At 35.7% G+C, this 576,716-nt stretch overlaps 1 long non-coding RNA gene, 1 other non-coding gene and 2 pseudogenes across 2 annotated transcripts; 1 reads left to right on the top strand and 3 right to left on the bottom strand.

Moving 5' to 3' along the window:
• Positions 1 to 20,688: 20,688 nt before the first annotated feature.
• On the bottom strand, positions 20,689 to 22,707 carry LOC100397077 (serine-rich coiled-coil domain-containing protein 2 pseudogene; annotated as a pseudogene).
• A 38,857-nt stretch (positions 22,708 to 61,564) lies between these two features.
• LOC144578870 (uncharacterized) lies at positions 61,565 to 62,490 on the bottom strand. Its single transcript, XR_013525327.1, has 3 exons — positions 62,392 to 62,490; positions 62,052 to 62,141; positions 61,565 to 61,679 (listed from the first exon to the last, which is right to left on the bottom strand). It is a non-coding gene; the product is annotated as an uncharacterized LOC144578870 (long non-coding RNA).
• A 223,604-nt stretch (positions 62,491 to 286,094) lies between these two features.
• On the bottom strand, positions 286,095 to 286,197 carry LOC118148079 (U6 spliceosomal RNA). Its single transcript, XR_004734872.1, has one exon. It is a non-coding gene; the product is annotated as a U6 spliceosomal RNA (small nuclear RNA).
• A 198,338-nt stretch (positions 286,198 to 484,535) lies between these two features.
• LOC100396343 (ADP-ribosylation factor-like protein 2-binding protein pseudogene) lies at positions 484,536 to 485,143 on the top strand (annotated as a pseudogene).
• The last annotated feature ends 91,573 nt before the right edge of the window (positions 485,144 to 576,716 follow it).

The following is a 576,716-nucleotide window of genomic DNA, read 5'->3' as shown; positions in this document are numbered from 1 at the left end:
TCACCTATAGAGTCCCGCCAAAGGTGCCAAGGAGAATCTCTCTGTCACTATCACTTCCAAACACCATTGGATCAGCTGGTTCATGTGGCCCAAGTGGCAGACCTGCTTGTGCAGCAGCCTAAGCCAGCTTTAGAGCCTTCTCTTGCTATAGGACCCACTCAAAAAACTAGCAGCCTTTTGGGTCATTTGGTAAATGGGCTGAAGGAACACATTCAAATAAGGCATATGGTACTTCAGAACACCAGATAGGCCACAGGTGTTCTGCCTTTTTCTTGGTTGTAAAGAGGATATGACAACTTATTATTTACTCTAGAAGGAATATCTTGATATCTCTGATACTAGTGGATCGTTAGAAATTTCACTGTGATGAAAGGTGCCTGAATTTAGTCACTCTCTTATATTCAAATGTCTTACCAGTCAGCATAATATCATAAATATAATGGACTGGTGTGATATCTGGTGGGATGGAAAGGCAATCAAGATCCCTATGAACTAAATTATAATACAGAGCTAGAAAATTTATATACCCTTGTGGAAGGACAGTGAAGGCATTGCTGGCCTTGCTAACTGAAAATACACTGCTTCTGGTGGACCTTATGGACAGGGATAAAGAAAAAGGCATTTTTTCAGATCAATAGCCACATGCCAGGTACCAGTCAATGTGTTAAAATGCTCAAGTAATGAAAACACACTAGATATAGTGGCTGCAATTGAAATCACTGTTTGGTTAAGATTGTGACAATACAGAATTCTCCAAGAGGTTGTCATCTGCATAAGGCAAAGAGGAGAGCTGAATGTGTAGGTGGTGGGAATCACTGTCACTACATTAAGTCCTTGGTAGTGGCGCTAATCTCTGCAATTCCTCCAATGCAGTATCGTTTTTGATTTACTAGTTTCCTAGTAGAGGCAGTTCTAATGGCTTCCACCTGGCTTTTCTCATGATAGTGGTTCTCACTCCACAAGTCAGGATACCCATGTGGTATTCTGTCAGCTGCTAAATATGTCTGTTGCAATTATGCATCTGTGACCATGGAGATAACTATAGATCGGGTACGGGGACCCACTGTGAAATGGCCTGAGTTAACACTCTGCTGATCACCTGACCACCTTAGAAGATCCTACTCTAACTAGAAAGTCACAGTAACATTTTGGGTCTCCTGGATTCAGTTTTCAGAGCCAGCATCCAGCAGGTCCCAAAAGATGTGATTATTTTCTTTTCCTTATGCCAAGTTACTATAGTAGAAGGCTACATGCCTGTTTGGGAAAAGTTAGAAGGGAAATTAACAGTGTCAGTCTTCAGTAACATATATCAAGGTTGTTTCTCAGGGAGATCTGTCCTCCCTTTCCCTAGACATGTTCTGGGTCTGTAAACTGGTTCAAGTGTGGGAATTGATTGAGGGGCATTAACTCTCTATTTTATGGGTTGAGTTTTACTTTTGTTCACTTGACCTGACTTTTCTGCTCATCTAGGTAAGTATGAATTTAGCAGACTTACCTGTTTTACTTCTAGGAATACCACAGTTAATAAACCAACAGCATATATCCACATGAGTCAGGCTATTCTGGTTGCTGCTTTCACTCTGACATCCATTACTGTAACTATACTCACCTTGCCTCTGGCAGTTGAGTAGTGCTACTTGGCCCTTGCCACCCCCAGGACACAAACATTTCCATTGCATTGAGATTTCCAATTGGATAGCTGCAGTTCCCAACATAAAGTCTGGCATACAGAAAAGAGGGTGATTACAGACCTCTTGGCAGATGCTGGCTGGGGCTCTCCTGACAGATTGCTTTCTAAAAGGACTGGTGAAAGGCATGCCTTCTGGACCTTCTCGGTGTGGTTGGGTAGGTCTTAAATGACAAATCCACTCTAACATTTCAATAACCTTTGAATCAAGCCTTCCTCTGCATGAAACCAGAAGAGGTTCAGCTCTTCCAGTTCACTCATGGTAGAGCACCTTTGATCCGTGTGTCAGCAGACTAATTGTACTGCTAGAGCCCTTTCTAACTCCCTGAGCTGCAACAGTAAAAAATAATTCCTATTTAGTGGGCCAATATATCAGTAATTTGGCCGGTTCAATCTTTATGTTCCTTCCACCATTATCCTATACCCTTAATATGCCCTTCTACACATATTCACCTGATTTCTGCTTGTATAAATGATGAAGAATTTTTGGTGGGGGAGTGGAATACACTTCCTCACAGGTAACACTTTGTATCTCACCAATAAGGTCCTTCTGGGACTCTGGTCTAGTTATAGTTCTGAAAACAAAGGGACTGGTTAGGGGAGAATCAACATTGCTTTATGTGGTCACTGGCCCAGTGGAGGTCATTACTGCTTTCTCAAGCAATGCAGAGTTAATTCTCACAAGAAGAAGGGGAAACACATCAGTCTTGTTGGGGAGGCTGCTGTCACTGATGTTGGGAGGCCACTTTTGCTAGGGGTGCAATAAATTTGATTCTTCTGGCAACAGTGAAAGGTCAGATCAAAATATAAACAAAATAGGGAATCACCTTAGGTATTGTAATTTATTTGTATCTTTGCAAGAAATAGCCTGTAGGCAGAGAACTGGAAGGGGTAGCATCCTGGAAAATGTTGGTATGCTACAACAAACACGGAATATTTTATATGTGTGTGTTTCTATTTAATATCCTTTATTTCTATAAACAATTCTAGGTTTATTATGCCTACATCTCTAGTGTTTTGCTGAAAATACGTTTCAGGTTTCCGAGAAATATCTTTTTGTCAATTTCTCTTTGATGTTCACATTTTTAGCATTATATGTCATGCTAAAATGATATTTAATGAGTGTAATATTTCAAAAGTGACTAATATGCTTTATTAATGTTAAAGTAAACTTATATAAATGTTCTATTTTATTCCAATGTTGTTTATAAGTAGCTTAGCCCTTATGATATATTTTAGGTTTGCCACTGTTAGCATCTACCTGATAAACATTTGTCAAATATTTTACTGTTAACCTGTCACTATCATTTTGTCTTTAATTGTAAATAGTTTCAATAAAGGTCTAAAGTACAGTGACTGAGTGCAGGCTTTGTCATTATTAGACCTTGTTTCAGACATGGTCTCGGTACTTCTAACTCTATGGTTTTATATTTTCCTAAATTACGCGAGGCCTAAGTTTTTTTTGCTTGCAAAATGAGTACAATTTCACCTACAAAATTGAATTTTAAGAGAAAAGATACATTGTATAAGAAAAGATATGATTCAAAATAATAAATAGCTCTTATTATTATATTTTTGTTTCTGAGACTGACTCTTGGTCTTAAATTATGTTTCTGGTTTTAAATTTTTTACATTTACCATATAATTCTCTTAATTCTGTGTCTTTTAATATGTGTTATGTCTATATTGCTTATTTGGACTTTCTTTACATTTATTTTAAAGTTATATAGTTTATGTTTTTATTAGTGAAGAGTCATAAATATGTATAAGATATACTTGAACCCATAATGTTATACTTGTATGTATGCACTCCAGCCTCATCTCCTTCAGTCTCATCTGACATCACAACTTCCTTTTGCTGACAGAACAAGGAGGACTGATGACATGCCAGTTCTGAGCTTAGGCCTCCAAAGACCTTTGTATTTTGACTTTTTTCCTTTAAGTTCTGCCACAACCATACAAATAAGGTCAGAATGGCCTTATTTTTCTTACCTATTACTATCAAGTTCTTATATAATGTGTCCTATCTTTCTAACTAGTAAATTTCAGCAAACTGCTTGCTCAGTTATTAATAGAACTTTTGATAATTACTTGCAACATTTCTTAAGGATATTAACTATACTATTTAGATATCTCTAACTTAGTCATTTCATGGTACATTGTCTTTTGATTTCAGTGTTTATCAGATCACTCTTTCTTCAAATTGACTTCTAATAATTTTGTTGACCAAAGTCTATTTAGGAGTATTTTGTTTTATAGTAAGACTATTATGAGAGTAAGTGTTCTGGCACTATGGGAGTGGCAAATTGGGCATGAAATTTTAGGGTGTACCCCCTGTGACAGATTCTATTTGTTTTTAATATTTGGAAGAGTTTTGGAAGAAAACAGTGTTTCCTTCTAGATTATTTTAATTTTTTTTTTTAGAAAGAAAAAAAGAATGAAAGAGAGAGGAAGATAAAGAGGGAGAGAGAACGGAGTGTTGCTTTATTGCCCAGGCTAGAATCCAGTCTAAAAATGGGTATTGAAAACCTCTTTTATGCCAATAATTGTGCTTAACAATGGAGACAGGAAGGAATAAGGGAGGAAAATAACAAACAAGCAGCCAACCAATATTTCATTTAAACCTGTGAAATGTTATGCAATTGCTGAGGAGTGATTTACTTCCAATTATGTAGTCACTTTTAGAGTAGGTGTGATGTGGTACTGATAAGAATGTATGTTTTGTGTATTTGGGGTGGAGAGTTCTATAAATGTTTATTAAGTTTACTTGTTCCAGGTCTGAGTTCAAGTCCTGGATATCCTTGTTAATTTTCTGTCTCGTTGATTTGTCTAATATTGACAATGTAATGTTAAGTCTTCCACTATTATTGTGTGGGAGTCTAAGTCTTTTCATAAGTCATTAAGAACTTGCCTTATGTATCTGGGTGCTCCTGTATTGGGTGTGTATATATTTAGGATCGTTAGCTCTTCTTGTTGCATTGATCCTTTTAGCATTAAGTAATGTTCTTCTTTGCCTCTTTTGATCTTTGTTGCTTTAAATAGTCTGTTTTATCAGAGGTGAGAATTGCAACTCCTGCTTTTTATTTATTTATTTATTTATTTATTTTTGCTCTCCATTTGGTTGGTAAATCTTCCTCCATCTCTTTGTTTTGAGACTTTGTGTATCCTTGCATGTGAGATGGGTCTGGATGCAGCATACCGATGGGTTTTGGCTTTCTATCCAATTTGCCTGTCTGTGTCTTTTGATTGGGGAATTTAGTCAATTTAAATTTAGGATTAATAATAATATATGTGAGTTTAATACTGCCATTTGATGCTAGCTGGCTGTTTTGCCCATTAGTTGATGTAAATTCTTCATTGTGTTGATACTCTTTACTTTTTGGTATATTTTTGGAAAGGCTGATACTGGTTGTTCCTTTCTATGTGTAGTGTTTCTTTCAGAAGCTCTTGTAAAGCAGGCCTGGTGGTGATGAAATCTCTAAGTATTTGCTTGTTCACAAAAGATTTTATTTTTCCTTTGCTTGTGAAGCTTAGTTTGGCTGGATATTAAGTTCTGGGTTGAAAGTTTTTTCCTTTAAGGATGTTGAATATTGGCCCCCACTCACTTCTGGCCTGTAGGGCTTCTGCTGAGAGATCTGCTGTGAGTCAGATAGGCTTCCTTTTGGGGGCAACCTGACCTTTCTCTCTGGCTGCCATAGCATTTTCTCCTTCATTTCAACTCTGGTGAATCTGATGAGATTATTTTAATTTTTAACATAGGGTCTCTCTCTGTTACCCAGGCTGGAGTGCAGTGATGCAATCACAGCTCACTGCAACCTCTGCTTTCTGGGCACAAGCAATTCTCCTCCCTCAGCCTTCAAAGTAGCTGGAAACAAAGGCAGGCACCATTTGCTCAGATTTTTTTTTTCTTTTTTGGTGGAGATGAAGTTCAAGTGATCTGCCCACCTCAGCCTCCCAAAGAGCCGAGATTACATGCATGAGCCATCATGCCTGGCCTGAGAAATTTATTTTATTTTATTTTTTTATTAGAAAAACATTTTTGTTTCACATTTAATATATATATATTAAATATTTTTGTTTCACATTTAATATATATATATATTAATTAATATATATATTAAATGTGAAACATATAACATTATATATATGTTCTGCACATGTAACCCAGAACCTAAATATATATATTTTATTGCACTTTAGGTTCTGGGGTACATGTGCAGAACATGCAGGACTGTTCCATAGGCAATGTGGTTTTCTGCCTGCATCCTCTCACCTATATCTGGCATTTCTCCCATGTTATCCTTTCCCAATCTCCCTACCCCTTGCTGTCCCTCCCCTATTCTCCCCAACAGATGCCAGTGTGTGATGTTCCCCTCCCTGTGTCCATGTGTTCTCATTGTTCAACACCTTATTTTTTATACAATCTTTGTAATGAAGATATTATTTTTATTAAATGTTTTCTATAGCCAGTATTTTCTTTTAATTAAATAGTTTTCTAAATTGTATTAAATTTTATTAGCTAATTTAATTTAATATTGCTTTTGTTCTATCTCATCTGATACTTTTCCTAGGAATTCTTACAGATAAAGAGTTAATGTTATTGTCTCCATGTTTAACTTTTGTATCATTTACTTCTGGCTCTAACACTTTGGTTCTGCATCAAGTTTTTAAATTTTTCTTCTACCTCACCAGTTTTATTATGTGTAATATTAGGATATGGTCCTTACATTCTTTATTTTATTCCATAGTATTTAGACATCATATATTCAATGTTTTTCAACTTCCTCATGTCAAAGTATCTCTTTTCAGTGAGTGTTTAATTCTGGAAACACAGATACAATAGACACTAGAGTCTTCTAAAAAAAATAAAATTAGAAATGCTCTCCTATTCTTGAGCCTCTTTTGGGAGTATACTACACACAGAAAATACACAACTCCTAAATTCAGAGCCCGGTGTATTAACACACAATGAACATACCTATAAAGAAATAGATTATTGTTAGATGATTTTTTTTTGTCTACTTCCAGGTCTTTCCACAAAGATTGATCTCTAGAATTCCATTGATTGGTTTTGCTTGTTTTTGTTGATTTTTAAAGGAGTCATGTGGTATGTAATATCATGTGTCTGGCTTATTTATCTCTTGCTTGATTCACCAGTGCTTGCAAGATTAATCCACATTGATGTATAGGGCTGCAGCTTGTCCATTTTAATTGCTATATGATATTGTATTTTATGAATATAACACAGTTTACTCTTTTGTTGTTAGACATTTGAATTGTCTGTAGTTTTTGACTATTTCAATAAATGCAAGTATAAATATGTACATATCTCTATTAGGTATACACCTAGGAATGGAACTGTTAAGCGATGGGTCACACAGGGTTAATTGATAATGCTAAATGATTTTTCAACACAGCTATGGAAGTTCACATGACTATTAGGAATATTGGTTACCTAAAGGTGTATAACAATCTAATCAAAAGTTAATGCCCTAAAACAGTAACCATTTTATTATTCTTCATAGAGTGTGTTAAAAATCCAAGTATTTAAGGATGGTGTTGGTGAGAAACTTTGTACTGTTTGGCAATATATATTTTTTTTATTAGAGGCTTCTTTGTCCATTAAGCAGGATTTGGTCAACATAGTCAGGAATGATAGACTGATATTCTGAATTCAAAGGCCTAGTAAACTTAATTAAAGGACAGAATTCATTATATGAAGAAATTTTCTAGGAAATCAAAAAGAAAGCTATTTTATAAAGGAATTTATAGTTTAAAATGAATATCTGAAAGTCTTGCAGTTCTAAAAGAACATTTTAAAATAGATATTATACATTTTATGGTATATTAAGAAAAATTATATTAATAAAAATGTATATAAGGTTCATAAAGGTTTCTCTGTCAGTGACTCAAAAAAATTCCTTACATACACTGAAAATAAAAAAATAAATAAGATAATCTCAAGAAACCCTATATTCTAAGAAAGATAGTTCTAATTTGGCCCATTCTTGCATCTAAAAGTTGTTTTTATGCACAAAATGCCAGATAGAAGCATAAAGTTATTAGGTAAATATTCAAAAGTAGAGACTTGGTAAAATATAGAGATTTTTATATTGGAAAAAGTAGGTTGAATTTAATTTTGTGGACAATAGAGAGTTCTTTTAAATAAGGTACAGATATGATTTAGTTTTTGAAAAGTTATTCTAGCGTCTGTGGTAAGCGCAAATAGAGGCAAAAAGAATACTTGAAAGTCATGCAATTTCTATGTGAGATTATTAAAGCCTCAATAGGGGCAATACTTACAAAGAAGATGTGAACAATATTAAAGAGATAGAATCAACTGCACTTATATAATAATTGGATGGCACGTTGTGAAAAATAAAGCAGTCCTTCGAATTTCGAGGTTGGTGTCTGGATCAGTGATAAATTCACTGAGATTAAAATAAATAGGAAAATCCAATGATAGCATTATTTCCCATGCAGTAGCATGTCTATAAATTAAGTAAACAAAATAATGATCATTAAAAAACTTTGTTTAAAAGGAATATTGATGAACCTGGAAAATCAGCATAATTTTTGTGATATAAAACATACATGCACACTTCTCACACACTCCATGCTATCATTAATATAAAAGTTAAAAGTATATTTCATACGTGTGAATACAGTAAATGTAGTAATTTCTGCTAGAATAATTTAATAGACAGTATAGGAGTCAGAGGACAGTGAGGATGGGAAAGCTACACTCATTGAAATAGAATGGGAGTCTTATGTGTCATGAAAAAATAAATTATACTTATGTCACCAGAAAATGATAAGTAGATTCACATGATGCATCATTAAATGCTAGACCGCCAGCTAAATTTGAAGAGAATATTATATGTGAGTGTATAAAATATATAGACATATAACATAAAATATATAAAACCTGTATTAGGGTTTTTCAGAAAAACAGAATGAAAAGGATATTCATGTAAAGAGATTAATATCAGAAATTGGCTCATGTGATTAGGGAGGCTGAAATATTCCAATATCTGCGGTCAGCAAGCTGCAGACCCAGGAGACCCACTGGTACAGTTCCAGTGTTAGTCTGCAGGCCTGAGGAGCAGCATGGCATAACTTCCTGTCTAAAAACTGGCCAGCAAAAGAACCAAGAAGAGTCAATAATTCAGTTTGGATCCAAAGGTAGGAAAGAACTGATGCTCCAGCTCAAGCCATCAGGCAAGAGACATCCCCTCTTAACTCCCAGAGGGTCAGCATTTTTGTTCTGTTTAGGCCTTCAGCTGAGTGGGTAAGAGCCCTGCACATTAGGGAAGGTAATCTGCTTTACTCAGTTTATCAATTCACATGTTAATCCTATCCAAAAACATCCTCTTAGACACCTCTAGAATGATGTTTCACCAAATATCTGGGCATCCCATGGCCCAATCTAGTCAAGTTGACACATAAAACCAACCATCACACTTAGCATTTATTAGTGTGAGATGAATATTGAGTGTGCAGTATCAGACATTTATATTTACCAGACTATACATTTATAGTCTGGTAAATATAAATGTCTGATACTGAACAGAAATATTTATCATTTCAAATTTTTAGAAAGCACTTTTTTTTTTGCTCAAGAAAATGAAAACAAGAGAATCTAAATCTAGGTTCAGAATAACACTAAGTTAGACAAGTATTACATTTTTGTGCATGTGCATACTACAGGACCTGGTAAGGTGAATTTGGCTTTGCACCTGCTGTTTTTGGAAATGGTTGCATACACAAGGTATTTTTCTTGCCAATTTGCATGTGTTTTGCTGTTGTATGCCAGTAATCTTGCGCCAAGATGCTGTGTTAAGCTATCTTCTATTTTTGCCAGAAAACATAGAAACATAGCAGGGCATCCTTAATGGCTGGAAAGGAATTGAATTAATCACATACATGTGACAGCTGGAGGTTCATATCCTCAGAAGTGAAGTTGCAGTTACCAAAAACAAATTAAAAAAAACTTTTATCCAATGACCTGCCTTGACTGAGTTTCTAAGTTGAAAATCATTTGTAAATAAGTTTTGATAGATCAGGGAATCCAGAGTTATCACTTTTACAGAACACTTAAAATATTTATTTTTTTCTAAAAAACAGACTAAGTCATGAGCAAAGTGACTTCTCATCAAATACTCAGTAAGGGTTTTCCATCAGATACAACTTGTGTAGTGGTCTTACTCCATATATTAGGAAAGATCATAAAGCCATGAGGAAGGAGGGCATTTCTTCCCAAAGCTTGAAGAGTAGCTAGTCTGTCAATCAGTAAAATGTTTTTTACTTGCCAAATTTATATTAGAAAACATAATGCTATACACACATACAAAACTGTACCTCTATGTATTATGCTTGATTTTCCAGATACACATAGGCATATTTATGGAAACTGTCAATTGGAATGATAAAGTGTCTGTAGAAGGGGAGAAAGATCATCTTTGCATAAAATATTAGAAGATGTCAGTAATTTGAGAACTAATGATTCAGAAGCTTAAGAACAAATGAAGAAAATGCAGGAATGTTCTTCTTAATTCAGTTGATGCTTATCATATGGCATGTGTTCAATATGACTTTGTTGTCCCAAAATATGTATGGTGGTCTCAGAAACTGTCCTTACCCGGAAAGGTAGCTAAGAAACAGAAAAAAATAAAACATAAAGCCTATATTTTGAGAGTATTAGAATAGTAGAGAAGACTTATAAAAGGCAAAAACTATAAATGAATGCACTCTATTCACAGATCCCACTATCTCACACATTTAGAAATATTTATTGGCACCAAAATAATAACATGGATGCTTTCAGATGCAGGGAATTTAAAAAATACATGGTAATTCTATTTTCATAATTTGACTCAGTGACACAGAATACTAATAGCAGACCTCATCCAGAATTCCTAGATTATAGATTTCAAATTTAAATAGAAAACTTTTATGAAAATAATTTATTTTAATATTTATAAGAGTATATCAGAATATACATAAAAATGAATTGTATTTTATATGAAAAGTAAATGATATATAAAAATTTATTGTACATTCCTCCTACATTTACATTGCCTATAATGTAATGCTACAAAAATAACATTTTTATGAGAGTATATGTTGCTGAATATTATCTGGGAAAATTAACAGTAAGATAAGGCTAAGTCATTTTTATGTCTGCTTTTGTAAATAAGAGCTCCTCTAGGAAATAGTTTGGTATAGACTGTTTCGGTTGTTTGTATACATTTTAAACTCTGTGAGATGAACCCATCACAAGTTTTTAAAATAATGAGTTTAACCACCAACCCAAACAAAAATAATTATCTTTCCATTGCTACAGAAAGTTGTTTTGTGTATCTCTCCAGGCAAACTCTAGACCTCTGTGCTTCAAGAAGGCAACACTTTCTAATTTTTTGAATTGTACTTTAAGTTCTGGGGTACATGTGCAGATCTTGCAGAACTTTTGCATAGGTACATACATGGTGTACACAAGCCATGGTGGTTTGCTGTCTCCATCCCCACCACCATCACCTACATCAGTCATTTCTCCCAGTGTTATCCCTCCCCAACCTCCCCCACCCCCAACCCTACATTAGTTGTTCTTTGCTGAAACATCAAGTAAACAGAATTGTAGGTAATATACCCCTTTGTGTTTCATGATGGAAGTCATGGGCTCTAGTTTTTATGTTTGTGTAAATAATTCATCTACAATTCATTTTACTATATGGAACAAAATAACAGTTAGACTTCACATTTTCCCATATTGACTTTCAGATATTCCAGCACTATCTGTAATAACAACAACAAAGACTTTATATTTCTCATTGAATTAACCTGACACTTGGTGAGTCACCAAAAACGTACTGCTCTGCTTGTAATGGTTTTACCTCTATAAACGGAGTGTGAGTCTCCAATTTTGTTTTCTTTTAAAAACGGTTTGTCTAATCCAGATACCTTATATTTTACATTAATTTAAAAATAATATAGTAAGTTTCTTTTTAAGAAGTATAATAAAGTTTTGTTTGGGAAAGTATTAGTCTAAAAATTAACTTGGGGGGAATAAAGATCTTTACAAAATTGAATACTTCAATCCATAAAGATAGTATCTTTCTCCATTTTTTTTAGATCTTTTCCAACTTTTCTCTGCAATATTTTGTAGTTTCCAGCATAGAATTGCTATGTATATCTTATTATATTTATTCTTCATGTGAACTGAAACTTTTAAAATGACATTTTCTTTCATTTTTATAGTGCTAACTTCTCACATATAGATATAACAATGAGTTTTGCTTGTTAATTTTTCATTTTGGTATCTTGCTAAATTCACTTAATTCTAGTAGAAATTTTATGTATTTCATGTAATTTTCTACATGCATAATCACAATGTTCATGAATGATAGCACTTTTACCTCTTCCTTTCACACATTAATTATTTAATACTGAGTTTTTTCCTCATTGCTTTGCTAATTTTTTTGTAATATGTAGATGTGACAAGAGAAATATTCTGTCTTATTTTTGAGCTTGGGTGGAAAGAATTCAGTTTTTTTAAACTACTAAGTACAGTGTAGTTAGACTATTTTTGTAGATGTATTTTGTTGGATTGAGGACATTTCAATTTCTTTCTGTTTTTTAAAGGTTTTTTTTAATCACCTTTTAAGTTTTTTTCCTGCATCTGTCAACATATCTTTAATTATATCTTGTTTAGATGTGTGTTATTTATGCATTTCTGAATTCTATTTGCTTATATTGTGTTCAAAATTTTTACAGACATGTTAATGAAAGCTATTAGCCTGTAATTTCCTGTTCTTCAGGTTTTGGTATCAGGGTTTTCACTAGCTTCGTGAATTAGGAAGTGTTTTTATCATTCTTTGTTTTTGAAAGAATTCCAAAATAAGAAAAATGAAAAATTACAATGAGGAAATAAGCAGACTTGAACTTGGATTCCACAGAAAAAGTAAAATGATCAATAATTGAAGATATTTTAGATTTATTAGTGAGAAAACATATTTTGTACTATCAAAATTGGTAAAAATTTAAATGTGTAAAATCATCTGTTGAAAAGAATGTATAGTAATAGGAACTTTATATATTAATGATGTGTACAGATATTGGTACAACACTTTTTGCTTTAATAGTGGCATTATTTAGTAAATTTGAGAATGAATCTAATTTATTAATGCAATTTGATAGCCCAAGAAAATATGGCAGTATCTAAGCCTACTCTTTTTCTTCTGGTGCCTTCCTGGCAAGCACTATTGAGTTATACCAGGTAGTATTTGCCACTATAATGAACTATAAATGAATACTAGGATACAGGCTAAAAAAAACCATGCCCAATAACTCTTCCTTCCTTGAGAAAAATGATGGGTCTCTGTCATTTGCAGAGAACTGAGCTATGTTGTGTATCTTCATTAAACTTTTCTCTGTGGATGTGCTATAACTAGCTTTATTATAATTTTGGGACTTAGGTAATGGGGCCCTCGTGATTTTATCTTAAAAGTGGCCTTTTCTTGTTTTGTTTCACATGAAAATGATCTGCAGCGCAAGTCACCATCCAGCAATCCCTAGAAATTTTAGACAGTCCCCAATCCCTTTTATAGAAATATCAATAACAAATCTCACAGCAAATCTTTGTGAGTTGAAACAGTGCAGATTGCAGATAAGGTACAGAGTTCATTTTTGGATCAGTGGGGTGGCAAAAAAAAGTAAGAGTTAATTTTTCTCCAGAAAAGATGTTGATTTACTGTAATGCTACATGAAAACTAACTACCACTAGTCCATAAGCAATTGATCCTCATTAACTGCAAAGTATCGACCAAACCTTGATCACACCAGGGAATGAATTGATGCTTTCTCAACCGTAAACACTGATGTGGTGAATCTTTCCATAAGCGATTGATTGATCCTTAGTAACTGTGAAGTATCGACCAAACCTTGATCATACCAGGGAATGAATTGATATTTTCCCAACTGTAAACATGGATGTGGTGAATCTTTCCATAAGTGATTGATCCTCATTAACTGCAGAGTATTGGCCAAACCTTGACCATGCCAGGGAATGTGGATGCTTTCCCAAACTTAAACATCGATGTGGTGAATCTTGCCACTAGATAGCTGTTTTATTCAGTCACAACATCAGGGCTTAGACTCAAGCTTCCTAATTACACCAGGGTTGCTACTTTTCTAAATATCCTGAACTACATGGATACAGATAGAGGGAAGGTCCTATCAAGTTACACTGCTGTTGTTTCTTTATTGATCACAGGAAAAGCAGAGGAAAGTAGATATTTACATTAACAACATAGCATAAAGCGTCTCTGCCCAAAAGTCAATTCTTTTCTGGAGTCTGATATCTGGCCTTGTTAGCTCTATGTGAACTAATGTAGATTAAATTGACAGTAAGGAGCCTGTACACTGGCTCTTGACCCAGTCTTCAATGATTGTTCCCAACACAGACTGTGCCCATTCTTTAGGTTCTACTTGACTATTTGCATAAGTTTTTAAAATGTTCATACTGTTTAAGGTTATATAGTAGTTAAAATGGATGAATCAGAGCTATATACATAAACATACATGGATCATACAACATATAACTATGGGAAAAAATCCAACCCACAAATTACTGCCTGCAGTGTTATATGACCACGGTTTGCATGTGTATCCCTTCCCAATGTCATGTTGAAATATCATTACCTTTGTAACAATATTAAGACATAGAACCTTTAAGAGGTGATTAGGCCATGAGGGCTCTGTGCTCAAAAATGGATTGATGTCACTATCTCTGGGGTGTGTTTCTTAGGCAAAAGCAATTTGGGGTTTCGTTCTCTCTCCCCTTCCTTACCTTTCTGTCTTCCATGATGTGAGGACACAGCACCAAGGCACCATCTTAAAAGCAGAGAGCAGCCCTCCTCAGACACTGAATCTGCTGGTGCACTGATCTTAGACTTCCAAACTGCCTCAAGAAATGTGAGAAATAAATTTATATTACTTAGAAATTATGTAAATTTTGAAAATTATGAATTTCTCAGACATTCTTTTATAGCAGAAAATGGACTAAGACGTATACCTTTATAGGAATTTCACAAGAAATGTGGTATTTGATCTCATCTAAAGAAACAGCAATAATTTTTAAAAATTAATTATTTAAATGTGGTATATTATTCATGCTGTCACAGTAACACCTGAGAATTAAAATAAAATGTAAAGCTGTAGATAAAGATCTCAGGTAAAAACAAACATTTCTACATAAAATAACAAATACATTAAGCAAAGTTATTCATTAGAGAAATGATTGGCCACGATCACTTAAGCTTGAAGAAAAAGTAATCATTTAAGTTCAAATGTTGTATAAATTCATTTTCGTCTAAATGAATATAAGCATTTATAAAGAAACTTGAGTTAAAGAGGAATCTTAATCGATGTATTTCATTGTGAGTCCAAATAGGGGTTAGAGCTTGGAGAAAATTGTAGAAAGATAAGCATATATCCTGCTTTCCTATAACTTCTCAATAAAGCCAAATTATTTCTTGCAGGGTTCGTAGATAATTGAAACACATTTTTGTTGTAGGTTACAGTGCTTTTAAGATTAGGGTCCAAAGATCCTCAGACAAAATTCACTGTAATCCAATGACACACTTTGTATTTACAACATATATTTGATGTTACGTTTAAGTGGTTGTATTGTAATGTAATTTCACAACCCATCTTTACAGATAAGGTTTATAGGCTTTAAATAATTTAGAGGACAGTTTTGTGAAGAGAGCAAAAAAATCTCTCTTACAAAGTGTGGTTTCATGTTGTCAAACCGAAAATTTTAGCAAGAGAGGATTTTTTTTAATTGACCCTGTATTAAAAAAGACCAAATGTATTTTTGTCCAGAAGTTTAAATAGTTTGCTGTTAGAAAATCTATACTTTAACATATAGGTCAATGGTGACTCAGCACAACCTCTCTGTAGAGGTACAAATAACAACAGTAACAAACTTTAAAACACCCAAATTTCCCAGAATACAATAATTAATTAGAGTGATTCATATGGTGAAATGCTATGTAGCTGCTCATTTACATTATATGTCTGAAAAATAAGGGGAAATATATAAAATATAATGCCAAGGAGAAAAAGCGTTAAGGGATTAAAGGAAGAAAAGAGTATAAAACATAAAACCAGGATATACAGCATAATATGAAATGTATAAAAACATTTTATGTTTATATGAAGCATTTAGTATTTAAAGGATTTTTAAAGTTGCCATTTCTGGATAAAGATATACACATATATGCATATGAAATATATATCCTTATCAATATATAAGATATATATAAATCAAATATATAATATAAAATATCTATAAATCAAATATCTATACTAATATAAATAAATCACATATATTTATATGTACAGAAGATAAAGATACATATAAATCAAATATATGTCTTTATCCAGAAATGGCAACTTTAAAAATCCTTAAGATATTAAATGTTTTAAATATCAAAGATTTAAGTATCAAATATATATTTTTATCCAGATATGGCAACTTTAAAATTTCTTAGGATTTTTAAAGAAACTTAAATCCTTAAGAATATGTAAATTATATACTCTTCTACATTGTGTTAGTTTGCATATTTTGTTAATGTTTTAAAATATGAAAATTTACTGTTCTTTTTACTAGACTGTTATATAACACGTATATATAAATTTGAAAGATGTGTATTTCTATAAAAATAGAAGAAAGGACACAGTATAGTCAATTGAAAATAAAACATGAAGGAAACACCTTCAAGTGCTCAGAGTATGACATGGTATTCCTGCTGTACTGATCTGACTGCAGCTTTCCTTTTAGTCAATGTCTCTACAGGGATGCACCTAGCGATGAACAATTTTGCTCTAGGTAGAGCATTCAGCTTTCCTGCTTTCTAGATGCAGTGCATACTCTAATCAAACCTTTGGTACAAGATCACTGTGAATAGTAGCAAAGCACACATTTCTACTCAGCATTTTTCTATTCATGGAAAAAAATACATATTTGCACCTCAGGAAGGTATTATTTTTTTGAAATGCTGTAACCCTTGTCTTGGCGCTGGTATTGAGAAGTTCCTGTTTTGGATGTTATAAACTACCACATCGATTGAAGCTGATGTCTTTCAAATAACATATTTCATAAATGATTACAGGAACAATCCATTTGATTCATTTTGGGACAGTTGGTGATTTTGTTTTTTTAAAATAATTAGGAGATGATAAACTAGATAAACACCCAATTATTCTTTATTCAGCTACGTAACATCTTTAAACCCATGATTAAAATGAACAGTGAAAGACAATTGTCCCATTTTTTCTTTCTTTATCCATAAAACCTCTTTAAATTATGAAAAAGATATCTCAAAACTCTCATTTCTTTCCCCAAAATGAATCAAGAGAACTCATTTTCTTATATGAGTAAACAAAGAGGAGAAATAAGAGAGATCACTTAGGCAGTAACCTAGTGAATCTGTGGTTTCAGGCCTGAGGAGTGATAAAATGTCCCATGTGCACAGGTGATAAGAAAGCCTTTCTTATTCACCTTACCTAAACAACATTGCACTTTGGACAACATCAATCAAAGAGGCAAAAGCCATTTGGCAAGTTTTAGGTACCATATGTCCTGAAAATATTAGGATTTGTATATGATACATATGTGTTTAAACAGGTACTGAGTATTTACTGTGTGGCAGATACTATATTAAGTGCTTTGAATAAGACATTCAATTTACATATGTGTTTAAACAGGTACTGAGTATTTATTGTGTGGCAGATACTATATTAAGTGCTTTGAATAAGACATTCCATTTAATTTTCCAAATGACCTTAGTATATTGAATTGTCATCTCCATTTTATAGAAGAGAAAAGTAAGATCTGGATAATCTAGTACAGTACAGAAAATGCACAAAGAACTTATAGCAGAGCTAGGAATCAACTGTAGGTTCATATGAGTCCAAAATCCTTATTCTTAACCAATCACGTACATTATTAAAGCAACAAACAACAACAACAAAGAAATCTTTATGCCAATATCCTTAATAAATATACATGCAAAAATCCTCAGCAAAATACTAGTAACCCAAATCCAGCAGCACATCACAAAGGTACCACCACTATCAAGTAGGCTTTATTCCTCAGATGCAAAGTTAGTTCAACATACACAAATCAATAAATGTGATTCATTGCACAAACAGAACTAAAGAAAAAAAATACTAAAAATATTACTAAAGAAAAATAGATATTACTCATGGTCTTAAGATCAAATTTTATAATTCAATTTATTGGTAAAATATCTGTGCCCAATAAATATTTTGAGTAGTATTTATTTTAAATGTATTTGATAAATTATATGATAGTCTCAGTCTCAAAACCACATGTGTTAAAAGATCTTCAACTTCCTTATTTTACAAAACTGCTTTTACTGTCCTAGACCTTTCCAACTTGTATATGTTTTTAGAATAATAAGTTTTTACAAAATTGCTATAGAGATTTGATTGACACCTTGTGTAATTATAAAAATCCTTTTGGAGAAAACAAATATTAAACATCAAATGATAAAATGATAAAATTTATGAACACAGTATGCCTCTTCACTTAGGTTTTTTAAAATTTTGCTCATGAATTCTTGCTATTTTTTGTTGTAATTTTGTACTTTTTATTAAATATTTTTCCTAAATATTGTGTTTTTAATAAAACTGTACAATGTGTTTTTTATTTTTAATTGTATTTGCTAATATATAATTGGATTATTTGAACAGTACATTTTCACAGATAAAGGTTAATGATCGATTGCAAATGCTGACTTTGTGACACTATAGTGTATTTGTACAGGAATAGTCGGTAAACTAATTCAATGATGATCTAATTGAATTATTGATACTGAGATCCAAGATAATCTAAAAACAATTGTATTAGTCCATTCTCACATTGCTATAAAGAATTACCTGAGACTGGGTAATTTACAAAGACAAAACAGTTTAATTGACTCATGGTTCTGCATGGGCTAGAGAGGCCTCAGGAAATTTATAATTATGATGGAAGGGGAAGCAGGCATGTCTTATATGGTGGCAGGCAAAAGAGAGTGTGTGTAGCAGGAACTGTCAAACACTTCGAAAACCATCAGATCTTGTGAGAACTCACTATCATGAAAATAGCATGGGGGAAGCACCCCCATGATTCAATTACCTCCCACAAGGTCCCACCCTTGACAAGTGGAAATTATGGGGATTACGATTTCACAAGAGATTTGGCTGGGGAAAAGAGCCAAGCCTAATCAACAATATTCTAAAAAATTAGAAATATTTTCAATCATGTTTATCCCTATTTATTAGAACATAAATTGTATGTTGGGCACAGTGATCATGCTTGTAATCCCAGCACTTTGGGAAGCAGAGGCGGGCAGATCACAAGGTCAGGAGCTCAAGACCAGCCTGGGCAACATGGTAAAACCCCATCTTCTCTAAAAACACAAAAAAATTAGCTGGGCATGGTGGTGTGAGCCTGTAATTCCAGCTACTTGGGAGGCTGAGGCAGGAGAATCACTTGAACCCAGGAGGCAGAGGTCACAGTGAGCTGAGATGTTCCATGGCACTCCATCCTGGGTGACAGAGCAAGACTCCGTCTCAGGAAAAAAAAATACATGAACTCTATGCTGCTACTATTCTAAATATATTTAATTTGAAAATGGTTGGATTTTTGAATTGAGAACCACAGACACAGAGGACCAGCTGTGTCTCTGTGTGTGTGTGTGTGTGTGTGTGTATAACACACATATATGTCAAAATTATTAAATTGTACATTTTAATATACCAGTTTTACCTCAACAAAATATTTTCAAAAATTAAAACCTAGTGCAAACAAAAACCATGAACTGTATAAAAATATTTCCATTTACTTTCATATTACCTATTTTTTGGCTACCTGTTAAAATTTGTCAACAAAATTCACAGATTAAAACATTTTGATTTAGTGAAAGAATTATTTCTGAATTATCATTTAAATTAAAGATAGCATTTTCCACATTATGTGGCAACATCAAAAAGCTTTATGACTCTTGCCTGAGCATTTTTACTGAAATTACATAAACTCAAATTCAAGGGATGAGAAACATTAAAGGTTAACATCTCTTTAAATAATGTAAATATTAAGATATTTGTTTACTTTTTAGAAGCCTAATCTCTAATTCATTTTAAAGTATTTGTATAGACCTTTTGAATATATAAAGCCTTGGCCAGAGCTCTACTTACATACTATGAACTTCCATCAATCACTGTGTCTTTAGTTAAAATAATAGCCATATTCACAGGTGAGACGAGTGAAAAGCAGTGAGGTTCTGATAACCACAATAAACAGAGACCCTAACAGGATTAAACCAGCCAAGTACACTTCTTGCCTACTAAGTAGAATATTATGATTTTTCCAAAGTACAGGGGAAAAATAACATGATTAGAACCTTGGCAGGCCTCTGAAATGGGAAAGCAAACATTTGTGTTTACCTGAGATAAGTATGCTTAAATGACATGTACTTGGAACCAGGATACGGAAGAGTCAAACTAGTAGAAGCTTTCACATTTTAATTTTAAAATTTGTGGGTTTTTAATGGAACCTGCAAAACATTAGCAAACTGTATGTAAAACTATTACGGAACAGATGGTTTTTTAACAAACAGATTGGCAGGTGACAGCTATGTACTTAGTATATCTTTGGTGTAGGCAGAATAGAATAATGATTAGAGTCCAAAGAATCTCCAAAATGTAAATTTGCCATTTGGATTCTGCATGATTTATTTTGTCTTGGTGGCTTTGAGATGCTTGTTTGGATTAGAAGCTTTGAGGCTCTAGTTGGAGGTTGTTTTTGTTTGAAAGAATCTGAAGGGTGGCAGAGCTTAGATGCTTTCAGATTCCAATTATGGGAAGCCCTGACGCATGTCTTGGATTGCACCTCCGCATATGGAGACCTCCATATGCGGTGGCTACATTCATTCTCTCTCGGTGTGCTCTGTGGGTCTGGGACAGCTGCTAGAAGTTTGTAGCACTTGAGGAATTTTTCTCCAGATGTTTGGGTATATTTATCAGTATGCGTGCATTTTTTCTCTTCAGATTTTTGGTTGTGAATATATGGAATTGCAACCTGAAGTTCTAATACTTAGATCTTTTCATCTTTTGTCTTTATTTTCTCTTTAAGTTGTTTTCTTTCATTTAATAAATCTTAATTCCTGTATACTTCACCATCTTTTGGTTCTGGGCTTGATGAGAATGATAGTTGAATATCATACCAGATCCAGTTCCTTCATGAAGATACAGATGTTTCAGTTTGAGTAACTGAGTTTTTACAAAGATCTAATCCTGAACCATGTGTTGGAGGGTCATCTCATCCTGCATCACTGCATTTTCTGGTACATCAACATTTTCTGAACCTGGAAAAGCGGTGTCTCTCCATAGCTTTCAAAATGACCCAAAGAAGACTCTCTATAGGGAGACCCTATGGTCAAATCACTTTTTCCATGGTAACCATAGTGGTTAGGATGACTGAGGTGGTAGTGTTCCCATGTACTCAATTTCTAGAGTGGCCTTTTACAAAATCCTTCCTGAGGCTGTTGAACACTTCTGTCTTGTCAAAGTAGTTGATATTTTCATGCTCCACCTTTTCAAGATGTCCATCATAAGGCCATCATCCTAAAAGTCATATGATTCAAGATTATTTAAAATATGCTGTTTATTTCATAGGACTCATAACTCCCAATTGGATGGACATTTCCAGTGGATTACAAGCTCTCTTCATTCCACATTTATGTTCCATCACAACTCTCAGATGGAGAGTTCAAATGAAGAACCAGCTCTGTAGCCTGTGTCTAGTAAAAGTATTCATAGAAGTATGTTTTGGAAGTTTGCTTGTTTTAGAGACATTTATATCTATTTCTCAGTTTCAATTTATCAGTTTAAACAAATTTTTATTTTTCTTGGGAGAATCAGATCTATCTTGTGATAGTGACTTTTTATGTTTTCCTTCTTTGAGAGAAATTTCCTCTAAAGTTATTCTAGTTCTGTTGAAGTCTTTAACACCTATTAAATATTCTCTGAAGTCTTCACTTAAATCATTCTTATTAGAATATGACAAAAAAGACAAGGGAATACTATCTACATCATTGCTCAAGTAACTATTTTAGCATCATGATTCATGGTCTGGTCATTTTCTGTTTTGTAACTTTCATTTTCAGTTAAATCTTGGTTCTTAGTAGTAGCTTTATCCTTAGCCAAAACTCTAGCATCATTTCTACACATATGTCAGCAGATGAATTCTTATTTCCATTGATTGTGATCTATCAAAATCCCAGAAACTTGAGGCCAGCTAGATTTCAGTAGAGAGAGAGGAAACATCCAATAACCTAAAGTGGAAATTGCACCTAGGTCATGTGTAAAGCCAACTTCTTTCCACCAGCAGCATATGACCTAATGAATCCTTATCCCAAATGTTTATTTCCATTACATACTTCTTACTGCTGGTAGTTTCTTGTTAGCATACTTGAGTGCAGAGTACTCTAATGGATAACCGTTAGTACTTAGAAGACTTGTAAGCTCTATAGCTCTATTGAAGGAGTGTGATCTGGTTATAGATGAAGGTGCAACAAATGACTCTGAATGGAATGTGAACAATTGTGTGACCTTACCATTTTTTTCACTAGCAATATGCATAATATTGTCTGAGGATTGAGCTAAGCTTTCTCTAGAACTACTAGTAGCAAGAATTTGCTGTAGGTCTTTGCATGCTGTTGAAACTCAATGGGTTTCCATAAAACCTATTCAATGGTGATTTTGGAGCACTGTCTGAAGAATAGGACGTCCTTCCTAATAATGTGCCTTTTTACCCAAAATAAATGGTTTATAAAAGTCCTTTGATTTAACTTCTCTGCAGATGACACATAATGAATGGCTTTGCTAACTTTGATGTGAATAAAGAAAAACTTTTCAAACCTACCTTTATCTTGTTTTTCAAACATTACTTGAATAGGAACATGTTTTTCAGGATCAATTAATTAATCAATCATGAATTTTGAGTCTGGTTAGGCTCTTCAGTACCTCGTGCACTAAGTTGGTATTTATTTGCTTTTCTCCAATTAAATGAATGGAATGATGGACAATCAGCCATTGTTTTTTATGTAACTTTGATGTTACTGTTCTTACAAATTCCTAATATGTTAACAGGTGTCCCATTTGACATTGGCTGCACTGTACTTCTTAGAGATTTTGTTCAATACGTTAGTAACTTGGAATCCAAAAATGTCTTGATCAGTGGTATTCATTCAATGAGCTATAAGGTGCATTTGTTCTTAGAATTTTACCTAATCTATAGGAGTGAAACACCAACCTTGCAATCAAAGATCACAAATAATCTGTGCAACAGTAATTTTCACACCTCTAAGATGTAGTCTAGAAACAGCCACCCTAATTGGACGGGTAGCCTACCAAGATGAATTTGCATTTATTGAAATGGAAAATGAAGGTTAGTTATGAAGGACTACCTCAAAGGAGTCACTCCTCCTTTCACTTTGTCAAGAAAGGTGCATTTAAGTACACACATAGACACACACATGCATGTACCAAACACATACAGAGATATACACACGTATATCTGTATGTAGATACATAAAAGAGAAGGAGATTTACATCTGCAGCAACTTTGTGATCCACCAGGTTTATCTCAGAATGTATTCTAGAGTGTGTCTTTATTTTAGCCAGTGTGAGGTCATGCTGCTTCCTTGGCTGCAGCCCAGCTGTGGGTTGCCTAGCAACCTGCCATTGTTGCCTATCATGCTCAGGAGAACAATTGTTCTGAAATTACCATGATGTGATCCAAAAGAAATGCCAGGAGAACACAAATCACATTCTGTGTTTTTGGTCCGATGCATGTCTTAAGCCTTTTATCAGATTGATTTCTTTTACAAAGCAAGATTAAGATTGAGGAATCTTAAGTGTGACTGAATTCAAATTTAGGCACTTTATAGCCCTATAAACTAGTATATTAGTTTTCTAGGACTGCTGTAACAAGGTACCACAAGAGGAGAACCTTCAAATTTATTGTCTCACAGTTCTGGAGGCCGAAATGTCAAAAGCAAAGTGTTGGCAAGGTTTATTCCTCCTGGACAAGGAGGGGGGATCTTTTCCATGATACTCTCCTAGATTTTGGAAGTTTTTGGCAATTTTTGACGTTCCATGGCTGATAGACATATCATGCCAACTTCTGTCTCTATCACCACAATAAGGCAGTGTTCTCCTGTGTCTGTCTGCCTCCAAATGTTCCTCTTCTTGTAAGGACAAAATACATTAGATTAGGGCTTACCCCAATCCCTTATTATCTAATTACCTCATTTTAACCTTATTTCATTAGCAAAGAACCTATTTCCAAAAAAGATCACCTTTCTGGGAAAGGTACCAAGGATGAGGTACCAAGGGTGAGGTATTAGACATAGGTTTTTGGAGACAGTATTCAACCCATAACACCTTGCTATTTACTTAGCCTCATTATACCTCAGGTTTCATGTGAACAGAATTGGGATAATGATAAAACCTACTCCATAGAGTTGTAAGGAGCAAATGAGTATACTAGTGTAATCGTCTAGATTTATTCTCACACATATTAACCTATAATGAACATCAATTTATTTTTCTTCCACTTTCAACTCCAACCCTTTGGTCTAGTTTTTCTCCCCTTTTGGATTCCTTAGGAACATAATCCTCAGATATCCTGTTCCAGTGTTTTATTACATAAACAATCAATGTATTCTTTAAAACCAACTCAAATTTGTTTGAAGCTTAGATAACTTCTTTGTAGAGGTAGAATTGCTTTCAATGAGTATGAGATACATTACTGTTACCATGATGTATCATATTCAACTTGATAAATACTGTCTGGCTAATTGCTTCAATTTGTATAAATAGAATATGATGTATTCGATTTTAAAATAATTCAAAGAAGGTTCTGTATGTATGATCATATTGACTGAAAGGATATGTGTATCATCTGAACCAAGAAGCGTCTCTTCCATTGTGATTTGATTCTGATCAAACTATTTAGTAAACACATTTCTACTTTTCATTTTGCAGTTCTTGGGAATTTAATAATTTGTTGCAAGTATATTGCTAATAGTTTTAGCTTTGCAATGTGTTCGACTTAGAGCATATTATGTAAGAATCAATTGCTTGCTTTATAAGTTAATTTTGAAATAATTTTAAATCTTTTAAAAAGTTATAAAAAGTACTTAAAGTATAATTTAAAAAATGAAATTAAAACCAGCACAAAATTTTAGTAAATGAAATTGGAAAAGCAGTGTTAAACCCATTTTAATTAGTAAAATTAATTAAATTAGACTTTTTGCTCAAAAAACTGTTATAATAAGAATAGAGTGCTCACATGTAGCTTTCACCCAGCTTTCTCTGGCATGAACCTCTTCATGACAACTGCAATTGTTACAACTAAGAAATTAATGTTGGCACAATACTATTAAGTAATTATACAATTTGTTTGGATAACACCAGCTTTTCTTTTACAATACTATCTGTCCTAGGATCCAATTCAGATTTCCTCAAATGGTTTGCTCATGTCACTTCATTGTCCTCCCAATGACAGTTCCTCAGTCTTTCCTTGTTTTTCATGGCTTTGCTATTTCTTAATAATACTAGTTTTTTTTTGTTAAATATCTTTAAATTTGGGTTTATCTGATGTTTTCCCATTAAGTTGAAATCACACACTTTTGACAAAAATACTTTGGAATTGATGTACCCAGCATAGTGTATCATGTCAGGAATTATGATTTTCATGTTTTATTAATGATGACATAAATATTATTTAGGATGGTGTCTACCAGCATTCTCTACCGTAAAGGTACCATGTTTCCCTTTAGAATTAATAAAGATTTTGTGGGAGATACTTTGAGACTTTGTAAATATTCTGTCTGTTCATCAATGAATTTTGCCTGCAGTGATTATTGTTGTGATTTTCTAAGGAAGATTTTCTTTTCCTGCATTACTTCTGTGTTTATTATTTGTACATACTTTTTAAGGAAGAGCTATCCCTTGTCCTTCATTGATTCAGTTATTAATTTATATTCATGTGGGCATATTTCAAAGTCTGAGTCAGTATGTGTAAACACACAGGTCATAAGGATACTGATTTCAGTCTATGTTGTTACTGGAAACAAATATGTGAAGTAGAAATGTGAATCTTTTAAGAAGCATCTTTAATGAGCTAAATGTGATAAAATAAGCCTCAAATAATTAACTGTATTAGTTACACACAATAAAGTTACATTTAAAAGAATACCTTTATTGTAATGTATTTTTTTTAATTCAAGAAGTTTAATGCTGAGCTCTTTGGAAAATTAGTAATAGGGACTCATCTGAAGGAATAAAAAAGATATCTTATTAAATCTAGCTGAATATGGAGGGGAGAGTGATGTATCAAGCTTTTACACTCCTCCATAGAATCTACTTCACCCAGTAAGTAGATTACAAATAGTGGGGTCAAAAGAAATATTGGAGAATATATGGCCCACTAGAAACTGTTTACTGTGCAGCCCTTGCTCTGAATATGTTGTAATTGCAACTCTAAATTGTATGATAAAGTTTCTCATCATTATTATATGTTATGTATTGAAATGTCAGAAATCAAATCCATCTAGAGGCCCCCAGTTAATTATTGATTTATCTCTTTCTACTAGTACTAATTTGATCTTTGAAATGGAGAGTATCACAATAATTGAAAGAATTACAACATTCAGGGCTTTCATCTGTGTATCTAAAATAATGAAATATTAAGAAAACATGATTAAATTATTTGATATCTTCCCAGTTAGAATGAAAGTCAAATTATATAATAATAAAATAAAGGTAATACTTTATATTTGCCAAAGCAATCTCAGATTTTCTAATGAATGGTGCCATGAAGGTTACATGATGCTCTTGCACTAATATACTATTACGATACTTAGAAAATTTTTTATGGTTATTCTAAAATTATTTTCAGAGTAAAAATTGCAAAAAGTAAAAAACTGGTTTCTATTGTCTGAACAATCATGACAAATTCTAGGAATTGCAACTCTAAATTGTATGATAAGTTTCTCATCATTATTATATGTTACTATATCAAAACAATTTTGAGATGTTCCACAATCTTCTAGTCCAACACTTTTTGTTTTTAATGTATTTTAAATTTTTTAGGATATTTTTGGATTTACAGAAAAATGCAGAGATACTACAGAGAGTTCCCATATACCCCTACCCAGTTTCCCCTATCTTTAACATATTACATTGCTATGGTTCATTGTCACAACTAAAAAACCAATATTAATATAATGTATTATTAATTAAATCACAGTTTATTCAGATTTGACAACTTTTTATCCAGTATCTTTTTTCTATTCCATGATCTCATCCAGGCTCCCACATTATATGTAGTTATTATGTCTCTTTAGTATTCTTCGTTTCATGAGTTTCTTAGTCTTTACTTGCTTTTGATGACCTTGACAGTTTTGAGGGGTATAGTTTAGACCAGTTTGGAGACTGGTCCTCAGTTTGAATGTCTTATTTTTGTAATGGTTAAACTAGGGTTGTAAGTTCTTCGGAGGATGATATGGAGTTAAAGTGTCATTCTTATAATGTTGTGTCGAGGGTAAATGTTATCAATGTGACTATCAACATGAAGATATTAACCTTGATAATCTGGTTGAGATAGTGTTTGTTTGCTTGTACTTTGATTGGGATTTTATTAATTATATGCATAGATATGGAAGTAACTGACATCTTCATAATCTTGGGTCTTCTAATCCACAAAAATATCAGGACCTTTCATTTATTTGGCCCTTTAATTTTTCCCAGTTCTGTTTTGGAGTTTTCATTGTAGAGATATTGAACATTAGATTTATTCATAGAAATTTGATTTTTATGCTATTTTAAATAATATGTAAGAATTTCCTAATTTGTTTGTAGGAAGTGCATAGAATAAAACCATTTTTGTATATTCACTTTGTATTCAATGACCTTGCTAAATTGACTTGTTACTAAAAATATATTATTACCTGATAGACTATTGAGATACTGAGATTGAGAATATTTTTATTCATATTTTTGCTTATTGAATACAAGAATACAACATAAGCTTTAATCTCTTAACAAACATTTAAGTATATGGTACAGTACTGTTAAATATAGGGACTATTTTCTACATTAGGTTTCTGGATTTATTCATTTTGCATAATTGAAATTTTACACTTGTTGATTAACACCTACCTGTTTTCCCTTCTACTCAGCTTCTGGCACCTGCTATTCTACTCTGCTTCTATGGGTTTGACTGTGTTAGATTCCACATATAGGTAGAATCATGTCCTTATCTTGACTTTCTTTAGTTAATATACTGTCATTCAGATTAATCCAGATTGTCACAAATGATAGTATTTTGGTGTTTGTAAAAATGGAACAATATGCCATTTATATAAATAGTACATTTTTTTTTCCCATTCATCCATCAGTGAACATTTAGGTTGCTCCCATGTTTTGGCTATTGTATGTATCTTCAAGATGAAATTAAATCATACATATATATATATTTAAAAGTAGAATCTCTGGATCATATGGTAGCTCTATTTTTAATTTTTTGAAGGCTCTCCATACTGTTTCCATAGCGGTGGGTCCAAATTACACTTCCACAAACAGCGTACAAGGATTTCCTATATATTCTCAGCAACTTTTTTTTTTTTTTTTTTTTTTTACAATAGTAACCTTAACACAGCTGTGGGTTGATATCTCACTGTGGTTTTGATTTCCACTTTCCTGATGATTAGTGATGTGGAAAACCTTTTGACATACCCATTGGTCATTCTTATGCTTTTCTTAGAGAAGCATCTCTTTAAATCCTTTACTTAGTTTTTAATTGTGTTATTTTTTGCTAGTAAGTTATAGGATCCCTTTTGTATTTTAGATATTAACTCCTGTTTTGGCTTACAAACATTTTCTCTTCTTTCATAGGTTGTCTCTTCACTCTGTTGATTGTTTTGTTGTGCAAAAGGAATTTGGTTTCATGTAATTACACATGCATTTTTGCTATAGTTGCCTGTGCTTTTGTTAACATGTTCAAAAAGCTGTTGCAAAAGCCAATGTAGAGTAGCATTTTCCCCATGTGTTCTTCTAGGAATTTTAAAGTTTTGTGTCTTACATTTAAGTTTTTAACCCATATTCGAGTTGATATTTTGTGTATGGTCTAAGTGTCCAATTTCACCCTTTTGCCTGTAGGCATTCCGTTTTCTCACCATTGTTTAATGATGTGAGTATTCTTTCCCCATTGTGTACTCTTGGTTTCCTAGTGGAAGGTAAGTTGACTATAATATGCAAGAGTTAATTTCTGGGCTCTCTGTTCTGTTTCATTGCTCTATATGTCTGTCAATTTAAATACAAATATGTACTTTTCATAAATACTTTGTAATTACCAGTGCAAATATCTGTTCACATTTTTTCCTGTGGGGGTAATTTTATAAAAAATGCTCTGTACACACACACACACACACACACACACACACACACACCCTGTGTTTCTTCTTTAGTCAGTGTTATTATTTTGATGTTTCTAAGTACTGTAGTGGTATTCTCTCTTTTACTCCAAATATTGTCAATTTTTACTTTTTCTCTTTTCTCTTGATGAGTCTTGATATCAACTTATCAAGTTTAATATCTTTTTTCCAATAATTAAATCCTGACATTTCAAATTTTTGGTGCCTTCTACTATGCCATTGATTTCTTATGTCTTATTTCTTTGCATGTTTTGGTCATCTTATCTAGCTACTTGCAACTGAAACATAAATCACTGTTATTAAACATATCTCTTTTCTTATACAAGCTTTTAAATCTAATTTTCTCTCATAGTTCTGCTTTAGCTGAATTTTACCATTTTTAATGTGTTAAATTTTGTCATTTAATTTAAAATATTTTCCTATTTCCCTTTACAGTTTTTTTTGTCTTATTGGTTATATATTACAGATTTTTTTTTAACTGTCTTAATGCTATCAACACCTAACTTATCTCCATTTTAGTCATACATCAGGCTACATGATTTCAAAATTTGGAAATAAATTGAAACATTTTACGATTTGGTCAATATTGGTTAATATTACTTATCACATGAAAATGATATGTGTTTTAAAGTTGGTTTGACTTCTATAAATACTCAGGCAAAGTTGATTTGCAAAACTGTTGACATCTTTTATATCCTTCTTCATTCTTACTACACTACCTTTAAATACAGGAAATGAATATGATTTTTACCCTTTTTTCATAGACTGTATGTAATTGTTGTAACTGGCAGGTTTATTTTTGTCTGAAACTTGTCTGCATGTCTGAGAACTAAAAGTTTGTGTAAGGAGTTTAGCTCAGAAATTTGTTTTTTCTCTAATTTTGTGTAACTGTGATCCAAAGTCTTATCTGTTCAGGGATTCATAACACAAGATTACACAAAAATGTTTTGAAGTCTGAATTTACAGAGATCTTTTCTCCTTTGCAAAGAATTGATTCTGGCTGCAGTTTCATGTTTATAGAGATTGGTATCAATAGAGGAACTAAATCAAGTATGACTGTTTAAGAACAAGTGTTGTTGGAGGTCTGAGGCTACATTGATATGACTGCTCAAACACATTTTCCTGTCCTGGAAACATTTGTATTGTAGCCACATATGTGGCTAAAACAAAAATTAGTTTTGTGTAGTTTGGGTTTAGTGTGTTTATTTCTGTTTCCTCTCATACCCCAAAGTCTTTTTCTCTTAAGATCTAAAATAGAGGGCCGGGCGCGGTGGCTCAAGCCTGTAATCCCAGCACTTTGGGAGGCCGAGGCGGGTGGATCACGAGGTCATCAGATCGAGACCATCCTGGTCAACATGGTGAAACCCCGTCTCTACTAAAAATTACAAAAAATTAGCTGGGCACGGTGGTGCGTGCCTGTAATCCCAGCTACTCAGGAGGCTGAGGCAGGAGAATTGCCTGAACCCAGGGGGCGGAGGTTGCGGTGAGCCGAGATTGCGCCATTGCACTCCAGCCTGGGTAACAAGAGCGAAACTCCGTCTCAAAAAAAAAAAATAAATAAATAAATTAAAAAAAAAAAAAAAAAAGATCTAAAATAGAAAGGCAATGTAGTTTTGAAGTGTGTTGCCATACATATGCACATTGTATATGTCTGGTCTTGTTTATACAATCCTCACAACAACCTTACTGGGTGGATAAACAATCCTTCAGTTGCAATTGAGAAACAAAAGCTCACAAATGTTAAGTAACTTGCCTCAATTCCCCTAGCTAACTCTAGAAATCATTTATTTGGCCATCACCAGAGTTTTCTGGATGTTAAATAGTGAAAAGAAAATTTGAAAAATAAGTTGCTCTTAATGATGTCTTGGCTAATTGAATAAAAAGCCACAAATATTTTTGCACTTAAGGGAAATTGAAAATGCCTAAAAGAAAGAGAAAAGCTTCTAATTCTTTCTGAATAATTTAGGTTGACATTATTCTAGACACAGTTCGAGTCACAGCTTCAAAATCTTTAATTAGTATGTGGGAGTGCACACACGTGCAGATTTGTGTATGTGGTTGGTTGAGTTTGGACTGATATTTCAAAGGAATGTATTCTTTGAACCTTAAACAACAGCAAATATTTTGGAAGACTATTTCAGTTTTTTATTTGGCTAATGCTCTGTGATAATAATAAGGATCATATGCCAGCGTCAACTAAAATTAACTACAACTTTTCAGACCAGAAATCAGAAAAGAAGCAAAACATGGGAAATCCCTTTCTTTATAAAAGAAAGATCATGCTTTGTTGCATTTCCCCATCAACACCTTGGCAAGAGAGCTGGCTAGCTTACATTTTATTAGTACCATTAATAACTGCAGCATGTCAAACAGGCTCTCAGCTGTAGGCTAATCTCTTGGGTGACTGGATACCTATATATTTAGAAAGCTGCGAATGCTACTTTAAGTATTTAGAAGTTGGTTGGCTCATATGAATCTTGCACAAAGCTTCAGCATATTTAGGAGGAGATTTGTTCCTAAGTGTATCTTAATGTCAAATTTGTTCATCAATGCTTGAATCACTCTAATCAAGAATTTGTTCAGTAAAAATTTCAATCCTAAAATAGTAGATTATTTTCTATGGTTAGGTGCCATTAAGAATCAGGAATAAAATGTTATTCTCAAGCAGCTAAGCACTAATTTTAACCTCATCTGATATTATCTGCTGTCATATATTAATAGAAAATATTAAAATTCCATATTCTAATTCCATGTATCTATAGAGTTGATCAAGTTGTATATTTTTGAATATGCCAAATATTTTATCTTCCATGTTCCAAAGACAAATGTGACTAATATTTCATGTATATATGTATAGTCATAATCTTAGTAATCTTTTTGAATGCTGCAGTAATTCTCGGGAAATTAAAGGTATGAATAAAAAAAAGCAACTGCTAACTTAAGTAGCTATTGAAAGGTTACAATTGATCCATTAGCAATTATTTAGTAAATAAATAAAATTAAAACTCAGTGGTTTTTTTTTTGAAATTACAAATTTAACTGTCACCTCAAGTTATATTGATTTTTTTAAATATGTGTGATAGTTTTACACCATGATAAGGTCATGCAGCTTTGCTTATTCCAGTTGTGAGACTAAGAGGTACACCAGATATTGTGGAAATATATGGACCCATCACCACTGTGTCTTTTTCTGAATTTCTAATCCACAGTGGTTTTGAGCATGATAACATGGTTTTGTTTTATAATATTAAGACTTAGAGCCTTTAAAAATGGATTCAGCAACACGTAACTGGAATTTCATGCCTTTTCATTTTGCCATTCTCTATTTCTACTTCTAGTGATTTATTTCTGGACATAAAGAAAATGTGGTACTGATACACGATGGAGTACTACTTAGCCATAAAAAAGAATGAGATCCTGTCATTAGCAACAACATGACTTTGGTTTTAAATAAATGTCTATAGTCTGCTATTACTAGAGTCTAGAGGTCCGCATACATTTAGACTTAGTCTTTAGAGTTATACTGCCCATAATGCTGTGTGGAGGTGAATTTTCTGCAACCAAATGTGGATCAAGGCAAGTCTCTTCTTAAATTCTTTCAAGGACTCTTCATTGGTTAAGAGATCTATTATGAAACATGGTGGTTAGAGTTAATAAAACCATGTATTCTTGAAAAATGCTGTGAGAGTGGATGTAAGGAGTTCTCATGATAACAATGATAACTATGTGAGGTCATACATATGTTGATTGGCTAGATTTGGTCATTACACAATGTATAACTACTTCAAAATATCTTTTAGATGGTAAATACAATTTTGTCAATTTAAAAAATTAAAAATGAGTTAATATTAGAAATTATAAAAATGAAATGTTAAATACAGAGACCACCCTCTATAGAGAATTGCTGGCACTGGGATTATTAGATAATGTACAATTATATGCAGATTTTCTGGAGAGTTTCTTTCCTGGAAGGGATGAAAGGTGAAATTCCAGCTTCCTTCAAAAATATACCCAAGAGCAAAGCCTTGCTTAATATAGAAAGTAGCCTGAGGAGCCTGGCTTCCTTGGTTCAAGCCTGAGTATGTTGGCTCCAGATGGAATTTCCCTAGAAGGCAAAAAAATCAGACAGACTGACCGATCACTGAATCTGACAGCTTTACTATGATGTCTCTCATGAATTTTAGTATATGCATTCCTGCCAATATTACTCTGGCCCTCAGAATCTATTTGATGATGTGTGAAACTGCATTTTCCCCTTACCTTCACCTAGACAGGAGGGATAGACTCAGGAATTCCATCTAAAAACTGCTTTTCAGACTGGATATCTTTCTTGTACTGACTTTCTGTGTCTGCTGGAAAACTCTGCCTAAGTCCCCCTTTATTTGTGGAAATCAACTGAATTGTTATATGTGCCCAGGAGCTTCAGGATTCCTACAGTCCATCCTATCAGCTTTATCCTCATCTGGCCCCTGGGTTAGTCCAGTAGCTGGTACTAATTTAACTATTTTTTCCTGTGTGTGTGTGTGTGTGTGTGTGTGTGTGTGTTTGTGTTTTGTTGAATTTTAGGTTTTGGGGTACATGTAAAGAACATGCAGATTTCTTGCATAGGTACATACATGGCAATGTGGTTTGCTGCCTCCATCCCCATCACCTTTATCTGGCATTTCTCCCCATGTTATCCCTCCCCAACTCCCTACCCCCCACTGTCCCTCCCCTAGTCCCCTCCACAGACCTCAGTGTGTGATGCTCCCCTCCCTGTATCCATGTGTTCTCATTGTTCAACATCCACCTATGAGTGAGAACATGCGGTGTTTGATTTTCTGTTCTTGTGTCAGGTTGCTGAGAATGATGGTTTCCAGGTTCATCCATGTCCCTACAAAGGACACAAACTCATCAGTTTTTATGGCTGCATAGTATTCCATGGTGTATATGTGCCACATTTTCCCTGTCCAGTCTATCATTGATGGGCATTTGGGTTGGTTTCAAGTCTTTGTTATTGTAAACAGTGCTGCAATGAACATATGTGTGCATGTGTCCTTATAATAAAATGATTCATAATCCTTTGGATATATACACATTAATGGGATTGCTGGGTCAAATGGAATTTCTATTCTAGGTCCTTGAGGAATCACCACACTGTCTTCCACAATGGTTGAACTAATTTATACTTCCACCAATAGTGTAAAAGTGTTCCTATTTCCCCACATCCTCTCCAGCATCTATTGTCTCCAAATTTTTTAATGATCGCCATTCAAACTGGCATAGGATGGTATCTCAATGTGGTTTTAATTTGCATTTCTCTAATGACCAGTGATGATGAGCATTTTTTCATATGTTTGTTGGCTTCATATATGTCTTCTTTTGAAAAGTGTCAGTTCATATCCTTTGCCCACTTTTGGATGGGTTTGTTTTTTTCTTGTAAATGTGTTTTAGTTCTTTGTAGATTTTGGATATAAGTCCTTTGTCAGATGGGTAGATTGCAAAAAATTTTTCCCATCCTGTTGGTTGCCGGTTCACTCTAACAATTAATTCTTTTGCTGTACAGAAGCTCTGTACAGACAAATTAGATCCCATTTGTCTAGTTTGGCTTTTGTTTCCAATGCTTTTGGTGTTTTAGTCGTGAAGTCCCTGCCTATACCTATAACCTGAATGGTTTTGCCTAGATTTTCTTCTACTGTTTTTATGGTGTTAGGTCTTATGTTTAAGTCCTTAATCCATCTGGAGTTAATTTTAGTGTAAGGTGTCAGGAAGGGGTCCAGTTTCTGCTTTCTGCACATGGCTAGCCAGATTTCCCAACACCATTTATTAAATAGGGAATCCTTTCCCCATTGCTTGTTTTTGTGAGGTTTGTCAAATATCAGATGGTTGTAGATGTGTGGCATTGCCTCTTCGGCTTCTGGTCTGTTCCATTGGTCTATATCTCTGTTTTGGTACCAGTACCATGTTGTATTGATTACTATAGCCTTGCAGTATAGTTTGAAGTTAGACAGTGTGATGCCTCTGGCTTTGTTCTTTTTGCTTAGAATTGACTTGGCTATGCAGGCTCTCTTTTGGTCCTGTATGATGTGCTATTGCAATTGGTTTGCCCATATTTTATTGAAGATTTTTGCATCTATGTTCATCATGGATATTGGCCTGAAGTTTTCTTCTCCCACAGGCTGAAAACATTAAAATTATTTTCTTATCTTTTCAATGGGAGCTACTTGAGCTCTTCCTATTGGCATTCAGCACTAAGACACTGTCAGAACCACACTGAATTTGTATTTGTGATGAACTTCAGAGATTCCAGAATCCAAGCTGTCTGGGGACAGTGCTGATGGACAGACAGACCTGGGGCTGCAACTGAGGTTCTCTGTTCAGGTGAGTATTTTGTTTCATCAGGAAACTGCTCTTTAAAGCATGGCAGTCCTATATCTTGGACAGTCAGCATGCTAGTGGTATGAGTAAATCCCTGCTTACTGAAGCCATAAACCATACAGATCCCCATCTGCTTTACTGGGATTTCTCAAGTCATTAGTTCATACATGTCTTCCCATTGCTATTAGAGAGTGAAAATCAAGAGGTTCTTTGGAGTTGATTCTTTGTTCCCTAATCTCTTTGGCTCTGAAATTAATAAATGTATGTCTAACCTTTTTCTTTCCTAGAGAAGAAACTGATATGTCCTTGGAGATGTCTGTCCTAGAACTTGGTAAACTCACATCCTTTGAGGATAAGTGAGGATATCTCTTAGTTCTTTGAGTTTTATGTGTATGCAGAATTCCCAGGAATTTTTGCTAAGTTGTTTTCTTACACCAGGAACCTCCCTTGTTCATAACTTGCTTTTCTGTATAATAGTTTTGCTTTTACATGCAATAATTTGGGCCAGATTTTATCCACATCATCACTATTGACATTTTGCATCAGAGAACTTTTTCCCTCCTTCCCTCTCTCTAGTCATCCCTGGTAAACATAGAATAAATGCCACAGCACTCCCTGTCACCCTACTGTGACAACCAACAGAATCTCAAGACATTCTCAGATGTTCTCCAGGGGGCAAAATTGTACTGTTTCAGAACCACTGACTCAGATACAGACATCTGATACCTACTAATTTGCTTTCAAAGTTTCTATTTTCAAAGACACACACAGAATATTTAATAAAGATCATAAATTAGATAAAAATACTGTAAGAGTGACAGTGAGAAATGCACAGTACACTCCTTGGCAAACAGTGGGAAGGTCATCTCTTTTCCATTGTCTTCTTCTCAAGTTCTTTTTGTGCTGCTCTCTGCCTCACAGAGATGTCATCTGTTCCCTGCTTCTCCTATGTAAAATTTTATGGTGCTGGTCCCTTTCTTCTCTTTCTCTCTCTCCAATTTCCCATCTTCCCTCCAACAGTTTAAACTCTTCTTGCTTTATATCATCTAGAGCAATTAGGCTTTCCGTACTTCTTCAGACTAACACATAACTCATCTGGAGGAATGGAGGTGTCCTACTTTTAACCTAGTTTTCTACTTGTTAGGAAAAGCATTTTGAGTTATGTATCATAAAACAACAAACCTTTGTTTTTAATCATACCACAGGTTATTCTCTTTATTAAGATTTTCTGATTTTTACATCTATTTTCTAGCTTTTCACTGAAATTGCTATTGATTGACCTTTCCATATTTTTAAAAGGAAATAATACATTCACTTTTATTGATTATATGTTTGTATGTGCATTTGTATGTGTATTTGTATATAGTTTCTCATATTAGAAAGACATGTAACAGTTATAATTCTAACAGTATTTTTTATTAAGCATATAAAATGCTGAAGTTAAGCATTGAGTCATTTCCTTACCGTATTTTCACACATTGTACTACTGATTCAAATGAATTAGCCTTGGCTCATGACACACATCCTTCTCCCACCCAGATGGTGATGCTTTACCAGAACAGACAGCTCTTTCATTTGCCTGGTTTTCTGTTTTGTTTTGTTTACTGTGTCAACAGCTTCTCTGTTGTCTCCATTCTTCACAGAACATACACTTTCAGCCACATCCTTCATTCTGTTCTTTCTTGACTTCAGTAGAATTCTTCGTTTTAAAAAAATTCTTCACAGAGTCTAGCATCCCTCATGCTTTGATATGACATTTCAGAACACCAGTGGTTAAAAGATAATATTTAAAGTATAAGGACAACAAACACACTTACTTTATAAATCAGGGATACTCACGTCAATAGTTGCTAAGTCATAATAATGTAAATACAGAAAGTAAATTCAATCTAAAGTAAAATCCAATTATTTTTTACTGATTGTTGGATAAAAATGGAACTGGCTATGACAGCCAAGTTTGTATTACCCACCATAGGAGATCGAGTTAAATGTCTAAAATTAATAAATCACTAAATAGTAATACAAGTAGTATTCTAAACATAAAGGTCAATAATAAATGGAACAGCAAACAGGTACCTAAAATTCAAGCTCAAACATACAGCTCATTTTTACACTTAATAAACAGGTGAGGAAATACCCTCCCATAAGATTTGAGAGAAACCGTGAAAAAAAGCTTAAGATGTACACAGAGAGCAGATAGTGAACTATTAAGAAGCAGTGGCCGGGCGCGGTGGCTCAAGCCTGTAATCCCAGCACTTTGGGAGGCCGAGGCGGGTGGATCACGAGGTCAAGAGATCGAGACCATCCTGGTCAACATGGTGAAACCCCGTCTCTACTAAAAAATACAAAAAATTAGCTGGGCATGGTGGCGCGTGCCTGTAATCCCAGCTACTCAGGAGGCTGAGGCAGGAGAATTGCCTGAACCCAGGAGGCGGAGGTTGGGGTGAGCCGAGATCGCGCCATTGCACTCCTGCCTGGGTAACAAGAGTGAAACTCCATCTCAAAAAAAAAAAAAAAAGAAGAAGAAGCAGTATGCAAGATCAATATATTTAAATAATGGACAACATTTGAAGTGTATGAAAAAATAATATATCAAAATGACATAATATTTTTAAAAAATAATGCAATCACTAAAATATAAAATTCAGTGATGCTTTCTATGATAGATAAGCTACAGTTATGAGAAAGTAGTACATTTTGAGAGGAGTATGAAATAGTAAGGTTTCAATTATAAAATTAAATTTTTAAAAAAGAATACAGCTCAGAGAGACAGAATAAGAAACTATGAGAGAAGTTGGGATAAATTGATTACCAAAGGTTACCAAATTGGTTACCAAAGCAACAACACTGTTTAATTAAATATGTAACCAGAGAATAGAATAGGGATGGAAGAAACAATCTGAGACTGTTTTCAGAATTGCTTAGAAACTATCCCCTGTTCTACGGAGCACAATGAATTGTTAAAAAATCTTTTATATTTTTAAAGACAGATCTTGCTTTGTTGCCCAGGCTGCAGTGCAGTGGCACAATCTTGGCTCACTAAAACCTCTGTCGCCCAGGTATAAATGATTCTCCTGCTTCAGCCTCCCAGGTAGCTGGGATTACAGGCATGTGCCACCATGCCCAGCTAATTTTTGGGTTTTTAGTTGAGACAGGGTTTCACCATGCTGGCTAGGCTAGTCTGGAACTCCTGATCCACCCACCTTGGTCTTCCAAAATGCTGGGATTACACGTGTAAGCCACTGTGCCAAGCCTTAAAATTTTATTTCCAGTGATATCATCATGAACCAAAGTATAAAAAAGGAAAAGAGAAAAATTTAAAGCAACTGCAACATTGAAAACTAAAACACCTTTTGCCTTCTTCAAAAAGCTAACCGTACATAATTATTCAATTACAGTTGTGTAATAACAACAAGAGAAAACCTATCCTTCAAGAGTGAAAGATGTATTCTGGGAGTCAGCAGTGATGGTAGGTTTTAAAATTTTCCACTTAACTCTTAATGAGTTTCCAACAGTCTGGGGCTGCATAAAAGTCCAACTCTTATAAGTGATATCATACAACCAGGCCCTTCTGAGCTCTACAGCCTCCTCTGATATCCTGCAGCCCAGGGTCACAGGACACAGCACTCCAGACCACACTGACTACTTTTGTTGAGTTTCTACCTCACTTGTGATGAGTAGTCTACTTCCTGTTAGCATCTGACGTCTCAAAAAGAGTAGTATTAATCTATTGGGAACTGTGTGGGAGCAGGAAGCTACCTCGAGAAGAAATGTTATCATAATTCTAGAGCTTATTTCTCCCAGGAAAAATGTTTGATTAACTTTGAAGGAGAAAAATGGGAGGCAACTGTAATCATAAATCCAATCAGTTCTTACCAATCTGGTTTCTCCCCCCTCACCCAAAAGACTTATGCATATAATTATTATGTTGTTCAATATTGTAAAACTACTGGTTAATCTGGCCTACTGGAATACTTAACTACTAACAAGAGCCTCTAGGTGTCTTTATCTACAAGAGTAAAATATTTTATCTATATTTTGAATGCCTGCAAAGAAATCTCTTTTAGGAGCAATTGTAAGGGTCTAGTTGGAAGGATCAGATATTTGAAGGGAATAAGAAGGCTTTGACTTCTTGATTGTATTTGTAGCTTTCTGGACCCAGCACGATGTTCAACACCATGATATTGGAACAATCACTGTTTTTACTGAGCAGTGACTGGAGAAGTGTGTGTTGCCTTTTGTTTGCTCTTTCATTTTTTTTCTACTAATAGTTATATGGAGGTTTTATTTTCTTTACTTGTTTATTAAATACAAGACAAAGTTGAGAAGTACATTCCCAGAATAAACTGTATTAACCCTCCTGTCTCTCTTATTCCCTAATTAAATTTTGGTTTGGTTAGAAGACTGGAAGATCTTAAGACCACTGTCATTATCATGAGTTGGGTTTCTAAATGTCATGGTGAAAAAAATATTAACATCTCAAAGATACCTATTTCTAAAATTGACATTATGGCTTAACATGCTCACCTAGTTGAATCTTTTCTATCATCATTTAATCACTAATGATTCTGAAAGTATTTTATATCTACATAATCTTAGACCTTCTCTTAATGATTGTATTACAAACTCAAGACTCTATCGTGGAGAAACGCTGACTGAATATTGATGTGTGTAGCAAAGTATTTACTTTTTTTAAATAACCACCTCTGTGATAGTTCTCTATGTTTCTAGCAGTCTGTGTAGTTGTGTTTCTTCAGAGGAAGATTTTTTACATTGATAGTGGAGGTGGGCAGGGAAGTGCTGGGTAGAGAAGGGCAGGGTCCTTGGCAAGGGCTCCACCCTCAGGCCTGGGTAAACAGACCTAAGTGAAGACAGGCACTCTTGCTTTCACACCCAAATGTTGCATTTTTGAAAACCAGTCTGGCCTGCCATGACCCCCATCCTGTGCCTATACAAACCTGAGACCCTAGTGGACACACACACAATGGCTGGGTGTCAAGAGGAACACACAGGCAGCAGAGCACACCAACAGACACCTGAAGGGGATTGATGATGGAATAATGTGGAGCCAAGGGCAGTGAAAGGAGAGCCAGGCTACCGAGAGGCCCAGCTTTAGGGGAAGACTACTTTCTCACTCCATCCCCCTTCTGGCATCCCATCCATCTGCTGAGATCCTCTTCCACCACTCAGTAAAACCCTGCACTCATTCTTCAAGCTCACGTGTAATCTGAGTTTTCTCGGTATACTAGAGCATGAACTTGGAGATAAAGAAAGCCTTCTGTCCTTGCAAAAAGACAGAGGGTCCAATTGAGTTGATTAGCACAAGCTGCCTGCAGACAACTAAGCTGAAAGAGGACACTGTGACACACACCCACTGGGCCTTCGAGAGCTGTAACATGCAGCCCTAGATGCTGCCATGAGATTAGAGCTGATGCTCCCACCTGACTTGCCCACCTGTCTGCTCCTCTTAAAGGTTTGAGCTGTGGGGCACCAAAAGAGATAGCCAAAGCCCAATCATACACCCTGTAATATGGGGATAGGAAACTTTTTTGTTTCAACATTTCTTTTTTAAAATTTTTGTTTTTAGGGTGATAAGATTTCTTTTTTTCTTTTCTCCTAAAATCAATGCAGGTGAGGCGGGGGGTAAGGAGTGTTGTTTTTAACTAGCCTATTAGGTATACTTGTGTGGGTGGGAGGGTTGTAAGTATATTTTATAAATCTTGCAAGCCCAGTCATCAAAAATGCTTTAATTTTTAATTGTAGAACAATGTCCCAGTGGACTTTTATTTTATTTTTCTATTTAAGAGAAGCACAGAATTGAGAGTATTAACATGGGCATGTGGCCTCATGTTAAAATAGCCAAGTTAAGTCTCTTAATTTGTATTTGTCTAAGACAGATGAGATATGAGGGAATATGCACTATCAGATTAACTCTTCCTGGACACAGAAACCATGCTACAATCCAGTCTGCCCTGTTGACTGCCATCTTCCTTTTTCTTGTGTGTTAGTTTCCCTGATACTTGTTTCCTTAGTGCTGACTGCCTTTGATACTTGTAAATAGGCATTTCTGTGGTGGTGTGAATCCCATCAATTCAGTGAATGGGTGGAATGAAGCTTTTCACATAAACCTTTAAGCATAAGTTGGTTTTTGTTTTTCGCTTCTGGCTTTCACTTGAATCTGAAATGTTACTATCGTAGGCCGCTTGTGACATATGACAGGCAAGGAGCAGGTGAACAATGAATGGAAAAGTGTTTTTTTAAAAAAAAAAAAAAAAAAACTCCTGTGTTAGCTAACAGACTTCTGAAGGTGTCACTGTGGTTCACAGAGAAGGCTGAGTGAGGAAGGTAGTGAGCAGATGCTGTTTCAGCTACTACAGTCTTGAAACAAAGTTGGTGTCTCTTTGGACTTTAAAATTGTTCCTGTGCTGCTTATTTTATTTCCGCTTAATCAAGTAAACAAGTGACTTTTTTTTCATAGAGAAGAAAAAAGAAAGATTTCCTACTTAAAGAAAGGAAATTAGGTTAAATCAAGCAATCAGAAAAGGACTATGAATTTCCAAAATACAACTATAGGAAAAAGTACTAGTACTCACAAGCCATGCACATACCCATGTGCGAAGAAGCAAAGGACGACCACCAACCCCTGAGGGACCTAAGAACAACAGGAGCACAGAAATCAATAGGTGTTCACTTAAAACTGAGAGGCACTGATCTCATCACAGTGAAAGATGGGGAAAAAGTATCAATTAAAGTAAGGAAGATAATACTACAAGAGATATATAGATGTTATGGACATAAGAATAATAGATATTATCTCAGTGGAAAATGTAACAAAGTGTTAAAAAGAGGCAATCTAGGAAAATTCTTATGAAAGACAAGAAAAGTCGGCCGGGCGCGGTGGCTCACTCCTGCAATCCCACCACTTTGGGAGGCCGAGGCCGGTGGATCACGAGGTCAAGAGATCGAGACCATCCTGGTCAACATGGTGAAACCCTGTCTTTACTAAAAATACAAAAAATTAGCTGGGCATGGTGGCGCATGCCTGTAATCCCAGCTACTCGGGAGGCTGAGGCAGGAGAATTGCCTGAACCCAGGAGGCAGAGGTTGCGGTGAGCCAAAATTGCGCCATTGCACTCCAGCCTGGGTAAGGAACGAAACTCCATCTCAAGAAAAAAAGAAAGACAAGAAAAGTCGAACTTACAGATCAAATGATGTAAATAGGAATATTGCCCAGGAATAATTGCTGTCGAGTCAGTTTTGAAGTGGCTTCATTATTGAACATAAATCATAACAAAATTTACAGGCATCCAGAAGAATGAGAAACTTGGATAACAAAGGTACTACTAGAAATACATTCATGAACAATTAATTCTGGAAACTAATAAAGCCAGGTTTAAAAATATGGGAGCAACATATATCTGAATATTAATCAAATTTTTCCCCAAGCGTGAAGATTGTGAGATAGCATTTGGAAACATTACAACTCGTGTGTTTCCATTTTGAGAAAAGTGGGGTGTAAAACTCAGCTAACAAATTGTGTTATCAAAGTAAATACGTCAGAAGTAGAACAGCTGTAGAAAAAAAACACAAAAGATGTTTTTTTTTTTTTTTTGTGGTAGAAAAACACAAAAGGAAGTTTCAACATTGTGGAGATGTTCATTTTTGCAAAATATATCTGTAAATTTAATGTATTCTCAGACTACCAACAGACATCAGTGTGTTCATGTGTGCCTTGAGACACATGAAATAGAAAATGCTATTTTTTCTCTTTCTTTTTTTTAGTAGTTGTGTTATAACAGCAAATACTTGTACCAACACAAATATTCATCAATTGATAAATGACTAAATAAGTTTGGTATATCCACATGGAACATTATTCAGATATAAAAAGGAATGAATACTAATACATGCTACAATATGAATAAACATTGAAAACATTATGTTAAGTGAATGAAGGCAGACATAGAAGGCCCTATACTGCATGATTCCATTTTATAAGAAATGTTCCAAGTAGGCAAATCTGTGAAGAATATGTCTACTATTGGTTACCAGGGACTAGGGGTGAAAAATGTCTGCTATAGATACAGAGATTTTTTGGAAAGGTGTTGAACATGTTTGGGAATTAGATTGGTCATGGTTTCACAAGTTTCTTAATTTACTATAAACCAGTGAATTTTCCACCTAAAATGGTGATTTCTATGGTATAATAGTTATATCTCAATTTTAAAGTTGTGTAAGACTTGAAAAGTCCTAGATTGCTTTAGTATAGCAGATAAATGGGAAGAAAGAGGATAGAAGGAGAACAAAATTGGCTGGCCATTCTTGATTTTACAGTTAATTTTGTGTTTTTTAAAAAATGTTGCAATATGAAACAAATGTTTTAATAATTCCTGCCTAGTGAACCTATCAAAAAGCAGGCAATGGAAAATATTCTGAAGTTTTTAAACTATTTTGATATTTGTGATATTTGCAAATTTTTATAAATTTTATATTATGTCTTACATATAAAGCAAGACTTAGAAGATCCTTGAATACTCTTTTTTTTCTTATTATTTTTTTGAGACAGAGTTTTGCTCTCTTGCCCAGGCTGGAGTGCACAGGTGCAATTTCAGCTTATTTCAACCTCTGCTTCCCAGGTTCAAGCGCTTCTCCTGCCTCAGCCTCCCAAGCAGGTGTGACTACAGGTACATCTGGTTTTTGTATTTTTTAGTAGACACAGGGTTTTAGCATGTCATCCACGCTGGTCTCCAACTTCTGGTCTCAAATGATTCACTCCCCTCGACCTCCCAAAGTGCAGGGATTAAAAATGCAAATCACTGTGCCTGGCCTTGAATGATATCTTCATATGATATCTGTCAATACCTAATTGTTGGTTTAATAGGAAATACTTGAATATTCTGATGAGAATGATGCAAATAATTTTTCATTTCTTCATCCGTTTCATATTCCCTTATTGATAATGTTAATTGTTATTTTTGAATTAAAGAAAGTGATATTTGTTCTATAAAGCAAATGTGGAAACATGAAAATATACAGAGGGAAAAATATAAATATGTCATCAAAATAGCAGATATCCATCTTACCCCCTACTACAGAAAGAAAAGCATATACATGTATGTTATCAGTTTAGAAGTTCTTACTGTTTATTAACTGGAATTTTTTAACACATCTGTTTCATGAATCAGTAAGTACTCTCTTCTAATCTGGTTGTAAAGTCTGTATGGAGTTTAGTCCAATGGATTATACATAAATTATGTAAACTAATGATAACAAAATCATGTCCTTTGCACAACGTGAATCAGGGAGGCCATTATTCTAAGTGAACTAACAGAAGCAAAAAATCAAATACCACATATTCTCACTGTTAAACATTTGGTACACATGGACATAAAGATGGGAAAAATAGACACCAGAGAATAAAAGAGAAAGAAGTAAAAGAAAGAGATAAGGGCCAAAAAACAGTCTAGTGTTGTCCTCTCTTCCTGGGTGATGGGTTCAATCATACTCAAAACCCCAGCATCATGCAATATGCCGTTGTAACAAACCTGTACATGTACTCCTAATGAAAAAATGAAATTTGAATGTTTTAAAAAATGAAATAGTATTTGCTAGGGCTGCCATAACAAAACCATAGCCTGGTAACTTAACAATTTATTTTCTCATAGTTCTGGATGCTCGAGGTCTGACTGAGGGCAGGGTTTTTGCAGGTTTGTTGTGTCCTGGTGTCTGTTTGGCAAAGGATATAATTTTGTTATTTTCTATGGCTGCATAGTATTCCATAGTGTGTGTGTGTGTGTGTGTGTGTGTGTGTGATATATATATATATATATATATATATATATATATATATATATCATTTCATATTTTCCTTATTCCACTGTTAATGGGCACCTGGGTTGGTGCTATGTCTTTGCTATTGTGAATAGTGCTGTGATGAACATATGCATGTGTCTTTTGGGTAGAATGCTTTCTTTTCCTTGGGGTATGTATACAGTAATGGGTTCCTGGGTCCAATGGTAGTTCTCTTTTAAGTTCTTTGAGAAATCTCCAAACTGCTCTTAACTGTGGCTGATTTACATTCCCACCAATAGTAGATAAGTGTTCCTTTTCTTGTTAGCCCTGCCAACATCTGTTATTTTTGACTTTTTTAAAAAAGCCATTCTGACTGGTATGAGATGATATCCATTGTGGTTTTGAGTTGTGTTTCTTTGATTATTGGTGTTAATGAGAGTTTTTTATATGTTTTTTGGCCGCTTGTATGTCTTGTTTTGAGAAGTGTCTGTTCATATCCTTTGCCCCTTTTTAATGGGATTTTTCATTTTTTGCTTGTTGATTTAAGATCTGGATATTAGGCCTTTGTCAGATACATAGTTTGTGAATTTTTCTCTGATACTGTACGCTTTCTATTTACTCACTTTATAGTTTCTCTTACTGTGCAGAAGCTCTTGAGTTAGGTCCCACTTGTCATTTTCTTGTTTTAGTTGAAACTGCTTTTGTGGACTTGGCCATAAATTATTTGCTAAAGCCAATGTTAAAAAGGATATTTTCTAGGTTTTCTGCTAGGATTTGTATAGTTTGAGGTCTGATGTAAGTCTTTAATTCATTTGAGTCAATATTTGTGTATGATGATAGGCAGGAGTTCAGTTTGATTCTTCTGCATATGGATAGCTAGTTATCCCAACACTATTGTATAGAAAGTTCTTTCCTTATTGTGTATTTTTTTTTACTTTGTTGAAGATCATGTGGTTGTAGATGTGCAAGTTTATTTCTAGGTTCTGTAGGCTGCTCCATTGGTCTATATGTTTGTTCTTGTATCAGTACTGTGCTGGTTTGGTTACTATAGCCTTGTAGTATAATTTGAAGTTAGTAAAGTGATGCTTCTGACTTTACAGTTGCTTACACAGTTTGGGCTACTTTTTGGTCCTATATAAAATTTAGAATGGTTTTTCTCTAACTCTGTGAAAAATACATATTAGTTTGATGGGGATTACACTGAATATGTACATTAATTTGGTTAATGTGGTCATTTTAATAATGATTCCAACAGTCCATGAGCATGGAATGGTTTTCTCTTTGTTTGTGTCAGCTCTAATATCTTCCAGAAGAGTTTTGTAGTTCTCCTTCTTTTTTTTTTTTTTTTTGTTGTTGTTGTTGCTATTGTAAATGGAATTGTGTTTTTGATTTGGCTCTCAGCTTGAGAACCATTGGTGTATAGAAATGCTGCTGATATTTCTACATTGATTTTTGTATTCTGAAACTTTCCTGAACCAATTTATCAGTTAAAGGAGCCTTTTGGTTACCTTCAGGGTTTTCTAAGTGTAGAATCATCTTCAGCAAAGAGAAGTAGTTTCTTATTTTCTTGTTTGTTTTTCTCCTGGTTGGATGCCTTTTCTTTCGTTCTCTTGCCTGATGGCTCTAAGACTTCAAGTACTATACTCTGTAGGAGTGGTGATGGTATTTTTGTTTTGTTCCACTTCTCAAGAGGAATACTTTCAGCTTTTGCTCATTCAGTATGATTTTGGTTGTGGGTTTGTCATAGATGACTCGTTATTTTGAGGCATAGTCCTTTATTGCCTAGTTTGTTGAGGGCTTTTATTGTGAAGGGATTTTATTGTAAGCTATTTCTGTATCTGTTGAGATGATCATATGGTTTTTGTCTTTAATTCTACTTATGTAGTGAATCACATAAATTATTGATTTATATATGTTGAACCTACCTTGGATCCTAAAAATAATGTCTACTTGATTGTGGTGAATTAACTTTTCGATGTGTTCCTGGATTTGAATGGTTAGTGTTTTGTTGAGGATTTTCAAAAATCCATACAAAAGATCAATGAAGGATAATTGGTTCTTTGTAAGGATAAACAAAATTGATAAACTCCTAGCAAGATTAACAAAGAAAAGATCCTAATAAGTACAATAAAAATGACAAAGATGACATTACAACTAATCTCAAAGAATTACAAATGATCCTCAGAGATAACTATAAATGTCTCTCTGCACACAAAATGACAAACTAGGGAAAAATGAATAAATTCCTGGAAATATAAAACATCCCAAGATTGAACGAGTAAGATTTTAAAATCCTGAACAGATTAATAATGAATTCTGAAATTACATCAGTAATAAAATTCTACCAGGCAAAAAAATCTCTAAAACAGATGGATCCACAGCCCAGTTGTAACAGATATACAACATAGAGCTGGAATCAATCCTACTGAAACTATTCTCAATATTGAAGAGAAGGGACACCTCCCTTACTCACTCTATGAAGCCAACATCCTGATACCAAAACCTGACAGAGACAGAACAAAAATGTATCTCTGATGAATGTATATGCAAAAGTCCTATATTTTAATTTGTAATTAATATAAATACATATATACAAATAATTTTTGTTAGTTAATTGCTTATTTATGGATGCTTATTTTTCTTATATATTTTCTTAGATATTTATATATTATAAAGTCAATGCTGTCTGGTACATATGTTATATTATAAAAATTAGAGGTTGTTTAAAAGTGTAGACATTTGTATTATTAAAGAAGATCATTGAAAGGTTTTTCTTCATGGTTTAGCATATGATTCATGATACACATACATCTTTTAAAATTGTTCCTTTTTAAATTTTTTCAAGATTTTCTTTTCGTCTTAATAAATTATTCCAGCTCACACTTTTTTGGCATTTATACTGAAATAAACATATAAGAACTTTTTCAATTAAAGGATAAAAAATTATTTCAAAAGAATTTTGGAAATATTTCATAATTTTTCCACTAATTAAAAAGTATAAATGTATAATTTACTACATTTTTACCTATAATCAGAACTGTTTCTCTCCTTTTATTGTGTTCTAAAATTTTATATTTTTAAATTAAATTATAGTATATTATCTTCTTGTTATAATATCTTCAAATTTCTCTTGGTTATTCTATATCGTTTTTCCCTTTCAAAACAACAAAATGGTTTTAAGTTCTAAAATCTATTGCTTTGAATTTTTAATGAAAAAGCATCTATTGAGTTAATCACATCATTTTTATCTTTCATTCATTTATGTGATATAACACATTTCTTGATTTACATATGTTGAGCCATCCATGCATCCCAGGGATAAATACCACTTGATCATGATGTATGACATTTTTAATGTCTGTGGAGTTTGGTTTTCAAGTATTTTGTTGAAGATTTTTGCATCTATATTCAGCAGCGATACTGGCCTGTATTTCTCTAGTGGCCTTGTCTGGCTTTGCATAATGCTGACTTCATGAAATAAATTTGGAAGTGTTCCATGTTCTTTCCTTCTCAATTATTTGGAAGATTATAAGAAGGACTACCATTAATTCTTCCTTAAATGTTAGGCAGAATTCATCAGTGAAGATATTAGGTCCAGGGTTTTTTGGGGCTTTATCCTCCTTCCTTCTTTCCCTCCCTCCTTTTTTTTTTTTCTTTTTTCTTTTTATGGCTCACTGACTCAATCTCCTTAATTGTTACACTACTCAGATTTTCTATTCATGATTCAATATTGGTAGGTTGTAAGTTTCCAAAATCTTATCCATTTCTTCTAAGTGGTCTGATTTCTTGGCATATAAATTTTTATCATAGTCACTTATGATCCTTTGTATTTCTGTGATATCAGTTTAATGTCTCCTCTTTCATTTACAGTTCTCTTTGAGTTTTCTTTTTCTTGTCTAGTTAAAAAATTGTCAGTATTCTTGTGTCAGTTTGCTGAGAATGATGTTCTCCAGATTCATCCATGTCCCTACAAAGGACATGAACTCATCATTTTTGATTGCTGCATAATATTCCATGGTGTATATGTGCCACATTTTCCCAGTCCAGTCTATCATCGATGGACATTTGGGTTGGTTCCAGGTCTATGCTATTGTAAACAGTGCTGCAATGAACATTCGTGTGCATGTGTCCTTATAGTAGAATGATTTAGAACAGAAAATGAAACACCACATATTCTCACTCACAGGCGGGTGATGAACAATGAGCACACATGGACACAGGGAAGGGAGCACTACACACTGGGGTCTATTGGGGGGAATAGGGGAGGGATGGGGGGAGCTGGGGAGGGATAGCCTGGAGAGAAATGCCAAATGTGGGTGAAGGGGAGGAAGGCAACAAAACATACTGCCATGTGTGTACCTAAGCAACTATCTTGCATGTTCTCCACATGTACCCCAAAACCTAAAATGCAATAAAAAATAAAAAAAATTTAAAAAATTGTCAGTATTATGTTTCCAAAAACAATTCTTAGTCTATTTATCTTTTCCATTGTTTCTGTAGTCTCTATTTCATTTACCTGTGATCTGATCTTTTTTATTTTCTTTCTTCTGCTGACTTTTTGCTTAGTTTATTTTTCTGTTTCTAGTTTCTTGAGTTGTAAAGTTTAGTCATTTGAGGTTTTTTTTTTCATAATGTGGGCATTGGTTTTCACTATACACTGTCTTCTTAGTCCTGTTTTTTCTTTTTTGTGTATCACATAAGTTTTAGCACGTTGTGTTTTCATTTTTGTTTGCCTCAAGGTATTTTTTGAGTTTCTTCTTGATTTCTTTGATGCATTTCTTGTTCAGAAGTATACTGTTTAATTTACACAAATTTGTGAATTTTTCAGTTTTCTTCCTGTTACTGATTTCTAGTTAATTTATGTTGTGGTAACAAAAACTGATACAATTTCAATCTTCTTAAATTTATTAAGACTTGTTTTGTTATCTAATATATAGTCAATCCCGGAGAACATTCTGTGTGCCCTTGAAAGAACATATATGGGGTTGCTGATGGATGGAATGTTTTGTATGTGTCTGTTAGGTTCTTGTGGTGTATAGTGTTGTTCAAGTTAACTGTTTCTTTACTGATTTTTTTTTGGATTGGATAAAATCTCCCTTATTGAAAATGGTTTATTGCAGACCCCTACTATTATTATTGTGCTGTCTATTTCTTCCTTTAGTTCCATTAATATTTGCTTCACACATTCAGGTGCCTGCCCAGAGATTCTGGACAGACTGTCTGAAAACATCTGTAGACAGACTTGATACTGAAGTTTTTGAGCAGTCTGGACTGGTACCTACTCAGGTACCACAAGGATGGATGTATACCCTGGATCCGCTGAAGCCTGGGAACATGGAACCAGCCTGGGGCCCAGGGCTGTCTGGCAATGGGATGGGCTTGGAACCTGGGTCTATGAGAGCTAGAAGAAAGCCAGAGTCACTGGTACTGGTTTAGTGCAAGTGTCAGCCTAGTTAGTGCTAGTGCAGAGCTGGAAGCTGGGTCTGCAAGTTCTAGCCTGGAGTCTGGGACTATAGATGCCAGCATGGTGGAGAAGTAGGCCAAAAGTCTGTGTTGACTGGAGCCTGTCTCTAACCTGAGGCCTCAGGACAGCTTGGCAGTTAAGTAGACCTGGAATCTGGGGCATCAGGGCTAAGCCTTGTCACTATTTATTCTTACCATTTGAAATAAGATAAAGATTTTTAACTATACATCAGTATTATTTCTAGGTAAGTATTTTATAATTCTCATTTTCCTAATACATATTCAATATTAAATGTTTTTTTTATTCATGATACGAGTAATGAAGAAAACAGGAATTTATCAATCCCCAAATAAATTGACTGTCTATCATAATGGATTCAATATTTTGGCCATAAATTTGCCATTTTATTCAATAGTTAATTCTAAAAAATATTAGAAATGTACACTTTTCCCTGGCAATACACTTTTATCACTTACATTTCTATGGGTTTGTCAGTAAAGCTTTACAATTTTACCACTATTGAAAGAACCTCTCAATTTGTTTAATAATCATACATGTTGACTGTGGTCTTACTGATCTTTGCATGATAGATCACTGTATTAAATCACACATCTCTACTTGATCATTACTACCACGTAGATTAATTTTAAACTCTGCATTTATACCTTATAATTTCTTTAAAAAACAATGAGCAAAATAGTTTGCTATTTCATATTTGTCTATTTCGAATAATTATTCCTTCATCAATGAGCCAGAGGTTTACAAATAAGCAGAAAATAAACATATTTCATACATATTCTATTATCATGTAGACTCAAAGGATACCTTCTGCCTCATTTTCCTCTAAAAATTCCTCATGGATATGTAGGAGCATTGTGTAGAGAACTAGCTAGCTTTAGCCTCTGGACATTTAATAGGATGGTTATATTCTTTGCCAGCATAAGTGTCAGCATCACTCAGCTCCAAGGTTGAAGACTTCCCAGATCACAGGCATCTGCCAGGTAGTATCATTGATTCCCTAAGGATGTCTGGAAGAAGTTTCAGGAGCAGACTGCAAGGAAATACTCCAATTCTCTGACTGCTCAGAGCTCTACATTGGCATTGTTTTCTTTATTCACAGATGGAGCAACTGAGATTTGGCAAAAAGAATCATTGTATTTTTCAAAAGAAAGTTTCTCTAGCTGTTAGACTATGACTCCATAAATAAATTAAGCTAATTCTAGTCCCTAAAAAAATTCAGCTACCAAGCTGAAGTAAAATAGCACTTTACTGGAAGGTTGCTAATTCTTAAAAAAAATGACTGTCTATATTGTAATCTTGATTTTTCTCTTTACAATTATTTCTCCTTTGAATTTTCATGATCTTTCATGGGTACCAGCATTATTAACTATTAAGCAGCTGCAATCATTAATTCAGAAAAAGCAGTAATAAAATATTAATGGCGATTGTGGGATTTTTCATCATCTTGTTTTGAAATTTAATCTGAATATTAGGGGAGATGATTCTGCAGTCTGACATTGTTATTCTTGGTTTTTATATATGTATGTATTAACATGATGAGGGCATATTCATATAATCCTCTGTAATATGGACTATTACAATTAAGAATAGATTCTCAAATTTATCCGATACTTTTTGACACCAATTGTAATTTTTCTCTCTTAAAGTGTTTATATAACTCATAATACAATTTATAATTTCAAATTATATTTATATTTTAAAATATACCTATCATATATATATAAATATATATATAAATTATGTATAGGTATATATATATATATACCTGCATATATATAAATATACCTATTTATAAATATAACTATATATTGGTATATATATAAATATACCAATATATAGGCATATAAATATATATGATAGGTAGTTCTAAGACAGTTTAATATCTTCACATATGTAGCTTCAGAAATGTGCTTTTATAACATTTTAATTTTTGAGCTATTTTTTAAAAGTTTTGTTTCAGATCATTTTAATAACATGAAATATGTTCTAAAATATTTATGTTTTCTATGCCCTTAAATGTTATAAATGATACTGTAATTATCTGCTTATGAAGTTTTGAACATATTTGCTTGCAATCCCATCTGCCACTGAATCCTTTTTCATATTACTTGTGTAGATCTTGGAAAACTTTCTTAATTTCTTCCCAATACAATTTTATTTTTGTTCATGATTTTATATCCACCATGTCTTCTAGACAAACTATTGATAAAAATGATTATTTAGTCTCATTCTAATTTTTCATTATATTTATTTTGCAAATTTTCCCCTAAGTCTTTTACATTGATCTCTACCTCGGATATTTTTCTCAATTATAATTGAAGCCATGTGTATTTGTACTTCATCCTTAATTATTTTTATGCTTCAATAACTTAGCTAAGAACTAATTGTTTTATCACTTTTGTTTCCTCTGCCACACCTCTCTTGAAAAATGTTCTAGAATTTATTTAACAATGATCATGTTTGTATTTTAAAATTTTATTTCCAATTTTGGCAACTCTTTTGATTAAGATATTTCCTCTTTCCTGTTTCAAGAGTTTTTGTTTGTGTTGTAGAGAATTGGTGTTATTTCCTCCTTAAATGTTTGGTAGAATTCACCAGTGAAACCATCTGGGCTTGATGCTTTCTTTAGAAATTTGATAACTAACTACTGATTCAATTCTTAACAGATATAGGCCTATTCAGATAATTTATCTTTTCTTTTGTAACCTTTGGTAGATTTTTTTTCCCCAAAGAATTGTCCTATTTTATCTAGAATATCAAGTTTGTGAACAAAGAGTTCTTCATATTTACTGTCTTTTTAATGTCCATGGGATCAGTAGAAATAAAATCTTTTTGTATGTCTGTCTGGTGTGAATAATTTTTGTCTTCACTATTCTTTTCTACATTAGCATGGCTAGAGCTTTGTCACTTTTGCCGATTTTTTTTAATGGACTACTTTTGATTTTATCAACTTTGTCTATTAATTTCCTGCTTTAATTTTATTGATTTTTGCTCTAATTTTTGATTATTTACTTTACTCTGCTGTTTTTAAGAACTAAACTTTTTTAACCTAAACGTAAATTTAGGTTAAACTTAAGTTTAAGTTTAGGTGCTTTCCTTCTGCTAGTTTCTTATTGTAGAAGCATAGATTAATGATTTTTAGATCCTTCCACTTTTCTAATATATATATTTGATGCTATAAATTTCCTTCTAAGAACTACTTTTGCTGCATCCTACAAATTTTGATGGCATATTTCATTTTCATTAGTTCAGAATATTTAATTTCCCTTTATATGTATTCTTTGACCCATATGTTTTCTAGTATTATGCTGTTTAATCTATAAATTCTTTGAGAGTTCTCAGCTATTTTTCTGTTATTCATTTCTATTTTAATTCCATTGAGGCCAAAGAACATCCTTTATAAAATTTGTTTGTTTTTTTTTAATTTTGTTAAATTGTATTTTATGATACAGAATAAAATCTATTTTTTCTGAATGTCCCATGTAAACTTGAAAAGAATGTGCATTTTGGTGATGGATTAATTTTCTTCAAATGTCCAGGAGAACCAGTGGCTTGATGGTGTCATTCAATTCAGCTATATGCAAACTGACTTATTCCATTCCAGATCTGTGAATCATGGATAGTAGGTGTTAAAGTCTTCAGCTATTGTTATGGGCTTTTCATTTTTTTTTCCAGTTCTATCAGTTTTTGTATCATGTACTTTAACCTTCTGATTTTTAGGTAGATAACATTAAGAATTTTTATATCCTCTTGGAAAATTGACATCTTTACTATCATGTAATGTTTGTCTTTATCCCTGATAATTTCCCATGTTCTCAAGTGTGTTTTGTATGAAATTAATATAGCTACTCCAGCTTTCTTTTGATTAGTGTTAATATATGTTTCCCAACCATTCTCCTTAATCTATGTCTTAATATTAAAACTATTTCTCGGCCAGGTGCCGTGGCTTTTGCGTGTAATTGCAGTACTTTGGGAGACTGAGGCTGGCAGATCCCTTGAGGTCAGGAGTTTGAGACCAGCCTGGCCAACATGGTGAAACGCTGTCTCTACTAAAAATACAAAAATTAGCTGGGCATGGTGGTGCACGCCTGTAATCACAGCTGCTTGGGAGGCTGAGGTAGTAGAATCACTTGAACCTGGGATTCCTCCACCAAAAGGTGGAGGTTGAAGTGAGCCAAGATAGTGCACTGTACTCCAACCTGGGCAACAGAGTGAGACTCCATTTAAAAAAAAAAAAAAAAAAAAAAAGAAAGCAAACAACTATATTTCTTGTAGACTCTAACAAACTGTTTTTAGACACCAAATGAAGTGCTCATTGAAACATTTAAAGTACTTATTGATTTCATTAATTTATCTCATGTTTTTTAACTGCTTTCTGTTCATTGCACTCTTTTGTGTGTCTTTTTCATCTTTGTCATTTTGTCTGCCTTCTCTTGTTTTAACTGTGTGTTTTACCCATAAAGTCTGCTATTATACTGGTTTTCTTAATGTGATGGTATGTGTCAGAGAAGGGGAAACATTATATACTCCTTTGAAATTAAATATTAGCTTTGGGCCTGTAATTTGAGCTTTGACTTTGACTGACTGATGAAGTTGAATCCATCTTTGTAGCTAATTTTGTCTCTCTTAATTTTATCCTCTTATTTCCTAATCATTCAAAAAAATCTGATAGTTTTAATCAAATGATATAATATACATCTGCCCTAGATGTATAGGAGGAGAAGGAAAAAAACAAGGAAGAAATAAATTTTCATGCCTTCAAATATGAAATATTAGAAATGAGCAACCATAAGTTTTGAAAATATTTTCTTCTTCCTTGACCTAAATTAGGAAAAGACAAAATCAGTTTAAAAATTTAATAATCTTTTCTATTAGCTTCATTTAGATTTTGGATTGAAGGATGCAAAGTGTTCTTTCTGGGTGTATCTGGGTGTTTTTTGGTATTGCTGGAAGAGATTAAGATTTGAATCAGTGGACTGGGAGAGAAAGACCCGCCCTCAGACATGCTCATCCACATTCCTTGGGAAGACCCACCCACAATGTGGGTGGGCACCATACAATCCACTGCCAGTGTGGCTAGAAAAAGCAAGCACAGGAAGGTGAAAAAAGCTAATTTGTTGAGTCTTTTAGCCTTCATCTTTCTCCTGTGCTGGATACTTCCTGCCCTTGAACATGAGACTGCAAGGTCTTTGGCCTTTGGACTCTTGGACTTATACCAGTGGTTTGCCAGGGGCTCTCAGGCCATTGGTCACAGACCGAAGGCTGCACTGTTGGCTTCCCTACTTTGCAGGTTTGGGGACTTGCACTGAGCCACTACTGGCTTCCTTGCTCCTCAGCTAGCAGATGGCCTATACTGGGTCTTCACCTTATGATCGTGTGAGTCAGTTCTCCTTACTAAATTCCCATTCATACATACATATATACTATTAGTTCTGTTCTGGTAGAGAACCGTGACTAATACTGATTTCATTTCATTTACACCTTGTTCATGATTATTTTCTCTTGACTCTATAAATAACTCAGGATAATGAATTATTCTCTTGACAGAAAAGATACTGTTTATAAAGTAATGCTTCATGATCATTCAAAAATATGTTCAAAATTTCTTTATGAAGTTTTAATTTTTTTTATCATTTAAGGTCTTTGACTTATGACTACATTACTCCTTCTTAAAGAAGAAATACGATCTACTACTTGGCAAATTTTAAAGAGTTGTAAAGAGTCGTATAGGTATAGTCTCAGGATATTTGAAGTATATGGAAAGTTAGAAACAATTACCTTTACTCAGACTAAAAAGCATTCCTTTCCCACATTGGGATGAAACTCTCTCTCTTAGGCATTAAATAAGCATCTCATCTACTTCCAAGATGAGATCAGTAGTTGACAAGAACAAAAAATGAAAAGTGATAAAAAGTCATGAGAAAAATCTACAGTACCACTAACAATGTAGAAAGACAGGTTTAACTGTTAGAGCAATATTTCTCTCTCTTCATGCACAAGAAGGGGCCAAAGAATGCTTGCTTTGATGAAAAGAAAGAAAGCATTTTAAACATGGTAAATGAAATTGGCAGGGACGCTCTCTTTTTATCCAGCAGAATTTAGGGCTTTGGTGACTTAGCAGCTTTTGGACATGCTTTCGAAGTGTTGCTGATCCTTGCCTATCAAGGCAGACTGGAGAGGACATAGTATTTCAAGGCAGAAGCAGGTTCAAAAATAGAGTGTACTCCTGATGCATCTCTTGAGTATGTATAGATGATAGTTAACTAGAACTCCTGGAAAGTGGACGGGGGGAGAAACAATTTTATTTCAATGACTAACTTGATTTTTCTGGATTATCATTCATTACCAATTAGTCTACTTTTAAATTTGTTGTTGTTATTGTTTTGGAGATGGAGTCTCCCTCTGTCACTTAGGCTGGAGTGCAATAGCACAAACTAAACTTAGTGCAACCTCTATATATGTCCTGAGTTCAAGCAATTCTCCTGCCTCAGCTTCCCAAGTAGCTGGGACTATAGGAGCACATCATCACATCCAGCTAATTTTTGGATTTGTTCTCAAACTCCTAACCTCAAGTGTTCAGCCTGCCACAGCCTCCCAAAGTGCTGGGATTATAGGCATGAGCCACCATACCTGGACTATTTTTAAATGTGATATTTTCTTATAAGAAACATTTAAAGTGAAAACTTAAGTACAATCCCTAGAATAAAACATTAACCATAATGCACAGAACTTATTCTTAGTAATGTTTTTTTTGTTGTTGTTTTGTTTTAAATGTTCTAGGAGCCCATATGCTGTAATCTCATGTTTTAACAGAAAGTGTTGTCTTCAGGAATGCTGCCCAGTTGACAGCCTGGTTATATTTGAAAATCACATTAATTTTTTCTGTAATTCTAAACTCAAGAGAATTAAAATCTTATGAAAGTAAATTTTCTAAATGCTTTAAGAAAACAAAACTAGACATATATTTCAGAAATGCAATCATTAAAAATGGAAGAAATATTTAGTTTAAAAAAACAAACTTATTCATGTTATATATAAAATTTATCTTCTACACTAATACTGATCTTTGCATACAATTATACAATAAAAATATTTGAAAATATATAAGGAATTATAGGTCTCTATGAAAATCTCCCAGTTAAAAAAATCATGTCCTTTTTTTATATGACTCTTATTTCCATTTTGTTTTGAATATATATGCAATCACATTTTTCTAATACATTCACATGTATTATTTAGGATCCTCAGAGATCCAGAGGCGTACTCAAAAACAGTTTCAGGAAAGTTTGATAAAGTCTGTCCACAAAGATGAAATCAACCAAAAACCACATTGTATAGTATTGTACCCAAAAGGTAGTGATGGCAGGATTTCATTAAGACACTAAGTCTTCAAGAGATGAGACTAAGGATATTATATTGATTTGGCAAGTCAAGACACATTATTATATTGTAAATAACAAAAATGGCTCTAAGGAGAGGGTCATTTGACAGCTGAAATCTGTCTCTGAAGGGATATTGCCAGACTGAAGCAGAACTATACGGAGGGGCAGAGTGGAGACTAAGATAATCAGTGACTTGAATTAGCTCCTCTTCCTCCCTCCTATCTCATGCCAAGACTTCTTTTGGTCCAAAACATCATGAAATCAATGGACAAGTAAACCCCCATGCAGTAGGTAAATTTCAGCCTATAGAGGCAAACAGGAGACAGTCAGCATATATAGATATCTTTGTGTCATTTTATGTATTTCTATCTGGAATCTTCCAACTTTTTTAACCAAAAAGACCAAATATTCTGTACCTATGAAAAAAGAGAAGAAGAAAGTGTTAGTTTTTACTCATGAATTACGGGTCAAGCACTGTGTTAAGCACTTTACAAATAAAATCAGTAACATTATTTACATTTCACACATGGAAATAAGGCAGAGAAAAGTACGTATCTTGCTTGGGGCCATAAAGCTAGTTAGGATATAAACTCAATTCCAATCTTTACTTAATTCTGAAGGACCTGCGTTTAAACCTGCATGATAAACCTCTAGTCCCTGCAGCATCCCTGCCCCTTCCTTTTGTTTCAGCCAAATTTGATCACTTTCTAGACCACTCCTGACAGTTCCAATCTTTGTGTGTGTGCACATTTTTTATGATATATTGTACATATACAATATACATTGTATTTTTTGCATGGAATGCTGTACTTCTTTATATCCAAATATTTTTAAATTCTACCATTTAGTTTAAATTTATCAACCAAAATTTCCCAAGTCAAATACAATCTCTCTTCCTGGCCCAACAATATCTTTACTTTTGTATATATTTCATGGCACAAATTTTGTTCACGTTATAAAAGTAAATGTTTATACTTTCTTATTCCCAGTGCAAAGTGTGCTTCTGGAGCATAAGCCCCAGACATGACCTTATGAGCAGGAATGATTCTGATGTGTGGTGTATCTGCTTTTGTAGAATTGCAAGGGGTAGGTAAAAATAGCTTGCTCTTCATGATAAATAACTATATTTCAGGCAATAGTAAAGAATGAATGCTTGTCTCAACTTTATAAATGAATACATTGAGACTCAGTGTTTAACCTTCCCAAGTTCATGTTGTTGGCATGTGACATGTTGTTAGCATTACATGCAGCTAACTGGTTTAGATATCATGCTTAACCACCATGTTATATACCATATCTTAGAACAGCATACAAAGTGAAAAAACAGAGAGTAACAGCATTGGAGAAAAGCCAAGCTACCTAATATCTATAGGAAGTTGCACTGTCTGATGTGGCAGCTTCAGAAGCACTTTCCTATCATAAAATCTCAAGGATCCATTCATGAGTGTGTGCTATGAAAGGTCTTTTAATGTCAAGGATATGCTTGATCCACTGCAACCAACTTTTTCTGTGATCACTGGCAACAAAAGGCAACAAGCGAGTAAGCCCTAAAGTAACCTACTTTGCATAGACAGTATTTCAACTTGGACAGAAGGAACTGAAGGTAAGGAAACATTATGTTCTACCTTAAAAAAAATAAATATTTTCTTTTTCTAGCAGTTTGTTTCAGGGCATTCATTAAAATGTCCCTCAGTAAACAGTAACACTTATTTTCTGTTTCTTGGTTTGGTTTGTATTCCGTTCTAAGATGTGGTATAGTGTGGTGGTTAAGTATGGTATCTAAACCAGTTTGCTGGGTTGTAAGCTGCCCTGTCATGTACTATAGTATTAATTAAAATGCTCTATTGAGGTAGAAGGGGCAAAGTTCTTTGATGGTTACAAAATTAATTAATTATGACGCATCACAGGGGCTCACTCCTTCTATTTATACCTTTGGTCAACAATATTTATCAGTTGCTATATGCCCTGCACTGGCCTGGATGATGACAAGTTAAACATTTTAGGAACTGAATCTTCTGTGGGTGGAGTATTAGGTGTATGTGTGTCATAAAAGGAGATGAATTTGAACAGATAGGAAAGGGAAAGGTGATCATGAATTTTGAAAATCCCACCAGAGTGATGAGACCTATTCTGGACAAGTGTCGGGGGATCTTTTTATTATATTTTAAGTTATAAGCTAATGTGAACAGATTTGCATTTTAGAAATGTCACTCTGACTGGGCTGAATCAAAGGGGTCAATAGTTCCAAATAGGATATTTTGAAAATATATGAAATGATGCAAATATGAGATAACAATAATGTATGAGTGGTGCTGGCCAAAAGAGATGTGTGTGTGATTGAAATGTTGGTGTGAGCTGGGTGAAATAACATAAAATGAAACTGTACTGCTTAGAAAAATGACCATTCAGGTGGTATTTATTCAATTACTCTGCTAAATAGAATATTGTATTTTGCTGACTACTTAATGGCACAAAGACACTGGGTTATTTATTCTTTCATCTATAGGCTGAAGAAATATGAAGTCTAATATTCTATTTGACATAATTTTGTGTACTCTGTTGATATATAATCTCTGAACCTAAGGGTCATCCAGGCCCCAGTGAAAACAGTTTAATCCCTCTGTGTTCTGTGCTCCCAAAACATCTTGTGAATATACTCTTACTATAGTTATCATACTGTACAATTGTTTACTTTTATATTTTACTCTGCAGAAGACTGACTCTTTTAGGATTTTGTTTTCTAAGCTTTGACTAAGATTCAGTGGGGGCATAGCCTTATCTTAATCTGGATTTAAAAATCACAAAACCCTGGTTGGAATATTTATTCGCTGATTAACCTTCCCTTGTCTCAGTTCACTTCTTAATGAAGATAACACTGCCTCCCACTCTATTATGGATGAAGTAAACTAATATATGTAAAGAACTAAGCAAACTGTCTAATTAGCTAATTAAGTCATGTAATTAATAGGATAGAAAAAATACTATTAGCCTTTTAACATAAAATATGAACATATAGCAGATCTATTAAGAACATGTTAATGGGTGAATAATATTAGCTAAAATATTAGTACTTTCTATATACCAGAAACAAATCTAGGTATTTTACATGCATTGACTTATTCAATCCTTATAGAAAAGCCTTGATGTCACTATTATTTTTTTCCATGTCTGTGTGTGTGTGTCACTACAATTCAAGGTGACTAAACTTACTACTAATTTTATACCAGTTTTACAATGAGAAAAGTGAGACCAAGAGAGTTTGTAATTTGCCAAAGGTTTATATTACCTGTTATTTAGCAGAGCAAGGTTTAGAATAATTCTATTTATTGCTTCTGCAGATGGATGCATGAAATGAATGAATCTTTTCCTTTCTTTCCATAGCTCTTAAAAATAAAAATCTTTCAAAAAATGAAACAAGAACATTATTGATATAATTCATGAACAAATGCAGTCAAGAAAGGGTCTATTTTCTTCAGTAAAGTGTTCATTTACCAAGCACTCTGCCTGATACATGGTAAGAGTAAGGCTAATGAGCTATTGAATCAATGAGTGCCTGTTTATAACTGACACATACAATGAATTCCGTTTTAATAGTTTCAAATGATTATTATAAATAATAACAGTAACAACAAAAGCAAACGAAACCTATCAAAAGGATGGGACTAAGTGTCATGAACTGAGAATAGCAGGAAGGATAGGAAGGTGGTGAAAATGCAGTAAGAGCAAGGTGGAAATGAAAACATCTCCCCTGCCCTTTGCTTCTTACTTACCTTATTTCCAGATCTGCCACTTGGATCCAAGTGCAGTAAAATGTTCATGTTCTTGAATTTTCAGGGCAAACACTCAGCATCACTAGCCTCCTTTGGAGGAAAAAAATAGTGAAAATGTTAAGATTTTACACAGCTGTGACTTTTTAGCAATAGTAAGCAGATGAATTACTGCTTAACACAAAAATCTCAATTTTTTCTTACACATACTTGTATTTTCCAATAGTGGGATCCAATTTGAGAAATTTTAAATTATTTTTGAGTCAGGAAGGTAAGTGTTGAATTTTAGCTATTCTTCTTTCCTTTGTATGAATTTAATTAAGATTATTAACAGAATAGATACCTGAGCACACATTAGGACTGTGAGCATTCAGTGGCATCGTCAGGTTTATGTTTCTAACTTGTTAGAAATCGGTATTCTAGACAGTAACATTCTAAACTTCTGTAAGGGACATAAATGGAAAATGTTTAGTTTACGCCATTTAAACATAAAAGAGATCACAACAAGCACTGATTATACTGCTGTTTCCAGAATCCAGACAGGCATTTTTATTCTGATGTTTTCATTCAGAAAGGTTAAAACAGTATTAATACTTTTTACTTAAGAGTGAAGAACCAATATTTATCTTGGATCTGGGCAAACAGCTCAATTTTTATCGTTAATAAATATTCATTGTCCAATTTCCTCCAAGCAAAATTGAAAGAAGAATTTGTTTTCATTTATTTTTGACAGTTTTCCTGCTTTTGAACATAGTGATAAAAGATGTGTTTCACTTATCCTTTGCTCCTGTCATTCACTACAGCAGACATACAAATACTAGGGTTCTAATTCATAATCAATCTCACCTGAATAGTTATTTACTCTAAAAGATACTCTGTGGTCAGAACTGTAAACACGACTGATTTCAGACTTGAAATAAAACTGACTAAACAACTCCAAGTGGTCAAGCATTTTCAGATTCGTAAATAGGAGAACTTGGCCTAATTTCAAAGCTGCTTTTATCTTGGCTTATTATAAAAAAGATAAATAAGTTAGTATCGGATATATAAAATACATAGATGAATAGACATGGCTACTCACTCTTTTTTCTCATGGAGGTAGGCCACACATTTGATGATTGTTTTAGCCCTTGCAATGTTAGCATCTATACCTATTAAAGAGACTTAGATGTACAATCATGTCGTCTGCAAATAGAGACAATTTGGCTTTCTCCTTTCCTATTTGAATACCCTTTATTTCCTTCTCTTGCCTGATTGCTCTGGCTAGAACTTCCAGTACTATATTGAATAGAAGTGGTGAGAGAGGGCATCCTTGTCTAGTGCCAGATTTCAAAGGAAATGCTTCCAGTTTGTGCCCATTCAGTATGATATTGGCCGTTGGTTTGTCGTAAACAGCTTTTATTATTTTGAGATACGTTCCATCAATACCGAGTTTACTGAGTGCTTTTTTTTAAATTTTTTATTGCATTTTAGGTTTTGGGGTACGTGTGCAGAACATGCAAGACAGTTGCATAGGTACACACATGGCAGTGTGTTTTGCTTCCTTTCTCCCCTTCACACACATTTGGCATTTCTCCCCAGGCTATTCCCCCCTGCTCCCCCCCTCTGCTGGCCCTCCCCTTTTCCCCCCAATAGACCCCAGTGTTTAGTACTCCCCTCCCTGTGTCCATGTGTTCTCATTTTTCATCACCCGCCTATGAGTGAGAATATGCGGTATTTCATTTTCTGTTCTTGTGTCAGTTTGCTGAGAATGATGTTCTCCAGATTCATCCATGTCCCTACAAATGACACAAACTCATCATTTCTGATTGCTGCATAATATTCCATGGTGTATATGTGCCACATTTTCCCAATCCAGTCTATCATCAAGGGGCATTTGGGTTGATTCCAGGTCTTCCTGGAATCAACACACTGTCTTCCACAATGGTTGAACTAATTTACACTCCCACCAACAGTGTAAAAGGGTTCCTTTTTCTCCACATCCTCTCCAGCATCTGTTGTCTCCAGATTTTTAATGATCGCCGTTCTAACTGCCATGAGATGGTATCTCAATGTGGTTTTGATTTGCATCTCTCTGATGACCAGTGATGATGAGCATTTTTTCATATGATTATTGGCCTCATATATGTCTTCTTTTGTAAAGTGTCTGTTCATATCCTTTCCCCAATTTTGAATGGGCTTGTTTGTTTTTTCCTGTACATCTGTTTGAGTTCTTTGTAAATTCTGGATATCAGCCCTTTGTCAGATGGGTAAATTGCAAAAATTTTTTCCCATTCTGTTGGTTGCCGATTCACTCTAGTGACTATTTCTTTTGCCGTGCAGAAGCTGTAGAATTTGATTAGGTCCTATTTGTCTATTTTGGCTTTTGTTGCCAATGCTTTTGGTGTTTTGTTCATGAAGTCCTTGCCTACTCTTATGTCCTGGATGGTTTTGCCTAGATTTCCTTCTAGGGTTTATATGGTGCCAGGTCTTATGTTTAAGTCTTTAATCCATCTGGAGTTAATTTTAGTGTAAGATGTCAGGAAGGGGTCCAGTTTCTGCTTTCTGCACATGGCTAGCCAGTTTTCCCAACACCATTTGTTAAACAGGGAATCCTTTCCCCATTGCTTGTTTTTGTCAGGTTTATCAAAGATTGTATGCTTGTAGATATGTTGTGTTGCCTCCGATGCCTCTGTTTTGTTCCATTGGTCTATATCTCTGTTTTGGTACCAGTACCATGCTGTTTTGATTACTGTAGCCTTGTAGTATAGTTTGAAATCCGGTAGTGTGATGCCCCGCGCTGTGTTCTTTTTGCTTAGAATTGACGTGACTATGCGGGCTCTCTTTTGGTTCCATATGAAGTTCATGGTGGTTTTTTCCAGTTCTGTGAATAAAGTCAATGGTAGCTTGATGGGGATAGCGTTGATTCTGTAAATTACTTTGGGCAGTATAGCCATTTTCACGATATTAATTCTTCCTAACCATGAACATGGAATGTTTCTCCATCTGTTTGTGTCCTCTCTTATTTCGTTGAGCAGTGGTTTGTAGTTTTCCTTGAAGAGGTCCCTTACGTTCCTTGTGAGTTGTATTCCTAGGTATTTTATACTTTTTGTAGCAATTGTGAATAGCAGTTCATTCTTGATTTGGCTCTCTTTAAGTCTGTTATTGGTGTAGACGAATGCTTGTGATTTTTGCACATTGATTTTATATCCTGAGACTTTGCTGAAGTTGCTTATCAGTTTCAGGAGTTTTTGGGCTGAGGCGATGGGGTATTCTAGGTACACTATCATGTCGTCTGCAAATAGAGACAATTTGGCTTCCTCCTTTCCTATTTGAATACCCTTTATCTTTTTCTTGCCTGATTGCTCTGGCTAGAACTTCCAGTACTATATTGAATAGGAGTGGTGAAAGAGGGCATCCTTGTCTAGTGCCGGATTTCAAAGGGAATGCTTCCAGTTTTTGCCCATTCAGTATGATATTGGCTGTTGGTTTGTCATAAATAGCTTTTATTACTTTGAGATACGTTCCATTGATACCGAGTTTATTGAGGGCTTTTAGCATAAAGGGCTGTTGAATTTTGTTGAATGCCTTCTCTGCATCAATTGAGATAATCATGTGGTTTTTGTTTTGGTTCTGTTTGTGTGGTGAATTACGTTTATAGACTTGCGTATGTTGAACCAGCCTTGCATCCCCGAGATAAATCCTACTTGATCATGATGGATAAGTTTTTGATTTGCTGTTGCAATTGGCTTGCCAATATTTTATTGAAGATTTTTGCATCTATGTTTATCATGGATATTGGCCTGAAGTTTTCTTTTCTTGTTGGGTCTCTGCCTGGTTTTGGTATCAGGATGATATTGGTCTCATAAAATGATTTGGGAAGGATTCCCTCTTTTTGGATTATTTGGAATAGTTTCAGAAGGAATGGTATGAGCTCCTCTTTGTGTGTCTGGTAGAATTCGGCTGTGAACCCATCTGGACCTGGGCTTTTTTTTGTGTTGTAGGCTCTTAATTGCTGCCTCGACTTCTAACCTTGTTATTGGTCTATTCATAGTTTCAGCTTCCTCCTGGTTTAGGCTTGGGAGGACACAGGAGTCCAGGAATTTATCCATTTCTTCCAGGTTTACTAGTTTATGTGCATAGAGTTGTTTGTAATATTCTCTGATGATGGTTTGAATTTCTGTGGAATCTGTGGTGATTTCCCCTTTATCATTTTTTATTGCATCTATTTGGTTGTTCTCTCTTTTCTTTTTAATCAATCTGGCTAGTGGTCTGACTATTTTGTTGATCTTTTCAAAAAACCAGCTCTTGGATTTATTGATTTTTTTGAAGGGTTTGTCGTGTCTCTATCTCCTTCAGTTCAGCTCTGATCTTAGTTATTTCTTGTCTTCTGCTAGGTTTTGTGTTTTTTTTTTTTTTATCTTGCTCCTCTAGCTCTTTCAATTTTGACGATAGGGTGTCAATTTTGGATCTCTCCATTCTCTTCATATGAGCACTTATTGGTATATATTTTCCTCTAGAGACTGCTTTAAATGTGTCCCAGACATTCTGGCATGTTGTGTCTTTGCTCTCATTGGTTTCGAAGAACTTCTTTATTTCTGCCTTCATTTCATTGTTTATCCAGTCAACATTCAAGAGCCAGTTGTGCAGTTTCCATGAAGCTGTGCGGTTTTGGGTTGGTTTCTGAATTCTGACTTCTAACTTGATTGCACTATGGTCTGAGAGACTGTTTGTAATGATTTCCGTTGTTTTGCATTTGCTGAGGAGTGCTTTACTTCCAATTATGTGGTCAATTTTAGAGTAGGTGTGATGTGGTGCTGAGAAAAAATGTATATTCTGTGGATTTGGGGTGGAGAGTTCTGTAAATGTCTATCAGGTTTGCTTTCTCCAGGTCTGAGTTCAAGCCCTGGATATTCTTGCTGATTTTCTGTCTGGTTGATCTGTCTAATATTGATGGTGGAGTGTTAATGTCTCCCACTATTATTGTGTGGGAGTCTAAGTCTCTTTGTAAATCATTAAGAACTTGCCTTATGTAACTGGGTGCTCCTGTATTGGGTCCATATATGTTTAGCATCATTCGCTCTTCTTGTTGTATCGATCCTTTTACCATTATGTAATGGCCTTCTTTGTCTCTTTTGATCTTTGTTGCTTTAAAGTCTATTTTATCAGAAATGAGAATTGCAACTCCTGCTTTTTTTTGCTCTCCATTTGCTTGGTAAATCTTCCTTCATCTTTTTATTTTGAGCCTTTGTGTATCCTTGCATGTGAGATGGGTTTCCTGGATACAGCACACTGATGGGTTTTGGATTTTTATCCAGTTGGCCAGTCTGTGTCTTTTGATTGGTGCATTTAGTCCATTTACATTTAGGGTTAATATTGTTACGTGTGAATTTGATACTGCCATTTTGATGCTAGCTGGCTGTTTTGCCCGTTAGTTGTTTTAGATTCTTCATTATGTTGATGCTCTTAAGCATTTAGTGTGATTTTGGAATGGCTGGTACTGGTTGTTCCTTTCTATGTGTAGTGCCTCTTTCAGGAGCTCTTTTAAAGCAGGCCTGGTGGTGACAAAATCTCTGAGTACTTGCTTGTTCACAAAGGATTTAATTTTTCCTTCACTTCTGAAGCTCAGTTTGGCTGGATATGAAATTCTGGGTTGAAAGTTCTTTTCTTTAAGGATGTTGAATATTGGCCCCCACTCTCTTCTTGCTTGTAGTGTTTCTGCCGAGAGATCTGCTGTGAGTCTGATGGGCTTCCCTTTGTGGGTGACCCGACCTTTCTCTCTGGCTGCCCTTTGTACTTTCTACTTTATTTCAACCTTGCTGAATCTGACGATTATGTGCCTTGGGGTTGCTCTTCTTGCGGAATATCTTCGTGGTGTTCTCTGTATTTCCTGCATTTGAGTGTTGGCCTGTCTTGCTAGGTGGGGCAAATTTTTCTGGATAATGTCCTGAAGAGTATTTTCCAGCTTGGATTCATTCTCTTCATCACATTCTGGTATACCTATCAAACGTAGGTTAGGTCTCTTCACATAGTCCCACATTTCTTGGAGACTTTGTTCATTCCTTTTTGCGCTTTTTTCTCTGATCTCAGTTTCTCATTTTATTTCATTGAGTTGATCTTCGACTTCTGATATTCTTTCTTCTGCTTGGTCAATTCAGCTGTTGAAACTTGTGCATGCTTCGTGAAGTTCTTGTATTGTGTTTTTCAGCTCCTTTAATTCATTCATATTTCTCTCTAAGTTATCCATTCTTGTTATCATTTCCTTGAGTCTTTTTCCAAACCTTTTTTCAAGGTTCTTAGTTTCTTTGCATTGATTTAAAACATGTTCTTTTAGCTCACAAAAGTTTCTCATTATCCACCTTCTGAAGTCTAATTCCGTCAATTCATCACAGTCATTCTCCATCCAGCTTTGTTTCCTTGCTGGTGAGGAGTTTTAGTCCTTTCTAGGAGGCGAGGTGTTCTGGTTTCAGGTGTTTTTTCCTCTTTGCGCTGGTTTCTTCCCATCTTTGTGGATTTATCCACCTGTCGTCTGTGTAGTTGCTGACTTTTTGATTGGGTCTCTGAGTGGACGCCCAGATTGTTGATGATGAAGTATTTCTGTTACTTGATTTTCCTTCTACCAGTCTAGCCCTTCTACTGTACGACTGCTGAGGTCCACTCCAGGCCCTGCTTGTCTGGGGTGCACCTATAGCAGCTGCAGAACAGTGAGGGATGCTACCAGTTTCTTTTTCTGCTATCTTTGTTCCAGAATGATGCCTGCCAAATATCAGTCTTTTGGATATAGAGGATTCAAGGTGTTGCTTGAGGAGACAGTCTGTACTTTATAGGAGCTCAAGTGCTGAGCTGTGAGCTCTGTTGTTCATTCAGGGCTGTTAGGCTGCTAGGTTTAATTCTGCTGCAGCAGAACTCATAAAAAAAATCTTTTTTTCTCAGATGCTCTGTCTCAGGGCAGGCGGTTGGGGCTTTCTTGCTGAGTGTCTGTTGGGCTGTTCTGCCCAGCTAGGAGGCAGTCTAGTTACTATTTGCCTGCCGAGGCTCCACCCTGCTGGGGTGAGGTTTGCCCTGTTGCTGCAGGCTCTGCCCTGGTGCTGCGATCTTTGCCCTGCTGCCACGGGCTATGCCCTGCAGTGGAGTCTCTCTGTTGTAGCGGGTTGCCTTGGCAACAGCAGGCTGCATCAGCAATGGGCGTTTACCTCAGTAGGGCCAGATTGCCTCGGTAATGGCAGACACCCCTCCCTTACGGATTTGCACCATCCTGAGTTCAGCTGTGCCCACAGGAAACCTCCACCCGGAGCGTTTGGAATCACCGCTTTCTTTGTCCTACTGCGCTATCCCACACGCTGTGTCCCTGCAATCCCCTGGGCTGGCCCACTGCCCAAGTCCCTTTCAGTCTCAAGTTCAGCCCTCTCAAGTCTCAGGTTTTCAGTTCAACAGGGCACCTGGACCAGTGCGCTTTGTGTGGAGCACTGTGTAGCGCCGCTGCACTACAGCGCCGGCCACCAGCTACACTGGCTGCCGCCTGCACAAGCCACAACCTCTGCCTGGTGTCACGCACCTCTTTTATACCTGGGAATTTCCCCGTTCTGTGGGCAACAAAGATCCATCTGGAAATGCAGCCCTGACTCACCCTCTCCGTGCTTCAATCCTGGGTTGTTCTCACCGTGCCATCTTGAGTCCCCCTCTATTGAGTGTTTTTAGCATAAAGGGCTGTTGAACTTTTCCAAAGGCCTTCTCTGCATCAATTGAGATAATCATGTGGTTGTTGTCTTTGTTTCTGTTATGTGGTGAATTATGTTTATAGACTTGCATATGTTGAACCAGCCTTGCATCCCCAGGATGAATCCTACTTGATCATGGTTGATAAGCTTTTGATGTGCTGTTGCAATCAGCTTGCCAGTGTTTTATTGAAGATATTTGTATCTATGTTCATCACGGATTTTGCCTGAAGTTTTCTTTTCTTGTTGAGTCTCTGCCGGGTTTTGGTATCAGGATGATGTTGGTCTTATAAAATGATTTGGGAAGGATTCCCTCTTTTTGGATTATTTGGAATAGTTTCAGAAGGAATGGTACCAGCTCCTCTTTGTGTGTCTGGTAGAATTTGGAATGTCAACCCATCTGGACCTGGGCTTTTTTTTGTGTCATAGGCTCTTAATTGCTGCCTCAACTTCAGATCTTGTTCTTGGTCTATTCAGGGTTTTTGCTTCTTCCTGGTTTAGGCTTGGGAGGACACAGGTGTCCAGGAATTTATCCATTTCTTTACTAGTTTATGTGCATAGAGTTGTTTCTAATAATCTCTGATGATTCTTGGAATTTCTGTGGAATCTGTGCTGATGATATCCCCTGTAGACTTGCTGCCTTTTACAACCTTAGGCTATGAGAGATCCTGTGTCAGTCGTCAAGTCTAATCAATGCTCTAAAGTCTGTATCTTGTAGCATCAAAGAAATATGTATGTATTCTATTTCATTCTGAACCATTACACCTAGAGAAAACTTTTACCAGTGATCTACACCTTACTCGTTTAATATACTGTCTACTAATATTCACCAACTTTAGGTAAGACATTCTGCAATCAGGACACTCTGAATTTTTCTTAAAAAAAAATTAAAAGGAAGGTGTTATTTCACAATGAGATGTGTAGGAAAGTACAAGGGATGTGAATCAGACGGCAGCTCGGCTGCTTGCTTATTGCGTATTTTGGGCAAGCTGATGAGACTGTCAGAGCATTGGGTTTTTCTAAAACAGGAATAACTATAAAGCCCACTTCCATATTCTTCAGCACAGTATTTTCAAGGTTTATCTGCATAATAGCATGTACCTATACTACATTTCATTTTATGAGTGACTAATGTCCCATTGTATGTAACACATTTTATTTACCCACTGTGTCAGTTTGGAGACTTAATATGGTTTTAATGGTTTCTCCCTCCAAATTGCATGTTGAAATGTAATTCCCAGCTGGGCACAGTGGCTCATGCTTGATGCCTCATGTCTCTAATCCAAGCACTTTGAGAGGCCGGTAGGGGGGGAATCACTTGAGGTAAGGAGTTCAAGACCAGCCTGACCAACATGGTAAGACACTGTCTCTACTGAAAATAAAAAAAGTAGCCAGGCATGGTAGCAGGCACCTCTAATCCCAGCTACTTGGGAGGCTGAGGCAGGATAACTGTTGAACCCAGGATGTGTAGGCTGCAGTGAGCCAACATCATGCCACTGTACTCCAGCCCAGGCAACAGAGTGAGACTGTCTCAAAAAAAAAAAAAAAAGAAATGTAATCCTTAATGTTGGGGGTGAGGTCTGGTGGGAAATGTTTGAGTCATGGAGGTGGTACCCTCCTCATAGTACTGAGTGAGTTCTTGCTCTGAGTTCACCAGAGAGCTGATTGTTTAAAGGAGCCTGGCTACTCTGCATATCTCTCTTGCTCCTTCTCTATATAATGTTATTATTCACTTGGGGTGGTTGGCAAAATATACAGAAAATATTTAGGGAAATTTTTAGGTTTCCAAAACCTTTTGGAAGGCCCAAAGGTTTTATTGAGGCAGGTTGAAGGCAGACACCTCATTAACATTAGCATAGGAAAAAGAGACTGATCAAAGGCCTTAACCCACACCCATTTGTCTTCACTTTGTTTACTCATGTTAATTTTGTGCTGGCTGACCCTCTCCCTGAAAGATCAAGGGGGAATTACGTGTTAATAGCATTTACTCTGGGCCTCTAATATAAACCTTTTACCAGTTGTAAAACCATTCTCTTATCTATGTTAATTATCCAAAAGTGTGTTAACTTAAAACCTATCTTGTAAAATCTTAAGGGAATAAATGTGTAATGGACAAAGGGTCTTGGTCAGTTGGTTGCATTTCACTCTCTAAAAGCAGCCAAGGCCATGCCCCCATCCCTATCCCACTTAAAACACTGCAGTGGTGTAATAGTGCATTCATTCATTCATCCTTAAGTCAGGGTCTACAGGTCAGATTTACGCAGGTGGTAACCAACTTCTCAATGTAATATGCCTTGTACCACTTTGCCTTCTGCCATGAGTCAAAGCTCCCTGAGGCCTCACTAGAAGCCTAGCAGATAACAGTGTTATGCTTGTACTGCTTGCAGAAATGTGAGTCAGTCAAAAGTCTTTTATTTATAAATTACCCAGCCTCAAGTGTTTTCTTATAGAGATAAAACAAAGGACTAATATAGTGACAATTGGTTATTTTTACTATAAACTATCATGAATAATTCTAATATGAACATTGATATACAAGTTTTTGTGTGGATATGTGGTTTTTTGTCATTGATAATCTCCTTGGGGTTGGGGAGTTAAAATTTATTCATTTTACTTTTTATTAATATTATTTTAAATTGATGGTTTATAGCTGTATACATTTATGGGGAACAATGTGATGTTCTGATATTCACATATACAATGTGGATATAGGTTTTTATTTTTCTTGGGTATTCATATAGAAGTTGCATTGCTCCAGGTTTAGGCTCTTGAGGAAGTCCAGACCATTTTTCAAAATATCTTCACTATTTCACACCCATGCCAACAGTATATGTAGGGAGTGTTCAGTTTCTCCACATCTTTACAAACCCTCGAAATCATCTTTCTCTTTTATTGTAGTCATGATCGTGGGTATACAGTGATGTGTCATTCTTATTTTTACTTGCTTTTCACCACTAGATAATGACGTTGAGCATATTTTAATGTTCTTATTGATCACTTGTAATTCTTCCTAGGAAAAGAATCTATTAAGATCCTTTGCCCATGCTTTAGTTGTAAAATTTGTCTTTTTATTATTGAGTTGTAAAAGTTCTTCATGTATTCTAGATACAAGTTCTTATCAGGCAGATAATTTATAAAATTTAACTCAAGCTGTGAAATGGTTTTATATATCTTGATGGTATCCTTTAAAACACAAAGGTTTTTTTTTTTTTTTAATTACTTTCAATATACCTCTTTTTCTTTTGTCATTCAAAATTTGTTGTCACAGCTGGGAAAGCTTTGCTTAACTGAGAATCACAAAGATTTACTCCTTTATTTATTTATTTATTTTTTTTTGAGAGTAGTAAATTTTTATCTCTTTTGTTCTATTATTAAATTGAAAGATAAAATTGAATTACTTCACTGTATACTACATATTGTTTTGAGGCACATATACTTTGTGGAGTGACAAAATCTTGCTAATTCATACATGCATTATGTCACACAGCTCTATTTCTTTGTGGTGAGAACACTTTACATCCACTTTCCTAGCATTTTTTTTAACTGGCTTTGCAGAATGTCAAGGCCATTATTATTATTTTATATGTATTTTACTGCGTTTTAGATTTGGGGGTACATGTGAAGAACATGCAAGATTCTTGCATAGGTACATACATGGTAATGTGATTTGCTGCCTTCCTCCCCATCACCTATATTTGGCATTTCTCCCCATGTTATCCCTCCCCAACTCCCCACCCCCTCACTGTCCCTCCCCTAGTTCCCCCTCAACAGACCGGAGAGTGTGATGCTCCCCTCCCTGTATCCATGTGTTCTCATTGTTCAACACCTGCCTAAGAGTGAGAACATGCGGTGTTTGATTTTCTGTTCTTGTGTCAGTTTGCTGAGAATGATGGTTTCCAGGTTCATCCACATCCCTACAAAGGACACAAACTCATCATTTTTTATGGCTCTATAGTATTCCATGGTGTATGTGTGCCACATTTTCCCTCTCCAGTCTATCATCAATGGGCATTTGGGTTGATTCCAAGTCTTTGCTATTGTAAACAGCACTGCAATAAACATTCATGTGCATGTGTCCTATTAATAGAAATCCTTTGGATATATACATAGTAATGTGATTGCTGGGTCAAATGGAATTTCTATTTCTAGATCCTTGAGGAATGGTCACACTGTATTCCACAATGTTTGAACTAATTTACACTCCCACCAACAGTGTAAAAGCGTTCCTATTTCTCCACATCCTTTCCAGCATCTTTTGTCTCCTGATTTTTTAATGATCACCATTCGAAGTGGAGTGAGGTGGTATCTCAAAGTAGTTTTGATTTGCATTTCACTAATGACCAGTGATGATGAGCATTTTTTCATCTTCATTGGCCTCATATATCTTCTTTTGTAAAGTGTCTGTTCATATCGTTTGCCCACTTTTGAATGGGCTTGTTTGTTTCTTTTCTTGAAATCTGTTTTGGTTCTTTGTAGATTCTAGATGTTAGCCCTTTGTCAGATGGGTAGATTGCAAAAATTTTTTTCCCATTCTGTTGGTTCCCAATTTGCTCTAACAATTGTTTCTTTTGCTGTGCAGAAGCTCCGGAGTGTAATTAGGTCCCATTTGTCTATTTTGGCTTTTGTTGCCAATGCTTTTGGTGTTTTAGTCATGAAGTCCTTGCCTACACCTATGTCCTGAATGGTTTTGCTTAGGTTTTCTTCTAGGGTTTTTATGGTGTTAAGTCTTATGTTTAAGTCTTTAATCCATCTGGAATTAATTTTAGTGTAAGGTGTCAGGAAGGGGTCCAGTTTCTGCTTTCTGCACATGATTAGACAGTTTTCCCAACACCATTTATTAAACAGGGACTCCTTTCCCCATTGCTTGTTTCCGTCTGGTTTGTCAAAGATCAGATGGTTGTAGATGTGTGGTGTTGCCTCCAAGGCTTCTTTTCTGTTCCTAGAATTTCTTAAGAATACTAGATATTGGTAACTATAGTTTACATGTGTCATTTTAAGTTCATTTTTGTGTGTAGTGTAGAGAAGGAGTCCAAATTTATTTTGTATATAGATATGAGTTGTTCCACCACTATTTGTTTAAAAGATTATTTTGTTATTTGAATGAACTAATTTCTTTAAGTTCTGGGGTACACGTGAAGAACATGCAGGTTTGTTAAATAAGTATACATGTGCCATGGTGGTTTGTTGCTTTTATCCCCCCGTCATCCATATTAGGTATTTTCCCTCCCCAGCTCTTCTATCCCTTGCTATCCCTCACCTAACCCCCCACCCTCTGACAGACCATGATGTCAGATGTTCTCACCCTGTGTTCATGTGTTCTCATTGTTCAATACTCACTTATGAGTGAGAACATGTGGTGTTTGGTTTTCTGTTCTTGTATCAGTTTGCTGAGAATGATGGTTTCCAACTTCATTCATGTCCCTGGCAAAGGACATAAACTCATCATTTTTTACAGCTGCATAGTACTACATGGTGTATATGTGCTATATTTTCTTTATCTAGTGTATCATTGATGGGCATTTGGGTTGGTTTTAAGTCTTTTCTATTGTGAACAGTGCCACAATAAGCATATGTGTGCATGTGTCTTTACAATAGAATAATTTATAATCCTTTGGGTATATACCCAGTAATGGGATTGTTGGGTCAAATCGAATTTCTATTTCTAGATCCTTGAGGAATCACCACACTGCCTTCCACAATGGTTGAAGTAATTTAAATTCCCACCAACAGTGTAAAAGCATTCCTATTTCTCCACATCCTTCCCAGCATCTTTTGTCTCCTGATTTTTTAATGATCACCATTCGAAGTGGAGTGAGGTGGTATCTCAATGTGGTTTTGATTTGCATTTCTCTAATGACCAGTGATAATGAGCTTTTTTTCATGTTTCTTGGACATATAAATGTCTTCTAAGTGTCTGTTCATATCCTTTGCCCACTTTTTGATGAGGTTGTTTTTATCTTTTAAATTTTTTAAAGTTCTCTATAGATTCTGGATATTAGTCCTTCATCAGATGGGTAAATTGCAAACACTGTTTCCCACTCTGTTGGTTGCCGGTTCACCCTATCAAAATATTGATAGTTTATCTTGCTGTCCAGAAGGTATTTAGTTTAACTAGATCCCATTTGTCTATTTTAGCTTTTGTTGCCATTGCTTTTGGTGTTTAAGTTATTAAGTCCTTGCCCATTCCTGTGTCCTGAATGTTATTGCCTATGTTTTCTTCTAGAGTTTTTATGGTGTTGGGCTTCATATTTAAATCTTTAATCAATCTAGAGTTACTTTTTGTATAAAGTGTAAGGAAGGAATCCAGTTTCAGCTTTCTGTATATGGCTAGCCAGTTTTACCAACGCCATTGATTAAATAGGGAATCCTTTCCCCATTGCTTGTTTTTGTAAGGTTTGTCAAATATCAGATGGTTGTAGATGTGTGATATTCTTTCTGAGGCCTCTGTTCTGTTCCATCGGTCTATATCTCTGTTTTGGTACCAGTACCATGCTGTTTTGAGTACAGTAGCCTTGTAATATAGTTTGAAGTCAGTTAGGGTGATGCCTCCAGCTTTGTTTTTTTGCATAGGATTGTCTTAGCTATGCAATATCCATGATAAACATTGATGCAAGAATTTTCAATAAAATACTGGTAAACCAAATCTAACAGCACATCAAAAAGCTTATCCATCATGTTCAAGTTGCCTTCATCACTGGGATGCAAAGCTGGTTCAACATCTGCAAATCTATAAATGTAATCCATAACATAAATGAAACCAAAGACAAAAAACACATGATTATCTCAATAGATGCAGAGAAGGCCTTTGACAAAATACAGTAGCCCTTTATGCTAAAAGGTCTAAAAAAACGAGGTATCAATGGATTTTATCTCAAAATCATAAGAGCTATTTATGTCAAACCCACAGCCAATATCATATTGAATGGACAAAAAGTGAAAGCATTCCCTTTGAAAACGGACACAAGACAAGTATGCCCTCTCTCACCACTCCTTTTCAACATAGTATTGTAAGTTCTGACTAGGATCACCAGTCAAGAGAAAGGAATAAAGCACATTCTAATAGGAAAAGAGGATGTCAAATTGTCCCTGTTTTCAGATGATATGATTGTCTATTTAGAAAACCTCATTGTCTCAGCCCAAAATTTCCTGAAGATGATAAGCAACTTCAGCAAATCTTAGGATACAAAATCAATGCGCAGAAATCGCAAGCATTCCTATACATCAATAATAGACAGGGAGACAAATCTTGAGTGAACTTCCATTCACAACTGCTACAAAGAAAATAAATACCTAGGAATACAACTAACAATGGATGTGAAGGATCTTTTCAAGTAGAAGTACAAACCACTGCTCAAGGAAATAAGAGAGTACGCAAACAGATGGAGAAACATTCCATGCTCATGGTTAGGAAGAATCACTATTGAGAAAATGGCCATACTGTCCAAAGTAATTTGTAGATTCAATGCTGTCTCCGTCAAGCTACCAATGACGTTCTTCACAGAATTGGGAAAAAAACAGCTTAAACTTCATACGGAACGAAAAAAAGATTCTCTCCTTTATCTTGATTTTAGATAATCTAATGACTATGTGCCCAGGCTATGATCTATTTTCAAAGAATTTCCCAGGTGTTATTTGAACTTTATGTATGTGTATGTCTAGATCTCTAGCAAGGCCAGGGAAGTTTTTCTTGATTATTCCCTCAGATATGGTTTTCAATCTTTTATATTTCTTTTCTTTTTTGGGAACTACAATTTTTATTAGGTTTGGATATTTAACACAGTCCCAAACTTTTTAGAAGCTTTGTTCATTAAAAAACAATATTTTCTTTGTCTTTGATATATTGGGTTAATTCAAAAGTCTTGTCTTTGAGCTCTGAAGTTCTTCTGCTTGTTTGATTCTATTGCTGAGACTTTCCAGTGAGTTTTGTGTTTCTCTAAGTGTGCCTTGATATCCGGAAGTTGTGATTGATTCTTACTTAGGCTATTTCACTGAAATATTTTCCTTTCATATTCTGTATCATATTTTTGATTTCTTTATCCTTCTCTGGTGCCTACCTGATTAGCTTAATAATGGACCATCTGAATTCTTTTTCTGGCAATTCAGAAATTGCATCTGGGCTTGTCTCCTCTGCTGGTTAGCTGGTATGATCTTTTCGCATTATTAAAAACATTGTTTAGTCATATTACCAGAATTGTTTTTCTGGTTCCTTCTCACTGAGTTAGACCATGACAGAGGAAAGATCTGGGATTCAAGAGATGCTTTTCATCTTTTGTCTCACAGTGTGCTCCCTTGACATGTGGTGTTCCCCTCCTTCCCCTATGATTCGGGCTTTCTGAGAGCCAAACTGTAGTGATTGGTTTTTCTCTTCTGGGTGTAGCCATCCAGCAGAGCTACCAGGCTTCAGGGTGGTACTGGGGAGTGTCTCCGAAGAGTGCTGTGATGTGATCCATCTACAGGTCTTGCAGGCATGGATACTAGCCCCTAATTCAGTTGAGGTAGCAAGGGAGTCAAGTGGATACTGTGAGGGTTCTTGGCTGTATTTTTATTTAATGTGCTGGTTTTGTGTCGGTTGGCCTCTAGCTAGGAGGTGGCACTTTCAAAAATGCATCAGCTATGGTCTTATATGGAAGATGCACACTTGCCCTATGGACACTTGGTTAAGTTTTCAAGTTTCTCAGGCAGTGGGAAGGGCAATAGAGCTCCCAAGAGATTATCACCTTTGTCTTGGCTTCCAGGACTAATGAAGACCACCTTGTGGGAGCAGGGATAGGTATGTCTGAGCTCAGCTTCTCCTTGGGCGGGGCTTGCTGTGGCTGCTGTGAAAATGGTGTTGTGGTTTCCAGTCCAATGGAGTTTTATTCCCAGGGGAGTTAAGCTTGCCTCTGCTGAGTCATAGAAGTTGCCAGCAAAGTGGGGAAAAAGGTGGCAGTCATGGGCCTTACCCCACTCTGACACTGCCAGCAGTTCTAAAGTCTGGTCTCAACCTTACCTTTCACCATCATAACAGCACCAAGTGTATTTCCAGGCAGCGGTGACCAAGACTGAGAACTTGCTGCAGACCACAAGCCTCCTCGTTGAGAAAGCAAGCAGACTCACAGTTTTTTGGTGCCTCAGGAAGCCAGCTGGAGTGATCCAGTTCCTTCAAAGAGGCTGTGGATTCTCTCAGCTTTCCTAGTATGTTCCTGTGGCAAAGTTTCCTAGTATGTTCTTGAGGCAAAATTTCATGATCTGCATCTCCACACACTGCTATATCTGTTCAAGCAGGAGCTGCAAGGTAGTCCTGGCTCCTATCTGCCATCTTAAAAATGTTGATAGTTTCTTTCACTGTGTAAAAGCTCTTTAGTTCAGTTTGATTCTATTTGTCATGTTCTGCTTTTGTTTCAACTGCTTTTGACATCTTTTTCATGAAATCTTTGCCAGTACCTATGTCCTGAATAATATTGTATAGGTTTTCTTCTAGGGTTTTTATAATTTTGTGTTTTACATTTATGTCTGTAATCCATCTTAAGTTGATTTTTTTATGTGGTGTAAGGAAGGGTTCCAGTTGCCATTTTCTGCATATGGCTTGCCAGTTATCTCAGCACCATTTATTAAATAAACAAACATTTACCAAGTGCTTGATTTTGTGAGGGTTTTCAAAGATCAGATAGTCATAGGTTTGCAGTCTTATTTCTCAGTTCTCTATGCTGTTCCATTTGTCTTTGCCTGTTCTTGATAACTGTAGCCCTGTAGCATACTTTGAAGTTGGGTAGCATGATGCCTCCTGTTTTATTCTTTTTGCTTAGAATTGCCTTGGTTATTTGAGCTCTTTTTCAGTTTTATATAAATTTTAAAATAGTTTTTTCTACTTCTGTGAAAAATGTCAATGGTTGTTTAATGGGAACAGCATTGAATCTATAAATTGCTTTGGACAGTATGGCCATTTTAATAATATTGATTCTTCCTAGCCCTGTGCATGGAAAATTTTACCATTGTTTGTAAAGCTGGTTGCCTCGCTGGGAGGCTAGACACACCCACCTCTGCACTCAGCACCTGACTCTGCACCCGGCACCAGGCTCTGCCGCATGGCTCCCCTGGAAGGCTCCAGCTAATGCAATCCAGCTCTCACACCAGAAAACCCGCCCAACAACCTGCCAACCAGTGGTGGCTCACCCCATTCCAATCCCGATCCCCTGGAGCCAATCAGAGCACCCAGCTGTTGCTTGTTCGTCATAGCCTTAAAAAACCCCCACTCCAGGAAATCAGCGCGACTTCTCTGGCCCCCATTCCCCAGACCATAGAACCTCGCCCGGGAGCCACTGCCCCTCCAATTGTCTGCAGCCATCACTTGGTAAGACTCCTATTACCCATAACCCCATCCTCTGTTTGCTCGGAACCTTGGGGTGCCCTGTCCATAATTGCGGCTGTATCAGGGACTCCTTTCCATCTCAAGCTGTGCATCTCGCAGAGATGTCCTGGTGCCCCTACTCACCCATCCCAGAAGACAGGAATATTGTGGAGAAGTTCCTATACTCCTGTCCTTCCCCATAATCTCTGGTACTCAGGTGTTGAGGTCTGGGATGTCCTGTCCTGACTAATCCGTGACAGAGAGTGGACTATGGGTAATCAGGAGTCCCACCTAGACCCCAAGTCACCATTGGGATGTCTAGTCCAAAATTTACCCAAGCTGGGCCTCTCCATAAAAAAGAAAAGGCTGCTTTTCCTCTCCACTGTGGCCTGGTCCCCCTATCCTCTGGACAACCAGTCCAAGTGGCCACTGGAGGGAACTTTCAATCTTGGCATTCTAACCAATTTAGACAATTTCTGTCAAAAAAATGGTATGTAGTCAGAGGTCCCCTACATTCAGGCCTCTGGTATCTTCCCTCCCACCCCATCATCTGTTCCTCTTGCACCACTACTCAGGTGCTCCTGGCCAAAGAAACTCCCTCACTGACCTCGGCCCCTCCACCATCCATCTCCTTTTCCAACCCTGACCCACCTGAAGAACTCTCCTTTCCACCTGCCTGACCTGCAAACCCTCCGCCATATGCAAAACCTCAACTCCCTCCAGCTCCTTCTCTTCCTAGTCCCAACCTAGCCTCTCCTGTCAGTGCTCACACCCGCTCTCACTGTGCTCCTAATGATGAAACCTCCTTCCTTTGCCCCTGTCACAAGGTCACCAGAGCAGGAGTTGTTTGCATACAGGTTCCCTTCTCCCTCTCTGATCTATCAGCCATTGAGAAACACCTAGGGTCATTTTCCACCAATCCTACTGCTTACACCAAAGAATTCTGCTACCTCACCCAGGCTTATGACCTCACCTGGCATGATACCTATGTGATTCTGTGCTCCACCCTCACCCAGATGAGCATGACTGCATCCTTACAGCAGCCTGGGCGCATGCTGATCCGGTACATCTCACAGACAATCAAATGCCAGTAGGTGTGGCAGCGGTCCCCGAGGCCAACCCTAATTGGAACTATCAAACCTGTCAAGATGGCTACCAAGAGCAAATGCTACAGTGCCTCCTAATGGGCATGCAAAGAGCAGCCCAAAAGGTAGTTAATTATGATAAGTTTAAGGGAAATAACTCAGGGTCCTACTGAAAACCCCGCCACCTTCCTCGACTGATTAACTAATGCTATGATCCTTCATACCAGGCTGGACCCGGGCTCTTTACGGGAGGCTACAGTCCTAGCCACCCATTTCATCTCTCAGTCAGTGGCTCACATTAGAAAGAAACTTAAAAAATCTGAGGAGGGCCCCCAAACTCCCATACAGGACCTGGTAAACATGGCATTTAATGTTTTTAATGGCCCAGAGGAAAAGACTGAGGCCACCTGCCAGGCCCATCTACAGCAAAAGGTAAGCCTCCTACAGCAAAACCCAAGCTCTTCTGGCAGCCCTAAGGCTGGCATCCCACTAGGCGCATGGTGAAGGGGGTCCATCAAAACCTGCCAAGAACTCTGGAGGCGTTCCACCTGGGCCCTGCTTCAAGTGCAGTCAGGAGGGACACTGGGCACGTCACTGTCCAAGTCCCCGACCACCTACCAAGCCCTGCCTGGACTACAAGCAGCATGGACATTGGCACAGTGATTGCCCATCCAGGACTACAGGCCCACCCCCCACACCTCTATGTGTCAATCCCATCACTTGAAGCAATCCCATCACTTGAACTTCTCAGCCTTCTGGATGACTGATGCATCCCGGACTTGAAGACCCCCATCACCCTTGCTGAGCCCAGGGTAGCATTGCAGGTAGCGGGTAAGTCCATTTCCTTCTTAGTGGACAAGGGGGCTACCTATTCTGTATTGCCTTCCTACTCAGGACCTAGCATACCTTCCCAGGTTTCAGTCATGGGAATTGACAGAAAGCCTTCCTGTCCTAATCAAACCCATCCTTTAGCCTGTGTCCTCGAGGGACACCACTTTTCCCACTCTCTTTTAATTATAACCTCATGCCCAGTCCCCCTTTTAGGACGAGACATTGTCCAGACTGTGGGAGTCACTCTCCAACGCACTGGCCCCCCACACTTAAGCCCATCATCAGCCCACTTCCTACTGCCACTCCTAACTGACACCACGCCCTGTCTTAACTCCTCGCCCCAACCCCCTATCCCTCCTGACGTAGTTAATCCCCTGGTATGAGATACCTCCAAGCCTGTAGTGGCCAAACATCATCCCCCGGTTAAGATACTTCTCAAAAATCCTACCCACTCTCCTTTACATCCTCAGTTCCCCATCTTGAAGGCCCACTGTCAAGGTCTGAAGCCTATTATCACCTGCCTGCTAGCCCAGGAACTACTTATTCCACCAGTTCCCCTTGTAACACTCCTATCTTGCTGCTCTGAAAGCTGTCTGGCAGCTACCTCCTGGTTCAGGGCCTGTGCCTTATTAACGAGGTGGTGGTACCCCTCCACCCTGCATTCCCCAACCCATACACCCTATTATCAAACATTCCCTCCACTACCTCTCATTTTACAGTTCTTGACCTCAAGGATGCCTTCTTTACTATTCTCCTTCACCCTGAGTCCTACTTTCTCTTTGCCTTCACCTGGACCGATCCTGACACCAACCTGTCACAACAGTGTACCTGGACGGTCCTGCCTCAGGGGTTCCGAGACAGCCCTCACATTTTTGGACAAGCCTTGGCTGCTGACCTTGGCTCCTGCCCCCTTCAACCCAGTCTCCTTCTCCAGTACATAGATGACCTGTTACTTTGTAGCCCCTCCCCCTCCCTATCCCAACAGCATACTGCCACTCTCCTTAACTTTCTCTGATCTCGGGGATACCAAGTATCTCCCTCCAAAGCACAGTAATCAGTCATCTCAGTGGTCTACTTGGGCATCTGCCTCACCCCCAAAACTAAAAGCCTAACAACAGATCACCAGAAGGCCCTTCTTTCACTGCAGCCCCCAGAGACTGCCATCCAGATTCTCTTCTTTTTAGGATTTATAGAATATTTCTGCCACCGGATACCTAACTTTGCCTCTCTAGTTAAACTTCTGTATGTGGCAGCTAAGGACACCCCCATGGGACCTCTGTCCCATCCTGAGGCTTTCAGATGGGCTTTTAAAACCCTCCAAACTTCTCTGTCCACCGCACCTCCACTTCATCTGCCAGACCTCAATTACCCCTTTTATCTGTTCACTGATGAAAAACAGGGCATTGCTATTGGGGTTCTAACCCAACCCCTGGGTCCTGTGTTCTGCCCTGTAGCCTACTTATCAAAGCAACTTGACCCCATGGTCAGGGGGTGGCAGCCTTGCCTGTGGGCCCTGGGAGCAGCAAGAGAACTTAACAAGGAATCCCTACAACTTACCGTGGGCCAGCCCACCTCAGTGTTCTCTCCTCACCAGCTTACCGACCTCCTCTCCCACAAATCCCTTGCTCACCTAGGGCCCTTTCATCTACAGGAGTTCCACCTGCTCTTCATTGAGAATCCCTCAGTCAGCCTTCACCCTATTTCCCCATTCAACCCAGCTACCCTGCTTCCTCTTCCATCTTTTCCCCCTTCCCCAGCCCACTCCTGGCCTGAACTAATGGATGCACTTGCCAAACTTTGGGAGGGCCTATCCGACCTTCCCCTGCCTAACCCAGACCTTACTTTCTATGTGGATGGAAGTTCAGTAATAACAGCCGATGACGAAAGGCAGCCTATGCTGTAGTCACAGATTGAGCCACCCTCGAGGCACATTGCCTCCCTGATGGAACCGCATCACAAAAGGCAGAGCTCATTGCCCTAACCCGAGCTCTCATACTAGCACAAGGAAAGTGAGCAAATATCTATACTGACTCAAAATATGATTTTCTTATTACCCATTGCCACTCTGCCCTCTGGAGAGAGCGGGGATTCCTTACCACAAAAGGGTCCCCCATAATCAATGCTACACAGATCTCCAGCCTTTTACAGGCCTTATCATTGCCCAGGGAGATTGCAGTCATACACTGCCAAGGACACCGAGCCCAGCATGATGCCATCTCCCACGGCAATGCATGGGCAGACACGGCAGCAAGATCTTTAATGCCAAGTTGACCCCTACCCCTGTTTTCTTCCTTACCGTGGCCACACAGCCTGTATACTCACCATCAGAAAAATAGGCCCTTATACTAAAGGGGGGAAACAGAATCTAATCAGGGCTGGATCTTCCTAAATAACAGAATTACCCTTCCTCAGGAACAAGCCCCTAAAATCATTGCTGAAATCCACCAATCCTTACATAGAGGGCCTAAGGCATTACACCGCTTTATACAGCCCCTCTTTTCCTCACCAGGTCTGCAACAAACAATTGAGCAGGTACGCAGGCATGCATTACTTGCTTTAAGGTCTCGCCTCAGGGAGGCTTAAGGCCACAGTTTCCTACCCACCAAATGTGGGGCAACCTACCGGCCCAAGACTGGCAAATTGACTTCACTCATATGCCCACTCACAAAAAGCTCCGCTACCTCCTAACTTTTGTAGACACCTTTTCAGGTTGGATTGAGTTTTCAGGTTGGATTGAGGCCTCCTCCACCTCCCAGGAGACAGCAGATACAGTGGCTTCCCTTCTTACTCAAGAAATCATCCCTTGCTTCAACCTACCTGCCACCATCCAGTCGGACAAAGGTCCAGCATTTACGGCCCAAGTAGTCCAGCTAGTTGCCAAGTCCCTCAACATCTAGAAACTATACGTCCCTTACCATCCTCAGTCATCGGGTAAAGTTGAACAGGCCCATGGCATCCTCAAAGACCATTTGGCCAAACTTGCTATTGAGGTAAAAACTCTCTTGGCCCACACTCCTACCTCTTTCCCTGGCCCAGGTCCGGGCCACCCCATGGGGGCCAATGGGCCTTTTCCCCTTCAAATTCCTGTATGGCTGGCCTTTCCTGGTTTCTTACAACCTCCCTGTAAACCCCCCTCCACTGGCTTCCTACCTTCCCTTCCTTTCCCTCCTCCACCACCTGTTAAGGGAACACACGGACCACTCCCTACCTGTTGTTCCAGGATCAGAGGACCCCCACCCAGTGGCGCCTCTCCAACCAGGTGACAGCATTCTCCTCCGATAACTCAAATTAGGATCCTTGCAACCCAGGTGGTCGGGACCCCACATCGTTGTCCTAACCACCCCCACAGCAGCCAAACTCCTGGGTCACACTCCATGGTACCATGTGTCCTGCCTCAAACTGGCCCCCCAAAACAATCAGTTGAAATCCAAACCCCTGGGCCCTACTCATCTCTGCCTTACCTGTGGCCCCGACCCATCACCCCCAACCCTTCAGAGCCTCCTCTTGACAGTCCTGATATTTCCTCTTGAGGCCAACTCATATGTTTGGCACTTCTACATCCAGGAATCCTGGACTAAGGGCCCCACCACCAGGACCCATTATTTTGCACAGGCAACTGCCAAACAGGCAGATGTCAGTCTACTGTCTCCATCCTCATCCCACACAGTAAAAGCATCATACTCAGTCGCGATCATGGCTTTCGCTTTTGGCACAGGCTGTGTTTTCTATATGACCAAACCCAGGACTACTGTCATTGGTAGAACACCACCTACGGGGGGTGCCCATATAGCTCTTGTGTTATTCACAAGCCACAGCCTCCAAGCCATCCCAACTGCATACTCACTCACTTCAGCAATGGTTCCTTAGCCCTCAACATCCGTGACCCATGGCACAGCCATTGGGATGCAGGAGTGTCTGGTAAAGTCTATGAAGATTATACCTGGAGGCACCCTCAGGGAACATGGCTAACATTCCAGTCCTATACCTGCATCATCTCTGAAACAATAGAACAGCTCAGTTCTGTAAGCCACACAATCCTGCAAAATGAAGCCATCCTAACTAACCAATTCAAACCCTCAGATAACACCTCTCAACCTTTCTCTTGGTTGACTCTATTACAGCAGGGAGCCAACATGTTAAATTTAACTAAAGCCATGAATATCACCAACTGCTTTTTATGTGCCTCTCTCAGCAACCCCCCTTAGCTGCAGTTCCCCTCAGGTCCGGGTTCAATCTGTCACAATCACCTATGGGACCCGGAACCATCTTAACAGGTATCCCCTTGTTCCAAGTACACCCTCAAAATTTCTCTCTCTGCTATGAGACAGCCAGCAGCTCCAGTCCTAGCTGTAACACCACAGTAAAGGTAAAATCCTCCCTCTATGCGCCATCAGGAGGGTATTTCTGGTGTAATGGAACCTTAAAGTTATTAATGTCTCCTTCCCTTTCCCTTGTATGCCTGTCACCTTGGTCCTGAAGTTAGAGGTATACGGACAGGCCAAACATCTATCCCTCCTTCCAACCTCCCCCAATCACTGAGACAGATCAGCAGTCTTCCTCCCAATGGTCGTTGGTCTATCTCTAGCGTCCTTTCTGGTGGCAGCCCGGCTGGGTAGTGGCACCCTAGGCTACAGTGTCACCTCAGCCACTCAACTCAAGGACAAGCTTCGCATAGCTATCGAAGCATTGGCCACCTCCCTGGCCTCCCTCCAGTGACAAATCACGTCACTGGCCCAGGTAACTCGCCAGAACAGACGGGCCCTTGACCTGCTGACAGCAGAAAAGGGAGGTACCTGTTTCTTCAGGAGCAGTGCTGCTGTTACATCAATGAAACCGGCCTTGTAGAAGAAAATGCCAACACTCTATCACCTCGAAGAGGACCTCCGCAAGAAGCAGAATGCATCACCTCTTAACTGGTGGCCATCCCTCATGCTTACCTGCTTAACCCCTATTATCACTCCCATCATTGTAGTTTGTCTTCTGTTAATGCTAGCCCCTTTTTTCCTCAGGTTTTTACAGCATGGCACTGATTCAAAAAAAAAAAAAAAACCCACACAATCAATGAAACAAAGTAGATAACCCAGAAATAAGACAGCACACCTACAACTATCTAATTATTTGATCTTTGATAGACCTGACAAAAACAAGCAGCAGAAGAAGGATTTCCTATTCATTAATAGTGCTGGAATAGCTGGCTAGCCATATGATGAAGACTAAAACTGTAGGTCTTTTAGGCGACTGACTGCGCCACGGATGGCATGGCAACCTCTGTGACCTGCATGTACACTCCAGGTAAGTTCCTGAAACTAGAAAATCTGAAGTAACTGGAAAACCACAAAAAGGAGAAGAATTACCAACCCCTATGGTGCCTAAGTAACTTTGAGACATTCTTCTATTGTTCCTTATTCCCTCCGCAACTGGACTTTGTAACTGACCTTGCTCAACCTCCTGACTCTACAACCTCCTCCGAGCTTGCAAAAACCAACCTGAATTGTAATTTTCCACTGCCTATCCCAAACATATAAAAACAACTCCAATCTCACTGCACTGTACTGACTCTCTTTTTAGACTCAGCCCACCCACACACAGGTGAATAAAAAGCCATGTTGCTCACACAAAGCCTGTTTTGGGGGGGGTGGGTGGAGGCTTGTACACCTTTCACAAAAACAGGATCCATTTCTTATACATACACAAAAATTAACGCAAGATGAATTAAAGACAAATATAAAAGCCAAAACTGTAAAATCATGGAAGACAACATAGACAATACCATTCTGGACATAGGCATGGACAGATATTTAACAATGAAGATGCCAGAAGCAACTGCAACAATACAAAAAATTGACAAGTGAGATCTAATTAAAGTTTACACAGCAAAAGAAACTATCAACAGAGTAAAGGGACAATCTACAGAATAGGAGAAAATTTTTGCAAACTAGGAATTTTACAAAGGTCTTATATCCCCTTTTCTCCACATCCTTGTCAACACTTATGATTTGTATTTTTGGTAGTAGCCATTTTAACAGGAATGAGATGATTTTATTGAGGTTTTAATTTAAATTTTCCCAAGTGATTAGTGATGTTGAGAGTTAGAACTGCAGAAAATATTTGCAGATTAGATATATGATAAGGGGTTAATATCCAAAAATGTTTAAGGACATCACACAATAGCAAATTACCATGTTATGAAATGGGCAAGTATCCTGAAGATGTCTCATTGTTAGAGACAGGGTCTCACTCTGTCACACAGACTGGAGTGCAATAGGGCAACGATAGCTGAGTGCAGTCTCAAGTTCCTGGACTCCAACCATCCTGCAGCTTCAGCTTCCCAAGTAGCTAGGATTAGAGTGCCTGCTACCATGTCCAGATACATTTTTTACTTTTTGTAGAACCAGGTCTCTCATTATTTTTGCCCAGGCTGGTCTCAGACTCTTGGGCTCAAGTAATCTTCCCATCTCGTCCTCCCAAGGACTACAGGTGTGAGCCACTGTGCAAAGCCCATGTATTTTGTTTTTCAAAGTTACTGTTTGATACAGCCTTGATAACTTTATTCTCAGTACCAACAGCATATATATTAACATTAAAATTTTCACATTCTGGTTCTTATATTTAATTTGAAAAAGACACTTCTCAAAAGAGACATTTATGCTGCCAACAAACATGAATAAAAGCTTATCATCACTGGTCATTAGAGAAATGCAAATCAAAACCACATTGAGATACCATCTCATGCCAGTTAGAATGGGGATCATTAACAAATCAGAACACAACAGATGCTGAAGAGGATATGGAGAAATAGGAATTCTTTTACATTGTTGGTGGGAGTGTAAATTAGTTCAACCATTGTGGAAGACAGTGTGACAATTCCTCAAGGACCTAGAAATATCACTTGACCCAGAAATCCCATTATTGTGTATATACCCAAAGGATTAGAAATCATTCTATTATAAAGACACATGCACATGTATGTTTATTGCAGGACTGTTCACAATAACAAAGACTTGGAACCAACCCAGATGCCCATCACTGAGAGACTGGATAAAGAAAATACAGCACATATGCACCATAAAATACTATGCAGCCATAAAAAAGAATGAGTTCATGTCCTTTGCGGGGACATGGATGAATCTGGAAACCAGCATTCTCAGCAAACTGACACAAGAACAGAAAACCAAACGCCACATATTCTTACTCATAAGTGAATGTTGAACAATGAGAACACATGAACACAGAGAGGGGAACACTGGGGCCTGTTAGGGAGTGGGGTGTAGGGGAGAGAGAGCATTAGGAGAAAGACCTAATGTAGATGACGGGGTGATGGATGCAGCAAACCACCATGGCACATGTATACCTGTGTAACAAACCTGCATGATCTGCACATGTACCCCAGAATGTATAGTAAAAAAAGAATATCCAAATATCTTTTTAAAATTATAAATGGTATATTTTTTTAAATTTTTTATTGCATTTTAGGTTTGGGGGTTAATGCATTTATTTTAATTGATCAGTAAATATTGTGTATAATTATGTAACAAAGTTTCCATTATATGAATACACTGAGGAATGGCTAAATCAAACATTTCCTTGCACACCTATTTTTTGTATGTGAATAAAAATTGGTAAGACAATAGATTTTAAGTAGAGAATATATTGTTATCAACTGTAATCACCATGATGTACAAATATTCATACCTATTGACCAAGTTATGTATCCCCTAATAATTTAACATAAGAAAACAAACATTTCTTTATGGTAAATTATTAGGGGAAGCACAACTGATTTAATAGGCATAAATACATGCTTTATAATATTTCCATATGGTTTCTCAAAAAATTTCTTAGAACTACAATGCCACCAGTAGTTTAATTATTTGTTTATTCCAAAATTTCACATTTGCTGCTAAATTTCTAAATATTAAACATTAGCTTTTAATTTTATTAAAAATTTTACTAAAAAATTTTTGAAATTGTTTGAATCATTAGATTTGATTGCTATTTCTTATTTTCATATTTTTGTACAATGTACATGTATTACAATACAAAAATAAAATTCTGTAAACACTTCTGTTTTCTAATAACATTTTATCACTTTCTCTGTTTACTATTTAAACAGTAAATAATTACTGTTGGTTTTATTTGACTTCATGTGTCCATTAAATACACAAAAAAATTAGTATTTTTTAAAACCATGGGAAAGAGTAAAGAGAATACCTTGAAAAAATGCTTCTAACAATATAAATTTCAGTTAATTTCCAGAGAATAATTCTTTTCTTCGCATATCTGGGGCAGACACTACCTTCAATTTTATTTTTGTAGAAAATGCCATTTGTCAGCAGATGTGCTTGTTTACGGCAAAGCTTATAATGCAAAGCAGCTTATCTTCGTGTAGAAATAAGCCTGTTTAGTTTACCACACCTTACAGAACAATGGACCTTTCTACTGTTCATCCCTAGAGGTACAAGCTGGAATGGATAATATTTTAAATTCAGTAAAGATGAGAAAACATCACAGTAAGCATTTTTTTACGCAACATACATGGCTCACAATTAAAGTTTTAAATGTATAATTCAAAATCTATAACCTTTTTTATATGTAATTTAGGTCTGTTTTCCATGGTAGTGAAAACAGACATAATTACCCATATTTTCAGTGTATCTAAATTTTTCAGTATTACTACAAGAAATACTTCAGATGGAATCTGGCCTCAGAATCTCTACTTTTGTGACTTCTGAAAATTTGCTTTATATGCACTTTATATGTAAAAGAGATCAGTAAAATAACAATCACTGTTCTATACTGCACTTAGCTTGCACAGTCTACTCAACCATGAGATCTCTGAAGGCAAGAACCATAGCTTAATTATCTATTCCCACCAATTAGCAGAGTACTTTTCACAGCATGTGTCCCATGAATGATTATTGAATCGTTGAAAGAATTACGACCAGAGGGTAAATTCAACTGTGCAATGTCTTTCACTGGAATTTATCTTTTGGGAGATCAGAAGCCTTGCTTTTCTTAAAGTTGTATATGAGGCTGTACTTTTTCATGAGGTATTCAGTCTTCAGACTCCATTATGTCACCTGTTGCTAAAGCTTTTTATCAAATATTAAAAAGCCAATACATTTTCTGTATGCTAGAAGTTTTCTTAATGAGCTTATAATTGTGTTAATTTAAAAATCAAAATAGCTCCTATATGAGAGAGAAGTGTGCTATACTACCCAACCATGAACAAGGCCAAAGAAAAAAGCATTTTTTTCCCCCAGCTAACAAAAGACAACACAAGATTTTTGAAGGGTGGTTTTTGTTATTACTTCCTTATATCTCCCTCAAGTCCCAAATGCTGGCACTCATAATTGGTTCTAGGAATTTGTGGCTCTATCCCTGAACATGCATAAAGAAGACTCAATATCAAAAGTGAAAAATGTACATCTAAGAAATGCAAATTTAAACAATAATAAGATACTCATATCTATTAGAATGGACAGAATTTGGAAGACTGATAATGTCTAATGCTGGCAGGGATAAGGAGCCACAAAAATTCTCCTCCCTTGCTGGTAAGAATACAAAATGGAACAGCCACTTTGAAAGTTAGTTTAGCAGTTTCTTACAAAACTAAACACACAGCAGTTATGCCCTCAATATTTTCCCAGAGTCATTGAAAACTCATGTCCACATAAAAATTTGCACAGGGATGCTTGTAGCAACTTTAAGCATAATTGCTAAAACTTGGAAATAGCCAAGGATTCCTTCAGTAGGCAAATGGGTAAATAAGAGTATATCCACACAATAGAATGTTATTCATTGTTAAAAAGAAGTGTGCTACTAAGCCATGAAAAGACAAGTAGAAAACTTAAATGTGTATTACTAAGTGATAGATGTCAGTCTGAGAATGTTAGATACTGTACAATTCTAACTATATGACATTCTGGGAAAGTCAAAACTGGAAATAGTACAAAGATCAGTGGCTGCTAAGACATAGGTAAGGGAGGAATGAAAAGGCAAAGCATTGGGGATTTTTAGGGCTGTGAAAGTACTCTATTGGAATCTATTAATAAAATGGTGGATATATGTCATAGACTTGTGCAAGTCTGTGAAATGTGCAGCACAAACAGTGAACCCCAATGTAAACTAAGGACTTTAAGTAATAATGATATGTCAGTGTAGGTTTCTCAACAGCAACATATCTACCATTTTGGAGAAGGATGTTGGTAACACGAGAGGCCATGTGTATATGGGAACAGGGAATATATGGGAGATCTCTGTAACTTCTCAATTTTTCTGTGAACTTAAAAGTGGTGTTAAAAAGTCTCACTTTTAAAACATTACAACAGAGATATTCGAGGAATATCTATAATTACATTTTATGAGAGATAAAAACTTATGAATGTATCAAAGAAAATATCAGCAATGTACCAAATTTACTAAGTCATAAAAAAAAGAGCTCAGAAAACATGACAGGACCCTACTCTAGTGTGATTGAGCATCACCTATCTGCTCCATGTCTATAAGATGTAGGCTGAGGAGGGATGCTTACCAACTAGGTACATAGTGCCTGACACCAATGAAGATTTCTTGGTATAGCTTTACTAATATACATAGTTTTTTCTAAACATTGGCTAATAAATATTTAAAGTATAAATCCTTAATCCACCTGGAGTTAATTTTTCTATAAGGGGTAAGGAATGGATCCAGTCTCATTTTTCTACATATATCTAACACCATAAAAATCCTAGAAGAAAACCTAGACAATAATGTTCAGAACATAGGCATGGGCAAGAACTCCATGAATAAAATACCAAAAGCAATTGCAACAAAAGCCAAAATAGACAAATGGGATCTAATTAAACTTAAGAGCTTCTGCACAGCAAAAGAAACTATCATTAGAGTGAACTGACAACCAACAGAATGGGAAAAACTTTTTGCAATCTACTCATCTCACAATGGGCTAATATCCAGAATCTACAACGAACTTAAACAAATTTACAAGAAAAAACAACTCCACCAAAAAGTAGGCAAAGCATATGAACAGACACTTCTCAAAAGAAGGTATTTATGCAGCCAACAAACATAAAGAAAAGCTCGTCATCACTGGTCATTAGAGAAATGCAAATGAAAACCACATTGAGATATTATCTCATGCCAGTTAGAATGGTGATCACCAAAAGAAACAGGAAATCTGTTTAAGTAGATGCTGGAGAGGATGTGGAGAAATAAGAACACTTTTACACTGCTGGTAGGAGTGTAAATTTGTTCAAACATTGTGAAAGATAGCATGGCATTCCTCAAGGATCTAGAACTAGAAATACCATTTGACTAGAAAATCCCATTACTGGTTATATACCCAAAGGATTAGAAATCATTCTATTATAAAGACACAGGCATATGTGTTTACTGTGGCACTGTTCACAATAGCAAAGACTTGGAACCAACCCAAATGCCCATCAAAGATAGACTAGATAAAGAAAATGTGGCACATATGTACCATGAAATGCTATGCAGCTGTAAAAAAGGATGAGTTTATGTCCTTTGCAGGGATATGGATGAAACTGGAAACCATCATTCTCAGCAAACTGACACAAGAACAGAAAACCAAAAACAGCATGTTCTCACTCATAAGTGGGTCTTGAACAATGAGATCACATGGACACAGGGGAGGAGAACATCATACACTGGAGGTTGTTGCTGGGTGGGGGCCTAGGGGGGCAATAGCAGAGGGAGGGGGGTGGGGAGGGATAGCATTAGTAGAATATCTAATGTAGATGATGGGGTGACGGATGCAACAATCCATCATGGCACATGTATACCTATGTAACAAACCTGCACATTCTGTACATATACCCTAGAACTCAAAGTATAATAAAAATACATAAATATTTAAAGTATAATGTGGGAAATGTTCATGTCCTGAAGAAATCTGATTAAGATGAGCTGTTCTTTTAATATCCTGTATCATCTTAATTTAAAGATGGATTATCTGTTTTTCTTTTTTTTGTATTTTTTTTAAAAACCACTTTTACTCTCCCAAACTCATTGTAATTAGTGTAATTAGAAAGAAGCTAGACTCTATTGACTTATTTTTCACTAGAAGAGTTTTCAGCCAATCATCTGTAAATAAAATTGAAATAAGTGTCTGCAATGGATAGAACACTATAAATTTAGTTTTATTTTACTTCTACTTTCTGTGGTTGTTTTATTTTTTAAGTTTTGTATGATTATAGGGATTAATGTGAGGTCTCACTTTGTTACAGAAATATCTACTTTGAAGCAAAGAAAATAGCCAATGTGTAGGCAAAAGTTACTCAAAGTTTCATAGGTCATAGGGAAATAACTGCTAATTAGAAAATAAAAGATATAACAAAATTTCAGTTTATGCCATATTATTCTAGACAGTATTATATAAGATAGTGTCTCATGTACATAAACACATGTAAAGCATTCAAGGCCATAGTTTGAGTGTATTTTTGAGTCTCTTTTTTAGATTAAATAAGCATATGTTCAAAAAACTATGTCTATCAAGAGACAGTGGTTAGGCCAAGCACAGTGACTCACACCTGTAGTCCCAGCACTTTCGGAGGCGGAGGCGGGTGGACTGAATGAGGTCAGGAGTTTGAGACCAGTCAACTCAACATGGTGAAACCCTGTCTCTACTTAAAATACAAAAATTAGCCCAGTAAGGTGGCAGGCACCTATAATCCCAGTTAGGTGACTGAAGTATAAGAATCTCTTGAACTGGAAAGGTAGAGTTTGCAGTGAGCCAAGATTGTGCCATCACATTCTAGCCTGGGCAACAGAGTGGGAATCTGTTTCAAAAAAATAAAGAAAAATAGACCAGGCACAGTGGTTCATGCCTGTAATCCTAGCACTTTGGGAGGCCAAGGCAGGCAGATCACTTGAGGCCAGGAGTTCAAGACCAGCCTGGCCAACATGGTGAAACTCCATCTTTAGTAAAAACATAAAATATTAGCGAGGTGTGGTGGTGGTTGCCTGTAATCCTTGCTACTTAGAAAGCTGAGGCAGGAGAATCACTTGAACCCGGGAGGCGGGGGTTGCAGTGAGCCTAGATTATGCCACTGGACTTCGGCCTGGGCAACAGAGGGAAACTCTGAATCAAATAAATAAATAATGATTAAAAAGACAGGGGTTAAATTCTGAATTTGAATTAAATTTTAGTTTCTTTTGAATTTTAAAATGATTAGTGCTTCATACTATTTAATTTCCTACAGCATGATCAAAATCTGAAGGCATTTTACTATCTTTCTCTTTTCCAATGTTGTTTGGGGATGGTCTTGACTCTATTACATGCAGTTTCTCTCTTTATTTAGGCTCAGTACATATACTAAAGTATACCCACAGTACAAGCTTTAATAATATTTGTTGAATAAGTGACTAAATTTCATGTCTTTAGGGATAGACTATTTAAAATTAATGCTGTTCAGAAGAGATGATTTCAAGATATGTTTCACAGGATATAACTGACTGTATGGTATGCTGTTTTCTTCTTCTTTTGATGGAGTCCCACTCTGTCTCCAGGCTCGAGTGCAATGGTGGGACCTTGGCTCACTGTAACCTTCACTGTGGGGGTTCCAGTGATTCTCCCACTTCAGCCTCCTGAGTAGCTGGGATTACAGGCATGTGCTACCATACCTGGCTAATTTTTTGTATTTTTTTTTTTAGTAGAGACAGGGTTTCATCATGTTGGCCATGCTGGGCTCAAACTCCTGACCTCAAGTGATCTGCCTGCCTTGGCCTCCCAAAGTGCTGGGATTACAGGCATGAACCATGGTACCCAGCCTGGTATGCTTTTGTCATAAGTAATAATTCTGATTTATGTAGTTTGCTAATGATTTTAAACACATCTGAGAAAAAGAAACTTTTATGAAGGTAATTTTAAGAATTAAAAAGTATAGGCTGATCAACAGAGGCAGATAAATAGCAAACTTTAATCTCAATTTTTCATCCGTTCCTCAACTACCATAAAAAACATCTTTTTAACTAAAAAACAATTCTTAGAAAGAAATAACTGAAAATGTATCAATAAATTTTAAAGTTTTAAAAGTTAGCAATAAATTTTTTAAAAACTGAACTATCTATAATTGACCCTAATTCTGTTGTCTTGTATGTAATGTAATACATTTCATTCTTATTTAAACCTACTTAAGTCATGATTTTCTGTTACTCATGGTACCAAATATGCAGATAATGACCTAACATTCTTGAAAATAATAATATTGCTTTATTAATCATTAAATCTTCCTGATTTCTGAAGCAGTTCTTATGAACAGTAGATTAAAAAACGTTTTTAACGATTATAAAAGGATGAGTGAATTCAGTGAGTAAAATAATTGGGTTACTTATAGGAAGAGCTCATTAAAAATAAACAGTGTTGAAATAAATCTCAATAAAAAGATAGTCTCATCTGAATATCAAGATGAGAGCAGTTTTCAAATACAACAAGTGGCATGAACCAGGGATATGTATAAATGTGAATAAGCTATATTGGAAAAGTTAAGAGAAAGAACTGGCTGTAAGGAGGGAAAACGTTGACAGGGAATAAAAACTAAGGGGGAATACATTGTGCCATTTTTAATCTTTAATAGTATTCTGTGAAGAAAATTATTTTCATAAAAAATTTAAAATAAGCTAATTATTAAATATTTAAAAAATTGCTTTAAAAAGGAATAGACTAAATTGATAAAAGAAATATGATTTTTAAATATAGAAATGAAATTAAGTGAAAAATGAATATAAAATAGTATATTTGCTATGATTATAACTTATAAAATAACATATGCAAGGGAATCCTTACATAATAGCAGATTATATTGTCTTACTTTCTGACAGATAAAATACACACTCTGGACAAAACATAAAAAGTAACTATTTGAAAACCTGAGAGAGCAAGAAAAACATTCAGAAACTGACGTGGTTTCAACTTCAGAAAGAAAAGAACTATGTTTGTTGACATCAAATTTCATACAGTTTTTCATTTAAAATTTTCTGTCTACATGGCATTGGTGGAGGGTGGGAGGCTGCAGTTTAATTGGTAACTCCCATTCTTATTAGTGAGATGAGTCAGGATAAATTTGAAGGGCTGAAAAAACAGTAGGAAATTAAGATGAGACATTCGGGAGAGGAGGGAGTCGTAGAAGAAGGTGTTTCAATAGCTACATACAAAATTACTGGCTATTACTTATCAGTGTTTATCCATTTACACTGCTTTAAACAGTTGTTTTATGGCGAGATCTACATTTGTTCACTTTTTTTTCTTATAACTGATAAGACATATTGCCATATTTGAGGTATTTTATAAATACAAAATGTCAGTATTGCTAAGTATATTTTGATGTGAGCAAAGATGCTGTTTTGTTTTTCTATGCTTTTGAGTATCTTAGGAACAATTTCTCTTAATTGGGGACTCATGTTCTACTCTTGAGAATACTAATTTTTAGAGAGGCATTCTTCTCTTTCATTAGGCAATATAGTGTTAGGAGAAAAGCTGCCCTAGATTGAGTTCAAATCCCAAACCCATTAGCTCATGTTATATGTAAAGCTTTTTTTTTTTTTCCCAACTGAAAAAGTCTGAATCCAAAATGAGATAATACCTAAGTTATCTGGTTGTAATGAACTTTAAATGAGATACACACATAAAAACCAAAAGACATTATCTGCTATCCACAAAGTCCTCCTTATTTCTTACCTAACACACAATACTGAACAAAAAATGTGTCAGTTAATGCTGTGTGTCACTCTGACTAGAATCATTGGATGCCCAGATATCTGGCCAAACATTATTTCTAGGTGCACCTCTGAGAAATTTTCTGGAAGAGATTAGCATTTTATTCAGTAGACAGAATAAATAATAATATTCTCCCAATGTGTATGAGCATCATCTAATTCTTTGAGAATCTGAACAGAACAGTGACATGTAGGGAGAGGGTATCTACTCCCTCTGTTTGATTATATATATATATATATAATATATATATATATTATATAGCACTTATTATTACAAATATATAAATTATATATTATAAATATTAAAAATATATATTATAAATATATTAAAGTACTATATATATATTATGTATATAATATATATATACATATTGTACTTTAGGTTCCAGGGTACATGTGCAGATCATGCAGGATTGTTGCATAGGTACACACATGGCAGTGTAGTTTGCTGCCTCCATCCCCCCATCACCTATATCTGGCAATTCTTGCCCTGTAATCCCTCTCCAACCTCCCTACCCACAACTGTCCCTCCCCTATTCCCCACCAACAGACCCCAGTGTGTGATGCTATCCTCCCTCTGTCCATGTGTTCTCATCGTTTCAACACCTGCCTTTGAGTGAGAATGTGTGGTGTTTGATTTTCTGTTCTTGCGTCAGTTTGCTGAGAATGATGGTTTTCAGATTCATCCATGTCCCTACAAAGGATACAAACTAATTGTTTTTTATAGTTGCATAGTATTCCATGGCATATATGTGCCACATTTTCCTTGTCAAATCTGTCATTGATGGGCACTTGGGTTGGTTTCAGGTCTTTGCTATTGTAGGTCTCCGCACAAAAACTCACACAAATCTGGGTGGCCATTTCAACGGGCACCTGGAATGCCTGGGAGTCAGAGTCACCCATTCAACTGAAAAAAAGAGGGCTGAAACAGGGAGCCAGGTGATCTGGCCCAGCCTGTTCCTCCCCGACAAGGACCAGCAATCTGAAATGCTCTGGAATGAGAGTTTTGCAGCAAGTGCAGCTGGACCCAGGATGGTCCAGCTCAGTGGGGGGAAGGGCATCAGCCATTACGAAGGCAGTCCACCATTACCAAGGCAATCTGCCTTTACCGAGGCAGTCCGTCATTTCGGTGGCAGACCGCTATTACCCAGGCAGTTCTAACTGTACCTCTGTAAACAAAACTGCAAGGAAGTTCACACAGCAGCTGGGCAGAGCCCATGGCAGCTCAGCACTGCCTCTGCTGGCAGACTGTGACTAGACTACGTCCTTGCTGGGAAAGGCATCCCTCTGTTTGATTTGTTGAGCTAGGACATTGTCTTTTGCCCTTGCTGCCCCTGGTGGAGTCTAACTAGGATCTGTGCCACTGACTTGCACTGTGAACTGCACCACTGACTTGCAGAAAGTAGATGATTCTGGAATTTCTTGGCCTCTATAATCAGGTGAGCCAATACCTTAAAATAAATATTGCTCCCTCTCTCTCTTCTTATCTCTCTCATTCTCTGTCTCTTTCTTTCTCCATGTATCACCTATTGGTTCTGTTTCTCTAGTAAACTCTAAAAAACAGCAAGATAGAGTAAGGTGACTCTCCACTCTATATTCACCCAAACATTTTGTAAAAATATACTACACTAAATACTAAAACTAATGCTTTCTTCAGGTTAAACATTTCTAACTCTTTAAAAGATTACCTAAATTTTCTGGAGAGTACTTTCTCTTCATAAAACAGATGTTTTCTTTTGAATAGGAGAGTTCAAAAGTGTACACTCTTAGCCTTTTCCTGATCCTTTACTTATACTGCACTTGGAAAAGTAGATTGATTTCTGCTATTGAGAGATATGAGAGTTCACTAAATATTAACCATTAGAGTTGTTAGAAGACAGCTTTCCATAGGCCTCTCACATTTCTCTGTGCATACATGTATGTATTTTCAAGCAAACTGCCTTGGGAAATAGAGACATTGTCTCTATCCTGAATAATGGCAGATTTGCTTGCCAACATAATCAAGATAATGCATTCATTTGTGACAAACAGCTAAAAGATTTGTTAGAAACTTCTTTAAAAGATATGAATTTTCTGAGATTAAAATGGTGACTAGGAAGCAGGTGTAGCCTGCAGCTCCCACCTAGAGAGAAAAAGAAGCATGTGGAGACTCACACTGTGAACTTTTGCTCCAAGAATTACCATAGAAACACACCAGAAAAGCTAAGAGAATCCACAGACACTTCGACGGAACTGAATTACAGCTGTAGACTCCCTGAGATGTGGAAAAACTTTGAGTATGCTTACTTTCTCAGTGGGGATGCTAGTGATCTGGGGCAAGCTCTCAGCCCTGCTCACTGGCTGCCAAGAAATTGACTTGGTGCTGCTGTGGGGGCATGGTGAGAGTGAGATTGGCCTTTAGAATTGGGGGCTATGTGGGAGCAGGGTGAGGCCTATAACTGCTGGCTTTCCCCTACTTCCCTGATGACCTGTATGACTCAGCAGAGGCAGTCATCATCTTCCTGGGGACATAAATCCATTGGCCTGGGACCACACCCTCATACTCCACAGAAGCTGCAGCAAGCTACCCCAAGGAGAGACTGAGCTCAGACACGCCTATCGCTACCCCCACAAGGTGGTCTTTCTCTACCACCCATGGTTGCTGAAGACAAATGACATAATCTTTTGGAGCTCTATGGTCCTGGCCACCACCTGAGAAATCTGAATACTTGCCAGGTGACCCTAGGGCAAGTTTGCATCCTTCTTATAGTACTGCAATTCTTTATATACACAGAATACACTTCACTCCCCTGCTACCTCCACTATGGCAGGTGCTGGTATCCATGGCTGACAGACCTGGAGATGGATCACAACATGGGACTCCACAGACATTCCTCAGTACCAGGGTGGAGCCCATTAGTTATGTTGGGTGGCTAGACCCAGAAGGAAAAAGAAAGAAAAAAAAATATAAAACAATCACTGCAGTTTGCCTCTTGTAAACCCCATCCCTAGGGGAAGAAGGAGAACACCACATCAAGGGAGCACCCCATGGGACAAAAGAATTTGTACAGCAGCCCCTGAATTCCAGATCTTCCTTCTGAAAAAGTCTACCCAAATGAGAAGGGACCAGAAAAACAATTCTGGTAATATGACAAAACAAGTTTAATACCTACAAAAGATCACACCAGCTTACAAGCAATGGATCTAAACAAAGGTGAAATCTCTGAATTGTCAGAAAAGGAATTCAGATGGTCGATTATTAAGCTAATCAAGGAGGCACCAGGGAAAAGTAAGTCCAACTTAAAGAAATGAAAAACCTGATACAGAATGCAAAAGGAAAAATCTTCAGTGAAATAGAGAAAACTGACACAAGAACAGAAAATGAAATACTGCATGTTCTCACTCATAGGTGGGTGCTGAACAATGAGAACACATGGACACAGGGAGGGGAGTACTGCACACTGGGGTCTGTTCGGGGGGAATAGGGGATGGACAACGGGAGGTGGGGAGTTGGGGAGTTGGGGAGAGATAGCACAGGGAGAAATGCCAGATATAGGTGAGGGTGAGGAAGGCAGCAAATCACACTGCCACATGTGTACCTATGCAACTATCTTGCATGTTCTTCACATGTACCCCAAAACCTAAAATGCAATTAAAAAAAAAGAAATAGAGCATAAATAAAAACAATCATGACTACTTGAAATCAAGGACATAAAAAATGCAAAATGCACTGGAAATTCTCAGCAATAGAATCAAACAAGCAGAAGAAAGATTTTCAGAGTTTGAAGACAAGGCTTTTGAATTAACTTACTCTCTCAAAGACAAAGAAAAAAGAATAAAAAATTATGAACAAAGCATCCAAGATGTTTAGGAATATGTTAAATGTATAAATCTAAGAATAATTGGAATTCCCAAGAAAGAAGAAAAATATAAATGTCTAGAAAGTATATTTTAGGGAATAATCAAGGAAAACTTCCCAGGCCTTGCTAGAGATCTAGATGTACAAATTCAAGAAGCTCAAAGAACACCAGAAAAATTCATTGAGAAAAGATCATATAAGCATATAGTCATCAGGTTACCTAACATCAGCACAAAGGAAAGAATCTTAAGAGCTATGAGGCAGAAGCATCAGGTAACATATAAAGCAAAAGACACTATTATTCTAAGAGAAATAATTCAGGAACAGGAAACCAAACATAGCATATTCTCACTCATTAGTGGGAGCTAAGCTGTGAGGATGCGAATGCAATATGAATGATTCAGTGGACCTGAGAACTCAGAGGAAAGGGTGGGAATGGGATGTGAGATAAAAGATAACAAGTTGGGTACCGTGTACACTTCTTGGTTGGTGGCTGCACCAGAATCTCAGAAATTGCCACTAAAGAACTTATCCATGTAACCAAATAGTACCCCTTCCCCAAAAACCTATTGAAATTTTTTTTTAAAAAAAGAAAAAAGAAAATAAATTGTCTAATCTCAGGAATGCTCTGTTGTGACTGAAATTCACTTTGTGGATAGTATCTCTCCAGAAAGTTCCATGTCATCCACATGGACAAGAAGAACTAATGTAAACATGAAGCTTATGTTGCCTGCTATATTGTGAGTAATAAAGTTCATCTCTAACCAAATGTCTTGTATTTTCTGTTAGTATCTAGGATAACCTGTTTTCTTAGAAGGAGGGTCAAGTCTCAGACTCTTTGCAATTCTTGACATTATTTTCTTCTTTTACCACCTCATTGTTGGGGTGATAGATTCAGCACATAATCTGCATTGGAAGCTCTATAAATATTGCTCTGTGAGGTGTGAATATGTTATATTAAACTAGTAAATATAGCATCCTTCATGCATGAGAATTGCTCCCACTTTTCCTTCCAAAGTACTGCAATAGTAAAAAATGGCAAGGAATATGAAGACAAAAGGGAGAAATAGATGATACAGATCTCAACAGTTTTAGAACTACAACTGGCCATAAATGCTGCTTAGGCTTACAGATTGCCTTTGAACTGGACAATATCTGATTTTACCTAAAAAACAATCTTTAATCAGAATGAAATAAGTCAAATTTGTAATTATAAATATATTGTGGCTCAAACACAAACTTGCTAACACATCAGAAATCTAAAGTGATTTTCATTTTATATACATTACTTTAGAAACTATAGTTTTTATAATTTATACCAGCTCAAAGTAAAGATATGTCACGTCAGCTGAAGAAAAGTTAACCATAATCTAAGGTGATGGAATGAGAAAAACAGAGAAGGTATAGGTATAGCAGATATTTATTAAGTGGAATAAGAAGTGGACAATGGGAACAAAAAGTGAGTTAAAATTAATGCAATGAATTTGACATTTTTGTCATAAAATTTTAAAAGACATATTTCATGTAATGTTAAAACTAGAAGGGAACTTTGGAAACATTTAATCCAGAATGTTCATTTTGCAGATAAACAAAAATTGTCCCTGGTCATACAGCTAATTACTAAGTAATGATCTTTATATTTGAACTCAGATCAAGACAAAACTCACTTCTTATTAAAACTTAAGCCTTCCATTTAACTATGTCACGGTCTTTTATTAGAATTTCTTGATTGTTCTTAAGCTGAGGGACATAATTTTATTTATGTTATTCTTTGAAGGCACACGGTGAGAGAGAAGAGGTTGAACAGATTTAAAGGGATAGAATAAAAGCGTTATAGAGAACAATTTATATGATTTACATGTCATTTGTACAATAGCAACACAAATATCTTTAGATGAGAATATGCTAATTTTAATATTTATATATTTTAGTTAAAAACTGGGAATCCACATATCACTTGGAAAACTATTCTCAATAAATCATATTTGTCACATCCTATGGTTTGTTTAAAAAAGTTAATTTATTTACAAGTATTTATTTTTTACATTTTATTCCATTTGGTGTTCCCTAAAAATATAATAACATATAATTCTTAGAAAATCAGTGTTAGACCTTTAATTCTGTTTAGTTTTCCAAACTCTGTATTTATTATGTTTCTCTATTCACGATTCAGTAATACCTGAGTCCTCTTGTTCACTAGGAAATAATGGATTAGAAGTAGTCTGCTTTCTTATCCATTATTGAACGCACATAAGTTTTCCTTTTGGGGGCACATTAGTATAAAGATCAATACAGTGTTTAAATTGGCTGCCCAGTAAGCATCATCAATTGAGATTATGAAGGTGCTACCTATATCTTATGGGACAAATACTAACCAAAATTAATCTGAGTCCAATTATAGTCCATTGAATAAAGGTTTTTCACTTATCACTAGATTAAGAGCCTGATTAGGTTCAGTCCATGATAAAATATTGAAACAAACAGGTACTTCCATCTGTATTCACTCAGCCCTAGATGCAAGCCACTTAGAATGAAAAACATTCAACATTTGGTTAGTGTATTAAAAGATACATACTGATTTTGACAGAAAAGAATTAGAGATTTTCAGGTTTAAAAGGGACCTGAGAATTTGTTTAGTGTAATCTATGTTCCAACCTACTGTGCCAAATAATATTCTTTGATGATTTCTTTTCAATTTTTAGCATGTCCCTTGCAAGCTTACATATGTAAGCTTCCTCAACAATTTAGAAAAGCTAGAAATGAATAAACTACTGCAGTCTGTGTATATTAATAAATGCAAACTAAATTTTACATTTTTATTTCTGAAAACACACAAGCATGCATACAAAAAAGCAATTAGAAATTTCCCTTAATCTCACAACATTTTGATTAAAAGCCTTTACTCAGGCCTTTTAAGCTTCATCGTACTTTTCTTCTTCTTTTTCTTTTTTTTAGAGACAACATCTTGCTCTGTCATGTAGGCTGGAGTGCAGTGGCAAAATCACTGTTTGCTGTAACCATGAACTCTTGGGCTCAAGTGATGCTCTCACCTCAGCTTCCCAGGTAGCTGGAATTATAAATGTGGACCACCACCCTCAGCTAATTTATTTTATTTTTTGTAGAGACACAGTCTTGCTATGTTGCCCAGGCTGGTCTCTAATTCCTGGACTCAAATGATCCTCCCACTTCAGCCTCTCAAAGAGCTGAGATTACAGCCATGAACTACCACAACTGGCCTCATCCTACGTATTTCTTAACAGGCATATAATGTGTCCAAACAACCTTGACAATTTCATTTTCTTACTTCTGAAATCAATTTAATGTCAAAAGTTTTTAATATCTAATATAACCATCCATAATTCTCCCAAATAAAATGCTGACAATGGATGAAACTAGAGTTAGATGGTAACCTTTGCCTAATTACTAATATATTCCTTCTATTTTAGGTTACACAGACAAAGTAGCCAAGGCAGGTTTTCACTTAGGACCAAGAAGCCTAATGACTACTGAAAACATTCAACTGTTAAGGTGTTTCCAATGTTGATAAAGTAGTCTGGTATAATGCAATGTATGATAACAAATTACTACCAAATATGTCTGACCATTTTCTTATTGCTTTTCTTAATATTTTTCTGTTACTTTTTTGTTCTATGACCCATATTTTCATGGATACATGTACCCTCCCAAGACTACACAACAAAGACGTCAAATGCCTGAATAGATGAGTAACAAGTTCTGAAATTGGGGAAGTAATTAATAGCCTACCAACCAAACACAACCCAGGACCAGGTGGATTCATAGTTGAATACTTCCAGAGGTAAAAAGAGAAGCTGGTACCATTCCTTCTGAAACTATTCCAAAAAGTAGACAAAGAGGGACTCCTTCCTAACTCATTTTATGAGGCCCACATCATCCTGATTCCAAAACCGACAGAGACACAAAAAAATTTCAGGCCAATATCTCTGATAAACATTGATGCAAAAATCCTCAATAAATTACTGGCAAACCAAATCCAGCAGCACCTCAAGTAACATATATGCCACGATCAAGTTGGCTTCATCCCTGGAATGCAAGGCTGGTTCAACATATGCAAATCAATAAATATAATTCATCACATAAACAGAACCAATGTCAAAAACCATATGATTATCTCAGTAGATGCAGAAAAGGCTTCGATAAAATTTAACCCCCCTTTCATGCTAAAAATTCTCAAGCTAGGTATTGATAGAATGTATTTCAAAATAATAAGAGCTATTTATGATAAACCTACAGCTAATATTATACTGAATGGGCAAAAGCTGAAAGCATTCCCTTTGAAAACCCGCACAAGACAAGGATCCCCTCTTTCACCACTCCTATTAAACATAGTATTGGAAGTGCTGGCCAGGGCAATCAGTAAAGAAAAAGAAATAAAAGGTATTTGGATAGGGAGAGAGGAAGTCAAATTGTCTCTGTTTGTAGATGGCATGATTGTAGTTTCAGAAAACCTCATCATCTCAACTCAAAATCTCCTTAAGCTGATAAACAACTTCAGCAAAGTCTCAGGATATAAAATCAATTTGCAGAAATCACAAGCATTTCTATACGCCCATAACAGACAAAGAGCCAAATCCTGAGTATACTTCCATTCACAATTGCTACAAAGAGAATAAAATACCTAGGAACACAACTTACAAGGGATATGAAGGACCCCTTCAAGAACTACAAACCACTGTTCAAGAAAATAAGAAAGGACAAAAACAAATAAAAAAAATTTCATGACCATGGATAGGAAGTATCAGTATCATGAAAATGGCCATACTGCCAAAGTAATTCAGTGCTATCCTATTAAGCTACCACTGATTTTCTTCACAGAATCAGAAAAAAACTACATTAAATTTTATATGAAACAAACAATAAGCCCATATATACAAGACAATCCTAAGCAAAAGAACAAAGCTGGAGGCATCACACTAACTACCTTCAAACTATGCTACAAGTGTACAGTAACCAAAACAGCATGGTACTGGTACCAAAACAGATATACAGACCAATGGAACAGAACAGAAGCCTCAGAAATAATGCCACACATCTACAACCATCTGATCGTCGACAAACTGACCAAAACAAGCAACAGGGAAAGAATTCCCTATTTAATAATTGGTGTTGAGAAAACCAGCGAACCACATGCAGAAAACTGCAACTGGACCCTTTCCTTACACCTTATATAAAAATTAAGATGGATTGAAGACTTAAATATAAGACATAAAACCATAAAAACCCTAGAAGAAACTAGGCAATATCATTGAGGACATAGGCATGGGCAAAGACTCCATGACCAAAACACCAAAAACAATGGCAACAAAAGCAAAAATAAAGAGCTTCTGCAGAGCAAAACAACAAAAACAATGATGACTTTAAAAAAAGAGTGAACAGGCAACCTACAGAATGGGAGACAAGTTTTTCAATCTATTCATCTGACAAGGGGCTAATATCTAGAATCTACAAGGAACTTAAATAAATTTATTAAAAAAAGTGTACGAAGGATATGAAGAGACAATTTTCAAAAGAAGACATTTATGCGGCCAACAAATATATGAAATAAAGCTCATCCTGACTGGTCATTAGAGAAATGCAAATCAAAACCACAATGAGATACAATCTCATCCAGTTAGAATTGCAATCATTAAAAAGTCAGGAAATGACAGATGCTGGAGAGGATGTGGAGAAATAGGAACACTTTTACACTCTTGGTGGGAGTGTAAATTAGTTCAACCACTGTGGAAGACAGTGTGGTGATTCCTCAAGGATCTAGAATCAGAAATATCATTTGACCCATCAATCCTATGACTGGTTATATACCCAGAGGATTATAAATCTTTCTACTATAATGACACATGCACACATGTTAATTGCAGCACTGTTCCAAGAAAACACTTGGAACCAACCCAAATGCCCATCAATATAAACTGGATAAAGAGAATGTGGTACATATATACCATGGAATACTATGCAGCCACAAAAAAGGATGAGTTCATGTCCTTTGCAGGGACATGGATGAAGCTGGAAACCATCATTCTCAGCAAACTAACAGCAACAGAAAAACAAATACCACATGTTCTCACTCATAAGTGGGAGTTGAACAACGAGAACATATGGATACTGGGAGGGGAACATTATACACAAGGGCCTGTGGGGGGTTGGGAGCTAGGGAAGGGATACCATTAGGAGAAATACCTAACGTAGATGAGAGTTAATGGGTGTAACAAACTACCATGCCATGTATATACTCAAATAACAAACCTGTACATTCTGCACATATATCCCCGAACTTAAAGTATAATAAAAATAATTGGAGATTTCCAATACCTAACAACATATTCCTTCCTAATCCCAGATGAGGGCCCCTTCATTTCTGGCTCCTGACCCTTACACACACATGGTAAGTGGGTATGAGGCTGCCCAGATGGAACTACAAATGAAGACTTGCTTAGATGGACCAGTCCTTGATAACAAGATGAATGTTCATCTGTGACTGAGCATTGAAGAGTCTGAGCTTGTTTGTACCCATCCTTCTTGAGAAGGCTTTTTAGGTATTCAAAAGGACTTGGGTGTTATCATCTTAGCCTGCTTTGGGGGCACCGCAAACCTGGTAATGCTGGGCTTTGTAGATTCATAGAGGTACTGCCTTGGTGGTCTTCAACAAGATTCAGAAGAAATAGCTGAATTACCAGGCACAGACTCTAGTTCTCTTCCCTGACTTTCTCCCAAATAAATGAAGTCTTTGTTCTAAGCCATTTGGATCTGTATTTGTGGTGACACAAGCACTTCCGTGGCTACGTTTATTGGGTCTGTGCTAGGTCAGACAGGAAGCCAGCAGAGCACTGCTTCTCATCCAAGGCTCACTGAGATCACTGCCTGGCTACCACCTACATTCACTCAAAGCATGGAGGTTCTACATTCAGCAGGTAGCAGTGCCAGCCAAGCTTGTGTCTTTCCCTTCATGGTGGCAAATTACCACAGGCCCCTGGTACATCCAGAGGTACAATGTGGAAAGCGGGGCCTAGAGTCAAAAACCTTAGATGTCTACCTGATACTCTATTGCACTGTGGCTGAGTGGCACTCAAACCACAGAAGGCAGTCCTTGCCATTTTTCCTTTCCCTTTCCACAAGCAGAGGAGGTTCACTCCATTGCCAGCACCACCATAGCCCCATGGAAGTACTGCCAGGCTACCAACAATGTTCCCTTCAGGCCCATGGACCCTTTATTCAGCTTGTGGTGAATGCTGCCTAGCCTGGGACTCACTTTCTGGGCAGTGTGCTCCTCTCTGGCTCAGAACATGTCCAGAACGGCCATCCGAGTGCCAAAGCCTGTAATTGAGGATTCCAAGGGCCCTCCTAGAGCTCTACCACTGTGTGGCTAAGCTGGTGCCTAAGGTGCAAGACAAAGTCCCTTTTACTTTTCCCTCTTCTTTTCTCAAGCAGAAGGAGTTTTCCCCACCATCACCATAGCTGGTAATATGCTGAGTCTCATCATAAGCCAGCAAGTCTTAGAGACTCATCTAAGGCCCACAGTATACCACCTTAGTATTGCTGTTGGTTATTCAGGGCCTAAGGGCTGTTTTGTCAGAAGTTGATGGGGTTCTATCAGGACGAGTTCCTTCTCTTCAAGGCAGTGGGTTCTATTCTAGTCCAGGATATGTCCAGAAATATTGTCCGGGAAGTAGGACCTAGAAAACGGTCCTCATGACTTTGAGTCATGCCCTATCCAATTGTGGCTGAGCTAGTATCCATGATGCAAGGCAAATTCCTCTTTATTCTTCACTCTCCTCCCCGCAAATGGAAGAACAGAGTCTCTTGGAATCTTGAGCTGTGCAGCCTGCAGTTGAGGGAGTGGGGATGAAAGCACTTTGGCCACAGCTGCTGGTCTATCAGCACGTCATGTGATCCCTAAGTCCACTGGATCTGAGCTCAGTTCAGCACTAGGATTTACCTAGGAGTTGCAATCCATGTGTCTCAGACTATCTTTCAAGTTTATTTAGTTCCCCCAAGCACTTTAGACCATGGTGGTGAGAATTGAAGCCCATGGCTGGAATTCAAGGTCTGACCACTGGAATGTGTGATTTCCCTCTGGCTAGAGCTGCTTTAAATATTCTTTCTCCATGAGTTTAGTCCAGTTTTCCTTTCTGCTGTGAGAGGGCAGCACTGGTTTCAATGCAATGTATCACAATTGCTGCACTCTCCCTCTCCCCAAAGCACTGATTCTCTCTTTGAGCCATGAGGCTTCTGCCAGGAAATAGTGGAGGAGTGGGGTCAGCAATTCAAGACTATCTCTTCTGTCCTCTTTAATGTCTTTTTGAGTGATACGAAGTCAAAACTGGTACTATAAGTGCTTACTTGATTTTTAATTCATGTAAATTTGCTTGTTTTGTATAGATAGTTGTTAAATTGGGGGCAGGGGCAATCAGTGTATCCTTCTAATCAACCATGCTGCTCTTCCCCTCTCCTCCCCTTCAACTTTTTAAGTTCTTTTTACTTGATTGGACTCTTTACCACTCTTCAAAAAAGTATATAATAACCATCTGTCCTACTTTTCTTTCAAACTTTCAACTTTATTACATAATTCAGTTTCCACTATAATCACATTTATATCTGTTACATTGTATTTTCTAATTATGGATGAGGCAATGGTTCATTCCTTTTCACCTGCTTTTACTTCTGATTGTTGTGATCTCTTCTTCATATCATATTATGAAATCATTTTTTTTTGCTAAAAAGGCAATTTTTTATAATACACCTGACAGGAACATCATCTTCCTATTCAGAACTTCTGCAATTCCTTGAGCTGAAAATGTGTCCAGGTCTCTTTCTCTTTAGAATGGTAATAATTAGAGAACAGGTATACGTGTCCATCACTGTTTCTGCTTCATCCTTTAAAATAATATATGATCATTTAACTCTGACCTCTCTATAGCATGGTTAAATTAATGTTTTCTTAAGGCATATAAAACATTTATTGTGGGAGTTCAGTTCTTCTAATTTCACATTAAAAATTAACCCCAGGTATAAAAATAATTGCCTGTGGTCTTGTTACCTAAATAAAATATATACTAACTCTCTCAATACCCAGAGCAGAGATGTCTGTCAACCAGCATATTTACTGAATAGTTCTTGCATTTAAATGAAGGTTTGATTTTCTAAACAATTTATTTCCATATCATTCTACACTAATCATGTAATTAAATGTTTTTCTTTCTGCTTTTGTTTCTGTAAAAACAGTTTAGTCTTATCGTATCGAAAAGGACAATGCCCCCAAATGAATAGCCTTCTTAGAGATCTCAAACAGCTTGTGGGATTAAAAGATGAAAGTTATTGGTTTCAAACATCTGACTTACTTTTTCAGGGTCTAGATGTTAAAGATTCAGTGACTGAATTCCTCAGACAGAAGTTCTTGTTCAGAATGACTTGCTATTTTGTTTCCCTGTGTATCCTTTGAGGCTATTTGTCTCAGGAAAGGAGATTTTTTTGGCCATTTGTAAAACTAAATCTTAGATAAGGGCCAAGATAGACACATGCTGGTATTCATAACCTAAGGCACTCACAGTGGAAGGGTGAATCAGTGTTGCTTCTGAATGCCAAAAGTTTGATGAGAAGTTGTAAGGTGAGGAGCAGTCTTCACTTCACGGTGAGCCTAATAAAATAAGCATTTGACTAGATTATCAAAGCAGTGACATTAATTTTAGAGATGTTCTCTAATAAAACCTAACACTGCACTGACATATATGACAGAAGAACTATTATTTTAACCTTCTTCAGTAATTTTATTAATTATCATTATGTAATGAAATATGCAGTCCTCATTGCTGTTACATTTTTCTTGAGGAGCTCAACTGCAAACTTCCGCAAAGCTGCTGACCTTCAGTTCAGAAAAAATCATGTGAGTTTCATGATGAATAGCATTGAAAATGTTTGTCAAATGTAAATGGAAAGCAGTATCTATTTGTAACACAAAAAACTGATGCAACTTAGTAGCTGAGTGTTCTTTCAAAAGCAAATTTTAAAAGTGTTTTGTTTAAATTATATGACAAGAGCTTCCTTGGCATATAATAGCCTTGAATCTATTAAGAGGTACATAGAGGAGTTCAATAGAATCTGTCCAGTATGCATTCCATTATTAAAGCATTTACTATAAACACTGGGGCTGTATAACTGTGTGCCTATAACATTGTCTTGCAAATGAAGTCATTTAAATATATTTTTAAAATGTTGACAATTATGTACTTAGAATAATGGAACTAACTTGTAATAATAATAAAAACTGAAGTTACTACCTATGCTTTCTGGTGTTTGATATATGTTGTCCAGAAAAGTAAATCTGCATTGTTTTCTTGAGAAAACACTAGTTTCTGATCCTATGCGATCCACTGTTGGCTCCAAATATAGTTATAGGGCTTATCCCTTTAAGAGGATTTTAAATCAGTTTGAAATAATACAGTAGACACTCAAAAGCAAATGTTAAATTACTGTTTCAAATTATATATTAGTTTTATTTAGAATGTGGCAAATATATAAATTACTTTTATTTTCTTTTACGTTTTGTTTTCTGTATTCAAACAGGAAATATATATAATGTGGAGTCCCATATCTGCATCCTTAAGGATGACCCATACTGTGGAACCACTGGAAAATAGCTTTAAAGGAGTTTTAGTAGCTAAACTTGGCATTTGGAAAGCATATTTTGTGTTTAGTAAGATGAACACAAGCCAAGATTTCAGGCAAACAAAGTCAAGAAATTTCCCTTCATTATGAAACTTTATTAGAAATCCACTGAGCAGTCTAGAGTGTATGGAATTGGAGAGCAAAGATCAAGAAAATGGTTGAACAGCAAAGATGAGGAATCTGGCTACTGATCCAAGTTTACCCTTAAGAGAAATACCACAGTGTCAAGCAAGAGTGAAATAACAAAGTTGACAATGATGGGTTTTGAAATATTTAAGGCAAAATGTAAATTTTAATTCAGAGGTATTTTTTTTGGATTGCAAGTACATTGACTGAATGTATGCTTATTATGTTATTACTGGTTTTGTTTATATTGTTGAAAATAGAGGTTATCCTAAGAAAACACAAAAAGGAAATATAAAATATTCCTTTAGTCAGTTTAAAAGCTCTAGAATAGGTTCCATTTTGGAATAATTCGGAATCAACAGAATTTCAGAAAGATTGTTAAGTACATTTTTGCTTCTAGAGACTCAGAGATTGCTGATCAGTAGAATTTCTGTTGTTACGCTTTCTCTAGACTCTCATAGCCACCTTCAACCGAATTAGCCCAGTTTTAATACACACTGAGCTTTTCAAATAAATTAAACATTGTACTATTTTAGATAATGTTATTCAGGGCATTTTTAGGGGGAGAGGGTTGTCCAGTGTTGTAGAAAATATCATCAATGGCAATGTGACTTGTGTATTGTGTACTTGTGAACTATTTGCTTGTACATTAAAGCTTCCAATTGTTAACACCAATATCACTCTGCATTTGTAATTGTTCAATTCCAAGTGAGTCTGCTTATATATGAGCATCTGATAGCTTCACTGTGTTTTCCAGAACATTAATGTTGAACATTTATGTATTAAAATACTAATTATTTTATTGTATTTTTATTTCCTTCTATTTCTCTTCTGGATGAAAGTTAAAACATTGTATTTTTTTATGAGACAGACAAGCTCTATTGTCTATGGATTTTATCACAGGATGTAAATGTTAAAGAAAAGGTCTTCTCTCTCTGATAAGGCTAAAAATCACTGGTGTAGGAGATTCAAAAAAGGTGATATTAGCCTGTTTTATTTTCTAAACTATTGTACATTCCCCTAAAGATCGAATTTAGCAAACACATTGAATTTCTGGCAAGAAGTTAAACATTATTCAGATTATAATAGGTACAGTAAATATTGAATGAATAATAAATGATGCAATTCTCAAGGTTGCAGAAGGATAAATTCTGACCTGAAATTATAGAAATAAGGATTGGTAAATATGAGGCCATTAGAAATGCATCAAAATTTTTAAGCTCCACAGAATTACAATGATGAGAAAAAAGGAAGTGTGTATTAAGGGGACAAATAATGTGAGTAGTACTGAAGAGGAAAGAGGTGAATTGGAATGCTGAAGATACATATGCTTGTATACATGTATGTGTTAGCAGAGTTTGCCCAAGTTTAGGAAAATTAAGGTGAGTTATTCTTTTTGTCAAAAATATCAGGATAAACAAGTAATTAAGAAAGAGAAAAAAATCAAAAGTATGGATTTCCTTTACATTATATTATTCATATAATGGCTATGAATATACAACTAGTGTGATGTGATTTTTTTTCATTAAGAATTCCAGAAAACAGAGCTTGCTCTCAGCTTTTAATAGTAGCAGTCAATTTTTTTTTCATCTGTTTTTTGTCAGATGGAAGGTAACAAGAAGCAATGATTTCCTTTTATATGTCAATTACGTATCAGTGAAACTGCTTGTAAAAAGAATGATTTTCTAGGATGCAACTTTTTTTGCTTGGAGAATAAAACAGTAAGATTTAAAAATATATATATGTTAGTGCTGCAGAAGTTGCTGAGACAAATCTTTGATATGGATGTTACGCTGAGAGTTCCAGATTTTTTTTTTTTAAAGAGGTCAGATTCCAGCTAAGGGCTTATTTTAGAACAGAATAGGCTATGACTAATAGCCTTTTATTTATCAAATAACTGGGACATAAGATATTAGCAGGACATACAGCACAAGCTTCAGATGGGCTACAAGATTAAAATTATTCCAGTGTATCCAGAGACATGATTGATGAGAATGGATATTTTAAAAAGTAAAATTATTTATTTCCTTATAAAATAACTGCTATTATATGACATAATGTGTGATCATTTAGTTTATTTTTGTTAATAAACTGCCATTTTGTTGTGTTATGACTGAATACAAGAGTGCGGAAAACTCAAATGTATACATGCACACACACCATTATTTAATCTGCTGATCTGAGATGAGGAAGCAAATAATGTGAGAAAATATAGAACTTCCAAGAAAACCAAAGAGCTGTAAAACCTATCATTCATTCATTAGTATCTATAGTGTAGAATGGTTTGACACACTACATCTCACTTAATTCTGTTAAGTTGGAACTCATTTATCTATTTGGCTCTATGTGCTGTTTTTTATTTTTTGTTGTGAACCAAGTTTTTATGAAAAGTTTGAATAGTATATCTAAGCAACTGAAATGATTTATGGAATGATTCAAACTACAAAATGAACACATGAACATATGTACTTATATACATATCAATATGTGATTACAACACATTACATCATAGTCACAAAAAGCTAGTTTCTTTATACACTTGTCTCTTGGTACCTGCAGAGGATTGGTTCCAGGACACCTGTGGATACCAAAATCTGTGATGTTCAAGTCCTTTACACAAAATGAAACAGAATTTGCATATAACCTATGCACATCCTTCTGTATACATCAAGTCATGTCATTAGATATATTTTCTATATCTAATACAATGTAAATTATTCTATTGTATTATTTTGTTACTATTTTTTATTTCTATACTGATTTTTTTCATTTTTTGACTTGCATATTTTTAATCCCCCATGGATTGAGTCCATGGATATGTAACTCACAGATACAGGGGGCTGAATATACATTTCTAATACAGTTTTTGGTTTTATATATTTACATTCTTACTCAAAAGTTAATTCAGTTGAGTTTTTCTCAGCTAATAATCTCCTGGTATGCTCTCCCAGTGGAAGTATAAGAGTTTCTGAATTGAACTGTCTATGTATTCTATATATCCTCTCGCTTTGACATTTTGGACTATTATTTCTTTCTCGATTTACAAAGACCCTCTCTACCATCACTACCTTTTCACCATTTCTGGGTTTTGGGAATTAGCTATTCTTCTTCTCTGCAAAGAAATAGACCATTAAATGTATATTAGTTAAGTTACTGGAGCTTAAACCTCTGCAAGATGAAGATATCCTGCAGTGCACATTCTTTTCCTCATAAATTCAATTACCTAGAAAAATAAAATGCCTAACAAAGATTCTGGCCATATGATTGATTACCTCATGTTGCATTTGATTTTTCCTCTTACTCTTTAGTTGATGTCTCAATAATTTGAATGAATTCTTTATGAGACATGGCAATTTTATTCCTAACTCTGAGCCTCTCAAAATTTTTCCCCTAGCTCCTGGACCATCCTAAACGCATAAATCTATGGTGCTATGACATTGAAGTGCTAGTCAGAGAACAGTATTCATAGTTAGGCTAATACAATAAGGAAGAAGAAATTGAACTTAAATGAATTTAAAATCCAGAGAAGAATGGAAAAAGAACAGGAGTGTGATATTTCCTAGCTTGCGTTTTCATAGATTTTCATTTTAGAGAAGAGTACTACAGGGGCACAGATATTTTTTCTGTAATACAAAGATATATAACTATTACATGCATACATATATCTATATATGCGCACGCACGTGTGCATGCACACACACACATGCACACACGCACGCACGTGCACACACACACACACACACATGAAATTAGGCCTGCAAGGCTGGCTCAGTTTCTAATTACCAGGAGAGATTTTACTTAGCCCTGAGCCAAGCTGCCAAAGCTACCTACATGAATCTCTTCATAATGACATTACTCATACATTGAAAAAATAAATACACTATGCCTCCTCCATTTCTGTTCTCCATGTTCCTCCCATCTAACACTTACAACCTCTATATCGAAACCTACTCAGAAATTGTGAAAATTCACTTTTCAGGAATAAACAAATAAATGGTAGCTGTAGATTAGTCTTTATTGCTGTGTTGGAAATCTTTCCAATTCAGAAACCAGAAGACTTTTTATGCTTTTGAGTTTAAAAATCGGACAGCACTTTAGTAACAAATGGAAAAGACAAGAGAGGGCACCCTAGCCCAACTTTCCATCTAGTTAAGAGTCCTTGGTGGTTTGGACAGGAAAATGTAAGGCTAGATTCTTGCTTTTCTTTGATACTCATGTAATGCATACTCTTCTCAAGCACTAAAGAACAAAAAAGTAGTCATTGAGAGACCCTTCTCCATAGAAGAATGAAATCCATGGTTTTTGCTTAAGAGTCAGCAGCCTGAAGACTTTCCCATGAATCATGGTACATTGTTGTCTCAACCTCACGTATCTGTAGTAACAGATCATCAAACAAGTCATAGGCACAGTTATGTGATATTAAAAAGTGTCCTTCAATTGTGGCCTCTGTACCTGGCCTTTACATTCCCTTCACACAGTTGTTGGGTAATGGTGGGGCCTTGATTAATTAATGAGGTACATTGTCCCAGAAATTTGTAATCTCTTTGTATTAAAAGAATTATTTAATCTTTCCCTGCAGTTGATGGGGTGCTCAAATGTTAAGCTTCGGTTAAACGATGCCATTAGCATATGGCACCGACACAGACGTGTTTTACAACCCTTGATGTAGCTCTTAAGCCCATGAGTGATCTATAGCAAAGCAGTAAATGAGGTTTACATGATGTCTTTGAATAGGTCACAACATAGTCAGAGAATGACAAATGAAGATGAGCCATAACCTAGTTAGCACCCAGAAATGATCTTCAGCAAGGCTAATTCGTCTGGTCACAGACAAATAACAGAATTTTCTTCTGCTCACTTCTCAAATGCTGACACTTTTATTTTAAATGTGAAAGGTTATTAGATTGATTTTAGAAGGTGAAGAGGAGATATTCAGTCAAAAAAACAATAGCATAATATATGCTGCCTGCTGAATACATTACTGCTTTGGCTGCCTTCTGCCAGTCTACATCTCATTATTCCACGTGTGCATTATATATACTAATAACACTTGACTGATTAAATCTAAAGGGATAATCCTAAACATAACTAAGCATATTGCTTTCTACAGATATTGTAGATATAGGTTTCATTTTCAAAGGCATTTTTAAATATTATTTTATTTAAAATATTTATTATATTTTTTCAAAACTGATTTTAGTCAAGTTGGAATTAAAAAATATTATCAAAATGGTAAAAATGCTTACAGATATTGGTTTATTCAGATTTGTCACTAAGTATTCTATACATATAAAAAATTATACATACATAATACTACATATGTATGCCAGATTTTATGAGAAAACTAGTATGACTAAAAACAGATAATCAACTTCAAACTTCCCCAAAGATACTCTTTTCCATAGAGAAATGAAATAAAGGGTAGATAACAAAATGAAATAGACTCTCTTTCTGTTGTTCCCTGTCTTTTGAATGTAAAGCTCTATATAGTCAGTGTTTTAACCTTACAACATATACTTTATGCTAATTGCTATATACTAGTGTGACACCTAGTTAAAATATTTATGTACTATATGTATTACTCTAAGTGAATTATTTTAGATTAGTTCAACATTATTAAACTACTTAATCTATTTCAGACTAATTAGAACAAAGAACTCTTAAAGCAGCATCTGAGATAATATAGTCAGAAATATATTTGTAATATTTAAATGTAAATCATGCTGGGTAATAAAAGGAAATGAGAAAAATTCATCAATTTTTAATAAAAAACTATAATCTGGTAATTTTAAAGATAATTATTTTGATTAGCCTCAAAGTATGTAATAAGTGTAGCATGGTATAGTAGAAAAAACATAGTGATCAAATACTTCTGAGTCAGAATTCCAGCATCAAATATTAGCATTTTGATAAATAGTTCCTTTACTGCTCTAAAACTCAGTGTCATTATTTGTAAAAACAAATAAAACTAGAATGATGATGAATATTACAAAGATATCAAATGTAAAGTATTTCACAGAGACCTGATTCAGCCATGACACCAACACTGTAGCTTTGCTCTAGCTATTATAATTATCTGTCCTCTTAGAAACATACCTTTTTCCACACAATTCCAGGCAATTAGGTTCCTAGTTTACCCAGTCACAAAAATACCACACCTATACCAAATTATTTTGGAAAAACTATAAGTAAATAATTAGGCATAGAAATAACAAATATTCATGTAAATGATTAAAAAATTGCAATAATTGAGACTGTCCCAAATAGATGTAATGGTATAGATAACTTATTTTCAAATATATTTCCACATCATTTATTTATTGGCTCACTTGCATGGAGTTCAAAAAGGTAGACATATACATTTAAAACCATCACTATTTACATGTAAGCATAGATAATCCCAGGTTTGCCTTTTCTTTGTGTCTATGTTTGCATATACATGTATACATCATGTATATGTATCTGCAAGCATCTATCTATGTAAATGAACATATATTTTGGATTACATAGAGTATGTTCTGTTATCTGCTATTAAACTTGATACATCACAAATGTGTTTTCATATAACCAGCTGAATATTAGAAAATATGTAGCATTTAAACAAGTTTTTTGAAGATAATTTGACTCCAGCTGGAAAAATACTCATATTCCTTTACCTATTAGAAAGAATATTAGCTATGGTTGATAATATCAGTTTGGGGAAACTGAATTAAAAAAATTTATTGTATGTATTACTCAAGCAAAAGATTGTCAAAGACAAGATGTCCTGAAGAATGAGGAGATGTTTTCACTAAGGCAATTGCAATGAAGAAAATGGTCATTATTAAGTGACAACTCAAAAACAGAGGGGGGACACTGAAAACTTGGATAGGCAGGTACATAAAGGAATTTTAGGAAGACGGGAGGCAATCTTATCTAAGAAGGTAAAGGGTGAAAGTGGGTTTTAACAGAGTCAAGCTGGTTCTGGAGAATAAAAAGGTGGAGAGACATCTTAACCATCACTCTTTTCCCAGAGTACAGGACTTAAGTAAAATTACGTGCTGTTAAGCCTTCTAAACATAAGCATAAAAAGGAAGAACCTGTAAATTTGTAGCAATGGCAATAGCTAATCTGGATGATTTTGGTCAAAATAGTTGTTTTTCTTTTTTTTATTGCATTTTAGGTTTTGGGGTACATGTGCAGAGCATGCAAGACATTTGCATAGGTACACACATGGCAGTTTGTTTTGCTGCCTTCCTCCCCTTCACCCGCATTTGGCATCTTAATTCAGCACTAACAGTATAAGGAATCAATATCAACTGCATTCATAGCCCAACTCACAACTATAATGCATTGACACAAATGTAGCCAGAACTTGACTAAGAGACACAGGGAAAGTCTTGTTATTATGTAAACTTCAAGTCTGTAGCATTAATCTCTCCAATAGGATAGCAAAATTTAGTGCCAATTTCTAAATTTCTATTCCCCTGTGTAATATTTCAAAGGAATTACAGAGCGGTAATTCAAGTAAATATATGAGTCTATACAGTGGTTTTGACGCAGTGTCCCCTGACTCTGCATGTCACCCTGCTTTTCTATGGATTACTGAGCAGACCGCTCCCAGTTTTGGTCCCACATTTGTGAATCTATAATTAAATTTTCCAAGCTGTTGCTACCACTGGGACCACGTGTCAAAAACACAGAATTTTGTCTCAATTTCTTTCTGTGGATCTAAATATATTGAAACATGTAACAAGGCTATGCTGAATCTAGGGGAAGTAAAACAGCATTATACTGCTGAGTAACTTCAAAGTGTCAGACTGAGGTTATTTCTTCTTTACTGACTGAAGCCACCTCCATTAAATTTCTGATTGCTTTGGTGTTGTTAAAAAGCTTGAGTATCTATTCCAATACATGAATGTTTCTATTTCTTGCTTTCTGATCAAACTTCTCAAGCAAATTTGACTGCAAAAGAATGTCATATGAAATGATTCCTTTTTAAAAACAACATTAGGTCTTCAATAGATGTTTCAAACAAACCAGGTGAGGCACATTTAAAGCAGGTACTGGGCTAATTACTCTGATATAGTCCATATAGGATCTAAATGGCTCAACTTTTTCCATTTCAAGGGCACCTTAGTCCATTTATTGCTGCTGAAAAAGAATTCCTGAGGCTGGATAATTTATAAAGAAAAAGGGTTTATTTGTTTGACAGTTCTGAAGACTTCAGAAGAAGCATGACACTGGTATCTTCATATGGAGAGAGCTTCAGGCTGCTTCCACTCATGATGGAAGGTCAAGGGGAGCTCATGTGCAGAGATCACATGGCAAGAGAGGAAGCAAGAGAGACAGAGGGAGGAGATGCCAGGCTAATTTTAACAATCAGCTCTTGCAAAAACTAATAGAGCAAGAACAAACTCACCCCAGAGAGGGTATTAATCTATTCATGAGGGATCTGCCTCCATGATCCAAATACATCCCATTATGCTTTACCTCCAACATCAGGGATCAAATTTCAACATGAGTTTTGGAGAGGTAAAATCTAAACCATAGCAAAAAGTTACACAAAACAACAGCAATTATGGTATGCTAAGGTACATGGTACAGTATCACAGCGCCTTAAATCTCAGTGCCTTAACATATAATTTAGACCTCATTGAAAACACCTGTTATCATCACCTAAGGATTCTGTTGTACATTATCCTCATTGTGTGACCCGGGCTGATGGAACTGTCATCAACAAGAAAAAAGGTAATTACCAGAGAGAAAGAATGAAAAATCTACAATTTTTGTACAGAAGAGACTCATATTAATTCTGCTCAAACTGCATTCACTAAATCAACTCACAATGCTCCACTAGTGTGAAGGGGTCTCTCAAAGCAAAGATTGCACTGAGCCAGTTAAGCAGTCCAGAGACTTTATTCAAGCCCACTGCCATGAAGAAAGCAGTCAGATTCAGCCTGAGCTCAACTCCACTGAAAAAAAGTTAAAGGGGATTTCTTTAAAAGTAGGGTAGGAGAACCTTAGGCCACCTGTGTTTGCCAACTGGCTTTACGCAATGGAAAAGTAAACTTTCTCTGATCTACTTGGCAGGAGATAGTTTTACACATTGCAGCAAGGCACCTGCCCAAGTTAGAAGTTAAGACTCCTACCTTTCCATAGAAACTGAGAAATAGAGGAACTACCTCCCTTAATGATTATATGCGAAAAGAACAAATGCCAGGTCCTTGAGAAAGCTACTCTTGGCTTGTAAAATGCAAGAAACTTTTTAAAAAAAGACATGCATCTAGATGGGAAGAGATACAAGTCGTTTTTTCACAATGAAAAGTTTTCTAAAGTATGTGTTCTAAGGAAAAAGAGGGCAGGACCCTAGAAGCAGGAAGAAGCCTATATAAAGTGTATTCAAGCTGAGAATGTCTTAGGTCAGGGAGCTGCATTCCTAATGTGGATCTGAGGTTTATTGATCTTTTAGGTGGACAACATCAGAGGCTACTGCCAACACCAAACATTTTCACTCTTAGTTGGTGACTCACCTGCAGTGTGGGCTTACATTGAGCCTCTTTAAATTTCCATTTCTGCCATTAATAGTGACGAGCTTCTTTTATTGCCATTGGCTTCAATGGCAATAAAACCACTAAAAGAAGGATAGCTTACCCATTATGGAACTCTAACCAGCCTCACCTACCTACTGGCAGAATGTGGGTAAGTCCTTTCGTTACTAGTTTCACATAGTGTAGAAGCCTTGTTGACTTTGACCTGGAGTAACCTGGCTCTGTGTTACTAATACTCAGCTCAGAGCCAGTCACTGAAGGTTTACCTCTTTCTGACAGAAACAGTTCATAGACTCCAATTTAAGAACTTGGGGGAACAAACCCACCAATGCAAAACAATACAGACAAATACCTCAGCTATGGTGACAGAGGGAACCCCTGGAATTATTTATGCCAGATTCTCTGCTGATGTCATCACCCCTTCCTGGACTGTTTTAATATCCAAATTAAGTATGTCATTTTTAATAATTTTGTGCTTTATAGGTAAAAAACAGACCATAATTGTCATTTTTAACCACATAGATCCCAGCAAGGGAGAAGGAATTATGCCTATTAAGGGTGCTAAAGGCTAATTAGGAACTTGTTAGCTCTGTTTACACTTATGCAAATCTGCAAGCAGAAGACTGGGGATTGTTAACTACATGATATAACTTGCTGAAAAGTGCTAAGGAATCAGCCAACCACAGCAGAAATAGCAGCTCACTCTGAACTGGTAAAACATCTGTCATTCAGCCTCAGAGATGTTTGGTGCTCTCAACAAAAGACCTAAGTTTCCTGTCTGGGATCTCCACTAGCAAGTCCCATACATTACTTGTTAGACACATTTAATGAAACCCATCTCTGCAAATAGAATGTGATGGGTAGGGATGTGTCATGCTGTGTAATTCTGTGAGGTCACTCATCTTCTGTAGTCCTTCCAAAATTAGAGAATGACCTAATAGAGATAGAGATATTAGTAATTCTGAAGGTACAGGCACTCTGAAATCTTCAAGACTGTGATCAGGTCTTTAACCCCATTACCTTCTTAAGGGTTATAACTCCTTTAAGGGAAATTTTTATTTCATATATTTATGAAATATATGAAACCACATTTACTTAAGGTTAAGAAACAAAACAGGGCTTGATGACCAACCATATAGTCAATAATTATTATATCTGTTTCCTGGTGGTTTTAAAAGAAAATCTGGCAAATCAGTCAAACTTTAGATGGGCAACAGAAATATTGTTACCTGTCAACAAGTATACTAATAAAAAGTATCTTACTCTTATTAAAAGTATTAAGAGTTTCTATTGCACATTGAATATGCACTAGATACAGCAGTGCCTCACTAAACAACTGGGATATGATCTGATAAATGTGTTAGGTGATTTCATTGCTTTGCAAATATCGCAAAGGTTACTTACTCAAACCTAGATGTAGCCCACTACACACCCCAGCTATAAGGTAAAGCCCAGTGCATCTAGGATCTAAATATGTATAGCATGTCACTGTACTAAATATAGTATGCAGCTGTAACACACTTACACCAACTATTTTTGCATATAAGCATTTGTATATCTAAACATAGAAAAGAGTAAAAATAGAGAATCATAATTTTATGAAACCACTGTCACATATGGGATCCATTGTTGACAGAAATGTCATTGCATGTACCTGAATGTACATACATTGAATGCATACTCAGCTGAATTGTATAACTACAAATATCTTTAACTTTATTTCTAATTAAGCAAACCATGACATGTTCACCACAAAAGTTTACTGCCATTAATCTGATGCTTTCATCTTTTTGATAATAGTCGATCTAATAGGTATGAGATGATATCCTTGTGTCATTTTAATTTGCATTTCTCTAAATTATATAGCATAAAAAATACTTAAAGGCAAGATGACACAAATTAGAAAAACATCCGGTGTTCATGAACTGGAAGGATTAATATCATTAAAGGTGTCACAATATGCAAGGCAATATATAGATCCCATGCAATGCCTATAAAAATTGCAACATCATCTTCCCAGGAATAGAAAAAAAAATTCTAAAATTTATATTATAAAACAATTCTAAAACCACAAAAAACCTGAATATCCAAAGGAAACTCGACCAAAAAGAACAAAGGTGGAGGCAATACACTACCAGATTTCAAAATACATCATGAAGCTATTGTAATCAAACATGATACTGGCATAAAAATAGACATATCTACTATATTAATTAATTTTATGTTGCTTCAGAATACCATTAACAGAAATTTATTTAAAAATGAATTTATTTCTTACAGTTCTAGAAACTTGGAATTGTAAGATTAAAGAGCTTTGTCTAATGAGACTGCTTTCTGCTCATGGGGATTGTGTACAGGGTCCTGGAGTATCTCGTGGCAAGGAGGCTGAGTATGCTAAAGTGCTATCCTCAGATCTCTTTTCCTCTTATAAGGCCACCAGATTCACTCCCATGGTAACCCATTAATCCATTAATCCATGAATGGATCAGCTCATTCATGAAGGCAGAACCCATATGTTCCAATCACCTCTTAAAGGCCTCCACTTCTCAATTTTAACACACTGAGGATTACATTTTAACATGAATTTTGGAGGAGAAAAATAAGCCACAGTTTCAACCAATGGAGTAAGATAGAGAGCCTGGAAGAAAACTACATATCTACGGTCAAATAATTTTGGATCAAGGTGCCAAGAACACAATAAAAAAAAGGAGTCCCTTCAATAAATGATGTTAGGAAATCTGGAAATTTACAAATCAAATAAAAATGGACCCTTATCTTACCTCTTATATAAGAATCAACTTGAAATAAATTGAAGACTTAAATGTGTGAACTGAAACTTTAAAACTTCTAGTAGTTTTGTCTATATGTAAGACCTGAAACTGTAAAACTACTAGAAGTAGTTTTACTTCCAGTTCTACTTCTAAAACTACTAAAAGATTTACAGTTTCAGGTCTTACATATAGGGAAAAGTCTCTATGATACTGGTGTAGGAGGACATTTCTTGAATGTGAACCACTATTCATTGGTTTCTGATATACTCTAATCTTCACTTTCCACCGAATGCTACAGATTAACTTAAATGAAGCCACAGAGTAACATCCTCACAGCACTGTTTTATTTCATGATGATGAAATACATGCTCCCATGAAGGAGTCCAAATGCTCTGTCATAAACTGTATTGCTTATTTAGGCATCATATTACTGCTCATCCTCCTTGTCAAATGTAAGACCTACTTTAACAGATAGTCAAAAGAGCAAAAGGCACTTTATTCCATAAAAACTATAGCAAAAGTAGCCCTCAGGACTGTCAAAAAATAAGCAAAAGCCCACTATTGTAACATTAAGTTTAATAATGTAAGCTCATTAAAAAACATTACTCTTGGCTAGATGCGGTGAATTACACCTGTAATCCTAGCAATTTGGGAGGCCGAGGCAGGTGGATCTCTTGCGGCCAGGAGTTTGAGACCCTTCTTTTACTCAAGATTTTCACAAATAGGGGAAACACCTTTAATAAAAAAAGGTTAAGGCAAGCCAGTCCTGAGCATTTTCTAACTTCAGACAGCAAATCCAGGGAGTTTTATAAATCAATTCACATCAGAAAATATTCCCAATGAATCATCCAAGACATTTCCACTCTTTATAACTCAGTTTTAGTCAAACTAGATTTTGAGTGATTAGCTCTGTGTAGATGAGGAGAGAGCATTTTTAGAGAAATATTGACTGTCTCCTAATATTTAAAATGTGTCTACTATATTTAACCTAACCAACCATCTCTGAGAATTTATTTTAGGAAAATAATACCAAATGTAAAAGACAGAAATGCAAAAAGGTTCATTGCTGCTTTTATTATAATAGTTAAAACTGAATATTTTAATATTAACAGTAGCACTGTAATACTGAGTACTTATACTATCAACACAATTCTATTCATTTAAGATTTATTAACTCCCTTTAATTAATATATACATCTTAACTGGTTGCATAATCTATGCTCTTAACTGTCAAATCTTTCTGTCCATCAAATATACAATTAAACTGTACATTTAAATTAACTCCAGATAAATTAAAGATTTAAACATAAGACTTAACACCGTAAAAACCCTAGAAGAAAACTTAGGCAATACCATTCAGGACGCAGACATAGGCAAGGACTTCATGCTAAAACACCAAAAGCAATGGCAACAAAAGCCAAAATAAACAAATGGGATCTAATTAAACTTCAGAGCTTCTGCACAGCAAAAGAAACTATCATTAGAGTGAACAAGCAACCAACAAAATGGTAAAAAATTTTTGCAAGCCACCCATCTGACAAAGGGCTAATATTCAGAATCTAAAAAGAACTAAAACAAATTTACAAGGAAAAAAACAAACAAACCCATTCAAAAGTGGGCAAAGTATATGAACAGACAGTTTTCAAAAGAAGACATTTATATGGCCAACAAACATGAAAAAATGCTCATCATCACTGGTCATTAGAGAAATACAAGTCAAAATCACATTGTGATATCATCTCACACCAGTTAGAACAGTGATTATTAAAAATCGGTAGACATCTCCACTTCCACTGCTTCACTTGACTAGCCTAAAAAAAAAAAAATCAGTGGACAACAGATGCTGGAGAGGATGTGGAGAAATATGAATGCTTTTACACTGTTGGTGGGAGTGTAAATTAGTTCAACCATTGTCCATTGTGGAAGACAGTATGGCGATTCCTCGAGGATCTAGAAATAGAGACACCATTTGACCCAGCAATCCCATTACTGGGTATATCCCCAAAGGATTATAAATCATTCTCTTATAGAGATATATGCACATGTATGTTCATTGTGGCATTGTTTACAATAGCAAAGACTTGGAACCAACTCAAATGCCCAACAACAATTGACTGGATAAAGTAAATGTGGCACATACACACCATGGAATACTAGGCAGACATAAAAAGGATGTGTTCATGTCCTTTGTAGGGACATGAATGAAGCTGGAAACCATCATTCTCAGCAAACTGACACAGGAACAGAGAATCAAACACCACATGTCCTCACTCATAAGTGGGTGTTGAACAATAAGAGCACATGGACATAGGGAGGAGAACATCACACACTGGGGCCTGTTGGGGGATAAGGGGCTATGGGTGGGATAGCAGGGGGTGGGGAGATTGGGGAGGGATAACAGGAGAAATACCTAATGTAGGTGATGAGGGGATAGAGGCATCAAGCCACTATGGCATGTGTATACCTATGCAACAATCCTGCAAGATCTGCACATGTACCTCAGAACTTAAAGCAAAAAAATCTCAAAGACAACGCAATATTTTTACTGGGGGATAAGATGCTATTATGGTTATTGGTTGAAACAATAACAACAAAAATGGAAATCCAGTTTGCCTTTGCATTCTCATCACAAATACAGTGATAACTCTCCCACTCACTCTTAGAATTAAGAAAGAGTACAGTCTGCCTAGCAATCTAAGGAAAAAGATGGATGATTTACCCCTCAGAATCTAATATCTCAACTTTAAAAAATAGCTTTCCTTTAAGATTTTGGCTGTGACACCCCTATGTGTCAACCTGATTGGGCCATAAAATGCCCTAATACTTGGTTAAACATTATTCTTGGTCAGTCTATGGGGCTGTTTCTGGATAAGAATAATATTAATACTAAAATCTGTAGACTGAGTAAAGCAGATTGCCCTCCCCAATGTGGGATGGCTTTATCCAACCCATTGAAGGCTTGAATGGAACAAAAGGGCTGAAAAAGGGAGCATTTGTCCTCTCTGTCTTTCAGGTTAGACATCAGATTTCTCCTATAGCCAACTCAAACCCAGACCCAAATGTGGATTGAAATTACATTATTGGCTCTCCTAGTAGACTTGGACTCAAATGTGGACTTTAAGTTACATCATTGGGTCCCTAGTTCTCAGGTTTTCAGACCTAAACTGGAACCATACCATTGACTTTCCATAGTTTCCAGATTGCCAACTGCAGGCTTTGGGTTCACTTAGCCTCCATAACTTTGAGCCAATCTCTTATAATCAATCAATCTCTCCCTCTTTCTCTCTAATAGATTAATTATCATATGCATTTCAGCCTGTGGATGACTCATGAAAACATCTATAAATATATATAATTAATTACTTGAATCCTCCTCCTTGGTTAGGCACTTGTGCAATGTACACTTCTCTGCACCATGGATCTAACATAAGTAAGAACATTCTACTTACGCGATATTCCTTTTCTTAATAGACAGGAAAGATTCAAGGCTCCTTGATGTGACCTATCTATGGGCTTCCAATATAATATCTATGAATGTTCATAGAAAAATACAGAAGATTATCCTTCTAAAATAGCTAACAAACTATTTGGAATAATCAAACAATTCAGCAGTTTTAAGATAAAATATCAGCATATCGAAATTTACCATCTAAACCAGTCATTACTAACTAAAAAATTTAACTGAAAATAATTTTAGTTAGCACCTACTGTGTAAACATTAATTTCTCAAAATTTTAATTCTAATTAACTCTAATTTCATTTATATATTTCAAAGGCCAAAGGGTTCTTTTGTGTTTCATTTCCTGGGAAAAATAAAGTATTTTGCAATCAATCAATCAATCAATGGAAGATTCTACTTCATGCAAAACAGAGTTTTCACCTGCTCCTCAATGATAGTGGTCTGCAGGATCTATAATTTTTATTAAGGGCTTAAAAGAGGCAAAATATTCATGCCGAAATTTAATGAGATCCCTGGTTTAAACTGACATACTTTTCTGTATTTTAAAGTCCTTTTGGAAATCTTTAGTGAAAGAAATAGGAAGGAGAACTCACTGAGATGAAGAAAACAGAGTACGTTAGGAAGTCAGTAGTACTCTTTGGGTGTTCTGCTTACAGAAACACAGTAGGGTTATAGGTTTTGTTTGTTTGTTTGCTTTTGAGACAGTGTCTTGCTCTATTACCCAAGCTGGAGTGCAGTGGTTCAATCTCCACTCACAGCAACCTCTGCCTCCCACGCTCAAGCAATCCTCCCACCTCAGCATCCCGAGGAGGTGGGACTATAGATACATGTCACTGTGTCAGGTTCATTATTGTATTTTTGTAGAGGTAGAGTTTCTCCATGTTGACCAACCTGGTGGTCTTCCTCTTCTTGAAATTAAATGTGATTGTGTAACTTGCTTTGGACAAGGAAATAGAGGAATTCATCCATATCATAAATTCACCGTGCATGATTCACTGTTCTCTCTCTTTTGGCCTTGTAATCTATAGGGATGTAAGTCAAGAAGGAGCCTCTATCAGCTTCAATTCCTGACTATGATTAGCAGAGGAACATGACTACAGTTGCCAGATGTAGCAAAAATCTAAGACATCCAGTTATATTTAAATGTCATAGAAACAAACTAGTATGTTTTATCGTAACTATTTCCTATGCAGTATCTGGGAAAAACTGAAGCCAGATATCTACTCATTATTTATCTGAAATTCAAACTTAACTGCAGGTCTTATCTTTTATATAACAACTATCCTTCTAGTCTTAGCTTCATCCCCCTACAGGTAGATTTTTTTAAATAAATAAATAAATGTATGTATTGAGTTCAGCCATTGAGATTTATGCTGTTGTATTTTACTCAGTCTATTTTACTAAATACATTAATCTACTAGACGTCTTTCTTCATGAGTTACTAAATTGTGTGTGTGTGTCACTGATTACTTTTCTTACAAACTTATATGAAATCTTTGCTCAACTTTTAAAAATAGAATTTAAAATTTTCAATTAAATGGGAGAAAATGGAAAGACCTATGCCCTTTACTTCTCAGAAGGTGCCTATGGGCTTCCACTTCAGTAAAAATAATGGCTTTGCAGATGGAAGAAATGATATTTCTAATCTATGGATAACAAAGGGATACTGAAAAAAATTACTGAGAGTCATTCAGGCCTTCTGGGATGGAAATCGGATTCACAAAAAATAGTTGCAACGACAACAACAGCTTCAGATAGAATAAAAAGAAGAGATCACCAAGTCTGGACCTTGCCCTATTATAGCTTAAATATATATTGAATCAACAGAAAAGACTGACTCAGTCCAAAGAAACAATGAGAGCTACCAGTATTTGATTAAGTTCAATGCTCTAATCTGTTTGTACCATATCTCTTGCCTCCAGATTTCAAACATACAAGACGAACAACGGCATCTTATCCTCACTTGTATTATTTTGTATTTCTGACACTAAAGAATTTTAAAATATGATTTCATTTAACTGCCTTGCACATATTTGGAAAGCAAAGATCCTGTTGTATATCTGATACATGGAGCAATTTGGCCTCTGATAATTTTTTTCCATTTGATAAAGACAGCATTTTTCATTTCTTCCACCCACAATAAATTATTTCCCCTTCTGCAAAAGTAAACAGCATACTCCAGTGGAGAGATTTAAGGCTTTACCAAAATATTGCAGATCTTTTTAAATATGTGAAATAAGAAGTTCTCAGAGTCAGACAGATTCTTAGTAATAACTAAATTCAATCACCTGGTCCTGAAAATGTGTACTAAGTTACAGTGTTTTTTAAAATTGTGATGGTTGGCTGGGTGCAGTGGCCATGTCTGTAATCCCAGCATTTTGAGAGGCCCAGATGGGTGGATCACTTGAGGTCAGAAGATCGAGACCAGCCTGGCCAACATGGTAAATCTCCCCCTCTCTACTAAAAACACAAAAATTAACTAGGCGTAGTGGTACACTCCTGTAATCACAGCTACTTGGGAGGCTAAGGCCTGAGAATAGCTTGAACCCAGGTGGTGGAGGCTGCAGTGAGCCAAGATCGCTCCACTGCACTCCAGCCTGGGTGACAGAGCAAGACCCTGTCAAAAAAAGAAAAAAAAAAAAATTGTGATGGTTGACAATGGTGACCTATATGTTTCTATGCCTATTAGAATTTTGGAAGTTTTGTATCAAAAACTGCTAGGTATGTATACAACTATCCATCTTACTCCAGAATCTGGTGCCATCTTAACTCTTATTATAGGTCCAAAACAAGGAAGCAAAACAAAATATATTTTTTCTTCCTAAAAGAGAATCATATAGGCCAGGCACAGTGGCTCAAGCCTGTAATCCCAGCACTTTGGGAGGCCAAGGCAGGTGGATCACGAGGTCAAGAGAACAAGACCATCCTGGCCAACATGGTGAAACCCTGTCTCTACTAAAAATACAAAAAATTAGCTGGGCATGGTGGCACGTGCCTGTAATCCCAGCTACTCAGGAGGCTGAGGCAGAGAATTGCCTGAACCCAGGAGGTGGAGATTGCAGTGAGCTGAGATCACGCCATTGCACTCCAGCCTGGGTAACAAGGGCGAAACTCCATCTCAAAAAAAAAAAAAAAAAATCATGTGTTCTATTTTCCCACCCCCACTGTTTTGCCCTCTGTGTACCCATCTCTATACATCTAAACTCAATGCAAAGAAGTGATTGTATTTTTTATATAAAAGGAAGAAAGATAATACTTGTCATTAAGTCTCATAATTTCCCAAGTAATTTATTGAAACAAAGGACAAAGATGCAATTAATTGTTGTTATATATTTACCCCAGGTAAGAGCATACCAATTTCTTTGTATTCTGAAAAAGGTAAATGTGTTTTTAGTTTGTTACCAAGGAAAGCATCAGGATATTCAAGATTTCTTTATCTGGGGTATTTTTCTTTGTTTTTCTCTCTTTTTGGTAGGAAAGCAGATTCCTAAGTGAATTTCTTCAGAAAACTTCATTTGGTATTTCTCAATTTTGACTGGGAATATTTGGTTTTTCTTCACTCTAGACAATTTGGGAGAACAAAAGTCAGCACATTTTCAACTTCTAGATCTAACTATTTTATTATATTTCCATTTATATTTATTCTATGTTTTAAAAAAACAAAACAAAAACTAATGAGAGTATTATAAAGTCCATGTCATTTTACAATCTGCTTTTGCACTTAACCAAGAATTATGAGTATGTTCCCTATATGTAAGTGGTTCCTGAAATGTGCTTCTTAATAGCTGAATTCCATTTTGTGGAGAAACTATAACATTTCACACTGCAGGATATTTACAGAGTTGTCAAGTTAATGAAATAAGCTAATTAGCTAAAGATATTCTTGTAAAAAAACCTTTGTGTATGCATAATTATATCATAAGGACCAACATAAAGAAATTCAATCGCTTTATCTATGGGTACTCGTAGTTTAAGGTTTTTGATTCATATTCCAAGTTAACTTCTAAGAGGTTTTTACCTAATTTAAAATAAAGGTATCCGTTTATGCCCAGTGCCTACAAAACTGGGGTTTTAACCTTCTATTTTATCTTTGTTGATAGATTATGTGAAAATTTATTCATTTTAATTTCAAATGTTTATTTGTGAAGATGAAAAATTGTATATTTATTTGTAACTTGTATTTGTTTTTGAATTACCTATTTTTTTTATTGGTTGGTATAAGTTTTTTTACATGTTGAGAATATTAATACTTTTTTTTCTCATATGCTATACATTATTTTTTAATTTACTGCTTATATGTTATTTCTATTTATGATGTTTTTTTACACTATCTTAATTTTTAATATAAGTAATTCATAAAAGTGGCAAGTCAAGTCATTGTATAAAATCAAATAATTAAAAATAATTTTGATTCTGATTTTGACCACCCCGTTTATCCACTTTAGATAATAACTAATGTTGTTGCATTACGCTATGTGACAGTTTAGAGCACATATTTTCTCTTCTTCCACCTTCCTCTTAATGATTATTATATTGCTATTTTTTCCTCCATTGTTGACCTTTGTTCCTTCATATAATAACCTTTCTACTTCTATTTATTTCTCCATCCCTTTTATTCTGTATCTAAGCTCCCCTCCAGGTCAAATAAGAATATTAGCAATCTAATATTTATTTAGATTGCTTTATTCCATTTATTACTGCCCTTTTATTTCCTACCTTTTGACAACTACATTCTTACTCACACAAATTTATCAATAATGTTGGTCTGCATATGTGTTAATATTGTATTTTACAATCATGATTATGTCTTCCACGCTTCCATGAAAAACAATAAGCAGTGTCTGTATTATTTTACCTATAGATGGGCATAATATAAAACCTACAATGCCCAGACAAACACTGTGCTAAGATAATATTTCCTTCACTCTGGATACTTTTGGATAGAGAGGGTTTTCAGTATCGAGGTCATGATTTTACTTTCTGAAAACTATGCTATATATGTATTTTTTTTTAATTTTGTTTAAATTTGTATCATAACTTTTCTTACAGATACTTTTGTTCCTGGCATTTCTATTGTTTTTCAAGTTAAAGAATTAGATGCTTTTGTAATAACTGATGTGTTCATTTCTGTCTTCTCAGTCATGACATATACTATGTGGAATACTTCTTTCTTAATGACTTATCTGGAATAGCCTTCCATTATTTGCTTCAATTCAAACTAATTGTTCTTTGGACCCATTACAGTGCTGCTGTTAGGAGAACTTCATTCATTGCTTTTTCAAACTATGCCCAGTTTTTCCTAGATCATGTATCTTTCTCATTAACACACACACACACACACACACACACACACACACACACATAATAGAGAGATTTTAAATGTCATTTATTTTAAATTTACTTCCATTATTGCCACATTAGTTGAAAATATATTCTCTAAAGAAGGCTATACACTTACTAGCTATATAACCATGGACAATTTTCTCTTATTTTTTTTTTTTTTGTATATAAAAGGGGGATTCTAGTTTCTAGCAGTACCATTTCATAGGGTTGTAATGAGAATTAAGTATTCTGATGCTTATGCTTAAGGGAGTATGTGGCACAGCAATATTTTTCACATAATGATTTATTGAATAGATATTAAGATAAAATTTTATGCCCTCACAGTACTAAATAGAATATCTGTAATACTTTCTCAAGTGATAATGATAAAGTTCTCCTTTTCCCCAACTCTTGTGGAAATGCTTCCATTGAATTTTTAAAAGATTTGATGCTGATGTTTCTTCAGAACAAATATATAGCATTCTATTAAAAACTCTTCAATTTATATGGAGCTTCTTTTAAATCAGACATGCTTATCAAACTGTAGCAAATATATTTTTACATTTATGAAGATAACCATTTTCCTAAAAGTATGGAATTAACATTAATGAAAAGCTGTAATTCTGAAGAACCTTTCTTTTTTATTTGGTTGTATTGTATTACGCTTTAGAATGGCATATGTATATATTTGGTTAATACTTTATGTAATTGAATTTGGTTGCTTAAAAACCTTTCTTTGCTATATTTTTATTTTAGCGATTGGTTATTTTAATAAAAATCACTGGGAGTGGAATTACATATCTATTGCTGCATAGCAATCACCTCAACCTTTTCAACATTTAATATCTTAAATAGATATTACTTGTTTCACCTGGTTTCTGAGGGTCAAGAATCCAGAACTGGCTTACCTGATTAGTTCTGCTGCAGACTCTTCCATAAGATTGCTGTAAAGTTGTCAGCCAGTGCTTATATTCTTCTAAGACACAACGTGAGCTGGAAAAAGGGCTTCCAAGCTCAATTTAATGGTTGCTGGTAGTCTTCAGTTTCTCTCTGGCTATTGGCCAGATGGTTTAATTTGTCACTACTTGAGCCTCTTTACTGGATTGCTTAAAACATGGCAGCTTACTGACAGATCCAAGAGAAAGAACAAAAGCAAATGAGAGTGTCGGAGAGTGTGGGAGAGAAGAGGAGAGCAAGGAGAGACAAACACGGAGAAAGAAAGATGAAAGAGTTCATCTTTCATGAGAGAGTGAGAGAGAGCAAGCCCAAATAGAAGGTAAAGTCTTTTTATTAACTAATCTCACAAGTGACTCATCATCATATAAACATCAATAGCTGTTTATATGTTATTGATCATATAAATAAACCCTGGTGAAATGTGGAAGGAGGCTGTAAAAGAGTTGCAATATCAACAGATGGGGATTATTAAAATACACCTTGGATGCTGACTATCATAGGATGCCTGTTATTATTCTTGATAACATTAAAAGAGAATAGATTTTAACCTTTTCCTTGCATCCATTCTTCGGTGGATCCATTGTTTCTTCCTAACCCTTTAATTTTCAACCTTTGTTTAAATTTAATTTATGCATCTTCCTTCCTAAACCTTTCTTTAAATTTAATTTGCCTATCTTTTTACTTTACACATTTTAAAATATATTCTTTCACAATTTTTAAAAATATTTATTGTTCTGGAACACAATAACCCATTTAAATCTGTATCCTTGAAAACATAGCTTAGATTTTCTAGAAAGTTTATATTTATTACTACTGAAACATTCCTACAGTTCATTATGTACATTAAGTACCTGAATCTCTTTTCTAATCTCTAATCTCTATTTTCCATCTCAGAATGTCTGTCACTTTGTCCTTTTCCTCTAAGGGACTTTTTGCAGTTTGTATTGTACATCAATGAGCCAACATTCAGCAGTGCCTATTATACAGATTTTAACTCCTTTTTTGTAGTCTTCTACTTTAGTTTTATTTTCATTTATCTCATTTTATACATTTTGTAATCAATTTAATTCAATCTACTTTATCTTTGTAAGTTTCCTCTTTTATTCTAGAAAAGTCCTATATATTTCCATATTATTTAAAAAAAATTCTCATTCTTAAAAATTCTAGATCTTGTAAGATCTTATTGTTGAGCTGTTTTTTTCTCTTATTCTGCGTCTTCAGTGTGATGTATATTCCTATTTTCATACAATTACCCTGACTTCCCAGACTTAGGCTCAATGGCCGAGATATTCTTTCTGTTATTTTAAATAAAAACATTTCTATCCAGACTCAGTGTTTGACAACTGCAGTATATGAGTTTCTTTTGGTTCAATTCACTTTTCGTCGGAATAATCATTTACTGCAACTTCAAGTCAGAGGTCAGCAAAAGGTGTTGAAAGCTACATTTAATTTCTAACGGTCACTTCTTCAGTACAGCTCTGAGGTAGAATGTCAAACATCTCACCTATTCTGTAATGTAGTATCAATTCTACGCAGTAAAACTAAAATTCCAATGACATATTGCTAACATGGCTCTTTTTCTTTTCTATTCCCAACATTTTGTTCTTTTATTGTTCCACTGTCAGTGCTCCCCATTTAGTACACACACAGACTCTCCCTCTGTCTCTCTCTCTCTCACATAATTTCTATCAATTATCATCCATAAAAATACTCTTCCAGAAGAGGTAAGAAGGTAAATATGTCACTAATATCAAAAAAAGAGAAGAATGGCTGGCTGGCTGATTGATGGGTGAGATAAATTTTCAGTCTTTGAGACATGAATATCTATAGAAACAAAAACAAATAGGCCGAGCGAGGTGGCTCAAGCCTGTAATCCCAGCACTTTGGGAGGCCAAGGCGAGTGGATCACGAGGTCAAGAGATCGAGACCATCCTGGTCAGCATGGTGAAACCCCATCTCTACTAAAAATACAAAAAATTAGCTTGGCATGGTGGCGTGTGCCTGTAATCCCAGCTACTCAGGAGGCTGAGGCAGGAGAATTGCCTGAACCCAGGAGGCGGAGGTTGTGGTGAGCCAAGATTACGCCATTGCACTCCAGCCTGGGTAACAAGAGCGAAACTCCGTCTCAAAAACAAATAAATAAATAAAATAAATGATGGATTTGTTTTTTGATCAGGGTCTATTGTATGAATTTAATCCCACATCATTTGAATTCTTGATAGTTGTGTGATTCATTTTATTCATCTCTAGCTACCATTTATTGTTAGGAAATTCTATCTGGATACCAATGATATGCATTAGCAATTAGTCTCAGTTTTGATAGTGTTGTAAGATTTTACTATTTTCCATGTCACTGTCAAATGAAAGCTGGAGATAACATTAAATATTGTTAGTTAGAATCCATTGCTGAATATGTAATATTAATTCTTCATTCCTATAATTTTTTAAATCACTCCTGTCTTCTTTAATCTTATAGATTATTGATCTCAATTTTTGATGCCAAAGCACTATAGGTCTAACAATTCCTTATTATTAGCTAGGTCATCAATATATTCTAATATTTTCTACTAGTTTTGTGATTCTCCTAAAGGAAGTTTCTTCATCTGTAATATTTGAAAACAACTACATTATTCTCAGATTTTGTAATTTTGTTATTCAAGAACATTATGTAAATAAAGACAAACAGCATATAATCTTTTTGGACTGATTTTTTTCAATCAGCATAATTATCTGGAGGGTCATCCAATTGTTGCATGTATCAGTAACTAATTATTTTTTACTGGTGAATATTGCTCCATGGTGTGGATGTACCACAGGTTTTTTAACCATTAACCTGCTGAAGGACATCTGGGTTGTTTTTACTTTTTCACTATTACAAATTTTAAAAAGTTGCTATAAATATTCACACATTGGTTTTTATTTGAACAAGAGCCTTCACTTATCTGAGATGATTTATCTGTGATGAATGCCATAAATATGGCAATTTTACGTTTCATATTTTAAGAGTAACATGTTTATCTTTCCAGAATGGTTGGAGCACTTGGCATTCCCATCAGTAACATATATGACTGATCCACTTTTCCACTTCCTAGCCATCATCTGGTATTGTCACTTAAAAATAAATAAATAAGCATTTTGGTAGGCATATAGTGATATCTCAGTATGGGTTTACTTTGCATTTACCTAATTGCTAATGCTTATGAGTATATATTTATTGACTTATTTGGTGTCTGTGTATAGTCTTTAGTGAAACGTTTAGCTCTTTTTCTCATGTTGCCATTGGATTATTTCGGATTGTTTGCTTTTATTGTTGAGTATTGAGAGTTCTTTCTATACCCTAGAAACGAGTCTATTTTTGGATGTGTGATGTTTGAATATCATCTATCACTCTGTAGCTTATCTTTTCATCTTTTTAACTGGGTCTTTCACAAAGCAAAAACAAAATTGAAAGAACTAGAGGAGCAAGATCATAAAAGCTCAAAAGCTAACAGAAGACAAGAAATAACTAAGATCAGAGCAGAACTGAAAGAGATAGAGACAAAAAAAAAAAAACTTCAAAAAATCAATATATCCAGGAGCTAGTTTTTTGAAAACATCAACAAAATAGACCAATAGCCAGATTAATAAAAAAGAAAAGAGAGAAGAATCAAATAGATGCGATAAAAAATGAAAAGAGAATATCACCAGATTCCACAGAAATACAAATCACCATCAGAGATTACTACAAACAACTATATGCATATAAACCAGTAAACCTGGAAGAAATGGATAAATTCCTGGACACTTGCACCCTCCCAAGCCTAAACCAGGAAGAAGTCAAAACATGGAATAGACCAGCAACAAGAGCTGAAGTTGAGGCAGCAATTAATAGCCTACCAAGCAAGAAAAGCCCAGGTCCAGATGGGTTCACAGCCAAATTCTACCAGACATACAAAGAGGAGCTGGTACCATTCCTTCTGAAACTATTCCAAATAATCCAGAAAGAGGGAATCCTCCCCAAATCATTTTATGAGACCAACATCATCCTGATACCAAAACCTGGCAGAGACTCAACAAGAAAAGAAAACTTCAGGCCAATATCCATGATGAACCAAAGACAAAAACCACATGATTATCTCAATTGATGCAGAGAAGGCCTTTGACAAAATTCAACTGCCCTGTATGCTAAAAACTCTCAATAAACTAGGTATCAATGTAACATATCTCAAAATAATAAAAGATATTTATGACAAACTCACAGCCAATATCATACTGAATGGGCAAAAACTGGAAGCACTCCCTTTGAAATCCTGCACTAGACATGGATACCCTCTCTCACCACTCCTATTCTATATAGTATTGGAAGTTTTCGCCACAGCAATCAGGCAAGAAAATGAAATAAAGCATATTCAAATAGGAAAGGAGGAAGTCAACTATTCTCTATTTGCAGATGACATGATTGTATATTTAGAAGACAATTGTCTTTGGCCCAATATCTCCTCAAATTGATAAGCAACTTCAGCAAAGTCTCAGGATACAAAACCAATGTGCAAAAATTACAAGCATTCCTATACACCAATAACAGACTTAAAGAGAGCCAAATCAAGAATGAACTGCCATTTCACAATTGTTAGAAATAAAACTAACAAAGTATGTAAAGGACCTCTTCAAGGAGAACTACAAACCACTACTCAATGAAATAAGAGAGGACACAAACAGATGGAGAAACATTTCATGCTCATGGTTAGGAAGAATCAATACCAAAGTAATTTATAGATTCAAGGCTATCCCCAACAAGCTACCAATGACCTTCTTCACAGAACTGGAAAAAAACACCTTAAACTGCATATGGAACCAAAAGAGAGCCCACATAGCCAAGTCAATCCTAAGCAAAAAGAACAAAGCTGGAGGCATCACAAAACCTGATTTCAAACTACACTATAAGGCTACAGTAATTAAAACAGCATGGTACTGGTACCAACAGAAATACAGACCAATGGAACAGAACAGAGGCCTTGGAGGCAATGCCACACATCTACAACCATCTGATCTTTGACAAACCTGACAAAAACAAGCAACGGGGAAAGGATTCCCTGTTTAATAAACGGTGTTGGGATAACTGGCTAGCTATGTGAAGAAAGCAAAAACTGGATGCCTTCCTGACCCCTTACACTAAAATTAACTCCAGATGGATTAAGGACTTAAACATCAGACCTAACACCATAAAAGCCCTAGAAGAAAAGGTAGGAAAAACCATCTAGGACATAGGCATAGGGAAGGACTTCATGACTAAAACATCAAAAGCATTGGCAACAAAAGCCAAAATGAATAAATGGGATCTAATTAAATTCCAGAGCTTCTGCACAGCAAAACAAAAACAAAAACAAAAAAAACAATCATTAGAGTGAACTGGCAACCAACAGAATGGGAAAACATTTTTGCAATCTACCCATCTGACAAAGGACTTATATCCAAAATCTACAAAGAACTGAAACACATTTACAAGAAAAAAACAAACCCATTCAAAAGTAGGGAAAGGATATGAACAGTCACTTTTCAAAAGAAGACATATATGAGGCCAACAAACATGAAAAAGTGCTCATAATCACTGGTCATTAGAGAAATACAAATCAAAACTACATTGAGATACCATCCCACGCCAGTTAGAATGGCGATCATTAAAAAATCTGGAGACAACAGATGCTGGCGAGGATGTGGAGAAATAGGAACACTTTTATACTATTGGTGGGAGTGTAAATTAATTCAACCATTGTGGAAGAATGTGTGGCAATTCCTCAAGGAACTAGAAATAGAAATTCCATTTGACCCAGCAATCCAATGACTGCATATATACCCAAAGGATTATAGATCTTTCTATTATAAGGACACATGTACACTTATGTTCATTGCAGCACTGTTTACAATAGCAAAGACTTGAAACCAACCCAAATGCCCATCAATAATAGACTGGACAGGGAAAATGTGACACATATACACCATGAAATACTATGCAGCCATAAAAAATGGTGAGTTCGTGTCCTTTGTAGGGACATGGATGAACATAGAAATCATCATTCTCAGCAAACTGACACAAGAACAGAAAATCAAACACTACATGTTCTCACTGATATGCAGGTGTTGAACAATAAGAACACATGGACACAGGGAAGGGAGCATCACACACTGAGGTCAGTTGCAGGGACTAGGGGAGGGACAGTGGGGGTGGGGAGTTGGGTAGAGATAACATGGACAGAAATGCCAGATATAGGTGATGGGGAAAGAGGCAGCAAACCAACTTGCCATGTATGTACCTATGAACCATAGCACATGTTCTTAACATCTACCCCAGAACCTAAAATGCAATTATATATATATAATTTTATTTATATATATATATATATATATATATATATATATATATATATATATATATATAAAATAGAATATTAAAAAAAAAAGAACCTTAGATTGCAGTCCCGAAAGAAAAAAATTTTTTTTGATGAAGTACTATTCATCAGTATTTCCTTTTATGGGTTGTTCTTTTAATGTCAGGTGTAAAAACACTTAATGTAGTCCTAACTCAAAAAGCTTTCTGCGGGGCTGGGTGCGGTGGCTCATGCCTGTAATCCCAGCACTTTGGGAGGCCGAGGCGAGTGCATCATGAGGTCAAGAGATCGAGACCATCCTGGTCAACATGGTGAAACCCCGTCTCTACTATAAATACAAAAAATTAGCTGGGCATGGTGGTGCATGCCTGTAATCCCAGCTACTCAGGAGGCTGAGGCAGGAGAATTGCCTGAACCCTGGAGGCGGAGGTTGCAGTGAGCCGAGATTACGCCATTGCACTCCAGCCTGGGTAACAAGAGCAAAACTCCGTCTCAAAAAAAAAAAAAAAAAAAAGCTTTCTGCTATTTTTTTTTAAAGTTTTACAGTTCTGATTTATGGTTAAGTTAAGGAATCATTTTGTACTAATTTTTGCATAAGGTATGATGCTTATTTCTGGGTTTTTTGTTTGGATTGTATTTAAACTTTATGTTCACTTTTTTCTCCCCGACACATCTCTGCCTCATTACTGCCAGGTAGATGTAAAAGTTTAGGTTCCCCATTTGCCCATTTGGCCTCCATTGAGATGCAAGGGTTGTGGTTTCTTCAATTAGGTGAGGGTGACAATCTGACTCCCCACATAGTCTCTGCTGACACCAGGGTGGGGTTTCTTTTGCTTTTGCTGGGAGACTGTAAAAGTTCTGAGTCTCCACCTGACACCATTCCTGGATAAAAGGGAGGGGTATCTTGCTACTGTTCAGTGGGAATAAATGTCCTGAATTCCTACTTGGTGTTCACTGAAGCCACAGGAAGGAATAAGTTCTACCTGCCAGCAGGTACTAACGTCCCAGCTCCAAACTTGGTCTCCTCTGATAGTACACTGGTGTAGGTGCTGGGGCCTTGCAAGGTTGGACATCTGGATGTTCCACTTGGCCCCTGCTGCTGTGGGTGGGAATGAAGCCATAGTTTGTGTATGTGTATATTTGACTGGAGTACAGTGGTTATTATTTAACACATTTCAGTCCTTCCAGGCCGCTCATTTCCTAGTCCTTCGGCTAGAAAGAGAAGGCTGTTTGTTCGTCTGTATTTATCTGGACCCACTGGTGTTTTTGGGTCACCAGTGTTTATCTCCACATCTGGGGAATAAGAGGCAAAAATAAAACCCGGAAAACTCACTTCTGTGAGTTCTCAAGTCGTAAGGTTTCTAGGTAATCTACTTTCCTCTTTCCACTTTTGAGTCTTTTATTTATTTTGGTTGGTGCAAAAGTAATTGCGGTTTTTATCAAAGTAGTTTAATTTTTTTATTATTTAATACTGTTAATTATTTAATACTTTTAATTTTTTTTATTGCAATGGTCTGAGCGTTTAGTTGTACTCAACAGGAGGAATAGGAGAAAATTAATTTACTCTGACATCATTTTTATATATTTAAAAATGTAAAGTCTCTTCATTGAAATCCCACCTCCAACCTTAACTCCTCTTATTTTAATCAACTGCATCTGAAGAACTATTGTTATTTTTTTAGCTATAGCAAACTCTCTTGATTATATTCAAGTATTTAACTTCCCATTATTTTTTCTAACAGTACTTGTTTTGTTCAGAGTTTTTTGTTTTTATTTTTGCTTCTAATAGAGATGGAGTCTCCCTATGTTATCCAGGCTATTCTCGATTTTCTAGACTCAAGTGATCCTCCTGCTTCGGCCTTCCAAAGTCCTGGAGTTACAATGTTCAGGTATTTTCTCTCTTCCTCAGGTGCATGTGCTTTACTGAAGCTGGTCCTACCCCAACCTGGGAGAAAAGAAGAAGTATAGATGGGGCTCACCAACCAATGTGGTAGTTCTTTCCCTTGTCAATTATTATTTTAGGTACAAGCTTGTGACTAAATCTGGCAAATGTGACGAGGGGAAATAAATGGAAGCCATTTAGGAAAGGTTTCCTCAATCATAAAGCGGACAAACAGGATATTATCGGCTGTGGGTGTGATCCTAAAACTGCTGAAGCTAACTTGCACATTGATAGAAAATGAATACACAAAGGATAGCAGAAGGAAAACAATAAAGAATGCAGGATTTTGACAACTTCATTCATGTATGAAATATGCCATGTTTTGTGACATAAATGTATTAAATTTTAAAGACACTTTGAATTAGTATTTTTTTTTTTGCTACTGAAAATGTTCTAATTGCTTCAAACATTGTGCTTCCAGCTATGTCATTATCTTTTGAATAAATAATCATACAAAAAACCATAATCATGACCTCAATGTTGTTAGAATATATTGTTTAGAGAGTAAACAAAAGATTATTTATTGAGTCAATTGTACTTTAATAATGTATATGCATAACATCAGATTATCCTCACTATATTTTATAGAAGAGAAAGATTAGGGTTCAGGGAATTACTGATTTGTTTAAAGGCACAGAGATTTGAGTGGCCTACTGAAATTCAAGTCAGGGCTCATGGTCTGAATCTGGCCATGCTGGTGTTTAAATGTACAAATCGTATTCAATGGCAAATGCCACCAGTGCACTTTGTGTTTGAGACATTTTTCTGTATATGTCCTGAAGAACTGGCATCTAGGCAATTTCTCTAGGGAGTCAAAATATGCCATTAATTTTTCCATATGTGCAGCAAAGAACCTTGGAGAACTACTAGCTGTTCCTGGGGGCGCACACTAACAGATGAACAGCTGGAAGACGGTGTGACTCGGCAAGCAGAACAGCAGGCTGGAGAGCAAGGGACCAACATTTCCAATCCCATTTCCATTCCTATGGAGAAGTGACCTTGAACAAATTCCTGTGTGGGGTTTGCCTCCGCCCCAGCAGATATCAACATAAAAATCAGGGCAAAGTTTCATGTCCATTTAATGTATCTAGTCTATAGACCTTAAGGCTGTTTCCATGGAAACCTGAATTCATTTGGAAACTTAAATGTATTGGCTCATGGCACATGCTTATGGCATCCTATTCTAACACAATGATACCTAACCTTTTCGTAACATCAGGAAAGGGCACTCTTAAAGGCTACCAAAAACTTTTGAAATTATAAAAATAAAATTTATTTTAATTAACTTTAAAATGTGAAATATGGAGTTGAGAATATGTTGGGGAAATAGCAACTCCTGATTTAGCCCTTCTAATTTCTCATTGAAATGCAAAAAAAAAAAAAATTAAAGTCAATGCATCAACCATAAAGAAAGCAAAAATATTGTATAATAATATGACTTCTTTTAAATAAAATTTCCAAGAACCAAAATGCAGAGGAGGTGTGTTAGTTTTCATGCTGCTGATAAAGACATACCCAAGACTGGGAAACTTATATGGGAAAAAGATTTATTGGCCTCCACATGGCTGGGGAGACCTCACAATCATGGCAGAAAGTGAAAGACATGTCTCACATGACAACAGACCAGAGAAAACAGTTTGTGCAGGGAAACTCCCATGTTTTTAAACCATCATATCTTATGAGATTCATTCACTATCAGGAGAACATCACAGGAAAGACCTGCCACCATGATTTCATCACCTCCCACCAGGTTCCTCCCAAGACAGGTGGGAATTATGGGAGTTACAATTCAAGATGAGACCTGGGTGGGGATACAGCCAAACCATATCAAGGTGTCAATGGAGATGAATAAGAATAATTTGTCTTCTGACTTCCATTATATACAGTTGGCACAAGGATACAGATTATTTTCCAATGAGAGAGGAAAAAGGTCTCTGTCTCCTAAACAAGATTACTTCCAAATGTTTTGTGTTTTTTGAATAGATAAAAGAAGAATATTCTGTCTTCCACAGTCCAGACTTTAAAGTCAGACTGAAATTTTGGGCTGCAGAATTTAAAGACTATCAAATTTCTCTGCTCCTTTTTCTTATCTGTAAAATGATAATGATGAATTAGTACCCACTAGAGGAGCAATACAGCACAGTGGTTAAGCCAGCAGACTTAACTGCTTTAGACTGCCTACCCTCATATCCTGCTGTTACCACATACTAGGCATGTGAATTTGGGGTATTACTTCCACTTTTTGTTCCTTAAAAGGATGTGCTATGGTGTGAATGTTCTGTTCCTCCTGACGATTTGTATCATCATCAATGTGATGGAATTAAAACATATGACTTTTAGGAAGTAATTAAAGAATTAAGGTGGAGTCCTCATAAATGAGATTAGTGCCCATTTTTTAAAAAAGAAAAAAGCCGGGAGGGGACTCAAGATGGCGCTGTGAGAACAACCCAGGATTGGAGCCCGCGTTGAATTTGCAAACGGTGAGTCAGTGCTGCATTTCCAGACTGATCTTTGTTGCCCACAGAACGGGGAAACTCCCAAGTATAAAAAGACACGGGACGCCAGGCAGTAGGTCTGCCTGGTGAAGCCGGCAGCCGGGGCGGCAGGGGCCGGCCCTACCCAGCAATCCCCACAGGGCACACTTGTCCGGGTGCCTTGTTGAACCGGCAACCTGAGACTTGAGAGGGCTGGACTTGAGACCGAACGAGACTTGCACAGTAGCCCAGCCCAGGGGATTGCAGGGACAGATAGCTTGGGATACCCAGTGGGACGAACAAAACCGCGATTTCAAACTATCCCGGGCAGACGGTCTGAGACGCTCTTTGGGGGAGGGGCGTCCACCACTACGGAGGCAACCTACCCCAACTGATATACACGCCCACTGCTGAGGCAGCCAGCCATTGCCGAGGCAACCCGCCCCAACTGAGATACACGCCCACTGCTGACGCAGCCAGCTGTTGCCGAGGCAACCCGTCCCTACTGAGATACACGCCCACTGGCAGCCTGCCATTGCTGAGGCAACACACTACAACGAAGAGACTCCGCCGCAGGGCGTGGCGGAGACCACAGCAGAGCCGGCAGGAACAGCGCGAATCACACAACAGCAGGGCGGAGCCTCGGCAGCCAAACAGTGGCTAGTCTGCCTTCGAGCTGGGCAGGACACCTGATCGGACATCCAAAAATAAAGCCCAAACCCCTCAACACAGAGCATTTGAGAAAAAAAAAAAGGGTTGTTTAATGAGCTGTGTTGCAGCAGAATCAAACATAGCAGCCTAACAGCCCTGAATGAACAACAGAGTGCACAGCTCAGCAATTAAACCCCTATAAAGTACAAACTGTCTCCTCAAGCAGCTCCCTGACCCCTCTATATCCAAAAGACTGTCATTAGGCAGGCATCATCCTGGGACAAAGAGAGCAGAAAAAGAAACTGGTAGCATCCCTCGCTGTGCCACGGCTACTAGAGGTGCATCCCAGACAAGCAGGGTCTGGAGCGGACCTCAACAGTCATACAGCGAAGGGGCTAGACTGGTAGAAGGAAAACCAAGTAACAGAAATACTTCATCATCAACATTCTGGGTGTCCACTCAGAGACCCAAACGAAAAGTCAGCAACTACGCAGACGACCAGCGGACAAATCCACAAAGAAGGGAAGAAACCAGCGCAAAAAGGAGGAAAACACCCGAAACCAGAACACATCGCCTCCTAGAAAGGACCAAAACTCCTCACCAGCAAGGGAACAAAGCTGGACGGAGAATGACTGTGACAAAATGACGGAATTAGACTTCAGAAGATGGATAATGAGAAACTTTTGTGAGCTAAAAGATCATGTATTAAATCAATGCAAAGAAACTAAGAACCTTGAAAAAAGATTTGAAAAAAGATTCGAGGAAATGATAACAAGAATGGATACCTTAGAGAGGAATATGAATGAATTAAAGGAGCTGAAAAACACAATACGAGAACTTCGCGAAGCAAATGCAAGTTTCAATAGCCGAATTGACCAAGCAGAAGAAAGAATATCTGAAGTCGAAGACCAACTCAATGAAATAAAACGAGAAACCAAGATCAGAGAAAAAAGCGCAAAAAGGAATGAACAAAGTCTCCAAGAAATGTGGGACTATGTGAAAAGACCTAACCTACGTTTGATAGGTGTACCAGAAGGAGACGAAGAGAATGAATCCCAGCTGGAAAATACTCTTCAGGACATCATCCAGGAAAATTTCCCCCACCTAGCAAGACAAGCCAACACTCAATTGCAGGAAATACAGAGAACACCACAAAGATATTCCGCAAGAAGAGCAACCCCAAGGCACATAATCGTCAGATTCAACAGGGTTGAAATAAAGGAGAGAATACTAAGGGCAGCCAGAGAGAAAGGTCGGGTCACCCACAAAGGGAAGCCCATCAGACTCACAGCAGATCTCTCGGCAGAAACACTACAAGCCAGAAGAGAGTGGGGGCCAATATTCAACATTCTTAAAGAAAAGAACTTTCAACCCAGAATTTCATATCCAGCCAAACTGAGCTTCAGAAGTGAAGGAAAAATAAAATCCTTTGCGAACAAGCAAGTACTCAGAGATTTTGTCACCACCAGGCCTGCTTTACAAGAGCTCCTGAAAGAGGCACTACACATAGAAAGGATCAATCAGTACCAGCCATTCCAAAATCACACTGAATGCTAAAGAGCTTCAACATAATGAAGAATCTACAACAACTAACAGGCAAAACAGCCACTTAGAATCAAAATGGCAGTATCAAATTCACACACAACAATATTAACCCTAAATGTAAATGGACTAAATGCACCAATCAAAAGACACAGACTGGCAAATTGGATAAAAATCCAAAACCCATCAGTGTGCTGTATCCAGGAAACCCATCTCACATGCAAGGATACACAAAGGCTCAAAATAAAGGGATGGAGGAAGATTTACCAAGCTAATGGAAAGCAAAAAAAAGCAGGAGTTGCAATTCTCATCTCTGATAAAATAGATTTTAAAGCAACAAAGATCAAAAGAGACAAAAAAGGCCATTACATAATGGTAAAAGGATCGATACAACAAGAAGAGCTAACGATCCTAAACATATATGGACCCAACACAGGAGCACCCAGATACATAAGGCAAGTTCTTAATGACTTACAGAAGGACTTAGACTCCCACACAATAATAGTGGGAGACTTTAACACTCCACTGTCAATACTAGACAGATCAACCAGACAGAAAATCAACAAGGATACCCAGGGCTTGAACTCAGACCTGGAGCAAGCAAACCTGGTGGACATTTACAGAACCCTCCACCCCAAATCCACAGAATACACATTCTTCTCAGCACCACATCACACCTACTCTAAAATTGACCACATAATTGGAAGTAAAGCACTGCTCAACAAATGCAAAACAACTGAAATCATAACAAACAGCCTCTCAGACCATAGTGCAATCAAGTTAGAACTCAGAATTCAGAAACCGACCCAGAACCGCACAGCTTCATGGAAACTGAACAACTGGCTCTTGAATGTTGACTGGGTAAACAACGAAATGAAGGCAGAAATAAAGAAGTTCTTTGAAACCAATGAGAACGAAGACACAACGTGCCAGAACCTCTGGGACGCATTTAAAGCAGTCTCTAGAGGAAAGTATATAGCAATAAGTGCCCATATGAGGAGAATGGAGAGATCCAAAATTGACACCCTATCGTCAAAATTGAAAGAGCTAGAGGAGCAAGATAAAAAAAACTCAAAACCCAGCAGAAGACAAGAAATTACTAAGATCAGAGCTGAGATGAAGGAGATTGAGACACGAAAAACCCTTCAAAAAATCAATAAATCCAAGAGCTGGTTTTTTGAAAAGATCAACAAAATAGACAGACCACTAGCCAGATTGATTAAAAAGAAAAGAGAGAACAACCAAATAGATGCAATAAAAAATGATAAAGGGGAAATCACCACAGATTCCACAGAAATTCAAACCATCATCAGAGAATATTACAAACAACTCTATGCACATAAACTAGTAAACCTGGAAGAAATGGATAAATTCCTGGACTCCTGTGTCCTCCCAAGCCTAAACCAGGAGGAAGCTGAAACTATGAATAGACCAATAACAAGGTCTGAAGTCGAGGCAGCAATTAAGAGCCTACCTCACAAAAAAAGCCCAGGTCCAGATGGGTTCACAGCCGAATTCTACCAGACACACAAGGAGGAGCTGGTACCATTCCTTCTAAAACTATTTCAAACAATCCAAAAAGAGGGAATCCTTCCCAAATCATTTTATGAGACCAACATCATCCTGATACCAAAACCCGGCAGAGACCCAACGAGAAAAGAAAACTTCAGGCCAATATCCATGATGAACATAGATGCAAAAATCTTCAATAAAATATTGGCAAGCCGATTGCAACAGCAAATCAAAAAACTTATTCATCATGATCAAGTAGGATTCATCCCAGGGATGCAAGGCTGGTTCAACATACGCAAGTCTATCAACGTAATTCACCACATAAACAGAACCAAAAACAAAAACCACATGATTATCTCAATTGACGCAGAGAAGGCATTTGACAAAATTCAACAGCCCTTTATGCTAAAAACCCTCAATAAACTCGGTATCGATGGAACGTATCTCAAAGTAATAAAAGCTATTTATGACAAACCAACAGCCAATATCATACTGAATGGGCAAAAACTGGAAGCATTCCCTTTGAAATCTGGTACTAGACAAGGATGCCCTCTCTCACCACTCCTATTCAATATAGTACTGGAAGTTCTAGCCAGAGCAATCAGGCAAGAAAAAGAAATAAAGGGTATTCAAATAGGAAAGGAGGAAGCCAAATTGTCTCTATTTGCAGACGACATGATAGTATACCTACAAGACCCCATCGCCTCAGCCCAAAAACTCCTGAAACTGATAAACAACTTCAGCAAAGTCTCAGGATATAAAATCAATGTGCAAAAATCACAAGCATTCGTCTACACCAATAACAGACTTAAAGAAAGCCAAATCAAGAGCGAACTGCCATTCGCAATTGCTACAAAAAGAATAAAATACCTTGGAATACAACTCACAAGGAACGTAAGGGACCTCTTCAAGGAGAACTACAAACCACTGCTCAACGAAATCAGAGAGGACACAAACAGATGGAGAAACATTCCATGTTTATGGTTAGGAAGAATTAATATTGTGAAAATGGCTATACTGCCCAAAGTAATTTACAGAATCAACGCTATCCCCATCAAGCTACCATTGACTTTCTTCACAGAACTGGAAAAAACCACCATGAACTTCATATGGAACCAAAAGAGAGCCCGCATAGCCAAGTCAATTCTAAGCAAAAAGAACACAGCGGGGGGCATCACACTACCGGATTTCAAACTATACTACAAGGCTACAGTAATCAAAACAGCATGGTACTGGTACCAAAACAGAGATATAGACCAATGGAACAAAACAGAGGCACTGGAGGCAACACAACATACATACAACTATACAATCTTTGATAAACCTGACAAAAACAAGCAATGGGGCAAGGATTCCATGTTTAACAAATGGTGTTGGGAAAACTGGCTAGCCATGTGCAGAAAGCAGAAACTGGACCCCTTCCTGACACCTTACACTAAAATTAACTCCAGATGGATTAAAGACTTAAACATAAGACCTGGCACCATAAAAACCCTAGAAGAAAATCTAGGCAAAACTATCCAGGACATAGGAGTAGGCAAGGACTTCATGAACAAAACACCAAGAGCATTGGCAACAAAAGCCAAAATAGACAAATGGGACCTAATGAAACTCCACAGCTTCTGCACGGCAAAAGAAACAGTCACTAGAGTGGATCGGCAACCAACAGAATGGGAAAAAATTTTCACAGTCTACCCATCTGACAAAGGGCTGATATCCAGAATTTACAAAGAACTCAAGCAGATTTACAGGAAAAAAACAAACAAGCCCATTCAAAAGTGGGCAAAGGATATGAACAGATACTTTACGAAAGAAGACATATATGAGGCCAACAATCATATGAAAAAATGCTCATCGTCACTGGTCATCAGAGAGATGCAAATCAAAACCACATTGAGATACCATCTCACGCCAGTTAGAATGGCGATCATTAAAAAATCTGGAGACAACAGATGCTGGAGAGGATGTGGAGAAAAAGGAACACTTTTACACTGTTGGTGGGAGTGTAAATTAGTTCAACCATTGTGGAAGACAGTGTGGCGATTCCTCAAGGCCTTAGAAATAGAAATTCCATTTGACCCAGCAATCCCATTACTGGGTATATATCCAAAAGACTATAAATCATTCTACCATAAGGACACATGTACACGAATGTTCATTGCAGCACTGTTTACAATAGCAAAGACCTGGAATCAACCCAAATGCCCATTGATAATAGACTGGATTGGAAAAATGTGGCACATATACACCATGGAATATTATGCAGCAATCAGAAATGATGAGTTCGTGTCATTTGTAGGGACATGGATGAATCTGGAAAACATCATCCTCAGCAAACTGACACAAGAACAGAAAATGAAACACCGCATATTCTCACTCATAGGTGGGTGATGAAAAATGAGAACACATGGACACAGAAAGGGGAGTACTAAACACTGGGGTCTATTGGGGGGAAAAGGGGAGGGCCAGTGGGAGGGGGAGGTGGGGAGGGATAGCCTGGGGGGAAATGCCAAATGTGGGTGAAGGGGAGAAGAAAAGCAAAGCACACTGCCATGTGTGTACCTACGCAACTGTCTTGCATGCTCTGCTCATGTACCCCAAAACCTATAATCCAATAAAAAATTAAAAAAAAAAAAAAAAAAAAAAAAAAGAAAAAAGCCCAGAGAACTTCATGCTTCTTTTCTTATATGAGGTCACAGCTAGAGGTTCACAGATGTGTGAACCAGGAAATGGGTCTACACCAGACATCAAATCTGCCAGTGTCTTGATCTTACACTTACTTCCAAGGCTCCAAAACTGTATACAAAAAATTTCTGTTCTTTTTCAAGCCACCGAACTTATGATATTTTTATATAGCAGCCCAAACAGACTAAGACAGAATAGTAATAGTGCCTGCATCAGAGAATTTTGGTGAGGATTAAATGAATCAATACTATATTTCTAAAACAGTAACTTACATATAGCATAAACAAATAGATTAATATAAATTATTGTTATTAGTTAATATGTCATGATGTTTTAGCTATTAAATGAGATACATGTAAAATACTTACACACATTCGATATTAGAAATGACGACTAGTGATCTGTATGTCTCTTACTAAAATTTCTCTAGTTACATTTTCGAGATTAAATTTTAATTGATGATGACATTGAGTCTGAAAGGACAGTGTGAGTGCTTTACAGGGGAGTTTATTAACTAAACAACTAACATCTGGCTACCAAAGTCTTATTCAAATAATAAAGAGTCAAGTTTCTTTGCATAGCAAGATGTTCAAGATTATGAGACCTCAAGCCCTTGCTAGGCCATCTTACATATACAATTGTTATACTGAAAAATCCACAAGACTTTCAGAATTGCTAATTTTTTTTTTTTAGACGGAGTCTCACTCTGTCACCAGGCTGGAGTGCAATGGCAAGAATTGCTCACTTCTTTATTGCCAGCTCATAGCATGCTACCTAGCATATGGCATACACAAAATAAATATTGGATAAATACAAGCATGAATGAATGCTAACAACTACAGAACTTTGATAAGAGTTATAAATATTATTCTCTTTAGAACACTGTAAGAAACATCTATAAGAATGATCTGTAAAAAAGCTTTAGTATTAAAAAACTGAAGAGCAAACATATTTACTCTTAACACAAGCAAACACTGTATCTATTTTCAGAAGCAGGCAGTGATTCATAGGCCCTTGGATAATAAGAATTTAAATAAGCAATTTAAATAAGAAAATCTGAACATTTTATTTTAGACACACTACTTACATTTGAAAAAAAAGACATCATAGAAAACAAATGAAATGCTAAAAAAAATTTTTGTGTTTTCAGTGAAGCCAAAAACAACCATCACAGACATGATAGTGTGATGGTTAATACTGAATGTCAACGTCATTGAATGAAAGATGCTCCTGGGTGTGTCTGTGAGGGTGCTGCCAAAGGAGATGAACATCTGAGTCAGTGGACCAGGAGAGGCAGGCCCACCCTCAATCAAGGTGGGCAAACTCTAATTAGCTGCCAGGGCAGCCAGAATAAAAAGAGCTTTGGCACTTGAACTGGAAGGATAACATTTGGAGAAATGCCTGATGTAGGTGACGGGGATAGAGGGAAGCAAACCACAATGGCATGTGTGCACCTATGTAACGATCCTGCAAGATCTGCACATGTACCTCAGAACTTAAAGTACAATCAAAAAAAGAAAAAAAGAAATGGTTTATATAGGATCATGCTACCTGGAGAGCATGAAATAGAGATACTCACAAGCAGGGAGCCTCTTTTTCCCTTAGAACTATTCTGGAACTATATGAGGTGTTAAATAACTCTGGAACTGTGTGAGGATTCCATAGTAACTGATAAAGAGATCTCACCTGACTTACAGAGTGCCTTTCATTTTCTGGATAGCAGTTCCAAGGTAAGTGGAAAACATCCTGTTTGTAAGGCTGCTACTCTGATAGAACAAGGTAAAACAAACAACTCTTTTTCTTTATAATCATTTATAGCTTAGAGAAGCTGGGTAAAGTATATACTTTTTGTGAGCAAAATTTACCTTTCTCTTTGTCTCAGTTCTCCAAAATTTGTAAACTATTTGTGAGTATTCTTATGTATGGCAACATGGTAAGTTCAGTAAGAATCTGCTTCCTTTTGTAACAGGACACAATTAGAAACACTGGTTAATTTACCAAGGCTTTGTCTGGAATATTGTATACAGAAATGGTATCTTTTTCTATATGACCATATTGCTTTGAGGAATTGAAGCCAACTTTATAGAGCCAAGAAAAAGTACCTTGGAAAGACTGGCTAAGTACGTTGTCTAAATGGGTGACTTACAAGGCTTCTGACCAATGGTAATTAAAGAATGTCATTCTATAGCAGGCCCAGGAACCTCACGATATTTTGTGACCTTGAAAAGAGAGGTATTTGTACAGGTAATATAAACACAGTCTAATGATACATCTTTGACTTGGCTTCCAGCCTTGAGGCTTTTAAAAAGTCAATTATAAAATTCTTTATAAAATTTCAGAAAATCTGACTTACAAGGAACCTATAAGGCTAATCACTTATTGCTATACTTCATACAAGGAATCACACCAAGTACAATGAGACCAAATTTATTTTGCAAATTATTCCTAATATGATTTGCCTTTGGTATAAATGGGAAAACTAAAGAGAGAAACAATTGGATTCTAGACCTGACCATTGTTTTTATTACATGTCTACAATTTGGGCTTAATCCTGAATTATTTCCTGGCTATAAAAATATTTTAAAATCACTGCATTTTAACTTTCTTCAAGATTGTTTAAACTGGCTACCTAAAGGAATTCATTCCTTTTCTGTGGTGGTATTCTGGGATACAAATTCTCTTTGGATTATAATCCTTATATGCATTATATTTCTACTATTCAAATTATTCACATTTGTATCTCTCATTGTTTTACTTCCTCCCATCAAACCAAAGTCATAGTATTCTGGAGATGAGAGATATTCAACAGAACCTGTGAATATCTCTCATTTGGAATCCTACTGCACCCTATCTGTTTTCCATTGCCAATGCACTGCTGCTAAAGCTGTATATCAGGCACCCTCCCTACAGGCTCAGGAACCACTGAGGAAAAGGAAGACATGTGAGATTGTAAAAGTTGAATTGAAGGTGATGGGTGGAGGCTAAAGCAACTCCATCTGGGAAGATAATCTGTCAGGTTGGCTTTTGATTAACCCCTGTTCTAGGAAGTCCTCTAAGATTTCCAGTATATCTATTGTTCTTTGTGTAGGAGCAGGTACTTGCTGTATCTTGCCCTTGGATCAAACAACCTTGATGTTTTGTACTTAAATTGTCCCACATATTCCTTATGAACCACCCCTACCCTATAGTAAAGTGGTCCTCCACATTTTTGTCACCAGAGACCACTTTCAGGGAAGACAATTTTTTCCACAGACCACAGAGGGGCATGATTTCAGGATGTTTCAAGTGCATTTTGTTTATTGTGCACTGTATTTCTGTGATTATTACATTGTAATATATAATAAAAAATGCTACAACTCATTATAATGTAGAATCGATTGGAACCCTGAGCTTGCATTCCTGTAACTAGATGGTCCCATCTGGAGGTGATGGGAGTTAGTGACACCTGAAGTGTGTTGCTTATGTCCAGTCTACTTTGTAACCCCATTTTGGTTGCCGTCACTGCAGAAAACTCTACTCCGCAAAGATAGGATGTTGAAAATTAAAGCAGACTTTTCAGTGCTTTTGTGGCAATCTCAGGATATTCCACCTTGACTTTAATCCAGAATGTATGGAGATTTAAATTTGTGTCAAACTTACTTTTAAGGCCACCATCATTTGTGATCTCAAGCAGTTGATCCTCATCTAGCACAGACTAAGTAGATTCACTTGAGTTATTCACAAATGTGTTACAACTCCATTCCTTCCCAGATCAGGGTCTTCTGTGGCTGGAAAGTGTATTAGTCAGGGTTCTTTAGAAGGATAGAACTAATGTAATATATATATATATATATTCTTTATATATTCTAACATATATATTTATTTAAATATATATATATAAAACTTGTCTAAAATTTGGGCTTAATACATATATATTCTATTAGTTATCCATATATATATATACATATACACACACATACATACATACATACATATATTTGGAAAGTTTATTAAATATTAACTCACATGATCACAAGGTCCCACAATAGGCCATCTGCAATCTGAGGAGCAAGGAAAGCCAGTCTAAGTCCCAAAACTGAAGAACTTATAGTTCTTCATTTGAGGGCAGGAAGCATCCAGCATGGGAGAAAGATGTAGACTGGAAGTCTAGGCCAGTCTAGTACTTTTACAGTTTTCTGCCTGCTGTATATTCTAGCCACACTGACAGCTGACAGCTAATTAGATGGTACCTACCCAGATTAAGAGTGGGTCTGCCTTTCCCAGCCCAGTGACTTAAATGTTAATCTCTTTTGGTAACACCCTCACAGACACACCCAGGATTAATGATTTGCATTATTCAATCCAATCAGTTTATACTCAATATTAACCATCACAGAACATAAAGCTCAGGCTTGTTTGAAACCTGAGAATGGCGATCATGCACCTGTGGGGAGAAAGGAGGCCCTGGCTCTGTCTCTTTCAAAATCTGTGCTAAGTTTACAGGTTCATCTATGTCCCTACAATGGACATGAACTGATCGTTTTTATGGCTGCTACATAGTATTCCATGGTATATATGTGCCACATTTTCCCTGTCCAGTCTATCATCGTTGGGCATTTGGGTTGGTTCAAGGTCTTTACTATTGTAAACAGTGCTGCAATGAACATATTTGGGCGTGTGTCCTTATAATAGAAAAATTTATAATCCTTTGGATATATACCCAGTAATGGGATTGCTGGGTCAAATCTGTGCTAATGTTTGAAACATGTCAAAAATCCCAATGTCCATGTGTTGGCCCGATCATTTCAATTTGGTTTTGAATGTAGGCACTTTATTTACTGACTTAAACACAGTTGCCATTCTCCCCTGAACTGACAGATCGAATTTCTTGAGCAGGTTGAATACGTCACACAAGTAAGCAAGTTTCGTGGCTCATTCTGTGTCACTGAAATATGCTACTGGTGGGGGCTATTTTTAAAAGAAATCTCTTGAGCAGGCTGCATAACTCAAAAACTCTGGCCAGTGATCTACCTTTAGAAAGCTATATCACTTCTGTGTATAAGAGAAGACATGTGTGCTCTGTGTCCCCCTCCTCACAGAGATGTGCGAACAGACGTGAGTTAAGGGCATGTACTTGAATGCAGTTGATAATTTTAATCACATCCTGCAAAACACTGTTAAGTTCAGGTGACACTTTCTGGAGCCTGAATTTCTCTGTAGATGACAGGGCATAGAATGACATACAGGAGTGACTACTCTGAATGACCCGAGTAGTGAAAGCAGAAAGCCATGCAGTCCTGGCAGCCACTCCATCTGTGCATATATGACACAAAATAACCACCTCAGTTTCCCTGATATGTAATCATTCAACGACTTGAATAGTTGTGCAGCTGTGGTGTTTGTTCGCAACAAAAGTGCACATAACTTATCCTCATGCACATCCTCCAAAAAATATTTATTTATTTTGAGAGGGAGTCTTGCTCTGTTGCCAGGCTAGAGTGTAGTGGTGTAATCTTGGCTCACTGCAACCTCCACCTCCTGGGTTCAAGTGATTCTCCTGTCTCAGCCTCCTGAGTAGCCAAGATTACAGGTGCCCACCACCATGCCCAACTAATATATGTATTTTAGTAGAGATGGGGCTTTACTATGTTGGTTAGGCTGGTCTTGAACTCCTGACCTCGGATGATCCGACTGCCTCAGCCTCCCAAAGTGCTGAGATTGCAGGCTTGAGCCACCATGCCCAGCTACATTCTCCTAAAAAACATATCTCACAAAAACAATATTGCCTTGTTGTCAACATTAGTAAACTTGTCAACTTGGATTGCTTACTGCAGTGACTCATTAATCCTTTCTAACAACTGTGCCTCAGTATCTGCTATTTGATCAATTTGTCTGGTTATGGTGCTAGCCAAAAGAGGAAGATATGCCACCTTTTGAACTGCAGTCTCTTCTAAATATTCGGGACAAATGTCCTTAGCAACAGGCAGGGTCAACTCTTCACCAATAGTAAAGGGCTTCTTAGCTTTCACAATGCAGTTAGCCACTAAGAATGATGCTCCCAGCACAGTCACATTTGATGAAGTGGTGGCCTCCAAAAACTGCTTCTATTCTTCATGTTAAATTTTACTTTCTTTTGAAAAACTCCAGAGGTTTGTCTTTCAATGCAGGGCACTTGGGTTTCCATGTGGTGAAGCAGTTTTGAAGGTTTCATGGCTTTATAGGATAGCCGATCACCACACATTAAACAATTGTATATAATTTCTTTTAAATGCAGCTTTCTTTTTGTTGACAGTCTTAGTCTTCTGCTATCTCATCATTAAGTCTTTCCCCCTTTTCAAATAAGCTCCTAAATGATGTTTGATTTTTATTCTAGAGTTAGCCTGTGGGCTCACCAAAACTGTGAGTGAGACGGTGCACCATGCAGGAAATAGGTGCAGACAGAAGTGGTAGATAAAAACATAGGCATGCTATACATTTACTAAAATTAGAGTCAGATTCTGACTTAAAGTCTGCAACAGATACAGCTGTACAACAGAAGTACGTCACCTCAGTTTCCACCTATAAAGCCTGTCACCAGATGTAGCTTAATTGTCACGTGACACTCACTGATAGGGTTTTGATATAAGTCTGCAAGCAATTGACTTCCGCTATCTGTGCAGTCAACCTCTCTGCTAATGTTAATCTGTATTTGTGGCCTCTCCTCAACACTAGCATCACCCCCTCAGCTCTTCCTCAGATCATCAGGTATTAGATTCTCATAAGGAGCACACAATCTAGAATCCTAGTATGTTCAGGTCATGACAGATTTGGTACTCCTGTGAGAATCGAATGCTGCCACAGGCCTAAAAGGAGATGGAGCTCAGGTGGTAGTGGGAGTGATGGGAAGCACCTGTAAATACAGATCAACTTCACTTGCTTGCCTACTTCTCAACTCCTGCTGTGTGGCGCAATTCCATTAATGGTCCATGGCCTGGTGGTTGCTGACCCCTGTTCTAGAGGGAGGGAGACGAGGACTCAGGACTTTTTCAGCCTGTGGTTTCAGAGCAGCTCTGATCATCATTTTCATTTTTTGTATTTGGGCTTTTCTAATTGACTGTCTCTTACTCGCTTGAGGGGTACTAACTGAAGCCACATGTCAGGGGATGCTGCATAATAGTTGTCATCACTGAGTTGTGGCTGTATTTCTTTTCTAGTTATTTTGGACATTTAGCCCCACCCAATACAGTCATAGTTCTATTTTGATTTCTAGAGTATCTTGATCTCAGAAGGAATACTTTTAAGCACAAAACAGTGAAAAAATTTAGACCAATATTAAACTGCTTTCATTGCAAATTGAGACTAACATCTAAACTTATAGTTCTCTGGCTGTTTAAACTATTAGAATTCAAAAGGTTCTTCCATTTATTTCTCATGCTAGGCACTGTATATTAATAAACAGGTAGAACCCTAATTCCCTCTGACAGAATTCGTTAATGTCAATTTCTACCTGCCTGGATATCCAGGCACTGATGGACAGATGAACACAATTAAATAGCAGTAGAGAATGGAGATTAATTTATAAAAGTGTTTAGATCAAGTATACAAATCAAGTAAATTTTATGTCTTTGCTCCTTATCTGAAAGACATTGTTTTTAGTTTTAATTCAACTTGTATATGTCTGTTCATATGCTAAATTTTCACTGGGAAAATATTGATAAACATCACAAAAATAGCTTCTTTTCAAGTCTAAAATGCTTTCTAGTTGTCTCCTCAAGAAGACTAGGGAAATTTGTTCTTTTCTACACTCTATTTCATAATTATCAGTTGAAGCTCTCACCCCAGCCATCTAGATTGACATGGGAAGGCATTGTACCAAACCTGGCTATCTCTAAGAATCCATTTTTAAGCCCAGGAAAATGATCAAAGTGCCTGCTTTTCTAAAAAAAAAAGTACTGATAATCACTATCTTTTAAAAATAATGAGACACCAGTAGAATTGATATTATTGTATATTATTACTATCCCGCAGGCTTTCTCTAAAGTAATCACTGACAGTGTAGATACACTGGTAATAACTAAGCCTCAAAAACTGATAACTATTCCCTTTTATGTTATAATCACACTAAACTAAAGATGTAAATTAAATCAAGTCAGAGCTGATTAAAGACTCAGACAAAACAATAGTTACTGCAAAGGATGACAATAGAGATCAAAATATAGCAGAGCTACTGATGAATATTTATGAAACCCATATGGGGACTTACATAGCATCAACTAATTTATGAAAGAAAATATTCCTTTATTAATTTATAATAAATGTTAATATTCAGTAGTGTAATTTCAGTAAAACAAAACATTTAATTAAATATGAAAACTTCTAAAACATCACAATCGTTTAACAGATTTTTAAGTATATACAATCATGGACATCATGAGCCAATAAAAGTGGATCCTAAACACGTAATGGAAAAATTGTCATGTATTTTGTAATCTGCAAATAAGGACTGAAAGAAACAGACCATTCAAATGTACAGGTCCCATTTATTTTATTTTTTATTTTTATTTATTTATTTATTTTTTGTATGTCACCCAGGCTGGAGTGCAATGGCACAGTCTCAGCTCACTGCAATCTCTGCCTCCCAGGTTCAAGCGATTTTCCTGCCTCAGCCTCCGAAGTATCTAGGATTACAGGTATGTGTCACCATGTCCCACTAATTTTTGTATTTTTAGTAGAGACAGGGTTTCACTATATTGGCCAGGCTGGTCTTGAACTCCTGATCTCATAATCCACTTACCTGGGCCTCCCAACTACTGGGATTACAGGTGTGAGCCACTGCACCCAGCTCATTTTTTAAGGTTATTTCAAAATCTTATATTTATTATAATTAATACAATACTTCTTGGAAGCCATTTCCATAGACCTCTCACATTTCTATGCATCCTACAGGCAAAGGCACTGACTCCCCCTTGTTCTAGATTATCTTTCTGAGAATATTTGTATAGTTATGCAGGTCCACTTTTATGTGTATTTTTTCCTATAAATATATTGGAAGAGTTTTTTGAGATTTGTGACAAATCTGAAAAAACTCACAAATGAACTGTGTAAACTAGAAATATTTAAAAAATTAAGACAAAGTTAGTTATGCCACGAATGTATAAAATACATATACCTACTAGTGTATTTCACTATTTGCTATGATAAAATACACATGGATCTATTATATAAAGTTGAAATTTATCAAAACTTGTGCCTACACTTACAGATTGTATATGGCACCATTTGCAATTGAGAGAAATGTAAACAAACATAAAGATACAGTTTTAAATCATAATTGTTTGAAATTAACTGCAGTAATACTGTACTAGTGCAGGAATTTTGTAGCCACCACCTGTTGCTATTGCAGTGAACTCAAGTGTTGCAGCCACTTAAAATGCCATGTGACACTCATCATCTGCACATGAGAAGCTTATCTTTCCAGTAAATTGTATATTGAAGTAAAAAGTGATCTCTCATAGTTCTAACTTGTATTTCATTATGTTTAGTAAAAACATCATGTAACCAATAAAAATGCCAATAGTGACGCTGGAAGTGCTCCTATGAAGGAGAAAGAAGTCACATTACAAGAAAAAGTTGAATTGCTTGATACGTACTATAGATTTAGGCCTACAGCTCTGGTTGACCACCATTACATGATAAATAAATTCAGGTTAAGGACCATTGTAAAAACATACAGAAGAAAATTAATGATGTGGTCACTACAGTTATGCCATGAGGTATGAAAATATCTTTTATTTTGTATTGAAAAATAAATTTTATGTAGGTGCAGGATTACTATAAGAAAGGCATACCCTGGCCAGGTGCAGTGGCTCATGCCTATAACCCCAGTGCTTTGAGAGGCTGAAGTGGGAAGATCTCTTAAGGCCAGGAACTTGAGACCAGTTTGTGCAACATAACTATACCTCATTTTTACAAACTTTTTTTTTAATTACCTGGGATAGTGACATGTACCCGTAGTTCAAGGTTGCAGCGAGCCACGATCGTGCCACTGTACTCTAGTATGGGAAACAGAGAGAGACTCTGTCTCAAAAGTTAAAAAAAAAGCCATACCTAAAGGCTCTAATATGAGTTGAGCAAAAGAAAAGTCATTGTATGACAACTTAAAGCAAAAGGAAGGTAAAGGATATAAAGCTGCATAACTTAAAGCCAGCAAAGGATAGTTTGATAATTTTACAAAGATGTTTGGTTTAAAGAAAAATGTCAGGATAACAGAAAAAGCAGTTTCTACCAATCAAGAGGAAGCAGACAAATGCCCAGATTTCCCATTGAGAAAATCATTGAGAAAAAGGATGTCTACCTGAAAGGATTTTTAATGCAGACAAAACTATCTTATTCTGGAAAAAAAAATTGCCACAAAGAATATTTATTAGTAAAGAAGAGAAGTGAGCGCCAAGATTTAAGGCAGGAAGGGATAGGCTAGCTCTAATCTTGTTTGCAAATGCAGCCAGGTTTACAATCAGGACTGCCCTTGTCAATGCTGATCCCCAGTATTGATGGGGTAAGATAAACACAAGCTGCCATTCTTTAGGTTTTATAACAAGGACGCCTTGGCAAAAAGAATTTTTTTTTTTCTGGATTGGTTTCATCAATGCTTTATTCCCCAACTTCAGAAATTCCTTGCGAGGAAGAGACTGTCTTTCCAAGTTGTTTTGATATTGGAACAATACCTTCAGCCACTCAGAGCACTATGAATACTACAAAAAAGGTGTTGACATGCTCTAATTGCACCTTAACATAACGTTCCTAATTCATCCTCTTTATTGGGGGTCATAAGGACCTTTAAGGCTCATTACACACAAAACTCTATGAAATGTTACAGAAAAAAACCCCAATAGGGAGAACATTATGAATGCTTGGGAAGATCATACCATTAAAGATGTCACTGTTATTACTTTAAAAAGCTGTGAAAGCCTAGAACAATAAATAATTCCTGCAGAAAGTTGTGTCCAGATGTTCTGCATGACTTCCTAAGATGAATGCAGAGTCAATCAAGAAATCATAAAAGAGATTGTCGATATGGAAAAGAAAGGTGTGAAGTGAAAGTTTAAGATACGTGTCTTAAAGAAGTTCAAGAACTATAGACACCACACCAAAGGAATTAACAGAACATAACTTGACAGAGATGAGTGCTTGCAAATCAGTGCCAGATCATGAGGAAGAAGACAAAGAAGAAGCAGTGCCAGAAAACAAACTGACATTAGACCATCTGGCAGAAGGAGAAGGGTTTAGATTATTCATGAGTGCTTTTGACTTATTTTACAAAATGGATCCTTCTATGACACCAGCATGGAAAGTAAAACAAATGGTGGAAGAAAAATTGGTACTGCATAGAAATATTTTAGACAAAACATAAAAGCAAAGTGAGACAGAAATAATGAGGTATTTCTGTAAAGTTGCACCATGTGTGCTTGCCTCTCCCGCCCTCCTTCTGGCTCCTCCACTTCTTCCTCCTCTGCCACTTCCCAATGTCAGGGCCAACCCCTTCCTCACTCCTCCTCTTCAGCCTCTTCCATGTTAAGTCGGTGAGCTTGCAGACTTTTATAATGATCTACTTCCATTTAATGAATAGTAAATGTTTTATCTTCCTTATGATTTGCTTAATAACCTTTCTCTAGGTTACTTTACTCTAAGAAAACAGTATAAAATACATATAATATATACAATATGTGTTAGTTGACTGTTTAAGCTTTAAGTAAGGCTTTCAGGCAACATTAGGCAAGTTACGTTTTGGAATATTCTAAAATAATATATGAATTTTCAGCTGTGTAGAGGGTCTGTGCCCCTAACCTCTGCCTTGTTGAAGATGAACTGTAAGGTGAACTAGTAGTAGTAATAGTAATAGTAGTAACAGTATGTTTTACTATTAGTAAATAGTAATAGTATGTTTCTCCAGAGTAAAAAGAGGCATGTTTACTATCCAGTATAATAGATTCAGGTATCCTATGGTTAGGTTTTCTCTTATATAACTCAATGCACTATGTGTACAGGCATCCATCTGGGCTCATTTGTATTACTTCTGTGAATTTTTTATCTCTGACCCAGTAGTCTCGTGTATCTTAGCGACATCCCTGAAACTGGGGTAGGCTAACTCATTGGCTTGCAAGTAGAGTAAAATTTCAGATGCTTCAGTGATTCTTAACAATAATGGCAGTAAGGATATGATGCTGTCAGATAGATGGCTTTCTGGGAAAAAAATTTAAAAGACAAGGACTCATGACAACGAGAGAGATAAGAAAGATACCTTGGCATCTGGTATATACTCACCAAAGTGGTGAGCAAAAATAAGAACTGAGAGTAAGGGTCTCTAACTCATAGCTGTTTATGCAGGCATAGAGGTTGAGCAGTGAGAGGTAGAACTGAAATAAGCAGCCAAACCAGAGACTTGGTTGCCACTCACTCTCCCCTGGGCATGTGGAGAAAGGGCTGTTAGCATGACAATGAGGCAGCAGGCAGCATGGCTACAGCCAAAGACAATGTAATTATGGCTGCTGAGCCAAGGAGCCTTTAAGCAGAAATAAATGGGGTCAGCAATAAGAACCTTGCTGTACAGTACAAAGCTTTCTACAGACGAAAAGCACTAGGGTTTTACTTTCCAGCGAATGAGTGGTTGCTGGTAATAAAGGTATATGTGTATTACTCATGCAGTGTCACTCTCCTTCCACATTGTCCTCCCCCTTTCTCAACATTTCCCTCACTCTCTGCCTGGACCTCAGCTGCTCCTGTTGAAAAAAAAAAAAAAGGAAAAAACAAAAAAACAGCTCACTTCCAGTGTTCATTTAATTTTACATAAACACACTATTTGAGACTGAAGCAAATCTGATTGATTTTCAATGTGAAAATGAAATATAAAAACTGTTCTTGGAGTTATTTCTAAACAGACCTAACATCAGAATCATCTGAATCATGAGAGTTATCTATTTTGGAAAAATCGAATTCATCAAATGAATCTTGAGCCAACAACCATCCGAGAACGATGCTGTCATGTGTATGAATGCTATGGTTTCTAGGATTTGACATTCTCAGCGATCCAGAATTACTATATTTTGTAAATGCAAATACCATTACTAAAAACAGAATTGTATAAATAGAATGATGTCTTTTGTTTTCAAAGTTGATATACTAGAGCAAAGCGAAGAAAATATGAAAGCGAGATATTCCGTGGCAAAGTTATCTTCGGGTGAATGCTGCAGCTGCAAACACTGCTGGCAAATGTTCCTGGGACAAACCAGAAAGGGGTTAAGAAAAGTGATGATGGTGGGGAGAAAATGGCGACTGGGCTGGGCAGTAGTTGCTCTGTCCCCAGAGGAGACCAATGGACATGAACATCCCCTCAAGTATGCTGGGTAACTTCAGGAGAGGGAAGGACTCAAATTGTTCTGACTCTGTTGGATATAGACACCCGAGTCACCATCCTAAACCATGGGAGGAGGAAGAACCTAATTTCAACTGTATGTTTTGAGTCAAGTTTGCAATATATAAAGGAAAGTTAAATAACCTTGTAGGTGAAGCACTTTAGGGTGATTCTTCTTCAACTGAATATATCCAAGAAATTGACATGCTTCATGTTTGTATTTCCCTATGTCACAAGTGTCAAAGGAGATTCTCCACATCAGAAAGAGCTAACCGTAGAGAAAGTGTTAATGTAACAAACTCGCCTGCCATTGTCATCAGTTGATCGGTAAAAATTCAGTGCAAGTGGCTCTACACTCAGACACTCAAAACTTTCACTGCATAGAAATATCCTGTTTCACTGTATCAACAATATCCTGTTGATTGGCAGGCCAGAAGCATGAGTCTCAGCAGCCATGACAACAGTGCTATCCAACATCTGCCAGCAAGAGCATCTAATAAAACCCAACAAAAAGCAGGGACAAGGAGCCAAAAATAATTTATTGGAACCATGTGGTCAGATTCATTACACTCAATATATCTTAAGTACAGGAAAAACTGCTCTCTTCTGCTACAACCACTAAAAGATAAAGCATCTTACCGGACTCCTGCAATATTGAAAACATCATGTCTCTCACTTGGACATTCTACTTGCTCTTTTCTGTCAACTGACATCTAAACCAGCATCCACTGGGTGGGGAACAAACCAACAGGCTACAATAAAATCTGTCCACTAAGCTATGGTATACTCTGTAACTTTGGTGCTAACAACCCCTTAAATGCTAATAGCACCTTAAAACTACCAGCCTCTGAAATTGATCACTTGGCTGATTGGGGCTTCCGGGAAAGGGAGGCAGTCTTCACCCAACGGAGCCTCTTAGGGTTTTGGACTTCTTTCCTACCAGACCCAGCTACCAGCTAAACCTATTTAAAATGTGACTGTTACCTTACTACTAGGCTTTAGTTGAAACTTTATGCCTGATACATGGAGACTTGTGAATCTCCAGCCTGACATTCTATGCAGTAGGTCAACTTAGACTAACTGACTAATACGATAGAATTATCAAATGGAAATAGTAAATGAGAATATAGTCAGCCTGCCCCTGGCAGCACCTTGTTGTTATATTAAAAAAATATATAATCAGCTGTCTCTCTAGGGCAAACTTTATTTCCTATTCTATCCACTAAACAAACGAAGATACTGGCTCAGCGAGGCTTTCAGTTCAGCAGTTCCTCTAACTGCATAGACTGTTCGATTGATATTCAGTCATGATGAAACTCAGTGGTATCTGTAAGACTGCTGCAGTTGAACCTAATGTAAGCTATTCAGTACTGACAATGGAAATGCTTGTTCTACTCGGTGGAAATAACTCAAGGTTTTCTTCATAGAACAATCCAAGAGTCACATCAGTAAACCTTTCTTTTATTTTTAATGACTCTTGGATAATTGGCAATGGCTTAGCTATTTGGTCTACCACTTGAAAAATTATTGACTGGCATAATAAAGCAATCCTTTTTGGGGCCATGAATGGCTGAAATGAATCTTGGTGCTGATTGAACTGTCTATACCACTCATGTAGGGGTCCACAGTAAGGCTGTGTCCACTGATTGGATCCAAAGGAATCAAGCTGGTCATAAGGCCACACTATTCAGATTGCCACTATTGCTGCATATCTCATTATACCAGTTGTGGAAACATATTTCACCATCATATACTGGACATACAAGAAAAAAAAACTGTTTTTCAGAGGATACCACTGTATTGCCAAACTTATGACTCTTGCCAAGAGTTGAGTCATGAATATCACTTTGAAGGACGTCACATTGCACAGGTGCAACTCCGGGCCCTTCCTGGTAGACTAAGTACATCAGACCTCTAACCCATTCTGTAGCTACTCAGAGGCCTTAGGCCTTGACCATGGTGTCAGCTAAACTTTAATCAGGTTTCTCTTACCTATCTTGATATCCCTCTCATTCTGGCCATTACTAAATCCAATTGCTTTCATAATAGACACCCTTCTTCATCTTTTTCTCAGGTTATTTACTTTAGAAACTTCTTATTATAAATTCTCTGTCCCTTTGAGATATATTTTTTAGTGTCTTTTGCCAGTTTTACAATACAGGACTGTCTTTCTCAAAGACCTAGGAACCAACCATTGGAAATATAACCATTAAGAAAATAGCTCCCTATCTCCCAGTCTCTTTGAGAAAGTATGAGCCTAAATTCCACAGGCATCTTGCTCTGAGTTGAAAAACTACCTCCTGACATGAATATAAGACAAAGGTTATTTTTCCTTTGGGTGAGACCAAATGGCAAACACAAATAGCCTAGGATCTCCCAATTCCAGCTTTCAAAAACTCCCTTGCCTTTTGTTTCATTGGAGTCGATTCAGACTGTTCTGTGTCTCGTCCCACTATTGCAATAACTTTGAATAAAGTATTCTTCACCTGTTTAATTTTGTCCACTGTAATTTTTGCTTTGATAACACTGCTGACAAATGTGTTGGATAAGAAATGGCATACTCCAATTTGATCAGCTCACTACAGCCACACCGTTGTGGTGCTTGAAACTAATCTGTGATTTTTTTTTGGCCTTCCAGACCATTTGTGTTCTGATAATAGTGAGTAAAAGCACAGAACAACAGATGAATAGTCAAGCTATACAATGGACCTTACTCTTCCTTATCATTCACAGACATCTGATATTGTTTAGCATTAGAACTGCTACCTCAAAAATTACCTGAAGAAATTAAGAACTCCAGTTCACTCGTATCCTCATAGTTTCTACATGTTGGTAAGGTAGTTTGACCACTGAATATGGCTGCACTCCAAGAAAGTATAATCCCTTTGAGTCCATTTCTTGGGTAATGGTCAAAGTAAAAAAGATAGATTTTCTGTAGACTAACAAATTCATACTTCCACTCTGACCATTCCAGGACATGATGCTTATTTTTAACCTCAAGAGCAATATTAAGTAGGTCTATTTGGAACATTCTCCAGGAAATAGCACAGTCACAAAGAAGGGCTCTGAAATTCAAACCTAAATCTGTTTCAGCCACTTGAATTCTTTGTTTGATCGACATATTCCTAGATCTTAGCTATTGCTTGGTTGAGCACACTGCTTGCTGATTTCCCCTACAGTGTTTCATGTGAGCCAAGGTAGGACCTAATGGTTTTCTGTGTCTTATAAAAATGCCTTCATCTCACTTGCACCTATGACCCTGGAGACTTGGTGAAGGTAGTGATGATTGGAGAAAAAGTAAAGTTACAACTAATAGAATAAGACCCATCAATACTTTTAGTAGTGAAAGAAGAGCAGCATTCCAGGAAGTTGGGGGAGAGGAAGCCTCAGATTCTGGAAGATACAAGGAAAAAAGGATATTAATTATGTTTATAATTTAGAAAAGCCTCAGGAGGTTTCCTCAGGAAGAAATACACCCCGGTGGGGCACTCTAAAATAGTTGCAAACTCTCTCTCCTTTTTTAAAATTGTAATTTAGGTTCTGGGGTACATGTGCAGATCATATTGTTGCATAAGTACATACATGGTAAGTTGGTTTGCTTCCTCCATTCCCCTGTCACCTATATCTAGCATTTCTCCCCATGTTATCCCTCCCTAACCTCCCTACCCTCTGCTGTCCATCCCCTATTCCCTCCAACAGACCCATGTGTGATGCTTCCCTCCCTGTGTCCATGTGATCTCATTGTCCAACACCCACCTATGAGTGAGAATATATGGTGTTTGATTTTTTGTTCTTGTGTCAGTTCACTGAGAATGATGGTTTCCAGATTCATCTACATCCCTACAAAGGACATGAACTCAACATTTTTTATGGCTGCATAGTATTCTATGGTGTATATATGCCACATTTTCCTTGTCCAGTCTATCATCGTTGGGCATTTACATTGGTTCCAGGTCTTTGCTATTGTAAACAGTGCCACTATGAACATACATGTGCATGTATCTTTATAATAGAATGATTTATAATCCTTTGGGTATATACCCAGTAATGGGATTGCTGGTCAAATGGAATTTCTATTTTTAGATCCTTGAGGAAATGGCGCACTGTCTTCCACAATGCTTGAACTAATTTACACTCCCACCAACAGCGTAAAAGTGCTCCTATTTCTCCACATCCTCTCCAGCATCTGTTGTCTCCAGGTTTTTTAATGATCGCCATTCTAACTGGTGTGAGATGGTATCTCAATGTGGTTTCGATTTGCATTTCTCTAATGACCAGTGATAACGAACATTTTTTCATATGTTTGTTGGTCTCATATATGTCTTCTTTTGTAAAGTGTCTGCTCATAGCCTTTACCCACTTTTGGATGGGTTTGTTTTTTTTTCTTATAAATCTCTTTTAGTTCTTTGTACATTCTGGATATTAGCCCTTTGTCAGATGGGTACATTGCAAAAATTTTTTCCATTCTGTTGTTTGCCAGTTCCCTCTAATGATTGTTTTGTTTGCTGTACAGAAGCTCTAGCAGTTTAATTAGATCCCTTTAGTCTATTTTGGCTTTTGTTGCCAAAGCTTTTGGTGTTTTAGTCATGAAGTACTTCCCTATGCCTATGCCCTGAATGGTTTTGCCTAGGTTTTATTCTAGGGTTTTAATTGCAAACTCTTTGGCTGTTTGCTGGGTCTGCCATTTTTCACAAGACAATACTGACTATGATATAATGGCCATTCCCCTTAACCATACCGAGAAGTCTTTTGATAACTGCCAAAGACAGCTCTAGCTTCTACATCTGCTACTACAAAAACCTGTCAACACCTTTAGCAAAAATTTAGTGGGATAAACAAATAACAACAAACAAGTGGTATATAAAAACAGGACAGATTGGATTGACTGCTCTTAGCAGTCCCTCCAAAACCAAAACTACATTCATTTATTCAGACTCTGGAAACCCAGTACGAGTGTACCAGTTGTCCAGGATGACTGTCAATCTGTGATAGCCCAACTTATTTAGGCCCCACTTGTTTCCGTAAGTGTAAATATTTTCCTTTTAGAAGCAACACGTACATCCAGAACTATACTTTTTGTGTAGAACCAAGCAACAATTTTCTTTTCTTCTAAAAATATGGTGACTTATATCTCAAGAGTGGTCATAAGAGAACTTCAAGTGTTGAAGGAAACACCAATAACAGATCATGTAGCCCTCAGATGACCAGAAAGCCTCTCCAAAATGAAACAGTGACTGGAGATTTCTGGAGATCTCAGGGCCTGGAGATTTCTGGTTTATTTCTGTGCACAGCATGGATAGCTAATAAATTACATTTTAAAAATTATTTATTTCCATAGATTTTGGGGAAACAGGTGGTATTTGGTTACATGAGTGAGTTCTTTAGTGGTTATCTGTGAGAATTTGGTGCATCCATCATCCGAGTGGTATACACTGAACACAATTTGTGTTTTTTTTTAATCCTTCAACCCCCTCCTACCCTTTTCCTTGAGTCCCAAAAGTCCACTGTTTCATTCTTATGCCTTTGCTCCCATTTCTCATAACTTAGCTCCAATTTATAAGTGAGAACATATGATGTTTGGTTTTCCATTCCTGAGTTACTTCACTTAGAATAATAGTCTCCAGTTCCATACAGGCTGCTGTGAATGACATTATTTTATTCTTTTTTATGGCTGAGTAGTATTCCATCATGTATATATACAACAATTTCTTTAACCACTCATTGATTGATGGGCATTTGGGCTGGTGCCATATTTTTGCAATTGTGAATTGTGTTGCTATAAATGTGTGCACACAAGTATCTTTCTTTGTATAATGGCTTCTTTCTCCTGAACAAATAACAAGCAGTGAGACTGAAAATGGCAATAAAAAATAACCAACCAAAAAAATGTTCAGGACCAGACGGATTCACAACTGAATTCTATCAGACATTCAAAGAAGAATTGGTACCAATCCTACTGACACTATTCCACAAAAGAGAAAGAGAAGTTGTCCCTAATTCATTCTATGAAGCCAGTATCACGCTAATACCCAAACCAGGAAAAGACATAACCTAAAAGGAAAACTACAGACCAATATCCCTGATGAACATAGATGTAAAAATTCTTAACAAAATAGTAACTGATGGAATCCAATGGGATACCAAAAAGATAATCACCATGATCAAGGGTGTTTTATTCCAGGGATGCAGGGATAGTTTAACGTATGTGAGTCAATAAATGTGATACACCACACAAAGAGAAATAAAACAAAAATCACAGGGTCATCTCAATAGATGCAGAAAAAACACTCGACAAAAGCCAGCATCAATGGATGCTGGTTTTATGATTAAAACCCTAGGCAAAATTGCATACAAGGGACATAGCTCAATGTAATAAACGCCATCTATGACTAACCCACAGCCAACATAAGACTGAATAGGGAAAAGTTAAAAGCATTCCCTCTGAGAATGGAACAAGACAAGGATATCCACTCTCACCACTTCTATTCCAGCTAGTACTGGAAGTCCTAGCTAGAGCAATCAGACAAGAGAAAGACATAAAGGGCATCTGAATTGGTAATGAGAGAGTCAAATGGTGGCTGTTTGCTGATGATATGATTGTATACCTAGAAAACCCTAAAGGCTATTTCAAAAAGCTCCTAGAACTGATAAATAAATTCAGTAAAGTTTCAGGACACAAAATTAACCTACACAAATCAATAGCTCTGCTATACACCAACAGTGACCAAGCTAAAAATCAAATAAACCACACTATGACAGATAGCAAATGTTTAAGGGTTTACCGAACTCAACCACCATCCCAGTGATTACAGAGACTTCTCTCAAAAAACTTTAAATGCAAATCAAAACCATCTCACACCAATTAGAATGGCAATCATTAAAACATCTGGAGACAACAGATGCTGGAGAGGATATGGAGAAAAAGGAACACTTTTACACTGTTGGTGGGAGTGTAAATTAGTTCAACCATTGTGGAAGACAGTGTGGCGATTCCTCAAGGCCTTAGAAATAGAAATTCCCTTTGACCCAGCAATCCCATTACTGGGTATATATCCAAAGGACTATAAATCGTTCTACTATAAGGACACATGCACACGAATGTTCATTGCAGCACTGTTTACAATAGCAAAGACCTGGAATCAACCCAAATGCCCATTGATGATAGACTGGATTGGAAAAATGTGGCACATATACACCATGGAATATTATGCAGCAATCAGAAATGATGAGTTTGTGTCATTTGTAGGGACATGGATGAATCTGGAGAACATCATTCTCAGCAAACTGACACAAGAACAGAAAATGAAACACCGCATATTCTCACTCATAGGCGGGTGTTGAAAAATGAGAACACATGGACACAGAGAGGGGAGTACTAAACACTGGGGTCTATTGGGGGGAAAAGGGGAGGGCCAGTGGGAGGGGGAGGTGGGGAGAGATAGCCTGGGAGAAACGCCAAATGTGGGTGAAGAGGAGAAAGCAAACAAAACACACTGCCATGTGTGTACCTATGCAACTGTATTGCATGCTCTGCACATGTACCCCAAAACGTAAAATGCAATAATAAAAAAAAGCTCCTTTCACAATAGCTGCAAAATAAAAATAAATAAAATAGGAAGATACCAAACCAAGGAAGTGAAAGATCTCTACAACAAAAACTACAAATAATAAATGACATTTAGTTAGGAAAGGTGGTATTAAATTTGTCCCTCACTTTAGCTCAAATATTCATTTGGCATTTTATTCAGGTTAACCTCAACTCACTGGCCAGATGTGCTCTAGAAAATAGACTTTCTCACTGGCCAGACATGTTCTGGAAAAGAGATTTCTTTTTTGTGGGTCAACTGAGGCTGTGCAATTGCTAAGGTGTCCTGCTATATATCAAGACTAATGTCTTAAGACAAAAAGAAAGGTGAGAATGGAGTCATAATGAGAAGCTATTTGGTTTTCTATACTATATCCTAACTGTTAAACGTGGTGAAGGATTTGTTCAGCTGGGTAGGTTCAGGAGTAGGAATGAGGGATCAGAAGGGTTAAGCCTGAGGTCATTGCTGCAGGTTGGCTTCATCTGGTTGCTTGGGTTATTGTTGCCAGTAGTCCTAATCGAGTGCTGTATGAGACAATGTGAATACATTTGTTCCCACCGTCTGTCACTCAATTTAATTAAAGGGGTCAAAGGAATGGTGTACTAACGGGAAAATTTGCTGGAAGTCAGGTTGGTATAATGAAAGAGGGGTAGACATTATTGCATGTCTTAAAGCAGAGACACGGGCTGGCATCTGTTCCAGACAATCTTTTCAAGGATATTTGTACAGCATATAGCCAGGAAACTACATGTTTTTCCCTGAAACAAACATCAGAGATGCTTTTTGTGAAGTATCATAAAGATAATGTCTCTTTCTGGAGCAGAGGCAGGAATGCTCATGGTACATTTTACAAGATTTGGGGTTGCTAGGCTCAGGATTTTTCTTCTGTTATGCATCTCACTGAGTGTGTTAACTTCATCTGACTCTGCACCCTGTAGAAATAGGATTTCAAAGAACTGGCTATTATTAAAGCTATGAGTGATACAATATCCTTCATCTCTAACCCAGGAATCTCAGATCTCTTGTCAGCATTCTTAACACAGTGAAAGACTAACTTATCAGCTTTCAGAGTAAAAATATACAACTTTCACAGTACTTAACTATTATATATATGTCATAACTTAGCCCATAGAAAAACTTAAAAATACAGAAAGATAATTATATAACAAATAATAAGAGAAACAAAGTTAAAGCTAAAAAATTTGATTCACTTATTTAATGCAAATATTGATTAATATTTTAAAGAAAATATTTAATATTTAATACTTTTACTTGAAATTTGGCATTGACGGATAGAGATAAAAACATATTAAGGCATACCAAGTACCCATTATTCAGCAATTTAAACTTTGAATATTTTAAAATATGAATGAATCCTCTAATTCATCCATAAGTCCTATAATAAATGGTTTCTATGACTTCCATCAACTTAGATCAATTTCGGTTTTAAGATTTTTAAACTTCTATTTGGACCTAGCTGGAAAAACTGCTATGGTTAAGGAAATAGAAGTTCATACACCAGGTATTCAAATCTCTAAAAAAAAATACCTGTTTTGAGATATATATTCAATATAAAATTGCTGTGAGCTATCAAAATTTTAATCCTTATTATTATAATGTTCTTAAGTACAAAAAGAAAGCTAGTTATAATTACCATGTGCATATAGCTCTTGTATTATTAGTTTGCTGGTGCTGCTGTAATAAAATCCTGTAGACTGGATCACATAAACAACAGATGTTTATTTCATCATATTTATGAAGGCCAGAGTCCAAGATGAAGATGTTGGCAGGTTTGGTTTCATTCTGAGTCCTCTTGGTTTGTAGATGGTCATTTTCTCTCTTTGTCTTTACTTGGCCTTTCCTCTGCATCTGTTGTCTGTGTCATAATCTCTTCTTCTTATAAGACACTGGGTATATGAGATTAGGTCCCACATTAAAGACCTCATTTTAACAGATTTATTTCTCTAAATACAGATGCATTTCTGTCCGAAGTACTGGGGACTAGGTCTTTAACATATAAATTTTGGGGTACAGATGTTCAATTGTTTAAGAGCCCATGCCAGCTCTTAAACAACTGAACAAGTGAAATACATTTTATAAATTACATGCAGACCAACTGTTAAATTCAATGAATTTCAATTTATGAAATTCAATTTAATATTATTATTATGGTATATCACAGAGTAAAGTACTTACCTGGAGGCATGAAGCCTCCTGCAACTTTGTCTTGTATTTATTCATTATTATTTTATTTATTTTTGAAACAGTGTCACTCTGTCACCCAGGACAGAGTGCAGTGGAGTGCAGTGGCATGATCTTGGCTCACTACAGCCTCTGCCCCTGGGTTCAAAGGATTCTTCTGCCTCAGCCTCCCGAATAGCTGGGACCACAAGCATGAACCACCACTCCCAGCTAATTTTTGTGTTTTTAGTAGATACAGGGTTTCACCCTGTTGGTGAGGCTGATCTCAATCTCTTGACCTCAGGTGATCTGCCCACCTTTCCTCCCAAAGTGCTAGGATTACAGGCATGAGCCACCACACCCTGCCTGTATATTCTTTTATCAAAAACAAATTTGATTGTGTATATTTAAAGCATATTACATGATGTTATGGTATACAGAGAGATAGTGCAGAGGTTACTGTATTGAAGCATATGAACATAGCCATCACTTCAAACATTTATCCATTTTTTTTTGTTTTTGTGCCAAGAGTAGCCAAAATCTACTCAAGTAGCATGAATTGCTAATATAATATTATTAGCTATGGTACACACATTGTGCATTATATCTCTAAACTTGTTCTTTCTGCATGTCTCCTACCTTGTATCCTCTGATTAAAGCCTCTATGCTTTAACATAATGTGTGTACATGTATGTGCATTTCATATAAATATATCTGAATACAAACAAGGAGAGTTATAGGGAGAATCTCTCACCTTTGTGTTCCAAATTGAGCAAAAGAAAACTGTGATTGAATGGTATCAAAGATGCACATTCCTGTCCTGAACAAAGTGACAAACTGGGTCAGCTCCATCTGACCATCCATGCAGAAGATGCTCCAAGATGATACTAAACAGATATTTTTAAGTTTCATTTTATTTTTAATTGGCAAACAATAATTGTATGTATTTGTAAGGTACAATTTGACTGTAAGATACTGATGGAACTTTTCTGCATCTCCCTTCTCCCATCCATCTCCTGAAGAGCTGAGCCAAACTGTATATTCTGTGACCCAAACTGCATATAGCATTAACTAATTCTATCTTTGACAGTGAGATAAAATGCATATGGATAATATTTGAGTACCATGTGGCACTGATATTGACAAAGAATAAAGGGGAATTGTTATCCTTTACACTCAATTTACTTTTATACTAAAATTTATTTCACAATACAATCAAATATAATCCATATAGAGTCTGGCTGAGATATATTTTAGTGTCCTAAATTTGAACAACAGCAGCAATGGCAATGGTGATAACAAAAACAATATATGTATTTTTCTACCCAGTGTTGTGTGTTTTCCCCATCTTAAGAATATACAAACAGACACAGACTTGTTTACTGATTTGTCCAATGGCAAAATGCTTATGAGAATTTAAATGAAGACATTCTAACTCTAAACCTCATGTACGTATCTTCTGCACCAGGAGTTAGCAATTTCTTAAAAGGCCAGAGTAAATAGTTTCAGCATTGCAGTTTATGAAGTCTCTGTGGCATCAACTCTGCCACTTCAGCATAAAAATAGCCATAAATATTATATAAATGAATAAGCCTAGCTGTGTTCCAATGATCACTGAAATTTGAATTTGATTTAATATGATTCTCATGGGTATAAAATACTATAAATTGTAAACATTAAAAATTATTATAAAGAAAATGTGGCACATATACACCATGGAATACTACACAGCCATAACAAACGATGAGTCCGTGTCCTTCATAGGGACATGGATGAATTTGGAAACCATCATTCTCAGCAAACTGACACAAGAACAGAAAACCAAACACCACATGTTATCACTCATAGGCGGGTGTTGAACAATTAGAACACGTGGACACAGGGAGGGGAGCATCACACACTTCGGTCAGTTGAGGGGGGTTAGGGGAGGAACAGTGGGGGGTGGGGAGGGATAAAAAGGGGAGAAATGCCAGATATAGGTGATGGGGGGATGAAGGCAGCAAACTACCTTGCCATGTATGTACCTATGCAGCAATCCTGCATGATCTGCCCATGTACCCCGAACCTAAAGTACAAAAAACAAAAAATTCTTAACTCATGGTCAAAAAAATATAAGCATGCAAGCACTGAGCCATATTAGGTACACAAGTCACACTTTGCAAACCACTGTTCTGCACTGTATTTATACTGATATTTCAAATACAGGTTATTTTTTGTTTTGTTTTGTTTTAGCTTTTCTTTTGATCTTTGATAAGTTTAGCATTCCTTTACATTTTTTATGTAATTTATTTTCTTAAACAACTATGATTTTTGTATAGATATTATAGTGTGACATCATTTGTGTATCATTTGAACTTTTTGCATCATTTAAAGTTAAATTTTTCTGTTCTTTCCTCTTAATCCATCATAGTATAAAAATAACTCACAGCAACTACAAGATAATTTTAAAAGTAAATAATAAAGTACTACAGTGATCATCTTAAGGTATTTATCATAGTATTTCAAAATATACTTTTATATTTTTTAGCATATTACAAGGAGATAACTGGTGAAGTAATAGTGGACATCTGAGTAATGAATACTTGCATCTTTACAATTTTGTGAAATTGTTCTGTATAAATATTATTTTGACTCTGTTTGGTATGTTACATAAAATTAAAATCACTTATGTAAGAACAGGAATCACTGCTTTAATCAATATTTAAATTCTCTTTTAATCGAATTTGCTTTAGCTAATATTCTTTGAGAATTACAATCAAACTGAAGAAAAATTCAGTCCTGACAAAGGAAATAGCTCAAATTTTGGCATTGGCTTTGTATTCTAGCTTAAAGCAATTTAGGAAATCAGAACTAAGTTAAAACTTAGTTAGAAACTAAGGACCTCTCACCAATGATAGCATAATAAAGAAAAAAAAATTCCAAGGTTACTAAGAAATAACTTGTTCAGAAGAATCAATTTTACACAACTTACAGCACAATTCACATATGATGTCTAAGATCACTCACATAGGAATATAAAAAATACTGCCTATGCTTCAGAGAAAAATTACTTTCAAGGTTTTCAGCATAATTAATGATAGAAATACATAAAGATGATTATATTGCTTAGAAATAGAATATTACGTATCTTGAGAAGAAAATGATCTGCTTTAGAAATGCCCATGGATGATAGACTGGACAGGGAAAGTGTGGCACATATACACCATGGATTACTATGCAACCATAAAAAAATGATGAGTTTGTGTCCTTTGTAGGGACATGGATGAACCTGGAAACCATCATTCTCAGCAAACTGACACAAGAACAGAAAATCAAACACCGCACGTTCTCACTCATAGGCAGGTGTTGAACAATGAGAACACATGGACACAGCAGGGAGCATCACACACTGGGGTCTGTGGTGATGAACTAGGGGATGGACAGTGGAGGGTAGGGAGTTGGGGAGAGATAACATGGGGAGAAATGCCAGATATAGGTGATGGGGATGGAGGCAGCACATCACATTACCATGTATGTATCTATGCAACAATCCTGCATGTTCTTTACATGTACCCCAGAACCTAAAATTCAGTAAAACATATATATATATACACACACACACACACACACACACATACATACATATATATATATAAACAAAGAAAAGCTTGTAATGTGTAAAATTTCATTTTAGCACATTTAATAACTTAAAAATGACACATGGCATTTAATAAATTACTGATATATTTTACATTAATGATTATTTTTAAAAATTTAAGTTGGCATATATCACTTTTATTAAAATTTTTATATTTTTAACTCTTACATATGAAGAAATAGAAACTAAGACTATCCAAATGATACTTGTGATCACATTAAACATAAATAGTTTTTGTCATTCCTTTCCTTCTTTTTCCTTCTTGTTTTTCTCTCTCTGTATCAACTGGGAGGAACGAATGGGCAATTTTTAGAAATATAATCAGAGTATGAGGTAGATAGAATCCTGTCACTAAAATGATTGATCATCTTTCTACAATATATACATATATCAAAACAGCACCTTGAATCCCACAGATAGATACAATTACCATTTGTAAATTGTTTTTAAAATACTAAGAATATAATAACACTTCTCCTCACAAATCACTTCCCTTCTCTTCCAATCACTTTCTCTCTCCACAAAAACCAATCAACAATTCCACTTTCATGGTTCTCAAGAAGAGAAATGGCATCTTTATATCCTCTCATTTTTAAGAGAAAATGAAAACTATTTTCCAGCATAGGTCCATGCTAACTTGCTAAGGGGACATCTATTGCTATTTAAGTTTTATATTTTAAGTAATTTAAAGGGTTAAAATAAAATCATGCCCATGGTTGGAAGCTTTTCTTAAGCAGATCATTTTCCTCTCTCCGAGAAATGTGATAATCTATTGCTAAATAACATTATTTTTTAAATATTTATATCATAAAAGCTCCTTTAAGTCACTTTCTTGGTCCATGAGAGGTTTTAGCCATTTTGTTTTCATGAGTTTGACTATAGTCTATCTCAATTTACAGTATTCCCTGTGAAAATTTCAATAAATCTCACCTGAGTTGGCATCCCCAGGTCTAACTTTAGAAGAAAGTGTATTATGATGCTTTAGGCATTGGGAATATATTTCTCATTTTATTTTGTTGATAATACAATGAACTATTTCTGTTTTCAAATATTCTATTATGTGATCAGGCTGATTCTACTTCATCTGAATTTTTTAAGGTCACTAAATGTGTTTCTGGCAGTTTGTTGATTCTATATTTTATGTGTGTAGCTGTAATTTTACTTTTATTTTGCCATGTCTTTATTGCTACCTTGTAACTGATGTTAGAAAAGCCAGGGCTTAAGGGCAGCAATTTATTATATCAATGTAAATTTCATCAAACACATTGATACTGCTGACAGGTGGCAGGTCATCAATAATAATAACTGCTTCTGACAATACCGAGTGGCTCTTTTATGACATTTTGTCCTAGCCAATTTTTACTTACCATTTTGTCATTCAAAGAATTGTTTCTCGTAGGAATAATGAATATTGATGCTCCACTTACAATGTCATTTTGTTTATCAGAATTCTTCCTCTTCACTCCTTTATAATCTGATTTGTGGGACTTTTGCTTTTATTATGCTATTCCATTTGAGTTGCTATACAATATGTTTAAAGTAGATAATTCTGTTGATCGATCACAACCAACATTTGAAAAGAGTTATTAAATGTATTAAGTACTTGTCAATTCGCCCAAACAACTGCTGTTTTCAAAACAGGAAACAAAGCTGTTGATTAACATAATGAAAAATATGACACTAATATACACACAATATGATGTGATTAAAATCAGAAATGCCTTTTTTTCAATTTATGAAAGATTGCTAGTCTTGTAAGTGTAGATAATCTCCACATTAAAAAAAAAGAAAGTAAAATCTTCATCTCCCCTTTTAGGGACAGGCAAAGGAATAATATCACTTATTCTTAGTGCAAACAAATTGAAGAAAGTTTGGATCTTCAAATAAGACATGGGTCTTTTCCCCTCCAAGTTGACGTTATTAGGAGGGGAGATATTGGGGAGGTGAAAAGGTCCTTGGGGCAGAGCCCTTGTGAATAGGATTAGTGTCTTATGAAAGAGGCCAAAGAGATTCTCCTCTCCCCTTCTGAAATGTGCTTCTTTTTGTGTGAGAAAGTGGGTTGTACCAGACATGAGATCTGTGGGCACCTTGATCTTGGACTTTCCAGCCTACAGAACAGTGAGAAATAAATTTCTGTTTGTTTATAAGCCAACCAGTCTATGCAATTTTTTTTAAATAGTAGCCCAGACAGAAGATATTGAGATAGGCCATGAAAGGTAAACCTTTAATCCACATACTAGAAAGAAACATATGAGATATCTGTTAAAAAGAAAAAAAATATGTCCAAACAATGAAACTTGAGAGAAGTTGAGAAGACGGAAGATTAAAATGACAGCTTTATAGGTTATGGGGCTTTGGTATGTCATAGAAGCATTCTTGGTCTCAATTTTCTCCATTAAAAAGTATGGAACATTTTCTTAGCATGCACAGTATGTCCATCAATTACATAGCATTTTAAATGTGCATCATGGTATTTACAATATAATAGGTATCTGATAACTATCATCTACTATTGTTGTTGGTATTGTTTTTTGTTATCATTTTTTGCATGTACCTTTGATAGAATTTGCTATGAAGGCCTGTTATCTTATAATACAAGTCTTCCATCAAAAGAAATTGCATTATTTTATAGAATAAGATGAATGCTGTGTTTTCCAAGAAGAAAAGAATGTCAACCACAGAAACAAATGTTCTGGCTTAAACTATCAGGATAGAATATAATTCAAAGCATTACTCTTCAGATATGTAATATTGGAAATCAGATAATCCGACAGTCACAGAATGCCTAGACATCTGCTATAATTGTAAAATAAATGATTATGTCTTCATCTCTGCTCTTCCAATTTTGCATCCTATTACTGCTCTGTTTATTCTTCTCAGCAAAAAAAAAAAAAAAAGTGCTTTTCCTTTCCATTGTATCCTAGGTGGTACTATGTCTTCAAAAATTCATTGGAACACTCTTGATTGTTATATAGTTGAATCTTGGCTCCCCCCATTGAGAGTCCTGTAGTTCCCTCTAATTTTCCACTTTACTAATGCAGAAATACAGAGTAGCTCGAGTGGTCACTTTGTGACCTAGTCAGCTACATGTTTTTCCTTAAAGGCTTAAACCCGAGAGGGTTACTTGAACACTTCCAGACACTGATAAAGGTATTTAAGTTATGGTCCAAAACACTGGCCCTGGAAGACACTATCCCTGGCCTTGAGGCACATATCTTAAACCCTCAAATAAACTTCATTATTCAACCCATTCAACTGGGATATTCCTAGGCAGAACAACCCTTATTTCCCTATTCCCTACAAGGATATGCTGCAGCTGTCTCTGTACTAATGTTCCCCTAAAAAATACTTTGGACTTACAATCCTGGGATTTAGTGGTTCTTTTTTCAGAATCCCAAACAGCCCCATCACAAGACATTTTGGGGCACTTCCTTGTGGAAATTTCCCTGCTCCCACTTTTGGGGTAACTCCTGCCATGAGTTTAGGAGAGATCACCCTGCTTAGAGCACTGATTCTGCGTAGGTGGGTTCCAGTATAACAGAGCATCTCTTCTCCCGTCGATATAGTGAGGAAAATCTAGTGGACTGTAAAATTCTCAGAATTTCCCAATTCCATTCTAAACCAGTACTGTTTTACCTAACATTTCCCCATTCTTCTGATTCAGGTGACTTCTATTATCATATGCATGGCCCATCCAGCAATCAAGTCGACTCAAGGTTCATATACTTCCAATAACTAATCACTCTTACTTTATTTCAACCATTTCTGCTCCAAGCAACCAGGACTCTGTCATCCTCCAGAACTATTTTTAATTATAAAAGTTATAATTAAAACAATCTTATCCTCTTTTTACATCTTCCCATTTTCCAGCTTTCTCATTCATGCTAACAAAAACTCTTCTCTGGGCTCATTAAATCTTCCTCTAAACTTTCTACCACTGAATTTTCTCTTGAACTTCCAACTTCCTTCTGTCTTCAGACTCTTCTACATGTATTAATGATCATAGAATCCCTCGTGTATACTATTACTGCAGCAGTATGCTCAAGAATCTTTCTCCATGTTTTTATTTTTCCTCTATCTCACCAAAATACAACATACTAATCCTGGATCAATCCAACCATTCTGATAATTGAAAAACTTGTAAAACAGAAAGTAACAAAATAAAATCATCCAGAGTAGAATAGACACAGTAATGGATACTATAGAGTTTTCACCCATGTCTATATGGGGAGGATTTTACCCAAAAAAATAACTAAAAAAGTAGAAAGAGAAAAAGAACAGAAGAGAAGGAAAAAGAAACAAGTTTTGGTTCTAAATAAAAATATAGCACTATCACCATGCTTTTCACACCCAAACTGAAAGATTCAATGTAGTGTACCTGAAGTAACAGTGATTTTATAAAATAAATTGTTAATACAAAAACACATAGAAATTTAGATTTTTAAAAAGATTTTTCAATAATTGTTTTTAAGAGCCATAAGGACTACCATGAAATAAGTTTTGCAAATTAATATTTTAGGCACAATGTTACTTATACATTTGTAAATAAATGCCCTTTGACACCAGAAATACTATCATGCAAGGCATGTCATAGTCCAATGTTTCTAGAAATTAACCGAGAAAATAATTAGTTTAAAAATAAATATCTTAGCTCTTGATAATTGTGATAGGTTTTTATGATTATTTGCACACTGTTTTTAAACAAATTATATGTAGGAGGACAGATGCTTGTTTTACTTAGCTTTTAATTGTTGAAATTACCATGTTCTAAAATTAAAACCATCTTCAGAAGTTTCTTCAAATGCTTCAAGAATTTAAGCTTATCAAAGCAATATATAGCCATTTCAAATGCAGGTAATATTATATTCCAATATATTAATAAAATAGTGCCATAATTTTTTAAAAGAAAAACTAAATAAAAATATAAAATTTATGTTTTCATATCCATATATACTTTAGGATAGGGAAGAAGACAGTGTGACAGGATGGGTGAAATCCTGCTGAACCTATTAATAGAGAACTGGGAAGATAATCTCACAGCAAAATTTTCAAAGGTAGGGACAGAAAAGCCTTCCTTATCTCAATCAGGACCTCTCTAACAACAGTATTGCAAAATATGACTCTTTAAGAAGCAGAAGACAAGGCAATTTCATAACTGGTGAAGGAGAATGATGAGAATCTTCTTTGATAAAAATCTCCAAGTAAGGTCTATTTGCTCAGATGAAAAAGAAAAGAACAAAGAAAAGCAAAATCCACCTTATAATAGGTTACAAATGGAGCAGAGGGATCATCTTTTCTCATCCCTCATCTTTGAAGAAAGGGTGATATTTTAAAACATAATTACCAAAATTCTTATGAAATATGGCATTCTCTTTAAGAGATATGGAGACAGAACAGAAGATAGGTTGTATCATTGATCTTAGACAGAATTAAATTTATGACATTCATAAATAGTCAGGTACTATATACTTGGTGGATCTTTTAGAACTCTAACACAAATTTCCAGAGAAGAGTGTGGCAAGAGTTTGCCCCCTTGCAGACTATAAACATTATGGCAATTGGCTATTACATTTATATATAAATTTCAGCACAATTCTTACTAGAGGAGCAATTAGTACTATAGTCTCTGAGATCATTTCTAACTCTTTTCTACTCTGAGAATAAGGACTTGTATCAGTATGTACACTAATAATTCCAGAGGCTTTAAAATATTAATTTAAATAAAGACAATTTGAAATTAACTAAGATATGTATTCTTAGGAGGCAGTATTACATTGTAGAAAGAACATTGTATTTGAAGAGAAACAGTGTGAATTTGAATTACAAATTGTTCACTCATTAGATAACTTGTGTCTTCATTTATAAAACTCGATGTCTGTACTTGAAACAGACATTGTCACAGAATTATTATGGCTGTCAAATGAAATAACGTGTTTAATTTTTGTAAACCAGACAGAACTATGGAATATAGTATCTGGGAATTATTGGTTAATAAATTAATAAAGGTAGTGTGAATGAAATAAACATTTTTGGAATATTTACATGGTATTAACCAGGTAGCATATTATTAAGCAATATATGATATTGTTTGGCTGTCCCATCACATCTTGAATTGTAGCTTCCATTATCCCCACTTGTTGTAGGAGGGACCCGGTAGCATGTGAATCATGGGGCAGTTTTTCCTGTGCTGTTGTCATGATAGTGAAGTCTCATGAGATCTGATAGTTTTATAAAGGTTCGTTCCCCCGCATACACTCTCTTCCCTGAGATCATGTAAGATGTGCTGTTGCTCCTCCTTCACCTTCCACCATGATTGTGAAACTATGTGCAACTGTAAGTCCATTAAACTTCTTTTTCTTTCTAAATTACCCCATCTTGGGTATTTCTTCATAGCAGTACGAAAATTGACCAATACAGCATATATTCTCTCATGAACTTCTGTTAGTCTTTATTTTAGAAAAGAAAAAGGTGATATGGCTATTTTGCTTGGGAAAAACAGCTATAAAAGAGGAAAATATCAAACAAGTAAGACTAAACATACAAATAAAGATACTACAGAGGAAAAGTAACACCAAGCATACAAAGATACTACAGAGGAAATACAGAAAAACATATTTGCTACATGTAGATTGCTACATGTCTGTCCTTCTTGTCAACATTCATCTGCTTTAGCTCATGTCTCCTGGCAATGCTATCTCTTCGTCTTCTCAAGTAATAATGTCTGTTAGGTGAAATTCTTACAAAGTGTTGGCCCACACTTTTTCCAGCTTTTGTAACTTGTCTCCTTCTTCTTTTGGAAGCAAACATAACCCTGCAGGCAAAGTTGAATCCAATATATACTGTTGTATTGTAGTGTATTTTTTTCCCTCTAACACAGTGATGATATATTCAATTATTCTTAAAAAAATCTTTACAAGACTCTAATATTTTTGCTAATATTTACTTTTAGAACTTCTATAGCATTATTTTTGTTCTGCTCTTTTTGTCTGAAGTTTATTTTGTATATGATGTAATTAAGGCTGTATAATTTCCTATACATCGTTTTCCCCAATAATTTAATATTACATATCTATCATGAACAAAATATCTTTGCGACTTTTTAGCCTACCACACAATGCTAATAACAATTTAATTATTTTTGTTAATTATTATTTCCAAATATATTTTGACTACTTTCATGCATTTTTCTGTAGATGAATTTGGCATTAATATTTCTATTTTTTTCTGGTTAATGTTTGCATAGCAAATCTCGAACCATCCTTATGTTTTATCAACCTGATAAGTTAGTTTTTATTGTTATTTTATATAATTAATTTTTACACTCAGAATATTCACAAGAAGAGAAATAATTGGCTTTCTTTCAAAAACTGATATTCTGTTGCAGCAATGAGAAAAATGTCCTCCAGTTTTTAGCAATTACTAACGTTTTCTTTTTAGACATTTTGACAAACATACATATACATAAAAAACATATATTTGCAAATAATTATTAATGGTTTATATTTGTTTAATATATGGCTGTTATCCTACAATATAGTAAAAAAAAAACAATATATATTTGTACCCTACAAACACGATGCTGCAAAAAATTCCTCCTCATTCAAAAATAAGCAAATTACTATAGCGTGTGAATAATAGAGAATATATACATGAAATTCATTGTTATAACACAGACTTTGAGTAAAACATAATCTGACATGCATTAATGATGCAAATAATAGTTGTGCTTATAGTAATATCTTATAAATGAAAGGTGAAACTCATAAAGTTTGTATTTCTATTATATGTACAAGTCAATTTTCTTTTTCTATGTGAATATGAGTTTCGAACTGTGTATAAACCGATATGTACATTGATAGTTTTCCCTAATATTATATGCAATTAAATCTTTATTCTGTCTGTCTTTTTCTTTCTCTCTCTCTCCCTCTTGGACTCTCCCTCTCTTTGTCACAAACACAAACAGTGAATGATTCATACCCTACAAAGTTGCAAAATAACTAATTTTACAAGGTAAAAGGAGGAATTTTGAAAATGTAGTTTCTTTGAAAATAGCAAAACTGATGAACCATACACAAGCTTTTTGTGAATGAAGGTTTTCAAACACACGGAGCAACTAGAAAAGTATGTCTTTTGTACACAAATTCTAAACTCAAATGATACATCAGAACCAGGATCTTGGCTGCTAAAATATACGAGGTATGAACTGAATCTTCAGGCTGAGTGAAACACTCAGAGCTTGAAGGTGAACATAATGAAAACTGCAATATAACTCTTTAATTAACTGAGCATATATAAGAGACTTTAAAAATACACAAGACAATACCCAGAAAGTCTGATAAACTGGTCTGGTGTGAATCTGTAAGTATTATTTAATGTTCCCCCAGGACTTCAGCTTCCAGAGGATGGAGTAGAAGTATTTTTCTCTACATTTTCTGCTAATTAAACCTAAAATTCCTCAGCATATTATACAAAACATACATAAGACGACCCTGGAGAGTTGGGAGAGGGCAGACCAGCTAAGTACATCGTGACCTGAGAAACAATACAGACTCCTGTTTTGTTTCCTGTTTGCTTTGTTTCTGTTGTTTGCTTTTTATTTGCTTTATTTTTCCTTTGCTTCATATATCCCAGATTTAGTCATGGATAAGCCAGAAACCCAGAAACACCAATGATGTAAACAGAAAGTTACAATGAAAGCCTGATCTCTGCAGCCAAAGACCAATGAAAGAGCAACCTAGCAAGACAAAATACTTTTAAAATGTAACTGCCTTTCTTTAGTCGCACACCAGAGAAAACGTCGCTTTACCTCTGCCTTGCCAGCAAAGACCAAATGGGAACCAAGACCTCCTCCCTCATCAGATGGTAACTTGGTGCCACTACCTTACCCGAGTCTGGCTCTTATCTAAAAGACAAATGATATCAAGTATTGGTGAAGGTGTGGAGAAAAGGGTACCTTTGTGCACTGTTGGTGGGAATATAAATTAGTGTAGCCATTATGAAAAACAGGTTGAAATTCCCCCAGAAAAACTAAAAATAGAGTTAGCAATGTGATTCAGAAATCCCACCTCTGGGCATATATCCAAAAGGACTGAAATCAGTATACTAAAGAGATGTCGGCACTCTCACATTATTTGCGGCATTATTCATAACAGCTAAGTTATGGAAGCAACCTGGGTGTCCATCATGGAATGAAAGGATAAATGAAATGTGAAAGATATACTCAATAAAATACTATTTGGCCTTAAAAAAGTAAGAAATTCTGTCATTTGTAAAAATGTATATGAACCTGGAGAACATAACACCAAGTGCAAGCCAGGCACAGACAGGCAAATACCAATGATCTCACTTACATGCGGAATCTAAAAAGTTTAATTCACAGAAGTAGAAAGTAGAATAGTGGTTGTCAGCAGCTGGGGGAGGACGCTGGATGGGAAAAGGAGAGACTGATGAAAATCTCAATTAGGAAGAATACACTTTATGGATATATTACACATCATAGTGATTATAATATATATCAATGCACTACATATTTCAAAATTACTGAAAGAGTAGATTTTTAAATGTTTTGATCACAGACAAAAAGTAAGTATGTGAGATGATGGATTTACTAACTAGTTGGATTGATTGATTCCACAATGTAAACATATCAAAACATCACATTGTATCCCATAAATATATAATCAAATATAATTATTATCTGTCAATCAAAATAAAATGAATAAATATAACAATCAATTTTTAAAAGAGGAGGCTGAGTACAGAGCTGGTTCTCTAATTACCATCTTGTGGTAACGAGGCCCCCCATTTGTGGTGTCAGTGCAGACCAATTAAAAAGTCTGATCTGCTACTTCCATCTGGTAGTAATAGGAGTCCTTTTTCACACTGTCTAGAGTCGCTACAGAGGGTCTATAAGTTTAATATTAAGTCAATGTCAGAGCAAAGAAAACTATCAGGGATGAAGAAGGACACTGCATAATAATAAAAAGGTTGATCCACCCAGAATATTTAGCAGTTCTAAAATCACCATACAACAAAGCTTCCGAATATGTGAAGCAAAAGCTGATACAACTGAAAGAATAGACAAATTTCCAATGATAACTGGGGACTTCAACATATCTCGCTTAAAAGTTAATAGAACAACTAGACAGAAAATTAGCAAGGATATAGAACTGAACATCATCATCAAACAACAGGAGCTAATCAACACTTACCAAGCGTTCCACCCAACAATAACACAGATTTTATTTCAGACACCCAGGCAACATGTGAATAAACTACAGGCAGGATCATTAAAATTATTAAAACACTGAAATAATTATAGAGCATGTTCTTGAACTACAGTGGAATCCAAATAAAAAATCAGTAATACATGACAACAAGAAAATCTCTAAACACTTGGAAACTAAGCACACTTCTAATAGTCCTAGGGACAAATGAACAGACAACCCAAGGGAATCCAAAACTTTCATTGAGTTGTATCATTAAGAAAATTCAACATATAAAAACATGTAGGACACTGATAAAGCAATGTGGAGAGGGAAGTTTACAGCACTAAATACATATATAAAAAACTAAAATCATCAGATAAATTACCCAAACAATGATCTCGATAACTTAGTAAAAGAGAAGCAAACGTCCCAAAGCAAATATCAAACAGAAAAAATTGAAAAACACAAAAGAAAAATCCATAACCCTGAAAATAGAAAGACAGTAGAGAAAATCAATGAAAAAAAAAATGTTGGTTCTTTGTAAAGAAAATGAACTCATAATTCAAAGCGCCCCTCAGCTGTGAGGGCAGTGGGCTGCCCTCTGGTCCAGAGCAGGTCCAAGAGTCAAGTCCTGGAACTGTAGACTCCCAAGAGCCTGCTTTTTGCTTTACCCCACTTTGGCCACGCTGGTACCTAAGGTGCGATACAAAGTTCCTTTGACTTTTCTCTCTGCTTTTCTCAAGCAGGAGTTTTGCCCCATAGCCACCACAGCTGATAATACGTAACTCACCTGAAGCCCACAATTCTGAGGCTCAGCCAAGGTCCTTGATGTAGCTCCCGAGTACTGTTGCTGGTTACTCAGGGCTCAAGGGCTCTTCAGTCAACAGATGATGAATGCTGCCAGGATCAGCTCCTTTCCCTCAAGGAAGTGGAGTCCAATCTGGTACAGGGTGTGTCTAGAAATATTGTTTGGGAGCTAGGGGCCTCATTCTGTCTGGTGCCCTGTTGTGCTATATCTGAGCTGGTATTTAAGATGCAAGAAACAGTCCTTCCTGCGTTTCCCCCTCTTCTCCTCAAATTGGAAGAAGGTGTGTCTTTTGGAGCCAGGAGGCTATGAATCCTGTGATTAGGAAAGGGGCAATGCTAGCGTTCCATTGGCTGCTCTAACTTTTCCGGGTATGTCACGTGCACCCTCTGGTCCACTGTCTCTGGTGCTAGTTTAGCACTAGGACTTGCCTAAGAATTGCAGTCCTTAGGGTCTAGACTGCCTTTCAGGTTTTGTTGGGTACAAAGAGTGCTGTAGCGCTTGGTGGAGGTTTGCAAGCACTCAAGTTCAGACCACTAGGATCAGTGATTCCCCTCGTGCAAGAGCTGGTTTAAATGCTTTCTGTATGGGCAGGTGTCCGCTGATTTGAGTCTGTCTTTGGTTTCAGCTGTAACAGGACAGCACTGAGTTCAATGACTCACAGTTGTGTTCTTTCTCTCCCAGTGCTGGCAATTAAGGACTTTTTTTTTCTATTTCCTTGGTGACTCTTTCAAAGACATGAAGACCAGGTGCTATGAGTGCTCACCTGATTTTTGGTTCTTATTAAGGTGCTTTTTCTCCTTATATTATCTTTAACTTGGCATCCTTGGGTGGGCAGGAACTGGTGAAGCTTTCTATTCCACCACCTTACTCCCTGTTGCCCGTTGTCCTCAGCTGAATAGCCTTTGTAGATTAGACAGCAGCCAGAAAGTATCAAGTCAAGATTGGAACTCAGTGAAAATCCAGAACCCACTCTCTTAATTTTTACATTGTATTGTCTTGCCACAAAATTGGCACAGCATCGTAATACATGCTTATATTCTCCTTTTCTTGTAAGTAATATATTCTTGCATTTTTTCCTTTATGCTTTTGTCCATTCACTTAATAATTATTAAGTACATGCTATGTTAGTTGGGCTATTGAGGAAGCAAACATTAGGACCAAGATAGAAAAACAAGATGTTTATCCCAGTAAAATGTGAAAACAAAGCAAAACAAAACAAAAAAGGAGGGGTGGGGACTGGAGAGAAAGCAGGGTTTGGAAAGCAGCATCTTCAGACAGTCAGGCAGGTATGACAACTACAAAAGGAAGGTGGGAGGAAATAGGATCAGTCAGTGAAAGCCTCAGAGTACATGGTAGATGTAATCAAGGGTAGGATAATCTAGGAGAGAGCTTTGGGGGAACGTTTATTAGGTGGGCTGTAGTTCCCACCATCATCAGTCACTGACAGGCTGCATAGAAGAACAACTTCTGGTCAAAAATCTGAGAGAAACTATGAAGGCACGAACAGTTGAAGGTTATGAACTAATTTCACTGTTGACGACTCAACAGCAAGCTCTTTTCTTGTAGATCTGAGCAGGACATTTCAATTGCTGCCACAAATACTATGTACTGAAAATAGTGCCAAATGCTAGGAACTCAATTGCATGCAAGTGAAAACACCTCTTTAAGATAGACATTAATAAAACAACAGCAACAGAAAGTATACATTTGCAAACACAGTAAGCACAATAAAGAATATACCTATAGTACTATAGCAACACTTTGAGAATTTGGCATAGTTAGATCTCAGGGTATTTTTTTTTTCCAGAGGAAAGAAAAGCTAAGTAAAAATAGGAAGAAGTTTTTCAGCCAGAATGAACAGAGCCTGGAGCATGTATGTCAACAGGGAGAAAGGTTTGTGTGAAACTTGAGAGAGGAATATTTTCGCTAGAGCAAGAGTAAAAAGTATAGTGTAAAGGAGTTTATAGGCCATATTTTGCATTTTTCATAACTTTAAAAAATAAAGAAAATCATAAGCATTTGTAGACAATTAGCTATTTATTTTCAAGAAAATCTAGACTGTCTAATTTTAAATATATCCCATAATCTAATTAACCCAACCATTATTAGACAATGAAGTTGTATTTCTTAAATTTTAAATAATGCCTCATTGAATATCACTATATTTTTATTATATCACATTTTATAAGATAAATATAAAGTGGTAAAATTACTCATCAAAGTAGATGACACGTTATGGTTTTGAGGCATATTTCAAAAACAAAACCATAAACAAACATACTAACATAAAACAAAAAAATCTGTTTCTACAAATTATTTTGCAATTTTCCCAGAAAAAATACTGTTTTTTAAAAAAAATATGTTCTCCTACTCCTTGTCTATTTGAGTAGCAACTATCTTGCCTTTTCAATATTGAGCTGTAGAATCATTGACCATTAGTATGTTTATAAAACATTACTATGAACCATCTGGGAACATACTTCATAGACCAACACATGTAAGAATATATAGTTTGATTGTAAATCAATATCTGAAATTCAAAGCACGTGCCCTTTTAATTTGTGCTCATTCTTGAAAGTATTTCTAGCTCAGCAATCCCCAGCGTGTATCTTTTGATTGGCAAGGACATGGACTGGCTGTGCCTCAGGACCAGCTACTTGGAGGGATGACTTCCAGTCTTTTTGAAGACCCCTTTTTAAGTATAGCACATAGCCTATATCATATAATGGGACATCACAAAATACTCAATAAACTGAGAAAACCAAGCTAGATATTTTTGAGGGTTTCAGCAACAAACAAATAGACACTTTACACTGTTGGAGATACAATCTTTTATAAAATTTTTATTGTGTGCATTTTAGTTGTGCAATATGTTTTGAGATAGATGTATATGTGGTGAAATGGTACAACGGTCAAGTAAATTAATACATTTGTCTCAGTTATATTATTTTATATTTTCTCTTGACCTTATAAAATAATCATTTTCCTTGCTGTAATTAATTCCTAATTAATATTTTAATATACTGGCAATTTCCTGATGAGTAGATATACCATTAACTGGTCCTTTTATAGTATACTTACAATATTTATAATATACTTAACAATATACTTCTCCTGTATAAAGATATTTTTCATTGAAATAGTATACATACACAAATTATTTTATTTTTATAATATCAAAAATATGTTTTCTATTTTAAATAATTCCCTCTTCTCAAAAGTGACAAATATTTGGTCCTTTAGATATTAGTTATTCAATATACTGGTATTAATCCTGTTTGAGAAGAACCTGTCAATCACGTTTGATGAAAAAGGATTGCCATGAAAAAGCATTAAACCACTCAATGTCTTATGTTTACATAATTTATAATTTTGCAATGCATTTTATATTCATTTTCTCACTTAGGATTAAAGAATTGTGAAATAGTGTCAAGGTATGCAATTAGCCTATTTGTCTATCCATAGAAAAATGAATTAAGAAATATGGTCTATATACACAATGAATACTATTTAGCATTAAAAAAGAAGGAAATCCTGTCATTCATGACAAAATGGATGAACTTGGAGGACACTACGTTAAGTAAAATAAGCCAGACACAGAAAGACAAACACAACATTATCTAATTTATGTGTGGAACCCAAAATAGCCAAATTCATAGTACTAGAGAGTAGAACATTAGTTACTAGGGGCTGGGAAGGGAGATTAGGGAGATATCATCAAAGGTTACTAAATTTCACTTACATAGGAGGAATAAGTTCAAGAGCTCTATTGTATATATGGTAACTATAGTTAGTAACAAAGAGTTATATACTCAAAAATTGCTGATAGTTCAAATTATACTACAAGGCTACAGTAATCAAAACAGCATGGTACTGGTATCAAAACAGAGATATAGACCAATGGAACAGAACAGAGGCCTCGGAGACAACACAACACATTTACAACCATCTGATCTTTGACAAACCTGACAAAAACAAACAATGGGGAAAGGAGTCCCTGTTTAATAAATGGTGCTAGGAAAACTGTCTAGCCATGTGCAGAAAGCAAAACTGGACCCCTTCCTGACATGTTACACTAAAATTAACTCCAGATGGATTAAAGACTTAAACATAAGATCTAACACCATAAAAACCCTAGAAGAAAACCTAAGCAAAACCATTAAGGACATAGGTGGAGGTGAGGACTTCATGACTAAAACATCAAAAGCATTGACAACAAAAGCCAAAATAGACAAAAGGGACCTAATCAAACTCCACAGCTTCTTCATGGCAAAAGAAAGAGTCATTAGAGTGAATCAGCAACCAACAGAATGGGAAAAAATTTTTGCAATCTACCAATCTGACAAAAAGCTGATACCCAGAATCTACAAAGAACTAAAACAGATTTACAAAAAATAAACAAGCCCATTCAAAAGGGGGTGAAGGATATGAACAGACAGTTTACAAAAGAAGACATACATGAGGCCAACAAACATGAAAAAATTTTCATCATCACTGGTCATTAGAGAAACGTAAATCAAAACTACATTGAGATACTATCTCATGCCAGTTAGAATGGCGATCATTAAAAAATCTGGAGACAACAGATGCTGGAGAGGATGTGGAGAGATAGGAACACTTTTACACTGTTGATGGGAGTGTAAATTAGTTTAACCATTGTGGAAGACAGTATGGTGATTCCTCAAGGACCTAGAAATAGAAATTCCTATGGGGATTGCCCCTGTGAGAGGCTACCAATTTGGCCTCCACCATTAGGTGAGCTTGATTCCTTACACATTTTCCCTGGCTGGAGGCTGTCGAGCTATGAGAAAGAGGAAATTAAGAAGAGAATGAAAGAGGAAATTGAGAATGATTAAGCAGGACACTATTTTCAGCTTTCTTGGCCAATGAGATAATGGCTACGTGAATGCCAAGTTGTCTCACAAGGCATTGTGTCCCCCTTTCTGGCTTCTGATCTAAACCTGTTTTATGATTTTGTTTCCCAGGCATTGTTTCAGCTTGGCGACCTCCCCTGTGGTCCTTGTCTTTTGCAGATGCATGATTTACGACTGAGCTTGTGTCTTCTAGTTAACTGAAGATTGTTATCCAAGTTACTGATTGTTCTGACAACATTGATAATCAGCATCACCTATTTCCCCCTTGGTCCTTTAAATCAGTATTTGTTCCCTTTGACAGTTCCTCAGAATCATCCCTCAGGAATTTTCTGTTCCTTTTATTGTTTGAGTAATGATCTGCTTTGAGGTAATGATGTTAAAGAGAAAACTATATAATGAAACCTACTGCACAAATAAAGTCGCTGTTTGGGCACTGATGTTCAGGCACTGCCTAATCAGTCCTCCAGACCCCGTCTCTCTCTCTGTCTCCTTTTTTTTCTGCGCACACTCTCTTCCAGGTTTGGGACCCTCTTGATGGATGAGATTCCTGGGCTCACATTCAGTTCACAACAAATTCCATATGACCCAGCAATCTCATTACTGGGTATATATCCAAAGGATTATAAATTGTTCTACTGTAAGGACACAGGCACACAAATGTTCATTGCAGCACTGTTTACAATAGCAAACACCTTGAACGAACCCAAATGCCCATCGATGATAGACTGGACAGGGAAAATGTGGCATATATATGCCATGGAATATTATGCAGCCATAAAAAATGATGGGTTTGTGTCCTCTGTAGGGACATGGATGAACCTGGAAACCATCATTCTCAGCAAACTGACACAAGAACAGAAAATCAAACACCGCATGTTCTCACTCATAGGTGGGTGTTGAACAATGAGAACATATGGACACAGGGAGGGGAGCATCACACACTAGGGTCTGTTGGGGAGAAATAGTGGAGGGACAGCGGGGGGTGGGGAGTTGGGGAGAGATAGCATGAGGAGAAATGCCAGATATAGGTGATAGGGAGGAAGGCAGCAAATCACACTGCCACGTGTATACCTATGCAACAATCATGCATGTTCTTCACGTGTACCCCAAAACCTAAAATGCAGTAAAAAAAGAAAAATAAATTGCTGAGAGTATTTTTCAAGTTTTCTAAACACAGACAAGTATATGAGGCAATGTGCAGTTAATTAGCTTAATTAGCTATTCTACAATGTATACACACTTTCAAAACATCATGCTGTACACCATAAATGTATACAAGTTTTATTTGCCCATTTTAAGTAAACATATATATATATGTTTAGTTTAAATATATATATTTTGAGATGGAGTCTTGCTCTGTCTCCCAGGTTGGAGTACAGTGGTGCAATTTCAGCTCACTCTAACCTTTACCTCCCAGGTTCAAGTGATTCTCCTGCCTCAGTCTCCCAAGTACCTGGACTACAGGTGTCTGCCACCACTCCCAGCAAATTTTTTGTATTTTTAGTAGAGATGGAGTTTTATCATGTTAGCCAGGACGATCTCAATCTCCAGACCTCAGGATCCACCCACCTCAGCCTCCCAAAGTGCTGGGATTACAGGCATGAGCCACCATGCCCGACCAAATATATAATTTTTAAAATAAAATGTAAAAAGAACATAATGAGTAATATTATGGAGTAAAACCAAACAGGGTGATGGTGTTAAATTATTTAAGTATTTTCTACAAGTAAAATTATAAAATCAGTCTTCCAGGATTCAGTTAATTTATAAGTCTAGAATGACTGACAACTAAACTTATGTGGCTAAAGTTAATACCATATCAAATTAAAATTAAAATTTATAGAGTACATTGTGGAACATTTGGGGGAAATACAAATTTGTATTTTGAACTTTGCTCCCACCAACTGATTTTCAGCACTTGGCTATTTCTTTACACCTTGGTGTATTACGTTACTCTGTTGAAATCTTTTTCTAAAGTGTTTTCTCTCTCTCTTTCTCTCTCTCATTCACATTTTACAGTTTTTATGTGACATGTTCTTTAAACAGAAAAATGTCCCATTTCATTTCAATGTTTCCCTTTATCTTGAAAACATATATATCCTATATAAAGTTCTGCTGTTCCAAGTAGTCTTCAGCATATTTGAAGAAGCATCAATTTATTTTTTAACGTAGAGCAATATGAAACTTAGATCAATATATTTGAAGAGATTTTTTAATGTAAATCTTGGCAGAATGTTTCCAAATAATATTAATAGCCAATTTCAGCTATAGAAACTTTGTGGCTATTCAAATAACAGGTCTTAACCTAGATTTCCTTGTTTAAGCAGAGGTCAAGAGAAAAGCTTGTAATGCAGATTTTATTCGCAACGTTCATGGCCCTTTGAGAATAGAAAAGAGCTGACATGCACCACTTTTTATTACCATATTTGTTTATTGTGTGAGCACATGACACTGTCTTGTTGTGTAATGATAAAATAACAGTTTTATTTCTAAAATAAAGGTTCAAAGGAGAAAGAAATTTTGCCCCCTTTCTGTCCCCTGTATTCCATGAGCAGTCTTTTAGAATTTCATGGTAGTTGTTAAGCTACTGCTTCTCAGCTTCAAATTCATCCTTCTATGTCCAGCTTTAAAATACTGAGAATGAACTCATTATTTTTAATGGCTGCCTAGTATTCCATGGTGCATATGTGCCACATTTTTCATTATCCAGTATATCATTGATGGGCATTTGGGTTGGTTCCAAGTCTTTACTATTGTAAATAGTGCTGCAATAAAAATACATGTGCATTTGTCTTTATAATAGAATTATTTATAATCCTTTGGGTATATACCCGGTAATAGCCTTTCTGGGTCAAATGGTATTTTTGGTTCTAGATCCTTAAGGAATCGCCACACTGTTTTCCACAATGCCTGAACTAATTTACACTCCAACCAACACATGGACCCAGGGAGGGGAACATCACACAATGGGGCCAGCCAGGGGGTCGGGGGGAAGGGGAGGGAGAGCATTAGGACAATTACCTAATGTATGTAGGGCTTAAAACTTAGATGATGGGTTGATAGGTACAGCACATCACAATGTCACATGTATACCTCGGTAACAAACCTGCATATTCTGCACACATATCCCAGAACATAAAGTGAAATTTTAAAAAAAAGATAAAAATAAATTTTTTTTTTTAAAAAAGATACTGAGAATGGGCACTGCAATCCACATTTGCTATTTGACAGCTTGTTGGGGTGGCCCCCATGTTGGGTGCCTGTTGGGGTCACCACCTGCAGGGATCTGTGCTGCAGACCCTGTCTCAACAACAGTTGAATAAAGTACACTGAAACACAGATATTATGCTTTGCAAGTTTGGCTGAGTGTCAAAGTGGCTTACAGACTTTCTGAGGAGTGCTGTAAACAGTTGCAACTCCCAGCCTTCCCCAGTCAGTGTGACTCTCATTTATTCAGTAAAGTTTAATTGACAAAGTCTTGAGTCAATACCACTAGAGGTTGAAGATTTAAAAACAGGTTCCAATGCCCAAAGCAAATACCATTAGTGGGTAATATTTCTGGCCGACTTCCCCTATGAGGGACATCAGAATGATCAAAAGTTAACGTTAGAACCACATGAGTAAGTTTGTTAGGTAAACTCCCCACATTCTTTTGTTTCTGCTCTAATTTATTTAACTAAAAGGACAAGGCTGCCTTCAGCAAAGAACTATAGAGAAAAACCCTTAGGCTTTCCAAAAGACTATATTCTATAACTTTTTCTAATATTTGTCCTTAATATTTTTGTCACCACCCTGACTGAATCCCCACAACAGCCTACTTCCTCCTCGTCATGCCAATAGGAGGCAGAAGATGGAGAATGCAAGGCTGGAGGAGCCAGTAGAAACTTCCTCCTTCCTGTTGGTTTTCTATTCCCTTCCACTTCCTATCAGCTGTGCTCCAGCTCCCCTTTTCATCTCATGAGCAAGGATTTGTTCCAGTAGCAGCAAGGGCACCCTGTTGGCAGTTTTTCCCAACATCTGACGAACAACCCTCATTTTGCCTTTTCAGAGACAACAGCACCAGACAGTTGCTGTCTGCTCTGCAAAGATCTGGCTGCAGACACACAGGGCCTCTTCTCTAAGCCTTGAGTTTATTATCAGAATTTCAAATTTCTCTTCCTTTTAGTCCCTGGTTCTAAGAGTGGTAGCTATTAGGACTATCTCTATACTTTCATGTACTCTTTTTGGCCTTGACAATTGCTTACATAGTTAACACTTATTTGTATCAAATTCTGTTGGTTAAAGTAGATGGCATGATTTCTAGCCCCTGACTGGATTCTCACTGAAATAAGGTTTTTCACATTTTTCTGTTCAGTGACACTTTGTGAGCTATAATCACACACAAGCAGAATCCATTTGCTTTTGTTGTTTATTCCTAAATTTATGCTATATGTGTAGTGTGTAGCATCTGATTGAGGGTGCTGTCCCTAATGTTAGGCTAAAGCAATGACCTCTATAATCCTTTCCTCCAGAGCCCAACCTATAATAACTTACAAAGTTAACCAGCAATTAAAACAGTGTCTTGTTTGGTTATAGGTAAGGTGTAAGGTGTTACAAGAACAAATCTAGGGCCGGGCGCGGTGGCTCAAGCCTGTAATCCCAGCACTTTGGGAGGCTGAGGCGGGTGGATCACGAGGTCAAGAGATCAAGACCATCCTGGTCAACATGGTGAAACCCCGCCTCTACTAAAAATACAAAAATTAGCTGGGCATAGTGGCACGTGCCTGTAATCCCAGCTACTCAGGAAGCTGAGCAGGAGAATTGCCTGAACCCAGGAGGCGGAGGTTGTGGTGAGCCGAGATTGTGCCATTGCACTCCAGCCTGCGTAACAAGAGTGAAACTCCGTCTCCAAAAAAAAAAACAAATCTAGTTGTTACAGGGTTCAGAGAAAATCTTCTCCCTAAAAAGTGTCAACATGAATAGTTAGAAAAGATACTCAAATAAATAACTGCATGCATAATAATATACATGGAGCTCAAAAATTGTCAGTGAACAGAAAGAATCTGAAGAGAAAGAAATAATTTAATTTCCCTCAACATTTAAACCAGCAATTTTTCTTCAATAATGGTTCTAAAATTGCAAAAGCATGTACATCTGACTCTGTGCCAAAACTATAACTTGACAAGACCAAAAACTACAGCATCTTTAGCATTCTGACACCTAATTTTACAACTTGTTCCTGAAGCTCATGTATGTGTGTGTATGTGTATGTGTGTGTGTAACACACACACACATACACATACATTAATACATTAATATATATATGTGTATATATATATACACATATATATATTCCTCTTCCTATGTTTGTTGAGGAATATGCATATACCTTCAAAGTTACGTGTTACAACATTGACCTTTTCAGAAATTCAGGTGCCACGTCACCACTGAGTGAACGACTTCAATTATTTCACAGTGAACCTCCCATATGCTCTAACAGTGACAATCATACTGGGCTAGGTACTGCTATGATTTATCTTATTTAGTATTTACAATATCCCTCCGTGTTTCATAATATTATTCCTACTTTAGGCCTAATAAAACTGAGGTTCACTAAACTAAAGACAAGTACCCAAATGATGAAGCTACAGAGTTCTTCAACTACAAGGAACTTTCTCCTTCTTCCTCTTTCTTCATCTTTTCCCTCTTTGCTACTGCTTTCCTTCCTTCCTTATTTATTTTTATTTGATGGAGATTATATGAGGCTTTTGTTCAAAATTGCAGCATAATTTACTTAGAGGAAAATCACCCCTCCTACTACTACTCTCCGAATGTTTTATTTATATTTTCTGAGTTTTGACAAATGTATACAGTAATGTAACCACCATCACTATAGTTCTATCAGAATAGTTCTATCAATCACCCCTGTAAAACTTAGCTCTTTCTCTTTTCATAGACCCTCAACGCACACCCGTGTGGCAGTGTCTTCTGTGTTTTATCAGTGTCTTAGAGCTTCTATTCCACAGGATAGTGAATCCTTGGGAAGCTAAGCGCTTTTCTGACCACCAGTTGCTCCCTCCTCTAGCAAAGCTGTCCTTCCTCTCCAGCCCTTTCCCCAGTCTTACTCATGAGGTCCAAGGAGCCTGGGAATGGGTACAAAATGTCCTGTGTCTGCAGATCCCAAGAGTCCCATACTCTCACAGTAGCTCACAGTCTCTCTTTACCAATTCTTTAAAAATTTAGCTGAATTATTCATTTTAATTTCTACAGTGACAGTGTCTTCCTCTGGGGCTCTAATTCAGGTTAGCTAGAGCGAACTTTCTGTCTCTGCTTGAAGATGTATGGCTTAGATTTCAAGGAAGTTGGATGCCGTGTGACCTCAGCCTTCTATTCGGTTCAACAAATTATGACTTTGTAAATAATACAGCTTTGTCTTGTTGGTAGGGATAGATTGTTAGGACAAGAGTCTCTTTCTGATTTTCTTCATCTTAAGCAAAAGTGGAAGTGTCTTTAATTTTTAATATTGAAAACTAAGGCAGACACTAAGGCATGATATACATTTGAGACCAAGTAAAACTTTGTCAAGTATATAGCCATTTTTATGGGCTGTGAGTACCAATATAATGTTAACAATTAGCAAATTTTGCTCAATCTTATGAAAGTATGAAAATTTTGAGATGCAGCAGTACTGAAGGACAGTTGCATATCTCAATTTCTTATTCATTTTATTTCTAAAGAAGATCAACTGGTTTTGTTTCAGTTACTCATTACAGAATCCATGCAGAGCAATGTAGAACATCAAGCTTACCCTAAATGGAATAATTTTATTAGTTATTAATTTGTAATATATTGACATAAAATACATTACATTATTGCAAATCATTATCATATTATTATAAATAATAATCATATTATTATAAATGTGTTGCATTCTTATAAATAATTGCATTTGCTGTTTATTTATAATACTTTGATATGCATGTATTTTCATTGTCATAACCTAAAACATGCATCTTTTACAGAATAAACAGTTATGATTTTTGACATAGCAAATCACTATGTTTTAGGTTTGCCTTTGCATGATGAATGACTTTGCAAATCTACCCAGTAGTTCCTTTTGGAATAAACAAAATGCCCTGTAATGATAGTGCCAGAGAATCTCAAGTTTTGGAATGACCCTTGAGTGTTAAACTCTCACCAAACATTTCCCTTGCAGACATGATATTTAGATAAATAGTTATTAAAGTTGTTCATTGTTAATACTGGAAAATCATTCTCAATTCAAATCACAATGCTAAACTTTATAATATGGCTGAACTATTCTTCACTGTTCAAATCATTAAAAGCATAGACATCACACTGTTTTATTGATGATGTTGCAAAAAGCAGAAGAAAAGTTGTTATAGTGAGATTAAACATTTGGATAATGTTATGCCAGTTCTCATGTATTTCAACTATATGTCAATCATCATATAGTTGTAATACATTTGGATAATGTAATGCCATTACTCATATATGACATACATGAGATTACATTATCCAAATGTTTAATTTTGCTATAACTTTTTTCTGCTTTCTGTAACATCATCAATAAAACAATGTGATACATATGATACATGATATATATGTAATACATATGATATATAATAAATACATGACACATATATGTGTCACATGACTTTTATCATTTCTTTCTTATTTCTTCACCTATGTGGCTATTGTAGAGTAGTTATGATTGGTTGATGCATAATAACACACAGTTTACAATGCACATGATCATATGATCATATGAAGTATCAGACAGTGGAGTTTTCAAATTAACTTCCAATTACCGGGTCTATAATTTTCATTTTCTTCGTATTCTATCTCCCATGTCCTTTCTCTAGTTATTTCTTTTTAAAAACCAGTTTTCTGCCGCTTTCAGAGTGAAAGGAGTATTCACCAGCAGTGACTTTATGCTGCAAGCTGTTGCATGATGCCAAAGCAACTTTAGAGTTGAAATTTAACTAGATGACCAAAAAATGGTTAGAAATTATTTTAACACAGTTTTTTATTATTTCTCTAATTTGGGTCATTTATTTTTTGTGTTTTACTTCAAATTATTTTCATCAATAGTTATTAATTTGGACAAAATTACAGTATTAGTAAAACTTGTATTTCTTCTAGTGTAAATGAATTCTTAGAAATATGAGAGAAAGTAAAATAAATAGAGGGAGGGTAGGAGGGAGACAAAAAGGACAGAGAAGAGAGAAGATCTTTCTGGCTTGAAGATAAAGCATATAGGGGTAAAGTTTTAAAATAAATTAAATAAAAACTAAATGCAAATGCAGACACTGGCTAAAAATCAGACTTAAAATTTGTAGGAGAATCTATTGAGCTAGTATTGTTAGTAAAGCTGATGAGCTCTGGTTCTACAGTCAGGTAGGCCTGGCTTGAACTTGAGCTCTACTGTTTTTCTGAATGTTATTTAACTGCCCTTGGCCTCATCTGGACACCAAGGAAAGTTCTGGACATTACTAACATGAAATAAAAGTGTAACTAATTTTAGATTAATGAATATTTCCTTCCAAAATGTTTTATTAAAAAAATGTTGGTGGGGGTGCAAATTAGTGCAACCATTGTGGAAGACAGTGTAGTGATTCCTCAAGGACACAGAAATAGAAATACCAGTTGATCCAGCAATCCCATTACTGGGTATATACCAAAAGAATTGTAAATTTTTCTATTATAAAGACATATGCACACATATGTTCATTGCAGCACTGTTTACAATAGCAAAGACCTGGAACCAACCCAAATGCCCATCAACGATAGACTGGATAAAGAAAGTGTGGCACATATACACCATGGAATACTACGCAGCCATAAAAAATGATGAGTTTGTGTCCTTCATGAGGACATGAATGAATCTGGAAACCATCATTGTCAGCAAACTGACACAAGAACAGAAAACCAAACACCGCATGTTCTCACTCATAGGCAGGTGTTAAACAACTAGAACACATGGACACAAGGAGGGGAGCATCACATACTGCGGTCAGTTGGTGGTGGGGCTAGGGGATGGACAGTGGGGGATGGGGAGGATAAGGAGGGATAATGAGGGGAGAAATACCAGATATAGGTGATGGGGGGATGAAGGCAGCAAACCACCTTGCCATGTATGTACCTATGCAGCAATCCTGCATGATCTGCACATGTACCCCAGAACCTAAAGTACAATTAAAAAATTTTTTTTTAACTTCAAAAAATATATATTATATGCCCTAGATAATACTTATATCAAGGCTAGACTTTTATTATGTTTTAAATATCATAAGTATTATAAGCATGCTTGATATTTACTATACATATTATTAAATGAAGGTATAGAAAAATATGGATACCTAAATAACCAAATATATAGCAGATTCAATTATTACGTAGACAAACCTCTTTTGAATATTTTTAATTTAAATTTCAGTTGGCTATTCTACAAAGGCAGATGTATATAATGAAGACATTTAAATCAGATTTAACAGTAAAATTATATTCAAAGTATGGCATTCAATCTCTGAGAAGCATTGGAAGATCATATGAGCATGTTGGTACTATGAATGAAAGCAAAGAAATTCTGGGACTAGAAGACAAAAGAACCAATGGTGTACTAAGAAACCTGTGCAACATCCAACAAGATCACAAAACAGTCAGGTCATAGCCATGTCTACCCATATTAAATTTTGCTGCACTTAACATTCAGGAAATGTATCTTTTATAGACAAAACTTGGTTAATAACAAATTCTCCTACCTTGCATGATGTTCAGATCAAACTCAATATTCATCTGGTAAGATCTTAAGAGAGTTTTGCTTACCATGAAATGCAAAATAGTTGGCAAAAATTCTGATGAAAATTTTCACAAAGAATTGTAGCAACAAGATATTCAAATATTTATGAAAGAAAACAGGACTTAGATTCAGCTGGCCTGGGTTTCATCCCTGAATCTGCCATTTACTGTTTTTTTGTTTTTGTTTTTTTGAACATAAACCTTCCCTTCTCAAAGATTTTGAGAATACTTATAAACAGCATTCTAACTTTTATCACAAAATAGCAGAATAGCTATTCCCATACGGTAAATTTGGAGCTTTCACTAATACTCCAAAGGAAGCACAGATGAAATCCAGCCAGTGCTTAATAATACTATTTGATTTTATTCAGTAAAATATGTATATAAAAAACTGTTATATTAAACATTGAATTCTTAATTCTCAATGATTTTTATTTTTTAAAAAACTAAGAATTTAGGGGACTTTCTGAAGGAATTACCTGGAAGAAAAATTAGTCCAGTCACTTTCTCTACTATGTTTAATAAGAAGAAAAATTAATAGAAAGAAGACCCTTTATGATTGTGGAGACAGCTATGTTCAAGTCCCAGTTATTAGTTGTGCTATTTTGGAGAAATAATGATGAGAAGATTATTTGAAACTGATATGAGATAATGAATTTAAAGTTGTGCCACCACCTGGATGATATGCAATGAGTGTTAGATGAAGTCCCTGTTTGTTTGGAAAAATTTAAATTTGAGTCTAGAATTTCTTCTCTTAAAAAATTCTGTTACTATTCCTTATGATGTGAAATATATTTTATAATACAATATTTTATTTAGCAAAATATTCAGTAAATGGATTTTTTAAGTCAAATTGCCTGGATTTGAATCCTGATTTTGCTACCTGCAAGATGTAAGAACTTAGATGACGTTTGTAAATTTTCAGTGTTTAATTTCCTCAAGCACAACATGAGGAACATATTTGTGCAAAGGAGAGATATGATTTGAAGCATTAATATAAATAACATGGTACCTAATATATAATAAGCACTAAATAATTGTCATTACTATTTGAGAATTGGCACACATTTTTCACACAAGGGTGCTAGTTTTCATTTCATGTATTTGTGATCTTTAAAGATATTAAGGGCACAAAAGTTCTTTAATTTTGTTAGTGCAAAAATCTATTAACTTAATAACCCATCTAATTACCCAAATAGCATTTTATCCTTAAAGAATGAAATGTATAATGGCCAAAGCATTTTATAAGTATTTGATAATTTTAAAAGTATAGGGATAATTGCAGTCTAATGAAGAGTGAGTTTAGGGCCAGGCACGATGGCTCACACCTGTAATCCCAGCACTTTGGGAGGCTGAGGCGGGTGGATCATGAGGTCAAGAGATCGAGACCATCCTGGTCAACATGGTGAAACCCCATCTCTACTAACACAAATACAAAAAATTAGCTGGGCATGGTGGTGTATGCCTGTAATCCCAGCTACTCAGGAGGCTGAGGCAGGAGAATTGCCTGAACCCAGGAGGCGGAGGTTGCGGTGAGCCGAGATCTTGCCATTGCACTCCAGCCTGGGTAACAAGAGCGAAAATCCGTCTCAAAAAAAAAAAAGAAGAGTGGGTTTAATCTATAAGAACAATAAATAAAAGTTAAATAATTTATTAGTCTAATAAAAGGTATTTCACATATTTAAATAGTGTAATTAATATTTGAGTTTGGATGTTATACAGTCAGACAATTCACATAATGCTGTTAAGGCTAATCACCTAGATTTATTAATCTATGATTAACCAGCGAAAAAATTACCTTGCTTGAAGTACCATCAGTGAATTCTTTAAAATTGTGATTACCAAATAGAGTAAAAATTTTTAAAAAAATGTTTACGACTAAGACTTTTTTCCAAGTGTCAGTTTTAATATTTATAATTAGTCTACCATGAAAAGTTCTAGGTAATAATATGAAGCCATTCAATAGAGAAACAGATAAAAAAAGTTCTATTCAAATTTGTCATTGATCTGACCTGAGCTGTCAATGTAATTCAGGTTGGTATTAAGATTATTTTACTAGTCCATGAATAAAAAGATACAAGTTATCTTGAGTATCTTTAGGTAACTTTTCAGATGTTAGAAACACATTCTCATATTGTTTCATTTTTTTTCACATCTCCTCATCTTCTGTGTCTTTTTGAAGAGTGTGATCCAAATGTGTTAGTGCAAAAAATTACATTCAGAAAATTATTACCACATGTAATCCAAAATCAGTAAAATACTATGGAAATGTCAGCAAGCTGTCTTGAATGAGAATATTTTTTATAAACATTCAGAAAATATTTAATAGTCTTCTAACATACATAATCAGCTTTGAAATAATCTATATAGCCTAACATAAGATAAACTGAGAATGATTTTACCATTCAGTAGAACTTTCTTTTAAATGAACACTGATGACTGTGCTTTGGTAAGTACCATACCATCAGGAACTACTTGTATATGGAGGTAGGCTAAAACCTAATTTCAGTATTAATGTTCACTTAAAATTGGCTCATCTAAATATTTTTTTCAGCTGAGAGAATAAAATATTCTTAAATTTACAAACAATTTAAAATGATTAGAATAAAGGAATTATTTTAATTGCCCATATATAATTTTACTATTAAAATTGCTTATATCTAGTATGACATTTACAAAAGTTTTTGCAGTAAATTAACCAACAAATATAAATAATGACTGAAAAAGACAACTAAGTATGCTGGCAATATTTAAGACTGGTTTTTTTTGTTTTGTTTTGTTTTGTTTTGTTTTGAGACGGAGTTTCGCTCTTGTTACCCAGGCTGGAGTGCAATGGTGCGATCTCGGCTCACCGCAACCTCCGCCTCCTGGGTTCAAGCAATTCTCCTGCCTCAGCCTCCTGAGTAGCTGGGATTACAGGCACGCACCACCGTGCCCAGCTAATTTTTTGTATTTTTGGTAGAGACGGGGTTTCATCATGTTGACCAGGATGGTCTCGATCTCTTGACCTCATGATCCACCCACCTTGGCCTCCCAAAGTGCTGGGATTACAGGCTTGAGCCACCGCGCCCAGCAAAGACTGGTTTTAAAAAGATTAAAAATTTGGATTCTAAAATTTATCCTTAAAACATACAGGTATACTTTACAAGTGATAGCATATAGTTTGTTATTGTAATACCATTTCTGCAATTTTTGAAAAATTGAGAATAGCCTGTCTAGAAATAGGAAATTGGTTTAGTAGAATGTAATTTATCTGTACATGTAACATTACAAAATCTATGTAATGATATTTTAAAATAATATTTTGCAATAGAAATAATTTAAACATATTCTATCATATCAAAAATAAGTTATAAAGTAGCATAAGCATTATAATCTCAATTTTGTAAAATATAGAAACTGAGCCCATGAAAATAGGTGTCTAGTAAATATGGGCCATTCACTATTGTACACCTTTTTTGAAGCACTTTGAGTAGGTGTCAGTCAACATTTCTCAAAGAATGAATAAAAAAGACAAACACTAAATCTGTAGTTGTAAAAGAATCTGTTAAGTACTTTGTAAAGAATGTAAATATAATCTGCATTCTACAACTAAGCAAAGCCGTGCAGCATTTTCATTTTCAAGGGATTTTCAGTGATTGTGATGATTAGTGGTAAAATAGCCTCTTAGGAAGACAATAAAATGAGGAAAGACTTCCATTTTGCAAGTGTATAATTTTGTTTTCCTGTGAGATAATTTATACATCAAATTGGTTACTCATACATAGAACTACAGCATATAATTCCTAGCAATGAAAAAAATTCTGGGTGTCAGTGATCCAATTCAATGTTACAAATGATTACATCATCTCAGAAACATCTACAATATATACCTAAACTATTTATTTTCAGGGAGTTGCCGTTTCTATTTACGCATTAGTATCATAATACCAGGAATGGATGTGATTGGTAAAGGGTTAGAATACTCATTTATTTGACTACTGAAGAAAATGTATGAATATCTTATATTTTTATTCAAGATAAAAACAAAAAATTAATGTTTCTTAGGCACTAAGGACTTGGAATAACTTTATTATTCAACATTTTAATGTTTTCTAACACTAGGTTTTGGCATAAACATTTATTGCATTTTCTGCAATGCTGGAATTTCAGACAGCCCAATGAATGAACCCCTTTTTTTTTTGCTCCTGACTTCTGAGTGAATTGAAAATAAGAGATTAGTCCACTGGCTGGAAAAACCTTAGGTTTGTTACTGACTTTAAAACTCCACCACCACGCTGACCTTACAATAATAAACTGAAGTGCCGGGGTGTCGGATAATTAGATATGGGGAGCAAATATCTTTGCAGACTTAACACTTCATAACAGGTCCTGATAGAAAACTAAAGACCTTGCTGTAAAGCAGAGCTTCAATGAACTTGAATCAAGGTCAAGAGCACAGCACAAACATCCCAAAGGCACCAGCAAAGGGAAGGGGCAGAACTGCACAATCATCAGCCAGACACTTTACTCCTCCTCCTTTTAGATAAAGAGAGTGTAGACAGACGTCAAGTGAGTTACAATCTCTACAGAACAGGGAGAAGACAAGACGTTTTTTTCCTTACCATGTATCTCAATCATTTCCCATATGAAGAAAACACAGTTACTAGTGATGGACCAAGTTTCATTTTTTTCATGCTATTATGCTATTATTAAATCAATCTTGCTTTGACTTATTATGGATAAAGTTTCAGAAAGAAAATAGAGTGAAAATAATTTTGAAGAAACCTTGGAGTTAGACACTCCTCAGTTTACTAAGTAATGGTATCTTTTTTTTTTTTTTTAAGAAGGCTCTTGCAGGAAACATATTATGTATAAAACATATGGAAAGGTACTATCGAGTTTCCACCAGAAGACATTAAAGTACCTAAAGGTGATATTAATCTTCAAAGTAAATTTTCTGCCCCAGTAAATTTAATTACCACACTGTTCTGGGTCACAGCATATGATTTTAGTTTTATTCTTCTTGTTTTAAATGTTATTCTACTAATAGTCCTTCTAGCTTCAGTTGGTACCTTGTTTATCCCTGACTACAGATTGAGAGGGAAGTGGAGGGGAGAAGAGGTAATAGAAAGTCTTCCTAAGGTCTGGGCATTGCTTTTGTCTGTTAAATGAACACATGTCTGTGCACACCTACAAAACACAGTCCTAGTTTGACTGCTAATTGCAGTTGTTGTTCAGATGTTTTTCAGAAACCAAACATTAAGTAAAATTTAGCTTCTTTTTTCCTGCTAGAACTATCCTCTTTTATATTAACATATAGTCTACTATGAAAAGACATTTCAGACAATATATTAATCTCTAACTTGTCATTTAGCAAGCACCGAGTTCTTTCTTTATTCCAAGCTTTTCGTTATAACAAAACACACAAATATAAGCTCATAGCGTTTACAGTTTTTTCGACTTAATTGGCAGTTATTTGTAACATAAAAATATTGTGCAGATACAAAGGCAAGTGCATTCCATTTGTTCACACAAACGTTTTGTTTTTACACACATGAACACACAGATGCATATGCACACAGATGCATATACATGCACATGTGCCCTGGATAAACTGTTGGTGTTCTGGTCCATCTCTAAATGTGTAGAATATGATTTTAAAGCAAATTTATGATAAATTTCATGAGTAGAAATGGAAGTTGTGTTACTAACATGCTTCTGAAACTATTTAGATGAATCTATTCTTTTTTAAATGAATAAATATTTTACTGGTTTAAAAAAAGCATTTGACTAGTATTATACAATATGGCCTCTTCCAACCATTTCATATAATACCAACTAAATGACAATAAAAATAAAACACAATATTACTACTAAAAAGTAAGTTTAAAGGCAATTCATTGGGGCCAGGCCTGGTGGCTTACACCTGTAATCAATTGCAGCGATTTCAGAGGCCAAGGTGGGCAGATCATGAGGTCAGGAGTTCAAGACCAGTCTAGCCAACATAGTGAAACTTATCTCTACTAAAAATACAAAAATTAGCCAGGTGAGGCGGCACACGCCTCTAGTCCCATCTACTCAGGAGACTGAGGTGGAAGAATTGCTTGAACTAGGTAGGCGGAGATTGTAGTGAGCCGAGACCATGCCATTGCACTCCAGCTTGGGTGACAGAGTGAGACTCCATCTCAAAAAAAATAAAAAAAAAAAGCAATTTATTATGAACCTTCCAGGTTTTCGGTTTTCGGTACCTATAAAGCTGTTGTTTTTGATTGTAGCAAAGCATATCTAAGGTATGCTTGTGGTGCATTATGCTATTCATTACCAAATAAATTTTCCTGAAAAAAGCGGCTGAAGTATTGTCATATCTTCTTTTCCCTAAACTCTAGAAAATATGGCAGCTTTCTTTAGAGAAAATAAACGGATTCCTCTTGGAGTGTCCACATTATTTTTTTTTATTTTTATTATTTTTTGAGACGGAGTTTTACTCTTGTTACCCAGGCTGGAGTGCAATGGCGCGATCTCGGCTCACCGCAACCTCTGCCTCCTGGGTTCAGGCAATTCTCCTGCCTCGGCCTCCTGAGTAGCTGGGATTACAGGCACGTGCCACCATGCCCAGCTTATTTTTTGTATTTTTAGTAGAGACGGGGTTTCACCATGTTGACCAGGATGGTCTCGATCTCTTGACCTTATGATCCACCCGCCTCGGCCTCCCAAAGTGCTGGGATTACAGGCTTGAGCCACCGCGCCCGGCCTATTTTTTTTTTTTTTTTTTTTTTTTTACTGTACAGTCTTCCTATGTTCCGAGATAGAATCAAACAGGATAATTGAAAAGCAGCAGTAAAATACTCGGGGCTTCCTTCATCTGCCCAACACAAACTCCATCTCTCTAAGTTTCCTTGGAACTATTGCTTAGAATTTCCACCTCAACTACTGAAAATGGATGTGTGTGTGTGGGGGTGTGTGTGTGTGTGTGATGCTGGACAGTTTAGTGTGAATGTTTCTGTTCTGAATTTATGTTTTGATGACTTAACCCTTTTACAAATCAAGGAGCTGTATCTTATTATTAGGCAATCCGCTGTACCTGAAAACAAAAGCAGCGCTAGCTGCTTTCTCTTTTCCAGCCCACGGTGAATCACAAAAGGCTATATCCTACTCTCCTCTTTGCTATGGACGTCAAAAGCTAAGATCAGCTGGGTACATCAAGTCAGTTTAATTTCCAAGACATCAATGTACGGTGATAGAGAAGCATCCTTCTTCCACATAACTATCCATGTTTGTAATCTTTCTGTGAAAGAGTCCAGCCCTTGCTCCTTATACAGATAAATAAAACTGTTTAATTAATGCAAGTGCATTTCATTTGTTCACACAAACATTTCATTTTTACACACATGGACACACACATATACATACAGATGTGTATACACGCATGTGTGCCCTGATAAACTGTTAGTTTTCTAGTCAATCTCTAAATGTGTAGAATATTATTTTAAAGCAAAATAAAACTGTTTAATTTTATACTCAGATTGTGACTACTATATTTTTAAGTAGCCCACTCATACAGGAATCATTGATGGCATGACTTAATAATACCATTAATGTCTTTAAAAGACAGCAGATAAAAAAAGGAGAGTGGCAATTAAACAGTATTTTTCTGAAAGGGTGGTTTCCACTGTGATTTGTGAGAGCAGAGTCAGAAAAAGGATTGGAGCAGGAAATCTTGAGAAATACAGATTCTAATTAGTCCCATTATTTACGATGTCAGTTAGAAATGGAAGCAGGAGGAGAAGCAGTTCTGGGCTAGAAATCAGAATTGGTCTGGAAACTATAAACACTAACCTGTTCTCTAGCTGCTAATCTGAGGAAAAGACTTCAACAAAATGCTAAGTGAGACTTCAACACATATAAAATGGAAGGAACCAAAGATAATACACAAATCTGGATACCCGAATATGTCATCTAAAAATAACTATAAAACAAATAACAACATAATATGAATTATGAAAATATTTAGTTCAAAGGAAAAATGCCCTTCATCCTAAGTGCTCAAAGGTAAAGACATTCCCTAAAATGAACCACTATGAGATTCGTAGTAAACTTTTAGCAAAGTTTCACCATCTTAGTGAAAGAAACCATCAGGTTGAATTGGCTGATATAATTTTGAAAACAAAATTATATTAATATGTAAGTGGGTGAGATAAGAGGTTAGAGGGAAGAGAGAACAGTGAGCCATGAAGAAAACAAAATTCGAGATATAAAGGATTAAAGTGAAAATGCATCAGAGTACAAAGAAAAACAAAATAAAACAAACCAAAGAAACTAATAATGCAAAGCTTGTGCACAAAGATTAAAATGGCTCACTGTTTCTGTGGATTTTCTATTATGTTGGAGTTAAGACTTGCGCCTTGATTTTAATCTGAAACTTACTTTATTCTGCCTCTCTATAGAACCTGGGGTCTTGCTTATCAAGTCTACATCTGATTTTGGAGAGGCTATTACACACATATACATAAAATTTATATTAGCACTATCCTTGTATAAAGTTATAAATTTTATTAGCTAGTTTTTTCTAACTAACTACAAATTGTTATGATATTTATATGCTAACCAATAGTAGGTATCACTGATTCTGGGACATCTCTGAGTCAGCTGAAGTGTCAGATCCAGTCATAGGACCATTGACATGTGGTGGACTCTGAATACAGCTCCTAAAAGATGTGTTTTTGAGGACATCAAAAAGATTGAAATTCTAGGTTATTAATTGTATCCATTTTTCTGGAAATGCTAATCTAACTTTTCCAGTTGGCCAGTTTCTACCTTTATTCCAGAATAAATCCAGGTGAATATTTGGAAGTTTCAGAGTGCAAACAGTTGCTTATTGCCATTCATTATGAAGTCTAACAGTTTGATATTTATTCAAAAATGATTTTCTGGGAAGTTTCTAGAAAAAACAATTATATTCTTTACATCTTTTATTTTCCTGGGCAAAAACTTCATGGTATAGTAAAGTAATATTAATATAGAAAATAGTGTGATTGTAAATAATTTCTGTTCTTAATATATATGCATACATATGTAATAATCACCATATGTATCTCCAGAACTTTTTCAAGTAAATATTATCTATTCCACCATTTTTCGTCTCTGACAACCATAACTCTACATCCTATCTCTTTAAATTTTACTATTCTAGATACCTTACATAGTGAAACTGTACAACATTTGCCTTTATATGACTGGATTGTTTCCCCTAGCGTGATGTCTTCAAGGTCATCCGTGTGTAGCACGTGTTCACATTTCCTTCTCTGGTAATGTACTTAAAAAAAAAATTTTTTTTTTGAGACGGAGTTTCGCTCTTGTTACCCAGGCTGGAGTGCAACGGTGCAATCTCGGCTCACCGCAACCTCCGCCTCCTGGGTTCAAGCAATTCTCCTGCCTCAGCCTCCCAAGTAGCTGGGACTACAGGCACACGCCACCATGTCCAGCTAATTTTTGTATTTTTAGTAGAGACGAGGTTTCACTTGTTGACCAGGATGGTCTCAATCTCTTGACCTCATGATCCACCCGCCTCGGCCTCCCAAAGTGCTGGAATTATAGGTGTGAGCCACAGCGCCCAGCCCACTTTAAAATATTTTAATATAAACTGTCATGTATATGAGTGTATAATATTTTCATCAGACATAGTGGCAATTAGACAGCATTTGGAATGACCAAAGCAGAAATTCGCAATCAAAAATAGAAACTAAGTACTACAAATATCATTTTTATAAATAACCACCAGAAATATTTTGTGGTGAAATTAGTGTTCTTCAAGATATGTTATTTGCTACAACAAGGGCACAAATACCTTGGTATCACAGCCAAACAGTCTGGATGTCTAGAGTTTCAGACGGCCTTTCTTCTCCTTTCTGACCTATTCATGGAGGGTTCTTCCTCTTAATCTGACATTTATTCTTATACTTCCACAAACTGAACCCTTTCTACAAGGGACTTGTTATAATGTCTAAAGAAATAATGAGCATTGCCCTGAACTTATAATAACAGGTTGTAGAAGCATTAATCCTTTTTTGACAGACTTTGTTACAAAACTTCCTTTTACACTGATATGTCAACTAGCAATGGGAATAAAGGGAAAGCTTGTAAAACTTCTACCCACCTCCATTTTCTACATGCAGCCTATAATTACTATAATAATTTGACATTTACTGGCCAAATTAGCTTTGATGTGCTCATAGCACTGTATGTTCTCTCAAATATGTCAGACCCACATCCATTGCCTGTCTATCTAGCCTTGTGGAGGCATTCTGTTGGACAGCATATGACAGTTAGAAGAAAAATAAGCTAAAGGGAGGTGAGTAGCCATAACACAGACTGTGCATGATTGGAGAAGACCAGGCATCACTTTGTCAGGCAGAGAAAGATGGGCAAGATTTCTTCTGACAACTGCTGCAATGATCCTGGTGCCACGTTCACAAGACTTGCGGAGAGAAGAAAATGATCTTTAAATTTAGCAGACTTGAGAATTATACTTTTGGAGACTCAAGTTGATATATGGCCTTAATTATTTAGACCTCTTAACATTTATCACAATGTTAAATATTACAATTTTGTTGAAGGTGCATTTTCTAAATTATGCTTAAGTATTTATTGCCTGATGATTTGCTACAGGATTTTGGCTTGGACACATTTTCAGATTTAAAATGTTGATAGAATGGTAAATTTTGTTGATCAGCTTGGCTGGGTTATAGCGTGAAAGCTGTTTGTTTTTAAATGTACTTAAAATTTAAATCAGTAGTGTTTGAGTAAACAGATTATGTTCCATAGTATGAGTAGGTGATATCCAATCAATTGAAAGTCTCAGGGACTAAGTAAGATTGAGGATTCACAAAGAAAAAGGAAGTCTCCTCCAGAGTGCAACATAGAGACCCTAACAGAGTTTTCAACCCAATGCCCTGTAGAATTTGAACTAAATACTGGACCATCTACTCATGTGAATTTCCAAAGTTCATACTTGCCAGCCCCCACAATCACACATGCCAACTATTTAAAATAAATTTTTCTCTAGGGAACTCTGAAGAAGGGAGTTTACACTTGCATTCTACTTTATATTAATTCAAACATTTAATCATAAAAAGATGTTGAATTAAATCAAATACTTTATATGAATCTATTAATAATCACTAATGTTTACATTTTAATGCCTACATCCAGATAGTTACAGATATTTTATTAATTTATTACTATTTTTAAATTTTTTAAATTATACTTTTAAGTTCTGGGGTACATGTGCAGATTGTGCAGGTTTGTTACATGGGTATACACGTGCCATGTGGGAGTTTGCTGCATCCATCTCCCCATCATCTACATTAGGTATTTCTTTTAATGCTACCCCTCCCTCATATCCCCAATCCTGCTATTCCTTCCCTAGGCTCCCAACCCTTCGGCCCTGGTGTGTGATGTTCCCCTCCTTGTGTCCGTGTGTTCTCCATGTTCAACACCCACTTATGAGTGAGAACATGCAGTATTTAGTTTTCTGTTCTGTGTCAGTTTGCTGAGAATGATGGTTTCCAGTTTCATCCATATCCCTGCAAAGGAAATAAACACATCCTTTTTTATGGCTGCATAATATTACATGTTGTATATGTGCCACATTTTCTTTATCCAGTCTATCACTGATGTACAATTCGGTTGGTTCCAAGTCTTTGCTATTGTGAACAGTGCTGCAATAAACATACCTGGGCATGTGTCTTTATAATAGAATGATTTATAATCCTTTGGATATACACGCAGTAATGGGATTACTGGGTCAAATGGAATTTCTATTTCTAGGTCCTTGAGGAATCACCACAGTCTTCCACAATGGTTGAACTAATTTACACTCCCACCAACAACATAAAAGTGTTACTATTTCTCCACATCCTCTCAAGCATCTGTTGTCTCCTAATTTTTTAATGATCACCATTCTAACCACTGTGAGGTAGTATCTCAATTTGCTTTTGATTTGCATTTCTCTAATGACCAGTGATGGAGCTTTTTTTTATGTGTTTGTTGGTCACATAAGTGTCTTCATTTGAAAAATGTCTGTTCATATCCTTTGCCTGCATTTTGATGAGGTTGTTTGTTTTTTTCTTGAAAATTTGTTTTAGTTCTTTGTTGATAGTAGCCCTTTGTCAGATGGGTGGACTGCAAAAATTTTTTCCCATTCTCTTCATTTCCAGTTCACTCTACTGATAGTTTCTTTTGCTCTGCAGAAGCTCTTGGAACCCATTTATCTATTTTGGCTTTTGTTGCTATTGCTTTTGGTGTTTCAGTCATTAAGTCCTTGCCTATGTCTAGGTTTTCGTCTAGGGTGTTTATGGTATTAAGTCTTATGTTTAAATCTTTAATCTATCTGGAGTTAATTTTGGCCTAAGGTGTAAGGAAGGGATCCAGCTTCAGCTTTCTGCATATGGCTACCCAGTTTTCCTAACACCATTTATTAAATAGGGAATCCTTTCTCCATTGCTTGTTTATATCAGGTTTGTCAAAGATCAGATTGTTGTAGTTGTGTGGCATTCTTTCTGAGGCCTCTGTTCTGTTCCATTGGTCAATATCTCTGTTTTGTTACCAGTACCATGCTGTTTTGATTACTGTAGCCTTGTAATATAGTTTGAAGTCAGGTAACATGATGCCTCCAGCTTGTTTTTGTTTGTTTGTTTTTTGTGTGTTTTTTGATCAGAATTTTCTTGGCTATGCAGGCTCTTTTTTTGATTCTATATAAAGTTTAAGGTGTTTTTTTTTTTCCAATTCTGTGAAGAAAGTTATTGGAAGCTTGATGAGGATAGCACTGATATATGAATTACTTTGGGTAGTGTGGCCCTTTTCATGATATTGATTCTTCCTAACCATGAGCATGGAATGTTTTTCCATCTGTTTGTGTCCTCTTATTTCCTTGAGCAGTTGTTTTTAGTTCTCCTTGAAGAGATCCTTCATGACTCTTGTTTTATTCCTAAGTACTTTATGCTTCTTGTAGCAACTGTGAATGAAAGTTCACTCATGATTTGGCTGTCTTTGTGTCTATTATTGGTGTATAGGAATGCTTGTGATTTTTGCGTATTGATTTTGTATCCTGAGACTTTGCTGAAGTTGCTTATCAGCTTAAGGAGATTTGTGACTGAGACAATGGGGTTTTCTAAATATACAATCAGGTCATCTGAAAATATTGACAATTTGACTTCCTCTTTTCCTAGTTGAATACGCTTTATTTCTTTTTCTTGCCTGATTGCTGTGACCAGAACTTCCAATACTACATTGAGTAGGAGTGGTGAGAGAGGGCATCCCTGTCATGTGCCAGTTTGCAAAGGGAATGCTTTCAGTTTTTGCCCAATCAGTATGCTGTTGGCTGTGGGTTTGCCATAAATAGCTTTTATTATTTTGAGATACATTCTGTCTATACCTAGTTTCTTGAGAGTTTTTAGCATAAAGTGCTGTTGAATTTTGTCAAAGGCTTTCTCTGCATCTATTAAGATAATCAAGTAGTTTTTGTCTTTGGTTCTGTTTATGTGATGGATTATATTTACAGATTTGCATCTGTTGAACCAGCCTTGCATCCCAGGGATTAAAGTAACTTGATTGTGATGGAAAAGCTTTTTGATGTGCTTTTGGATTCGGTTTCCCAGTATTATACTGAAGATTTTCACATCTATGTTCATCATGGATATTGGCCCAGATTTATTTTCAGTTGTGTCTCTGCCAGGTTTTGATATCAGGATGATGTTGGTATCATAAAATGAGTTATGGAGAATTCCCTCTTTTGGTACTGTATGGAATAGTTTCAGAAGGATTGTTATCAGCTCCGTTCTGTACCTCTGGTAGAATTTTGATGTTAACCTGTCTGGTTCTGGACTTTTTTGGGTAGCAAGGCTATTAATTGCTGCCTCAACTTCAGACCTTGTTATTGGTATATTCAGGGATTCAACTTCTTGCTGGTCTATTCTTGGGAGGGTGTAAGTGTCCAGGAATTTATCCATTTCTTCCAGATTTTCTGGTGTATGTGCATAGAGGTGTTTGCAGTAACCTCTGATAGTAGTTTATACTTCTTGGAATCAGTGGTGATATCCCCTTTATCTTTGTTTAATGCATCTATTTGATTCTTCTTTCTTTTCTTTTTTATTAGCCTGGCTAGTAATCTATCTATTTTGTTGATCTTTTCAAAATATCAGCTCCTGGATTTATTGATTTTTTGAATGTCTTTTTATGCCTCTATCTCCTTCAGTTCTTCTCTGATCTTAGTTAATTATTGTCTACTGCTAGCTTTTGAATTTGTTTGATCTTGCTCCTCTAGTTCTTTTAATTGTGACACTAGTGTGTCAATATTAGATCTTTCCTATCTTCTGATGTGGGCATTTCGTGTTATAAATTCCCTCTAGACACTGCTTTAAATGTGTCCAAGAGATTCTGGTATGTTATATCTTTGTTCTTGTTGGTTTTGAAGAACATCTTTATTTCTGCCTTCATTGCATTATTTATTCAGTAGTCATTCAGGAGCAGGTTTTTCAGTTTCCATGTAGCTGTGTGGTTTTAAGTGGGTTTCTTCTTAATTCTGAGTTCTAATTTGATTGTCTATGGTCTGAGAGATCGTTCAAGATTTCCTTTCTCTTGCATTTGCTGAGGATTATATGGTCAATCTAGAGTAAGTGTGATGTGGTGCTGAGAAGAATGTATATTCTGTGGATTTAGGGTGGAGAGTTCTGTAGGCGTGTATTAGGTCTGCTTTGTCCATATCTGAATTCAAGTCTTGAATATACTTGTTAATTTTCTGTCTCATTAATCTGAGACAGTCAAGTGTTTAAGTCTCCCATCATTATTGTGTGGGACTCTAAGTCTCTTTGTAGGTCATTAAGAACTTCTTCTATATATATGGGTGCTCCTGGACTGGGTGAATATATATTTAGGATAGTTAGCTCTTCTTATTGCATTGATCCCTTTACCATTATGTAATTCCCTTCTTGTCACTTTTGATCTTTGCTGTTTTAAAATCTGTTTTATTAGAGACTAAGAATGCAACCTCTGCTATTTTTTGCTTTCCATTTGCTTGGTAAATCTTCCTCCATCCCTTTATTTTGAGCCTTTTGGGTCTTTGCATGTGAGATGGGTCTTCTGAAGACAGCCCACAGATGGTCTTCACTCTTTACCCAATTTGCCAGTCTGTGTCTTTTGACTGGGGAATTTAGCCCATTTACATTTAAGGTTAATATCGTTATGTGTGAATTTGATCCTGCTATTTAGATACTAGCTGGTTGTTTTGCCCATTAGTTGACACAGTTTCTTCATTGTGTCACTAGTCTTTACCATTTGGTATGTTTTTGCAGTTACTGGTACTGGTTGTTCCTATCCTTGTTTAGTGTTTCCTTTAGGAGGTCTTGTAAGGCAGGCATGGTGGTAATGAAACCTCCTAGCAATTGTGTGTCTGTAAAGGATTTTATTTCCCCCTTACTTATGAAGCTTAGTTTTTCTGGATATGAAATTCTGGGTTGAAAGTTCTTTTTTTTAAGGATGTTGAATATGGGCCCCCACTCTATTCTGGCTTGTAGGGTTTCTGGGAAGAGATCTGCTGTGAGTCTGATGGGCTTCCCTTTGTGGGTAACCTGATCTTTCTCTCTGGCTGCCTTTAGCATTTTTCCCTTGATTTCAACCCTGGTGAATCTGAGGAGTATGTGCCTTTGGGTTCCTCTTCTTGAGGAATATCTTTTTGTTGTTCTCTGCATTTCCTGAATTTGAATGTTGGCCTGCCTTGCTAGGTTGGGGAAGAAGTTCTCCTGGATAATATCCTGAAGAGTGTTTTCCAACGTGGTTTCATTCTCCCTGTCACATTCAGGTACACTGATCAAATGCAGATTTGGTCTTTTCTTATCATCCCACATTTCATGGAGGCTTTGTTCATTTCTTTTCACTCTTTTTTTCTCTAATCTTGCCTTCTTGTTTTAATTCATTGAGTTGATCTTCAACCTCTGATATCCCTTTTCCACTTGATCGATTCAGCCATTGAAACTTGTATATGCTTTGTGAAGTTCTTGCTCTGTGTTTTTCAGCACTATCCAGTTGTTTATGTTCTTCTCTAAGCTGGTTATTCTATTTAGCATTTCATCTAGACTTTTTTCAAGGTTGTTAGTTTCTTTGCATTGGGTTAGAACATGTTCCTTTAGCTCAGAGAAGCTTGTTATTACCCACCTTCTGAAGCCTGCTTCTGTCAATTTGTCAAACTCATTCTCCATCCAGTTTTGTTTCCTTTCTTGTGAGGACTTGAGATTCCTTGAAGGAGAGAGGCATTCTGATTTTTGTTGATTTCAGTCTTTTTGTGCTGGTTTCTTCCCATCTTTGTTGATTTATCTACCCTTGGTCTTTGAAATTTGTGACTTTCAGATGGGGACTCTGAGTAGATATCCTTTCTGTTGATGTTGAAGCTATTGCTTTCTGTTTTTGAGTCTTCCTTCTAACAGTCAGGCTCCTCTGCTGCAGGACTGCTAGATGTCCACTTTAGACCCTGCTTGCCTGGGAATCACCCACATGGCCTGCAGAACAGCAGAGATTGCTGCCTGTTCCTTCCTCTGGTAGCTTCATCCCAGAAGGCTACCCATCTAATATCAGCCAGAGCTCTGCTGTATGAGGTGTCTTTTAGGATATACGAGGACAAGGAGCCACTTGAGGAGGAATTCTTTCCCTTATCAGAGCTCAAGTGCTGTGCTGTGAACTCTGTTGCTCCCTTCAGAGCTGCTGGGCAGGGATGTTTAAGTCTGCCTAAGGGAACTCAAAACAGCCCCTTTTCCCATGTGCTCTGTCTTGGGAAGGTGGGCTTTATTTATAAGTCCCTGAGAGGGTGCTGCCTTTTTCCAGAGATGCTCTGCCCAGCAAGAAGAGAGTCTAGTCAGAGTCTGCCTGCAGAGGCCTTGCTGAGTTGTAGTGGGCTCCTCCCAGCTGCTATATAAACTTTCCTGCTATTTCATTTACACAGGCAAGGTTACAACTGCCTCAGTAGTGGTGGACATGCCTCCTCCCACCAAGCTTGAACATCCCAGGTTTAGGCCAAACTGCCGTGCTGGCTATGAAAATTTCAAGCAGGTGGGTCTCAGCTTGCTGGTCTTTGTGCGGCTGGGAGCTGTCAAGCCAGATCACTTGGTTCTTTGCCTTAAGCCCTCTTTTTCTCAGGGGAATGAGCAGTTCTGTCTTGCTGGCATTCCACATGCTGGCTTAAACAACCACCCAGTTTTGTGCTGGAAACCTGTAGCGCTGGTGTTTTGGCACAGGCCAGAACCTCCTGATCTGTGGGTTGCAAAGACTGTGGGTGGAAAAAATGCAATATCTGAGCCAGAGTGCTGAGGTGTCTGTGAAAGTCCCCAGTGGCCTCCTGTGGGTAGGAGGGGGAGTCTTCTGGCCCCTTGCACTTCCTGGTGAGGCAACACCCCACGCTGCCTCCGTTTGCCCTCCTTGGGCTACACCCACTGTCCAACCAGTCCCATTGAGATGAACCTGATACCTTGGTTGGAAACGCAGTGATCACTTGCCTTCTGTGTCACTCTCACTGGAAACTGTGCTCTGGAGCTGTTCCTATTTGGCCCTCTTGGCCTGATCTAAAAAATTAAGCAATAAGGGTGAGAATGATTTGGTGGACTCTTCAGCAGCCTTTCCCACTTAGGAAATAAAGCACATAATTCCCTTCCCCAAGAAGTCTTTCTTGACCTCATATTGTCATTAAATTCTTAAAAGAAGAGTTGAAGAAAGAGAACACTTTCAAATTCATTTTAGAAGTCCAGTATTGACTTAATATCAAGCTCCCCCCACCCACAAAAAAACACAAGAAAACTAGAAACCAATATCCTGATGATCATAAGATACATAGATCATCAGTAAAATATTAGATATCTGAATACAATAGCATATTAGAAACAGTCAAAGGTTATTACTTCATGACCAAGGATCTATTCATGGGATGCAAGGATGAGTCAACACATACAAATTAATCACTGTAATACAGCACATAAAGAGAATAAAAAGTAAAAACTTTATGATCAACTCAATACAACACATAAAGAGAAACATTTATTAATGTAGAAAATAATTTAAAACAAATTAACAGTCTTTTGTTATAAAAACTTGATAAATTAGGTATGGAAGGAAGTTATCTCAACACAATAAAGGCTACATTTGAAAATTTCAAAGATAATATTATATTCAATAATAAAAAACTGTAAGCTTTCCCTCAAAAGTACAGAACAAGGCAAGACTGTCCACTATTGCCATTTGTATTCCATGTTATATTTGAAGTCCTATCTAGAGCAAGTAGGCAAGAAAAATAAATGAAGTATCCAAAATTGAAAGGAAGAAGTAAAACTACGTCTTATCACTGGTAACATAATCTTATGTATAGAAAACTCTAAAGATTACACACACCCACACACACACGCATGCATGCACACAATGGTGGAAATAATAAATTCAAAAAGTTGCAGCATGTAAAATCAGCATACAACAAATAGCTGTTGCTCCAATTGATACTGGTGGAGCTGTGGAGAAAAGGGAATGTTTATATACTCTTGATGGGAAGGTAAGTTAGTTCAGCCACAGTGGCAAGCAGTTTGGAAATTTCTCAAACTTAGAACTACCATTTGGCCTAACAATTTCATTACTGGGTATATATTTAAAAGAAAACAATTTTGTTCTACTATAAGGACACATGCACTCACACATTCATTGTAGCACTATTCACAATAGGAAAGATAAACCTCAGTGCTCATCAACAGTAGATTGGATTAAAAAAATGTCATACATATGCATCGTGGAATACTACACAGCCATAAAAAGTAGTGAAATCATGTCTTATGCAGCAACATGGATGGAGCTGGAGGCCGTCATTCTAAGCAAATAAATACAGAAACAGACAACCAAATTCCAGATTTTCACTTATAAGTGGGAGCTGATCACTGATGTCTGTGGACATAAAGATGGGTAAAATAAACACTGGTGACAACTGGAGGGGAGAAGATAGTATGCATGGGGTGAAAAACTACCTATTTGGTACTATGCTCACTATCCCAGTTGGGGGATCATCTGTTCCTCCAAGGTAAGCATGGTATAATATGGCCAGGTAATAAACCTGCACATGTACCCCTGAGTCTAAAATAAAAGTTGAAATTATAAAAAGCTGTATTTCTAAACATTAACAACAAACTATAAAGAAATAAAATTGAGAAAACAATCTCATTTACAATAGTAACAAAAAAATAAAAGATTTAAAATATACTTAACCAAGATTGTGAAAGACTTTTACAAGAAAAACTAGAAAATACTGATGAAAGAAATTAGACAAATGTTTATGGAGAGACAGCTCATCTTCATGGATAGAAGAATTAATATTGATAAAATGTCACCTGGGTGTGGTGGCTCACATCTGCATTCCCAGCACCCTGGGATGCCATGTTGGGTACATCACCTGAGGTCAGGAGTTCAAGACCAGCCTGGCCAACATAGCAAAAACCCATCTATACTAAAAATACAAAAATCAGCTGGGCATGGTGGCACCTGCCTCTAATCCCAGCTACTCAGTAGGTTGAGTCAGGAGAATTGCTTTAACCTTGGAGAGGGAGGTTGCAGTGAGCCAAGATCACACCACTACACTCCAGCCTGGAAAATACAGTGAGACTGTGTTGACAAACAAATTAAAAATATATATTGATAAAATATCCATACTACCCAAAGTAATCTACAAATTTAAAGCATTCCTTGTCACGACTGTGATTGAATTTTCTATAGAAAATTTCTTTTAAAGTCTGAAAATTTAACTAAAGCATAAACCTGAAACCTGAAATTCCGGAAGGAAATGTAATAAAAAAAGCTTCCTAACATTTTCTTTGACAATAATTTCCTGGATTTCACAAAAACATAGGCAACAAAAGCAAAAATAGACAAGTGGCAATATACCAAACTAAAAAGCTCTGGACAGCAATGAAAAAAATAAACAAAATAGTAAACCTGTGGAATGAGAGAAAATATTGGAAGACCATATGTCTAATAAAAGGTTAATATCCGAACTATGTAAGAAACTCATTCAACTCAATAGGAAGACAAATAACTCAGTTAAAAGTAGGTCAGTGTCCTAAATAGACATTTTCTCAAAGAAGAGATATAAATAGCTGTCAGGTATATAAAAATGTGTTCAACATTACTAGCCATCAGATAAATGCAAATTAAAAACTACAATAGGATATCACCTCTAGACTGTTAGGAAGACATTTGTCAAAACAAACGAGTAAACAAAGATAAGAGTTGGAAAATATTTGGAGAAAAAAGAACCTTGTTTACTATTGATGAAAATTTAAATTGGTGTACCTATTATAGAAAAAACGTATAGAAGTTTCTCACAGATTTAAAGTAAAACTATCGTAGGATTTGGCAATCTCACTTCTGGGTATCTTTCCAAAGTAAATCAGGATCTCAAAGAGCTATGAGTAACTTCTGTGTTCATTGCCATATTATTCACAACACGCAAGATATGAAAACAACCCAAATGTTCACTGATGAGTGAATGAAGAAAATGTATATATGAATACAATGAAATATTATTCATCCTCATAAAACAAAGAAAGCAGCTGTCAAGTGGTATTTGACAAAGAAACAAAAGTAGCATAATAGGGAAAAGAAAGTATGTTTGACAATTTTGTTGGAATAACTGGATATCACATTTTCAAAAAATGAATCTAGATTCAGATGTCACATCCTTTACACAAGTTACCTTACAATGGATCAGAGACTCAAAACTAAAATGCAAAACTATGTAAATCTGAGAAGATAACACAGAAGAAAATCTAGATTCCCTTAAGTTTGAGGATGAATTTTTAGATACCATACCAAAAGCATGACTCAGGAAATAAATAATTGATAAGCTGGGATTCATTAAAGTTAAAAATTTCTGCTCTGAAAAAATCACTGTCAAGAGAATTAAAAGACAAGCCACAGACTGAAGAAAAAATATCTGTGAAAGACCTATGTGATAAAGGATTACTATCGCAAATACACAAAGAAGTCTTAACATTCAACAATAAGATATAAAACAAACTTTTTAAAAGGGCCTAGAACCTAACAGATGCAGCAAATATGTCCAAATGGAAAAATAAGCATATGATAAGCCTACAACTTATGTCATCAGAGAAATGCAAATTAAAATAAAAGCAAGATACTCCAACATATATTAGAATAGTCAAAATTCAAAACTCTGACAGCACCAAATGCTGAAGCGATATAGAACAAAATAATCTCATTCATTGCTGATCAGAAAGCAAAATGGTACAGCCACTTTGGAAGACAGTTTGGTCAGTTTGTACAAAATTAAAGATGTTCTTATAGTACGATCTAAAAATACTTTGTCTTGGTATTCATGCAAAAGGGTTGAAAACATGTCTACACAGAAACTTGCAAAGTTAAGTATATAGCAGCTTTATTCTTAAATTCAATGCTTGCAAGCAACCAAGATGTTCTTCAATGGGTGAATGCATAAAATGTTTAAATATTTCACACAATAAAATACTATTAAGACAAAAACCACATGATTATCTTAATAGATGCAGAGAAGGCCTTCGACAAAATTCAACAGCCCTTTATGCTAAAAACTCTCAAGAAACTAGGTATCAAATGAACATATCTCAAAATAATAAAAGCTTTTTATGACAAACCTACAGCCAATATTATACTGAATGGGCAAAAACTGGATGCATCACCTTTGAAATCGGGCACTAGACAAGGATGCCCTCTCTCACTACTCCTGTTCAATATAGTATTGGAAGTTCTAAGGGTATTCAATTAGGAATGGAGGAAGTCAAATTGTTTCTATTTGCAAATGACATGATTGTATATTTAGAAGACTCCATCATCTCAGCCTAAAATCTCCTTAAACTGATAAACAACTTCAGCAAAGTCTCAGGATACATACTCAATGTACAGAAATCACAAGCATTTCTATACATAATAATAGACTAACAGAGAGCCAAATAAAGAGCAAACTCCCATTCGCAATTGCTACAAAGGGAATAAAATACCTAGGAACACAACTAACAAAAGATGTAAAGGATCTCTTCAAGGAGAACTACAAACAACTGCTCAAGGAAATAAGAGAGGACACAAACAGATGGAGAAACATTCCATGCTCATGGTTAGGAAGAATCAATATCATGGAAAATAGCCATACTGCCCAAAGTAATTTACAGATTCAATGCTATCCCATCAAGCTACCTATGATCATCTTCACAGAACTGGAAAAAACCACCTTAAACTTCATATGGAACCAAAACAGAGCCTGCATAGCCAAGACAATACTAAGCAAAAAGAACAAAGTGGGAGGAATCACGCTACCTGATCTCAAACTATACTACAAGATACAGTAATCAAAATGGCATGGTACTGGTACCAAAACAGAGATATAGACCAATGGAACAGAACAGAGGCCTTGGAAGCAATGCCACACATATACAACCATCTGATCTTTGACAATCATGACAAAAACAAGCAATGAGGGGATGATTCCCTGTTTAATAAATGGTGTTGGGAAAACTGGCCAGCAGTTTGCAGAAAGCAGACACTAGACCCCTTCCTGACACCTTACACTAAAATTAACTCCAGATGGATTAAAGACTTAAACATAAGACCATAAAAACCTTAGAATAAAACCTAGGTAAAACCATTCAGGACATAGGAATAGGCAAGGACTTCATGACTAAAACACCAAAGGCAATGGCAACAAAAGACAAAATAGACAAATGGGACCTAATTAAACTCCAGAGCTTCTGTACAGCAAAAGGAGCAATCATTAGAGTGAATCAGCAACCAACAGAATGGAAAAATATTTTTGCAATCTACCCATCTGACAAAGGGCTAATATCCAGAATGTTCAAAGAACTAAAACAGATTTCAAGAAAAAAACAAACAAACCCATCCAAAAGTGGGAGAAGGATATTAACAGACACTTTTCAAAAGAAGACATATTTGTGGCCAACAGACATATGAAAAAATGCTCATCAACACTGATTATTAGAGAAATACAAATCAAAACCACATTGAGAAACCACCTCATGCCAGTTAGAATGGCAATCATTAAAAATCTGGAGACAACAGATGCTGGAGAGGATGTGGAGAAATAGGAGCACTTCTATGCTGTTGGTGGGAGTGTAAACTAGTTCAACCATGGTGGAAGATAGTGCAGTAATTCCTCAAAGATCTAGAAATAGAATTTTTTTTTTAACCCAGCAATCCCTTTACTGGGTATGTACCCAAAGGATTATAAATTGTTCTATTATAAAGACAGATACACATGTATGTTCATAGAGGCACTGTTTACAATAGCAAAGACCTGGAACCAACCCAAATGCCCATCAACAATAGATTGGACAAGGAAAGTGTGGCATCTATACAACATGGAATACTATGCAGCCATAAAAAATGATGAGTCCATGTCCTTACAAAGGGCATGGATGAATCTGGAAACCATCATTCTCAGCAAACTGACACAAGAACAGAAAATCAAACATCACATGTTCTCATTCAGAGGCAGGTGATGAACAATGAAAACACAGGGACACAAGAAGGGGAGCATCACACACTAAGGTCTGTTGTGGGGGACAAGGGAGGGACAGCAAGGAAGGTGGGAAGGTCAGGGAGGGATAACATGGGGAGAAATGCCAGATGTAGATGACATGGGGATGGAGGCAGCAAACCACATTGCCATCTGTGTACCTATGCAACAATCCTGCATGATCTGCACATGTACCCCAGAACCTAAAGTGCAATAAAAAAAGAAAAAAATATTATTCGTGGCTTAAAAATGAGCTTTCAAGTTATGAAAAGATAGAAAGAAATCTTAAATTTATATTACTAACTGAACAAAGCCAATCTGAACTGTATTATGCCACCTATACGATACTCAGGAAGAGATAAAAATTATAAAGAAAAATATTGATGGCTGCCAACAGTTGAGTTGGGAGGGAAGAATGACTAGGCAGAGTACAGTACAATTTTAGGGCAGTGAAACAACTCTGTATGAATATATAATGATGGATACATGTTATTATGAATTTGTTCAAGCCTATAGAGTATATAACACTAAGACTGAACTTGAATGTAAATAATAGGCTTTAAGTGATGATTTGTCAATGTAGTTCAATCCCTTGTAACAAATGTACTACCTTGGTAGGAAATATTTAATATTGGGAGAAGTCAAGTATTTGTATTCCCATAGAAGGAATATAGATCACCTGTGTAACTTCCTCCCAATTTTGTAATTTTGCTGTGACCCTCAAGCTGCTATAATGCATATGAAGGAAGTCCTGCTATTTGAGACAGCAAGAATGAGCCTGGAGGAAATTATGCTAAGTTAAATAAGCCAGACATAGAAGAACAAATATTACATGATTCCATTTATACGAGGAATCTAGAACACTTAGAAACAAAGAGTCGAATAGTGATTACCAGGGCCTGGGCAGAGGGGAAATGAGGGGAGGCATTAGTTGAAGAGCATAAAGTTTTATACTCTAAAGCACAGGACCTACAGTTAACAATACTGTATTATACCCTTAAAAATTTGCGGCACTGTTCACAATAGCAAAGAGTTGATACCAACCCAAATGCCCATCAATGATAGACTGGATAAAGGAAATGTGGCATATATACACCATGGAATACTATGCAGCCATAAAAAAGATGAGTTCATGTCCCTTGCAGGGACATGGATGAAACTGGAAACCACTGTTCTCAGCAACCTGACACAAGAACAGAAAACCAAATACTGCATGTTATCAGTCATAAGTGGGTGTTGAATAATGAGAACACATGGACACAGGGAGGGGAACATCATACATTGGGGCTTGGGTATGGGGGGGCTAGGGGAGGAATAGCAGGGGGTGGAGGGATTGGGAAGGATAGCATTAGGAGAAATACCTAATGTAGATGACAGAGCGATGGATACAGCAAACCACCACCATGGCACATGTATACCTATGTAACAAACCTGCATGATCTGCACATGTACCCCAGAACTTAAAGTATAATAAATAAATAAATAACTGCAAAGAGGGTAGATCTTATGTTAAGGGTTCTTATCACAAAAAAAGTATTAAAAAAAAGTAAAGAGGGCAGGAGGAAACTTTTTGAGGTAATGGATATGTTAATAGAAATAGTGTGGTGATGGTTTCATGGGTGTATACTCAACTCCAAACCTTCAGGTTGCACATGTCAAATATGTACAGCTTTTTGTAGTCATACCGCTATTAAGTAGGTTAAAAAACTGCCCACATACAAATCCTGGTTCTTCTATTTGCTTTTTGTGTGATTTGAGTCCAATTATGCAACCACTATCTTCCACTGTTTCATTGCTTGTGAAAGGAAATTAATACTTTATTTTCCTACTACTGGAAATGTTAAATTAGATAAATTGGCAGTTACTGAATATGCCTTAGGGGAATGATCAGAATTTTCATTGTTTCAAAATATAAAATGTGATTCTAAAATAATGTGAATATTAAAGATATATTATTTGCAGTACAGCAGATAATAAATCTTTTTATAATTTTAAAAATACAATTTAAAAGAAAGGGCTTGTCAAATAACATGGAAAAAAGTGAAAAATAGTATCTGTCAGGAAAACAGACAAATATATAAATCAGCAAATTTGACTTATCCAGTAACTGAAATTGCGTTTCTTGCCAGTAAAATGCTTTTTACAAAGATGAGTTGCTCCTGGCAGTTACTACACTTGGGATTGCCAGGTCCTCACTGAGAGCTTTCAGGTTTCCAGCCTTTCACCTATCAGCAGCTAGCCAGTCAGTTGTTAGAACACTTGTCTTTTCTCCTCTCATTCTGGATATCTTCTCATTCATCTATATCAGAATCATTTTTAAAAGACCACTACGATCTTTTGGCACTGGTTGAAGAGCAGAAAAAAGAAAAAATGTGTGTATGTGAGTGTGTGTATGCATGAATGCAAAACCTTGTACATATCTGTATGAGTGGTCTAGAGGAGGAAAGAGAAAATCTGCATGCCTTGGGAAGGGTCGACAACTTTGTAAACAGCTCCCAAGGAAAATATATCTTCAGAGATTTTATCAGAGGTAGTATGTAATGGAAAATTCTGCAAAATAAAAGGTTATTCCTAGAGATATTAGAGTGTAGCAATACAGCTGGGTAAGCTAAAGGAAGGAGAAAAATATAGTTACTCTAAAGAACTACTATGTTATTGCTAGACACAAAGTAATTTCCAGGAATAAGCTGATTTTGATAGATGTATTGTTGTTCTTCTTTCTTGAAATAAACTTGTGTTTGTTACTTACTGGTTGTGCAGATAATTTATGCTCATTTTACGAGATTTGAAATTTTTAATGCTTCTTTCTTTCCTCACAGTTCAACCACCTAGAGATAACCACTGTTAATATTCTGTGTTCATCACCTGATTTCATATATATTTCCAATCAAAACTTAAAAAGTAATAATAATGTCTCTACAAATGAAAATATCAAAATACATATATATGCCATTTTATTATACTTAGAAATTCTCTTCTTCATATCAAATATTATTTATAATACAAATAAAATATTTTAATACAATTTTAAAGTACTTTAATATGAAATTTTTATACTTATAAAAATTGCAAATATAGGATTAAGCATCCCCATAAACCTGGAATGCAGTTTCTCCTTTCATTAACATTTTATGTTATGGTACATATGTTATAATTGATGAACCAACATTGTTATATCATCATTAACTAAAGTCTGTGTTAACTTCCTTTTTCTATTCTAAGATCCCTTCCAGGATACCACGTTACATTTAGTTACCATATCTCCTTTGGCTGCTCTTAACTGGGACAGTTTCTCAAATTTTTGTTGTTTCTGTAGACAAGTTTGAGGACTACTGGCCAAGCATTTTGTAGGATGCTACTCAAATAAAGTGTGTCTGATGTTTTTCTAAAGATTAGATGTGGGTTATAGGTTTTGGAAAAGAAAACCACAGAAATAAAAAATCATTTTATCACATGAAATCAAAAGTTTTTATGATCAATATGACTCAGCATTATTGATGTAAATATTGATCATCTGGCTGAGGTTCTATATGTCAAATTTCTCCACTTTAAAGTTACTCTTCACCGTCTCACTCAGCAAATTTCATGCTAAAATCTTTAAAACAGAAACACTACTTGAACTGGCAGTTATGTCCACCTCCTCAAGAGAAAGTGTTTACATAAATATTTGGAACTGTTCTGCAATGGAAATTTATATCTTCTTAATTTATTTATTCCATTATTTATTTACATCAGTGGATATCACAAATAACTGTTGTCTACAAACATACCTGGTTTTATTGGGCTTTGCTTTATTGTTCTTTGCAGATACTGTTTTTTATAAACAGAGGGTTTGTGGCAACCCTACATTAAGCAAGTCTGTCAATGTCATTTTTCCAAAAGCATGTGCTCACTTCATGTCTCTTTGTCACATTTTGATAATTCTTGTAATATTTCAAAATTATTAATTATTATATCTATTATGGTAATCTATGATCAGTGATCATTTATGTTACTGTTCCAGTCATTTTGGGGCTCCATACATTCCCATATAAGATGTGAAGTTAGTTGATAAATATTATGTGTATTCTGACTGCCTCATTGAGCTATTGTTTTCCTGTCTCTCTCCCTTACCTTGGACCTCCGTATTCTCTAAGACACGAAAATATTGAAATTGGGCCAAACCATAATTCTTACTTCCCATTGACAATGTAGTTGTTAAATTGAGAGCTCTGATGATTAATGGTTTTACATGTGCTAACACAACAACCATTCTGCAGCCCATGGATTCAGGAGTAATTTTGACTTACGAGTCTTATTAAATAAGAAATACATTTTGTAAGGCCATAACTGCCATAGATAGCAATCCTTCCGATGAAGCTGAGCAAAAATAAATGGAAAATCTTCTAAAAGTGATTTACCATTCTAGATATAATTAAGAATATTCATGATATTAGGAAGATGTAAAATATCAACATTAACAGATGTTTGGAAGAAGTTGAATATAGAATTTTTTTATTTATTTGTGTTTTTATTTGATTTCTTTCAGCTGTGTTTAGTAGTTCTCCTTGTAGAAACTTTAACTTCCTCAGTTAGCTCTCCTTGGTTTTCTTTGTGGCTACCATAAATGAGATTGCTTTCTTGATCTGTCTCTCACCCTGGCCATTAATGTCTAAAGAAGTGCTACCAAATTTGTACATTGATTTCTATAAGGATTTATAATTTCTGGTAGCCGTTTTTGGAGTCTTCAGGGGTTTCTAGATACAGAGTCATACAGACTATACAAAGACAGATAGTTTGACTTCCTCTCTTTATATTTGGTTGCCTTTTATTTCTTTCTCTTTCCCAATTGTTCTGGCTAGGAGTTCTAGTACTATATTTAATAAAAATAGGGAGAGTGGGCATCTTCGTCTTGTTCTGGTTCTCAAGTGGAATTGTTCTAGCTTTTGAGCATTTAGTATGATGTTGGCCATGAATTTGTCATAGATGTCTCATATTATTTTGAGGTATGTTACTTCAGTGCCTAGTCTACTGAGTGTGTTTATCGTGAAGGGGTGTTGTATTTTATTGAAAGCTTTTTGTGTGTTTATTGAGATAATTGCATGGTTTTTGCTTTTAATTATGTTTATGTGGTGAATCACATTTATTGATTCACATTTGTTGAACTAGCATTGCATCCAAGAAATAAAGCCTACCTTATCATGCTAGGTTAATTTTTTGAAGTGCTGCTTGATTCACTTTGCTAGTATTTTACTGAGGAATTTTGCATTTATGTTCATCAGTGCCATTCTAATCAAAATAGCAAAGACAAAAAATCAACTTAGGTGCTCAGCAATGGTTGATTGCATAAAAAATGTATATATGCACCGTGAAATACTATGCAACCAAAAAAAATAATGAAATCATTTCTTTTGCAGCAACATAGATGGAGTTGAGGCCACAATCCTAAGCGAATAAATACAGGAACATAAAACCAAATACCACATGTTCTCACTTATAAATAAAAGCCAAACATTAAGCACATGTGGACATAAACACAGGAACAATAGACACTGTGGACTGCTAGAAGGGGAAGAAGGAGAGAAGGGTGTCAGTTGAGAAACTACCTATTGTGTAGTTTGCAATTCAGTTGCACATATAAATTTCACCTGGCTACAATACAACCATGTAACAAACCAGAACATGTAACCCCAGTCTTTTCAACAAAGGTCCAATATCTGGAATCTATAAGGAACTTAAACAAATTAAAAATGACAACAACAAAACATTAAAAAGTGGGTAAAGGATACAAGTATTATTACTTTTTTTAATATTTAGAAAACTTACTATACCTATTAACAAAGTCCAATTTTTAAAAATTCTTTAGACTGCTCTTGATATACAATCATGATTTCTTCTAAACCAAGATAGTTCAGTGTCTTGTTTTCTAATTTCTATATGTTTTCTTTATTTTTGTTGTCTTACTGTACTAGTTTGGATTTTCAGTGCAATGTACCAGAGAAATGGTGAGATAATGTATCTTATGCTTATTTATGCTCTTCAGTGGAAAGTATCCCATTTTTCACCATTAAATATGATGTTAACTATAGGTTTGCAGAGGCAGTTTTTAGCAAATTAGGAAAGTTACCTAGTATTCTAGTATGCTGAAAATTTTTAGCACAAATCGTTATTGAAATTTGTCAGATGCTATTTCTGCATCAATCAATATGATTATTTGGCCTGTTGATACAATGGATTACATTAATTGGTTTCAAATGGTAATCAGCCTTATATACGTGGAGTAAATTTCACTTGACAGTGTTGAATAATTGTATTAGTTCATTCTGGTAGTAATATAAGGACATGCCAGAGACTGCGCAATTTATAAAGAAAAAAGGTTTAATTAATTTACAGCTCCTCAGGTCTGGGAAGACCTCAGAAAGCTTACAGTCATCACAGATGGAAAGCAAACACATTCTTCCTCACATGATGGCAGGAAGGAGAAGAATGAGTGAAGGACAGGAGCAGAGGAGCAGAAGCTTCTTATAAAATCATCAGATTTTGTGGGGACTTACTGATTATAATGAGAAAGCAGCAAGGGGGTAATTGCTTGGATGATCCAATTATGTCCCACCAGTTTCCTCCCACATGTGGGGATTATGGAAACTATAATTGAAGATGAGACTGGGGTAGGGACATAGCCACACCATCTCATTCCACCCCTGCCCCCCATCCCATGTCCTCATATTTCAAAACACCATCATGCCTTCCCAACAGTCCCCAAAGTCTTTACTCATTCCAGAATTAATCCACAAGTCAAGTCCAAGTCCAAAGTCTCATATGAGACAAGGCAAGTCTCTTCCACTTATGAGCCTGGAAACTGAAAGCAAGTTAGTTACCTTCTATATGGAATGTTGATACAGGAATTAGGTAAATAAATTCATTACAAATGAGATAAATTGCTCAAAACAAAGGGGCTACAGGCCCCACTTAATTCTGAAATTCAATAGAACAATCATTAAACCTTAAAGCTCCAAAATGATCTCATTTGACTCCATGTCTCACATCTAGGTCATGCTGGTGAAAGAAGTCAGCTCCTACAGCCTTGGGCAGGCCCACCCCTGTGACTTCGCAGGGTGCAGTCCCCTCACAGCTGTTCTAAAGGGCTTGTGTTGGATGTCTGCAGCTTTTTCAGGTGCACAGTGCAAGCCGTCGGTGGATCTTGAATTCTGGCATTTGGAGGATGGTGGCCCTTTTCTCACAGCTCTACTGAGGAGTGGCCCAGTGGATACTCTGTGTGGGGGCTCCAATCTCACATTTCTCTTCCACACTGCCCTAGCAGAAATTCTCCATGAGGGCCCTGCCCCTGAAGCAAAATTCTGCCTGTATGTCTAGGCATTTCTATACAGCCTCTGGAATCTAGGTAGAAGTTTCCTAACCTCAGTTCTTGAATTCTCTGCATACACAGGCTCAACACCATGTGAAAGCTGCCAAGGCATGCAGCTTGCACCTTCTGGAGCCATAGCCCAAGCTGTATCTTTGCCTCTTTTAGCCAGAGCTAGCGAGGCTGGAATGCAGGGCACCAAGTCCCTAGGCTGCACACAGCAGGGGAGTTCCTGGGGCCAGTCCATAAAACCATTTTTTTCTCCTAAGCCCCTAGGCCTGTGATGGGAAGGGCTTCCATGAAGGTCTGTGACATTCCCTAAAGACATTTTCCCCATTGACTTGGTGATTAACATTCAGCTTTTTGTTACATATGCAAATTTCTGGAGCAGGCTTGAATTTCTCTCTAGAAAATTGATACTAATTATATTGAAACTATTCCAAAAAATGAGAAGAAAGGTTTCCTCCCTAACTCATTTTATGAAGCCAGCATCAACTTGATACTAAAATCTGGCAGAGAAACAATGAAATAAAACAAACAAACAAGCAAAACAACAACAACAACAACAAAAAAAAACTTCAAGCTAATATCCTTGATGAACATACAGGCAAACATTCTCAACAAAATATTAGCAAACCAAATCTAACAGCACAACAAAAAGATAAAACACTACAATCAAGTAGGCTTTATTTGAGGGATGAAGGATGCAAGGTTGATTCAACATATGAAAATTAATAAATGCAATTTACCACAAAAATAGAATTAAAAGCAAAAATAATATGATCATCTCAATAGACACAGAAAAGCCTTTCAATAAAATCTAACACACCTTCATGATAACATCCTCAACAAATTAGGCATTGAAGGATCATATCTCAAAATAAAATCAGCCATCTATGATAAACCCACAGCAAATATCATACCAAATGGGCAAAGTTTGAACCATTACTCTTGAGAACTGGAACGAGACAATAATTTTCACTCTCAGCAGTCCTATTCAACACAGTACTGGAAGTCCTAGCCAGAGCAATCAGACAAGAAAAACAAAACAAAGACACCCAAATGGGAAAATAAGAAATCAACTATCTCTCTTTGCTGAAAATACGGTTTTATGACTAGAAAATCCTAAAGACTCTGCCAAAAGGCTTACAGAACTAGCAAACACTTTTAGTAAAGTTTCAGGATACAAAATCCATGCACAAAAACTAGAAGCATTTCTACACAACACCAACAACCAGGCTGAGAATGAAATAAAGAAAACAAGCCAAAGTACAGTAGCCACAAAGAAAATAAAATAACTAGGAATACAGATTAAAAGGGAAGTGAAAGATCTTGGCAAAGAGAACTACCAAACACTGCAGAAAGAAATCAGAGATTACATAAATAAATGGAAAAATATTCCATGCTCATGTGTTGGAAGGATCAATTTTCTAAAAATGTCCATAATACTGAAAGCAATCTATACATTCAATGCTTTTTCTATCAAACTACTAATGTAATTCTTCACATAACTAGACACAGTATTCTAAAATTCATAGAACTACAAAAGAACCTCAAATAGTTAAAGCAATCCTAAGTAAAGAAGATCAAAGCAATAGGCATCATACTACCTGAATTTGCAGTATACTATAAAGATACAGTAACCAAAATAGCATGGTACTGGTACAAAAACAGATACATAGCACAATGGAATACAATATAAAACTGAGAAATAAATCTGCACAATTACAATCATCTGATCTTTGACATGGTCAACAAAAACAAAAAACAGTGAAAAGACTTTCTATTCAATAAATAGTGCATGAATAACTGGCTAGCCACAGGCAGAAGATTGAAGCAGGACCCATACCTTTTACCATATGCAAAATTTAATTCAAAATGGATGAAAGATTTATATATAAGACCTCAAACTATGAAAATTCTAGAAGACAATCTAGGAAATACTCTTCTTGACATGAACTTTGGCAAAAATATTTTGGCTGAGTCCCCAGAAGCAATTGCAACAAAAACAGAAGCAGACAAGAGGAACCTAATTAAACTAAAGAACTTCTGCATAGCAAAAGAAATTCAATGGATTAAATAGACAGTCTACAGAATGGGAGAAAATATTTGCAAATTATGCACCTGACAAAGGCTTAATATCAATAATCTATAAGGAACTTAAACAAAGTCACGAGGAAAACCCCATTAAAAATGGGCAAATGACATGAACAGACACTTCTTCTCAAAAGAAGATATACAAACAACCAACAAACATTAAAAATGCTCAGCATTAATAATCATCAGAGAAATTCAATGAAAAGTATGAAGAGATACTGATTTGGTTAGGTGTTGTGTCCCCACGAAAATCTCATCTTGAATTGTAATCTCCATAATCCCCGCATGTCAAGGGAGAGACCAGGTAGAGGTAATTGAATCATGGGGGTGTTTTCCCCCATGCTGTTCTCATGATAGTGAGTTCTCATGAAATCTGATGGTTTTATAAGGGCCCCTTCCCCCTTTGCTTGGCCCTTTTCCTTCCTGCTGTCTTACAAAGAAGGTGGCTTGCTTCCTCTTCACACTCTGCCATATTGTAATTTTCCTGAGGCCTGCACAGCTATGCTGAAATATAAGTCAATTAGACCTCTTTTCTTATAAACAACCCCATCTCAGCAGTTCTTTATAGCAGTATGGAATTGGACTAGTACAGATACCATCTCCCACCAGTCAGAATGGCTATTATCAAAAGGGCACACACACACAAAAAAAGGTGCTGGCAAGGCTTTGGAGGACATAGAATAGTTATACTGTTGATAAAAATGTAAATCAGTCCAGTCACTATAGAAAGAAATCTGGAAATACTATTGACACAGCAATCCTGTTACTACTCCATATACACTCAAAGAAAAATAAATCATTTTGCTAAAAAGACATGTGATCATATGTGCATTGATGCACTATTCACAATAGCAAAGACATAAGATCAATGTCAGTGTCCATCAATAGTAGACTGTATAAAGAAAATGTTATGCATATACACTATAGAATACTATAGATCCATAAAAATGAATAAAATCATGTCTCTGCAGTAACATGGATGAAGTTCATGGACACAATCTTTATTTTTTTTGAGAGAGTTTAAATGTTTATTTAAAACAGAAATACCAAACCTTTTTCCACCCTCAATCTTTCAAGCAACCAGGCTAACAATAAGCTAGTTATTCCACAACAATATTAGAGCAGAGGAGTACAGTCTTAAGAGAATTAATGCAGGAATGAAAAACCAAATACCACATGTTCTCCCTTATAAATAAAAGCTAAACATTGAGCACATATGGATATAAACATGGGAAAATAGATACTATCAAATACTGAAAGATAGGGTTGGAACAGAGGTACAAGTTGAAAAACTACCTTTCAGGTACAATTCTGATTATCTAGGTAATAATATCTGTACCACAAACATTAGCATCACACAGTATTCCAATGTAACAAACCTGCACTTATACCCCTGTATTTGACATAAATGTTGAAATTAAAATATATCTATACATATTTTTAAATAAACATTTTTTATTTATAAGTTTGTTTAGGAAAATTGAAAAGATAATACAGTGTTACATGTTCCAAGTTTCTCCTAATTTTGACATTTTACATAACCATGATTTTTATGACAGCTAAGAAACCAGTGTGGCTACACTTTTATTAACTAAACTACAAACTTTATTTGGATTTCACAAGCTTTACCACTAATGTTAAAAAAAAATCATTTTAACATTTTACTAAACATTTCTAGAAAAGCTCAGAATTCAAATTTTGTCAGAGTACTAATAACTGAGACTTTCAGCAAACTATAACAGAATTTCAGACAAAAATCTCTAAAAAATTTTAAGTCAGGAGTATATTAGGAAGCAAGAAGTAACAGGAGTTTTGTTATAAGACAAGGAACAATTGAAACCTAAGCTAGGTGTTCTAAACAAACTAGAAAGCTGAGTAATCACTTCTCAAATTCCCAGAATATTTCTGATGTAAAAAAAAAAGTTTATTTCTTTGATTCTTTTTCTTCATTAATATCTCTCCTTTATATCTATTCTGGTTCTGTAATTCACAATCATTCAACAGAATCAAATTTAAAATCCAAATCAAGAGAAATGAGCAAAATAATGAAAATAGTAATATACAATATTAATATAGGAGAATATTGTAACAAGTTCTCTTCTGGGTTAATTTGTGAAAACTCTCAATAGAAAATTTAAAGTATATATATAATCTGCCAAAATTATATACCAGAAGAAGCAAGAGAAATAAATAATTGAAACAAAAGGATAAAGATACAAGGCTTAAGTGGTTTAGAAGAAAGACATATAATTTCTAAGAAAATTTTGTATAAATTGTCTTCTTTCTCCCAAAGAGATGCTTTTAAAGGCCAAGCATGGTGGCTCATGCCCATAATCCCAGCACTTTGGGAGGCCGTCGTGGGAGATTTTCTTGAGCCCAGGAATTCAGGACTAGACTGGGCAACAGAGTAACAACCCACCTCGAATCAAATACAAAACAAAATTAGCCTGTTGTGGTGGTGTGCCTGTAATCCCAACTACTTGAGAGGCTGAGGTGGGAGGATCACGAGAGCCCAGAATATCAAGGCTGCAGTGAGCAGAGGTCACACTACTGCACTCCAGCCTGGACAACGGAGCAACACTTGGCTAAACAAACAAACAAATAAATAAATAATGAGATGCTTCTCAAAATCTTATACAATAACCTAAATGTTTTCTAAATGTATGTTTCTAAATGTTTTCTAAAACTTTCTAAATTTGTAAAGATTTTGTTGAGAAAAAAAGAGAGTATCCTAGGTTACGGTTTCTTACAACATAAATTTTGCCAATGAAACGTTTACTTTAACAAAACCTGATTATTACTCTTTAGTGATTTTCTCTGTCCACTGTATTTTCAATGGGGAATATTAAATAACTAAGCTTATAATTTACTATCTTACTTAGCGTGACATTTTAAAATTCTTACAAGGATTATAAGTCTTGTTCTTTTTAAAAATAACATTGAATGTTTTAAAATGAAAGGAGCAGCAGCTTTCCTGTACTAATAATGGGCATGTTTTAGAAGGGGGAAAAGTTGACAATTATTAAATATAGATTGCATGCTCTTTGCATTATCAAATTTCTCATTTACTTTTTTTAGTGGACCATGAAATTAATGACAAGATAAAGTATCTGAGAAGCAAAGCAACTGGCAAGACACAAAAGTTACTAATTGATTAATAAGTAATTCAGATAAGCTTGTCTGACCCCAAAGACAGTCCTCAACTACCACAATTAACACAGTTTCAGGTGTTTATGATTGCATATATTTAGTTAAGTAGTATTTTGTATTCTTTTTCAGGAAATGTGTCCTAGAAATGTGTAAACACATTAGAAGGTATTCTAAGATGAGCAATGTAAATGTTGAAAGGACAGAACAGACATCCTTAAGAGAAATGAAGAAGTGTACACTTACAGCTATCTGACATTGAGGGAGGAACTGGAAAGCTATGAATAAATCCTTACAATGGCAAGTAACATGATAAATGAATTACTTAGTAGAGGCTATTAATATTATAAATGGGAAAAATTTCATGACTAACTTTTGGAGAAAATCATTCAAAACAACATATATACTTTTAAATTATTTTGAAATTCCATTTCTGTTGTTTATTATCAGTGAATAAGACTGAATTTGTCCACAATAAAATATTTGGAAAACACAGAAAATCATTAATTATAATACAAAAATATTGATATTTTGACTCTCTAGTAATGAGTAGTGTGGTGATATATATTCTCCAAATTAGTTATATGCATATGTACACATATACATATGAATATATCCATATTAGGATTATAATTTTAATATTATAGAATAAATAAATTCTCCACAAACTTTTTATTTTAAGAATTTCAAATCTGTAGAAAAATTCTAAGAACACCACAAAAACCTATATATATCCAGAGCACCATTTCTCTCTCTCACACACACATACATATGCACACAAATCTATTATCTCCATTAACTTATATATATGTTCATTTATATGTGTGTGCATGTGTGTATGACAGTTTGCAGAAAACATGACAATTTTTTTCTAAGTAGTTCACGTACATTATTTTTCTCTTACAAAATCATACATAGACATAAATGCTGATGTAATTTAACATCAATATAATATTGATAGCTAAATGATAGTCTATATTGAAATTACTCTGCTTGTTTCAATAATTTCCCTTGTTGCTTCTGGTCTGCTTGTTTTGATCCAGGATGCAGTGATGCAGTATACATTTTATTTAGTTGTCCTGATCCTTTAGTCTTATTAAATAAAGGTATGAAGAAAGAAGCAAACATTCGCAACAACATGGATGAACCTAGGGGACATTATACTGAGTAAATTAAGCCAGACAATGAAAGACAAATTCTGCATGATCTCACTAATATGTGGAATCTAAAATAGTCAAACTCATAGAATTAGAGTGAACGTTGCTCGCTAGGGATTAGGAAAGTGGGAAATAGGGAGATGTTGGTCAAAGGGTACAATTATTCATTTGTAAAAAATGAGTAATTTCTGAAGACGTACTGCACAGCAACATGAATATAGTTACCCATCCTGTATTGCACACTTAAAATTTTCTAAGAGTGTAGACTTTAAGTCTTCTCACCGCAAAAAAAGAAAGAAAAGAAATGACAACTTTGTGAGGTGATATATATGTCAATTAGCTTGATTATGGAGATGATTTCATAGAATATGCATATAGCAAAACATTGTTATCATATATCCCAAGTGTATATGATTTTGTCAATTATATCTCAATAAAGAAGAAAAATGAGAAAAAAGCTAGTATATTGGCTAAAATACCAATTATCTATTTAAGAGATTCTTATGAAAGTAGTTATTATTCTCTTTTTCATAAAAATAAACCACAATTCTAAGTTGTATAGATAGCCTCTTGGCTAGTTTAAGGCCATGTATAAGTAATCCCATTCCAGTTTCCAGCAGACACCTCTAAATTGTGACTGTTCATTCCCCTATCTCATTTCCTGTATTTTAACAGAGTACTTTAAGAAGTTACATTGAACTTCTATTCTGCTATATGAATTATGAGCAGATTTTCTTGTTTTTTTAATCCTTGTAAGTTATTCTTCAGATTATACCTCTCGAAATGCAAGAAACTGCTAGTAGCACCTGCTCTTTTATGTGTTTTTGTTTTTAACATTTTTGTAAGATGTCAGCATTTAAATTATTGTAAGATATTAGCATTTGATACTTTAGTGATTTGGTAGACAATTATGGAAATATTTTAGTGTTTGTTTTTTTCATCATCTTAAGTAATTTAGTTGTTAACAAGGAGTGATTTATTTTGAATCTTTTATATAGATGCCATTTCCATTCAGAAATGTAGCAATTCAATTAAAATTTTTCGTTGAAAGATTGTATTGAGGCCTCCTGTTACCAAGTCACAGGCTAAAGTGTTCACGGAGAGGTCAACTCAGCCATCTCTCAACCCAAACTCTTCAAAGTACCATTAATACTGACTCTTCTCATTCAGAGAGGCAGATTCTACTCTTATTCTTAAAATAATTCTTTCCAGGACCTTGTAACTGTTACAGGATAGACTGTCTTTCTGATTTATAATCTAATTAGGGCCCTTTTCCTCTTGTGTCTAAGAAAATGAAAACTGCTGCTCATCTATTGTGCAGGGCCATTTCATACACTGGAGTCTCTTAGTAAATCCCAAATCATTCTTTCTTCCTTTAGGTCAAAGGAGAACAGTTTCATTTGCTTTATCTCATAGGGGCTGTTGCCCAAACTTTTCATCACATTTGATTGTTTTCATCGGAAAGAACTCCATTTCATACTTCACAGTGATAATCCAAACAATGTCAAGAATTTTTCTAATAAGGTTAACAGTGCTGTGTGTATCTTCTTTTTTTTAAAATTTTTATTGCATTTTAGGTTTTGGGGTACATGTGCAGAACATGCTTAGGGAAGTACTTTCTAGTCTCCTCTTATCACTGCTGTATGTTTCATGAAGAATGAAGCTAATAACTAGAATGATTCTAGTTTCACAAAACCATAAGTTCAAGTAGGTTGTGATTTAATTTCTTGAACGTAAATTGGGATCATTGACAATTTATGTTTAAGAAATTAAATCACAACACATTTGAGCAGTTTGGGATCACTGCCTTTTTAACATCCTCTTTTTTTAAATGAATAGTGAAGTATCATAGGTATTTTACAGATTGCATAAGTTACATAACTAAAACATAGTGCACACTGTATTTGGGAATTTTATTAGTATACATTAAATTCATAACAAATAATAGTATGCAAAATTTTTTTAAACTTTGATATTTGCTGGGGAGATCAATATGCTTAAAAGCCAATGGAATAGGAATTATTTACATTTTAGATTATTTTGATTCCATGTTTTAATCTATTATCTGGATCAGATTATTTGAAATTTTCCATCACCCAAATTTCCTGTGATCACAGTTGCTGCTATCAAATAAAAGCCCTGAAGTTTCCAAACTCTAGATTACTAAACCACTTTCATAATAAAGATTTGGGAATAGCCAACTTCTGTCTTTCTTTACCAGAATCTGTTTTTAAATTTCTTGCTTCTCAATTATAAAAAATGGATATGACTCTTTATCCAAACTTTTTACATTATATAAGGTTTTTTGAAGCAAATTCCATGTAGAGGTAAAGTCTTCTGAACTTGACTATGATTTCTCCTTACCAGTGATTTTCTGCCATGGTATGTTTCCTTGTTACTAATCAGTATCATTTTGTGTCAGTTCGAAGAACTCTTTGAAGCATTTCTTGAAAGGCAGATCTACTGTTGAAGAACTCCCTTAGTTTTTGTTTATCTGGAAAAGTGTTTATCTCTCTTTAATATCCGAAGGGCAACATTGCCCAGCAAAGTATTATTGACTGGAGTTTTTTCTTCCAGTGCTTTGAATATATCATCCTACTCTTTCCTAACCTACAAGATTTCAGCAGAGAGTCTGTTGATAGCCTTATGGAGATTCTCTCGTATATGAAAAATTACTCTTGCCTTACTGTGTTTGATTTTTTTCTCTTTGTCTTTAATTTTTTGCCTCAAGTGTGTATAGCTTTGTGCTTTTCCTTGGTCAAGGAAATCAGAAGTAATGGGGTGTGCCAGTTTAAAGCTAAGGCCTCAAGAATTATTGTACACTTCTGCCTACTCTGTGGAATCTTGGAACCACTGTGGAAAATGTTCAAGCACCTGAGGAGAAAAGATCTCATAAATCAGAGCCACAGCAGTCTAGTTACCCCTGAAGATACCCCAAACAGCAAAGGCAACCCTCGCACAGGAAACCCAGTAGAGACCAGAAAAAGCTTCTGACTGAATTCTTTCTTAAATAATCATCCTTCTATTCTTTGAAATCCCTCCCAAATTTCCCTCCCTAGACACCTTGCTGTATAGATTTCCCAAGACTTCTTGATACGGAAAATATTTTATCAATTTAAAAAATAATTATAACACTCAAGAGGCATGACAAATTGTTAGGTGTTAATGTGTTCATTCTCCCTGTATTTTTCTCTTCTTTCCTTTTCATCAGATGATGATGTCATGGGCATCTTTTTCCAAGACAGTTTTATAGTAAGATTTAAAAGCATAATAGAAAATAGTCTTGAGGGTTACTGGATTGGTGCAAAAGTAATGGCAGTTTACATCATAACTTTAATGACAAAAACTGCAATTACTTTTTAATCAAACTAATTGTTTTATCTAGTCTAATTCTCATATTCTGAAGTAAAGCAAAATCATCATTTCTAGCATTCAATATTATAGTGATTATTTTATTGCAATATTCTAATGGAAGTTGTGGTAATCAGTAATTTCAGATGGTTTGACATAAATAGATGTGTTCTGGTCCTCTTTCCTCAACCATAAAAACAAGCAAATAGATTTCTCACAAGTATTAAATAAAATAATATGCTTAAACATTTAGAATATGTATTAGTCATGGTTCTCCAGAGAGAGAGACCAATATAACAGATAGATAGATGAAATAGATAGAAAGATGATTGATAATTTATAATAGATAGATAGATAGATGATAGATAGATAGATAGATAGATAGATAGAAGAGATAACTTATTTTGAGAATTGGCTCACTTAATTATCAAGGATGAGAAGTCTCACAACAGGCCTTCTGGAAGCTAAAGACCCAAAGTTGCCAGTAACATGACTCAGTTCAAGTTTGACAACATCAGAACTAGGGAAATCAATGGTGTTACTATTAGTACAAGGCTGAAGGCATAAGAAACTGGGGGCACTAGCCTAAGTCCAAGAGTACAAAGGCTGGACAGCGTAAGTTCTGATTGTCAAGAGCAGGAGATGAGTGTCCTGGCTTCAGGGACAGAGGGAGAAGAAAATTCACCTTTCCTCTGCCTTTTTGTTTCATCTAGGAATCCAGCCTGGATAGATGCTAGGTGGTACCCCTCCACAGTAAGGGTGAATTTATCTCCTCAGTTCACTGTCTTACAGGACAGTTTCCTCTCTGTATTTCACAGCCACATTCAGAAATTATTATTTACCAGTTCTTAAGGTATTCCTTAATCAGTAAAGTTGACATGTAAAATTTACCATCATAATAATAACAGTCTAATTTAAGCTAATAATAATCTAACTACAAATGCCAGAAAAACTCTACTATTTTAATGTCCCCTCCACCACTTTTTATCTCAAAGATCAACTCCCTTCACATAGTATTCTCCTGGTAAGAGACGGCGCTTTAACATTTTTATTTTAATAATACTCCCCATATTATTTATAAAGTTGATTTTATAAAACTATAGGTTTTTAGGAGGGCTAATAAATACAATAATTGATTATTGAGCAGAAGATAATAAAATCTTTCAAAACTGTTGATAATTGCCATAAAATTATTATTATTATTAAGCACCAAACATTGAAAATACAGATGTAAACCAGTGATAGTTGCTGCCCAATTATTGTAATTGTAACAGTAAAGATTAAATAGATGATATTACAGATAAAGTGCTTTTATTGATGCTTGACTTCTAGATAATAAAGAAGATGCTCTGAAGGTAAAACTTTTTTAATAGCAACTAATCTAACTTAAACCATGTATAAGGCAATAAAACATATTGAATTAATCAAGTTAAGGTCATGAATCTTTTATATAAGGCTATTTTTCAGCCAAAGTTAGAGCTCTAAAGTAATCTTTCTTTGAAGTTCTTAATAACAACATATTCTTTATTTCTCATAAATGCTATGAAGTCATTGCTTCACATTCTGACTTTATTACTTGCTTTATTGCAGAATTCTGAAAAATGGTGGTAAAAATTTTCATTGATTCTGAATGATTTTTAGATTTGCATAATTTTGTAAGTTGCATGAGAAATGAGTACATTTAAATGCAATCCACCGTGAATGTAATCATTTATTTCCTATCAGAACAGATACCAGTCTAGTTAGATTAACTTAATTTAATTAACCATTACTTTTTTAAAAAACAATAGTTACAAAGTATTTATTTTGAAATCAGCTTAGTTGGTGGCTTTCTTTTTCTTAACTGGTGTTACTCTCAAAATAAAATCATAATTTCCTAGAAATGAAAAGTATGTTTTCTTTCATCCCAAGATGACTTAGAAGACAAAATACAGATAATATTGTCAGATTTACAAGAGCCTATGAACAATTTCATAGGTACTACTGTGTAGAATTACTTCTTCTTGCCTTGGCCCATAAAGCCAGTCTTTGTAAATTCTGGATATCAGCCCTTTGTCAGATATCCAGAATTTACAAAGAACTCAAACGGATTTACAGGAAAAAACAAGCCCATTCAAAAGTGGGCAAAGGATATGAACAGACACTTTACGAAAGAAGACATATATGAGGCCAACAATCATATGAAAAAATGCTCATCGTCACTGGTCATCAGAGAGATGCAAATCAAAACCACATTGAGATACCATCTCACGCCAGTTAGAATGGCGATCATTAAAAAATCTGGAGACAACAGATGCTGGAGAGGATGTGGAGAAAAAGGAACACTTTTACACTGTTGGTGGGAGTGTAAATTAGTTCAACCATTGTGGAAGACAGTGTGGCGATTCCTCAAGGCCTTAGAAATAGAAATTCCATTTGACCCAGCAATCCCATTACTGGGTATATATCCAAAAGACTATAAATCGTTCTACTATAAGGACACATGTACACGAATGTTCATTGCAGCACTGTTTACAATAGCAAAGACCTGGAATCAACCCAAATGCCCATTGATAATAGACTGGATTGGAAAAATGTGGCACATATACACCATGGAATATTATGCAGCAATCAGAAATGATGAGTTTGTGTCGTTTGTAGGGACATGGATGAATCTGGAGAACGTCATCCTCAGCAAACTGACACAAGAACAGAAAATGAAACACCGCATATTCTCACTCATAGGCGGGTGATGAAAAATGAGAACACATGGACACAGAAAGGCGAGTACTAAACACTGGGGTCTATTGGGGGGAAAAGGGGAGAGCCAGTGGGAGGGGGAGGTGGGGAGGGATAGCCTGGGGAGAAATGCCAAATGTGGGTGAAGGGGAGAAGGAAAGAAAAGCACACTGCCATGTGTGTTCCTACGCAACTGTCTTACATGCTCTGTTCATGTATCCCAAAACCTAAAATCCAATAAAAAATTTAAAAAAAAAAAGCCAGTCTTTATTTTGTATGAGTGGGTTTTTGGTTTGGTTTTTAACCTAACAAAACAGATTGCCATTATTTTTTAAAAGAAATCTATAAAGTTTCCTTTTTAAATCTATTTAAACATCTGTTAATTAAAGTGCTGAGCTAAATGAAATCCTAACAACTCCATGATGGTTTTATTCTTTAATGTAATGAAATAAAATATAATAAATAGAATAAACAAAAATAAAAACATAATACAGCTAAAGCATCTGCTAAGATTAACCTGAGGTTAGTATGTTACAGAGAGTATATAGGGGAACTTAAAGTCCATTATGAGTAGATTTCTTCTAAAATTCTCCACTGACAACATTGATTTTTGTCATTTGGCTTTCAACATGACAATCAGATCTACTATTATTATTCTCCACAGATAATGCCCAACAATTTGCCTTCCATACAAAACTCAATTTTCTCCTCATAAATGGATAATTATTTTCTCTCATTAAATTGTTTGCTTCATTCCCTAAGAACTTTCCTTTACATTTTGATGTAGGTATATATTCCAGTAAAGATAATTTCCTGCAGGAAAAGTGTCTGGATAGGAGTAAATGATTTAGATTATTGATCACTATATCATACTATTTCATTCCTGATCCATGTGTGATCAATTATCCTTTTGGCTAATTTATACATCACTTTTTATTTTCTAAAGCATAGTATATTACCATTTAAAAATACAATATAAACATATTACTGCTATAGGTAATGGCTAAACAGGAAGCCCATAAATTTTCCTTTATGCTTGTTTTGAATTATTTTCTGCCATTAAATTAGAAAAAACATCCTAAAAACTATGAAAGTAGTCCATGCATTTAACAAACTCTACATTACCAAAATTAATAAAATGTACTAAAAAGTAAAAATGTCTCCACCTTCAGGTTTGAAGATGTTAAGTTTTTGAACAAATTTTTGCCTGGTGTATCTTTGGCTACTACCCATTTGTCTATCTGAGACAGGTCTTTAGGGGGCGTGGTAGAAAAAAATCTGGATATTGGTAATATTTGCTTCTTATGCCTTTTAAATGATACTGCTAGAAAAAGTGAAGTTTTTATTCAAGCTGCACATGTAAAACATGAAAGAAAATACAGCTGTGTTTAAAAAGAGTTTTCTGCTTCGAGTCGGCAGTCCAAATGATTCAGAGTCAAACAAGTATGTACCTGTTCAGTTGGAAAAGTCAACTACCTATCCTCAAATTAACATTAGTACATGAAAGGCAAGAAATTGGAGACAACAATGGGAATAAAATATTAGAACCTAGGAACAGCGGGAGTACAGACAAATGCCCTAAGCTCTGTCTAACCCCTTTGCTTCATGAACTGACAAAGAAAATATTTATATCCCTAAAATGTAGTGTGGGAGTAGAATCTGATTAGTTGGGTCTCAAAACTACAGCCTTTCATTTCTGAGGTAAATGAATAATGGAAGCAGTTTAACTGAGAGCTAAGGGATAAGCAGACAATTCAGAATTACCGCCAAAACAGAAAGCCTAAGGCAGGGTCTACATTTAAAGACCATAACTAAACTGCCTCTTTAGGTTTGGTTACTGATCTTGGAATAAAAGTATGCAAATTCCAAAGAAATCCCTAAGAAACAAAACCTGTGTCCCTGAAATCATGCTAAATAAAAATGGTAGACAAAAGTCCAGTCAGAACCAGACAGTTTTTCTTTCCTAATGTCAGTAAAGATCAAGGGATAGGGAAGATATTCTCTGATAACAGAATTTGGATCAGGTAAAACGACTAACAACTACACAACTGCAAATTTGCTGAACTGCAATTGACCAAGAAAAATCAATATAATCTGGAGATTCTAGACTCAGAACTAGAAAGGAGTGAGTTTTCTTCCCTTATGGAATAGACAGAACTTAGTTCCAATTGGGTAGATTCACTATGCTAGGGAGGAGAATATTTAAATAATATACACAGAATAAAAACCTAGGTATAGGCAATATTTTATATTTTCTTAAAATTTTTTAAATTATCTTGCAACACTTCTTCCTTTTTCTGGTAACATTATAATTTTCTTCGTATCAGAAAATGTCTTCTTCCATCTGATGGGGCTGTCAATTACATGAGCCCAATTCTCTATCACAAGGGAAGACTGACAGAAGAGTTGGTGTAATGAAATCAGGGTCAACTAAAAATCTAAAATGTACCAAGCAACATGTAACATGTTGCTGCTAAAGATCATCTTTGCCATCAAATAGAGAGCTTGGGCCGGGCACAGTCGCTTATACCTGTAATCCCAACACTTTGGTAGGGTGAGGCAGGCAGATTACACAATCAGTTTGAGACCAGCCTGGCCAACATGGTGAAATGCTGACTCTACTAAAAATACAAAAATTAGCTGAGTGTGGTAGTGCTAGCCTTTAATCATAGCTATTCGGGAGACTGAGGCAGGAAAATTGCTTGAACCTGGGAGGTAGGGGTTGCAGTCAGCTAAGATTGTACCACTGCATTTTGGCCTGGGCAATAGAGCAAGACTTTGTCTCAAAAACAAACAAAAAAACCCAAAAAACAACAACAACAAAAAAAAAAACATTGAGAGGAAGAACTTTCATTATACCTTTGGAGCATTTCTATCCTTTTATTGATATCTCTATTTAATGAAATGTCATTTTTCTTGTTCCTGTTAGCTCTTTGTCCATAGTTTCTTCAGCTTCTTGGCACATCAAAGAGAGGGCTCAAGCCCAGTGTGGCAGCTTTCCTGGGCTTAGGAGTCTCATTTTATAATCTGGTGCTTCCAGAACATCTTTAAGTTGGGAGAAAAGGAAACTAAAAAGGAGGGAACATAAAGGATAAGGTCAAAATTTGATGGTAAAGTCCTCTTTAAGAAACTAAGAAATATTGGGTAAACTTAAGAACTGAGAAGAGATTTGTATATACGACTAGGAAAAGGAGTTTGAAGTCCAAATTTTACCAAGTTAGCAGAGCGAAGTACAATATTGAGCTTTTATCTACTTGAAAGCACATTAGGGTCTTGGTTTAGAAATTAGAACCATATATATAGACTGAGGAATGCATCTCAAGCCTGAGAGAAAAACTGAAATAGGTCTATCTAAACCAAACCTAATCCTAATACGAATATTTGAACAGCTTATGTATTCTCCAATAATTTACTACCTGTTATAGCAAAGATCAGTGCTCTTCAAAAAATAGACTGGAATCCACAATGCTCAGTCTTCAATAAGAAATAATCAGACATTTGAAGAGGTAAGAAGATTTGATTTTTGATCAAGGAAAAAAATACATAGAAACAATTATATGAATGACTGACAATTTGGACTTAACAGAACTTTAAAATAACTATTATGAATATGTAAAATAATGTAATGGAGAATATAAATATGACAGGCATGACAAATTTCAAAAGAAAAACTTTAGTTCTAAAATTAAAAATATATAATACAGGGCCAGGCGCGGTAATCAAGCCTGTAATCCCAGCACTTTGGGAGGCCAAGGCGGGTGGATCATGAGGTCAAGAGATCGAGACCATCCTGGTCAACATGGTGAAACCCTGTCTCTACTAAAAATACAAAAAATTAAATGGGCATGGTGGCGTGTGCCTGTAATCCCAGCTATTCAGGAGGCTGAGGCAGGAGAATTGCCTGAACCCAGGAGGCGGAGGTTGCGGTGAGCCGAGATCGCACCATTGCACTCCAGCCTGGGTAACAAGAGCAAAACTTTGTCTCAAAAAAAATATATATATATTTATATATATATATATTTATATATATATATACAAATTTATATATATTTTAATTATTTCATGTATTTTATTTCCAATTATTTGTTTCCAATTATTTCATGTATTTTATATATATATTATATTTATATATATATGTATTTTATATATATATTATATATGTATTTTATATATATATTATATATATATTTATATATTATATATATTTATTCATATATATATTTATTTATATATATATTTATATAATATATATATTATATTTATATATATTTATATATATGCATTTTATATATATTATATTTATATATATTATATTTATATATATATATAAAATACATGAAATAATTGGACTGGTGCAGCAGCAGTATTAGGCATTGCCAAAGGTAGGATAAATAAATCTAAACACAAGACAATAGCAATTTTTATAGTGAAAAACAGAGAAAGCAATAAATTTAAAATAACAACGAGGTTCCAATGACCTGTGGGGGAATAAAAAAAGGGAAGAATGAACAGAAAGTATGTATTTATATGTACTATTTCAAAATTTCCCCAACTTGACAAAAAAATGTAAACCTCACAGGTCTATGGTGCTTCAAGTACTCTGAACAGGATGAATACAAAAAACACATTTAGGCACATTTTATCAGGAACAGTATTAGCCAAAAACAAACAAACAAACAAACAAACAAACAAACAATGAAATGACATTTTTAAGATGATGAAGAAAATTAAAAACCTGCAAACCTAGAATTCTATGTCAGCAAAGCCAAAAATCCTCTTAAAATAATGATGGTATGGATGTATTTTAATATAGAGTCCTCCTAACCTAAAAATCTGAAATCCAAAATGCTCTAAAATTTGAAATTTTTGAGTGCTGACATTATGCTCAAAAGAAATGGTCACTGGAGCATTTTGGATTTCAAATTTTCAAATCAGGGATGCTGAGCCAATAAGTAGGATGCAAATATTCCACAATCTAAAAATATATGAAATATGAAACATGTATAGCCTCAAGGATTTCAGATAAGGACTATACTAAACCTGTATTTCGAAAAAGGTAAGAAAATTTATCACCCGCAGGTTTATATGACATTCTACATGAGATTTTTAATGAATGGAAATGTATTTCAGTCAACAATATGATTCTATGGGAAAGAATAAAGAACACTGGAAATAGCCAGGCTGGGTGGCCCAGCACTTGGGAGGCTGAGGCGGGTGGATCACATGAGTTCAGGAGTTTGAGACCAGCCTGGCCAACATGAAGAAACTCCATCTCTACTAAAAATTCAAAATTAGCTGGGCATAATGGCATGCATCTGTGGTCCCAGCTACTCGGAAGGCTGACACAGGAAAATAGCTTGAACTTGGGAGGGGCCTGTTGAAGTGTGCCAAGATCTCAGGATTACACTTGAGCCTGGGTGACAGAGCAAGACTCTGCCTCAAGAAAAAAAAAAAAAGAAGAACACTTTAGAAATGTAAATAAATATAAAGGGTAAGTTTCTTTTCTGAAAGTCCGTTAAATAAGGAAAATGTAGGTAATACTACTATAAGGTCCTTACCTTATATGTGAAGCAATATAATATAAAGTTAAGCTTTCATAAATGTAAGTATATATTTTAATCCCTTGAGTAGCTACTGCATAAATGGCACAGTTTAGCTAAAAATACAAATACAGAAGATAAAATGTAATTTTACTAAATATGTGATTAAATCAAAAGAAGGCAAGAAATAAGAGGCAAAGAGAAAGGGCAAGAAGATAAGAAAGCGCAAGTGGGTAGACTTAAATCTAATCACATAAACAATTATGTCAGATATAAGAGGATTCAAAAGTACAATTAAAAGGCAAAGCTTTGCCAGGCGTGGTGGCTCAAGCCTGTAATCCCAGCACTTTGGGAGGCCGAGGAGGGTGGATCATGATGTCAAGAGATCAAGACCATCCTGGTCAACATGGTGAAACCCATCTCTACTAAAAATACAAAAAATTAGCTGGGCATGGTGGTGCGTGCCTGTAGTCCCAGCTGCTCAGGAGGCTGAGGCAGGAGAATTGCTTGAACCCAGAAGGCGGAGATTGCGGTGAGCCGAGATCGCGCCATTGCACTCCAGCCTGGGGAACAAGAGCGAAACTCCGTCTCAAAAAAAAAAAAAAAAAAAAAAGGCAAAGCTTGCCAAACTACCTTACAAAGCAAGACTCAACTATATGGTGCCTACAGGGCATGCACTTTAATTACATAAAGCCATGAAACATTAAATATATGAAAGTGGAAGTATAATATGAATATCAAGCAAAGAAGACTTCAAGAAAAGGAGTAGTTTCATAAAGAAGGAGTATATCATAATGGCAAAAGTATCATTTCAGCAAGATACATAAACAATTTAAAATGTGTTGTACCTAATCAAATTGCATGAATCTAAATGATTTAATAAACAATATATAGTTGGAGATTTTAGCACTTATATCTCAGTAATTGACCTAACAGTTGACAAAACACTGAAAAAGAATAATGAAAAAGTTTGTTCTTCACCTAGACTTACTTTGCATTTATAGAACTTCAAACAACCAAGAAGAGCACAATACACTCTTTTCGAGTAAATATGGAGCATTCACCAAAAGCGACCATATTCTGGACTATGAAATGCATTTAAAAGTAAATTTTAAGCATTAAATCTTCCAGAACATATTGTCTCATCACAATGGAATCACTGGAAAACAGGGACAATCTAGCAAATGCTTAGGCATTTTTAAAATTAAGCAACACACATATAACCTATCATTGCAATCCATGTTAACTGGATAAAGTTGCATGATCATCTCGATATAAGGAGAAAAAAATTCACAAAGTTCAGTACCCATCATGAATAAAACTCAAAGTGTGACAGCAACAACAAATTCTAAGAAAGTTAAGACCAGAAAGAAACTTCCTCAATCTAATAAAAGGAATATCCTAAAAATCTAAAATTAGCATCATACTTAGTGAAATACTGAATAGTTCCAGTCTACAGTCACAAATAAGGCAAAGATATTTGTTCTTTTCACTCCTTTTAACATGGTACTGGAGATCCAAGCTAGCTCAATAAGGCAAAGCCATGGGGGTAGGGGTGGGAATGATATAAATATTGGAATGGAAATAGTAAATTGACTCTTGTTTATTTTTTGTATATAGAAAATACTGAAGATTGTACCAAAGCAAGTACTAGAAAAATATAAGTGCTTAGAATATGGATGCAGAAATAAGAATTCAATATAAATAAGTAAATACTATTTTGAATATTAGCAAAACCCATTTGGAAAATAAAATTTTAAAATATCACTTATAGACTCTCAGTTTCCAGTTCAATGTAAAGATCTTTGAAGTCATTTCTTCTATCCTCACAAAAAGGAAAAGAACATACTGAAAAGAACATACCGAAAATCAATAATATTTCTTAGATGCATCAGAGAATTGAGGTTACAGGGCAAACTGTTGGCCAAAACCTGCTGAAACAGATAGGTGGATACATATAATCATAGTTTTCTAGGAACAAACACTCAGAGATGAAGTCAATGTCTATAAAATCACTTACAACTCTAATTGACACATTTCTGGTGGCTTAGTGTGAACTAGCTGGAGCGTTCAAAGAAAGGCAATATAATTTTTATTTGACAATTAAAAACACATTTAAAAAGAGACAAACACAATTCATGTAAAATAATTAAATTTTTACATGACAAAAAATGAGATAAAAATTTCAACAGTAAAAAGTTAAGGTGCTAAATGGTATTAATTATCAATGACATGTAAATTAAAATATAGAGTGAGATACATTGCATCTACTGGAGTGACTAAGATTTCAAAATTTGGTGGTTTCAAATATTGGTGGGATGTTGGTATCTATTAATAGCTCTTATAAAGTTATAAAGTGACAAAACATATTTGCAATGCTTTTTTGCATATATATGGGTGTGACATATGGCCCAACAATTTCATCCTTGGGTATTTATCCAAGAGAAGTGAAAATATAAATACAGATACAGACTTCTATCAGAATATTCATAGAAGCTCTAGTTATAATCACTGAAAGATCAAAACTGTCAAAACGATCATAAGTCTTTTATCCCTTACCTTGCCACCCTTTCCCCCTCAGTCCACCAAGTCCATTGTATCATTTCTATACCATTGCATTCTCATAGCTTAGCTCCCACTTATGAGTGAGAACATGCAATGTTTGGTATTCCATTCCTGAGTTACTTCCCTTAGAATCATAGTGAAGACTAAGATAATTTTTTAAAAGAGCAAGGTATCCAAGACAGTAGAAAGTTATGGGATCATAACCACATCTAAAAGGATTATCTACATAAAAAGGATAGATGCCTTAACTATTATCACTTAAAGGAAGGAAGAATGTACTCTGTATTCATTTTGTGAGTGACAGTAAAGAAGTGTTCTTCTGGTAAAGATGTTTGGATAAGGAGAGAGGTGTTGACTGAGTAAAATAAATACCGAATAATTGTTATGGAAAGGTGAGGTTACAGAATTTATAATATCGATTTTTGTACTGGTATAATTTTGCATTAGCATGGCTTAGTACTCATCATATAGAGATGGAAAAGATAAATAGATTGGCCTGGGGTTTGGGTTTCACAAAACAGGAATAAAAACAGAAAAACAGGATAAATCATTTTAATATAATGGCAAGGGATTGATTAAGATGATTTCAAGAAAAAAGGCATGAGGTGGCTAAAAGTTAGAAGAATACAATTTTGCTAATAAGATAAACAAAATCTCCAAAAGGAATGAAAATACTATCTTTTATTTTCTGGTGACTAAATCCAAAATTGTGTTCCCCACCCGACTCCCGAGAGTCTTTCTATGTTAGCAAATTGAAGACGAGCAGATGGTCCCTGGACCATTCTTTTTCTAAAGCAGATGATGGTTTCCCAAAGGAAAAATGTTAAATTAGAAATAATGGTAATGTTTGACCTTTTTAGGTTTAGCAGGTATTAATGTAGCTGTTAGCCACAGCAGCATCTAACACACATTATTATAGCAAGTCATACATTTTTTTGAATAATTTCAGTCATATGGTGATATCTAACTTTAGGAGAAAGATATTCTTAAATCCCCATAGGCCTGGCAGAATTGATTTATAGAAAACTTTCAGAACAAGAATCTAAATTTTCCAAAAGTGACATTGTGAAAGACATCTGTTTATCACAGGCACTAAACTGTAGGCAGTCTCACTGGAAAAAGCTAAACAAAGAGCTATAAATATAGTGGAGCAAGCAGGTTGCCAAAACCAATGAGTGGTAAAAGTCCCAGAAGCTAAGTGAAAGGAGAAAAAAAATTTTCCTTTTTAATATTTAAATGTTTCTCTTCAATGTTCTTACCTTCATCTGGCACAATAACAAGTGATTGCTTATCATTTCTTTTCTAATTTGATTTTCTTCTTTACTTCTTTAATCAGGGTCACACAATACATACCTTGATGTACATTTAGCTCTGTTAAGCAACCAAATAGACTTTGAGCACGTGTCTTGCCATTCTACATAATTCACACAACCTTAGAAGTGATTTCTCTTCAATTATTATTTTCACTGTATGAGTCAGAAGTATGTGTCTTTACCCCATGGGTAGACAATGGCTTCTTTGCAAAGTTCCATGAGAGACCAAACCAGGGAGAATTCTTGTTGAGCACCTACATGCATAGCAATAGATACTTCGGAAATTATTGTGAAGTATGCACCCAATTTGCAGCATGTAAAATTAAAAAAGACAAAATATTGTATAAAAATATTTCATAAACCACTAAAATGTCTATATTTAATTAACCTAATTTTACCATAAAACCTCTAAGGAGACAGAGATGTCACAAACACTGTTTTAAAAGGTAACATTTATATAAGATAAATGCTTATTATTTCTACATCACAGAGACAGTGGATAGAATTTTAAAGGATTTACAAGATTAGAAATGAAAAACTCAGGAAGCTCATAAACTGTAAAATGTTTTCATATTTGCTTTGCTTGTTAGCTAGTTTGCGATACTCTATCCCTGATCTTAAAGGACCATGACAGCTCAAAGAAAAAAAAGACATACAACAAATTGATAGTAAAATTTAAACAAAAATAAGGAATCTTAATTATTTAAAATATAAATGAGACAAAAGTGTATGTAAACTTTGCATTTTCTGCGTCTCTTCACAGCCCAATAATAATCCAAACATGATAAGTAAGTACATGCTTTCAAGAGAAGGAAACAAATATTTAAGAGAAATTCAAAAATTTGCACATAGAATTAGGTTGTAAGTGGAATTTCACATGTAGACTTTCATAACGGCAATACTATAGTCAACAATGTCTATAATAATATTTCTACAACAAACAATATTTCTATAATAGCAACAGACTTAACTGCTTCATTTTAAGCAACCTCCATTTCAAAGCCCAATTAATAATATTGAAATACAACTTACTAAAGGCAGTTATTAAGAGTCAATGAAATATAGTCAAAGCATGTAGTAATGACAATTTTATTATTGGTTTCTAATGGCTCAATGACAGAATTCACTGGGTATATGTATATGTTTATGTGTGTGTTTGTGTGTTAACTTCATATATCCAATTAACATTTTACTTTGCAATTATATATTTATCTTTTTGTAGAAAAAGTACTATCAGATAATCTATGCTTTAGATATAATCTCCCCTTTCACAAACCCATAACTTTGCTGATGCTGTCACCCTTAAAAATCTATTCTCCCTCAACAACGTAAGCTGTTCTTCAGAAATCAGGTCAAATACCACTTCCTTTTTTATCTTCCCCAGTAATCAGTTTTTTGTTTCTCTGTGCCCACAAACAATGTTTTTCCCCTTATACAGAATTATTTACGCTGTGTTGAAATTATTTTCATGTTGGTCTATTTTATCAGAATACGAGCTTTCAAAGCCCTGTAATTTGCCTTGTTCATGGGAGTTTCCTTAATACTTATTACTAGGACTTCATACATATTTTCTGAAGAAAGGAATTAAAGGAAAAAAAAATATTTCTTGACAAGTTAAGAGGGTGTTAATTATTCTGAAACCAGTGGCTCAAGTGCATCTTAATAATTCCCTCAAATTATTTGAAGATATTTTTGGCTATGAACATTTTTTTCTGGGACACAGATTCACAGCTTTGATCACTCTCAAAGGAATCCCTAATCCTGCCCCTGTAGAATAGGAATGGGATAAAAAGACAAATATTCACAGAATGTTACCATTTTAGTCTTCCAAATGCTCAAGTTACATATCATATTTTATAACTTTTCAAATAGAAAGATTGTCTCCTGGGCATTATAAATATTCAACACATTATCTGATTATTATTTCCGTTCATTATGGGAGAAAGTAAGTTTTTCTAGTGTTTCCTGGAGTCTGTTGAACATGTAGGGCATATCATAGCCAATATATTTCACCTGACTTTTGTTTATTGGTTGCTGAGAAAATTACTGTTGCCTAAGCAAAGAGCCAACTGACAAGAATGTTGGACTAATTATTCATGAATGAGAGATGCAAAAGATAAGTGCTTCTAGGAATCATTATACCATACTTAAATGACTTAATGCTTGGAGAAAAATCTATGAAAATAAAGACATAACTTAGACACTATATTAATTGGAACATATTCTTCTATATTTTCAAACTAGACACACAACTGATAATTCTATTACTAAAGCCATTTCCCTTTTGAAAAGCTCTTTTTTTCTGAAATTATAGCATGCAGTACATGAATTTAGATGAAAATCTATTAAGGTAATTTGAATAACAGAATTCATTGTGCTTATATAATAGATTGAAACAGCTTAAAACATGGTTTAATTCTAAAACTATAATACAAGTAAATTAATCATAGTCATAACAACTTAATCTTTTAAGTCATTATTCTAAGATGTAGATATTTGAATTAACAGATTTATACATGCCAAACTATCCATATAGGTCATCATTATTTTGTAGGTGAGGTTAAATGTACCTTCTACGTTTTTAAGGTTTCTGGCTAGGTCTAACATAAGACAGATTAAAAAGAAAAAAAAATGCATATAATCCTTATATGGTAATTTTTACACGTACATGAGAGCCTTCATAGCAAAAATGAAGACCCAAAGAACTGGCTAAGCCTAAGGCTTATATGTTAGTTTGAATAAAGTTTGGCAATAATGGAAAACTAATTAAAATAAATGTGACTGAAAAAGACACAAGTTAGTTTAATAAGCTCTTTTTATACAGATTTTCTCAGCCCCCACTTTGCATCTCTTGTAATAAGAATGTTATATTCTTCTGGTTTAAAGCAAGCATCTTTCACATGGGAGTTTATTTCCCACTTTCAGAAGGCAAGAAGGAAGAAGTGGTCAGAGTGTCCTTCCTGCATCTACTATTTTTCAAGTGCCTTCAGTTCAAAATAATCAATATGTCAAATTTGCATATTTTGGGTGGCATGGTCTGAACTCCTTCAATCTACATAAGTGCTTATGAGCAACAGGGTACATTAACTCAGGAGGAGATAACAGTCGAGATCCTTTATTTAGTCGTGTAATCTCTCTTCTTGTGTAAAATAGAGACATTCATATATATGCATTAGAGATTGCTGTCAAAATTAAATGGAACATAGTTTCCAGCATAAAAGAGATTCTCTTTAATAGTATTCCCCCCAATGTTGTCCTTTCTACATGTGATGCTGTTATTTTGTACGTATGAAATATGTTATAATGAATATGCTAACACCACATTTTAAAAATCAGCGTTTCTCAACCTTTCAGGCTTGTGACACTTCAAAATGTCAGAAATGTTGGCAGCAGGAAAAGGATTTGAAAGTAGAGATGATAACTGACTAAAGTTTATAACTCACTTTTTCTCTGGATAATTTCATCTGTTCCCATGGTTACCATTCCCATTGAGATCAGATGCCTATGTGTGTCTCGAATTTGACCAGAAACTGATTTAACCTCGCCAATTAATGCTATGCTGGCAAAGTAGGTCTGAAAATTCCCCTTTGGAAGGGCTGCTCAGCTATTGAAAAAATAATCTTGGACAAAGCAAAGTAATAGCTCTTAAACTGTTTCCCTTCAACATACATCTACACAAACTTGGGGTTTTGGATATGACTCTAGTTTATACGCACTTTCTGTTTCATCAATGAAACAGTAAATATGTGATTGGCTATTCTAATACTTCAGATTATAAGCAATATTTGTAGATGAACATACAAACGTGTGAAAAGACTAGCCAAATTTTAAAAGAAATTCATGTTTATATTAAATCATGTGAGATAAATGTAGAATTTCTAAGAGTAGAATACAGACTCTGACTTGAAACATTGATTTGGTTTTATGGAGTAAAGATTCTTTTAAATGATTAATACTGGAGGCTCCAAAATTTCTATTTTAAACCACTATCTTTCTATCTAGATACTGATTTTTCACTGTCTTTTCTTCAAGCTCAAAATTCACAAAACAGAACTCCTTATATTCTTCTCTACATACTTAATTTTTTGTTCCTAGTGACATAGAACAGCATTATAATATGTTTAAAATCTTCCCCCTCCACCACTGAAGGAACTCCCTTATCCTTTTAACCTAAAATCTCACTCAAGATTTTTTTTTCAGAGATGAAATGCTTCTTGACATGTTTCTCTCTCTATTTTCACTTCCACTTTCAAATTGAAAGCTTCACCATATTTCACTTGAAATTTTGAAATCATACTCCCAAACGGGCCCTAGTGTTTATTCTTTCATCTATCATTCGACCGTTTTTAAAATTAAATCAATATCATTATATAATTTTCAACCTTAACAACGTTGATAATTCCCAACAGGCCAAAGGATAAAGATCAAGTTGTTAGTATAGAATCTGTAAACCATATCAATAGAGCTAAATCATCTTTCTAACCATGTCCTACCATGTGAAACATTTTAGCTCACAATGCTACTCAGTCTATTCAAAGATGCTATACATTTCCTGGCTCCAACTTTCATCATGCCGTCCCTTCTCTTCCACCAGAAACACACAGGGTTTGTAAAGTGTAATCTCAGAGAACTCTGTTCCTTCTTTTCTCCCTGAAAGACACAAGATTGATAAACTGCATAATTCCAAAGGCATTATCAACATGGTTTATGTTACGGGACCTTCATGGAACGGACAGATTAGGATGGTACCCTTCCTTGGAAGCAACAGAGCAACAAGCATACATTGAAAACTCATGTTTCTAAGAATCAGTTTGTTGTCTCTGCTTACTCATTTATTCAGCAAATTATAAATCAAAGCTTATTGTGTGATAAGTCCTGGCCAGGGATTTTAGGATAACAGATATGGATTTTTTTTAAAAGAAACAGGTACCATACGTGTATATTTCTCATGATTCTAGGCTAGACAAGGTCATGGGTCATAACTTGCTTGATTGGCTGCATTATGTGAACCTAAGAATAAAGATTCAAGACACAGAATTCTGGATAAAGCTACAATCAAAACTATTTGACTATTTAGCCATATCACAAAATTAATCCATCTATTCAACAATAACATAGAATTCAGAGAAGCCAGGTGATTGGCAAAAGGAGACAGGAAGACTGACCAGAAATTATGTTCTGCTTTGAAGATAATCTCATCACTTGTATACAGTAGTCCAGTGATGAACAAATCAACCAAGTAATGTTAATTCAGTATACAGGTAAATCACAATTAACCAAATGACTTTCTCCTGTCAAAATAAGCAAATATATATTTCACATTCATTAATAGAGAATGTTAGTACTAACTGTTGCTCTCACTTCCAGCTTCTTAAAAACAGAATGTCTCATTCAAATGTTATATTCCAGATTTTGTACATATTGCGCTATTTAAGTAGCAGCCTTCTTCTGACCTTGTTATGTAATTATTTATAGCATATTAGTTCCACCTCCGCTTTTTATGTTTTCTGTTTGTTTGTTTGTTTGTTTGTTTTTGAGACGGAGTTTCGCTGTTGTTACCCAGGCACTCTTGTTGTGCTCTTGTTACCGCAACCTCCGCCTCCTGGGTTCAGGCAATTCTCCTGCCTCAGTTTTCTGAGTAGCTGGGATTACAGGCACGCGCCACCATGCCCAGCTATAATTTTTTTTTTTTTTTTTTTTTTTTTTTTTTTTTTTAGTAGAGACAGGGTTACACCATGTTAACCAGGACGGTCTCCATTTCTTGACCTCGTGATCCACCCTCCTCAGCCTTCCAAAGTGATGGGATTACAGGCGTGAGCCACCGCGCCCGACCCTTTTGTTGTTTTTTAATCTAAATTTGTATTTCCCACACATTTAACACAGATTAATAATACGCATGTTAGAGAAAATCTGAAAACATTTACCACAGTAATAACGAAGAAAAGTAGATTTGAAAGTCACCTATGTGATATAATTTAAAATATTTGAAAATTGTAGGATGATTTGGATTTATAAAAGGCAAAAATAAGAAAGAAGCACTTTAAGTGGGAAAAATACATCCAGATACACACAAGGAAAGAGAGAGCATAATCAGAGAAAAGCTTGGAAAACATGATGCCACACAATGGGATTACCAGAATATCTCATTATATAATTCAATTATTGGGAGACAAGCAATTTGCCTTATATTTGCAACCAATTTTAATTGCATGACTATATTTCTTTCTTACTAGTTTACTAATTATACCTTCAATTATATTTCTCCCTTGCTGAAAGTATTACAATATGTATTCTTGGCATGTTATATCCTACCTTGAATTAGTACTTATACCACTTCCCATCTAACACAGGTATCTTACAATTTAGGCCTTTTACCCCTTACACACCTTACACATTTTGTTTTGTAACTTATAATTTTTATCTCATTGAAGTGCACAAAAAAATACCATGAAGCACATAATTTTTGTAACCTACTGTAATATATCACTTTCCAAACATTCTGCATTTTTTTAAACAGGATTTGAATTGCTGAAGAATTGTGCACAGAAGTATGAACTATTAATATACCTGTCTTCTAATATGAGATAATTATATTACTATGTAAAAGCAACATTAAATGACCATTATTTACTAAATCTCTATTACTTTCTAACAATACATTTTTAAAAGTGCACTTTTTTTTATGTCACTCCACTCTTCTTTTTTTTTTTTTTAATGGCCGATCAATATTTTGAGTGTTTAAAGTGGTTAATGCATATTTTATGTGTTTAAAATGGAGACCTCTATTGTGTTTATTTGTTCTGGCTCTGAGTTCAAGTCCTGGATATCGTTATCAATTTGTTGTCTCATTGAATCTAAATCTCATTATGTGTCTTATGTATCTGGGTGTTAAGATCTCTTATTGTTACATTAATCCTTTTACCCTTGTATCCTTGTAGTTTTGAAATCTATTTTATTAAGTGTGAGAATTGCAACTCCTGCTTTTTATTTATTTATTTTTGCTCTCCATTTGGTTGGTGAGTTTTTTTCCATCCCCTTGTTTTGAGTCTTTGTATATCTTTAGATATATTGTTAGATTTTGTGGATAATGTATATTTTGTGTGTTTAAAATGGAGAGCTCTATTGAGTTTATTTGTTCTGGATCTTAGTTCCAGTCCCGGATACCGTTATCAATTTTCTGTCTCATTGAATCTAAATCTCATTATGGGTCTTATGTATCTGGGTGTTAAGATCTCTTATTATTACATTAATCCTTTTACCCTTGTATCCTTGTAGCTTTGAAATCTATTTTGTCAAATGTGAAAATTGCAACTCCTGCTTTTTATTTATTTATTTTTGCTCTCCATTTGGTTGGTACGTTTTTTTTTTCCAACCCTTCATTTTGAGTCTATGTATATCTTTGGATATACCATTAGATTTTGTCTGTATCTTTTGATTGGGAGATTTTGTCGATTTAAATTTAGGGTTGCTGCCATTTGATATTCACTGGCTATTTTGTCCTTTCGTTGATAAAAATTCTTCTTTATGTTAATGCTCTTTACTTTTTGGTGTATTTTTAGAAAGGGTCATACTGGTTGTTCTTTTCTGTGTATAATACTTCTTTTAGAAGTTCTTGTAAAGCAGGCCTGGTGGTAATAAAATCTCTGAGTGCTTGCTTGTTCCTAAAAGATTTTATTTTTCCTTCAAATGTAAAGCTTAAATTGGCAGGATATGAAATTCTGGGCTGAAAGTTCTGTTGATTAAGTATATTGAATATTGGCCCCCACTCTCTTCTAGCTTGTAGGGTTTCCATTGAGAGATCTGCTGTAAGCCTAATAGGCTTATCTTTATGGGTAACTTGATCTTTCTCTCTGGCTGCCCTTAATATTTTCTCCTTCGTTTTCATCTTGGTGAATCTAACAATTATGTGCCTTGGGGTTGGTCTTCTTGAGGAATATCTTTGTGGTGTTCTCCGTATTGCCTGGGGTTGAATAGTGTCCTGCTTTGCTAAATTAGGAAAATTTTCCTGGATAATGTCCTGGAGAGTATTTTCCAGCTTGAATTGATTCTCTCCGTCACATTCAGGTACACCAGTCAAGCGTATATTAGGTCTTTTCACATAGTCCCATATTGCTTGGAGATTTTGCTCATTCCTTTTTATCCTTTTTTCTCCATTCTTGTCTTGTCGTTTTGTTTCATTAAGTTGATCTTCGACCTCTGATACCCTTTCTTCTGCTTGATCCATTCGGCTGTTTAAGCTTGTACATATTTCACTAAGTTCTCGTGTTGTATTTTTCAACTCCATAAGTTCATTTGTATTCCTCTCTATATTGTCTATTCTTTTCAACATTTCATCTAACCTTTTTTCCAAGTTCTTAGTTTGTTTACATTGGGTTAAAACAAGTTCGTTTAACTCCCAGAAGTTTCTTATCATCCACCTTTTAAAGCCTACTTCAGATAATGGAACACAGTCCTTTTCCATCAGGGCTTGTTCTGTTACTGATGAGTCCTTTTCCATCAGGGCTTGTTCGGTTGCTGATGAGTCCTTTTCCATCAGGGCTTGTTCCATTGCTGATGGGTTTTGATTGTAAGTATACTCGGCCTTCTTAGGCTGTTTTTTTCCCTTCATTGTAGATGAACCACCTTTCTAATTAGGTTTCTGAGTCGATGTCCAACTTATTGATTCCCAGTGCTGGGATCCGAGCAACCCACTGTGGCAGCCTAAATAGCAGCGATAAGACTGATGGTGCTCTTCTGCCCAGGAATCTTGGTCTGGCTTCCCTCTTGAGTCCGCAACAAGTGGCTCTGACTTCCCGGAGCTCCAAACTCCAGTCAGTAGGGGAAGCAGTCCCGTTGGCTCTGCATGAAGAGCTGCTGCGCTGAGACGCCGGCAAAACCGCTGCGGCGGCCACAAGAGTAGCGCTGGCGACCCGTGGGGCTCCTCCACTGGGAATTGGCTGATCGGTGAGTGACGAAAATTCGTCTAAAAGTGTGGCATCGTCTCGTTCTCTGGGCTTTCACTGGGAGCTACAATCCTGAGCTGTTAGTAGTCAGCCATCTTGGATCGATCTCCCCTAAAAGTGCACTTTCTAAATGAAAGTATAAGAATTTTCAAAGTGCTTTGAGACATATTTTAAAATTGCTCTCTAGAAATGCTGTATGAGTTTACACCACAGTTTTGATAGGAGAATGAATATTATTTGTATGCTTATAACATTGCATATTATAATTTACTAATTAGTTTTAAATGGAATTTCTTTTATACATAATAAATTATATAGATTTTAATATATTTTTCATCAATTTTTATTGTCCATTGGTGGATTGCTTACTCATTTTATCTACTTATATTTTTCTGTTGAAGTACCTATTACTTTTATTCAGTTAATATGCAGTTATGTAGATTTGTTGCAAGAATACTGCACAAGGATATTAAAAATACTTTCATATCATATGAACACTAAAAATAAATGTGTTAATATTAAATAATTAAAGCAAAAACAGTCTGTAGAGTGTCATATGCCCTAAGTCCTAATGGAACTTAGTTTTATTAAAATATCTGCATGTTTTACTCATATTCATTGGGATGACAGATTTAACTCAGAATAAATACCAGGCATGAAAAATATATAATTTGTTGCGATAAAACATCAGTAACTTTTCTATCATGATTAAAGCTGAGAACGAACCTGTAGTACAAGCAGACTTTTGGAGTAGTGTTTATTCTTGTCTGCAAAATAACCTGCATCCCAACACTCTCTCCTAACTTGATGTCAGGCTCACACATTCAGAAGTATGGCTTTTAAGTCTTAGGCACTGTGTTCTCCTCATGCTTTTAGGATGATGTTACTGACCCACTTTGCTTTCATCTCTGAGTCTACAAAAATACTATGTAATTGGATATACTAAACTTCGGTAAGTATATACCATGTAATTGGGTATATTAAACTTTGATCAGAAACTGGTAGTTATCCATGATTGACTATTGGTCTCATAGACTCCTCTGGGTTCTGACTGTACCTTCTATATCCTTCAAGGGGTGAAGTCACTACCTGTTACCTACCTGGTGGCACTCCCTTTCATCACCTTTCCAAGATAGTTCAGCCATGCTCTCAGCAAATTTCTGTTTCCCTATCTGTTCCTCTAAGATCAAGATAGGGTTTTGGAAATGCACAGACCCAGCTGTGCATACCCCATTCTCTTTTGGTTAGCATAGAAAGGAACACATTCTAGACTCCTAAATATGGGGAAGAAACAATAGATTATCTCTCTGTTCTAGGTATTACTTTAACTTATCAAAAGGACAAGACTTGTCTTTGCTCTCCTATTTTTTCCTTAGAAATGAAAAATTATGTGTTTTCCAACTGATGCCATGAACATTGATTTCTCTTTCTTCTTTTTCTTCTCTTAAACTGCTTTAAATAAAACATTAAATGAAACCATATTAATCTATATAGGATAGAATGAGAAATACCTGAAACTCCATAGTTCTTCCTTCTACACTTTTTCTTATATTTTTCACGTCATGATGTAGTATCTCCCCTAACTCCTAAGAGATGAATAATATAAACAAGGCAAAGATAAAGTGCTACAGAATTCAAAAACAAAAAATCACATCAACAATTCAATATTTTATATCTGTTAGGTATTTATGTCTTATAGTTAACACAAATAATCTCATTATTCTCAGATACAATAAATAATGCTCCCTAATTATCAATCCTTAATTATTAATTTTTAAGAAAGCACTATAAAGTTGCCCCAAATTTCATTATAGGTCATGGAAGTTCTAAGTAGATACCATCAAATGTATATCACAGAAGTTCATACATTAATCAAACTTTGCTAAGTATTACATTAAACTTGAAATAACTTATACAGGCTAATATGTCTTGTACATATCATGTGGATGATACTAAAAATATTTAACAAATGCTTGTTCAACAATGCATGCAGTTTGTACGAACACACACCCTTTAGCAGCCACTGTAAGCTTCAAAGAGAAGGTTGCCTCTGGTCAACTACAGAAAAGGTAATATGCTTTTGCTTTAGAAATCTCAACACAAGACCTCATGACTGAATCTTGTTATTGGAAGTGAGCTATCAGGGGATTACTCAGTTTTAAGATAGAGGACTAAGTAGATGAGAAGGGAGGATTTTTCTTAATTGTCCAATGGCAGGGAACTCAATCTCCAAATCTCCAAAGAGTTGTCACTTCACATAACCTTGAATCATCAGGGCCTCTGGATAGTAGTTGCTCTTTATGCCCCCACTGACTGAGCCAGCCATCCTTCCCTCTTAGTCTTGGCAATTTCCTGTTCTTCATAGTTGAATCATTTTTCACTTCCTCTTGGATATCAACTCCCTTACCTACTAAATTACAGTCTATATTTAACTCCCTCAAAAAAGAAAATTTTAAAGACCTATTTTTAAACTGTTTAGACATATTCTGCATTCTATCCATTTGCTTTCTGCTAAGAACTGTTTTCCAATCACCGTAGTGATAATAGCTTGTTCTTAGAACTATGAAATTTTGGCAGCTTCATGGTGATGCTACAGTACAGAGAGGTAGAAGAAGGATTTAATTCTGATTTCAACTACCCCCTAATCATTTGTTGTTTTATTTCTCTCAAATCATGCGGCAATATAAAAGAAAATTAACAAGAGCTTACTTTGGGCAGTGCATAAGATGATTCCATGACTGAAATCAACAAGGACAGAACCCAGTCTTGAGTGAATTTAGAAAGTCATTCACCAGAAATAATCTAACGTCTTAAATGTTTCATGAGACACATTGCTGGTTCTGTCGTGAAGCTGTGAGCACACTGTGACTTATAGTAATGTCAGTGAGCTATGAAACAAGGAACTTCAAAATCCAAGGGGAGTTTTGGCAACTTTAGCTTTGCCATGAAATATGACTCTTCTCTGTGTAAAAGTGAAAAGGGGAAGGAAAATGAAAGAAGGTAACTAGCTTTCCACTGGCTTCAATGTTGTAAACATGTTACATGTAATATCTTGTTGAATCCTTGCAACTAGCATATTTGTTTTCCATTTGAAAGATAAAATTTTTTAACAGATTAATAAGTTACCATAAATCCTGTAGGCATTATAAAATAAAACTGAAATTTGAATTCAAATTAACTATGGGGAAAATGAAATTGCCAAGACTAAGAGAGAAGGATGGCTGATTCAGTTAGTTGGGGCATACATAGCAACTACCTCTATCCAGAGGCCTTGGATAATTACTGCGCTCACGGGTTTATAACTATATTTATAGCTTTGTAATCACCACAATGGTGGTTAATTATAAAGGATCTTAATGGCACTAAGGTGACTCAAATTAGAATAGTAATTCTCTACCTTACTCAATACACTGATATTACAGTCTTACTAGTGATAGGGATGCTTCAAGGAGTTTGGGGAGAAATAAAATGAACAGCACATGGACATGGTCTTGCATTTAAAATCTAGTAAATGAAACAAAAACATGGCATTCTATAACATATAGACTTATTTCTAGACTATCAGGAAGCTATAGTATAACAATTGTGATAGCAAAGATGAAAAAAAAAAGCTCTTGGAAAAGTAGAGAAAGTGACAAATTTTAGAGTGGAAAAAAGGGCATGTTTTAATAGGCAAACACATGTCCAAGAGATGGCTAAGATGTCAACATTTAGTAATGAAAAGAATATTTTAAACAGTGTAAAATACATGAGTAATGAATAGAAAAGGCAGTAACATGAGTAAGTAGTCCATTATAGGTATACATAATTATTTTCTAGCAAAAGTATACAGAATTAAAAATAGAAAAATAAATAGTATTCAGATTAAAGGTAGCCTTGAATGTTCTAATTTGGTGAATTTTATTTATTTGTCTTTATACATCTATCAAAGATTTTAAGCAAATCACTGAATAGTTTTAAAAACAGACTTTGAAAATGTTTCTGTAACAATTTACTTAGCATTTACTTGAAGGAAGTTGGGATATGAAAGCAATAAGGCCAAATTATAAGAAACCTATTGCAATATCAAAGAGTAAAAATAAGGTTTTGAATTAGGGGTACACCAGTAGAAATGGAAAGGAGTGGACACACATGAAAGATATTAAGGTGAGAAAATTAGTTATTTTCACTAATATTTCCCTTTAGTGCAGAATTTATTTTAATAATCAGCTGGAAGATACTTTCAATATGGCTTCTCAATGATCCCCATCCATTTAAGATTTTAATCAGGCAGTTACTGTCTGACATTTTATATTATAATGATGGGCCTTTCAAAGAGCTCTCATCAATGATTGAGTTGATGCTCAGTAATGAGCTGATCTGTATTCAACATACTGTGCTTAGTTTAATGAACTTAAATTTAATTTTTGTCAGAGCTGAGAGCTTTAAATCAAAGCCATGCCATTGTATCCTGGAAACAAAAGTTCTCAACACTATTCTGTAGTATTTTTCAGATTTATTCTGGGGTGGGAACTGGAGATTATTTCGGACTTTTTATAAACTTGATATTTTTTAAATCACTGTTTATTTTTTTTATTTTTTATTTTTTAATTTTTTATTTGATTATAGGTTTTGGGGTACATGAGCAGAGCATGCGAGACAGTTGCGTAGGTACACACATGGCAGTGTGCTTTGCTTTTCTTCTCCCCTTCACCCACATTTGGCATTTCTCCCCAGGCTATCCCTCCCCACCTCCCCCTCCCACTGGCCCTCCCCTTTTCCCCCCAATAGACCCCAGTGTTTAGTACTCCCCTTTCTGTGTCCATGTGTTCTCATTTTTCATCACCCGCCTATGAGTGAGAATATGCAGTGTTTCATTTTCTGTTCTTGTGTCAGTTTGCTGAGGATGATGTTCTCCAGATTCATCCATGTCCCTACAAACGACACGAACTCATCATTTCTGATTGCTGCATAATATTCCATGGTGTATATGTGCCACATTTTTCCAATCCAGTCTATTATCAATGGGCATTTGGGTTGATTCCAGGTCTTTGCTATTGTAAACAGTGCTGCAATGAACATTCGTGTACATGTGTCCTTATAGTAGAACGATTTATAGTCTTTTGGATATATACCCAGTAATGGGATTGCTGGGTCAAATGGAATTTCTATTTCTAAGGCCTTGAGGAATCGCCACACTGTCTTCCACAATGGTTGAACTAATTTACACTCCCACCAACAGTGTAAAAGTGTTCCTTTTTCTCCACATCCTCTCCAGCATCTGTTGTCTCCAGATTTTTTAATGATCGCCATTCTAAGTGGCGTGAGATGGTATCTCAATGTGGTTTTGATTTGCATCTCTCTAATGACCAGTGACAATGAGCATTTTTTCATATGATTGTTGGCCTCATATATGTCTTCTTTCGTAAAGTATCTGTTCATATCCTTTGCCCACTTTTGAATGGGCTTGTTTGTTTTTTTCCTGTAAATCTGCTTGAGTTCTTTGTAAATTCTGGATATCAGCCCTTTGTCAGATGGGTAGACTGCGAAAATTTTTTCCCATTCTGTTGGTTGCCGATCCACTCTAGTGACTGTTTCTTTTGCCGTGCAGAAGCTGTGGAGTTTCATTAGGTCCCATTTGTCTATTTTGGCTTTTGTTGCCAATGCTTTTGGTGTTTTGTTGAATCACTGTTTAAATTACCAAGTCTTTACCCAACTAATAACAAGACTTGACTTTACAGTCACAAGACTGACTAGAGGAGAAAAAATATGTTGTCTCCAAATAACTATATTTATGAAAGAAGTCTTCTGAAACATTATGTAATATGCTGGTATTTAAAAAAAATGTTTTCTCTATACAAAAAGTAACAGACAGTGGTGAGGCTGTGAAGAAAAAGGGATGCTTTTAAACTGTTGATGGGAATGTAAATTAGTTCAGCCACTGTGGAAATCAATGCAGAGATATCCCAAAAACCATAAAAGACAATAACCATTTGCTGTAGCAATACCATTATTGGTTACACGCCCCAGAGGAAATAAATTGTTCCACAGAAAAGACATACACTTTCATATGTTCACGGCTAGACTACTCACATTCATAAAGACATGAATCAACCTAGGTGCCCATTGATTGTGACTTGGATAAAGAAAATACTGTACATATATTACACCATGAAACACTATGCAGCCATGAGAAAGAATAAATTTATGTACTTTGCAGCATCATTAATGCAGCTGAAGGGCATTATCCTAAGCAAAATTAACGCAGGAACAGAAAACCACATAGTGCATGTTCACACTTATAAGTGGGAGCTATATATTGAGCACATATGGACATGAAGAAGGAAAAATAGACACTGGGGGCTGCTAGATGGGGCGGAGAAAAGGTAAGCAAGGGCTGATAAACTACCTATTGGGTATCATGCTCACTACCTGGGTGACAACAGGATCCATAACTGAAACCCAAGCATGACACGATATACCCATTTAACAATCCTGCACGTGTACATCAGGAAACTAAAATAAAAATCGATAGATTCCAATACCGAAGTCCCTTCAAATGTCTGGAAAGCCGTGCCAAAAAGCATGGGTCCAAACAAGCCCAGACTGTAAGGCTACAATAACTACCTAACTCTTTGATACTGAAAGAGTGGTGAATATGTACAAGCATCAAGACCATCAAGGGGAAAATGACCTCACTAAATGAACTAAATAAGTCACCAGGGACCAGTCCTGGAGAGACAGATATGTCATCTTTCAAAAAGAGAGTTCAAAATAGCTGTTTTGTGAAACCATGATGAAATGCAAAATAACAAGAGAATTCGAAATCCTGTCAGATAAATTTAACAAAGAGTTTGAAATAATTTTGCATATTTTTTAAATTGATGTTTCCATGAGGCTTGCAAGTAATATAACCCATTATTTTAAATTGATGCCAGCTTAACACTGATTACAGAAACAAATGATATAACAAACAAAGAGAAAACTAATAAACGATTTGCCAGTAAATTAGAAAACCTAAAACATAGACAAATTCCTAGATATACATAACCTACCAACATTGCATCATAAAGAAATCTAAAACCTATACATAACAATAACAAGTAATGAGATTAAAGCAATAAGAGAAGTCTCCTCCTGCAAAAACCCAGGACCTAATGGCTTAAATGCTGAATTCTACAAAACATTTAAATAACTAATACTAATCATACACAAACTATTAAAAAAAAAAAAAACAGGAAGAGAGAATACTTCCAAACTTATTCTACAAGGCCAGTGTTACTCTTTTTTTTTTTCCCGAGATGGAGTTTTGCTCCTGTTACCCAGGCTGGAGTGCAATGGCACGATCTCGGCTCACTGCAACCTCCACCTCCTGGGTTCAGGCAATTCTCCTGCCTCAGCCTCCTGAGTAGCTGGGATTACAGGCACGCACCACCATGCCCAGCTAATTTTTTGTATTTTTAGTAGAGATGGGGTTTCACCATGTTGACCAGGATGGTCTTGATCTCTTGACCCAGTGTTACTCTTATACAAAACCACACAACACATCAAAAAGTGAAAACTACACACCACTATTCATGATGAACATTGATACAGAAATCCTCAACAAAATAATACCATACCAAATTCAACAACACATTTAAAAAATATCATTCATTGTTACCAAGTGTGATTAATGCCAAAGATGCATGGATGGTTTAACATATGAAAATCAATGTTATACCATCTAAACAAACTGAAGAACAAAAACAATATGATTATTTCAATGAAATAAATGCTAAAAAATTATTTGATAAAATTTGATGTCCCTTTATAATAAACCTCAACAAATATATATAGAAGGAACATATGTCAACATAATAAAAGCCATATATGGCAGTCCCACCACTAGTATTATATTCAAAAGGGAAGAACTGAAAGCCTTTCCTCTAATATCTGGAACAAAACAAAAATGTCCACCTTAACAACTATTATTCGACAGAGTCCTGAAAGTTCTAGGTAGGGCAATAAGACAAGGGAATTAAATAAAGGGCACCAAATTGGAAAGAAAAAAGTAGACTTAGGCTTTTTCACAGATTACATCATCTTATGTTTGAATAACCCAAAAGGTTCCATGAAAAGACTATTTGAATTGATAAACAAATTCAATAAGATCACGAAATAAAAGATCAGTCACATTTCTATATACCAACAGCAAACAATCTGCAAAATAAATCTAGAAAGTAACCCCATTTACAATAGCTACAAATAAAATTTCAACCATTATGGAGGACAGTGTGGCAATTCCTCAAGGATCTAGAAATAGAAATTCCATTTGACCCAGCAATTCCATTACTGGGTATATACCCAAAGGATTATAAATTTTTCTTTTATAAAGACACATGCATACATATGTTTGTTGCAGTGCTTTTTACAATAGCAAAGACCTGGAACCAACCCAAATGTCCATCAGTGATAGACTGGACAAAGAAAATTTGGCACATATACACCATGAAATTCTATGCAGCCCTATAAAATGATGAGTGTGTGTCCTTTGAAGAGACATGGATGAACCTAGAAAACATCATTCTCAGCAAACTGAAACAAGAACAGAAAACCAAACACCACATGTTTTCACTCATAGGCTGGTGATGAACAATGAGAACACTTGAGCTCAGGGAAGAGTACAACACTCACTGGAGTAAGTGGGGAAATGGAGGTGGGGAGAGGAGAAGGATAGTGGGGGGCTGGGAGGATGGGGAGGGTTATCACCGGGAAAAATGCCTGATGTAGGTGATGTAGGGGAGGGAGACAGCAAACCACATGGCACATATGTACCTATGCAACAATCCTGCAGGATGCAAGATGTGTACATGTACCCCAGAGTCCAAAGTACAATTTTTACACAAAATGAAAAAAATTGAAAGAGCTCTAGAATAAAAATTATAAATGCTGATGTGAGAAATTGAAAAGGACAGCAAAAAATGCAAAGATTCCATGTTTATGGATTGGAAGAATTAATATTGCTAAAATGTCCATTCTACTCAAAGCAATCTTCAGATTCAACACAGTCTCTATTAAAATACCAATCACATTCTTAACAGAAATAGAAGAAAACAATACAAAAAAAGACAGAAAGTCAAAGCTATCCTGGACAAAACTGCAGGAATCACAATCACATTACCTGACTTTGAATTACACTACAGAGTTATAGTAACCAAAACAGCATGGTACTGGCATAAAAATAGACACATAGGACAAAGGAACAGAATAGAGAACCCAGAAACTAATCCATATATTTACTGTGAGCTCATTTTCAACAAAGATGACAAGAACATACATTGAGGAATGAACATTGTCTTCAATAAATGGTGCTAATTAATAAATGTTGGAAAACTTGATATCAATAAAGCAGAAGAATGAAATTAACCCCTATCTCTCACCATATGCAAAAGCCAAATAAGAATGAATTAAAGATTTACATGTAAGACCTCAAACTATAAAACTACTATGAGAAAACACTAGGGAAGTTCTAGGACACTGAAATGGGCAAAGATTTCTTGAGTAATATCTCACAAAGACAGGCAACCAAAGCAAACATCGACGAATGGGATTCACATCAAGTTAAAAAGCTTTGCATAGCAAAAGAAACAATAACTAAACATAAGAAACAATTCTGTGAGAAAATACTTGCAACCCACCCTTCTAACAAGGGATTTATAACCAGTTTAGATAAGGAGCTCAAACCACTCTATAAGAAAAAAAATAATCGTTGAAAGATATGAATAGACATTTCTGAAAGAAGACATACAAATGGCAAACAGGTATATGAAAAAGTACTCAATATCACTGATCATTGGAGAAATGTAAATCAAAACTACAATACAATGTCTCACCCCAGTTAAAATGACTTTTATCCAAATGACAAGCAATAACAAATGCTGAAGAGGATGTGGAGTAAAAGGAGGCCTCTACACTGTGGGTAATTTAATACAATCACTACGGAAAACAGTTTGGAGATTCGTCAGTAAAGTAAAAATAGAGCTACCAGATAATTCATCAATCCCACTGCTAGAAATACACCAAAAAGAAAGGAAATCAGTATATTGAAGAGAGAGATATCTGCTTCCCATGTTTATTGCAACACTATTCACAATAAACAAGATTCGGAAGCAAGCTTGTGTCTATCTACAGATGAATGGGTAAAGAAAATATGGTACAGGCCGGGCGCGGTGGCTCAAGCCTGTAATCCCAGCACTTTGGGAGGCCGAGGTGGGTGGATCACGAGGTCAAGAAATCGAGACCATCCTGGTCAACATGGTGAAACCCCGTCTCTACTAAAAATACAAAAAAATTAGCTGGGCATGGTGGCGCGTGCCTGTAATCCCAGCTACTCAGGAGGCTGAGGCAAGAGTATTGCCTGAACCCAGGAGGCGGAGGTTGCGGTGAGCCGAGATCGCGCCATTGCACTCCAGCCTGAGTAACAGGAGCGAAACTCTGTCTCAAAAAAAAAAAAAAAAATTGTACTTACACACAATGTCATACTACTAACTATAACAAAATGAGATTCTCTCACTTGTAACAAACAACATGGATGGAACTGGATACAAACTCTGCATAACACCCTTATTTGTGGGGCTTAAAAAATTAAGAGAATGGAACTCATGGAGATGGAGAGTAGAACAAAGGTTACCAGAGGCTGGGAAGGTTAGTAGCAGGATGTGGGGAAGGTGGAGATACTTAATGGGTATGAAAAATATAGTTAGATAGAACGAAAAATATCTAGTATTTGGTAGCAAGACAGGGTGACTACAGTCAACAATAATTTATGGTACATTTTAAAATCACTAAAAGAGCATAATTAGATTGCTTTTAACACAGAGAAAGAATAAATGTTTGAGGTGATGGATACTTTATTTACTCTTATGTAATTATTACACAGTGTATGCCTGTATCAAACTATTTTATGTATCCCATAATATATACACCTAATATATACCCATTGAAATTAAAATGTTTTTAAAATTATAATTCAGTTTTTTTTCTAAATTATTTTAATACAACAGTATTTTACTAACGACATTCACTAGACAAGAAAATTATACAACTTAAACAGTTAAGAGGTGTTTGGGAAGATTTGCATTGTATTTTCCAGCTATATCTATCTATCTAGCCATCTATCTATGTATCTATCTATCATCTATCTAGCTCTCTAGCTAGCTGTCATCGAGCTAGCTATCATCTATCTTTGTCTATTTACCTCTAAAGAAATGTTTCTATATACATGTATTTGTAACTATAATTTCAACAAGATCTTCCTTCTTATCTTTTTGTTCATTACTCTAACATGCCTCGAAGGCAACAAATAATAAAGAGGAGAGAGAATGATTTAAAGATTCCTACTATTTTTATGTATTTTCTTTATATTACAGGATGTAAGAACTTGAGTAATAGTACTTAAATTATTCATCAAGAAAGGTAATAACTTACCTGTCTTTTCAAAACTTTCATTTGGTTGTATTCTCTTAGTGTTCATATGAATACACAACTTCTAAAATAATTTTAGTATACATATAATTTTAATATTGTTTTTAAGTTTTTGTTTCTTAGTCCATTTTGTGTTTCAGTATCACCTCATTATGAGTATATTTTATTAGTCATGCAATATTCTATTTTAAATATTTCCTTATTGATCTTAACTTGCACCCACTTGGCATATGTAATTATATGACAGTGAAAAAGTGGCAATCAGGTATCTTTCAATAAGCATCTTTATGTGCAGAGACGTTTTTTCTTTGGAGTATTTTAAATACTCTTTTAGAATTTTTTTCTTTTTGAGACGAAGTCTTCCTCTGTCGCCAGGCACTAGGCTGGAGTGCAGTGGCGTGATATCAGCTCACTGCAACCTCCTCCTCCCAGTTCAAGCAATCCTCCTGCCTCAGTTTCCTGAGTAGCTGGGACTACAAGTGGTAGCCACCAGGCCCAGCTAATTTTTGTATTTTTTTAGTAGAGACGGGGTTCCACCATGTTGGCCAGAATGGTCTCATGACCTCCTGATCCACCCTCCTTGGCCTCCCAAAGTGCTGGGATTACAGGCATGAGCCACCGTGCCCAGCCTATTATTTTTTTACTACAAAACAAGTGGCATGATACTTAACACAACAGTCTAATCCATTCGGTAACATGGGAAATTTGAACCTATATTTTGTCATTTACACTTAGCTCTAGATGCATATTTTATCAATTATTTTCTGAGTATTTTCAGAAGTATTGGCCTTTTCAAAGAAAATAATGTTTATTTAGATCTTGTAGCAATTCTTAAGAGAACTGCTATATTTCAATGCATGAGTTCCTATTAACCAGTCTTCTGGATTAAATAATCTAATTTCATGGTAACTATATCTACTGACCCACTGACTTAAACACAGCCTTATTTCTCCAAGATAATGAGCTGTTAATAAGAACCCTGAAATAAAAATATATTCTCATTTCTTTTGTCACTTAGGGAGAAACATTGGAATAACTAAGAGATGTAATTATGAAAAATGACTTCTGTGGAACAGCAGCCCCTACTTTTCATGAAGATAATGTGACATTTTGAAAGCAGTCCAATATATAGGTTTTAGAATCAAGGATCCCAAAGGAAAAATAATGATAATCAATTACACTAATTTTTTTAAATGGAATTCAGTTATCTTCCTTCTAATTAACATGGTAACTACTGTACAGTATGGAATGAAGTCATAAATCACATCAATATTAAAGAAGGCCTTTGTCATCTACTGAACTGAATGTTATTTTGGGGTTAAAGGAATTATAACTCTGTCAATAGAGTTCACAATAATGAGGTGCAAACTTCTGAGATATTTTGCTCTACTTGATCAATATAGATAGTTTTTCATGCTCATTCATGAAGGCGATGATCACTGATCAAAGACGATGCCTGACTCAAATGAATGATTTCCCTTTCCGTCATTATAAATTCACTGAATAATTGTCAATATTTCCTTCACCTGAAGCTTGACAAATCCATCCGCATTCCAGATATCTGCATAGACTTTTCAAGTTTGATTTCTATTTTCAAAGCTATTAAACATTAACTTTTAACAGCCATTAAGATCAGAGCTAGTGTTAGCTCCCACACTGCTGGCTGAAATTTAACACCTGACATAGGACTTAAAATCTTGGTGTAAGTATGAAAACTACTTTCTATGTAATTACAGAATTAAAACTTTACTGTAAAAGCTCAGCTAAGGTAGCTAATCAAGCTACAGTACACGTCAGTAATTAGCTTACATTTTAGTGCTTCCGGATATAAATAGCAGATTTATTATAGTAGCACACATTTGGCATTGTGTAGGTCCTCTTTGACTTTCAAATGAACTCCAAGACAGTCATATCCGCTTTTTCCAATCAGAAACCAGCCCGCTACTACAAGGTGGGTAGGTAGGTGATCATTCTTGAGTAGATAGACCGTGTGATTCACCTTAAAAAAATAACCCTGGGTCCTCCCCATGGTGCCGTGTGTAAGGATGAAAGCAAGAGATGCTTTGGTGCTTAGATTTTCACTTTGAATCTTCAAAGAATATTTGAGCTGTCACAGACATGTTTTCACTTTTGCATCAAAAGTCTACAAGCCCACAGTCCCAAACTATGAATGTTCTGAGTCACTTCCTTATAAAGAAAGGGAAATAGAATAAAGGCTAGTATCAGTGAGAACAAAATGGAATCATCATCCTATAGCTTAGATAACAAACTTTTCCATTTCTTTAATTTTTTTTCATCTGTCTTTCTCTCTTTGCCCTTTTAAATTTTTGTTTTGTTTTTTGTTTTGTTTTTTTTTTTGTTTGAGAGTCTTGCTCTGTTGCCCAGGCTGGAGTGCAATGGTGTGATCTCGGCTCACTGCAACCTCTGCCTCCCTGGTTGAAACAATTAGCCTGTCTCAGCCTCCAAAGTAGCTGGGACTACAGGCATGCGCCACTACCCCCAACTAATTTTTGTATTTTTAGTAGAGATGGGGCTTTTAGCATGTTGGCCAGGCTGGTTTTAAACTCCTGGTCTCAAGTAATCCACCCACCTCAGCCTCCCAAAGTGCTAGGATTTTGGGTTTGAGTCTCTGCACCAGGCCTCCCTTTTGAATTATTCCTAATGTCTGGATTCAAACTGTGATTGCACTGCTCTTTAGTCAATTGCACAATTCCTCTATACCTTAGTTTTCCTATCTGGAAAGGGACCATAATAAATATACTGACTTCGCAAATTGTTGTGAGTTAATATAGGCAAATAAAATAGTGTCTGGCACATATCATGCCACATAACTGATACGATTATTGTTACATAGCATTTTCACTAAAATTCCATTTGAGGCTTTCCTTTTATTTAGCACTGGAGAACATAATAAGAATCAACTTATGAAAGATTTTCTAAGAAGAAAGAAATTCTAGTCCCTGAAATGCTGGTCATGAAGGTAGTTTTGGAAGAAATATTACTTTAAAAGGGTGCTTTCTCCTAAGTACAAATCCACTGCAGGCCTGAGGTGAAAAAAAAATTGCAGAAATAGCATTTTCACAGCCAAGGAAGATGTGACTTAGTAAATCACTAATTTTGCTCTCGCAGAACATCCTAGCGATATAGGCATTATATTAAACCTAGTGGTATAGGCATCAAAATGTATCTATGTAATGAGAGAGATCAAATGTCTTAATTTTCAGATTGTTTTTTGACAAGATATTTATTTGAACCACGACCTACCACAGAGCTTTTAAACCGGTGTTCCTGCTCCTCTGTTGTACCACTGTCCTCTTAAAGGTGAACTATCATTTTTTTTTTACCAATTTACAAAACACTGGAGGTGATAAGAGAATAACAAATTGTGAGTGTAAGAGTGTGTGTGTGTGTGTGTGTGTGTGTGTGTGTGTGAGATGGAAATATCAGTCACAGAGCAGAGGAGGAGGGTATAATTAGTTGATAGTAAGAGTTGTAAGTGCGCTGAAACACTAAGCCTGTTGCAAAACTGGTTTTTTAACAGCAGGCAAGAACATTGCCTTGTGAATATATAAGGGCAGTTAACAGTTCTGCTCAAATGCAATATGGTGCTAAAAGGCCACAAAGTGAGCAGTAAGTAAACAGAGATGCTTTTAAAGACAATGTGAAACACTGTTTTACTGTGGCTGTTATCTCTTGGCAATTATGCTGACATGATTTAGTGTTGCTTTGAGTTCTTTTTAAAATCCCATCAAGAATGGGAAGTAATGCTCCAGTGTTCGAAGAGCACTGCCAACATCAAAGGGTCAAGAATCCTAGCTACAGCAGGAAACACACACATGTGTGTGCATATGCACACTCATTAAACTTTGAATCAGATTTGTCTTCCAACTGAAACAACTGGATCTGTGTACTCGGGCATGACACTAGATCTCTGTAAGCTGAAGCATGATGATCACTAATATATACATGATACCTCCCAGACAGCAAGATCTTTTGAGATAAAATAAATGAGACATTTCATGTTAAAGAGGTTTGTAGATAGCACACAAATTTAAAAAGAAAAGATTCCCAAAGATATTAAAACAGAACTCTGCAAGAATGAGATATAAAATGGATTTTTATGGGAGAAGATATGGACACATAGAGGGGAACAACACACTCTGGAGTCTTTCAGAACGTGGAGAGTGAGAGGAGGGAGAGAATCAAGAAAAACAATGAATGGGTAGTAGACTAAATATCTGGGTGATGAAATAATCCATGCACCAAGTTTGCCTATGTTACAAACCTGTACTTGTACCCCAGAACTTATTATGAAAGTAAAAAAAAAAAAAACACTTCAGAGTATAAGGTTTTAATGATAAAGAGTGGGCATTAGGGACTGCTCAATCGTCATGTTCAAAGGAAACAGGGAGCAGTCAAGGAAGCCAAATATTTGGGGTTGTGTGAGTCTCAGTTTTATCAAAAGCTGACTGCCAATAGGTCCCACCCATGAGCTATTGCAGAGCGGGTAAAAGCTACAGGGAAAAATGTGTACCCTGACTAAAGGACAATTGTTCCATGTCTTCTCTGGGGAGGTACAACCAACTGCATCAAATTAGACGATTGACCAATCTTCTATTTAAAATAGAATTTGCTAAATGTGAATAAACAAGAATAGGCAACAGATTATTTAAATGAACTTTGATCAATGTTTACCCTCTTTTTAAAGGTACCCATTAATATGTATACAAACAGCTCTAAGGGAAAAAGTTATGTTGCTTTACTGATGCTTTCCTAATGAATATGTAAGCACTTTACAAAGAAAATAATTTCTACATACATGAAAGCAGAAAGTTGAAACCCACAAGGAAAAAATATAGCACTGATAAAGTTTTTATTTTTTTCAATCTCTTTCACCTGGTTATTCTAAACCACTCTCAGTAGAGGTGAAAATGTTGAAAAACCTAAACTTGTGTCATTTGTTGAATGATGTCTTGTTAAGTAATCCTGATAATGTAAGTTTTACGTCTCTAAAAAATTATTTCAATTATTTCCGTTGGAATAGTTTGGGATGTTAAAAGAAAACCTTCAGCCAAATTAAATTTAAAGGAATTTAATCAAGCAATGAAGGATTTGTGAATTGGGTAGCCTCCTGAGACACCACACAGCCACGTGGTAGAAGATGATCTATGGAAAGAAGAAGGAAAGTGATGTACAGAAAACGGAAGTGAGATGCAGAAACAGCTGGATTTGTTATGGGTTGATGTTTCTTATTTGAACACAGTTTGAACAGTTGGCCGCATTTGATTGGCCAAAACTTGGAAATTGGCAAAAGTGTAGGCTACAGGTCTCGTTACACCTTGACTTGGTATAGTTCATTATATACAGAGAAACCTTGAGGCCTAACTTAAATGAGTAAGGAGGGACCTTCAGGCTAAACTTGATTTAACAATTTCCCCCCTTTTGGTCATCTCAAGTTTGAGAGACTGACCAAAACTTTGGACATTGATGTTACTATCACTATCATAAATGTACTTACTTGGCCTTGAAACCCACTGGGAAATAGCAAAATAGTGGGTTTTGAAAGGTGGGAGTAAGAATTTCAGGGTTTTTTTTTAAGGGTTAAAATAGAGGGTACCTCCTTATGCTGCACTGTTCTGTTCACAGGAGAAAATAAACAAAAACTGGTCAGTTATAGGATTTATTTGTTTCTTTAAAGTCTTAGTTTATGTCACATTTAGCATAAGTGACTCCATTTTGGTTTGGTCTGGTCTGTTAAGACCTACTGCATGAGCTAAGCCTCCCATAATTTTGTTTAAAAATTCCCTTCTTTTGGTCAGGATCTCACTTAGGTGAGAGTGTGACCAAAACCTAGGGCCTCAAGGCAACTCTCAGTTACCATCATTTTCCAGTCTCAGCATATCATTCATAGCTTATGGTGTCCTCATGGTCACACATTTCTGTCAGTTCTTGTCATTCCAGTTGAAGAGATACCACTTGACATTCTAGAGATGGCTACATGCAAACATTGAAAACTTTTGAGAGAATACAGTGTTCCAGGAAAACTATTATGACTACCAGGAGAATACCAAGAGTTTGGAGTATGCTTCTTACCCAGGGTCCCCATAAAGTAAACCACCTAAAATTAAAGCAATCAAAGAATGAGCCAAAGAGTCTACTCACTTAACTCAGCAGTCTCTTTGTTTATCTTATATAATGGAACATCTATAATCTACATTTGATGTATTTCCCACAGGCCACAAGCACCAACAGTTGCTCAGATAAGTCTCTGTTTATCCACTATATAATCCAGAGCAATTCTGTTTCACAAGATAGTTTAAATTCTGTTGTGTAAACACAGCCTTTACAGTAGAATCTGCAATAGAGCCTATTATGAGGGATACATTTCTAATCACTGAATTTTTTTTACTCCAAACCATGAAATAAAAGGACCTAACAAATGATGCCTTTCTAGAAGAGTGAAGGCATCCTGGAAATCATCTCTTTAACCCATGATGTGGATTAAGATGAGTAAACCAGTGTTCTGCTTCTTTTTGTTGTTGTTGTTATACTTTAAGTTCTGGGTTACATGTACAGAATGCACAGGTTTGTTACACAGGTATACCTATGCAATAGGGGTTTGCTGCACCCATCAACCCATCATCTACATTAGGTATTTCTCCTAATGCTATCCCCCACTCAGCCCTCAAGCTCTGACAGGCCCCAGTGTGTGATGTTCCCCTCCCTATGTCCTTGTGTTCTCATTGTTCAACTCCCACTTATAAGTGAGAACATGCAGTGTTTGTTTTTTTGTTCTTGTATGTCAGTTTGCTGAAAATGATGGTTTCCAGCATCATCCATTTCCCTGTAAAGGACATGAACTCATCCATTTGTATGGCTGCATAGTATTCCATGGTGTATATGTGCCAAATTCTCTTTATCCAGTCTATCATTGATGAGCATTTGGGTTGTTCAAGTCTTTGCTTTGTGAATAGTGCTTCAGTAAATGTATGTGTGCATGTGTCTTTGTAACAGAATGATTTATAAACCTTTGAGTATATACCCAGTAATGGGATTGCAGGGTCAAACGGTATTTCTATTTCTAGATCCTTGAGGAACCACCACACTGTCTTTCACAATGGTTGAACTTATTTATACTCACACCAACAGTGTAAAAGCATTCCTCTTTATCCACATCCTCTCCAGAATCTGTTGTCTCCTGAATTTTTGGTAATCCCCACTTTAACTAGTGTGAGATGGTATCTCTTTGTAGTTTTGATTTGTGTTTCTCTAATGAGCAGTGATGATAAGCTTTTTTTCATATGTTTGTTGGCTGCATAATGTCTTCTTTTGAGAAGTATCTGTTCACAACCTTTGCCCACTTTTTGATGGGGTTGTTTTTTTCTTGTAAATTTGTTTAAGTTTTTTGTAGATTCTGGATATTAGCCCTTTGTCAGATTGGGATTGCAAACAATCATTAATCATCATGAGAATGCAAATGCAAAAATACACAGTAAGCTATCACCTCACACTTATTAGGATGGCTACTATCAAAAAGATAAAATATCCATGTTGATAAGGATATGGAAAAAAGGAAATCTTTGTATTAATATACTGTTGGTGGGAATGTAAATTAGTATAGTCATCATTAAATAAAATGAGTATACTAATTATCAGGGCAATGCAAATCAAAACTACAATGTGATCCCACGTTACTCCTGCAAGAGTGGCCACAATAAAAAAATAATAGATGTTAGAAGTTGGCATGAATGTGGTGAAAAGGGAACACTTTTACCCTGCTGGTAGGGATGTAAACTCATACAGTACTGTGGAAAACAGTGTGGTGATTCCTTAAAGAACTAAAAGCAGACTTAACATTTGATCCAGCCATTTCACTACTAGGTAGAAAAGAAGTCATACAAAACATACTTGCACATTCATGTTTGTAGCAGTACAATTTGCAATTGCAAAAATATGGAACCAGTCCCAATGCCCATCAGTCAATGAGTAAAGAAAATGTGACATATTTATAATATACATATATGTAATATATATATATACACACACACCCACACATACACACACATCATGGAATACTACTCATGAAAAGGAATAAAATGACATTAGCAGCAACCTGGATTGAAATGGAGACCACTATTCTAAGTGAAGTAACTTTGGAATGAAGAAACAAACATCCTATGTTCTCACTCATAAATGGGAGCTAAGCTATAAGTACACAAAGGCATAAGAACGATACAACAGACTTTGGGGACTCAGGAGAAACACTGAGAAGGGATATGAGGACTAAAAGACTATGCATTGGGTACAGCACACACTGCTCAGGTGATGGGTGCACCAAAGTCTCAGAAATCACCACTGAAGAACTTATCCATGTGACTGTTACAGGTAGTCAGGCATAAGTGGGACAACAGAAGGCTCCCCACCCAACACCTACCAGGAGTGTCAGGCGATTGGGTGACAGTTTGACAATTATCACATTGCCTCTCTATAAGTGATAATTCTGGCAGCCAGTGCCTGGAAGAGGAAAAAAAAAAAAACCTATTTTGTTCCCCTAAAACCTGTTGAAATAAAAAATAAAAAGTAAAAAAAAAAAATTACAGTATGGAAGTTTTTCAAAAAATTTAAAATAGAAGTACCATATGATCCAGCAATCTCACTTCTGGGTATATATTCCAAAAAAAATTAAAGTCAGGATCTAGAGGAGATATCTGCAATCCCATGTTTATTGCAACATTATTCACAATGACCAAGATAAGGAAACAACCTAAGTGCTTACTGTCAACAGATGGATGGATAAAGAAAACATGATATGCATATATTTTAAAATTTTTAAATAGATTTTTTTTAAAAAAGAAATATGAAATGCTTCACGAATTAGAGTGTCATGCTTGCTCAGGAGCCCTGCTAATCTTCTCTGTATTGTTCCAATTTTAGTATATTTGCTGCCAAAGCAAGCACTATATATGTGTGTGTGCATGTGTATACAAATACCATGAAAATACGTAATTATTAGCCTTAAAACAAAGTAGTTTCTTCACTATTTTCAAACTTAGTTTGCAAATGGATGAACCTTGAAGACATTATGCTAAGTGAAAATATACCAGAAACAAGAAGACACATACTGAAAGATCTCACTTTTATGTGTAATCTAAAAACCACAAAGTTAAGCTCATAGTAACAGAGAACAGAGTGATAGTTACCAGGGGCTGGGCTTGAGGAAAGGGAAGATATTCGTAAAAGATTGCAATCCTTTAATTAAAAGATGAATAAGTACTAGAGACTCAATTAACAGCATGCTAACTACAGTTAATAATAACGTATTGGGTACGTAAAATTTGCTGAGAGTAGGCCTCAAGTGTTGTCACTAAACACACACACATAAAATGGATATTGTATCAGGATTGAGGTTCTTTAAGGGTGACTCTTCGTTTACTCAGACACAAATATCTTCCAGCACATCGTCCAACAATCTTCTCATTTTAAACAAAACAAAAGCCAAAAATCTTCAATAACCTATTCAAAGAAATTTGAGCAAAATGAGTGAAACTAAGGATTTCACAGTTGCTATATAAGGTTATTAGTCATCTGTCAATACTTTGAGACATTGCTGCTGTATTAGTCTGTTCTCATACTGCTAATAAAGACATACTTGAGACTGGGTAATTTATAAAGGAAAGAGGTTTAATTGACTCACAGTTCAGCATGGCTGGGGAGGCCTCAGGAAACGTACAATCATAGTGGAAGGGAAAGCAAGCACATTCTTCTTCAAATGGTAGCAGCAAGGAGAAGTTCCCAGCAAACAAGGAAAAACCCCTTATAAAACAATCAGAAATTGTAAGAACTCACTCATTATCACAGCTTGAGGGTAGCCACCCCCCTGATTCAATTACCTCCTACCAGCTCTGTCCTAGGATATGTAGGGATTATGGGAACTACAATTCAAGATGAGATTTGGGTGAGGACAAAGCCATACCAAATCAACTGCCAAATATGGTTCACTTTGGCACAATTTAACCGAACGACTGAAGGCTGACTCATTAACCACTCAAGAAGTAACATTTAAGAATTATAAATTGAGTAAGCATCACCCTTTATATTAACAAAAACAAAAAAGTAGGAATTGCAGAATGAAGAAAGATTAGACATTGTTTTGCTTTAATTGTTTGGATGTTTGGTGTTTGGTGTAAAAGTTGTTTGCTGTATAACAGATTAGCACAAATCTCAATGGCTGGCAACTATATATATATATATATATAAAGTACTCAACTTCTGTTAGTACTTTGTTTCGGAGTCATCTCTACATTTTCCAGAAAAAAAACATCTTGATGCTGTGTCATTGGACAGGTAGGCAGAGGAACTTCTGACTTACTTGCAAAACATCTACCAAAGCAAAACCTGGCTGAGTGGGAAAAGTAGCCTGAGTAATCCAGTTTCTCCAGCCCAAGCTTGGAGATCTTGGCTCCTGCAGAAGCAAATGAGGAGATTGTGGGAGGGGAGTAAATCTGACAGATGGACTAATCATTGAATCTGAGACATTTACATAAGGAACGTCTCTTATGGTTTCAGAAGCCCTTGTCCCTGCTAAGACTACACTAACCCTCAGAACCTGCATTCTGATCTTTGATGGTGGTGCGATGCTGTACTTTTTCCACACTTTTCCTTCGTGTGGATAGGAGGGAGTCATGTCAAATCAAGAATTCTCATTTAAAACCTCTGTCTGTCGATGGAGGTTTTCCTTGTGTTTTTTCCGTCATGGTACATATCTCTGCCTAAGCTTCTGTGATCCTTCTAAAATCAGCTCAAAGGCATGCATGTGCCCCTGAGCTGCAGGATCCTGCATCTAGAGTAACAGCCTCAATTTCATCTGGGCCTGGACTTAGCACAGGGGCTAGTACTGACTTGTCTATTTGCAGTGGACCTTCCTGCCTCTATTCTTTGTTATGAGGACAAAGTCACTGAAAACAGCTCCTTATCTTTTTTTCCCTTTTTTTTAAGGAAAAAGAAAAAAGAAACCTGTGTGTTCTGTGGCAGGACTAGTGGGATCTTTCTTCTAGTTGTCTCAGGCCATTCACTGAACTAGGCAGAGTGGTCCTTCCCTCTGATTTGGCTATTCTACAATCCTTTCTGTCCATAATGTTTTCCTGCCTTGAGACCTCTAGCATCCTCTTTCTCAGCTATTAAGACTACATGCCTTTTCTAGCTTTTCCTTACAGACTGAAGCTTAGAATGCTTCTACTGGCATAGGCTACTCTTTCTGGCTTTCCTATCAGAACCCAACACCTGGGAAGCTTGCCTAGCCCAAGCAAATTCACTCTGGGGATGAGACTCATATACTAGAAGCAAAGCATTTTGAAGCTAGAAGCAATGCAACGGGTAGGTCTGCAGCTGGGGCTTCGGATGTGGCTCTGTGTCCAGATGAAGAATTATGCTATCAAGAGGCTGTTTTTTATGATGACTTCATGTCCTTTGTAGGGATATGGATGAACCTGGAGACCAGCATTCTCAGCAAACTGACACAAGAACATAAAATGACATACCGCATGTTCTTACTCATAGGTGGGTGTTAAACAATGAGAACACATGGACGCAGGGAGGGAGCACACACTGGGGCCTGTTAGGGTGAATAGGGGAGGGACAGTGCAGGGTGGGGAGTTGGGAAAAGATAGCATGGGAAGAGAAATGCCAGATACAGGTGAAGGGGAGGAAGGCAGCAAATCACACTGCCACGTGTGTACCTATGCAACTATCTTGCATGTTCTTCACATGTACCCCAAAACAAAAAATGCGATAAAAAATTTTTAAAAAATAAATAGAATGAAAAAAATAGGCTGTTTTCTAAGGCATGACTGTCCTATATCTTGCTCAGTCAGCATCTGAGTGGTGTGTGGCATTGCATTCTCTATCACTCAAGTCCCTAGACCACACATATGCCCTTATTGTGATTTTCCAGGTTACTAATTATTAAGGGGAAGTTGAGTGTTTGCCCTTAAATTTTTCCAGGGATACTTTGACTACAGTAGGAACACCTAAAACCATTTGTACCAACTCCTTGATATGCAAGCTACACTTGAAGATGTCTCCCTTCTTTGATGAGGCTGAAATGGGCAAGCCTAAGCACTCAGTGAGATGGTTGACAAAGAGGAGGCCAGCCAGAAGAGGTTATTTTTAGTGAATCTCAGTAGATTTGAAATAAATTACAGTGAAATAGATAGATAAATGGATATATAGCAAGATCTACAAACAAATGCCTATATATATTTTTAAAAACAACATAATTTCTATTGTTTTAATCTTTGAATGATTCAAAAATATTTTTAATGGTTTGCTGGAAGGGATTTTCAACTGATTTTTGCTCATCAGTCCTTCTTTTAATAGCGCACAGGATCTTATTCATCTCACAGACCATCCATGTGGTTGTGGCAGAAGGCCCCAGAGTGAAATCTCAAACACAGTGATCTACTGGCTGTGAATAATATTTAGGAAATTCAGTACACCTATAGGATAAAACAGTATGTCCACAATTTGATCACTGATCCCTTCCAGTATGAGGTGGGTCTGGTCATGTTCATTTTGTTAGGGCTGATGTGGAGAATAATGGTGGAACTTTGGAAGACTGTCATTGAATGTTATAGTTCAAGGTTTGACCTCAGGAAACAGCATCTTATTCGAGGAACATACAGGAACATACTGTTACCTCTAGGAATAAGATGACAATAGCATCTCCCTATTTCCTTACTGTGACAACTAAAAGAGTCTCAAGACATTGTCAAGTATTTTCCGGGGAGCAAAATCACAGTTTTGACAGTAGATTAGAAGTTACCAGGGGATGATGGGGAAGGGATTGAGGAATTATTGCTTAATGTGTGCAGAGTTTCTGTTTGGGGTTATAAAAATCTTTGGAAATAGGTAGTGGTGACATTGTGAGTATAATTAATGACAGTAAAAAATTGTCAAAATGGGGAATTTTATGCTACATGTGTATTTTATGACAAAAAGATAAAGGCAGACAAATATGTTTGTTGTTGAAATTTTAAAATACTGAAGTGTTTCAGAACCACTCAGGTACAGATACCTGCCTCCCTACAGTTTGTCTAAAAGATCCAATTTTTATTAAATAAAAATTAATTGTTGCTTTTCTAAAAATACCTTAGGAGTGATAATGAGAATGTGTAAGTGAATAATATATCTCCTAACAAACATTTTATAGATAACATCTTTGTGATTGTTTTCTCTGGGCTTGTTTAGCACTGCTCTATCTCTGAAGGACACTAGCTACCCTCCTCCCTTACAGTGCCTCACCCTCCTGGCTCCCCCCTCGTCTCTACCCCAGATTCCTGTCCTTATTCCAACAGTTTAGACTCTTCTCACTTTATCATACAAAGCAATTTGGCTTTCCCTATTTCCATCTTTATGTGCATGTAATCCCATTATTGGGAGGTAAAAATGTCTTCTGTTCCATGTAATTGAATCTCTTGGGGCAGCATTTGGAGTTATATATCACAAAACAAAAATAAAAATAAAAACACACAAAACAACCAATGAAACTTGAGAAAACAAAAAGGAAAGACAAAACAAATAAAAAAATATTTATTTCAATTACTCCAAAGGTAATTCCATTAATGAAGAGTTTCCGGATATTCTTCATCTAATTTTGAACTTGTTATTAAACTTTTATTGGTTTTCGACAATTGTAAAGTCAGAAAGATTATTTTGTTGATAGTATTTGTTAGTTTATACACATACACATGTATTCGTATGTATTATCTCCCCATATTAGATAGGCATACAACAGTTATTCCAACAGGTTCTTTATAGACAATATAAAAATGTTGAAATTAAACATTCTATCATTTTTTTTTCACCCATTTTCGTGCTCATTCTAATGGAATAGCCTTGGCTCAGGACATCTAATTCTTTTCTCTCCAAATAGTGAACCTTTATCAAACTGACACTTCCTTCCTTTTCCTGCTTTCTTCTGTATCAACAGCTTCTTCATCATCTTCCCTGCAGAATTTACATGTCAAGCCACGTTCTTCTTTTTTGTTCTCTTTTGACTTTAGCAGAATTACCTGTTTTAAAAATCCATCCAAATCTAATCATCTCTGTTGCTTCAATGTAACAATTTAAAACACCAGTGAATAAAAAAATTATTTATTTAAGTGTCAGTGCAGCAGACACATTTATTAAATCTAAAGTATTCAGAACAATAGTTACAAAATCAGAATAAAAATACCGAATATAGATTTAACCAAAATTAGAACTTTAACACGGTTGTTGAAAATGGAGCTTATTGTGAAAGCCTATTCCTTACAATCCATAATAAGAGGTCAAATTTAATTTATACAATTAATGAATCATTATATAAAGATACAAATCGTATTTTAAGGTTTGGAGGTTAATAATAAATGGAAAAGCTAAAAGTTTAAAGAGTTCAGTTACCTCTGAAAAGCATGACTTGAAAAATAAGTGGTGATGAGATACGTTTTTCTTTAATGCCTTATTTTTTATTGTTACCACTTTAATGGAAGTATATTATTCTAAAACTGTTAATATATTATTCTGAAAAGCTGAATTAAATTTAAAGGTAATTTCATAAGTGTTCAATAGAGAATTTATTTTAAATTTTTAAAAAATAATGTGTTTGACTAATATATAATGAAATGTTAAAAAATTCTACTGATTATTTAAACCCAATTTACAAAGAATAGATATTCTGACATGATCTCCTACTGTAAACATGCAAATACTATTTTAGTTAAAAAGAATAAAGTTTTAAAACTATTGCTGAGCTCTCATGAAAACAAAGCAAGTCTTCAATGAAAACAGCAACCACCACAACAAAAATCTTCAACAAAACTAAAGAAAACAAGCATGGTACTATAAACCTAAGAACTTCAACTAGAATAGAAGAGGGAACACTAGAGCCAGAGCTGCTCTGGAAGTGTTCCTAATCCTTAATCCTAACAGCTCCCTGGATATCAATTCCATAAGGAGTAGGATTTCCATTTAGAAAATTGGAGAAACTAATGTGAGACTGCCCCCATTAAGTCAGGAATCCAAAATAACTTTATCTTCAATATTCAAGCAATATGGACAGAAGAATATATTGACACCAGCCAAACAATAGGCAAGAAAAACTCCATGATTAATCCATTTACTGGTTTCAGCAAATGTTAATACTCAGCCCCACAGATCCCTAAGAAAATGCTTGCTAGTTCAGTGTAGGTATAAATAAGGAAGACAAATATGATAGCGTTAGTAGTTTGTTCATATAGGTTGTACATCTTTGAAGAAATATAGCATCATTTACATGATAAATGAGAAAATATATTGAATTATCTTTGAGGCAATCCTAATTCTCACAGTATACAATTTATTTTTGTTTTACTGAGGTCATGATGTGCCCTATTAATACCAATAAATTCCCTTGAAATTAGAGAGAGAGGCTGATTTGGTTTTTGGTGATTTTATGTGCCTTTCCCCTGTAGAAAGAGACCACTGGGGATTAGAATAAGCACCACTTTATTACATTTCTATCTCCTTTGTATCCTTAGATTCAATAAATACGATCTCCTTTTCCATTTCCATTGTATCACTATAACCTTATATTTTGAAGAATATTTTGTTTAAATGGAATTCCTCCTTATTCAATGTATAACACCGCTTTTACTCTTTTCACCAAAGTCACTTTCAGACCTGTAACACTTGATTGAAATTCCATATATTTCAGATGAACTTTTCCCTACAATTCATTTTTATTTACTTTTTTATTCATGTTGATCTCATAGACTTGCTTGTGACAAATAAACAAAAGGAACAGAAAATTCATTTATAGCCATTAAATGACAGAACATGTTCCTGTGCTATGTAGACTTCATGATAAACTTACTAAATAAAAGGTATTATTCTCATTTAAATGAGAAAATTCATGTTTGCCTGTATAGCATGATACTTGATAAGAAACAATAATTATTGTTATATGTAAGTGCAATGTTATACTCTTAAACATAGTTATACTCTTGGCTAAGATTTATTACAGCAGTATACTACAGTAAGGATACACAGTCGAATAATAAGAGAAAAAGACATGTGGAAGAATCCATTTAAAGGTCCCATGTTTTCTTTCTCCATGAACTGTCACAGACAGCACACACTTTCAACCAGCAATAAAAATGCAGCAACAGGTGTGAGAGTTTTCTGCGCAAGGAAGCCAGTCCATTAGAGACTCGGTGCCCAAGGCTTTTATTGGGATCTGCTCATGTCGGAATTATCTGCCTAGCATGTAGTAAAGTTCTAGACTCCCAGAAGGAAAGCATGTTTTACCATAAGCCACACTGTACAAATTAGGGTATTTTTTTTTTTTTGAGATGGAGTTTTGCTCTTGTTACCCAGGCTGGAATGTAATGGCGCAATCTCGGCTCACCGCAACCTCCGCCTTCTGGGTTCAGGCAATTCTCTTGCCTCAGCCTCCTGAGGAGCTGAGATTACAAGCACATGCCACCATGCCCAGCTAATTTTTTTTTTTTTTTTCTTTTTAAGTAGAGATGGGATTTCATCATGTTGACCAGGATGGTCTCGATCTCTTGACCTCGTTATCCACCCGCCTCAGCTTCCCAAAGTGCTGGGATTACAGGCGTGAGCCACCGCACCTGGCCCAGTTAGGGTATGTTTTATATTAATGTATGAAACTGTTTACCAGCCAAGTTTCCAGATGCCAGCCAAGGGTTAACCTTGCAAATTGGCATTTATAAGCAGAGTGATCTTAGGCTTGCTTTATTAACTTTTCTGCACAGACTTCAGTTTCTATCTAGATCTCTGGCCAAGAATCCTTAAGATTCTCTGAATGTCTCATGTTTAACATGTACAGGATGGTATTGTGACATTATCTATGTACCGTGGCTTTCAATCCTACCACTTTGACTGGCTACAGTATATAAAAATCTCCCATTAGCACTCGAGAAAGATTAAAAAAAGCAGAAAATTATAAATATCACAAAGTAATGATGTAAAAATATCCATCAACCTAAAATTTTAAGCTTAGCTAAACTTCTTGAGTAAGTATAGGTAATAAGATTTTTCAGACTGAAGTAGTTTAAAACACTACAGTTGAATTTAGAAACATGAATCAAGAAAAGGAGTGATATGCAAAAGAATAAACATGAAAACAACTGGGTAGAGTTATTTGCAAACATGTTCATTCTGAATAAATGCTAAACATAAGGTAAAATTATAACAAAACTTTAAATGAGTAAAATACCTTACAAAATTAATGTAGAAACTAAAAAATAATTAAAACATTCAGAGCAATTTCATTTTCAGATATAAAAATCAAGAAACTGATTTTCTTCCTTGTTAAGTTATTTAATTTTTTTTTTTAAAAAAGACTTTATACCAAATTAACTCCAGATGGATTAAAGACTTAAACATAAGACCTGGCACCATAAAAACCCTAGAGGAAAATCTAGGCAAAACCATCCAATACATAGGAGTAGGCAAGGACTTCATGAACAAAACACCAAAAGCATTGGCAACAAAGGCCAAAATAGACAAATGGGACCTAATCAAACTCCACAGCTTCTGCACGGCAAAAGAAACCATCACTAGAGTGAATCGGCAACCAACAGAATGGGAAAAAATTTTTGCAGTATACCCACCTGACAAAGGGCTGATATCCAGAATTTAGAAAGAACTCAAACAGATTTACAGGAAAAAAACAAACAAGCCCATTCAAAATTGGACAAAGGATATGAACAGACACTTTACAAAAGAAGACATATATGAGGCCAACAATCATATGAAAAAATGCTCATCGTCACTGGTCATCAGAGAGATGCAAATCAAAACCACGTTGAGATACCATCTCACGCCAGTTAGAATGACAATCATTAAAAAATCTGGAGACAACAGATGCTGGAGAGGATGTGGAGAAAACGGAACACTTTTACACTGTTGGTGGGAGTGTAAATTAGTTCAACCATTGTGGAAGACAGTGTGGCGATTCCTCAAGGCCTTCGAAATAGAAATTCCATTTGACCCAGCAATCCCATTAATGGGTATATATCCAAAGGACTATAAATTGTTCTACTATAAGGACACATGCACACGAATGCTCATTGCAGCACTGTTTACAATAGCAAAGACCTGGAATCAACCAAAGTGCCCATCGATGATAGACTGGATTGGGAAAATGTGGCACATATACACTATGGAATATTATGCAGCAATCAGAAACGATGAGTTTGTGTCGTTTGTAGGGACATGGATAAATCTGGAGAACATCATTCTCAGCAAACTGACACAAGAACAGAAAATGAAATACCGCATATTCTCACTCATAGGCGGGTGATGAAAAATGAGAACACATGGACACAGAAAGGGGAGTACTAAACACTGGGGTCTATTGCGGGGAAAAGTGGAGGGCCAGTGGGAGGGGGAAGTGGGGAGGGATAGCCTGGGGAGAAATGCCAAATGTGGGTGAAGGGGAGAAAGCAAACAAAACACACTGCCATGTGTGTACCTATGCAACTGTCTTGCATGTTCTGCACATGTACCCCAAAACCTAAAATGCAATAAAAATTAAAAAAAAAGGCTTTATAGTGTTCACTACATTAATAGAAATAAATGCACTGTTTCCAAACAAGAAGCACAAAATGGAGCATGAGGAAATTTTCAGCAAATCAAAAGATATTATGTAACAAATTGAGAATGTTCAAAAAAATGAGATAAGCCCAGAAACAAGATAAATATTAAATTAAATTTAAAACATTGTAATATATGAATACAACATTTAAAGCAAATGTCACAAATTAAGTTTAACAGAAAAATATAAAACATGATTATAATGTATTAAAAATACAACATAATGATAATATATCAGCATGTTGCATGAAGTACACCTGTACCAGTTGCTTTGGATGCAAAATAAACTAACATTAAAATAATAACGACAGTAATAATTATCATTATTTTTTACTGGCTCACACCACTGCTCGATTCAGAAGGTAATACTAAATAAGAGACTAAAAGGAAGTAAAGTCCAGTATCTTCAGCCTCAGTCTTTACTCTCTACAAATTTTTGCTTCTGTTGCACGTTGAAGTCATTGTGTCCTAATGAAAATCGCTTTATTCATGAAATATAGCAGTTCCATCCTATGTAATTTGTAAAATTTGTGGGGAAAAAAGTTTACTTCTTATCAAAAATCCATGTGTCCCCAACATTCTCAACCCTCTAGCAGTCAATGTGGCCATATGACTAATTCCAGCCAATGGACTGTGAGGAAAAATAATAATTCCCATTTAAAATATGGAGAATTCAGTACACATCCCTCTAGCTTTCATTTTCCTTGTTGTTGGAAGCATGCTATGTGGAAGCACGTTTCTTTCATGTTGATGAAAGAAAGCAACGTAAATTGCTGAGTGATCACATAAAAATATTCTCTAGAGAATCTCTCACTTTTTGAACCTATAACTTGAGGAAAAAGTAAAGGTTTGTTGTGTTACTTCTATAACGGTTTGTGCTTGTTGAATGCCAAGGTACAATCTAAGCTTTTCTCTCTAAATGAATTGTCTTTCCTGATAGTTCTAGTTAACAGGGCATAATGAAGATGCATACTATTTTAGATTGAATAATGTGCTAACCTAGAACAAATCATCGTAGTTAGAGAGATTTGGTATTCTGATAGGCCAAATATTTGATATATGCCGACTCTTGTAAAGATAGAGGTAATCTCTTAATGAAGCCTGAAATGGAGTCCTCCCACGAGAGAAAGTCTTGTTATTTTAAGGAAGATTAGTAATTGTCAGTTGATAATAATAGCAAATTATTATTTGTATCCCCTATATGTTTTCCTCATAGGTATGAGATGAATTGTGTTCCCCAAAAATTCATATTAAATCGGTAATCCCCAGTACCTCTGAATGCGTCTAAATCTGGAAATAGTGCCTATAAAGGGTAATTAAGTTAAAATGAGGCCAATTAGAGTGGGACCTAATCCAATCTAAGGACAGCTGTCCTTATAAAAAAAGAAAATTTGAACACACAAAGACATGTAGGGATTTGTTTACACAGCTGGAAAGTCATTTGAATGTAGGACTGTGTTAAGGCAAAAAAACCTCTCTTCCCAGGTCCACAAAGGGCGTGATTTCAAAGGCAAAAGCTTCCCAGAGCCTTAACCTCCATCCAGGCTACCATCTGGGAAGGTAAAGTTCTTTCTCTGACGTTCCTGTGAGAGGGCTAGGTGGAAATACCAGGTGAGTTCCTTTGTTTAAAAAGCCTGCGAAAAGCTGTGGGAGGAAGGGCCTCTGTTGTGAACCTAGCAGCCAATCCAATATCCAAGCAAAAAATCAATCACTCCAGCAGAAGTTTGAAAGAACCCCTCTCTTTGAACAAGAACATGAATGGAGCTGGAATCATTCCAGGATTAAAATCTCCCTGCCCCTTACCTGTGCAGATTCTCCCTTGGATCCCCTCCCATAGCAGCATGGGTGCTCTCTCACTCCTTCTGTCTCTGCCTAATAAATCGCTCTCTGCTAAATTCTTTGGGCCTGTGATATTTATCCCAACGGTAAGCTCACCGCACCTCCAGGACCCCTTCTCTATTCCTGGGCTAAGAAAGACCAAGGACCTGGGCACATAGGGAACACAAAGTAACAGGGAGTGAGCTGAGCCCCTGTGCCCACTGGATGGAGACAACTGAAAGCATCTTCGGGATGCCTCTCTTCCCCTCCCGCCCCTCATTACCTGAAGATATATTGAAAACGCAGCCACCTGTAAGCAAAGAGAGAATTAAGGAGAAACCAAACCCACTGACACCTCAATTTTGGATTTTCAGCTTCCAGAACTGTGAGAAAATAAAATTACATTATTTAGGGCATGGTATTTCATTATGGCAGCACTAAGAAACTAATACACTATTACATAAAGATATCAAAATGTCTACTAGTTCTCAAAATACTGCCGAAAACAGTCTTCTTCAAAGTAGACTAATATCCACTTATTACAGCAGTTCCAAGTTAAGAAACTCTAGTTGATGGGTATTTCTCCTGATCGATTTCAAGTGTTATCCCCTTAGAATGCAAAAACTTATAGCTGAATGTTAAAATTTACATGAACACTCTAGGAATTAAGAATCTGTATTAAGAAATAGCATAGCTTTGAAAAGAAGAAAGCAAAATATCTTAAGCACACATAAATAAATTGGCTGGCATTCAATAGCTATGGGAATCTTTAACACATTTCCTTCTTTGCAGGGTCAAATAGGTAGAAGAAGTACTGGAGAATGTTTAGAACATTAAGACATATATATTAAGAACATTCCAGAAATTAATCACACATTGAAATAGAGCTTGCTAACTAATACTTCCAATGAGTTACAGATGTGTCCAAATATTGATTCCCTCAGCTCTTTAGGCAGGTAGGTGAACAGTCTCATCTCTGTTAATCTTAGGGTAGCATATAATCATTATTGCAATTTACTGTGTATGCCACAATGTAAAAATAATTGGGACACAATACATAGAAAGCCTCAATAATTTCAAAAGAATAACTTGTTCAGGCTGTATTGTCTAAACTGTAGTATTATAGAAATCAAAATGGCCACATTTTTTCAATCCCAAATTCTACAGATTTTCACATTTTAGATTTTCTAAAATTAATGTGCATCCTAAAATTACTTTGAAGAAACTGTAGCTGTGACACAAGCAAAAGTCACAACATAATGGTCAATTCCTGTAGAACTATACATGGTTTTAAAATAACTCTTAACATAGTTATCTTTTAAATTGAAATATTTCTAATAGTACTATATTAAGATGCTAAAATGTGATGCTATCTCTGTTTCAATTATGCCTCCAAGAAAAATGGATCAGCTTCTCTCAGAGTTTCAAAATGTTGATGGTCAGTAAAGCAGGACATAATCATGGAGGTTCTGAAAACTAATTTGGAGACCCTTAACTAACCACAGATAACTAGCTTATGAAATAGATGGAAAGGTGAGATGGAAATTTTAAAGAACTTTTGGAGTGCATAGAATTCCCATGGTCCAAGATGAGGAATGCTTTCCTTCTACCTTAAGTTAGGAGGGGGAACACAATGTTAAAAAAATCACACTCAGAATTGTGTATATTTACTCTGGAGCTTGCTGTAGAGGTAAGATCCTAAGGAATTGGTTTCTCATTTGAGTCTGAGAAAGAATAATTCTGGAATTGACTTAGATGCTGTCCATTAGAATTTCTTAGAAGGATGAAGCTGCCTCAGCAGAAAGGAGCTAGGGGTGAACAGCCAATGCCTAGATGGCAAGAAAACTGCTTGAGCAACCAGTTGGAGGAGATACATTTACTTCATAGTAAGTGTAAGAGAAAGAGATTCATTAAGAACCCATCAGCCAACAGTGATAGAATCGACTTTCAACATCTGCCAACCCAGAGAAGTCAATGCTTGAACACCCCGACAAAACCATGAGCTAAGATCCTACCCACTGATACAGCCTCCTTTTCTCCAGTTTCAGCCTTACAAGAGAAACCAAGATACTAGAGAATGGGGAATGTGAACACTACATGTTTTCACTTCAAGGGACTTGTTTTAAGTAGATCTAAGGAAGGGGAGAAGAGAAACATAGATTTTAAATTTGAATTATATTAGAATGCTTATTTTTAGTAACTGTTAATAGAGGTGTTTTTTATTGCCTAAAAGGAGGTATAAAAGACATGAGACTTGCTCTACATTTCACATAAAAGGAAGAATACAAATACCTCCCAAAAAATTATTTGAATATGTGAAGGGAAAGGCATAAGAATAAAGTTGATTGTACTTTTTAGAGTATTTGCTTTTACTTTTGAAGTCTAGCTTTTCTAATGTAGTTGTATTTGTGATAGTAAACTAGCAATACATCTTATGAATTTAAACCCAAATCGGGACACCTAATTTTCACTTTAAAATGTCTACTGAAGTATTCTAGTAATATAGCATTGAAATAAAAAAAGCATTTTTTAATAAAAAGGTTGCCTGTTAAATGCTATAATTTAAGGAAGCCTTATGCTTATGTGATAATAATACACCTTTGATGGCCAAAGGATTCAAAAAATTCTTTAATCAGGCCAGGTGCAGTAGTTCATGCCTGCAATCCCAGCAGTTTGGGAGGCTGAAGCAGCAGATCACAAGATCAGGAGTTTGAGGCCAGCCTGACCAATATGGTAAAACCTCGTCTCTACTAAAAATACAAAAATTAGCCAAGTATGGTGGCATGTGCCTGTAATCCCAGCTACTCAGGAGGCTGAGGCAGGAGAATCGCTTGAACTCAGGAGGTGGAGGTTTGCAGTGAGCTGAGATCGCGCCATTGCAATCCAGCCTGGACAACAGAGTGAGACTTTATCTAAAAAAAAAAAAAAAATTTCATCAGAGAATGTAAAGAAAAATTACATATAAACATGGAGTATGGATCAAATTTATTATTATTGTTTCCCTCCAAAAGAACCATAATTAAGTTGATAGTTCATCTTAAAATTACTGACATTTGAGAATTGAGAAAATACATTGATAAAAGTTTTAAACAAACAACAAAAGTATACCACTTGCAAACTACTCTCTCATCAGACAGCAAATCAAAAGTACCCACATAGATTATAAGGTACTTTATTAGTAGTAATGAATGACAATAATTAATATCAAATCGGAAAGGTTGTAGCTGTAGGTGGTGCTATAAGGAAAAAAATAACAATTTCAGCATAAGATTTAAGGAATAAAGAAGGGGACAATAAAATAAGCAGAAAGTATTTTAGAAGAACACTCAATAAAGATAAAGCCATAAATTAAAAAACAAAAACAACTGTTGATTAGATAAAATTAGCTAAAATCTCCGTCTTTGAGAAAAGCAATAGAATAAGCAAGCCTCTAACCTGTTTAATCTACCAAAGATAAGAAGAAACACACACAAAAGCTCAGATCTAGGAATGAGAGTGGTGCTATTACTTCAGATTTGCGAGCTACTTAAAAGCAGCAGAATATAAACAATTTCAAGCAAATCAACATTAACATATTTAAAGCTTTTTTTTTTTTTTAGGAAAATAAATTGATTACCAAACCAGACTCATAAGTTAAAAAACAAAACTGAAAACGAAAGACCATGAGATACATAAAGAAAAAAGGGAAGGCTTTATTTTCTATTTAAAAAAATCTGCAGATTGGAGAAACACAACCTTCACAGGCACAGAAATTGTGCACTCTGAAGAACAAAGGGAAGATCTGGCTTAAATACATAAAGTCCTCAATCAGGTCCGTTTTATGCAAATAAAGAATTCAACCTTATTTCATTCTGATTGGTAGAAATAGCCAAGCCTTGATTGTGTAGTTTCCAAGTGCAAAGTCCTGGAGTCTCTGACGAGTTTTTCTATGTTAAATGTTTCTGTCAGCTGATTGAGTGGGGAGCGGTTCCAGCTGTGGTACAGTTTGTCTTAGCCCTGACAACAGAAATGGCTTGGCTTGATTGTAGAAAAGGGGGTCCCGTTACACTTTTACAACATCTTTCTCGGAGCACAAGAGTATATGACCATTCCTTTACACAGCAATGGCAACCAGATTCTGTTTTAACTTTTAGCATTTCAGTTAACCATCAGAGTCCATTTTATCTATTGCCCAAGGGCATATTTAAACGTTCCTTCCTTTTAGTGGAAATCCGTCATCAGCAGTGTTGATGATTAACTTATGTTTTTGTTCCATTCTGTTGCCAGAGTGATGTGGCTACCTGCACTGGGTCCGCCTATTCCTTTGGTGGGACTCATGTGGCTGAGAGATTTGTGACCAATTTGAACAACTTGGTCAAGTGTAGGGTAGAAGATGGGCAGGCACCTGATAGATTTAATTCAGTGTATGTTATTGATATTCAATGGTATCTGGTAAGAATATGGATAAGACCTGGAAGTATGCAGTCGAATTGATGTTGGCAAACTAATAAAACATTTATTCAAGCAGATAAAACAATTTTAAAGAGGAGCTATATGCTTAGGCTTAGTATGAAAAGGATTTAAGAAAATAACCATGGATGAGAAAAATTTAAAGTACCCATGATTAAAGATGCAATTAGCAAAAAAAAAAAAAAAAAAAAAATGGCTCTTTGTGGCATATGACATTAACATAATAACTGTGATTATGGTAAATAACATATATCAAGATATATTCAAATTCAGAAATAGCATACAGTTTTGGAATTTATATTAATAATACATTTAGGGCCAGGCATGGTGGCTCATGCCTATAATCCCAGCACTTTGGGAAGACGAGGTGGATGGATCACAAGGTCAAGAAATTGAGACCATCCTGGCCAACAGGAAATCCCATCTCTACTGAAAATACAAAAATTAGGCTGGACGCAGTGGCTCACACCTGTCATCCCAGCACTTTGGGAGGCCGAGGCGGGTGGATCACAAGGTCAAGAAATCGAGACCATCTTAGTCAACATGGTGGAACCACGTCTCTACTAAAAATACAAACAGTTAGCTGGGCATGGTGGCACGTGGCTGTAATTCCAGCTACTCAGGAGGCTGAGGCAGGAGAATTGCCTGAACCCAGGAGGTGGAGGTTGCAGTGAGCTGAGATCGCGCCATTGCACTCCAGCCTGGGTAACAAGAGCGAAACTCCGTCTCAAAAAAAAAAAAAAAAAATTAGCTGGGTGTGGTGTTGCTAGCCTGTAGTACCAGCTACTTGGGAGGCTGAGGCAGGACAATCACTTGAACCTAGGAGGCGGACGTTGCAGTGAGCCGAGGTCGCACCTGCACTCCGAGTGACAGAGCAAGACTCAGCCTCAAAAAAAAAAAAAAAAAAAAAAAAAAAATACATTAACATAAATATAACTTGAAGAAAGGTAAATACCTTTTTAATTTCACAGTGATTCTTGTATGATTTTAACACGATGAATAAGCTTAGTATGTCTCTCCTGGATTTGGGGGTAGTTCTGCTATGTCTAAATCCATGTCCAAAAGACTTTATTTTGAATTTGAAATTTAATTTTGGAAAACTTGTCAAACATCAGTGTTTTATGTTTAAAGTATTTGATCACAGTAGGATCATAGATCGCTATGAAATAAAACCGAAGTAACCAAAGATTTTAAAGGTACAAAGCACAAGAAATTAGCTCGATGAAGCAAAACATGGCATCTTTGTTCTAGAGGCCGGTTACCTCAAAGGTAAAGAAAAACTATCACAACTTTCTATTAGAGTACAAATTAATGCTTCAACAAAAGCCTTTTTTTCCAACACAGGAATGCACACCTTGGCCTTTCATCAGTGTGCTTTTGATATTAAGGTTCAATTTTTAGAAAAACATATAAATAATTTTATTTCATTTTAGCCAACTTGACCACACACAAAATTTATTTCACCAGATTAATTTTTCACAAACCTTCTACAACTTGCTCAAACCTTTCGTTTTGTCACATAATTCTGGGTCTCTGCGTGTTTGTGTGTGTATGTGTTTTTTGGCATGCTACCTTAGGACAAAAATGTACTTTATTTTCCCCTCATCATTTTGACCACACAAAGTTCTCCCTCATATAAAAGAAAAAAAAAGTACCCTCTCTTTTTAACTTGGTTTACCAAAAATCCCTCCTACATTTTTTATATGTTCTGTAATGAGAACTGTTTCTCTAATACTTAGTAGTTTAGTTACTTATATGAACCATAATTTTAACTCTTAGCTACCATTATTTTCAGTAAAAAACTTACAAATAAGTAGTTTTAAACTGTTTTTTAACTAGTATTTGTAGATGAAAACCATTTTATAAATTTTAGCTTCAATTGTTTGTTTATTAACAGTTCTAAATATATTTACCTTTTCCACCCCATATAAAAATAAGATGTCAAAACATATAAACAACCTTATCTTTAATAATTAGTGTTCCACGAGGTCAAGAGATCGAGACCATCCTGGTCAACATGGTGAAACCCTGTCTCTACTAAAAATACAAAAAATTAGCTGGGCATGGTGGCGTGTACCTGTAATCCTAGCTACTCAGGAGGCTGAGACAGGAGAATTGCCTGAGCCCAGGAGGTGGAGGTTGCGGTGAGCCGAGATCATGCCATTGCACTCCAGCCTGGGTAACAAGAGCAAAACTCCATCTCAAATAATAATAATAATAATAATTAGTGTTCCAGTATTTAAACTTACTTAAAAGTGACTCTGACATTTTATGATTACCCATTACTTAATCTGATATAACATGACTTGAAGATTTTAAATTACTAAAAATAATTTTGAAATTGTGACATCGGTAACTTTTCTCATTTCATTTCCAATCGTCTTGGGTCCCATGTACCTACATGGCACCCACAGATGATAATGAAGGGCAGGTCCAGTCAGGGTCCTGAATTTACATACCAGGCTGAGAGCTTAGGATAGAGGACAGAGCTATGGATATGATACCTGTAGGAGCCAACCCCTCTCAGGAGGCAAAGCTGGGTCAGGGATGATGGGGTCATATTTAACTTGACTCTGCCTTGCAGCTGGTGATCCAGGCACTTAGGACATGTCCTCAGGTCCCGCCAAGGCCATTTGTCCATACCCCAGAATCCATGGGCTTGTCCAAAGACAGCCTCAGTCAGATGTGTGCAAGACTTTGAAAGAGCCCAGTAGCTTACCTTTACAGCTTTAACTCACAGACAAATCAAGCAAGTATTAAAAATACTACAGAAACAACAGTATTATGACCTTAAAACATCTACCAAAAACAGCCTGAACTGTGTATTGAGTAAGTCCAGGAAAATGTCTGAATTATACTTAATACTGACAGATTTGAAGACATTCTAATTTCATTTTGCCAACAATTTTAAAGTAGTTCTATTTATCAAAGATCACTAAAGTTATTTAAGTTTAAAAAATTTGAGTTAGTTCTATTTTTCTGACAAAATATTTAAGTGCTTACATTTTCTTTAAGCCCATTAATTAGAGTTATTTCATATATTTCAATAGTGAAATATCACATACACAAAACACCTATAAATATATAGATATGCAGGTACAAAGACAGAAGCAGATTATATAGCTTTATAAGATTTTTTTATTTGCCAGTTTTTATGTAGTTTTTTTTTTCCTTGTAGACTATCAAGCTCTAAATGATTATTAGCAAGGTAACTCAAAACTTGAATTTCCAAAACATGACTTTCTGGTGAACTTTTATATCTCTCAGGCATAGAACTTAGATCCAAACACATTATTTGCTGAGACAATCAAGGAAAAGTTCCAATCAAGACAAGATTGCCAGGAAAACTATCTTAAACAACTATCTTTAAAAACCAAAAGTATCTTTTCTTAACCAATATTATGACATAATTAAAGATGAACTAGGCATCTCCAAAGACTATAAAGTAGTCCTTATACGATCTAGAACCACCCAATGACAGTTCAAAGACAGAAAGCTTAGTATATTCAAATGAGATATAACTCACAACCGTCCAGTCATATTGTATAGGGCTTAGTTTCTTCTCAGCAGAGATTCCTTCTCAAAAATAAACAAATAAATGAAATTTAAGAAAATAATAAATAGGATCCTCAATTATTACAATGCAATATGCAAAATGATTCACTTTAAGTGGATCATAGATTAAAGTGGATCATAGATTTAAACATAAAAGGTAATATGATAAAACTTCCAGCAAAAAAAAATGATGAAATTTTACTGCCCATGAGTTTGGCAAAAGATTCATAAATAAGACCCCAAAATCACAAACTATATAAAATTAACACATTAAACTTCAGGCCCTCCTGTTTCTGAGCATATTGTTGCATTTTCCAAGACCACTCTAGTCCATCACACACTCCCATCCCATGCCCATATAAACCCCTAGACCTCAGTGGGCACACACACCAGCAGCTGAACATCAAAAGGAGCAGAGGAACAGAGAGACAGAGAGCAGTGGGGTGGCATGGCAGAGAAGGAGGGAAGAGGCATCTAAACATAGGCAGAGAATAGTCAGACTCGAGGGGAAGATCACCTTCCCACTCCATCCCCACCTTCCAGCTCCCCATCCATTTCATGGAGAGCCACCTCCATCATTCAATAAAACCTTTCACTCAACCTTGCAGCCCACATGTGATCTGATTCTTCCAGTATGCTAGACAAGAGCTTGGGATACACAAAACAGTCACACTGTCCCTCTGCCCTTGCAATAAGGAAGAGTGTCCACTGAGTCGATTAACACTCATGCCATCTGCAGATGGCATAGCTGAAAGAACTTTGTAACACAGGTTGCAGGCGCCCACCCCTAGACATTACCACAAGGCTGGAGCCCAAAAGCTCTAGCTGGCCTCTGCACCTGCCCATCTGCATGCTTCCCCAGGGGTTTGAGCTGCAGGGTGATAGAGCAGGAGAGTCACAACCCTGTCACACACCTGCAAGGAGAATCAGGGAACTCTATCATTTCAACATGGACTGAGTTTGAGCCTTCCTAGTTGAGGGACAAAAATTAATAAAACTATTTAAAAGTTCCACCTTTTGAGATTTGGGGCACAAATCTCTACCATATCTACCATAAGGGCTCAGTGTGAAAAAGATGTTTAATAAACATCTATGTGATTCTCCCCATGGAATCCAATTAAGTATCAGGAGGAAATTAAGTTTTGAAAATATGGAGAGCAAAAGCAAGAATCATTAATGATAAAGGAGGGTGATGAGACTTGCGTGAATGGCCTTCCAGGTATAATATTTAGAAAAGTAGAGAAATATGGGAGAAGTAATCAGTTCTGAGGCATAAAGTAGCTTGGTGCACCAAGAAACTGAAAGAATTTCTCTCTGCTAGAGCATAGAAAGGTCATGAATTCCATGTAATCAAATATAAAAGATAATTTATGTAACCAGTCAGATTACACAGGACCTCATAGACTGTATTAAGGGTAAGTTCAATGGGATGGTCAGGCATGAAGGTCTTTAAGCAAAGGAACTAATTTGATCCAAGTGACTTTTTGCCACCATTAAAGTTAAATTCAGAGTTCACCATTTTTAAAAGCAAGAAAGGAAACAGGAAAAAAAGGAAGGAAAGAGAGAAGGTAAGAGAAAGGGAAGGAAGAGGAGAAGAGGGGAGGGGAGGGAAGCAGAGGGGATGGGAGGGGAGGGAAGGGGAAGAAAGGAAGAGAGAAGGGAAGGAGGAGGGAAAGGAAGGGAGGGGGAGAGAGGAAGGGAGGCCAGTCTATTGATCAAAAGTCTATATCACAATTCAATACAGTCAATTTTCAATCCTTTTCTTTTTTCTCTCTATATAGGTATTTTAAAAACTAAAAATGTGTAAGATATATGCATATATATCATTATATATAACTTTATATATAGACATATAACATTTCATATAAATACATAAAACTTTTCAAACACACACACATACGTTTGAGTTTTTGTTGTTGTTGCTATTGTTGTTAGAAGGAAACAAATCAACAACCATAATTTATATACTGATGGTGTACGAATGGTGCCAGTACAGCTGGAGGAGAGGAGAGTTATATACAAGGAAAACTGCGGGTTAGTGTGATATGTTGTTACAGAATTCATCAGGTTCAGAGAGTTGTAAGAAATGATCTAGTATCTTGAAGTAGAGATTGTAGATTGTAGGAAATGTGATCATACTTTGTCAATTTTTTTTTGAGACTGAAAGGAAGTGTTAGTCATAATTACACTGGGAAAAAAATAGATTTAAACTAGAATGAAATTCCCTCGCTATATTAGAATCTCTCTTATTGCTTTTAGTAAATGTGATAGGGATAATTTCTTTTTTTTAATTTTTTATTGCATTTTAGGTTTTGGGGTACATGTGCACAACATGCAAGACAGTTGCATAGGTACACACATGGCAGTGTGTTTTGTTTCCTTTCTCCCCTTCACCCACATTTGGCATTTCTCCCCAGGCCATCCCTCCCCAGCTCGCCCCCCCGCTGGCCCTCCCCTTTTCCCCCCAATAGACCCCAGTGTTTAGTACTCCCCTCCCTGTGTCCATGTGTTCTCATTTTTCATCACCCGCCTATGAGTGAGAATATGCGGTGTTTCGTTTTCTGTTCTTGTGTCAGTTTGCTGAGAATGATGGATAATTTCTTTAACAATTTATAGAAGATCAGGAAGAGAAGACCATCGCCTATGGCATCATATAGACCATTATCAAGGATAACAAAGATTTAGTGAAAATTAAAGTCCATCTCCCCAAAGTCCATCCCTGAATGAAGATTAGAAGACTTAATTTGGAATACAGGACAGAAACTGGAAGGAAGGTAGAATCTTTGAACATGATGAAGGGTAAACTTAACATTTAGAACTAATTGACAGGTAGCATCAGTATCCAAACACTGTCTCTGAAAGAATGTGATTTCATAAAGCTGAATGTTAAAGCCCATGGGATGGTTCCTCAGAAAGTATTTCATGATTGAGACATGTATTGTGGATTCCATTTCCATCACAGGTTTTGTAGAAGTTATGCCCCAGACTTTACAATCTTACTTGAACTAAGAAAGATTCCTTTGGGAAAACAGAGGTGCCACTATACACTTAAGCCTTTGTGCCTTTCGAGAGCAAATTTTCTCCCAATTCATCCTACAGGGTAGATTAGGTGATCTTTGTTGTATTATATGATTGACTGAAGTATACACAGAAGCCACAGATGATGGACCTGAAAAATAAACTGGGAAAGACACAGTGTGTAGAGTGACCATGTTCCTACCCACAGAATGGGGACTCCGGAAGACAGTCTGATCCAATACTCACTGGCTGCAGAGGGCACAAAGAGAGAGACAAGCCAAGTAATGAATTAGAAATGTCTGATATTCTTGATCATCTCAACGTCATAGCTATTTGGGAGCAGGTACGGTCAGATACATGGGAGCCACTGGGTATATTTTGGCTGTCATTTCCTTACTAGTTATAATTGTCCAAGAATGACATTACTAAGATAATATCCTTACAGCCTTTGCAGCTTAAAAACTTAATGCAGAGAGATAATTTTTTCATGGAGCCAACTATATTTTCAAGACTTAATGTAGCTATTGGAAACTTGATATGAGCTCTCAAGATTCCACAGCTGGGCAGAAGTATTAAAAGTGCACAAGTCCAACGCTCTTTCAGCCAAGTCTGAGACAATGACATACGGCACCAAATGACAAAGAGAAATGGATGTTCATTCATTTGAGCAAAACCTGGCAGCAATGTACTGATTTAATGGCAGGAGAAGCTTTATGGCGTATCACGCAATAACCAGTCATCACAGGATAATAATCAAGGGTGAAAAGAGAAGACAAAGATCCATTTGACTGCTTTTTTGGGCTGGCACTTCACCTGTGATTTTCTACCTACTATCTAGCAAAACATTCTCACACAAGCTGATATGAGTAAATATTGGATCAATGTTGATGGTTGGGGAAGGAGAAACATAAATTCAAAGGGAGGTTCACCTTTTTTACTGGGATCTTTATGTTTCTAAGGATACAATAGAAAGTTCTTAAGCTTGGGGGTCACAACTCTCTATGCACAGATTCCAGCTTTTCTCACCAGTTAGATGAGATGTATCATGTGACTTACAAACTTCAATTTCCTCATATACATAGTGGATCTAATAACATCTACCTCAGAGGGTTTCTTTGCAAATTAAATAAGGGAGATCAGTTAAAGAATTGTTATTCTGCATGGTGCTTACAAGTCATTTACCATGTAGCTAGAGGAGTACTGCAAATGCTAAGTTGCTCACAAGAGTGCAACAAAATGACCTGAAATTAAGTCCCACACAAGACAGCTAGGAAGAGCCATTTCCAAGTTACATTTTAAGATCACTCTGACAGCTGATTAAATAACAGAATGAAGAAGTGGAGAAATAAAACCTTTGAGACCAGGGAGCAGGTTACAACAATAATCTAAGTATGAGATGCTTATGGCTTGGAATAGGGAGGTGTGATGTGGTTATAAAAATGTGGACGGATCAGTTGCCTTTTTGAAACATAGCATCAGTCTGATCTGGTGATAAATCAGAACTGGGAGATGAGTAAAAGAGAACAGGAAAGGCACATACATTTTTTTTGGTGGGAGAGGATTATTTTCAGTAATTTAAGATTTACAAATACAAGCAAAAAAGCATATTTTTAAATATCTTGCAGTTTATATGGAAATGGAAATGCTCATTCAACTTGGTCAATCACATACTTTGCTACTCTAAAAGGTATTGGAATAGTTAAGAACTTCTTAGTTAATTAAACTTTTATTTGCCTTCTTTTAGATATCACCTGATATACATATAATGCATTCAGAATTCTCACTTCAGGTATAATTGTGTCGAACTTGAAATATAAAACATAAAACATAAATGCTATTTGTCATTGTAACCTCTATCAAATCTTATTACTCTTTACAATCATTCAAATACCAATGGCCTTTTTGTGTTTTGTGATTTAATAAGCCATACTAAAATGTGTATCCTAATTATACACTTCAGCTAACTCATGAGTGCAGATACTACAAGCATTCATTTCACAGTCAGACAATTATTTACTACAGTCTTAAATTTATATCCAAAGATCCACAATTTAAGAAAAGCACTTCTCTGCAATGTATAATGTTAATGATTCATGAGAATGCTTATGGAGGGCTGAACTAACAAAATCCATTTCCTATCAGTCCATTAAGTGTGTTTCCCTTGATGGAATTGGCAAACCAATCAGAAGACAACAAAACAGAAAAAGGAAGTAAAACATCTTGAAACCATTGTTATTCTTTTGAAATACCAATTTTTTTGTAGCATTAACTTGTGTGCTTTACCATGTGACTGTTATTAACAATTTTTTTCTAGTGTATCACCAGCTATTTTAATGTTATGTACTTATTGCAATTTTATAGCACCACTCCAAGCTTATAGAATACTTGCAGAATATGTACTTCATAAGTTTATTTTTCTTAAACAGGTAATGTTTTTACATATGTAATTATATATATTAGGTATATGTTAGTATATATTTTATAACATAGAAGTTATAAGATGCATTATATATATAAATCACACCACTTTCAAACACACACACCTAAATATATAATTCAAAATTAACATTTTTTGCTTAGTTTTTAAAAATTCTCCTCTACTGGGCTGGGTGCAGTGGCTCATGCCTGTCATCCCAGCATGCTGAGAGGCTGAGGTGAGTGGATCACCTGAGGTCAGTAGTTCGAGACCAGCCTGGTCAATATGGTGAAACCGTCTCTACTAAAAATATAAAAATTAGCCAGGTGTTGTGGAAGGCACCTGTAATCCCAGCTACTCAGGAGGCTGAGGCAGGGGAATAGCTTGAACCTGGGAGGTAGAGGTTGCAGTGACTTGAGATCCGTGCTATTGCATTCCCATCTGGGTGACAAGAGTGAACTCTGTCTCAAAATAAAAGTAAAAATAAAATAAAATACTCCCCTAGGATGGCTTTGATATGAAGAAAGTTAACAATTACCTAATCTAACATTTATGTTTTATAATCGAATAAACCATAATTCAAAAGAGTTAAAAGATATATTCAATATTGTGTAATAATTGACTGGCCAATCCCATGCTACAATATCTAGTGATTTTCAGTCTTTTTCTGTGCATGCTCCATTCTTTGCAGCCTCCTTTATTTCCTCTTTACTATTTACACAATGAAATGTGTCGCAAAAATAAGTATTTTTTTTTTTTTTTGAGATGGAGTTTCGCTCTTGTTACCCAGGCTGGAGTGCAATGGCACGATCTCGGCTCATCGCAACCTCCACCTCCTGGGTTCAGGCAATTCTCCTGCCTCAGCCTCCTGAGTAGCTGGGATTACAGGCACGTGCCACGGTGCCCAGCTAATTTTTTGTATTTTTAGTAGAGACGGGGTTTCACCATGTTGACCAGGATGGTCTCGATCTCTTGACCTCGTGATCCACCCGCCTTGGCCTCCCAAAGTGCTGGGATTACAGGTGTGAGCCACCGCGCCTGGCCAAAAATAAGTATCTTAAGAGACAAGTGGGACACAAGGACTTCTTGCCATAGTCAATATATTGAAGAGAATTGATTTTAGAAAGAAATATGAGGGTAGTTTGTAAGTATATCAACCAAATTTATAGGTAAATTGAAATCATAAAAATTTACCCAGAAACCACATTATTCATTTATTTAACTGTGTTTGCTATGTGACAGGCACTATGAATTTTTCTGGATATTTAAGACCAACAAAACAGAGATGCTCTCTATAAAGCTCACAGTAGACTGAGGGAGATGCAAAATAAATAAGCTACATTTCTCTTAAAATTTCTGTGCTTATAATTAATATCAAGAAATCAAGAAAACTCGGTTAATGGATACTGACATGGAAAATTAGGACCAATTGGGAGGGAAGGCTTTCTTTCTACAGATTGGTCAGAGAGGACCTCTCCCTGATAAGGTCATTTTCTGTAATGCTGAGAACAATTGAGCCCTGTGAAGAACTGTGTGAAGGGTGATATAAGCAGCTGGCAGGGCTTCAGTTATAGGATTGAGGAGAGAAAGTCTAGGGCATATTTGATGACCTACTGATGTCCAGTGCATTTGAACAGTAGTAACCATGGGAGAGATAATCACCCAAAGAAGTAGAGAACTCATATGGGTGTGAGCTGTTTCTATAGAACACCAATCTCTTCCTCTTTCCCCAAACTATCATTACCTCCCTAATTCCTCCACCTATTATTTATGATTAACCACACCATGGGCAAGTTGTATTTGTACAGTCATTTGCATTTCAAAATAATATTGGCACATTTGTCATTTTATTTGTTCCTCCTATCAACCTTCCAAAGCAGCCAGATCAAGACTTAAAAGCAGCATTTACACAGGAGTTAACTGATATCTTGAGTATAACGTGTTATTGTGTTGTGTTACATATTTTATAACATACGTCTTGTTGGCACTATTTTTTGTGTTTTGTTTTCATTTTCAAATGTAACTACCTTATGTTCTAGTGTGCAGAGATGTCTACCTTGTGGAGAATCCTTAGTATCAAATATCCTTTGTGTGCAGTTTGCAACTGCCACATTTGCTTGTGTCAGCTATTTTTGTGACTTACTGACTGACACAGGAAAAGCCATTTTTATCTTTAGTAACCCCTGTAGGTTCCATAAAATTCCCATAGTTTTACTTTGGAAAGAACATTCAGTCATTCTTAGCTATTTTCTTAGACTCTTCAGGGTGTATGTCCAGAGGGACCTCCCCCCGTTCGCACAGCATAGAGGAATTGCTCACATGGGGCCGCTGGAAGATAAAACCCATGGTTCCCAGCCTGGCACTGTGGAGGAACTTTGTGCTAACACTGCACTCTCTTCATAATAAGCTCTGCAAGAAGATACAAAGTAGCAAAGTCCCGAAATTGCCCTGATACATCATAGGGCCTGATATTAACTTGAAAAGTAAACTCTGTAATAATAGAGTCACATAAGAACACCAGAACTTCCTGAAATTCCTATAATATACTTGGATTTGCTAAGAAAGAGGATATTATTTTCCTTTATATTTTTAGTCTTATAACTCTAATATTTTCCATCAGGTGGAAGTGGAATTCTGAAATGTATAAATGTACTTTCTAAATGGGGCTAGTTTATATGCAATTGTTAATTTATTAATTGAAGTTATTTTGAGCACCTTCTCTTGCAAATGCTATTCTAGGAGCTAAGATTACAAATAAAGATGTATAAAGAATAAAAATAAGCAGATGTCCTCACAGTGCTAGAAGAAGAGACAGATAATTAAAACATGCAAGTTATACAGCCTAATAAGCAATACAAATTAGAATATTATAAATGCTACAACAGTGATACACACATGGTAATTTTTACCAAATAAGAATTGCCCTTGAACCAGACTAAAGGAATAAAGTAGGATGTTCTAAAGGAGATGATGGCTGAACTGAATCTGGAAAGATGAGCAATAGGTTAAAATTAAGTTTCAGAAATTAAAGTACTTGATAGATTTTATATTAGGAAATCTTATTATGCATAAGCAAGAGACATTATATAAGGAGTAAAATTTCAGGAATTAGATTACTCAAGGATAAGTTAATGACATACTGCTATTACTCAGTATCAACTACTGTCTAACATAATACTCTGTTGTATCTTTTGCACTTTTTGCAGAATTTCAGGTACAAAAATATCCTGCCAGCATTTCTATCAAAATTTAGAACAACTAACTGTATAGTAAACAGATTTTAGGTTTATTTTACCCTATCAAATCTTCAAAACATAGGGTCTCTCTCTTTGTAGTTTTTTTGAAAAATATATTTTAAATTAAACTTGCAGCTGTATAAATTTTCTAAATTTGCTTTTGAAGACAAAACCCAGAGTGGCTTATTGACTCCAAAGTGCCCAAAGCCCAATTACCCCCTCTTCTCTATAAAACCCATAAAACTTTTTTTTTTTTTTTTGAGATGGAGTTTCGCTCTTGTTACCCAGGCTGGAGTGCAATGGCATGATCTCGGCTTACCACCCACACAACTTTTACTGTACCATAACTGTTATTCTTTTTGTTATTTCTGTTAATAATGATAAAACAAAACAAAATACCCTTCCTGGAACTGGTTATACATTAGGGTCTTATCAAGTTCCACAATAGTAAACTTCGATTTTGTAACTATTGAATACTTTTTATATAATTGCCTCATGTTTTTGTATATCTTCCAATAATGCCCTAAATTATGCTTAAAATATCATACTAACTAGTCAGGTAAGACTGTAAGCTACTAGAAGCTTTGAATTTTTCTTTTTAATTATACTTTAAGTTCTGGGATACCTGTACATAATGTGCAGGTTTGTTACATAGGTATACATATGATATGGTGGTTAGCTGCACCCATCAACCCATCACCTATATTAGGTATTTTTCCTAATGCTATTCCTCCCCTAGACCCCCATATTCTGACAGGCTCTGGTTTGTGATGTTCCCCTCCCTGTATCTATGTGTTCTCATTGTTCAGTTCTCACTTATGAGTGAGAACATGCGGTGTTTGGTTTTCTGCTCTTGCGTTGGTTTGCTGAAAATGATGGTTTCCAGGTTCTTCCGTGTTCCTGCAAAGGACATGCTCATCCATTTTTATGGCTGCATACTATACCATGGTGTATATGTGCCACATTTTCTTTATCCAATCTATCACTGATGGGCATTTGGGTTGGTTCCAACTCTGTGATTGCAAACAACACTGCAATGAACATACATGTGCATGTGTCTTTATAATAGAATGATTTATAATCCTTTGGGTATATGCCCAGTAATGGGATTTCTGGGTCAAATGTTATTTCTGGTTCTAGATCCTTGAGGAATTGCCACACTATCTTCCACAATGGTTGAACTAATTTACACTCCCACTTAATTTTTTTTTTTTTTACTTTTAGAAAAATAAATTGAACTTGAAGAAACCAAAAAACATGTGGTTAGCATAATATTGTAAATCAAACCCATTATTTGTAGAATTATAATAATTTACACATAAAGTAGATCTGGAAGTAATCTAATCAGCTTCACATGGCAAAAACAAAACAAAAGCAAAACAACAACAACAACAAGAACCTAATAAGGTATCTTTGAAAAGGAACACAAAATTCACATGTTTTATCTGTTTGATGAAAAGTTAACAGATAGAATTCATTTTGAAAAAATGATAATGACTCTTCATGTATATTATATCTTTGGTCAAATCTTATAAATAAACAACCTGATAACACTTAACGTACTTTCTTTTATAAATGAATAAATTACAAAAAACAACTAATAATTTTTCAGCAATAATTGTGCAACAGGCACTGTCTTGCTTTACATATATGTCTTTTTAGATCTATAATAAAGTAATAAGGTAAGCTCTCATTAATTTCCCTGGAAATTTATGATATAGAAAAGTAATTAACTTGCCTTTAGACATGAATATAAAAAGTGATGAAGTCAAGTACTCATAAATAACAGGTTATATTGCTTTCTAAATATATTATATAGGTTATACCAACTCAAGCTTATCCCTAAGTAAACATTTATACATTGTTATATTTTTCATCTTTTATACTAAAATTTCATTTTTACTTTATGTTTTTAAAAGATGACTACTTTGCAAGGACTTTCAATTTTTAAATTTTTCTTTTTCTTTTTTTTGAGACAGAATTTCGCTCATCACCCAGACTGGAGTGCAATGGCCTGATCTCAGCTCACTTCAACCTCTGCCTTCCAGGTCAAGCAATTCTCCTGTCTCAGCCTCCCAGGTAGCTGAGATTACAGGCACCTACCACCACACCTGGCTAATTTTTGTATTTTTAGTAGAAATGGGGTTTCACCACGTTAGCCAGGCTGGTCTCAAACTCCTGACCTCAGGTGATCCAGTGGCCTCGGCCTCCAAAAGTGCCGGGATTATAGACGAGAGCCACTGCGCCCAGCCCAATTTTTTAATTTTTCTAATTTCTAATTCCTTATTTGGTACAAGTATGAGATTATAGAAACACAATAGCATCCTTACTTAAACAGTCACTGTATTAGTTTTTTAGAGCTGCTGTAACAAAATACCACAGACTGGGTAGCTTTAAAATCACCTTTGCAAAATTATGACTGAGACAGTGAAAGAGATCTAACCTGACTAACCCCATCTTGCTTCTAACCTTTAAGCTGTACTCATTTAAACCTGGGTGTAGGCGGAACTAATTTTGGGAGGAACAAAATTTAAAAAATTTTTAAAAGGTAGTTTAAAACAAAACAACCCTTCTTCTTACCCAGGGATTAGACTGCCTTTGTAGGACTAACAACCACAATATTGGAAATTATGGTTTAGGAACTATGCAGCTTGACTCTGCAAGATTCTGAACTTCCCTAAACTGCACTAAGGACAGTACTTGAGATATTTTGCAGACCCTGTACTTGGATCAACTGGCACCACCCATATCTATTAACTGGCTCATCTGATCTTGTGGCCCCCACCCAGGAACAGACTCAGCACAAGAGGACAGCTTCAATTCCTCATGATTTCATCCCTGTTTAACCAATCAGGATGCCTGGCTCACTGGCTTTCTCTCACCCACCAAGTTATCTTTAAAAACTCTAATCCTCAAATACCTGGGGAGACTGATTTGAGTAATAATAAAACTCCAGTCTCCTGTACAGTCAGCTCTGAGTGAATTACTCTTTCTTGACTGCAGATAAATCAGCTCTGTCTAGGCAGTGGGCAAGGTGAACCCATTGGACAGTTACAAATTGAACATGGGAAGGTCATTATTGCACAGTTCAGATCAAGGTTCCAGCAGAGTTGATTTATTACGAGGCTTCTTTCTTTGGTGGTAGGTGGCTGCCATCTTTCCCCTAATTCATGTGATCTCTATGAATGTCTGTGTCTTAATATCTTCTTTTAAGGACACAAGCCATATTGAATTAGGACAAAACCCAATGACTTATTTAACTTTAATAACCTCCTTAAAGACTCTACCTACTGGCCAGGTGACGTGGTTCATGCCTATAATACCAGCACTTTGGGAGACAAGATGGGCAGATCACTTGAGGCCAGAGGAGTTCAAAATGAGCCTAGCCAACATGATGAAACTTGATCTCCTCTAAAAATACAAAAATAAGCTGGGTTTGATGGTGCTCCCCTATAATCCCAGTTAAGAGGCTGAGGCATGAGAATCACTTGAACCCTGGAGGTGGAGGTTGCAGTAATTAAAGATCATGCCACTGCACTCTAGCCTGGCAATGCAGCAAGACTCTCCTCCCCACCCCCAATAATAATAATAATAATAATAAAGATTATCTTCAAATAAAGTCACATTCTGAGGTAGTAGGGGTTAGGAATTCAACAAATGAAATGGGGGTGCACAATTTAGCCAATAACAGTCACTAAATTTGATTCTGTTTGTGTTAAAGATTCATTGACTTTAGCATAGAATGAAAACCACTGAATATGTGCACGACTCCATAGGGCACCATTCACGTATAGTAAAATATAGACATTCTGGTCAGTCATACAGTTGTTTTCCAGGAGCAGATCTTAGAATTGCTACAGCCACTTTTTAGGAAAAATACTTTTTATTAATTTTACATAGCTGTGGCAATAGGTATCTTTCAGTAAAGCTAATAATTAAGCTTTTTATAGTTCTTTTGTTGAGCTAATGATTAAGCTTCAATTTGTTTGAATCATAAAAAGATTGCATTTGTTTGTTAGAGGTCAATTCCTTCATACTGAAACAAAGTTATGAAAGCCAAAAAGATATATTTCACAAAATCAAATTGTTTTAATGACTTGAAAGTAGATTTCAGGATTTTACCAAGCACCGCAATTCCAATAATATGTTTATCTTAAATTAATGATTAATGCAATTTGACAATACTGACACTTTGAAATCAGTATTATTTAAATTAATATGCCTGTGACTATAAATGTACAGAAAGTCTTTCAGACACAAAAAGAACAGAAAAAATGAACACTATAAAACTAAATAATTCACATACATAGTATTTTATACAAATGCTATAAATATATTAATTTCACAAATAATGATTTCACAACAAAGATGGTATTTTTGTTTTCATCCTAGAAAATTTAGAAAGTACAAAATGAATAAAGATAGTGAACATTACAAATGATATTTGTAAAGACTCTGCATTCTATTATGTTCCTATGAAAAGTGAATTTTGTTCCATCAGACAGTTAACTTGGCTGAACCCACTCCAGTGTATACTTCCTTTGTGTTAGGCAGCAGCTAAAACACTTCATTTTTTCAGCTTCTAGTTGCTACATTTTATCTAAATTTCCTGTGTTCTCCCAAGCATTTATAGATGGACAGATAACCACATAGATGGCTAAATTTCAAATGTAAATTTGGGAGCCTGTCCTCTCTGTGACTTCCTCTTTTCCAGAATTTCCCTCCCAACTTTCTGTCTCCTCTTTTAGGCACAAACTTTGTCCTCTGATCTCAAGCCAAGTACAAATGTATATATATGTATATCAAAGCGACGAGCCAGCAACTCTAGGAAACCTCACCCGATTTTCCAGCTTTGGAAGAGCAACTCTGGAAGCCATCTTTCATCTTACTTTTATATTCTCTAACCCTGAGAGCCAGAAACAATTAATATTTGAATACCACTGCTCCAAACGGAAACTATAAAAAGAAGAAATGTAAAACTATTATTTTATGTTGATAACAAAAATTTAAAATGCATTACTCACACATGATTTAAATAACATAAATTGAAGGAAAAGTAGAGCCTAGGTATTTCATATAAGACTCAGGTGTACATTAGGTGGCTTTAATATTCTGAAATCACTGTCACTTAAAATAACATAAAACTTCCAATTGGTATATATCTTTTATCATTTAAAATGTTGTTTCTTGGGATAGCCAAAGCTCTAGACATTTTTACTATTCATTCCACAACTCAGAATTGAGCATCACAAAACAAAACCATATACAAAATATATTGTACATATTATAGAGGCAGCTGCAGATGGGATTTTGCAGTTGTTCCATATCTGCTACTTATAATATATGTTAGAATGGCGATCATTAAAAAATCTGGAGACAACAGATGCTGGAGAGGATGTGGAGAAAAAGGAACACTTTTACACTGTTGGTGGGAGTGTAAATTAGTTCAACCATTGTGGAAGACAGTGTGGCGATTCCTCAAGGCCTTAGAAATAGAAATTCCATTTGACCCAGCAATCCCATTACTGGGTATATATCCAAAAGACTATAAATCGTTCTACTATAAGGACACATGTACACACAATGTTCATTGCAGCACTGTTTACAATAGCAAAGACCTGGAATCAACCCAAATGCCCATTGATAATAGACTGGATTGGAAAAATGTGGCACATATACACCATGGAATATTATGCAGCAATCAGAAATGATGAGTTTGTGTCGTTTGTAGGGACATGGATGAATCTGGAGAACATCATCATCAGCAAACTGACACAAGAACAGAAAATGAAACACCGCATATTCTCACTCATAGGCGGGTGATGAAAAATGAGAACACATGGACACAGAAAGGGGAGTACTAAACAGTGGGGTCTATTGGGGGGAAAAGGGGAGGGCCAGTGGGAGGGGGAGGTGGGGAGGGATAGCCTGAGGAGAAATGCCAAATGTGGGTGAAGGGGAGAAGAAAAGCAAAGCACACTGCCATGTGTGTACCTATGCAACTGTCTTGCATGCTCTACTCATGTACCCCAAAACCTATAATCCAATAAAAAATTAAAAAATATATATATATATATGTTAAATTTTCTCTAGGGACAGAATTCCTTTAAACTGGGATATGTTAGTAAGACCTTAATTGATGTAGTTTGTTTTTACCCATATGATCTTATTAATAATAGAGGCCTGACCATATTTCTTTCTTTTCTGGTTCTAAAAAAGAATGTCAGCATGGGCTTTTTTGTATTTAAAAGTCACTATACAGGCATATAGTGTGTAGTGAACAAATAAGGGTGAATGGGGTCTCCATCACCTCAAGAATTTATTATATATTTATTATACATACCTCATAAATATGTACAATATTGTATATTTGTAATAATTTAAAATAAAAGCTTGAAAAATAAAACACTAATATAAGTAACACAGTTTTGTATCATAAGCTTTGAGTGGAAAAGGTAAAATATTATGAAATACAATTTTATTATAGCACTGAAAATAAAACAAAATCAAATACAATTTCCTCTCAGTGACTTAGAGTAGCATAGTCCCTTCTTTATGAATTTCCTTCCAGCTTAAAGCACAATCAAAAAACAGTTCAGACCACACAAATCATCTAGATTGTCTCATTTGTCTTTTCTGCCTAGCATTGGCAATTATTCTGCTCTGGCAAATAATTTTTAATGAATTTTCAAACTCAAGTGTTTATCTGATTCCTAAAGAAGATATAAGTCAAGCTAGGAAGAAATATATCAATCATGCCATTTAGAAATGAGTGAGAATGAAACAGGTGCTTTTAAGTGTAGTTTGCTCCTTTTTCTTATACTGGGAGATAACTGATGAGTTTCAGAAAATAAGACAAATTATTCTAGAGATACTTAGGTAGAATTTAAGGTGTGAAAAAAACACTATTTTCCTCATTTGACTTCACCTCAGCCTAATCTTGTACAGCTCCACAAGTCATTTTACCGTATCTTGCCTCTTCTTCAGTGATTGTGGAAGACGCTCAAGGATGGCTTATCCCTCTCATTTTCAACCCTCTTGCCGTGTTCCCTTCTGCATGTAAGAGGATCGAGATTAAATCTACCTTTTCTATTCTTCCTTTCAGCTCATGTTCTTCATGCAGCCAGCTTCTCCCAAACAAAGGACCATACATGATATTATGCAGGAATAAGGGATCACTGAGTCATGTCCCTGAGCTGATTCTTTAAGCTTTGGTACAGAAAGGCACACATTCCTCACACTTCTGTTTTATTAGCCTACGTTATATTGACCAAAGCAAGCCATATGTGTAGCCTTAATTTTTTTGCATAAAATACGCTTTCACTGAGGAGAAGCAGCAGATATTTGAGAACAATGATATAGACATAGTACTTTAACCAGGAGAATGGCGTCATCTTATTTATATCAGGAAAATGAATTGCGGAGAGACAAGAATGGAAACTGGTTAGGAAATTACTTCAGAAGTCAATGCAAAATATGACCTTAGCTTTTGTAGAGCAGTTTGAGGTGTAGAGAATTTAATGCATTTTGGGAAATGTTTTGGTGGTAAAATAAACATGACTTTTTGATGCATTAAATGTGGAGGATCAAGGAAAGGGTCAATTTAGAGATGACTCCTAATTTTTTATTTCACCACCTATGATCAGCATTAACCCAAGAAAACACAGAATCCAGGAAATATGAATCACTTTCCCATTTTACTATGAAATGAAATGCTTTCCACGATTACTGCAGAAAATGTGCTAGGAGAAGATACATCTATATATGTCTTCCAAAGCACTGAAGAATATACACCTCCATTGTTTACAGTGATCCAGGGCCAAAAATATTTTACAAAGATACTGTAATGCTGATAACAAAATTTAAGAAAGTACCAAAATGGAAAAAAAAAATTAGGGTGTAAATTTCAAGTAGAGTTACCTGAAAATGTCTAAATTTATATTAGCAAATTAGACTCCAAAGAAACTTCAAATAATAATACACAACAATTAGTGTCTGATTCAAAAGTATAATTTAAAATTTATAAAATCTCTAATATAATAATTACATAAGAGGGTCACAGAGAGGATAAATCATATTACCTCTTACCCATTCCTCTTATGAGGAGGTTTACCAAAGCCTTTGTTCTAGTAATTTCTTCCCAAAATGTTTGCCTAACAAGGCAGTTAGAGTAGAATAATGAGATTCAACTACTTTTCATTCAAATTTTCCCAATTCAGGTCTCTAGTGAGTAATTTATATCTAGTGATATTCAGTCTAATTGACTCTCAGTTTAATAGCCCCCAAGCTTCTCCATGAAGGATTAATTACCTTAGGGTACTTCCACAGACAAGGCAATAGTGCTTTTGGATTGTTTCATTTCAAATTTTTTCTTTCTTATTTACTGTCAATAGCAAATGAGAGAGCTGGAGATAAATACATATTGTAAACATAGAAGACAACAAACAACTACTTAAAACTAATTCAAGCTTTCATTTATGTTATTTATTTTATTTATTTTTTTACATGCTCACTTATTCACATTTATTTCTTCAGACACTCAACAAATATTCACAGTGTTCCTAATGTGTTCTAAACCCTGGTAGAGTTTGGAAAGAAAAATTCTGAGAGAAAGAATCCTATTATTCTAAAACTCTTTACATCAAAACATAGAGAAGATGTATTTAAGGAAAAAAAAGTAAGGCTAAAGTTAGCTTAAAACAAATATTCACAAAATATGATTGATAGATAGATAAAGTATGACAATGTAGCCAAGTATTTGGTTGATAATACTCTATGCAGACCACATTAAGTCCAATTTGGATAAGATTCAAAAACAAAACACAGAGCACATGTCCAGCTTGTCTTGTATCAGTGTGGTGTCATCAGAGAACAAACGGCACATGCTTACATTATGATACTGCAGGAGGATTTAATAAAAGGATGAATCAAAAAGGTGTAAGGAAGATAGGGTATGCATAAGGTATACTGATGCCTCTAATGGAATTAGGGACACTGTAGTTGTTGTCACTCCTATGTCTAAGAGATATGGACAGGGGGCTCTTAGAATAGTCTTGGAGAAAGGACTACAGAGCGAGGCACACAGCCTAAGACCAACAGCCTAAGACTAATGAAGAGAAGATCAGGAGAAAAAATACCCCGACTTTACATGCCTTTTTCCCTTCAACCTCCCACTCCCCTTGCTAGGCAGACCCAATTGGAAGCTAACGCAAAGATTGATGCAGTCACTACAAATCTATTCTTCCAAGGCAAAGAAGAGGAATGAGTAAACCCGGAAGGAAAAAGAATATGGATGATATCAACCAAAGTCATCTCAAGTACAATGTGAACTTGTAAAAGATTAAATCAATAACTAAATACTATAATTATACTGTCACAGTTATGAGTCATATCACACAGTTAAAAACCCAGTGTTTACATCAGAATACACTAATAGCTTCCTAACTAGAACTTACGTGACATTCTAGTGCAGCCTGAGTATCCTGTTTCCCATGGCACATAGTAGATTGAGGTACCTCACTATGAAGTTCCATATCTTTATCAGCAGTTATCTTCATAGCTCGAAGAATACCACTGAGTGAGCACTCTTTCCAGTCCTCTTTGCTTCCACCTTATTTTGGGACAGAAACACTTCTCATTTGTCATCAGAAATCTTACTTTGGAAAAAGTAGCCATGCAAACAAGCTAAAGATCTTATTTATGAAATAGCTGGCACTCCTATTGTCTCAGAGAAGGGGCCCTCTGTTTCCACTGCTAGCGCTAGAGAAATTAGACACTCCTGAGGTCCTCACAACATGCCTAGGACTGAGCTGCCTACTCCTTGCAATTAACGTAACTAGGTCCTGTCCAAGTTGAAATGATTCTTCAAAGTTCCATGAAAAATAATGCACCACCAGTGCTCTTCAGCCAGTGATGTTTCCCACAAAAAATGTTTTAGGTTCACACAAAAGTTTACTTTGGATGCAGTCCTATCCCAAGTTCACTACCCTTTAGGTGGAGACCCACTATTCATTTTTCATTTTTAATTCATTAACATTTAATGCATTTACCAATGTCATTGGGTTTAGCTCTATCATTTCATAATTGGTTCTATGTTGCTCTCCTATGTTTTGTTGTTTATTCCTTGCTTTCTTCTGAATCATTAACATACCTTTAGATCCTCATTTTAATTTATCTATAGATTTTTATCCACATATCTTTTTATTATTTTTTAGAGTTTAATCTACAGATAAAATATACATCTTCAACATTTCAACAGGCTAATAAGAATTATAGCACCTCATGTAAAATATAGAAACCTTTCATATTATGTGTAGGTATATTAAAACATAGTTTTTTTAAATCTGTATTTGTTGTGTATACTACATCTACATACATAATGAACCCCACAAGACAATGCTATATAGTCATATGCAATTTGAAAAAAAAATAGGATAAAAATAATTTTTATATCCACGCAAATATTTCCATTAATGATGTATTTCTTTCATTCTTGAAAATTTGAATTTTTAAAACACTAGAATGCCTCAGAGGGGACAGAATGAACCCGGAACTGGGAAATGAAGTTCAGTTTCCTGCAGCTCTGATTATGCATCCTTGAGACACGTCAGGCTGGACTGGCTGGGCTCCTGGATATTTTACAAAGCAACAATTGCGTGCCCCCCTATGGTCTCCTCTGCCAGCCTTGCTGCATTCACCCCCATGGTAAGGCCAGCTTGGGGTTCCATCTTCTTGCGTAGCCTCCACCTGTGGCTGACATCATGGTGTCTCTCACTCACCAGTTCCTTCTTGGCCAGTGGGTCACACAGTCTCCAGCCTCTCCAAGTGGTCATTACCTCAGGGGCAGAGCCTTGGCTGGACACCTCCCTACCCAGGAGAGGCTAGAGGGCTAAAAGAGCACCCTTATTAATGAATTGCTCAAGTTGTAGTCCTTGGCAGCCAGCTGTATGTCTTCAGGGAACTGCTACTGGGGCTTGGCTCCTGCCGGTCCAGACCCTACTTTCTGGAGTCCTCAGTGTCCCTAGCATTCCAGTGTGAGTGTGAAGGGTTTCTATGAGGACTGTAGGCCCCTCTCCCTCCAGCCCAGCACTACTGCCAGATATCTTGCTGGGACAGCACTTAATCTGGCCCTTCCTGACCCATCTTCACCATGCAACTATCTGTAATGCTGCTGTCTCCTGCTACCTCTTTGCCCCCTTTGGGTCTCCCAGTGCGCCCAAGTTGTGGGGGAATGGGGAGACAGGGTAGATAGAAATTTTGGTCTCGAGGAGGTTCTGGTCTTGATGGAGCAAAAAATCTCCCCCTTTATAAGAGTCTATATTATGTTTTTATTTCATTTTCAATCTTGAAAATTATTTTTGCTAAATAGAAAATTCTAGATTAATGGTTTATGGTTAGTTGGTCCATTTGTTTGATTTTTTTTCTTACACTTTAAAGATAAAACTGCCTTGGCAAAAATTGTAACAATGAGAAAATTATGACAATGAAAGAGAGCTGATCCAAGCAACCCCCATCTTGCTTTTAGCCTCCAAACTGCCCTCCATCATTCTTGGGCTTGGAACAAGCTAACTTTGAAAGAAATGTAGTTTATAGTTTAAATGGTAATAGTCCTTTCCCAAAACTAAATTTCTTTACAAACTTAATGAAAGACCAAGGATGAGAGGAGCCTGAATTCTGCTAAGATATAGGTGTAAATGATATCCAGGCATTCTTCCTAAGGTCATAAGACTTGGAACTTTGTCACTTACTCCTGCAGATAACATCACTATTGTAGAACCTAAGATTGGCCTTTTCAGATGGCTTTTCAAGCTTTTGCATATGGAAGAACTAGGTGGCTCCACCTGGACCCAGGACTCCAGACTCAACTGATCCTACAGCTTCAACCCAGAAGTGCCCTCAGTGAGCAAAGACTGTTTTCTGCACAGTTATGATTGCATCCCCAACCAATCAGTAGCACCCATTACCTTGCCCACCAAACTATCCTTGAAAAATCCTAAATTCCAGATTTTTGGAGAGACTGATTTGAGTAATAAAACTCTTATCTCACAGTCAGCTCACTCTGTGTGAATTAAACTCTTTCTCTATTGCCATTCCTGTCTTGATAAATCAGCTGTTATCTGGGTAGCAAGCAAAATGAATCCACTGGGTGGTTACAAGGACAAAAAATGTATTCTAGTCTTCATACTTTCTAATAAGGTATCACTGCTCATTCAAAACACTGTTTTCCTATTTCTAATGTGTCATTTTTTCCTCTGCTACTTTCAAGATTTTCCTTTTATCTTTGGTTTTCAGCAATTTGACTCTCAGGTACATAGGCTTGGTTGCCTCCAAATTCATTCTGTTTAGGTTTTGCTCAACTTCTTTAATCTCTAAATTTATGTCTGTCCTCGGTGTTTTGGCCATTATTTCATCAATTATTTTCTATCTCATTCTCTTTCTCCTCTTGTTTTGGGACCCTAATACGCATATATGAGCTCTCCAGAAATTGTCTCGGAGGTTACTGAGGCTGTATTCAATATCTGTAGTATACTTTTCCTGTCTCTCATATTGGAGAATGTCTGACTTATTTTTTTAAGTTTGCTGACTTACTTATTTTTTAAGTTTGCTGATTTATTGCCATTATTGCCATTCTGCTAAGACTGTCCAACAATTTTTTATCACACATATTAAAGTTTTCAGTTTTGAAATTTGTATGTTTTATTTTTATATATTCCATCAGTTTGTTGAGATTTCTTATTCTTTTATTCATTAAGACTTTTTTCTTCCTACTAAGCTATTCTGTTTTGCCAAGACAAAGTGTTGCCATACATTTTGTTGTTTTTAAAATATTAAAAAATGTTTGCAAACTAGATAAAAAGTAAATGTTACCACTTAATAATTTTGAATGCATAACTAATAGAATTGAGATATATTTCTCTATTTTACTAGTGTTTATTAAATAGAATAATTTAGATTACTTTTAAGGTTAACAAAAACAGCTTTTAAGAGAAGAAGATGGTTAGGAGAAGAATATGTTGAAACTTCTGATGGAAGTGATGGAGAAAATGAAAGACTAATTGAATTTGAAAGTATTACAAAAATATGTTCAACCTTTGGATAGGCTGGATTGCTTTTATTTAAAGTTAGCTAAATGGCTTGTAGGGAAAAGAAAGGTTAGAAGAAAAGCATCTACAACCTTCTGATACACTGATAAAACTTTTTAATAATGAGATGACATTGGGCTATTTAGTGAGTACATATAAAATGTATTTTTAAAATATCAAGTGATAAGGTACAAAAAAGTGAAAAAAATAAATGACAGAAATACCCATTGTGTCTTTACTATACTGTAATCCAAGCTAAATATCTAAATTGATATACTCACACAAAATATCACACAGACATTTTCAAAAAGGTAATGTAAATATAAAGACACATGAACAATTTGTATGAAATACACAACAAAAAGCTGAAAAAGCAGGATGTAAAATTGCTTCTAGAGCATGGTTACAAATATCCCAGTTTAAGGCTCAAGATGAATACAAACTGTAAGAAAATTGAAATAATATATTTTTTTATCTGTTGGGTATACAAATTGTGGTTAAAATTCTATCCCTTTTTTAGGGTTCTGTAAATATTGTAATGTTGATTGTATAATGAAAACACCTACTTTAATCTATTTTTGGTTTTTATTTAAAAATAAACCATTTTAGTGAAAGAAATTCTATTAAGCTCAAGACTGTTATATTCAAACCTCAGATTTAACTGAAAATTATAGCCATAGCAGAAACTTCATTTTAGAAAGTGATGATATCTACTTTCTTTGAAGAATTTGGTATGGCAGTAGAGACTTGCCAAATGCAACTTGAAGTAATTCAAGAGCCCAAAATAGTATTCATTATTTATCTCTTTATTTATTTATTTGCTCATGGAACAACCTACTCATTATGTTTTTACTATGTGCCAAGTACTGAGATGTGTATTGGAATGAGTAAAACATATTCTCTCCCCTTAAAATCTCAGAATACTGAATAGGCAGATGTACAAAGAGAAACAAACACAAACCTTTAGTAGAGATTTGCTTCACATATTATTAACATACAGATGATATCACTAGTTGGCCTAGAAAGGTGTGATGGAAAACAGATAGTGTTCATAAAAGAATTCACTTTGAAAATAAAAGATTGATTGAATTCTGAAGACTAACATAAAAAGTGTCAAACACGGAAACGGTGAAAGCAGAAGGTAGTGAATTTCTTAGGCAGAATTAACATTTGAAAAAACTAAAAGTTGAGGCCAGGCTCTAGCTTGTAAGCACTGGAGCATATGTACATCTATAGAGTGACATGCTATAAAACTGGAAACAGAGGCAGGAAAGTGAATCATGAAAAATCCTGTGTGTCACTAATATTAAACATTTAAACTTTATAGATTGTTTACCATTATACATACATTTAAAATTATATTCAATAATATTATATTCTATGATAGAAATAGCTTCTTTATAACATCTTTAAATAAAAGAATTTGGATAATCTCAGTTCAATTATATTCAAAGAGGACAAATTCTAAAAATCACTCTACAATTTAGCAAATGTAATGCTTAGATTTAAATTAATCTGTGTTATGCAGTTCAATGTCTTAAATTTATTCATTAAAATAATAGCAACATCCGAAAATATTTAACATTGCAAGACATGTTATCAAACCATTCCAGATGGAAAATAACAATAACTTTATGTACTACAAATAGGAAAATGCTAATAAAAACAATTGAATTTCCATGATCTAAATCATTAATGAAATCCTGCAAGCAAGTTATATTTGAATACATTATTTTAATTATGCTGATTATCTTAGATTTGTAGCTATTCCTTAACAAAAAGAACAATATATATGACATCCTTCAATAATTATAAGAATACTACTAATTATTGCTAACATTTATTACATGGTTCCTCTTGCTAGACCTAATACCTAGCATATAGTTCTTATCTCATTTTCATAATAACCATGTAAGACGGATACTATTACAATCTACATTATAAAGGGAAAAGAATCTGAGACTTAAAAAATCTGAATGGCTGTCCAAAGTACTTCAGCTATATAGAGCTATGATTTAAACTCAAGTCTCTGTTTTCAGAGGCTAAGATAAGGAAAAACTTGGGATCAGCTCACTTTATAACTGTGGTAACCTATTTCAGATTTTCTAAAATAAGTAACTTACTAAGTTGGGAAAAAATAAAAAGCTAATACCAAAGTTTTTTCATGGGAATTAATTTCCTTTTCCCCCTTAAAAAATCAATTTTTACTCTGAAACAGGAAGATTTATCGGATTTGCCATGGTATGCCTAACTGTGGGCAGCAATTAACAAACGTCAAATTATCAGGACAGAGTGTTCGGCTTGATAACCTGAAGTGATCAAAATTCCACAGGTTAATTTTTATGATGGCTACATTAGTATTTCCATGTGTTACTTCTCAGTTGGATGATACTAATTTCAGCAAAGTATAAAAAAGAAATTCTTACAGCTGCTATTTGTTTCCCTGGAACAATATTGCCTTTGGTCACATTACTTTACGTGATGAAGTATTTATAAAATTTATCTACATAAAATTGACATCCCATAATTTTTTTATTCAAAGAAATTCTAATTACCAGTGAAACAATGTCTTCTATGAGGAGATGGATTAATTGCCTATTCTGACTTGCTTTTAGAATCAAAATAGTTCTTTTTTATCAATAAACATAAGAAAGTTTCTTCCTCAACATAGCTTACTTCTTTGTAGATACAGACCCAATGCTCCTCACAATGATGAAAACAAGTCTAAGGTTTTAAAACCAGAAAAAACTCTATAGAAGGTCCTTAAGAGTATGAAGATGATACATACCTGGGAGATTAAAAAAAAACAAAAACAACCCTACCTACTGATATTAAACCAATGAAACCAGGCTATAGGAATATATTTTTCGTGTCACAAAGCCTAATAAAAATGCTTTCTCTGAAAAAAATCATATAGAGATAACTACTGATTATTTCTCTTCAATAGCAGAATTTAGAATTTTTTAAAGTGAATTTTCTTTTGCCATTTGCTTCTCTTACAGATCGTCATTCTCATACTTTGTTTGTGTATTGTGCATAAAGACTAGATGCATAGTTTACAATGAATTTGCAACACGAATAAAAAGTAAAAACATGACATGCTTTGGGAAAATTATTTTAATGCTCCCCAAATATGTGTTGGTGAATACATAAACTTTAAATATTCTGGGACCATTAATAATACATTTCAGAAAATAATCAGAAATCTAAACCAGAAGAATGAACATTAACTTTGGGGATAAAAGTTAGAGTCAGAGAATAGAGGACATCATAATCTACCAGGTTTCCTTTCCTCCTCATCCATCCCATATGCCATGAGACATCACTTCAGTTGCAGTCCTGTCAGCACCCTCAGCTATCTTGCCACATATACATAACCAATGAACACTTTAGCCACTCTTCAACGTTACAATTCTGGCCACTGCCATAGAAATTCACACAATTGTTTGGATAGGTGTTTCTTTACTTTTATGGTATTAAATTCATGATACTTCAGCTAAGTCCTATGATACTTCTTAAAAAACATTATTCTTTTGTGTGTGTGTGTGTATGTGTGTGTGTGTGTGAGTGTGTTGTAGAAACAAGATTTCACCATGTTGGCCAGGATGGTCTTGATCTCTTGACCTTGTGATCTGCCCGCCTCAGCTTCCCTAAGTGCTGGGATTACAGGCATGAAACACCACACCTAGCCTCTTTGTTTTCTTGAATGTGCTTAGTAATTTCCAACTGCTATTTTCCTCAGCGATATCATCAAACTTCCAACACTTTCTTCAAACTGCTTTTCTCATTCCTTACATACTCAGAATGTCCTGGCCTTCTGTTAAACTAACATTTGAGTACATTCTGTGCAATGTTCTATTTTTTGCCAACAAAACTATTTGCAGCATCATATCTGTGCATATTTTCCCTGATTTTATTACTTCTTCCAAGCCTGTGAATAGCAATGTCAGCATCTCCTTCTGGATGTGGACATTCATACAATATGCTACTGCTAGAAGAGTTGGGATGTCTTGCAAAGTCCCATGGGAGGTGAGAAATAATTCACCATTGTGCTGCCACTATAAAAGAAAACAAACCCGAAGAAAACATAGTGTCAAGGAGCCCTATCATCCTTTCCCACCTACAACTCCCTTTTCTTTGTAACAGAGATCTTAGCATTTCCTGAAAATGTACATGACCTCCCAAGATTTTATCCAGGAACTGCAGAGATGAAAGCCTCAACTCCAGTAGAACAAGTGCCACGTGAGTAAAACAGCTCCTTGTTTGAACTATACTTCAACCTATGGCCCCAAGGCATGAGTTAGGGATATAACTGAGTATCCCTAAAAACTATATATTCAGGCAATGGATTCTGAACACTAGTAATGAATTCTGCACACCCTCCAGGATAATAGGGAACTGATACGTGGAAAAGGAATGAGATTGGTCCATGGGCAATATAGCATAGAACTACTATCATTTAGTGGGAAAAACTAGATTAAAGAAAACAAATTGCTGCTGAAGAATCTGAAAGATTTGAGCAGTGAGGCAGAAATTAGAAGTGAAGAAACAGGGAGAAAATTACATACATGAAGCCAATGTTAAAAGGTGTTGGAATTAAGGCAGTGGAAGGAGACTGGTGATACTTTTTGCAGTGCTGGATCACAAGCACAGGTGATTTTTTAATGGGGTCTTATGACTTCACTCTTGCAGGAAAATAGAAATTGTTTGACTTACTTGAAAGCAACCGACGTAATTGCTTCCTTTCTTTTACATTTTGAATTCTTGAAGATGGCTCAGATATGTCAGGCTTTCAATTATGTAAGTGTTCTTTCTGATATAAAGAGAGCTTGAGAGATGGCCAGAGTCATACTCCTGAGTCAGCTTTCTACTGCCACTGCAAGGCTCATCCATAATGCAAGAATATTCTCCACCCAAATCATTAAAGTTTATTACTACAAATAATAGGTACCATCGCTTGTGTAGACTTTCTAGCCATGACAAGTTGGATTGGACTCCCTGAGTTACGAAACAGGTTTTGTCTCTCTGGCCTATGACCTATGTGTATTAAGTCAACAAATATTTATCAAGAATTTATGAAGTATTTATAACGCATAGACAGTACTCAAGTTATGATGGTTCAACTTCTGATTTTTCGGCTTTATGATGGTATAAAATCTATATGTGCTCAGTAGAAGCTATACTTTGGTTCATTATTCAATGAATTACATATGATATTCAATACTTTATTATAAAATAGGCTTTATGTTAGATGATTTTCCCCCAGCTGCAGGCTAATGTAAGTGTTCGGAGCAGTTTAAGGTAGGTTAGACTAGGCTATGATGTTTAATAGGTTAGATGTATTAAATGACTTTCTGACTCATAATATTTTTAACTTACCACGGATTTATTGGAACATAAGTACAAAAACATCTGTACTTATAAGTACATGTAAAGTACCTATGAGTACTTATAAAGAAGCCAGACAATCCCTGACTTCATTAAGTTCAGGGATGTCTTAGTTGGCTCGCACAGCCATAACAATGTACTATACATTGAGTGGTTTAAACAACAGAAATTTATTTTCTCATAGTTCTGGAGGTTGAAGTTTGAGATCAGGATGTCAGCATGGCTGATTTTTGGTGAATGCTCTCTTTCTGATTTGCTGATGGTGGAGAGAAGAGGAGATAATAAATAAGCACTCTTTTATCTCTTCTATTAAACACACTAATCTCATCATGAGGACCTTACCCTTATGACATCACCTAAAGCTAATGGTCTCCCAAAAGCCCCATAGCTAAATGACATCTCACTGGGTTTAGGGCATCAGTGTATAAATTTTGGGGTGGGGAGTGATGTAGTTCAGTTCATAGCAACTGACAAGCAGAGAAGAGGGATAGTTAATTGTTAACATGGATAATCTAACTCCTTCTTTTTTTAGAACAGTAGGACCAAAATGAAAATAATATAATACAAGCTGAGAATCAGGTTAGTGAAAGTTTCAGTGATGCCAAGTTCTCAAATGTGAAAAGAACCAACCATATGCTCTTAAAGTCAATAATTGAAGGGTGGAGGATAGGAACTATTGGGGAAAATGTTCTTTCCCAAATGTGCAATTAAACTGTATGGTTTCCAGTGATAACTGTCAGTAATTTCCATATAATATGCATACTGCATATTTGCTATAATATGAAAATATAGCTCCCTGTAGGTAACTATGTGATAGCACTATTGATCTAGAACTGTAGAATCCAGGAAGACTAGAGTCCTCTGTTCTCAGAAATCTGTGAATAGTGAAAGAGGGGAATGTCAGTCTTCACCCAAATGAAACACAAAGAATAAATTTCATTTCCAGAAAACAACAACAAAAAATGAAGACTATTCCCATAGAAGACATAGGGTTTTTTTCTAAGAGAGGGAATTGGATTTTCTAAGAGAGGGAATTGGTTTCCATTATACCACCTTCTCAGGTGAATTCAAGGAAGGGGAATTCAAGGAAGAAAACCCAGATCAGAAGTAGAGTCTACAGAGGATCCTATTTATTATGGCTGAATCTGGAAGTTCTTTCTTTGAGATTTTATGTATTTGTTTTTGCAGGCTCTATTCCCACTTTTCTGATAACAGTATGCTGAGTTTTTTTTAAGAGAAACACTCTATGCAATTGTTAGATAGTTTCCCTGTTGGAGTTATTTACATCCTCTTGCTCTATTGAATAAGGGGAGGCAATGAGGGAGATGCATAAATTCACCAAAATGCCAAACTTTATTCTTCTGTACATGTTCAACCTGTTGGATTATCTATGTAGAGAGATAGATTGTATCCACGTAATTGAGGTTTGAGTTCATAGTAGTAAACTGATGGATGGGTGTGGTCTGCTCAAATTTCCCTTCAGGGCCTTACAAAGAAATTGGATAAGAGAGCAGACACTGATCCCACAAAAATAATAACTACCATCAGAGAATACTATATATACCTCTATGCAAATAAACTAGAAAATCAAGAAGAAATGGATACACTTCTGGACAGATGCATCCTCCCAAGACTAAACCAGGAAGAAGTTGAATCCTTGAATAGAGCAATAACAAGCTCTGAAATTGAGTCAGTAATTAATAGCCTACCAACCAAAAAAAGTTCAGGACCAGACGTATTCACACCCAAATTCTACCAGACATACAAACAGAAATTGGTACCGTTTCTTCTGAAACTATTCCAAACAATAGAAAAAGAGGGAATCCTCCCTAACTCATTTTATGAGGCCAGTATCATCCTGATACTAAAACCTGGCAAAGACATAACAACAAAAACAAAAAATTCAGGCCAATATCCCTAACGAACATCAACACAAAAATCTTCAATAAAATACTGGCAAGCTGAATCCAGCAGCAAGTCAAAAAGCTTATCCATCAGAATTAAGTAGGCTTTATCCCTGGGATGCAAGCTGGTCCAAAATATGCAAATCAATAAACGTAATCCATCACATAAATAGAATCAACGACAAAAAACATGATTATCTCAATAGATGCAGAAAAGGCCTTTGGCAAAATTCAACAGCCTTCATGCTATAAAAGTTCAATAAACTAGGTATTGACAGAATGTATCTCAAAATAATAAGAGCTATTTGTGACAAATGCACACCCAATATCATACTGAATGGACAAAAACTGGAAGCATTCATTTCAAAAACTGGCACAAGACAAGGATGCCCTCTCTCACCACTCCTATTCAATATAGTATTGGAAATTCTAGCCAGGACAATCAGGCAAGAGAAAAAAGTAAACGGTATTCAAGTAGGAAAAGAGGAAGTCAAATTGTCACTGTTTGCAAATGACATAATTGTATATTTAGAAGACCCCATCATCTCAGCCCCAAATCTCCAAAACTGATAAGTAACTTCAGTAAAGTCCCAGGATACAAAATCAATGTGCAAAAAGCACAAGTGTTCCTACACACCAATAACAGACAAACAGAGAGCCAAACCATGAGTAAATGCTCCTTCACAATGAGAGAGAATAAAATACCTAAAAATACAATATACAAGAGATGTGAAGAACCTCTTCAAGGAGAACTACAAACCACTGCTCAAGGAAATAAGAGAGGACACAAACAATAGAAAAACATTTCCTGCTTCTGAATAGGAAGAATCAATATTGTGAAAATGGGCATACTTCCCATAGTAACTTATAGATTCAACACTATCCCCATCAAGCTACCATTGACTACATTCACAGAATTAGAAAAAAAAAAAAAACTTTAAATTTTACATTAAACCAGAAAAGAGCCAGCAGAGCCAAGAAAATCCTAAGCAAAAAGAACAAACCTGGAGGCATCACACTATCTGACTTCAAACTATACTATAAGGCTGCAGTAACCAAAACAGCATAGCACTGGTACCAATAAGAGATATAGATCAATGGAACAAAATAGAGGCCTCAGAAATGACACCACACATCTACAACCATCTGATCTTTGACAAAGCTGACAAAAACAAGCAATGGGGAAAGGATTCCCTATTTAATAAATGGTGTTGGAAAACTGGCTAGCCATATGCAGAAAACTGAAATTAGAACTCTTCCTTACACCTTACACAAAGGTTAATTCTAGACGGATTAAAGAGTCAAATGTAAGATTTAAAACCATAAAAACCCTAGAAGAAAACCTATGCAATACCATTCAGGCATAAGCATGAGCAAAGACTTCATAACTAAAACACTGAAAGCAATGACAACAAAAGCCAAAATAGACAAATGGAATCTAATTAAACAAAAAAGCTTCTGCACAGCAAAAGAAACTATCATCAGAGTGAACAGGCAACCTACAGAATGGGAGAAAATTTTTTCAATCTATCCATCTGACAAAGACCTAATATCTAGAATCTGCAAAGAACTTAAACAAATTTCCAAAAACCAAACCACATCAAAAAGTAGGTGAAGGATATGAACAGATACTTTTCATGATACATTTATGCAGCCAACAAACTTATGAATAAAAGCTTATCACTGGTCATTAGAGAAATTCAAATCAAAATCACAATAAAATACCATCTTACACAATTTAGAATGACAGTCATTAAAAAGTCAGGAAACAAAAGATGCTGGAGAGGATGTAGAAAAATAGGAACAGTTTTACACTGTTGATGGGATTGTAAATTAGTTCAAGCATTATGGAAGACAGTGTGGAGATTCCTCAAAGAGCTAAAACCACAAATACTATTTGACCCAGCAATTCCATTACTGGGTATATACCCAAAGGAATATAAAGCCTTCTGTTATAAAGAAACATGCACGGCCAGGTAGGTTGGCTCATGCCTGTAATCCCAGCACTTTGGGAGGCAGAGAGAGATGGATCATGAGGTCAGGAGTTGAAGACCAGCCAGGACAAGATGGTGAAACCTGGTCTGTACTAAAAATACAAAAAAAATTTAGCTAAGTGTGGTGGTGTGTGCCTGTAATCCCAGCTACTTGGGAGGCTGAGGCATAGGATTGCTTGAACCTGGGAGGTGAAGGTTGCAGTGAGCTGAGATTGCAGCAGTGTACTCCAGCCTGAGCAAAAAAGTTAGACTCCATCTCAAAGAAAAAAAAGACACATGCACACTTATGTTTATTACAGCATTGTTCACAATAGCAAATACTTGGAACCAACCCAAATGCCTATCAACGATAGACTGAATAAAGAAAATGTAGCACATATACATCATGAAATACTATGCACCCATAAAAAAAGATGAATTCATGCCCTTTGCAGAGGCATGGATGAAGCTGGAAACCATCATTCTCAGCAAACCAGCACAAGAACAGAAAACCAAACACTGCATGTTCTCACTCATAAGTGGGAGTTGAACAATGAGAACACATGAACACAGGGAGGGCAACATCACACACCGGGGCCTGTCAGGGAGTAGGGAGGTGATTAGGGGAAGGATACCATTAGGAGAAATACCTAATGTAGATGACGGGTTGATGGGTGCAGCAAATCATTACGTCATGTGTACTCCTATGTGACAAACCTGCACATTCTGCTCATGTATCGCAGAAGTTAAAGTATAATTTTGGAAAAAGAGAGTAGACAACATCTGGTGGATGATGATACAACATCCCTGGTGATTATTGGCATCCTGAGATAAATCCATGACCCAATAAGTCCCCAAATCAGGCAGAAAGAATTGTGTTTAATATTTCTTGAGAAGGAACTGATAAAACACTGCTAAAAAGAGAATGATTTTAAAAGTGATTAAGACTAATATGGAAATTGCAGGAAACATGAGAGTTCACAGTTGGGTTCAGAGCTCATTTGGATTCTACATTGCTTTCAGGTTATTCTGACACTAGTGCTTTCAAACTCACAGGTGAGCCTTTTTTTACTCACACCATGTCTTCCTGTTCCTGGGGTCTTTTTGTCTAAGATAGAATTTGAAATAGAAGCAAAGAAAAACAGTACAGGTTAGCACTCCACTTTTTGAGAATATTACTGCTAAACTTACTAAATACTTTGGTTATGTATGCATTATAACAGTCACAAGTTTGTAGAAAAAGAGAAAAATCAAGCCTAGTTAAAGGATTTTAGGGTGAATGGGAATAAGGATTTACTAACCAGATCCTCATAAAACCTTCGCTCTTCCTGCTACTAGAAAACATAATACCTAAATTCAAGTTCCAAAAAAAGACACGGTCAATTCAAAATGGGAATCCTGTGATCAAGAGTTCAGCCTGTCGAGAGAAGGGATGCATGGTAGTAGAAATAGTTCTAGACTCAGAGTCACCGTGTAAAAGGTAGAAATGCTATAATCAGAATCAAGTGTTCCAACAGTCTTATTTAGGAGAGTAAAAAACAGAGGGAGAACCAACTGCCTCTCTTCCAACTCCTCTCTCCGACCCTCACTACTTCCCTTTCCCTGTCTGGAAGTATTAGGACAGAGAGATGCAAGAAGAAAATAGGACTGAGAAGTGAGGGCTCAATTCTCGACTTAGTGAATACAGAACTCTGAAGCATCTGACCAGTTGACATGTAAGCCAGCCTCTCTCAGTGTTTTAACCTCTGCTCAGAGGCCTGGAACATGGAAAATACTTCCAAATAAGGTAGAAACTTTCAATAATTTTTGCTTGACCATGAAAAAATAAACCACTGGAAAGAGGAAGAATCAAAATCTGTTCACTCTGAGTTCTTATGGGTAGGTTCAGGCCAAAAACAGGGCTTACTCACAGTCCCAGTCCATTCTTCTTTGATGATAGCCTCTGGCTCTTTCTTTTCAGTATTTTTGTGTTTGCCATTTTAGTTTAGTTTTCTTTTACAGTATCTTATTTTCCTGTTCTGTTGTCTTTGAAATAAATGACGATTCTTTACAAGAAAAGAGGGAGGAGAGTTAGCCAAACCAGAAACATCTGTCTTCTGAAGACAGGCATTTTTAGGTAGCTATTGAATCATCTCAGCTTTTTTTGTTTTTTTCCTCCACCTGGATTTTGTAGTACTGAATTGATTATTTAAAATACCAAGTTTTCAGCATTGACAATGAACAGACATTCTTAAAACTATTTTAAGGGTTTGGAGTTTCTCAAGTGGATATATATGAATTTATAAACATTCTGAAATCATGATCCAAATCAATCCATTTTGGGGAAAGGTTTAGTGTTTTAAAAAAGGTAACTGAAATTTAAGTTGTCTATTCCCACGGTACCTAGAATTTCTTAATAAATCAGTAGGAATTCCTCATGAATTTTTCAATAGTTCTGTATGTTTTTTCTTCTTTTGTAGCAGACATTTTTCAATTCTGTCAATTTCTGTGGTGAGAGATGGCTTATTTTACAGATAAATCATTATTATAACTCACAGTGGAATTCAAAATAATCCAAAACACAGTAGTAGGACAATCCCCTGGAGAACATGGGAGCTAAATAAATCACATTTTGTAGCATTACTCACCTCGCCATAGGAACATTTCTAGCCAGGTAAAATACCAGAGGCATTCATGAGGAAGGAAAGAATTCAAAAGAGCAAGGTGGGAACTAAGAAAAGTGGGTAAAAGAAAAGAACAGTATGCCTTGGGTTGACACTGTGGTGTCCTCAAGGACAGCAAACTAAGAAAAATATAGTTTCTCCCGGGTAGTTATGTTATAAACCTTGACATAATGGATTACATCACAGATACTCAAAACCAACTTTAAAAAAGACATTCAAGGAGCAAGCAGAGAAATAGAATACTGGAGAAGAGCATTCTCCCATGTGACAGAGGATCCAAAGGATAAGAACATGGCTGCAAGAGGAACCGTGTCCAGAGGAATCAAGGAAGGTAAGTCTTGAGATGTTTGCATTGACCTTGCTAATTTGCCACTGCTGTTTTAATAGCATTAATTATAAGGGGTTCTTAGAATTTAGGCAAAGATTTTCTTTCTCATAGTCTCCTTCAAGGATCTTAAAGCAATTGGCTTTGCAAGATGAAATATACATTTTTTTTACATTTTTCATTCCCCAAATAATTGATTTTGAACATTATGTTTCAAACAAAATACCCCCAGGACATAGACTTTCTTACAGCACCTTATATAAACAAGGCAGAAGAGGATGTATACCTGCACACTGCACACCCACATAGACACACACACACACACACACCACAGATATTAAAGGACAGAAAGAATGTGCTCAATTGAGAAACAGGAATCTAGATTTTTAAGAAGTAGCTTGAAACTATATTAAAAATGAACAACTTTTTGTTTCATTTTGATAATGGAAAGATATAGAAAAGCATAGAAGAAAATACAGGTAAATCCAAAGTGGAAGATAGAAAACTGTAGAAATTCATGCTGAGAAAATGTAAAAAAAAAATAAAAAATAAAAGAAATCATGCTGAACAGACTTTTTCCCTGTGAAGTGGGAGACAAAAGTCTGCTACAATAAGTTTTAGAACTTAGAAAAGGAAATACAAACTTGTATTTGTATTTGGATGTGAATTATATTTGGAGCCAAATAGAAACATACAGTAACATTGGTTTGTTAACCCTCACTGTGCATGGGATTCTGCCATGTGAATTTATATGCAATTCTCCAATTTTGTCTTTGAGTTCAGCAGCATGAGTTGCTTTAATCAAAGAATTTCAGATGTGTTGCAAACTGATATGTAGAAATCATTTGCATCATCAGACATCTTCCTTAGATCCACCACCATAGACATGAGAGAAATTCTCCAGCTGGCCTACTTAACCAAGAATGAGAGAACTTGTGGAACAAACTAGATTCACAGATATCAAACATAAAGTGAAGTCACCCCATTTGACACAAAAATCTGTGAGAATAAATTAACTGTTGTTTTAAGTCACAACATTTTGAGGTGATTTGACCTGATGCATGTATCAAAGATCCAGTCACATTTATAGAACACAAGTCTAGTACCCAATGATAAAAATTATACCATTTTCTCCAATAGAATTTGAGAGTCTAGGTAGAGATTAGAATTGGGTATTATTGAACTGACAAAAAAAGTGACATGATAAAAAGATAATGCAATTTTAGATAATGGCAGAAATGGAAGTGATATATGAACAAAAATTTAAGATTGATAAGAGAATAAATTCAGGAGAGTCCTGAAAGCACTGCTACCATCAGAATTGTTTAAGAGACCAGAGTTCTTGATGTTAATAGATGAATAGAATAAAGAAATAAGATTATTGTGATGATATAATATCAAGTTAAAGGCATAAATTATTAGCAAATAAAATTCATGATGTGGAATTATACTGAGATGACAAGTCTAAAGGTAGTCACAAGAATGATGGAGTTATTAATTGTTGATGTGAAAAAATGGAAAGTCTAAGTGACTAGACGTGTTATCACATATGTTTTGGACTATTTCTATGCAATCATACAAGTTAGGTATAATGGAACCAGGGAATTAAGGCTCAAAACTTTTCCTTTTTCAAGGACTCAATAGGAAGTCAATGAGTGGTAGTGCTACCTTTTATTAGAACAGAAATTGCTACAGTCATTAAGAATCAAATAACAAGGGAGCTTCTGTCACTTTCACAGAAAACGTCCAATAGCAAACTGGAGAAACAGTGATTATACCACATTAATTTAATGGTATAATTTGTCCTTACTTATTTTTTAAAATTTTAAATCTTTTTTAAAGTACCTTGCAGCTCCAGTTCAAAGGATTAAATTTAATTTAAGATCCTAATGGACATGGAGTAAAATGCCATGACATAAATAAATAGTAGGATTTATTTCTACAAACTAAACATATCTGTGAAACCACCATTCAAATTCAGAAAAAGAACAGCTGCCACAAAACCCTTATCACACTCCTTTCTAGTCCTCATCTCCCTGAGGAGGCTCACTAGCCTGATTTATGATAAGTCTTCTCCCCCAACACACACTTTATGTAAATGAAATAATACAACATGTATTATTTTGTGTCAGGCTTTACTAATTCTACATTACGTTTTTTCAACTTTTATTTTAGGTTTAGGGGTACCTGTGCTGGTTTGTTACATGGGTAAATTGCAAGTCACTGGGGTTTCATGTGCAAATGATTTCATTATCCAGGTAGTGAACATAGTACCCAGTAGGTAGTTTTTTCATTCTCCCTCTACTCCTTCAAGTCGGCCTCAGTATCTCTTGTTGCAGCTTTGCGTCTATGTGTTCTCAATGTTTACCTCCCACTTATAAGTGAGAACATGCAGTATTTGGTTTACTATTACTGTGTTACTTTGCTTAGGATAATGGTCTTTGAACCTAAAGATACCCAAAGGATACTCCATCCAACACAAGAGAAAACACCTTTTTCTCTTCTGCATACCAATACATACTCTAAGATCAACCACATGCTCAGCCAAAAAGAATTCACCAACAGATACTATGATTTTAATTTCACTGATATTATTTATTTTTAATTGACAAATGATTTTATGTATTTATAGGGTACAATGTGATGAATACATTGTAGAGAAAGTCAGTCAAGATAATTAATAAATCCATTACCTCACCAACTTAACATTTTTTGTTGTGTGGACATTGAAAATGTTTTATGTTAGAAATTTTGAGATACAGAACTCATTTGTTAACTGTGGTTACCTTATAGTGCAAAAGATCACCAAAACTTATTCCTCTAGTCTAACTGAAACTTTGTACACTTTGAGTAACATCTTTTTTTCTATCCCTTTTCTCCCTTTCCTACTCTACCCTCTGATAAATACCTTTCTCATTTCTGTTTGGATGAGAATGACTGTTTTAGATACCATATGTAAATGAGATTATACCACATTTGTCTTTCTGCACTTGGTTTACTTCACTTAGCATAATGTCCTCCAATTTCATCTGTGTTGTCACGGAAGACAAAATGTCCTTCTTTTTAGAGGCTGTATAGTATATTCCAGTCAGTAAACATACCACATTATCTATCTGTTGGTGGACAATTAAACTGTTATCATCTTTTGGCTATTGTTAATAATGCTAAAATGAACATATGAAATGAATGCAACTATCCCTTTGACATACCAATTTCAGTTCTTTTAGATATTTACCACAGTAGATGATTGCTAGATCACACGCTAATTTTATTTTTAGTTTTTAAATAAATTTCCATACTATTTTTAAAATTCACTATACTAATTCACATTTCCACCAGCAGTGTACAGATATATAAGAAAATGTTGGTACTTCCACCGATATGGCTGAATAGGAACTGCTCCGGAGAGCAGTTCCCAGTGAGAGAGACATAGTAGGAGAGTGATCTCCACATTTCCAGCTGAAGTACCAGGTTCATTTCAATGGGACTGGTTGGACAGTGGGTGTAGCCCAGGGAGGGTGAACCAAGGCAGGGCAAGGTGCTGCCCAACCTGGGAAATGCAACTGGATGGAGGATTGGGGACTTTACCCACTCAGCACACAGTTCCAGTTCAGATACTGTGCTTCTCTGATGGCCATTGCAACCCACAGTCCAGGAAAAGTGCCATGAGTTACCAACACAGATCTGAACAACAGCTCTGGCCAGCCCAGTGCCACAAGTTGTCCACACAGATCTGAGTGGAAGTTTTAACTAGCACCGAAAGTGCCTGCAGAATGGATCTATCTGCTCCCCAGGAAGAGGGAGAGTTGAAAGCAGGGAGACAGGTGATACAGCCTGGAAGGTGCCACCCACAGAAAGACCAGCAAAATGAAACCCTCTTGCTTGAGAGTTTTGCAGCCAGCACATTAATCTGAGCTCAATACAGGATGATAGAGGTCAGTGGTGGGGAGGGCATCCACCATCACAAAGGCGAGTCTACTCTCATCAATGTAAACAAAAGACAGAGGAAGCCTCTGCAGCATCCTAGCTGAGTCTGAGGCAGCCCTGCAGCACCTCTGCAGGCAGACAAGGGACAGATTGCCTCCTCAAGTGGCTCCCTGGCCCCCAAATAACCAAAAAAAGCCGCATACAGGAGAGCTCAGACTAACACTTGATGGGTACCTTTCTGGGATGAAGCTATCAGAGGAAACATCAGGCAGCAATCCTCACTGCTCCATATCTGCTGTGGGTGATTCCCAGACAAGGAATCTTGATCTGGAGTGGAACTCCAGAAGTCCTACAGCAGAGGGGCCTGACTATTAGAAGGAAAACTTAACAAAAAAAGGAAAAAAAAGAAAAAAAGAAGAAGAAATAGCTTCAACATCAACAGAAAAAAATGTCCACTCAGAGACTGCATCCAAAATCAAAAACATTAAAGATCAAAGGTAGATACACCCAGGAAGATGGAAAGAAACTGGTACAAAAAGGATGAAATCATCAAATATTTTACAAGGGATCACAACACTCCTCACCAGCAAGGAACAAAACAGGATGGAGAATAAATTTGATGAACTGACAGAAGCAGACTTCGGAAGGTGGGTAATAGCAAACCTTTCTGAGCTAAGGGAACATGTTCTAACCCAATGCAAAGAAACTAAGAAACTTGAAAAAAGATTAGACTAAATGCTAACTAGAGTAAGGAGCTTAGAGAAGAATAGAAATGACTTGATGGAGTTAAAAAACACTGCCCAAGAACTTCACAAAGCATACACAAGTTTTAATAGCCACATAGATCAAGCAGAAGAAAGGATATTAGAGATTGAAGATTAACTTAATGAAATAAAATGAGAAGGCAAGATTAGAGAAAAAAGAATGAAAATAAATGAACAAAGCCTCCAAGAAATACAGGATTATGTGAAAAGACCTAATCTACACTTGATCGGTGTACCTGAATGTGAGAGGTAGAATGAATCTAAGCTGGTAAACACTCTTCAGGACATTATCCAGGAGAACTTCCCCAACCTAGCAGGGCAGGCCAATATTCAAATTCAGGAAACACAGAGAACACCGCAAATATATTCCTTAAGATACTCCTCCTCAATAGGAGGTAGAAAAAGACATATAATTATCATATTCACCAGAGCTGAAATGAAGGAAAAAATGCTAAGGGCAGCCAGAGAGAAAGATCAGGTCACCCACAAAGGGAAGCCCATCAGCCTCACAGTGGATCTCTCAGCAAAAACCCTATAAGCCAGAAGAGAGTGGGGGCCAATATTCAACATCCTTAAAGAAAAGAACTTTCAACACAGAATTTCATATCCAGCCAAACTAAGCTTCATAAGTGAAGGAGAAATAAAATCCTTTATGGACAAGCAAATGCTGAGAGATTTCATCACCACCAGACCTACCTTACAAGAGCTCCTGAAGGAAGAAATAAACATGGAAAGGAACAACCAGTACCAGCCACTGCAGAAATGTACCAAATGGTAAAGACCATTGATACAAGGAAGAAACTGCATTAACCAACAGGCAAAACAACAAGCCAGTAACAAAATGGCAGGATCAAATTCACAAATAACAATATTAACATTAAATGTAAACAGCCTAAATATCCAAATCAAAAGACACGGACTGGAAAACTGCATAAAAAGTAAAGACCCATGATTGTGCTATATTCAGGAGACCCATCTCACATGCAAAGACATATATTCACTCAAAATAAAGGGGTGGAGGAAGATTTACCAAGCAAATAAAGAGAAAAATAAAAAAGCCGGAGTTGCAATCCTAGTCTCTGATAAAACAGACTTTAAAACAGCAAAGATCAAAAGAGACAAACAAGGACATTATATAATGGTAAAAGGATCAATGCAACAAGAAGAGCTAAAGATTCTAAATATATATGCACCCAATACAGGAGCACCCAGATACATAAAGCAAGTTCTTAATGACCTACAAAGTGACTTAGACTCCTGCACAACAATAGTGGAAGACTTCAACACTCCAGTCATTATAAGAAAGATCAATGAGATAGAAAATCAAGAAGAATATCCAGGACCTGCACACAGGTCTGGACCTAATAAACATCTACAGAACTCTCTACCACAAATCCACAGAATATACATTCTTCTCAGCACCACATCTCACTTCCTCTAAAATTAACCACATAATTGGAAGTAAATCACTCCTCAGCAAATGTAAAAGAATGGAAATTTATAACAAACAGTCTCTCAGACCACAGTGCAATCAAATTAAAACTCAGGATTAAGAAACTCACTCAAAACTGTACAACTACATGGAAACTGAACAACTTACTCCTGAATGATGATTGGATAAACAATGAAATGAAGGCAGAAAGAAAGATGTTCTTTGAAACCAATGAGAATAAACACACAACATACCAGAATCTCTGGGACACATTTAAAGCAGTGTCCAGAGGGAAATTTACAGCAAAAAAAAAAAAAAAAAAAGCCTACCTGAGAAGCAAGGAAAGATCTAAACTCGACACCCTATCATCAAAATTGAAAGAACTAGAGAAGCAAAATCAAGAAAACTCAAAAGCTAGCAGAAGACAAGAAATAACTGAGGCCAGAGCAGAACTGAAGGAGATAGATACAAAAAAAAAAAAAACCCTTCAAAAAATCAGTAAATCCAGGAGCTGGTTTTTTGAAAAGATCAACAAAATAGACACACCACTAATCAGACTTATAAAAAAGAAAAGAGAGAAGAATTGAATAGATGCACTAAAAAAATGATAATGCAGATATCACCACTGATTCCACAGAAATACAAACTATCATCAGAGATTACTACACACAAATCTATGCACATAAACCAGTAAATCTAGAAGACATGGATAAATTCCTGGTCACTTGCACCCTCCCAAGACTAAACCAGGAAGAAGTTGAAACCCTGAATAGACCAATAACAAGGTCTGAAGTTGAGGGAGCAATTAATAGTCCACCAACCAAAAAAAGTCCAGGTCCAGACAGTTTTACAGCTGAAATCCATTATACATAAAAAGAAGAGCTGGCAGCATTTCTTCTGAAACTATTCCAAACAATACAAAAAGAGGGAATCCTTCCTAACTCATTTTATGAGACCAGCATCATCCTGATACCAAAACCTGTCAGAGACACAAATAAAAAAGAAAATTTCAGGCCAATAACCATGATGAACATCTATGCAAAAATCTTCCACAAAATATTGGCAAAACAAATGCAGCAGCACATCAAAAAGCTTATCCATCACGATAAAGTAGGCTTCATCCCAAGGATGCAAGGCTAGTTCAACATATGCAAATCTATAAACTTAATCCATCACATAAACAGAACCAAAGGCAAAAACCACACGATTATCTCAATACATAAAGAGAAGGCCTTTGACAAAATTCAACAGCCCTTTATGCTAAAAACTCTTAATAGACTCAGTATCAATTGAACGTATCTCAAAATAATAAAAATTAATTATGACAAACCCACAGTCAATATCAACTGAACAGGCAAAAACTGGAAGCATTCCCTTTGAAAACTGGCACTAGACAAGGATGCCCTCTCTCACCACTCCTATTCAATATAGTATTGGAAGTTTTAGCCAGAGCAATCAGGCAAGAAAAAGAAATAAAAGATATTCATTTAGGGAAAGAGGAAGTCAAATTGTCTCTATTAGCAGATGACATGTTTGTGTTTTAGGAAAACCCCATCATCTCAGCCCCAAATCTCCTTAAACTGATAAGCAACTTCAGCAAAGTCTTAGCACACAAAATCAATGTGCAGAAATCACAAGCATTCCTACACACCAATAAAAGAGAGGAAAATAATGAGAAAACTCCCATTCACAATTACTACAGAAAGAATACAATACCTAGGAATACAACTAACAGAGGATGTAAAGGACATCTTCAAAGAGAACTACAAACCACTACTCAAGGAAATAAGAGAGGACACAAACAGATGGAAAAACATCCCAGGCTCATCATTAGGAAGAATCAATATCATGAAAATGGCCATACTGCCCAAAGTAATTTATAGATTCAACTCTATCTCCATTAAGCTATTATTGTCCTTCTTCACAGAACTGGAAAAAACCACTTTATACTTTATATGGAACAAAAAGAGAGCCTGCATAGTCAAGACAATCTAGGCAAAATGAACAAAGCTGGAGGCATCACACTACCTGACTTCAAACTATACTACAAGACTACAGTGGGCTAATATCCAGAATCTACAAAGAACTAAAACAGATTTACAAGAAAAAAAAAAACAAATAAACCCATTCAAAAGTGGGCAAAGGACATGAACAGACACTTTTCAAAAGAAGACAAATATGAGGCCAACAAACATGAAAAACTGCTTATCATCACTGGTCATTAGAGAAATGCAAATCAAAACCACATTGAGATACCATCTCACACCAGTTAGGATGGCAATAATTATAAATGTGGAGACAATAGATGCTGGAAAGGATATGGAAAAATAGGAACACTTTTACACTGTTGGTAGGAGAGTATATTAGTTCAACTATTGTGAAAGACAGTGTGGCAATTTGATCCAGTAATCCCATTACTGGGAATATACCCAAAGGATTATAAATGATTCTATTATAAAGACACATGCACACGTATGTTCATTGCAGCACTGTTTACAATAGCAAAGACCTGGAACTAACCCAAATGCCCAACGACGATAAACTGGACAAGAAAAATGTGGCACATATACACCATGGAATACTATTCAGCCATAAAAAACTCATGAATATGAGTTCATGTCCTTTGTAGGGACATGGATTAATCTGGAAACCACCTTCTCAGCAAACTAACACAAGAACCGAAAATCATACACTACATGTTCTCACTCATAGGTGGGTGTTGAACAATGAGAACACATGGACACAGGGAGGGGAGCTTTACACACTGAAGTCTGTTGAGGGGGACTAGGAGAGGGACAGTGGGGGGTAGGGAGGTTGGGGAGGGATAACATAGGGAGAAATGCCAGATATAGGTGATGGGAGGATGGAGGCAGCAAATCACATTGCTATGTATGAACCTATGAAACAATTCTGCATGATCTGCACGTGTACTCCAGAACCTAAAGTACAATACAAAATATAAAAGAAAAAAGAAGACTACAGCAATCAAAACAGCATGATAATGGTACCAAAACAGAGATATAGACCGGTGGAACGGAACAGAGTCCTCAGAAGCAACACCACACATCTACAACCATCTGACTTTTGACAAACCCGACAAAAGCAAGCATTGGGGAAAGTATTTCCTGTTTAATAAATGGTGTTGGGAAAACTGGCTATGTGCAGAAAGCTAAAACTAGACCCCTTCCTTACACCTTATGCTAAAATTAACTCCAGATGGATTAAAAATTTAAACATAAGTCCTACCACCATGAAAACTCTAGAAGAAAACCTAGGCAATACCATTCAGGATATAGGCATAAGTAAGGACTTCATGACTAAAACATCAAAAGCAATGGCAACAAAAGCCAAAATAGACAAATGGGATGTAATTAAACGTAAGAGTTTCTGCACAGCAAAAGAAACAATCATTAGAGTGAATTAGCAACCAACAGAATGGGAAAAACTTTTTGCAATCTACCCATCTGGCAAAAGGGCTAATATCCAGAATCTACAAAGAATGAAGCAGATTTACAAGAAAAAACAAACAAACCCATTCAAAAGTGGGTGAAGGATATGAACAGACACTTTTCAAAAGAAGACATTCATGAGGCCAACAAACATGAAAAAATTCTCATCATCACTGGTCATTAGAGAAATGCAAATCAAAACCACATTGAGATGCCATTTCACACCAGTTAGAATGGCAATCATTAAAAAAATCTGGAGACAACAGATGCTGGAGAGGATGTGGAGAAATAGGAATGCTTTCATACTGTTGGTGGGAGTGTAAATTATTTCAACCATTGTGGAAGACAGTGTGGCAATTCCTCAAGGATCTAGAAGTAGAAGTTCCATTTGACCCAGCAATTCCATACTGGGTATATACCCAAAGTATTATAAATCGTTCTATAATAAAGACACATGGGCACATATGTTCATTGTGGCACTGTTTACAATAGCAAAGACCTGGAATCAACCCAAATGCCCATCAATGATAGACTGGACAAAGAAAATGTGGCACATATACACCATGGAATACCATGCAGCCATAAAAAAGGATGAGTTTATGCCATTTGTAGGGACATGGATGAATCTAGAAACCATCATTCTCAGCAAACTAACACAGGAAGAGTAAACCAAACACCTCCTCTTCTCACTCATAGACTGGTGTTGAACAATGAGAAAACATGGGCACAGAGAGAAGAACATCACACAGTGGAGTCTGTTCAGGGGCGGAGGGGCAGACACCAGGGGCTGGGGAAGTTGGGGAGGAATAAAACTGGGAGAAATGCCTGATGTAGGTGATGGGGGATGGAGACAGCAAACCACGATGGCATGTGTGTATGTATGCAACAATCCTGCAAGATCTGCACATTTATCCCAGAACTTAAAGTACGATAAAATAAAATGAAGCAAAATGTTCAATATCTCTAATCATCAGGGATATATAAATTAAAGCCACAATTAAATATCATTCACACCTGTTAGAATAGTTATTAACAAAAAGATGAATGATAGTAAGTTTCTATATAGTTATAGAAGTCAGATGTAACAGGAACCAGAGAATCAAGGCTCATAATATTTACTATAGGGATATTTGACAGGGAGTCAATAAAAGATAGTGTTACCTTTCATCAGAGTGAATGTAGAGAAAAGGGAACTCTCTGTATATTTTAAGATTATTTATTCTTACTTTTGCATAATTTCCCTGGTTTAACTATATCATTATTTATTATCAGTCTATTCTACAATGGATGGGCTTTGGGTAGTTTCCAGTTTGAATCTATTTTAGATAATGCTGCTACAAACATTCTAGTGGTTATCTTTTGGTAAATACCCATACATATTTTTTGTTGCCTATACAATGGCTGAATCATAAGATTAGAATATTTTCACATTTTGTAGATACTGTCAAATAGTTTCTAAAATGGCCCTCTTAGTATATATTCTCTCACCACCAGGGTAAGGCTTACAGCTTAGATAACACTTGGTATTTTCTCTTTTCTATTTTAACCATTGTGGTAAGTGTGCCGTATATGATTTCGTGGTTTTGATTTGTATCATTCTGATATAATAATGAAGGTGTTGGAGAATCTCAGCTACAGAAAACAAATAATAGGTGCTATATTCTTGGGTAAGATGTGGAAATTTCAGAGGAAAGGTAAAACTGATTATGGGAGACAACGTCCTCAACAATATCAGCATGTAAGTGGGGAAGGAGTGTGAGAATTACAAGAGAAGACTTGGAGAGCTCTTGGCATATTGTCATAGCGGCATTATCAACCGCCCACCCCAACAGCACTTCAAGCTTAGGCAAAAGATTCTGACAGGACAAGTCATAAATCTTTTTCCTATCTCTTGTATTTTGGGAGACACAGTAAACTTGTGTGTAACTGTGGCCTGAAAAATCTTAAAAAATGATAAGTAGGCAGAATAACTCTGATAGCTGACTTAAGAAGAACACGATAGAACTGTTCTCCCTAATACTGTATCAATATTGGTTCATTAATTGTGAAAAACATAGTGTACTAAGTAAAATGTTAATAATAGGAAAGAATGGGACAATTCTGTATTCTGTTCACAAAAATTTTGTAAAAATAGCATTGTTCTAACATTAAAAGTTCACATAAAAAAACAAACAAACGAAAACAAAGCATCGGTATTTTTCCATGACATTGATATGGGCCTTATATGTAAAAATACAACTATAGTGTTATATTAGGTTTGATCTCTCAAAGAAGTGGGAATATTCCAAGTTATCTAAGGAATGAGGAAAGACACAGACACTCCCAGAAGAGAGATGCATCTCTCCATATTTTTATGTTTTAGTGTATCTCTTTTAGTCTGATTTAATCACTCTACATTATAAACATATATCAAAACATCATATTGCATCTAATAACTATCAATTATCTATTAGTTAACATAATTCAAAAAAATAAATGTTAATATTAGTTGGTTGAAGAAAAAACAATTAATGTAATCCATCATGTTAATGAGCAAAAATAGAAAAATTATAATATACTGACAATACATGTAGAAAAAGCATTTAACAAAATCCAAAACCAATTTGTGATAAAGCTTCTCAGTAAACTAGAAAGACAAGACAACCTTTTAAACTTGATAATGAATATCTCTAACAGACGTACTTGGGTTATATTGGAAATTTGGAGAAGAGTCTTCTACCATCTCTTGCTCAGGCAAAACAGTGGTTTAGATAGAAGCTGGAACTCTTGTCAGGACTCTGGCAGCAACAGTAGTTATAAGGTAACTAATATTTTCTCTCCATTTGGAATGGGATGTGGGAATAGAGTGAGACATGGATACTGATTATTTCTGTGGGGGTATCAGAGATACACATGGATATGTGAATGAGAAGATTTAAGGAAGGAGATATAAATATGAATCCTAGACCTTAGTCTAGGGCTCCACCTGAAAGAGAGAAGGGTTCCACTTGAAGAGAGAACCCCATACAAAGGTTTTCTGAACTAAACAGGCTGTACATTCAGAAAAGTTGGCAGAATAGTAATAGCCTCAGAACTTTATACATCTTGGTGTTTGGTAGATTTTGTAACTTCTCTTTAAGATCTCTTACATTCAGGCATAGATTATTTCAATTTGAAGGTAAGTTGAAGATTAGTTTGTATTGCCCAACTTAAAGTGAGGAAAGAGCCAAGAGACGTTAAAAGACAGCCCAAGTCACAGATCTCTTTACATTCCTTCCAACAATGCGTCCTTTTAATGACTGAGATGTTTCTGTTATGAAATCTGATTTTGATGTATCAAATATTTTATTTTATAGTTGTCAAAGCATAACATAGCCAATTAATATAATATAGAGTATGTTTAAATAAAATACAAATATGATAATAAAGTACCAAGTATGACTTCTAGGCTAAGACTACTCATACCAACCCCTTCTCTTCAATATGTATTCCCATGTACCTTTCTCATTACTTTATAATTCTATGCAAGAAATAACTGCCCTTCCCTTATCATTCTTAGTCCTTTTACCTTACGAGTTTTATGAGCATTTTGGTTATTTATGTATTTTTTTTGTGCTGCTGATGCTAAAAAGCTTCTCATGTTGTTATATGTGTCCTGATTAATATGTATTTTGTCTCTGAGAGTTTTGTTTGATAATTTAACTATAATGATATATGAGCACAAGTGGTATAATGAATGGGGACAGGGCAGACTGACAAAATAATGAACAAACCATTTATTTTCCAAAAGTAAGCAGTACAATTTTGGTAAATATTGTAGGATGCCAGTCTTCGAAACACACACATTCCATGAATATACTACACATCAAATACAAATACACTATTTTCACACACTTTTAAGTAAAGGCAGTTGCAGTTTAAAACTAACTGTACAAAGTAGCATTACTTTCAGGATGTATTAACTGGAATATAATATGCAGAATAAATGGTATAACAAACCCATTGTGATTTGCATAAATTAGACTACATCTACCATAATCACTGCCGTGAATACAGTTTTTGATTAACACGATAATTAAAAGAAGTGGGATAATTTCCTTTCACCCTAAAATGAAACAAAACAAAAGTAACAACCAAAGGGAGGATGTAGTAGCTCTTTCCACGGATTTAAAGAACTATAAAAGAAGATATTAGACTTACCTATTCAGGTACAAAATTTAGAAGTTGAAATAATAAGCACAAATTAAAAGTTACAGTCAAGGCAACATCAAATTTTCTTACACATTGTTGTTTAACCACAGAGTGGGATTTTTCGTAAGGTAACAAATTCTTTGTGAATGAGAGTATAAGATGTGGATGGGTGTTTTTGTTTTGTTTTTGCTACATATGTCATTTAAAGGGATATCTGTAGTTGGAGGAAGATTATTTGTAGGGAGATCCCTTGTAACTCTAGGCTTTTGTGGTACACAGTTATATTCGAGATTCTACTATGTACAAATTCTATGTGCACATATAGTAATATATTTAAATTTATTCATAAGCCTCATTGCATTTTATTAATAAACTTAAAGATTAATAAATATAATTCATAATTATTAATAAACTAAATTAATCATTGAAGATTATGAATGTAATGTTTCAGAGGCCTATATCTTTAAAAATTGTGTGAAGTATCCAAAGAGTATAAATTAACTGGTATTTCATTTTTTCAAAAATTTTTATTGTGATAAAAGACATAAAATTTACCATTTAACCATATTAAGTGTACAGTTTTGTGTTCTGTGTATAAAACTTTGTACATACTTTGGAACAAGCTTTGTGCATTTCAGTATTGAGTAAAATATCCAGAACAGGTTGAAAGTTACAGGGAATCTTATAAAAATCCCCAAGATTTTATTTGTATCTATGGAATATATTTTACATTAGAACACAGGAAAATACTACATGTAAAAGTTTTAAACCAGCTTCAAGAGTTACCTAATTTATTACAGAAATGGAACGTAAAGTTAGGTAAAATGATTTTTGCTTCAAAAGATAAGAAATATTTAGAGAAACTCTAAATATTTAAAGTTACTGACACTGTCCCTAAATTCAGGAAAATTCCAAACTAAGAAGAAAGCATATGTAGAGATGCATATATAGGTAAAAACAAAAGCAGAAGGTACACAAATATATACGATCTAACTGGATTCATTTCAAAGCACATGCTAAAATGCAATTATTTTTTAATTCACCATATTTGTCAACAGAATACACTAATGTATGTTGTTTATCAACTGGAAACAAATTGTTTAATTATTAAAACTATTAAGATAGTAACACTGCAGTTAACTTATGTTGTGTTTCCGTAACAGAACTATTACTTCATAAATATTTTCAAATCAGATTATCATAGCAATTCCATGAAAGGCAATATCAAGCCCTCTGTTCAGATGAAAAAACCCATGACTAAGGAGATTATAAATTAACTCATCCAGCTGAAAAAGATTAGCACCTGGATTTAAATCAAATCAAGAATGTTTATTATCATGCAAACTGAACACGGTAAATGCACTATTTCCTGTATTACAGTTATGGTTACCATGCATTTTGGTTTGCCTGTGACAATCTGCTTCTCATTTGTCATTCCTGAGTAATTATAAATAGAGACACCTTTCACTTTCAGTATGTTCTGGTTTAGATGATAAATTATGTGGTCATTTAATTATACTCCATATTGCTAGAATTGAGCTATTTCTACTTCAAAGTTTGATAGTAGGTAGATGTGTATGTGTGTGCCTCGTTTTTATATCTGTGTCTGTGAGTGTGTGGTTTGCTAAGTCAAGGTAAGGGACTGTAACATGACAAGTCATTTCTAGATTTGATGCTATAGTCCTCATTTTCAAGAAATCTAATTAATAAAACAAAATAGAAATCTATAATTATATGGTGAATCTAGATTGCAAGTATAATTCAATTGAATAATTACAAGAAAAATTTAGTCATTCATCTATAAAAAAATGGCCTTAATGGAATTTACAAATATTCTTTTACACTAATAGATTAACATTTCTATGCCAATCAAGTGCATTTTACACTCACTAATATTAGGCCTACTGACGATTGCTCCTTCAGAAAATAATAAAGATTTTTCTCCATAATGTGATACTCTAACATCGGGTTACTTCATATAGAATATTTTTTTCTTTTTGATATTATGAATAGAAGGATAAAAATACAAGTTGAAAATAATTTAATTTAATGCATAGAATCAACTTTATAAAATGCCCCATTCTCAAATATTTGAACAAAAATGTTAAATAAAGATATATAAAACTTACTTTATTCGTACATTTAACACATTTCTATAGCATTCATAATTTTACTAAAGTCTGTTATACAATTTAAAATACATATATGTATTTTCTGTATCAGCATTTTATATGCCGTTTATATAACTTACAATGAAGAAACTGATATTTATTGAGCAATTATTAAATATAAGACATTCTTTAAGAATATCATATTTATCATATTATCTAATCCTCATAATAATCATTGTTTTGAGGTACTGCTATATTTATTATCTCAGATTATGAGGAAAATGAATCTTTCTCTAGTATTATACCACTGATAAGTAGTAGGATCAGAAATCAAATCCGAGCAATTTGTCCATAATTAACTGCCTTCATAACCACACATCCAAAACTGGAATTTACATACATGACTTTCAGTTTTAAACTAATATTAACTTCCAATTTCTTCATAATATTCTAGAGAAAAAATTATTTTTTCATTATTCTTTCTGGCCTGTTGCTGGTTCCATATGATCCTCTGATCTATTACTGTAATTCACTCTGGTCTGTATTGTGTGCTAATACTCTGTTCGGTATTGTGATAATACTCTGATCTGTATTGTGTGTTAATACTCATCAATATAATCACCATCTCCATTCAGGACTGCTACCCTAATTGCAGACAAATTTTAGTTTAGTTTGTTTCTCTGTGCAATTTACTCAGAGTTTGTGTAAATTTCATCATCAATATTTATTTGCCCTTGTCCTTTGCTTTACTAATATTTTATAATCACATATTCATGCAAATATTAGGCTTTAGGCAGTTTGGGACATTTAAAGATATCTATTTGGCAAATATTCTTATTGCACCTTATTGGAGAAAGATGTGTCTCCCTTCTATGTGAGAAGAATGTAGAGGAGATATGGTTTATGGAATTCCTTGTTGGAATGCTGTCAAATGTTGAGAACTATTTTTAAAAATATCTTTCTCCATTGCCCATAAATAAATTATCTACCATGACATACTACAACATGCTATTAAACATTTTTTGTGGTTACTGTTAGCTCAACCCTTTGTAACTTACACACAGTTTCAGAGTTTTGTGTGTATGTGAGAGAGAGAGAGAAAGTTATTTAAAAACAGTTACGATATCTATTTAATTATTTATAACCATGAGAACCCTTTTGAAATATTAAATGCTTCTCAGAATCATATGATTGCTTAGGTCTTGGTTTTATGTGAGATGAGAAGAAATTGAAAACAAGTAAATTTCTTCCAATTTTCTGGCCAAGTAATTAAATGTCTATATTTTCCAGTTCAAGCATTTAAGATAATACAGTTTAATTCTGTATGTAACAAAAATAGCATTTGTGTTAATTGTTGTTAACATTTAAAAATCCCTTCATAATTTTAATGATTGTGTAGCTAAGATTTCATGGGGCATTATGATTTCCAGATTTATAATTTTTGGTTCTCAACTGTTGACTCACTCCTATGAAACCTTGCCTATATTTTCCCAAATGGGTTTTCTATAGTTAACTAACACTGAATATCTCATTACATCAGATAAGCCTATAGGGGAATGTAGCATATACTCAGATAACTTATGGTGGGATACTTTAACAGCTGGGGATTGTCTTGGCCATCTCTGATTTTCTACTAATTTACATCACTAAATCATTGATATAACAGAGGAATATTAACATTTTGGCTTATGAGAACTTGGTCAGTAACATTTAAGTACTAGTAAATCAGATTAAATCACAGAAAATTCCTTTGGACTAGGGTATCTGATATCAAATGTAACTGAAGTTTGTCAAGGAGTGGAGTTGTTTCATGAAAGAAAAATCGAGGTAATAATTACTATTTTCATGAAGACAGCCACGTATGTCATGCCCATACAAAATATATTCTAATTTTGAATCTTAACTGAAAACAAATTATTGAAACACTATCCATCATGACAAAAGAATACCATACTCATTCTATTCTCTTGCTAGTGTACACAACACATCATCTTTAATAAAAGGGTACTGACTTTTGGCTTCACCTTCAAAATGTAGGGTTTGGAAGTTGTCACTCTTATCCTTAACGCAAGAAAAATGTAGATCTATAGATTCAATCCAAATAAATCAAAATCATAGGAAGAAATTTTGTGGATATTAACCAACAAATTAAAAAAATTATATGGAAAGATTAAAGAATTATAATAGGCAACTTAAACAGAAGGAGAACAAAGTTGGAGGACTTACACTGTTTCATCTGAAAACTTAGTGTACAGCTATAGTTAATGATTAAGTATGGTATTAATAAAAAAAGTAGACAGAGAAAACAGGAATAAAATATGGATCACAGAAGAGGACCTACACAAATTTTAACAAAACCACCAAGGCAATACAGTTGAGAAGGAATAATCTTTCTAATAATTGATGCTGGAGCAATTGGAAAGCCACATGCAAAAGCACAGAAAAAAAAAAAACTTCTGTTTCATTAAAAACACTATTAAAATGATCAAAAAATAAGTCTCAGACTAGTAGAAATTATTCAAAGCATATGTTAAATAAAGAATTTAGCCAACATATACAAGGAAGTCATAAAACCCAACAAGAAAAACAGAGAACCCAAGTAAAAAATGAGCAAAAAAATCTGAGCAGGCATTTTACCAAGAAAACATACAAATGAAAAATAAATCTGAAAACACTTCGACTTCATCTTCCATTAAGAAAATGAAAATTTTTAAAATGAGATACCAGTGCAGACTCAGTATAATGCTTAAAAATCTTGAAAATGACAACACAAATTATTAGTGGAGATGCAAAGCAATAAGAAATCTCATTTATTAATGATCAAAATACCAAATGGGATTGCCACTTTGGAATACAGTATGGCAGCCTCTTATAAAGCTAAACAAAGCCTTGCCATGTGGTACAGAAATAGCATTTCTAAGAATTTCCCATCAATTTGGGAATTTATTTTCATACTAACATATGCGTACAAATATTTTTTTGCAGTTCTATTCAGAAATCACTAAACATGGGAAGCAATCAAATATCCTTCGATAACTAAATGGATAAGCAAGCTGAAAAACATCCATAAAATGAAATACTATCATTCAGTGATGAAATATATAAACTATCAAGCCATGAGAAAACATAGATGAATCTTAAATATATTTTGCTAAGAGAAAGAAGTCAAACAATGCTACATATGGTATCATTCTATTTGTATACAATTTTGTAAAGGCAAAAATTACATAGATAGTAAATGTATCACTTCTTGCCAGACATTAGGGAGGGTGGTAGGACAGTTACCTGAATAATCCAGAGGGGATTTTTTAAAAAAATAATGATTAGACTATATTGTTTGATTGTGTAGAGCAAAATCACATGCTATTGTGCATTTTTCAAAAACAGTAGAACTTCTCCCTATAAAGAGTGAACCTTAGTGTGTGGAAATTAAACAAAAAGAATTTGGAGTTCCAGGAATCTCAGGATGGAATGGAGACTGAGAAAAGAGTCTACCTGTATTACAGATGTATGAAATGACCTCTCTGAAGAGGATGGTGGAGGGTAAGGAAATACAATGACCTTAAGTAACTGTGAAAAAGAATGGGGATATTATGACTAAAGGCAAAAGGTACTACATATAATAAACCATTTCTAATTGATAGCATTGCTTTCCACAAAAGTAAAGGTTAATAATCCTAAAACCAAATACATATATATACTGGTATCAAATAATTAAATAGATAGTGGAAAGTGGAAGCCAGGTTTCAAACTATTGGAGTGGGAAGTAACAGATAAGCAAGGCAAGATGATTAGAATGATCTATAAACTAATGGTTTAGAGTTGGGACATCAACATAACCTCATGTTTAGTTTAATATAGATACAGATGGATGTATTATAAATATTTACAGATATTCACATATATATGTATTTGTATACACACAACTATTTCCTTGCTCAGTCAGCTGAGAGGACTTAAGCCATGACACTCCAGAAGAAGTACTTTATAAGAGCACTTCTAAAGCTCAGATATTATTTTCTAATACTATTTTCTAATCAAAGAAACTAGGGATTCTTGGAGGAATGGCTGATTCTAGAACTGAGGCAGGAAATGTACAACATAGTCCTGGAGCATCTCGTAGTGCCTGAAGGTAAAGGAGTGTTTTAAACAAAAAAACAAAAACCACAATTATAGGGATATATGAATGCAATAAAGGAGCCAAATGAAAATGCTCCCAGTGGTCACATCTGTAACATTTTATGCAATTAATATAGTATTGGATCATGATCCAAAGTATAAATAAATATTCATCGGTCTATGTTACTATAAAAAATGATTTAATAAATAAATAACTGGAAAGAGTAGACAAATATTTCATACAGAACAAAATGCTTAGTGGTTTCTTAAGATTTTTTTGCTCTCAGAGAAGTGCAGGCTAACTTTCCACTCCTTACGTGTGTGCTGCACATAGTGAAATATTCCCAAGGAGTATGGAAAGTGGGGAAAAAAGAGTTTCTGCTACAGTGGAAAAATATGACAAACACTCTCATAGCCAAGTGATTAATGTTAATATCAATAGTGATAATTCATGTTGACAGTACACACCCTAGTAGATACGACGTATTGAGCACGGCACTTTACCTCTGTGGTCTTCCTAACAAAAATAATAATTTCAGCCTAATCATGAGACAAAAATCAGACACATTCCAACTACAGGGCAATGTAAAAATGCCAGAGTAGTACTCTTCAAAAATGTCAAGGTCACCAGAAACAAGGGAAACCTGCAAAACTGTTACAGTCAACAGGAACCTGAGGAAACATGAATATTGAACGTGTTATCATGAAACAGAAAGTGGGCATAAAGGTAAGGAAATGTGAAGACAGTACGAAGTTTAAGTTCATAAGAATGTATCACTATCATTTCATTTATTGTGACAAATGGACCATAATAAGTTAAGATTTATCAAGTAAAAGAGTAAAGGAAAAAAAATAGTAAAGGATATAGAGAAACTCTGCACTACCTTCACCACTAATCGTTATATCTAAATGTATTCTAAACATTTTAAAACTTCATTATAAACCTTTTGAAAAATCTACCCAAAAATGATCGATGGAGAAGAATGAGATTTCATTTAAAAAGGGTATAAACATTTACATATGAATTTGTAGACAGAATTATTTTAGACAAAAGGAACTACTGTATGAACTATCATAAGATGCATGTGGAACAGATATTATTATTTAATCCTATATACCTTTTTATATAGGTGTAGACATAAACTCGGTCCATGAGAGAGTAATTGGTTATATCAAGGTGATACTTCTATATTATTTCAGGAATCTACACAGAAATTGGATTCTTGAGGATGAGATTGTCACTCTTCACTTTTTCTGAACTTTAATAGTATAAGGATTGCTAAAAATTGCTTTTATTTCTTCTGATTTGGACATGACATTTTTGTTTTGTAAAATGCTCTTACTGAAATAAATTTATAATAATTAAACCTAAAATAACAACAAAAAATTATTGGATTTTATAAAAGGGATACCTTCTCTGTTATTCCTTTATTATTGTCTGTTTCTACATATGACAAACATCACTCTACAATTGTATATTTGCATAAGGAGACTTCTTTGAGTCAATAATTCTTTCTTATATATTTGGGACAGTTAAAGTTTTTGGAATACCATATACTCTATGTTATTTGAATAATTTAGTATTTATAAATAAAGGTAGCACTGTATAAAAGTTTTAAAATCAATAGTAGTCTTACAGTTTTATGGGGCTTTCAAAATATTCTGGAGTGACAGAATTGTATTACATTTCTCAAAATCACATTTACAGTCCAGGAATACCTTTAGTCTAGTAGAAGGTAAAGGCAAAGATAAAGTATATTATCCTTTCCCCTTTCCTCAGCTGAGGCCTAAAATCTCTGTAACTACTGCTTTATTTTTGTGAAAGATTGTAAAGTGCAGATATCTTTCCTAAATACATAGTTTGGATTGTAATAGGGAAAAGATAGCAACTGTTTGATAAACAATGTATTAAAGTGATACTTACACATGTATGAGCATAGAACAGTGATATTTTTAACCACAGGATGACTATATGCTTCTAAGTCTAAGATAAACAGATCACACTTAGGGCTAAAAGAATTCTCCCAGAGACCAAGAGCAGTTTCTCTGCTTCGTTATATTTTCCTAACATTTGCATGTATCATCAAAATACTTCAATTAGAGCAGTTTGCTTCCATTCCATACAGAGTTCCCCTACTGGGCAGAGTTGTGCATGAGGGCATTTGAAACATGCTTGGACTTCTTATTATCATAGTTACTTCTTTTTTTTTTTTTTTTTTCTGAGACGGAGTTTCGCTCTTGTTACCCAGGCTGGAGTGCAATGGCGCGATCTCGGCTCACTGCAACCTCTGCCTCCTGGGTTCAGGCAATTCTCCTGCCTCAGCCTCCTGAGTAGCTGGGATTACAGGCACGCACCACCATGCCCAGCTAATTTTTTGTATTTTTAGTAGAGACGGGGTTTCACCATGTTGACCAGGTTGGTCTCGATCTCTTGACCTCGTGATCCGCCCACCTCGGCCTCCCAAAGTGCTGGGATTACAGGCTTGAGCCACCGCGCCCGGCTATCATAGTTACTTCTTATAAACATTTAATTTCACCTAACATGTTGAACATTCAAGTTGTAGTCAGAAAAAAATGTTTTCCTCCTGCTCATAGTATGAGACACCTGAGACTAAACACAAAATAATCACATGAAGACGCACGTTATTATTTTCATGTCAATTCTATGGTGATAAGTGGGGTGGTAAGGAAATATAATTACTTTTTGATATAACACAAAGGCATATAAATCAATCAAATCTTAATACATAATTACATCCTATATACTGTAGATAACAAACGTCACTGTAAAAACAACAGGAAATAATTTATTTTAGAAAAGTTTTAAGTTATGTAATGTTATTAAAAGCAGGGCCAAAAACAGCAGAGGGGACATATGTGGTCCACCTGGTCATGAAAATAGCTTTTTTATGTAAAGGACTACTGGGTGACGGCATGGGCTGTAATGCTATTTCACCTGTATTCAGTTGCTTAACCTGTCACTGTTCCTGCAGTTTCTAGATGAAGAAAGCCATTGCATATTCTAAGCAGGTCCACTCACTGATATGATATTAACAAAAAGTGGCACCACATCCAGTCTGGAGGTGGACCAGCCATGAGGAAGTTATTTATGTAACTTTTTCTGGGCTGCAAACCAAGAAGCCATGGCTCTTTAACAGCCAGAGCCAAGAATGAGCAGAGCAAGAAATGTTTTATACCTGACAGATCAACACAGTGAAGTGTTTCACTTCATTCCACTGGAGTAATTAAAACATTTGTATCCAAGGGGATCCATAGGACATAATGCATAACAAATGGTAGTCATCATCAATAACCATCTCTAAACAGCACTATAGCCAAGCATTTCCAAATTACAGCCAAAAAGTACAAGTAGAACATAAAGCAATATTTTCATTAATTCATGCAGAGGAGCTCTATAGTGGTGGCATATGTTTTGGTGGTGTGTTTTCTAATTGAAGTGATGTAATCCATAAAGTGTCTATAGGAGCAAGCTACCTAAGGTTTATCAAATGCTCAGAGATTTTTTTTAGATGTTATGGATTATGATGTCCACAATTTTGCCTAATGGGTTCAATGTCTTTTGTTGCTGTTTAACTGTATTATAATTGTTAAAAGTAATAATGTCTATAATTTAAAAATAAAATAATAAAGAAATCTCCTAATTAAAATATTTTTTGCTCCATTCTAAAATCACTCCCTTTGGATGTCAAAACCTATATGTTTTATGTTTTCCAGTCATTACTTTAATCTCTTCAAATCATATGTGTATACAACTCTTTAGTAAATTACTGATGGTACAAAGGTTTTATTAGTTTCCTATTGAGATAACTAAGAATTTTGCTTAATTACACTCTCCCTTTCTTCCTTACCTGCTTTTCTCTCAGAAACCAAATATACCCAGATATAAGAAAAGACAGCTCCCTAAAATGTTTCTTTTGAAATGAGTCCTCTTATGAATGGGTCTTAAAAATGCTAAATGCCAGATATAGGTGAAGGGGAGGAAGGCAGCAAATCACGCTGCCATGTGTGTACCTATGCAACAATCTTGTATGTTCTTCACATGTACCCCCAAAAATAAAATGCAATAAAAAGAAAGAAAGAAAAAAATGCTTCCTTCTTAATAAGAAAGGACACAAACAAATGGGAAACATTCCATGCTCATGGATAGGAAGAATTAAAAGGATGAAAATGGCTATACTGCCCAAAGTAATTTATATATTCAATGCTATTTCCATCAAGCTACCATCGACTTTCTTCACAAAATTAGAAAAAAAAATACTTTAAATTTCATAAGAAAGAGCCCATATAGCCAAGATAATCCTAAAGAGAAAAGGTGGAGGCATCATGCTACCAAACTCAAAACTATACTACAAGGCTACAGTAACCAAAACAGCTTGGTAGTGGTATCAAAACAGATATATAGAACAATGGAAAAGAAGAGAGGCCTCAGAAATAACACCACACATCTACAACTACCTGATCTTCACAAACCTCACAAAAACAAGCAATGGTGAAAGGATTCCCTATTTAATAAATGGTGTTGGGAAAACTGTCTAGCCATATGCAGAGAAAACTGAAACTGGACCTCTTCCTTACACCTTATACAAAAATTAACTCAAGATAGATTAAAGATTTAAACATCAGACCTAAAACCATAAAAACCCTAGAAGAAAACCTATGCAATACTATTCAGGACATAAGCATGACAAAGACTTCATGGCTAAAATACCAAAACCAATGGCAACAAAAACCAAAATAGACAAATGGGATCTAATTAAATTCCAGAGCTTCTGCCCAGCAAAAGAAACTATCATCAGAGTGAACAGGCAACCTACAGAATGGAAGAAAATTTTTGCTATCTATCTATCTGAAAAAAGGCTAATATCCAGAATCTATAAGTAATTTAAACAAATTTACAAGAAAAAGCAAACAAACAACCCCATCAAAAGGTGGACAAAGGATATGAACAGATACTTTTCAAAAGAAGGCATTTATGCAGCCAAAAAACATGAAAAAAAGCTTATCATCACTGGTCTTAGAGAAATGCAAATGAAAACCACAATGGGATAGCATCTCATGCCAGTTAGAATGGTAATCATTAAAAAAGTCAGGAAACAATAGATACTGGAGAGGCTATGGAGAAACAGAAATGCCTTTAGACTGTTGGTGGGAGTGTAAACTAGTTCAACCATTGTGGAAGACAGTGTGGCAATTTCTCAAGGATCTAGGACTAGAAATACCATTTGATCCAGCAATCCCATTACTGGGTATATACCCAAATGATTATAAATCATTCTACTACAAAGACACATGCACACGTATGTTTAATGAAGCACTATTCACAACAGCAAAGACTTGGAACCAACCCAAATATCCATCAATGTTAGACCGGATAAAGAAAATGTGGCACATATTCACCATGAAATACTACTCAGCAATAAAAAAGAGTAAGTTCATTTCCTTTGCATGAACATGGAAGAACCTGGAAACCATCATTCTAGGCAAACTAACATAGGAACAGAAAACCAAACACCACATCTTCTCAATTATAAGTGGGAGTTGAACAATGAGAACATATGGGCAGAGGGAGGGGAATATCACACACCAGGGCCTGTCAGGGGTGGGTGGCATGGGAAAGGATAGCATTAGGAGAAATACCTAATGCAGACGGTGGGTTGATGGGTGCAGCAAACCACCATGGCACAAGTATACCTATGTAACAAATCTGCACATTCTGCACATGTACCCCAGAACTTAAAGTATAATTAAAAAAATGCTTCCTTCTTATAGGTCATTTCTCCATTAACTTGTTCTAAACAGAATAAAATATTTTGAGGAGGCACAATATGACCTCAGTTGTCTGAGATGCTCAAGAAACTCTGGTGGTATCAGTAAAAACAGAAGGCAAAGATATATAACAAATATTTAGTGAATTAACACTTTACACGATATCACAGTCAGTTGTTAGCTGTCTTCACAGATACGTCTTTAAACTCTTTTTTTAAAGTTAATAAAAATTCACATTTTGGTTATGAAGAAAATACTCCTTTAGAATAACAGATTTTTAAAACATCATAGTATTTATATTGGCATTGGAATACTGTATCAGCATTGGTAAATGTTCTTGGAACTTGACTTAATTTTCCAGTTTGACTTTTAAATTTCCATATTTTAATTTAAAAATTACTACATTTCAAATAATGTAAATGGAATGGAGGACCATGGGTTTTAAAAAACCATGCAAGATTGTTTGAAAAGTGGTTTTAATGACAACAATAAATGATATAGAAGATGTCTGAAAAGTGTGTGAATAAAATTTATCCTAAAATTTGAGTGAAGAAAGTTAAATCTGTATGTGTGTATTTTTACACAAATGATTTTAAATATGCAACTAAGTTGCAAAACTAAACATTACAAAAGTAGAATTTGACATGGTCACCTAAATATTTCAATTTATTAATAGGAAATTTGGCCAAAAAATTTTTTTAAAGACTTTCTCATTCACGGAAATAGAGGATTATCTTATACTTTATTACTCTCTCTCTCTTGCTATCTATCTATCTAACTATGTATTGTTAACCTATTTATTAGTCACTTGTGTCATTTATTCACATATTAACAATATATTTAATTTGTACATATTAATAATTAGCCTTAGGGCTGGGCGCGGTGGCTCACGCCTGTAATCCCAGCACTTTGGGAGGCTGAGGTGGGTGGATCACGAGGTCAAGATATTGAGACCTCCTGGTCAACATGGTGAAACCCCGTCTCTACTAAAAATACAAAAAATTAGCTGGGTATGGTGGCGTGTGCCTGTAATCCCAGCTACTCAGGAGGCTGAGGCAGGAGAATTGCCTGAACCCAGGAGGCGGAGGTTGCGGTGAGCCGAGATCGTGCCATTGCACTCCAGCCTGGGTAACAAGAGCGAAACCCAGTCTCAAAATAATAATAACAATAATAACAATAATAAGCCTTATTTAATATTCTCAAATATTTGGTGCCTCTACCTGGAGAAGGATTAAACCCCCAATCTTGTTCAAATCACATATATCAAAACAATAAGTCATTTCTGAAATACAACTTTAAAAATATATATTTTTTCTTTCTTCCACACAGTCTCACTCTGTTGCTTAAGCTGGAGTGCAACGGTACAATCACAGCTCATGCAATCCTGATTTCCCAGGCTCAAGTGATCCTTATACTTTAGCATCCTGAGTACCTGGGAACACAGACATGTACCACTACACACATAGCTACATTTTCAAGTTTTTGTAGAGACAAGGCCTCACTGTGTTGCCCAGGCTGGTGTCAAACTCCTGGACTCAAGTGATCTTCGTGTTTAGGCATGAACCACTAAAACTGGGCCTGGAATAAATGTTAAGAGCCAGTTTAGGCCGGGCGCAGTGGCTCACACCTGTAATCCAGCACTTTGGGAGGCTGAGGCAGGTGGATCACGAGGACAAGAGATTGAGACCATCCTGGTCAACATGGTGAAACCCCGTCTCTACTAAAAATACAAAAAATTAGCTGGGTATGGTGGCGTGTGCCTGTAATCCCAACTACTCAGGAGGCTGAGGCAGGAGAATTGCCTGAACCCAGGAGGCGGAGGTTGTGGTGAGCCGAGATCGTGCCATTGCACTCCAGCCTGGGTAACAAGAGCGAAACTCCATCTCAAAAAAAAAAAAAAAAAAAAAAAAGAGCCAGTTTATGTCACACTTTTTTTCCCCCCTCTCCCAGAACAACTCACACTAATCCACCAACAGGCTACCTCACCATCCTGGGTTCCAGAGTGAAGGAAACGTGAAACTGAACCACCACTGACCCATGAAAGACAATTGATATGAGTCCACTGAAACTTTTGTTGGTATAAGATGGTTTATCAGCTTTACTATGGTTTTGCCATTTTTTTTCTTCACCATAACCAAGTTCATTTTGACTGATGCATGTGCTAGTCTTTATTTCACAAGGTAAAGACTGAGGACATTCCACAAAGATGTAATAGCCCATGCTATTCTCCACCTCTCTTTGCTACATTTTATCATCCACTTTAGGCCAGTATTATTTCATTTTTAAATTGTCAAGACTGAAAACAATTTCATCCTGGGTAACCATACGTGGTAGACTTAATAAGCGCCCCTGAAGATATTAGGTACTAATTTAGAGAACTTATGTTACTTTACCATGGGTAGAGGCTCTTTGCAGATGTGTTGCATGAAGGATCTTGAGATGGACATATTAGAGTGAATTATCCAGTGGGCCCTAAATGCAATTATGTGTCATTATTAAAGACTTGCAGAGGGATTGGACTCACATAGAGAAGACAAGGTGAAGACAGAGCAGAAAAATGAAGATGGTGGTCTTAAAGATTGAAGTGATATGCCCATAAACCAAAGAATGCCAACAAGCATGACAAGCTGGGGGAAGTAAGGAATGCACTCACTTAGAGCCTCCAGAGAGAGAGTGGCCTTGCTGAGAGCTCGTTCCATATCAGTGAAATGACTGCAGACTTTTGGCCTCCAGAAGTGTGAAAAAATAACATTTCTGTCTTTTTTTTTTTTTTGAGACAGAGTCTAGCTCTTTCACCAGGCACCATGCTGGAGTGCAGTGGCACTCACTGCAAGCTCCGCCTCCCAGCTTCAAGCAATTCTCCTGCCTCAGCCTCTGGAGTAGCTGAGACTACAGGAGTGCACCACCATGTCCAGCTAATTTTTGTATTTTAGTAGACACAGCATTTCACTATGTTGGCCAGGATGGTCTCGATCTCTTTTCTTCATGATCCGCCTGCTTCAGCCTCCTTGCAAAGCACTGTGATTACAGGTGTCAGCCACCACACCCTGCCAAAATTTCTGTTTTTTTTTTTTAAGCTACCAAGTGTGTAGTAATTTGCTATAGCAGTCACAGGGAGCCAATCCTCTTGCTTACATCCTCTGAGCTTTGGCTATGTGTTGTTTCCACAGATGCAAATTAATCACATAAATAGTGGTTACAGCGCCCAGTGCGGTGGCTCACACCTGTAATCTCAGCACTTTGGGAGGCCGAGGTGGGTGGATCATGAGGTCAAGATATCGAGACCATCCTGGTCAACATGGTGAAACCCCATCTCTACTAAAAATACAAAAAAATTAGCTGGGCATGGTGGCATTTGCCTGTAGTCCCAGCTACTCAGGAGGCTGAGGCAAGAGAATTGCCTGAACCCAGGAGGTGGAGTTGCGGTGAGCCGGGATCGCACCATTGCACTCCAGCCTGGGTAACAAGAGCGAAACCCAGTCTCAAAAAAAAAAAATAGTGGTTACAAAAAAAAAAAAAAATTCCTGAATAAACTGAATTTTAAAAACTGCCTTGTTTTCAGGTTACTAATCCAATTAGTACTTTTCAAAGCATCTGATATTTTTTAAATGTAATAAAATGTCACACACTATCCAAATGCATTATATAGACTCCAATAAAGCTCTTTATAACAACTACATGCAAAGTCCCCTCCCCCTTTCTAAAGTTTTACAGTGTCTTACACGTTAAATAAGTTTTAACAGTTAATATGTAGTATTTTTATCAGAAGATGCACTGTAGTGTAGTAAAGGAGGTATAGTTTTAGAGTCTGAAAAAATGGGTTATAATCATCGCCTTTCTCCTCAGTAGCTGAGTGATCTTATAAATGTTTCTCAGATCACAGTTTTCTCATCTGTAAAATAAGAACAATGCCTAATTCACAATGTTATTTAGGTGTTAAATCTGTACAAGACACATGGCATGGTGCTAAAAAATTACTTAATATTATCTCTACCTCTTTTTAGATCTGTATGTCCACTGAGTTGCTGACCTTCAAGGACAGGAAAACTTCAGATTGCTGCTTTTTTTTTTTTTCTACCTCCAGGATCGTCAAGTGGCTCGGAGTTACCAGTATTTGACACATGTTTAAGAAAATGATAAATGAATGGGTGAAGAAATGAAGGGCTTCCAGGACAAGGTGTGCTCTGAAATTTTACTCATCCCTACACTCCTGAAAATGACGAGAAAGGAAACTCAAATTTCACTAACCAACTCTGAACAGTCATTTCGTGCTTCTGGACTTTAGGGTTCCAACACTGGCATTTCCTTTTTTAACTTTTAGGAAAATGTCTTCAAAATAAAGGACACAATTAGAAGAAGGAGGGGGAAAAGTGGGAGACAGGAAAAAAAGGTAGAGAGGAATAGGAGGAGGAAAGCAAGAAACAGAAAGAGGAGGAGGAGGAGAAGCAGGACGAGAAGGAGAAACCATGAGAGAAACTCATCCCTCCTCTTAGGATTCTGCTGATGTAGAAGCTCTTCTTTCATCACACACTGCACTTCTGTGGATAGGCCACAGCTTTGGAGCCTGCAGGTCAGTCATGTTTATGCAAAGCAACCGATCTCTATGTGGATCATTGCCTGAGGAAGACAGATAAAAATCTGCTACATAACAATCCCTGACTATAGTTCTGCTAATTTTTTTTAAAATTGTACTTTAGGTTCTGGGGTAATGCAGGATTGTTCATAGGTACACACATGGCAATGTGGTTTGCTGTCTCCATCTCTGTCACCCACATTTGGCATTTCTCCCCATGTTATCCCTCCCCCACCTCCCTCTCCCACTGTCCCTTCCTTGTCCCCCCCAACAGACCCCAGTGTATGATGCTCCCCTCCCTTTGTTCCTGTGTTCTCATTGTTCAACACCCGCCTATGAGTAAGAACATTTGGTGTTTGATTTTCTGCTTTTGTGTGAGTTTGCCAAGAATGATGGTTTACAGATACATCCATGTCACTACAAAGGACACAAACTGATCATTTCTTATGGCTGCATAGTATTCCATGGTGTATATGTACCACATTTTTCTTGTCCAGTCTATTGTTAATCTTACTCCCTTTCACTGAGTTCCAGATACTAAATCTGAATCCTGCTTACTTTTCTTGGAAATCTCAGCCCAATAGCAAATGAGATGTCCTATAAATATCTGGATACTAAATACCTTTTCTGTATATATCTTATCTGCTCTTAGTCTTTGTCCTTCCTTAGTGAAGGTTTATTTGATAAACTTATAAATGGTTATCTCAATTGACGCAGAAAAGGCATTCGACAAAATTCAACAGCCCTTTATGCTAAAAACCCTCAATAAACTCGGTATCGATGGAACATGTCTCAAAGTAATAAAAGCTATTTATGACAAACCAACAACCAATATCATACTGAATGGGCAAAAACTGGAAGCATTCCCTTTGAAATCTGGCACTAGACAAGGATGCCCTCCTTCACCACTCCTATTCAATATAGTTCTGGAAGTTCTAGCCAGAGCAATCAGGCAAGAAAAAGAAATAAAGGGTATTCAAATAGGAAAGGTGGAAGCCAAATTGTCTCTATTTGCAGACGACATGATAGTATACCTAGAAGACCCCATTGCCTCAGCCCAAAAACTCCTGAAACTGATAAGCAACTTCAGCAAAGTCTCAGGATATAAAATCAATGTGCAAAAATCACAAGCATTCGTCTACACCAATAACAGACTTAAAGAAAGCTAAATCAAGAACGAACTGCCATTCACAATTGCTACAAAAAGAATAAAATACCTTGGAAGACAACTCACAAGGAACGTAAGTGACCTCTTCAAGGAGAACTACAAACCACTGCTCAATGAAATCAGAGAGGACACAAACAGATGGAGAAACATTCCATGTTCATGGTTAGGAAGAATTAATATCGTGAAAATGGCTACAATGCCCAAAGTAATCTACAGAATCAACGCTATCCCCATCAAGCTACCATTGACTTTCTTCACAGAACTGGGAAAAACCACCATGAACTTCATATGGAACCAAAAGAGAGCCCGCATAGCCAAGTCAATTCTAAGCAAAAAGAACACAGCGGGGGGCATCACACTACCGGATTTCAAACTATACTACAAGGCTACAGTAATCAAAACAGCATGGTACTGGCACCAAAACAGAGATATAGACCAATGGAACAAAACAGAGGCACCGGAGGCAACACAACATATCTACAACTATACAATCTTTGATAAACCTGACAAAAACAAGCAAGGGGGAAAGGATTCCCTGTTTAACAAATGGTGTTGGGAAAACTGGCTAGCCATGTGCAGAAAGCAGAAACTGGACCCCTTCCTGACACCTTACACTAAAATTAACTCCAGATGGATTAAAGACTTAAACATAAGACCTGGCACCATAAAAACCCTAGAAGAAAATCTAGGCAAAACTATCCAGGACATAGGAGTAGGCAAGGACTTTATGAACAAAACACCAAAAGCATTGGCAACAAAAGCCAAAATAGACAAATGGGACCTAATGAAACTCCACAGCTTCTGCACGGCAAAAGAAACAGTCACTAGAGTGGATCGGCAACCAACAGAATGGGAAAAAATTTTTGCAGTTTACCCATCTGACAAAGGGCTGATATCCAGAATTTACAAAGAACTCAAACGGATTTACAGGAAAAAAACAAACAAGCCCATTCAAAAGTGGGCAAAGGATATGAACAGACACTTTACGAAAGAAGACATATATGAGGCCAACAATCATATGAAAAAATGCTCATTGTCACTGGTCATCAGAGAGATGCAAATCAAAACCACATTGAGATACCATCTCACGCCAGTTAGAATGGCGATCATTAAAAAATCTGGAGACAACAGATGCTGGAGAGGATGTGGAGAAAAAGGAACACTTTTACACGTTGGTGGGAGTGTAAATTAGTTCAACCATTGTGGAAGACAGTGTGGCGATTCCTCAAGGCCTTAGAAATAGAAATTCCTTTTGACCCAGCAATCCCATTACTGGGTATATATCCAAAAGTCTATAAATCGTTCTACTCTAAGGACACATGTACACGAATGTTCATTGCAGCACTGTTTACAATAGCAAAGACCTGGAATCAACCCAAATGCCCATTGATAATAGACTGGATTGGAAAAATGTGGCACATATACACCATGGAATATTATGCAGCAATCAGAAATGATGAGTTTGTGTCGTTTGTAGGGACATGGATGAATCTGGAGAACGTCATCCTCAGCAAACTGACACAAGAACAGAAAATGAAACACCGCATATTCTCACTCATAGGTGGGTGATGAAAAATGAGAACACATGGACACAGAAAGGGGAGTACTAAACACTGGGGTCTATTGGGTGAAAAAGGGGAAGGCCAGTGGGAGGGGGAGGTGGGGAGGGATAGCCTGGGGAGAAATGCCAAATGTGGGTGAAGGGGAGAAGGAAAGCAAAGCACACTGCCATGTGTGTTCCTATGCAACTGTCTTGCATGCTCTGCTCATGTACCCCAAAACCTAAAATCCAATAAAAAATTTAAAAAAAGCAGTAAACATGCTTGAGGTTGTTTTGAGAATTCCATGGGGATTCTAACCATAGTCCCTGGGCCCAGGACAGAACGTTTGACAAATGTTAGAGCTCTTTCAAGTTTAAAAGCACTCATTTTCATTAGAAAGCTGAATAGTTTGATCATTCACAGTAGAGTTTTCTAATAGTATAGGTTTCATTTTGAATCCTGGTTCTACATTTTATTCACTATGTAATATGTAACAATTTACGTAACATCTCTGAATTTTCTTATATGTAAAATGGGAATAATAATAGCACCTCTATCACAAGATTCTTTGTGAGAATTAAAAAGAATAAGCTCTGTCCAGTCAAAGAAAATGTGGCACATATACACCGAAGAATACTATGCAGCCATAAATAACAATGAGTTCATGTCCTTTGTAGGGACACAGATGAATCTAGAAACCATCATTCTCAGCAAACTCATACAAGAACAGAAAATCAAACACCACATGTTTTCACTCATAGGCAGGTGTTGAACAATGAGAACACGTGGACACAGGGAGGGGAGCATCCCACACTGGGGCCTGTTTGGGGGTGCTAGGGGAGGGACAGTGAGGGTGGGAGGGATAACATGGGGAAAAATGCCAAGTATAGATGATGGGGGATGGAGGCAGCAAACCACCTTGCCATGTATGTACCTAGGTAACAATCCTACAAGATTAGCCCATGTATCCCAGAACCCAAAGTAAAGTAAAAAAAAAAATGCTCAATAAGAAAAAAAAAAAAAAAAAAAGACAAAAAAAATCTCTGGGAAATTTTGAGATATTTAAGTCGACTGCTGAGCAATTTATCAAAATATAAAATTTCAGAAAGATAATACATTTCACAGGGCAATAAAGGTACCAGTTGAGGATCAAGTATACTGTTTTGAAAAAAAAGAATATTTTAGAATGTGTCAAGGAGATACAGGTGGTGATATGAAGTAAGAAGTATGATATAAAAAGATAGAGTTCATAAGACATTTAAACTAAAATATAAAAATGGATTGGCTTCCATCAGAAGATAGGTGATATTATATATACAGTGTGAGACTGGATGGGGTTATGTCAGAAAATAAATTAAATCTTCCTTTAATTAAAGAAGAGAAATGCTTTCAGGATGGATAGCTGATGTACTTTAGTGTTTGGGGTTGAGCCAAAGAAAAGTTTTCAGATGAGAAGTCTCCAAAGCAGCAGCAAGAGAAATAAAGAGAACAAGAGAACATTACAGAAACTGCATCATACAGGATTTAGCTGCAGATAAGAGAAAGTTATCTACCAGTTTTAAGAATAAGGGAATATAGACACAGGAAATTAAATGCTTACAAATTTGGTGGTTGGATTAGGCCCATAAAATTTACTCCCAGAACAAGGTAACTGAAGTTGTCTATAAAAGGAATAGTTTTACATGTTATAATCATACATCTGGTAAAAAATACTGGTATGGTCTCAACTGCTGGCTGCACACTTCCTTGGCCACAATGTAAAGACAAGAAGCCACCACCAGATTGACTGGCTTTATAATCATGCTGCACAGGCAAAAATAATGTTTCATGCTCTATACTTTGCCATTGTCATTGCTAAAATCCCTGCATATATAATTTTCAGATTATAAATTAAATATAAAATATTGGAGCACATATTAAAAGAGTCACTTTACCATTTGTACCAAAAGATATGCAAGGGGAGGGAGGTATTTCAAGAAGAAAGGAGCAGCAAGTTGTGTGCAGTGGTACTGGTTAGGCATGTAAAGGACAACAGAAAAGAAAATTAAATTTGGCACTAAGAGATATCCTTGCTGACCTCAACAGTAGTAGCAGAGAGGTGAAAACTTGAGGGAGAAAGAGTATGTTGAAGAGTGTAAAAGGAGCAAAGAAATAGAGAAAAGAAAGAGAAACAAATCATTTCTGGAGTGTTTTTGTGAAAAGAAGCAGAGAAATGGAGCAATGGTTGGATGTGAATGGAGGGGGTTAATAGAAAACTTTTTATTTTGCTGGCTTTAAATGGCATGTACTGACAAACTGTTGGGGATAATCCAGTACAAATGGAGAATAATGTTGCAGAGAAATAAGGGATAGCTTCAAGATAAAATACTTAAGGATATTACACCCCAAATTGCGGTGTTCTCAGATAGAGAAAGGGAAGGGAGAGAGAGTAAAAAAGGGAGTCCAGGAGATTCCTTGCAAAAAACTGCATAAATAATGGGGTGTGAGCCTTAGTGTGTATTAAGAGAAATGAAGATAGCATATGGAGACCGGATAGTGGAAAAGTTTGATGGATTGATAGGTTGAAGGTCTAAGTCAGGCAAAAAATAGTTTGGAGTGAACCAACTGGAGTCAGCGCAAATGGAAGGGGTCAGACTGATAGAATCATGGTTCTGGATATGAACAGGTCTAGGGTGTAATCATCAGAATGTAAACTTGAGGAGATTTTTAAAAATTTTGTTGGAAGTGAGGAAGTCAAGAAATAGAACTGGGGGTGATAGATGGGTCTTCTTGGCTTTATCTCTGATAATAAACAGTAGCACTAATTGAGAGTAAAACCCAGAGCAGGGAAAAAATCATTTAGTATGTGAGACAAGGAGACTTTAAGATCTAGATGTACAATGGCAATAATCTAGCAGAACTATATGGGCATCAAATAACCTATGGTTTAGACTGAGGAAAGAAAAGAAAATACACACACAATGCCGATTTTAGAATTGTCATGTGAACTAAATGTGATAATTGTTATAAAGCACTATGACCAAACTTATGCACGTAACACGTATATCACAGACACAGACGCACACACACATACAAACACACACACATCATGAAAATATTAGATCACTAACTAGAAAAGCTTACAATGTGACATAAATAAAAGAACTTTTTGGAGCAAGTGAAATTTTAACTGTTATATGTTAATTGGTGGTAATGCCTGTAATGAAGAGAAGATAATCAGAGAAACTGACTTCAAAAATTCTACATATTCATTGACATGCTGTTTCTTCTGCAATTAATTCTTGATGATATTGACTGTCTTACTAATATCTATGTTCCATGTAACTGGCATGAACTCAGGCACACTGAATCAATATTTATTGAATTTAACATTCTAAGAATCTAAATTATGTGGAAAGATTTTTCTCCAATTAATAACTGAAACATAGAAGAATGTAAGAGAGTCTAGCCACTGCATAGCAAGTGGAAAATGTATAATGCTATAGCGAATCACAAGCAATTTAATACCATTTTCACTTAACAAGCATCATATCTGCTGTATATGATGCCAATCATATTCCCAATTTACTAAAATAAACATGGATTGAAAATGTAAATAATTATTATGCATATTTTCAAGAAAATCAAAAGATAGGACACTGCTTTACCCTGGAAATTTGTTCAGACAATCTGCAATCATGGTTCATTAGTGACATGCTCTACCAAGCTGGTGAATAAATAATCATTTTCATTCTCTTTCACTGCTTTTTCTGCTTATGGAGGCTATTAACAGATAAAAATGACATTAAGGCACATTTTGTAGAATAAAGATTCCATGAACTTAAGAATCTTATTTTCACTGTGAAGCACCCATAACCACAGCAGGGGGATGATGAATAAGAGATAAGAACCAGAAATCGCAAAATTCAATATAATTTTAAGTGAAGTGTAACAAGAAATGTGGGTGAGTGAAAAAATGCAATTATATGCTAGCAGAAGGAGACTGCCAATAATTAAACAAAAAGTTACAATATACATATATATAACAAATATAAATATATAGCCTAGATAAATTATGTGACCATAATATGTAAGTAAAATTGTCTGTAGGCATATACATATAGATACATATTTTCTAATATATATATTTAAGTATGTTACATGAACAAAACAATTTTCTTAAGCCTTGCTTGACAGCTGTTATAGATGTCCTCATATTTAGAAATAACTAAAGTAAGTAGGCACAAGAGAAATAAATGTAGAGCAGACCACTTCAAACACTTATACAAAGAGGCACATAGGATTCAATAATGACACAGACAATAACTGTACTAATGAAAATTACCTTCCTGATTATTGTCTGATGTCTCCATTTTCTTCTCATATTGGCAGAAATAATTTGTAAAGACATTGACTTATCCTAAAATAAATAATCATGCCAGATGTTGATGTCTTGCTTTAGTAAATACAGTTAGGGGTATCCACTGTGCCATGAATATTATGAGTCAGAAGCAGATATTTTAACTTTAAAAATGTTCGCACTAAATAGGGAAACTTTTACTGGACTGAGAATTTTATATTTTTAAGCATAATGTACAGGACAAAGATCTTTGAAAAATGTTTTATTTCATACGATATTTAGCCACATATGTGATCATTTCGGTAAGAGTCATAAGAAAATATTGGGTCATGCTCAGAGCTTTACAAAGAAAGTAGGACTTGAAAGATCAACCTACAGTCTAAAGATATGCATCAACTTTTCACAAGAAAACACATTTTTAAAATGATCCCAACTTCAAAAGCCTGCAATAAGCCCCGGCTCTAAACAGTGAATCAAAATTAGATAAGCTTAGTTGAGTATACAGAAGAGGTCCTAAGTTATCTTTTTTATTTCAATTTTATTTCAGGTTAGGATAAAAAAGAAATTTTAAAAGGTGATTCATGTTTGTGTTTGTTTTAATAAAGAGCTTTTGGGGAAAGTAAAATGACAGCTAGCCCTCTCAAAGGAAAAACAAAAAAATAAAATTTGGAATGACTCATGAAGATGCAAACAACAATAAGAATTAATATTTGAAGTAAGCTCAAAGTGATTCTCTGCCTATGGAAGTAAAAACCTAACATAATCTATAGAGGGTGATGCCAGTAAGATGGTCCACCAGAAGCCCTTGATGCTGATCTTCAACACGGAGACATCCAAAACAACAAATAAACAACTACATCTTAGTGAAGATAACTTAAGGGGAGCACAGAACATCAAAGGGGTAGCAGAGACTGTGTTGACACAGATACTTAGGACAGTCACAGAGAGAATAAGGAAACACCTGGCCTCTATCACCCCATCATCCAGCCCGTTATCAGATGTGAACCAGAAGAAACTGCTCCCTTCAGGGAAAAGATCCCAGCAACGCTCATCAACCCCTTGCATGCCTGCAGTCCTCAACAGCACTAAGCACAGCTGAAGGAGCTGCCTGGAGTCAGCAAAGCTGTGCTCCCCAAGAGAAGTAGCAAACATGGTACCCTAGAATTTTAGCCTGCAAGGCTACTGCACTACATCATTGTGGAGCTATAACTAATGATGGGGTGTGTCTTGGTCAGGGATGCAAGTAGCTACACCCTGTCATCCTGGAGGCTTAGACACTGCTGCTGCCAAGCCACCCTCACCTAGTGGCTCCATATCCCCAAGCCAAGCTAGGAGCTGCTGTTAGACTCTACCATGTGGGGCCAAAAGGCAGTGGAGCTGCCCCACCTACCCCTCCCAGTCAGAGCTGTGCCTCACTCTAACAGATCCAAGCTGAAGCTGCTGACTCCATGCTGGGGAAGTGTTGCCTTGGCAGAGCTACTCCATATACCCCACCCAGCAGATGCTAAACCCATGCCAAACTGAAAGAAACCCTTTTCTCCTGGGAAAACAATACCTTGGTGTCCCACAGCTGTTACAATCACCTCTTAAGTGCCTAAGTTGAAGCAGCAACCTGCCTCATTGGAAAGGGAAACTTTGTTGCCTAGAGTACATCCCTGTCCCTAAGCTGAAGTGGCATCCAGCTTCCCAGGTAAATGGTGCCTGGGCCACTCAAGCAATCACATTATCTTGTCGCAAGCTAAAGCAGTACATAGCCTCCTGAAGAACTGGTATTTTGGCCAAGCTGAGCAGATGGGCATCTTAGAGCTGAGCTGACATTGTACTACATGTCCCAGGGAGACATAGCAGTGGCTCGACTGAAACACCCACCCTTCAGGCCAAACAATTCTAGGACCATGTTTCCCTGATGCTGGAATAGCCTATTAGAGTACAAGCTGCTGAGGCACCTTCCACCTCATTGAATGGAGTCATCATATACTGCTCCCTGCTCCCCAAAACTGAAATCACAACTGTGTTACACCATTATGGGGTCCTTGCTGCTTCTTTACCTGGCCACACAGAGTCTGTGATACACCAAGTTTCAGAGTGCAGAGTCACCACTGGACAATGCTTCATCACAGAGTACTTCAGTTGCCACCAAACCTACTGGCTGATTTCCAAATGGTAGCTATCCCCTACTACAAGGGCCCAATCCTTCATACCACACCTTCTCTAGAGCTGGGTCAGTGATGTGATCCATCCCCAGGTGCCACAGTAAGTTTGTGAGACCCTGAGACCAAAAACCCAGCTCCACAGCTATTCTGAGCACTGGACCATGGAACCTAGTGCCACTGAAGCTGCTTATAGGCAATGTCAGACGTAACACCAAGAAGGATCCCCTCTGCCAAGTCTCTCCATTGTGGGGAGAAAAGAAGGACCCCTAAAACCCTTGCCACTAAGCACCCTAACACCCTTTGCTACCACCACCATGGCCACAAATTTCTCTAATCTAAGTCACTAACACACCCACAGTTATCACTGGCATTGCTTGTCGCTGAAGAAGCTGCATGAAGCCTACATACACACTGCATCTACTCAAAACAAAGTCACCATTCCCAACAGGTACACTGAGATCTATCTGCAGGTAAAAGTTTTTCTCTTTGAAAGCCACTTTGTAAAGTTTGGAAGACATGATTCTTTCACCAGATGTACAGATATCTACAAAGGAATACAGGAAACATAAAAAGGCAAAGAAATATGACATCACTAGAGAAACACAATAAATCTCTAGTACTAGACCCAAAAGAAAAGAAAACCTGCAAATTGCCAGAAAAAATAGGCAAAATAATAATCTTAAAAAAACTCAGTGAGAGTCGAGAGAATACAGATAGGTAAATGAAATCAGGGAAATAATTCATGATCTCAATAGGTAATTTAACAAAGAAATAAATATCATAAAAAAAAAACTAAACAGAAATTTTGCAGCTGAAGAATTCAAAGAATAAAACTAAAAGTGTAATAGAGAGCTTCAACAGCAGGCCAGATCAAGCAATTAAAAGAATCTCTAAAACGTATCCCAGAGACACAAGAACAGTTCAACACATGCAAATCAATAACTGTAATTCACTACATTAACAAATTGAAGGACAAAAATCATATGATCATTTCAACAGTTGCAGATGAGGCATTTGACAAAATTTAATATCTTGTCATGATAAAACTGTCAAAAAATCAGACATGAAATGTGCATACCTCAATACAACAAAAGCCGTATATGACAAACCCACAGATAATAGCATACGGAATGGAGAAAATTTGAAAGCTTTTCCTCTAATATCTAGAACAAGAGAAGGATGCCCACTTTTTCCACATCTATTAAGCATAGCACAGAGGCCCCAGCAAGAACAATTAGACAAGATAAAAATATTTATAAAGCAACCAAATAGGAAAAGAGAAAGTAAAACTGCCCTTGTTTGAAGACAATGTAACCTAACATAGACTGCTTTAAACACTCCAACAAAAAATGGTTATAACTAATCAGCAAATTCAGTAAAGTTTCAGAATACAAAATCAACACCAAAAAATCAGTAGTTTTTATGTATACTTACAGTGAACTATCTGAAAAAAAAAGCCATTCCATTTATAATATCTAAAAAAACATATCTAGGAATAATTTAACCAAAGAAGTAAAAGTTCTCTACAGTAAAAATTTTAAAAATTAATGAAATTAATTCAGAAGTACACAATTAGATGAAAAAATGCCTTGTGCTTGTGGATTGAAATAATTAATATTGTTAAAATGTCCATACTACCCATAGTGATCAATAGGCTTCAATGCCATCCCTTTTAGAATACCAATAATACTCTTCACAGAAACAGATAAAATAACCTTAAAATTTGTACAGAACCACAAAATACCCTAATCTTGAGCAAAAGAATAAATCAGGTACTATGATGGAGTCAGGTACTATGATGGAGGCATCATAGCACCTGACTTCAAAACATACTGCAAAGCTATAGTAACCAAAACAGCATGGAACTGGAATATGAACAGACACAAAGACCAATAAAACAGAATAGAGAGCCCAGAAATAAATCCATAAATATACAACAAACTGAATTTAGAGAAAGCCATCGAAAGCACATGTTGGAATAAGGACAATCTTCCCATTATGATGCTGGAAAAATCAGATGTCCACATGAAGAAGAATAAAAATAGGCCCTATTTCTCACCTTAGTCAAAAGTCAACTCAAAATGGATTAAAAAGATGTAAATGAAAGACAGACTTGAAACTGTAAAATGACTATGAGAATACACTGGCAAAATGCTTCTGACATTGGTCTGTTTAAGGCTTTTATGAATAAAAACTCAAAATGCATGGGCAATGAGAGCAAAAATAGACAAATCAGATTAAATCAAACTAAAAACCTGCACAGCAAGGAAAACAATCATCAGAATAAATGAAATCTACAGAATAGGAAAAAACATTTTAAAATTAGACATCTGATAAGGATAAATATTCATATATATAAGAAATTAAAGCATCTCAATAGAAAAACAAAGAAATTCAATTAAAAATGGGTTACAGATCTAAATTTATATTTCTCAAAAAAAAAAAAGACCTACAAATGGCCACCAGGTGTATGGAAAAGAAAATAGAAAACTCAACATCACTAATCATTGGGGAAATACAAAACAAAACCACAATGAGATGTCACTTTAGTCCCTTTATAATGGCCACTACCAAAAAGATAAACTATAACAAGTGTTGGCAAGGATGTGGAGGAAAGGGAAAGTTTGCCTACTATTGGTAGCAATGTAAATTAGTACTGTCATTAACATAAAGAGTATGGAGGTTTCTATAAAAAATTAAAATAGAACTACCATATGATCCAGCAAACCCATTTTGGATATACATTCAAAGGAAATGAAATCAGTAATGAGAAGAGATATCTGCACTATTCTGCTTATTGCAGTACTATTTGCAATAGCCAAAATATGACATTAACCTTAATGTCCATCAGCAAAAGAATGGATAAGAAAAATGTTATATATAGACAACAGAATGCTATTTGATCACCAAAAAATAATGATGTTCTGTCATTTGTGTCAACTTGGATGAGCCTGGAGGACATTACATTAAGTGAAGTAAGACAGACACAGAAAGAAAAATATCACATAATCTCACTTATATTTGAGATCTAAAGACATTGATCTTATAGAAGTAGAGAGCAGAAAAGTGGTCACCAGAAGCTAGTAGGGGTAGAAAGGAGGAAAATAAGGCAAGAATTTGGCCAATGGGTGTGATGTGACAATCAGATAGGAAGAGCAAAATTCTGGTGTTCCATTGCACAGTGGGGTGTTTATAATTAACAATCATGTATTGCATATTTCAAAATACATAAGAATATTGTAGTCAATGAAAGTCCACATATAAGACAGTGGTCCTATAAGACTATAGTAGTGTACACAAATGCTTACAATTATCTGTAGTATTCACTACAATTACATGATGCACAGGTTTGTAGCCTAAAAATGTTAGGCTATACTAGATAGCCTACGTGTGTAGTAAGCTACACCAAGTAGGTTTCTTAAGTACCGTCTAAGGTGTACATGCAACGACACAATTGCCTAACAACATATTTCTCAGAACATATCTCCATTGTTAAGCACTGTGTGACTGTCGCTAGAAGAAAAGATTTTTAATATTTTCACCACAAATAAATGATATTTGAGGTGATGGATTTGTTAATGATGTTTTCTCATTACAAAATGTATATGTAAGACCACAAACTACCCAATGAAAGTGTATGCTGTTATGTCAATTAAGAATTGTAATGCAGATAATGCTAAATTAATTTTAAAATTAGCATTATCTGCATTACAATTCCAACTAAATTTTATAGTAAAGCATTTCAAAAGATACTTGTATTATGCACAAAAATAATATGCTAGGTTAACAGATACTAAAAAAAAAAACAAGTTAATATGACACAAACTTTGGATCAGATCTTTCTTTTTTGAAAGAAATAATACATTATATATTGCTGAGACTCTTCATTTCTTTGAAGTTGTCCTCCCATTCTACTGTTAATAAATATCCTCCCTGTTTATATTATCACATACATAGTATTAATACATCTATGTAGGCTAGGCATGGTGACGTATGCTTATAACATCAGCACTTTGGAAAGCCAAGGCAGGCAGGTTACTTGAGCCCAGAAGTTTGAGACCAGGCTGAACAACATGTTGAAACCCCAGCTATGCAAAAAAAAAAAAAAAAAAAAAAAAAAAAAATTAGCCAGAATTGCTAGCACATACCTGTATTGCCAGCTAATCTGGTGACCAAGGCGGGAGAATCGAGCCCAGCAGATGGAGGTTGCAGTGAGCCAAGATCACACTACTGCACTCTAGACCAGGGGACAGAGTGAGACAATATTGCATTAAAAAAAAAAAGAAAAGCATATATTTACTTAAGAACATAGTACTATACATTTTTAAATAAATGTTTTAAATATTATCATACTATATGCGGTCTTATACAACTTAGTGGCCATGTTTGCTAAGTCAAATCCATGTTAATATCCCAATTAATGAGCATGTATATTGTTTCACTATTTATCATTTCAACACTACAACTTTGAAAATCCCTGTGTCATGCCTTTTTTTACATGTGAGTTTAACCATTAGTCTCAATTCAGATGTACATAAAACATGAAAAAGTATTTTCTTGCAGTCTCTTTGCCAACATTCTGCTGAATTACCCCTTCTAGTTTCTTTTTTTCCTCAAAGTGACTTTTATTTTTTTCACCATGCCAACAAGTGTTACTTTTATAAGAAAGTATTCATGACCTTTATATGAACAAAATAAACAATAAAATAAAACAAGGAGAGCAAAATCTGTCCAAATCTACTCACTAAATAATACAACGATTAATACATTAGGACATGTCTTTGTACACATTTTTCAATGCTGTTTATCCATATAATAGATATAGAGTTTCTATTTTGCAGATGAAATAATCTTTTTTTTTTTTAACTGTACTTTAAGTTCTGGGGTACATGTGCAGAACATGCAGGTTTGTTACATAGGTATACTCTGCCATGGTGGTTTGCTGCATCCATCAACCTGTCACCTATATTAGGTATTTGTCCTAATGCTATCCTTCCTCTATACCCCCGCCCCCTGCTATTCCTCCCCTAGATCCCCATCCCCTGACAGGCCCCAGTGTATGATGTTCTGCTCCCTGTGTCCATGTGTTCCCATTGTTCAACACCCACCTATGAGTGAGAACATGCAGTGTTTGGTTTTCTGTTCTTGTGTCAGTTTTCAGAGAATGATGCTTTCCAGCTCTATCCATGTCCCTGGAAAGGACATTAACTCATCCTTTTTCATGGCTGCATAGTATTCTATGGTGTATATGGGACACATTTTCTTTGTCCAGTCTATCACTGATGGGCATTTGGGTTGGTTCCACATCTTTGCTGTTGTAAACAGTGCTGCAGTGAACATGTGTCTTTATAATAGAATGATTTATAATCCTTGGATATATACCCAGTAATGGAATTGCTAGATCAAATAGTATTTCAAGTTCTAGATCCTTGAGGAATCACCACACTGGCATCCATAATGATTGAACTCATTTACACCACCCCTTCTAGTTTCTTAATAATAACTTGTATGAATTCTAAAAATTTTCATTTTAGATAATCTTTTTGTTTTAAAGCATTAATTGCAACCTCCACTTAAATCTCACCTCCTCTCCTCCCTCAACCCAGGCTAGAGCTGGGAGGTTGACTGCTAGAGAAGAAAATATAGGTGGCAAGGCCTGGCTCTGAGACACATCACCCTGCATTCTGTTTTCCTAGAGTTTTGAGATAGGAACATGAAGAAATAAAGTGAAAGTGTTTTGTTACGGTTGTCATTTGTTTTGTTTCTACTTTAATCACCCTTTTTTTGTTTATTTACTCTCTCTGTTGCTTGTTGCTGTTCTCTGGCTTATCCTGGATAGCCTTCAACTCTTTTATGTAGCCGCCTGACAAATCTGAATCTCTTTTGGAAGGTATGATGGCATCCTTCAAGGAATCATTTTGCAATTTCTTGACTTGTATAATGTAGATCAAACTCAAATCTTGTACCCATCTAACCTGCAGCCACAGCCAAGAAACATTACACCAGGGGTTCAATTACTCCTTGGGGCTGAAACTCTAATGTGGGATATCTTAGGATAGTTCAGACGCAACTCCCTATGTTTTCCTTTTGACTCACAAGAAACCTTATACCTCACCAAAAAAAAAAAAAAAAACATGGGAGTGTAGCAGGCTCCACTCTCATCCTCTTTTTCTGCCCTGCTTTGTCTCTCTGAATTTGCTTTCTGTCTCTTTCTCCCTTGCCTTATTTATGTAAATATGTGAATTTTTCTAACTTCTCCTATCCACAGGACTGAAGAGCTAATCACCTAGCTGTAGAATAAAGTGGCTGTTTCCATTTTATAAAGCAGTTCACAGTATGATGAGTACATATTTAAGAACTTTTCTTTTCAGTGGTCTTCCCAAAAACACTATGTACAAGTTCCTACTAAGGACCTCTCTCTTCCCTTTAACTCTATATTCTGGACACCTGGGGAAGAACATTGGAGAATGGAGTGACGTGACATGGGGTGACAACTCGTGGTGAACAAGTTGGCTCACTCTTGTCTTAGTAAGCACTAATATTTCCATTGTTGATTATTGCCTTTGGAATACGGGGTATTTAACACTTTATTATTCAACATTCTGTTACACAGAGAAGATATATGCTGGATTGCAAGGTGTGCACATTTTCAAAGTTACGCGATAATAGTAACAACTTGCTCTCTTACATGGCAATACCAACTATTCAGTCCATCAACAGCATATAGAAATTTACTACTTCCCTATACTTTTACCTAAACTTTGTGTTAACCGACCTTTAACAATTCTCCAATCTTAAGTAAGTAAAATAATGTTTATTAAAATCTTGTTGTTTTGGTCTGCACAACCTTGCTTATGACTGACTTCAAGCATATTATCATACATTTCTCGGAATTAATAATTCTTTCTAATGGCCTCTTTATGAACTTTGGTATATATTCTTAATGTTTCTATTTTTACTGATCTGTAGGAAATCTTTTTGTCTTTTAAACATCAGTCTTTTATTTTTGGTATGTATTCCAAGTACATTTAATATTTTATTAATTGATTTTATATAATTTTTAAATGTTAATGGTATCAAATGTATCAACTTATTTCTTCATAGTTTCTATTTTTTATTTGATACTTCATCATACATGTTTCATTTTTTCTTACAAATCTGGTATAGCTCTCCATTATTTTAGATCTTTTTATGCCCTTCAGCAAATATTATTGCTTCCTCTATAAACTTCTGCACAGCCTGACAGATTTATTCCTAGGTACATTATAATTTTTGGCTTTCATGGATGATATATTTTAATTTCATTGCCTAATTTATATTTGGAATACAGGAATGTTATTGATTTGGGAGTAGTAATCTTACATCCAGAAACCTTCCTAACTCTTATTAATCCTAACAGTTTATAAAATGTCTTGAAGTTTAGAAGCAGAGCATTGGCTCAACTGCAAATAATTGAACTGGTCCTTGAGTTCAGCCCTAATTACTTCTCTATCTCTTCTATTTTATTGCTGTGATATAATAACTTTATAGCAGTTATTTTGTTAAAAATAATGAATTTTTTTTATTATCATAGTAAAATTTATTCTACTATTATAAAGTTTAATAATGGTGATGGCAGTCATCCTTGTCTTTTAACAGCAAGGGGAACTATTATTTCACAACTCAGTGCCATGTTTTCTTTACATGTTTGAAAAATTTCTTTCATAAAGTTGGGAAGTTTCATTGTTCTAAGCTTTCCAAGAGTTATGATTATAATGATAATAATAATTATAAAGAAAAATTGGTCCTAAATTTTGACATTTCTCTGCATCTATATTAATATATAGTTATCAGCTTTAATGTATTAATGTGGTGAATTACATTAATATATTATGTTAAAAGCATACCTTGCATTCCAGGGATAAATTCTACTAGAATAAAATGTATTCTTTATATACATTAATAGATTGCATGCATTATCATTTTATTTACTCAAAATTTAATTTCTTATGCTATTCTACCTTGTTATCAAATCTTATTAGAATGTTGCCTGTTAAAGCAATAATTGTAAGGAAATTTTACAATTATTTAACATTTTGGAGATTTAGATAAAAATACAACATTTACCTAATTGCAATATTTTTTAAAGACCTTCTACTTTTCTCAAATCAATTTGATAAAATTTGTCTCTTTATCTATATTGTTAGAAAATAAATTGGGGCACAGTAAAATGTTAAAGAGTTTATTTGAGTAAATAGTGATTCAAGAGTCATATGCCTCTCCAGCCTGAGTAACAAGAGAGAAACTCTGTCTCAAAAGAAAAAAAGTCACATGCCTCCAGACTTGAAGAGGTCTGAGTTCTCCATCAATGGAACACGAGGGGAAGGCTTTTTATAGGACAAACACAGAAGAAAAACAAAGAAAATATTTGATTAGTTATAGTTGTACAAGCAGCCTTATATAGTCTAACCTGACATAAAATCTCTAGTTGTGTTTGTTGCTGATTGGCTGCCAAGAGCATGGTATCTGTCTCTGATTGATGGAAATGTGTTTGAAACTATTTCTAGTAGTTATCTATTTACAGCCTGGGTCTATGACCCAAAAAAGTCTTCTTTGGAGAACAGGAAACTTTTTCTGTGAGGGCGCTATCTTGGTCTGTTCATATTGGATTAAATAATCTTGATAGCAGTAATATTCATGCTGTGTTTTAAGGTTCAACTGTAACAATACAAGAAGATATTCCGGAATTTTGGAATTTGTAAAGATTGGAGAAATAGTTGGATAAGACTCATTAAAATCATATTAGGAGTAATCAAGAAACAGTTTGCTAAATGGACAGGACATAGGCATAGAAATACTGGAATATTACAGAAATATATTGGCAAATTTATACATACAGTAATATATATATCTCATTAAAACTTAATTGTTTTTATGTTTAATTAACTTTGCAGTTTTCTAAAATATTGGAGAAATAACACAAAACAACCATGGTGAATGAATATGTATTGATTGATTTGATCATTGGAAGACTGTCTTTTCCCCTGGTTTGCCAGTTAGTGATGTATTTTATTCAAGTTGGTCTACTTTAATATGATGACTTCTGTCATCATGGATAATTTACTGTATCCATGGATAATTTAGCAATACATTGAATTTTCAATTTCTCTAAAATTGTTCAATAGTTGGAATTCAAATGCTGTCTATGTTGTGGTAATATCTGTATACTTTATGTATGGTACAATCAACTAGTAAGTCCCACTACCCAATACCAAGCCTGGATTCCCATCAAACTCAGGTAAGCTTTTTGGTTTTCAGGCTCTGCTCTGCCTACAGAGGGCAAGATAATAAAATAACTTTTCAAAAAAAAAAACTGGAAGAATTGAGGATCTATGACTCTTTAATACTTCTTCCAATTCCATAAATTTAGAAAAGAAAAAAGATGAATTGGTTTGTGTGGACAAGCATGATTCAGATTTATGACCCACTTATTAAAGTAGCAAAATCACAGGCTTGAGACTGGGAGCAGAATTTCTCTCAAGAAATATAAGAAGGAGACTATTAACTCACTGATGGCAGGTTATATTACAAAAATCATGCTCCAAAAATTTTACCTATTTTCATTTCCATTGTTAATGTATTAGCATATACCTATTTCACCGTACCTATGTAAACAACAGAAATAATATATCTCATTCTAATTTGTGTATGTATACACAAATATATGTATATGTTATTAATCTGAGTATCACTATGACTTGGAATGAGACATACAGTTAGAAAACAGAATAGAAAGACAATGTCTTAGTGAGAGAAAACGGAGTTTTGAGGAGTGAGGCAGAGTACCACTGAATATAAAGATGCTGTAAACTGGTAAGGAAATGAGTAACCCTCCAATCACACATGTCATGAGGAGGATATTATTAAAGCTGAAAGATGAGAGACACAAGGGTAAGATCACTGAAAGCTAGCTCTTTAAAAAATCTGACACAATGGGAAAATGTGTGATGTACTCTTAACATCAGTCATAAAACTAACACAGTATGATAATATGTGAAAATTCTAAATATCTCAAAGTTGTATTCTATTTAAGAAGAATATCTTATAATGTCTTCACTTTTTCTTTTTACAATTGAATATCCAGAGGAAACATAGCTAAAAAAAATGGAAAATTCTACTCATGATTCTGTTTTGAAAAACAAATTTTTTTGGTTAGTGAAGTGTAAGTAAAGCCTTTGGAGAAAGTGAATATTTAGTTTTTAGACTTTGATTAAGTAAGAATGGCCAGAGACATTCACAGATGCATCTGTGATACTATGAAAACTAATAATAAACATCTTAAAGAAACATAAGCAGGATTCCATAAGAAGGTTGTAGAGATCTGTTTTATTAGGAATTATTCTCAATTTTCATACATTAATTACTAGATACATTGAAATTTTTAAAGCAATGTTTTACAAATTCTTCTTTGTTGTTATTATTAAAATGACTTAATAAACATAGTAAATATTCAAACATTATAAAAGTGAGTCTCTCATTTTTTCAAATAGGAAAACGTAAATCTCAGTAACTTTCTGAATTGTCAGATTCATCTCCAGAGTTTAACAGCAGTTTTCTGTGCTTCTCATAGAAAAAAAAGCATATGTGTTTATACATGTGTGTGTATACACACACACGTATATAAATATGCATAAATAAACAATTGATATTTTATGTTTTTATGAATAAAAGCTCATCAGATACATTATTCAGTAGCTTTTTATGGGCAACATGCACATGACTGTAAGCGCTGACTCAGGTCAATAGAGTTATCTGGTATAGAAATCTAAACTCTTCCACTTGCTGGCTATGTAACAATCAGGAAATTATGTAACTTCTCTGTAATTCAGTTTACTTATTTGTAAAAATGTAGATGATAATAATATTTCCTTCAGGGGGAAGTTGTGAAGACAAAATTTATAAATTTACATGAAGTACTTAGAACCATGCCATATGGTAAAAGAAAAAAACAAGTTTAGCTTCTATTATAATATTATTCTACTTCTTGCATTTACTAATTTATTTTAGAGATATACTCCTATTTTCACATATAGAGACTGATAAAGTTTGTCTCTGTGTCCCCACCCAAATTTCATCTTGAATTATAATCCCATAATTCCCACATGTCATGGGAGGGACCTGGTGGGAAGTAACCAAATCATGGGGGAGGGAATAATGTTTTCCTGGGCCCATTCCAGGGCCTCCCTGCTGTGTGCAGCTGTGGGACTTGGTTTTCTGAGTGTCAGTCACTCTAACATTGGCCAAACAGGGTCAAAATACAGCTCAGCCTATTGCTTCAGAAGGTGCAAACCTCAAACCTTGGCAGCTCCCATGTGGTGTTGGGCCAGCAGGTACTTAGAAGACAAGAAAGGAGGTATGGGAACCTCTGCCTAGATTTCAGAAGATATATGGAAGCACTTGTATGTCCAGGCAAAGGTTGCTGCTGCAGGGGCAGAGCACTCATGAAGAACCTCTTCTAGAGCAGTGTGGAAAAAAAATGTGGAATTGGAGCCCCCACACACATTCCCAATTGGGGCACTGCCTAATGGAGCTGTCAGAGGAGGGCCACCATCCTTTAGATCCCAGAATGGTAGATCCATCAACATCTTGCATTGTGCACCAGGAAAGGCCACAGACACTCAACCTCAGCCTGTGAAAATAGCAAGGAGTAAGGCAATAATGCCCTGCAAAGCCATAGAGACAGAGGTGCCCAAAACCATGGGAGTCCACCTCTTGCATCAGTGCAACCTGGATGAGACATGGAGTCAAAGGAGATCATTTTGGAACTTAAGGATTTGGTGACAGCCCTGTTGGATTTCAGACTTGCATGGGGCCTGCAGCCCCCAAAATAAGATCAATTTCTCCCGTTTGGAATGGGTGTATTTACCCAATGTCTGTACCCTCCTTGTATCTAGGAAGTAATTAATTTCCTTTCAGTTTTACAGGCTTATAGGCAGAAGGGACTTCCTTTGTCTCAGATAAGACTTTGGACTTGAGCTTTTGGGTTAATGTTGGAATGAGCTAAGGATTTGGGGGGCAGTTGGAAAGGCAAGATTGTGTTTTGAAATGTGAGAGCATGATATTTGGCAGGGGATGGAGTGAAAGGAATGGTTTGGCTCTGTGTTCCATCCCAAATCACATCTTGAATTATATACCATAATCCCCACATGTCATGGGAGATACCCTGTGAGAGGGAATTGAAACATGGGGATGGTTCCTCCATGCTGTTCTTGTGATAGTGAGTGAGTTCTCATGAGATCAAATGGTTTTATAAGGGGGTTTTCCCCACTTCACTCAGCACTTCTCCTTCCTACTACCAAGTGAAGAAGGACACGTTTGCTTCTCCTTCTTCCATGAATGTAAGTTTCGTGAAGTCTCCTCAGCCATGCAGAACTGTGAGTAAATTAAACCTATTTTTTTTTTAATATTATACTTTAAGTTCTGCAATACATGTGCAGGTCATTCAGGATTGTTACATAGGTATACACTGCCATGGTGGTTTGCTGCATCCTTACGTACATCACCTATATTACATGTTTTTCCTAATGTTATTCCTCCCCAAAGCCCCCACCACTTGCTAACCCTCAGAACTCCCAGCCCCCAACAGGCCCCAGTGTATGATGTTCCCCTCCCTGTGTTCATGTGTTCTCATTGTTCAACACCCACTTATGAGTAAGAACATGCAGTATTTGGTTTTCTGTTCTTGTGTCAGTTTGCTGAGAATGATGGTTTCCAGCTTCATCCGTGTCCCTGCAAAGGACATGAACTCATCCTTTTTTATGACTGCATAGTATTCCATGTTGTATATGTGCCACATTTTCTTTATTCTGTCTATCACTGATGGACATTTGGATTGGTTCCAAGCCTTTGCTATTGTAAACAGTGTCGCAATGAACATACATGTGCATGCGCCTTTATAATAGGAGGATATATAATCCTTTGGGTATATATCCAGTAATGGGATTGCTAGGTCAAATGGTATTCCTATTTTTAGATCCTTGAGGAACCCCCACACAGTTTTCCCCAATGGTTGAACTAACTCACACTCCTACCAACAGTGTAAAAGTATTTCTATTTTCCACATCCTCTCCAGCAACTGTTGTCTCCAGATTTTTAATCATTGTCATTCTAACTGACATGAGATGGTATCTCAATGTGGTTTTGATTTGCATCTCTCTGATGACCAGTGATGATGAGCAATTTTTCCTATGTCTGGTGGCTGCATAAATGTCTTCTTTTGAAAAGTGTCTGTTCATATCCTTCACTCAATAGTTGATTTTTTTTCTTGTTAAGTTTGTTTTAGTTCTTTGTAGATTCTGGATATTAGCCCTTTCAGATGGATAGATAGAAAAAAATTTTTCACATTCTGTTGATTGCTGGTTCATTCTAATGATTGTTTCTTTGCTGTGAAGAAGGTCTTAAGTTTAATTAGATCCCATTTGTCTATTTTGGCTTCTGTTGCCATTGCTCTTGGTGTTTTAGTCATGAAGTCCTTGCCTATACCTATGACCTGAATGGTACTGCCTAGATTTTATTTTAACGTTTTTATGGTGTTTGGTCTTAGGTTTAAATCCTTAATCCATTGAGAGTTAATTTTTGTACAAGGTGCAAGGAAGGAGTCCAGTTTCAGCTTTCTGCACATGGCTAGCTAGTTTTCTCAACACCATTTATTAAATAGGGAATCCTTTCCCATTGCTTGTTTTTGTCAGATTTGTCAAAGATCAGATGGTTGTAGATGTGTGGTGTTACTTCCAAGGCCTCTGTTCTGTTCCATTGGTCTATATCTCTGACTTGGTACCAGTACCATGCTGTTTTGATTACTGTAGCCTTGTAGTATAGTTTGAAGTCAGGTAGCATGATGCATTTAGCTTTGTTCTTTCTGCTTAGGATTGTCTTCACTATGTGGGCTCTTTTTTGGTTCCATATGAAGTTCAAGGTGTTTTTTCAGTTCTGTGAAGCAGGTCAATGGTAGCTTGATGGGGATAGCATTGAAGCTATAAATTACTTTGGGGAGTATGTTTACTTTCACAATATTGCTTTTTCCTAACCATGAGCCTGGAATGTTTTTCCAGTTGTTGTGACCTATCTTACTTCCTTGAGCACTGATTTGTAGTTCTCCTTGAGGAGGTCCTTCATGACTCTTGTTAGTTGTATTCCTAGGTATTTTATTCTCTTTGTAGCAATTGTGAATGGGTGTTTGCTCTTGATTTGGCTCTCTGTTTGTCTCTTATTGGTGTATAGGAATGCTTGTAATTTTTACACATTGATTTTGTATCCTGAGACTTTGCTGAAGTTGCTTATCAGTTTCAGAAGATTATGGCTGAGATGATGGGGTCTCCTAGATATACAATCATGTCGTCTGCAAATAGAGACAATGTGACTTCCTCTTTTCCTAACTGAATACCCTTTATTTCTTTTCCTTGCCTGATTGCTCTGGACAGAACTTCCAATACTATGTTGAATAGGAGTGGTGAGAGAGGGCACCCTTGTCTATTGCTAGTTTTCAAATGGAATGCCTCCAGTTTTTGCCCATTCACTATTATATTGGCTGTGGGTTTGTCATAAATAGCTTTTATTATTTTGAGATATGTTCCATTGATACCTAGTTTATTTTTGTTTGTTTGTTTGTTTGAGACAGAGTTTCACTCTTGTTTACCCAGGCTGGAGTGCAATGGCGCGATCTTGGCTCACCGCAACCTCCGTCTCCTGGGTTCAGGCAATTCTCCTGCCTCAGCCTCCTGAGTAGCTGGGATTACAGGCATGTGCCACTATGCCCAGCTAAATTTTTGTATTTTTAGTAGAGACAGAGTTTCACCATGTTGACTAGGATGGTCTCGATCTCTTGACCTCGTGATCCACCCACCTCGGCCTCCCAAAGTGCTGGGACTACAGGCGTGAGCCACTGCTCCCAGCTTATTGAGAGTTTTTAGCATAAAAGGCTGTTGGTTTTTTTTGAAGATAATCATGTGGTTTTTGTCATTGATTCTGTTTATATGATGGATTACATTTATCGATTCGCATATGTGGAACCAGCCTTGCATCCTCCAGATGAAGCCAACTTGATCATGATTAATATGCTCTATGATGTGCTGTTGGATTTGGTTTGCAGGATTTTATTGAAGATTTTCGTGTCAATGTTCATCATGGATATTGTTCTGAACTTTTCTTTTTTAGCTGTATCTCTGCCAGGTTTTGGTATCAGGATGATATTGGTCTCATAAAATGAGTTGGGGAGAATTCCATCTTTTTGTATTGTTTGGAATAGTTTCAGAAGGAATGGTATCAGCTCCTCTTTCTATGTCTGGTAGAAATCATCTGTGAACCAGTCCGGTCCTGGACATTTTTTGGTTTGTAGGCTATTAACACTGCCGCAACTTCAGATTTTGTTATTGGTCTCCTCAGGGATTCAACTTCTTCCTAGTTTAGTCTTGGGAGGGTGAGTGTGTCCAGGAATTCATCTATTTCTTCTATATTTACTGGCTTATATGCATAGAGGTGTCTGTAGTAATCTCTGATAGTAGTTTATATTTCTGTGGAATTGGTAGTTATATTCCCTTTATCATTTTTATTGCATCTATTTGATTCTTCTCTCTTTTCTTTTTTATTAGTCTGGCTAGCAGTCTATCCATCTATTTTGTTGATCTTTTTGTCTTGGGTTAGGCCTTGTAGGAACATGAGAATGGACTAACACATAGATCAATATTAGTCTTTCTAATTGCCGCATAGTATTTTTTCACTTCCATGTTGATGGACAGTATAATGAGCAATAGTGCAGTAACATTCCATGTTATTTGTACATTAATGTGCAAACATGTACTTAGAATCTATTTTTAAAGATAGAATTAATAGTCTAAAGTGTAAAAAGTGTGCCATGTATTGGATAATGGCCCCACAACAGATACTTAGGGACAAATATCTACACAAAGTACACCATGTTTTTTAAGATCTATTAGTAAAAGACTTATAGAAAACGCAAAACATAAAAAGGACATACACAATTATGTTTGAAGCATAGATCTCAAAAGAATAATTCTAAGGTCAAGGGTAACAAGTAAAAATATCAGAAAACAATACCTTGTCTCTATGTTTACTTTTTTTTTTTTTTTCAGGGAAGCAATCTTTAGATACAAGATTTAAAAACCTAAAGTTCAATATAAGTGAAAATACTATTTGCACTTTTCTAGAGTCTTTAGAAACTTATAAATAAGGCCATGCAATTACAATTGAGAGCTACTGCAAGGTGAAAAAATGCCCTAAATCTGAGATCAAAGGTCCTGGTGAAAGTTTTTAATGAGATCCTACTTATTTACTGGATGTCTTTTCCAAGCAAATTTTCTAAGATTATCTCCTTGTTCATAAAATAAAATCTGAAGAAGAAAAAATGATAATGTCCTATTGCAAAGGATTATTTTGATTATTTTGAGAATAAAACCGTGTATATTTTATAAATAATAGTCATTACTACTAATAAACTTGAAGCATAAGATAACTGTGAAAATAATGGTTGTCAAAAGTAATCCTAATTTTTTTAAAAGCAGAGGAAAGTGAGATTAATGTACCATCCTCAGAGATGTATAAAACACATCTTCAAATGAAAGCTAATGAAGGTTTTAGAAAGAGAAATTCTGATAAATGGAAACTAACATGAATTCACCAAAACAAGTCATAAGAGACTAGCCTCATTTCCTCTTTTAAAAGAAATAGTAGAAGGAGTCAGGAAGTATAGTAAATGTAGCAATTCTAAAATTCAGGAAATAATATGAAACAATCCTTTGAATTATTCTCGTAGAGAAGATGAAAAGCTTAATTAATTTACTAGGTATGGTCAGGTATATATACACAAAGGTCACTTAATCAATGGAGAAAGCTAATGACTGTTACAAAGCATTGCTATTATTCCTTGCTATCAAAAGACGTATCTGTCACTTATTAGAATGCAGAGAAAACATATGTACCAAAGGAGAAAGTAATATAAAAACTTAAATATATAGGAGGCAACTTTCTTGAAAAATAGAATGAGAAGCCAAAAAATTCTCACATGTAGAACAGAAGACCAAATCAATAAAAAGGAAGTGTATGGTCATCACAAAACTAATACATTAACTACACAAGTGTGAAAAGACTTAATTAGAAATGCTAAATGACAAGAAACATGTAAGTAAACCATGTTACATGGCTGTCAAAAATGCTAACGAGCTCTATGAGTACAATATAATAAAAAGTGTAACGTAAGGATTGGGTGAAGCTATACTACCTTTCAACCTCTAGTTGCTAAAACTACATGTAGAATATTTTTCTGCCCATGAAAACTGCATTTTCAGAAAGACATTGATAAAAATGCAAATGGAAAAGGACAGAGGGTCACTTAACTAAATGAGTGGCACCACTCAACGTGGAACCCACTTTAGTGGAGCACCTCAAAAGCACATATAAGAGCCACTTAAGTGAGAGGGAAATTTATACAGTAAAAAGTGAAATATAAATATTTAAATAAATATTTAACTTATTAATAAACTAAATATTTATTTAACTATCAGGAGAGCTATGGAGTGAAAACAAAACTTAGATGTATTCTATTTTATTTACTGGAGAATAAGGACCTATGGGTAAAATTTACAAGGTGTTTGAAATCACCAAAAATATAATGAAAAGGTCATGAAATAATTAGAACCATTCATGCATGGAAAGGGCTGCCTTTGAGTATTGAGATCTTTGTCACCGGAGTCATTAATGAAGAGGTAGGAAAGCCACTTACAGGAAATTTTGCAGAAGTAAATCCCAGAAGGTTGTGAACTCTGATTTTAAGATTTCTATAACTGTTTACCAACTTATTACTTTTCTGTATTCTTTCTTTATTTAGTTAAAAAAATTTTTTTCTCACTTGGCTCTCCTTTTCCATTCTCCATGTAGTATATAGCAATAGACTTGAGACATATCATGCCAGTCTCATCTTTTATGTTTAGTTTCCCTCAGCTCTTTTTTTATTCCTCTCTGTTAAGTCTTCATAAGGATTTTTACATTTGGCTTAACTTTGCTGCCTATGAGCATATGCTTGTTTCCTCCATTGATCTGTTGTTTTATTGCTAATAAGTCATTTTTCAAAGATGATAGACTCAACATACTTTTGTGCTGTTTTATAACATTACTACTGGTTATTCTGAGTATAATTCAGTAGTCACTTTTAAGTTAAAATTTATGACACTTACTTGTCCTGCTGAACTAAACAAAATTACCTATGATGAGACCATTGTGATAATATGAGTATGTATTTCTCTATACTTCACTTAGTTGATAACCCATTATCTGATTAAGATGATAGGGTGGACATTCCTGCAATACATAATGTATATATTAATGTAACATTCCTATATATTTTTAAAAACTATGTTCCTAATTGTAAGATATTATACTAACTACAGAAAATTATCCCAACTATATGTTGCCTGCAAGACTCACTTTAGCTTTACATAGACTGAAATTAAAGGAATGGAGAAAGGTATTTCAAATGGAAACCAAAAGGAAGCAATGGTATTTACACTTACGTTAGACAAAATAGACTACTTCAAAACAAGAGACACAGAAAGTCATTATGTAATGTTAAAGGGGTCAATTTACCAAAAGGATATACGAATTGTAAATATGTCTATGCACCCAATATTGAGTCACCTAAATATATAAAGCAAATATTAACAGAACTGAAGAGAGAAATGTCGATGCCATAACAGTGGGGGAATTTAATCCCCTACTTTCAATAATAGATAGACCACTGAGACAGAAAATCAATAAGAAAACATTCAACTTGAAATACACTTTAGACCAAATGAACTTAACAGGCATATGCAGAATATTTCTTTCAATAGTAGCAGCAGAATATGCTTTCTTCTCAAGCATTCAGGGAACATTCTCCAGGATAGATTATACATTAGTTCATTAATCAAGCCTAAATAAATTTAGGAAAATCAAAATTATGTCAAGCATCTCTTTTGACCACAATAGTATTAAACCAAAAATCAGTAACAAAAGGAAAATTGACAAATATGTTGAAATTAAACCACAGCTGCATAACCCATGAATCAAATAGTAAAATCAAAAACTGTATTGAGACTGGTAGAAAAGGGAATACAATATACAATATTCATGATGTAGCAAAAGCAGTTCCAACAGGGAATTGCATAGCAATAAGCATGTTGTGGAAAAAAAAGAAAATTCTCAAGTAAGCAATTTCACTTTACACTTCAATGAACTGAAAAAAGAAGAGCAAACATAACTTAAAGGTAGTAGAAAAAAGGAGTAGAAAAACTAAAATAAAAATGATTAGAGCAGAAATAAATGAAATAGAAACAATAGAGAAATAAGTTTGTTAAGATAAACAAAATTTTAACTAGACTAAAATGATAGAAGACTGAAATAATCAAAAATCAGAAATGAAAAAGAAGGAATTACAATGGATACCACAGAAATACAAGGAATTATACGAATCTATTATGAACAATTACAAACCAACAAATTGGACAATTTAGAAGAAATGAATAAATTCCTAGGCATATACAACCTACCCAAACTGAATCATGAACAAATAAAATATCTGAACAGACCAATAACAAGTAAGGAAATTGATTTAGTAATTAAAACAAAATCTCCCACAAAATAAAAGCCCAGTATCTGATGTCTTCACTGATAAATTCTATGAAATGTTAAAGATTTAATACCAAATTTTCTTAAACTCTTTCAAGAAATAAAAGCAAAGAAAATGTTTCCAAACTCATTTTACAAAGCCAGTATTATCCTCATACCAAAGTTAGACAACGACATTACAAGAAAAGAAAATTACATGCCAATTAGCAATGAATATAGATGCAAAAATCTCCAACAAGATACTAGCAAATCAAATTCAACAGTACATTAGAAAGATCATACAGGAGGATTTATTCCCATAATGCAAGGATGGTTCAACATACAAAAATCAATAAATGTGATATACTACATTAATGGAATAAAACACAAAAATCATATCTCAATAGATTTAGAAAATCTATTGGGGCGGGAAAAATTGGAAGGTTTTTTATCAAAGGGTGCAAACTTTAAGTAACAATATGAGTAAGTTCTGGGTATCTAGTATATAGCATAGTGACTATATATAATAATGATAAGATACTTTCTACTTAAAATTTACTAACAGAATAGATCTTAAGTATTCTAACCACCAAAAAGAAAAAGTGAGGTGATGAGTGTAGTAGTTAGCTTGATCGTGATCATCATTTCACAGTGTATATCAGAACATCATATTGTATACCTTAAAAATAGACAATGATTATTTGTCTGCTTATACCTCAATAAATCTGGAAAAATAACATTACACATTTAATTTAAAAAGAAAAGAAAATTTAACAATTTGAAAGTATGAGGACATATTTACATTACCCATAGTTTCACTATGAAGAGACAAATCTTTTTAATATTATGTTATACTCTCTGCTATACTTTTTAATGACTATTTTAACTTAATTAAATTAATTATACATATGTATGCACAAATGTGGCTTTTTAGTTCTCTCATTATTATAGTTATGAAATTTGAACTATGATTTACAAACTTTGTAGACATTATTTTAAGGCACTATATTATATATCCATGTGTCATTCTTGTATAAAGATATTTTAAGTTTTATTATTATAAATAGTAAATGAGTAAATTCTTACATAAGATATTTGTGTATTTAGAATTATTTCTGAACCAAATTATGTAGACTTAGAAGTTATTCATGTACACTCATTGTGAAGTCAAAAACAGTGGACCTAGAACAATGATAAACTAGAAACAGTCCTTTATGTTGAACTAAAATAACTGGAAACACAAATTTAATGTTTTTAACTGATGTAATTGGGACAACAGTTATTGTATTAAAATTTTTTTAAGCAGCAAATCAGGTTGTGTTTGCGAATGTACATTGCAACAATATAAATATGCATAACAGTTCTGATTGTTATTTACAACAATTAAATGTGTAGTTTTGCTATATCAACCAATTGAAGTGATGCTAATAATTTTATGTTGTGTCAGTGTCTGTTTTGAATGTAGATTTAGCTTTCTCATGTCAAGGCTTAGTCACCCTTGACACAATTTCCAGCTTTACATCATAACCACTGGTTCAAACTGATAGTCAGAGATAAAATCTTAGGCATCGCTTCTGCCTAGCAGAGTGGGCTCCCTGCTTTTCTGCTGCGTCCTTTAAAGGTTCCTTACAGTCATTTGCCCATAAACCTAAAGTGACCTACATCCTATTCCCCAATGGGTACTGCTAGTTGTCACATGTCTTCTCTCTTCCACGTGATTTCTGACCTCCATGTGTGGCCTCTGAGCATGCCTTGTATCTCCTAGGATCTGTGTACTAAACACTTTTGAGCTTTCACATTGTGGTTGTGTCACTGAAGCTTACAATCTGAACCCTGAATGCAAGGCCACATCGGAAGAACCCTTGCAGGTGAATCCCCAGCTGCAGCTCTCCTACCTGGCCTCTAGTGGCTGCTGAGAACAATAGCTATCAGCTAAGTTATCATCGACCAATGAAGTCTTAGGACAAATAATTTATTTGAAGACAAATATGCACTGAGAGTACACAGTTCTGGGCTTCATATGTGAAATTTAATGCTGAAAAATGTGTATGTTTGTTTCCAGAAAGGGTGAAAATCTTGCTTACATAAGATATTCCTATTCGTGAGTTTATTACCTGCTCTCTTTGCTTTCTATGTCAAATAATTACTTAAGTTGGAATTCAACAATTCCCAATTTAAAATATAATTGTAAGCTATCTGAATCATAGTTTGAAATTCAATTGGACTGTACAAGAATAGACATGCAGGAATTATTTTAAATGACAATTAGGAGATTCCTGAGGTCCTCTCACATGAAGGTTCTGTCTTGACCCAGCAAATTTAGCCCAGCCATCCCCTAAACTTCATGTGTACCATGTTTACAACAGCCTCAGATTAACAGCCTTGCTTTACTTTTACTTTTATAATGACCACCTCGCTAAGAAAAATAACAGAAATTTACTTTTAAATTAGACTCAGAAGAACCAGGGATCTTCTCCAGTAATTCTAAGGATTTCAGGTCTAATTATGAGGCATGCACAAAGCAGAGAGAGATGCAAGATTGTCAGTGTTGCACTCCCAGGTTTCTCTTGCCACGTTAGGATGCTCCCTGACTCAGAAGTAGCACATTAGTTTTCTAAGTAACATATAGAGCCATATTGCTTACATAAAAGGAAGCTATTTTGGTCTTGATACGTCTCCCTCCAATACTTTGAGTTTATGTGAAATATTTCAGGAATTCATGTCCCATAAATACAGAGATTCCAGGATTGCAAAGCGTAAGTAAAACTTGATAGAACAAGTATATCCTGCTAAAATAATTTCATAGACACATGTTCTCTCACAAGCAAATTATATTAGTGTGTCAAGAGGTCTATTAATACTATATTTTCAAGGAGATTTGGCAAGAATTTTTTTTTAACCTTGTGAGTGCTAGTAAAAGGAGAAGATGCATAACTTTCCTGCTACTAACCCTTTTCTGCCCGCTAGGCTGATATTCCAATTAACATTACTTCAGTGACTATTATTATTATTTTTTGAGATGGAGTTTCACTCGTTACCCAGGCTGGAGTGCAATGGCATGATCTCGGCTCACTGCAACCTCCGCCTCCTGGGTTCAAGCAATTCTCCTGCCTCAGCCTCCTGAGTAGCTGGGACTACAGGCATGCGCCACCATGCCCAGCTAATTTTGTATTTTTGGTAGAGACAGGGTTTCTCCATGTTGACCAGGATGGTCTCAATCTCTTGACCTCGCGATCCCCCTACCTCGGCGTCCCAAAATTCTGGGATTATAGGCATGAGCCACCACGCCTGGCCACTTCAGTGATTATTTACAGAACACTTACTCTGCACCAGACATTATTCTACATGATTATGATGTAAGTATAAACAAGGTGAATGATATGGTTTGGCTGTGTCCCTATCCAAAATCTCATCTTGAATTGTAATCCCCATAATCCCCATATATCATGGGTGGGACCAGGTGTAGGTGATTGGAACATAAGGGTGGTTTCCCACCTGCTGTTCTTGTGATAATGAGTGAGTCTCGGGAGATCTGATGATTTTATAAGGGTCCAGCATTTCCCCTGCTTGCACTCACTCTGTCCTGCCACTCTATGAAGAAACTGCTTGCTTCTCCTTTGCCTTCCACAATAATTGTAAGTTTCCTGAGGTCTTCCGAGGAATGTGGAACTGTGAGTCAATTAATTAAACCTCTTTCCTTTGTAAGTGACACAGTCTCAAGTGTTTCTTCATAGCAGTTTGAGAACAGACTAACACAGTAAGCAAGGTCTATTCTCTTGTGGGCTTAGAATCTGAGAGAAGGAAACATAGAATAAGAAAATTATTGCAAATTACAATTTATGGTACATGCTGTAAATGCACAATAATTGCAAAATGTAGAAGATTCTATTAATACAATAAAATATAATGAATTTAGAGAAACAGGGTGGAATGAATGCCTCACTAAGGAATTGACTTTGTATTTGAATGTTTGTTGACATAATTCATCGATAAATTGAAGCCCTGCCTTTAAAATTCAAATAAATCAGTAGTTTTTATTCAAACACAGATTGCTTCTATTTAGGAGAACCCTAGCCATTGACTATAATCCTTCTTCCCGTATTTTTATTGCAAAAATCACTGAACTGCAAGTCTAATTTAATTCAATAATTCTCTAATATCTCTGCTTCTACTAACTCCCAAACAATAGGCTGAGCTCTTGAGAGGAAACTGAAGTTCTTGAGCCCTTTTCCCTATTACATACTGAATTTATGCCCACTCATCTTGGGGATAGTAGCCACAGCAGACTCCCAAGTTTCTCCTCCACATTTATTCAACTGTTCGAAGTCATTGAGGCTGCAATTATACTTATTTGAAATTGGAGTTCTATTATTCTGAATTATAGCAAACAAATCTATAGACTAGTAGAGGTTTATAAATCATCAGAAATAGTTAGTGAATTGAAATATAATAATAACTATCTAAAGGTGATCACAAATAATTCTAAAGACAGAAGCAGAGTCAGTCTGTATTAAAAGGTCACTTTTCTCACTTAAAATTGGGCAACTCCAACACTGGTGAACCATTTTTGGTCTTTAAGGCAGGCTTAACGGTCTTTTTGTAAATGCTCATTCCTCTAGCCATAGGTCTTCAAAAATACCACAGTTTGAGAGAAAATATTGCTAAACTAATAAGTTCAAAGTACAAGAAATTAAGAGAAAAGTATAGCTGGAGATTCATAAACAACATTCTCTTTCAGTCCCATTCCCTAAACTTCATTTTCAAATATCATTGGCTCTCACTTCCTAATATATCACAAATCCCTTAATTTCTTATAACCTCCACCACTATTTCCACACATCAATTCACCATCACCTAGCATCTAACTTCGACCATTTACTGGACTCCTTATAGCTATGCTTAGTTCCTTATATTCAACTTCTGATACAGCCAATGTTTGACCCTCTTATAAAAACTGTTTTATTAAAAAAATTCTAGGCCAAGTGTGGTGGCTCATGTTTATAATCCCAGCACTTTGGGAGGTCAGGGTGGGTGAATCACCTGAGGTCAGGAGTTCGAGACCAGCTTGGTCAACAGAGTGATACCCCGTCTCTACCAAAAATACAAAAACTTAGCAGGATGTGATGGCACAAGCTGAGCCTGTGGTTCCAGCTATTCAGGAGGCCAAGGTGGGAGAATTGCTTGAGCTTGGGAGGCAGAGGAACAATGAGCCAAGATCATGCCCCTGCACTCCAGCCTGAGCAACAGAGTGAGATCCTGTCTTAAAAAAAGAGAAAAAGAAATTCAAATATATACAAACAACCAAAAATAGTATAATGAAATCTAAGAATTCATCTTTCAGCTTCAACAATTATTAATATTCTGCCATTCCCATCAAATCCATATTCCTTACCTGATAATTATAATAATGAACATGATATTCATTGTTTCATTTTACAGTTTATTTTATGGAGGTAAAGATTGCATATTTTCAACATTCCAAAAGCTGGAACTTGACCTTAACCTATACTCCTCCTATTGCCTTGTCACTGTGAGATGATTCAATGAGGCTTCTGTTTTCCAAATATTCCATGTGGAAAGCAAATCTATATAACAAACTCTAGGGTACACATCACATTTTTGGTTTCTCTTAACAGTTTTCATACTGCATCACTCAGTTTCCATACAGCACTGAGGCCACCATCCTGAAGTAAAAAGAGTAATATGTCAGTTGCCTCTTTTTCCATAGGAAACTCCAAACTCTATGAATAGTTCTTTTAAAGCCTCTCTTAATGCTCTGAGAAATTTCTCACCTTTCGCCCAACAAAGATGAGAAATGGACTGCCCTCTACCTCATACAGACAAAAAAGACAAGACTTCTCAAAGTATACATCATTAGTTAAGAAAGCTACCATTGCTTCAGATAATTTTGAAGTGTTGCTTTTTAGTTCCCAAATTTAAAATTTATAGAATGAATGTTCCACAGCTATAAAAATTAACTAATAAATCATATACTCATACTTCATATAATTCACAAAGGCCTGTCTAAATACATTGTATTTACTTAAGATGAGGAATATTTGAGGGTATGTTCTAGTTAAGCTTTGCCAGTTCCTTAAAAAAAAAAATAATCTTTGTTCAAGGAGGAAAGGAAGCTAGGGAAGTGAAGGAGCCAGCACTAATAGGATAAAATTAAAGAAAAAGAAATACAGTCTATTACAGGAAAAATACTGCACTGACAGTGAAATCTATCATGTTGTTGAGTATGTCCCTGTGGACATAATGGGAACAGTATCTTCTAGATAATTAATGGTAGTGTGATCTTGCTGATAGGCCATAGAAATGGAATCATGAAAAAAGTTCTACTTTCAATTTTATTATCTCTTTAGGACTCTAAAGAAAAAAAAAGAGACTTGAAACATTCATCTGAGTAACACAGTGCACTTGCCTAAGTGTATTTATTTATCCCTGGTTAAACATGAAGAAATACTTCTACATCTTACATCTCCAACCTAGGAGACAGTGAATATATTTTTCTTTTTTGCCATTTCTGTAGTTGTAATTTTCACTATGCTGGATTTAGCCAAAGGGAATAAAATCGAACATAAATAAGTTAACATTTTAAAATGCTGCAGTCTATGTAATATTAATAATTGCCTAACCTAATAAGTGATATATGTCACCCATCATTAATCAGACTCTTTGTCATCTGAAATACTTTAGATTATCTTTGCACATACTTAATAAATAATTATTTTTATTTGCGCATTAGTCAGTGTAGGTTAACTATTTTAACAAACAGTACTCAAATCACAGTGGCTTAATAAAATGAATGTCTACTGCTTCCTCAATACAGTGTGGTGTGCATGAGCGCTAAGTGAGAAGGAAACATTTGCTTTATTGCAGTTATTTGGGACCAAGACTGCTCATCTTTTGATACCACTATCTATAGAAAAAAATTAAGTCAATAAAAATGTGGAAGATTATTTTTCCTAACGACCTGTAAGTGGCATACATTGCTTCTGTCTCCACATTCCATTGACTTGAACCATTGCCCTAGACTGACATAGAACTGGACTAAGATAGGACCAAAAATGCACCCATAAAATTATGAAAAAATTGTATAAGGATAAAGTCTCCCACTAGTAAGAAATTACACTCATGGCAAGGGAAAAACATTTTATTAATAAAACATTAGTCTTCAATTTGCAAGTTTAGAGCCCATTTCTCTGTTTTAAAAATAAAATTGACTACTTTTAATTTAATGCACATAGTAAATAAGAACTTGATCTTCTAATGATATTTTTAACTTAAAATCACAAAAATGAAGAGAGTATGCCTTCATTAAAATATTCTAATAGTTACTAAATGCACTGTCTTAAGTCAGTGAATAAAAACATGATTCAAAACCAAGATTGAAGATTTTAAGATTTAGCATGTAAGACCAAAAATTAGATCTTACATTATAACAACATGGTAAGTGCCCTATTAGAAGTAGAAACAGGTGCTATGGAAACCCAGAGGTGTGTTAATTCTGCCAAGGGTGGCCATGGTACCTGGAAGTGTCCAGGTATGTCTCTAGTTGGAAAAGAAACACTGGCCTGGCCTTTCAATATGAGTAAGATTTCACCAGAATATAAAGATAGAAAAGGCATTTTGGATGAGGAAAGAAGTAATTTGAAACTGTGGTGTCTCATATCAGGTTAGGTCTAGGAATTCTGAGTATGTTTATGGATCCATAAATAATTTTTAATATATTATTATTGTGCTTTTCAATCTTGATGGTACATAATCTCTGACCTTTGAGATCTAAGGTATTTGCCTAGAAGTATAAATAGTAAACTATAAATTTAGAGAGGAATAATGAGATAATATTGAGTTTATAATATTCAAAATGTATTTTCTAGAAAGAAAATAAGCACATCTGAGGAATGTTTAATTTCAAAGCCTTCCCCTTCCTAATTTTACTGTTCCCTCAATTTAATGTGGTCCTGTCCTAGGCCAGTGCAGAAAGACAAAAAATATGATGTCTTTACAGAATGTTAAACAGGAAAGTAGACTCTTGTGGTCTCAGCAATACCCTATTTACATAAAGTACAGCCCCTTTTGTTGGCTGAAGGTGTAAGTCAGACACATAAGCATGACTATTTCATTTTCTAGTTCCTTGCTATTTTTCCTTCCCACGTTCATTCAGGGGTGAGAATCGGGCCAGTTTCTTCCCTTGCTCAGAGCATCTGGTCCTCACTTATGTAAAATTCTCTCTATCTTAGATATGTGTATTGGTTATCTATTGCAGCATAGTACTACGATCACAAATTCAGCAGCTTAAAACAACACACATTTATTACCTCATAGCTTCGGTGGGTCAAGATTTCAGGCACAGCTTCCCCGGGTCCTCTGAAAGGCTGTAGTCAAGGTGTCAGCTGAAGCTATAGTCTCATCTGAGGTTTGGCTGGGGAAGGATCCACTCCAAAGCTCACTCAGGCTGTTGAATAACTCAGTTGATTACATATATACACCATGCAGGGCTTTAGTGTTTTACTGTGAACTAGATGGTGCTCTTCAGCTCCTAGCAGCCACCCCAAGTTTCTCTTGAGGTAGATTCCCAACATGGCTACTTGCTTCCTCAAAGCCAGTAAAGGAGAGAGATTCCAGCAAGTTTGGTGTTAAAATCTTTGTAATGTAATTACATAATTATATACAACGAATTTATTTCATACATCTCACTGTATTCACTACATTCTGTTTTTCAGAAGTCACAAGTCCAGGCCCACATTCAAAGAGAGGTGCTCACATAGGGCAGAATGGTAGGAGGTGGGAATTATGGGGGTCACCTGATGAGCCTATCCTTCATGATATGAAAAATAACTTAGACAATTATTTTTCAAGACAAATGCTGAAATCCAGAAATTATTCAATCTCTGACCTATCAGATCTAGGGTATTTGCCGAGAAGTATGAATATTAAACTATAAATTTAAAGAGAAAAAATGAGATAATATTGAGTTTATAATATTCAAAAATGTATTTTCTAGAAGGAAAATAATCTCTAGATTTCAGCACTTGTTTTGTATGTAATTATGTAATTACATTACAAAGATTATAACACCAAACGTGATAAGTCTCTCTCCTTTATTGGCTTTGAGGAGCAAGTGGCCATCTTAGGAACCTACCTCAAAAGAAACTGGTAGTGGCCACTAGGAGCTGAAGAGCACCATCTAGTTCACAGTAAAACACTAAAGCCCTGCATGGTGTATATATCTAATCAACTGAATTATTCCTATAGCCTGAGTAAGCTTTGGAGTGGATCCTTCCCCAGCCAAACCTCAGATGAGACTATAGCTTCAGCTGACACCTTGACTACAGCCTTTCAGAGGACCCGGGGAAGCTGTGCCTGAAATCTTGACCCACCGAAGCTATGAGTTAATAAATGTGTGTTGTTTTAAGCTGCTGAATTTGTAATCATAGTACTATGCTGCAATAGATAACCAATAAACATATCTAAGATAGAGAGAATTTTACATAAGTGAGGACCAGATGCTCTGAGCAAGGGAAGAAACTGGCCCGATTCTCACCCCTGAATGAACGTGGGAAGGAAAAATAGCAAGGGACTGGAAAATGAAATAGTCATGCTTATGTGTCTGACTTACACCTTCGGCCAACAAAAGGGGCTGTACTTTATGTAAATAGGGTATTGCTGAGACCACAAGAGTCTACTTTCCTGTTTAACATTCTGTAAAGACATCACATTTTATTGTCTTTCTGAAATGGCCTAGGACAGGACCACATTAAGTTGATGGAACAGTAAAATTAGGCAGAGAAAAGGTTTGAAATTCAACATTCCTCAGGTATGCTCATTTAGCCAGAAGTATAAGCCCTGACCTGAGAGCCAGAAAGCCTGCCATAGAATCTACCAAGGCACAACAAATGGACCTCACAAAAGATTCTGGGATGGACCGCTGGGACACACAGTTACATGAAGGATGTTCCAGACTCGAAGGTCTACAACTAGCTAGAGTGGAGGTGAGGTTGGAATAACTAAGGACAATTCCTAGTTTCTTATCAAGCCAAGAGATATTACACTTTGATCTTCTGAGCTTTTCTCACCACTAGCTTCAGAGGCAATGGCAAGCAGGGCAATCAACAATTGGGTGTGGGGAGGGACCCAACATTGCTCAGGAGACCAGAATACATTCTTCAAGATCCTAAGTCATTTCCTTTAGAAATCACATACATGCCTCACTGCTGTCTTCATGTATTATTTTGGCATCTTACAGTGCGAAGCCAGCAAGACAAAGAGATGATCAAAGAGAATACTCTTCCAGGACAATTTGAACAGCACTGATACATAAACTGTCTTAAATTATAAACCATAACTAATAGTATTAAAATAATTTCCAAGGAAAAAGATGATCAACAGACACCAAGATGACAAATATGTTGGAATTACTAGAAGCAAAGACTTAAAAGTAGATACTAAAAACATCTTCCAAGATGTAAAAGAGAATAGTATTGAAATGAATGGTTAAAAAAGAAGACGTGTGCCTGTAATCCCAGCTACTCAGGAGGCTGAGGCAGGAGAATTGCCTGAACCCAGGAGGCAGGGGTTGCGGTGAGCCGAGATGGCACCATTGCACTCCAGCCTGGGTAACAAGAGCGAAACTCTGTCTCAAAAAAACAAAAAAGATGTAAATCTGCTTTATCCTAACTCATAACTTGAAGAGAATACTTAGCAATTAATTTAACAAAATTTCTATATAATCCTCTGAAACTACAAAATACTGATAAAAACATTTTTAAAACATACTTGGAAAGATTCTCCATTTTCATGAATTTCAATAATCAGTAATAATAAAGTTATCATTTCCCTACCAATTAATCAATAGATTTAATGGAATTGAATTCAAAATCCAACAAGGAAATTTTTTTGTAGATAAACTCAATTAGATTCTAAACTGTGTATGAAAAGGCAATGAAACTAAACATTGGATACAATTCTGAAAAAGAATAAAATTGGAGGACTGTCAGTATCCAACTTTAACACTTAAGGCTAATTAAGACAGAGTGGTGCTGGTAAAGTGAAAGACATATAGATCATAGAAATAGAAGAGAGTGCGGAAATTGTCTTACAAACCACAGACTGGAAGAAAATATTTGTAAATCATGTACATGACTAAGATTTGTATCCAGAATACATGAAGAATCCTCAAAACTCTACAGTAACTAAACAAACAACCCTATCTCACAAATGGGCAAACAGACGCTTCACCAAAGATGTAGCAATGGCAAATAAGCAAGCACATGAAAAGATTCTCAACATCATTAGCATCCATAAATGCAAATTAAAGCCACTATTACATAGTACTATGCACCTATTAGAAGGGCTAATTTTTTTTTTTAATGCTGGACAAAATGTAAAGCAATTAGCACATTGGTTCATTCCTGTTGCCAATACGAAATGGTATAACCATGATGAACACAGTGTAGAAGTTTCTCATTCAGGTAAACACATATTTAACATCTGACCTGGCCATTCCACTCCTAGGACTACTTCTATGTAAGTCCCACACACTCAATAACTGTACCAGTATGGCTTCATTTCGCTAGACAAATGATAATTTTTTTCACAAACTATATTCAAGTTAAAATTGAGAAAATGCCAAAAATTTAGAAATAAATTCAGTGTTCTTCAAAGGACAAATGGACAAACAAACTGTAATACATCCTTACAATGAACACTATTCAACAATAAAAATGAACAAACCATTAATACATGTAACAAATTAATGAATCAAGGGCATTAGCCTGAGTGAAAGAAGCTAGTCCCAAATTGCTGTATATTGTATGATTCATTTATATTACATTCAAAAAAGACCAGACTTCAGGGACAGGAAACCAATCACTGGTTACAGGGTCTGTCTGACCATGAAGAGGCAGGACATTGGGATCATTCTATGTCCTTATTGTTTTGGTGGTTACACTATCTCTAAAGTGTTAAAACTCATAAAATTGTTCACTTACAAAACCTCAATTTTTCTATAACTACATTTTAAATAATTTTTAATATCTAGTAGTCTATCCAGATGAAGTTTTCTGGGTTTCTTAACCTGAATAATAGTTTCACTTATAATAAAAACAACAAAAATACAACACTTGTAGCAGTTACTATGTATTAGACATTTTCTAAGCAAATGCATATTGATTAACTCATTTAGTTCTCACAATATTTATTTGAGGTAGGTTTAATTATAGCTTCTATTATTATTTCTACTTTTAAGATAAAGTGAGAAGAGGTTGTTACCATCTTACACTGCTATAAATAACTACTTAAGACTGGTAATTCATGAAAAAAAGAGAACTGACTCACAGTTCTTCAGGTTTAACAGGAAGCATGACTGGTAGGCCTCAGGAAACTTACAGTCATGGCAGAAGGTGAAGAAGCAGCAAACACATCTTACTATGGCAGAGCAGGAGAGAGAAAGAACAAATGGGGAAGTGCCACACACCTTTAAGCCATCAGAGAACTCACAGTGATGAGAACAGCAAAGGAGAAGGCTGCCCCCATGATCCACTCACCTCCCACCAGGCCCCTCCTCTAACATGTGGGGATTACATTTCAACATGAGATTTGGGTGGAGACACAGAGCCAAACCATATTATTCTGCCCTTGACCCCTCCCAAATCTCCTGTCCTTCTCACATTTCAAAACCAATTATGCCTTCCCAACAGTTCCCTAAAGTCTTAACTCATTGTAATATTAACTCAAAAGTCCAAATCCAAAGAAAGTCCTTTCCAACTACTAACCTGTAAAATAAAAAACTAGTTATTTCCAAGATACAATGAAGGTACAGGCACTGGGTAAATGCTCCCATTTCGAAAAGGACCAGTTGGCCAAAACAAAGGTGATACAAGCCTTATGTAAGTTTAAACCCAGTGTAATGGTCATTAAAAGTTAACGCCCTAAAATAATCTTTGACTCCATGTCTCACATCCAAAGCATGCTGATACAAGGGATGGATTCCAATTACCTTGGGCAGCACTACCCCCGTGGCTCTGTGGTTATAGCCCTCACATCTGCTTTCTTTATCCACAGATCTCTAGAGTAGCGGCACAATGCCACCAGTCCCCTTGCTAAAGCATAGCAAGAGTGACATTTACTCCAGTTACCAATAAGTTCCTTATCCCCATCTAAAACCTCTTCAGTCTGGACTTCCTTGTCCATATTACTATCAGTATTTTGGTCAAAAACATTTAAAAGTCTCTAGGAAGTTCCAAACTTCCCCATATCTCCCTGTCTTCTTCAGAGCCCTCCAAACTATTCCCACCTCTGCCCATTACCCAGTTCCAAAGCCACTTCCATGTTTCCAGATGTCTTTATGGCAGTGCCCCACCCTCCTGGCACCAGTTCTCTTTATTAGTTCATTCTGACACTGCTATAAATAACTACCTGAGACTAGATAATTTATGAAGAAAAGAGGTTTAATCGATTCACAGTTCCACAGACGTAACAGAAAGTGTGACTAGGAGGCCTCAGAAAACTGACAATCATGGTGGAAAGCAAAGGGGAAGCCACCACATCTTACCATAGTGGAGCAGGAGAGAGACAGAGAAAATGGAGAAGTCTCACACACTTTTAAACCATCAGATCTTGTGATAACTCATTCACCATCATGAGAACAGCAAGGTAGGCTCCTTCTCATCAGCATGGTAGCAAGATGACTGCCAACAACTCTTCACACTTTATAATTTCTCATTCATATCCAAATAAAAAGAAGGTTACTTTTGGAGGCCTTAATTTGAAAGTGAGACAAGTGTGCTGGCTCACTTTTACCTGTAATTAATACCTGTAATACTAGTACTTTTGGAGGCTGAAGCAGGCTGATGGTTTGAGATTAGAAGCTTTAGACCAGCCACCAATGGCAAATAAGCACATGATAAGATTCTAGGCCACTGGAACCGAATCAGACTGAAGTACTCTCTCTCTCTGGGTATTCAGATTTAATAAGTCAGTGAATTTTTTAAAAAGTGAATTTTTAATGCTAAAGCATTAAAAAATAATTTTCCTTCAAGTTTCTTGCTACAAGTGCAGATGTGTAGGTTTGTTTCATAAGTGTATATGTGCCATGATGGTTTACTGTACCTATCCACTTGTCCTCTAGGTTTCAAGCCCAACATGCATTAGCTATTTGTCCTAATGTTCTCCCTCCCCATAGCCCCCACAATCCTACTGACCCTGGTGTGTGTTGTTCCCCTCCCAGTGTCTATGAGTTCTCACTATTCAACTCCTACTTATAAATAAAAACATGCCCAAGTCCAGAGCAAATCCCTTCCACCTTGGTTCTCTGTTCCTGCATTAGTTTGCCTAGGATGATGGTTTCCAGCTTCATCTGTTTCTCTGCAAAGTACATGATTTCATTCCTTTTTATGGCTGCAGAGTATTCTATGGTGTATATATACCACATTTTCTTTATCTAGTCTATCATTGATGGACATTTGGGTTGGTTCCAAGTCTTTGCTATTGTAAGTAGTGCTTCAATAAACATACATGTACATGTGTCTTTAGAGTAGAATGATTTATATTACTTTGAGTATATACCCAAAATAGGATTGCTGGATTAGATGTATTTCTGGCCTAGATCCTTGAGGAATCACCACACTGTCTTCCACAATTGTTGAACTAATTCATATTTTCACCAACAGTGTAAAAGTGTTTCTATTTCTCCACAGTCTTGCCAGCATCTATTGTTTCTTGACATTTTAATAATTGCCATTCTGACTGGCATGAGATGATACCTCATTGTGATTTTGGTTTGCATTTCTCTAACACTCAGTGATGTTGAGCTTTTCTTCATGGTTGTTGACCACTTAAACGTCTTCTTTTGCAAAGTGTCTGTTCATATCTTTTGCTCACTTTTTGATGTGGTTGGTTGTTTTTTCTTGTAAATTTGTATGAGCTCCTTGTAGATTCTGCATATTAGACCTTTGTCAGATAAGCAGATTAGAAAAATTTTCTCCCATTCTGTAGGTTAGTTATTCACTCTGATAATACTTTCTTTTGCTGTGCAGAAACTCTTTAGTTTAATTAGATTTCATTTGTCAATTTTGGTGTTTGTTGCAATTGCTTTTGACATTTTTGTCATTAAGTCTTTGCCCATGCCTATGTCCTGATAGTACTGCCTAGGTTTCTTCTACTAGAGTTTTTATGGTTTTGGGTTTTAAGTTTAAGTCTTTAATCCATTTTGAGTTCATTTTTTGTATAAGGTGTAAAGAAGGGGTCCAATTTCAGTTTTCTGCACATGGCTAGCCAGCTTTCCCAGAACCATTTATTGAATATGATATATATTCCTTCTTTTTTGTTGTCTACTTTGTGAAAGATCAGATGGTTGTAGATGTGTGTTATTATTTCTGAGGCATCTGTTCTGTTTCATTGTCTATATGTCTGTTTTGGTATCCATATCATGCTGTTTTTGTTACTGCAGCTTTGTAGTATAGTTTGAAGTCAGTTAGTGTGATGCCTCCAGCTTTGTTCTTTCTGCTTATGATTTTCTTGGCTATATGGGCTCTCTTTTGGTTCCATATGAAATTTAAAGTAATTTCTTCTAATTCTGTGAAGAATGTCAATGGTAGTTTGATGGGAATAGCATTGAATCCATGAATTACTTTGCATAGGTATGGTTATTTTCATGATTTGGTTCTTCCTATCAATGAGGATGGAAGGTTATTTGAAAACCTTTCTATCCATGAGGATGGAATATTTAAAAAAAAAAAAGAAAGCTTCAAGCCAATATTCCTGATGAACATTGATGCAAAAATTGACAATAAAATATTGGTAAACTGAATCCAGTAGCACATCAAAAAGTTTATCCAGCACAATCAAGTTGGCTTCATTGCTGGGATGCAAGGCTAGTTCAGCATATGCAAATCAATGAACATAATCCATCATATAAACAGAACTAATGACAAAAATTGCATGATCACCTCAATAGATCCAGAAAAGGCCTTCAATAAAATTCAACATCCCTTTATGTTAAGAACTCTCAATAAACTAGTATTGATGGAACATATCTAAAAATAATAAGAGCTATTTAGGACAAACCAATAGCTGATATAATATTAAATGGGCAAAAGCTGGAAGTCTTCCCTTTAAAAACCAGCACAAGATAAGGATGCCCTCTCTCACCACTCCCATTCAACATAGTATTGGAATTTCTGGCTAGGGCAATCAAACAGGAAAAAGAAATAAAGGATATTCAAATATGAAGAGAACAAGTCAAATTGTCTCTGTTTGCAGATATGATTGTATATTTAGAAAACTTCATTGTCTCAGCCCCAAACTCCTTAAGCTGATAAGCAACTTCAGCAAAATCTCAGGGTACAAAATTGATGTGCAAAAATCACAAGCATTCCTATACACCAACAATAGACAAGCAGAGAGCCAAATCATGAATGAACTCCCATTCACAATTGCTACAAAGCGAATAGAATACCTAGGAATGCAGCTAATGAAGTATGTGAAGGACCTCTCCAAGGAGAACTACACACCACTGCTCAAAGAAATAAGAGAGAGTATTTTTAAATTATTATTTTTTGTTCAGCTGAAAATAGGATCAGAAGTTACACAAAGAGATCAAAGAATAATAGTATCATGTTTATTTTATGTATATAAAAATAATTTTATTGAATATTTTTCCACTGCCCTTTGCCATGGTAATGACTAGTTTCTGCAAACTACATCAGATCAATCAGAATACTGATTTGGTTTCATCATCTATTTTGCCCTGAATTAAGTGATTTCATGTTCTTTATCTTATGAACAAAAATCATGCCCATCTAGTGTTTCTGAAAATTGTGGTCTATGTACTTGTAACAAAATTATCAGTAGTGCTTGCTAAAACATAGATGGTAGGGTTTCCTTCCCAGATTGTTTAATTTAGAATCCTTGAGGAATTTAAATATTAACAAATTCCCTAAGAGATTACTTTTTTTCTTTTGAATTTTCTTCTTTTGAAACAGGGTCTCTGTCACCCAAGCTGGAGTACAGTCATGTGATAATGGCTCACCGCTCACTGCAGCCTCAACTTCCCAAACTCTAGTGATCCCATTGCCTCACCCTACCGAGTAGCTGGGACTGCAGGCACATGCCACCATATCAGCTAATTTTCGTGTATATATATACATAAAAAAAATTAGCTGGATATATATATATACACATTTTTTTTAGAGATGAGGTTTCGTTATGTTGGTCTCAAACTCCTAGGTACAAGTGATCCTCCCGCTATGTCCTCCCAAAATGCTGGGATTACAGGCATGAGCCATGGTGCCTGGCTCATGTGATTCTTCTAACAGTCCCCATTGTCCTGATTGCCAGTTAAAAAAAAAAAAAAAAAAGGTTCACGGTTCTCATTCTACTAAAATGTACTGCAGTTTTCAGCACTATGGACCACTTCTCTTTGTAGACTCCCTCTCTCTAATTTCAAGAATGCTGATGTCGCCTTTCTGTGACTTCTCATCTGTCTTCCTTTGTTACTCCTCCTCTTTCTCTGGCTCTAAAAATGATGAGGCCAACTTAGGTAACACATAGAGACTTTGTCTCAAAAAAATAAAAACATAAAACTGAGGATACCTTGGTTGACAGTCTCACTCAGATTGTATAAAAAAAAAGAAAGAGTAGCTCCAAAGAAAATAAAAATAGGTCACTTATGAGAAGAAGAAAATAGTGCTAGATAGGTAAAAACAAAAGATGTTCCTATTTTTTAAATTGGTATATTTTATTTGGTAGTAATTATAGATTTATAGGAAGTTGCAAAGATAGTGTGATAGCCAGGTGGAAGGGCCTCCCTGGCAAAACTCAAACCGGCCTGCAAACTGGGTGGAGTGTGCACTGGGGTGGAGCCACAGAAGTTTTTCCCCTTTTGCAGCAAGGAGGAGCCTGGCCCCTCCTCTTCCTGTGTGGAATCTGGGATTCAGACTGTGAGGTTGGAAGTACACCAGCAGGGACTCTGGCTTTGCAGAGGGTCTCTGTTTCCTCTTTTTGTCCTTTTCACCCAATAAAACGCTGCCTTACTCACTTTGCAAATTGTCTTTGAGCCTGACCTTTCATAGCCCTGTGATAAGGACCCAATCTGTAGCTGAACTAAGAAAAAAATCCAGCAACAGAACAGTGTTCCCTTGTATCTTTAAAAATGATTTTGTATATGTATCAAACTAACAGCTAGCATCAAACTGAATAATGAAACACAAGTTTCATTTTCATTAAAGTGAGATCAGAAAACATTTACTGATTATCACCATTGATATTTATGATAGTTTGTAAGCACCTGACTACTAACACTAGATACTGAAATAAACTGTGTAAATACTGAAACAAAGACAAAATTGTTATTTGATGGATTTTATTATTGTTGATCTTGAAACCCAGGAACATCTATTATGACACTCATAAATTTTATAATATTACAATATGAATGGTGCTGAGTAAATTTTCCAGTTATAATGTACTTATAAAAAACAATAACTCTCTTATATACTAACAATAAACAAAGGGGGAAAATATGGAAAGGAACGATCTTTTTGTTAATATAGAATTAAAATATATGAAACTTACAAAGAATTGTGATGTACTTATATAAAAAAGCAAATCATGAATATTTTTAAAGGTTGTAAATGAAGTAGTAAACAGTTGGAGAGAGATAAATATTCCTAGATAACACAATGCAGAATTATAATCTTCTCTAGAAATTAACATATAAGTATAAAGCCTTCTTATTTGAAGAGAATATTTTAAATATAACCCAGAACTATAATGAAAATTATATAGCCTTAGACATTTTGAAGAAAAAATAGCAATTAGAGTGAGGATGGATTTGAAGCCTAAAATAGGTTTATGATAGAAGATATTAGAATATACTGAAAAGATACAATTAAAACAGCACGATACACCATTAGCTTTTCATACACTTATGACACAGGATAGAAAATCCAAGGAAGGCAAAAGCAAATTGTAGTATATTAGAAAATTTAGTGGCACTTAAGATTATTGATTAAACGAAGAAAAAAAATGGTGGTATGCACTTGGCTATGTGAGAAGGAGAACTGCATCTACTTATTAGACTTATATACATCCCAGGTAGGCGAGATATTCACATGTAAAAATAAGTAACCACAAAAATATTTGAAGAACAGAAAGCATAGATCTAGTGTTATAATAGGTCTTATAATCAAAAAATTATAGAGAGAAACAATATAAGAAAAGGTAATTAACTTCTAATTATTTTTAAAATATTATATTCTTCAAAATTTTATTTATTAACATAAAAAGGTAAACAGGAAAATTTCAAATTGAGAAAACTGTGGTCAGCCTATCTAATATAAATTTGTATTTGCTGCAGTAAAGCTCTTTCAAATTAATATTCCTGCAGAAACTAATACATGTATAACAAATGCAAATATTCAGCTTCAGTGTTGTTTTTAATTTCACCAAAGTATCATTTTATCTCTGTGAGTGCAAAAGCAGACAATTTTGTTCCAATATCCAGTGTTTGCTAGTAAAAAGTAAACATTTTATTATATTCATGGTGGTACTATAAATTGGAGAAAATTGTTTCTGGATATTAATTTCATAATCTGCATCAAGGGAATTTAAGGTAATCATATCATTTAACCATCTCACTTTGTTTCTAGAAATTTATCTGATTTAATACAGTCACAGAAGTTTTATGAGTAATTATTAACACTACAGCATTGTTTTCTTTAATAGTGTAAAAATGTAAGTCAACAGCACTTTTGAAGTAATAGGACTTAGACAGTGGTATCTATTTGGGCATTTGTGAAGTCCTGAGCACTGAGTAATGTGAATTTGGGGTGTATCTCTATTGTCCCCCAAGAGTCACTCAGGTAGAGGCAAGTATAAGCAGAAGAAGGCACTGAGAAGTAGAACCCTTCCCCTGTGTCCTGGTGTACACAGGGCCCAGGGTACAATCCAAGAGAAAAGGAGAAAGGATTCAAAATAACTTGTATTAAGTGTCTGGTCAATCATAGTGAGTTGTCCCTTAGTGAGATATATTCTGGTTTATAAAAATAAGAAAAAATTATATTTCTAATGTTTTGATTATCTTGGAACAATTTGTCTCTGGTAATTGTATTAGGTCCCTTGTTATTGTAAGTTCTTCCACAGCAGAGAGTATTCTTATTCAACGTTGGATTTTCCCATCTTAGTCTCTAGCAAAATAACAAGTACATAATGAAATCGATCAAGATGGAATCAAGGGTCTTTTCAGCATGTGGAACTTTCCATGCTAAAACCTTGAAAGTTTGGAGCAAACTGGGGCAATTTTGTCATCTTTTATTCTGTTTAGAGTTTTTATTTTAATTGAAGAATGAAGGTTCTGAGGTACCTCTATTAAAAATAATAGAAGAGTTTTTGGGATTGAAAGAAGAAATGAGGCACAGTGAATAGCAAAACAGATGGCATTGTTTTGCAGACAGCAGCTTTTGCAAAGATAGAAATCTATTCTCTGAAATGGGAGATGAAGTGGAGACAGCAAGGCAGAACATCCTGCCAGAGTGCATATGCCAGTATCCTGAGCAAAATCAATGCTGAAAAACATGAATATTATAGGAAAGTGGTTCAGACTAATATTTTTGCCCAAGCCCTTAGCTTTGTGAAACTGTTCTGTGAAAAAAGCCACCCAAAATATACATTATAGCTGTCAAAAACTGCTTCATCTGATTTATGATTAGATATAAAAGAAAGTGACAACGATTTCAAGTAAGATAAAGTTAGAAGCAAACAATTTTATGTTGGAAAAATAACAGTTTGGGATATTGTATCAACAGCATAAAGATGGAAACTTCTTAAGGATAGAAGCCACGTCTATTTCGTTAGACATGGAATAAGCCAATAGTCTCATTCTAAGATATTATTGATACAGTGACTTGGCTGTAGCCACTGTATCATCAATATCTTAGACGGAATAAGACTATTAGCAATATATATAGAATAAAGTTCAGAAACATTTTTGAACATCTGCTTATGTTTGAAACTGGATGAGTATAAAGATTATAGTTGCTAAGCAAGGAGATATATCTACTTGATTTCAAAAATAAGCAGGAAATAAAAAACTTTTTTGTTTTTAAAATAAAATGCCTGTGTAATTAATATTAAAGCAAGGATATAGAAAGCTTTATAGATGTGCCTAGGAATTAAAGAAAAGATTTTCACCCTTAATGGAGGATTTGTGTTGATCTATATTCAGCAGTAGAAAATGAAAACTTCTTTTTAATGTGTAGTTATTAAATGAAGTGTGAAGCTTCCCTTTCAGTTTAATGCAAAAACAGTTCTTAAGGCTTACTGCCAAAAGGAAGAAAATTAATGTTTTGATTCACATATAACTTCTCTTCTGAAAATCAATGAAATAATGGAGGTGCAAACAGCACTAGGAAAATAAATAAGACCACATATTTTGTATAAACTAGTTAAAAATATGAAATAAATACTTGGGAATGAGAGCAGCTTCTTCATCTAAGAATTATCAAGCTTTAGAAGTGAACAGAAAAACTATGTCACTAAAAGGCTTGAAGAAATATTCAAGTAACTCCCAGAAAACATTAGCAAACAGAAAATCTGTTAGGGAAGAAAGGGAGATGTTTCTCTAGACCTCTCTGTGTTTTCCCCTTCTGCTGTTCCGTAGACTAGGTCTTTGTCTGATTACCTTTTTTTCACTAGCTCCTACCACCATTTTCTCCTTTATCATCTGGAAATCTCCAGGGGGGCTTACACAGTGAAATGCAGTCTTCCAAATGTGTCCTTTTTTCCTTGCACCTAAAGATGAACATTAAACTTTTTGTTTGTGTGTGTGCATTTTGTTCTTTTTCTGGAGTTAAATCTCATTCATTATGGAAAAACTCAGACTCATGCAAACAACCAGTCTGGTCACCTGGTATACCGCACAAAATTCTTATATACTTAAAGGAGCCTGATAAGATAGCATGCAAAATTTTAGTTAAACTTAGGACTTACTCTCCCCAATTCCATAGAAACTTCTCTTTACTTAATCCACGATGGAGATCTTTCTTCATATACTTCATCTCTAACCTGAAGAGTAAATCAAGTTTTTTAGGAGAATTTTTAACAATCTTCTCTTCCTCTTGATACTGGAGAGGGGCACAGAAGTGCTGAGTAGAAAAGAGTAGGTCCCTGGCAAGGCTTCCACCTCCAGGCCTGTGCCCACGGACCTAGATGAGGACCATCACTCCTGCCTTCATGCCCAAATGTTGCATTTTCCAAGACCACCCTGACCCGCCATGCCCCCATTCTGTGTCTATAAAAACCCTGAGACCCCTGTATAGCAAAAGAAACTCTCATCAGAGTGAACAGGCAACCTACAGAAGGAGATAACATTTTTGCAATCTATCCATGTGACAAAGGGCTAATATCCAAAATCTACAAGAAACTTAAACAAGTTTACAAGAAAAAAATGAACAACCCCATCAAAAAGTAGGCAAAGAATATAAACAGACACTTCTCAAAAGAACACATTTATGCGGCCAACAAATATATGAAAAAAAGATTATCATTAGAGAGCTTTGAATGACTATCAAACTGGTCATTGGAGAAATTCAAATCAAAACTGCAATAAGATACGAACTCAAATCAGTTAGATCGGTGATCTTTAAAGACAGCAAACAGCAGATGCTGGAGAGGATGTGGAGAAATAGGAACACTTATACACTGTTGGTGGGAGTGTAAATTATTGCAACCCTTGTGGAAGACAGTGCAGTGATTCCTCAAGGATCTAGAACCAGAAATACCATTTGATCTGGCAATCCCATTACTGGGTTTATACCCAAAGTATTATAAATCATTCTACTACAAAGACACATGCACACATGTTTATTGTAGCACTATACACAACAGCAAAGACTTGGAACCAACCCAAATGCCCATCAATGATAGACTGGATAAAGAAAATGTGACACACATATACTGTGCAATACTAGGCAGACATAAAAAAGAATGAGTTCGTGTCCTTTGCAGGGCCATGGATGAAGCTGGAAACTGTCATTCTCAGAAAAGTAACACAGGAACAGAAAACCAAACACCGCATGTTCTCACTCATAAGTGGGAGTTGAACAGTGAGAACACAGGGACACAGGGAGGGGGAACAACACACACCGGGGCCTATAGTGGGGTGGGTGGACCGTGAAGGGAAAGCATTAGGAGAAATACGTAATGTAGATCACGGGTTGATGGGTCCAGCCAACTACCATGGCACGTGTATTCCTATGTAACAAACCTGCACGTTCTGCACATGTATCCCAGAAATTAAAATACAACTGATAAAAAATAAAAACAATGGGGACCCTAGGGGGCAGAGAGACAAGCGGCTGGATGTTGAGAGGAACACACTGGCAGAAGAAGACACAAGCAGCTGAACATCCAGGAGAATGCACTCGTGTAAGAGCACACCGACAGATACCAGCAGGCTGGCAGGCCACTGAGTGGAACAAAGCGGAGTTTGGCCAGGGAAGTCAGAGGAGAGTCAAGGTTGCTGAGCCGCCCAGCTCCAGGAGAAAACCACCTTCCCACTTCAATTCCCATCTGTCCCCCGCATCTGCTGAGAGCTACTTCCACTCAATAAAACTTTGCACTCAATCTCCACACCCACTTGTTATCTGATTCTTCTGTTACACTGAGGCAAAAAACCACAAGGTACAGAAAACTCTCTCTCCCTATGATAAGGCAGGGGATCTAATTGTGCTGTGTTTAGCCACCTGTGGACGGCTAAACTAAAAGAGCACATGGTAACACAGGCCCACTGGGGCCTTAGAAGCTGTAAACATTCACCCCTAGACACTGTCATGGGGTCAGAGCCCCAAGACCTGCCCATCTGTCTGTTCACCAAGGGGTTTTGAGCAGTGCGGCACCAGGAAAGCGAGCCACACCCTCATCACATGCCCTGTGAGGGGCATAAGGGAACTTTTCCCATTTCACTCTCTGTCTATTCTGAAAGTAATTTTATTTCTTATGTCTCTGTGTGTGTGCATTCGTGTATACATGTGTGTAATGCTCTGAGTGAACAGCTTACAGTATCAAGAAATGAAGTACAGTCAGAATTATATTTATTTTCCTTTTGCGTTTTTTAAGGTTCCTTTCTCTAATTCATCTCAGATCTCCCTATACAGAATGAAAATCACTGTTCAGTGCATCCAAACACGGATAGTCTGTCAGATTTTCTTTTAATTTTTTTCTCCTTTGGAGCTACTGTCTTTTAAAATCATTTGTCTTCCCATTCCAATACTATCATTTGTTCTCCAGGTCTCTCTGGTCTATCTATATTCATCTTAATTATGAAATGCAAATTTATAACTATAACCCACTTCATAAAAATTATAAAGATGATATATACATTGTGTCATATTTATAAATATTTTTTCTTCGGCATCATTCCCAGTGATTGAATACTTCGTTCAGTTATGTAATGGAATTTTTTTTAGTTGCTCCTTCAGAGGATATGTAATCATTCTCTGCTCCACTCTTGTCCCTAGAATCAGACCCACATGGACTGCATCCACTGGGATCCTGTCTTCAAGTTTCCAACTGAGTCTGCCAATTGGAGACTCCAGCAGGAGGTCAAAGTGCTTACAGAGAGTGAGATTTGATCTTGCTCGCCCTCTCTACCATGTCTCAGTATTGGCTAAGTCCCTCAAACTAAAGTCAGAAATTGCATTGTTTGAATTTCTCCCTGTGCTACAGCCACTCTCTCTAAGTTCCAGTAACTACATGCTGGCATTCAAGCCTGGGAGTGGTCATGGTTCTCTACTTTTTGCTTGCCTGAGGATGATTTCTCATTTTGTAATGAAAAAGAGGAATTTCTTTTTGGAATGAGGAATCACTCTCATGGTCACCTTAGCCTGACCACGTCAGTTATTTCTTTATTAACATATACTCCAAAAATTCCACTTGCATTTTTTTTTCTTGCTAGAAACCTTATTGATGCAATAAATGTTACCAGAACCCACTCCAGAAAACAGAAGGCAAACTCTGAAAATATCTACCTTCTTGGAGGAAAAGAAAGGAATATTAGTAATCTATTGCATTAAATTGCACTATAATTACCAGTTAGTATTGCTAGTGGCATGGGATAAATTACAGGTGAAGGGCAAGGTGTTGGGAGATCAAGTGGCTATGGCACTTAACTGCTATGGTAATAACAGTAATTATAAAGTGTGTAGGGTCATCTAGTAGCTTCGATGGTACTAGAGATTATATGCAGTAAAAACAGAAAGAAAGAGATAGGAGAAATGAAGGGAAGGCGAGAGGAAGGGAGGAAAGGACAAAAGAAAAGAAGAAAATAGAGAAAGAGAGAAAATGAAATCACTTAACTCCCAACTGAGAATGCAAGTGGAAAATCAGAAAGCACCTGTGAAAACTTTGAAGAATTAGCTTATCTCCTGTCATCACAGAGAAGATATCGCTGAGTATCTAGATCAGAACCAACGTGATTTACAGACCTAATTTAGAGCTCTGTCCTAGCCAGTCTCATGCTGAGGAACAATAGTATGAAAAGAATGAATGTTTGCATTATTGTATCAAATAGTTCACTGAAAGAAATATTATTTTCCCTCTTTGTGAGTTTGGACTCAGTGAAACCTCCTTGTCAGAGAACGCAGTCATTGTTTTCACAAATGGGTAACCAAGATTGCTTCTTGGCCATATACGGGTCCTCAGGCTGTAAGACAGCAGGCAGAGAAGAAGGTTATCAAAGGAAAAGGGTTTTCTGCCACACGGTGGGAGCAAGTGAGAACTATGTCTGGAACCAAGAAATTCTCTAAGGTCGCTCTTGGTATGTCCAAAAATAACCATCAATGAGAAATGGCAAAGATCTATTGAAGACAAAGCTTCTACTGACTAAAATCTTGAAAAATTGTTTTGGGAACGGCTAAAGGTTAAAACTCTATAGTCAAGATATTCTCAGAGTTTAAACAAAACATCCATGAGAAGTAAAATAACTAAGCTATGCATTATTTTTGAACTTGGATAGCAAAGAATTCCAGTTTCCCGACTATTGCTAATTCAAAGGGACTTTACCATTCAAGTTATTTTCCTTTAACTTTGCAATATTTTTTTAAATTTTTTATTGTATTTTAGGTTTTGGTGTACACGTGCAGAACATGCAAGACAGTTGCACAGGTACACACATGACAGTGTGTTTTGCTTCCTTTCTCCCCTTCACCCACATTTGGCATTTCTCCCCAGGCTATCCCTCCCCACCTCCCCCCCCACTGGCCCTCCACTTTCTCCAGAATAGACCCCAGTGTTTAGTACTCCCCTCCCTGTGTCCATGTGTTCTCATTGTTCATCACCCGCCTATGAGTGAGAATATGCGGTATTTCATTTTCTGTTCTTGTGTCAGTTTGCTGAGTATGATGTTCTCCAGATTCATCCATGTCCCTACAAACGACACAAACTCATCATTTCTGATTGCTGCATAATATTCCATGGTGTATATGTGCCACATTTTCCCAATCCAGTCTATCATCAATGGGCATTTGGGTTGATTCCAGGTCTTTGCTATTGTAAACAGTGCTGCAATGAACATTTGTGTGCATGTGTCCTTATAGTAGAACGATTTATAGTCCTTTGGATATATACCCAGTAATGGGATTGCTGGGTCAAATGGAATTTCTATTTCTAAGGCCTTGTGGAATCGCCACACAGTCTTCCACAATTGTTGAACTAATTTACACTCCCACCAACAGTGTAAAAGTGTTCCTTTTTCTCCACATCCTCTCCAGCATCTGTTGTCTCCAGATTTTTAATGATCACCATTCTAACTGGTGTGAGATGGTATCTCAATGTGGTTTTGATTTGCATCTCTCTAATGACCAGTGATGATGAGCATTTTTTCATATGTTTGTTGGCCTCGTGTATGTCTTCTTTTGTAAAGTGTCTGTTCAAATCCTTTGCCCATTTTTGAATGGGCTTATTTTTTTCTTATAAATCTGTTTGAGTTCTTTGTAAATTCTGGATATCAGCCCTTTGTCAGATGGGTAAACTGCAAAAATTTTTTCCCATTCTGTTGGTTGCTGATTCACTCTAGTGACTGTTTCTTTTGCCGTGCAGAAGCTGTGGAGTTTCATTAGGTCCCATTTGTCTATTTTGGCTTTTGTTGCCAATGCTTTTGGCGTTTTGGTCATGAAGTCCTTGCCTACTCCTATGTCCTGAATGGTTTTGCCTAGATTTTCTTCTAGGGTTTTTATGGTGCCAGGTCTTATGTTTAAGTCTTTAATCCATCTGGAGTTAACTTTAGTGTAAGGTGTCAGGAAAGGGTCCAGTTTCTGCTTTCTGCACATGGCTAGCCAGTTTTCCCAACACCATTTATTAAACTGGGAATTTTTTCCCCATTGCTTGTTTTTGTCAGGTTTATCCAAGATTGTATGGCTGTAGATATGTTTTGTTGCCTCCAATGCCTCTGTTCTGTTCCATTGGTCTATATCTCTATTTTGGTGCCAGTACCATGCTGTTTTGATTACTGCAGCCTTGTAGTATAGTTTGAAGATAGGCATCCAGTAGTGTGATGCCTCCTGCTGTGTTCTTTTTGCTTAGAATTGACTTGGCTATTTGGGCTCTCTTTTTGTTCCATATGAAGTTCAAGGTGGTTTTTTCCAGTTCTGTGAAGAAAGTCGATGGTAGCTTGACGGGGATAGCATTGAGTCTGTAAATTACTTTGGGCAGTATGGCCATTTTCACAATATTGATTCTTGCTAACCATGAACATGGAATGTTTCTCCATCTGTTTGTGTCCTCTCTTATTTCATTGAGCAGTGGTTTGTAGTTTTCCTTGAAGAGGTCCCTTATGTTCCTTGTAAGTTGTATTCCTAGGTATTTTATTCTCTTTGTAGCAATTGTGAATGGCAGTTCATTCTTAATTTGGCTCTCTTTAAGTCTGTTGTTGGTGTATAGGAATGCTTGTGATTTTTGCACATTGATTTTATATCCTGAGACTTTGCTAAAGTTGCTTATCAGTTTCAGGAGGTTTTGGGCTGAGACGATGGGGTCTTCTAGATATGCTATCCTGTCATCTGCAAATAGAGACAATTTGGCTTCCACCTTTTCTATTTGAATGCCCTTTATTTCTTTTTCTTGCCTGATTGCTCTGGCTAGAAATTCCAGTACTATATTGAATAGGAGTGGTGGGAGAGGGCATACTTGTCTAGTGTTGGTTCCAAAGGGAATGCTTCCAGTTTTTGCCCATTCAGTATGATATTGGCTGTTGGTTTGTCGTAAATAGCTTTGATTATTTTGAGGTACGTTCCATCAATACCTAGTTTATTGAGGGTTTTTAGCATAAAGGGCTGTTGAATTTTGTCAAAGGCCTTCTCTGCATTAATTGAGATAACCATGTGGTTTTTGTTTTTGGTTCTGTCTATGTGGTGAATTATGTTTATAGACTTGCATATGTTGAACCAGCCTTGCATCCCTGGGATGAATCCTACTTGATCATGATGCATAAGCTGTTTGATGTGCTGTTGCAATCAGCTTGCTAGTATTTTATTGAAGATTTTTGCATCTATGTTCATTATGGATATTGGCCTGAAGTTTCTTTTCTTGTTGAGTCTCTGCTGGGTTTTGGTATCAGAATGATGTTGGTCTCATAAAATGATTTGGGAAGGATTCCCTCTTTCTGGATTATTTGGAATAGTTTTAGAAGGAATGATACCAGCTCCTCTTTGTGTATCTGGTAGAATTTGGCTGTGAACCCATCTGGATCTGGGATTTTTTTGTGTTGTAGGCTCTTAACTGCTGCCTCAACTTCAAACCTTGTTATTGATCTATTCATAGTTTTGGCTTCCTCCTGGTTTAGGCTTGGGAGGACACAAGTATCCAGGAATTTATCCACTTCTTCCAGGTTTACTAGTTTATGTGCATAGAGTTGTTTGTAATATTCTCTGATGATGGTTTGAATTTCTTGGGACTCTGTGGTGATTTCCCCTACTTATAAAGGGACTTTCATCAGGCTAGTAGCAGATCTCTCATCAGAAACCTTACAAGTCAGAGGGGAATGTGGGACTATTGCCAGTATGTTCAAGAAAAGAAATTCCAACCAAGAATTTCATAATCCACAAAATTAAGCTTTGTAAGTAATGGATATTAAAACCTTCTCAGACAAGAAAACACTAAGAAAATTTGTTAAAACCAGATCAGCCTTACAAAAGGGCCTTAAGGGAATGCTAAAGATTAAAATGAATATTGATATCTGTTACCATAAAAACCATGTAAGCACATAACCCACAGAAAATATAAAGAAACTATACAATCACGTCTACAAAACAATCAGCTAATAACATGACAACATAATTAAAATCTTAGATTTTAATTATAAATCTGAGTATACAGACCTAAATGCCCCACATAAAAGGCACAAAGTGGCAAGCTGCAAAAAAGGCAAGACCACACTTTCCTCTGACTTCAAGAAATCCATCTCCTGTGTGAGAACACCTACAGGTTCAAAGTAAAGGAATTGACAAAGACCTACCATGCAAATAGAAAACAAAAAAGAGCAAGAGTTACTATTCTTATATCAGATAAAACAGACTTTAAAACCCATAACAATCAGGAAAGACAAATAAAGATATTTTATAATTTTAAAGGGGTCAATTGAACAAAAATATTTAACTACTTAAAATATATAAACATCAAATATTGGATCACTCGGATTTATAAAACAAGTTTTTCTTGACCTACAAAAAGATTTAAATAGTCCCAAAATAATGGAGGATTTCAACACCCCACTGACAGTGTTAGATCATCAAGGTAGAAAACTAATAAAGAAATTCTGATTTTTACATTAGAACTCAACCAGGACCTAATAGCCATCTACAGAATGCTCCACCCAACAACCACAGAATATGCATTCTTCTCATCCACACATAGAACGTATTCTAAGATCAGCCACATGCTTGGTCATAAAACAAGTCTCAATAAATTAAAAAAAATACCAAACACACACTTTGGCCACAGTGCAATAAAAATAGAAATAAATATCAAGAAAATCTTTCAACACTAAATGAAAATGTGGAAATTGAACAACTAGTTCATGACTAACTCTTGGGCAAACAATGGAATTAAGACAGAATTTTAAAAAAGTAAAGTTAATAAAAATAGAGATACAACTTACCAATATATTTGCAATGCACCCAAAGTAGTGTTAAAAGGAAGGTTTATAGCACCAAATACTCATATCCACAAGTTAGAAAGATCTCAAATTAACAACCTAACATTATACCTAGAGGAACTTAAAAAAAAGTAAACTAACTTCAAAGCTAACAAGAGAAAATAACTAAAATCAGAGAAAAACTGAATAAAATTGGAATGCAAAAATCCATTAAAGACATCAATAAAATGAAGAGTTGGTTCTGCAAAAGAATAAGCAAGATGGATAGACAACTAGCTAGAATAGCAAAAAAAAAAATGAAGATTTAAATAAGTGCAATTGAAAATGACAAAGATGATATTATAAGATATCTCAAAGACATACAAACGATCCTTTGAGATTAGTACGAATGGCTATATACACACAAATTAGACAATCTAATTGATAAATTCCTGGCAACATACAACCTCCCAAGATTGAACCAGGAAAAAAGTGAAATTTCAAAGAGACCAATAAGAAGTTTCAAAATTGAATCAGAAATAAAATACCTGCCAACTAAAAAATCCCTGAACCATATGAATTCATGGCTGAATTTTACCAGACTTACAAAAAAGAACTTATTCTGATTCTGCTGGTACTAATCCCACAAATAATAGAGGAAGTCAGGATCCTCCTTATCTCATTATGTGAAGCCAGAGTAATTCTTATACAAAAATCTGGCAGAGGCACAATGAAAAGTGAAAACTTCAGGGCAATATTCTTGCTGAACATAGACACAAAAATCCTGAAAAATACTAGCAAACAGAATGCAGCAGCACATGAGAAAGTTAATTCATCATATAAAGTAGGCTTTATTCCTACCATGTAAGGTTTATTTAACATAAGCAAATCAATAAATGTAATTTACTACATAGACAAAATCACAGACAATAACCATATGATCATCTCAACCTATGCAGAAAAAGCTTTCAATAAAATTCAACATCCCTTCCTAATTAAAACTTTCAACAGACTAGGCATCAAGGGAATATACTTCAAAATAGTAAGAGAAATCTAAGACAAACCCATACTGAATGGTCCAAAGCTAGAAGCATTCCTCTTGAGAACTGGTACAAGAGAAGGATGCTCACTCTCATCTCTCCCATTCAACATAGTGCTAGAATATCTAGCCAGAGCAATCAGGCAAGAGAAAGAAATAAAAGTCATCCAAATAGAAAAAAAAAGAAGTCAAACTGTCTCTTTTTGCTCACTATATTGTTCTAAACCAAGAAAAACCCTAAATATTCTGTCAAAAGAAAAGTCATTGAAATTTGACTTCAGTAAAATTTCAGGATATAAAATCAATGTATATAAATAAGTAACATTTCTATATACCAATAATATTCTAGCTGAGAGCCACATCAAGAATGCAATCCTATTTATGATAGACACACACACACACACACACACACACACACGCACACACATGCACACAAATGAAATATCTAGAAATACATCTAACCAAGGAGGTGAAAAATCTCTTCAAGGAGAACTATAAAACACTGCTGAAGGAAATCAGAGATGATGCAAAAAAAGCAAAAATATTCCATAATCAAGACCTGGAAAAATCAATATGGTTAAAATGGCTGTACTACCCAAAGCACTTTACAAATTCAACACTATTTCTATCAAATTACCAATGTCATGTTTTCAACAAAATAGAAAAAAAATTCTAAAATTTATATGGAACCCAAAAAGAACCTGAATAACCAAAGCATTCCTATGAAAAAATAACAGAGTTGGAGGCATCACATTACCCAACTTCGAACAATAGTATAAGGCTACACTAACCAAAACAGCATGGTACTCATACAAAAAACACACACACAAATATATCAATGGAACAGAATACAAAACCCAGAAATAAAGTTGGTAACCTACAACCATAGAATATTTTAAAAATTGGACAAAAACAAGCAATTTAATAAATGATGCTGGATAACTGGCTTGCCATATGCAGAAGAATAAAAACGGATCCCTACTTTTCAACAGATACAAATATTAACTCAAAATAGACTAATAATTTAAATGTAAGACCTCAAATTATAAAATTTATGGATGAAAACCTAGAAATAATCCTTCTCAACATTGGTTTGGCATAGAATTTATGATTTATGGCTAAGTCCCCAAAAGCAATTGCAACCAAAATTGACGTGTGACTTAATTGAACTAAAGAGCTTCTGCATAACAAAAGAAAGTATCAGCAGAATAAAAGACAATTTACGTACTGGGAGAAAATATTTGCAAGCTATGCATCTCACAAAGGTCTAATATCCAGAATCTACAGGGAACTTAAACAAATCAATAAGAAAAAAAACCAAATAACCCAATTTAAAAAATGGGCATATGACACAGACACTTCTCAAAAGAAGACGTATAAGTGGCCAAAAAACATATGAAATAATGCTCATCATAACTTTCAGAGAAATGCAAGTCAAAACCACAATGAGACACCATTTCACACAAGACAGAACAGTAATTATTAAAAAGTGGGTGAAAAAACCATGCTAGTGAGACAGCAGAGAAAAGAAAAACACATAAACACTGTTGGTGGGGATGTAAATTAGTTTAGCTACCATGGACAGCAGTTTGGAGATTTCCTAAAAAACATAAAATAGAACGCACTTAACCCAGCAATCTCATTACTGGGTATATATCCAAAGAAAAATACATTGTTCTACCAAAAAGACACATGTACTCGTATGTTCATTACAGCACTGTTAACAGTAGCAAAGATGTACAATCAATCTAGGTGTTTATCGGTTGTGAAATGAATAAAGAAAATGTGGTAAATATATAAAATAGACTACTACACAGCCATAAAGAGGAATGAAACAATGTCCTTTGCAGCTGCATAGACACAGCTGGAGGTTGTTATCTAAGCAAACTAATAGAGGAACAGAAAATCAAATACCACATGTTATAATTTATAAATGGGAGCCATACATTAAGTGAATATGGACATAAAAATGGGGACAGTAGTCACTGAGAACTAGTAGAGGGAGGAAAGGAAGGAGGGGAACATGCACTGAAAAACTACTTGCTGGGCACTCTACTTAGTACCTGAGTAATGGTACCATCCCTACTCCAAACCACACCATCACACAATATACTCAAGAAAGAAATGACAAACATAAATAAATATGACAACTGAGCCCATTTTACAGATAAAAGAAGGATTACCATAATCTATTAGTCAAGTGTCACACCTGGCCTGAAAGCCCAATTATTCAAGGATATCTTGATAAAGTAATAAATATAACAGTAATGATAGATTAAAGAAGAATGTTTGTTTCTTATGTCAGTGGGACAATTGACTTATTTTAACATCCCCACCCTAGATGTATTCTTTTCACTGCCATATGTCCTAGATGAGAAGAATGAGGTTTAAGATATCTCTTTACAAATATTTACAATAAAACACAATGGTAATGGAATTATTATGGTTAAAAAAACTTTGATATTTTCTTTTTTTTTTTTTTTTTAGGGAAAGAATACAAAAGTGGAAAAAAGAATAGAAAACAGGAAGAGGAGTCTTTCTGTTTAACAGGTATAGAGAGTCAACCAAAAATTTCTTTCTTTTTTTTTTAATGGATTGGAGATTTCAGTGGGACGGGAGAATCACAAGGAATCAGGTGTTCAGAGGAATGTATTGAGTAGAGGTGAGGAACGAGGATGTTGAAAAGTAAAAAAAGTAAAGAAGGGGAGGAAGAAAGAGGAAGAAAAAGAGGGAGAGAGAACAGGAATATTGCTTCATTCTAAAAATGGGCATTAATAATGGCCGATCAATATTTTGTGTATTTAAAATGGAGAACTCTATAAATATTTATTGAGTTTACTTGTTCCGGATCTGAGTTGAAGTCCTGGATATCCTTATTAATTTTCTGTCTCATTAAGTCTAAATCTCGTTATGGGTCTTATGTATCTGGGTATTAAGATCTCTTATTGTTGCATTGATCCTTTTACCACTGTATCTTTGTTGCTTTGAAATCTATTTTATCAAATGTAAGAATTGCAACTCCTGCTTTTTGTTTATTTATTTATTTTTGCTCCCCATTTGGTTGGTAAATTTTTCTCCAACCCTTTGTTTTGGTCTTTGCGTATCTTTGGATATACCATTAGGTTTTGGCTGTATCTTTTGATTGGGGGATTTAGTCGATTTAAATTTAGGTTTACTGCCATTTGATGTTAACTGGCTATTTTATCCATTCGTTGATGTAAATTCTTCTTTATGTTGATGCTCTTTACTTTTTGGTATATTTTTAGAAAGGCTCATACTGGTTGTTCCTTTCTATGTATAATGCTTCTTTCAGAAGTTTTTGTAAAGCAGGCCTAGTCGTAATAAAATCTCTAAGTACTTGCTTGTTCATTAAAGATTTTATTTTTCCATCAATTGTGAAGCTTAGTTTGGCAGGATATGTGATTCTAGGCTGAAAGTTCTGTTCTTTAAGTATATTGAATATTGGCCCCCACTCTCTTCTGGCTTGTAGGGTTTCCACTGAGAGATCTGCTGTAAGTCTAATAGGCTTCCCTTTATGGGTAACCTGGCCTTTCTCTCTGGCTGCCCTTAGTATTTTCTCCCTCATTTCGATCCTGGTGAATCTAATGATTATGTGCCTTGGGGTTGCTCTTCTTGAGGAATATCTTTGTGGTATTCTCTGTATTACCTGGTGTTGAATAGTGTTCTGCTTTGCTAGATTGGGAAAATTTTCCTGGATAATATCCTGAAAAGTATTTTCCAGCTTGGATTCATTCTCTCCGTCACATTCAGATACACCAATCAAACGTAGATTGGGTCTTTTCACATAGTCCCATATTTCTTGGAGACTTTGCTCATTCCTTTTCATCCTTTTTTCTCTATTCTTGTCTTGTCGTTTTATTTCATTAAATTGGTCTTCGACCTCTGATATCCTTTCTTCTGCTTGATCCATTCTGCTATTTAAACTTGTGCATATTTTACTAAGTTCTCGTGTTGTATTTTTCAACTCCTCCGTTAGTTCATTTATATTCCTCTCTATATTGTCTATTTTTTTCAGCATTTTGTCAAACCTTTTTTCAAAGTTCTTAGTTTCTTTACATTGGGTTAGAACAAGTTCTTTTAATTCCCAGAAGTTTCCTATCATCCACCTTCTGAAGCCTACTTCAGATAATGGAACACAGTCCTTTTCCATCAGGGCTTGTTCTGTTGCTGACGAGGAACTGCAATCCCCTGTAGAGGGAGAGGGGTTCTGGTTTTGGGTATGCTCGGCCTTCTTAGGCTGGTTTTTTCCCTTTATTATAAATTTATCCATCTGTCGTCTTTACAATTACTGCCTTTCTAATTAGGTTTCTGAGTCGACGTCCAATTTATTGATTTCCAGTGCCGGGATTCAAGCAACCCACTGAGCCAGCCGCAATAGCAGTGATAAGACTGATGGTGTTCTTCTGCCCCGGAGTCTCTGGTTTGGCTTCCTTCTTGAGTCCGCAACAAGCGGCTCTGCCTTCCCGGAGCTCCAAACACTGGTCAGTAAGGGAACCAGTCCCGTTTACTCTCCATGAAGAGCTGCCATGCCAAGGTGCTGGCAAAAGCACTGTGCCAGCCACAAGAGTCGCACTGGCAACTCTTTGATATTTTCATTAGAAAACTTTGATATTTTCATTAGAAAAATTAAGTAATTTAATCAGTAGAAGAATAAGTACATTTATAACAGATGTTCTTGAATGGGATGATGGATTTAAACTTACGTTGCAATTACTATTAGAAGGAGTCCTAAAGCTTCTGGTCTCTAAATAAAAGGCAACACAAAAGTATACTTGATTCTATATGAAAGGCAATTCCTCTGGCTATATATCATTATCAGTTTATTTCTTCTCTGCCCCATAATTAACTAGTCTTCCTCATCATACCTCATGGTATGAAGGAAGTAAGGTATGGTAAAGGCAGAAAATGGCAAGTTTTACTTATTTTAGCCCATCTCTTTCATGGCCTATTATGGTTATTAGTATTGAGTTTCTTGCTTTCTGCTGAACAATAACCTTAATAGAATTCCCTAATGAACAGTAACCCTACTATAATTCCCTAATGAACAATAATCTTAGTAGAATTCCCTAAAGAATAATAACCCTACTAGAATTCCTTAATGGTCTCCCTATCCAAAACTTACACATACACATGTACATTCTGAAGAGCCAAAGTTTAGTTTAATGTACTGTGATAGAAAAGACACTGGATTAAGGGTGGCTTAATTTTGCTCTTATTTTTTAATTAACAAAATGACTTCAAGCAAGTTTCCTCATCTCATTGGCCTAATGGGGAAGTAAGAAAGCTGTCTTATATGACTGGTAAAGATGCTTTGAGCTCTAAATTATTTCCTGTAATACTTAACCCTCTAACTATAGACACTGGGAGTTGAGTCATGTGGCCCCAAAGTTCGTATGTTGAAACCCTAAGCCCCAGGACTTCAGAATGTGTCTTTGTATAGAAATAGAATTCCTGTTAGATGTAATTAGTTAGGTGAATATAATATCATACTGGAATAGAGTGGGCTTTTAATAGAACTGGTGTGCTTAATTTTTTTATATGTCCTGTGAAGAGCAGACAGAGAGAAAGGAAAATATGAAGACCCACAGAGAAAAGAAGGCCTTCTACAAGACATGAATGCTTGTAGTCACCAGGGGCTATGAGAAAAGCCTAAAAATCATACTTTCCTAGTGCCTTCAAGGAGAGCACGATCCTGTCAACAACTTGATTTTGGACTTCTGGCCTCCAGAATTGCAAGACAATACATTTCTGCCTTTTAAAGTATGCTTTACTTAATTTATTTTTAAGTATTTATAGATTTAGGGTACAAATAAAGTTTTGTTACATGGATATATTAGGTAATGGGAATTCCAGGATTTAAATGTGCTCATTATCTGAATAGTAAACTTTGTACTCAATAGGTAATTTTCAACCCTCACCCCCACACACACATATATACTCTAATATACATTGGAGTTCTCAATGTCTGTTATTCCACCCTGCATGTTCATGTGCAACCATTGTTTAGTTACAGGTTATAAGTGAGAACATATAGAATTGGCTTTCTGAGTTATTTTATTGTTTTACTTAAGATAATGGTCACCAGGTCCCTTCAGCTTTCTGTGAAAGACATGATTGTATTCTTTTTTATGGATGAATTGTAGTCATTTATACAGATATGTATATAGCACTATATATTTTCTTTATCCAATCATTAATTGATGGACACTTCAGTTGATTGCATGACTTTGCTCTTGTGAATGGTCCTGTGATAAACATATAAATGCAGGTGTCTTTTAATAAGAATGATTTATTTTTACTGATGAAACAAATTGTAGATGACACAAACAGATGAATAAGCAACCATGCTAATGGATTAGAAAAACTGATACAAACATGACTTAACTTTCCAGAGCAATCCGCAGATTTAGTAAAATTCTTAAGAAACTTCCAACATTATTTTTCATATGATTAGATAAAAAACAATCTTAGAATTCTTCTGGAGCCAAAAAAAAAAAAACCAGCCTGAATAATCAGAGTAACCCTAAGCAAAAAACAAAACTGGAAGTATCACATTATCTGACCTCAGGTTATATTATAAGGCTATAGTACTCAAAATAGTATGGCACTGGTGTAAAAATAGACACATAGATCAATGGAACACAATAAAGGACACAGAAATAAAGTCACATATCTACTACCAACTGATTTTTAACAAAGTCAACAAAAATATATACTGGGGAAAAGACATTTTACTTAATAGATGGTGTTGAAAAAATTGGATAGCCTTAAGCTGAGGAGTGAAAATGGACCCATATCTCTTACCATATATAGAAATTAACTCAAAATGAATTTAAAACATGAAGACCTGAAACTATAAAATCTTAGAAGAAAAACTTAGGAAAACCTCTTCTAGACAACAGCTCAGGCCAAAAGAAATTTGTAACTAATTATTTAAAAGCAAACACAATACAACAAAATCTAGACAAATGGGACTTAAATAAACTAAAAAGCTTCTGCACAGAAAAAGAAATAATCAACAGGGTTAACCAACAACATACAGAATGGGAGAAAATATTTGCAAACTATGGATCCAACAAAGGCCTAATATCTAGAATCTCTAAGGAACTCAACAAGGAAAAAAAATAAACCAGTTAAAAAGTGTGTATGCAATATGAACAGACAATTTTCAAAAGATGACATACTTGTGACCAATATATGAAAAAAATGGTCACCATCACTAATTATTAATATCAGAGAAATGCAAATTAAAACCACAATGAGATACCATCTTACACCAATCAGAATGGCTATTACTAAAGGGTAAAAAAATGAAACAAAACAAAACAGATTTTGGTAAAGATGTAGAGAAATGGTAATGCTTGTACACTGTAGGAAGGAATGTAAATTAGCATAACCTCTATGGAAAGAAACATTGAGATTTCTTGAAAAACTGAAAATTTCTGTTTTTCTAAGCTACCTAGTTCATAAAACTTTCTTATGCTAGGCCTAGGATACAGTATACCCACCTCTGAAGTTCCTTTTTCTGACCTTTGTCATAGATCCATTAAATAAAGATTCTTTCCTCTACGAGCACCATGCTCTCACTATGTCCTTCTTAGACATCCCGGAGGGCAGGGAGTAGGGGTGAAACAAAGGGAGTTCCACTTACAGTCAGTTTATTTGTATACAAACTGAGCTATATTACACACCTCTTACATGTATAATTAAATAAAATGCATCTATTAAGTACAGCACCAAAAATCATAAAACCAACCATTAAGCAAATTGTTCAGGAAAAAAAAATGACCACTGAGCACCCACTGTGTATCAGGCTACCCCTACAAGTAATTCTTTTCAAGGTTAATATAATATTTACTTGTATATGATATGCCCAATGACATCTAAAAACCTCAACAAACAAGGCAAAATTTCTCATGCTTTTATTACTGTTTTCGCTTAAAGGGTCTTTTCTGCAAGACCATAGGTCTATGGAATATTTTATGTTCTGGCTTCTTGTATTCTCCACAGTTTCACAATACACTTTTAGTTTTGAAAAAGCTATATTACTTTTTGGACTACCTTAATTGAGTTATCTCATTAATCCCCAAAACTGTGGTGTATGGTTGTTAGGACTTCCATTTTATAGATGAGAAAATTGGAAATATGAAAAATTAATTTGCTCAAGTACCCTAGGTATAATTCAATAAGTAATTAAACCAGGATTTGTAATCTAGTCATTATAGTTCATCCACTACCCTGTTTGCCTCAACATACAATGACCAACAGTATTACACTGACTAAATATATCCCAACGCAAGTAATTTTATTTATTTAGCTTGTATAACCATGGGAAACAATAATAATATTCATCATTTCTTAAAAATACTGATATAACCATTATTACTTTTAAGACATTACAAACATTTAGGGACCCCGGAGTTGGAAATACAATACTGGATATATCTTTCCTAATATGCTGAGCATAATAGCAAAAAAAGTTTTGATATTCTTTTCATTAATATGTAAAGGTCTGACTTAACTTTGGTTTTAGCAGCCCAATTAGCATTTTTTAAATTTTACACACACAATTCTTACCTGCTTTCTTCCCTTTTCTATATTTCTTTTATTTCTTATAAAACATGCTTGATTTTGTTAAAAATATAATTATTAAAGTAATACATGTTTCAGGCACTTTCTAAGAAAGCAAATTGGTTTATATTTAAGGACTTTAAAAAGCCAAGTTTAGTCTCCTTTTAAACTGTTCTGAAAGATGAAGAATGAAATTATAGAATAGACTTTCTCTTATAAATGTGGTCATCAAAGAGCCCATATGCTGTTTGGCTCCTATGTTACTACATATCATAGTGGACTTTGAACAACGATAAAAGTGAGCATCATTAAAGCAGATGATTCATGCCAAGCAAGTCTTTAAAGACACTTACCTATTGATGAAAGATGTCAGTATCATTATGTACTTGTAAAATGAAGAGGAATTAAAACTTTAGAACCTAGAAAAATGTAACACTGCATTACATAGAAACCAGCCTTAAGAGGAAACAGCCAATTACTTACACTAATTAAATAGAAGAGCTGGAGGTAGTAGGCATTAGTTGCCAGAGTCTAGGCTAAGTTTTAAACATATGTTTCAATTAGTCTAGCTTTATTCATTCATTCATTTGTTCATTTTATTAACTTGTATTGAATAAATAGGGAGAAAGAAACAATCATGCCAACTGGCTACTAAATTTCTATTCCTATATTTTCAGAACTCCTTGCAATTAAAAATAATCATGTGACTAGTTCTGACTCATTAAATATAATATGAAGTAACATGCATTTCTTCTGGGCTATGACAATAGAAAGCCCTCACACAATTCTGTTTTTTATGTCCCCTGCTATATTAATCAGGAGGACGATTTCAAATTTGAGTTGACAGATCTATAATATCTAAACAACCTGGATTCCTGAATTAGTGCATGAAAGAAAACTGTCCTTAAAGAGTTACACAAACCATCAGTGGACTGATCATGCATAAAAACATAAAGTTTTATTTTAGGTCAGTGAGGTTTAGAGGCTATGCTGCCACACCCCAGTCAAATTTCTGCTGATAAATATACCTATTAGGTTCACTTATTCATTTGACAAATATTATTGAATACCTTTCCACATGCTAGGTTCTGAAGATGTAATGATAAAAAAAAAATCCCTCATATATATGTATGAATATCATAATCTAATGGAATACAGATATTAAATATATTCTCAAATAATTGCTTAAATATCCTATTATTTCACTATTTCTATTAATTTTTTACTGTATAATACTGCTAATGTGACATAAACCACATCTAAATAAGAAGGTATCTTGTCCGGACTTCATTATGCAAAGAGACCTAGTTAATTCATATACTCGATGGACTATAAAAATCTTGACAATAAGTGCCAGTTTTATAATTGTTTAGTTTGAAAGGGTAGATTCAATACTGATTACTTTGTTATAAATAGCAGTGTAAATTAAAATGAGCTCATGATTTTTTGATACATATTTAAAGAAATCCTTTGAGACGTATTTAAGGTGTGCTTCTGCAGAGACTATTTATTTACTTCTACGAAGTGCCTGGGGTACAAATAACATGAATCACTTTAAATTTATTTTGGGGTTGCCTAGATAATGTAAATTCTGCACAAAAAGATAAGTGTAAGGCAGTTTCTCACAGAGAACTTCCATAGTAGATTTTTTCCATTTCTATACAGAGCAAAGGCTATTACAGGGAAGTTTCCATACTGTGTCACTCTGGAGAGGAGAGTGTTTTCCTAGCTCATCTCTTCTCCAAATTTGTTATCTTTCAGACTCTCAGCTTTATGTAAGCAATTTTTTCTGACTTCCCATATCGTTCAGGATCTGGGCATTGCCAACTCTACCTCTCACAGGGCCTAGTAAAAGCCAAAGGCTCAGGACTGTAGGCAGATCCTCTTAGGGAAGATGTTGACATCAGCAATTAGTAAATTTTTCGAGTTTGTACTTTTTTGTGGTTTTTGACCTTTTTTGGTCCTCTTTATAGTTCAGCTATAAATTTACTTTTTCAACCAACTTACATGCATTTATAATTTTGTACTTTTCATTTTTTCAATTTTATTTATTTATTTAAGTAGACTGATATAATTGTATGTATTTATCATGTATAGCCTGATGTTTTGAAGTATGTATCAATTGTAGGTTGGCTAAATCTAGCTAATTTATACATGCATTACCTTACATAGTTGGCAGGTATTTTCTCCCATTCTGTAGTTTTTCTCTTCAGTCTGTTATTTCCTTTGTTGAGCAGAAGTTTTCAGTTTGATGTAATTTTATTCACTCATTGTTGCTTTTGTTGCTTGTGTTTTTGTGGTCATATCAAAAAAAACCTATCACTTAGACCTATGCCATGAAGATTTTCCTATATGTTTCCTTCTAGTATTTCTATAGTTTCAGGTTATACACTTTAGTATTTAGTCTACTTTGAGTTCATGTTTGTATACAATGTAAAATAAGGGTCCAATTTCATTCTTCTGCAGGTAGATGTTCAGTTTTCCCAGCATTATTTATTGAAGAGACTGTTTTTTCTCTACTATGTGTTCTTGGCATCTTTGTTAAAATTTATATAGCTATAAACGTATAGGTTTATTTCTGGGCTCTCTACTTTGTTCCATTGGTCTACATGTCTAATTTTATGATAGCACTATCCTGTTTTGGTTACTATAGCTTTATAGTGTATTTTGAATGAGTACCTCTAACTTTGCTATTCTCTCTTTTTTTTTCTTTTGATTGCATTTTAGGTTTTGGGGTACACGTGCAGAACATGCAAGATAGTTGCACAGGTACACACATGGCAGTGTGTTTTGCTGCCTTCCTCCCCTTCACCCACATTTGGCTATTCTCATTCAAAATTGCTTTTGCATTTTCAAGTCTTTCATAGTTCCATACACATTTTAGGACATTTTTCTATTTCTGTGTAAAAGTCATTGGTATTTTGATAGGGATTGCATTAAATCTGTAGATTGCTCTGAATAGTACAGTCATTATAACAATGTTAATTCTTCTAATTCATAAACATAGAATATCTTTCAATTTATTTGTATCTTCTTTAATTTCTTTCATGAGTGCTTTACAGTTTTCAGTGTAGAGGTGATTAACCTTCCCAGTCACATGTATTCCTAATCATTTCTTATAGTATAAATGGGATTGTTTTCTGTATTATAAATGGGATTGTTTTCCCATTATAAATGGAATTATTTTCTTCATTTCATTTTTATACAGTTTAATCATGTATAGAAACACTAATTTTGTAGATTAATTTTTATTCTGCAACTTAACTAAATTGGTTTGTTAGTTCTCATAGGTTTTTGGTGGAGTCTTTAGGGCTTTCTATTTATAAAATTATGTAATTTGCAATCATAGATAATTTAACTTCATCGTTTCTGATTCAGTTGCCTTTTTATTTCTTTTTCTTGTGTAATTGCTCTGGCTAGGACTGCCAATACTGTGGTCAATAGAAGTGGTAAGACTGAACATTCTTGTCTAGTTTTGGATCTCAGAGGAAGAGCTTTCAATTTTCTTCCACTGAGCATGTTAGCTGCATGTTTGTCATATATAGCCTTTATTTTGTTAAGGCACATTCTCAGCTACAAATTTAAAGAGATGTTTTAATATTGTATCTATTACTATTTATTGCTTTTATCTAGTCTATCATGTTGCCAGAAATTAACATATTTCTAAATTAACTGTGTGCGTGTGTGTGTGTGTGTGTGTGTGTGTGGTCAAGGGAAGTATATGTTTTCCATTTTGATTTTTGTCATTCTACTTTTGTTCTTTTCACACTATATTTAACACAGTCCCAGTCAGTGTTGAAATGGTAATTCAACTTGCAAAAATTGCATTATGTCTATCTATAATTATTCTAAAAACAGATATTATTGAACAACTCCCACATACTAATTAACATGCCTGTAGTTAACTTTGCTACTTAATTCTCAGAAAATTAAACTACCTTTGTCTTCAGTATAAGGGCAGAATCAAAGAGGTAGTGGGTTTTATGAAGGAACTGGATGAAGAAAAAACCTCAATTCTCCAATGATGTTCAGATGAGCTAGAAGAACTGTCATGCTGAGTGATATTAATGGAAATGAGAATAAAGAAGACCCCAGGAAGAGTTGGAAGATAAGTCACAGTCAGAAGATGAGACTTAACTATGCATAAAAATGAAGAGTGAAACAGGAATATAACTGGGAAGAGTGGCTAAGAATATCAGCAGAGCACAAAGAGGAGTATGGTATAAATTATGAAGTGATTAAGTTTTACTCATTCAAAAGTCTAAATTATAAAAGTTAGGTATAAAGCAAGGCATTTATTTTATATGAAAATGACCCAAACACTTCCTCACTGGACTTGAGGGACAGATGCAGCACTTTATGGAAGCCAGGTGAACTGAACACATTAATGTGACAAAATATTTGCTGTAGATAATGAATTTTTTATTTTATCACAGTATAAAAATCTTCTACCTGCTTCTTATTACTGTTTCTCAACATGCCTGAGATATTTTGGTAAGGTGATCTCTGCAAATTGTTTAACCTTTAGTTATGTAGAAAAATTAAATCCAAACTATAAATGTAAATGTCCAAATGTTCTTTATGTAGCAGCGATTATGGATACTGTAATACAGCCTGTGGTTCACCTCAAAACACCTCCTTTACACAGCAGCCTGAATTTTGCTATTTCACTCTTTCCAACTGCTTTGATTTTTAAAATATTCTTTTTATTTCAAATAAGTTTTAAGATTCTTTCAGTTGAAGGTTTTCTAAATGATCCAAATAATACATTTCTTTGTTGTATAATCAGAATTTAATATTTTCATTTTCAATAAAAGCATTTGCATTGCCTTGAAAATAGGTTGCCAAGACAATCCTTCATGAGATATACAAAACAAGAGATTTACGTTAACTAACAAAGAGATTTCTTCCAGCTCTGAAATTCTGTGACAGCGTGTACAGTCCACACTGGTTAGAATTACAATGAAACTTTACCAATAAATATTAAATATAAGCTCTTATAGCTTATATTTTCCTTAAATCCTGTCTGCCTTATCCTTATTTGTGGTTATGCACAAGTTGGGCTGCTCTTTGCTTATAAAAGTGTCTGTGTGATTATAATATAGGAAGATAAAGGAACGCTGCTTCTTGGTGTAGGATTATAAAATTGACAAAAGAAGGTAACTGTGCATTGGCATTCTGCTGGGGAGGGAGTCAGTGAATCAAAAGTAGGTTGGCAGAAGTATAAAAAAATTAGGTAAGGTTAATGTCAAATTTTTAGGAAAACAGACTCTGATATGACAATTTGTAGTAAGAAGGTTGTTTAGGAGAGCTCATGGGAATGACACCTATGAGAGAGTTAATAAAGCAGGATTAGGCAGAGGGTGAATTTGAATTGCAATGTTGTTGCAAACAACAGAGTCTTCACGGATTTTCAGATTTAGTAAATAAAAAAGACAGGATTCCAATTAAATTTGAATTTTCAAGAAACAGTGCATAATATTTAGTATAATAACTTGTAAATACTATGAAATCTAAAGTTGGGCCACTTCTCTTACCCTTTAGTTGACAGACCCAAATATTTTACCCAGTCAGGACACAGAGCCATATAATATGCATTGCATCTTGGAGGACAGTACTCAATTCTCACAGACTATCATCTCCAAGAGGGAGAATTTGATGTGTCATCAAAAAGCAATTCAAAATATTTTTTAGGGCAGTAATTCTGAGTGGTGTGATAATAGACACAGTCATGTATGAGATATGCTTATATGTTGACAAGCCACACCTCCTTAGACGTAAATTGGATATGTGGTCTAATGCCAAGTTATATAGGTTACCATGTTGATGGATCACACTCTTTGTAAACCCTTGGAAATTTGGGTGACTAAGGCCCTGCAGGTATAAAGGAAAACCAATAGCTAGAATGCGTGTAAATTACAATCAAGATGGATTACTTCTGCTTCCAAGAGTGAACAAATCCAAAGTAATCAGTTTGCTTCAAAGTGGGTGCTCTTCTCTAAAACAAAAATAGTGCTATAGTGGGGCTCAGCACTGGTCTCTACTAACAGCAAGTTGTCTATTTGGCATCAGTAGTAGCTATATCAGGCTTGGTGAGTAGGAGACCTGACCTTCAAGATTAATGGACCCATTGTATCAGCCCTGTGATGGCTGATGATAGAGTCTGGCTGACATCAAATAATCAAGCAATGTTCTCTACTGGGTTGTTTAGTGTATCTTATTTGTTCAAGTCTCTGATGGGCACAAACATGATTTAAATATATTTCTTCCCCTTTGCTTTCACTCCTGTGGGTGGATCCACATGATCTTTCCCCAAACTACTTTCTCATCATTCTTCCAATCTTTATATCACAAGACCCTGGCCAATAAGCCAAATCATTTACCACTCCATGAGAAGCAGTTACCTCTGGCAGATAGTTCTGTGAATGCCCACTATCAGTCCTTGCCTAAAGAATACAGTCATTCTGAGTTTCTTATTGAGGCTTTTGCCCCTTTAATTAGTGCATTCCTTAGTAATTTAGCAAACAGTAACTTCTGGTCATTTCCACAGAAGTAATTAATTAGCTGATGAATCCCACAGTCTTTTGAGCTATATTTGCTTTAGTATATTTAGCCCCCCTTCATCTGCCATTTGCAATAGCCGAGCTGGTATTTTTACTTCGCAAAATATAAGCAGTCACTTTCCAAGCTTCAACCAGCCATACTAGCAGAGTTAAACACCATTTTCTAGGACCTGTGTCAGCATGTTAAAACCCATATTATCTTAAGTTTCTCTGCTCACCCTCCTCCACTGTATCACCCACCCTCCTCTACTCTATCACCCTTAGGATCCCATTCCATGCACAGATTGAGTCTAGGGGTTTCTATTGGTATATATTAGCAGAACTGACCACCCCGTCTTCTCTCCAAGCAGATGTAGTACTTAGAACAAGAACCGTCAAATTTATCTGAAATAAGAAGAATGTTTTAACCGGCTAGGTTATGTTGTAACTTGATCCTACTTACTGGTTCGGTGGACAAGATGGGAGATGGAAATAGGTCCTGGAGTAAGAAGCCCTGTTGACCCCAGAGGCAAAGACTTTCACATTCTTTGCAAGCAAAGGAAAAATGCTAGCCTTTCCCAGGTAGAAGTGGTATACTTCTGCAGACCCAGCTAACTCAGAAGAATCGGAATTGTATGGTTCTCAGTTGTGTTGACCCAGCTGTCCCTGTTCTCACTGGTAAGCTTCCATTCCTTCCTAACCAGGGCTTTTACTCTGCCATAGCAGACCTGCTGAATGGAAAACTTACCTTTTCACTTTATCTGAAGTTCTCCTACTCTTATAATTAAGTACATGGACCAATCCAAAGATTTTTCTGCCCTCCGGCTGTAGGAGATGAGAGTCTCTTTAATGCTTCCATTAATTCTTTAATGTTTCCAATTAAAGAAATTAAATTGTTTCAGTTTCTACTTTTGAACTGCTCAAATACCTAAGAAACTGCACACACAAGGCAGTCTCTTTCACTGGTATTCTATTCTAGTTCATCACCAGTGAAAGTTTTAACATTTACTCTGCTTTAGGATTCCAGATGCTATGGAAACTCCACCAGCGATCATCTTTATTGACAGCTCACAGCCGGTTAATTTACCCCAAATCCCAGTAGGGAGTCAGCTTTCCTGGGCCCTTCTGTTGCCAATTGCCGTAGCTCAGGTTCCCCGGGAAATAGGTGCTAAGATGGAGATTCATGTGCAGAACGTTAAGTGGAGCATACTTAGGGGAATCAAGCTTGTGAGAGAATGAAACAAGCAGGGTTGGGCAGAGGAAGAAGTTGAACTGGAATGCAGTTGCAAAAAAAACAAAACAAAACAAAACAAAACATCAGTAATTTTCTTGAGCTAGGATGATCTTTTAGAATTGTCCTGAATTACGGAATAGCAATCAGGCTTTTATCACCATACCCTGGTTAATCTTTGGATTCAGCTTGCCCCCAGAGAAGAGAAAAAGCCTTGGAAAAGGCCCACCCTTGATCCAAGATTTGGTGGTAGAAAGGGGACTCAGATGTGAACCATCAATAGGTAACATTACAGCACGTGGTCGATTGCCTTACTCTGAAGAGTGCGCTTGGGTGACACACGATAGCATCTGCTTCAGCCAGGGTTACTATGCAGCATAGAAACAAGCAGTTGGAAGATAAATTGAGAAATCAGTTCACTAGCCAATGAATGAGAAAATGGGAAAGCAGAGCGTTAGAGCCATGGACATAAAGCAAACCAGAAAAACAAAATCTCTATTCAAAAAGAACAAATAACGGTGAGATATGAAATAGGGAAAACATATCACAAGTCAAATTATAAGTCTGTGTTACAAGTTGGTACATTAGGAGACACAATATCTATTCTGTTGATTAGGTTCTTCTCTACCCAAAATGTGGATAATCAAAATTTATAGTTCAAAAGGCACAAAAGGGTAAACGGAGAACCTGTCTCCCAGCCATCCAGTTCTCACCACTGGTTATTCATGTATATCTCTTTTCCCACTAAACTGTAAGATCCTTGAAGCAAAAGAGATATTACTCATTTTGTAGCTTCCATGCTCAGCTTAATTGCCCAAAAAACGCTAAACAAAAAATAAAATAGTGCTGTAAATTAGACTTATCAGGCAAATTTTGCAAAATGGCATTTCATCTGTAGATAAATTATTAAGAAAAAAACCTTTCAGATTTTCTATGAAGAAGCTATAGGTCATGCAATACAATACTGCCAAAATTAATTTTAATACTTTCTGAAACATGATTGAGTTCATGGAATTTTTAATAAGCTTGGTTTTGAAAAGACTCATAAACACTTATGTGTAATATAAAACACAACTCTACAGTATTCACAATAAGAGGTCACCTAAACACTATTTGCACATATCCAGTGACAGAGCTTACCATATCAGGAGGCATTTATTTCAATTTTGATAATGTGACCTAACAAAGAAAGGAGCCATGTATTATGAAATGAAGTCATTACTCTTTATGGTATTTATAGACAGACATTAAATAATGAAGGGAGTAATCAATAGTCAAACTCACTTGAAATTGTTCTAATTGAAACATAATTATTTCTCAAGAAATACGTTAAATTCTCAGCAATATTCATAAGACTATTATAAATGCACCAATAATATCCAATATATATATTTATATATAAATTACTTTTCCTTGTTCTTCTTTAATATTGATTTGTGTTTTTTTTTCTGTAATGAATCCACAATATACTCAATGGGGTCCTTATTCTCTTAATCAAAATGAATACACTGAATATCATACATATACTTTTCAAATCTTCTGAAGTCTTATATAACATAAATGCCCTCTGATTTTTGCTACTTCATGTTTATTTCATAATTGTATTCAGCCATATATTTTTAAAAATTAATAGCCTATGTAGTAATTATCACAAATGGTCATAGTACTTTCCACACCGGTTTAGATGTCAAAGACTTATCGAATGGTTTTGCAATAACTGATGCAGCTAATTATCGTCTCAGTCAAGTATTGTCATGATAATGCTGCATAATGAATCATCTCCAAACTCTGGTATATAATACTAAGTATTTTTTCTTGCTCACACATATGTAGGTCAGCTAATCTAGCTGGGTTAGCTAGTCATCAATACAGTCCATAGGTTGGTTTCAGGCCTGTTACATGTGTCTCTCATTCAATCGTGCAAACATGTTCCAAGGCTCTGCTTTCATCACGTCTGCTAACATCACATTGGCTAAGTCAAGTCAAATGGCCAAAGCTAAAAATATATGAATACCTAATAGTAAGTACAGCAGAATAAAAAATTAAAGCGAATAATAAAATTTTATCATTTTTTTTCTCGGTTGGTCACCCATTCACAACTCTGCTACATGCAAAAAATATTCTCTCATTATAAGATCCCTGAAAGTCTCACTCAATCTTTTTACCAGATTCAAGTCCAGGATCAAAGTGCATTACCTAATGTTCAAAGTACATTGAGTCTGGAGGTAGATCGTCTTGAGCAAGAAATCAAAAACTGAAAGACACGCATTCAACATACAACGGTGTAACAGAGACAGAAAACAATACAATAGACTCTTCCATTCAAAAACAGGAAGAAGCACATAGCAATCTGTGGTTCGTAGCAACTCTGAAATTTCTCTGGCACAAGTCTGCATATCCCTCTGCTGTGGGAAAGAGGTATTCTTTCACTTTAGTTCATTGTTCCTTGTGGATATGGCTAAGTACTCTGCTATGTCCTTACTTTTACATCATCCTCCTGTAGGATCAGACCTCTAAACAGCCTAAGAGTTACTTTTTCTCCTGGCTAAGTGACAACTTAAATTGTTCTGTTTCCTGAATTTGTGTCTTATTGGCAGTGCTCTAGACATGGTCTTTTTCTGAGGCTGTATTGAAATGACCACCTTAAATTTGTTGAGATTTTGTTTCCCCAATCTTAAAAGTCTCAGAATTTCAGGGATTTTTACTTTCCCTCTCGATTCAGCTTGTACCCTAGGCAGTTCATCCTCAAGTTCATTTTTCTTTTATAGTACTAATTCACATTTTTAGCTTTTCCTTTGAAATTTCTTCACCCACAGGCCTTAATATATACATTTTGTCTGCCTTCCAGGATGTTTATGAATGACAATTTCACTAAATACTTTTCCATTCTTCTAGCCTGTTATAAAAATTCACCACTATTTCTTTACCTCTTCTGATAGTCCCCTACTGTTTACCAAGATTTTGTCACATTTTTAGGATGTTTTTATGGCAGCACCCCAATTCTAGGCACTAATTTTTTGTCTGCTATGGCCATAATAATGTTTCATTAAAAACCATCTCAAAAGTCAATGACATACTACAACAAACAATATTCTCATATACACAGGCCTGTGGATTAACTGAGGCTGCTCTGGTCTAGCTGTAGGTCTACAAGTCTGCTGTGGTTGCTCTGCTTCAGGCTACTAATCTATGGTCTTTGGGGTCCACTCTGTTGCACATCTCATTCTGGGGTTCAGGCAAGAGGGGCAACAGCTATCTGTGGCATGTTAATCAAATAACAGAAGTCAAAAATTCCGAGAAGATCAAATAAAAAAAATGTCTCTTAAAGTTCATATTTCATTGGCCAAAAAAGTAATATGTCCAACTACAAACAATAATGGGGCACAGAAGTATAAATCTCCCATCAAGATTAAGAGAATGAAATAATTATCAGCTGAACAATAATCTATTCTACCACATCTGTTCACCAAACAACACTAATGAGGCATATAGATATACATGGCTCACACAGTTTTTATTAAATTACAGAAATTATAAGATTATACATAGGCATCTTCCTTATATAATGCCTAATAATAGACACTATTATATATATGTATATACATAAAATACATAGAGTATATTATTGTAATTAACTAACTTCAGGTATACCATTATTTTCTTTTTGAATAGGATGAATTGCAAAAAAAAATAATAAGTTTGTGATGACATGTATCTTATATTCTGATGAAACACAGCAAACAAAAAAACTCCAGGAGACTCAAGATAATAGAGAAAACATGGAAATTTTAGCCTTTCAGCCTCAGAATGCTGACCGTAATGGAAAGAATTGTATAAACGGCATTCACAAGTGATAAGTATTTAAATAAAAGGCTCTGTAGTGTCTTCCTCCTTTTCTTCCATCTTCATTATTTCCCTTTAATATGTTCCACTGTCTTTTCATAAGGTGTAAATACTAATATATTGATATAAGATATCTCCTTTATCTCTCCCTCTACATAGTATCTTTTCTGTATTGATATTCAAATTTCCATCACATTAGACAGTTTAAAAAATGGCAAGTGCTTTTCATCTAGTACTGCTCTGAAAACAAGATTGACAAGAGAGAAACTGCATCTCACAGTTTACTTGCCTGGAAACATAATGATTCACTCTATAATTTTGGGAAAATAAATCATCAGAGTTAGTCCATGTGTAGAATTTATACTTTATAAAATCTGTCAACTGGAATAAAAATATCTCAGATTTGTGCCAATGTTTCTCTGAAAACAAGACGTGGCTAAACCATAAAACAACAATAACAACTATGTGATTATGTCTCTAGATTTAACCAGGCATATCTCATTATTTACAGCAGTTTGAGACAAACTAGAAAGTCCTGGAACCTGGCCCCAGAATGACCCCTTGTGATGGAGTTATTTGGGAGACTGATAGTTTTGGAGGTTTTGATGAAGATACTGCTTAAGAAAGCAGCTGGCTGATTCAATAGGTGGGTAGGACAAGAGGTTATGAAATAATCCCTATTCACAGCCAGGCAAAAGTATGGATTCTATATCTATTTTATGCATTGGATTGTTACAATCCAACAGAACTTTATTCTGTTACTGAAATTGTTTCACCTTTAGTCACGGGTATCCTTTTATTGGACTCCTATGTCCCAAATGACTTTTAATTACTGATTTACTTACTTTTTCTATAGTTTTGCCTTTTTGCAATGTCATATAAATAAAATAATATAAAGTATAATATTTTCAGACTAGTTTTTTTCCACTTAGCAATATGCATTCATTAGCACTTGCTGTGATTTGATAAATAATTCCCTTTTATCGTGTAATATTTACTATATTTTATTCATTATATTATATTTATAAAATAAAATTTCATTATATTATATGAATATACAAAATGTATCTGTTCATCTGTTGAATTCTACTTTGGTCATTTACAGTTTTTGCAGATTGTGAATATAGTTTACAACTGTTATAAACTTTCACCTGCAGGTTTTCAAATCAGTGGGAAAATGTCTAGGAGCACTAAAACAGGTCTACATGGTAAGACTACCTTTAGCTTGGTAAGAAATTGCCAAACTGTCTTATGAAATGACTGTACCATTTTGCTTTCCCAGAAGCATGAATAAAAGTTCCTGTTGTTCCACATTCTCATCAGCACTTGATATTATCAGTTTTTTTAAAAAAGTATAGTCCTTCTAATTAGTGAGTATTATTATCTCATTGTTGTGTTAATTTGCATTTTCCTAATGACAAATGGCAAAAGACAAAAGTCTGTGGCTTGTCTTTTCTTTCCCTTAACAGTGACTTTTGCTGAGCAGAAGTTTATAAATTTAATAGAATCCAATTTATAAATTTTTTTCAAGTATCATGCATTTAAAACTATATCTAAACACTTTTTAATCCCAAGTTACTTAGATTCTCTTCTAGTTTTTTGTTGTTCTTGAAGTTTAACACGTTTGCATTATTTTTTAATACTGTAAGTTCTGGGGCATATGTGTAGAATTTGCAAGATAGTGGCATAGGTACACACATGCCACCGACATCAGGCATTTCTCCCAGTTATCCCTCCCCAACCGCCCCACCCCTTACTATCTGTCCCCTAGTCTCCCAGCCCCCAGCAGACCCCAATGTGTGATGTTCCCCTCCCTGTGTCCACGTGTTCCCATTGTTCAACACCCACCTATGAGTGAGAACATGTGGTGTTTGGTTTTCCGCTCTTGTGTCAGTTTGCTGAGAATAATGCTTTCCAGATTCAGCCATGTCCCTGCAAAGGACATAAACTCATCCTTTTTTATGGATGCATAGTATTCCATGGTGTACATATGCCATTCTATCATTGATGGGCATTTGAGTTGGTTCCAGGTCTTTGCTATTGTAAACAGTGCTGCAATGAACATGTGTCTTTATAAAAGAATGATTTATAATCATTTGGGTATATACCCAGTAATGGGATTGCTGGGTCAAATGGTATTACCATTTCTAGATCCTTGAGGAATCGCCACACTGTCTTCCACAATGGTTGAATTAATTTACACTCTCACCAACGGTGTAAGAGTTTTCCTATTTCTCCACATCCTCTCCAGCATCTGTTGTCTCTAGATTTTTCTAATGATCGCCATTCTAACTGGCATAAGATGGTATCTCAATGTGGTTTAGATGTGCATTTCTCCAATGTCCAGTGATGATTAGTATTTTTTCATTTGTTTGTTGGCCTCATAAACATCTTCTTTAGAAAAGTGTGTGTTCATACTCTTCGTGCACTTTTTGATGGGGTTGTTTTTTTTCTTCTAAACCTGTTTTAGTTCTTTACAGATTCTGGATATTAGCCCTTTGTCAGATGGGTAGATCATGAAAAATTTTCCCATTCTGTTGGTTGCCAGTTCACTATAATGATAGCTTCTTTTGCTGTGCAGAAGCTCTTAAGTTTAATTAGATTCAGTTTCTCTATTTTGGCTTATGTTGCCACTGCTTTTGGTGTTTTAATCATTAAGTCCTTGCCTAAGCTTATGTCCTGAATGGTCCTGCCTAGGTTTTCTTTTAGCGTTTTTATAATGTTAGGTCTTATGTTTAAATCTTTAAACCATCTGGGGTTAATTTTAGTGTCAGGTGTAAGGAAGGGGTCTAGTTTCAGCTTTCTGCACATGGCTAGCCGGTTTTCCCAACACCATTTGTTAAACAGGAAATCCTTTCCCTATTGCTTGTTTTGTCAGGTTTGTCAAACACTAGGTAGTTGTAGATGTGTGGCATTGCCTCTGAGGCCTCTGTTCTGTTCCACTGGTCTGTATCTCTGTTTTAGTACCAATACCATGCTCTTTTGATTACTGTAGACTTGTAGTATAGTTTGAAGTCAGGTAGTATGATGCCTTCAGCTTTGTTCTTTTTGCTTAGGATTGTCTTGGTTATGTGGGCTCTTTTTTAGTTCCATATGAAGTTTAAGGTGTTTTTTTCCAGTTCTGTGAAGAATGTCATTGGTAGCTTGATAAGAATAGCATTGAATCCATAAATTACTTTGGAGAGTATGGCCATTTTCACAATATTGATTCTTCCTAACCATGAGCATGGAATGTTTTTCCATCTGTTTGTGTCCTCTCTTATTTCCTTGAGCAGTGGTTTGTAGTTCTCCTTGAAGAGATCCTTCACGACTCTTGTTAGTTGTATTCCTAGTATATTATTCTCTTTGTAGCAATTGCAAATGGGAGTTCACTCATTATTTGGATCTCTGTTTGTCTGTTATTGGTGTATAGGAATGATTATGATTTTTTCACATTGATTTTGTATCCTGAGAATTTGCTGAAGTCCCTTATCATTTTAAGGAGATTTTGGGCTGAGATGATGGGGTCTTCTAAATAAACAACCATGTCATCTGAAAATAGAGACAATTTGACTTCCTCTTTTCCTAATTGAATATGCTTTATTACTTTTTCTTGCCTGATTGCTCTGGGCACAAACAATATCATACTCAATGGGCAAAAACTGGAAGAATTCCTTTTGAAAACTGGCACCAAACACTTTTGCATTTTACATTTAAGTCTATGGTTACATTAAGCCACGTTTTGTGTAATATGTAAGGTCTATGTCTAGGTCTTTTGTTATGCACATAGATCTCCAATTGTTCCAGCATAAATTGTTTACAAAGACTATGATTTTTCTGCCATTATGCACTCATTAGAAATTAGTTTATTATTTAGTGTTACTGTATTTCTAGGCTGTCTATTCTGTTCTGTTAGTCTGTATTTCTGTTATTTCACCAATAACACAACATCTTAATTACTGTAGCATTTTAGTAAGACTTGAAATCAGGTTTATGAGTATTCCAGATTTATTCTTCTTTATGACCAAGTTGCCTATTCTAGAATGTTTGTTTCTTCATCTAAATGTTAGAATCAGTCCGACTGTATCTACAAGCTAGAATGCTGAATTTTGACTGAGATTGTGTTGAATCTACAGGTAATTTGGAAAAAAAAGGAAGTTGGAAAAAATATTATATAAGGAGTATTGAATATTTAATCCCCAAACTTGGAATGTCTCTTCATTTATTTAGTTCTTTTTTGATTTTTCCATCATTGTTTTGTCATTTTGTGCATATAGAGTCTATACACATTTACTTGGGATATACATAAGTACTTTATTTTGGGATACTACTATTTTTTTTAATTTTAATTTCTACTTGTTCATTGATGGTTTCTAGGAAAGCAGGAAAGGTTATATCCTGCAACCTTGGTATACGTGCTTATTAGTTCCAGAGATATTTTTGAGATCTGGGATTTTTCTAATCTGTGTCGTTGTTACTACTTTTTCTTACTGTATTGAATTGGCTAGATCTTCAAGTGTAATTGTAAGTACGCATGGTAAAAATGAATATCCTTTTTTTGCTTACAGTTGTGGATGTAGGTGGTAATAATTTCACAATTGAGGATGGTATTAGCAATAGATTTCTGGCATTGCTTTCATTAGGATAAGAAAATTCTCTTGTTTCTAATTTTTGATAATTTTATCATGAATGGCATTCAATTTTATTGAATGCTTTTCTGCATCTATTGTTAGGATTTTATTTTTTTAAATGTATTTTGTTTATAGAATTATTACAGTGATATATGTTTATTAAGCAGCTTTGCATTTTTACAACAAAAGCCAGTTAATCATGATATATTATTATTTTTACATAATGCTAAATTCAGCATGTGAATATTATGTTAAACATATTTGCTTCTATATTTATGAGAGATATTGTACCATAATTTTCTTTTTGTACAATATTTTTATCTGTGTTTGGAGTTAGGATACTTCTGGCCTAATTAAATCAGGTATTTTCTCTATTTTCTGAAAAAGGTTATTGAGAATTCCTATGATTTCTTCCTTAAATGGAGGATTTACCAGAGAACACATACATACCTCATGCTTTCCATTGTTCTAGTTTTTATTATTTCTTTCTTGTAGCTTCATATTAAGTTTCTGCTTTTTTTCTAGTTTCCTATGGTAGAAGCTAAGGTTATTTATACTAGATGTTTTTTAAAGATAATATTTGTATTTAATGCTATAAATTTTCCACTAAGCATTGTTTATATGCATTTTATAAATGTTAATGTCATTTCTCTTCTCTTTTACTTTCATTAAAAATATCTTATAACCTTTTCTTTGATGTTTGAGTTATTTAGAAATGTGTTGTATAATTTCAAAATGCCTTAGTATTTTCCAGCTATCTTTCTATTATTGATTTCTAGATTGAGTCTATTGCAGTCTGAGAATATACTTTATACAATATCTATTATTTTAATGTGTCAAATTATGTTTAATGGCATAGAGCAGGGAATATCCTGGGGAATTTTTCATGGGAACTTCAAAGGAATATGCATTCTGCTTTTGTTCAATAGAGTATTTTATGTCAATTAGATAGAGTTTATTGATTGTGCTATTTGAAATATCTACAGTCTTACTTTTTTCCTATTTGATGTATCAATTACTGGCAGAGGAGTGTTAACATCTTTAAATATAATAGTTCTGTCTTCTTCTTCTTAAGTGTTATTATTTTTGCCTTAATGTATTTTCACACAGATGTCAGATGCATTCAACTTTAGAACTGTTGTGTCGTCTTGAAGAAATGAATGCTTTATCATGATGTAAGGCTCTTTTTAACCCTGAAAATTTTGCTTGTTCCCATAGGGGTGAAGAGGAAAGCTTCCCTTTAACCCTCAGAAAATTCACCAAGAAATAAACTTATAAGGCAGATTAATAGGAGAAATAGCACACAAATTTACTAGCATGCATGGGAGAGAATCACAGAGTAATTGCTGGACTGCAGAAGAGTATATATCTTTCTTCTTAGAGAAAAGGAGATAGGACATTGTGGTTTATTTTAGGAGGGTATGAATGATTTTTAGAAGAATTCGACAGCCTTGAAGGACATACAACAGCCTAGGACAAAGTTTGTTGGCCCACAAAACATATAATGGCTCGTGACAAAAGTATGATCCTGTGTGTTGGCTCACTTCAGTCTTTCTTCCTGTGAGTTTAATTAATGTAAACTAACTAAACAGGGAAACGACTAGAAGTAATTGTTGTTGTTGTTGTTGTTGTTCGTGACAAAAGTATGATCCTGTGTGTTGGCTCACTTCAGTCTTTCTTCCTGTGAGTTTAATTAATGTAAATTAACTAAACAGGGAAACGACTAGAAGTAATTGTTGTTGTTGTTGTTGTTGTTGTTGTTGTTGTTGTTGTTTGACAGTTCCAGACGTTAGTCAGAGGGAAAGTTCAGAGATCAACTTCATTCTATGCTTTGGGAGAGACAGACGATTAAGAGAGAGGAGGTAAGTGGTGCAGGTTAGCGAGAACTTGAAGCTTCTTCATCTCAGCATGTCAAAGCATCATGTTTTGGGGGTACTGGTTTCTGAGCCCCAACATTCTGAAGACTACTTTGTCTGAAAATAATATATGCATTCAAATTGTCTATTGATTGGTGTTAGCATGATATATCTTTTTCCATTTCTGTAGCTACAACATATCTGTCTTTATATTTAAAGTGAGATCTTACAAACAACATATAATTCTGTCTTCTTAAAAATTGTTTTGTTGTTGTTGTTGCATTGTGACAAGAATTTACATTAAACATTTTTAAACTAATCTATGTCCACTATCAAATAACACTCGAGCACTCCATATGTGGTGCAGATGCCTTATAACAGAATATTCTCATTTTCTCACTTCCATTCTTTGTGATATTGCTGTCACTCGCTTCACTTATTAAAATGCTAAAATCACTCAATTCCTTGCTACTTTTGTTATTTACTGAAGTAGTTATATTTTGATAAATTGGAAATAAGAAAAATAAAGACATGATCTTACCTTCATTGATTCTTTCTCTAGTGCTCTTTCTTTTTGTAGATACAAGTTTCTGATATATATCATTTTTCTTCATCCTAAATAATTCTTTTTAATTTTTATCATTTTTAAAAGTTGACACAATAATTATGCATATTTCTAGGGTATACAGTGATGTTTAAAGACATATAATGTATAGTAATCAGTAGAGAATAATTAGAATACATATCATCTCAAACATTTATTATTTCTTTGTGTTGCAAACATTCAATATCTTTCTTTTAGCTATTTGAAGGTATATGATATATTATTGTCAACTAGAGTCATCTACAGTGCAACTTATTCCTCCTCTCTACAGCATGGGAGAAAGCATTTGCAAATGATTCATCCACCAGGGGATTAATATCCAGAATATACAAGTAACTCAAATATCTCAACAGCAATAAATAATCCAATTAAAAAAACAAGAAAATCATCTGAACAGACATTTCCCAAAAGAAGACATACAAATTGCCAACAAGTATATATAAAAAAAATGCTCACCATATCTTGTCATCAGAGAAATGTGAATCAAAACAGCAGTGAGGTGTTGTTTCACCCCAGTTATGATGGCTATTATTGAAAAGACAAACAGATAAAGGATGAGGAGAAAAAGGAACTCTCATTTACTTCTGCTGGGAAATGTAAACTAGAGCAGCCACTATGGAGAACACTATAGAGGTTCCTCAAAGAATTACAAATAGGACTACCATATGATTCAGCAATCCCACTACTGGATATTTATCCAAAGGAAAGAAAATCAGTATATCGAAGAGACATCTGCATCCCCATGTTTACTGTAGCACTATTCACAATAGCCAAGATATGGAATTAACTTATGTATCCAACAAAAAACAAATAAAGAAAATGTGGAATATATACACAATGGAGTACTATTCACCCATAAAAAAGAATGAAATTCTGTCACGTGTGGTAACATGGACAGAACTGAAAAACATTATGTTAAATAAGTTAAGAACCGAAAGTTAAATGTGGTATGTTCTCACCCATATGTGAAAAATGAAAAAAAAAAAGAAAATGTTGATCGCACAGAAGCAAAAAGTAGAACAGGATTGGCTCTAAAGGTGAGAGGAAATGGAGGATGGGGGAGATTTGTTAAGATACTAAAGAATTTCTTTTTAACTTTTTCTTTTTTTGCAGTACAGGTCAGCTAGTGTTAAATTTCTCCACTTTTTTTTAATGTGAAAGTGTATATCTCCTTCATTTTTGAAGGGTAATTTTACTAGTAGGAAATTCTAGATAGGCATTTTGTTTCTTTTAATACTTTATTTCACTTCTCTTTTCACTTGTATAAATTCTGATGAGAATTTACTACAATTCTTATCCTTTTCATCTTAAGTAGGTGAGGTTTTTTTCCTAAGTCTTTTTTTTTCCTTTGCACTTTGATTTTATTCAGTCAAAAATTCCCTACAAAATGATACACTGAAATGAATTCTAGAGGTTGGTTTCTAACCCACCAGGCTGTTATCACAATGCAATAATGGTCAATTTACTTTAATCCTCAACTTCCTTTTTGTGTAGATTTTATATCTTCTATAAAAATAGATAGTTTTCTTATTTAATCTAAAAGTTTATTGAATTATGGTAAATTAAATCAAGATGAAATGTTCACTTATGGCTTTTTATGCATGTTTCTAAGTTATTCAGCACCAAAAAAGGGAGAGATTAGAGTCTTCTATTATATAATACTTCAAAGGCTCTAATGCCAATTTTTCTTCAATAAACTTAATACTAATATTCTTCTTTCCAAATGACTGATTATTTAACCAGAAGAAGGAATAGATAAACAGCCTAGCACTTAGAATCAGCAATTAGTATAGAAAATTAGCAGTCTTTGTGAAAAATCAGTTATCAGGTTATTGGCCTCTCTATTTTCATTGGCATTAAGAAATCTTAATAAATTGTGAATCTCATTAGCTAAGACTGCCTTAAAAACACTCCAGAATTGTGCTTCAATTCTGTACTCCATAATTATTCAAGCAGCACAAAGATCAAAGGGGAAGTAGCCACCTTTATTTTAAAGGATGTTTTAAATTAAAGTTGTTCAAATTTTATATCTGTGCATGTTCAGTTTTTCTAATTTACATGAATATTCCTCTCTCTAGGGAACATTTCTGTAACACTGACTGAATGCATATTTCACATTCTGCATGTTTAAAATTTTACTTACCCTGATAACCCATTTTTGCATTCATCTCAGTAAATAAATCTTCCTGCATACTTCTGCAGAAACAGTAAATCTTTAGAGCTTTCCTCTGCTTTGGTTGAGTATTTCCTTCTTTATCTATTTTGTGATTCGGTCATCCTAAGATTCTGACCTAAGAGAGACAACAGAGAAGATGCTACAGGCATTATTGATAAATAGAACTTCTGCCTTGGGCCCCTGTCTTCTTTCCTACCTCAGATAGCTAAGCTTTTCAATTTCTCTGTATACATAGAAAAGTCTCCCAAATCTAGGAGACGTATAACATCATTTTTTCTTTCCTCTCTGTCATCCTTACTTCATTTTTAATGTAAGAAAATATTAATTATCCCCTAAGAAATAACTGCCACCATTGCAATAAGCTGGTTAAGCACTGAAATCAAGGTGCCCACATTTCCCTAAGCCAAAAAATAAATCTATGACCAGACTATGTGAAATGAGTTTGTATTGGAAATATGAAGCAAAATATTAAGCAAAATGGAGCAAAAACGTATAGTAGATAGAGTTCAAAGAAGGTCTTTCAAAGTCTCTACTCTCTCCGGTACCCACATCTTTTCCTAGTTACTTACTCATAAAACACTGACTTAGTGCTGCTAGCAAGAGACTTAGTAGATAGAATATAAGGCCCCAAGTCAGTTGAATTACAAAATATTACTCCTTTGCTTAATTCAGTGGGCCTTACATAATTAAATGCACCCTTAAATGGGATTGGGCTTTCTCTTCACAGAAATATTCAAAGCATGAAAGGGATTTCACACAGGATAAATTTGTCACTGCTAATTTGAAGTAGAAGTGTCCATGTGTCAAGAAATTCAGGTGGGGCCGGGCGTGGTGGCTCACACCTGTAATCTCAGCACTTTGGGAGGTCAAGGCGGGCAGATCACGAGGTCAGGAGATTGAAACCATTCTGGCCAACATGGTGAAACCTTGTCTCTACTAAAAATGCAAAACATTAGCTGGGCGTGGTGGCACACACCTGTAGTCCCAGCTACTAGGGAGGCTGAGGCAGGAGAATTGCCTGAACCCGGGAAGTGGAGAATGCAGTGAGCTGAGATCTTGCTAGTGCACTATAGCCTGGGTGACAGTGTAAGACTCTGTCTCAAAAAAGAAAGAAAGAAAGAAAGAAAGAAAGAAAGAAAGAAAGAAAGAAAGAAAGAAAGAAAGAAAGAGAAATGCAGGTGGTCTCTAGGAACTGAGAGCTGTCCCCAGCTGACAGCCAGCAAGGAAACAGAAACTACAACACCTGAATATGCATGAAAGTAGATTCTTCCTCAGAGCTTCAAGATGTAAACTTAGCCTGTCAATCAAAGTTGATACCTCACTTTACATCTTTGAGACCCAAAGCAGAGAATTCAGTCACATCATGCCTAGACTTTTGACCTAGAAACCTGTGATACATTAAATAAATGCTGGCTTAAGATGCTAAATTTGTGGTCATCTTGTAAACGCCAATAGCAAATGAATAAAGAAGGAAAATGGTTGGAGCTAATTCAGTTCAAATGCAGAGATGAAAACAGATGATGGCAGTACGATGTGAAATGTACTTTAAAAGAATAATAGATAGATATTATGATGGCAAAACAGGGAACATAGCCCAGTACGTAAAACAGAAGGATGTCTACAGAGCTCGTTTATTAGATTTTGCTATTCAGAGTCCCTGAAATCTTTTGACTCCAATACTTCCTGAGGTTCACTCTCCAAAATTACATTTATTAACACAAATTAATTCTGGACATCTTCAGGAACCTATTATTCTGCTTAACAAAAATTAATATAGTCCATAATCAGTTGACTTTAAGTAAGGGAGATTATCCTAGACAACTTCAGTGGGCATAACTCAATCTACTGAAAGGGCTTAAAAGAAGAATAGAGATTTCTCTGAAGAAGAAATTCTGCCATGAACAATAGCTTTAGCCCACAACTAAGACTGCCCTTCCTGATAAGTTTTTCCACCTTTTGAACTAGCCTAATACACTTCCCATTGGTGTAAACCAATCTCTTGCAAGAAATCAATCTCTCTCTCTCTCCCTCTCTCTATCTCCCTCTCTCTCTCCCTCTCTCTCTCCCAATAGAGAGAGAGGGAGAGAGAGAAAGAGATGAAACCTCTTTCCTTACAAGATTTTTTAGAGGATTAAAACATATAAAGTTATTAGAACAAAACCTAAAATATAGTGCACAATATTAGAACACAGTAGGTGATAAACAGATGCTATTGGTTGTAATTAGTATTATTAAGCCAACATGTTCTGAAGACAACTAGACTTCTAGTTTGCTACACCAAAATCTCTGCCTGGAGCACAATGCCACAGCAGAACCAAACTACTGATAGTTCTCTGCACACTGGGGTCTATTGGGGGAAATAGGGGAGGGACAGCGGGAAGGGGGAGCTGGGCAGGGATAGCCTGGGGAGAAATGCCAAATGTGGGTGAAGGGGAGGAAGGCAGCAAAACACACTGCCATGTGTGTACCTATGCAACTGTCTTGCATGTTCTGCACATGTACCCCAAAACCTAAAATGCAATTAAAAAACAACTTTAAATGTGTCACCTGAGAATGGGTCACAGAATGTGATTACCTCTGCTTACTTCCCTTTACATTGACTTCAAATAACTTGCTCATTTGAAAGCAACCAGAGCTTTATATATGAACTAGTCACTTTCAAAACATACTTTCCTCAAAATATATTATTTGTTCAACCAATAACACTCTCACCAAGTTTTAGATGAAATCTGACCCTCCATTCATACCCCCTTCTTTGTTAGAATGTCTGAAATATTGTCTAAATTTTCCCATGTCCTTTTCAACCTTTCCTATGGAGACCGTTTTTAAGAAAATCAGACACATACTCAAATATTCCCAGCTGGATAGAAATCTTTGAGTTCCATATGTCCTCCATATAGTAAGAAAGGAGAAAGAAAATAGCCTGTGAGTTTTCAGGAGAAGTCAAAATCATATCATTTAGCCACACACTTAGCAACTTTTAGGAACATCACTCTTTGCTCCTAAATATGTATGTGTGTGTATATGTCTATTTATAAAAAATTAAATCTTTTCTCCTTTCCCATTTTGATCTCTTTCTACTGTTTATACTTATAAAATCTCTGCCACTTCTAAGGCTACTGTCTGTTTCAGAGTTTGTATAAATAGAAAGATACAGAATTTATAAGTAGGGAATATTTTACTTTGACTGAGACATCTGGTCACAGCCTTATGTAAACATGGGCATTTCTCCTAGAGCTTATTGGCATAAACCATGCCTCCAGCAAGCATCAGAAACAAAACTTACTAGAAGGATTCTGTGATATTCAAGCACTACTCCTGTCCCACCAGAAATAGCAAGTACCTTGGAGGAACAAACTGATCACACAGTTGAACAAGGTAAACAGTGGCACTACAAGATCTGTCATCTGATGAGAGATGAAGGATTCCCTCACTTATAGCAACTGAGCAAGCAGGAAAGAAGATGTAAAATGTGGACACGTCAGCCTGAACAGAGCTTGCATGATATTCCCAAGTCAGGAAAATATTGACTACCTTACATTTGACTCTGGTAGCCTGGTTATTTCGCTTAGTTCAATTTCTTTTCTTAAACAATACTAATTTCTATTTCTACAGTGATGGATCAGATAAAATTGGTTCACAAAGGTATTTTGTTTGACCTCATTTTCTTGCAAGGAACATGAACACTTTAAAAATAGTATAAATAAAGAGAAACTTTCCTGTTTTGTGAGAATAGAGAACTCACAAGAACAAACCACACAAAGTAAAGCATGGTCTCCCAGTAGCTAAAAACTCATGAGGCAGCTCCATTGTTCTATAACTTCCTTGGGTGAATTATAAGCTCTCCTTTTCTACACGTGTTTACTCATCCAAGATCCTACTATTACCTGTGGCTCCAATTCTACATGAAGTTTCTATTCCTGTGCTCAATTCATCATATATCAGATTGTCTCATTGTCTCTTAATTTAAATTACCAGATAAAAAGAATCTGATGGTTAGGCACTCATACTATCAACTATTATATGATTATATGTAAAAAAAAAAAAAAAAAGAATCTGATGGCCTTAGCCTAACCTATGGATCAATTCACCTTGCTTCAGTCAGTTGTAGCGTTGAGGTGAACACTGTCACATGGCCTGTGACTATCTCTTCCAGAGCATGAGAAAATCAGTTCTCCAAGAGGTGATTTACATTGCAAAAGTAAATAATCACAATCTTATGTACAGAAGGATGGAAAACTGTAAAAATGTGTTCTGAGTAATTTAAACTTCTAAAAAATACCAGACTGTTTTTTTTTGTAAAATTAATGTAAAAAGGTATTGAGAGGATCTTCTGTATTGTTTCAGAGTTGTAAGAACATTTCCAAAACTCAGATTAACAAACTCCATCTTTTCCCATTTTCTTGGTGCCAAGAAGTTAAATGCTATATTTTACAGGATTTAATAAGAAATGGTCCAACTAGTCCTGAGACCATGACCCCATCACCCATCATCATTTTTTGATAACTATTCAAGGAAGATTTATTGAAATAGGAAACCTATGGAAGTCATGGTGTGTCAGCCTAGAGAAAACTGCTTCTGTTCTCTTAGGCTGAGAGACGGCAAAGCCAAGAGAACCACTAGTACAGAATAAGGTTCTGTAGAAGAAGAGATGAGCAGCCCTTATGAATAGAAAACTGCTTAGCAGAAGAACTGCTGATCTGCACTGTTTTTTGTGAACTGGAGGATAGGAAAGATGATAAGGGAAACATCAGGCTAGAAAGACAGAGCTTGCGTTGTCATGGTGTGACATGGTAACAATGGACAGGTGAGTTTTTATGAACCAAGGGAACAAGGAATAACAATTTAGCACAGCCCATCATGTCAGGGTCCTGCCCAGAAAGCTGAGTGCTGGGATACAAAACCCTATAAAAGACAATATGGACTAAATTACAATGACTAAGATAGCTCATCTTTCTTGAGGTATAAACTTAGGTTATCTGAGATCTTTCTTCCTTTTTAAAGTAGACATTTATTGCTATTAACTTCTTCCTTAGAACTACTTTGCTGCATCCCATAAGTTTTGGTATGTTATTTTTTTTAAACTTGTCTCAAGCTATTTTCACAATCGTTTTAAAATTTCATCTTTGACCTATTCATTGTTAAGGAGTGCCTTGTTTAATTTCCATGTCTAGAAATTTTCCTGTTTTTCTTCTCTTATTAATTTATAGTTTCAATCTATTGTGGTTAGAAATAATACTTGCTATTATTTTAATATTCTTCAGAATTTAAGTCCAGAAAAATACAATAGAAAGGGAATTATAAAGAGTAAAGCAGAAATAAACAAAATAGAGAACAGAAAAACAATAGAAAAACACCAACAAAACTAACGGTTTAAAAAAAATGACAACATTTTAACGAGATTAACTAAGAAAAAATAGAAAACTGAAATAAATAGAATAAGAAATGAAAAGAGAAGATATTAAAACTTATGTCACAGAAATAAAAAGGTTATACACAACTACTATGAACAATACAAAGTCAAAAAATAGGACAACTTAAAAACAGTTTGTAAAAAGACATTCTAGAAATATTAGGTAATGAAGCAATGAGGATTGCAGGGGTTGTTGGGGAAGAATTCTAACAGGGTTTCCTAAAGAATATACTTGTGTGGGTTAGCATTTGGATGCCTGTATCTCAGAACACATAGATATACGCTCCAACAGTACAGGAAACATGATTTTGGTCCCTTTTGTGTGGTTCTCTGTTCTCTTTACCTGAGCCTGCACAAGTCAAAAACAAAATCAAAACAACAACAACAACAAAAAAGTGCATGAAAAGAAAAGGAGAGAGGTTAGCTGGAGCAAAAAAGAAGAGAGCCTTTTCCTTCAGTGCAGGTCTCTGGGCTGCAGATTGGGTCTAGAATAAGAACAAATGGTAGAGAGAGAAATTAGATTTTGGCGTGAGAATGAAGTTTTAAACTGACTTAGAGAGAAACAGAGTTTTTAATGCCTGAAAATGACTGAAAAGATAAAAGATATGCCCAAGATTGTCAAAAGGAAAAAGAAAAAAAAAAGAAAAGAAAAAAGGAACTACAAGAGATTCTGTTTGAAAGCAGAAACTAGAGAAAAGAAATAAAACTCTCCCCCGTATCCTCGCCAAATTTAAACTGCTAAAGATATCAACTTCCTTTGTAAGGACATGGGTGAATCTGGAAACTATCATTCTCAGCAAACTGACACAACTACAGAAAATCAAACACCGCATGTGCTCACTCACAGGCAGGTGTTGAACAATGAAAACACATGGACACAGGGAGGGGAGCATCACACACTGGGGTCTGTTGCGGGGGAATAGGGGAGGGACAGCAGTGGGTAGGGAGGTTGGTGAGGGATAACGTGGGGAGAAATGCCAGATATAGGTGACGGGGGGATGGAGGCAGCAAACCACCATGGCATGTATGTACCTATGCAACAATCCTTCATGTTCTGCACATGTACACCAGAACCTAAAGTGCAATAAAATATATATATGAAATAAAAAATAGATACCAACTTTTTGCAAATTATATAAAATATGTTTAAAGCATTGCTTCAGAATGTTTTGCAAAATCAAAAATCACATGGCAAAAGAATTAACTAAAAACATAAAATATACAAATACAATGAAAAATTGAATATATAATTACATGGTATAGAAATAGGGAATTACTTTGCAAGCACAGCATCTATAAAACAAAGTCACAGACTTTTTAAAAAAATAGTTTTGACTACACTGTATTTACAATTTTATATATATAAGTACATGTAATTATATACATATACGGGTATGAGTCTTTTAAAAGTCCAGTAGACGGTTACAAATTTCTATGATTTTGTTTTACATGGTAATGTAAATGTCAAAAGAACCTTACTTGGGCTGGAGGCTTTTGGATTCATGGTCAAATTATTGTTCAGGAAAAAAGAAATCATTCTTTCAACACTTACTCCTGGTTGTTCTGTGGAGCAGGCTCTGTAATTTCTGTACATATTTTCTCTGATGAATTGTTTTAACTCTTTAGGGCAGGGAATGTGCTTATTTTCTTTCAGTACCACCATTTCTTGACAATATCTGGTGAAGAAAATGTAATTTCTTCTTTAAATGTCAGAAGTCTTAGTTTTTATTGTTTACTTTCTTTGGTATAAAAATTTTAAGAATCAGAAATGTGTGTTACTCATTTGCCTTTCCAAATATATCATTATTTTGATATCATTTGTATTTGCTCATTTAGATTGGAATTGCCTGAAAAATCTCCATCTGTGTCCTTTTGTTAATGTGTATACAAATTTTAATCAGCACTCTTGAGTCACTGGCCTTGAATGGTGTGTTTCTTTAAATCAGATGATTCAAAATGTCTCTTCTCACTCTCAGACAGGTATTTGTGACCAGCATTTGTGGATCTGAGTAGTTGTTTTTGTTCTCAGTCCTTTTGATGCAATGAAATATATTAACAAAATTTCTAATGTTTAGCTTCCTATGAAGGACATGCTTGATTACCATAAATAACTTTTAGTAAACTGTTCACTTGATTTCTCAGCATTTTACTTTAAAGGTTCTCAAAGAAATGTATGAATTAAAAGACAGTTAAGAATCTGTCATCCATAATTTTTGTTAATAGTTCTATAAGTCAGATTTTGTGACTTACATTTTCATTTTATAAAATGAAATGTTTGAAAAGGTATCAAAAATATTACTGAAAAATATTACCAATTTTTCTTTGAATTAATAATATTAATTAATAATAATATTTTTAGAGTGCTAGTTGATCTGTCAAAAGGGGGAAAAGGTTTATGATTGTGAAATTCTTCAATGTTTATTTAAATTATTATACATTTATATTCTACTGAGAATTAACATCCTCTCACATCATTCATTATATTTTATATTTCCTCATTTTAAATTGTATGTGTCATCTGATTATTTTTAGGCAGTATTAATGTTTGAATTAACAATTTATATAAAAATTCTAAAGCATTCTATAAATGGGAGGACTTCTGATTATTTGACAAAATCTATGAGTCCACATTCCCTAATGGAGACCTTGGTCCCTCTCCACCATCATGCTGTTCACTACGGTGGTGCGGTAGGAAAATAAATACAATCCCTGTCCTCAGTAGGTACAAAATTCATCAGAGAAAATACATACAGGAAATACAGAGCATGCTACATAGGACACTCTGGAAATATGTGTAGAAAGAATAATTTCTTTTTTCCTGAAAAACAATTTGTCCATGAATCCAAAAGCCTCCCGCCAAAGTGATAATATATTGTTCAAAACGTTCTCTTCTTTTCATGTGACTCCATAGCAATTGTTTATATCATTTGATTATATTATTTTGATATCTAATTTAATTTTATGACACTTATTTCATTATCATATTACATCACTCATTCATTAACTTTTTTGCCTCCACCTCACTACATGAATACATATATTATGAGTTCTGTATCTGTGATAGTCCCATAATATTTGAAAAGTCATTCAAGTTTCAGGTCTCAGTTTATATATCTTTTAAATGATGTAATAATTCATTCACATACTGCATTACTTTCCTAAAATGTGTTTCACCTATTTTAACACATGTAAACACTCTAAGCCTTTTAAGGACAAAGAGCCCAACTCAATCCCTAGTAATAAAATTAGGAAAATACACCATAAAATTAAATTTAAGAAATATGTTGAATTAATGGGATAACCAGTAAAGCCTAATTATATCCAGTGTTACTCAACTAAGCAAAAGGTTCATCATTCGGTCATCTGCAAGAGAAGAATTACTAGCTTCTTAAAATTTTCTATTATGGTATTTTGTTTACAAGAACATCCCTGGGTACTTAAGCAATGGGATACATTTGTCAGAATTACAAACCAACACAAAGGAATGTAGATTAATGCCTCAAACTCATTTCTTCAGATATTATTTTTCAGTTTACTAACTTTAAACAAAATGACACTAAAGGTGATTTTCCTGAGAATTCTAAGGTGACAATATGCTTATATAAATGTACAGAGAAGTAATGGTATTGTGTTTTGTGGTGGGTTTATTTTCCCTATAAATGTGTTCCACTGCTAATCCCTAGTATATGTGAGTGTGACCTTATGTGGGGATGTAGTCTTTGAGTCTTTGCAGAAGCAATAAAGTTAAGATGATAATATACTAGGATAGGGTAGACCCTAAGTTCAATGACTGGTGGTTTTACATGAGAAAGGAAAAACAGATTTGGACACAGAGATACAGACACAGAGGACACAGAAAAATACAGAGGGAAGAAGGTCATGTGACCATTGGAGGTGGAGATTGGAGGAATGCACCTATAAGCCAAGCAACACCAAGACTTGTTGGCAGTCATCATTAGCTAGGAGGAGGCAAAGATGGAATTTCCCCCAGAGCTTTCAAAGAAAGCATGGCCCTGCCAGCTCCTTGATTTCAGATTTCTGGCCTCCAGAACTATAAGAGAATAAATTTCAGTTGTTTTAAGTCACATTGTTTGTGGTAATTTGTCACAGCAGCACTAGGAAAGTAATACAAATGTCAAATGGACATAGTATGTTATGTACACACATATGCAGATACACGTATACACACATTTGTATTGCCTGTTTTAGTTTTTGTAATCTTTCCACCAAGTGGCTCTGAACTGCTTTGGCAAAGAGATAAAAATAACAATGCTGAGACTATTTCTTTCTTGTTTACTCAGGATTTCATTCCCTGGATGTAAAAATCCCTCTAGTTTGCTTTCAAGATTTGCAAAGGAGTTGTTGTTCTCTTATGTTCTGGAGCATTTTAGAACTCTTGATCTACAGAGCATTAATTTACCAAAAATAACATATTTTATGTATATTATAGTATTGAATATCAATACAATCATCCTAGGATAAACAATTTTCCCAATTAAATCTTATTTTTTTCAGAACACCAAAAAAAAAAATCTAAAGCAGCAAAATGTACATTTTAACGTGCATTGTTTTCTCTGAGTCATGATATTTTATCAATCCTTGAACAATACAAATTAAGGGATTTTTCTCCTTAATTGAATCCTTCAAGTTTTTGAAAGATTTACATAGTTATAACTGCTTTCTTTTTTAAATTTAGTTTTTTTTTTTAATTTTTATGGATTCATGGGGTATGTGTGCTGGTTTGTTACATGCCTGTATCGCATGATGATGAGATTTGGGCTTCTAGCATGCCTACCACCCAAATCCTGAACCTTGTACCCAACAGTGAATCTGTCAGTCTTCACTCCTCTCTCATCCACCCCATTTTTGGAATTCCCAGTGACCGTTATTTCCCTCTATATGTCCATGTGTTCTGCTTTCCCTTAATTGCAGCTTCGTTATAAAACAAAATGTTTCTGTAACTAAAAATATGATTATGTTGCTTTCAATTAAGATAACTTCAAAAAGACTTTTACATTATGTTATACAGAATCAGGCAGTTTTGGATTTCATCGTGTTCTCTGGTATTCTACCCCTCAGCCTACTACTAGATTGCATTTGCTATTATAAGCTCAGTATGTAATATGTCCAGCTGAAGGAAGCAAATGTTTAGAACATAGTAGGTGCATGATAAAACATCTTAACATCGTAAGTGAAAGGTCAAGCAGGAAGTTGGATGTAGGAGTCTAGTGTGTTGAATTACACAACGTTTGATTTCACGTTCATAAAACTAACTTTCCTTTGGAAAAGATGTATACATTTTTGAATGTACACTTTGGCACAGGCTAAATGAAAATTTTTCTTTATATTGCCTAATGAATTACCATCCCCTTCTGCACCTTGTGTTTTGTTTAAATCCTTCTGCGCTTTCAACCTGTGACAAAAGTTCTGGTTCCCCAGAGCATACAAAGCAGTAAGATGTAATACTGCAGACAGTATCATTTACCACATCTAACCAACATTCCAATAAATCAGTTGTAAATAGGTGCCATTTGTTTTAATTTCAGGTACTTTGATTTTGTTAAAGATTTGAGTTCACAATAGCCAAGATATTGTTGCAGCATTATTAACTTTTCAAAAAAGAGACAAAGTGTTCAAATCATGCAATTGAATGAAGAATAGTCAGTGTAGTGAAGAAAATCAATAGGTTGTAGATAGGGAGTGACTGTCATACATTTTGCTATTTTGCTTTTAATGATGCAATTATTTTAAAAAGTGAAAATTAATTAGCTTTAACCAGTACAGTAGGTCTATAAAAATAAATTACCTTTTAAAACTGGTATTTTCTTACCAATCTTGAACTTTTCCAATTCTTAAAATACATTCAGATTCAAAAAGATGAATTTAGAATACTTCTTTTAAAAATGTAATTATTCTTCAGAATCTTACTCAGACATTTTTCTTCCAAGGGCTTCAGGCTCATTAAGACAAAATAATCCTATAGTCCTGATGTACAGCGGCTGCAAGCAATCTACCTAGCTCACACTGTTTGCCTGAATAACAGAGAAGCCCAGGTTCACTTATTCAACAAGCACTTCTTAATCACTTACTGTAGGCCAGACACTGTTCTCTCAAGGTTGTTAGACCTCTTATGGAAATACAACAATACACAAAATAAAGAAAATAGCACTCTTTTTAATGAGTGACAATCACTTATCCTTTTTGTGATGTGTTGATTATAAGGGATCCTATAGTGATATAAATGCTATGTAGACACTGAATAAATGATACACAGATACTGAAAACACCATCATATAATAGTGATTGGGTTGTTTCCTCTGAGTAGGTAGCTACCATTTTAATGGTAGAAAGGACCTAGCCAGTCAATGAACAGGAAACAGTATTCCAGGCAGGAGGAATACTTAGTGAAAAACTTGTATCAGAAACAAGCTCAGATATACAAAGAAGACCAGTGTTTGTGAAGCACATTGAGTGAGGGGCAAAAAGATATGAAATGAGATTGCAGAAAAAGGTAGGACCTTTGTAAAGCAGAGTTAAGAAGTTTGAATTGCATTTTAAAGGGATTGAGAGGCCACAAAATTAACTGGTTGACTTATTTAAAGGATGCGCTGGTTGCTCTACAGAGGTTTGTTTGGAAATTAAAGAGAGATACCAGTTAAAACGCTATTGTAGTCTTCCGTGCAAGAACTGGTAGACCAGGTCCAGAGCATACTAGTGAGGCTGGAAAGAAGTGGATGAAACACTAGCAGACAGTCAACAGGACTTGCCGATTACCCGGATGTAAGGTTTAGAGAAAGAATGAAGACACAGATTATTATTTTTTTTCTGAAGCAAGTGAGTATATGCTTATAGAATTTACCACAAGAGGAAAGAATGGGGGCTAAACAGGTTGAAGTGAGTTATGGCAAGTACTGTTTTGTTTTGTTTTGTTTTCTGCCTCCTTGTCCAACTTTTTTCTACTTCTTCAAAAGTTGTTAATTTTTCTATTTCTTTTAAATATATTAGAGTTTTGTTGGGTTATCTTCATGAAGATTTAAATTAATATATTCTATTATATTTACTTGTAGTTGATAGGTTTAATAATAACATCAATTTTTATTCATGCAACTATTAATTTCTTTATCAATAAAATAAGTACTTTCTTGACACCCAGTATTTTCAAAATTCTGTAATTGACAGCTGGGAATAAAGACCAATAAAACATCTTTGTATTTTCATGTCAATGCAGCAAATTATTTTTTAGACATGGTATACATAGAGGTAAATTATTACAGTGGAGAAATTGCTCAGCTGAGGAAATGATGAATAAATGTTAGAGTAGAGGCAGTGACAGAAATATTCACAAAGCAACACCTTATTTGGAAATTTGAACACATTAGACAAACTTAAGAACCAGAAAACAAAGATATTGTATGCCAAAGACAAGAACGTTTCATTAATCTCTGGTGTGATTTTTTCACTGAGATGTTAACTCTTTTTCTTTTTTTTTAATTGTAAGATGCTTAATATCTTAAGTGAAAGGTCAAGCAAAAAGTTGGATGTAAGAGTCTGAAGATCCAAGAAGGGGTCAAGGCTGGAGATATGTATCTGGAAATAATTTCACGGTAGATGTTCTTTGAATTTACGGGACTTAGAGAAATCTCCTGAGGAGATTGTGCGGATCAAAAAGTAGAAATAGTGGGAAACAATATGAATGAATTCCTGAATTGTTCGTTTATGTATATAGGAGATAAAGAGCGCCAAAAATTAAAATGGGGAGGGGCCTCTGAGGAAGGAAGAAAACTAAAACAGGGAGAGGTAGTGGGAGTCAAGAGAAAGTTGTTTTAAGAACGATGGAATAAACAAACATGTCTATATGGCTGGAACTTGATTAAGATGTCAAAGGAGACTGGGTGCTGTTGTGGCTCATGCCTATGATATCCAACACTTTGGGAGGCTGAGGCAGGTGAATCACTTGAGGTCAGGAGCTCGAGACCAGCTTGGCCAACATGGTGAAACCCCGTCACTACTAAAAATACAAAAATTAGCTTGACGTGGTGGTGGGCACCTGTAATCCCAGCTACTCAGAAGACTGAAGCAGGAGAATCTCTTGAACCTGGGAGGCAGAGGTTGCAGTGAGCAGAGATGGCACCAACGCACTCCAGCCTGGGTGACAGAGCAAGATTCTGGCTCAAAAACAACACCAGTAAAAAAAAGATATAAATGGAAAATGAACAATAGATTTGGTACTAAGAGGGTCTTGAGATACCTTGACAACAGCAGTCTCAGAAGAGTAGTCTTGATCAAATCTTTACTGGAACAGATTGAAGGCCGGGCATGGTGGCTCACACCTGTAATCCCCAGCACTTTGGGAGGCCGAGGCGGGCTGATCACCTGAGGTCAGGAGTTCAAGACCAGGACTGTCCAACATAGTCCTGTGTTTTTCTCTACTAAAAACACAAAAACTAGGCAGGCATGGTGGTGCATGTCTGTGTTCCCAGCTACTTGGGAGGCTGAGACAGGAGAACATCACTTGAAACCAGGAGGCGGAGGTTGAAATGAGCTGAAATTATGCCACTGCACTCCAGCCTGGGCAACAGAGCAATACTCTGTCTTAAAAACAAAACAAGCAGACAAAACAAAACAGAACAAAAAAATGAAAAGAATGGAAGTAGAAATGGTGACAGAAATAATTATTCCAATTTTTTTTTTTTTCAGGAAGAGCAGCAGAGAGACAAGGTAGTAATTGGAAAGGAATTCAGGCCAAGGTTAGATGACATTTTGTTCAATTGCAATTTTTATGTTTTTGTTACTTATTTAAGACCAGATTATTAAAGTTCAGTTTGCTGTAGACAGAAAAGTTTCAGTAGAGATGAAAACAATCATGCCACAGAAGAAAAGGGGATAATTACAGAGTAAAGGCTTTGGGAAATTAAAAGAGTTTAGATCTGGACACATGTTGAGGGGCTGGCTATTGATAGAAGTCCAAAATATTTATCCATCATTTCAAAAAGAGCTATGAAAGTAATCCACAGCAATGAAACAAGCAATGTCGTCAGGCTATACATGGTCAAAGAACAAAGGTGTAAAGGCGTGGGAGTAGGAGGAAAGGCCTGAGAAGAGAATGTGAAATGCAAGCACTTTGGGAGGCCGAGGCGGGTGGATCACGAGGTCAAGAGATCGAGACCATCCTGATCAACATAGTGAAACCCCGTCTCTACTAAAAATACAAAAAATTAGCTGGGCATGGTGGCGCGAGCCTGTAATCCCAGCTACTCAGGAGGCTGAGGCAGGAGAATTGCCTGAACCCAGGAGGCGGAGGTTGCGGTGAGCAGAGATGGAGCCATTGCACTCCAGCCTGGGTAACAAGAGCGAAACCCCGTCCCAAAAAAAAAAAAACAAAAAACAAAAAAAAAAAAAACAAAAGAGAGAGAATGTGAAATGTGAAAATGAAGTCATAAAACAGAGCCCTGTCACTTTGGCAAGGAAAGCTATCTTTGTGCGACCTAGATTGAAACTCTCAGATAACAGGTGATACAAAAAGAGAGCCTAATTTGTCTGCAGCAGGGGAGTCCGTCTAAAAGCGAGAGTGACTTCTGGCCATTAACGGTGGTGAGTTATTTTTCTTATTTTTGTTTTTTTGTCTTTGTCTTTTTCATGTTAAAGGCACTTCAGTAGAATAGGAGAAAAGGGAAATAAGAAAGGAGCTTGAGCAAAGATTAATTAACAACCTTTGCTTTCTGGAAACAGATGGCTTAAGGGTAAGCAAGTCCCATCCAGGCAAATACATACTGCAAATTCAGGTTTTTAAAAAATTAAAACAAACAAGACCCTTTGGCCAGTTCAGAAAAACAGTACTTAGTTTCTGATTTCTGAATTCCTTGTTGTATAATAGTTGTAGAAAATTCTTAACCCTTTATACTAGGAAGGGGAATTGCAGGAAATTGTTGAGGCAGTCAACAGAGGAAAGGGAATCTGAAGTCCACCTAGGATTAAAGAGACAATGGAAAAAGCAGTAAATTGACTTTCCTAAGAACAGTCACTGTTTTCACCTACAATTAGCCTCTCTTGAATTGTAAATGCAAGGTTCTTTGAATGGACTGCACCATGGGCCACACTCTAGTTAAGCCATGAAAAAAAAATCTTTGGTGTTTTTGATGTTTTTTACTAATAACAAAAAGGCTCTTATTGATTATTTTTTATCATGCATTATAATAACCTTTTGAGTTTATAGAAGCAAAATGAAGAATAAAAATGAGGTAGATTAAATTCAAGATAATAAGCATCGTGATTTCATAAAAGTAGTTATTTGAGAATAACTTCCACAATTATAGATAATGACCAATTCAGTTACCCTAGACATCTAGAAACACAAATATGCATATTTCCTAAATCTTTTCATATCTTGGTATGTGTTTTAAAATATGTGTATTCTGTTTTCTCAGTTGGGACCATTATTTTTCCCTTTAGCCTCACATCATACTCATTGTGATGCCACCTGAGTCACTAATAGACTCTTTACAGGTCTCTGTTCACATATTATGAATTTTGGAGGAAACTTAGTTGTTTCCTTTTTTATCTATTTGAATAAGTGCTGTGATGTGCTTCCCTAGTTTTCTCAGCATAGTGTAATTCAGAATGATAGTTGTCCAAAGCTCTCTGTATATGTGAATGACTCTACTCCACTCTCCTAATTCAGCATCTAGGGTAATTGGGCATTGTGGTGGAAGGCATAATGAATAAGTATATTTTTATACTCCTTCCTCCTTCCTTTGATTCAGTTCCAAACATGGAGCTACCAATACGGCAGTGTGGCTAAGGAATGTGACTGGGGAAATGAAAAACACAAATACTGGAAGCACATTGGGTAGAAGAAATCCTCTTCCTTCTCTAGCTGAAAAATTAACAATTTTTTATGCCACTAACTGATACATAATTTAGTACAATTTTTGCTCAGAATTGTTAAAAAGACACAGAAAGAGAGAAACAGAATGAGAGAATAGAAAAGAAAGAAAAAGAAATTATTGTGGAACCCAAGAAGCTATGATTTGTATAAGGTGCCCAGACACTTCTTAAGGGATTTAGAACTAAAACTTTGTCATTATACTGAAAAGGCAGATGTGGTTTGTTAAAAGAGCATTGCCTGTGGAGTCATTAGACCTGGATCAACTCAACCTTATTACTCTCTAATTGCATAACCTTAAGCAAATCAGCTTTTGTCTTTGAGCATTTGCTTAATTTTTTTTTATTTGGTGAAATATATTTTATTTTATTTTTCTAAGAATAGTTGTGAGGATCAACTCAGTAGTGTAAGGGATGCTACTGAGATGCAGTGTGTTCTCTGAAAGCAACTTATAACATATTTGTATCGGTTATCTCTTACTAGGCAACAAATTACTCTAAAACCTAGTGGTTTAAAAGCAACAATAAATACTATTTCACACAGTAGCTCTGAGTCAGGGATTCAGGAACGGCTCACATGGGTGGTTCTGGCTTTCAGTGTCACAAACAGTTGCAATCAAGTTGTTGGCTGGTACTGGAGACATTTGAGGTTTGACTGAGACAAGAAGATCTAAGATGTCTCATTCATATGAGACAAGCTGGTTGCTGTCAGGAAGCCTCAGTTCCTCACCACATGAACCTTACCACTGGTCTGTCTAAGCAGTTGCAATAGGCTGAACATTTATATCTCCTTGAAATTCATGTGTTGAAATATTAACCTCCAGGGTGGTGGAATCAAAAGGTGGGGAAATTGGAAGTTGATTAGATCATAAGGGCAGAGCCCTCATAAGTAGAATTAGTGCTTTTATAAAAGAGAACCTATAGAGAGCCCTCACGTTTTCTGCTCTGTGATGTTACAGCAAAAGACAGCCATCTAAGAGGGAGTGGACCCTAGGAGACATTAGATCTGCCAATGCCCTGATCTTGAACTTCCCAACATCTAGAACAGGGAGAAACAAATTCCTGCTACTTATAAGCTACCCAGTCTTTGGTGTTTTGCCATAGTTGCCCAATTAAGTTAAACCAGTATCCTCGTGACATGGCAGATGGATTTCCTTAGCTTGAGTAATCATGAGAGAGCTAGGCAGAAGAAAGGTAAAATGTATTTTCATGACATAGCCTCAGAGCTCACACCCAATGCATCATTTCCACAATATCTTATGGTTACAAAAGTTAGCCCTATTCAGCAAGAGAATGAATAAATTCTATCCAAATGCATGAATTCTAGGAGGCAAGAATTACTTGGAGGGGACAGAGTGTAGGCATCCTGAAGGCTGATGACCACAACATTCTTAAAATATCTAAGCTCGGAATTCGTAAGTGAGGAGAATTTTAGCTCTATTTTAAGGTATATTAGTGAAATATGTTCTTAAGCTATATTAGTCTATATTACTCCATCTGGAGCTCATTTTTGATATCAATTATATTAGAAACATATTTAAACTAGATTTTTTAAATATACTGTGATGAAGTTGTAGGGGTAGGTTTTAAAGTAAGCAAAAGGATCCAGGAGTAGGTTACTCTATTACATAGTGAGAGAGAAATTCAAATGCAAAGAATAGTGAAAAACTAAGAAGTGGCGATAGGAGTATTTGTTTGTCCAAAAAAATTGAAAATGATCTGAGACACTAGACAAGGTTCTAAATATTACTTAGACCCGAGGTCAAAATGAAGTGATGCTGAAAATTTACACCATCACTCCAGGCATTCTCTAATTCCCCTGATTAGGAGCAGGATTATTTCCAAAGCATAATGAAAAGTTGAGACTGCAGATGTAATGATATAGCAACACTTGTGGATAGTAGACAAATTCTAGGTCAGGGGAACAGGCAGGTTATGAACAACATAATTTTTACATCATAACACTTCATCTGCTCAATTTCCCAAAGTCAGTTAACCGAGACATTTTATTGAACAGATTTAGAGACCTGATCCATAGGATATATTAGTGAAATTGGCTTTGCCACACAGCCTCTTTGAGAAAAAACAAACAAACAAACAAAAAGATTTCCTTTATTTTCCATAAACACATTCCTTTTCCCACTTTATTTTTATTTTGGCTGCTGTGTTAAACTCTAGAATTAAAATGGGGCAGAATCTCTTTCCTAGGATTGCAAATGAACATTGATACATTAAATAACACTTCCTAAAAGGTCAGCTAAAGAGTGAATCACATTCCATACCTGGAACAAAGAAGATAATTTTTGTGTCCAGATAAGGATTGGAATGGTAACTCTACCATTCTTCCATTCTTCAGCAGTTATTCATTTAAAACCAATTTGTGATAGGTATTTTTCTAAGGGCCTAGACTATAAAACTAGGGGAAAAAAAGACGAGTATCTCTTTTTAGGATATCATATTCTAGTCACAGAGACAATAAGACAAGTTAGTGAAGTAGGATACATGGTAATTATTGCCAAGATAGAAAAAAAAATAACAATAGTGGGTTACATGTGGATGAGGATGACATCTGAGATGAGGGAGACATCTGAGAAAATGACATTTGAGTAATTACTTGAAAGAAAGGATGGGAGGGAAGGGCCAGGTAGGTTCCTGGAGGAAGCACATTTCAGGTAAATTATATGACTCTCAGAGCAGGTATCATTGAGCTCTAATTCCTAGATTCGGATGTCATTCTTGAACAGTGAGTCAACAATAAGTAATGTTTTGAATGTAGAATGAATCTGTACCAAGAAGAATCTCTTAGAATATATTTCATTTTTAATCATTTTTTTATTTTGGCAAGTAAGTGATGCCCTCATCAGAATGAAAATTTCCAGTGGAAATTATTCATAGTAAAAGGGAAAAGATATGCATTTGTAGACCAGGGAGATAAACTGGGGAAAAGTTATGATTAATAAGAAAGAAATATCATCTATGGCTTGCCTGAGGGATAAATGCAAAAGCTTATCTTTATGTCCTGAGGAATTGATCTTATTTCATAAATTTCTGTTTTGTAGTCATTTCATGAGGCAAATAGAATTCTTTTTTAACTGAATTGTTCTGTTTTTTTTTTTTTTTTTCTTTTGCTAAGAAACAATTTTACCCTGGGGCAAAGTCTCACTGTGGATCAGACAAAACTTCCCACATTCACCTATCTTTCTTCTACATATCTTCTCTCCTGTTCAACACTACTTTTCATCCTCAAGCATTGTCTATACTGGGACACATTTGCAAATGTTATTTTATTTGACTTGTACAACCCATGATAGAATGTGAGTTGCTTCGGGGAAAAGATGATTTATTACACATCTTTAGAGCTCCAGTGTGGAGCACAGCAATTGGGACCTAAGTGGGGAATAGTAAATCATTGCTGAATGAATCTGATTCTTTTCATCCCTTTAATAGCTTAAGAAACTGAGGCACAGTGAACTACATGGTTTTCCAGAGTTTTCAGGACTGTCGATTGATAGCCCTAAAACTAGTAAATGAATATCTTGATACTGAAAAACTGTGTTGTTTGACTGTTTTTAAAATACCAAAAGACAGTGTTGTTTGACTATTAAAAAAAATGTTGGCCAGGCACTGTGGCTCACACCTATAATCCCAGCACTTTGGGAAGCCGAGGCAGGAGGATCATGAGGTCAGGAGTTCCAGACCACCCTGACCAGCATGGTGAAACCCTGTCTCTACTAAAAAAAAACAAAATTTAGCACAGTGGTTCACGCCTGTAGTTCCAGCTATTCAGGAGTCTGAGGCAGGAGAATCACTTGAACCAGGAGATGGAGGTTTCAGTGAGCATAGATGGCACCACTGCACTTCAGCCTGGATGACAGAGTAAGACTCCGTGTCAAAGTCACTTTTTAGGATGAAATGTGTCATTAGATAATTCAGTTTCCAAATAGATTTTAGTGAACTATTAAATGAAATTTGGAATATTTTATAATCTGTCATAAGAATAATTGGAGATAGAAGTGAATAAAACTTAAGGGTCAAAATGTGTCAATGCATATTTCAATGAGATTTACCATATGTAGAATTAAGATCTGTATGGTATTCAAAAATAAGCTTAAGATTACTTTGTTCTATTTAAAAAACGTGTGAACATTCTTATGACAGTTTCTTATATTTTTAAAGTTTCAATGCTCTCATAAGCCTTTTAGGCAATGCCCTTATTCTCAATATCTTGGAGCAAATGGTACATTAACACATCCTACCAAAAGTTTTTTTTTAATGAGGAATGAACTGTTTTTTTTTCCCCCCCAATCTTGCATTAATAATGATTTGGGTATGTTGTCTTGAATTTATCCATTTCACTGATGTTATTCTGTAACGCATACTATTCTGAGATTTATGAGATTTATATTCGAGTTTTGTTTCTGACTAGCTTTATGCACTGGGAAAGTCATTTCAACATTATCAACTACCTTGATGGCAAAATTAAAACAGGCTCATATTTCCTGAAGAGATAGCAAACATAAGTAGGAATACAATTTATATGATTTGAATATCTAAAAGAGGATTTTGTGCTAATCTCCGGTAAAAGCGTGTTTGCATTTCTATTAGAAATCCATATAGTTTAACATTCAGGTTTGAAACAGGCTTATTCTTTTGAGTCTAGGGAATTCAACTTCAGTGGAAATTTTTCTGAGAGGTTTAAGACATCCTTCTACTTGTACTGCCACAAGTCTAAGGTTTGGCAATAACAAATACTATTATAGTTGGACTTGACAGAACATCTCATTATCATATGATTATCCCTTTAGCTCATTAATAATAATGGTGATAATTACAATTATAAAATTAACATCTGAAAAGAGCTTTACAAGACATATTATTTTATTTAAAGAAACAAATCAGGAAAGTCAATATCGGTGTCATATTTCACCTAGTAATTCAGAATACAGATGCAGATATTCACAATATTGATTCTCCTTGACATGGATACAACTTCAAAAATATCTTTTTGGGGGAGTCAGGATGCAGGGAATTATAATGTAGAAACTCACAAAAGAGATATGTTTATATATTATAAAGTCAAATATATACAATAGCAATATCCAAAGTCTGGATGCTGCACTAGAGTGAGTTTGGGCAAATGTCTCCACTTCTGTGTTGTAAGAAAGTCAGTCATTAGTGGGACTGATTTCTTTGTTGGGATTACTAATGGCAACATTCTTCCTTTTCTTATCAAAGAATCTATGATTATGTATACCATAAATATATCTTAAAATTGCTATATAGCTAGGGAATATATTGTGAGCCTGAATTATGTCCACTGCTAGAGGTTAACCATATATTTGAACTGGTGTATTTCAACTGGTGGTGTAGAAGTCTGTTTCTATATGGAACTAAAGAATTTTCCGGAAATATTTACCAATGAAAATTCAAACCATGCACCCATCGATGGCATATAAACTCTTCAGTCATCAGAGGACAATAATTGTTACAGTTTTTTATGAGAAGCCAGCATAATTTGAAATCAAGAAAGGCATACATTATCCATTCCATGGTACACTGGGACATCAACATAAAAAAACAGACTGAAATCTTATATAGGAGACAGATGGGTATGGTAAAAATTTAATAGAGTTTAGAAATAGCTTCAGAAAGCACCACCACTCAATAAGGTCAATATACTCAGTTCTTCCTCCAGCATTTTAATAGATTACTGTTTTGATTGAGCATCAAATGAATTAGTTTAGGCTTAAAGGCCATCGTTCATGAAAAAAAATACATTTAAAAATGTATATTAGCATCATAGAAAAAAAAGGCCAAACAATGAGAGACAGAGGTATGAAAATAGACCAAATGATGATATATTAATAACTCTCATGACATGCTCCCTTTAGTACATAAACTGAGTGAGATAAGGGGTGAGATTACCAGCAATTAATTTTTAACAAATTAATAAGAGTGTGTTCAACTCTGCTCTTCATTCATCCAATACAGTGGTTCTCAACCAGGCATGATTTAGCTCCTCTGAGGACATTTTGCCATGTCTGCAGACATTGTGCCATAGGTGAGAAACTCTGATAAAAGAATGCCATAATAATGGGAAAAACATTTTCCTCCCTCCTCAACATACATGGTCTCCCCTACAGCCTGACACTTATATTAAATATCATCTATATGCTTCCCAAGCCCACTCATACTCTCTTGACTTTGCTCCCTATCCTTACCTTTATAAATTAGCCCTTTTAATTAACTTTATTTAAATTATGCAATTTAAGTATGTGATTTATTTCTTGCCAGGACTCTAACTGACACAGATCTTCTTGAATTCGGTGCAAAAGGTGTTGGTGCTTAAAGAAACATAATAAGCAGTGTACAGTAGAGGCAAGGCAACTGCTAGGAAAAAAAGAGAAAGAAAAACAACAACAACAAAACCTCAAGTAATCACTGTTGTACCCAGTAAGCCAGTTAGTTTAGGGATCTCAAGACAGAGTAGCATTTGCCACGGAAGCAACTCCAATGTGTGATAGAGGCAGCACTGCACAGAAGAAAAAACTAGTTGTACTCAAAAAAGGGCCAGTGCTCTTTCACAGGAATAGAATGATGTAAAGTGGCAAGAGAAATTGTTGAGTGCTACATGGTAACTGCGAAAAGTGTCTGCAGGCACATTTGAGATCATTCCAAAGCATTTAAAAAATAATCTTTAATCTAATTTAACAACTTTGAATATTCTTTACTCATTGTGAGACTCTTCTGCAGTAATCCTTCCTGCTCAATTTCCTTATGATTCCTTATGATTCATGAATTCATGGATTTATGGATTTATGAATCCATGATTCCCCTATTTAATAAATATTTGTTGTTTAACAACTTTAATTTGACGTGCTACCCATTGTCCTTGGCAATAATGCTTATCTGAAATTCTCCCAAGGTTCCAATCTTGAGGTCACAGTGGCCCTTGAGTATCTCACATTACGATATCTTATTGTCTTTTAGGGAGTATATATTCCAGTCCTTATTAGGCTACCCTGAGTTGCTGAGGTCCCTGTCGATCTACATCTAAACTCTCCAAAATTATGGTAACCTTCTAAAATAGATGACAATAATTTTGTCCCTTATTTTCATTTCTATTTTTAGTCTTTTGTAGTATTTATCTTTGTTCAATGCAGGGCAATATAATTAATTATCTAATTAAAAGTGAAAGTAAAAAGCCACTGAATTAGATTGTGAGGCTCATAAACACACTAATGAATGAAATGGAATTTATCTCCAGAGACGAGTAATTTCTAAAGTGATAACAAGTAAACTCATATACATCAAGCAAAAGCTGCATGTTACCACTGAAATCAATTTGGATTTTTTCAATGTGCCACTTAGAATTTTAGTGTTTAGAAACACCATTTTGCCTTTAGTATACACTTTTAAATGTTGCATATGAGTTGATCACCTTGTTGGTAAACATTTATTGAGCATTTACTATATATCAGCATAAGGCCAAATGGTGTCTGTCATTGAGGACTTGACAATACAATAGATGTGTAATACAAATAAGGAAATAACTGTGACAAATGAATATAATATTCAGAGTATTACAGATGGACAGCTTAATGAGAAGAGAAATTAATATATACTGAATGGAATATAAGTTGAGGACAATGCTAGATGCACTTAGTGTGTGTCAATACTTCTGTGATTTTAATGAATGTGCATACAAGTCACCTGGAGATTGTGTTAAAATGCGCACTCTGATTAAAACATTTTGGGTAATTATTGAGATTTCTCATTTCTAACATGTTCCAAGGTAATGCCAGTTCTGATTCTGTTTGATAACACCTTGAGCAAGAAGGTTCTAAAACTGATAACCACACTCGATTTTTTACAGTGAAGGAGAGGGAGTTTCAGAGAGACAAATGGTTTGCTCAAAATTATATAACTAAACTTGGACCGATTTGAATTTTAGGTCCCAAAACAACTTTTTTAAGTAACCAGTCTTCTTTGTTTTGTTTTTTTGAGACGGAGTTTCGCTCTTGTTACCCAGACTGGAGTGCAATGGCGCGATCTCGGCTCACGGCAACCTCCGCCTCCTGGGTTCAGGCAATTCTTCTGCCTCAGCCGCCTGAGTAGCTGCGATTACAGCCACACGCCATCATGCCCAGCTAATTTTTTGTATTTTTAGTAGAGACGAGGTTTCACCATGTTGACCAGGATGGTCTCGATCACTTGACCTCGTGATCCACCAGCCTCGGCCTCCCAAAGTGCTGGGATTACAGGCTTGAGCCACCGTGCCCGGCCTCAAGTAAGCAGTCTTGACTAGTTACTGGGAAGGGTGAGCTAAGTAAGATGAGCTTCACAAGTGATATAACATTTGAATTAGTGAATGGTTAAGGAAAATATAGATGTTTCCAGGCAGCATATAAAAGTAAGTAGGTGATTTAGAGTTGATGTGATTGTGGTGGTGTCCAAAAAGTGAATTGGTACCACCAGAAATTAAGCTGAAAAGTGTGATCATAAAATTTAGAGGGATACTTAAGAAAACCGAGAAATGTATTTATTTGTTATTAAAATAGGTCATTGAAAGTAACTGAATAACTGATGGATTTCTTTTTTTTTAGGAAGCTCAATCTGCAGGATTGGAAGGGGATGGGTATTCATCCTAGAGATATTAGAAAATAATTTCGTTATACTGTGGTCCTAGAAGCAAAGATACTCTGAAAACAGATTAAAGTGTAGCTCAGAGTCCATAACCGATGTCGGCCTGCTGCGGCAGAGTGCAGGCCTGGTTAGTGAGGCCCCCTCCCTAGCTGACCAACGTGCCTCCATGCAGGTTAGGCTGCTAGCCTGCTTGTGTGGGTGTGGAGGCTACAGTCACAATTAATGCCTTAGAAGAAGAGAGCTTCATACATTCTTTCTCCTCTGCCTCTGATGCAGAACTTGGTGCTGTGGTTGAATATTCAGAGGATATTATCAAGGATGATGAATTCCAGGTATTATAGAGAAATTTCATGGGCAAATACTACCAGGAGTTTGAAGACAAGGAAAAGAATTAACTCAGCTATATTGCATGTTTTTAGTGAATAAATTTATTTGGTGGAAAAGTATATTAAAAGACAGCTTCTGGAGCAGATTCCTCGGTTTAACATGGCAGCTTTTACAACAACGTTACAGCACAGTAAAGATGAAATGGCTGGTGACATATTCAACATGCTGCTCCCATTTATGGATTTTCTAGCTTTTAAATAAATGTTTTTGAATACAGAGCAGCAAAAGGCAGCCAGGGATAGGACTTACATTATGGTTTAGTGGTGACTTGTTGTGCAAATTATCCTCTAGGCCAGCTTCCTGAAACCACCTATAGCACCAGGTCCTACCTCCAACCAGTGAATGGGGATCATTCTGGATGTCTCTGACCCATAGGACAATAGTCTCAGCTAGTGATGACAGAATACATCTTGAAAAGACTGACTCTGCTCTGCAACACTTCATTCATGTTACATATTGATGGATCAAAACCAATATGACTTAGCCTTCCTGGACCCATGACTCTTGAAATACCTTCAAGTATTCATTAACCTTGGTGCCAAGTAACCCTAGTTCACCTCCCCTCTCCAAGTAGATACCTCTCTCATGTACTTTTGAGTCAGACTTTTCTGGAGTAAGCCCATGTCAAGGATTCCACCTAGAGGAGCTCTTCCCCAAGAATACATGTTGGTATGTCAACAGTGTGGAATAACTCACCATAACAAATACTCTTTGATTTAGCAGGCTTTGCATAGGTATTTTTGTATACTCACAATTCTTTTTCATATGAATCAGAGATTCTGTCCTTAAGCCTCAGTAGGGTTTTTGATATTTATCTAGGGTGTTACTCAAGCCAGCTGTCCACCTTGAGATTTCTGAAACTCCTATGACCACAGCGTATCGTGGCTCTAGAAATCAGCCATACTTTACCCAAAAGCTACATGTGAAAATCAACTCCTAGTTTTACCACTTGCAGTCTGTATGTCACTGTCTTCTGCTGGTTCTGATGATTCCCACTGTAAATAGTTCTCTTTTAAGCATTATTTTTGAAAAAAATATTTCTGTAGATGAATGCTCAGGCTAACCTAGAGGATATCATGTTGGAATTTCCATGATTACACACATAGAGATGAAAGTATTATATGCTGTGTGATTTTTTAGTTCTTAGAGCTATGAAGGCAAAAATACTCTTTATGATGGCATTCATTCCTATTGTACTGGACACCAATGAATGTATGCTTTGTGCTAGAAATATAATAAAACATATGCTGTTCTTATAGCATGTTAAATGTGCCTGTGCATACTTGCTGAAAATTCTATGAGTAGATAGTGACTCTGCAATTTCTTCTTCCTGTCAAATTCTCTTTTACCAAGATGACGTTCTGCTTGTTTAGCTCAGCCTAGGTAGGATGTAGTAAACAGCTTTACTAGTTCTCCGTCTGCTTTCATTTAGTGCAATGTATCATAGAGTATTGCTTACCAGGAAACACATATGTTACATTTTAAAAAGAAGAAAAAAACATAGTAGGTCAATTCCCAAAGTGTACCTTTTGTTTTTTAAGTAAAAATAAGAATCTGTCCTGACTTTTACTTGACTATTCTGATTTTAAAGGATAAACTACAAGCTATGTGTTTTTTGTCCTGATACAGCACTTATTAACTAGTTTTATACCATCCCTAAAATTTGAGGTGTTTTATAAGAAGTATAAAATAAAATAATAGTTCAAAAATACTTCCAGTGATTAGAGTCCAATTGATAAGGAAGCAAAGATAAGAGGGGATCAAGAATCTTGGGGAAATTTTAGCTGTGGTTGCTAAGTGAGTTGTGACTTCATGTCCAAGAGTGAGGAACCAGGAGAAAAAGCAGAATTGGACAGAGAAAATAATGGAAAACTTGCAGTCCAAGAGACCTTTGCAGTAGCTTCTGCAGATGAAGCACATAATTTAAATAATGGTTAGAATTTGCTATGCAAATATTCATAATCAACTTGGCATCACCCTAACAGCAGAACATTATATTGGTTGATTATTAGAACACACACATATCTTGTTTGCTGAGTAGCAGCTGCAGGATCTTAAATTAAACCATAGTTAAAAAGCACAACCACTTCCTCTAAAGCCTTATAATTTCATTTAAACAGAAAACTCATTCCATCATCCAGCTACTCAAATGAAAAAAACAAACTGCAAAGAATTTATAGAGAGATGAGATAAAGGAGTTCAGCTTTTAGATGTAGTTGAGAAAAATTGCTAGACGGCTGCAGTTTTAGTCCATTTTCTAAAATTGTAAGAACAACAATAACACTATAAAAATGAGAGATAAGCATAGAGAATAATCTAGCTGTGTCAAAACTAAGTGAGTCATCCCCACACTTTTGATAATATTTGCCCTAAGGATGTATTATTATTATTTCTTCTTCTTCTCCTCCTCCTCCTCCTCTTCCTCCTCCTCCTTCTTCTTCTTCTTCCTCTTCTATTATAATTCTATAAATAGTTCTTTTGGAAACTGATTGAAAAAGCAAGCACAGCAACAACCTACTTATTCCAAAATTGGGATCAGATATATTTTCTAATTTGAAATGTAAATGAGAACTAGGATAAAATTAAGGAAATAACAAAGCAGTGAATCTGGTTTAAAAAAAGAACCCAATTATTAAAATTTATATATTTTCTCAATGGAGCATACCCAAGCCTTCACTCAGCACTTATTTGATCACATCATTTTACATCATTCCAGTAAGCATGGTGATCTAGTTTTCCTAACAGACCTTGGAGGCAATGAGGCATAGTAGGAAGAGCAAAGTCTTCAGATTCATGTATTAGCTCATGAACGTCATCTCAAGAAAGGAAATCTAGCATATGCCGTATATCTGGCACTTGTACATATCTGGATGATATGTACATTTTCTTGATAGTCATGATAGTTTTATAGTTGTATTAATTTGTCAAAACTTATCAAATTGCACATGTTAAATAAACATGACTATTTTGTCAATTATACCTCAGTATAGCTGTTAGAGAGAGAGGGTGGGAGGATTAAGGGTTAACAAGGAGGAGAAAGGCAGGTTGCAATTTTAGACAGCTTTTTTAAAGAACAGACCCCAGTGAGAAGGTGAGATTTGAAAAAAGGCTTTAGACAGGAAAGGAAGTTAGCTACACTACAGAAGCAACAGCCAGGCAAAGGCCCTAGGGAAAGCATATGATTAGCAATAAGGCCAATGTACCAGAAGCACAGTAAGACAGGTCTAGTGTACTAGAAGGTAACATCAGAGAGGCCTCAAATCACCTGCAGCCCTTCTAAGCATTTAAAATTTTTGGCTTTTACTAGAAGTAAAATGTATAGCTAATAAAGTTGGTATGTAGAAGATGACACTATCTAGTTAGATTTCCTAAAAATTTCTCTGGCTGCTGTGTTAAAAAAGTAGGGAGGCCAATCAGAATGCTGTTACAAAAAATTCAGAGAAGAGATAGTAGTAGCTTGAAACAGGATGGCAACACTAGAGCAGGTAGGAACTAATTAGATTCTGCCTGTGTTTTGAAGGTAAAGTCAACTGCTTTTTCTAATGGATTTAAAATGGAATACGAGACAAAGAGAGGAATTTTCTTCAGTTGATTTTCTGTCCCATTCTCTTCTTGGTCATTTATATCACAAAGCTTTCAATTTTGTTCAACTTACTGACTGTGTAAACCAAAAACGACTAACCGGTCTAGTGTATAAGGCACCTCTTATATGGCACATTTTCTATGGGTTAGGGCTAAATTTATTTAGTACTGTAATATCGTTCAGCTGACTTTAATTGAAATTGCCAATTTCAATTAAAAACACTGTCTGCCAATTTTCTGCTTCAAAAATATTTTTCTATTTCTTTCATCAGTGTTTTGTAGTTTTCATTGTCAAGAGTTTTCACCTATTTGCTTAAATATTTTCATAGGTCCTTTATTATTTTTTGCAGCTATTGTAAATGGGATTGCTTTCTTAATTTTAGAGCTAATCTGTTATTGGTGTATAGAAGTGCTACTGACTTTTTATGTTGATTTGCATCTTTCAACTTTACCAAATTATTTTACCACTTCTAATAGTTTTTTGGGGTAGTCCTTAGGTTTTTCAATAGATAAAATTATGTTGTCCGCAAAAAGGGATAATTTGACTTCTTCCTTTCTGAGGTTGATTCCCTGTATCTTTTTTCTTTCTTTCTTTTCTTCCTTCTTTCTTTCTTTCTTTCTTTCTTTCTTTCTTTCTTTCTTTCTTTCTTTCTTTCTTTCTCTTTTCCTCTCTCCCCTCCTTTCTTCCCTCTTTCTTTCCTTCCTTCCTTCTTTTCTCTTCTTTCTTTCTTTCTTGTTTGCTTTCTTGCTTTCTTTTCTTTCTCTCTTTTTTTCCTTTTTCCTTAATTGCTCTGGCTAGGACTTCTACTGTATTGAATAACAGTAGTAAAAGTGAGCATCTTTGCCTCCTTATTCTAGTTCTTAGAGGAAAAGCTTTTAACTTTTTCTCATTCACCATGATGGTAGCTGTGGGTTTATCATATATGGCACTTGCTGTGTTGAGGAACATTTTTTTCTATATGTAATTTGTTGACAGGTTTTATCATGAAAGCATGTTGAATTTTGTCAAATGTTTTATTTGCTTTTGTTGAAAAGACTATAAGCCTTTTGTTTCTCATTCTGTTAGTATGGTTTGTCACATTTATTGATGTGTGTATGTTGAAACATTCTTGCCTTCCTAGGATAAACCTCATTGGATTGTGATATACAGTATTTTTGATGTGCTGTTGGATTTGGTTTGCTAGTATTTGGTTAAGGATTTATACATCTGTGGAAAATTGCATCAGGGATAATGGCCTGTATTTTTGTGTTTGTGTGTCTTTGTCTGATTTCAGTTATCAGGATGATATTGGCTTTGTAGAATGAGTTTGTATACATTTTTACCCTTCAATTTTTTTGAATAGTTTGAGAAAACTATGTGTTAGTTCTTCTTTAAAAGGTTATAAAATAGAGCTTTGACATGATCCTGTGTGAGGCTTTTCTTTCTTGGGAGATTTTCTATAACCAATTCAGTCTCATTACTTCTTATTAGTATGTTCAGCTTTTCTGTTTTTTCTTGGTTCAATCTTGGCAGCTTACAAGGGTTTAGGAATTTATTCATTTCCTCTAAGTTTTTAACTTGCTGGCAGCTACTTAACCAAAATACCCTCTAATGATACTTTGCATTTCTGTAGTATCAGTTGTAATGTCTCCTTTATTACTTGTTTTTGTAAATTTGGATCTTCTCTCCTTTTTTTCCTTAAAAATGGGAATACATCCATGTTTATGGATTGTGTATTAGTCTGTCATCATACTCCTATAAAGAATACTACCTAAGACTGGGTAATTATAAAGGAAAATAGGTTAATTGATTCGTAATTCTGCAGGCTTAACAAGAAGCATGGCTAGGAAGCCATGGGAAACTTACAATCACAGCAGAAAAAAAGGGAAAGTAGGCACCTTTTTCACAAGGTGGCAGGAGGGAGTGTGTGTGAGAATGAGAAAGTACCACATTTTAAAACCATCAGCTCTCATGAGAACTGACTCACTATTATGAGAAAACTGCCCCCATGATCTAATCATGTCCCAACTTGTCCCTCCCCTGACATGTGGGGATTACAATTCAAGATAAGATTTGGCTAAGGATACAGATCCAAACCATATCAGATTGAAGAAATTAATATTGAAAACATGACCATACTACCCAAAGCAATCTACAGATTGAATGAAATATCTGTCAATGTATCAATGACATAATTTATGGATAATAGAGAAAACAGTCTTGAAACTTGGATGAAGCCAAGAAAAACCCTGAATAGCAAAAACAATACTGAGTGGGCAAAAGAAACAAAGTATGCTTAAGGCATCAGACAACCTGACTTGAAAATATACTGCAAAGCCATAGTAATAAAAAAATCCATGATACTGGCATAAAAACTGATGTAGACTAATGAAACAAAATATAAATAAAGAATACATGGAAATAAATCTATATATTCACAGACAACTAATTTTTAACAAAGGTACCAAGAACCTACAGTGGGGAAAGGACAGTTGTATAAATCATTGGTTCTAGGAAAACCAAATATCTCTATGCAGAAGACTGAAACTAAACCCCTACTTTTGACCATATGCAAAAATAAAACACAAGTTACAAAATATTTAAAGATAAGATTCATATTTCATGAATATAAGATTCATTAAACTACTTAAAGAGAATATAAGAGAAATGCTTGAGGACATTGGTCTAGGCAAAGAAAATATGGTAAGACTAAAATCACAAGCAGCAAAAACAAAAGCAGACAAATGGGGTTGAATCAAGCTAAAAAGTTTCTTCACCTCAAAAGAATAATCAGCAGAGTCAAGAGATGACATGCAAAGTGGCAGAAAATATTTGCAGACCATTTATAGAACAAGGAATTAATACTGAGAACATAGTAGGAAGCCAAACAACTCAACAGCAAAAAATCTAAAAATCTGATTCACAAATGGGCTAATAATCTGAATAGATACTTCTCAAAAGAAGACATAAAATGGCCACCAAGTATATGAAGAAATGTACAAGATCACTAATCATTAAATAAATGTAAATTAAAATGGTGTGGACACTGCTGCATTGCTCCTACTGGCACGCATGGATTATGATGCTCCATCACCACACATGTGCATTCAGACATGAACCCACTCCCACACTGGAGTACATGTGCATGTTTGCCCCACTTTCACCACCTCAACCAAGGCCTTTTCTTAGCAACTCCCATAAAAGTATTTTTGCCAGCGGACAGGTAGCACCTCAGCCCCTCCAGCAGAGCTGATACTTAATCTTGAGGGGTCAGAGACTAAAACAGTGCCCTGATACCTGTCACCTAGGGTTAGAGCATGCAGTCAGGAGTGCTAAGCTCAGACTTGGCTGCCAGAAATCATCCGGAAAGAAGCCACTAATCTCAACTCAACTAATATCACAGTCAAACCTTCAAGGCCATCAAAGTATATGAAATTAAAAACCCCATCCAAACAACACCAACTTCAAAGTTCAAAGGAACATTATCCCATAGACATGAGAAAGAAGAAGCCCAAGAACTCTGGAAACAAAACAAAACAAAACAAAATGTATCTTTTTACCTCTAAATGACCACACTAGCTCTCCAGCATTAGTTCTTAACCAGACTGAAATGGCTGTAATGACAGACTTAGAAGTCAGAATCCAGATAGCAATAGAGACCATTGAAATTCAGGACAAAGTTGAAACCCACGCCAAAGAATCTAAGGAATCCAATATAATGATAGAAGAGCAGAACAGCAAAATAGAAATTTTAAGAAAGAAACAAATTGGTCTGAAACAGCTGAAAAAGTCACTACAAGAAATTCCTACAATCAGAAGTATTAAAAACAAAAGAGACCAAGTTGATAAATGAACCTCGGAGCTCAAAGACCAGTTCTTTGAATCAACTCAATATGACATAAAGAACAAAGAATAAGAAAGAATAAACAAAACCTTCAAGAAATGTAGGATTATGTAAAAAGACCAAACCTATGATTCAGTGGTGTCCCTGACAGAGAGGGAAGGAGAGCAAGTAACATGAAAAAAAATAATTGAGTATAGTATCCATAAAGATTTCCCCAACCTCACTAGAAAGGTTAACATTCAAATTCAAAATATTCACAAAATCCCTGTGAGATACACAAGATGACCATCCCCAAGCCACACAGTTATCAAGTGATTCAATGTCATTGTGAAAGAAAAAAAATAATAAAGGCAGCAAGAGACAAAAAGAAGGTCACCTACTCAGGTCAACCTGATAGAGTTGGCAACTCTAACAGGCCAACAGCAGACATTTCAAGAGAAACCCTATGTATTAGTCCATTTTCATACTACTATGAAAAAATACCCAACTCAACTAATATCACAGTCAAACCTTCAAGGCCATCAAAGTATATAAAATTAAAAACCCCATCCAAACAACACCAACTTCAAAGTTCAAAGGAACATTATCCCACAGACATGAGAAAGAAGAAGCCCAAGATGGAAACAAAACAAAACAAAACAAAATGTATCTTTTTACCTCTAAATGGAAATTTACAAAAAGATGTTCAATGGACTCACAGTTCAGCATTGCTGGGGAAGCTTCACAATTATGGCAGAAGACAAAGGAAGAGCAAAGGCACATCTTACATGGTGGCAAACAAAAGAGTGTGTGCAGGGGAACTGGCCTTTATAAAACCGTCAGATCTCATCATCATGAAACAGCACAAGAAAAACCTACCACTATAATTCAATTACCTCCCAACAAGTCTCTCCCATGACATGTAGCAATTATGGGACCTATAATTCAAGATGAGATTTGAATGGGGACATGGCCAAACCATAACATTCTGCCCCTGGATCCTCCAAAATTCTCAGTGCTCAATTTCAAAATTAATCATGCCTTCCCACCAATCCCACAAAGTTTTAACTCATTCTAGCATTAATACAAAAGTCCAAGTCTAAAGTCTTATCTGAGACAAGGCAAGTCCCTTCCACCTATGAGTCTGTAAAATCAAAAGCAAGTTACTTATCTTCCTAGATACAATGGGCTTACAGGTATTAGGTAAATATGCCCATTCCAAATGAGAGAAATTGGCCAAAACATAGGGGCTACAGGCTGCATTCACTTCCAAAATCCAATGAGGCAATAAAAATAATCTCCTTTGACTCCATGTCTCACATCTATGTCACACTGATGCAAGAGGTGGGCTCCCATGGCCTTAGGCAGCTCTGTCCCTGTAGCTTTTCAGGGTACAGCCTCCTTCCTGGCTACTTTCATGGACTGATGTTGATTGTCTGAAGCTTTTCTAAGCACAGAGTGAAAGCTGTCAGTGGATCTACTATTCTGGAGTCTGGAGGATGGTGGCCCTCTTCTCACTGCTCTACTAAGAACTCTGTGTGGGGACTCCAACCCCACATTTCTTTTTTACACTGCCCTAGCACAGGTTCCCCATGAAAGCCTCACTACAGCAGCACACCCCTGCCTGGACATCCAGGCATTTCTATACATCCTCTGAAATCTAGACAGAGGTTTCTAAAGCTCAATTCTTAATTCCCATTAACTCACAGGCTCAAAATCATGTAAAAGCTGGCAAGGTTTGGAGCTTGTATCATCTGAAGCTCGGGCCTAAACTGTACCTTGGCCTCTTTTAGCCACAGCTATAGTGGCTGGGATGCAGGGTACCATGCCCCAAGTCTGCACAGAGCAGCAGAGCCCTGGGCCTAGCCCATGTAACCATTTTTTCCTCCTAAGCTTCTGAGCCTGTGATGTGAGGGGCTGCTGAAGGTTTCTGATATGGCCTGGAGACATTTTCTTAATTGTCTTCATGATTAATATATGTATCCTTGTTACTTATGCAAATTTCTGCAGCAGGCTTGAACTTCTCCCCAGAAAATGGATTTTTCTTTTCTATTGCATTATCATGCTGCAATTTTTTTAAACTTTTATGCTCTGCTTCCCCTTGAACACTTTGCTGCTTAGAAATTTTTTCTGCCAAATACCCTAAATCATCTCTCTCAAGTTCAAATTTCTACAGATCTCTAGGGAAGGGACAAAAGCTGTCAGTCTTTTTGCATAGCAAGAGTGACCTTTATTCCAGTCCCCAACAAATTCCACATCTTTATCTGAGAACAGCCTGGACCTTATTGTCCATATCACTATCAGCATTTTGATCAAAGTCATTTAACAAGTCTCTATAAAGTTACAAACATCATCATATCTTCCTGTCTTATGAGCCTTCCAAGTCTCTAGGAAGTTCTAAACTTTCCCACACCTTTCTATCTTCTTCTGAGCCCTCCAAACTGTTCCAACCTCTGCCTGTTACCCAGTTCCACAGTTACTTTCACATTATCAGGTGTCATAGCAGCACCCCACTCTATGGGTACCAATTTACTGTATTAGTCCATTTTAATACTACTACGAAGAAATACCTGACACTGGGTAATTTATAAAGAAAAGAGGTTTAATGGACTTATAGTTTAGCATGGCTGGGGAGGCCTCACACTCATGATGGAAGGTGAGGAGGAGCAAATACAAGTCTTACATCCAGCAGGCAAGAGAGCATTTGCAGGGGAAATTTCCTTTATAAAACCATCAGATCTCATGAGACTTATTTACCACAACTAAAACAGCATGGGGAAAACCCATCGGCATGAATCAATTACCTCCCACCAGGTCCCTTCTACAACACTTGGGGATTATGGGAGCTACAACTCAAGATGAGATTTGGGTGGGGGACACAGCCAAACCATATCACCTTACAGGCCAGAAAAGACTTTGGCCTATATTCAGCATTCTTAAAAAAAAGGAATTCCAACAAAGAAATTCATATCCAGCCAAACCAAGCTTCATAAGCAAAGGATAAATAAAATACTTTTGAGATAAGCAAATTCTAAGGGATTCATTACAACCATACCTTTCTTACAAGAGATATTTAAGGGAATACTAAACATCAAAACAAAAGACTAACTGCCACCACAAAGCACACTTAAATACGTAGACCAGTGATGCTATAAGCAACCACACAGTTAAGTCTGCCTAATAACCAGCTAACAACAGAAGGACAGGATGATATTTACACGTAGCATTATTAATGCTGAACTTAAGTGGGGTAAATACCCCACTTAAAAGGAAGAGTATGGCAAGTTGGATAAAGAATCAAGACTCAACTGTTTGCTGTCATCAAGAGACCCATCTCCATGAAATGATATATGTAGGCTAAAAGTAAAGAGATGGAGAAAAATCTACCAAGCAAACGGAAAATAAAAAAGACTCAGAGTTGCTATTCTAAATGCAGATAAAAGAAATTTAAACCAACAACAATCAAAAAAGACTAAAAATGAGTATTATGCAATTATAAAGTGTTCAACAAGAAGACTTAACTTTCCTAACTCTATATGCACTCAACACAGGAGAACCCAGATTTATAAAAAACAAGTTCTTAGAGACCTACAAAAACACCCAGATAACGATACAATAAGTGGGAGACTTCAACATTTCACTGGCAATATTAGACAGATCATCATGGCAGAAAACTAACAAAGATATTCAACAATTAACCAAATAAACCTAACATACTAACAGAACACTCCACGGAACAACAATGGAATATATGCTCTTCTCATACACATATGGCAAATAGTCTAAAATCAACACACTCAGCTATAAAACAACTCTTAACAAATTCAAAAAAACTAAAATACCAATGACACTCTCAGACCACAATGCAATAAATACAGAAATCAATATTAAGAAGATCTCTCAAAAGCATTCTATTATATAAAAATTAAACAACCTGCTCCTGAATGATTCTTGGGTGAACTATGAAATTAAGGCAGGAATCAAGAAATGCTTTGAAACTGATGAGAGCAAAGATACCAGTTCATACCAGAATCATTGGGACACAGCTAAAACAGTGCTAAGTGGAAAGTTTACAGTGCTGAATGTCCACATGCAGTTGAAAGATCTCAAACTGGCTAGGAACAGTGGCCCATTAACAACTGTCTTAGTACTGACTGAATGGTTAAATTAAATATTAAAAGCTGAAAGAGCCAGTGTCCTTATACAAAGGCTGGAATGTAACAAAAGCCCTCCAAGAGTTTTGCCTAAGCATTTCATGGACCTTAAAGCATGACAAAATAATGAAGGAATTCTTAACAGGACCCAGTTAGGATTAAACAAGTTTTACTGGGTGTCTTCAGAGGCTTCAGAGGAAGGTCTTCAAGACTTGGACCTCAGTTTTAGATTAAAAGAAGTTAATCACTTATGTCTTTATATGAATGCACACTTATACACAGACATATAGCTTTGAAGGTATACAAGTTCTGGAAAACTTTGAATTTTGAGTTGGTCTTGTGATAATTTCCAGGGCTTCTCCCTATGACTGGTTGCATAAATAAAAACTCCCTTTTGTCCCAATTCATCTGCATCTCATTATGGGGCTGTGAGAATAAGCATCCCGACCCTCAGTTTGGTGCAGGAACATTAATACCCCATGATCAAGTAGGCATTATTCCTGGGATGCATTGTTGGTTCAACACATACAAATCAATAAATGTGATTTATCACAAAAACAGAACTAAACACAAAAATGACATGATAATCTCAATAAATTCATAAAAGTCTTTTGAATAAAATGTAATCTCCCTTCATATCAAAAACACTCAACAAACTAGGCATTGAAGGAATACACCTCAAAATAATAAGAGCCGCCTATGACAAATGCACAAGTATCATACTGAATGGGTAAAAGCTAGAACCATTGCCCCTTAGAACAGAGACAAGACAAGGGTGCCCTCTCTTACAACTCCTATTCAACATAGTACTTGATGTCCTAGCCAGAGCAATCATGTAAGAGAAATAAACAAAAGGCATCCAACTAAAAAGAGAAAAAGCCAAAATATCTCTATTCACAGAAGATATAATTTTATGTCTAGAAAACTCCATAGTCTCTGTCCAAAGGCTCCTAGAACTAATAAACAAATTCAGCAAATTTTCAGGACACAAAATTTGTGTATAAATATCAGTAGCATTTCTGTAATCCAACAACATACAAGCTGAGCACCAAATCAAGAACACAATCCCATCTCCAACTGCCACAAAAAATAAAATTCCTAGGAATACAGCTAACAAATGAGGTGAAGGATCTCCACAGTTAGAATTACAAAACACTGCTGAAGGAAATCGGAGACAACACAGATGAATGAAAAAACATTCCATGCTCATGAATACAAAGAATCATATTGTTAAAATGGCCATAGTGTCTAAAGCAATTTAGGCAGATTCAATGCCATTCCTAAAAAAACTACCAATGACTTTTTTTTCCACAGAATTAGAAAAAAACTATTTTAAAATTCATTTGAAACAAGAAAGAGCCCTAATAGCCAAAGCAATCTTAAGTAAAAAGAACAAAGCTGGAGTTATAATACTACCTTATCTCAAACTATAAGGCTACAGTAACCAACACAGCATAGTACTGATACAAAAACAGACAGGTAGACGAATGGAATGGGTTAGAGGACACAGAAAGAAAGCCACACACTTGTGACATTCAGATCTTCAATAAAGTTGGCAATAACAAATGATGGAACAGGACTCCTTATTTGGTAAATGGTACAGGGGTAACTGGCTAGCTTTATGCAGAAGATTGAAACTGAACCCCTTCTTTTCACTTTTCACCATACACAAAAATCAACCCAAGATGGATTAAAGACTTAAACATAAAACTTAAATTATACAGATCCTAGCAGTAAATCTAGTAAAAACTCTTCTGGGAAACATTTCATAATGAAGACTCCAAAAGCAATTGCAACAAAAACAAAAATTAACAAATAAGACTTAGTTAAATGAAAGAGCTTTGGCACAGCAAAAGAAACTATGAAGAGAGTTAAAAGAACCTACAGAATGGGAGAATACATTGGCAAATTATGTATCCAACAAAGATCTATATAAGGAATCTATAAAGAAATTAACAAGCAAAATACAAAGTTGCAGAAAAAAAAAGAATGATGCTTATATACTGCTGGTAGAAATATAAATTAGTTTGTCCATGGTAGAAAGCAGTTTAGAGATTTCTCCAATAACTTAAAACAGAACTACCATTTGATCAAGCAAACTCATTGCTAGAAATAGACCCAAAGGAATATAAATTGTTCTGCCATGAAGACACATGAATGTGTATGTTAATTGTAGCACTATTCACAGTAGTAAAGACAAGGAATCGACCTAAAGCCCATCAACAGTGGACTGAATAATAAAACTCTGGTAAGTATACCATAGAATACTATGCAGCCATAAAAGAGAACAGAATCATGTTCTTTTCAGCAACATAGATGGATCTGGAGGCCATAATCCTAAGTGAAATAACAAAAGAACAGAAATGCAAATACCACATGCTCTCACTGATAAGTGAGAGCTAAACACTGAGCACTTATGAACACAAAGAAGGGAACAGACACCATGGCCTACTTGAGGCTGAAGAGTGGGAGGTGGATGAGAATCAAAAAACTACCTCTTAGGTACGATGCTTATCACCTATAAAACAAAATAATCTATACACCAACCCTCAAAACACACAATTTACCAATATAACAAACCTGCACTTGTACCACCTGAACCTAAAATAAAAGTTGGAAAGAAAAGAAAATGACAAAAAATAACAAATGCTGATGAGAATGTGGAGAAAAAATAACTCATACACAGTAAGTGGAAAGGCAAATTATGGCAACTCTGAAAATAGTATCGAAGTTCTTTTTAAAACTACAAATAGAACTATCATGTGATCCGGCAATCTCACAACTTGGTAGTTGTCCCGTGAAAAGGAAATTATTATATCAAAAAGATAACTGTATCCGCACATTCGTTGCAGCACTATTCACAATAACTAAGATATGGAAGCAACCTGCACGTCCATCAACAGATGAATGAGTAAAGAAAGCATAGTAAACATACTTGGCATGCTATTTAGTTAGTCAAACAAAAGAATGAAATCCTATCACTAGAAGCAATATAGATGAGCCTGAAGAACATTATGTTAAGTTACATAAATCAGGCATGGAAAGATAAATACTGCATGTCCTCACTCATATGTGTAGCAAAAACAAGTGAGCTCCTAGAAGTAGAGAGTACAATTATAATGACTACAAGCTGGAAAAGGTGGTGTGGGGAGGAGATAGGGAGAGATTGTTTAAAGAATACAAAATTACAGCTAGAATGAATAAATAAATTATAATGTTCTACAGCACTGTAGGATGACAATAATTAACAAAATTTTTTGTCTATTTTCAAATAGCTAAAAGAGAATTTTGAATGTTAACACAAAGAAATGATAAATGTTTGAGGTAACTGATATGCTAATTACTCTGATTTGATCATTGCACGTTGTATATATTTATCAAAATATCATGTTCTTTATATGTATAATTACGTCAATTAAAAACAAAAATACATATATTCAAATCAAAAAGACATTTCTTTCTCACTTGCTTAGATTTTCATTTTAGTGAAAAATAACATAATCTTATATGCAAAAAAGGCCATTTTCTTCAACTTTGCTGTCATTTTTTGAATTATAGTTATTTGTCATATCTTAAAATATATATCTAAAGTGTCCAAACTACATATGTCATAACGTCCATAAATTTTGTAAAATCAGCAATTCTTATTTTAGGATACTTGCCTAATTTAAGAATAAATTCTAGTTTGTTGGAAAATTAGCTTTGCACTTATTCAACTTAAATATATGTTGAGCAATAAGTAATCATCTCTTTTTGTTTCTATATTTATATTGAATTATACTGTGTTTTCAATATAAGTATAGAAACAAAAATAGATGATTACTTATTGAGTAATATACAACTCATTATTTTCTTTATTGCCTTGATTGTAAGGAAACACAGGTCAATTATTTTCTTTAAATTTAGGTATCCTGCTGTATTCATTTTTCACTTTCCTCTTCATCATCTTTTAACTGACATTTTCTAAAGTTTGTTTTGTTCACTGAGCTATTCTTAAAGGGATATACTTTTTCTATAAATGACCTTAAATTTCTTTCTAAATTGGGTTGGATGTAAATAACAAAACACAATTTATCAAGTGTCTAATGAACAACACCACAACCAAAAATAAGTCTCACTGAAACTGCAGGCACATAGAATGAATTAAATGCTGTCACTTTATGTTTTTATTAATGCCAATCAGTTTTTAAAGTTTTAAAACCATGTTGCTTACTAAATGTGATTAAAATAGTTCATATGGTCTGCTAGAATAAAGAGTATCTTTAAAGCAATATAAACTTAAATGTACTGTTATTTGTTACTACTTTTGGCAGAATAAAATTATATTGGCTTTCATTTCTATTTCATAATTAATGACACAGGAAATATTCTCACCGTGATAATTTTATTGAAAAGTCTTCCTTTACAGAAAGATCAAACAGGTCAGCCAGTTTGCCTAAAAATAATTATTATCACATAGCATTAAAATAATGATTAAAAAATATATTACAACCTAAGAGTCTATTTGTTACTTTCTTTCCCATAGGCTAGACATTCCTTGACATTACTAATAATCAGAACGTCTTTCTAATCCGCGTGGGAAAAAAAACAGGGTTAATACACCAAGATGATATAAATGCAGCCAAACAAGAAAAACCTGATATTTTTGTCAGCCTTCTCACCACTTTCTTTTCTGTACAATGTCACGTTTAGGCTTTGCAATAGTTGAGAGTAAAGCACAGACACCTCTACCCCCACAACACACACACACACACACACACACACACACTCACACATTACAGATTCCTGAGTTGCTTTGGCCACATCCCTTGGCTCATTAGATTTCAGTGCAGCTGTGATGAAGAATCCCACACAAATGACCAGATGTGCTTCAGGAACACCCCACAGTATCTCTCTGCTTATCTGCCTTGGAACTTTCTTAAAAGTCATAAAAAGCCACTCAGCCATTATGCAGTTATGGCTCAGAATGTGAAAGAATTGGTGCCTTTAAGAGCAAGCAGCAATCAATGAGGGATAAGAGTCAACAGACACATTTTGACCCTCCATATTTTTTATTTGAATCATTTGCATGCATATTCTATTTCATTTCTCAGTGGGTCCCCAGAGGTGCGGAGTCCCAGTGTTTCACAGAGCAGCTAGCTTATTATCACAAATAGTCTTTTTTTCACTTCTTGTCTCACTTTCTTCATTCCTTCACTTCCCCTTCTTTGGACTGCGTTCCAAATAAATGACATGCAAACGTGGATTCCAAACTCTGATTGTAAGGCAACCCAAACCAAAATTACCTTTGTGTGCTCTCGGGATTTAGGAACTTCCATAAAGGAATTAACATATTTAGACCACTACTGTTTCTTAAATAAAAACCATATGTTACACACTTACAACTATAGTAATCAATGATCATAGCAAATCTGGGAGATCATTATGGTCTTGTTTGCAGGCATAGCTGTGATGCAGTTAACAATTAGGAAAGCTGACTTCTGATTCCAGACTAATATTCTTCCTATTATATGAAGTCTTCAGTTATATTTTTAGCAATGCATATTTCTCTTTAAAAAATTTGAATAACAAGTCTTATGAACATGGATAAACAACAGAGCTTGTCTTAATCAAAGAACTGCAGTGCTGCACCTCTCAAGTTACATTTCAAAGAAAGCTTCCTCCTTTGAAGGAGTTCTTCTATTGTTTTGGGTATCTGTCCACAAGTTTTTGCTTTTGCTCTGGTCCAATTCCAACTCACATAACCTCAATGGCCTATTAATTTTCCATAAAACTCTTACACCTGTCTTTCTGCTTTTCACATACTGGCATAGTGGAATGGGGATCAGTGAAGCATTCTGACAGATATTAAAGCATACTTTTTTGTATTGTGTTGTACTACTTTTGCAGTCTTCATCATAAATTCTTTCCCTAGGCCAATGTCTAGGAAAGTATGTCCTAGGTTTTCTCCTATAATTTTTATAGTTTGAGGTTTTACACGTCTTGTCATTAATCCACCTTGAGTACATTTTTGTATTTGGTAAAAGGCAGAGACCCACTTTCACTCTTCTGCATATGGTGAGCCAGTTTCCCCAGGACCATTTATTGAATACGGTGTTTTTTCCTCATTGCTCATTTTTGTTTACCTTGTCAAAGACGAGTTGGTTGTAGGTGTGAAGCTTTATTTCAGAAATCTCTATAGTGTTCCATTAATTTGTGTGTCCATTTTTGTACTAATAGGATGCTGATTGGTTACTGTAGCCTTGTAGTATAGTTTGAAGTCAGATAATGTGATGCCTCTGGCCTTGTTCTTTTTGCTTAGGATCACTTTGCCCATTTGGGCTCCTTTTTTATTCCATATGGATTTTGAAATAGTTTTATCTGTTTCCGTGAAAATGATGTTGGTAATTTGATAGGAAAAGAATTGTATCTGCAGCTTGCTTTAGGCAATATAGACATTTTAATGATATTGATTCTTTCAACCCATGAGGATGGAATGCTTTTCCATTTATTTGTGTCATCTATGATTTTTTTAGCTGTGTTTTGTAGTTTTCCTTGTAGAGATCTTTTACCTCCTTGGTTAGGTGTATGCCTAGGTATTTTACTTTTTTGTGGCTACAGTAAATGGGAGTGTGTTCTTGATTTGATTCTCAGTTTGAACATTTTCGGTGTATAGAAATGGGACTAATTTAACCAATGAGCTACTACGCATCAAAAGAAACTCAACAGAAAAAACAGACAACCTACAGTACAGGAGGAAATATTTGCAATCTGTGAATCCAAAAAAACTAGTATTCAGAATCTATAGGGAACTTCAATGAAACAACAAGAAAAGAACAGTTTCATTAAAAAGTAGACAAAGAAACAGACACATCCCCAAAGAAGATATATAAGCAGCCAACAAACATGAAAAAATGTCCAGCATCATGAATTATCAGAGATACAATCAACACCACAATGATATGCCATTTCACACTAGTCAGAATAGCTATTAATAAAAAGTTGAAAACTCAGGGGTGATGACTCATGCCTGTAATCCTAAAACTTTGGGAGGCTGAGACAGATGAATCACTTGAGCCCAGGAGTTCAACACTATGCTGGCCAACATAGCAAAACCCCATCTCTATTAAAAAAAATACAAAATATTAGCTGGGCATGGTGGCATAACTATAGTCCCTGCTACTCGAGAGGCTGAGGTGAGACCATCACCTGAGTTGAGGAAGTCGAAGCTGCAGTGAGCCAAGATCATGCCACTCTATTGTAGCCTCAGCAATAAAAGTGAGCTCCTGTCCCTCCCCCAACCACCCAAAAAAGTCAAAAAAAAAAAAAAAAAGCAGGTAGAGTCTATGGAGGAAAAAAATGCTTATTTTTGGTGTTAGTATTAGTGATAGTGTAAATTAGTCCATCCATTATGCAAAAACATGTGGCAATTTCTCAGAGACATAAAAACGGAACTACCATTGGACCCAGCAATCCCATTACTGGGTGTAACTCAAAGGAACATAAATCATTCCACCATAAACACACAACAGGCAAGGTGCCCATCAATGGTGGATTGGATAAAGAAAATGTGGTACATACATACCATGAAATACTATGCAATCATAAAAAAGAATAAAATCATTGTTCTTTGCAGCAACATGGATGCAGATGGCGGCCATTATCCTAAGCAAACTAACACAGAAACAGAAAACCAAATACTGCATGTTCTCACTTATAAGTGAGATAAATCTTGGGTTCCCATGCACATAGAGATGGAAACAATAGACCCTGGGGACTTCAAAACAAAGAAGAGAGGTGAGGAAGGGTGAAAACCTTTCTATTGGGTCCTATGTTCACAATTTGGGTGGCAGGATCTGTAGAGCCACAGCCCTACAGGTTTGTGGGGTGTCCCCTACTGCTGTGCTGAGGTGCTGGATCCAAGAAGTAAAGATACAGGACACAGAAGAACTGGAAAAGAGAGGTGGGATCAGGGGGCCATGCCACTTGCAAGCTAAGACAGATGAGGCCCTGAACATCCAGGAGCATCTGTATTTATTGGGTACAAGACAGGAGGAAGGGTAGTGAGTGAGGTCATCTTAAGGACAGTCATCTTAAGGTCATCTTAAGATCAAGACAATCACATGAGCAATAAGCAAGGGGTCCACCCCCATTAGGTCACCTAGGCCAGGTGATGGGCAATGCGCAGCAAGGGGTCCCCCATAGATCACCGAGGCAAGGAAGTGGGTCATGCTTAGTGAAGAGGATGCGGTGTGCAATATCTATATCTGGGGTCAGGCTACTTCTAAGGAATTCTATAGGTGGATGCTTTAGCAGCAACAGAGCTGACAAGGTCCACAGCAACTTGCTGGCAGCTTCCAGTGATTTCTATAGGAGGATGATCTGAATCAGCACAGTAGCTAGAGAGCTGACAAGTTATACAGTCACCAAGGCATGATTATACTGGAGAGGTTTTAAGCCCTCAGAGGGGAGGCTCACAGGATTGCTGGTCTGACGGCAGCCTTCCACAAGTGCTAGACACAAGGTACTACAACTTCTTTTTCAGGAGGAGAGGCTCTTGCTCCAAGCCTGCCATACAACAGGTATCTTTACAATACTGAATGCTGCCACCTGGGCCATATTCTTGTCCTGGTATAACTGTTTTTCCCTTAAATCATGCTCTGCACCATGTCTGCTCTAGACATTCTTCCATCTATGAACTAAGATATAATTATATATGTGTGTGTGTATGTGCATATATATGGAAATAATTGAGTAGTAAGATATTCTTCAGGCACTAACTGTTCCAACTATAAACTAATACATGATTATATATAAAGGGTTATATAAAGGAATTAACTGAGTAATAACACTATAAACTAAGATATTCTTTAGGCACTAATTGTGCCAGGTATCTGCTTAGCTCTCCTTCCTCAGTGCCCAGATGGGGGGTGGTTACCCACAAAGATCAATAGAAGCCAAATCTCAGCACCATGCAATATACCTTTGTAAGAAACCTGCACATGGACCCAGTGATGCTAAAGTAAAAATGAGGTTTTTTAAATGTCACATTATCTTTCAAAGTAGTGTGTCTTTTTATATGCCTGTTAGTAATATATAAGAAATTTCTTGATTTATATTCCTTCACTGCTTAGTATTGTCATACTTTTTTATTTTTGCTGATTGAATGGATTTTAAAAATGAAAAAAATGCATAAAATCTTGGTGTGCTGTATATCAACACTATTGATTTCCATCTGCTTTAATAAGATGAAAGAGAACATATAAAGGTTTAGACTTAATTGTAATGAAGTCCAAAGTGGTATATGTGTTGATATGCTGAAATGGAATTTGGTTATAACAATGAATGAACTAGACGTTACAGTCTCAGTTGATAATAAGCTTCTCTAACCCACTATCCACGGGTCTCAGGCAGCCCTGGATGACTTTGAGGCCCAATATGAATTTGTAAACTTTCATAAAACATTATAAGAGTTTTTTGTGATTTTTTTTACTCATTGGCTATCATTAGTATTAGTGTTTTTTGTATAGCCCAAGACAATTATTCTTCCAATGTGACTCAGGGAAGTCAAAAGATTTCCCTAGTCTTTGGTATCACCCAAGATGAAATAGAGTTAATATATAGAATTTCTGTTAAAAAATTAATAGAACTAATCATTTGAAATCAATAGTTTGATAAAACGAAATGACTTGTCTACAGTTTGGATTCAGTTAAATGCGATTGAAAATCACAAAAGGATTTTAAATGGCCTAAATAAACTACAGGCCATCTAAAACAGATTTTCCATTTTCTCTCATGAAAAATCCAGTAAGTATGCCAAGAATGGTAAGATAACTTCAATAATCACCAGGGTTACACCACCAACTTTAATGCAGCATTTACACTGTGAATATGATCATTATTTAGGTTGCAGCCATAATGCCCATATTCTAGCCAGCATGACTAAAGATCAGAAGTGGAGAACAGACTTTCTTTTCAAGTAAGCAATACTGAAGTACACATGACACTTTTGTTGACATCCCGCATGCCAGACCTTAGTCACGAGACGTATAGGAAATTTACTGCTCTGGCAGTTATTAATTGAATGAAAATGACCTTGTCCATTCTTTAACCTATTTGAGCTATAATTTTACTTCACTTCTAAAAATGGACATTGTATGCTTAACTCACAAGTTACTGCAAGGATTAGATGAGAAAACACATATAAAATACCTTCCATTGTATATGACACATAATTAGCATTGGACAGAGAAAGCAAGGAGGTATAGGCATATACGTTCATACTAACTTTTCTTTCTGTACAGTGCTTAGGTTTTTGGATAGTTTAAGTGATCTGAGGGGTGGTTGGATTAGGAGTTTAAGTTTGTTTTTTTTAAAAAATCAAGGTAATGACAATATCTCAGGAAGAAAGAAATGAGGAGGTAGATTGTTATTAGAAAGTACAATAAAACCCACTTTATAATTTTTCACCTAAGAAACCACATCAAAAATAATAAGTATATACTTGAAATTTTAGGAAAGGCTTTTATAAACATTATCTATTTTATCTTTTGCTCCAAAATTGTTAGCATTATAATAATGCTCAATTTTTATAAGTCAATTTACGGCTAGGCAGACTGGCAGTCTTATCCAAGGTCACACAATAGGAATGGTCAATTACACAAGGAGTAAAGCAAGGGACGTTCACCGCAGGATACCACTTAATAGTGGAACTATCTCTTTACACTCAACTGCATGACTTGCCTGGGTCTAGTTTCAGGTCATGAGCCCTTTCACCCAACCTCATTTAAAGTTAATGGTTCATGTGAGGGCATGAGGTGAAGTATGAGAGTGTTTAAAAAGATGAGAAGCCAATTTCACTTTCAGAATAGACTTCCTTCTGACATGAATGCGATGAATTGAAATTTTCTGTTTCTAGAGTTGTAGTAACAAAATGGTTTGACCAAATGTCAAAATTAGTCAAACTGACTTCTTCAAACCTCTGTTGAGGTTGGACGGAAAGTAAAGTCTGTGTTTCATTTGGTTTATGAGAGTATGAAAGAAATGATAGACTTACATGATTTTTTTCCTTCAAGAAAGTATAAATTTTTACTTTAATAAGACTTCAGAATATTCATGAAGACATGAATATCAAATGAAATAATATTATCATTATCCTATATACAAGGTAAAAAATATTGTACACTGTTATGATATTGAAAGTATCATTGCACCCTTCTAATCATTTTGATGTTTATAATCCTCCTTCTAATCATAAAAAGGCACATATTTTTCTTCTGATAAGAGATGAGTTGGTACAACAGAAATCCAAGGAGAGAAAAATAAATATGGTAGTACAAGTATTCTGACATCAAAAATAAAACAACATTCAGAGGAGAGTGCAGAGAGATAGAATTTCCTAAATTCGTATATACCTGTGTATGTAAATAAATAATGGAAGACTAAGATCATAGAGACTCTTTTACAATAAACACAATTGTAATGAGATTGACTACACTGACAGTAGAGACTATAATACAGGAGAAAGAAATAAGTGATGTTTAGCTTATCCACTTTCAAATAACTGGGAGAAGAAGAAGAAAGACAAAGAAGTCAAGCCTCAGGGTATTCATCACTTCCTCTCCCCACTTTTTTATTGTACTTTAAGTTCTGGGGTACACGTGCAGATCTTGCAGGACTGTCGCATAGGTACAAACATGCAATGGTCATTTGCTTCCTCCATCCCCCCGTCACCTACATCAAGCATTTCTCCCAACGTTATCCTTCTTCAACCTCCACACCCCCACTGTCTCTCCCATAGCCCCACACCCCCCAACAAACCCTGGTATGTGACATTACCCTCTTGTGCCCATGTGTTCTAATTGTTTAATTCCCACCTATGAGTGAGAACATGTGGTGTTTGGTTTTCTGTTCCCTGTGTCAGTTTGCTGAGAATGATGGTTTCCAGATTCATCTATGTCCCCACTAAGGACACAAACTCATCCTTTTTATGACTGCATAGTATTCCATGGTGTATATGTGCCACATATTCTTTGTCCAGCCTATCATTGATGGGCATCTGGGTTGGCTCCAGGTCTTTGCTATTGTAAACAGTGCCACAATGTACATACATGTGCATGTGTCTTTATAATAAGATTTATAATCTTTTGGGTATACACCCACTAATGGGGTTGCTAAGTCAAATGGAATTTCTATTTCTACATCCTTGAGGAATCGCTACACTGTCTTCCACAATGGTTGAACTAGTTTACACTCCCACCAACAGTGTAAAAGTGTTCCTATTTCTCCACATCCTCTCCAGCATCTGTCTCCAGACTTTTTAATGATCACCATTCTAACTGGAGTGAGATGGTATCTCGATGTGGTTTTGATTTGCATTTCTCTAATGACCAGTGATGATGAGCATTTTTTCCTATATTTGTTGGCCTCATAAATGTCTTCTTTTAAAAGCATCTGTTCACATCTTTCACCCACTTTTGAATGAGTGTGTTCATTTATTTCTTGTAAATCTGCTTTAGTTCTTTGTAGATTCTGAATACTAGCCTTTTGTCAGATGAGTAGATTGCAAATATTTTTTTCATATTCAATTATTTTCCAGTTAACTCTGATGATTGTTTCCTTCACTGTGCAGAAATCCTTATATTTAATTAGATCCCATTTGTCTAATTTGGCTTTTGGTGTCATTTCTTCTGGTGTTTTAATCATGAAGTCCTTGCCTATGCCTATGTCCTGAATGGTTTTGTCTAGGTTTTCTTCTAGGATTTTTATGGTGTTCGGTCTTATGTTTAAATCTTTAATCCATCTGGAGTTAATTTTAGTGTCAGGTGTAAGGAAGGGGTCCAGTTTCTGCTTTCTGCACATGGCTAGCCAGTTTTCCCAACACCATTTATTAAACAGGGAATCCTTTCCCCATTGCTTGTTTTTGTAAGATTTGTCAAAGATCAGATGGTTGTAGATGTGTGGCATTACTTCTGAGGCCTCTGTACTGTTCTGTTGGTCTATATCTCTGTTTTGGTACCAGTACCATGCTGTTTTGATTACTGCTGCCTTGTAGTATAGTTTGAAGTCTGGCAGTGAGATGCCTTCAGCTTTGTTCTTTTTGCTTAGGATTGTCTTGGCTATGCAGGCTCTCTTTTGGTTCCATATGAAGTTTAAAGTGGTTTTTGCCAGTTCTGTGAAGAAGGTCAATAGTAACTTGTTGGGGATAGCAATGAATCTATAAATTACTTTGTGCAGTATGGCCATTTTCACAATACAGATTCTTCCTAACCAGGAGCATAGAATGTTTTTACATCTGCTTCTGTCTTCTCTTATTGCCTTGAGCAGTGGTTTGTAGTTCTCCTTAAAGAGATCCTTCACATTCATTATTAGTTGTATTCTTAGGTATTTTATTCTCTTTGTAGTGATTGTGAATGGGAGTTCACTCATGATATGGCTCTCTGTTTTTCTGTTATTGACGTATAGGAATGCATGTGATTTCTGCACATTGATTTTGTATCCTGAGACTTTGCTAAAGTTGCTTATCATCTTAAGGAGGTATTGGGCTGAGACTATGGGGTCTTCTAAATATAATCATGTCATCTGTAAATAAAGACAATTTTATTTCCTCTTTTCCTAATTGAATACCCTTTATTTCTTTTTCTTGCCTGATTGCTCTGACCAGAACTTCCAATAGTATATTGAATAGAAATGGCGAGAGAGGGCATCCTTGTCTAGTGCCCGTTTCCAAAGGGAATGCTTCCAGTTTTGGCCCATTCAGTATGATGTTGACTGTGGGTTTGTTGTAAATAGCTTTTATTATTTTGAGATATGTTCCATCAATACATAGTTTATTGAGAGTTTTTAGCAAAATAGAGCTGTTGAATTTTGTTGAAGGCCTTCACTGCATCTATTGAGATGATCATGTAGTTTTTGTCTTTGGTTCTGTTTATGTGATGGATAATGTACATTTGTTTATGTTGAACCAGGCTTGCATCCCTGGGATGAAGCTGACTTGATCATGATGGATAAACTTTTTGATGTGCTGTTTGATTTGGTTGGCCAGTATTTTATTGAAGATTTTTGCATCAATGTTCGTCATGGATATTGGCCTGAAGTTTTCTTTTTTATTTGTGTCTCTGCCGGGTTTTGGTATAAGGATGATGTTGGTCTCATAAAATGAGTTAGGGAGGATTTCCTCTTTTTTATTGTTTGGAATAGTTTCAGAGGGTTTAGTACCAGTCCTTCTTTGTATGTCTGATAGAATTTGGCTGTGAAACCATCTGGACCTGGACTTTTTTTGATTGGTAGGCTATTAATTGCTGCCTCAATTTTAGACCTTGGTATTGGTCTATTCAGGGATTCAACTTCTTCCTGGTTTAGTCTTGGGATGGTGTAAGTGTCCAGGAATTTATCTATTTCTACCAGATTTACTACTTTATGAGCATAGAGTTGTTTGTAGTAATCTCTGATGGTAATTTGTATTTCTGTAGATTCAGTGGTGACATTCCCTTTAGCACTTTTATTGCGTCTATTCAGTTCTTCTCTTTTTGCTTTTTTATTATTCTGGCTAGCAGTCTATTTTATTGATCTTTTTAAAAAACCAGCTTCTGGATTTATTAATTTTTGAAGGGTTTTTTTGTGTCTCTATCCCCTTCAGTTCTGCTCTGATCTTAGTTATTTCTTGCCTTCTGCTAGCTTTTGAATTTGTTTGATCTTGCTCCTCTAGCTCTGTCAATTTTGGCAATCAATTTTAGATCTTTCCTCACTTCTCATGTGGGCATTTATTGCTATAAATTTCCCTCTAGACACTGCTTTAAATGCATCACAAAGATTCTTGAATGTTGTGTCTTCGTTCTCACTCGATTTGAAGAACATCTTTATTTCTGCCTTCATTTCATTGTTTATCCAGTCATCATTCAGGAGCAAGTTGTTCAGTTTCCATGTAGTTTTGCCATTTTGAGTAAATTTTTTAATCCTGAGTACTAATTTGATTGGACTGGGATCTGAGAGACTGTTTGTTATAATTTGTGTTCTTTTGCATTTGTTGAGGAGTGATTTACTTCCAATTATGTGGTCAATTTTAAGGAAGTGAGATGTGGTGCTGAGAATGTATATTCTGTGGATTTGGGGTGGAGAGTTCTGTAGATGTCTGTTTGGTCCACTTGGTCTGAGTTCAAGTCCTGGATTATCTTGTTGATTTTCTGTGTTGTTTGTCTGTCTAATATTGACAGTGGAGGGTTAATGTCTACCACTATTATTGTGTGGGAGTATAAGTCGCTTTGAAGGTTGTATAAACTTGCTTTCTGTCTGGGTGCTCCTGTATTGGGTGCATATATATTTAGATAGTTAGCTTTTCTTGTTGCATTGATTCTTTTACCATTATGTAATGCCCTTCTTTGCCTCTTTCAATCTTTGTTGGTTAAAAGTCCATTTTATCAGAGACTAAGATTGTAACCCTTCCTTTTTTTGCTCTCCATTTGCTTGGTAAATCTTCTTCTATCCCTTTATTTTGAGTTTATGTGTGCCTTTGCCTGTGAGATGGGTCCCCTAAATACAACACACCAATGAGTCTTGACTCTTTATCTAATTTGCTAGTTGGTGTCTTTTGATTGTGGCATTTAGGCCTTTTTCATTTAACGTTAATATTGTTATGTGTGAATTTGATCCTGCCATTTTGATACCAGTTGGTTGTTTTGCCCATTAGTTGACACACTTTCTCTATTGCATCCTTGGTCTTTACTATTTGGCACATTTTTGCAGTGGCTGATACTGGTTGTTCTTTTCCATGTTTAGTGTTTCCTTCAGAAGCTCTTGTAAGGCAGGTCTGGTGGTGATAAAATCTCTCAGCAATTGTTTGTCTATAAAGGATTTTATTTCTCTTTCACTTATGAAGCATAGTTTGGATGGATATGAAATTCTCGGATGAAAGTTGTTTCTTTAAGTATGTTGAATATGGGCCTCCACTCTCTTCGGGCTTGTAGGGTTTCTGCCAAGAGATTCACTGTGAATCTGATGGGCTTCCCTTTGTGGGCAACCCCAACCTTTCTCTCAGGCTGTCCTTTGCATTTTTTTCTTCATTTTAACCCTGGTGACTCTGACAATTATGTGCCTTGGGGTTGCTCTTCTTGAGGAATATCTTTGTGGTATTCTCTGTATTTCCTGGATTTGAATGTTGGCCTGCCTTGCTAGCTTGGAGAAATTCTCCTGGATAATATCCTATTCTGAAGAGTGTTTTCCAGCTTGGATTCATTCTCCCTGTCATCTTCTGGTGCACAGATCAAGTGTAGACTAGGGTTTTTCACATAATCCTATATTTCTTGAAGGCTTTGTTCATTTCTTTTCACTCTTTTTTCTCTAATCTTGCCTTCTCATTTTATTTCATTGAGTTGATCTTCAATCTCTGATATCCTTTCTTCTGCTTGATGTATCCAGCTATTGAAACGTGTGTATGCTACATGAAGTTCTTGTGCTGTGTTTTTCAGCTGCATCAAGTCATTTATGTTCTTCTCAAAGCTGATTATTCTAGTTAGCATTTTGTCTAGCCTTTTTTCAAGGTTTATAGTTTCTTTGCATTGGGTTGGAACACGTTCCTTTAGTTCAGAGAAGTATTTTATTATCCACATTTTGAAGCCTGCTTCTGTCAATTCGTCAAACTCATTCTACATCCTATTTTGTTGTCTTGCTAGTGAGGAGTAGTGATCCCTTGGAGGAGGAGAGGCATTCTAGTCTTTAATGGTTTCATCATTTTTGTGCTGGTTTCTTCCCATCTTTGTGAATTTATCTACCTTTGATCTTTGAAATTGGTGATTTCTGACAGGGTCTCTGAGTGGATGTCTTTTCTGTTCATGTTGAAGCTATTTCTTTTTGTTTGTTTGTTTGTTTGTTTGTTTAGTTTTCCTTCTAACAGTCTGGTCCCTCTGCTGTAGGACTGCCAGAGGTCCACTCCAGACCTTGCTTGCCTAGGACTCAGCAGTGGGGGTTGCAGAACAGTAAGGATTGTTGCCTGATCTTTCCTCTGGTAGTTTAATCCCAGAAGGGTACCAGCCAGGTGTCAGCCAGAGCTCTCCTGTATGAGGCATCTTTTTGGCTACACAGGGATGAGGGAGCCACTTGAGGAGGCAGTCTGTCCCTTGCCTGCCTGTAGAGGTGCTGCTGGGCTGTCACAGACTCAGTCCAGCTGCTGTATAAGCATACTCTGTCTTTTGTTTACAAAGTTAGGTTTAGATCCACTTCTGCAATAACAGATGACCTTCCCCAAACCAATCTCGATCATCCCGGGTTGAGCTTGAACTGATGTGCTGGCTGCAAAATTCTCAAGCGAGAGGAGAGGGCTTCAGTTTGCTCATCTTTGTGGGGATGGGACCCATCCAGCTGTATCACCTGTCTCCCTGCTTTCAGCTCCTCCTCTTTCTAGGGAGCAGGTAACTTCATCCTGCCAGCACTCTCAGTGCTAGTCAAAACATCTGCCCAGATCTGTTCCGACAACCTGCAGCACTGGCCAGAGTTGCCACTCAGATCTGTCCTGGTAACTCACAATGCTTTTCAGCCCAGTGGGGATATCCTGGTCTGTGGGTTGCAGAGGTCATGGGAGAAGTGTAGTATCTGAAGCAGAGTGCCCGAGGGAACATATCTTGTTCTCTCTTAAAGCCCTCTTCACCTCTGCTGAGATCCATACATGAATATCTTTTTTTGTTTGTATAGCATTTACATATATCTTTTTTCATACTTCTGTTTTCATACTTCCTGTGTTATTACATACAAATTGTGTATGATAAGAGCAACAGCCACATCGTTTAAATTTTTTAATGAATATATATTTAAATTACTGACAAAGATATTACTAATGTACTTGGAATTGTACCTTCCATCTTATTTTTTGTTTACTCTTTGTTCCATCTTTCCTCTTACATTTTTCTCTCTTATTTCCTTTTGCTATTTATTTATTATAATTTTGAGATGGAGTCTTGCTCTGTCATTCAGGCTGGAGTTCAGTGGCACAATCTCTGCTCACCGCAACCTCCACCTCCTGGGTTCAAATAAGTCTCCTGTCTAAACCTCCTGAGTAGCTAGGACTACAGGTGCTCGTCACCATGTCTGGCTAATTTTTGTTTTTATAGTAGAGATGAGATTTGACCCTGTTGGCCAGGCTGGTCTTGAACTTCTGGCCTCATGTGATCTGCCCACCCAGCCTCCCAAAGTGCTGTGATTACAGGCATGAGCCACCATTCCTGGCCTTTTAAAATTATTATTACATATTTTAGTCAATCTATCCTTCCTTCTATCAGTTTATACGTTATAAAATCTTCTACTGTTCTATTATGTTTGCCCTAAAAATTTCAACATAAATCTTTGAGTATATTATATTGTTTATACAGAAGCACTATTACTACTTCCTCAAGAAAGCAAAAAATTGCAAGGACGTTAACTCGATTTGGCCCCTTCTGCCTTCTATGTTATAGTTATTGTCTATTTTATTCATATTTGTTTAAATTTTAAAATAAACTGTAATCACTGTTTTATAGTCAATATTTATTTTGATTTATTAACACATTCACCCTTTTCATACTCTTCATTCTTTCTTTCCTTTCTGTGCTTCCATTGAGGATCATATTTCATTTACATACAGTATACAGTGTGTCTTTTAGGATACTTCTGCTGGCTATAAATTCTTTTAATTTTTATTCTTTGTAATTATTTTTGTTCTGTTTGTATTTCTTTGTTTTGTTTTGTTTCCTGGTTATAGGCCACTGGCAATTAGGTTCTTTCATGATTTTAAAGATGTCATCCCATTTTCATTCAGTTTCCACTGCACTAGTGAGAAATCAGTTATCAGTTTCACTTTCCCATTGAAGCTAATGCCCCAGTTGTAATTTGAATGCTTTAGAAATCCTTTCTTTAGTTTGCAAATTTTTATTTTGAGGTTTATGATGGTCTACCAATATGTATGTTTCTTTGTTTTCACTTTACTTTCAGTGATCGGTGTTACTTTCCTTTCACCGGTTTAGAAATATTATCAGCTATTATTCATTCAAATATTGCTTCTATCCTGTGATTCCTCTGTGTGTGTGTGTATGTATTTGTGTGTGTGTGTGTGTGTGTGTGTGTGTGTGTGTGTGTGTCCTTAGTGGGATTATATGAACACACATGTGTTAGGTTTTTCACTGAAACCTATATGATTCCTTTAATTTTTCTTTATTTTCCATCACTCTTTCCCTCATTTTGGGTGATACTACATATTGTATTAAAATATACTAATCAGCATTCCAAATCACTAATCTTTTCTTCAACTGAACATGTTCTATAGTTTTAAAAAGTTTTACATTTTCAATTTCAATTATTAAAGCTTTTGGGACATTAATAGCTAGATCCAGACCTTTAATAATTGCAATTGAAATTGCCTAAACTTTAGTCAGTCTCTCCATTTTCTTCCCTAGGTCTATTCATGCACTTTCCTGTAAAATCTAGTTTTAGCAAGGAACCCTGCTGAATCAGTTTAACAGGAAACTCCCAGTCTCAATAGCTGATCAACACCTTCAATATCTAATTGGGTCACTCACTCTCCACCATCCTCTAGGTGATGCCTGATCTCCTGTGATCAGATATTCTAGATTTAGGTCTTTCTACTCTGATGAAGGGTTGTAATAACTCTGCTTATAGGGAAATGAAATTAATCTTTTCATTTTCATCTCATGATTTATTTTAATTCTCTGTTTTATCTGGAGCTTGTTTTGAATTCATTGAAGAAAACAGAATCCCTGTGGTTGCAATCGTCTTCATTAGAACTTTAGACAGTGGTTTTCTCTATGCTGACTTATCAGTTATCACTTTCTATATTTACCAAATGTAAAGATTTTCTATCTACTGATTATCTCTTTTTTGCATTCATTATTTTGGATCTCAGAAATAGAATTTTCAACACATATACACAGTATTTTTCTTAAACCCATTCAGCCAACTATTTGTTGGATGTTGCATGGATCTGAAAATATTAGCATATGGTTCATGGATTTTGTGTTTAACTAGATTAACTATTCAGAGTTTCATTCCATTACTAAGATCTAACTGAAGCTCATTTTTTTCAATATTCTTACAATAGGATTTACAACTATTTTGGAAAGACTATCCATACACTTAAATGAAAGCAGGCTTTAATGAGTAAGATTTCTAACTTATATTTTTAATACCCTGAATTTAGCCTCCAACTACAGTAAAATTCCCTTGAAACATTTCAATTTTTCTCAATTTTGAAAATGGCCAGACTAGCAAAGAACACGATCACGTAGCAAGCATGTTAGGTAAACACATATATATATTACAGCCTTTGTTCTAGAACTCAAATTATATCTTTGTTATCATCTATCTAGTTTCATTTCCATTTACTTCAGACATTTCCTGGAGAATAAAATGAAAAGAAGTACTTTTAACACATATTAATAAATTACGATTGCAGGGAAATTAGCTTAATATTATTCTAAAATATGATGTATGATTGGGCACAATTTAAATGTGGTTGAGTAATTTTTAAAATCATATTTTATTTGAATGCATGATCCATGAAACAGAGAATTTCTGACTTATAATAAATGCTTTCCTTTTCTATTTTATATTTTTATTATAGCATATTAACAAATATTGTACTCTTACATGAAAAATCCATATTATTTTATACTAGTAGCAAAAAAAAAAAAAACCCAAACACAACAATGTTTATTTCCCAATGAGGGAATATAACTCTGTAAGATAAATTACCAGCTTGAAGCTAAATATTTCCAAGGAACACATTTGTTTATAACCAGCTTTCATTGATAATGCATAAATATCTTTCCTTTTAAGTGATGGAAAAATAATAACATTAATTCATTACAATTTCAATTCACTACAAGACCAATGGGAGTTTAAGATTTTCTAAAACGTTCAGAGAATTCAATTGTGGAAATATAAAACACACACTACATATAGCAAAGCACCTCAAAATTTTGTGAGATTTTAATTTAGTGGCCAATACTAATTTAATGACTATCTAATTTAATAACTTCTACAACCCCAGAAGGTACGTAATATATTGAATCATATTAGAGACCAGGAAATGAAAAGGAAATGTTCATTAAGATAGCTGGTAAGTCACAAAGCCAGAATTTAACCCAAGATTTTCTGACTTTAGTGTCTAGTTTATTAATAATTAAAGAACATCTAATCATGAGCCAGAAAAGTTGCATACCAAGTGCAAATTTTAGAATTGTCTGGATGCAATACCAAACAATTCTGATGTAGCCCTTGTTTTCATAATCTTTTCTTATAAAAAAGTAGGCACAGGGTAGTGCAGAGAAATAAGCAAACAACTTGTATGCCTCTGGCTTGAGACTGACTAATGCTCAGATTTAGACACGTTGATTTTGAGATGTCTTCCCAATACCCATGTGAAATTGTCAAGTAGGCAATGACATATAGTTGTCAGAAACTCAGAAGATGGTTCTAAAAGTACAGGTTTTTTACATACCCTAATTGATTATCAACATTATTTCATGAAAGGGAAGCACAAAATGCAAAAATAATAATAATAATAATAATAATAATAAGCAGCAGCTATGCTATTAACTAAAAGGATAGTCCTGTCAATAAGACTTAGACCACAATGTGGGCTGGACAAGGTGACAGGTGGCTCATACATGTAATCCCAGTACCTTGGGAGGCCCAGGCAGATGGATCACCTGGGGTCGGGATTTCAAGACCAGCCTGACCAAAATTAGGTGGGTATGGTGGCACATGCCTGTAATCCTAGCTACTCAGGAGACTGAGGCAGGAGAATTACTTGAAAACAGAAGGCAGAGGTTGCAGTGAGCCGAGATGGTGCCATTGCACTCCAGCCTGGGCAACAAGAGTGAAACTATCTCAAAAAAAAAAAAAAAAAAAAGACTTAGACCACAATGCAACAAAATACAGACAGTAAGACCTAGCTGGTTGGGGAATGTCTGTAACTACAGATTTCTTATCTTTGTTGAGTACATCAGATTTTAAGGCAACCATCTCAGATGCTCACATAACAGACTTGAAGTCTTTATAGTTCAGACATCACTTACAGAACATGTCACTGTGGCTGCAGACTGCATCACAGTACCTACTGACAGCATCACAGTATGATATCACATTATGATACAGATAGAAATTGCCCATGAGCAGCATTTTCATTTGTTGAGACATAGCTGGGTGTAGAACAAGAAACAAATACTTAAAGGAAAAAATTAAAAGTATAAATAGGATCAACAAAAGCAAAAGAGAGTTTTGGGAGGGGGAAAGAATCACATATGGAGAGCTTTAAAAATAAAAAAAGATATATAAATGTCACTGCAGCACAGATTTTAAAACTGATAAATAATATTTTTTCCTACATTTTGTGCAATAGAACATAAGGCTATAAATATCCATTTGTTTATTTCTTTTAACCAAAAGAAACATAAAAGAATAAGAAACAAGAAAATTGTCACCTGTAGGGATGAGTGAAAAAAGAGGGGAAGAGTAAAAAGGCAGGAAAAACCTTATCTTAGTATACCCATGTATATAGTTTTGAATTTTGAAAACATGTTTTACAAACTCTAAAAACTAAGTCAAAAGGATTTTTTATCCTTCATTATTTTAAAAAATATAAACATAAATCAGTATATCTGTTATTAAATTGATAACCACATAACATAGTAACCTGACTATATACCTTAATTGAAATGAATTTGAAGGATAAAAATAACTCAGAGTCCATAGATATTAATTAATAGTTTACTGTGGGTAATGGTATTAGTATAGTAATTGTCAAGCTATTTTATTAGCATTATAGAATTAAGCAAATGAGTAAATGCATTGATGTGATTGGGATTCCAGGTATTCGCTAATGAACAAGAAAGTTATCAATAAGATATGTAGGTGATTGGGGCAAGTGACCAATTAGAAGCAGCTGAAGTCCATGGCATTTATAGAGAGGAATAAAAGGGGCAAGTGAATACAGCATCTTCAATTGAAATATCCAGGTACTGGCATTGGGACTGATCAGGGAAACAACTAGACTCATGGAGAATGAAGAAAAATGGGATGGGGCATCAGCCCACCCAGGAGTGACAGGGAGCCAAAGAACCCCACCCCCAGCCAAGGGAAGTATGAGTGACTGTGTGATCCTGGATAACCACAGTTCTCCCACAGAGAAGCAACCCCTGGATCAGGAGACCCTCAGTGAGCCTATACCACCAGGGCTTTAGGTCCAACACACAGATCTGTGTGGATTCTCAGCAGAGCAGCTGCTCAGACACTTGCAGAGACCCAGGAGCTTTACATACACCAGTCCCAGGATCCTCAACAAACATATCTGCAACTCAGGCAAGGCAGGAGGTCCAAAATACCCCTAGAAAGGAGGCCAAATCCAGGTAGCCAAGCAGCATCAGTCTGCAGGCCCCACTTCCATGACATTCACAGGATAAGACTCACTGTCTTGGAATTCCAGCCAGCCACTGCCAACAAGGTGGAACCTGCCTGAAATAGGACAGAGTCTCTTGGGGGAGGGCTGGTCATCATCTCTGCCTTCTCTGCTATTTCATCCACTCAGCTGTTTCAGCCTGTGGGTTTTGGAGAGTCCTTAACTGTCCAGAGGAGGAAGGGTCCCCCAGTGCAATACAGCTGCTTTGCCAGAATATGGCTAGACTGTTTCTTTAAGCAGGACCCTGATCTATTGCTCCTTACTCAGCAGGATCTCCCAGCCAGGATGTCCAGCCACTCCCAACCACATGTATTCTATGGACAAATCTCTGATCTCTCCCTGGGACAGATTGCCCAGAGAAGAGAAGGGATGCTACCTTGGTTGACTGGACAACTCAGCCATTCCAGACTGTGGGCTTTGGGGAGTCCAAGCAGATGGGGGCAGAAATGGTGATATGATTTGGCTGTGTCCTCACCCAAATCTCTTCTTGAATTGTACCTCCCATGATTCAGATGTGTTGTGGGAAGGTCCCATGGAAGATAATTGAACTGAATTATCTTCAATTAGCTTCCCCCATACTCTTCTCATGGTAGTGAATAAGTCTTATGAGATCTGATTGTTTTTATAAGAGGTTTCCTTTTTCACTTGGCTCACATTCTCTCTTGCCTGTGGCCATGTAAGATGTGCCTTTTGCTTTCCACCATAATTGTGAGGCCTCCCCAGCCATATGGAACTGTGAGTCAATTAAACCTTTCTTTCTTTATAAATTACCTAGTCTTGTGTATGCCTTTATCAGCAGCATGAAAACAGACTAAACAGACTAATACAGATGGTCCCCCACCAGGTTATGGCTATTTCATTGAGTCATATCAAGACTGCTTCTTTAAATGGGACCCAAATCCACTCCTCCACAGGGGGAAAGTCTTCCCAGCTAGGGCCTCCACCCATCCCCACCCATGTTCTACAGCTGACAGAGTTCTAATTACTCCATGGTATGGAGTGCTGGTGTGGCAGGGCAGGCGGTCACCTTGGCTGTTCAGGCATGTCAGCCAGTCCAGTCTGTGAACCATGGAGAGCTGTAATGGATTGAGGGCTGAACAGACCCCCTTACAGCACAGCTGCTCTACCAAAAAGTAGCCAGACTGCTTCCTTAAGTGAGTCCCTGATCCTGTTCCTCCTGACTGGATGATACCTCCCAACTAGGGACTCCAGTCACCTCCTACAGGCACATTTAGGACAGCAACAGGTTAATATCCCCCTGTGATGGAGCTTTCAGAGGAAGGAGCGGGATGCCATCTTTGCTGTTTCATAACCTTCATGGATGATACCTCCAAGTACAAGAAAAGCAAAGTGACTAGGGTCTGAAACAGACCCCCAGCAAACAGCAGCAACCCTCCAGGAGAGTGCCCAGGCTATTAAAAGGAAAATTTAAAACAACAACAACAACAACAAAGAAAACAACAGCAACAATAACAACAAACCACAAAAATCCCATACAAAGAAGTAACCTCAAAGTTCGGAGGTAGATAAGCCCACAAAGATGAGAAATAATCAATACAAAAACAATGAAAACTCAAAAGGCTAGAGTGCCTGTTTTACTCCAAATGACTGCAACACCTCTCCAGCAAGGGCTCAGAACAAGGATGAAGCTGAGATGGCTAAAATGACAATAGTAGGATTCAAAATGAATAAAGCAAAGTCTTTTGAGGAAAAGGAACATGTCATAATGCAATGCAAAGAAACTAAGAAATATGATAGAACAATGCAGGAGCTGAGAGCCAAAATAGCCAATTTAGAGAAGAACATAACTGACCTGACAGAACTAAAAAACACACAGCAAGAACTTCACAGTTCAATCACAAGTATTAATAGCAGAATAAATCAAGCAGAGGGAAGAATGTATATCTTGAAAACTATCTTTCTGAAATAAGACAGGCAAACAAAAATAGAGAAAAAAATAATAAAAAGTAATGAATAAAACTTCCAAGAAACATGGGATCATATAAAGAGACCGAATCTACAACAGATTGAGACACCTGAAAAAGACAGGGAGAATGGAACTAATTTGGAAAACATACTTTAGAATATCTTCCAGGAGAACGTCCCAAACTAGCAATATCAGCCAACATTCAGAATCATGAAATGTGGAGAACCCTTATAACATACTCCATGAGATTATCCCCAAGACACATAATTATCAGATTCTCCAAGATTGAAATGTAAGAAGAAAGGTTAAGGGCAGCCAGAGAGAAAGGCCAGGTCACCTACGAAGGGAAGTCCATCAGACTAACAGCAAACCTCTCAGGAGAAACCCTGTAAGCCAGAAGATTGGGGGCCAATATTCAACATTCTTAAGGAAAAAAGTTTCCAACCCAGAATTTTATATTCGGCCGAACTAACTTTCATAAGTGACGGAGAAATAAGATGCTTTCAGATGAGCAAATGCTGAGGGAATTCATTACCACCAGACCTATCTTACAAGAGCTCCTGAAGGAAGCACTAAATATGGACAGGAAAAACCATGACCAGCTACTACAAAAACACACTGAAGTACATAGAACAGTGACACTATGAAGCAACCACATAAACAAGTCTGCAAAATAACCAGCTAGCATCATAATAACAGGATCAAATCCATACATAACAATACTAACCTTAAATGTGAATGCGCTAAATGCACCAACTAAAAGACACAGAATGGAAATCTAGATAAAGAATCAAGACCCATTGATATGCTGTCTACAAGAGACCTGTCGCACAAACAAAGACACACATAGGCTCAAAATAAAAAGGTGGAGAGAAATTTATCAAGCAAATGGAAAACAGAAGAAAGCAGGGGTTGCAATCCTAGTTTCTGACAACAGACTTTAAACCAATGAAGATAAAAAATGACAAAGAAGATCATTACATAATGGTAAAGAGTTTAACAAGAAAAGCTAACTATCCTAAATATATATCACCCAATACAGGAGCAGTAAGATTCATAAAGCAAGTTCTTAGAGACCTTCAAAGAGACTTTGCTTCCCACACAGTAATAATGAAGACTTTAACACCTCACTGACAATATTAGATGAATATTCAAGACAGAAAATTAACAAAGGTATTCAGCACCAGAACTCAGCTCTGGATCAAGTGGGACATGATAGCTACAGAACTCTTCACCCCAAAGCAATAGAATATTTATTCTTGTCACATAGCACTTACTCTAAAATTGATCACATAATGGGAAATGATCAATTTTAAACTTCACAACAAATACAAATGAACTGAAATCATAAGCAGTCTTTTGGACCACAGTGCAATCAAATTAGAACTCAAGATTAAGAAATTCACTCAAAACCATACAAATACATGGAAATTGAACAATGTATTCCTGAATCACTTTTGAGTAAATAAAAATAATGAAATTACGGCAGATATCAAGAAATTTTTTGAAATTAATGAGAACAAAGATACAATGTATCAGAATCTCTAGGACACAGAGTTAAGGGACATTTATAGCACTAAATGCCCACATCAGAAAGCTAAAAGAGCTCAACTTAACAACCTAACATCATAACTAAAGAACTAGAGAACCAAGAGAACGAAGTATAAACAAACCCCAAGACTAGCAGAAGACAAGAAATTACCATGATCAGACCTGAACTAAAGGAGACAGAGACACACAAAAAAAACCCTTTAAAAGTAAACAAATCCAAGAGCTGTTTTTTGAAACAATTAATAAAATAGATAGACTGCTGGCTAGACTAATAAAGAAAAAAGATAGAAGGTTCAAATAAATACAATAAAAAATGAAACACAATCAAAACCACAATGAAATACCATCTCACACCAGTCAGAATGGAACCACCACATTATATGTGTACCGATGCAACAATCCTGCAAGATCTCTGCACAGGTACCCCAGAACTTAAAGTACAATTTAAAAAAACAGTAAAAAAAAACAGATGCTGCCAAGGTTGTGGAGAAAAAGAAATGCTTTTAAACTCTTGCTGGTAGTTTAAATTAGTTCTACCATTGTGGAAGACACTGCAGCAATTCCTCAAAGATCTAGAAGGAGAATCAGTTGACCCAGGAATTTCATTACTGGCTATATATTCAAAGAAATATAAATAGTTCTACCATAAAAAAAATGCATGTGCATGTTCACTGCAGCACTATTCAAAATAGCAAAGACATGGAATCAACCTGAATTTCCATCCATGACAGACTGGATAAAGAAAACGTGGTGCATACACAACACCAAATACTCTACAGCAATAAAAAGAAATGAGATCATGTACTTGGCAGGAACATGTTTGGAGCTAGTGGCCGTTATACTTAGTAAACTAATGCAGGAACAGAAAACCATGTTCTCACTTAGAAGTGGAAGCTAAATGATGAGAAAACATGGACACATGGGGGTGGGAACAACATACACTGGGGCCTGTTGGAGGCTCAGGGGGATGAGAGGAGGGATATCATCAAAGAATAGCTAGCAGATGCTAGGCTTCCATTAGCTGGGTGATGGGATGATCTGGATGATGGGATAGGATTATAGGTGATGAGTAATAGGATGATCTGTGCAGCACACCACCATAGCACGTTTACTAATGTAACTAATCTGCACACCCTGCACATGTACCTCTGAACTTAAAATAAAAGTTGGAAAAAACTATTTTAAAAAAGAAATACAATTTGGAGAGAAGGCTGTAATACTGGCTATGAATGTAGGATATTGATATAAATTCATGATTATATATACTATATATGAAAGTATATATTCTGCATAATATTATATATACATGTATATATAGTCACTGAGAGGTTTAGAAGCAATGATGTTCAAATAGCACCATTCTTCACTTAAAAATTTCTTGGAGAATGGTTGATTCCAGGTCTGGGACAGGGAGAGTATAATACTAACTTAGTATATTGTTTTGTTTTGGAAAATAAGGAAGAACTTAAAGACTCATGGAATTATCTCAAAATGAAACAAAACAAAGCTTGAAAGGGCTTGTGACCGGTTCTTTCTATCAGAATATATTTATTATACTCCAGGAACTAGAAGAAAAAAAATGACTTAATAAATTAATTCATCAAACAATGTAAAATTTTTTTATACTGAACTCTTGATTCTTTTGCTAAATCTTTAAATAAGCTTTATTAGTAAAATGCATTAATCATCTTTCACATTTCTTAATGACTACTGAAAGTTGTAAATGTTCATATCGATTTGACAACAATATTCTAAGTCAGTGTGGCAGTGTTTCTAAACAATGGAGATGTTCCCTGAGTTGTTTCTTTTGCTCAAAACCTAAGGATTCTATACTGAAGGGAGAAACTGTTGAGCTCATTATTTTAAAATTTGTTCCTCCTAATACAGTTCATTCTATTTACTATGCAATTTATGTCATAAATCTTTATTTGGTACATACCAGTATATAATACTGGATTATACTCTTTTATAAATGCTCATGTAAGACATGAAACATGCCTTTAATATTATCTATAATCTAGAAGATAAAACACATGTAAGGAACCTGTAAAAACTAAAAACAAAATGAAAAGATTTGTGATAGAGTTCAGCAAGCAATTTTCTACAGAAAAAGGGAGTATAAAACATGGTAATACACATTTTAAAAAATATTGGACAATTGCAATAAACTATATTGTATCTTAGTGGCAGTTTAGCATTTTATGTAATCTATACATATTTTTCTTCTGAAAGTATGACTTCAACAACGCATTCATCAAGGTCCAAGCAAAACACAGATGGCAGATGTACACCCAAACTAAATATATGAGAAGAGTCTTAAAAATATTACTACAAATGCATGAGTAGATTAGTAGTTTAGAGAAACCTCAGATGATATCCAGAGTGTCATTATTATTTTTGCTTCTAAGATTAATTTATTGTCCATTTTTCAAATAAATTTTTATCTTCAAAATAGGGGACAGTAAAATTTCCATCAACTTTTGCATTATGAGTTCATTTCCATTTGGTCAGATTTCTATCTGAAACCAAACATGTTATAATAGGTGCCAGCAATGCTGTTTATATAAGATAATGTGAGAAATGTAGGTGGAATTAAGAAGAAATAATTACCATAGAACAGATGTGTTTCAGTACCTGCCTCTGTTGCTGATCCCTAAGCCTAAATTAATCACAACTATCTATTTCTACCACTCGATCATGTAATCTTTAATCTCTCTCAGCACATTGTTTTGTTTTTCATTGACAACAACTTGTCAAGAGAATACTAAAAGGTGTCTCAGTGAATCTCCCATGTTTTAGAAATAGTCTTCCTTGCCCTCATTGTATAACAGAAACCACATTTCTACTTGCTACAGGAGTCAAGCACACTGACTCCTTAAAACATTGGTACAGAAGAATGAGGAACCTAAAATTGCAGGTGATATTGTCAGCTTCTAATTAAGGAGAACCATGACTACATCCTCCAGTGGGGGGAAAAAGCCTCCCTTGTACACAAGGACCATCAAACCGATCAATGCCTAAAAATGTCAAAGCAGGCAGCAATCATCTTCAAGTGTTATAACGTGCATTATTTAGAGTGGTCACACATATTTTCATCTCTTGTTTTCCAGCTTGTACATTCTGGATGTGAGTAACTGGGCATTGGTCTGAGACATATGACTGAAGCCTTTAGGTTAGTGTCTCTATCTCATGATATTATCTCCCAGCTAATGCCATTAATTAAATCTTCAACAATGTATTCCATTGTAATGTCAATCAAATTTCTTATTAGTGTATCACAGAATAGACTAATAAATTCTATGGCTGTGAGCCACTGCCATCATTACATAGTATACCCTTGATCGGAGATTTTTCTTTAATGAGATACCATGCAATGAATAACATATATTCCATAAAGTCTTAAGTATGATGCTGGTGGAAGAGCTTTTTGTTTAGACTACAAATACTTACCAGGAATATCTGTTCACGATCATCATGCCCTCTATGATGGGTCTAGTGTAATCATCATTATGAGAGAACTTACCAGAATCAATAGGAAATTGTGACATATTGCAGATTCAGCCTTGGACTCTGTTGTTGCAATGTTAGGCATTCAGAATAGGAGTAGGCAAAACAGCTTTAATTCCCCTGAAAACATATAGCAATAAAATTGGGGTAATGCAGGAGTTTTATCTGGGACTACAGTGAAAACAAGCAGTGGAATGACAAAGTGATATGGGGGAAAATAGGACAGCCAATAAGGGCTGAGTTACTATGCCAACTACCACAATGGGTAAGTGGGTTTAATTCAAGGAAAAACTCTGAGGAAAAGTGTAAAACATATACCTCAGAACCGACTTATATCAATATGAGGAAGCTGAGCCATTTATGCATTAACTCTCCCATCAGTCACTGGTTGAAGTCTGATGCCACTGGTATTAATCCCCAGGAAATCCGGGTATGATATATATGTGGAAAACAATGGCCATGAAAAAATGCTTAGGCACAGATGCAGATGCTGGCAGTTTGAAGTTATCTAAACACATTGAAAATGTAGGGTTCAAGGCATATTGGTGGAGCACAGGCAGCACCTGTTAACAGCCTTAATCTCTGCCACTATGACCGCCTTCTATACAGACACATAGAGAAAGCATCAGAAGTCTGAGGGCCTGGAAAGATGATCATCCACAGAACAATTTATCATGTTTACATGGTTAGATTCCCCCTAGTAATAAATGCCCTCTGGTGGCACTTACGTAGAATACAAACATATCCAGTATGGGAGGCCCATCACATGCTTCTTGAGACCTCATTGTCATCAATTTTTTTTAAATCTTAAGAGCTTCTGTACAACAAAAGAAACTATCATTAGAGTGAACCAACAACCAACAGAATGGGAAAAAAAGTTTTGCAATCTACCCATCTGACAAAGGGCTAATAGCCAGAATCTATAAAAAACTTAAACAAATTTACAAGAAAAAAACAATCCCATCAAAAAGTGCGAAAGGATATAAACAGACCCTTTTCAAAAGAAGACATTTATGCAGCCAACAAACATATGAAAAAATGTTCATCATCACTGGTCATTAGAGAAATGCAAATCTAAACCACACTGAGAGACCATCTCACACCAGTTAGAATGGCAATCATTAAAAAATCTAGAGACAACAGATGCTGGATAGGATGTGGAGAAATAGGAACACTTTTACACTGTTGGTTGGAGTGTAAATTAGTTCAACATTGTGGAAGACAGTGTGGTGATTCCTCAAGGATCTAGACATAGAAATATCATTTGACCCAGCAATCCTGGGTATATACCAAAATGATTATAAATTATTCTATTATAAAGACACATGCACACTTATGTTTACTGTGGCATTGTTCACAACAGCAAAGGCTTGGAACCAACCCAAATGCACATCAATGATAGACTGGATAAGGAAAATATGGCACATATACATCAAGAAATACTATGCAACCATAAAAAATGATGAGTTCATGTCCTTTGCAGGGACATGGATGAAGCTAGAAACCATCATTCTCAGCAAACTAGTGCAAGAACAGAAAACCAAACACCACATATTCTCATTCATAAGTGAATGTTCAACAATGAGAACAAATGGACACAGGGAGGGGAACATCACACACTGGGGCCTGTTGGAGGGTAGGAGGCCTAGGGAAGGAGTAGCAGGGGGTGGGTAGATAGGGGAGGGATAATATTAGGAGAAATACCTAATGTAGATAACGGGGGGGTGGATAGAGCAAACCACCAAGGCATGTGTATACCTATGTAACAAACCTGCACATTCTGCACATGTACCCGTAACTTAAAAGTATAATAAAAATAAATAAATAAATAAAATTTTGATATTGATAATCATTCAACAGTCAGACAAAGGATTGCCTCTTTCCTTGAAGCACTGTACATGATGCACATCTCAGTCCATCATTCTTTCCACATGAAGTAGACAAACGAATGTGACATCCAGAGATATGCTGACTGGAAATCAACTATTTAGGAGGTCATGACTGCATATAGACATAAGACAGCAACCATCTACTTTGACAGGTGCCTTCAAAGCATATAAATCCATCTATAATTCAACTTTGTACTTTTGCTACCTATTGACACATGATAAGTAATTCCTGATGGGATGACAGTCAGGGAGGGGCTGTAAAGCAAAGGGAGAAGGTGCCATGGAAAGCCGTGCTTGCTTGTGTCATTTCCTGGAACCTTCTGCACTTGCTTAGGCACTGACTCCTGTATGATAATTCTATTTTACAATGAAAGGCTAAAGTACATGTCAAATTGTAAGTTTCAATAAATTACTAAGACACATTTCATGAGTAGTTGACTCACATAGTTATTTGGTGTCCAGTAATTGTGATGCACTCTTTCATCTGCTCTAAACATTCAACTACTTTCACATTAAGAGTATGTTGTTTGCAGAAGAAGATATAACTTATTCTAAAACCTTAGAAATTTTATTAGAGATTTTCAGAGGCTCCATATAGCATCTCTGTTTGCTGTAGACATTTCCAATATATTTGGACATACCAAGTCATAAGGACCCAAGTGGCTGGGCAGCTTGCACTACAGCCTGAACCTGTTTTAAGTTTTTCCTTGTGCTGGCCTCCATCAAAACTGGCAGCTTGCAGGCAAATACTGGCAAGAGGTGAAAGAGCCTACAGAGTTAGTGTGATGGCAGTCACAGTGCGGGGAGGCTATTCAGCCAATACTCAGTGAATTGAGGGCATCCATATGACATTTGTATGGCAACTTCTGCTAATCAACAGATAAGAACAGATGCACTGTTCTACTTCCTTTTATAACAAAAAGTACATTTTATTGGCATTTTAAAATTCCTCGACCAACTTTCCAGGAACTGTTACAAAAGCTGACTTTTGAAGAAAATACCTAAGCTCTTTGAAGTCACAGCATTGGAGTATGACCATGACCTTCACAGTTTGGTGATTCAAAATTCTAGATGGATACCAAATGAAAATACATTAAAGTAAGCTTGACTTTCTTTATCAATATTTTCCATAAGACCATATAGCAACCAGATATAAGGCAGAGTCCCCAAAGAGAAAGGAAAGGACTGGAGCTTAAAGCTGTATCATATGGCTGATAACAATTAGAATTGAAGAGCCATGGTTGACCTTTGTTACTTTGTGATATAGTAACAGTCAGTGAAGATAATGACATTGTAAAGTGGCCCTCCCTCCATCACTCAAAAATTAATGTAAGAATTCTGCAGTTAACTAAGCACATCTGTTTCCACTATATATTTTGAAAGTGGAGAAAACAACTAGAGTGTTGTGCTTAGTCCCACAAAATCCCATGAAACAAAATTGGGCCAAAACTTCATCCATCCTCTGATTTCCACAGAGCCCTATTGTAACTGGTGAAGCATAGAGAACTTCTGGTTTCTAGCGATTAAAATACATTAAGAGTTGGCATCCACTAATCCCCAGAAGGTCTGGGTCTTTAGCCTTCTCCAGTATAATGTCATTCTGGTAAATTGTTACAGTACACTTTAAGGAAGATTCCTACTTGTTCAAAGAATATAGTTCATTCACATATCTCGAGGCCTTCGGGTTTATATTTTATTACTTGTTTAATTTAATTTCTAAATGTTAATAGTGAATATAGTGGCTATGCCATTTTTAAATTCCCACCAGTAAAGAATGAGAATTCCTGTTACTCTGCATCCCTGCCAGTTTTCAATGTTGTCAATGCTCTGAATTTTAGCCATATTCCTAATAGGTGTACAGTGGTATCTCATGGTCAATTTTTATTTCTATGATGCCATATGATGTGCAGCATCTTCTCATATGCTTATTTGTTATCTATATAGCTTTTTTGGTAAGGTATCTTTGGCTCATTTTTTAATTGGGTCTTCTGGTTTTTAATTGTGTTTTAAGAGTGTCTTGCATATTTTGGATAACAGTCTTATTAGATATTCTTTTTGCAAATATTTTCTCTCAGTCTTTAGCTTGTGTTTTCATTCTTTTGGCAGTGTCTTTCACAGTCAGAAATTTTTAGTTTTAATAAAACCCAGCTTATTAATTTCTTATTTCATGTGTTGTATCTAAAAGGTCATCAGCAAACTTGAGATCATCTAGATTCTAGACGTAGCCTTTACATTCCTCACAAAAATTGAGTCAAAACGGAGTACAGTTAATAACAATGTATTGTATTTTGAAAATGGGAGAGTAGATTTTAAGTGTTATCACCACAAAAAAGTGGTATTTGAGGTCATGCATATGTCAAGTAGCTCAATTGAGCTAGTCTACAAAGTATGTATATTTCAAAGAATCACATTATAAATGATAAATATATTTTGTCAACTAAAGTCAATCAGTAAATAATGGATGACAAATCTAAATGTAACAAACAAAATTATAAAACTCCTAAAATATAGCATAGGAGAAAATTTTAGCTTTTACCATGCAATGAATTATCTTTGTATGTAAACGTCTATGAATTTTAATACATGTATAGATAATGTATTACCACTGCATTCAAGATACAGAACTCTTTTAACAGCCAACGAGACTCCTGTACCATCATTTTGTACTCATATCAACTCCCTATCTGTGGCAGTCACTGATATTCTCCTTTTTACTATAATATTGCCTTTCCTAGAAAGTTTTGTAAATGGGAATATATAGCATGTAACTTTTCAAGACTTGTTTATTTAATGTAGCTTAAAGATTTTGAAATTCATCCAAGTTTTATGTGTATCAATATTTCATCCCTTTTTAGTGCTGATTAGCACTCAATTATGTTGATATGCCACAATTTGTTTATCCATTCACCTCCTGAAACACATTTGGGTTATATCCAGTTTTTGGAAATTATTTATGAAATTTTAATAAACACTTTATACAGATTGTGTGTGAAAATAACCTTTTGTTTCTCTAGGGTAAATACACAGAAATAATATTTCTAGAATATATAGTAATTATGTATTCAATTTTATGAGAACATGCAAAATATTTTTAGACTACTTGTAACATTTTGTTTGGATTTTTCTTTTTTTTTGCTGCTGTTGTTTTTATTTTTATTTATTTTTTAAATTTTATTTAAAGTTTAGGACTACATATGCAGGTTTGCTTTATAGATAAATTGCATGTTGTGAGAGTTTGGTGTACAGATTATTTCATCACCCAGGAAATAAGCATAGTACCTGACAGGTAGTTTTTGGATCTTCACCCTTTTCCCACCCTCTACCCTCAAGTAGGCTCCAGTAACTATTCTTTACTTTGTGTCCATGTGTACTCAGTGTTTAGCTCCCACTTATAAGTGAGAATATGCAGTATTGGGTTTTCTGTTACTCTGTTAGTTCACTTAGAATAATGGCCTCCAGCTTTATCCTTGTTGTTGCCAAGAACATGATCTCATTTTTTATGGCTGCAGTACTCTATGGTGAATATGTGTCACAATTTCCTTATCCAGTCTACCACTGATGGGCATTTAGGTTAATTCCATCTTCTTGATAGTGTTGCAATGAACATACACATGCATGTTTCTTTATGGTAGAAATATTTATATTTCTTTGGAAATATACCCAATAATGGGATTGCTGGGTGACAGGGTAATTCTGTTTTAAGTTATTTGAGAAGCTGCCAAACTGCTTTCCACAATGGCTGAACTTCCCAGCAGGAATATTTAAGTGTTTCCTTTTCTCTGAAACCTTGCCAGCATCTGTGTATTCTTTGGACGTTTCAATAATGGCCATTCTGACTGGTGTAAGATGGTATTTTTTTGTCATTTTGATTTGCATTTCTCTAATGATTAGTGATGCTGAGCACTTTTTCATATGCTTGGTGGCCATATTATTGTCTTCTTTTGAAAAGTGTCTGTTCATGTCCTTTGCCCATTTTTTTTTCTTGGATATTTAAGTTCTTCATACATTCTGGATACTAGACATTGTCAGATGCATAGTTTGCAAATATTTTCTTCTTTTCTGAAGATTTTCTGTTTACTCTGTTGATAGTTTCTTTTTCTGTATAGAGAAGCTTTTTAATTAGGTCTAATTTGTCACTATTTGTTTCTGTTGAAGTTGGTTTTGGCATCTTCGTCATAAAATCGTTGCCAGTGCCTATGTCCAGAATGATATTTCCTAGGCTTTCTTCAAGGGGTTTTATATGTCCAGGTTTTACATTTCAGTATTTAATCCATCTTGAGTTTATTTTGTACACTGTGTGCAGAAGGGGTCCAGTTTCAATCTGCTACATATGGTCAGTTATCTTAGAGCCATTTATTGAATAGGGATTCCTTTTTCCATTGCTTATTTTGTCAACTTTGTTGAAGATCAGGTGATTGTAGGCATGGAGCATTATTCCTGGGCTCTCTATTCTGTTCTGTTGGTCTCTGCTTCTATTTTTGTACCACTACCACACTGTTCTGGTTACTCTAGCCTTGCAGTTTAATTTGAAGTCAAATAATGTGAGGCCTTCAGCTTTGTTCTGTTTTCTAAGAATTGCCTTGGCCATTTAAGCTCTTCTTGGTTTCATATGAATTTTAAAATAGTTTTTTTCTAATATTGTGAAAAATGTCACTGGTAGTTTGATAGAAATAGAATTACATCTGTAAATAACTATAAGCAATAGGGTCATTTTAAAAATATTGATTCTTTGTATCCATGAGCATGAGCTGTTTGTCCATTTGTGTCAATTCTGATTTCTTTGAGCAGTGTTTTATAATTCTTGTTGTAGAGATCTTCTATCTTTTATCTCCATGGTTATCTATATTCCTAGGTATTTTATTCATTTTTTGGCTATTCTGAATGGGTTTAAGTTCTTGATTTTGCTCTCAGCTTGGACATTGATGTCTAGGAATGCTACTAATATGTGTACATTGATTTTTTATCCTGAAATATATCTGAAGTTGTTTATCAGTTCTAGGAGCTTTGGGGCCAAGACTATGGGGCTTGCTATGTATAGAATTATACTACATGCAAACGGAGATAGTTTGACTTTCTCTCTTATTTGGATGCCTTTTCTTTCTTTCTCTTGCATAATTGCCCTGACTAGGACTTCCTGTACTATGTAGAATAGGAATGGTAAGAGTGGCATTCTTGTCTTATTTTGGTTTTCAAGGGGAATGCTTCTAGCTTTTTCCCATTTTGTATGATATTGGCTATGCATTTGTCATAGATGGCTCTTATTATTTTAAGGTATGTTTCTTCAATGCCTAGTGTGTTTAGGGTTTTTAATATGAAAGGATGTTGTGTTATACTGATAGTCTTTTCTTCACATATTAAGATGACCATGTGATTTTTGTATTTAGTTCTGTTTGCACAATGAATCACATTTATTGATTTATGTATGTTAAACAAATCTTCCATCCCAGGGATAAAGTCTGCTTAATCATAGTAGATTAACTTTTTGATGTGCTGCTGAATTTGTTTTGCTAATATTTTCTTAAAGACTTTTACATCTATGTTAACTGAATATATTAGCCTGAAGTTTTCCATTTTTATTGTATCTCTGCCAGGTTTGGTTATAAGGATGATGCTGGATCCCTAGAATGAATTAGGGAGGAGTTCCTCCTCCTCATTGTTTTAGTTGCAATGTTACCAGCTCTTCTTTATACATCTGATTGAATTTGGCTGTGAGTCCATCTGGTCCTGGGCTTTTTCTTGTTGGTAGGTTTTTTGTTATTGATTCAATTTCAGAATTGATTATTGGTCCATTTGGGGATCCAGTTTCTTCCTGGCTCAATCTTAAGAGGTTGTATGTTTTAAGCAATTTATCCATTTTTTACAGGTTTTCTAGTTTGTATGCATAGAGCTGTTTTTAGTGGTCCTTGAGGTTTTTTTCTTTAATTCTCTGGGGTTAGTTTTAATGGCACCTTGTCATTTCTGATTGTGTTTATTTATTTTTTTCTGTTTTTCTTTTTTGATTTTTTTTTATTATTGCATTTTAGGTTTTGGGGTACATGTGCAGAACATGAAAGATAGTTGGATAGGTACACATGTGGCAGTGTGATTGGCTGCCTTCCTCCCCTTCACCCACATCTGGCATTTCTCCCCATGCTATCACTCCCCAACTCTCCCCCACAAGGCTGTCCATCCCCTATTCCCCCCAACAGACCCCAGTGTGTAGTGTTCCCCTCCCTGTGTCCATGGGTTCTCATTGTTCATCACCTGCCTATGAGTGAGAACATGCGGTATTTCATTTTCTCTTCTTGCATCAGTTTGCTGAGAATGATGTTCTCCAGATTCATCCATGTCCCTACAAAGGACATGAACTCATCATTTTTGATTGCTTCATAATATTCCATGGTGTATATATGCCACATTTTCCCAGTCCAGTCTATCATCAATGGGCATTTGTGTTGGTTACAGGTCTTTGCTATGGTAAACAGTGCTGCAATGAACATTCGTGTGCGTGTGTCCTTATAGTAGAACAATTTATAGTCCTTTGGATATATACCCAGTAATGGGATTGCTGGATCCAATGAAATTTCTATTTCTAGGTCCTTGAGGAATCGCCACACTGTCTTCCACAATGGTTGAACTAGTTTACACTCCCACTAACAGTGTAAAAGTGTTCCTTTTTCTCCACATCCTCTCCAGCATCTGCTGTCTCCAGATTTTTTAATGATTGCCATTCTAACTGGTGTGAGATGGTATCTCAATGTAGTTTTGACTTGCATTTCTCTAATGGCCAGTGATGATGAGCATTTTTTCATATGTTTGTTGGCCTCGTGTGTGTCTTCTTTTGTAAAGTGTCTGTTTATATCCTTTGCCCATTTTTGAATGGGCTTGTTTGTTTTTTTCTTGTAAATCTGTTTGAGTTCTTTGTAAATTCTGGATATCAGCCCTTTGTCAGATGGGTAAACTGCAAAAATTTTTTCCCACTCTGTTGGTTGCCGACTCACTCTAATGACTGTTTCTTTTGCCATGCAGAAGCTGTGGAGTTTGATTAGGTCCCATTTGTCTGTTTTGGCTTTTATTGCCAATGCTTTTGTTGTTTTGGTCATGAAGTCCTTGCCTACTCCTGTGTCCTGAACGGTTTTGCCTAGATTTTCCTCTAGGGCTTCTATGGTGCCAGGTCTTATGTTTAAGTCTTTAATCCATCTGGAGTTAATTTTAGTGTCAGGTGTAAGGAAGGGGTCCACTTTCTGCTTTCTGCACATGGCTAGCCAGTTTTCCCAACACCACTTATTAAACAGGGAATCCTTTCCTCATTGGTGCTTTTGTCAGATTTATCAAAGATTGTATGGTTGTAGATATGTTGTGTGGCCTCCAATGCCTCTGTTCTGTTCCATTTGTCTATATCTCTGTTTTGGTACCAGAACCATGCTGTTTTGATTACTGTAGCCTTGTAGTATGTGCAGAGAAAGGCTTTGACAAAATTCAACAGCCTTTTATGCTAAAATCCCTCAATAAACTCAGTATTGATGGAACATATCTCAAAATAATAAAAGCTATTTACGACAAACCAACAGCCAATATCATACTGAATGGACAAAAACTGGAAGCATTCCCTTTGAAATCTGGCACTCAACAAGGATGCCCTCTCTCACCACTCCTATTCAATATAGTACTGGAAGTTCTAGCCAGAGCAATTAGGCAAGAAAAAGAAATAAAGTGTATTCAAATAGAAAAGGAGGAAGCCAAACTGTCTCTATTTGCAGACGACGTGATAGTATATCTAGAAGACCCCATCGTCTCAGCCCAAAAACTCCTGAAACTGATAAGCAACTTCAGCAAAGTCTCAGGATACAAAATTAATGTGCAAAAATCACAAGCATTCCTCTACACCAATAACAGACTTAAAGAAAGCCAAATCAAGAACGAACTGCCATTCACAATTGCTACAAAGAGAATAAAATACCTAGGAATACAACTAACAAGGAACGTAAAGGACCTCTTCAAGGAGAACTACAAACCACTGATCAACGAAATAAGAGTGGACACAAACAGTTGGAGAAACATTCCATGTTCGTGGTTAGGAAGAATCAATATCATGAAAATGGTTATACTGCCCAAAGTAATTTACAGATTCAATGCTATCCCTATCAAGCTACCAATGACCTTCTTCACAGAACTGGAAAAAATCACCTTAAATTTCATATGGAACCAAAAGAGAGCCCGCATAGCCAAGTCAGTTCTAAGCAAAAAGAACACAACAGGCAGCATCACACTACCGGACTTCAAACTTTCTTTTTCTTTATTATTCTACCTAGCAGTCAATCAACCATGTATATATATTCTCTCAAAGAACAAACTTTGAAATTGTTAATTTTTTGTACTTTTGGCATCTCAGTTTTATTAAATTCAGGTTTGACTGTGATTATATCTTGTCTTTTGCTAGCTTTGAGGTTGGCTTCTCTTTGTTTCTATAGTTCCCTCAGTGTGATGTTAGGTTGTTAATTTTAGATCTTTCTAACTTTTTGATGTGTAAGTTTAATGCTGTATACTTCCCTCTTACTACTTCTTTAGCTGTGTTTCAACAATTCTGGTATGTTGTATTTTTCTTCTCATTAGCTTCAAAGAACTTTTTTGTTTTCTGCCTTAATTTCCTTGTTTACCCAAAAATTATTGAGGAACAGGTTGTTTAATTTCGATGTAATCACATGTTTTTGAGCAATTTTATTAATATTGATTCCTATTTTAATTGTGCTGTAGTCTAAGAATATGGTTGGTATAATTTCAGTTTTTATAATTTTCTGAGGATTAGTTTATGGTTGATTGTGTGGTCAATTTTAGAGTATGCACCATGTGCAGATAAGAAAAATGTATATTCTGTTAGTTTTAAGTGCAGATTTCAGTAGATGTCTGTTAGGCCCATTTGGTCAAATGTCGAGTTTGAGTCCTGAATATTTTTATCAGTTTTCTGCCTTGATGATCGGTCTAATACTGTCAGTAGTGTGTTGAAATCTCTCACTATTATTGTATGGTTATCTAAGACTCTTTGTAAGTATCTAAAAACTTGCTTTATATATCTTGATGCTCCTCTGTTGGGTGTATATGTATTTAGGATAGTTAAGTCTTCTTGTTGAATTTAACCTTTATCATTACATAATGCCTTTCTTTGTCTTTTGCAATCATTATTGGTTCAAAGTCTCTTTTGTCTTAAGTTAAAATAGCAACCCCTACCTTTTTCTGTTTTTTATTTACTTGGTATATTTTTCTCCATTCCTGTACTTTGAGCCTATGGGTGTTGTTGCAAGTGAAAAAGGTCCCTTGTAAAGTGTATACAGTTGGGTCTTCTTTATCAAACTTGTTACTCTGTAACTTTTAACTGGGGCATTTAGCCCCATTTACATTCAAAGTTAATATTCATATGTGTAGGTTTGATGCAGTCATCATGTTGTTAGCTAGTTATTATGCAGACTTGATTCTGTGGTTTTTTTGTAGTATTACTCATCTGTATACTTAAGTGTGTTTGGTGGTGGCTGGTAATAGTCTTTTTCAAATTTAGCACTCTCATGGATATCATGTAAGACAGGTAATGAATTCCTTTATTATTTGCTTATCTGAAAAGTATCTTATTTCTCTTTCACTTATGAAGCTTAGTTTGGCTGGATATGAAACTTTTGGTTGGAATTTATTTTCTTTAAGAATGCTTAATAAGGGCTCCAATCTCTTCTGGCTCATAGGGTTTCTGTTGAAAGATCCACTGTTAGCCTGACAGGGTTCTCTTTGAAAGGGATATGCCCCTTCTCTCTAGCTGCCTTTAACATTTTCTCTTTCATTTCGACCTTGGAGAATCTGCTATTATCTTGAGAATGGTCATCTTATTTAATATCTCACAGGAGTACTCTGCATTTTCAGAATTAGAATGTTGTCCTCATTAGCAAGATTGGGGAAACTTTCACTGATGATATTCTCAAATATGTTTTCTAAGTTGTTTGTTTTCTCTCCCTCTCTTTCAGGGAAGGCAGTGTGTCATACATTTGGTCTCCTCACATAATCCCATATTCCTGGAGGTTTCGTTTATTATTCTTTATTGTTTTTTCTTTATTTTTTCTTACTAGGTTATTTTGGAGAATCAGCCTTCAAGCTCTGAGATTCTTTTCTTGACTTGGCCTACTCTGCTGTTAATACTTGCAATTGTATTATGAAATTCTTAAAGTGAGTTTTTCAACTCTATCAGATCAGTTTGGTTCTTTTAAAACATGTCTATTTCACTTTTCATCTCCCATATTCTTTTATGAGATTTTTTAAATTTATTGGATTGGATTTTGATTTCCTCCTGAGTGTCAATGATCTTCATTCCTATCCATATTATGAATTTCATTTCTGACATTTTAGCCATTTTAGACTCATTAAGATCCAATGCTAGGGAACTGGTGTGGTTATTTGGAAATAAGATATGCTGGCTTTTGAGTTGCCAGAGTTCTTAACATGGCTTCTTTCTCACCTGTGCTGATTTTTCTTCTGTTTTTAAGTTGCTGTTGTTTGGATGTTTCTATATTGTGTGTGTGTGTGTGTGTGTGTGTGTGTGTGTGTGTGTGTGTGTGTGTGTGTTTGCTTTTTGCTTTTATCTTCTTTGATGCCCTTGGGGTTTTGATTCTGGTATAAGGTAGGTTTAGTCACTGGCTTTGATTTTCATTTCCTCCTGGATCTTGGCTATCCCCGTGCCCACATTTCTTTTGTTGGGTGTTCTGGTCCACAGGGCTTCCTCAGGTAGGAGCTGCAATTGGCAGACAGGCCGTATTCTTTCCAGGTTTCAAAGAATATTCTTTCCTCTGTCTGAGTGCTTACCAGGGAAACACAGAATTACACCTGCCCACAAATTTCAGGCCAAAGTGGGAATGCTGAGCTGGAAGCTATATAAAATGTTGCTTGCTTGGCTACCAATAGTTGGGATAAATAGGGTCACTTGCCCTTCTGTCCAGGCATTTCCTAGGACAACAGAAAGCTTCATTCACTGGCTAAGTTCACACTGAATTGGGACAACAGGGCTGGAAGCTCTAGTATGCCTAGCCTGCCTGGCTACTAGTGGTAGGAGTGAGTGGGTCACCAGTACTAGCTAGGCAGACTAGACTTACTAGAGCTCAAGTGTTTCCAGGGACAACAGGAGGCTGTGTTCTCTGGCTGAGATTACACAGAAGGGGGGCTGCTGAGCTGGAAGCTCAAGCACACGTTGCCTGCTTGGCCACCAATAGTGGAAGTAGGTAAGATCACCCACCCTGCCATCCAGATGCTTCCCAAGACAACAAGAGACTGCAGCTGTCAGTTGAGTTGAGGCTAAAGCAGGACCCCCTAGGCTGGAAGCTAGCACCAAGTCCCATTAGGTAAGAGGGATGGATCAAATTTACTTCTCCCAGGTAGCATGACTGCATCCTTTACTAGGGCGATGTCATTGGTGCTGGTCTCCAGGGCCCAAGGCTTGTAGAGGGCCCCTTGGACTGAAGAGTTGCCCCTGAAAAACATCCAGGTCGCTCTCTACTTCAGTCTAGAAGGGTGGTGTTGGGATGTAGTGGGGTCAGGTGAACTTTCCTGTTCCCAGTCTTGCACAGGTCTCTGTGAAGAGTGTGAATACCCTAGGAATCTCTCACTTACTCACCCTTTCCCATGTTGGAGAGGTTCCCCTGGCTTCATACTAAGCCCAGAAAGGATGTTGCCCAGTTTCACTCTGATCTTCTCTCTGTGCCCACCTGCTTTCTTAATGGATTCTCACATGATTTCTAAGATAATTGGCCTGAAGGGTCAGTGTTCACCAGCCCTCTCACTTCCTGTTCATGAGAATGATATATACGAGTTGCTTCTACTCTGCCATCTTGGTCCCAACATTTTGATTCCTACTGATAATGCATGGGAGTTCCACTTGCTCTGCAAACTTGTTTGTACTTGGAAGAATCAGTATTTTCTTACCTTAGCCATTTTAATAGCTATATAGTATTATCTCATCATAGCATAATTTTATTTTGCATATCACTGATGGCTGATGATGGTGAAATATTTTTATGGGCTTGTCTTTCACTTATCATTTTTTACAAAAGGTGTCTGTTTAACTCTCTTGAATATTATTTAAAATTGGGTGATATATTTTCTTTTTTTTGAAAATGGGAGTTAACTTATTTTATTATTATTTTTGTATTGTACTTTCAGTTCTGAGGTACATGTGTAGATCACACAGGATTGTAGTATAGGTACATACATGGCAATGTGGTTTGCTGCCTCTATCACCCCGTCACCTACATCTGACATTTCTCCCCATGTTATCCCTCTTTGATATCCCCACACTGCCACTGTCCCTCCCTTAGCCTCCCCCACAACAGACCTCAGTGTGTGATGCTCCCCTCCCTGTATCCATGTGTTATTATTGTTCAACACCCACCGGTGAGTGAGAACATGTGGTGTTGGATTATCTGTTCTTGTGTCAGTTTGCTGAGAATGATGGTTTCCAGATTTATAGAAGTCCCTACAAGGGACATGAATTCATCCTTTTTTATGGCTGCATAGTATTCCATGGTGTATATGTGCCACATTTTCCTTGTCCAGTCTATCATCGATGGGCATTTGGGTTGGTTTCAAGTCTTAGATATTACTGTAAACAGTGCTGCAATGAACATTTGTGTGCATGGATCCTTATAGTAGAACGATTTATAGTCCTTTGGATATATACCCAGTAATGGGATTGCTGGGTCAAATGGAATTTCTATTTCTAGGTCCTTGAGGAATCGCCACACTGTCTTCCACAATGGTTGAACTAATTTACACTCCCACCAGCAGTGTAAAAGTGTTCCTATTTCTCCACATCCTCTCCAGCATCTGTTGTTTCTAGATTTTTTTAATGATTTCATTCTAACTGGCATGAGGCAGTATCTCAATGTGCTTTTGATTTGCATTTCTTTAATAATCAGTGATAATGAGCATTTTTTCATATGTTTGTTGGCCTCATATGTGTTTTCTTTTGGAAAGTGTCTGTTTATATCCTTCTCCAACTTTTGGATGGGTTATTTGCTTTTTTCCTGTAAATCTGTTTTAGTTCTTTGTTGATTCTGTATATTAGCCCTTTATCAGATGGGTAGATTGCAAAAATATTTTCCCATTCTTTTGGTTGCTGGTTCACTCTAATGATTGTTTCTTTTGCTGCACAGAAGCTCTGGAGCTTAATTAGGTCCCAATTGTCTATTTTGGCTTTTGTTGCCACTGCTTTTGATGTTTTAGTCATGAAGTCCTTGCCTGTTTCTATGCCCTGAATGGTTTTGCCTAGGTTTTCTTCTAGGGTTTTTATGGTGTTAGGTCTTATGTTTAAGTCTTTAATCCATCTTAAATGGATTTAATTAAATGGAGTTAATTTTAGTGTAAGGTGGCAGGAAGGGGTCCAGTTTCTTCTTTCATCAAACTGCTAGCCAGTTTTCCCAATACAATTTATTAAACCAGGAATCTTTTCCCATTGCTTTTTTTTGTGAGGTTTGTCAATGATCAGATGGTTGTAGATGTGTGGCATTGCCTCCGAGGCCTCTGTTCTGTTCCATTGGTCCATATCTCTGTTTTGGTACCAGTACCATGCTGTTTTGATTACTGTGGCTTTGTACTATAGTTTGAAATCAGATAGCATGATACCTCTGGCTTTGTTCTTTTTGCTTAGGATTGTCTTGGCTATGCAGGCTCTCTTTTGGTTCCATATGAAGTTTAAGGTGTTTTTTACAAGTTCTGTGAAGAAGGTCATTGGTATATTGATGAGAATAGCATTGAATTTATAAATTACTTTGGGAAGGATGGCCATTTTCATGATATTGATTCTCCCTAATCATATGGAATGTTTCTCCATTTGTTTGTGTCCTCTATTATTTCTTTGAGCAGTGGTTTGTAGTTCTCCTTGAAGAGGTCCTTTACATCCTTGTAAGTTGTATTCCTAGGTATTTTATTCTCTTTGTAGCAATTGTGAATGGGAGTTCGCTCATGATTTGCCTATCTTTTAGTCTGTTACTGGTGTATAGAAATGCTTGTGATTTCTGCACATTGATTTTGTATCCTGAGACTTTGCTGAAGTTGCTCATTAGTTTAAGGAGATTTTTGGGCTGAAATCATAGGGTATTCTAAATATACAATTACGTTGTCTACAAATAGAGACAATTTGGCTTCCTCCTTTCCTAATTGAATACGCTTTATTTCTTTTTCTTGCCTAATTTCTCTGGCTAGAACTTCCAATACTTTATTGAAAGTGGTGACAGAGGGCATCCTTGTCTAGTGCCATATTTCAGAGGTAATGCTTCCAGTTTTTGCCCCTTCAGTATGAAATTGGCTGTGGGTTTGTCATAAGTAGCTTTCATTATTTTGAGATATGTTCCATCGATACCTAGTTTATTGAGAGTTTTTAGAATAAAGGGCTATTGAATTTTGTCAAAGGCTTTCTCTGCATCTATTGAGATAATCATGTGTATTTTGTCTTTGGTTCTGTTTATGTGGTGGATTACATTTATAGCTTTGTGCATGTTGAACCAGCCTTACATCCCTGGAATGAAGCCTACTTGATCATGATGAATAAGCCATTTGATGTGATATTGCAGTTGGTTTGCCAGTATTTTATTGAAGATTTTTGCATCTATGTTCATTATGGATATTGGCCTGAAAATTTTTTTAATGTGCTGTTGCAATCAGTTTGCTAGTATTTTATTGAAGATCTTTGCATCTATGTTCATCATGGATATTGGACTAAAGTTTTCTTTTTTGGTGAGTCTCTGCCAGGTTTTGGTATCAGAATAATATTGGTCTCATAAAATGATTTGGGAAGGATTCCCTCTTTTTGTATTGTTTGGAATAGTTTCAGAAGGAGTGGTTCCAGCTCTTCTTTGTGTGTCTGGTAGAATTCAGCTGTGAACCCATCTGGACCTGGGCTTTTTTTGGTTGGTAGGTTATTAATTTCTGCCTCAACTTCAGCCCTTGTTATTGGTCTGTTCAAAGTTTCAACTTCTTCCTGCTTTAGGCTTGGGAGGGTGCAAGTGCCCAGGCATTTATCCATTTCTTCCAGGTTTACTTGTTTATGTGCATAGAGTTGTTTGTAGTCATCTCTGATTGTAATTTGTATTTCTGTGGAGTCCGTGGTGATATCCCCTTTATCGTTTTTTACTGCATCTATTTGATTCTTCTCTCTTTTCTTTTTTATTAATCTAGGTAGTGGTCTATTTTGTTGATCTTTTCAGCAAATCAGCTCTTGGATTTATTGATTATTTGAAGGGTTTTTTGTATCTCTATCTCCCTCAGTTCTGCTCTGATCTTAGTTATTTCTTGTCTTCTGCTTGCTTTCAAGTTTTTTTTATCTTACTCCTCTAGCTCTTTTAATTTTGACAATAGGGTGTCAATTTTAGATATTTTCTCGCTTCTCTGGTGAGCATATAAATTTCCCTCTAGACACTGCTTTAAATGTGTCCCAGAGATTCTGGTATATTGTGTCTTCATTCTCGTTGGTTTCAAAGAACATCTTTATTTCTGCCTTCATTTCATTGTTTGTCCAGTCACCATTCAGGAGCCAGTTGTTCAGTTTTCATGAAGCTGTGTGGTTCTGAGTTACTTTCTTAATTCTGAGTTCTGATTTGGTTGCCCTGTGGTCTGAGATATTGTTTGTTATAATTTCTGTTCTTTTGCATTTGCTGAGGAGTGATTTACTTCCAAGTATGTGGTCAATTTTAGAGTAGGTGCCATGCGATGCTGAGAAGAATGTATATTCTGTGGATTTGGGGTGGAGACTTCTGTAGATGTCTATTAGGTTCACTTAGTCCAGATCTGAGTTCAAGTCCTGAATATCCTTGTTAATTTTCTGTTTCATCGATCTGTTTAATATTGACAGTGGAGTGTTAAAGTCTCCCACTATTATTGCATGGGAGTCTAAGTCTCTTTGTAGGTGGTTAAGAACTTGCTTTATTTCTTACTGTTCAATTTTGCATGAATATTTTATTTTATTTTATTTTGGATATCATGTGTCTCATTTGTCTATCTAGTGTTACTGCAATTGATAGGTAGATAAGTTCTTAATATTAATGGTCCTAATGTAAGATGACCAGAAAACAGCTAAGAAAATGAAAACTTGATTTGCTGCAGTTAGCAGAGAATTAATATATTTCAGGTACTTCAATTGGTCCTCAAAAAAAGAAATACGAAAGCAAAAATATGATGTGTAACACAGCAAATGTTTTCTTATTCATTCTCAAAAATTAATGGACCATAGTAAGAAAAACAGAAAAAAATACATTCTATAAGCTTAATATTGGCATAGGGAAAAAACATTGTAAGTACATCAGTATAATATATTCTTGATTTCAAATTTGGCCAAAAAAAAAAAAAAGCAGGTGCTTTTATGCCAGAGAATTACAATATTTTTTAATATGTAGATGTCACAAGAAAAATCATTTTTAGATATATATACATTGCAGAAAGATCTTAACTCTTTACATAAAAAATTGAAAATAATTCTTATTATAAATTGATAATTTAAAATTGTATAAATTTATGGGGTGTAAAGTAATGTTATAATTTATTAGTATAATGTGGAATAATTAAATCAAACTAGTTATACATCTATTACCTCAAATACTTATCCACTGTGATCTCAAGAATGCTATATATGACTAAAGAGTAGTTCTATAATATATACTATTGTCTCATTATCTCCTTCAATTGATTTCTAATTTACTCTAAGCTCCTGTATGTTTTTCCCTATTAAATGTTATTTGGTTTATAAAACAATCTCTGACTTCCTATAAGTAGAGCATCTGCCACACCCAGGTTTGTCTTCATTGTTCAGCAGCTATGAAGTACAGATATAAAGCAGATAAAGCAGTTAATTACTGAGGTCCTTATGGCTCTCTTTATCTAGGAGAAAGAACTTTCCCTATAAAGTAAAGTGTATAGCCTTATATTGCTTTTGCAAGGTCATCCTGATCTGTATTATACTTTATAATTGCTCAGATACACTATACATCTGAATTCTTACACAGAAACCATTGTTTTTATATTACATTTAAAAAAAATAAAGTCAATCAATTGGGAATTTAGAGAATATGAATTTATTCAGTATATTCCAAGATATGTAATAAACTAACCCACCAAGTTAATTTCCTTGATTCCAAACAAATAGTTTGTTGGGTATTTTTTTAGATGATTAAAAAGTGAATTGTAATACTATAGTTTAAGACCAATATAAAAGATATATAAACTTTCCTCATGGAAAAAATAAAACAACTTTTGTTGTATAATGTGCTTTTATGAAAGCTATTTCTCCAACATCTATATAGTATTACATCTAAATTTAAATACGAAATACTAACACAACCTGAAAAGGGAAGATAATAGTAAGGAGGAATGTTTAAAAAGAGCCTGAAATGAAAAAAAAATTGTAAAAAGGTAAGAACAATATGTGCCTGAAGGGAATAGAAAAAGATAAATACATGAAAGCAACAGTTTCATGTACATGTCACAGTGTAATTTACATCAATTCATTTTATTGAATTCCTTATTACATATTTATGTGTTGTGAGAATTGTGAAGATAAATAAGACATGGAAGCCCATGAAAGTTGTTAATCCTTAGAAAACATAGCGATAAATACTTGTTTCTAAGTAACTTGAGATACTGGTAAGATCATGTATTATTCTGCTGCCAACATAAAATTGATCCTAAGCCATAAAGACTCTTTCATGTGACACTAGAACTTTTTCCTCCCTTTTCTTTTTAAAAAATAAATGTTGTTGTGTATACTTAAGGTATACAACATGATATTATGGGATACATATGGGTAATGTAATAATTGCTATAGTGAAGCAAATTAACATACCTCTCATCTCATATAATTGTGTGTGTGTGTGTGTGTGTGTGTAAGAGCAGCTAAAATCCATCTACTGATTTTTCATGAGTTGCAAATATGGTGCAATTTTCAAATTAAGAAAGTAACATAAAATACAAAAGACCAACAGAAATAAAAATCAGAAAATCTGGGAATGAAGAGACAACCAACAAAATGGAGTAAAATGATAGTGACAGGAGTAGGACAAATCCTAGGCAGACAAGGGTGGGTCCTCAGTGAAACCCCACTTTCAAACCTAAAACAGCCTGAAACCCACTACCCAGAGTGAAAACTTCTATTCCTGTTTGCCTGTTCTTTCCCGATTGGTTCTTTCTGAATAATGCTTTTTAACCGATCAAATGTTACCTTTTCCAATGCTGTCTATGGACTGACACTCCCCTATTCTGAGCCCATAAAAGCCCTGAACTCAGGAACACCGTGAGATAAATCACCTGATTGTGGATGGAGGACTACTCCCACATCCCCTCGTCTGAGAGCTATTTCATCACTCAATAAAATTCTTTTTTGCCCTCCTCACCCTTCATTCATCAGCATATCCTCATTCTTCTTAGACATAAGACAAGAACTTGGGAATCACCAAACGCAGATATGAGCTATAACACAGGCAAGCTGAGCTGCTGCACAATCCAGGTGTGGCCTGGGTGGGCCATGTGAGCAGGTCACCTCCTGTGGCAGGTAGCATGCCCAAGTGAGGCCCAGGTTGGGGTGTTGTCAGCTACAGATTCCCAGTTGGTAAAGTGACTGAGAAAAATCCTATGTCAAAAATATGTGCAAACTCTGCATCTGATAAGGGGTTAATATCCAAAATATATAAGGAACTCAAACAACTCAATAGCAAATAAACACGACCTGGCTAAAAGATGGGCAAAGAGCCTGTATATGCAGCTCTCAAAAGAAAGGCATACAAATGACCAAAAGGTACTTTTAAAACAAAAAACTCAAAATCACTGACCATCACAGGGAAATGAAACTTAAAATCACAATGAATTATTACCTCACATCTGTTAAAATGGCTGTTATCAAAAAACCAAAAGATGACAAGTGTTAATAATGTGAATACAAGGGTGCATTCGCACACTGTTGGCAGGAACATAAATTAGTACACCCATTATAGAAAACAGTGTAGAGGTTCCTCAAAAATGTAAAAGTAGAATTATCATTTGCGCTAGCAGTTCCACTATTGGGTATATCCCTAAAGGAAATAAAATCAGTAAGTTGCAGACAGATCTGCATTCATTCCCATATTTGTTGTAGCACTATTCACAATAGCAAAAACACATAAAATCAACCTAAGTATTCATCAACAGATGAATGGATTAAGAAAATATGGTATATATACACAATGAACCACTATTAAGTTATTAAAGAAAAGGATATGCTATAGTTTATGACTCCATGGTAGAACCTAGAGGACCTTACGTTAAGTGAAATAAACCAGGCACAGATAATACATAATCTCATTTATACAGAATGATATCTCACTTACATGGAATCTAAAAAAGTTGATCTCACAGAAGAGTAGAATGGTAATTACCAGGAATGGCTAGAGATGGGGGAGGCTAGAGGGATGATGGTCAAACGATACAAAATTTCAGTTAAACAGGACAAATAAGTTCAAGAAATGTATTGTAAAACATGTTGACTATAGCTAACAATGTAATGTATTCTTGGAAATTGCTGAGTAGGTTTTCAAGTGTTATCACCACAAAAATGATAATTATATGAAGTAATACAAATATTAATTAGCTAGAATTAGTCATTCTTACAATGTATATATATATACTTCAAAACATGTTATATGCAGTAATACATATAATTTTATCTGTCAATTTTAAAAATAAGCAGTAAATAATTATATCTCAGAAATGTTCAGAACTTAGGAAGGAATTAGAAATAAGAAAAAATAATTCATAAAATGGCTTCAAAAGAAAGAACACAAAATTGAATACACTTTTATTTAAGTAAAAACATCTAAGATGAATAAGAGGACTTTTATTAAGTTGCAAAGAAAAACAGATAGAAATGGCTCTAGAAAGAGTGGTAAATATTTAAAGAATCTCTAAAGATGGAAGCCAAATCAATGCAAAGGAATGGCAAACGATAAAAACTATAATTCCAAAAGTTTTCTAAAATCAAAAACGATTTTATAAGCATACCATGTACTTAAGAATATCAATTCAGAATGGTGAACAGCAAGACATATTTAGTACAATTCCTTTTCCTGTTTCTCATTCTCTTTAAAATAAATCACTTTCTAAAAAAAAAGTAAAAATAAAAATAAAACAACTGGCAAATAAGAGAAATAATCCTGCTTTTCTTATAGGAATAGTATTACTTGGTAACCAAATAGTATATAAGATAAATCATGTATTTATAATAGTTTTTCAATTACTCAATTTAAAAAGAATTTATATAATTAGAATGTGACTAATTTACAACTCCAAATAATTAACAGTTCTAAGTGCAATCATCAATAGCTTTAGAATCATAAAATGTGGAACTACCTGATCTGTTAGTGAAAGAACATGCTACTCTCTTTAGTCTTGCCAAAGGGATCAGACATGAACTTGATATGCTTCTAGGTCTAGCTGCTAATTTGCAGAAAATACAGAGGGCAGAATAACGAGTAGAAGTGCACCAAGAATAGTCAGTCTACAAAATCCAGACCATGGAAAACTCTGCAGGTCAAAATGTTTTGGGGTCTCCAACATGGTTTGTTTGTTTTTTTTAATAGGAAATGCAAGACACCAAAGAAATTTACAGATTGCAAGAGACTTAAAAGATATGGAAATGGTTTTATATTTTTGTTTATATTAATGAACAAGACTGAAACTGGTGTCTGGGAATGAAAACTTGGGTGATAAAATCAATAGAGACACAAAGAAGTTATTGCTGCAAAATCTAAAATAGTGGTTATTTATGGAAATCGAGGGATGTCATTGGGATGGAGCACAAGGAGGCTTTCTGGGGTCTTCAACTTCAAACATTATGATTTCATTATACATGTTCTGTGTGATATTTCTGCATTTGCAATTTAGTATAAACTTAAAAAAATAATCAAACTGATTTAAAATTTACCTAATCATTTACTATATGATTTCATGATGTTTTGTAACTCTAAATTTCTATTATACATTTACATTATTTCCACTTTTGCTATATAATGTTGTAATAAACAAAAAATAGTTAAATCTTTGTGCACAACCTCAACATTGTCTTTAAAATAAATCCTAAAAAGCTAATTGCTAGATAAGATGGTATGTAGATTTTATGGCTTTTGCTATGCATAGCCAAAATATCCTTCAGAAAAATGGGAAAATCTTATTTTACAGGCTACCACACACTCTCACTCCACCTGCTATCTTGATTTTATTTCTGCAAGTTTGATTCTTAAAACATTCTAATTTTAAAACATTAAAACATTACTGAGTTTCAGTTACATGGATAGAAATGTCCAATTATGAAAAGCAGCTTGGGATAAATCCAATAATACATGTTAGGTGCATCCAGTTGTGTTATTACTGCTATTTGTATTAATTCAGAGTGTAACAAAAACTTCAACAATGATATATACAAGAAAATCATTCAATCTATTTTAATTCCAAACACTTAGAATAAAATGTACTATCTGCTATTTAGGTCAATTGCAACTATTATGCTAAATGGACCAACATAAGATACCAAGTAACCATAATTCATATTTTAATAGACTTGTCTCTACAATGTCAAAATGGCATTATGTGAATGCATTGCTCCAGGAAAACAGGGAATGAAAGACACAGTTTTTTCATTGTTGCTGGAGCCTCATACCCCTATTGCTGGCAACTGTCTGTCTAAATGGTTTTAAAATCAGCACTTAATTTTTATGGATCCAGAGGGCAACTTTGCCTTTCAATACTCTTAGAAACTAAAATTTACTTTGTAACAGGAGCGCAAGTTAGAAGCACACTAGAAATTAACCCTTTATTTTTTTTTTCTTTTCTTTTTATTTTATTTTATTGCATTGTAGGTTTTGGGGTACATGTGCAGAACATGCAAGATAGTTGCATAGGTACACACGTGGCAGTGTGAGTTGTTGCCTTCCTCCCCCCTTCACCCACATCTGGCATTTCTCCCCATGCTATCCCTCCCAAGTTCCCTCCACCCGCTGTCCATCCCCTATTACCCCCAATAGACCCCAGTGTGTCGTGCTCCCCTCTGTGTCCATGTGTTCTCATTGATCATCACCCTCCTATGCGTGAGAACATGCGGTATTTCGTTTTCTGTTCTTGTGTCAGTTTGCTGAGAATGATGTTCTCCAGATTCATCCATGTCCCTACAAAGGACATGAACTCATCATTTCTGATTGCTGCATAATATTCCATGGTGTATATGTGCCACATTTTCCCAATCCAGTCTATCATTGATGGGCATTTGGGTTGGTTCCAGGTCTTTGCTATTGTAAACAGTGCTGCGATGAACATTTGTGTTCATGTGTCCTTATAGTAGAACGATTTCTAGTCCTCTGGATATATACCCAGTAATGGGATTGCTGGATCAAATGGAATTTCTATTTCTAGGTCCTTGAGGAATCGCCACACTGTCTTCCACAATGGTTGAACTAATTTACACTCCCACCAACAGTGTAAAAGTGTTCCTATTTCTCCACATCTTCTCCAGCATCTAACCCTTTAAATGCCAATGTGTATTGGGGAGAGGGTGGTGTACGCGTGTCTGTTTCTGCCCGTAAACCTCAGACTGAACAGCTCTGGCAATTGTTATTACTATTGTTTCAGTTGGATTCTAATCCATCCACAGGACAATACCTCGGCCTTTACCATATCCTGCTGTTCCTCTTCAGCAAGAGTGAGTGTGGTAGATGCTGCTTTGTCTCCCGCCTAGTTTAGCCATGTAGTTAGGCAGCACCACTATTCTGCCACAGGTATCTCTTCTGATCAGTAACTCTAATTTTGCTAACTATACTACTACTGCTGCTGCTGAGTGCCATTCTCTCTGCCATGTCAGTGTGTCTCTGCTGGATACCGTGGTTCTCTTCTATAAGGCATTGTTGCCATAGATATACTTCTTGCACCACTGAAATTGCCTGGTGCCCTGTAGCTTTTGGTGAAATGGGAAAGAAATCCTCTTTCTATTTGTGTCACGTTTTATAAGACACTTACTGAAATTGTTCTGCTCGTAGCTTACTTTTTTACTGAGTTTTTAAATATAATAGGCTTTCTAACTTGTACCTATATGCCTTTATACTTCTAATGTACAGCCACTGTTGGCAAGTGAAGAGTAGATGCAGTGACTCCACCATAGCTGACTCAGAATCTCTCTTCCCCAAATCACCAAATTCACTGAGGCACACTATAAAATGAATTCTCTGGGTTATCAATGTTTCATATAAATAAGCATCTGTTAGTCTTCTTACCAATTATTCAGATATGTACAGATAGGCCTGATCCCCAGAAATGAACATGGCATAGCCTCAAGCTGAGATTTCTGCTGCAGGTTATTAAGTGAGCAACAGCTCAAGTAGGGTAAGGGATGGATTCACTGAGTTTAGCTGAGCCATATTTCTCATCGCCCACCAATCAATTTCTCCTTTCCACCATGTTGTCTTGGCCCTGTGCAAATACCTCTCCAAGTTCAGACTGGATCTGACATTTTCACATTTAGTGATTACAGGGAGCTTGCTCCAGCCTCTGGAGAAGAATTAAAACAACTATTACCAGTCTGAACAAAACCAAATGAATAAAATTAAATTTTTATGCTATTTCAGAAACTTTAGAAAATTTACAACCTACCAATATTTCCAAGACTTTTGACTTTCTCATTTATCTGTTCATTTTAGTTCATAGACAGTTACTAATTAGAAAGTATATTGTGTATTTTCCGGACCCTTTTCTATCTTTAAATCTGAAAGGCAAGAACTGGGACAAATAGCTATTAAATTTAGAAAAGTAAGTTATCGTTGGTTACATGGTTTCAAGTTGCCATATGTGTCATTAGCTTTTTCCTGTCAGGAAATTCCAAGTCTCTGCGAGACTCTCCCTCTTATCCTCTTCTGTTTCTATTTCTAATCCCACTTTTCCTCTCTGTTTCTTGGCTATTTATAAATTTTAAATATATTTTGGCAGATATCTCTCCTAACTATTTCAAATACTTTTACTTGAATCCAATTTTTTTCAACAAATGGTTATTATCAGCAATCTTCTAAAGGCTTACTCTTCTTATACGCTAAATTTAAATCATAAGCAAACCTAGTTTTGAATAAATCAATAGCTTTCTCCACCAGGAAATGTTAACCATTACTCTTTTGTTTAAGGTATTAAAAAACTCAGTTCCGACTGGGCACAGTGGTTCATGCCTATAATTCCAGCACTTTGGGAGGCTAAGGTGGGTGAACCATTTGAAGTCAGGAGTTCGAATACAGCCTATCCAACATGGTGAAACCTCACATCTACTAAAAATACAAAAATTAGGCGGGCATGGTGGTGCACACCTGTAGTCCCAGCAACTTGGGAGGCTGAGGCGGGAAAGTCACTTGAACCTGGGAGGTGAACGTTGCAATGAGCCAAGATCGTACCACTGCAATCCAGCGTGGTCAACAGAACCAGACTGTCTCCAAAAAAAGAAAAAAAAGAAAAGAAAAGAAAACCCAATTCAAATGGACTTAATTAAAAATGATAGAGAGAGTACGAGAGAGATTGAGACTATCACCTCACATCTCTAGAAAGTCCAGGTCATATCAGAGAAATGGCTGGATTCAGGAGCTAAAATTACTGGCTCTGTTTTCTTCATGGTGGCTTCATTTATGGGCAGGTTTCTTTTTTTTCCTTACAGCAAGATGACTGCCAGATGTTTCAGGCTTTTATCCAATCCTCCTGGAAGCACCTATGGAAAGCATGTGCCTCCTTCATTAATATTCTAACAATTGGCTGAGAATTGAGTTATCATCAGTCTAACTGGTAACAGGACCATCACTGTAACCATAAAAGTATAATAACCTAATAAGCAGAGACTGATTCATGAGTATACCTAGAAAGGGGCAATTCTTCAGAAAATATCAGAATGTCATTACTAAATGAGGGAGATCAATGCTAGGTGACTAAAAAAACCCACATATATTCACTGTAGAATATACCTGGTATCTCCATGTGACCACTTCATGGGAGAAGGAAATGAATGGAAAGTATGTAATTAGTCTGCATGGCAGACTCTTCACCATCTATAGAGTCATTCATGAATCCTTGACCTAATCTAAGATATCTACTGAGCAGTGTTTAATAATAGTGCTGTTATACAGGTAAGCAGAATTAGTTCTTGAAATGCCCTTCTTATTCTATGGTATCCTGGTTCACTTCTGATCATCATGTTACTGGCTTTTCTTCACCCTTGGTACATTTGCTATCAATTATTTGGCCAAAACCCAGTGACTTCGTTCTTTACTTTTGCTCAAGTTGTTGAACCTGTGTTTTCTCACCATATTCTAATGTGTATTCTCGCTCTTGATACACATGCTTCTGAGCTAATCACTTATTAAAGAACATCTAGTCATGGCACCAGCCTCTCATACATGAATACTGCTCTTACAAACATCCCTACTGGTAGGTGGCCCATTCATGATTTTTATACACCATTCTACTGTTGGGGAAATATTAAGCACAGGTGTTAAAGTATCTAGGGTAATTTCTTGGTCAAGAGGACTGAAGTTTAAGTCTGGCAGGGGTAGGTAGAGGTCCCAGTTCTGTATCTTATCAAAGAGTCAAGCATTTTCTCATTTATCCTTTTACACTTTTGCAGTCAATCCAATCCTAAAGTATGCCTATCATGTGGATAAATATCTATGTCTAATAAGTGGTCTAGGGCAATAATTATCATTTGGGAACTAGGGGCTTGGCAATGAGTGATCTGTCTGAATTATAGGAAAAGTTCCCCCTCAACACCACAATCTTCATATCAAGGTTCTAAGACCCTGATATTGAGCAGTGATCCTCAAATGTGAAATATTTATCTGAAGCATATTCTGAAAGCCAATTTCTATACTCCAGCCAAAATATAATCAATCGAAATCTCTGAGTGAGAGGCCCAGATATTGGTATTTTTAAAAGCTCCCTAGATGATTCTGAAGATCAGCCAGGTTTGGGAATTACTAGGATATAGCATCTGGTCTCAAAGCAAAAAGAAAATTAGAACTCAGCAAGCATATGCTCCAATTGTACAGGCAGTTGCTTATCACCCTTTTCTTGCTTTGAATCAAAAAATAACTCAAGCATTTCTTTATTTGGAGTTTGAGCAGAATACATCAGCAGAGCACCCACCCTGCAGAAACAACACATTCAAAGGTCCTTCATGGATCGATTAACTTTAATAGGAAAGCTGTTCTCCATGCAGGTGACCAGCTGGGTAAACCTGCCACCACACCACTTTACCAATTATCACCATGCCCTATTAAAAAAGTCAGGGCAGGTCAGTTTCCCATTTGAATGAGGCAGTGAAATTCCTCATGCTTTGTGCACTAATTCCACTTAGATGTTCTTGGTTATATACTAAATCCAAAATACAAAAAACAGGATAGCCTGCTCAATATAAAAAAATATTCAAGCAAATCAGGCTGTTTTTGTGATGTGGATTAAGCCACTGGTGGATATTTTTATTTTTCCTATTTTTGTTTTAGTTATGCAGTCTCTGAGACATAAAAACATTTTTTATAACTTAAAAAATGACTGAAGTGAACAAATATAAATGTATGTTAATGAAGTAATAAGATAATTAAAATTTCATTTATAAATAACAAGATATTTCTGTGTGCTTTTGTAAAGTATATGTATACAGTGAAGCACATAAGGCCTCTCACCACCTGAGGTTGTTCCTTATTGCCTCTCTGGCCGCTTGACTCGGTCCTATGGCAGCTTCAGCACCTACAGACAGTCTTTAGCCACTGAGATCTCTTCCAGCTCTGTCCTACTCCACCTACAATGCAGACCTAGCTGCTGGCAATTTTTTTTAACAGGCTTCTGAAGCCTCAGTTTTCATCAACACTGAAACTCTTCTTTAGAGATATGTTTAAAACAGCAAGGCAATTAAGAACCCAATTCTTTACATCTCTCAACTATGATAACCTCCCAAACTATAGTAATCTCCTCTATTCTTATCCCCAATCTGTTCAATGATATCCATCCTTTTCTCTGTGCACTGTGGAATCCTAGCTCCTCCCTAAATTATTTATTCATTTGTTGGCTGTAACTAAAACCAGACTTTCTCTGGAAAACATAGCTCCCACGTGAGTTATCTCCAATAAAATGTAACCATTCTCTCACTGTCTGTGGACCTCCAAATCAGAAAATGAAAGAGTTCCCCTCATTTTTTAAACCTGTTTTTATAATTCCTCTTCTTCCTTCCTTTAAATCTAAGATTTTTATAATTTTATTGAGCAATCTTGGTCCCTCCTGATTTCTGATCTTTACAAACTTGTGGTCACTCCTCCATATTCTTTAAACACTTACATACCATGATTCATTCCATGTGTCCATCTTAATTCTGCCATCAATATGAGTGATTTCAAAGCCCATAAGAACATACACTGACTTGATCGTTATTTGACCTCAATGCTAATGATCTCCATTCAAGCCCGTCTTCAGTTCAGTCATCCATTCCTGTCATCAACTAAAATGGTTCTATCTTTGTAATATTGACCTTTAACAATTATTCCAATTTCATTGAATCTTTTGGTCCTTTGTCCACCGTGTCACTTTTAATCTTTGACTTCATTGAAATTTCTAGTTCATTTTACCTCTTATCTTTCACCTTTATATTATGTCCATCATGGGCTACCTTTCACAGTTAATCTAGATTTGATGCTTGATCTTCTGAAAAACAAATTTTATAAACTCAGATACTCTCATACTCTTTTGCATCATCCTAACAAACCCCAACACTGAAATCATTCTAAAGCCTACCTTCTGCACTTGTAATGTGTAGTAAAGATGAAAAAATACACAGCTATTAAGAACTGTGTCATTACAAATTCATGGTCACCAACCTCTAGCGGTGAGCACTAGCAGTTGGTCACCATGAATTTATAATGACACAATCCTTCATGGTGAGCACCCAGAATGAGCACTCAGAAACGCCCACTAGTGAGCACCCAGAAATGCCCACTAATCATTTATTTTTTACTTGTTCATCAATATATCCTACAAACTGCAATTCTATTTCAAGACTTTACAACTCTATTCAAGCCCGTTACTCAACAAAAGGAGAACCCTTTTCTCTCAACAGTAATCTGGTCTCTGACTTTATGAAAAGTCATATGTTGACAAGTATAATCTATAACAATATTCTATATCCAAAACCTCAAATGTATTTTGATTTTCAATCATCACATAGCTTACTGTCTTGGAAGAAGAGGTATCCCTTACCCTTTATTAAAGTAATCACCTAATCACTGCCCTTGACCTCATTTTCACCTGCTTCCCCTAGGATTAATATCTATTGATGTTCTCTTCCCTTTTGTATCATAAATTTATTTTATCCTATATAAATGTTCAGTGGTTTTCTATTAAAAAGTAAAAACATAATCCCTCATTTGATCTTGCTTCTATTTATGTCAAACTTTCTTGACTGGCTAAGCCTCCTGAACCACTCACCCTTTACCTAGGATATAGGCTTCTTGCCCTTAAGTCCTCAGCATCATAAGAAGGTTGAGCTTTCCTACCTACTTGATGCTTCTGATTGATGGCTACAAATATTTTCTTAGGTTCTGGCTCTTAACCTTTCCCTGTTTTCTTAGACGTAATATTTCACATATCCCAAATTGATAAGTTGAGCTTTGGATTTTATAATCTACATAGTCTGCACAAACAAATTATTACTTTTGCTTCCCAGTTGCAACTCTACTGTCTGGAATCTAGTACTCTGACAGAATCTAGGAACTGCATTCATGCTGAAGGTTGGAGCATATACTACCATCTCCTGAAAATTCTTGCTTTTGCCACATTATCACTTTCATTTTTTCCAACCTAGAGCAATCTGGTCTTATTCCCCATGCTCAAGAAAAATTGCCCCCAATGGTCTATCAAATTGTCAAAACCAATTTGCTCCTAACTTATTAGGCTTACTAGGGTGAACCACATAAAATGGTCATTTTTGTAGTTTAAAATATTTGAATATTGTCATTTGACTTTGCTGGTCATACCTTCTTTCTTGAAACTCCCTTAGTCACAATAAAAATGCACTCTACTTCTCCTTCATTCTTCCCTTATTTTCTTATGTCTCCTTTATGGCCTAAACTTGCTCTGCCTTCCTCTAAGCTCACTCTGAATAGTATTCTTGTTGATCTAATTAATGAAACCATGTTTCCAACTGCTACATAAATGTTGAAGAATAAAGATTATTTATATAGTTCTCTATCTACATCATCTCTCTCTTTCTCTCTCTAATCTATCTACGTTTCTCCAGAACTCACAACTTTCTCACAAATTGTAGTCTAGGTATCTCTCTCTAATGGCCCAAAGGCATACCAACTTCAAATGTCTAAAAATAAATTCATTATCTTACCAACAAAGTCTTCTCCCTCCTGAAATTTAGCTTGTTTTGTGGCACTATTATCCCACATGACACAATAAACATGAGCCACCTTTTACATAATTTGCCACACCCTAAATTTAACTGGAAACTAAATATTGCCAACATTGCTTTAATACTTTTTAATAACTAATGCTATTTTTGTCTGAACTAGAGAGGGTATGTTAGGAATGGGGAAGAAGTACAGACTTATTTTCCATTTCTAATTACTGTCCATTTTCTAAGACTGTATTTCCTTAATATGCTATTATAATCAATCAATCTTTTTAGAAAGAAATATACAGCCCATAATTTCATAGAGTCTAAAAATTCAACTTAAGTTTACCTATAGTATACTTTTAAAGTAATGAAAGTATGTAAAACATTTTTGAACAATTTGCATCAAGAAGTTGTAATTCGTTTCTAAAGAGCTTTGGCCTATTCAAGATCAGGTTTCCAATGCCTGGACAACTTACCCAACTTAGGGTTGTCAGCAAATAAAAAACTACCGGTTAGGTTAAAAGTATCAATATTTTTAGTACAATTATGACACATGTGGTATTTGTCATGTACATTTAAAAACCCCACTGTTTATTTGATATTCAAATTTAATTGGGCAATTTGGTTTTATCTAACAAGTTTAACCCAAGTGAAATCTTTCATGGTCATGATAGGTAATTTATGCATCTCTAACATGGCATTTACAAATTAAGGAAACAAATGTAAGTGTACAAACTTAATGTCTACAAAATATAATGTACTTCTTTGTAATAACCTTAATTTCTGCAATGTAGAATAATAATTTAAGTCAATTTAGAGTCCTCTCCATTTCTCTCAGTTGCATTAAAGTTCTGGGGTTTGACATAACCCAAAGATATAAGGAGGTCATCTGAGCTAGGTCACCGTTGACTCATGCCTACATCTGCTAAGGGCTCCCTATTCCATGTCTGGACTATACTCAGAAGTCACACTGATCACCATTTGTATGCAGATTATTTTGTGTCTAACTCTCTCTCTCAGGTCAATTCTTTGTCCTTCTTGTACACAGTGCATTTTTCTATTCCTATGCCAAGGCTGATTCATAGAAAACTCAGAGAGACTAGCTATTTCATTCCACTCGCAAGAACATGGAATTTATTAGACCACTTCCATGTTGAGACCCAGGAGAGCTCTGTGTGGCTGACTCAGACCATTTGGTTAGATATGCCATACAGCCATTACTAATCTAGGTCTTGCTACCTTCCTGTACTTTTCTTAGGAAAGGGCACAGGATTTGTCAGCATTTAGAAATCTCTAAACCCACCTGAGTTTCTGTTGTCCGTCTTCTTCCAGATTGACCTAAATTTAGAAAAACACAGTCCTCTTATCCAAATCCCTGTATCTTTTCTTCCTATATTTCCTATATACTTCCTAGAAATGCAATTTAGTCTGAATTACACTGGGGGAATAATCTGGAAACTTTCCCTTACTTATCACATAGTCTCTCAAATATACAGTTTATGCCCTGAGTACATCCAGGTCCCTCAGATCAAGACGTTTATATTTAATTTTCCTGTACTTTCTGAAATTGTAATTATTCTCTGAGAAAATCAGTTCAAATGCACAGCTAAAAGAATATAAAATATTTATAGGACAAAGAGTATGAAGACAGAGAAACAGAACAGGAATACAAAGCTATATGAATAATATATAGGTATATATATTTAAATGTATCATTTTAAAAACATATAAATGGGTATAGCTATATATACACACATAGAATGTGTATGTGTGTGCATATATAAGTAGGTAAATATGTATTTGTATATATGTCTATATATACATATAAATATTTAAATGTGTATATAATGATATATATAATCTAGATATATGTGTATATATGTATATATATATAAGTGTGTGTGTGTGTAAAATAATTCTATAATAAACCCTCATGTTTTGGGGTTATCTTGCAATTAGAAGATAGCATTTGGTTGACTGAATTTTTCTGCTTCCAAAGATTTAGAATGCCATGCTCTTGGTGTCTTAATTCCGTTAGTACGTGGTATAGAGAGTCTGGCTTATTACTGTGTTCACTGAAGTGGGTAAATTCACCCCTGAGTCATCAGAACGGGTCCATGCGTAGTTAACACTCAAGAAAGCACAATTGACTTAACTGGAATAGATAGTAAGCAGTTACATGCAGCTGGTACCACGGGATTATAATATACAAAAATGCAAACATGACTACCACGGGAAGAGATTTAAATGACCATGTTTTGTTTTCTCCTATCATATGTTCATATTCTAACCAACTGAAACTGAAAGAGAATTGCTATTTCTGAATTGTGTCTAGTTAACAAGCATTATTATCACTCTTGTATTTTTCTGTTCCTGGAGTGCAATTCAAACAAAATTGGGCTTGGAATGTTGAATGCTTGCCTCACAGAACTATTTATGTTAGAAAGTCACAAAATCCCCTGGACTGCCATCTGCACTTTGCAACAACTCTTTCTAATTTCCTTTTACTTGCTCCAAATTTCTTGTGATAGTCTATTTTTTTTGTCCCCAAAGTAACTTCTATAAGATTGCTTCAGCATTCAGCCTGCTGCAAGCAATCTTTCAGTTCCCTAAGTGGTGGAAAAACATTTACTCTAGGTTATATGCAGTGTTATAACTACCATCATATTTAGCTTTTGTTCTAATCTAACATTTGAATTTATAATAAAAATTTTATTTGTTTTAGGATATGTATAAGAAAAATAATAAAGTAGGAATATTGGGGAGCTGGGAACAACAGTGAGAGATGGTGAAGACTAGGGAAGCTCCAGTACTTTTTTAAATAGCTAAAATATTTGATGAATCAAGGATACCCAGGTGCAGTGGCTCAGGCCTGTAATCCCAGCACTTTGAGAGGCTGAGGTGGGCAGATCATGAGGTCAGCAGTTCAAGACCAGCCTGACCAACATGGTGAAACCCCATCTCTACTAAAAACACAAAAATTAGCTGAGTGTGGTAGCATGTATCTGTAATCCAGCTACTCAAGGGGCTGAGGCAGGAGAATCGTTTGAACCCAGGAGGTGGAGGTTGCAGTGAGCCAAGATTGCACCACTGCACTCCAGCCTAGGTGACAGAGCAAAACTTCATCTCAAAAATAAAATAAAATGATAAATCAAGGACTAGCTATAATCATATCCTTGACTCAATTTCACGCCCTGCTATTTATAATGTAATTTTGAGTAGGATAATCAATGTGTGTCTATATTCTCTTTATATAATATGTGGCATATAATTTAGAGGTAATACATATTTATCCAGTGAATTATTTAGTACGCAGAAGATAAAGCATGATTCAGTAAAATAAAAACTTTCACCGTCACTCTCAATATGAGTCAAAATAAGCACTAGCAATTAGAGTATATGGTATAATTTCACTGAAGAGTGACAACTACAACTTTGACTGACAAAAAGCCTTCCAAATGTTAATGGTTAACATCATTTTCCCATCAAGACTTATAGGCCTGGAGAGAAAAATCAATCAAAAGCAAAAGCTACCTAATATTATTTCATTTTTAATTTATTTCACATTAACATATGTGTGTATGTGCTCTTGAGTAGGAAATTGATGCCAAACTCGTGTTGGCACACATACGCATGCACCTGCATGCAAGAACTTAAATTCATTCATTCCTATTGTGAACATATAAAGTCAAAGATTCATGGGATAGGACCCTGGAAGGTAAACTTAGTATGGACAGGGAAGAGGAAAAAAAACTATGTTATACATAGAAATGTAAACTGAAAGAAAATGAGAACTATGCCCTTCTATAGTAAACTTGTAACAGACACACACACATGTACAATACACCCTTGTGAGAGTAGGCATATAAGAGAAGGGTTTTATAAGTCTGATTTGGAGGAAATACCTTTAAGAGGCAATAGGAAGAGAAATATTAAACTCCCTAAGAGTAAGAAAGGGCACACATCAGGTTTCCCTCTCCCTCAGCTAAATTAGCAAGAGTTCAGCAATGAGAAATCACAGGTTGAATGAACAAGTTAAGTAGCTGGTGAGAATCATATGGTCTGTAGATTATTAGAAATACGTAAAGACATCAGTGTGGTAGAAGTGGTTCTGTTTAAAAAGGTTAAACGTAGCCCTAAATGTGTACGAAGACTAGTTCCGGTAAATGGGTAATCAACATACCCTGTAGAAGATGTGGGCCAGAACTTGCCTTGAAACCTGTTCGAGTTACTGTTTTCATTAGAATTTCAGGAAAGAGGCAGGACTTACACATGAATTATAAAGCTGAATGCCTCCCCAGAACCTATTTCCATCATTCAGCTTACAACAGGCTTGTATATGTGGACTCAAGGTGTATTCATTTTCTATTGCTCCTGTCAGAATTACCACAAATTTCATGACCCAAAACAATGTAAATTTATTGTTCTACAGTTCTGTAGGTCACAAGTTCAATGTGATCTCACTGAGCTAAACCAAGATGTCACCAGATCTGCATTCCTTTTTGGAGGCTCTAAAGGAAAATTCATTTCCTCCTTTTTCCACTTCTAGACGATCTGTATATTCCTTGGCCCTATCGTCCACATCCCTTTCCTTTGTCTTCAAAGCCAACAATTGCTGTCTCCCTGACCCTTCTTCATTGGTCACCTCTCTCTGATCATAGAGTGGAAATGCTCTCTACTCTTAAAGATGAATGTGATTAGATTGGCTCCACCTGGATAATCCAGAATAATCTCAACTAAAGGTTCTTAATCTTAATTGCATCTGTAAAATTCCTTTGCCATGTAAGGTAATATTATTACAGTGTCTAGGGATAAAAATGTGGACATCTTTGGAGGCTATAGTCCTTCCTATACCATAAGAATATGGAGTATCAATATAAATGAAGCAAATGGGCTTTCAGAAACAAGTGTGAGACAAAAATGCTCAAGGCACAGTAGCATAACTATGTAGGGTTTAACACAGTCAGTGTTGATTACCAGTCTTCCTATATCTGTGTGATAAAAGATAGGAAATATTGGTATTTAAGAAGTTTCTAGAAATGCTGGAGAAAAGTATAATCACGTGAAACTAATTACCCATATAAATTCATTGAAATATTTGCACTGAAACAGATGCTACACAAAGCAAGAGAAAAGAAGAAATATTTTCAAATACCTACTTGCAGAGATCCAAGAAAGTCAGTAAGATTAACTCAGTCCACACTCCAGAGCCTTGCATACACACATACATACCCGCAGAGAGACATAAAACTTATCACTCTTTTTTCATATAATATTTTAGGATATATATTTATTTATAAATTTATTAATTGACAAATAATTGGGTATCCTTATAGGTAAAATGTGATGTTCTGATCTATGTATACACTGTAGAAAGGTTCAGTCCAGCTAATTAACATCTGTCATCTCACCAATTTATCATTTTTTGTGGTGAGAATATTAGAAATTTTTAGCAGCTTTGGCCGGGTGCAGTGGCTCACTCCTGTCATCCCAACACTTCAGGAGGCTGAGGTGGATAAATGCCTTGAGGTCACAGTTCGAGACCAGCCTAACCAATATGTTGAAACCCCATCTCTACTAAAAATACAAAAATCAGGCAGGCGTGGTGGTGGGTGCCTATAATCCCAGCTATTCAGGAGGCTAAGGCAGAAGAATCACTTAAAATTGGGAGGTGGAGGTTGTAATGAGCCGAGATCATGCCACTGCACTCCAGCCTGGGCAACAAAGCCCAAGCCAACTCAAAAAAAAAATAGCAATAATGATATATAGAATACATTATTGTTAACTGTAGATACCATACACTGTGATAGATTACTAAAACTTATTGCTCCAATCTATCTAACATTTTGTACCCTTTAATCAGTTTATCTCATTTCTTCCCTTGCCTCCCAGCATCTGGCAACCACCTTTCTATTCTCTGTTTCTATAAGATCAACTTTTTTATATTCCACATATAACTGAGATCCTACAATATTTTTGTCTTTCTGTGCCCATATTTCACTTAGCATAGTGTTCTCCACTTCCATCTATGTTGTCACAAGTGACAGAATTTTATTCCTTTTTTTTTTTGGCTAAATAGTATTCCATTGTGTGTGTGTGTATATATATATATACCACATTTTCTTTATCCACTCATCTACTGATGGGTACTTAGGTTGCTTTCACTCCATTGTTATTGTGAACAATGCTGCACTGAACATGGGAGGGCAGACAGCTCTTCAACATACTGATTTCAGTGCCCTTATATATAAGTCCAGAAGTACGTTTACTGGATTATACAATAATTCTATTTTTTGTTTTTAAGGACACTCCATACTATTTTCTAACATGGCTATACTAATTTACATTCCCATCAACACCATACAAAGATTTTCTTTTCTCCACATCCTCACCAACACCTTTTACATTTTGTCTTTTTGAAAATAGTCATTTTTAAAGGTGTAAGGCAGTATCTCATTGTGTTTTTAATGTGCATTTTCATGATCATTAGAGATGTTGAGCATTTTATCGTATATCTGTCAGCCATTTGTATATCTTGTTTTGAGAAATGCCTATACAGATCTTTTGCTTATTTTACAATTGGTTTATTATTTTGTTGCTATTAAGTTGCTTGAGTTCCTTTTATATTTTGGATATTAGCTCTTTGGCAGATGTATGGGTTTTAAATATTTTCTCCCAACCGATGCATTATCTCTCTATTCTGTTAATTGTTTTCTTTACTGTGCAGAAGCTTTTTAGTTTGACATATTATAAAGCTATTGTAATCAAAACAACATGGAACTGGCATGGAAACAGACCCACTGATCAGTGGAACAGGACAGAAAATCCAGAAATAAACACGGGTATTGGTCAACTGACTTTTGACAAGAGTGATAAAAACACAAAATGGGAAAAGGACAGTCTTTTTAATGAATGAAGCTGGTTATCTAGATATCCATGGTAGTTTAATAGGAATAAGATTGATCTAAAAATTGCTTTGGCAGTATGGCCATTTAAACAGTATTGATTCTTCCTATCCATGAGCATAGAATGCTTATCCATTTGTTTTTGTCATCTCTGATTTTGTAGAACAGTGTTTTGTAGTTCTCTTTGTAGAGATCTTTCACCTCCTGGGTTAGCTATATTCCCAGGTATTTCATTATTTGGGGCCTTTGTGAATGTGATTGCATTTCTGATGTGGCTCTTGGTTTGACTGTTGGTGTACATAAGTGTTAGTGACTTTGGTACATTGATTTTGTACCCTAAGACTTTGCTGAAGTTGTTCATCAGCCTAAGAAGCTTTGGAGCTGAGACTGTGAGGTTTTCTAGACATAGAATCATGTTATCTGCAGAAAGGGATAGTTTGATTGCCTCTCTTCCTTTCTTTCTTTCTCTTACCTGACTGCCCTGGATAGGACTTCCAATACTGTGTTGAATAGGAGTGGTGAGAGAGCCATCCTTGTCTTGTGCTGCTATTCAATAAGAATGCTTCCAGTTTTTGCCCATTCAAGATTATGTTGGCTGCAGTTTTGTCATAGATGGCTCTGATTATTATATTTTGAGGTTCCTTCAATACATAGTTAATTGAGAGTTTTCAACATGAAGGGGTATTGAATTTTATTAAAAGCCTTTTTTTGCATCTATTGAGATAATCATGTGGTTTTTTTCTTTAGTTCTATTTATGTAATGAATCACATTTATTGATTTACATGTGTTCAATCAACCTTGCATCCTAGGGATAAAGCCTACTTTACTGTGGTGAATAATTTTTTTGATGTGCTGCTAATTCAGTTTGCCAGTATTTTGTTTAGAATTTTTTCATTGATACTCATCAAAGACATTGGCCTGAGGTTTTCTTTTATTGTGTGTCTCTGCCAGGTTTTTGTGTCAGGATGATGCTGGCCTCATTCTTCACAGAACTAGAATAAACTGTCTTAAAATTTATATGGAACCAAAAATGAGCCTGAATAGCCAAGCAAACAGAAGAAAACTGGAGGTATCATGCTACCCAACCTCAAACAATACAACAGGGCTACAGTAACTGAAACAGCATGGTACTAATATAAAAATCAACACATAAAACAACAGAACAGAAAAGAGAACCCCAAAATATGGCTACATACCTTCAACTAAATGATTTTTGAAAACCAGAAAAAAATTTAGCAATGGGAAAAGAATTCCCTATTCAATAAATAGTGCTGGGATAAATGGCTAGCCATATGCTGAATATTGAAACTACACTTCTTTCTTACACCATACATAAAAATTAACTTGAGAATGATTAAAGTCTGAAATGTAAAACCCAAACTTTTTTTAACTTTTAAGTTCAGGGGTCCAAGTGCAGGTTTGTTACACAAGTAAACTTGTGTCATAGGGGTTTGTTTTACAGATTATGTACTATAAAAAATTCCCTGCCAGACAACCAAGGCAATAGCATTCTGGACATAGGAATGGGCAAAGATTTCATAAGGAAGATAAAAAAAACGATGGTGACAAAAGCAAAAATTGACAAATGGAATCTAATTAAACTAAAGAGCTTCTTCACAGCAAAGGAAACTATCAACAGAATAAACAAACAACCTACAGAATGGGAGAAATTGTTTTCAAACCATACACCTGACAAAGGTCTAATATCTAGAATCTATAAGGATACATAAATTTACAAGGCAAAACAAACAACTGCATTAAAAAATAGGTATAGGACATAGCAGTTTTCAAAAGAAGACATACATGCAGCCAACAGTTATGTCAAAAACAGCTCAACATCTCTGATCATTAGAGAAATACAAATCAAAACCAAAATGAGATACCATCTCACACAAGTAAGAATGGCTATTTATTAAAAAGTTAAAAATTACCAAATGCTGGTGAGGTTGCAGAGAAAAGGGAACCCTTATATGCTGTTAGTGGGAATGCAAATTAGATCAACCATTGTGGAAGACAATGTGGCAATTTCTTAAATACCTAAAAAGAGAAATACCATTTGATCCAGCAAACCCACCACTGGGTATATGCCGAAAGAAATATAAATAATTATATTATAAAGGCACATGTACACATATGTTCCCTGCAGCACTATTCACAATAGCAAAGACATGCAATCACCCTAAATATCCATCAATGATAGAATGCATATGGTACATAAACACCATGAAATATCATGCAGCCTTAAAAAAAAGAATGAGATCATGTTCTTTTTAGGAACATGGATAGAACTGGAAGCCATATTTCCTTAGCAAAGTAACACAGTAACAGAAAATGAAATACTGCATGTTCTCAGTTATAAATAGTAGGTAAATGATGAGAACATATGGACACATAGAAGGGAACAATACACACTGTAGCTTATCAGAGGGCAGAGAGTGGGAGGAGGGACAGGATTAGAAAAAGAAGCACCTAATGGGTACTGGACTTAATACCAGGATGAATAAATAATCTGTACAACAAACCCCCATGACACAAGTTTACCTATATAACAAATCTGCACATATTCCCTCAAACTTAAAATAAAATTAAAAAAAAAACAATAGATATCCACATGCAGAATTGTGAAACTGGATCCCATCTCATACCACATACAAAAATCAATTTAAGATGAATGAAAGATTTATTAACATGAGACCTAAAACTGTAAGTTACTAGAAAGAAGGGGGGGAAAAAAGGGAGAAAACTCCATGATATTGTTCTGGGCAATAATTTCTTGGATAAGACTCCAAAAGCTCAGGCAACAAATAAAAAATAGATGAACATAATTATATTACACAAATTTGTATTAATGTTAATTTAATACATAACATCTTTGTAAATCATTCTTTGAGATGATACATCTTGTTGTGTTTCATAGTACAGAAATCATAAATGTAAAGGTGGTCTTCAATCTATAAACCATAGCATCCTCATATTTTTAGTAAAGCATGAGAAAAGTTAAAGGGATCTCTTACTAGTGTATTTCTTACAAGTGTTTTATTACACAATAAAATTTCACCTAGTCAAAATGTGTCACTGGAAATAATTTTGTGATATTCTAGTTGCAAATTGTGGTCATGTTGTTCCAGTTCTCTTGGGTAGATAAGTATGCCTAAATATGCAAAATAGATTAAAGAATTGAGGTCATTATGCTAAGAAAATACTATATATTTTTCAATTAAATTGTCCAAGTAATTGAGGCCAGACGTTTCAGTCGCCTTAATAATTTAAAGAATTTCTTGACTTACTAAACTTTCTTTGCACAGAGACCATCTAAAGAAAGCAGAGACTTAGTCACGCTTTTAACATCAGTTAGTCTTGAGTATTGAGAAATACGATATGTTTGAGACTATCATGTATGTACATTCACAGGAACGTAATGGAGGAAGGGGACTAACCTTTGTAGGGGGTTTGTCATGTGCCAGGCACATGCTTTGTGCTTTTTATACATTTAAACATTACACCAATCTTGCACAGGATTTATATTATTATTTTTTCAGAAGCAAATATTCAAGCATAAGGAATTTAAGGAACTTGCTCAAGATAACATAGGCAGTAAGTGGCAAAACTGAAATTGAAATTTCTATGTGAAGAATGAAGATAAGCATATTATTTTTAATTAAGTATGCTGCTTCCAAAACTACATCAATTGGAAATAGAGACAACTTCTTAGGATCATTTCTCCCTACAATGTCATTAAAACCATAACCACTCCCAAATTTACTCATATCCCACATAAGGGTATTTCTGTTAAGGACAGACAACATATACAATGGCTATCTAATAAGATTAAAATTCTGTATTTTTACTGTACCTTTTCTTTTTAAATTTATTTTTATTTATTTTTAATTTAGTGGATACATAGTAGGTGTGCACATTTATGGGATACATGAAGTGTTTTCATACAGGCATACAATGTGAAATTGGCACATGATAGAGAATGGGGTATCCATCCCCTCAAGCATTTATCCCTTGTGTTACAATCTAATTACACCCTAATTTACTTTAAAACCAAGGTGGATCACCTGAAATCAGGACTTCGAGACCAGCCTAGTCAACGTGGTGAAACCCTTCCGCTACTAAAAATACAAAAATCAATCAGTGGCAGGTGACTATAATCCCAGCTTCTTGAGAGGCGGAGGCAGGAGAATCACTTGGACCCAGGAGGCAGAGGCTGCAATGGGCTGAGCTCATGCCATTGCACTCCAGCCTGGGTTACAAGAGAGAAACTTTGCTCAAAAAAAGTACAATTAACTTATTATTGACTATAGTCATCCTGTTATGCTATCAAATAGCAGGCCTTATGCATTTTCTCTATTTTTTTGTACCTATTAACAAATCCCACCTCCCTGCCAACTCCCCAACTATCCTTCTCAGGCTCTGGTTACCATCCTTCTACCTTCTACCTTCTCTGTGTTTAGATATGCAAATATTTACCATCGTGTTCTGTTAGAAGAAAAACTTTAGCTGAATTAAATTTAAGGAAGTTTAATTGAGCAATGAACAATCTGCTAGTTGTGCATCCCCCAGAATCACAGCATATTCAGAGAGACTCCCATGCAACCACATTGTGAAAAATGATTTATAGACAAAAAAAGGAAAGTGATGTACAGGAGGGGAGCACTACACCCTGGGGTCTGTTGGGGGGAATAGGGGAGGGACAGCGGGGGGTGGGAAGTTAGGGAGAGATAGCATGGGGAGAAACGCCAGATATAGGTGAAGGGGAGGAAGGCAGCAAATCACACTGCCACGTGTGTACCTATGCAACTATCTTGCATGTTCTTTACATGTACCCCGAAACCTAAAATGCAATTTAAAAATTAAAAAAAAAAATCGGAAATGAGGTATAGAAACAACTGGTTTGGTTACAGCTTAGTGTTTGCCTTATTTGAATACAGTTTGAACAGTTGGCTACATTTGATTACCCAAAACTCAGTGACTGGCACAGCTACAGCTGGTTTACACCTCAACTTGTTACATAGCTCATGATGTACAGGAAAAACTTTAGGCCAAACTTATCTAGGTAAGGAGGAAATTTTAGGCTAAACTTGATTTCACAGTTTAATTGCGTATAGTTTGTAGCCTAGGAGCAGTAGGCTACACCATATAACCTAAGTGTGTAGTAGGCTATACCATCTAGGTTTGTATAAGTATACCCTATGATGTGTGTGCAATGATGAAATTGTCTATTGACACACAGCTCAGAACACAGGCCTGTTTTTAGGCAATGCATGACTATATTTTTCTTTCACTCCAGAGTGGCTCATGGGGTACTCACATGTGCCTATGAGTAGTTGCCACCTTCCATTATACCCACTGACTTTCCTGTGCTTGGCACCACAACTGCCACACTAGCCAAATGGAGAATTAAATTTCCTACCTACTTCCCAGAAAGGTGCTATTACAGGAATGCTTTTTGTTGTCAGTTCTGCTGTTACTTCCTATTGATCTTTCATGGACCTTGCTCTTCATTGGCTCTGGCAGACTTTGCTCCTATCTGCTTCAATGATTACTGTGCAGACTTGGTATGAAGAAATGCCCTTCTTCACTCAGCGCTGCCCTGGGGCTCTGCTTCATTAAAGAAACTTTGATGGCACTACTTTTTAGGAGTGACTCTTTATTGAGGTCATCTCTCCTTGAGTCACCAGCACTACTCCAATGATAAAAACAGTTCCCCTCAGCTTCACTAAGCTTTAGACATATTTTATCAGACAACGGGCCCCTGACCTCCCTTTTTTCAAAGCATTTACTTTAGAAAATTTGCAATTGTAAATTCCCTTTTGAAATATATGTCAATCTCTTCCCAGCTATTTGCCAGTTTTAGAGTCGAGGAAATGTCTTTCTCAAGAACCTGGGAACCATCTCTTAGAAATGTAAACATTGAAGGAGACCGCACCACTGTATTTCAGTCTCTTTGAGACGACAGGAACCTAACTTTGATGGGTAACAATTAGCACACACAGATGGTCTATTTACAGAGAAAAACATTTGCAAACTGAGGAATAATTCCATGTGATCGAACGATCTCATTGATCAATCTATCCCCTAATGTCAACCAGTACTCTTCCACTAGCTCATCCCAGAGCTTAAAAACCCTTCTAATTTTTGTTTCAGTGAAGAAGGTCAGTCTCTCTCTTCTATTACAATAGTCATGGATACAGTCTTCTTTGGCTGGGCACAGTGGCTCATGCCTGTAATCCCGGCACGTTGGGAGGCTGAGGTAGGTGGATCACCTGAGGTCAGGAGTTCGAGACCAGCCCGGTCAACATGATGAAGCCCCATCTCTACTAAAACCACAAAAATTAGCTGGATGTGGTGCATGCCTGTAGTTACAGCTACTCAAGATGCTGAGGCAGGAGAATTGCTGCTGAGTGATCAGCCTGGTGGTTGTTGAAGGTTGGGGTGATTGTGGCAATTTTTTAAAACAAGACAGTGGAGTTTGCCACATTGATTAACTCTTTCTTTTATGAAAGACTTCTCTGGGGCATGTGATGCTGTTGAAAGCATTTTATCTGCAGAACTTCTTTCAAAATTGAAGTCATGTCTCTCAAACCCTATCACTGCTTTATCAACTAAATGTATGTCCTAAGCCCTTTGTTATCATTTCATCAATGTGTGCAGCATCTCCACTAGAAGTAGGCTTCATCTGAAGAAACCACTTTCTTTGCTAATTCATCAGAAGCAATTCATCCATTTATGTTTTATCACAAGACTGCAAGAATTCAGTCATATCTTTAGGCTCCACTTCTAAATCTTGTTCTCTTACTAGCCCTAGATGGCATCTTCTTTCATGATAAAGCCATTTTGTCTACAAGTAAAATCTGTTGTTTAGTGTTTCATCAATTATCTTCGCAGATCTTTTGAATAACTTGCTGAAGCTTCTGCTTCAACACTTACCCCATCATCTTGTACTTTTGTGTAATGAAGATGGGTTATTTTCTTAAACCTCATGAACTAACCTTTGCTACCTTCAAATCTTTCTCCTACAGCTTCCTCACTTTTTACAGCCTCCATAGAATTGAGGAATTGGTGCCTTGCTCCAGAGTAGGCTTTGGCTAAAGGGAATATTGTGGCTGGTTTGGTCTTCTATCCAGACCACTAAAATAGTCTCCTGTCAGCAATTTCACTGAAACAGCAAAGGCTGTTTCACTTTATCATTTGTTTGCTCACTGAAGTAACACTTTTAATTTTCTTCGAGAAGGCTTCATTTGCCACCGCAATTTTCCTAACAGTTTGGCACTAGTTTTTGGCCTATCTCACTTTTGACATGTTTTTCTCACTAAGCTTAATCATATCTAGCTTCTGATTGTATGTGAGAGATGTGTGACAATTCCATTCCCATAAACACTTAGAGACCACTGTAGGGTTATTCACCCACCCAATTCCATTATTGTTGTGCCTCACAAAATAGGGAGGACTGAGGCGAGAGAGAGATGTGGGGGAACAGCTGGTCAGTGGAGCGGTCGGAACATACACAACATTTATTGAATAAGTTCTCTGTCTTACATGGGCACAGTTCATGGAGCCCCAAAACAATTACAATAGTAACATCAAAGATCACTGACCACAGATCACAACAGATAGAATAATCTTTTTAAAAGTCTGAAATATTGCAAGAATTATGAAAATGTGACACTGAGATATGAAGTAGGTACATGCTGTTGGAAAAATGGTCCTGATAGACTGGCTGGATGCCATGCCATGCCAGGGTTGCCATTGCCTCTATTTAAAGAATGCAGTATCTGTGAAGCACCATAAAGTGAAGCACAATGAAATGAAGTATGCCTGTACGTAGCTCAACATTCAAATCAATCTCTACCTGGCACACAGTGCGCACATTCAAGGCAAGCCTAGACATTGAAATTTATCCTACGAATGTGGCTCAGGCTCTCACTCTGGGGGCATTGCTATAAAAGTAAAGAGAAGCTCTGAATTAGCAGAAAATCCAGTAAACCTCAATACAGGAAGACTTGCAAATAATGTTTAACTTTATATAACAACATAGTCTAAATTGTTTTTTATTATTGACCAACCCTATTATTATACAATGAGGAACAGACAAAAATCTACTGGATTGAAAAGACAAAATTACATAGTTGGCTGCAGACATGTGAGATAAATAAATGTCTTTCTCCTCCAACCTGTAATATGATGTTATACTCATTTGGAATTGTCTATAAAAAATACTATATCACCTCTGTACTGTATCTACCAAATATTTGTGGAACATAAAGCTCTGCAAATAAAACAGCATTCAGAGATGCCATGACACAAGAGGCACTTGATTCTTGTGACACCTCATGGTGCCTTTAACATTATTCATGTCCAAGTACTGTTTGTAATAGTCATCTATTATGAAGTCACTTCTTAGTAGTTCAAGTGATAAAGAGATAAATGCAAATGAGTTGCATTGCACCATACTTTGGACTTGAAATGGGAAATTTGCCAGTGGTTTATGGTAAGTATAACTCAGCATCCCTTTGTTAAAACATTATCATCAATAAATATAAAACAGTTGAGTAACTCAAAACCACTTTTGAGTCTGCAGAGAAAACTCTATTGTTATCACTTTGAATATGTTTGTACTTTAATTTATCTGTTGATTTAGAGAAACAGGTGAAGCAGTGGCTGTCAGGAACCAGGCAGTGGCTGTCAGGAACTAGCCAGTTTGCTTTTCCACAGGAAATAGAGCCTGGCAGCTTCAATACAAACAGAGGCCTCCAATTAAATCTGTCTATTACTGAGAAAGGTAATTTTTCAGCTAAGCCCGGACTAAGAAGAGAAAAAGGCAAACAAGAAAAGAATAAAAAATAGTGGGGAGAAAACTACATAGTCCTTAACTGTGTCTGCACATCCAAAACACCCAGGGAACTTTCAAATACCAGTGTTCAGGCCCTATCCTCAGGGATTTGAAATTGATTGGTTTAGGTGGACTTTGTGTCTTATTTCCTAAAACTCTCCAGATAATTTTAATGCGGAAGTAGTTGGAAAAACTACTGAAATGGAAGATGTTCATGTGCTACGAGCTAACACTTGTTTGACTTTCTATTAATTTACAGGAATATTACTTGCTAAGATTTCTTAGATAGTGAAATTTTATGAATGTCACTGTACCTTGAAAGACTATATTAGCAAAATCAGAGTTGAGGCTTTTAAGTGTCAGCACCAACAATGGCAGTGCCTCCCTCACTTACCTAATTTGAATATTTGAACACAATATTAAGTATATATTAATAACTACATTAATGAACGAATTAAGTAAAGTAATAAGTAAATAATATTAATAGGTAAATTACAAGCAAGTCTATGATTCTTAATCTGCTTCATTCCAAGGGAAACATATGACACAGGATAAAGAAACATAAGAGAAACTGCTGAAAATGTGAATCTAAATACAGAGATACTACACCTCCCTGGTTACCTGTACTTCTAGATATTTATTTCTGTTTTTGCCAACTGAGAATGGTATTGCATTCTTGATTTGACTCTCAGCTTGGATGTTATTGGTGCATAGAAATGCTAGTGATTTTTGTACATTGATTTCTGTATCCTGAAACTTTGCTGAAGTTGTTGATGAGTTCTAGGAGCCTTTGGACAGAGACTTTGGAGTTTTCTAGGTATAGAATGATAGTATCTGCAAACAGAGATAGTCTGACTTCTTCATTGCCAGTCTGAATGCTCTTTATTTCTTTCTCCTGCCTGACTGCTCTGGCTAAGACTTCCATTACTATGTTGAATAGGAATGGTGAAAGTGGACATACTTTGTTTTAGTTTTTAAGAGGAATGCTTCCAGCTTTTGCCCTTTCAGTATGATGTTGGCTGTGGGTTTGTCATAGATGGCTCTCATTATTTTGAAGTATTTTCCTTCAATGCCCAGTTTGTTGAGGGTTTTTCACATGCAGGGATGTTGATTTTTAATAGAAAAGAAGTTTTCTCTTTGAAAGAAAATGAAAGACAATTAGTGGCCCAAACCTGTCCTCCTCCACTTGCAGTTGTTATCACTGTGCAGAGAATGAGCTTGCATATTATGTAAACCAGATGTAGTCACAGAATTATATGTTTGTTTGGTCAAGCTTGGTTTAGTCTTACTACTTTGAGAAAAACATCTATCCCCGCCAGCTGTCTAAGTGTGAAATATGCTCCATGTGTATGGTGAAAAACCTCACAGATGGCCATGCCCTAGAGCCCAGAACCTGTGGTTATGTTTCATTACCTAGCAAACGGAATCTAAACTTGCAAATGTTTTAAGATAATTAAGGTTACTAATCAGATGACCTGAGACAGGGAGACTGTCCTAAGATATCCAGGTGGGTGCAAGGGCATCACGAGGGACCTTTTAAGTCAAAAAGGAAAGCAGGAGGCATGAGCCAGAGTGGTGCAGTGTGAGAGTCAAAAAACCATTGCTGGCTTTAAAGATAGAAGGGAGCTATAATCCCAGGCATGAGAAACTAGAAAAAGGCAAGGAAATGAATTCTCTCTTAGAGACACCAGAAACACAGTGCTGCTGGCATTGATTTTATCCTAGTGAGACTCATTTTGAACTTCTAACCTCCAGAACTACAAGATGATAAATTTGTGTTATTATAAACCACAACAGTTCGATGATTTGGTGATTTTGCAAGAGAAAACTAATACAGTGTGCATACGCTTGGGACCTAAATCATCTTGAGCCCAGATTTGACCTCAGTTGGGCTTCAGTCCATAATGTTCTTGACTGTCAGTCATCTGGTTAACTGTTCACAACTTGCTCACTCATTGGATATTTTGCCAAATTTTTCTCAGCCTTTGACTTTTGCTGTTCTGTTGACTTCAGTTTCATTCCTTTCTTGCCTGTAAACATATATAAATTATTACCTTGCTTAAAAAAATTCCCTTTCAGTTTGACCTAGCCTCCAAGAGCACCCTTAACTAAGATACCCCACAGGTATCCTGTAAGAACATACCTGATGTTTCAAATTCCCAAGCAAAACCTGACCACCATATCTCAAGTATCTGTTTATGGTAACTACTGTGAGTAAATTTTATACACTAAATAAAGCTATAATTTGTCAACAAAACATTCAACAGATGATAAATCTAAGATTTTTTTTCATTCCCTGTTCACTGTCTAACAGAACTAAACATAGCTGTCCTAAGATAAAGGAAATAAATCTGCCATCTACTGGAATGAAATGAAAACTACAAGCAGAAGGCCTTAAATTTATAGTTGACACTACATTGCTATAACATTTAACTATAAAAGCAAAATTTTATCAGCTTTTACCATTTTATGAAAAAAAATAAAAATATTTTGTTTTTGTGTCAATTGTTGAGACTCTGGAAATTCACTTCCCTTATCTCATAATTGCTGAATATTAATTATATTAGCAGAAACTGAGTTAAGTTCTGAGATACACAAATAAATTATGTTTATAATCCCATAGTGTGAGAAATTTTTCAGGGTTGTTTCTGTTATTATTGCTCAAATCAACATCTAAAATAAAATTTTAAATGATATCTCGCTGTGTATAACCACCCATAGGTATGCTGTGCCCAAGCACTTAAATGCACGTGTGCACATGCACACACACACACACACACACAGACACACACACACAGAAACATTTTTCTTCCATGTATCCTAACTATCCTAAATCAAAACTACAAATCTGCTGACTTAAAGAGGAAAGAATAACCTGAACATTATTGGGTAATAAAGATCA

The sequence above is a fragment of the Callithrix jacchus genome, chromosome 1, assembly GCF_049354715.1.
Source record: "Callithrix jacchus isolate 240 chromosome 1, calJac240_pri, whole genome shotgun sequence".
In the NCBI taxonomy this organism is placed as follows: domain Eukaryota; kingdom Metazoa; phylum Chordata; class Mammalia; order Primates; family Cebidae; genus Callithrix; species Callithrix jacchus.
The sequence above is the reverse complement of the archived record's forward strand: the minus strand, read 5'-3'. Positions and strand labels throughout refer to the sequence as shown.